Source organism: Mustela erminea, chromosome 6 (genome assembly GCF_009829155.1).
Source record: "Mustela erminea isolate mMusErm1 chromosome 6, mMusErm1.Pri, whole genome shotgun sequence".
Classification (NCBI taxonomy): domain Eukaryota; kingdom Metazoa; phylum Chordata; class Mammalia; order Carnivora; family Mustelidae; genus Mustela; species Mustela erminea.
Genome location: NC_045619.1, coordinates 65,702,449 through 66,279,164, shown reverse-complemented (window position 1 = coordinate 66,279,164; position 576,716 = coordinate 65,702,449). Strand labels below are relative to the sequence as shown.

Below are 576,716 nucleotides of genomic sequence, written 5' to 3'. Positions count from 1 at the left end.
TACAGTTCTGATTTTCCAAAGTCTGGAGTAAGGCCATAAATTCTGCATTTCTAGTAAGTTCTCACATGATGCAGATGCTGCTGGTTGATGGACCACAATTTGAGTAACAAAAGCTTAGAAACATACCACTGCCAAATTGCTCCATTCTTCACCGGCACAATCGTCTATATGGCTTCTATGTGATTGGACCGAATTCCTTGTCAACTCATTTATGACATAGCAAGAACTGTTCAAAAGGATCCTTTTGCTAGCTTCCCATAAAAATTGTATTTTTCTCAAACCTCTTACACTGGCCCAACAACCTTATGTCTCTACTCTGACCTCCTCTCTTACTGCTCCCTCTAAACTGGCCTTCTTTCTGTTCCTCACGTATGCCAGCTAATTCTTGCTCCAGGCCTCTGCCTTACTGTTTCCTGGAAAGCTCTTCTCCCTGTAATTCACTGCAAGTTTGGCCCCTTCTGTCCTTTCAGACCTAAGGTTCAATGTTGTTTTTGTAGTGGGCCCTTCCCTGACACCTTCCTCCACGCCATTGCAAGCGTACATTGTCTGTTCCATCATCATGGTGGGTTGTTGTTTTTTTCTTTTTTTTAATAGAACTTACTATCTGAAATTCTGTTGATTTATTTCTTTACTTCTTAATTTGCCTATGTCCCTACTCCACCCACACCATCATGCAGGCCCTCCCAGGATACAGGCCTAGTTTATCTTGTTCACAGACACCCAGGGCCTGGAACAATGCCTGCTATATGGTGACCGATGAATAAATATTGCTGAAGGAGTGAGTGGTAGTCTGTAACCACCTAGAGGAGAGGAATCAGAAACTGTCTGGTGTTTGTTTAAAATGCCACTTTCTGGGTCCCAATCTCAGAATATTTCAGTGCTTTTGGGACGGGCTTCCAAGACTCTAGACTGAGAACCAAAGTGCTGAAGTGTGTGTGTTCCATTTTGAATGATTGAATTTTCTTGGATGATAGCTATGGATTAGCCTTAGCTATTAGAATTTCTTAGTTCTTTTAGAAAGGGACTACCTCACAAAAACTAGAGTTTTTTCACTTGGCTTATGAGCTAGAATGGATCTTGATGTGGTTCCTAAACCATGAACCCCATGTCAGAATGTATCTCTGATCTACTGAGGCAATATTTCTGGGTATCATTTCCACTGGTCTTTTTTTCTTAAAAGATATTCAGGTGATTCTGATGAGCATTCAATTTGTGCAGCTGCAGAGGGTGAGGAACTTGTTATAAGAACTGATGGGACATGAAGCATTGATGTTAATTCTCCACATGCATATACGTAAAGACTGAATAACACACTGTATCTGATAGAAATGCTTTCTGGGCAAGCAACAACAACAAAATCTGATTAATGGTAGATTAAACAATAGGTGCTTTTTCCCTCTCTCCTAACAAGAAATCTGAAGTTAGGTGTTTGCTGGCATTGGTTCAGTAGTTCTGCATGCCACCAAGCATTCAGAATGTTCCTACCTTTATCTTCCACCATCCTCATATGCTTGTTTTCTTCCTCGTATTTCTAACTTTGTTTGAATAAAGCCAACATGGCTTCAGGCTTCACATTCACGTTTAAGGCAAGATGAAGTATGAAGGGTTCTTTTTCATTTTTTTTTAATCTGGAAAGAAAAATCTCTCCCAGGAGCCCCCTCCAAAGATTTCTTGCTTTTCTTTGTCCCCAGCTGTAGGAAGTCTGGGAATGGGACCTCCCATAGTGGGAGGTGGCTAATGAGAAGGGGACCTTGAAGGGTCTTTAAATAGCCAAGAAATAGCATCTACTACACGACTGTCGAAGGAACACTGCCCAGTCCAAGATGAAGTCCAAGAGACCCTCTCTTGCTACATTTGATCAATGCCTTTCTAGGATTATTTTTCTCTTTACCTAGAGGATTTTACCCAAATGATGGATTCTTACTTCCAAACTTCTTAAAAATTGAGATATAATGATATTTTTAACATTATATTAGTTTCAGGTGTACAACATAATGATCTGATATTTGAATACATGGTGAAATGATCATCACAGTAAGTCCACTTAACATTCATCACCTCACATTACACATTTTTTTCTTGTGATGAGATTTTTAAGATCTACTCTTTCAAGAACTTTCAAGTATATAACATACTATTATTAACTATATTCCCCATGCTATACATAATATCTCCAGAAATTATTTGCTTTATAACTGGAAGTTTGTACCTTTTGAGCACTTTTACCCATTTTCTACAACCCCCAGCCTCACCTCTGACAACCACTAAGCTGTTCTTTCTAAGTTCTGGGTCATTTTGTTTGTTTGTTTGCTTGCTTTCTTTAAGATTCCACATTTAAGTATAATTATATTTGTCCTTCTCTATTTGACTTGTTTCACTTAGCCTAATGCCCTCAAGTTTCATTCATGTTCTTGCAAATGGCAAGATCTTCTTTTTTTATGGCTAAATAATATACATTGTGTGTGTGTGTATATATGAATATATATGTATATATATATATATATCACATTTTCATTATTTATTTATCCATCTTTACCCATGTATTTATTATTCATGGATACTTAGCTTACTTCCATGTCTTGGCTATTATAAATAATGCTGCAACGCATATGGGAGTACATGTCTTTTCAATATAGCATTTTCATCTCCTTTGGATACCCAGAAATGGAATTGCTGGATCATATAGTAGTAGTTCTTTTTAAAATTTTTTTTAGGAAACTCCATACTGTTTTCTATAATGGCTGCACCAGTTTACATTCCCACCAACAGTGCAGGGTTCCCTTTTCTCCACATCCTCACCAACACTTGTTATTTCTTACCTTTCTGGTAACAGCCATGCTAAAAGTTGTGAGGTGGTATCTCATTGTGGTTTTGATTTGCATTTCCCCAGTGATTACTAAACCCTTGATTTACCTCTGGTGGTAACAGCAACAACTTACTACATGCCAGGCATTATTTATAAGCACTTTATGTATATATTAACTCATTTAATCTTCACAACAAATTTCTATAGTAGGTCGAATTATTATCTCCAGTTAACAGATGAAGAGACTGAGGTTCAAAGAGGTAAGTTCCCTCAGCTAGTGAGTGGTAGGATGGGATTCAAACCCAGATAATTTGGTTCTAGAGTTCATGCCTTTAAGCATAATACTGTAGTGCACTCCCATCCTTGTGTACTTAGGAAAAAGTCCACAGACTTAAGAAGCATAACTTTGTTGAACAAAGTTAGGCTTCATTTGTTGCTGAAGGAAGGGAAATACCCATCAGGTGAACCGTGAGGCATCTCAAAAGGGTAAACTAAGGAAGCTATGACTGACACAAGTCAGTCATAGGAAGGCCTTAGCAGGGTTAGCTCAAGAATTTGTAAGCTAAGTGAGTTATTAGACTACTCCATGGCCTTACCTTTAGAACATGTGAATCTGTCTGGAATTACTATTAGAGCAATAAGGTCTGAATGAGATAGAGTTAAGAGAGTTTGAGCTTAGATATTTTGTCTTCATCATATTTTTCTGTTTTGTGAGTTGTGCAGTTTTGCAAGTTGTGATTTATGTCTCGATTCTTAGTACCTTCCTCACTAACTAACTGCCAGCAGAGCCAGTTTTCATCTGTCTCTCCTTCCGGTTATTCCTCCACCTAAGTGGAAGGATACACCATTCTCCTTCAGGAAAATGAGGAATCCAAATCTGTACTACTGTTCAGTTGGCTGTCCTCTTGTACTGAGTGTTGCTGTCTTAACTGACAGTCCTTCTGATTCTTCTTGTTGGGTAATTATTTATAGCATCTTCTAGATGGAAAGTGGCTCTAGAGTTATTCACGCTTAGTAACTGCAACACAGAAACACCAAGACAAAAAGTATGTAAGCAAACATGATCCATATGTTTCTTAAGCTACTTTAATCTTTTTTTCAATAGCCACGTGGCCTTTTCCTTTGCTTTGCTAGAGGTAGTTCAACTTTGTCCCTGTCTGGAGGTTGAAGCCTATTTCTACTAATTGTTGGGACTAAGGATATTGGGTGTACCATGGTGAAGAATAAGAGTGTCTACTAATTACTTAAATTCCTGAACCAGTACATAAGGCAGAAAATAACCAAAAGGATAAAGAACAAAAACTTGCAGAGAACTATGTGGCAATCCGTGCCGTTGGGCATCTGGGGTCTTGGACGTAAGCCATCTACTTCACATTGTCTCCGGCTTTGGGGCCAGAACAGCCTTGTGAATCTTGTCTTCACCATAGATAAATTCCCAAAGTGATGTGGCAATGGTATCTATGAGTTTATTCTCTCTAGTAGCAATGGTCCTTCTCAGAGATTCTTTAGATTCTTTCCCCCACCCTAGAAAACTAAATTTCTTCAATACTTTAGTCAGTACTCTTAAAGATACATGTTTTGCCCAAGAGAAAGGGGAACTCCATCACAAGTACCAAGAAAAGGCTCTGAGTTCATGTTTTGTGTACTTAAGGTCAGAACTACATCAGTGCAAACACATAACCGCCTATTTGAATATACAACATAAAAGGGCAATCCATCATTAATTTCCCTTAAAACACACTTGCACCTGCAGACTTCCTGGAGGTTTTTCTTCTTCTTTTTTTTTTCTTTAGGGGGAGTGTCTTGAAGTACAGGGACTCTCAAGCACCTGGAGGCCTATAACTGCAGATGTCTGCCTGAAGGCAGAGATTTGATCAGGTTGATGAAACCAGCATGGTATGTCCTAACAAAACAATGATCTACAGAGATTATAAAGCTTGAAGTGGTTTTAATTCTGAAGATATGCAAACCCTATGCTTGAAAAAGAGATGGGAGATTCCATAACAAAAGTATGAAATGATTTCCAAATGTGTACCATCAAGAACTAGGATTTGGTTGACATTAAGAATTTTGTTTTACACATATTTATTCTATGTTGCTTGAATATAATAAGAGAATCTGTGATGGTCTCAAATACGGCTTAAGTAGAGAAGAAAAGAAAGTTACTTACTGCTCTGCAGTTAGGATCTCTGCTATTGTTAATACTCCAGTCTAGGAATCTGAAATTTCCCCAGAATTTAAACCAAGTATTTCAGGGTTGTTGTTTTTTTTTTAATTTTTAAAAAGATTTTATTTATTTATTTGACAGAGAAAGATCACAAGTAGGCAGAGAGAGAGGGGGTTGCAGGCTCCCCACTGACCAGAGAGCCCGATGTGGGGCTCAATCCCAGGACCCTGGGATCATGACCTGAGCCAAAGGCAGAGGCTTTAACCCACTGAGTCACACAGGCACCCCCAAGTATTTCAGTTTTTAAAATTAAAAAAAAAATCAATATTTACTTTTTAAAAATTTCTGAAAACTTTTTGGCTACCTAAAATATATCAAAGAACAATATTTGAAATAAGTCAGCACAATGAAGTAAATTTCATTCGCTTAATAAATTATTTTCTGTTTAAAACAGAAGAGGACAGTTTAAAGTTAAATCAGCCAAGATGCTTATTTTATTTTTCTAGATTTATTTATTTATTTATTTATTTATTTATTTATTTATTTGAAAACAAGAGAGCACATGCAGGGGGAAGTGGTAGAGGGAGAGGAAGAAACAGACTCCCCGCTGAGCAGAGAGCCCAATGTGGCACTCCATCACAGGATGTCCCAGGACCCTGGGATCATGACCTGAGCCTAAGGCAGAGGCTTAACCCACTGAGCCACCCAGATGCCCCCAAGATGCTTATTTTAAAAGCTGTTCAGGGGCTCCTGGGTGGCTCAGTGGGTTAAGCCTCTGCCTTCCACTCAGGTCATGATCTTAGGTTTCTGGGATCGAGTCCCGCATTGGGCTCTCTGTTCGGCAGGGAGACTGCTTTCTCTCTTTCTCTCTCTGCTTGCCTCTCTGCCTACTTGTGATTTCCCTTTGTCAAATAAATAAAATCTTAAAAAAAAAATAAAATTAAAAAAAAAAAAAGCTGTTCAGTTTATCTATCCTTGATTGTCCTTTTCTGATTCCTTTGTAGCCCTCTCCTTTTGTTAACAAACCTGACCATTGTGCTAAATTACTATAGTTCAGGGCTCTTAAGTGAGATTCTTCATGGTACTACGTAAAAATTAAGCATTTAGCAGGCTTAGTCATACCATATAATTGCAAAAGTTTTTAAGTCTGGGTCAACTTGAGCAAGTTTATTCTTGATTTATGTGCTACCTCCCAAAATATGTCAAGGTATTATTTGCTTTCAGAATAGCTTACATGTCCCTTTGCAGAGTAGTGAGGCAAACATACTGATTGTGCACTCACCTGGGACCATAAGACCTGCATTTTGGATTTTGGTCACACCAATTTAAAGAATTTAACTCTTAGGGTCACATATTATTTACTGATACTGATTTACTTCTCAGATTTGTTCTGAATTATTTTCTTTCTTTTTTTGAGCCTAAGAACAGGAAGACCAAAACCTTTTATGCCTCTGACCAGCTAAATGCAGACAATTAGGTGAAAATGCCCCCTTTAAACACAGGTTTGAGCGTACCAGTTGTTATTCTCAGACTTACCTAGACCCAAGGGTTATCCTCAAGAATCTCCTGACTCATGCTATAAAATCTTCAGAAATATTTACTGGAAAAAATATTTAAATTCTGAGTCAGCTATCATATAATCTCTCTCATTATTTAAATTGTATACTTGGAGGCCATGATGCTCTTCATAGTAGTAAGGTGATACAATATAGGACTGATGTGTGATCACTTACGTTATTTTGCTGCAGGAGAACTAAGAGGCATCTCACATTGGAAGAGTCAAATGTTCTTTGGCTGATGTTTAAACATTCTTTCAGATGGACTTATTCTACTACTATCAATAATGCTTTCAGCTAACTCCACAGAGAATGGATAAATATCTACCCAGCCAACAAATCGGCATATTCAGAAAGGATCCTTTTATTAATTTATTTAAAGAACTCGATGTGTTTTCCTATATTCATCCCCCAACCAAGGAAGAGATGCAAATTGAGATTATTAAATAATGGTTCCAGGCTGTCTTTTCTTCTCTAGCTGAGTTGATCAGCTGTTGTTTCTCTATGGGGTGGAGTGGGGCTGATAATTGCCCCTTCGTTGTGCCTTGTGATTGAGAAAAAGCTAATTTTAGGAGGTGGGAGGATGAGCTGATTGGATCACTTTGAGACCAGTTGAGAACACACATTCTGCTCAATATGCAGACTTTTTCATACATGCCTCACATTTACTCATCGCTCTTTTGTATCAACACTGAAAATGGAACTAAGAAAATTTAAGAGTTAACTGCATATAACTAATTGAAGCCATTAGTGGATGGAGTGCTATCTAGGAAGAGACAAAGCTTTTTTCCTGAACGTTTGATTACTGAGCAACCAGAAATAGAATGTTCCCAAGCTAGCTTTGAATAGAAGACTAGAGAAGTTCTGTTTTAACTAGGATTTTGAAAAAAGTGGCATTTTTTTAAACCTTTGTTTTCAAGAATGAGCAATGATAAGACCAAATGGACCTGCTATGGAATCAGTCTATCCCAAAGTCACAGGAAAATGTAGTGATAAGAACCTAAACCATCCCCCTCACTAGCCTCTTGTCTCTCCCCATTTTTGTTTACACTCCACTTTTATGCCAAGTTATCTTTCCAAAATTCCAATCTAACCATGCTCTTTTTCTGCTTAAAAGTCTTTGATGGGTCCCCATTCCCTTAGAAGATGAGGTCCAATCTCCTCAGCTTGACATCTGAGATCTTTCATAATCTGATCCCAATCAGAGTTTCCAGATTCTTCCGTTCCGACCCAGATTGTCTGCAACCACATGAAGCTTTTCCTTATCTCCTGAACACACTGAGTCCTCTGTGCAGTTCTCTGTATTTGGAATGCCCTCTCCACACCAAGGTCTATGCATCCCAGATAGCAACTCCTCTGAGGAGTCTTTCTCTCAACTTACTTTTCCCCATTATGCTCAGAAAGAAGAAATAATACCCCCACTCTGAACTTGTCACATGGCATTTTTGGTTATTAGTTACATAGTCATGAGTCTGTCCTACAAAACTGAATTCCTTGATGGAAAGGATAATATAATATTCATCTTCATTACCCAGGTTATTGTGCAGATGTGGTACATAACACATACTCAATCACTGCTAAATTTCAAAGTGTTTTTTAAACAGCAGATTTGGGCAGGATATGCTGCAGATGTGTGATAGTAGTTTTTAAATATTGACTTATTTGTTTTTGGTTCCCATTACTTATTCTGTTAGAGCAGTGCTGTCCAGTATAAATATAATGTAAGCCACAGATGCAAGCCACATATATAATTTAAAATGTTCTAGTAGCCACATTAAAAAAAGTAAAAAGAAACAGGTAAAATTAATTTTAATAGTATTTTTATTTAACTAAATATATCCAAAATCATTTCAACATGGTATCAACATAAAAAGATTAACAAGATATTGTTTTTTTGTTTTTTGGGTTTTTTTGTTTTGTCTTTGAAATTCATTATGTACTTTTCACATCTCAGTTTGGGCTAGCCACATTCCAAGAACACAATAGGCCCATGTGGCCTATAGCTACCATACTGGACAGCACAGCTCTTGAGATTTCTACTTTCATTCAGGAAGTTGCTGGTACTCTGTAGTAACCACTTTAATGGTGGGATGACAAACCTGAAAGAGAAGAGCAAGAACTTTTTTCCCCTGACTTTTGAGTTTCAAAATTTAGGTCCTTGAGGGGAAAGAAAAGCTGCTTGCAGAGGAAATGAAATAGATTTGGGGAAAAGATCATGACGCATAAAGGAGGATTCCTGTGGCATTCTCCTACAAGTACACACATGAGCAAAGTGTCCCTATGGCTGTGGTGGGGTGGGGGGCGGGGAATTTAAGAGGAAGCAGAAAGTGAACTGACATTTTACTTCAAGGCATGAGTCCTTGAGAATGAAAGCCTCCTGCTTCACTCTCTCAGGTTCAAAGGAGGAGGCCAACTGAAATTCAATTTGGTTTTGGGGGTTTGAGAGTAGTGGAGGCCTGGCTTCTCTTTCCCTAGAAGACCTGAGGAAGGTGGCAAGGAGAAAGTCTGCTATGTATTGTGTCCAGGCTGATGGAACTAGGATGGCCTCACAGAATTTCCACATGTTATGGAGCTACCAGAGAGCAGTGCTGACATGGAGATGGCCTATTCACAGTTCCTTCAGGTTTTCTGTAGCCTTTTGTAAGAGAAACAGAAGGATCCCGTTCCCCAAAAAGGGAAAAGCATGGATATTAGCAGAGAGTGACTTAGACAGACAGGTATAAAGATATAGACAGACAGACAAGCAGATTAAACACCCAGACATGGAGGAGCCTTGTAAGTAGGAGGGGGGAACAACCAAACAGTGACTTGTATGAATGGAATCAAAGATCAGATAGAAACAGGACAACAGGACAAATGTTTTCGTGGATAGGTGATGACGCTTATAAAATGGTACTCCTCCCCACCCGGCTTTGGAACCACATAAAATTTTCTAGAAATTAGACACAACTCCAGAGGGAGAATGGCAGGCCTATATTGACTGGACTTAAGCTTCTCCTAACCAAAGCATGAGAGTTTATCATGAAAATTAGGTTCAGTTATAGAAAAATATAGGAAGCTACATCTCTTTTACAGCTGGGCTTCTGGACAAAGATTCATGATGACCATGGATATTCTGGACACCTGACAAGTTGGCTGTATTTTTTTTTAACATTATTTAGAATATAGTCTTATTCTTACTCTTAAATATTTTATTCAGGAAGGCCTTAAAGTCACAAGAAGAATCTGGAAATATTTTCAAGTATACATTATAATTAACCATAATTGAAAGTGTCCTTTGGGTTGAGAGCAACTAAAAATAGGAAGACAGGTAGAAAAAAGGAGAGAAATTAAAATATAGATGATGTTGAGTGTTGAGAAATACAGGTTCAATGAAATTAACATTTGTCTCCAGTGCTCTAGAGAAGTACTAATCAGAGACAGTTATCATCGTTCTACAAGGCTTCAGTGTACCCTATTGCTCTTGCTACCTTGCTTTAGGAGTTCTTAGAGAAAGAAGAGTAAAATCTAAATCTTACAAAAATGAGTTATCTGTTGTAGATTTCTCATGAAGAATGAACTAGAGATCATGGTCCTGAATTCAGAAGGAATAAGTGAATGCCCTTAGCCTATTAAAAACAAAAAACAAAAAACACTATGCTTTGTCTAACTCTCATGGGTTGTTGGAAGTTAGAAGACTGAGGAAGAATGCAGGTAAACTAAGTTTAGATTATGGATAGAACATATTTAAGAACCAAGATTTGATGAGGCATGATATAAACTCTAAAGTTGCATAAGTGTTAGCTCTCAAAGACTTATGTCATATATGTTTGAAATCCTCTGCTCTTCCCAATCCAAGATAGAGAAAGAATGAAATCTCACTAGTTTCTGAGTAAAGATCTTTAATCAACCAATTCTGGAGAAAAAAGTTGATTCTAATCATCCTGTAAGTTTGTCTGATCCAATTGGTCAAGAACAAATAGAGATGCAGAGCTACCCCAAAACTCGGAAAAGTACAAGGGAATTAATAGGGAAGTGACAAATTGAGAACATTGTAAGAAAACCTACTTCAGATGACATGACCCCTCTGAAAATTAAATATATTGAAAAATTTTTGAAAACTAGAAAAAGAGAAACTAACTTACCAAGAAAAGAATTGTCCCTAAGTTAACAGAGGTGCACACTGCCTCAAAGGACCTGCTTTCTTTCTTTTTTTAAAAAGATTTTATTTATTAATTTGACAGAGAGAGATCATAAGTAGGCAGAGAGAGAGAGGGGAAAGCAGACTCCCTGCCGAGCAGAGAACCCGATGTGGGACTCAATCCCAGGACCCTGAGATCATGACCTGAGCCGAAAGCAGAGGCTTAACCCACTGAGCCACCCAGGTACCCCAGGACCTGCTTTCTTATTTCTGTCATCCTCCCTAAGGAAGCTACATTCTCCCCCCTCCTCCCCACACCACCAGGGACTTGTTAAAGACTCTTTTTTTCTTTTCTTTTCTTTTCTTTTCTTTTCTTTCTTTCTTTTTGGGTGGGGTGACATGAAGGGGAAGAGACTGCAAATGTTCACTTGTGGGATGGGAGGGAGTAATGCTGAATAGCAGATGTCTGAAATCTTTCAAGAGATCTATTTTAATTATTGTTTGTGATGGGAATTTCAAATGTTCTTTGCTGTCTCTTGTTTCTTAAAAGATGAAATGGTAATTGCAGTTGTCTCAGAGATTTCTTAAAGTTTGTTTGTTTGTTTATGTAGTAATCTCCCTGCACAGTGTGTGGCTCAAACTCATGACCCTGAGATCAAGAGTCCCAGCCCTTCCAATTGAGCCGGCCAGGTACCCCTGAGTTCTCACAGAGGTTTCTTAACAGCTAGCAAAGTTAAGGAATTAGAACCTACACAATCACAGAACATTCATGAAGATGTTCATTCTGTGCCCATGTCAATATCGTCTCCTTTCGGATCCAATTCATTTTTATGTTAGTTGTAGCAGTACTGAATTAGTAGTGGTAGAAGTAGTAGGAAGTGGAGTATTGAATATTTATTGAGACTTTATTAAGTGTCAGACACTTGGAGCAAGTACCTAACTTGGAGCATATAATTTGATTTTCATTATAACTATTATTGTTATTCTTTTTTTTTAATTCTTTTTTTTTTAAGATTTTACTTATTTATTTGAGAGATAGAGAGCAGGAGCAGGGGGCAGTGGGGGAGGACAGCAGGAGAAGCAGACACCCAACTGAGCAGGGAGCCCAACAAGGGGCTTGATTCCAGGACTCCGGGATCATGACCTGAGCCGAAGGCAGAGGCTTAATCCACTGAGCCACCCAGAATCCCCTATTATTTCTATTCTTATTCCAATTTTAGAGATGAAGAGACTGAGACTTAGGGACATTAAATAACCTTGCCAAAGTCACACAGACCACAAGTGGCAGAGTCAGCAGTCTGTCCTTGAAACTGTTGTCTTTCATCTTAACATGCAATATTGGGTTCATACTACAACCAGGATTGGGCACGTAATTTACAGGGTCTGCTGCAAAATTAAAATGTGGGGCTCTTAGTTCAAAAATTATTTAAGAAGACCAGGGAAACAGATATATGCATGGGAAACTTCCTATTATTAAGGTGTCTTATTAAGATAAAGCCACTGAATTCAGACAGAACCATCACCCAGCTTGGGGCTTCCAGAATCACTAATTATTGTTTGTAGTGAATACAGTAATGAAAGGATCTCTCTTGATTGACCTTTTTTAGCTTCATTGGTTGAGAAATAGGACAAGGGAGTCTGACAGAAAGAGATAAAATGTGGCCTTACCACTGAGAAGCTGATTGGACAAGTGGCCGCAGATGTGTAGTTGAATGGGCTTGCTCTCATTTGGGTCCTGACAGAAGAATCCAGCTATCTGGTTCTGGAACTGGGGGAAAATGGGGAGCCCTGCAGGCAGCCCATGGAGGACGACCTGCCCCATTCAGCCCAATGCTCATGGAGAGAGGAACAGACCCAGTGGAAATGCTCAAGGTCTTCTCCGAAGGAGCAGAAAGGGCAGAAGAAATGGGAGTGAGCAGAGGGCTGTCCAAATTGTTGTCCAGTAAGCTCCCTCTAGACGGAATCACAAGGAAGGCAAAAGGACCATCCCTCCCAACAGGTCTCATAATTTTTGTGGTAGGGTAGATTAGCTAACATTTTGATCTGAGTACCAAACCTTTACTTTCTAGCATGGAAGTAGGTTTTGTTTGTTTGTTTGTTTGTTTCACTAATTCCCATGATTTTTATAATTCTGTAATTATTTTTGAGGAATGGAGTCTGTAATCAGAATATCATTCTCCCCAATTTTTCAGTCCTCAAGAGTAGGAAAAAGCCTTCTTGTTTATAGGCAATGAAAAGCCTCTGATTTAGCCTCCTAAAGGCAAAAGGTTTCATTTTAATGTTCTAGGTTAGACTATAGAATAACAACATTCAGTGAATGGAGATTGAGTGGGAAAAGTGGAAGAAGACACTAAAGCTCTCTTTGTTAGAGATGTTTATTATCCTAGTAATTAGAAAATTAACAAAGAAATACTTTAAAATACTGGACTCCATAGTGGACTTTTTTCTCCTTCTTGTAAGTGGATGTTATGAAAGTGTTTCATTTTTATTTGTTTACTAATAGTATGAGAAAATTCCAAGGGTGGTTTCCATTGTGTGTGTTTCTGTGTGTCTGTGTGTCTTTGTGTCTATGTGTGTGTCTAGGACAGTGTCTCTAAAAGTGTACTTTGATTATTGGACTACTGCACCAGAATCACCTGGGCAACTGATTAAAAAATGTACATTCCCAGATTCCATCATAGAAAATCTGCAGAAATTTGCATGCATACTATGCTTCTTAGGTAAATCTTTTGCAAACCAAAGCTTCAGAGACCCAGAAATCCATTTAAAATGATTCAGAAATCCATTTAAAATGTAAAATAGTCAGTAATTTGTGGTGGATGGGACATGGGTCTAGAGACGGTAATGGTATGAGAGTTTGAAAGAGAAGGCATTCACCCTAGGCCGGATGGTTGCTGAGGCTTTGAGCTCAGGGAGAACAGATTTGAGCAGAGGGAAGGAAGGGTATTTCACACCGGGAAAGAGCAAAAGCCCTAGGTAAAGTTACTAGAAATCGTCTTCAGGAAGCAGGAGATCTATATTTTGTTTGTGGTTGGATGGGAGGTAGAGGTAAGAGCATGAGATTCACTGATCTTTTCTGTAATTTTCTTGTTCCTAACTCAGAATGGAAAGCAGTCCCTCTCATGGGCCTCCATAATAGTCATCCTCTTGGTCCTACATAGATGGCATGTAAAGAAGGAAATGATGGAGGTAGATGTTATCTAGGAAGGGCAGTATTACAGTGGAGATGTTGACTGATTCCATGGGAGAAAGAGAGAGGCCAGGCTTAATCATATCCATGACATGCTGTCCAGAAAATCCCATGTGTTTGCAAGACCAAAGGCAATGAATGAACCCATTTATCAGACTTCTTTGAAGCCATAATTTGGGGCTTTCAATAGTTTCTAATTTGGGGATCTACTTTTACCATCAATCTGCACTTCATGTCAGCTCCCCTAATGAACCTTTACTCCCATCACCTCCACCCCCAACCTGTGAGCACCTGCAACGGAAGCCCCTTCCCTTAGGAAAGCAGAGGCAAATTTGAGGCCTGTTCTTGGGTTTGTTCAAAGCTGATCTGTAAATCAGCAAGACGAAGGTTGGTAAAATAAACCCATAAACCAGGAACCTGTTTTAGAAACACATTTTAAAACGTATTTACAGGATTCTCTGACTCCACCCATTTCATATTTTGCAGCTAGGGTAGAGCACTTTTTCTATTTAAGTTTATAGTATCATTAAAAAGAGAAGGGTGAACCCACAATGAGGACTGTGTTTTTATTTTAATATTATCTTTAAATAAAACACATTATTAAATTTCCACAGGCTGAGGTGTTGTTTTATTTATTTTCACACTACATTATGAGCCCAGGCCTGAGCTCTGGCCACAAAGACTTACGAGTTTTAGAGAGCTGCCTGGCCTGGCCCAGGCTCAGCACCACTGAGGTGGCCACAGACTTTAGAGCTGCGGTACAGAGCACCTGCGAAACTACGTGAGTCATCTTCCTTACTCCAGATTCCCACCTGCCCCAAGCCACTCCCTTTCTGTCTTTCCCCTACCCCCATTTTTTTTTTTTTTTTGCAATGTAATTCATTTTCTCTGTCTGCCAGGGATATAAGAAGAAAGTAGGTGAACAGCACCTGCTTTGATTCTGGGGTAACACAGGAAACCCTAAAATAAATATAATACTCAGATCCATACAAGACTATTCTACTAATTGGCTCTGTCCCAGGGCCCTTTGAGACCACCTACACATTCAGTTCTTTCTCTCAAGGCCGGCCTTCCCTGAATTCTGTTCCCCCTCTACTTTAAGAACTTGTACACTTGGGGGTGAGGCTAGAGGGTAGTAGAAGGTAGGAAAAAGATCAGAGGTCAGCACACCATGGACAGCACATCTTTCCATGAAAAGAAGCCTGAGATTTGACCCTCCCAGGTGAATCATTCTGACTGTGGACCTGCTGTGGTTAGTGGCAGCTCTGGGCCAAGGCAGAATGGTAGCACAGGAGACATTTATTTGAGTGTCTCCTGCACTGCTTCACACACTCCTGGCTCTCCAGAGTTCTCTGTATTCTATGGTGTCTTTTCTGTTCTGACAGACACACCAAAAGATCATGGAGACCAACACAAGGAAATTGCCATGGACTATGGTGTCTTCCTGGCTTCCCAGCTTGGATGTTTCTCCTTGAGGACAGCAAGCCTCTCTCATATTTTCCTGTAACTTGCATGGTATATGCCACACATCTAAGCATCTAACTTATTAAGTGCTCAGTAAATTTTTGTTCATTGAGAGCAAAGTTTTGTTTTGTTTTAGTTTTTTTTAACCGAAATCTCATGGTAAAATTTCAGTTACTGTGACATGAAGATGGAAGGTATTTGGGGAAAAGAGAACCTTTACACTTCCAGTCACATGTGTGGTGTTCTCATAGAGTATGGAGAGCTAGAAGCTTCTCAGAACTATAAGGATGTCTGTTGGGGCTGTGATGGCCCAAGTCTTCTTATGGCAATGTTAGTAGCAAAGATGAGGCCTAATGATTGGGTAGAAAATATTGGGAGATGGAGAGAACTTCAGGTCTTCTGAAAAATATCTGGATTTCTTCTTTAAAAAAATACTCTTCCCACCATCCAAAACTAACCAGCTTGCTTGGGATCAGAAGTGTTATAAATACTTGTGTTTTTATTCCTTTGGACCTTTGAAAAGGAGCAGATATTTGAAAACTGCTTAACAGTCTGCATCCATTATTTAATTACTTAAATTAATACTGCGTGGGAAAAATGTAACCTTCTGTAATAATTTTTATACCAGACTCTAAGATGTTTGTTGAAGTGCCATAGTTTCTTTTTTTTTTTCAAAGATTTTATTTATTTATTTGACAGAGAGAGAGGTCACAAATAGGCAGAGAGACAGACAGAGAGAGAGATGAGGAGAAGCAGGCTCCCTGCTGAGCAGAGAGCCCCATGCAGGACTCGATCCCAGGCCCCTGGGATCATGACCTGAGCCGAAGGTAGAGGCTTAACCCACTGAGCCACCCAGGCGCCCCAAAGTGCCATAGTTTCTTAATCCAAATTAGTGTAATTAATTATTAGCCAATTTTTCCATTGTTAAAGTATTATTTTCATTGCCAGCTAGAATTACTATTTTCATTTGCATCACAAAATTTGTAAGTGGTTTGAAAAAATATGAAAACATCACAAAACTTCCCTTGAGATTCACTGGATACATATTGGGATAGTTTTTATTCCTCTGTGTAAAAGATGGAGAATTTGGCTGTTCTATTAATTCTTACCTCAGCAGAATTTTTTTTTCAGACTGGAATTAATTTCTATGCTAGAAATTATTTTTCTCATTCTATAAGGGGCAGTTTCTAGTTCAGAGTTCATTCCAGTGTTATGTCTGTTTTGCAAAGTGTATAGGAAATAGAGCCAGAGGTCTTTGGAAATTCCACTATGGTCTAGTAGCTAAAGAAAATAGTGACAATTATTTTCCCAGTAATTTGTTCTGTCTTATTTGTTACTGTAAGAGGAAATGCTAATTAAAAAGCTAGAATGGTTGAATATATGGTTTCCTTGTAAGTGTGCAATATTAATTAAAAAATGAAAGAGAACTTTAGTTTTTAGTTATTTTTCATGGTTTCTAAGTTAAATTTCAAATTACAGGAAGTTCCTCATTTTATATTGTAGCTCTTCATGGAACAAAAACATATTTCAATTAGAAAGAAATAAAGTAGGTCAAGTTCCTTAAATAAGAATCAACAATGCCTAATTCAAAGCCCTGAGGCCAATTTATTTTACTGTGCCTCTCATCCCTGTCATCCTGAGCCAAGACCCAGTGGCAGAACTTTTGATTGTCTATCTCCTAAATGCATAGATTGATACTGCCCCGTGCTTGCTCCTCCTGATACATTTTCTTCCCACTATGCCTTCTGGAAACCCATTTCACTAGGTCCCAAGATGAATAAATCTTTTTTTTTTTTTCCTTAGCCATAACCCCATGAAGTGTTTTATGTGGTAAATGCCTTCATGAGCCCACTCATGAGGTGCCCTAAGAGAATAGGGTCAGAGCTAAACTGTTCTAGATAAGAAGGAAGAGAGGTAGATGTAAGCAATCACAATGAAAGGGCAGTGTCTAGGAAGAGAGAACGAGACTCAACAGCTAGTGACCTGCTGAGTGACTTGGAAAGACTTATCTAATGAGGATATTTACAAAGAAGTGTTATGTCCTGAGTGACTATCCATGGTCAATCTCAAATTCTTAAGAAAATTTTACATGTTTAATTGATGTTCTATTTAGTAGTTCTTCTTTGTGGGGAGATGGTGAAGAAGTATAGAATCTTACTTAAAGTCTGACGTTGAACAAAAAATAAAGTTGTCCTGGATTTACTGTGTCTCATAGGTCTTGCCTTTTGATCCCTGAAAATTTCTTGGAAGAATAGCACACTAATTGGTTCCACTTCCACCTCTAGTTTACCTGGTTCATTAACCCCTAGTCAACTTAACCCCTGTATAGCTAAACTACTATTAGTAGCTGTAGATGATTGACAAGGTTGTTCTCTTATCTAGTCTGCTCTCCAGAAATACAGGCTCACATATCTATTTCTACCTGGATGTTAAATAGGCCTGAACTTATCTTGAACCTTCTAGGTTCCTTATCAAAGCTAACATGTCAAATGCGAACTCTTATCTTCCTCCTCCTTTCCCTAAATCTACTCCTCCTCAGGCTTTCTGCAACCTAATGTCACCAGTATCAATGAGGTGTTTTAAGTTGGACATCATACTAGACTCTTCAATCACCTATTCAGTCATCAAACCTTACTGAATACTTTCAACACCTGGGTTTAGCTCTTTATAATTTCTCACTTAGAAAACATGCATGAAATGTATGACTCTATTTCTTAATGGATGGCTTTATGTTTATATTCATCATGAGTGGGGCGCCTGGGTGGCTCAGTGGGTTAAGCCGCTGCCTTCAGCTCAGGTCATGATTTCAGGGTCCTGGGATCGAGTCCCACATCGGGCTCTCTGCTCAGCAGGGAGCCTGCTTCCTCCTCTCTCTCTGCCTGCCTCTCTGCCTACTTGTGATCTCTCTCTGTCAAATAAATAAATAAAAAATCTTTATATTCATCATGAGTTCCTTGATGGCAAAAATTGTCTTACTTATCTCTTTGGTTATCTCTCTAGAGTCTAGCACTTAATCCATTATCTATTGCTACATCACAAACCATCCCAAAACTTGGAAGCTACAAACAGCACTTCCTTACTTGCTCATACTTCCGTCAACAACAGGTGCAGAGCTCATTTGTGATGTCTGGTCTCTGCACTACAGGGTATTGGCTGAACTTGTTCAAGCCTTTGCAGTCAATTGGCATATCAGCAGGGGACTGGATGGTTTTATTTGGCTTCATGTGTATGTCTGGAAGTCGACTGGGGCCGTTGGTTGAGGTGTATTTATTCTCTACTACATGGTTTCTCATCTTTGGGATGGCTCAGCCAGCTTCCTTGTGTAGCAGTCACAGAGCAGCAAGAGGATGAGAGAAGATGCAAGGCCTCTTGAGGTCTAGACTCAAAGTTGTACAATGTCCCTTCTATCACATTTTTTTTTTTTTTTAGTAAAACCAAAGCAAATGGCAAGGTCAGTCCAGATTCAGTAGGTGAGATCATAATCTGTACTTCCTGATGGTCAGGACAGCAAAGTCCCACTGCACAGGAACATGCACATAGGGAGGAATGATTCTGGGGACACAATGGCTTCTGGCACATAGTTATGCTTTACAAATGCCTGTAGAATACACTGAATGGATGGCTGGGTGGATGGACAGATGGAAGGATGGAGGAAGGACAGCATGGCATGGTAGCTAAAACACTGCATGAAGAATCCTAGTCCCAATTTGACCCGGGGCAAGCCACTTTGCCTCTCTTACCCATGTTTCTTCACCTGTAAAGAAAAGGTACAGGACTAGGTACAGGACTAGGTTTAGTCTATGGCCTTCACTGAGCTAACATTTATGACTCTATAGCTATTAATCCCATTATTATACCACAGGTAGTAATAATTGCTTGCTACTTGCTTTCTTGAAATGACTTGATTTCTCTATGTGTGCACATTGTTAAGGAAAAATCATGTTGGTACTCATTTCATGGGAACATCCCAAATGGTGTTTTCTATTGTTAGTCAGCCAGCTAGAAGCAAGAACATGCTCGTAATAGGTATTCTTTCAGCAACTTTTTTTTTTTTTTTTTTTTTAGTGGTTCCTTTGGAATGACTATCAAGACTTTCTGTTTAACACTATTAAAAATGTAATCCCTGTTCTGAAATACAATGTAGAATGTATGGGCTTCCTCTTTATTCAACCCCCTTAATGGAAGCGGTTGGGAAAATATTGTTGGATACTTAGGGAAGAGATTAGGTTTGCTTAGAATTGTACTTACTTTGCAAAATATATTCTTTTAACTCGGTTCAACTTTTACTCTGTTTGGTATAAATCAAATAAAACATGTCAACCTATGAGTTTGCAAAGGCTTAATTGCCAGGTATCAAGTAAGTTATTTCCTCTGCACACTGAAAATAATATTTAATCTTTCAAACCCTGAAAAGATCTTCAAATTACATAGTAGGACAGAATTGAATTATATAAATATTGTTTGGGTTTTAGTTTTCCAATTCCTTCTTTAATATGAAACAACATAACATACTACTGATTTTTTTTTTTTTAATTTTCTGTTTGACATCAGTTTATACTAATGGTGGTAGGATGAATGGGGAAGGTGGAAGGCAGGATTGGTAATTGTTCTAGAGGTTTAAGTTCACTGTATCTGCCTTCATCTATTTAGATAAGTGGTCTTGTGATAATCATACTCAAACTGGGCAAGCTGGTTTTATTTAGATGGCATTTCTTTTAAAGGGACCTACATGAAAAGAGGTGTTAATAAACCTTGAAAGAGAATCAGATGCCGTGAATTCACATCACTCATACTAGGTAAGTCTCAGAGCTGTATTAAAATTAACAACTTGGTTCTGTGAGTGGAATAACTCCTAAAATGAACAATAGTGTTATGTGAGTCTTGCTTTTAGTGAATGACAAAACAGCTAAAAATACAAAGCATTGAAGTGGAGCAAGGAGGATTAAAGTACAGGTCACATCCTGAGAGAAAAAAGTCTGTGGGGGAGGAAGGGGGTGGTTGCATGGAAGGGAATGGGGGGGGTAGCGTCCAGCTGGAAGCAACGATGCTGTGGAGTTCATCTAGCCATTAATACTTACAGTACATCCTGTGCTGAGGTAGTTGTTGCTGTGACAAGTTTAAAATAAAAAGACATCATGAGTAAGTAATGTAGTAGAGTTTATCTTAAGGGTGTTAGTTCTTTTTCGGGGAGGGAGGGGAAGGGAAGGTTGAAGGAGTAAAGGAGTCAGCTTTAATTAGCATCCAGATGGTTTTTCTAGACAGTTAATGGCATCTGCCTAACTCCTTGAATAACGTCCTAGTATTATGTATGGCTTACTTATTATATGGTAATCTTTATTGTTACTCATTTATAATCCTCCTACTTCCAAAAAGGATTGGAAGCAGTGTATAATGAAAGATACAGATACAATAAACCCCTCCAACCATTAACAGAACAATAAAAGGTAAGAACTGAGTATTAATAATAGCAGAAGTGGAGGAAATAATTATATTAGAAACAAATGGGGGAGGAGTTACCATAGCATGGAATTTCTTAATGGTCAAGACAGGAAGCTTTGGTAAGTTGAAAAAAAAATTCTTGTCCTCCAAATAACCTGAGCAATTTAGATCATTTTTTGAGAAAAGTTAAAGCAATTTAATAACCACATTGAAGAATGTTTGAGAAATGGTTAAAAACAATCTCATTCTTGCCTCTCTCACAGAACGACTTTTACTTTTTAAACCTAATAACTTCTAGCTTTTGCCCTTATGCAAACATATTTTAATATTAGGACAATCACACTGTATTTTGCTTTTTTTTTTTCCTTCTCATTGGCTAAATATTTTTCACGCTTTACCAATGACAGCATGTTATTGTTTTTAGCCTACAAAGTAGTTAATCGTGTTGTTATAATGACCTTTGCTTAACCATTTCAGTTTTGTTGACATTGTTCCTAATATTTTACTATTGTAAAGAATGCTTTCATGCATGTAACTTTTTTCCCTCCCAAAGGATTACTTCTTCATTTAGTCAATAAATACTGATAATTTTTTGTATATGCCAGTCATGAGCTATGCACTGGGGACACAGAGGTAAATATTTTCAAAGTCCAGAGGAGAAGTGAGAAATTTTCTTGGGCAAGGAGATTCCACAAAAGGCTTCACAGATGATATGATACTCAAATAGTCCCTAAGAATAATAGTAATGAAAAAAAGTGCTTGCCAAGTTTCTTTTCAGATAGGATTCATCAGATCACAATGTTGATACTATAAAACATTTCCTTCCTTTCCTACATTTTCAAAGCTATGTCAGCATTTGTGTTATTATTAAATTCAAAAAATTGAGAATGCTTAAAATGGACTTCAATTTGCTCTAGTTTACTTAGATTACATTTGAGGATAATATAGTATCTGCATAGATTCTGTTCGTGGTCTCCCTGCTTTCACCTCTATGGCAGGACAAGGCAGAAAGAAATAAGACTTGAGAGTCTCATTTATAAGGCAACTTTGCCATTTGTTGGTGATATAAATTAGGGTAAATCATTTAATCTTGCTAAACTTTAGTTTTCCCAACAGCAACATTAGAATAACAAATCGCTTGATTTTTGGAAAGATTAAATGAGAGAATGAATAAAACATCTGGAATATGACAGGTCTTTTAGGAGTAACTACTATAGCAGTGAAATACTGATATTTTCCTTGTAGGGTTAAGGAGTTCTTTATGTATGTTAACCCTATGTCCTGTTTGGTGGTAATAATTTCCCCAACATACTGTTCTTCTATTTTCAATTTACAGTAGAAGAATTTTATATTTTGAGAGATCTTTACTTTGGCTTTTATTTCCTCTATGTTTTAAAGTTGGGCAAGTTATTGTTCTGTTCAATATTAGAATTTCTGATAGCTTTTCTACTGTAAGATTACGTGCAATTCTCTAAACCATCTGGGATCTATTTATTCTGGCATACAGAAATGTAATGTTTGACATAGTGAATATCAGTTGAACTTTTATATACATTTTTCTGCAATCAAACCTACTGTCTCAAAACATGGGAGTTCAACACTGCTAGTATTTTCTTTTCAGTACCTGAAATCACAGATTTCCCACGTAGGTTACAATAAACCTGTTGAGATAGGTTTTTCGGTTGAAATTGCAGACTTGATGTGAGATCAATGAAATCATAAAGGCTGAGATAATATTTACAGAGTTATTCATGTCGACAAACATTTATTAGCTAAGGTTCACTGTATATTTACTTGTCATAAGCATTATAAAAAAAGGTAAACATTTCTTAGAACTGTATTATAGTCTGAGTCTAAAAACTTAGACAAAAATTCTGGGCAGTTGCAAGGTCTAAGTTCCCTAGTCTGGAAATTTAAATTCAATTTTTTGATATGACTTCAAAATGCAACTTATGTATATTTAAGAGATGAAAAATAAAGGAGGAGCCCAATCAAAAATTAGGGTTTTGTTTAATGGAAGAAAATTCCTTTGCAGGCCAGCTTTGACTTATCAATGCATCAATTTACCTAACCTCAATTCCCACAGCTTTGAAATTTAGACCAGAAGTTCTCAAATTTGAAGAGTTTTTCTTTCCTATATGCCTTTGTATGTTAGGCTTTCTACCTCTAATGGACTTTCAAGTTTCAGAGTTCTGATCAACCTCTGATGTTTGTAGACCCAACATAAATAAACAAACAAAAAAACTTCTCTAAAACCTTTAGATATCATTGCCAACTCTTTCCTTTAATAATTTCTGGAGTTTTTATATGTTTTCACTGTTGTATGAAACCCATTGCATAGGTCTGGGGAGGCGCGGTATTCACTGGCTTTGGAGCAAGGAGTTTCAAATCAGATGTGGGCTTAAGTTCTAGTTCTTCCATTTATTAACAGTATAGCCTATGCAAGTCAATGACCTCTCTATGTCTCAATTTTTTCATTTGTAAAATGGGATCAGTAGCAGTATCTTGTAGTGATATTTTGAGAAATCAATGAAATGAAGCATATTAACTATTTAATTTAGTTTCTGACATATAGATACAAGACATATGCTACTTTTTGTTTATATATAACTATTTCCTCCACCCCAGTTATCTATTGTTTCATAAAAATACGCCAAAACTCAGTGGCTTATGATAACAAACATCTATTATTTCAGTTTCTATGGATCAGGAATCTGAGTACAGCCAAGTTGGGTGCCTATGGCTCAGAGTTTCTCAAAAGACTTCAATGGAGATACTGGTTGGGGATACAGTCATGTTAAGGCTCAACTAGGGGAGGTTACACTTCCAAGCTCACTAGTGTGACTATCAGCAGGTGTTAGATCCTCACCCTTTTTGGCCTGAGGTATCTGTTCCTTGTGTCATGGGCCACTCCATAGGGCAGCTCACAATATGGCAGTTAGCCCCCTTAACAACCATCCAGTGAGATGGGATGTCCAAGGCAGGAGTTAACACTGTTGTTTTTTGTTTTGTAATCTAATCTTAGAAGTATCAGCCCATCATTTTTTCTGTATCTTGTATTTGTTAGACTACGAGGTCCAATACACTAGGTCCAGTCCACATTTAAGGGGAAGAAATGACACAGAGTATTGAATATCAGGAGGAGGAGACCATGAGTCCCATCTCAAATGCTGCCTAGCACAAGGAGGGGTGGAGCTTCCTAATTTCTGTGTTTTTATACTTTCAGTGCATGGAATGACATCTGGCTCAACAGATCCTTACCTTTATGGCTAAGAACTTTTTCTTGGTTCTGGAAAGTATAAGAGATTCTTAGTTATCAGCTACCTACACAGTGTTGTTTTTGTTCTTCTCCCATAGGGTAATAGCTATTACCAAAGTGTGACATCCACAAAAAGGGGAAGGCTATTGGCAGCAGCCTGCTCCACATCTTTGTAATGGGAGGGATGGACTGCCAGATAGCGTGCATGAAGAAGGATTTAAAAAATGAGGGGAAATTTACATACATCAGTTGTTTACCTGAAATGTTTTTTTTTTTCTCTGTCATGGACTTTAGATTGTGGAAAGAGAATGAGCTTTGTATTCCTTCTAAAAATTATTAGCTGTTGCTGCATTGAAGGGCAAGAGAATTCAAATGATATGTTACCAGTTAGGACAAATTTCTTTTACAATACAGCACCTGGTTGTATACATCTGATTGTAACCATGGTTCATGTTGACCAGCCTCCTACTAGCTGGCTAAATAAATTCCTAACATGTCAGGCTCCTGGGATGAACCTCCCTCAGAGAAGCCCTGGGTTTATGACTCCCAAGCAGAAATCTTGTTTCATCTGATGTCAGAGAGTGTGGAGGGATGCTGATGGAAAAATGATGCTTGGTAGCCAGCTACTTATTTTCTTTATTTTAGTTTTCCTGCAGGGTAACCACAAAGTCCCTGGGTAGACCACTTAGAAAATATCCCTATAGTCTCATGAATGTTCATTTTCCCTATTGTTCTTTTGAACATTTTCCATGTGGTGGCTAAAAGTTGTTAAAGCAGTGTCTGATAGCTATTTTTAAGGCTTTAACCAGTGGTAGGTAGAATTGAGGAATTGTTTTCTTTCATAGTCTGGGCATAGGAATGGTACACAATAGATCACCAATAAATGGAAGCTTCTGTAATATTATTATTACTATGCTTTCCTCCCAACAAGCCTCTCATGATTATTTCATGGCAACTAATGATCATGTTCTGTTGTTTATGCATTTATATACGGACAGAGAATCCCAGGGTAATAAGCAGTAGACATATGAAAGCCCCTCAGTCAGAGGGCCACCTTGTCTGGGGTGCAGACCTCTTTCTGTTGTCCATGATTGCTTTCTTCTCTTTCTATACGGAGTCTCTAGACTAGCCATTCTGCTAGACTAGCCAACTGACAGTTCACAGAGCTTCTTACCATCCACCTCACCCCACAATTCCAGAGTTTTCTTCTTTGTTTCTCCTACAGAGCAACTTTAGATGTGAGGCAGCTAAGACTCTTCCTTCCTCTTCAGAGTCATAGAGCATCTATTTCCATCCATCCACCCATCCATTCGTTTATTTGTACATTTGTTCATCACTATCCAGAAAAAAAAAATGATAGAGTTCTTGGGTTCAAAGAGTTAGCAGTCTAGTAGGTTTGATAAGAGGTGAGTATAAATAATGGTGACACAGAACAGTGTGGGAGAGGCAGTTCAAAGCAGGAGCCAGTGTCCCAAGGGATTGGAGAGGGAAGGTCACTGCTGCCTGAATAGATCAGAAAAAGCTTTGTCGAAAATGTGTGATGGGGGGGATTTTGTCAAGTTGAAATGGTGGGGAGGACCTATTGAAAGGTGAGGAGAACATGAAGAAGTGGGAATAAGCCATGAATGGAAGATGGAGAGAAGTCCAGTGTGTGTGTGAGCAGGGTGTGGTGGGAAGAGCAGGTCTGTGGCATGGAGACCGGTTTTGGGTCCCAGGCCTTCTGGATGAAGAACACAACAGTGCCGAACTGGGACAGAGATGCCCAATGTATTACTTAAGCTTTCTAAATCTGCTTCCTCACCTGGAAAGTGAGGTTGTTTACCTCAAAGAACTGTTAGGAGAATCAAATGAGACAGTGAGTGTATTGTGGCAAGATAATTTTTAAAATATTAGCTGAGGTTCTTCCCCCTACTGCCATCCATAAGTTCTCCTTCTCTGTGTTTATTCCTACCGCCTTCACCTTGCAGTAGCTAGGCCTATTTTTTGTCTCAGGGCAAGAATGTGGCAGAGCACAAAGAAGGGAAAAAAGAGAGTTTCTTCCTGTTTCCAAATCCCACAGCCTTAGGGGAACGGAACAGATTATGGAATTATCCAAATGTTTGAGAATCTGATAATGTTAGTACTCTCTAGATTATCTCCTGGATTGCCCCCAGGAAAGATGGGGTGGAGATAGTGAGGCACTGGTCCTAAACAGCAAGGTTTCACGTGGTCTCCTTGGTAGGTGAGCTCTAAAAGCCAGGAAGAGGACATGTGGATAGAGTCCCTGAAAACTACATAGCCTTAGAAGAGAACCGCTTTGCAGTGAGTATTGGCAAACAGGGCCACAGGCCCACAGAGAATCCCATACTCTCATTTAAAGGGGAGCCACAGAATGACTGAGCTGCTCCAAAGGGTGGAGCTCACCTAAAGTGGCCAGGAGACAGGGGCTCCCGCTGTCTCAGGGCTGAGCTGGAGATCAGTGCCGGAAGGCCCATAGATTGCTAAACAAGGACACAGCACTTGGAGGACCAGGTACTTCCTCAGATCCTATAGCAGCTTGATATTGGGTGAACCCTCAGATCTCCCCTATAAGCCTGAGAAAAGGGGATTTCAGCTGAACTGAATTTGAATAATCAAATTTCTATAGCCCCAAGCAATAGAACTCAAAGTAGGAGATAAAGTGTTATTAAAAATAAATAAATAAATAATAAAACATTTCCTTGCATATCAGTGTTGTGACCCGAGATAGACATCCATTATAGTAACTTTAAAAACCTGAAATTGACACACAACGTGAAGAACAAAAATGAAAACAAAGCTGGAAAGCGAGGGGGAAGAGTGGAGGGTTTGCTGCCCTGGAAAAGCATCTGAAATGGAGCCCTGGCTGCTAGGATTCTTGAATTCCCTATTCTCCATCTCAGAACAGTAAAAACTGTGGCACAGCTGTTCTGGTCGTAAAGGGCAGCTATGTAGGGCAGTATTCCCAGAAGCTTTCTGTGCTCCCAAATCAGCTCCATAAAAAAGTAAGTGTTCTGAATATCAGGCATGTCGATACTGACAACCACAGAAATTCAGCCCTGAACGTTTTTATCTTTGCGGCAGATGGTGGCCTGTTTGTGAAACAGCATTTCTCAGAGCAAGGATGCTTTTCGACACTTGAAATAGCTGAGACCACTTATAATCCGTAAAATTAGAGGAAGTGTCAGCTCTGAGAAAGCCTTCAGGGCAACTTAACTCTTAACACCAGATGCCCTGTGGAAAAGCACCTTTTTGTATCTGGAGCTTTCTTCCATTCCTTAAATGGGATTATGAATTGTGATTAATTCATATTTATTGACGACTCCCTCTGATTCAGACAGCATGAGAGGGGCTGGTCGTACGACAGTAAGAAGGCAGAGATTCTTTCCTCAAGGAACCTGAATAATTTTATTTTTTTTTAAGATTTTTAAAAAATTTATTATTTGTTTGACAGAGATCACAAGTAGGCAGAGAGGCAGTCAGAGAGAGAGGAAGGGAAGAAGGCTCACTGAGAGCAGAGAGCTTGATGCGGGGCTCGATCCCAGGACCCTGGGATCATGACCTGAGTGGAAGGCAGAGGCTTTACCCCACTGAGCCACCCAGGCGCCCCATGGAACCTAAATAATTTTAATAGGATATGTTAGTAACAATAAGCCTATAAAGTAAGTAGTCTTATTCCCTTCATTTTACAGATAAAGGATCTGAAATTTAGATAAATTAATGAAATAGCTAGTAAAGGGCAGATCAGAGACTGGATCATTTGAAATTGTGTTCTTAACCACAACACTGTAGTGTCCAGTGAGGGATGGAGATCAGCAGTTTTGGGATTACGAAACAGCATAATGGAAGCTCTGATTAGGAGCTGTTTAAGATCTTGAGAGGGACTTTGATCTGTCAGAGGAAGGCAGGTGCTCCCTAAGAACTGAGAGATTGCCTTACCAGTCTCAGAAGGACAGGGTGGGGTTCCTAGAGGAAGCTACATTTATCATAAGAATTGTCAAACTGAGCACCTGGATCAGAGGATTTACTATGGGTCCTGGGTCATGGCCATTAGGATTTATTCTTCAGTCTCCAGTCTATGAAAGTTATGTTCAAAGCATACACTTTCTCATATTTGTCCTCACTGGAGCAAGGATAGCTGCGTTTCACTGGGCCTGAATTCTTTAGTACCCCTCTTCTTACGCTGCAAATATGACCAGAGAGTATTCGTGTTTACTGGCTGTGGACACTACCTAGGGGGTAAGGCAGTGGGTAGGGCCAACACGGCCAGAGCCTGCTGCTCCTGCAGGCCAGCACTATGGCCCTGGTCCAACGCCCAGCCCATGCCGACAGCCTCTCTCCCCATCTGTGTCGGCCAGCCTCCAGAAGCACCATGAGATAGATGAGATGGGTCTGTCTGAGGCCACACTCACCCTGCCTAACCCTTGACCAGCAAGTGACCTCGCTGAGCGTTCAGACACAGCCAGGGAGGAAGCATGCTAGGAGAAAACAGTGTGAGGCAGTAAAGGACTGTCGTGAGTGATGTGACTTACAAAGGAAGGAAAAGGTAAGACTCTGTTTTGAGATAAAGTTTGACACAGAAAACCAATATTCTCACCTTCTAGTCTTAAACCCTTGAAAGGGCCTGGGAATTCCTGTTAGCATTACTGTTGCCACCCACCATTTGTCTTCTCTTATTAAATCCCCGTTTCCTCACACGTGAGAATCAAAGACAACTAAGTCCAGTTACTGAATTATGTTTTCAACAGTATTGACAACAGATGTCTCAACACATTCCAGAAATTACTATATATATTTATTTTTGATGCATATTTATGAGGTCTAGGTTCAAATACACGTCTACTGGGTGGAAGGCAAAAATTCTCTGGTGCATCATTTGCTCTTTTGATTGCAAATATGCAGTATTTCAGCTACATGTGGATCATATATGTTCAGGAAAGAAGATAGTCTGGGGCTCACACCACCATTGTTAATGTTTGTTTGGAAAATATTAGAAATTAACCACGTTAGAACCAAATTTTTGTAACACATTAACAAGGAAATAGCATACATATGTTAAGTAGTTGTGATTTTTCATTAAGTCTATGTTCTTGGGTGTATATGATGGGTCATCCGGCGATGGGCACCACATTGACAGTGTAGCTGTTGATGATGAGAGGAATAGGTCTAGCTCTCCAGAAGTTAATGCAGTTGTTTAATGCTCAGAGGGGAATGGGCTTTTGTGGCTTGCTTATGATGTTTTAAAGAGGCCTGCCAGGAACAAAACAGGCCCTATTTGTGTAATTGTAAGCAGATCTGTAGATCCTTTATAGCTGAGATAATCTATACAAGGGAAGGGGCTCTCTTTATTATTTAGAAGGGAACCAGGACCTTGTTTCCTTGCTCTGTAGCTGTCCATTGAGGCTGGGTACCAGGCAGCTGTGTTTCCTGCTAAGCAAATGGTCAGCATTCAATAATTCACTGATTAGTCAAGCCTTCCCAAATTAGTGGCATGAGATAGGTCAGTCAGCAGTCTGTTATTAGTGTCTGTACAATTTGGGCTAGGCAGAGTGCCCTGAGAGAGGCCGAGTGTGTCTGGGGGAACTTGGAAATGGGCATCAGGGAGGCAGATTCCAGACCTCTACTTTTTAGAAATGGCATGGCCTTTGCCTCCTATCTCACCTCTGCAGGAGCAAGATTCCTGTAAAACACATCACAATAGTGTTTTCAAATTGAGGTGACTGGTAGTATAAGTTTGGTAGAGAAGAACACAGATTCTGGAACTCTGAACTCAGGTCTGGCTGTCATTTGATAGTTTTGTAACCTTCAGCAAATCCCTAGTCCCAGAGCCTCTGTTTTGGTAAAACAAGGAAAGAGGCTATCTCACAGGGCTGTTACGAGGATTAGAGCCTGGGACTCTTTATAAAGAAATGTCCTCTATCATGGTTACTTTTGTGTTTTCTGGAACTCAGTTCTATAAATACATTAATTTTAATATCATGTTAAAGTGTATTTCTGATTACTGAAACAACCCATGAAAACAGAAATATGTTACATGTCAACGTGCAACACACCGACAATGATGACTTTTGAATCTGTGCTATTTAACTATTTTCTTTGTGGCATGGGGACAAAGTTTTTCCTGGCAGATCTTGTAACTGTATTTTTTTTTAAGATTTTATTTATTTATTTAGAGCATTTATTTATTTATTTAGAAAGCATGAGTGCATGAGTAGGGGGAGGAGTAGAGGGAAAGGGACAAGCACATTCCCAGTGGAGCAGGGAGCCCAACCTGGGGCTGGATCCCAGGGCTCTGGAGCTGAAGGCAGACTCTTAACGAACTGAGCCACTCAGGTGCCCTTTGTGACTACATTCATATTGATTAAGAATGTTAGTGTTTCTTAAGGTACAGGCCTACACATATACTTCTGGCACAGAATTGTACAGGATGCTGCATTACTATAGCACACATGCCAGAATCTCAATTAGAAGACAAAAAACCATGGGGTGCCTGGGTGGCTCAGTGGGTTAAGTGTCTGTCTTTGATTCAGGTCAGGATCTTGAGGTCCTGGGATCAAACCCTGCATCGGGCTCTCCACTCAGTGGGGATTCTGCTTCTCCTTCTTATTCTCCCTCTGTGATCTCTCGCTCTCTCTCAAATAAATAAATAAAGTAAAAAAAAAAAAAAAATTAAATGAGTGACAAGAAAGCCAGCCGGGTCCGGGCACTTCAGTGTCTGACGCTGGGGTGTCTGAGCTGTACACAGTGGACCTCTGACATGTCACATCACAATCCGTATGGTACAGTAGAGAGTTTTTATGCACTTCATATATTTTAGATGCTTCTAATCTGACTTTTGTGTTTATCATAAAAGACGTGTTAGATATCGTTAGTGATCTGACATTAAAAAAAAATTCTGCTTTTCTTCTTATAAACTTCCAGATAAGCCTAATGAGAAAGAGTCCTGAGCTTCTAGGAAGGACTATTATAAGAACAATAACAACAAACTATCACTCACAACTACTTACTCATGCAAACCAGGGTTTCCTCAACATTATGAAACCAACACAAATACAGAAATAAACCAGATCCTGAGTCTCATGTAAGACTACAACTATTACTCTCAATAGGATTTTTTTTCTTTTTTGTGTTCCTTAAAATGACCAATTTTCCCCCCTCGACTGGCTTAAAATAAATGAATATTATGAATTTGTACTTATAAAAATGCATTTACACTAGCAAAACAGACCTTTTGGTATTTTATGATGGAATGACCACTATCTTCATTGGCCTGGGAGAGTCCCAGTTTTAGCACTGAATGTTCTTCATCCTAAACCCATCAAATGTCCTGGTCAAATTGGATGGCTGGTTGCTCTGTTTATGTATCAGAGCTCTGCAGTATGATTTAGTTTCTGAAAAGGATCTTGCTACTGAAAGTTTTTTTTTTTTAAATTACTGATAGATGATTGACTTTAGTGAGCAAATAATTTATTATCCAAACCTGGACATCTTTGAGAGTGAAAGGAACATGAATGGAACAAAACACAAACCCTATCTTGACGGTTCCTTCCAATTCTAGAAGGCTAGTATCTCACACCATTTTATGCTTAGGGGTCATGGATCTGAGCATAAATTCACACTCTTTACTTGATCATAAATAGAAAAGGTAAACAAGACGAGCCAGTAAAGAATCTTGACTAATACCTGGTAACGCCTTGGAACTGGTTGGCTCAAAGATAAATCCCTCATGTCAAATTACTTTCTTGTGATTCACTTCATTTCTCATCGAAGCTAAATGAAAAGGAAAAATGTTAATTAAAGGTTGTAGTAAGTTAGGCTCCAGTTGACTAAGGCTTTATTTTGTCTAAACCAATCTCTAGGGTGAATAAGCTAACTATTCCATGAATGAACAAAATTCATGTGGTCTGTTACCTCTGCATAATCTGAAGGAAAAATAAATGTCCAGCTACTTGCAAACTTCCTGTCCCCAGAAGGACTGGTGGTTGGAGGAAACCATAAAGGGTACGACACCCCAGCTCCTCATACCCATGCCAGCTATTTATAAGGCAGCATGCAGGATCTAGTCCTTCAGCAAATGTGCTTTGTATGAATCCTGTCCACACATATGAGGCTCTTCACTGACCTTTCTTAAACGGCTTTATTTAAAAATGTGACCATTACTAACTTTCTTAGCTCTGAATCGGCAAACTCCCTCACTTCCCCTCTTTTTTTTTTTTTTTTTTTTAATTCCTGGAGGGGTCCTCAAAGATCATCTATCCCTCGTCTGCAAAGGTAGACATAATAGCATGAAGCAGCAGGTCCAATGCTGTCCCATCAAAGTACATGAGGTGCCCTTGGTAATTCTGCCACGATATGGTTTCTCCCACTTTCAGTTTTTCACCCTAAATATGATTGGGCTGCTTTTCAGGTCATATAGGAAAGCCTTACCCATTACTACTGAAGAATGTATACTCTTTTTCTTTTTTTTTCTTTTTCTTTTTGTATAGCTATATTTGTCTATTGTCTTTAAATATATTTGGGAACAAGGAGTCTTTTCTGGTGAATGACACATTCATGTGATCATTGTGGGATATACTCTACATTTTCAGTCTTTTTCTTTTTTCCGGGTTGAACATCATGAAGTTATTTAAATGATGACAGATGAGCATCACACTTCAGCCTTTTTCTTCGTGTTTCATTGCTGTCAGCATTGGCATGGAACTACCTCATCACTCTGATTCACCCGCTGAATAATCTGTTCCGTCTCCGGTCTGTTTCCCCAACTTTCTAACACCTTACTTGGACTGTTTTAGGTGATTCCAAGACCCATTGTATTTCTACAGAGAAAGCATCCAGCACAGTTGTGAAATTCCTGAAGAGTGTAATTCCCTGAGCTGTGGATTTGAACATTGTGTGTGGGATTTATATGTGGATTTAAATATATGGATTTAAATGATCACTCTGTAGATTAAAGTGGATATATAAATAGTTGATCAATTAGATTAATATAATCTATCAAATAGATTAATATAAAAATGGATGGATGGTCTGTGTGTGTGTGTGTGTGTGTGTGCGCGCGGGGCTAGTGATTCAGCGATTGGTAATACAGCGATCTAAACAAGGAGGGACTTGTTTTAAATAGTTGCAAGTTGGGGCACCTGGGTGGCTCAGTGGTTTGGGCTGCTGCCTTCGGCTCAGGTCATGATCTCAGGGTCCTGGGATCGAGCCCTGCATCGGGCTCTCTGCTCCGCAGGAAGCCTGCTTCCCTCTCTCTCTCTCTCTCTCTCTCTCTCTCTGCCTGCCTCTCTGCCTACTTGTGATCTCTGTCTGTCAAATAAATAAATAAAATCTTTAAAATAAATAAATAAATAAATAGTTGCAAGTTAGCACCCACATAGAACGGACACATCACATGGTCAAATCATTGGCGGAGCAGAGCTTGATCACCAATAATAAAAACACTCATGTTTATTGAATGTAAACATATCCACTCTGCCACACACTTTATATTTATGACTCACTTTATCCTCATGACACTGTTGAGGTAGGTGCTTTTATCGTCCCACAGAATTTAGGCATGTTTTCCAAGCTAGCCAGATGTAGAACCTCAGTGACCAAATGTCCTTGTTTGCCTGAGACTGAGGGGACTCTCAGGAAATGAGACTTGTGGTGTTAACATCAGAAACGTCTCATGCAAACCAGAACAAAGGGGTCTCCCTCTCAGCGTGGCCAGACACTGAAACAAGGAAGTTGGGTTTCCGAAGGTGCAGTGCTCACTATCACATAATTCTGCCTCTTGGATGAGTTCAGTAGTAAGTCACAGTCTCCAATTTGCATGCCTTGACTTACTCCCAAAGTGAATATTTGAGAACTTGAATAAGCCATTAATGTTAGGGTGGCCTTGGGAGCATCCTCGTTGACAAGGCTTTCCTGCTGTCTCTTCAGTTGCATAAACCTGAACATATCAAATGCTCTTATGTAAATCAGCTCTAAATTACTATTTTCCCTTTTCAGGATGTAATTTCTTGAATCCCTTCTCTTGTTTTTTCCTAACTTACAAACCCCAATTCCTGAAGTTTAGTGTTTCCAAGCACTACTTTATCCCCACATAAGGAGGGAGCTTTGCTGAAGTTGCTCTGTGCTGTGGAGCTCGCTGTATCAGGCAGAGTTTTCTGCCTATATGTGACTCTAATCTCCTGGTTTACATGATTAAGCATGCAGAAAAGTCAAGGGCTTCCTCTCTAATCCCTAAAAGAGGAAGACTTACGTGCTTGCTTTCTTCCAGAAGCATTGTTCCTCCTTGGATTCTGAGCTCTGGATTGGAGTTACTCTTTCATTTCCAAAGGAGAACTCCTTTGTGCAGAACTCCTTAAAGACCCAACTTTTGCCCAAATATCTCTCATGCCTGGGTCCCAGAGCTCCAGAGGCAGCGTTTTACTTTTCAAAAGAACGAATTGTGACCAAGTTCTTTCTTAGACTGTGCTGAGATTTGTCGTTTGCTATACCATCAAATCACTCTCCTGCCTTCTGAAGCCAAAATGCATAAACTGCTTCTCTTTCAGATACTATGAAGGCAGTGTGAATGTCTTCCTTTAACTTTTTCTTCTCCAGACTGAAGAGTCCAGTTCCTACACTTCTCTGTATCAGTGGTTTCCACACATCTTTTTTTCAAATGAAATCTAATATTGAAATAAGGGGTGGAATCAGTGTTTAATTAGTATATAGTTATTTTGTACATTTACATTTATATTATGTCCTTATTGTAAAGTCAGTTAAGGAGAGTAATGGGCCTACACATGAAAAACTTTTAAAAAAATTGAAATGAAGGCTTAGAGACTTGCTGCAAAGTTGCATCAGCATCCATCTATCTTCTATACCACGGAGATCCTGAGTTGCAAATAGTATTAGTGTTTTAAAGCAATTCTCATTGCAATCTGAGGATTCTCTTTAATTAAATAGGTGCACATGATTGAAAGAGAATTAATGGGGCATTTTTGTTTCCAAATTTCACTGCCAATAATATCAGTTGCTTACTTTTCTTGTAATGCCTAATAAGCCTATAATGCCTAATAAGCTTTCCATAGAAAGCTCACAGTATGTGCCAAAGCATATCTTGTCACCTTTCATATCTTATCACTATGACTCAACAGGTCATGGCTGTCTCTTCCTTTTGTACCATTCATTATTATATGTGTGCGTGTGTGTATGTATATACATATATGTATGTATATATACATGTATATATGTATTTTCTGTATATACATATATGTATGTATATATACATACACACACGTACACATATATACAAAGATATATGTGTGTGTGTATATATATATATATATATCATGACAAAGGCATGTTGGAGACTTACTTGACATGCATTTGAATGCGGCATACTTGTACTCAACTCTAGAGCAAAAACATACTCATAATTTTATTCAAGCAGTTATATGTAGAACTGGATTTTGTGGGTCAGTAGGGAGGTTCTGAGCGAGTTTTATCCTCTTTACTATTCTCTGCATTTTCAGGATATTTTACAGTAAGCATATCAACTTTTAGAAATTGTATTTTTCTGATTTTTAATTCTCATTATGCATATCTCCCTACTCTAATAATGTAAAAATAATTCCATAATAAATTACTGAGACATCACTAATATAAGTACAGAGTCAGAATCTGGGAATGTTTTTTCCTACTATGCTTTAGGTTTTCTTATAGTAATATGCAATATTTTTGATAGTTCTTTAATCTTTTTTTAATGTGGTAAAATTAAAGAATTACTACTGAACATAGACATTTTATTCAGGACTGCATTAAAAATCTGGTGCAAAGTTGCAGCATTTCTGGTAATATCTGCAGGTAATTAAAAGACATGACGTGATGTGAGGATAAGCTTCACTCCAAGTACACAGTGATCATGTAACCTGGCCATGCAATGTAATAGGATAAAGGTCTGCAGTGGGTCCAGTCTCAATACTTATTATGTTTGAATATTTTTATTTTAGTTTTAAAATACTTAAAATAAAACTTAAAGTAAAATTCAAATTAAGCATTTGCAAACCCAGATAGGTTACTCCATGTAACTTATTTTGAAAACCCATGATCTGTAGTTTACGTAGTTTAAGGTACCTATTCCACCAAGGAGGCTAAATTGTATTTTATACCTCTAGATAATTTTAGGTTATGGAGGATATTAGTTTGCTAGGTCTTCCATAACAAAGTACCACAGACTGGGTGGCTTTAACAACAGGAACTGATTTCCTTACAGTTCTGGAGGCTAGGAGAGTGAAGTGTCAGCAGGGCACGTTTCTCCTGAGGCCACTTTCCTTGGCTTGTAGATGGCCGTCCTCTCCTGGCATCTTCACAAGGTCTTCCCTCTGTCCATGTGTCTGTATCCAAATTTCCTCTTCTGATAAGGGCATCATCTTATTGAATTGGGAGCCTCCCCACACCATGATCCCACTTTAATTAATGACCTCTTTATCTCCAAATACAGTTAGAGTCTGAGGTACTGGGATTTAGGACCTCATCATATGAATTTTGTGGGGGACACGATTTGGCCCACATTGGGGAGCATTCCTGATATTCTATATACTTGGTAAAGAAATGTTTTCCCTTCACAGAAAGCCATACCCGACTTCTCAATTTTTATTTAGTTACATGTTTGTGTATAGACACATTTGTAGAAGTAAAAGGTACATGTGTTTACGCATCACTTACTCTGCACTCATACAAAATTTTTTAAAGTCTCTAAAGAATCATGTGACATTTTAAGGAAAAAAAAAAAAAAACCTGTTTTGGGGGTTCTGGAATGACTTCACCTTTGGCTATTTGCAATTATCACACGAACTTGTGTAAACCAACCAGTATCAAGTTAAAAGAAAATCAGATCAATGGTTAGAAAAATCAAAACAGATGCTCATTAGATTCGTCTAAGTCAGAATTAACTCCACCTTTCAAATTTTGTGGGAATTGTGTTTAACATCTGCAGAACAAAGCAAATACATTTAATTCGCCACAGCCTCGAGTTTATAGTTCAAATTTGGCTTCTCTGATCTGTTATATTTGTGCTAAAAAGCTGAGGAAGTAAGTTATAAAAGCAGAGAAACTAGAAATATTAATTTTTTTAGTCCAAGATAATCATCCTCCTTAGCTTTCACTTTGTATAACTCCGGGAAGTTTTCGGTATTAAAAAAGGAATACTATCCACTCTCAACTTACAAACCAGCTATGTTCCAAAAATTCATTTGTAAGTCAGTTATTAAGCACTCTCAAGACATTTTCCCATAGAAACAATGTTATTTATGATGATTACACTCCTAGGCCAACCCATAAAATCCGGTTTAATGCTCATCACCCGAAGTATGGTATTGATAGTAGAGTGCTCTGAGACCGGCTTACCAACTAAAATACTGCCTCAATGGAAAAAGAAATAGTGTCATGAGGATAATATATATTTTAAAATCTATCAGTGTGCTTTTCTTGTCTGCATTTCTCTCCGATTTGCCAGAGGCATCCGTTGATGTCAAGGGGGCTGGGGCTTGTTACCGCAGGAATGCGAAGACTCTGTGTTCAGCTTTTGACAACTGGAGTCAAAGTTTTGAGACTATAGGCTTGGAATCTAGAATTTATTGACAGAGAAAGGGTTTTTTAGTTTCTTAACCACTCATTACAGAGCCTGATATCTACAAGAGTTAGACCTTGAAGGCACTACAGCCAAGGCTGGGTAGAGTCCAGAGTGCCAAGGAGGAGGGCCTCCCATGGCAGGAAGGGTGGAGCAGCCCAGAGGAGGAGACACAGGCAGGACCAGGAGAGACAGAAGGCGCGGGGTAGCGAGTCATTAGATCTTGATGTTAAAAACTGAGGAGGAACTGAGATGGATTAAAGGAAAAGCCAGAAGAAGGGAGGCTGTTTCCTTCTAGGCGCCATTTTGAACTCTGGCAGGGAGACAACCGCCCAGGGTGGCCAGCAGCACTGTCCTTGGTCCAGTCCAACTAAGCGGAGAGTACAGATCTCGGGCTTACCCTCAGGCCCTCAGCGTACTCCCTGGAGTGTGTCACTGCCGGGACGTGCCCGGAAACCCTGCTGTGGAGAGCAGTGCAAACCAAAGGCTAGACACTGATCCAGGACCCCCGGAGGATGCCCCATGACTGCCAATTCACAAATGTGTGAGATTCATTTCTTGCTATGGGCCCCAACCCCCAGCAGAGTGGGGGAGGAGGGCTCATTGGGGGATTAGAGTAGGTATATGAAATAAAGGAGATTTATTTTCTTTCCATATCTTTGTATGTTTCATTTATCATTTTAAAAGCCCCACTGTGTGCTTTGCCTCACTTAATCTTTGAACGGTCCTATGATAATATATATTATGCCTTTCCAACTCAGGAAATTGCAGCAATTGTGCCCCAAATTTCACAACTTCAGAGGGAGAGCATGGGATTTGAATCAAGATGAGTGATGCTCTGAAATGTGTGCTTTTTCAAAGAATTCACTTTTATAGTTTGGAGTATCTGGATCACATATTCCCTTTACCTCCTTTTATTCTGGGTGAAGGAAAAGGGTAGCCTGATGGTGAAGGGATGAAATTTACTGAACCATGGAGTGAAGACTGAGGCCAACGCCTCAAGCTGATATAATTTCCCAGTGCTGATTCTCGGTTCTAGGATGTTTTCTAGATACTTTAATTGTTTGTTCAGGGATTCACATATCTACATTTTGTTTTCATTGCCACCACCTGACCAAGACCTCTCTCTTCTGTACATTCTTAAACTCATTTTCCTTAATGTACGTTTGCAGTGTGGCAGTATTCTGAAGGGTGTATAATGTTAGAGGACAATTTGATGTATCTTCCTGGAGATTCAATTTTACTCAATGATAATTGAGCCATTTTTTAAAAAAAAAAAGATTATTTTAGAAAAAGAGCGGGGAGGGGTAAAGGGAGCAAGAATCTTCAAGCAGACTCCCTACTGAGCACGGACCACCCTGAGATCATGACCTGAGCTGAAACCAAGTCGGCTGCTTAACCCATTGAGCCACTCAGGTGCCCACCATTTAAAAAAAATATTCCCGAAAGGGATCTATATAAGGGGTGGGTGAGTAAGGAAGTAAGCATGGTGTGAAATTTTAAGGTGCAGTACAAGATTGCTAGTGAAAGTTGCTTTGGGTACAATCCTAACCTTGGGGTATATGCTTAATTAACTCTGCTATTTAGGATAGTATATTTGGATGGAAAATTTATTGAATCAGAGTGCTAAAGGGAACATTTTTGAGGTTTCCTTAGAGGCTTTTCTGCTAAGAATAGTAGGCAAGTCAGGCTTTCCCCAGAAAAGTAACTAGGACAGGGATTTACCCCAGGAAACCAAAATATAGATGGAGAGTGACAGAAAGAAAAAAAAAATTAAACGATAATTTAAAAAACTTAGCACTTACTTAACCAAGAATAATTAGCTAAAATAGGAAGCTACCAGATGGCCCAGCTTTGTTATTAGAACCCACCTGTGAGCTACATTATAAATTGGGTTGCTTGTTTGAGGGAACTCTGTCTGTCCTCCTGTCAGCTGCCCTTCTCCAACTTTAGAACTGCCAGTGAGGATCCTGCTCCCCTGATCCCTCCAGTCTCAGCCCCCAATCTTTCTTCTCCTCCTCACCCACCCCAATCAGGTTTGCTTGAAAAGGTTTGTGCAGAGGCTACACATAGGACTTTATATGCACGAAAGAGTTAAGTCATTTAGCTGTCACATATATGGTGCTTTTCTTGGTTATTTCTGGATGGAAAGGGAAAATGGTCTGGGGAAGATGGAGGAGAGTGGTGTGTAAAATGCAGGTGTTGATAATACTTTAATAAGTGGGATGGCTGGAGGATGACAAGAATAAAGTGGCTTTGTGGGGATTTACCCCACCCCTGCCTCACTCTCTTCCCTTGTCTTGGCAGCCCTCCAGCCCCCATAGGATGGAAGCAGATGCCTACAGATGATCCCTGCCCTGGACAGCTATGATGGGACGATTATGTGAAGTGACATATGGTAGGATTGTTTGTAACAAGACACACCACTGGCTCTCCCTTCAACTCTTATAGGGCCTGGAACCCAGATTCTGAAGATTCAAATGACTACACAGTGGCAGATATTCTGATTTGCATAGAATGCTCATTGCTGATTAACATACAAAAGGAAAAACACCCCGAACCTGTTCCTGTGGCATTTTGTTTACCAACTCTCATGTATTTTTTTTTTAAAGGATTTTATTTATTTATTTGACAGACAGAGATCACATAGGCAGAGAGGCAGGCAGAGAGAGAGGAGGAAGCAGGCTCCCTGCTGAGCAGAGAGCCCGATGTGGGGCTCAATCCCAGGACCCTGGGATCACGACCTGAGCCAAAGGCAGAGGCTTAACCCACTGAGCCACCCAGGTGCCCCAACTCTTAAGTATTCTTAGAGCTAGATGACACAATGGTGTTTAATACCTGTTTGTCCTTATGTCTTTTTTCCCCCTTTGACACCCAAAATGCCAGGTTGTGAAACCCATTACCTCCTAGACTTTATGTTAATTAGGTTAGATAAGCATTTACAGTGTTTTGCAGAGTCCCTAACACACAGTTGAGTACCCAGTGAATTTAGTTTCTGTGCCTGTCTGTATTTTTACATTTTGTTTATTATGATATTTTGACATCTTAAAAATCCCTTTTGGCTGGGAAGAGATTACCTTCCCTGGGTTGACCAGTTCTTAGATTTAGCAAAGGGCCCAGCAGGGAGCATGTCTTTGGTATGCAGACTAACCAATCTAGAGCCACACTTCCTTTCTCTGGCCCAGGGACCCAGGAGGCAATATTCTTCTGTCTTACTCATCCCAGGGCCAGGTATCAGACCACTAGAGACCACCCTATTGCAACAGCTCCAAACCCAAGAAAATTAGCTGGAATAGCCAATCCTAACCTATCTTGCCATGCCTTTCCTTTCCAGCTGAAACTCAAAGGTGTGGTGTACACCCTGCCCATACTCTCTCCAGTCTTCTGCCTCCTGGTGTCTTTTCCACATGGTCCTGTGTGCCATGCTGTGCCTCCTGCCTCTAGGACCTGTGAGTACAATACATTTTGTTGTCCTGAGCCTCTCATCTGTCTCCTCTTGTGGCTGCACCTGACTGACCATCTCATAAATGAATGCAAAAACAGGTGGTATTTGAGTAAATGCTCAATTCATGGTAAGTACATGGTCATTAAAATCTCTCTATATTCATCAAATACCTGGAAGCCCTGGATATTGTAAGTGCTAGAATAATGACATGTATTTTATTCTAGTCCCGAGAAATCTCTATACATTTTTACGTGGCATTTTCTTCCAGATGGTTTGGCTACAAACAATTGTTATAATGAGATATAACTAGTTAACAAGCCCAACAATATGAAAGCTACAGTGGAAAGTCATATAATGTCCTTTAACTGATTGCCAAATTTTCAAATTTTGGTTAGTCAAAATTTTACAAGATTTGACCTCAATGGGTTGTGGATAGGAGAAAAATTCCAAAGAAGATAAAATTGGCTTCAACAAAAGTGTGTATTAACTTGTTATTGTCAGTGAATCAACTTGTCACTTATGACTGAGAAGTCAGGCAAAACCATGAAGGATACCAAGATTTCAGTTAGATACCATTTTAGCATCCATAAGACTTGTATAGACCTGGCAGGATGGAAGCGGAAAAAGAAGGAAGGATTGAGTGAGGTTCAAAGGGTTTTAGAGTTAAAGGGGTGCCCAGGCCAATCAAGGGGCCAGTTTGGGTAGTAGTTTCAGACTCCTTTGACATGAAGAGGAATGAGGACCACATCAAAGATGAGGCCAGGAGGGCCAGGAAACCAATACTTCTTTAAGTTATGTGGTCTTTGTTATAGGCTAGAAGTGGGCTTAGTGTGTTCCCCTAGAGCTGCCAACAAGAACCCAGGCAGCATCCTGGGCCAAGTCTCTGGTGGAGATGTGAACTCAGTTAGTCAAGGAGGTTTCCTAGTGGGTATATTTAGGATTAATTATAGATGATTAAGAAAATCAAGCACAGAGAATTAATACCTTTTTAAATAAATAATCTGGTATAAGTATTATTTAATTTTGGAAGATTTAAGAATATTTTGGTCTATTCAATAACAGGTTAGCCTTATAATTCTAATTTAAAATGTATACTTGTGTAATTGATTAGATTTGTTCTTTTAAGTTAAACCTTACTAAGTTTAGAGTATTGGAAGACCTGAGAAAACATAAAACCCATCATATCTGTAAATCTAATTTGTTAGAATGTTAAGATTCTAAAAGCACTCAGAAAATTATTGTCAACATAGCAGTACTTAAAAAAATGCATTAAATGCACTAATGCATTTAAAATTATTTGAAAGTGTTTAATTTAGCAAAGTTTGTAAATGAAATAAAGTCTATAAATATTTTTTTAAGAAATTGCTAAAAGTTTTTAGGCTAAAAAAATAAGATTTCCAAAGTAAATGTAAAAGCTTTAGGTTTCTAAGTTTGTAACTTCAGTAAATTGAAAATTTTTTAAAAAATTAAGTGAGCTTACAAATAATTTTTTCTGCCCAATAAAATACTTCAGAGCTCAAAAAGTCACATTCATGCAATTATGTACATTGAAAACAATGAAAAACCCAATAGCAAATTGGTTTTGCTGGAATGAAGAAGATAGGTGAATTTAAAGAATACAATAGGGGCACCTGGGTGGCTCAGTTGTTAAGTGTCATATACTCTTGATTTCAGTTCAAGTCTTGATCTCAGGGTTGTGAGTTCAAGCCCTGTGGTGGGCACCACACATGGCGCCTACTTAAAAGAACAAAACAAAATACAAGTAATACATCAGGAGAGGTAAGTGGTGGTTTCAGATCAAGCTGTCTCCTGTATTGGTATAAGAGAATATATTGTGAGAATTCCTCCATTTATTAGGCAAACTTCAACAACAAAGTACCACTTTAAATTTTAACGACTCAGAAAATGATGGTGATGCCAGGTAGTTGGGGGGACGAAGTATTGCTAGTGACAAATCTGAACTAGTATACCTTTTCTAAAATAATATGACAAAGCATTTCAGGAACCACAACGTGTTCATAGTTTGTATATCTGACCCAAATTGCACTTCTTGACATTTATCCTAAGGAAATACTAAGGAAAGGGAGATTTGTATACATGACGACATTAATTATAGAGTTATGTAGAGGATAAAAATTGAAAATATTCCAAACATTCATGAGAGTCTGTGAGCAAATTATGCTAAAAACATACAGAATACCATAAAATAATTAAAATGAAAATTATAAAGACTGTGAAAGAACTTGGGGAAATGTCTAGAATATAGGAAAAGGGGGAAATTCAGAAAACACAATTCTGTGCTAGGATTTTATATATATGATCAGGAGAATATGGAGAAATGGGTTAGTTTGCCTTTGAAAGTGTTTTGTATTGTTACAGTATATATGCAGTATATATACAGTATATATACAATAAAAAGTTCTCCAGGCCATACTTTATAATCCGTTTTTTGTTAGCCTCCTATTATAGACCTACGATATATCAATTCATTTACGTTTAATTCAGGATTTCAGGAATTTACAAGTAATTTTATCCTGAAAAATTTGATAACTCCTACAGTTATAATATTTACTGGAATAGGCATCTGTTGCTATTCTGCCTCATATCGTCTTTTTTCTCTGGTAACAGAATGCACACTGTGATTCAGAGAACAGCCCTACCTCCACTGGATTTAGTCTTCCTAGTCCTGCCAGCCAAAATGTTTGACCCTCCTTGGCTAGCCAGAAAACACTTTTAGTGTCTGCTTCTTATTGCCAAAGAGTTATGCTGGTTCCTTTTGATTCAGAAATCTGGTTTTTCAACTTCTACTTCATTTTCAGAGTTATTCTGTATCATTCCAAAAAATTTCTATCTTTGCTTATGTTAGATTTCCTCCATTGGTATATTTAGATGTTCCATTTTTTTTCAGAATCAGTTCTAATATCCTCCAGGCTATTCCTACAGAAGCTATCAATGTGAGTGTCCTAACAGAGTTGGGAAAATTAGCAACTATTCATTGCTCCAAGTCTTCCAAGCAGTGACTGCTATTCTAAATATCAGAAGTCTATTGCCTAGTATGAGGTGTGTTTCTTTGGCCAAAAAGACTATATGCATGGTCAGATGTATGGGCCGAATTCAGATCTTGTCCCTGCAACTTACTCTATGTATGAGCTTAGGAAAGTTACTTAATTTCTTTCTCCTCTGTCTTGCAAGCCTGTTGTTCCAAGTATAGGGCAAGATATGTAAAAAGCTGAGAACAGGATAAATAACCAATAATATATCAACTTTTGTTATTTAAATTAAAGTTGCTTTAGGGGTGCTTGGGTGGCTTGGTTGGTTAAGTGACTGACTCTTGATTTCAGTTCAGGTCATGATCTGGGGTGGTGGGATGAAGCCTGCACTAGGCTCTGTACTCAACAGCGGGTCTGCTTGAGATTCTCTCCCTCTCTCTTCGTCCCTCCCCCTGCTTTGCATACCCATGCTCTCTTTCTCTCTCAAGATAAATAAATCTTTTTTTTTAAGTTGCTTTAATTTGCAGTTTTAAAAAGACAAAGTAGTTTAGATACTCTTCTGATGACTCATCAGAAAAATAATGTGCAAGATAATAAAAGCCAATTTGACATATTAGTTATTATATTTATTTGTGATATCTTGTCTTTCCTGTTAGATTATATACTCTTTTAAAAGCAAGTTCTCAATGAGGTTGAAGACACATGGGCCTAACGTGTTTTTGCACATGTGTTAGTCATTCAGCAATATTTACTAAATGAATTAGTTCAAATGCATGCTTTAGTACTCATTATGGACTAAGCATTGTGCTAGGGACGGAGGACACAGAAGAGTAGAGCATGGTCCTTTTTGACAAGGAGCTTCAAGTCTGGTGAGGAAGATGCACACATATTCAGTAGTAATACAAGTTAACGCTCTGGTGAGTGCCAGCTAGGAGATTCGTTTACTCATTATTTCATCACAAGCAATCATTCAGCAAGTGATTGTTTACTGCTGACTTGGCACCCCGCAGGATGCTAGGAATGGAGATATATTACTGAACAAGAGGGATGTGGCCCTGGCCTTTACTTTCTAGAAGGTAAGTTCTATGGGAGTGCAGGTAAGAGAGTCCTCAATTCTGACTTTGATGTTGGAGAAGGGTTCTCAGGGGAGGGAGCACTGATAAGTAGGATTTCTGTCAGCAGCACTAAGTTGGAAAGTACACTTGAGGGAGGGAGAACAGTCCCACAGCGCTGTGAGAAACCATTAACAGCTGGGTGTTGCTAGGGCTCAGGATACATGCAAGGAGCTCCTATGAGGTTCTTAAAGTTCATAAGACTGTTTTTTCATCTTTGTGGTCTACAGTGCCCAACATATAAAGAGGCTCAATATATTTATTGAGTAAATGATTGAAATAGGGGAATGGAAGTAGAATTAGATTAAAAAAAAAAAAGTGAGATGCAGATGATAAAGTTCTGAGTGTGAGATGCTCAAGAACTTGGATATATTCTGAAGCCCTGGAGGGTTATCAGTGTTTGGAGTAGGGGAGTGAAACAGTCAGATGAATGAAAATATAGAGAAGCAGACAAATGTATGATATTAACATAAACCAAAACACTGGAGCTGTTGAAAAACAGAAGTGAGCCATTCTGCAAACACGTGGGTTGTATGTGTTGTACACTGACAATATTAAAGTGGAGACTAGCCATCTGTTGGGGACGTGGTATGGTAGATTCTCTCACTCCATTGAGTAAGAGTTTGGATCAGATGGCATTTCCACACTCCCACACTAAAGACTTCAGTTAGCTTCTGAAGAACTAATTTTTTTCTTAGACCAGCTGGAGACAATCTCATTGTTTTGTTATGGTATGCCCTTTCCTATTTTCAGATCTAATCAAAATGTAAAGAGTGGAGTCCTTTAAGAATGACATAACTAATGAATTCAGGGAAAGATTTGGATACTAGAACCTTCCCTTGTGCTGTTTTATGCAAATTAATAGAAATGTCTATGATAATTGGATGCTATTTTGGGGCAGTGGAATTGGCTAATTTTTCAAAGTACCAGGAAAGAGGATGATTTTGGCTCTATGGATGATCCTTTTGTTTTAGGAGCCTTGGGCAGGGGCTGGCCAGGTAGAAGGATTGAGTAATAAGCTGTACTGTGGCTTATTGTTAAGCCTTGTTGTGCCTCACCTTTGCAGGGCCAAATGTGCAATTTCTGAGGATAAGGTGTCCAGGTGAGAGCTGTTTCAAGTTTTCCTTCTTTCTCTCTCCAGTCCCAACCTCCTTTCTTTTAATTAACAGTGAAACATGGAGAGAAAATGCTGAAGAATCCCTCCTCTCGATATACCCTTTCTCTACCCTAGTAAGAATAGGGATTCTGGTTGGAAGTTGAAGTAGATATTTGCTTTCCCTCAAGACACACAATGCTGTAATCTCTCAAAAGAAGGAGAGATGACAGAAACCACACAGTCCATTCAGAACACAAGAGGAATGTAGGGTAGTACTCTTGCTAACAAAGAAAGGCATCTCATCTAATACTGATGGATTTGTTCACCTCCAGGTTATAAACATTGGCATCAATTCCCTGTTTCAACTTTTCTCTTTTTTTACACTGTTTCACATTTCTCTCATGTACAAAAAGAAACACATATATGAATGGTAGAAAAGGTAAATAACAATAAAAACAGATTAAATACAGATGGAAAAACAGTCCCCTCCAAAACAGTAAATATGAACCTTTTCCTAATTTAGTTTTATTCTACAGTGTTGAATGAGAGGTAGACAAATGTGAAACTAGAAACAAAATGTGCTACTTTTCAATTTAAAATAAAGAAAAAAATGCTCACTTTTCTTTTTCCAGGCTAATCTTCTTAATTTTGCTTGTATGTATAGTATATAGAAAATGTAGCTTTAGAAATTATTGGATCTAAGTAAATTCAAAGGAGCTTTACTATCAGTTATGAATATAGTTGATCCATATTTCCCTTCAGATCTTTCCCTTGATCTAAAATGATATATTGAGGAAAGGTTTAATCCATGCACTATTGTCTTTTTGGTTAGGACTGCTATATTTAAATGATCTGTTTGGGTCTGAGTTGGTGGTTGAGTTGATGGTACTACCAACCAAACTGATTAATGTCATGATGAAAGCCATGAAAGGTAGCAATTCAGAAAGAGAACAGGAGTTCTAGCCCAGAGAACACTGCAGCCTCTGTTGTATATTCTTGTCCTAGAGTAAAACAGGAGTCAGTACAGTTGACTTGTTGACTCCAAAGCCTTGAGTTTGCTTTGTCCCTTATGTGGTCTGCCTCTTACCCATTATGCTGCCCAAAGCCTCCCTGCTTCCCCTGAGTGGGAGAGGACTCCTCCTGGAGCACTTCCCACAGGAAGTCCTATCCCAGAGAGCACTACTTTCCAGCTCAGCAATGTTTTTGTTCCTGTGGAGTGTGTTGGATTTGCTCCTTTCAGGCTAAGAGCCTTGCTCCATCCCCAAGCAACCTGGTAAACTGATGTGATTAGGGATATTCATGTGTCATGTCATGTGTCATACTCCCAGGTAATCATACTGGCATTTTAACATGTCCCTTGTGGAAACTTGCTTTCACTCTGAGGAGTAACTAATGGAGGTAGTGGAAGGGTACTCAGTATCAGTCACGGCAGGAAGCTACTTGGATCAAAAGCCTCCAAAGAATTTGTTTCTACCTCTTTTCTCTAGTTTTATACCTATTTGCCCAAAACTGGACTGAAAATGACGCTCCTATAGTGGAAAGTTATTTTTTTCCCCATAGATCTTCCGTATATTGGTCTTTCCATAGACAAATTTTGGCCATCAACAATCTTGGCTCTTACGATGGTGGCTACACCTTTCCCTTCTGTCCACCACAAGAAGGATTTATCAACTACCTTATCAGATCAGACAAGTGTCAACATGTAACCACCTTGGTCATTGCTTTTCATTAATACCCGAGGATGGACTTATATTAGGCTCTTAATGAGGTTAAAAAACCCCAGCCTCTGACTACTTATCTCCTGGTTTAACTCTTCTACCGTAAATGGATTTCATTCTTCCTAGTGTTTTATTAAAATTGGTTAGCTTGTATGACAGCTAATAATTCTAGTTTGTGGGAAGGAATTAAGTGGCTTATGTTGTACTTTGGCAGGAGTACATTTAGAAATGAAAGCAGACTCAAAGCACTCTGATTAATCTAGGGAAACGAGCCTCCTTCCCCAGTGGGGTTGCTGTCTGCCTTGGCAGACTAATTCCTGATGCCAGAGCCTGATCTTAGGAATTTTTTTGTCTTTTTTCTCCCCATCTTCTTTTGTTGTTGTTTTCTTGGAAGAATGAACTAAGCACTACAGTCATGGCAATTTTCCTGTATTGAATTAGGGTTGTGCCTTCGTTCTTTCTGAACTTCCTTTGATCTGGATGTTTTGGCTGCCCTTGGGGCAAGGATTGAGCAGCTGCAGCACCCTGAGCAATGTTCTAAGGGATGCTACCTGTCCCTGTGCCACTTTGCTCACTCTTCCTGGGATACAAATGTACACCTAGCATGGGACCCAGTAAGTTGAGCTTGTTATAAGAAAAAATGACAGAGTCATCATAGAGCAGCACACTGTGAGTCTGTTCCGAGCAGCATGGTAATTTGGACTGCAGCTGCTCCAGTTATAGCTAAATCTTACCAGATGACATGAGAAAAACTGAATTAAAATAAATAGACTTGAGCCCACGGATCCTTGCTGAGAATAATGGATTACATAAGGGGCGCTATTTACAGACTCAAAATGCTAAAATTTCAGCTATGAACGTGGTACTTCCTTAGTTGATTTTTGTAGTGAATTCATACTCTGCAAATCCTCGTATGAATTATAATAAGTAGAAAGGCCAGTTCTTAAGAGAGCAGCATTGCATATAATATCAGCAGATGTAGGGATTAGCAACAGCTTCTGTTTGGGAAATGACTTGGTAGGTTGGACAGCAGACACCAAGGCTTTCATGAATAGGTCATCGGTGTAAATTCAGCACAGCCAGTGACGGAAAAATGTCACTATCCATATGGCTTGAGTCCTTTGGAAGTATGTCTCACTTCTGGCCTTATGAGGCAAGTACATATTGGCTCTGCTATGCTGTGGTACCAAGTTTGGGAGAAATAGAAATAGAAAGAGTACCTCCAGTCCTAGGAATCTATGATCTGATTTGAGAATCACATTAACATTATTAGATGTTATCATCACCACTTTACAAGTGAAGAAAATGCAACTCAAAGAGATTAAGCAACATGGCCAAGTTTACGTAGCCACATGGCACAGACACAGTCAAACCCAAGGTCCCCAGATGCCTATGCTGGCTCTGATCCAACTCAAGTTGAGCGCAATGTTGATTTCCCAAATCTGAACTTTTCAACTCTTGTAGGATCTGAATCTTTAAAAACCCTAATGCTATTATCAGGAGTCTGTGAATCCACTGGTGTACCAAATATGCCTGTGGCTTCAAAATATCTTCTACATAGATGCATTAATATTTTTCAAAGGTATATAAATGGCCTTTTGGTTAGTTAAAATAGAAACTCATTTAAATGTTTCTCAATACCTGGTAGTAGTATCTGATTCTGTATTTTCCTAAATAATATACACCAAAAACATAACTACAGTTTTGGGGGAGGATATGTGTTGATGACTGTTTTTTAAGATAAAAAAAAAATGGCCTTCATATCCAAAGATATTGACAGAATCAATGATCTAGTATTACAATGCTAGAATTTGAAATTATGTTATTTTATTGCACCTTATTCATTCTCTTTGTTGCCCAACTTAAAGGATTTTATACTGCAAGGAGGAGGTTGCATTTCTTTTATCTTCTTCCATTCAAATCTCCCTAACAATGATGAGTAAGTCATTCCACACATTTGAAAGGAACTGGGATAAAGACAGTAAAAGAGAAGTTTCTCCATGTCCTTCACTAGCAACTAGAAACATCTGCTGAAGAAAGTTGATGCTAGACAAAAGCTCACTGTGCCTTTTGACATTCTTTAATCATGAGGCATCTTCATACCTGGGCATCGAGGGCCACTTTCTAACCTCTGCTCAAAAACAGGAAACAGAGGGCGGCTCAAGAAAGATGCAGACAATCTCTGAAACAAACAAATAAATGGAAATTTAATTGGTAGGGAGATAAATAATTTGTGAACCTGCATTTGTGTGACTTGGTGAGGTTGGTTTTCCCAAATTAAAATTTTGTAACGTGTCCATGATGGGCCGTCATGGAAAAATAAAAATGACATTAAGAACTCCCTAATTTCCAAGTGTTAGAAGGCCAAAGAGACCTTTCTTCAAAAAGACATCCAACATTTTGAAGCCAGGATCTCTCTGTGGTAATCTGGGTGTGTTGTATTGGACAAGGAAGAAATGTGCTACACCCAAAAATCAGCTTAAAACATGCCTAAAAGTGCCCACACATATAAAAGGCATCAAGAAAGTCCCCATGGAAAAAGAGACCTTGCATCCAAGAGTGTTAGGGGAAATAGTCACCCTTTCTCATATTTCTCTTGAGTTGGATATGGCATCTTCTTGATCCAAGTCCATAAGTGTGTGAGAGGGGAAAAAACCCAACCAGTGGACCCATTACCTTCGCAATAGGGGCTTTAAACCACCTTCCAACCTCAAGGCTCTTTTTATCCAAATGTCACTCTAATTTGAACCTGCTTCCTTTTCTCAACACAGTCTTTGACCGGACACCAACTTTCAACAAAAGTTGGTGAAGGGGTTTGTCCCTCTACTCCTGGTGTAAATCTAGAAAGCACAAAAAGACTTGAAGTTCATCTGAAAATTTCAGATACAAGTGATGTGGTCCTTTGAAAACACTTCCCATCTCTTTTCCTTCAAGAGTAGAGTTTTGTCTGTCTTGCTCACTGCTAAATCCCTAGCACCTAGAAGACTTCCCAGGCCCTGGCAGATAGTAGGCATTCAATAAATATTTGTTGAGTGGATGAATGAATCCATCTCAGTCACGTATCTCTTCTTATGATTACGCGATGAAAAATGCAGGCCTGGCAACAATTGTTAGGCTAGGCTGACTTCCACTGGCAACCTCTTCAACTGAAGAAAGGATAACTAATTGCCACCACTGCTAGTTTTATGTCAGCCTTTCATCATGAAAACTGTTATTTTGCTTCGGTGGCCAGGGATCAAATTAGGTAAGATTAACTAATTGAATTATTGTTAAGTGAATATTATGTTTCTGATATTGGGCATTTATAGGCTCTTGCATTGTTTCTTGCCTTGATGGGCTCAAAGAGACAGCCTAGAGGAATTTGAGTGTGGTTCTATACTAAAAACTTTGCGTAGAACTACAGTCTTGTGATTTTTCTTATATTTAGATATATTAACCAAATCAAAATGATTCCATTAATTTTGGATAACTTGTTTTTTTTTATTTGTATTTTTATATTCTCTAAATTATATCATGGGTGTATTTTTCTAATCAGAAAAAAAGAAAGTGAAGACATTAACCACTCTACCTAGGACTTCAAATAGAAAGTGGCATTTAGAAGGCATACCCTAATTCTCTTCCTTTTAGGGCCTGAATAGCATATTCAGCTGCAGAGAAGAGAAGTAAAACAACACGCTTTGTGAAAGAATCCAAGAAACGTGATCACTTTAGTTGACTGGCCTGAATTGGCATTTGTAACAGTTGTTCTGGTTTCCAAACTTTGTGGAATCTGTGGCCATGCTGACCATTCTGGTAAAGGAAAAAGGGCTGCGTTTCATAGAAATTCCAGGTTATAGAGAAAACACCTGAGACCAGGTCAAGTACAATGCCTGACTATAGCAAGTGCATTTCTGAGGCATCATGGTATGAGTGAAAAGAGTAGGGGTTCTGGAGTACATGTACGAATCTTGACTTTCTTATTTATTGCTCTGTGACTTCAGTAACTTACTTATTTTAGCTTAAGTCGATGTGTCTGAAGAGAGAGAGCATACTATGATTTTCCTTCTATCATCATAAGGATTCAGTGGAATAATATACTGGAAACATCCTGCATAAAACTTGGGGCACTGTGGGCACTCAATTTGGTGAGTTCTCCTTGACCTCATAAACATGTTCTAGGTCCATAGGGGAGATATACTCTTCCTCTGATGCCTCCCTAAGGAGGGCAGGTAATTAGAAAATAGTTATCCTAACGTCTTTATCTTCATTTAGTAATTTGAAAACTAGCCTTGAAAGCTAAGGTATTTTGAGGCCTCATCTGTATACATGTGAAAGAGATATTCGGTAAAGGTGTAAACATTAGATTTTTATTTTTCTTCAAAACTGCTGTGAACTCAGCTTCAACCTCTACTAGACAGAGGAGGAGATGCATTAGAAAACCTATTAATCCTGAACCCTCTGCCAGGGAAATAGAAAGGAGGGAGTCAGTTTGTTTTGTTTCGATTAGACACATTTATTCCTGCTCTTTAGCCCATTGACATAATGACAAATGGACAAAAAAATTCAAATATTTTAGTAAGCTAAGACCAAAGTGTTGAAATAATCTTCTCCCTATTTTAGAGCAAACACAGAGAGAATAAAGGATTTAACAGAAATAGGGAAGGCGTTGAGTGACTAAATCTAGGGTGCCAAAAATACGGGTTCATGAAACAGTTCCATCAAGGGGGCAGGTATTTAAAAACAAAAATTTTCAATTTGCAAATGAATTAAAAATGGTGTTTCTCAATTTCAGTTCCCTTGAAGTTTTTAAGTGTATTGGCACTTGTTTTTGTTCCTCAGAACCTGAACTCTTTCTGGTGAGGGTATAGATGCCTACAGTTGCAGCACATGACCTAGAGTGAGGCTCTTGGATGGAGCTGAGGCCTTGGTGGGGATGCCAGTGGCAGTGTCGTACACCGATTATTCACGTGGAACCATCCATGGCTCTTCATCTTCCTTTGTTCTGGCCTTTTTTTCTCCCAACCTTTTGTTCTCAGCCTTCCTATTGATTATGTTGTGTAAAGAAATCTTAGTAATTTCCTTTTTTGCTTAAGGAAGTCAGATTGTATATCTATTGCTTGCAACCAAGACCTGAGTTAATAACATATTGAGTTTTGAAAAATCGCCTTTACATTAAACTTTTTGAGTATATCTTTTGTAAGGAAAGAAACACTTACGCTTAAGTATGAAAGGAATATAAAGGAGAGTAGTGGACAGGTTCAAGTGAAGTTCATCTGTAGAGATTTCCCAGAGGTATGTTTTAATAGGGGCTGGAAAGCACTGAAAGACATGGATAAGCCTGGAGAGGTTGGGAAGGTAGGGCAGGTGGTAGGCCTGTCAGTTATATCCAGCTTGGTTCTGGTTCATGAAGCCATGAACATTTTTTTTAAAGATTTTATTTATTTATTTCTCAGAGAGAAGAGAGAGGCAGGCAGAGAGAGAGGTAGGCTCCCCATTCAGCAAGGAGCTTGACGTGGGACTCGATCCCAGGACCCTGGGATCATGACCTGAGCCAAAGGCAGATGCTTAACTGACTGAGCCATCCAGGCATCTCAGGCATGAATCGTTTTTAAAAAAGAGCAAATCTTTTAAAAGAGAATGAGAGCTGCTGAGTGTCCTCAAAAAGAGGCCTCCAACCTGATTTGTTGGGTGCCATTTTCTATCCAACTCCCTGCAATCACTCACCAACTGCCACTTGATTTCAAACCTCTTATTTCTGTGAGACACTGCAGAGAAGGCGGAAGTTGGCCAATGCAAAGAAACACCTGGAGCCCAACGACATCTTTCTTCAATTATGTTTTTGACTTGGACAGGGAGTGGAAATTCCACTGAGGGCCCAGCAGGTGATCTCCTCTGGGCTATGGACAAAGGCCACATGCTCATGCTACTAGTTAAGCTACCTGTTTTTGTGTTCCAGCCAAACATAATATGCTACCTATCTGAATTGAAGACAGTGAGTCATGCAGCCTCAGAAACTCACTTTCGTGAGAGGATGTGTATCTGTGCCTGTGTGTGTAATCTGTTCATGGCCACAAAATAACATCACTGACTTTCTGGAAGGTAATTAGACACCATGTCCCTAAGGGCATGGGAGAATCCCTTAAAACTGCTGGAAATCATCTTGTATGAGGGTTTGCTGTGCCACCAAGGAGTGAGACTTCTATAGCCACTAAAGATTGGACTCTTCTAGCTCTTAAACAGTGGGGGTACAATAGAGCCCTCTGGAGAGCTCTAGGCTTACTTCCTCCTTGCATTTGTTTTCTGGTCCTCAGCAATTGTCAATACTTCGAATCAAGGTGGTTAGGACTGGGAACAAAGGATTTCTGTTTGAATCTTAAGATTTTTAAGATAAAGAAATGGCAACTTCAGGTGATGACAGGGCACACAATTGCTGTTGAAATTCAACAGGAAACGTTAAGAGCATACACTAGAGTCTTCGCTTTCCTGGTGCTCTCAGTGCATATTCTGTTAATGGGCGGGTGAAAACTTTGATGTCAGGATGTTCAGGAGTGTGTAGGCATACAGTCGGCTGTGCATTTAAGAAATTGGTTAGTTCCTTTACTCCGTGTTAACTTTTTGTGACTTTTTACTGTGTTATAATTTCAAAAATGTTGAAAAGTGACAAGAAATAGGACAAGGAATTCCTATTTGCCCTTTATCCAAATTCACTGATTATTTATAGTTTAACCTATTTAGTTTATCATTCTCTGTGTCTGTGTCCATGCATACATACTCATACATACAAATAATTATATATATATGTATATATGTAATGTTTTATATATATATACACACACACATATAGTACAGTTATCAGTTTCAGGAAAATTTACTTAATACTAAACCTTAACTACTATCTATATTCCAAGATTTTTATTATCCCAATATTATCCTTTATAAGATTTTTTTCTATACTGTACAGAATCCAGTCTAGGATTATGTACAGCGTCTAGTGGTTTTGTCTCTGTAGTCTCCTTTAATCTGTAATAGTTCTTCCGCCTTTCTTTGTCTTTCTTGACCTTGATATATTTGAAGAATATCTATATTACTCTTTAAAGTATGGTGCCCCTACTTTTGTCCTCTTAACTACTCTAACTGTTCTCATTGCTAAGTTCCTGCTACATATTTCAACCACTGACCCTTTGGCTCCCTTACCTCTATTAATCTTTGTGATTTCCTATTTCTTCCTTCTCTGTATCCTGTAGTGAGATTTTCTGTACTCTTTATAGCAAGAGAGGAAAGTGTTCCTGGTCAGCACTTTGAAGTACAATAGCAGACAGTAAAGACCATCCATGTGCTTACTTGGACTTGATTGTATTGTTCTCTTCCTTTAATTGATCAAATGATTTAATAAGGTACATCTTTCTTTAAAGTACAGAAGTATATCTATCAAGAAAACCTAACACAGTGTGTATAGCACCCCCCCCCACTTTCTCTTTAAAAATCAGGCCCATTTGTAAAGATTTCAGCAATTAGACACATTAGAGATGCATATCCCCAAAATTATTTAGGATCTGGATTCATTTGGGATAAACTCCTAAATATCAGGTAAATGCAACCACCCAGATGTTCTCATCTTCTTACTTCTTTATGCTAAATCAATTAGGCAAGGCTCTCAGTTTTGTTCCTATAAGTTTTCTCCTTAAGCAATTTCTCTTTTTGGAAACACTTGAAAGAAGAGGCAACTCTATCCCAATGGGGTCCAAATGATCAGTGCTTGGCATTCCTTAACCTCACTCTGTAATCTTTTCTGAGCACAGTGGTAAGTCTGGCAATTGGTTCTTGGCAATATGCAAGATCAGCTTATTACACCAATGTCAGAAAACAGGAGAATCATATATAGAAATAAACTCTTAATAATTACTCCTGTTTTTATGAAATCTGAGTGAAGTCACGATGGTCAGAGTCAAATGAAAAACTCTTTAGCTTTCACTGTGATCTCTGTGAGAATGAGACTCAGAGTTTCAGTGAGGAGTCCTAATTCATACCTCAGACCCAAGTTTCCTGAACAGTCTGGGCAAGTTATTTTTTCTGCTTAATTTCTTCCTTTGCAGAATGGAAATAATTATATCACTGAGATAGAATTATGATATATCTGTGAAACTGCTAGAAAAATGGTAGCAAAGACCCAAGCACAGCGTTATAAATATTCCTTCGGGGTCATGATCATTTATGAGGTGCATTGTGAGCAGCTGACACTGATTCACACAAAAGGAAGCTTACTGACAAAGCCACATTCACCTCCATTTATTTAAAGACACTTCTGAAAGAGATAATGATGGACGATGCCTCTAGGTCTGTGCTGTCAAACAACCTGGATTAAGCATTGTGATGAAGCTGGCATTTGTGGTGGCTTAGAAAAAGATGAGAGTCACCTGTGAGAACTCTTAAACCATAGTGGAGACTTTTCTGGGCTTGGTATGTGTTGCCTCCTTTCCACATCCCACAAATGCACAGAGTCTTGGTTGCAGTGCTTATGGTGGGAGACACACACAGCTATGCATGTCACACACATACACCCCCTCATATGCCATGTACCAATCACTGCCTTTCATTCAGTCCCTCATTGCCTCTCCTTCCACTGTCCCACCCCCACCTGCACAAGTCAGCCCTCTTTAGTAGCAAGCCTGTGTGGACCTTCCCACCATCCCCCCTCTCTCACTCTTTCTCTCAGTTTCTCTCTCTCTCTCTCTCTCTCTCACACACACACACACACACACACACACAAACATATCCAGCTCTGCTCTTATCCCCCCAGAGTCGACTTCTAGGTGACAGCCATCTATACTGCTGAACTAATATATCTGATGAGATCATAAACGATAATAGCTGTATGTGTTCCCCCTTCTGCCTTATTTCAACAAAAACTTTTTTTTTTTTAATTTATTTGTTTGACAGACAGAGATCACAAGTAGGTGGAAAGGCAGCCTGAGAGAGAGGAGGAAGCAGGCTCCCTGCTGAGCAGAGAGCCCGATGTGGGGCTTGATCCCAGGACCCTGGGATCATGACCCGAGCCGAAGGCAGAGGCTTTAACCCACTGAGTCACCCAGGGGCTCCTCAACAAAAACTTCTTGCTGTGAATGCCTTATAGCACCCTGGCAGAACCAGTAAAGAATACTTGTCAGCTGGAACGTTTTTGGCCTTTAAATCACACCGATTAGGTTGGTAGTCCTTAGGGGGCTAGTTCTGGGTCACTGCACTTGTTCGCTAATAAAGGAAACATTTTGACTAAATGCAGTTCCTGGAATAGAGCATCAGGTGCCACCATTCTTGGTGAAGAAGTTGAAATTCAAGGCTAAAACAATGGAGAGTTACAATGACTCACTTTGTTCTTGAGCTCCCAAGTCTGGAAGATTCTAGATGATGCTCCGTTGCTCATCTAAGATAATATTCATGTCTTACAAAAGTAGAAGTCCCTACTAAGCCAGACAACAGAGTCAGTAAGAGTCTCTGTTAGGTCAGAATGAATTGCTGTTTTGATACTGTTAAAAAAAAATGATGAAGGAAAATAGCCAATTTGAACATTAAGGGGTTTTGTTTGTTTGTTTTTTGTTTTAGAATTGCTATATACTGTGACCAGCAGTAGTGTTTGATTTTTAGGCTTAGAAAGTATGGGTTTCTTCGTTCATTAATCTTTCCTTGTTACCATCCTCTTTCCTTAGTAATTCAGATTTCCATTCTCTTTTTTGCTCACATGTATTTTCCTTGTATTCTGGTTCCCCTCTTTAAAGCTTCCTGAATTCCTTTCTTTCCTTTTTCACATTCATCCTTTGCCCTTTTAAAGAATGTTTGCCCACCTTTATACCTGATTTCAACTTTTTTTTTAAATCTTGCAGTCCATCTTATCTTCTTCTCATCTAACTTAAATGCATCTTCCAAACATAAAAAGAGTGAGTCATACTCTTCTCGGCCTCATTATAACAAGTTGTCACTGAGTCAGGAAGTGGAACAATCGGCTGTATGTTGGCATGAGCTTTACCTTCCAGCCACTTTGGGCTCATCACTGAACACATGCTTCTAAAATAAAGTTGACCTGATCAGCACACTGGCTATGAAGGATATTTCTAATTCACACCACAGTTACCTCCCTGCTTTTGTGCAACCATGTACAGACTCTTTATCCACACACAAGTATTTATTCTTACAAATGGGATTTGATATAGCCTTTAATTTGCAGTTTGCCTTCAAGGAATTTAGTTGCAGTACTTTTAGATATGCTCCCTCAACTGAATCAGTTTTAATAAAACATAAATTAGTGGATGGGGGCTTAAATTTGCCAATCCAGATAAAGTGTACAGGATCATTGTAATGTGAGCTTTCTAAATAAGAATTTGCTGGAATAAATATGATGCCTTGGGGAAAAGTTGGCAATATCATCAACTAATTAAGGAGAAAGAAACAGTGACACCACCTTTGGAAGGAATCTAAGATGCCATATAATTCCACTTTATTCTTGGGAAGCCTTGATGACTATGACATAGGTGATCCAGATAAAACATTAATTTCAAGACCTTGAGGGAGGGAGAAATTGATTTGTTTCCAGTTCCAGAGCATATCGGTGGAGGCATCAAGACTTGATCTCAGTTCTTGGCAATTTATACTACAGAAGTTTGATTCTCCCTGTCTCCCCGTACCCCCCGCCCCGAGAATGATACCTTAAAGTTACTATGAAATTCTTTATTCTTTTTTTTGAAGATTTTATTTATTTATTTGACAGATAGAGATCACAAGAGAGAGAGAGAGGAGGAAGCAGGCTCCCCGCCGAGCAGAGAGCCTGATGCGGAGCTCAATCCCAAGACCCTGGGATCATGACCTGAGCCGAAGGCAGAGGCTTTAACCCACTGAGCCACCCAGGTGCCCTGAAATTCTTTATTCTTAAAAAAAGAATCTTTATGCAGTCTCAGAGTAGAAGCATCTTTATGTTAGCTCTCTGGCCACCCAATCCTAAGTATTCACTGAGATGAACTCATATGAAGACATAGGGTAGAAAATAAAACACTTGGAACTCTTTGATCTGACATTGTTATGTTAGCATATTGATGACGTAGGCCCTTTTTTTTTCTTTCTGGCAACTCCTTTTTTAGTAACCTTGATCTATCCTAAACATTTGTTGAAAGGAGAAAAACAACTTTATTTTGAATGGACAAAATTTCGCTAGCCTGGAAGTTATTAAGTGGTTTGTATCCTGCTTATACCGTGAGCAACCATTTATATAAAGGTAATGATAATAGGAAGTTTCCTAAACAATTAGAGTATACTATAATTTAGGTTCATTGGTTCATATTTGTGTGCTTTTAAAGGTTTGGGGCAAATTCAGGCAGATTAAAGAAGCCTTATGCTGACTCATGAGGCCATCCTCACAGTTCACGAGCATGGACAATCACAAACACAAGAGTAAAAAGCAGAATTTGGAGTGAGAAGGGACTCCCTTGTTCTTGTGCTCAAACCCCTCATCAGGATGCTGAGGCCCAGACAGCTCACATGAGGTCTTCTGACTCTGAAACTTGTACTCTTCTCTCTGTTGCCTGGTAAGATGTTACCAAATAAATCAGATTTCCCTAAAATTAGGAGGATATTGGTAATTGCTTTTTCAGAGCTGAGCGGTTTTTTCCTCCAGTCTTTCTTAGGAAGAGGACTAACATTGGCTGGCAAATTGGCCAAGACAAGATACACAGGATATGGCTGTAGAACAAGGCATATTTCCTGTGCAGAGTTTACTGGCTTAACCAGAAATTGCATCCTTCATTTCCAACTAAGTTGAGAGTTAAATCTTTCCACAATTTGGCACGTGGGACCAGATATCTGTGTAACACTTGATATCTGTGAAAATGGACAAGAGGTAGAGATACTCCAGGAAAAGGAGAAATACAAATAACGTAGTGGTTGGCTTTTAAATGTACTGAATCTGAAAAATCCACAGGATTAGGCTGATTTTTCAAGTCCAAAGAAAATCTTCACACCATTCCATTTATAAACCTAGATGGAATCATATGAAATGGCCTATTTTATAGGTTTAAAAATGGTCAAACATCAGTAATATCTTATAGTTCTACCCAATACTAAGTCAGAGTTCTGTAGGTAACTGGAATGTACCCATACATTTCAAATGACCATGGGTTTTGCATTCCGATTAGTCTCCTTCAGAGTTAGTTGGCTATAGTAAATTAATAATTGATCCTGAAAAAAAGGAGTGTGTAAGCCCTAATCCTGGTCTGTCCCTTACTTGTGTCTAGACCTGACCTCCCATACCTGCATGTTTTTACCCCCACCACTGCTTTCATTTCTCCAGGATAATCTTATGATGTTGCCAGGAAGCCAGCTGCCTACCTCCAAAGCCGTCTCACTCTGCTTGTACGCGACCTGTCTTCCCCCATGCCTTGTCTGTCAGTTTCCCTCTTTCATTGCTTTCCCACTGATGTGCTCCTAGAAGTGCTCCGCCGTCTCTTTGTTCGACATGCTCCGACACTTCTGCTTAGCTAAATGATGGCTAATAGCAGTGGGATAGGCTGCCAGCTATTATGAGTACTTTGTGGGGAGTCTATCTGACCTTTTTATTATACAGAAGCCTTAAGCCAGTTATTAAGGGAAGAGAAACTGAAAAGGAAACCATATGAAGAAAAAAGTGGCAAAGCAAACCTACTTCTAAATCTGCCGACCTTTAATTATCTCGGAAGCAAGAACTTCCTCATTATGAATGAGGGAAGAAAATAAAGTTGAAGGCTTATCACCTAATGATAACCCTGTGCTGGCATCAATTACAGGTTATCTGTATGATTGTACCGGGATGTCGATTTCAGGAGCTCAGACCAGACTTTAGTGGTCAAGAAAGTTACTCACAGAGTGATACAGAAAGGCCGATTCAAACGCAGACTTTGCTAAAAAGGGCAATAGTGCTTTGTAATTCAGGTTTGGGTCTTAAATAGGTGCTGTTACCTCAGAGGGTGCAAGGGTTGATGTGTATTTGAAATGTCTAGATTCTGCTTCTTGAGTGCTTTAAAACCCTACCCCCCCCCAACCAAAAGTTAAATTCTAAACTGTGCTCACCTTTATCTCCTTTCTTTCAGTATAGAGGAGAAATTTTGTTCGGAAAATACCAATGTTGCTTTGGTAAATGATAAGAAGAACTTATTTGGACTTTTCGAAATATATCTTGCCCCCACCCTTTGAGGCTTCACCCAAATCACTCACTAAGCCGAAACTTTTTTGAGGTTGAAAGTGTCTGATTCACTTAATTATTAATTATTATTATTATTCCTTTGGGCACACCTCTGCATTTCAAGATGTATTATTATAAACGTAATCATTTCCAGGCCAAACACAGACAAAAAGTCTTGGAAGAACACAATTTTTGCAGACTAAAGATTTTCAGAAAAAAATTGGATAAGCCATGCACGAGCATTTAAATTTCGGGGTGCTTAAAATAGAAAGTATAAAAATGTCTCATTAGCCCAAATCCTCATCTGACCCAGATCTTTTCATGGTTATAGACCTTGAAGTTTGCCCTCCATTAGTCTGTCAAAGACCCCCATGTTCTATTCAGGATTGATTTCTTGGTTTTTATAAAATACAAGGGTCAGTTTCTCTAAGGAAGTTGCTGTTTATTTGGTAAGCCTTACTAATCCTTTTCCATTATAACAAAAAGACAATACGGCTTATCAAAGAAGTAAAAACAGACTGTTGCTGGATATTTTCACATTCTAACTGGCACTCGGGTCTTGTATGTTTTGTTTTCATGAGATATCTAGGTTTACATGAATAATACACTGGGAGGTTTGGTTGATTTCTCAAACATTATTTTTGGTAGTTACAGAAACCAAACCCAAGAGGAATGTATATGTTTGTGACAATTTAATTACATTTCTATGGGCATAGGAGAGGAAACATCATTAAATCAGTACTTTAACACACCTCGTTAGGGTGAAGCTAAGCCATAGTCTGTATGTTTTGAATCAGGTTCTTGTTAAGCTTTTTAACATTTTTGATACTGTCATTCAAAAATATTTTGTATTCTTTTCTTTTGCTATTTATCTGATTTGACTCCAATCCATTTTGTGGTGTTGGCTGGCTTTTTGGTTTGAGTCAAATTTTCCATACAACCCAAAACTTCTTTGCTCTCACTCTGAGAATGTTCCTGAAGTCAAGAATAGAGAGCTGAGGAAGAGCTTGTATTAACCTGTCTGGGAAGCATGTTTGTGACTTTTTTTTTTTTTTTTTTTTTGGTCTTCTTTTTTTCCTCCCCTTCTTTTAATAAAACTAATACCTGAGGTCTTAGCTGAAATAATGGCGATAATAAAAGTGGATCTGAAAATGCATGTAGTGGGGCACCTGGATGGCTCAGCCAGTTGAACCTCCAACTCTTAGTTTTAGTTCAGTTCATGATCTTAGGGTCCTGGGGTTGAGCTCCACTTCTGGCTCTAAGCAGAATGGGGAATCTCCTTGGGATTCTCTCCCTTTCCCTCTGCCCCTCCTCATGGTATGCACGTGCTCTCTCTCTTAAAATAAATATATCTTAAAAAAGAAAAGAAAAAGGAAAAAGAAAAGAAAATGCATGATAGCTACTAATCACGCTGAACTTTCTAGTTGCTCACTTGTCTCGGGCTTTTTAATTGAAAGAGCAGGCATGTTTGGAGGTGAACTGATCCATGCCTGGATTTATGTGGCCCAGAAGCCAAGTGTACTTTTTGGCAAGTGGGAGAGTAGAGGGGTCTGCTCTCTTCTGCTGTGATTGGGAATGATATGCTGCTGTGAAGTTCATTCTGGGAGAAAAGTCCATTTCCAAAGGGCAGTTTACTCTGCAGCAGAATCACAAGTGCCTGTCCTCTGGTACCTCAAACACAGAACTCAACCAGTTATCTGGACAAATCAAACCACAGTGTTTCATACTTTGAGGTCATCTTGAAATGTCATGGATAGTGAACCCATGCATTTCTCTCTCTTGCCATACGCTTTGTGTTCCCCTAAACCTCATTTTGCCAGTTTACCCCTTTTTCCTAAAAAATGTGTAGTCTTCTTGTGGTTGCTTTCTTGGAGCCTCTTGAGGGTGTGTGAATTTGGTAGACTTACTGCTTCTCCTTTTTTTTTTTTTTTTTTCAAATGACATGTAGTTCTCCTTGAAACAGCATTAAATTAAGTGATCCCTATATTTTAATTTATTAATGTAGGAGAGGAGTGTGGGAGAGGAGTGGAAGGGAGTAAAGAAGAGGAAGTGGAACTGACATTTCCTGACTGATTGCAATGGGCCAGGCATCCTGCTTGGTGTTTTGTGAACATCATCTCATAAATAATATAATTAAGATGATTTTAAATCATGAGGATAATTACCCCCATCCTCTATCTTAGTTTAATTAGTAGATACAACTCCATGCTTTTGATCTACCTTTGGATGGCATTCTATGGATCAGACTTCTTCTCACGCCAAAAGAATATGAAATTGTAGCTATCATAAATAAAACCAGTCTTTAAATTGCTTTGTATACACAAACTGAGCAAACTTTATTGTTTATAGAAGCAGTATATCATGGTGTATAGCTAGGAGCAAGGCTTGAATTCAGATTAGAACTTTAATGCTGACTAGATTATGTGAGTTGATCATCTTTTCTGTTTCTTATCAGTACAATGAAGATAAAAATAGTATCTACTAATGTCTAAGTGGAAGGCATTTTATTATTATTAAGAATATTATTATTTATTATTATTAATTATTATCATCATCACTATTATTAAATGTCCAACTCAATGGCATAAGCAGATACTGGTTCTTAGAATGTAAAACTAAAAATGAATGTAAACAAGATTATAAAATCAAGGATAAGGTGGGTTAGGAAAGACTATATGGAAAAGGGACAATAATCTCACAAATTTTTAACAGTCTTTCATATTCCTCCTTTCTTTTCTATTCCCACTGTTAGCTGAAGGCCCACCACCTCATACCTGAATCAGATGGTATCTAGCTCTATTAGTGATTTCTGAATTTTATTTACCTGCCTTATCATTCTAAAATATAGCTTTCACTGCATCAGTCTCTCTACTAAAAATCCATGTGCCATTTCCCTTCTGCCTAACTGTTGAAGCCCTCATTCCCCAATGGAGTGGTAAAAGCTCTTAGGATCTGACTCCAGACTCTGGTTACTCTGCTTATTAGGGTCTCTAGCATGAATATCCTATTTCATTTGACCTGTAGCTTTCATATGCCGATTTCTTCCTTCTGTCAGTCTACAACACACATCCCTATGTTCCCTTGCTTGAAATTCTTTCCCCTTTTCTCTTCATCTATACAAATTCTATCCATCTTCCAAGGCCCATATCCTTTGTGTTATTCCATGTTAGACCAAACGCTGAGTCTAAATAGAGTGAGTATGGGCGGACCTGTAAATATAATGGGATAACCCTATCCTTGATTAGGCCATTAAAGTAATGGGATGTCATTCCTGTATTAGTGTGACAATACTTAAGCCTCTGTAGTAAATTGGCTTACAGAGATTTGAAGGAAGAGTGCTTTCCTGCTGGCCTCGGAGAAGCAAATTGCTGTGTTGTAGAGAGAGCCATGGGACAGGAAACCCAGGATAGCCTATGGGGTCTGAGAGCAATCCCCTACTGACAGCCAGTCAGAAAGAAGGCACCTCAGTCCCATAACTATGCAAGGCATTAGAATTGGCAAACAACCAGTGAGTTCAAAAGAGGACCTGAGCCTCAAATAAGATCACAGTCCCAGCTGATAACCTTGATTTCAGCCTTATGGGACTCTGAGCAGAGGGCCCAGCTAAAATGTGCCAGACTCCTGCCCCACAGAAGCTTTTTGTAAAATAACAATCTGTATTAGTGGCAATTTGCTACAAGCCATAGACAATGACTACAGTGGGTAATTTGAAGTCTCCTTAGACCATGTTTGTGAGTTCTGAGGTTTAGTTCCTGGTAGCACAGATGACTATCTCATTGATTCATTTGTGTATTTTCCCATGAGTGGCACAGGTATTATTTCTGTCTCTGAAAACATTGAGAGAAGTAGAGTAACTATAAGTGTTATGAAATAAAGGATTTATGGTAGGAATCAGATTTTACACAATTGTCAGATGAGCTGGGAAATTAAAGTTCAGAAGGGAGAGTTGGAGAATTAGAGAATAATGAGACTCACCAGCTCAGCAGCAGGGGCAGGGATGGACCTCTTTCTTAGTGACAAGAAGGGATAAGAAAAACAACTTATTCCTTACCTTGAACCTCTAAAAACCTCAGAGATGGTGGGCTGACATTTGTTTGAAAGCAACTTTATTGAAGTACAATTAAATACAACATTTTAGCGTTTGGTTGGATGCATTTTAGCAAATATATACACTTGGGTAACCACCACCACAACCAAGATCTAGAACATTCCATCACCCTAGATAGTTCCCTTGTATCCCTTTGTAGGTGATAATTCTCCTTCCTTGGGCCCAGGTAACTATAACCGTCTTTCAGTCACTCTAAATTAGTTTTCCCTGTTTCAGTATCTCCTATGTATAGAAGCACCCTATGCCCCTTTGGTAATCAGTTTCTTTCACTATCATAAGGTTTCTGGATTCTTCCATATTGTTGTTTGTGTCAGTATTTTGTTTCTTTTTGTGGCTGAATAGCATTTCATCATATGGATGTACCACAGTTTGTTTATTCTTTCAGCATTTGATGATTTAGGATTCAAGTTTTTGGATATTATGAATAAAGTTTCTGTGCACATTCATACACAGTAAATACTTAGGTGCAATGGGCTGGGTACTATGAAAAGTATATGTTTGACTTTATAAGAGACTGCCAAATATCTTTGAAGTGATTGTACAGTTTTATACTTCCATCAGCAAAATTTGAGAGTTTATTTGCCTCATTTCCTAGCCCAGATTTTGTATTCTCTCTCTTTAATTATATCATTACAAAATATAAGATACTATCTGGTGACTATCATTTTTATATCATTGCTAACTAATAATATTGAGTATATTTTTATGTACTTACTGACCATTTATGTGATTTCTGATGCATTTTCCCACCAAACACTTTCATACTTAAAAAATTAGATTGTTTGTCTTATTTTGAGCTCTAAGAATATTTTAGATTTAAATCTTTTGCACTGCAAGTATTTTCCCCTGATATGTGACCTCACTTTTTAATTTTTTAAAAGATTTTATTGATTTGAGAGAGTGTGAAAAAGCGTGAGCAGGGGGGCAGAGAAAGAGGGACAAGCAGACTCCCTGCTGAGCAGGGAGCCTGACATGTGACTGGTTCCCAGGAACCTGAGATTATGACCTGAACCAAAGGCAGATGCTTAACTGACGGAGCCACCTTGACTTTGCAATTTTTTAATAGTGTCTTTCCAAGACAAATTTTTAAATTTGATGAAGTACAATTTTTCTATGATTAGTGACCTTTCTGAGAAATCTTGGCCTACTCTAAGGTTGCAAAGACTTTGATGGTTCTTTCAGAACTTTTGTAGTTTTAGTCTTTATATTTTGGTCTATGATTTATTTTGCATTGATTTTATATGGTAAAAGCAAGAAGTAAAGAAAATATCCTTTTCTGTTGAATTTCTTTGGTAACTTTTTTAAAAAAAATTTGCCATAGAATTTGAATTCATCTCTGGACTTTTTATTCAGTCTCATTGGCCTGTTTATATATCTAAACATATGACAATACCACACTTCCCTGATTACTTAAGCTTTATAATAAATCTTGAAATCAGGGTGAGTCCTCCAACTTTATTCTCCTTTTACAAAATTGCTTTGGCTAATACAGGTTCTTCTGAATTTTCTCGAAATTTTAGAACTAGCTTTTTAATATCTACAAAAAAAGGGAAAGCCTTCTATCTAGGGTTTTGATTGGGATTACATTACGTCTGAAAAATTCATTTGGAGAGAATAATATTTTAGCAATACTGTCTTCCAATTTGTGAACTTGATATATCTCCCCATTTACTTAGGTCTCCTTCAGTTCCTCTTGAATTTTTTTTTACAGTTTTCAGTGTGCAATAAATCTATTTATAGATTTCATTAAAATATGAAATATATTTTAAGTATTTAACATTTTGGATGCTATCATAAGTAATATTGTTGTTTTATTTTATTTATTTTAAACAATTTATTTATTTATATGAGAGAGAGAGAGAAAGAGTGTGTGTGGGGCGAGGGGCAAAAGGAGAGGGAGAAAGAAACTTTAGTAGACTCCTCACTGAGCTCAGAGCCCATGTAGAATTCAATCTCAAGGCTCTGAGCTCATGACTGGGGCCAAAACCAACAGTTGGATGCTTAACTTCACCACTCAGGGGTCCCAATAATATTGTTTTTTTAATTCTATATTTAATTAATTTCTTTACTATTAGTATAGAGGAATATGGTTAGTTTTTGTAATTTGTAGCCTTTGTGTACTGAAATCTTGAGAAAATAATTTGTAACTTTTTAAATATTCCTTATGATTTCTACACACACAATCATTCAAATGAAGACTTTTTTTACTCCCCTTCCAATATTTTTGACTTTTAATTCACTTTTCTTGCCTTATTGCATGGCTAGGACCTCTAAGACAGTGCTGAACAGAAATGGTGAGAATGTGCATTCTTGTCTTATTCCCAAAGGGGGAAGCATCTATTCTTTTACTGTTGTTATAATCTTAGCAGTAGGTTTTTTGTAGATTATGTTTATCAGATGGAAGAAGTTGACTTCTACTCCTAACTTCCTGAGAATTATTATCATGAATGTATATTGCATTTCTTTTCAAATAATCCTCTATGTGTTTCATTCTGTTAATATGATAAATTATATGATTGAAAGTTAAATCCATCTTGTATTGTTGAGATATATCCCCAATTGGTCATGATGTATTATACTTTTTAAATATTATTAGACTAATTTATTAATAATTGGTTAAGAAACTTTTTGTTTATGTTCATGGGGAATATCAGACTTTAATTTCTTTTCTTATAATGACTTTGGTTTTGATATCAGAGAATTTTGGCCTCATAGAATAGGCAGGGATATGTTCCCTCTACTACTATTTTCTAAAAGAGTTTGTGTAAGATTGTTGTTATTTTGTCTTTAGACATTTGATTAAAATTAGTACTAGAAAAAAATTGGCTGGGAATTTTCTTTGTTGAAAGGTTATTAATTTCAAATTCAATTTCTCTAACATCTATGGGACTATTCTTCCTGTTACTGATTTCTAATTTATTTCATTGTGGTCAAAGAACACATAATTTCAATAATTTCTATTATATTGAAACTTCATTAATGACCCAGAATATACTATATTTTAGCAATCATCCCATGTTACTTGCTGAGTATGCTTTCTGGTAGTTTGAGTATAGTATTACATAAGTATTAAGTCAAATTGGTTGGTAATGTTGTTTTATATATATATATATATAATATATATATATATATAATGTCTATATTTCTCTCTCTATATATATACCTGATTTTTTTTTAATCTTTCTATTCTATCAGTTGCTGAGAGAGAAGTGTTGCAGTCCCCAGTTATAATTATTGATTGGTCTATTTCAGTTGTCAGTTTTTGCTTTACATATATTAAAGTTTTGAAATCAGTTACACTCATGTTTAAATTATTGAATTTTATTTATGAGTTGACTCATCAATTATGAAATGTCCTTCTTTATTTCTGGTAATGTATCTTGTCTAATTTAACTGATATAAGCACTAGAGCTTTCTTATGATTAGTGTTTTCATGACATATCATTTAATATCTTTTCACTTTAAATCTGTGTTTTTATATTTTATGTGAGTTTCTAATAGACAGAATATCATTGGGCCTTATTTTTTAGTTCAGAAAACATTGCCTTTCCTCCCAGCAAGCAGAAGTCCAAAACTAGGTAGCATCACAGGAGAATTCTACCAAACATTTAAAGGAAACTTAATATCTATTCTTCTCAAATTGTTCCAAAATAGAAGAGGAAGGGAAACTTCCAAATTCATTTTGATACCAAATGATACCAAAACCAGATAAAGACACCACACACACACACACACACACACACACACACACACACACAAGAACATAAATGAAATAATCCTCACAAACTGAATCCAGCCACACATTAAAAAAAATCATTCCCCACAATCAAGTGGGATTTATTCCTGGGCTGTCAGGGTGGTTCAGTATTCATAAGTCAATCAATGTGGTACATCACATTAATAAGATAAAGTATAAAAACCATATGATCATTTCAATAGATGTAGAAAAGGCATTTAACATGATAAAAACTCTCAAGAAAGTAGGTTTAGACGGAATATACCTCACCATAATAAAGGCCATATTTTATATATATGTGTGTATATATATACACACACATATATATAAAACCCACAGCTAACATCATCCTTAATGGTGAAAAACAGAGCTTTCCCCCTAAGGACAGAATAAGACAAGTATCTCCACACTCAGAACTTCTCTAATTCAACATTATACTGATACTGGTACCGTAGCCACAGCAATCAGACAACAAAAAGAAATAAAAGCATACAGATCAAGTAAAGAAGAAGTAAAACTTTCAGTATTTGCAGAGGACATGATACTATACATAGAAAACCCAAAAGACTCCACCAAAAAACTGCTAGAACTGATAAATGAATTCAGTAAAGTCACAGGGTACAAAATCAGTGTACGGGAATCTGCATTTCTATACACCAATAGTGAAAAAGCAGAAAAAGAAATGAAGGAAACATTCCTATTTATAATTATACCAAAATAAAATATCTAGGAATAAAACTAACTGAAGAGGTGAAAGACATACTCTCTGAAAATTTAAGCACTGATACAAGAAATTGAAGACATGGAAAGACATTCTATACTCATGGATTGAAAGAACAAATATTGTTAAAATGTCTATGCTACTCAGAGCAATCTCACACTTAATGTAATCCATATCAAAATACCACAGCATTTTTCACAGAACTACAACCATCAAAAATTTGTATGGGACCACAGAAGATCCCAAATGGTCAAAGAAATCATGAAAAAGAGAAATGTCAAAATTCTAGACTTCAAGTTATATTAGAAAGATACAGTGATTAAAACAGTATGGTACTGGCACAAAAATATTCTATTTCTCAGAATAGAAAACCCAGAAATGAACCCACAACTGTATAGTCAATTAATCCTAACAAAGCAGGAAAAAATATCCAGTGGGAAAAGGACAATCTCTTCAATAAATGGTGTGGTAAAACTGGACAGCCACATGCAATTTCAGGTCTAATAAACTGGACCACTTTCTTATACCACACACAAAAATAAATTCAAAATGTAAAATGGATTAAAGACCTAAATGTGAGACCTGAAATCACAAAAATCCTTGAAGAGAAAGATAAAAACCTCTTTGACATTGGCTATAGCAACTTTTTCCTAGATAGCTCTCATGAGGCAAGGGAAAAAAAAGCAAAGATAAACTATTGGGACTACATCAAAATAAAAAGCTTCTGCACAGTGAAGGGAACAAGCAACCAAACTAAAAGGGAACCTATGGAATGGGAGAAAATATTTGCCAATGACATAACAGATAAAGGGTTATTATCCAAAATATGTAAAGAACTTATACAACTCAACACTGCAAAAACAAATAGTCCAATTTAAAAATGGGCAGAAAACATGAGTAGACATTTCTCCAAAGAAGACATCCAAATGGCCAACAGACACATGAAAAGATGTTTATCATCACGTACTGTCAGAGAAATTCAAATTAAAACTATAATGAACCTGTCAGAATGGCCAAAATCATGTGGAGAAAAAGGAACACTCTTGCACCATGGATAGGAATGCAAACTGGTGCAGCCATTGTGGAAAACAGTTTGGAGGTTTCTCACAAAGTTAAAAATAGATCTGTCGTATGATCCTGCAATCACACTACTGGGTATTTACCTAAAGAATTAAAAAATCACTAATTTAAAGGGATTCATGCACCCCTATGTTTATAGCAACATTAGTTAAACAATATCCAAGATATGAAAGCAGCCCAAGTGTTGTTAATTTTTTTTAAAAAAGATTTTCTTGATTTATTTGACGGAGATCACAAGTAGGCATAGAGGTAGGCAGAAAGAGGTGGGGGAAGCAGGCTCCCTGCTGTGCAGAGAGCCTGATGTGGTACTCAATCCCAGGACCCTGGGATCATGACCTGAGCTGAAGGAAAAGGCTTAACCCACTGAGCCACCCAGGCACCCCGTGTTGTTAATTTTTAAGTCTTCTTTGACTGATATGGATAAAGATACAATACACACAGACACGAATATTATTCAGCTATAAAAAAGAATGAGATCTTTCCATTTGCAAATACATGGGTGGAGCTAGAGAGTTTAATGCTAAGCAAAATGTCAGTCAGAGAAAGACAAATACCATATGATTTAAGAAACAAAATGAGCAAATGGGGAAAGAGAGAGAGAGAGAGAGACAAACCAAGAAACAGACTCTTAACTACAGAGAACAAGCTGATGGTTACAGGCAGCGTGGGGGATGGTGGTGGCAGGACGGATAAGATAAATAGGTGTTAGGAATTAAGGTATGCACTTATTGTAATGAGAATGAGGTAATGTATGGACTTTTTGAGTCACTATATTGTACACCGGAAATTAATATAACACTGTCTGTTAACTAACTGGAATTAAAATAAGAACTTAAAAAAAAAAAAACACAAAAAACACTGCCTTTCAATTGATAATTTTAGTACATTTACATTTAACATAGTTAACAGTATGATTTTGTGACTGTGCAAAATATTAATCTCTAACTTATCACAATCTGCCTTGAAAGAGTATTATACCTCTTCATGTGTAATTTAGGAACCTTAAAAGAGTATATAGTTCCATTTCCCCATTTTTTGGTTATTGCTATCATATCTTTTACTTCTATGTTTATTATAATTCCCCAGTACTTTGCTACTATTTTTACTTCAACTTTTCAATTAATTTCTAAGAAATGAAAAATGAGAAAATATCTTCTATATTAACTCATAGATTTATAATTTTGCTTCTTTTTCTCCTATATGGAAATCTAATTTTTCATATAATTTTATTTTCTGTTAGCCTAAAGAATCACTTTTAATATTTCTTATGATGTAGGTCTACTGGTGACAAATTCTCTCCAGCTTTTGGAAAAACTTTATTTTTGCATTTCTTAATGTGAGAAGTCAGCACACATTATCTCTGCTCCTCTATGTGTACTATATCTTTCCCCCCATGTGGCTGCTTTTAAAATTTCCCTCTTTATCTCTACTTTTCACCAATTTGATTATGGTATGTTTTGGTATGATTTTCTTTGTGCTTATCTTGTTTGGGCTTGTTCAGCTTCTTGGATATAAGGTTTTATAGTTCAGAGTATATTTGGAAAATGTCTATTATTTCTTCAAATTTTTTTTCTGCCCCATTCTCTCTTGTCTTCCTGAGGCTTAAATATATGTTCGATCTCTGATACTGTCTCACTTAAAAGGTTTTATTAATTTTTAAGCCTTTTCTCTCCACTATGCTTTGGTTTGATAGTTTCTATTCTCCAGTTGATAATCTGATACAATTATAATTATCATTATACAGTTAAATTCTAATAATCTAGCTGTATTAGTTTCCTATAACTGCCATAACAAATAACCACAAAATGGGTGATTAAAAACAATAGAAATCTATTGTTTTCATATTTCTGGAGAAATCTGAAGTCAAGTTGTCAATGAAACATATTAGGAAGAAACTTTTGTCATCTTTTCTGGCTCCTGGTGTTTGCTGACAATTCTTGACATTACTTTTCTCATAGAAGCATTGCTCCAATCTCTCTCTCTCTCTCTTTTTAAGATTTTATTTATTTATTAGAGAGAGGGAGAGAGAGAGACAGAGAGCAATAGCAGAGGGAGAGGGAGGAGCAAACTCCCTGCTGAGCAGAAAGCCCAATGTGGGACTTGATCTCAGGGTCCTGGGATCATGACATGAGCTGAAGGCAGATGCTTAACTGACTGAGCCACCCAGGCATTCCAACATTGCTCCGATTTCTGCCTCTACTGGCACATGGCCATCTTCCTATGTGTTTCTTGTCTCTTCTTGTAAGAATACCAGTCATATTGGATTAAACATCATTTTATTCCAGTCTGATCTCATCTTAACTAATTACATGTGCAATGACCCCATTTCCAAATAAAATTGCATTATGAGGTATTCAGGTTAGGACTTCAGCATATCTTTTTGGAGGGCACAGTTGAAGCAGTGAAATTTTCATTTAGATATTACTTTTTTTTTTTTTACCCTTTTAAAAGTTCTCTTTGAGATATATTTTCCATTTTTTCCTTCATATTATAATAGATGTTTTCAAACAATTGTTTGCTAACTCTATCAACTCTAACATTTCTGACTCTGTTTCTGCTGACTGGCTTTCTTCCTGGAGTTAAGTCTTGTTTTCCTGTTTCTTGATTCAATGTCACACATTGTAAATGTTCTTGTTTTTGAGTGCTGGGTTCTGATTGTCTTCCTTGAAACATTATTGAGCTTTGTTCTGGTAAGCAGATAGTTAGTTGTGGAATAGTTTAATCCTTTTTTAGGTTGTTGTTTTGTTTTGTTGGTTTTTTTTTTCAGCCTTTTTTAAGATGGGCCTAGAATAGCCTTTACTCAAGAGCTAGTTTAATCCTACTATTAACACATGACTCTTTTGGAATCTCTATTGATTTCCCCCAGTGTTCAGGGAGGTCTCTCTTTTCTGGTTGATCAGAACCTGAATAGCTCCCTACCCTGTGTGAGCACTGGGAATTGTTCATCCTGTCACTCTCTACTAGTTTATCTTTCCCTGGCATCATGAAGATTCTCTCTGTACGTATACAGCCTATTATTAATCAACAAAAGACTCAAGGGGACCTGTAGTCAGGTTTCTAGAGTTCTCTCTCTCTGCATATTTTCCTTCCTTCTGGTATACAGTCCCACAAATTTCTACTTCCTTATCCTCCTCAAATTCAGATTTCTGCCTTTAGTGCTATAGGCTGGTAAGTGCTTCCAGGCAGAAATCTAGGGTGATCCTAGACCTTATCTTGTTGTTCCCCTCTCTTAGAGATCACAGTCTTTGTTGCCTTTTGTCTTAATGTTTGATCAGTGTTATTTCATGTGTTGTATCCAGTTTTATGATTATTTATGGAGGCAGAAGGGTAAGTCTTATACCAGTGACTTTTAGATGAGCTCCTGAGTATTTGTGGAATTGATTGCTCATCTTCAAGCACTTATGTGTCTTCTTAGGCTTTTTACTCACCAAATTCAATCAGCATATCTTTAATATATTGGGAAAGTGTTCTGTAGAATGAAGAAGATGACCAAAGTCCTGTGGACTAAGTTATAATTGAGAGTAGAGAATTAATACAGCCCTGAGCAGTTGTAGAATATTGAATGTATATTGATGATTCTTTAAGCTGAACCTTCAAGTTAAAAACAAGAAGCTTCTGGTGGTCTTTACGAACAAGCTCAAGAAAAGTAGTACAGAAACCAACCAAACAAATAAATGTTCACCAGCTTAATAATTGTGTACCGGAGAATGTGTTATATTGTTCCAGTAAGGAGATTACATCTGTAACAGCAAGTGCAGTTTGAGTCATCACTTGATTAAGTTTATGATCATGTACTGTCATTTTTCAGAATCCATCTGTCTTATATACAGGCTTAAGAGGTTATTATTTTTTTAAAGATTTTATTTATTTTACAGAAAGAGAGACACAGCGAGAGAGGGAACATAGGCAGGGGGAGTGGGAAAAGAAGAAGCAGACTTCCCGCTGAGCAGGGAGACCCATGCGGGGCTTAATCCCAGGACCCCGGGATCATGACCTGAGCTGAAGGCAGCTACTTAACAACCGAGCCACCCACATGCCCCTTAAGAAGTTATTTGAGGGATATCTGGGTGGCTTAGTCAGTTAAGCCGCTGCCTTGGCTCAGGTCACGATCCCAAGGTCCTGGGATCAAGTCCCTCATCGGGCTCCTTGCTCAGTGGGGAGCCTCTTTCTCTCTCTGCCTCTGCCTGCCACTTTGCCTGCTTGTGCTCTCTCTGACAAATAAATAAATAAATAAATAAGTTATTTGAATAGCAATGTGTTAGGAATCACCACTTACATATCATTCAAGTCCTTGATGATGGCACAAATCTCTACAGTCCTTCTAGGCACATGGTGTTGCTATCAGTTAATATTTTGGTGGGCATGGGAAAACTTCTAGGGGTTTCCACCTGGCTTTTCTTACATTAATAACCTTCACTCCATAGGTCAGAGAACAAGTATGTGGGCTTCTACCAGTTGCTGAGGTTATATATTTCAACTATGCCTTCTGAAATCTTGAAGAAAACTGTGAAGTAGTTTTGGAGACCCACTGGCCCATCATGAGACAAACCTGGGCTAAAGTTACATGGATTACCTGATCTCTATTAACCCCTACTTTAACTGGTGAACCAGTGTCTTTGGCTCTAAAGAGTTAAGGTCAGTTTAGAGTCAATGTCAAGTAATTTCTTTAAAAAGTGAGTATTTTCCCTTCTTCAGTCTACAGTCACCAGGATAAGTGGCTGTGTTTCCTTTGGGGAAGGTCAGGAAGAAAAATTACAGTAGTAAGTCAATGGCAGTATTCCATAGTTCTTCTTTAGGCTGAATGCTGGCTTCTTCTAGAAGTGTACAATATTCCCAGGCTACCTTTATCCCTAATATTCTTATACCTATATTCATATTTCAATATATTCCACCCAAACCAAGCTCTTTTTTCAAAGTGGGAGATAGGGATGAAATGCAATTATGTGAGTCTGAACTCTTACCTTACTCATTACTTCTCACAATCCTTCAAGCTGGATAGATTTCTGCTTTATTTTCCTCCATTATAAAGGGCCTTTTCCTACAGCATATCCGTCTCTAGATGGCATCTCATCTTTCTCCTCTCCCTAATCTGTAAAGGCTGATAGGAAACAATGTAGATGGGCTTACATGTGAGGAAAGAGGAAGTAATATTTTCCCCATTACAACTTTATTAAACACTTACTCAAGTTTTTTTCTCTTCCATACAACACTTGGTGCCCATCACAGCGAGTGTTCTAAAGTTTATTTTGATGTAAGCTAAACTATGTACTTCCTAAGAACATGGAGTTGTTATTTCATTCTCAATCCTTATGCCTATTATACTTTTGGCACACGATAGGCACAAATTAAATTTTGTTGAATGCAGAGCTTGAATGCTTGAGTGCAAATGTAAACTAGTGTTATTATCAGCAAAAAGCCCAAGTTCTAATTGCAAAATGAAGATGATTATCCTAGGTTTGTAATGACTGTGGGCCACTATATTGAAAATGTTTTTCTTACTAGCCAAATCAGGAATCCTTCATGCAGCCTCAGGAAAAAAAGTCTTGATAAACTGAAACCCATTATGTGAAGAAAGAGTTATCCAAGCTATTAAAACAACGATGGCCTGCCTTCCCATCTTTTGTAGGACAGAACTCAGAGAAACACTAATAGTTTTAATGATTCCATGTTTGAAGTCTGAAGTTCTGTGAATGAGTCACCTTTAGCATATTTAAGTTTATTAACTCTTTTGCTTCTGGCAATTTATTTTTGGAAGCATCTTCCTTATGATCCAGTTGGGGAGTCTGGTAAGCAAGTACTAGAGCCGTGTCAGAGTTCTAGAATCAAAGGGAAATGTAAGAAAGAACCGACTTCCGTGGGTGGTTAACTTCCTACTGAGGAAAGGAACTCTGAAGTTTTTTGGAGACAAGAGAAAGAGTATGGGAGGAATGTGTAGGGAATATGGTAGAGCCAGAGCTTGCCTTCTATAGCTAAATGTCCACCAGTTGGGAACACACTATGTCCTTCCTTCATTATACTTTAATCCAAGGCAGAGGATGCAGTGGGTGCAAGTGAGGCACTAGCAGAAAAAAGATCTAAGTTTCCCTCCAAAAGGGAAAATAAAATTCTACTTCAGTTTTTCCTTTATTGTGCCTCAGATTTCTTACTCTTTCTCTGCTTTGGGGTGTTCAATCAAAAGTTTCCATAACAGGAGGGAATATGTATATTTTATTCATCATTTATCCCCACATGTTTGTTCATATAAATACAATTTAATATAGTTATTCAATTTTAAAATTTGTTTTATTTTTTATAAACATATATTTTTATCCCCAGGGGTACAGGTCTGTGAATCACCAGGTTTACACACTTCACAGCACTCACCCAAGTAAAATTTTTTTTTTTTTTAAGATTTATTTATTTGAGAGAGAAGAGTGAGAGAGTGGGTGCAAGGGCAAAGGAGGGGAGAGAGAGAATCTCCAGCAGACTCCATGCTGAGGGTGGAGCCCCATGCAGGGCTCAATCTCATAACCCTGAGATTATGACTCGAGCCAAAATCAAGTGTTGGACGCTTAACCCAATTGAAAAGTTTAAATGAAATATATATCCATGTATTTTTTTTTTTAAAGGCAAGCAGTAAAGAAGAGTATGAAATACAAGGTGTTTGTCCCCACTTCCTTAGCGCCTTTCTCATTCCCTGCCCCAGACCACCAAACAATTCCTGGTTGTATTTCTTCAGGTGATTGTCTTCATATTGATATATCAGTTTTATATAGCTTTGACTCTGCATTATAAAAGATGAAGACTCTATTTACCTTATACCATCTCAGTTTTTATAGTTACATTACTTGCTTTGGACAAGTTTTGGTTGAATGGGTGAGTGCGCAACCCAGTTTCCTTCTTCATTTCTTTACCCAAATGATGATATCTTCCTTTCTAAACCACTGGATGCCAGCCGTCCAGCAAACAGTGAAAGAGCTTCCCGTGCTGTGCCATTGGGTTTTTGTGTTGATAAAAACCCTCTAAAATGCTCAGTGATCTCCTGGTTAATTGTAAACCAGTACTCTTCTAAGAAACATCTGCGTTTTATCAGGTCCCAAGCCATTAATTGAAAGGAGGAAGTCCTAACACTAGACCTTTAAAACATTTAGTCTTGCTCTTTAAATTCTCCAGGATGTCTTGTAGATTCCTAGTGAGCTGCAGATTTGGGCTGAGCAAGACAAAGACTGGAACTTAGGCTTAGTGACTCTGGTTCATCAACTGTTTTTATTATGTCTGTATTCTGAGGCTTTCTCTTTGGCTGTTGTTGGATGTATCAAAACAAAACATCTCCAGGAAAAAATATCAAAGGACCTAAAATTAATGTGTTATTTCAGATTTCTTCTACGCCAGCAAAAGAACGTCCCTCTCTGACTAATGTCTGATAATACAAGCCTCACAGGCCAGCCCCTTTAACGTGCTGATTTAGGGCTCATGCCCGTTTTCCTCTCTCCTCTTTTCATCTTTGTCTCTCTGATGCAATCAGCATGCTGGCCTTAGGCTCACCTCAGTTTTGTTTTATTTTTTAAGGAAAAAAACTTTTGGTTTTTCAAGTGAATTTAAGATTAAACTTTTCTCCTCTTTTACAACAGATTCTCTAAATCTTAGAGTTGGAAAGTTTTTATTGAACTTTTTGCCTTAAAGTCACAGAGAAGTAGATTCTCATCAGTGATCTACTTTGGTAGCCCTCTTTGACTCTGAGCCACGGTGTCTTAAGAAAAGTATATAACTCAGAATTGAAAAACCAGGTTTGGCCTCTTCACCTGCTGTGTGACTAGGGGTAGGTCACCTCAAGTCTCTGAGCCAAAGCTGTCCCAGCTGAAAAACAAAGTTAATAACACAGTACTTAACTCACAGAGCTCTTGTGCTGGTACACGGGGGGTGCTCAATAAACTTAACTCATTTCAAATTTTCTCTGTCTGCAATCAAGTTGTTGATCTTTTTCCCAATCCTGCCCTACCTCCAGTTCTTCTTATCCCAGTCAACAGCAACCCAGATCTGTTCATTTCTTTGTCATGCTTGACACTTTCTTTCTCACCTCAGAGCTAATATACCAGCAAGTCCTCTTGGCTCTGCCTTAAAGATATATTCCCAGTTTGATACCTTAGACCACTTCCTCTACTGCCACCATTGTCCAAGACGCCATCCTCTCTCACCTAATTTCAATGACCAAATAACTGGTCTCCCTATTCTACCCTTGCCTCTCTAGCATCTATTTGAAAGAGAGATAATCCTTAAAAAAATGCGTCTGATGATGTCATTCCTCCACTCAGACACAGCCATGATTTCTTGTTAAGGCTGATCTCCACCTGACTCATACTGGAACTAGGGGTCAGTTGTTAAAATACTGAAATCCTTCCATCTCTATTGATAGATAGTCTTTACCCAAAGTCCCCTTTCCCTGATGCTCCCCTTCAGTTCATGATCTCCCCACAGCACACCGGCTCAAGGGATAAAGCTTGGCAGTTGAGGGGGCCCTCCATGCTGCTTCCATGCTCTGACTGGACATCCATGCTGATGGGTTGCTGTCTATGTTGTATCTGCTGTTAAGCATTTTGAATAACACCTGGGTTTGTCCTCTCATTCAAAATAAAAGCTAAGTCTCCACATTGATGGGATTCTTTGTTACATTTTTTAACTTCATGTTCCACTATTCCCAAGCTTGTTCATTCCACATAAGCCATGAATATCTTTTGGCATTTCTTCTCTCAAGCTAAGTATCCTTCCTTAGGGCCTTTGCCCTTGCTCTTTCCTCTGCCAGTGGTGCCCCTGCACCACATACCCATCTGACTAGCTCTTGTCCTTCTTGCAGCTATCTGCTCAAATATCACCTTCTCAACAAGGTATTTTTAGACTGCCCTGACCGTAAAATAGAAACCCTGCCCTCTTGCCTATTGGTACACTCTATTGTTCTCCATCATAATTTTTTCTCCACAGCATTTATCTCCACCTGACATGCTTTATATTTCACCTGGGTATTCATTTATTGTCTGTCTCTTTTCTGCCCACCAGCTAGAATGCATATTCCCTCAGAGCAGGAATTTTGTCTGTTCTGCTTACTATTTTATCTCCAGTGCCTAGAGTATCATCTGACAGTAAGTTCTCAATACATTTTTGTTGACTGAATGAACTATTCAGAGCCTAGTTTTCTTATTTAAATGATACAGAATGTTATACATCCCAGATAAACTGTGAAGATTAAATAAATAATGAGTGAGTACTGTGTAAGGTATTAGGCCCTGAGTAAAAGTGAGCAGTCATCAGTCTCCCCTTGTTGATAAATATCTGTGGACCATAAGTACCAATGCTAATAGTACTGCCAACAATAGTCTCCAGGTTTGAATTATCTCTAAGTATTCGACTCTCATGTTCTGTGTGGCCCAGCCCTGAATGGCATGTTGTACTGCATGTTCCCTAAATCCTGAGTGGACCAGAGAGCCTTCCCAAGGCGTCAAGACAAGTCGTGTGGGTCAGTGGTCATGGCAAACACATGGCGCATTTTTACTGGCTCTTTAATGCTTCTCCTGTGGGCCTGGGCAGGAGCGGGGACAGTGTCAGCAGACATTTGTGCTCTGGTACTCGCATCAGTAAGCCCTATAAAGGGAAGATGAAGCAGAAGAGGAAAGAGGAGACACCTGTTTTATTCTCCATGTCTGGGAAGAGAAGTCCAACAGTAATAATAGGTTGAGCATCTGGCAATGTCTATATAACTTCACAGGAATGTTTTTAAAATTTAAAGATTTGCTTCAGGAGACATTTTGGAGACATGATTAAGAATCATGGGGAAAGTATGCAGGGAGCTTTGGATTGAAAAACATCTAATCCTACTGAATCCCCATATCACCGGTTCCACTGAACTCTATTATCCATTCTCGTGTCTTTAAAAACAAATAAGCAAACACAGCACACACACAGAGGGAGGTGTACTGTGTGTTTGGAGTCTAGAAGGTAGGGCTTGTTCTAAGGGTAAATCGAAGTAACCCTCCTTAAGACCTCGGAAGACATATGGGCCACTGAAAGCCACTGAAAGTTCTAGGTTCCCTAGAACCTCACACCCTTTTAAATTCAGAAAAGAGATTTGGCGTTTTTATTATCCTCTTAAGAGTAAACAAAGGAAAAGATAAAACACTCTTACTAAAGTTATTGAGAGTAGCCTGCCTTGTTACAGATTCCTTTCTCCCTCTGTACCTGAGGAAATAAGGGATTTTGGCATCCCTCCTGAATCAGTCATAAGTTTGTGGCAAAACAGCATGATCCTGGAGATTAAAAGGTGAGTCTTGCTTCCCAGACCATTATCACAGGGTCTAGAGCCCACCACTACCATGCATACATGCATAGTTGACATGGGTATCCTTTCACCAGTTTTAAGATAAATATTTAATTATGTAAGGGTCAGAGTCTTTAGGTTTGCACAATGATACATAGCTTTAAGTTAGTGGAAAATAATTTTGGGAAAGTAGATCTTGGTTTCCATGTCATAAAATATTTCTCTCTAGTATTTTGTCCTGACAGCTCAAACAAATATAATATGAGAATACTACCTGTGGCTTATTTTTTTTTTTCTTTTGGTTTCTAATGCTGAATTTATAATCTTCTCTAACTTTGGGTGACCACACATATTTAAAATTCTTCTATCAATTTGATTCACTGCCACATTTCCTTCTGTGTGGAAAAGGAAGTTACAGACCTCAAATAGCTTTTACATTGTCTGTGTGATAAGTACACTATACATATGGGATATCAGATGCCTCATTTCAAGGCTGCTTTTGACATTGCTGCTGTTAATGATTCTTCCATTTGGGAATATTTCCATTCCATACCAAAAATCTATTGAAGGGGTGAAGGAAAGTGGTGAAAATGGGCACTTCACAAATGCCAGCAAGTTTCCCAGTTGGCTAGGATCACTACATCATTCCAAAAGGGATGACGGGGTGGGAAGGTTGGGGGGGGTGGTAGGATTTGGGGGTGAGGGTAGAAATAAAAACAAATTTTGGCAGACCCAAGTTTAGAAGAAAAACAATACTTTCACCGAATTTAGCCTCTGCTCTCTGTCATAGAAAATTATAATAAGTACAGGAGAATTGCATTCAATTTTGGTCAAGTATTATTCTTGGAATATGCATTAGTCAGAATTGGCCTCATTAGGAGGGCACTTTTTGAACAGCTATGTAGTGGTTCACAAAGCATGCAGACTCCTGAGAGGGTGTGATTCAAAGTTTAACAAGCTTATTTCACGTTCGAGAACATTTACATTTCAAACCAGGACTCAGACCTGGGCTGATCCTGGACCCTTACATGACCAGAAGAGCAAATAACATCGACATATAAACATGCAGTGACATTATCAGAACTGCCACGCCCCATTAATTACAAACCAATCTATTGACACCACAACTAGGCTTCTTTTTTCCCTTCCTTATAAGTCAACAAATGAACCTACAAATGCACTGAATTCACATACCAGTCTACACTGAAGCACATGTTTTTATTTTGTTTCCCTATTTATAATCTTTATTTTGAAAACAACAATTGTGGTTTGGATTTACTGGGAGGTTGAATGTTACACATGTAAGGGCTCATAACATTTTTTTTCTGGAGGCTCTTAAATCATTTTTGGCTATATTATCTGTTTTGTCATCATCACATCAGTGTAAAGTAGGTACAGCATGCATTTCTAGACACACTTAATGGATGGAGAAAATGAAAGGTAGAAGATTAAGCAGTTTGCCCAAGCAAACAGTCAAGTTTAGAGGTATTTGGGTGACTTAAAACTGGGCTGCATAGTAGATCCAGAGAGGCTTAGATGAAACCCTTGCCTACTTTTTACCCAGAGCAGAAAGACTCAGCCAATTCAACATTTATCATATCCTGTATCTTGATACTAAGGCAAATTCAGAAATGTGGAACCCAGAGTAGAGAAGGCCAAAGCTCCAAAAATACCAAATTCGTTTACCTGGAGGAGGTGCTTTGGGGAGAATATGGGAGCCCTCATCCAAGAGCAAAGATATTTCCAGCCGGTTTGGGCTTCTTCCTAAAAGCATTGCTGTTGCCCTTTACTTCTACAAAGCGAACAAAGTGAGGTTCACACAGGTCCTGCCAAACTCTTATGTCTTCAGGACTGGTGCTGATTTCAACCCTAGCAGGAGGAGCTTTCCTCGGTGACCACCTATAGAAAAAGTTTGACGTCCTTGAGACCACTTGAACTTCTGTCCAGATTTAAGGAGTGTACATAAGTTACTTAAAGCTTTTTGGCTCCCTCTGAGGTGGCAGAAAGAATATCAGTAAAGCTGGGTTCCTTCACTGGTGCTGATACACACAGCCTTTCTCACAGGATTCTAGCATTCTTGCCTTTGGCCCAAGCCACGACGTGCCCAGGTGTGTGTAACTCAGCACTAAAATTAATATCTATGAACCTTTTCAGTCCTAACATATTTGAGTTCAAGTTTATTTCGGTAATTAGGTTTCAGGCAGGTTTTTATTTCTTTTGAACCAAGTCATCTAGTTTTCATCAAAGAATCTTGGGTAACTTTGATTTTTAATTCTCAGACACTCAACTCGTTGAACCACCTATCCCGACTCAATACCCTGCTATTTTATTCCATATAAGGCCTTGAAATGTACTCACCTTACTCAGTGAAAATCCCTCTGGGATGGGGAGCTGCCAGCACGTTAGAAATGTGATCTAAAGTCACTCTGCCCGAGGTTGGTCATATCCAGGTTAGAAGATATCAGGTATAAAATGAGAAAAAAAAATATTATCTCCCAGCACTTATCAGACCATCTTCTTATAAGACTTTTTCTTGTTTAGTTTTTTAGTTCATTTCTTGGTTTTTCTGGAAAAAATGCTGCAGTTATGTTGCTCACGCAGCCAAAAATCTGCACTTAATTGGGCACATAAAAAAATAGCAGACAGGAAGTCTATTTCCTCACAGAGAGATATTGTGGTTTATGGAATCTGCTTTCGTACTGCAAAGCCAGCGCCATTCTTTTATTTTTTAATACACTCCTGGTAAGATGTCTCCGACAACCCAAAAGCCATTTAGGTGCCCACCAGAATCGGTATCATCCCAGGTAGAGCTACTTGATTCTCAAATATTAGTTTAATCTGGTTTGATTTTGAATCCTTCTTCAGCTCTTGCATTTTTCTGGATGCTGGAGAAATTGAGAATGTCATATTTGTGTATGCACTAAGAAAGTTATACATATTTGTGAGAGAGACCGCAGCATCCCCCAAGCAGGGCTGCATGGACGTTCCATGAGTTCTGGGAAAACATTTAAGTTGCCTGTGTAACTTCCCCTGCACACACCCTCAGTCCACTCCCCGTGGGAGCCAGGAAGCTCCCTGCAGTGTATCAAGTTACAAAGGGGAAGGAAGCCTTTATCAAAAGTTAAAGATGCTTACTTTTCCAGTTGTCTTTCCATCTCCTTAGCCTTACCCTTTACATTGTTCCTTTGTCATATATCCCAACTGTATTGAAGTCATAATAATCACATTTCTAAGAAGACTGAGGAACTCCGCATTTTAGAGCCCAGGGTCCCATGGACAGATGAGGAAAGGGAGACAAAAAGGAGTTCGTGATCCTCCTTTTTTCTGAAGACGTGGGGCTCCAGTAGCAGAGACAGGACTACAACCTGATGTTTCCCCTGACACCACGCTGCCTTTGTGTGAGTGGAAAAATAAAAACGAATCTACTGTTGCCCTGTCTCTCAGTTTGAGCCATAAGACAGGGTACATTTGGTTCCAGGCACTTTCTATCTGCTAGTCTTGGGCACAATGCCTCATAAACTGGAAAAATTATATAAGCCCCAGTCCTTCTGAAGGCATGTGAGAAACTGCCATTTGTTTTTAGCAACCTAGACTCATAAGGTTAGTGTAGGCCTAATCCCACTTAAAAGTTAAATGAGAGCTTTTGTGTAATTGCCTTGCCTTTTAATTCAGACTAAGCCATAGGTAATCAGGTCTCTCCCTAATACCCTGGCTTTATAGAAACCCCAATCCATTGCTTTGTGCAGGTATCACTGGCCTCAAACTGCAATTTTCTAATGCTCATGGTCAACTCAGTCCCTGAAGGGGATTTACGTCATGCTGTATTTCCACGTAGTGCTTTGTCTGGGACTAATTTTGACACTTTGCCTGCCAGGGAAGATAAAACTTGGGGTCTTTTCTCCAGTTGCTGCTCCATCCAGATTCGACCGGGCCCCTCATCAAGAGGATCAGAGAGCTCAGACACAGTCTCAGTTTCTCAAACTTGTCTCTGATTCTTTGGCTCCATCTTCAAAGGAATAAACCAAACAGGAAAGAAACTATTGCATATGGTCATGGCTGGATGCATTTTAATTTTGTACTTTTTCTCCCTTTGGTGGTTATATAGAAGGGAATCATATGTGGGGCTCAGTATCTCTGCCAGCTGATTTGGGGATTTGGGGGTGGGAAGTAGAGCTCCCCTACTTACACAGGAATGATGGTTCTGGATTTTCTTGGATTGTTCTGTCCTGACTTGGTACTAACTACCTCATATAGAAAGGGAAAACTAATGATACTTATTATCATTTATCATCAAGTTCCTACTTCTCCTCAGGGCTGGTTCCAGAATCTTCATCTATATTATCTTCCAAATTACTGTAGAGGGTATGTTTCCTTACCTTTATTGTATAGGTGAAGGGGGAAAAATCTAGTTCTTTCCCATCACCCTTAGGATAAAGTCCAAATCTCTTAACAGGAAGGATCAGGACCGTGCCACGGTGAAGGTACAAATTGTACAGTTAGGCCGCTTGCCTTTGAATCCCAGATCTGCCACTTACTAGTGGTGCAAGCTTAGGCATGTTCTTCAAGTTTTCTGTGCTTCAGTTTCTGGATCTGTAAATGGAGACAGAACCTTATGTGGTTGTTAGAGAGTTAAATATTTAGCAAACTTAAAGTGCTCCGAATAATACCTGGTACATAGTTCTAAATGTTTGCTAACATCATCATCATCATCATCATCATTCCTTTTGGTAACAGGAATGTCGAATGAGACTTTATTATCTCAGGTTTCAGCTAAAGTTGGGAACACTAGCTGAAAAGCACCCCGATATTTTAAAGAGAAGCTCCTAGATACATTTTGATAGGACTTATGGACATATAGCTGAGTGGTCCTGATTCTCTCACCTCTATCACCACTTATGCAGAGAAGACTAAAAACTCAAGAATACTTTGAAGTGGAAAATTCACAGGATTAGTATGTTTTCTTTTTTCTTTTCTAGTCTTTCTCCTAATAATTCTTCTCCTCCTCCCTTCTTCTTCTCCTCCTCCCCCTCCTCATCCTCCCCCTCCCCCTTTTCTTCTTCTCCTTCTTTTTTATGGATTAGTATGTTTTCAGTCTAGTGGGTAGAGCCATGATATTTCCCTAAAACAAGCAGTAGGCTTTAAACATTGTGAGCTCCCGGAAAGGAGACTAGGACGTTTATCTCACCTAGAGGCTTGCTATGCTGGAACGTCTGTAGGTCGCTCTGGCATTGCCCGTGGATCAGACCATGAAGAGAAGATTCCGGGAAGTCTGACAACCTGGTGAACAGAGAATTTCATGCTTACTTCTTCCCCAGTGGATTCTTTTTTTCTCTTAATTCCAGTATAGTTAACATACAGTGTTAATGTTAGTTTTAGGTGGACAATATAGAGATTCCACAATTCCATACGTCACCCAGTGCTCGCTCCTTAATTGCCTTCACCTATTTCACCCATCCCCAGTACCCCCTCCTCTGGTAATATTGGTGGTTCTCTATAGTTAAGTTATGTTTCTCTTGGTTTGTCTTTCTTGCTCTCTTTTTTCCCTTTGCTCATTTGTTTTGTTTCTTAAATTCCACATATGAGTGAAATCATATATTATTTGACTTTGACTGACTTATTTCACTTAGCATAATACTCTCTAACTTCGTCTGTCACTGCAAGTGGCAAGATTTCATTCATTCTTATGGCTGAATAATATTCTGTGTGTGGGGTGTGTGTGTGTGTGTGTGTGTGTGTGTGTGTGTGTGTATGTATGTATATACATATCACCTCTTCTTTATCCATTCATCTATTGATAGACGCTTTGGTTGCTTCCATAGTTTGGCTACTGTAAATAACACTATTATAAACATAGAGGTGCATGTGTCCCCTTGAATTAGTGTTTTTGTATTTGGGGGGTAAATATCAGTAGTGCAATTACTGTATCGTTTCCCTGGTGGATTCTTAAGGAGGAGCCTGCTTCGGAAGCATGAGGAAAGACAGTTTCATGTGGTGAGGACCCGTGAGGTTCCTCTGTGTCAGGTGGATGCCTGGAAAGCTGGGTGGGCTTGGATCATCTTAAGATACTCAGCCCTGGGGGAAGACTGTCAACATTGGGAGACTGGAGGTATATGGCCAAGGTCAAAGAGAAGGTGACAGGAGTGGTCTGGAAAGTTCACTAACCATGCGACCTGTGGCTGTGGAGTCCCATGAAGAACGTACAGCTCTGTCCCATGAAAGAGCCAGCATCTGAATGCCCATGATAGCCAGCCAGTCAGCACTAGAATTCACTCTGGAGGAACTACAACATTAGGACCAGTTAGGTTAATGTATGTACTTTTATTTGTATTTCTCTATGCTCCTCTTCCTCTTCCCTAATCCTAGAAAGACAACAGATGAAGAGGGAAAGAAAAAACCATGATACCTTACCTAGTGCAGATCACCAAATCACATCTCAGGTCATTTGAAAATTGAAATTTTAATTTAGATCTAGCAAGGCTTTTCCCAATCTAAAAGTGAGTCCTAATAAATGAAATTAAGTTGTTCTTTAATAAAAAGTAATCTAAAAGTTATGAACTCTGCTTGAAAGGTCATCAAGGAGCAGGGAAGAAGTATGTATCAGAATGTATTTGAATTCTTAATGTGAGCAACTATATATTCTCAATAACTTGCTCAAGACTACACAGCTTAAATGGCAGCATTTGAAAATGAACCCATGTCTGATTACCAATGCCATGGCATTTTTACTCCATGGAATTTCCCCTGAAATTTAATGGTAAAATTAACCAGAAGAATTCTGTTAAAATGTACTGCAACTCATAAAAGGCTGGCTAAATTTGCATAACCTATTCAAAATGCCTTATAGAAATAAGCAGGGATGATTAAAGTATTTTGGCAGCCCCTTAACATATAAGCCATGGTACCTTAGGGAAGAATATCTAATCATAGAAGAAGGACTTTGGAATGACATCACAGCTAATAAATCTCTCTCTCACACATACACACACACACACACACACAATACATATGTGTGTGTATATATGTATATGTATATACTCACATTTATAAAAACTATAGAATAGAAGAATTGTAGGAACATGGAGGCACTAGTCAAACTCGCTATTTTAAAGATGACACTATTTCTAAAGAGGTGAAGCTGTTTCCTTAAAGTCTCAAGAGATTAAGTAGCAAAGTCTTTATTCCAGGTCAGTTATTTCCCCATTTCATGCAGCTTAGGTACTGAGCAGAGGCAGAGGAGATGTGTTTTGGGCAAGGTGTCATGAAGAACTCCTTTCTAAAGTTCTAGGTGTGACCTCTCACCCTCGGGTGGCTACATGAAATCTTAGTGAAAAGAAGCAGACTTAGCTGTAAAGTTGAGTTGAAAGAGTGATCATTCTTGGCCCACTCAGGCTAAGTCAACATATTCTTGTGGACCTAAGGACAACTTGGAATGCTGTGGCCCTACAACCAGGAGCTGAGCCTGTGACTAGGATTAAGTGGATCACCCTCTTTTGACAGATGAGTGGGCTACAATTTAACACCCTTGTCAATATGGGGCAGGAAAGTGGCAGAGAGGCTCCACTACAAAGGAGTGTTTCCTTGGGGAATCTATGCGGCACTGAGGTCCTTGTAAAGACCAGAACACTTAGTCTTAAAATCTATATCAAGACCAGAACCTTCACTGTGATTACTCACACATGGAGCTGAACAGAAACAAATGGTCTGGAAGGCATTCTTATAATTATAAAGGAATTGTATTGCCAGAGAAGCCAGAAAACCGGCCTGCCAAAACCTGTGACAAATCAACCCAACTTCTAGATCTATAAATCCACATCAAGAAGAAGCAGAGTGTGGAAGTTGTGGTGACCCTAAGGAAGTAAACTCTCCAGTGTCTGCTTCAGAGGCAGCCATGGGAGACAATGGACAAAAGAAACCCTCCCAGAGAGCTAAAGCCATAGCTGCCAGATGGGTTGACTGAAGGACTCACATCACCAGCAGGACAGGAGTTTTCACAGTTCCTTTCCAACATGACGTGATCATTCTCATGGATTGATGACAGCTGTGTGCTTCTCATTTTCCCTTTTCCAGTGGGAATTTTATTTCTGTTATCCCGTCCCTACTCCTTCATTTTTATATTGGGTATTCAGGGTCAGATGATTTGTCTATTAATTATAGACCACCATTTTATAAAGAACCATGTTAGGATCCTTGATGTAGAGGGCAAATCTCATCCAGAGAATACTCAACCTTGGCCTAGACGCAGGAAGTGGATGAGGTTTTGGGATTGTATTCCTTGGGAAGGCATGAGGATATTCTCTGTGGAGAATGAATAATACAAACATGTTCAAAGGGATGGAATGTGGCCAAGATTACCAGCTGTCCCTCAAGACCCGTCCTTTGCCCCCTTGTAGATGGGGCAGCTATGTGAAGTTCCACCTAATGGGTTGCACGGAAGCAAAGAACAAAATTTCATACCCATGTCTCCCTTAATGGAAGGGATAAGTTCTTCCTTCCTCCCACCCATTGCTTGGAATGCAGATGTCATGGGGAGCTACCCGGGACCTTGCAGAGAACACACTGGCAATAGTAGATCTGTAAGGCAGAGAAGCCAAGTCCTTGGACAATCTTGTAGAGATTTGGACTACCTGTCTTTCGACAGTTACATGAGAAAAAATTTTCTATTTTCTTTATGCAACAGCTATATTGGGGCCTCTGTTACATAGAGTCAAATTTTTATCCTTTCATTTATGCTTATATTATACAACCTTTAATACATGCTACCAAGGAGTTTACATTTCAGACCTTTCTTTGAATCCTTGAACACTAAGACCAATTCCCCATACCTTCTGGACTAAATAATGTAACTAAAATGTAAACCTTATGAGGTCAAAGATCTTGTCTGCCTTGTTCATCACCACTATATTCTTGGTACATGGTAGGTACTCAGTCTTTGTTCCTTTGCTCCATGCTCATAAATTATCATTTAATTAACCAGCTCAGACATGTTTATTAAGTACCCAGTAGTGTGAGATTCTGTGTTTGGAGATTGGAAGAAGAAGGAGGAGGAGGAGGTAGTGGAGAAGAAGGGGGATTTATCACTTACTGAGTACTGAGCATCACTCCAAGTGTTTTACACACACAGTATTTATATATTTAATCCAAATCATAAATCAACAAAGCAGGCTCTATTAGCATCCCCATTTACATATGAAGAAATCAAGGCACTGAGAAGGTAAGTGACTTCCCTAAGGTCCCTAAAGGGAGTATCTGGGGCTAGAATCCTGGCAGTTTGCCCTGGAGCTTCCCTTCCTAAGCATAGCGCTCTACTGCCTTTCCAAAGAGGAGGAGGCATCATTCTTCCCATTAAACAGTTGATCCAACCTCCAAAGACCATAATCTCTCTAATGCAAGTTCTGGAAAATGAAAGTTCATATTTGAAAATCACAAAGCCCATTTTAGACAAAAAGTATTATGCATTTGGTTTAAATAGCAATTATTTTGTCAGATAGTAATAGAGCTTCCCAAACGGGTAATTTTAATGCAATGGAATTAAGTTTCTAGCTCATAAACCTATTTTCTAATTTTACAAACCAACAATTTGATTTCCTGATCATTAAAAAAAGGAAATTTTAGAGTCTTTACTAATCGTTTAATAATACTTTTGGCAAAATTATAATACTATTTTTTCTTTTGATAACTACTCTTTATATAAACCAAGTAAAGGAAATAATTCTCTTCCAAAAATGTCCAATATAATATAAAAAGGCATGTAAAAAATAATTACTTTAAGAAATTAAAAAGGATTTTTAAGAAAGATAAATATAGTTACTCAACGTACAATTCTCACATGAAAGACTAGCTGCTAAATATAAAACCGCTTATAAATTAGATGCAATAAAAAGGAGGTAGAAGACAAAGTGCTTATATTCAGAATGCTTAAAATCAACTGGACAGTTTCTATCATGTAAATGCTCTCACCATGGCCTCTCTCAGGCTACCAAGGCAAGGTCACTGGACACAGAGTTGGGAAGAAAGGTGTGCAATCTGGGCCCATTGCTCCAAGGACCCATTGCTCCTATGAGTAGGCTCCAAGGCACCACTGGCTCATTAGTCAACCACCACATTTCAGATACAAACACAAGTGCCGACTCTGTGTCTGGTATTGTGCTACACATTTGAACAGGACCTACAAATAGAACATAGCCAGGACTGTAAGAGTAAGAATGTTTGGTGTAAGTTCAGAGATGCATCTCTTGAGCAGAGGGATTTGGAAGAAAGGTAAAGGAGGCTTTGTCCTCCAGAAGTTTAGGAAAACAAGACAAGCATACACAAAACATTGCTTGCGCCACGTGCAGACAGCATTAGTGAGCAGGGCCCACTGCACATTTCAGGTGCCCAAATACATCGTAGTCCCAAATGAATATGAAATGCAAGCCACAGTCCTTCCTGTATAGAAATGTCAACCGTCATTGGCATTTAAAATAAAAAGCATAGTTTTTTTTTAGATTCTGTTAAGTACCCATTTTAATTAGTTTAGCCCATCTGCCCTTGCATTGTCAGAACTTGTGTTACTGTTTCTTTCATCAGCCTTCTCCCACACCAGAGGTGGCAAAACTGATGCAGAAACTTCTTGATCTCGTTTAGAGAGACAAAATCCAGATCCCTCTGGATTGATTTAGAGAGTTACCATCTGAGTTAATCTGGGCCCATTATATTACACAGTCCACCTTCAGTGTGAGAGTGGAAGTGGAGAGTACTGAAAGACACAGAAGGATAACAATTGTGATTTGCAAACTGTCTTCAGAGATCACTTAAACGTACAGCAATACCTCAGAGATATTGCAGATTTGGTTTCAGACTATTGCAATAAAATTGATATTACAATAAAACCAGTCAAATTAATGTTTTAATTTCTCAGGGCATGTAAAATCCTTGTTCACACTCCACTGTAGTCTACTAAGCATGCAATAACACTGTGTCTGAGGAAACAAGGTAAATACCGTAATTCAAATGCTTTATTCCTGAAAAAATGCTAACCATCAACTAAGCATTCAGAGAGTTGTATTGTTTTGCTGGTGGAAGGTCTTGCCTTGATGTTCATAGCTGCTGACTAATCGGGATGGTGATTGTTGAAGTCTGGGGTGTCTGTGGCAATTTCTTAAAATAAGACAATGAAGTTTGCTCATTGATTGACTTTTCATTTCATAAATGTCTGTAGCACGTGATAGCATGTGATAGCATTTTCCCCACAGCAGAGCTTCTTTCAGAATTGGAGTCAAACTTCTCAAACCCTGCAGCTTCTTTACCAATTAAGTTGATTAATATTCTAAATTCTTCTTTTCGTTTCTACAGTCTTCATGGCATATTCGCCAGGGGTAGATTCCACCTCAGGAAACCCCTTTCTCTGCTCATGCATAAGAAGCAACTCCTCATCCGTTAAAGTTTTATCATGAGATAGCAGCGATTCAGTCCCAGCTTCAATCTTCACTTCTAGTTCTCTTGCTATTCCCACCACACCTGCAGTTACTTTCTCCACTGAAGTCTTGAGCTCCTCAAAGTCATCTATGAGGGTTGGAATCAACTTCTCCCAAACTCCTGTTCATGTTGGTATTTTGACCTCTTCCCATGAATTAGGAATGTTCTTAATGGCACTTAATGGTAGAGTGGTGAATCCTTTCCAGAAGCCTTGCAGTTGACTTTGCCCAAATCCATCAGAAGAATCACTACTTGTAGCAGCTATAGCTTTATAAAATGTACTTCTTAAATAATAAGAGTTGAAAGTCAAAATAACTTCTTGACCCATGGCTGCAGAATGGATACTGTATTAGTGGGCACACTGTACATTGCACATTTGTACATTGGACATGTGCATCTCCATCAGACTTCTTTGGTGACCAGGTGCATTGTCAATGAGCAGTAATAATTTTGAAAGATGTCTTTTTTTCTTCCTGAGCACTATGTCTTAACAGTGGGCTTAAAATATTCAGTAAACTATGTTGTAAGCAGATATGCTGTCATCTGGGTTTTGTTGTTTCATTGATAGAGCACAGGCAAAGTAGACTGAGCATAATTCTTAAGGGCCCTAAGATTTTCAGAATGGTAAATGAACGTTGTCTTCAACTTCCAGTCACCAACTGCATTAACCACTTATAAAAGAGTCAATTTATCTTTTGAAGCTTTGAAGCCAGGCTTGGACTTCTCTAGCTCTGAGAGTCTTAAAGGCATTTTCTTCCAATAAAAGGCATTTTGTCTACATTGAAAATCAGTTGTTTAGTGTAGTCACCTTCATTAATCTTACTAGATCTTCTCACTTCAGCTTCTGTGTCAGCACCTGCTGATTCGCCTTGCACTTTTATGTTATAGAGATGGCTCCCTTCTTCGAGCCTCATGAACCAGCCTCTGCTAACTTCACACTTTTCTTCTGCGGCTTCCTCACCTCTCTCAGCCTTCATAGAATTGAAGAGAGTTAGGACCTTGCTTTGAATTCGGCTCTGGTTTAAGGGAAAGTTGTGGCTGGTTTGATCTTCTATCCAGACCACTGAAACTTTCTCTATCTCAGCAATAAGGCTGTTATGCTTTATCATTCATGTGCTCACTGGAGTAAGACTTTTAATTTCCTTCAACAACTTTTCCTGTGCATTCACAACTTGGCTAACTATTTGGCACAAGAGGCTTAGTTTTTGGCTTATCTCCGTTTTCAACACTCCTTCCTGACTAAGCTTAATCATTTCTAGCTTTTGATTTAAAGTGTGAGATGTGCAATTCTTCTTTTCACTTGAATACTTACAGGTCACTGTAGGGTTGTTAAGTGGCTAATTTCAATATTGTGTCTCAGGAATAGGGATGCCCGAGGAGAGGGAAAGAGATGGAAAAAGAGCTAGTCAGTGGAACAGTCAGAACACACACACCATTTATCAATTAAGTTTGCTGTCTTATGTGGGCACAGTTTGTGATGCTCCAGAACAATTATGACAGTAACATCAAGGATCACTCATCACAGATCACCATAAGAAATACAGTAATGAAAAAAATTGAAATATTGCAAGAATTACCAAAATGTGACACAGGGACATGAAGTGAGCAAATGCTGTTGGAAAAAACAGACGTGCTTGATACAGGGTTGCCACAACCTTCAATTCATAAAAAACATAGTATCTATGACATGCAATAGAGTAAGTGCCTATATTGGGATTTATGTATAGTGGTAAAGACTCCACTTAGTTTAGCAATGCAATTTTTTGTGTGTGGCAAACAGTCAAGGAGTAATATGTCATAGCTTTCTTCATCTATAAGGAATCTGACGTTTTGCCAAATCTCTTTTTGCTGCAATTCTAGTATTTCCTTTTGGCTCTATAGAAAAGGATGATGAAAAGACAAAAGGAACAGCAATTTATTAAAACAAAACTCGGAACCTCCGCCCTCAACTTTTCAGTTAGGCTTGTGTCATAGCAGCTCCTGGACTCAATGACCACACCCTTTGACATGCTGTCCATGCTTTAATGGAAGAGAGTGTTCAGCTTTCCTGGCCACTGTTGACCCTGACAAGAGTCCATCTGGTATTTTGAAAATGCAATAGTGCTATAAGTGAAAGAGTGAAAACCAGGGAGCAAAACTAGAAGCTGCTTGATCAGCTTGATTTTTACCCTTGATTTTCACCCTTGATTTTCCTTCCAAAATCAACCTTGGAGATTCCTAAACAGTGTCATTTAAAGACAGCTATCACCACCATCCCATTTCCAACTGGTGGGGCCCTCACCTCTTTTCCACTATCCAAGTAGAGACGTGAACACATTCCTTTTCTTCTTAGTTAATTAGAGACAACATTGAATTGCTCTCAAAAAACCTTTTGCCTTCCCCATCTAAATAGTAGCTGCTGTATTAAAAGATAACTAATGATTTGAAAAAATCATTGGCAAACTTAAAATTCATCAAAATGTGAGTTTTCCAGTACAGATTTCTTATCAAAACCTACTTAATGTTTGTTCCACTTTAATTTGGCTGGAACATTTAATGGGGTTCTTGGGTTTTAGCCTCTTTTCTCAACTTGAATTTACTAGCCGTTTGGACATTAGACAACCTTACACAAACCCATGTGGTGAGCGTGTTTCCAATGATCCCTCTACAAATAGATTTGGTGAGCTCCCTATCCTGCCAATAGCACCCTGTAGTCTTCCTCTGGCCTGTTTTTGAACTCCAAGCTGGTTGCCTCTATGCCTAGGATTCCCCATACTTCTGCATTCTGTAACCTCCGAGCTCTGTGAGAACTTCTGGCTTACTGGATGCAGAAGGAATTTCTGGATCATACCCTAAAGGCTTCTCTCCTGGGCTTTCATCCATTATTACCCCATATTGGGGATTTTTACTTTCCTATTCCCTGCCAACCCCTTTCACCTCCCTATCTCCTGCAAAGGATGGCTCATTCTTCTTTTTCTTGTCCTTTTTCTTCTTTTTTTTCCTTCTCCCTCTTTTTTCCTTTTTTTTCCTCCTCCCTCTTTTCCTTCTGCTCTTTCTCCTTCTCCTTCTTTTCTTTCTCCTCCTCCTGCTACACCTCCTTCCTTTGCTTTAGAAACATTTGTAATTCCCTTGTAGAAATAAGACATTTGATACAAAAATTTTAGTAAGTATTTGTGAAAGACTCCAAAAGCAGGTACAGTGATTTGCGTATTAAACTAAAGAACAATCCTATTTAGTGCCCTTATCTGTAGGCAGAGATCTATAGGAATACATTCTGGAACCACAGTAGCAGTGTGGAAAAAGTTCTTATTCTTTTTAGTGTGCCTTCACAATCATTGTCCTACGCCAGCCACTCAGTGATCCGATGAAGAAAGACAGGTACTCTACAGCTTTATAGATGAGAAAACTGAGGCACAAAGAGACCGAGTCACTTGTTCAAGGTGTGCTCTTAGTTCAGGAGCATGTTATTGCATTTAAAGGATTCTTTAAATATGTCTACCTCCCTGTACTATTCAGGTTTTCAGAGGCCTATTCACAAACTCTGTATCCAGGCTGGTTCTATTCTTGAGTCAAGCCAATCTAGCCTTGCAGACGGTCTCTCTACCATCCAAGTAATCTTAAAGGCTGACACCATTTTGGGAGGTCCTGTTATTTCACATCACTGCCCTTTTACCCTCAATTCACCAAAGACTATCAACTCTACATAGCTTAAAGCTCTGTACCCTAGTGAATTTTCCATGTAATTATCTTTTTATTTTCTGTTTCCAGTTTGTTTTTTGATCTTCATAGCTCAGGTTATCTGCTTCATTGAATACCCCAGTACTATAATCATTGCATTATTTGCCTTTTTGGTTCTTCCTTTCTCACAGCAGGGAGAAAATTAAAAATAGAGAAGAAAATAATCTTTCATATACAGTAAAGACAATATATGAATAGCAGTAGGGGTCACTTGCACAATGAGTAAAATGATTTAAATTTTCAACATGTTGTATTTTGAAATTTTGGCAGTCTTGCAAGCAACTGAAAATCTAATCTGATAGCAGAGTAAATGGCTATCTCTGGAAGCACTGATGTATAGGAGGCAAACAAAACTGCATGTATGGTGAGTTCATTGGTGTAAATGAACACAAAGTCAGCTGGTCAGTGTTGATTTATGTAACAATTTGTGGCTTAGACAACTTCCATTTTTAGTTTACACCATCTTAATATTTGCCACTATAGTGGTTATAAGATGATAACCACAGTGAGTAGGCTTTCAAGTCAAAGAGATCTAATTTTTAGATATTGAAGTACAATTGATATATGATAGTCTATTAATTTTAGGTGTACATTATAGTTATTCAGTATTTTTATATGTTATGAAATGATCCCTATGAGAAGTCTAGTTACCATCTGTCTCCATACTAAATTATGGTATTATTGACTGTATTCACTGTGCTGTAAATTACACCTCTATGATTCATCGTATAATGAAAGTTTGCATGTCTTAATCTTCTTCACCTATTTCACCTGCTCCCAACTCCCCCTTCCCCCACAACTCTGGTAACCAGCAGTTTATCTATGAGTCCATTTCTGTTTAAACAGACCTAGATTTAAAAATCAGTTCTACCTTCTGCCAGAGTTAGGAACACAGACAAGTTAGCTTCATTCTTCCCAGCCTGTTTTCCCATCTCTATGTAGGGATAAATTAGTATCTATTTTGAAGTGGCTTGTGTAACATTTGGAGGAAAGCAAATTAAATGATACAATGCATGTACAATGCCTAGGAGAGTGTCTAACACTTGGTAGCATTTAATAAATAGTAGATGTTCAATTAAAGATAACTAATGATTTAAAATTTTATAGTCCAGGGTGCCTGGGTGACTCAGTGGGTTAAAGCCTCTGCCTTCAGCCCAGGTCATGATCTTGGGGTCCTGGGATGGGGCCCTGTGTTGGGCTCTCTGCTTGGCGGGGAACCTGCTTCCTCCCTCTCTCTCTGCCTGCTTCTCTGCCTACTTGTGATCTCTGTCTGTCAAATAAACAAATAAAATTTTAAAAAAAATTAAATTTTATAGTCCAGATCTATATGTTTTTTCCCAAGATATTTGGTTTCTCACTTCATCATTTACTAAAGTCATATTCCTACTCAAATACATGGTTGAGGGAAGAGAAGGAAGTCAAACATATTATTAATTAGATGAACATGCTGAACTGTTCAAGTGATTTTCATCCTACTGAATATTAAGAATTATACTAATTGATATTTCTCTAATACATTAACTATGGCATACTTTCCCATATTGTAGAGTAATTTATTCCTCTCAAAATATATGTATTAAGTTAGAGTTTAAATACAAATTTTCATTAATATCCATAAATTACTAATAATTTGTACTTTAATGTTCATTATGGATAATAATTGACCTAACCATTTAAGAATTAATAATATTAAGGAACATCTTTTTTTCTTCCTGAAAAATGGAGAACTAACAATATTTAGAGGCATATATTCTTGTAGTTGGAAACCAAGTCTATCCTCTGTAAGGTGAATCAATAATTATTTAGTATGTATGGTAAATATAGATAAATAATAAGTAACTCAACTTCCAAGTTGGGTGGCAGGATGGCAGAATAAAAGAAAACAGTTATAACCAGAATTTTTTAAGTAAGCATTAATCAATATTTCCTTACTTAATATAACTCAAAATGGAAATATTCACTTACAAATGTTTGTGTAGTTATAAACTCAGTAATTGACAAATCCCCAAAACCCAAATCATCATTACAAGTAGGTAGTCTCCCATTAGCTATGAACAGTGACAATTTATGCTGGGTAAGGAAAATGCTGATTTGATTTGTTCCTAATGCTCATGTGTCTCCTAGGAGGGGAAAAGACTGGTAAAAATTTTGGTGGAATGATAAACGTTCTAAACTTCTTTTTAATGGGACTTATTGCCAGCTTCTTATGGCCTAGATTCCTCAGTTACCATATCTGAGAGTGATGGGGTTTTGCGGTATCACTCTTTTCAGGCCTGATGCCACAGAAAGTATTATAGGTGGAACCATGTGAGAGCAATTTCCTTTTGCACTTACAGTAACTGAATCTCCCTGGATGGGAGCCAAGAATAAAACCTTGCTATACCAAACTTCACACCATCATGGGTTGTGTTATATATAATGAGACTCTGATGTGCATGTAATGTTTCTCTTTGTTGATGGTTTATGAGAGGATCTTGATTCCCGGTGAGTAAATTTGTTGTCAAATCACTCACCCTTTGAAAATTCAGAATTTATTTCTTGCCTCAGAGGATAATTTCTAACCCAGAAGGTAAGCTTTTACATGACTATTTGAAAGTTGTAATAATCTTTTTCCTCCCTGCCCCACCCCATGCTCAGAGGAGAAACTGATACTGAGAGAATTTTCAGGTCTTGGGATTACTAGTTCACTATACCTCCCGGGACATATAGTGGTGTTAGTACTATCATTTCCATTTTGAAGGAAGGAGGGGGAAGGGAGCTCAGAAAAATAAACAGGTAGGCAAAGCATCACCTCTGCAAGTTGTATTTTGTGTTGGTTGCCACAGTAGCTTTTCTCAGACAAGCTATTGTTCAGTGTTTTTTGCTAGGTTACTTCATTTAAATCCCTCTTATACCTAAAATAAGCCATGGGGTTATTGTTTGTATTTTGAATTTTTTTTTTCTTAAACCAAATTATCCATTAATCTCAAGTGGCTTCTTGGTCTATTGTCCTCCTTCAAAATTGTCCATATGGATCACAATTCTAGTCATTTTTTTTTCTTTCCCTACAACAGTGATGTGAACATGTCAAATGACTTAGTGGTTCATCTGGCAGAAGGGACTGAAAATTTGAATGCTTATCTGAACTTTATCTGAACTATCCTGAGTTTTCGTGGGTCTGTAAAATTGGAACTGAAATCTCATGGAAACTGGCTTTCTCAAGAAATTTTTGGTGAGCCAGAAATACTGTGAGAGCAGCCTTTCCCGTGGTGTTTTGGCAATTTTTACTTTGGCCGGGACAAAACCAGGAAGTTCAGAGGTGAATGAGAATGAAAAATAACGAAATGGTAACTGATCTTTTTTTTTTTTTTTTTTGGTACTTTAGAAAGATTCAGTTCAAAATCTTTAAAGAACATATCAAGTCAGTCTTAGTAAATATAGGCCTCATGATAAGCATTAAGAGAGATTTGGGATGCTATTAACAATTCAGCCCTTCTGTGATAAAGGAGGAAATTAAAAACTACCATTTCTTCTTGTTCTTCACACTGTTTGACTAACACATCATTTTTAGAATTGTAGATTCTATGAAATTATGGGTCAGTTTCATTAGCATATTTCTCCTGACATTAGCAATGACATGGCAGATGGTTTAATGAATTAATATCAATTTTCCTTACTGTATTTTAATTCAAATTCTTACCACCAGGTAGCTTGCATTTCCATGGATTTTCATATTTAGAGATTGAGAACCTATTGTTATAGATTATCCAAGATTTCGGTACATGGCTTACCACAGATTTTCAAGAAAATCAAGTTTCTATTTGTAAGCCAAATACATCTAGGAGATGCCTGAATTATATTCATAGAAGCATTCTGAAGGAGAGGGAAGAGATTCTTGTAGAGTAAGCAATAGTTCTCAAACCTTGGTCTACTTGTGGTACTTTTAAATAGAGATGCCCTGTCCCAAACCCCATCGACTACATCCAAATCACTGATTGTGGAACCCATGCTACTTTATTTTTATCTTGCTCCATTGGTTCTCATCATGTCCTGCAGACAAGCGTTCACTTAAGTGTCATGATTGTAAAAAGCAGTTCTGCATGAAAAATTGCATTGATATAAGTCTTGAAGGGGCTGTTTCTATCATTCTTGCTTTACGGTTGAAAGACTGAGGCTCTGGGAGTTTCAGTAATTTTCCCAGGTGTTAAGTGATCGAGTTGAAACTCAAATCCTGCTCTTGTGCCTCGAAGCTCCAGACTTTTTCCACTATAACACCAATGTCCTGCAAGCAGAGGAAGGAGGAACATCTGTTCCTATTTAAAAAAAATCAAAAAGGGATGTTTTGTCTGAGAAAGATCTACCATTCTAAACATCAATAACACCAAGGATATGACAGACATTTATTTGTAAATTACTTATCTAAGGAGACGGACAGGTAACTGAGACCATTCACAGATAACTTTGCTCAGATACCTACTCCTATTGGTGAGTGCTCAGTAAGTCCTTTGTGATAGACTATGACTTCAAGTTTTTGTTCTCTCTGCAAGCCTTTGCAAATCTTGGCTATGGAAGTGCTAATTGCAGATTCTAAATTGCTGATTCTGAAGGCTGTACCTTCAGCCCCTGGGAAGTGTCCACCTTTCTTCTTAGCCCTTCCGTTAATTGTGGGTTCATTTGTATGTAGAGGTTTGGACAACAAGGGGATCAGAAGCCATGCTGAGTTATGCCATTTTAATGTAAAAACATATAATTCCTGTAGCGTTCTAAAAAGCCAGAGTTTACTAATGCCTGAAAATTCTCAAAAATTGTTATGAAATTAATGCCCCCCAAAGATTCTTACTTCATTGTTTTTGCTGGCTCTATTTTAAAAGCCGTGTACCTTCAGTGACCTAAGGGACTGGGCTTGGAATAAATGATGCCCTTTGGATCAGTTGTGTCTCCATAATTTGTACAGCATTGGCAACTCAGCCTGGCCTTTATCCCGGGCATTCATTAGAAATGTAGTCACATAAGATAGGGTAGGAACAGGAGGACGTGAGGGCAGAAGGATGATTGCCAAGCCCAAGGATAGTCAGGGGGAGAAGTCTATCCCTAGAGGAGAAAAGTAAGTGGAGTTTGTGTGTAACTAAAATAAAAAAGTATGGAAGGTTTCTGAAAAACACTGAAATGTATACAAGTTAAAACAGACCGCCCTTAGGGCAGTTTCAGCGAGTGCAACTGGCACTCTTACAAAAGATAACCTAACCTGACACTAACCCTGCCAGTAGTTCAGGGATAATATTTTCACTAGGATGAACTGCTCTTGAACTGTTTCTGTAATTTATTTGGTGCAAACAGGCTTTCCTTCAACATCAGACATGCATGTCTTATGGCCACCCATTTGTTTATTGTAAAAACATATTTGTTATAGCCAATGCAAGCAAAACCCTCCTTTCCACTGCTGTTTGAATTCCCCCTGAAGCCTTCTCATACTGTGTACCACAGCCCTGATGATGAAGTATACGTGAGCTTGTTCCAAACCATGTCCCCTGTTTTCTTTGGACTTATCTTCAAAATCTATGGCTAAAGAGCAACTCCTAGTGTTTTATGACCTTTTTGCATGATGGTGCTTATCCTTTGGAATTGAAATGATTTCCTTCTCTTGATGAAAATGTCAAGTGTGCCTGAGGATCCAGGCAGACACTGGACATTGGGCTAACTCCAAAGAAAGGAGAAGAGCTGACTAGATATAACAGAACAGACATGTTTTAGGAGACCATGGGAGTGTAGTAAAGATCACTCAGTGGAATCTAAGTAAAGCACTATAATGTATTATTAGTTTCATCATCATTATAGTCATGAATATGATAGTATATCCTATATGAGTTGCCAATGCTTGGCTTCTAGACTGATCATGCAAATAGAGGAGACCTTGAATGATTCTAGAGTTAATGGCTTCTACACACACTAATTGATTCCAGAAATATTTCCTTGAGTGGCTACTATGTGCCAGTAAACAACCCAGAAAAAAAAATCATTTCCTTTGCCAAATCCAATTATTCTTTTTGTATTTGGAATGACTCAGTCCCCATCTTGTATTAGTAAAGCAGATTGTTTTGGGTTTATTCCCAAACTTGTGGATGCCATCTTTTAGACTGTTGAAAGAGTCCAAAGACCTAATGAGCATTTTAGACTTCATTTATGAGTCTGATAGGAAAAGGAAATGAGGAGTGATTGATGCATCTGTTCTTGTGGCCCAGGAACTGCTTGGGTAGAGTTGAAGTGATTCTACAGAAGAATTAACACTTTTTAAATAATGCATATTAGGACTGTTGCTAGCACATATGATACCTTTGAGCAAATTAGGGAGAAAGTGCCTCTTCTTTGTAACACTTTACTGCAGTTTGGAATATTGTTATAATAAGTAAGCAAATCCATGACATCCATGCTTAGATGTGCTTCCCTGTGCAATGCACAGCTTGCCCAGCTACCTGCAGTGGCTCTCTACAGTGGCTATCTCACACAGTTTGGAGGGACTGCAAACAAATTGGAACAACTCATCAATATTAATGTCTATCCTCCCAAAAAGGGACATGTGCTATAATATTATGTCACCAAATTACTGTAACTTCCTCCTTCTTTATAGTTGTCTCCCAAACACACATATTACTGGGAACCTGAGTTTATCTCCCACATTTAAACAAAAGCTGTTTTAACTACCCTTCCTCTTTAATTTCCATAGATTTTTTTTTTAATCAGTTGAAAGCTCTGCATTTCTGATTAACCTAATTTCACTTTGTTCATGCATTACAACCTGTCCATATTTTTGGCTAACTTCTTTTCAGGATATCTTCCTCAAAATCAAATGGATGATGAAGTCCATGCGTTTTCTGACCATGCAGGACAAAAATGATATGTAGATATCAGACATCTGTATGACCCCTATATATCTGAATATGGTGTTATGGAAATTCTAGAACCCCATAATTCTAAATTAAACTGAAAAATGCATAATTCTAAACCAAGCTTAAAAATTTAACTTCCTGCTTATCCTAAGTGTGGGTTCCATCATTTTTGTTCTGTACTTACATGGCAGAAAGAACAAAGTGAATACAAAATAAATTAGTGAGGGTCTCATTTTCTTTCGTAGCTTCAACATCTAGTTCCTGGAAAACCCCAATATCTAAACCTTTAGGTTGCTTTTAAACTCAGGCACTAACCTCACAGATTTTGGTAAGATGAAACTGAATTGGGGCACCTGGGTGGCTTAGTGGGTGCCTTAGTGGGTTCACGTCAGCCTTCAGCTCAGGTCATGATCTCAGGGTCCTGGGATTGAGGCCTGAGTCAGGCTCCCTGTTCAACAGGAAGCCTGCTTCTCCCTCTCCCTCTGCCTCCTGCTCCCGTTGCCTGTGCTCTCCTACTCTCTCGCTGTCAGACAAATAATAAAATCTTAAAAAAAAAAAAAGAAAGAAAAAGACAAAACTGTACTGGTCTCTTAGAATTTGGTTCATTTCAAAGGCCTAGCTTCTAAAAATGTGAGCCTATCCTGTATTTACCACAATCTAAGACCTATATACACGGAATGCCCTCATGTATATGATGCCTCCTACTAAATACACCCATCGTTCAAATGTTTGCAGACATTTACATAGTATCCATCACACCCTCAATTCAATAGTCATTTGGGAAGAACTGAGGGACAAAACTGGCAGTAATTATCATAAAATGTCATCCACAGAAGTTTGGGTTTGGAAGGTCTGGTTTGTTGATCAGCCATCAATTGGTTAATGAGGTAATAAAATGAGAAAGAAACTTTACAAACTGTCATTCCTCACTCCTTTTTTATCTACCACTTCTCTTACCCCCATTCATTTCTACTTTAAAACTTAAGTCTGTAGCATGGCTGTTCCAACACATATAGCAGGAAATTGCTACCTACTGAAGGCTAGTATACATTAAATAGATCTGTTCTCAACTATTTAGACAAAATAAACGTATGTATATAGGGAGTAGGGATTAGAAACGCCTCCCTCCTCCCCAAGCTATGCTCAAAAAACCCCAGGAGCTTCCAAAGAGGAAACATAAAGGTTACTTGGAGGTAAGATAAGGGACCTTGCAGGAGACAGTCATGGTGTCCCATTTTTATTTCAGTCAGAGTTCTGCTTTCATGTGTCTAATAACTCTGACATACATACAAGATTTCATCTGAAGAAAGATCCAACAAATGCAATAAATTTAAAACCTATCTACTTTGGAAATGCTTTGGCAAACAATCCTTAAGTAACTGCTGTGTCTATTCTCCATTCTAACCTTTGCCTCCGCCTGTGTCCTTATCTTCTCAAGGGCAGGTGCTGGGTCATAATCAACTCTTTGGCTGGCAGACTGCTTCTTAAAGAAACAGGTCTACAATAAAAATGTTGGAATAATTTTATTGATATACAATGAAAGTAATATCACTATCATATTTTTTATATAATTTCTAGGGTTATTGGTTGAATTTAGACTGATGAAGATTGGTCAGAGTATGGCAATCATAAAGTGAATAATTTCCAAAAAAGAAAATGGTTTTTAAAAGCTTTGAGGGATGACTGGTATGCTTCCATGGCATTTTATGTTCTGAAACACTGGCTGTCTCTAAAAACAGCAATATTTCAAAGGACAGTCTTTCTTATTTAGTTAATTACTACTTCTATTTCCTTCTACTCTGGCCCAGGTGTACTTATTTATTTGTCATCTGAGAGAAGAAGGAAATAGCTTTGCTTTTCATGTTTTGTAGAACACTGTCTGAAAAAAATGTTCTTATATCTCAAGTGCCCAGCCTGTTATAAAAAGAGAAAGTGGTAAATTGTACTACTCATTTCCAATATCCATCCCCTTGAACTCAGAGCCATGTGACTTGCTTTTACTGATGAATTGTGATCAGGAGTCTCATGTGTCCCTTCCCGTGTCAAAGCTTTAAGGGACAATATGTGCTTCCCCCTCCCATTTTCCTTCTGGTAAAGTCAGTCAGCAGTGCTGCATGTCCCTGCTGGAGGCAGGGAATAATGAGGAACAGAGACCCTGCTGACCATCATAGGCATTGTAGTGTGAGCAGGAAACACAAACAACAGCAACAACATAAAATAACTTTGGTGTTTTAAGCATAGGAGTGAGGGTGCAAAAGTGGTTTGGGATGTATGTTTTTATTTTTGTGTGTTGAGTCTGAGTCAAAACGTGTTATCAGACTATTCTGTGGTCTTCTTGTGATCCAGGCCAAGTCACTATGTACAAAAACAAACCGCACTGTTTCTAGTCCCCCCCAAAAATCAGAGAAGAGGGAGAGAGAACTGGTGCAGCTGTGGCAACAACCTTATTGTTAGAGAACGAGAGTATCTGATTTATAAGTGCCTAGGAAGTTTGGGTATGAAAAAAAAAAGAAGCTATGCCTATCAGGGTAGGGAGTTTTTCATTTTGTGAGAAACCATTCTTGTGTGCATTTGTTGATTAGTTATTTTTGTCTTCAAAAATTGAGATGTAAATTTAAATCTCTTATTTTTACTAATTTAACCAGAATTATTGAGTTCTAGAATCTGGATTTAATGCTAGCTTGGGCCAACTTGCTTTAATTTCTGGGGACCTAGCATTCAACCTTTTCCAGCCCACAGATTACATGTGGGCCTGTGTTGGAGAATATCTGAGTTTTCTTCCTGGTAAGCATTAATTGCATTCCCATTGCCTCTCATGGAAAACATGCCAGGGGCCCAAGCCAATATTTAGACTATTGACATTAATTCTGTCCCTCTCCCTTTCTAAGGTGGTATACAGTAACTTCTAAGATCAAATTGTTAGACAAGCATTTTCAGATTTCCGATAATTTTATCTTTCATTTTATGCCAAAGATATAAATTTACATCCAGCATTTGCTATAATCACATGGCCCTCCACAGTTACCCAAGCAAGCAGCCAGCAGAAACAGGAAGTTTAATAAAACCCTATACTTCCATAAAATGGAGCCTGAAATGTGTCATGGACCTGGACCTCCCCCTTCCAAAGTGATAAACTAACATTTTATTTTCTAAAGTTGCCTATTAAAATCTAAATATATTTGACTCTTTAAATGACAAAAGGGAAAGACTCTTCCAATGGTTATAGACTTTGATATGAAAATGTATGTGGACATATGTTTTCATCATTAATTACCATGGTATTTCAAAATAATATATGTTTATATTAGCTTCCCAATATCACACAAGCGTAACTTTATACAATGATCTTTATGGTAACATTTATATTTTGGAATGATCTGTGACATTCCAGTCATGTTTGCTACTTATCATAAAGTTTTATACATCATCATGTTTGCTGCTTATCACAGAGATAAGTTTTTTCACAATTTCACTGTGATCTTTCTATTGAACATATAATTATAAAATTTTCTTAACTGCAATTCTATACTAAGAAGTGATAATTTAGAGAACAAATAGGAACCTGAAATATATGCCAGAGGTTGAGGGCAAGACTCTAAAATAAACTTCTGTTTATGCTTTGTAGGGACATGCCCTTATTTCTAATATTCATTGTACAGGATTGAAAATAAGTTGTAAGTAGTCAAAAAGAAAGAAATGAATGTGACTAAAGAGTTAGAAATGAAAGCAGTGAGGAATTCAAAGGAAGTATTTAAAAGTTATCTGCTGTAGATACTCTAAAATTTAAATACAGAATGTGCAGTTTTAATTTATTTTATTTATTCATTTATTTATTTATTTAAGATTTTAGTCCATGCATTTGACATACAGAGATCGCAAGTAGACAGAGAGAGAGGAGGAAGCAGGCTCCCTGCTGAGCAGAGAGCCCAATGCAGGGCTGGATCCCAGGATCCTGGGATCATGATCCGAGCTGAAGGTGGAGGCTTTAACCCACTGAGCCACTCAGGCACCCCGAATGTGCAGTTTTTAAATAGATAAAATGGAGGCACCTGGCTGGCTCAGTTGGTAGAGCATGTGACTCTCAATCTCAGCATCATGAGTTCATGCCCCAGATGGAGCATGGAGCCTACTTAAAATATAAATAAAATAAAGTATTTAAATGGATGAAATTAAAAAGTTATCCTCATTCTCTCTTCTTAGAAATTACACAAATGAACAAGAAAAGGAAATAAAGACCTAAACCTCAGTTCCCTGACACTGAGAGATACTTTTAACTTTGAACCCTGATAGGAAGAGGCTACCAAATCTTTTGAGACAGGGATGCAAGAAGATGCTGAGGGAGGGTCCAGAGACCATGGATCTAACTGAAGGTGGGCAAAGTCCAACTCTTCATTGGGACAAAATAGATGAACTGTCTGATAGCAAAAGCCTCCCTAGACAAGGTTTGGTAAAAAGAAGGGAAGGTAGGGCTGGCCGAGGAAATAGAAACCCAACAAGAAGCCATATTGTCAAAAGTTTTTTGGTGAGGCATGCATTGTGAGAAGCCCTGAAATATCAATCTCTATCAGCTGGAGAGAGTAGCTAGCTCATTAATACTCACAGACTAGTATCATCAGAGTGCTTTGTGGTTAAGAATATAGCCCTAGTCCCCCTCAAACATATCACCCTACAGAGAGCTAGTTCTGTAAGAAATAACTTCATTTAAATAGGAATTTTAAAAACCTGTCATAGAACCATTCAAATATATTCTATATAATCATATGAAAACTGAACAGTGTTTGCCATGAATTTTAAAATGTTAAGAAGTTATTGCATCCATTAAATAGAAATTCTAGGAATAGACATGAGAGTGTAGGAAAAATAAGGTGAGGCAACAGAATGTAATGTAATTTGGATTGGCAACTCAAAAGAAGTAGAAGAGAAAACAAAACCATCACAGAAATAAAGACCATTCTGGATGCAGCACGAAAGAGAATAGACTATACTGAAAACACAGGAAGGGAGCTCAGGTCATCGTCTCAGGATTGTGAAATGGAGCCCCTCATCAGACTCCACACTCAGTGTGGAATCTGCTTGAGATTCTCCTTACCCCTTTTCCCTTCCCCCATGAATACTCTCTCTCTCTCTCTCTCTCAAATAAATGAGTAAATAAATAAATAAAATCTTAAAAAATAAATATTGTAAAGGTAACAAAACAGAATAGAAAGTTAAAAAGAGATTAGGAGAATCAGAAAATGTGAGACCTGGAAACAAATATGAAAGCTCTAATAGAAGAATATAAACGCTAGAAATAATGCTGTCCCCAAGAATGAAATATAAATTATGAAAGAATAAAAATATTTAAAGGTATAATTAAAGAGAAGTTTATAGCAACAGAAGTAGCCTTAGATATTTAGATTAAAGTGTCTTGAATAGCATGAGCTAGAAAAAAAATTGCCTTAGAAAACAGAAACACACCCTGGTAAATTTTCTGGATACTAAAAATAAAGAAAAAAAATTATTTGAGTCTCTTGTCAAAAAGATAATAATTAAGGTGAGCTACAAAAAAGTTTATAGAAAGAATAAATGCTAGAACACAGACAAGAAGTAAAAGTGTAACCTAAGAATTTTATATCTGTCCAAATTTCTTCAAGAACGGGTGAAGATGATCTAGAGGAAAACTTAATAGTGAATCAAGAACTGAATGGAAAAAAAAAGTAGTGGAATGGTGCATCGAATCTATGTAACTGTTAAACCCAGACTTAAAAGAAACAAAAGAGAGTTTCTATTTTGGAGAATATAAATATTTTAAAAACTGACAATGTCGCAAACAAACAGTTAACAGATAACAAAAGACAAATATGCTTAAACACCATAAAATATGCTCAGTCTCAAAAGAAAAGAAATAGAAAATTTGTAATGAACAACAAAGGACTCCAAACAGCCAAGCAATCTTTTTTTTTTCAGCCAAAACAATTTTGAGAAAAAAGAACAAAGCTAAAGGCATCACACTTCTTCGCTTCCAACTATATCGTGAAACTACAGTAATGAAGACAGTGAGGTACTGGCAGAAAAACAGACTCATAAGTCAATGAAACAGAATCAAGAACCCAGAAATATATCCATGTATGTCTGATCAACTAACATTTGACAAGGGAGCCAAGAACTCTCAATGGAGAAACAACAAACTGTGTTTTAAAAAACTGAATATTCAAATGCAAAAGAGTAAAACTCACAAAAGAGTAAAACTCACAAAAATTAACTCAAAGAAAAAAAAATTAACTCAAAGAGTATTAAAGACTTGCATGTAAGACCCGAAAACATAAAGCTCCTCAAGGAAAAAAGGGGAAGGTCTTCTTGACATTGGTTGTGGTGATGATTTTTTGGATAGGACACCAAAAGCACAAGCAACAAAGCAAGAATAAATAACAGAACGTTATCAAATTTAAAAAACTTTAAAAAAAACTTCAGGGGGGGTGGTGGTGGGCAGGACACCTGGCTGGCTATCAGTTGAGTGTGTGGCTCTTAGTCTCAGGGTTTTGGGTTCCAGCCCCATGTTGGGTGTAGAGATGACTTAAAAATAAGATCTTAAGAAAAAACAAAAAAACCACTGAAAAACTTCTGTATAGCAAAAGAAACAGCAAAATGATAGAGAACTTATGCAACAGGAGAAAATATTTGTAGATCATATATCTAAGAAGAAGTAAATATCCAAAATATGTAAGGAACTCCTGTAACTCAATAGTCAAAAAACAAATCAATTTAAAAATGGGCAAAGAACATCAGACATTTTTCCAAAGGAGGCACATACATAGCCAACAGGTGCATAAAAATGTTCCCAACATCACTGATAAGCAGGGAAATGCATATCAAAACCACAATGAGATATCACCTCACACCTATTAGAATGGCTAGTATCAAAAAAACAAAAAGTAACAAGTATCATTGAGGATGTGGAGTAAAGGGAACCCTGTGCACCGTTGGTGGGAATATAAATATACAACTACTATGGAAAAGAGTATGGAACTTCCTTAAATTTTTTAAATAGAAATACCATATGATCCAGAAATTTCACTCCAAGGTATATATCCAAAGAAAATGAAATCACTGTTTTGAGGAGATAGCTACATCCCTATGTTCATTGCAGCATTATTCACTATTGGCAAGACATAGCAACAACCTAAGTGTCAGTTGACCGATGAATGGATAAAGTAAATGTGATACACACACACACACACACGCACGCACACACAGAGAAAGGAGTATTATTCAGTTATGAAAAAGAAGAAAATCCTACCATTTGCAACAATGTAGGATGAACTTGTGGACATTGGTAAGGACAAAATATTGGTAAGCAAGGTATAAAACAGGTCTAAAGGTACATGTCAATGATGCAAAAATGCAAAAAATGTGGGGGCAGAAAAAAGACCTAGAGCATATTAAACACAAGATAAACATCTATGTGGAAAAGAAATTCAATAGAATGAGAGGATCTGAAGATCTGGTCAGCTGGGTTCCAACATAGGAGGCACATGCCAGGAGTTGTCATAGTTCAGCATTTGAGAATGTGGGCTTTGGTATAGAATTGCCTGTGTCAAATTTTTGTATTTTGCGTGTTAGCCACATGACCTGGAACAAGTGTTGGGAATTGAAGATATGGTAAAAGATATACCATACAAATATTAAGCAAAGCTGCTATATGAATATTAATATTTATATTAGTCAAGTTAGAACTGAAAGCAAAAAGCATGAATAGAAATGAAGATATACATGACATAACAAAAGTAATGATCCATGAAGAACATATATCATGAGCTTCACATTATATTTAATAGATAAAAAACAGAAGAGATATAGAAGCTTTAAAATTTATATGGATGTATACCCCCAATAAAAATATATATTTCTTTCAAATACATATGAAATATATATATATGCATATATGTATTTTAAGTACTTTATTTATTGATCTGACAGGCAGAGATCACAAGTAAACAGAGAGGCAGGCACGCAGAGAGAGGGGGAAGCAGGCTCCCTGCCAAGCAGAGAGCCCAGTGTGGGACTTGATCCTAGGACCCTGAGATCATGACCTGAGCTAAAGGCAGAGGCTTAACACATTGAGCCACCCAGGAGCCCCCGAAATATATAAATTTTTAAGTTGACTATATGTTAGGACACCAAGGACATCTCAATAAACTATAAGAAATTAATATATATAGATCACATTCTGTGACCACTATGCAATTAAATAAGAAATCAACATTAAAAAGCAGTTTTAAAGAACCCATATATGTTTGGATTTTTAAATATTTCATGTGTTAGGCAAATACTTAAATATAAATAACTATAAAAGTAATACTGTATAGCATCAGGGTACATGGTGGTTAGAGTAAAGCCTTTAACATATCTGAAATAAAAGATTTAAACAAATCAGTTAAGCATTCAATTCAGGAATGTAGGAAAAAAGGAAAACAATAAAAACAGCATACATGATAAGGAAATGATAAAGATAAGAGCACAAATTAATATGTAAGAGTAAAGAAATAATATAGAGAATCAATAGGCCTAAAAATTAGAGCTTTGATAAAATATTTTAAAGAGTATGTATAATTAATAATAGAAAGGAGACAAATATAGACATAATACAGATATAAAAACAATAGGAACATACTAAATCAACTGAAAATTTAGATGAAACGTAACTTCCTAGAAAAATTAAAATTACCAAAATTCACTGGAGCAAAAATAGAAAACATGAATAAACCAGTAACTATTAAAGAAATTAATAGCAAGAAATTTCTTGCTCCAAAGACACCAAGCCAAGACATCTTTATAGATGTGTTTTTTGTTTTTTAAATATTTTATTTACCTATCTGACAGAGAGAGAGACAGTGAGAAAGGGAACACAAGCAAGGGGAGTGGGAGAGGGAGAAGCTAGCTCCCCACCAAGCAGGGAGGCCAATGTGGGGCTTGATCCCAGCACTCTGGGATCAGGATCTGGGCCAAAGGCAGACGCTTAACGACTGAGCCACCCAGGCACCCCCTATAGATATGTTTTAATAAACTTTCTAAAAACAGATATCTGCTACTTTATATAAACTACTTATGATAAAAGTAAAAGAAGAAAAGCTTGCTGGCTCAATCTAAGAGGTTAATTTGCTGTTGATACCTAAACTAGTCAAAGACTTTATTAAAAAAGAAAAACTACTGGGCGCCTGGGTGGCTCAGTGTTTAAGCATCTACCTTTGGCTTAGGTCAGGATCAATCCCTGCTCAGCGGGAGGCCTGCTTCTTCCTCTCCCACTCCCCCTGCTGTTTTCCCTCTCTGGCTGTCTGTGTCAAAAAGAGAGAGAGGAAAAGAAGGAAGGAAGGAAGGGAGGGAGGCAGGAAGGGAAAGAAGAAAAAAAGGAGGAAAGAAAGAAAGAAAGAGGGAGGGAGGGAGTAAAGGAGGAAGGAAGGAAGAGGGAAAGAGAGAGAGAAAGGAAGAAAGAAGAGAGAGAGAAAGAAAGAAAACTACAGAATAATTCTTAAATGGACATAAAAATCCTGAATAAAATGTTACAAATTGAATTTAACTGTTTATTAAAACTGCACATTCATTATGTTCAAGTAGTATTTATTCCAGGGGCACAAAGCTGTTTCAGTATCCGAAGATCTATCAGCTCATACTAGCACATAATCAAATGCAGAAAAAGGTAAAAATATTGACACATTTACTTATTTGTTCAACAGATACTGATTTGATACCTACTTTGTGTTAAGCATTGCCCCAGATCATGGGGAATATCACATAAACAAAAAATTCTCTGCCTCAGGAATTTTACATCAAAGTGGATGAATGGAAAGATAATCAAATAACAGCTGAATTATATAATATCATGACATAATAATTGCTACAAAGAAAGCTGAAGCAGGATAATGAGATAGAATGTGATGATGAGTGCTATTTTGAGCAGATACTTGGATAAAGTGAGAAAGTGAGGCAAAGTTTTTAGTGAAAGAACACATCAAGCAGAGGGAACTATGAGTGTGAAGGCTCCAAGGTAGGGGTCTGCTTGGACAGGGATTAAGGAGGAACATTTAGGATCATGCCTGGTAGTATAAGAAGAAATAACTTGGATGGAGCAACTGAGCAAAAGATAGAAAATGAGATTGAAGAAATTGCAAGAACCCTGATCAAGTATGGTTTTGTGTGCCAAAATAAAGACTTTGGATTTTTTCTGGATGTAATGGAAAAACTTTGGAGGGTATTCAGAAGATGAGTGACAAGATCTGATTTGTGTTCTAAATAACCTCTCTGGCTACTGTGTAGAGGATAATCTATACTAGTGCAAGCATAATTTATGGGAAAGTCAGTGGAAGGGGATAAACTAGTTCCAAGAAAATGGCTGTACCCCAGATGAAATGCACTGGTGGCTTCTACTAGGGTAGTTGCAGCAGTGAGTGTGATTAAATGGATTCATATATGAAATCTGGTAGCAAATGGATTCATATATGAAATCTGGTAGCAAATGTATTGGTCAGGTTCTCGGAAGAAACAGAACCAATGGGAAGTATCTGTGTTTTATTATAAGGAATTGGCTTGTGAAATTATGGTGACTAACAAATTCCAAGATCTGCAGTTGGCAAGCTGGAGACCCAGAACCGCTAATGCTGTAGTTCTAGTCCAAGTCCAAAGGCCCAAGAACCAGGAGAGCCTGTGATATAGTTGTAGCCTGAAGGCTTGTAGGGTCTCAAGTAAATATTCCAGTTTGAGCCTGAAGGCAGGAAAAAAACTGATGTCCCATCTTGAAGGCAGTCAAGCAGGAGGAGTTCTTTTTTACTCAATGGAGCATTGGCCCTTTTTTCTATTCAGGGTGTCACCTGGTTAGATCAGACCATCCACATTAGGGAGAATAATCTGTTTTACTCACTGTTATGATTTAAATGTTAGTCTTGTCCAGAAGCAGTATTGCAGACATACCCAGAATAAATGCTTCACTGAAAAGTGTAGGCACCCCATAACCCAGTCAATTTGACACAAAATTAACCATCATGGCAAATTAGGAATAGTCTCAAGTAGAGTATAGAAAAACCTACAGATACCACTATTCAAAAATGAAACTTTAGAAGTGTTTCCAGCAGCAAGACAAGGATATCACTATAACCTTGTGTAGTCAATAGTGGGTTGAAGATCTCATCCAATGCAATACAAGAAGAAAAAGATTAAGTGGTACAACATTGGAAACGGAGAGAAAAAACTGTCTTTATTTGTAAACTATGTGATTTTAAACAAAGAAAATCCAGGAGCTCTTCAAGCAACTAGAATTAATAAGAAAGTACCATAAGTTTACTGGACTGAAATCAGCATGCTAAAATCATTATCATTTCAACAAACCAGCTAGAAAATTAAATAAAGAGAAAAACATAACATTTGTAGTATACTAGTACATGATAGTTAAGAACTCTAAGAAAATTAAATCTATCTGAAGAACAACAAAGCAAGATTTTTTTAAAAAAAATATTTATTTATTTGACAGAGAGAGACACAGTGAGAGAGGAAACACAAGCAGGGAAGTGGGAGAAGGAGAAGCAGGCTCTCTACTGAGCAGGGAGCCTGATGTGGGGCTCAATCTCAGGACCTCGGGATCATGACCTGAGCCAAAGGCAGGTGCTTAACGACTGAGCCACCCAGGTGCCCTACAAACAAGATTTGAATACAGTTATTTGAATACAATAGTTATGCACTACTACATTCAAGAATTATAAAGATGTAGATTTCCCTTCAAAATACTCCATAAAGTTAATAAAATTCTAAGCAAAATATGGGACTTTATGGAACTTGACAAGCTAGTCTTAAAATTAATATGGAAGCACAAAGAATCAAGAATAGCCAAGATAAATTTGAAGAAGAATAAGTTGGGGGGAGGGGGAAATTTGTCAGAGCAAATAAATCAAGAATTTATAGAGCTATAGAAAATGAGACAGTGTGGTATTGGCATAGGAAGAATCAAATAAACCAAAGGAACATAATGGAGAGCCCAGAAACAGATACTTGCATATGTGGAAACTTGAAATATAACCAAGGTGGCACTACAAATCAATGAGAAAAGGCAGGACCGTTCAATAAATGGTACTGGGACAACTGGTTAACCATATGGAAAAAATAAAGTAAAACTGGATCCCATTCTCACACCATATACAAAAATAAAGTCCAGATGGATTAAAGATCTAAATGTTAAAAGCAGTTTTGGGTAGAAAATGTGAAATATCTTCATAACATTTAGATGTGGAAAAATTTCTTAGACAAGACACAGAAAATAGAGCCAAAGATTGGTAAATTTGATGACACCAAGATAAATTAAAAAAAAAAAAACCCTCTTATGTTTAAAAAAGACAAAAAAACAAAGTGAAAAAAGAAACCACAGAATGTGAAAAGTTATTTATAACTCATATAAATGACAAAGGAATTTATTTTTCTAAGTAACTGAACAGAAGAATGAACAAATTCCATTATCATGCAAATCAAAGAAAACATAACCTAACACTAAACATATGAAAAGACACTCAACTTACCAATAATTGGGGGGGGGCGGCGGTTAACAGTTAGATGTTATGTCAGATCAGCAAAATTTAAATAATGACTGTACCAAGAGTAACAGTAATCCTCATAGACTGCTAGTAAGCCTGTGAATCGGTTCCACTACTTTCAAGAGCAATTGTGAAATATCTCATAAAGTTGACATCATAATCTCTAACTTAGCAGTTCTATTGGTAGGTATATAACTTAGAGAAAATTTCACATGTGTAGAAGGAGATGGGTGTAAAGTTATTGCAGATTTCTAATGAAAACAATTTAAAAGCAGAAATGTCATTCAATAGAAGAGCAGATTAATAAATTGTAATATAGTCATATAGTGGAATACTATATAGCATTTGAAAAGAACATGCCTGGGTGGCACAATGGGTTAAGCATTAGACTCTTGGTTTTGGCTCCAGGGCTCCAGTTGTGATCCCAGGGTCATGAGATCAAGCGCCACATCATTCTGTGCTGAACACAGAGTCTGCCTGAGATTTTCTGTCCCTCTCTCTCTGCCCCTCCCATTCCTGCCGTCTCTCTCTTTCTCTTTCAAGTAAATAAATAAATAAATATTTAAAAATAAAGAGAATGCACTGGAGATATGTGTGTTAAGCTAAAGTATCAAAAGTATAGATTGAAATACAAAAAGCAAGTTGCAGAATGATATGTACAATAGCATACCATTAGAGTAAACTTCAAAAACCAGTCAACATTGCCACATTATGCAGTATTATTTATATTGGTGAATACATGAATACTGAGTGAAGATATAAATTATACTTGGGATTTATAAAACATTAAATCTGTGATTATGGTAGGAAGTCATAAATTATACATATTTATGTATAGTTATATTTATTATTTATATATTGATTATATATCACATTTATTATACATACATATATCAAACACACACACACACACACACACACACATACACTATACTCCCCTGGGATGGTTTCAATAAATTAAGAACTGATTGGAGGTGGTTTTTAAAGCACACAAGACAAAAATAAAGAGAGTCCCCTTCTGAGAAGAGTCCCCCTTCTCAGTACAAATACGACACACAATCCCTATCTTCAAGCCCCTCACTTGGGAGTGTAAAAGGCCAGGACCATTTTACATTTGTCTTTTTATCCTCAACATCTGATTAAATGAATAAAGGAAATCTTCTCAAAGCATTCTCTACATTTGAATGTAACTGTCCATGTGGCATCAACTTGAGGAGCTAGACTGAAAACGGTCATGTCAGAGGCCTTGATGAGTTAATGCCCCAGTGGGTTTCAAAGTCTTAATTCTTCATTCAACTAGTAATTAAAATCCAAAGCTTAACTCAGCTAAGACTTTTTCTTCCATTGAACAGGTAGGGTGCTTATCACAGCAGGGGGGTTCTAAACTCTTTAAGCCCTGATTAAAATATTTTTACAAACATAATACATAATCACCTACTAATATGTAGTTGATACTATGTAGTTGTTTTATTTTTTTTTTTAATCTTGTGGTAAAAATGTAAGCTGACAACAGCAAATTTTTCTTTCTTTTCTACTAATTTAACTCTACCAATTAATTTTACTGAAGATTTATTTCACTGAAAAAGCGACTCATACTATAGAAAATTTGGAAACTCCAGAAAAATAGAAAGTGGAAAATAGATAAAAATGCCATAGTCCACTCACTTAACAATAACTCCTATTTTAAAGTTGATGCATTTCCTTTATTTTTCAATTAATTGCTTCTGAATGCACAGCATTTTGGTTTGGTTTTACATCATTGTAACACACGACAGCATCATTTTAGAGTTTTGTTTTGTTTTTAAGGAAGTGATACAAGCCTAAGACTTTCAGGCCAATAGGACTTACCTTATTTTTTTTTTCCTTGAAACAGGATAAATAAGTCAAACTTCAGTTGTATTTGCTTTGGCATGATTCTTAATTAGTTTCTTTGGTTCATTCTTCAGTTCATATAGGACTTAAAAGCTGTATGTTGTAGCAGAAAGAACAGGGATATTGGAATCTTACCAACCGGAGTTTGAATTCCAGTTTCACTTCCTGGCAATTGTATGCCTTAGGTGTGTTCTCTGTACATGGGCCTTTTTTTTTTCTCTTTGTATGATAGACACTATTATTCAGTCTTAAAGCAATGTACTTAAGCTCTGGGCACCCCATTCTTTATTCTGTAAATTGAGAGTCATGTACCCTCCCTTGCGGGGCTAATGAAGGTACTAAAGAAAATGTAGAGGTATGCATCACCAAGTACAAATTTCACTGAATAATGCCAATTTTAGTCACTTAGAAAAATCTTCATCGATTTTAAACACACTAGCTTCAAATTACATGGGATCTATTAATGACAGACATAAAAATAGTGAACTCCAAAAGAGCTAATTCACCTTGAAGAACGTATTTTAAGTAAATAAAAGGGTTTCTGAAAGATTTCACACTAGCTGCTCTTTGCTCAGAAGATCTGGAGACCAGAGAGCTGAGACAAAGAGGAGGAGGAGGAAAAGGAAGAAGGAAGGACAGGAGGGAGGGAGGAAAGAAAGAAGAACGGATTTGACTTTAATAGGGAGACTAAAGAAGTAGATGCAGTATGACTTGACTAGAAGAAATGCGAGTATCTATAAATAGCAAAAAGATATAAATCCTAAGAGGAGATGAACATCAAATGAGAAGGCAATACTAAAGAACAGTTACATTGGCCAGCAGCAATAAAAGATGAATCCGGGAGGAGGAGTCAAAATGACAGAGAAGTAGCAAGTCTGAGACTACTTCAAGTAGCAGAAGATCAGCTAGATAGCTTATCTAAAGATTGCAAATACCCACAATTCCAACGGGAGATTGAAGAGAAAAAGAACAGCAATTCTAGAAACAGAAAATCAACCACTTTCTGAAAGGTAGGACCGGCGGAGAAGTGAATCCAAAGCGACGGGAAGATAGACCCCGGAGGGAGGGGCCGGCTCCCGGCAAGCCATGGAGCCACGGAGCACAAAATCAGGACTTTTAAAAGTCTGTTCCGCTGAGGGACATCGCTCCAAAGGCTAAACCGGGGTGAAGCCCACGTGCGGTCAGCGTGGCCTCAGGTCCCGCAGGATCACAGAAGGATTAGGGGTGTCTGAGTGTCACAGAGCTTGTGGGTATTGGAACGGGGAAACTGGCTACAGAGACAGAGCCGAGGAGTGAGCTCGCAGCTCGGGGTTACCTTGAACGGGTCGCAGGCTCGGAGAGCTCGGAGAACAGCCAGAAGCCAGGGAGACAGGAATAATTGGGTGCTATTCTCTGAGGGCGGACTGAGGAGTGGGGCCCAGAGCTCTTGGCTCCTCCAGGCAGGAGACTGGGAGGCCGCCATTTGTATTCCCGTCCTCCGGAACTCTACGGAAAGCGCTCAGGGAACAAAAGCTCCTGAAAACAAACCTGAGCGGATTACTCAGCCCGGCCTCTGGTAAGGGCAGTACAATTCTGCCTGGAGCAAAGACACTTGAGAGTCACTACAACAGGCCCCTCCCCCAGAAGATCAACAAGAAATCCAGCCTAGACCAAGTTCACCTACCAAGGAGTGCGGGTTCAATACCAAGGAGAGCAGCAGAATTCCAGAGGAGGAGAAAGCAAAGCACGGAACTCATGGCTTTCTCCCCATGATTCTTTAGTCTTGCAGTTAATTTAATTTTTTCTTCTTTTTAAATTTTTTTTCTTCTTCTGCTAAAATTTTTTTTACCTTTTTTAACGTTTTTTAACTAGTTTATCTAATATATATATTTTTTTCTTTTTAATATTTTTTCTTTATTCATTTTCTTTTTTTAATTGTTTGTTTTTTTTTCTCTGAACCTCTTTTTATCCCCTTTCCCCCCCCCCATCCCCGATTTAGGATCTCTTCTGATTTGGTTAAAGCATATTTTCTTGGGGTCTTTGCCACCCTTTTAGTATTTTATTTGCTCCTTCATATACTTTTATCTGGACAAAATGACAAGGCAGAAAAATTCACCACAAAAAAAAGAACAAGAGCCAGTACCGAAGGCTAGGGACGTAATCAATACAGACATTGGTAATATGTCAGATCTAGAGTTCAGAATGATGATTCTCAAGGTTCTAGCCGGGCTCAAAAAAGGCATGGGAGATATTAGAGAAACCCTCTCGGGAGATATAAAAGCCCTTTCTGGAGAAATAAAAGAACTAAAATCTAACCACATTGAAATCAAAAAAGCTATTAATGAGGTGCAATAAAAAATGGAGGCTCTCACTGCTAGGATAAATGAAGCAGAAGAAAGAATTAGCAATATAGAAGACCAAATGACAGAGAATAAAGAAGCTGAGCAAAAAAGGGACAAACAGCTACTGGACCACGAAGGGAGAATTCGAGAGATAAGTGACACCATAAGACGAAACAACATTAGAATAATTGGGATTCCAGAAGAAGAAGAAAGAGAGAGGGGAGCAGAAGGTATATTGGAGAGAATTATTGGAAAGAATTTCCCTACTGTGGTAAAGGGAACAAGCATCAAAATCCAGGAGCTACAGAGAACACCCCTCAAAATCAATAAGAATAGGTCCACACTCCATCACCTAATAGTAAAATTTACAAGTCTTAGTGACAAAGAGAAAATCCTGAAAGCAGCCCGGTAAAAGACGTCTGTAACATACAATGGTAAAAATATTAGATTGGCAGCAGACTTATCCAGAGAGACCTGGCAGACCAGAAAGAGCTGGCATGATATATTCAGAGAACTAAATGAGAAAAACATGCAGCCAAGAATACTATATCCAGGGTCACCTGGGTGGCTCAGTGGGTTAAAGCCTCTGCCTTTAGCTCAGGTCATAATCCCAGGGTCCTGGGATCGAGCCCCACGTCTGGCTCTCTGCTCAGCAGGGAGCCTGCTTCCTCCTCTCTCTCTGCCTTCCTCTCTGCCTACTTGTTATTTCTATCTGTCAAAACAAATAAAATCTTTAAAAAGAATAAGAAAAAAAATGCTATATCCAGCTAGGCTATCATTGAAAATAGAAGGAGAGATAAAAAGCATTCAGGACAAACAAAAACTGAAAGAATTTGCAAACACCAAACCAGCTTTACAGGGAATATTGAAAGGGGTCCTCTAAGCAAAGAGAGAGCCTAAAAGTAGTAGATCAGAAAGAAACAGAGACAATATACAGTAATAGTCACCTTATAGGCAATACAATGGCACTAAATTCATATCTCTCAATAGTTACCCTGAATGTTAATGAGCTAAATGCCCCAGACAAAAGACACAGGGTATCAGAATGGATAAAAAAACAAAACCCATCTATATGTTGCCTACAAGAGACTCACTTTAGACCCAAAGACATCTCCAGATTTAAAGTGAGGGGGTGGAAAACAATTTACCATGCTAATGGACATCAGAAGAGGGCAGGGGTGGCAATCCTTATATCAGATCAATTAGATTTTAAGCCAAAGACTATAATAAGAGATGAGGAAGGACACTATATCATACTCAAAGGATCTGTCCAAAAATAAGATCTAACAATTTTAAATATCTATGCTCCTAACGTGGGAGCAGCCAACTATATAAACCAATTAATAACAAAATCAAAGAAATACATCAACAATAATACAATAATAGTAGGGGACTTTAAACTCCCCTCACTGAAATGGACAGATCATCCAAGTGAAAGATCAACAAGGAAATAAAAGCCTTAAATGACACACTGGACCAGATGGACATCACAGATATATTCAGAACATTTCATCCCAAAGCAACAGAATACACATTTTTCTCTAGTGCACATGGAACATTCTCCAGAATAGATCACATCCTCGGTCCTAAATCAGGTCTCAACCAGTATCAAAAGATTGGGATCATTCCCTGCATATTTTCAGACCACAATGCTCTGAAGCTAGAACTCAATCACAAGAGGAAATTTGAAAAGAACCCAAATACATGAAGACTAAACAGCGTCCTTCTAAAAAATGAATAGGTCAGCCAGGAAATTAAAGAAGAATTGAAAAAATTCATGGAAACAAATGATAATGAAAACACAATGGTTCAAAATACGTGGGACACAACAAAGGCAGTCCTGAGAGGAAAATATATAGTGGTACAAGCCTTTCTCACAAAACAAGAAAGGTCTCAAGTACACAACCTAACCCTACACCTAAAGGAGCTGGAGAAAGAACAAGAAAGAAACCCTAAACCCAGCAGAAGAAGAGAAATCATAAAGATCAGAGCAGAAATCAATGAAAGAGAAACCAAAAAAACAATAGAACAAATCAATGAAACTAGGAGCTGGTTCTTTGAAAGAATTAATAAGATTGATAGACCCCTGGCCAGATTTATCAAAAAGAAGAGAAAGGACCCAAATAAATAAAATTATGAGTGAAAGAGGAGAGATCACAACTAACAGCAAGGAAGTACAGACAATTATAAGAACATATTATGAGCAACTCTACGCCAACAAATTTGACAATCTGGAAGAAATGGATGCATTCCTGAAGACATATAAACTACCACTATCGAACCAGGAAGAAATAGAAAACCTGAACAGACGCATAATCAGTAAGGATATTGAAACAATCATCAAAAATCTCCAAACAAACAAAAGCCCAGGGCCAGATGGCTTCCCGGGGGAATTCTACCAAACATTTAAAGAAGAACTAATTCCTATTCTCCTGAAACTGTTCCAAAAAATAGAAATGGAAGGAGAACCTCCAAACTCATTTTGTGAGGCCAGCATCACCTTGATCCTAAACAAGACAAGGATCCCATCAAAAAAGAGAACTACAGACCAATATCCTTGATGAACACAGATGCAAAAATTCTCACCAAAATACTAGCCAATAAGATTCAACAGTACAGTAAAAGGATTATTCATCACGACCAAGTGGGATTTTTTCCAGGATTGCAAGGTTGGTTCAACATCCACAAATCAATCAATGTGATACAACACATTAATAAAAGAAAGAAAAATAACTATATGATACTCTCAATAGATGCTGAAAAAACATTTGACAAAGTACAGCATCCCTTCCTGATCAAAACTCTTCATAGTGTAGGAATAAAGGGCACATACCTCAATATCATCAAAGCCATCTATGAAAAACCCACCACAAATATCATTCTCAATGGAGAAAAACTGAAAGCTTTTCCGCTAAGGTCAGGAACACGGAGGGATGTCCATTATCACCACTGCTACTCAATATAGTACTAGAAGTCCTAGCCTCAGCAATCAGACAAAAAAAGGAAATTAAAGGCATCCAAATGGGCAAAGAAGAAGTCAAACTATCACTCTTCGCAGATGATATGATACTATATGTGGAAAACCCAAAAGACTCCACTCCAAAACTGCTAGAACTTGTACAGGAATTCAGTAAAGTGTCACGATATAAAATCAATGCACAGAAATCAGTTGCATTTCTCTACACCAACAACAAGACAGAAGAAAGAGAAATTAAGGAGTCAATCCCATTTACAGTTGCACCCAAAACTATAAGGTACCTAGGAATAAACCTAGCCAAAGAGGCTAAGAATCTATGCTCAGAAAACTATAAAGTACTCATGAAAGAAATTGAGGAAGACACAAAAAAATGGAAAAATGTTCCATGCTCCTGGATTGAAAGAATAAATATTATGAAAATGTCTATGCTACCTAAAGCAATCTACACATTTAATGCAATTCCTATCAAAATACCATCCATTTTTTTCAAAGAAATGGAACAAATAATCCTAAAATTTATATGGAACCAGAAAAGACCTCGAATATCCAAAGGAATATTGAAAAAGAAAGCCAAAGTTGGTGGCATTACAATTCCGGACTTCAAGTTCTATTACAAAGCTGTCATCATCAAGACAGCGTGGTACTGTCACAAAAACAGACACATAGATCAATGGAACAGAATAGAGAGCCCAGAAATAGACCCTCAACTCTATGGTCAACTAATCTTTGACAAAGCAGGAAAGAATGTCCAATGGAAAAAAGACAGCCTCTTCAATAAATGGTATTGGGAAAATTGGATGGCCACATGCAGAAAAATGAAATTGGACCATTTCCTTATACCACACACGAAAATAGACTCAAAATGGATGAAGGACCTCAAAGTGAGAAAGGAATCCATCAAAATCTTTGAGGAGAATACAATCTCTTCAACCTTAGGTGCAGCAACATCTTCCTAGGAACATCGCCAAAGGCAAGGGAAGCAAGGGCAAAAATGAACTGTTGAGATTTCATCAAGATCAAAAGCTTTTGCACAGCAAAGGAAACAGTTAACAAAACCAAAAGACAACTGACAGAATGGGAGAAGATATTTGCAAACGACATATCAGATAAAGGGCTAGTGTCCAAAATCTATAAAGAACTTAGCAAACTCAACACCCAAGAACAGATAATCCAATCAAGAAATGGGCAGAAGACATGAACAGACACTTCTGCAAAGAAGACATCCAGATGGCCAACAGACACATGAAAAAGTGCTCCATATCACTCAGCATCAGAGAAATACAAATCAAAACCACAATGAGATATCACCTCATGCCAGTCAGAATGGCTAAAATCAATAAGTCAGGAAATGACAGATGCTGGAGGGGATGTGGAGAAAGGGGAATTCTCCTTCACTGTTGATGGGAATGCAAGCTGGTGCAACCACTCTGGAAAACAGCATGGAGGTTCCTCAAAATGTTGAAAATAGAGCTACCCTATGACCCAGCAATTGCACTATTGGGTATTTACCCTAAAGATACAAACATAGTGATCCAAAGGGGCACGTGCACCCAAATGTTTATAGCAGCAATGTCTGCAATAGCCAAACTATGGAAAGAACCTAGATGTCCATCCACAGATGACTGGATAAGAAGATGTTGTATATATACACATCTATATATATACTATGCAGCCATCAAAAGAAATGAAATCTTACCATTTGTGACGACATGGATGGAACTAGAGGGTATCAATGCTCAGCGAAATAAGTCAATCAGAGAAAGACAACTATCATATGATCTTCGTGATATGAGGAAGTGGAGATGCAACATGGGGGGTTAGGGGGGTAGGAGAAGAATAAATGAAACAAGATGGGATTGGGAGGGACACAAACCATAAGTGACTCGTAATCTCACAAAACAAACTGAGGGTTGCTGGGGGGAGGGTGGTTGGGAGAAGGGGGGTGGGGTTATGGACACTGGGGAGGGTATGTGCTAAGGTAAGTGCTGTGAAGTGTGTAAACCTGGCGATTCACAGACCTGTACCCCTGGGGATAAAAATACATTATATGTTTATAAAAATTTTAAAAAATTATTTTAAAAAATTAACAAGCTAGGGGGGCGCCTGGGTGGCTCAGTGGGTTAAAACCTCTGCCTTCTGCTCAGGTCGTGATCCCAGGATCCTGGGATCAGAGCCCTGCATGGGGCTCTCTGCTCAGCAGGGAGCCTACTTCCTCCTCTCTCTCTCTCTGCTTGCTTCTCTGCCTACTTGTGATCTCCGTCTGTCAAATAAATAAATAAAATCTTTCAAAAAAATTAAAAAATAAAAAGGATGAATCGGTTCTACAGCTGGGTGGGGTGGTCATTGTGATTGTATTCCAATATACAAACATTTTAGGAATAAAAGCAAAACACCAATCACCCTCTCCCGGCATAGAAATCTGGGAAATTTTTTGTTACCTCAAGACCATTGGGTTAAATGCCTTCTGGGAGTCTTCTAACCCTAGTGACAGCCTATCCTTCTAAAAAGTCCTAACATCAGCCAGACCATCACACCCCACTCCCCTCCTCCATCCTATTGTTTTCCCCAGAACAACACCTCTGACCGGAAAAGGAGCTTAGAGTAGGTGAAGAAGGGAAGCAGGGGTCTGCCTTCCTCCCCCTGAAGTAACCACTGATAATAGTGAAATAAATCTCACCATTAGATCTGTCTTTCTGATCTTTTCAATAAATGGAAAAGTAACACACATTTTTTATAACAAAATATATTCGTTCATCCATACTCAGTGGCATTAACTTGGAGTTTTATTTTCTTTGCTGTTTCTATAAAAAAAAAAGTATATAAAATGGAAGGGTTAAAAGGCACACAGTTTGAAATGCTAATGAGGAGGTGAAGCTACGGGTTTGCAGAGATAGGATCACGTGGACCAAAGACAAGACAACCAGGACTCAGCGGCTCCTCCGCAGGTCCCTCCTCGCACAGGCAATGCCGCTTCTACTGGAAAGAAGTGGAAGGTTTTCAGGATAACTACTGAACCGTGTGCGGGGTTCTCCTTGCCTAATTCTCTGGTTTTACAAGTTTCAGTTTTACCCTTTAAGAGGATTGCCAACGCTTGATGGCACATTTGAATATCTATTTTCCTTCCCCTTCTTTTGCCTTTCTCAAGTATGTTTGACGTGGTTCTAGGTAAAGAATGGGCCTAAATCATGACTTTTTCTATCCCTTAGCAGTTATTTTCACCGATTGTAAATCCAGGGTATTTTTTTCTTTTTTCTTTTTCCGAAATGTGAAAAGTTTTATCTTTTACTTAGAGGACTTCAATCTCAGGCTCCCATATATTGTAAATTATTTCCTTTTATGAAATTTGGAAAATAGCCTAAAAGAAGACATTGAAAATAAAAAATTTAAATATACAAAATCTTTAAGTATCATTAAAATAAGACTACATTAGTAAGAAACAGAAAAACAGGGGAAAAAAAAAGAAACAGAAACAGAAAACAATTTGAAACAGAAAAGCATTTTCTACATGAAGCCAAACAATTGTTTTAATATTTAAATGCAAAAAGGTTCAAATAGGAATGTAAATAAAAAAATGAAAAAAAAAAGAATGAAATACATTTAGGGAATGATAACTCTTAAAAGAAATATATACAAAAAAGAGGCAGATATAACAGTAGTTTTCGGATGTCCTATTTCTGTTTTCTTTAAAAATGAGGTTTTAATTATCAAAGGAATGTTTAAAATGAATTACTGATACATATATTACTTTAAACAATCTATTATGAATACCATGTATCAATCATTCCATACCTTTGAAGTCTATACTTTGACATCCTTGAAGCGGTGAAGAAAAATCAAATTCAAGCCCGAGGGTACAAACAGGAACAGGGAAAGGTCAGGTTGAATTTTTTTCCATGTTAATGATGGTGAGAGTGGGTTTACTTCTTTATTGAACAAAGTGGACCTTTGTTTTGATACAGTTTTTCTCCTTTAGAGAGTTGGATGAAAACAGCCAATTTAACAGCAGACGAGAGAATTTCTTGCTGTAAGGAACAAATGTAATGCTTAATCAAATTAAGAAGTGCCACAGAAATCCACACAGTTGGATAGAATGCCAACTGGCTTGGGCACAAAGCTCCCAGCTTTGTTGAAAACAGTGAGATGCAGTGAAAATATGACATTTGTTTAAATATCTTCTTCTCCCTATTTTATTGTATTGCAGACATTTTGCTTATGGGTTTTCTTGCCATGCTCTCCCCAATTTACTAATAGCATACAAATAATACAGTTCTAAATTCTTTGGCCTGTTACAACTGGCATAACTTGTTTATTCTTCTTCCAAGAAATATTTTATGTCTAACCTTTCTTCATATTCTGATGCATACTGATAACAAAAGGATCTCCGGTACTTTTTGTTTCAGATTAGAAAAGAAAAAAAAAAAAAGATATCACACACATCATGTACAGTCCAAAATAAACAGAACTGAAAGACTTTCAAGCATCTGGTTTGCTCTAGCTTTTAGAGTACTGGGACTTTAAAAGAGATTCTTTTTTTAAAATCGCTTTAGTAACGGAGAAATTAAAGGAAAAAAGATATCTATCGTGAGAAAAAACAATTTTTTGAACATTTCCTTTTTTTAGTCACTTATGTTCAGTAATTTATTTCTCCATTTTTATTTAAAAACTTGTGAAGAGAGTGGTCTTATTTCAGGGGCGCCTGGACGGCTCAGTCAGTTAAATGTCCCGACACTTAGTTTTGGCTCAGGTTGTGCTCTTAGGTTTGGGAGATTGGGACCCCCTGTTGGGCTCCACGCTGGGCATTGGAGTCTGCTTGAGATTCAAGATTCTCTCTCTCCTAGTCCTTACCTGCTTTTTTCTCTCTCTCTCTCTCTCTAAAAAATTTTAAAAAAAGGTTCTTACATTGCAAAAATGTTTTTCCCTGATTAATTAAAATAGTCCTCTAGATTAGAAACTGATGATGATAGAGTTTATTGATTTAACACTATTTTAGCTTTCAGTTGAAAAGTAATGTATCGGGCACCTGGGTGGCTCAGTGGGTTAAGCCTCTGCCTTTGGCTCAGGTCACTATCTCAACGTCCTGGGATTGAATCCCACATCGGGCTCTCTGGTCAGCAGGAAGCCTGCTTCCCTCTCTCTGCCTGCCTCTCTCCCTACTTGCAATCTCTCTCCCTCTCTCTATCAAATAAATAAGTAAAATATTTAAAAAAAAGAAAAGTAATATATCATTATTCTTAACTATTTTGTGACATAGAAGTAGCACAGGCATTTTTTTTCCATTACTGTCCTCTCCACCACACCCCAATTTCCAAATTATGTTACTGTGTTCATTATAAAGCACTTGGTTTTTTTCCATTCATGTAAGGAAAAAATTGCAACATCAAATTCCAAGATTTATAGATTTGTCACTTTTAGCAGAAATAATTTTGAAACTAAAAATGAAATAATCCAGATCTCATTGCATAAATAAGATATACAATATTGTGTATCAAGAGGTCCCTCAGTTGTTTTATTTCACTTTTTGAAAGTAATTACTAAGTAACATCGGACTTTCCAGTAATTGTGGGTTCTTCAGATTTTAGTTGCTGATTATACTGTTTTTTAAGGGTTTGGGTAGCTATAATATTGTGATAGGCATTCAATTAAGAAAGAAGAAACCAAAAAGTTTTTTATCCTCTAAGCATCTTATAGTTGAACTGCTATCACTAATCACAAAACAAGTCAGTACTGAATTTTAATACTATAATAAATGTGCTCTTTGATTATAATTTTTATTATGATATGTAGAACAGTTTTATCTTACTAAACAAACCTTTGCTGAGTTTCAGGGGGAATTTATGTTTCTGTTCGCTATAATACTCAGATGCAGGCAGGTACATAGTAGGTGTTTAATGAAGAACTGTTCTTTGGAAGAATGTAAAGCCAGTATCATTTCACATAACATGATCACATGTGAACTTTCCTGTTCACTTCCCAGAAGAAAGATTTTTTTGAATAACTCTGGTCTCCTCCTGGCTTTATTTCAACTGTAAACACTTCCTTTGGCAGCCTTCAGTGTAGACTTTTCTGCAACTTTTTTTGCTGATTAATTCACTTCACATTTAATATTCCCTTTATTCATGCCACCAGGCATTCACTCATTCCCTATTCCCCTGAAGAAATCACTCAGCAGGTAAGGATGATTGTCTGTTGGATTTATACCCAAGATTCCAAAACTGGTATCTTTTACTTTCCTCCGCTTCACTAACTCTGGAAGAAATTAAAACAAGTATACTCCAAATGTAATAAAGGCAAAAATTACATATTTGTACCTCCTTCCTCTTAATATCTGATTTTTTCCAGAATGAGTAAGTGGTTTCCAGGGTAAAAAAGCGCCAAATGCCTTGTACCACCACATCTTTTTTTTTTTTTCCTTTTTACATACACTTTTTCATTAAAAAATGCTGTATAATTCTAAACTCTAAAGTACCCACACATCTAGAATTGAAATTCTAGAGTTATGGTAGAGAATCCCTGCATACCCCACCAGCTTCATGGTGCAGTACTGATGCCATGCCTATGAGAAATAAGCAATGATTGAGGCCAGTGGTGGGAACAGCAAAAACCCATTCCTGCATGACCTTGAGAAGACTGATAGGTGCTGATCCAGTAAGAACCAACACAAAGGAAAAAGCCATTCAGATGTTCTCGAGTTCACCCCCACCCCTCCCCACTCCCTGACTCACTGCTATCGTGGGTATGTCTAGCTATTTTGGGCATCATGCCATTCAAATGGAACTGCTAACCGAGGGATTTGCTGATCACCTACCTCACAGAAGTCCTGTGAGCTCAGCTATTGAGCTATTGTGAGGTGATCTAGAAACAGATGGTGCTATGTAAGCATTAAGGGAACTGACTCAGTGAGGAGAGGGAGCACACTGCCCTTTAAATCTGAGGCATTGTTTTCTTTTTTCAGTCTTTTGTAGTCATTTCCGGATCAGAGGCTGCTCCTGGAAGGTCACTAAGGGGAACTGAATTTAAAGACCATAAAGCCATGGAGCATATTGCTTTCTTAAATGGGGGGAAATTAAGCTTTTTTTTTTTTTTTTAATTTAAATTTGAGAGAGAGAGTACATGTGAGAGTGGGGGAAGGGGCAGAGGGAGAGCATTCCAAGCATACTCCCCTCTTAGCTCAGCTCAGAGCCTGAGCTGGGCTCCCTGAGATCGTGACTTGAGCTGAAGCAAAGAGTTGGAGGCTCAACAGACTGAGCCACCCAGGTGCCCCAGGTTTTGGTTTTTGTTTTTTAATTAATAGAATTTTTTTTTCATAGCATTTTTAAGTTTGCAGAAAAATTGATCAGAAAGAACAAGGAGTTCCTACACACACAGAGCACAGAGTTTCCCTAATTACTTACATCTTGTATTAGTGTGGTATGTTTGTTATATTTGATCAACTGATACTAATACATCATTTTTGACCAAAGTCTACAGTTTATATTAGGGTTCATTCCTTGTGATGTACATGCTGAGTTTGAAAATCAATTTTTTGAGGGCTAAAATGGGGGAGAGGAATGCAGTTGAAATCACACAAATAACACGTGAGGAAACAATAACAAAAGAGACCGTGGTTGGTTTTTAGAATAGAGAATGCTTTACGTCATTCATTTATGCTGCAGTGGAATATGCTAGAGAAGAGGGGGAGAGGCTAGAATGAGAATGCATGTCATCCTAGTGAGCATGATACAACAAAATATTGATAGAAATTTATAATGAAAGAATATTCTTCTGGGGAGGGTGGAGTCCCACAAAATTTATTACTAGCAAAGGAGTTAGAAGTCCTTAAAACTCTCCCTGCAAGGGGTCAATAAAAACCAAAAATCAGACTTAGGGTGAGCATTGGAAGGATACCAGGGTCACAAAGACTTTTTAAGCAAAGAATATAGTAGGGTAATTTTGAGAGTAATTCATGTCTATCAAAAATAAGAGCTTGAAAGTGTTTGAATTGTGACTCTGTGAAGCCAAAAGAAATCGTTGAAAAAAAGAAGTATTCAACCAGAATGCTGACTTCCTTATTTGGTTATCATTTTTCTCGTACAGAACCAGCCTTAATCTGTCCAGGGCAAACACTTCACCTATTTCCCTCTGTGAAGTTTCAGCTTACGACTTATTATAACTATCAATGAAATAGAAAGCATTGTGAATGAAAAAGTGTTTTTGTGAGAGTTCTCATTCCTTAAGTTCATATAAGGAGCTTACTTGCTAGTAAATAAAAAACAATCCTGAAGGCTGTAATAATGAGATCACATGAGAAAGAACAAAACAGACAGAATGCCCCACTCTGTGGGATCCTAAGCAGTCATCACCTGTAAACAGCACTATTATCTTATGTATCAACAAAGAAAAGAATGCTTGCCCAATTATAATTTCAATAAGAATCTTAATTTGAAATGTGTAAATATAAAAAAAATGCCTTAGAGTTGATGAAATACAGTTTATGGAGTAATCTGGAAGAGAAATAACTCGATTCTTTTAGACTCTGTTTAGAAACAAATTAGATTGTGGGTAACCTATTTAAGGGACCTTTAGTTTTGCACTTAACCCTCCACTAGAGAGTTTTCTCTTTTATTTTTTGCCATCTTATTTTGTTCTATTTAATATCAGTTATTTGCCAAAAATAGCATCAATTTGCTCAATTTTAATGTTCTAATTTTGAGATACTCTTCTCAGAAAAATTGTAGTTTGAATCAGTATGAGTTTCACTTAATTTTCAAGTGACTTGAACTCATTAAGTTTTGCTTTTCTGATCTGTAAGAAAGAGTATCATTAAATAATGTTTATTTTAAAAGGTTTTTATGAGGGACAGAAGAGCTCAGTGACTGGCATCTCATAAACAATAATAAAATACCAGCTATTGCAATTATTATTTGGCATATAAGAACCTTTTTGTCTACCATTTTCTAGCCGTATTAACTTGAACAAGTTGATTATTCTCTGTGATTCACTTTCTTCATCATAAATGAAAATAATGACACTGGTCTTTCAGGTTTGTTTGTTTGTTTGTTTGTTTAAAGATTTATTTATTTATTTATTTGTCAGAGAAACCGCGAGCGAGAGCGAGCACAGGCAGACAGAGAGGCAGGCAGAGTCAGAGGGAGAAGCAGGCTCCCTGCGGAGCAAGGAGCCCGATGTGGGACTCGATCCCAGGACGCTGGGATCATGACCTGAGCCGAAGGCAGCTGCTTAACCAACTGAGCCACCCAGGCGTCCCAGGTCTCTCAGGTTTTTATAAGGGTTCAATGAAGTAACTAAAGCACAACATATCACCTTCTCTATATGACACCAGCCATATTCTGCTGTTTAACTCAAAATGGGATACTAGTACATGACATCTATTGAGCACTTATGTGTTCAAACACTCTATGGTCGTTGATTCACTTATTCCTCACGGTAATCTTGGGAGGTGGCTACAGTTATTATCCCCATTTTGCAGGCACAGAAACTGAGGAAGAGAGTAGTTAAGTAACGTTCACACAGCTTTGGCAATGCTGCACATGGAGTCCAAGCAGCATGGCCCTAGGACATTTATGCTGTTCAAGCTGCTTCTTCACTGGCTTTGACATTACCATTGGGAATAACACAAAGGAGACTTACAGGATGAACAAGGCCTTCTGCTAAGCTAAAACTCTGGGGAAATAACAATAAGCCAAGCTCTGAGTGGCCACCACAGATATGCTTTTCAGTGGAAGGCAAAGGCTCAACATAGGACACCCTGTTAAAGAGGAGGATTGCTCACAGCTCCAGCATTTGGCACGCAGCTCAAGTTGAGTCACTGAGAACTCTGCATAGCCACATAAGCTGGGGAATAACACGGAAGGTATTTAACAATCTGTATGAACACGTAAACCCAGTGTAATAATAAGCAATCCGTCCCTAAAGTTAACAAAAAAGAGAAATAGTTCTAGGCAAATCTGGACATTTATGAAGAAGACAGCCATGTTTCAAGATGAAAGGAATGTAATACTTGTACTTGGAAATATTTAATAGACAAGTCAAATAAAGTTCAAGGGAAAGCAAGTAAATCTGCTAAAGTGGTATAGGGAGATGGAAGGATTTAACAACCCGGGGCTCTGACAATGACAAGAGAGCTGCTAAGAATGGCAGTAGTAAAAAAAAAAAAAAAAAAAAAAAAAGGATGGCAGTAGTATGCGAACTGGAAAATCATGTTAGCTTATGAACTCGGACCTCCCATTGTGCTTGTAAGTTATAGTGCAGAGTTTTCAGCTTCCCTGTTTCTTTGTTTCCTGTGTATTTATGTGGGTTCCTAAGCAAGACTGTAAACTCTGGTGAGTGCTGTGGTGCCATATATCTAACTTCAGGATCCAAAAAGAGTTATCTAAGACCCGGCCTGCCTCCTCAGCCAAATGCCCACAGACACACCACTTCCTCTCTGGCACAGTTTCCTCCCAGAGAAGTGAAGATAAGAATATCTACTTAAAATAAGAATGTGTGGAAGAACTGTATAAAACATATACTCTGTCACAAGTATGAGGTATTCAGAAGCAGGGAATCCAGCAACAATGACAGGAGATTAGAAGAAGAAAAACACTTAAGGTCTGAAGACCAAAGCCCACGACTCTGTCACTTGACAAGTCCATGACTTTGGCGCAGAATAATCCAATGATGCCACTTCACCTCTCTCCAGTTTTTTCTTCATCTGCAGACTGAGTTCAGGGTACTTAACTACTTCCAGTGGACGTCAGCACGACATACGCCAACCCTACACAGTAGGTACGGTGTTCTAGCCAAGAGAACTGTGAGATAGTGTTTTGTTTTGTTTTGTTTTTCTGTCATCGTTGTAATAATTCTTATAAAATCTTTAAAAGTTCTGGACGTGAAACAAAAACTCAGTCCTTCCTGGTTGACGAATGTAAGTGCATCATTATCTTAGCGGAGGAGACCCATATGTCAGCTAGAGAGAGGATCTCTTAACTACCCAAAAAGTGCATGTGGTAAAATGCCTTCATGGGCTGGTTGGTCCAGATGATCTCTCAATGTCCCTTGTACTCATTTGGTTCTGGGAAATCAAGTAGAGACTGAACAAAGAACGTAACAGCAGAAATGAAATTACTGCTTTTCTGTAGACAGTGCTATTTGTCTGAGAATTGTAAAATGTAGCTGGGAAGGAGGAAATAACAGGTCTGTGATTCATAACACTAAATGCTAAGAAAAGGTGGGTTTTCTTTGTGGCTACAAAACAAACAAAAAAGTATATAAACCCAGTGTTTAAATGTTAATTTGCTACAGCACATCATATGTTTATAGCAAGAATTTGATAAAAGCATCAGATTGAAAAGAAATTAAAAAAACAACAGATCCTTTCCCATTGCTCCATGCCTATAAAGAAGACACCCAGCCGTCTCCAGCAAGGCATATTTACATTTCTGCAGGGAATACCCTGACCATTTTTGCTGTAGTGATCATGAAACAATGCTTCCAGGATGGGTAATATGAAATACTTCAAAACAAAACAAAACAAAAAACCTTGTGGTTTCTGAGATAAAGAAAAGGATACCCTCTCTTGCATTTCTTGTACTTGCTACTATGTGCTTGGTTTATCTATTAGCCAGTGTGTCCTGGGTGCTTTGTAAATGGCCTTCAGACTTGCTCAGCTATCCACATTGTAAAGCATAAGATTGAAAATACAAAATGCTTAGTTTGATACCTTAGATGTTACAGATTTTAGGGGAAATTTGGCAAACAGTTAAATTACAAGATATTGATTATTCATCTGAAGTAATATCCAGACACATCCAGGCATGTTTCTCCCCCCAACATTTCTTTCTCCAAACACACTTTTATTCACTTCGAATTTACCTTATATTGCAGCATAAATCAGAGAGGAAAAAAGAGCTCACAAAATTCCATAGCATTCCATTTTACAAACTGTAATAACTAGGCTGTTCTGTAAAATGTCTGGTCAGGGAAAAGACTGAAAGTACTGACTAAAAATGAGGTCTGAGTTTCTTCTGAGAAGTAGAATTCCTTGGGCTCTTCCAAATCCTAGATGACATAGATAATGGAAAATTAATTTTAATGCTAATGATATGCTTAAATTGGCAAAGATCAGTAGTTATTATGGCCTGGTTTTTGTTCATGTCTTAATTTTGCTGTTCTAAAAGTTTGAGCAGGTTTTAAAGTACTTCATACAGCACTCCCCCGACTCCAGTGTTTACCTTCCTCCAAAAATCCATCTTTCATGATTTCACTTTCCTTCCACATACAGAAGTTAAGTAAGAGGGCTTTGGAGCAAGACTATAACTGAACTCAAACCCCAAGGTTTTTGCTAAGCTATGTGACTGGGAGCGAGCTATTTGACCCCTCTGAGGAATGGGATAATATCTTGCAAGAGGGTCATTTTATGAGTGAATGAGGAGGAAATGAGACATCATATATAAGATGCTCTAAACAGTGTCCGGATTAATTTAGGGTTTCTAATAGATGTTTGTTATTATTACTCCATCTCATAAATGAAAGTATGTGAATATTTAAACTTTTTTTTAGCATATGTTAAAAGTACTTTTGAGTTTTCTCACTTTTGGATTATAATATTATAATAAAAGATGGCCTATTACAACTATGTGAAACTGATGAACTCCACCCAGAGGAAATAGATCATATATGCAAACTAGAAAATTTTTAATGAAACACAAATCTGAACAACCTTAGTAAACTCTTAGGTTATTTGATTCAGGACTCTTTCGTAAGTCTATAAAGCATGCCTTAGAAACTGTTATAGGTACCTGAGTTTGAAGTTGATTTGGGCAGTGGTGGTGGGGAGGACACTTTTGAGTAAAACAGAATTTTAGAATTGAAAAAGGGCAATGTGCAAGTGTAACATGGTCTCTGGACTTGACACTGCCTGGGAGAGAACCCTGACTTATAAGCTTGGAGACCTTGAACAAGTTACTCAACCCCTTTGTCACTTAGTTGTCTCATCTGCAAAATGAAGATATTATTAGTATCAATCTCATGGTGCTACTATAAAGATTAAATGAGCTAACATATTTGAGAATGGATTAGTGCCTGACATTTCCACTGAGTTCCCACTAAATGTTTGCTATTATTGTTATTTATTATTATTACAGTGTTACAAATAGGGCTCTCTCTCAAGGTCGAGAGAGGAAGTGAATTTCCCAAGGTCATATTTTAGTTCGTGGTGAGGGGTAATGCTCAGTATTTCGGACTTTCTGTCTGTTGCTCTTTTCCCTCTAATACAATTTACTTTTCGTCTTGGCCTTGCCTCTAGATAAGCTTCAGTTCTCCCGCCCTTGTCACCTATGGCTTAGCCCATGCGGATCTGGTAATTGATCTTTACTGCTGGTGATGTCCAAAGATTGACTTTGGACAGTGAAAAGGCCACGTTCTATACTGGAGAGAGCTTGAAATTTCTGCTCAGTTCCCATCCATGGCCTTTTCCTTACTTAATTATGAAATATGAAGACAAACAAAAACAAAAAGCAAAACTTCAGCTAAGCAAGAGATGAATATACTTAGACTTCTCTCCAAACCTGCTAAACATGGACACACTAGAAAAGCATTTGGGGTGTGGAGGAGTTGGGGGAGGGGCCTGTTTGCAGTTTCCCCTGAGAAAACTTCCCTGTAGGAAATGAGCTGCAAAGAGAAAGGGAGGCAAGGCATATGTTAAACCTCATTTTCTGTTTATCTCTTTGCACACCCTCTTCACCACCCACTGTAGCACCTACCTGTTTAATCTCCTGTGTCACAATTCCAGGTGCACTCATCAGCATGCAAAAAAACAGGAAGGTGGATACATTTGCATATGAAGATGGATAAATCAAATCTGAAAATGGATAATAATATGAGCAAGTCGTCAGTGTATGCTTGTAAACAACTTTTCAGTTAGGCCTTGAGAACAACGACTATGATAGTCTTTCAAAAAATCAGTGTGGCTTTCTTTTTTTGAAGTAAGTCTTTTGGTTTTGTTTTGAACAAATTTCCTGAATTTATTTTGAATGTTAGAAATTGGGGTCTGCTAATAGGATCATCCTTGATCTTGGATGTTTGTGCTAAGATTTCTATAGTACAACTTCTCCAACTTTTTCACCAAAATAGACCTAACCACAGCCAAGAGTGAATACCAACAGTTAGGAGCAAAACCTGAAAAGCCCAGACGGCAGCGGAATTTTTTTTTTCAGATTTCCCATATGTGTAACATAGAAGTTAGGAATATAGATTCTTGAAACCAAATGGTCTGATCTTCAATCCTTGTGACACCACTTATTAGCTTGGTGACTTTGAACAAGCAGCCTATGCTTCCTTTGCCTCAATTACTTTATCTGTTAAATGGGGGTAATATTTTTAAAAGATTTTATTTATTTGAGAGAAAGAGAGAGTGAGCATAAGTGGGTTGAGGGGCAAGGAAGGAGCAGTCTCTCTGCTGAGCAGGGAGACAATGCGGGGCTCTGTCCTGGGACTCCAGGGTCATGACCTGAGCCAAAGGCAGACACTTAACGGACTGAGCCACCCAGACACACCACATGGGGGTATTAATAGTACCCTTTCCATGGGTCTGTTATGAGGATGGAATGAGTTTATTAGTAAAGTACTCACAGGAAGCCTAGCATAAGTTGAGCACTCAGGAAATGTTAGCTCTGACTATTTTGAAGATAATCACTTGCATTGTATGCTATGATATACTCTGGTTTGCTTAAAATAAAAATAATGGATTCCTCCCCTCAAAAATTGTCAAGTAATTTATCCATGTATTCAAGAAGACTATATTGAGGGCATATGAAGGACTGATGCAATGCTAGGCATTGTGAGAGAGACAAAACATAAGTAAAACACACAGTTGGCTCCCAGCAAACATAAGGTTTTCTAGAGAAAATGCATGAAGTAGAGGAAGGTCCAATAACAGAAATAAATATTTATCAAAAAATATGTATCGGGGCACCTGGGTGGTTCAGTGGATTAAAGCCTCTGCCTTTGGCTCAGGTCATGATCTCAGGGTCCTGGGATCAAGCCCTGCACTGGGTTCTTTGCTCAACGGGGAGCCTGCTTCCCCCTCTCTCTCAGACTGCCTCTCTGCCTACTTGCGATCTTTGTCTGTCAAATAAATAAATAAAATCTTTAGGAAAAAAAATATGTATTGACCAACTACCACATACCAAATTTTATGTGAAGTAGGTATAGACTAAAACAGTCCTGCCAGGTAGATATTATTTTCACCATTTTACAACTGTGGAAACAGGAGCCAAGAGAAATCAGGTAACATGCCCATGTCACGTGATTTGCAGGTACTGTTGCAGGTAATTTGCAGTCACATAATTTGCACAAAGATTTGAAATCATATTTTTCTGATCTCACAGCCTGTGTCTTTTCTGCTCCACTCCTGTAATTTCAATTTGTTAAATTTGTGGTCTTGGCTTGGAAGTTGGAAACCCCAGATAACGACTGGTAACGAAGGAGGGGCAGAAATGGGAATGTTGTGTAGGGATGTTTAGAAAATGAGAGGAAAAAAAGATCTCAAGAGAAAATCCAAATCCTTGGCTCCATATTGGAGAGCCTAAGCCTGGGCAAGGACAAAGGAGAGAGGTGGATGTGGTGGCAGCTGACGGGTGGTGTCTGCTAGGGACACTGGGCAGACAAGCGGTACTGATCACCTGGACTCAATAGGGGAGGGTCTTGTCCAATCAGCAGCCTTCTGTGGGCGCAAGTGTTGGGGGTGGCAGCGTGGTATCTGCAAGTTCCAGCGGGGGGTAAACAGTGAGCCAGAAAAGCAATTAAAGCAGAAACAGATGAGGATAATTAGAAGGGACAGCTCCAAAGGGTAGAAGGAGGCAGTGAAACTATAACAGAGGATTGAGCTATTTCTGTCCGTCCCTTGATGTCTGGAAAAATGGTCTTTTTGGTCCAGACAATGGTACTACGCCCTAAATAACACCACAGCTGTTCTCAGTACTGTCCCCCTCGTTTGGATTCAGTGGCATCTTCTGGATTCTGTTCCTGAACTGCCCTGAACAGAACAATGGTCTTTTAGACATCTCCATGTGGATGTTCCATAGATTCTTAACTCTACTGCCTCAAAATTCAACTTCTCACCTCTTCACACAAAGCCTTCCCCTTTCTTGGTATTCACCATTTTAATTTAATGGCACCCAAATCCATTGGCTCTCTAACACTGGAGCTAGGTCTTTGTTTCAGTAATAAAATGCTTCTCTCGAGCTTTCGGTTTCTGTTTGTGTGTTCCCCCTCTCTTCTCTATCCAAGGTCAGATGAATCTATTCTCTGAAGATATGTCACTGACATTATGGGGCTGGGTAAGGAGCTGTTGGCCCATAGAGTCCCCAGGAAAGTGCTGCTGGCATGTTATGCCAAAGCCAGGAATTTGCCAGGTTTTTTTTCCCCCCATAACTTTATAACAATCTAGGAGAAATGCTGGAGAAGTGTCTTTTGGGAGAGAAAAGAGGATCAGAAAAATTGGTGACATCCAAAAGCTTCTAAAAAAGAGAAATGCAAAGGCATGAAGAAAAAGAAACCTTTCCCTCTTTGTGATTCTGTGTAGAGAACTTGGTCATAAGGAAATGGGCTTAGAAGCTTCTCAACACTGGCTACAAAAAGGTGAAGGCTGAAAATGCAAATTGGCCAGTCTTTTCTTCTTTCATTCTGCTGTCCCCCCTGCTCCTTTAACCTCTTAGATGTGTATCTTCATTACGCATGACAGAGAGGTCATAATTGCATAATTTGGCTTTTCACTAAAGCCCTTATAAATTGAACTTTTATTGATGTAGCCCCAAAGTCTTGGGGCAATATTTATATTATGAAAGCACTGACATCATTTCATATAATTTAGTGTTCTTGGCATACTCAAGAGCCAAGAACAAAACCTATGATGCCACAGGTCAGGCCAGAGGTCTGTTGGCAGGGCTCTATGTGGGAAATCTTTGTGCATCCGATCAGATGTAGATTGAAGGTGCTACAAATTTCTAAATTGCATTTGCCCCAAGTTTACTGGTGGTTTTAAAGGTTAAATCATACAAGTCAGAGTGAAACACCCACCTCCATAATAAAAGTCGATATATGAGCTGCTCTTTTGAAATACATTGCTCTAGTAATATATATATTTTTTTAATTTGCCGTGCTATCCTGGGTAAATTATGTAAGCGACTCCAAGCTCTGGTGTCCTCACCTGCACAGCAGGGGCAATAGCTTTGCCTCATTCGCTCACCATTTTGAGGATTATACTAATTAATTCCAGCACATGGTGTATGCTCAAATCGTGTTAGTTGGGCAATAACAATAGTAATTCTACCAGTGGACTTCTAATTTTGAGACAAAGGAATGAAGGCCTGGGAAACTTAACTACTTCTGCTGTTAGAGGAAGGGGTAGAGAAAGAATATCTGCAAATTCATAGAAGATACTTGGGTTTCGCCTTGTCTTTCTTAGCTAACCCTTCTATTTCTTTTTTTAAATTAATTTAAAAATTTTTTTTATAAACATATAATGTATTTTTATCCCCAGGGGTACAGGTCTGTGAATCACCAGGTCTACACATCTTTCTATTTCTTTTAAATCAAAGTACTATAGGCACATAATCTGAAAAGTCAAGTAGGACTTCCAGAATGATGGTGGAAACAGTAGCTACCTGCACTATCTCCTTTCCACTCAAATCCCTGCTCTGAGGTAATCCTTGAACTGTTTATTCCTGGCATTATTAAATAACATGCTGGTGGTGCTATTTTTCTCTCTTTCCTTATATTTCAGTATTAGGTTGTGTCCACTGGCTTCTAAGTATAGGAGATAAGATAGCTGCTTTTTAAAAATTTTACACGTGCGCACGCGCACACACACACACACACACACTCGCACTTCTCCTTATCTGCTAGGAGACTTACATTTAGCATCTCTATTTTTCTGTTTTGGTCTCCATTGAGCCATATGATGTGCCGTGATTACATTTGCCTTATTAAACATTTTAGTTGCCACACAGATAACATATACCATGTTTTGGGCTTGTTTTTTCAGCTTCTCTGTTCTCTAGGTACCTATTATTACTGTACTCGAATACTCGGCCTTGTTTATCTATAAGAGTGATGTAAATATAATCTCAAACTTATCGGGTAATTTATCAATTCCTTTCTTTTGCTTTGGGTTACATCCCTTTCACTCTCTGCTTCTTTGCTCCAATCTAAATGGGTTGCCCGTTGGGAGTACTACCGAGCTGCTCTTGGAATTCCCCTCGCCATTATCCTTATCCTGGAATTTCTCCCTTCCCTTGTTGTGGATGTGGATCCCACATCTTCCTTGTTTTTTATTTAGTTCCCTGTTTCAGTGGCAGGCATATATATATATATATATATATATATATATATATATATATTCCAGTAGCTATCCAACAAAGATGCAAGCAAGGTTTACTGTTTGAGCCCTTACAAGGCAGAAGCTGTTGGTTGCTACCAACTTCTCCTCTCTCAGAATGATGGAGTATTTAGCTGAACCCGTGACTAGCTGCCCAGAATGAAGATTACATTTTCCAGCCTCTTGAGCAGTTCTGTGGGAATACTGTGACTAAATCCTAGAGAATAAACTAGGAACAAAAGCATGGGGACCTTCCATGAGAGAGCTGGAGTGCCCCCTTATTCATACCGAGAAAGTGGGTACCACCCTGAACCATGGGGTTCTAGGGATGATGGGGCAAGAAGTTGTAAGGAGTCTGGGTCCCAGAGGGCATCATGGAATAAGGCTTTCATTCATAACCCTGTGCTTTTATATAAGAGAGAAGTAACTTCTGTCCTCAGGAAGAAACTGATCCTACGATTATAGCTTTCATGTGAGAATTCTTTATCTTTACATTGGACTGAAAATTTAGTTGAGTTTAGAATTCTAGGTTGGAACATTGTCCCTCAGCATTTTGAAGTTTTTTTCTAGCTGCCTTCTAGCTTCTAGTATTGTTCTTGAGAAATCTGTTGCTATTTTGATTCTTAATACTTTCAATACAAGCTTCTTATTTTTAATCTCTCTCTCTGGAAGCTTTTATACTCATTCTGATATTTCATGATGGCCTGTTTTGATATGGGTCATTTTTCATTTGCTGTGAAGGGAATTTGAGGGACCTCTTCAAAACAGAAATTCATGTATCTCTGTATTAGGAAACTTTCTTCTCCCTTCTGTATTATTTCTGGAAGTCCTGTTACCTGGGTATTGCACTGTTTGGATTGATCTTCTAAATTTCTTCTATGCTTTTCATATTTCCCATCCCTTTATCTTTAATAAATCTATATTCTTACACACAACCCTTCTATTGAATTTTTATTTCTTCAGTCATTTTTCACTCATAACACACTCTTTGTTCTCTAAATATACCTTTTTCAAATAGTGACCTATTTTTTTAAGGATACTGATCATTTTTTTTTCATATCTTTTCTCTTTCCTGAATTATCTATTCCCTCTGAATGTCTTTTTATCTTTGCTTTGGTCTCTGTCTGTCATGCTGGAGCTTTCTTTAAATATATTTGGCCATATGTTCATATTTAAGAATGATCTACCAAAAAGCAGACTCTGAAATCTGTGTGTGTATAGGGTGGGGGAACAGGAGTTTCTTACAACGCACAATGTAGGTTTTTGCTTACATCTCCTATTTTAAATATGATGCCTCATCCCTGACCACCTGGCCTCCTCTCAACCTGAGTCCCTGTTCAATTTCTCCAAAGACTAAACTTGTTTTTCTCCAATCTTGAAAAAAACTAATCATATGTTCAAATGAAGTTGGAGGGGGAAGTAGAGATCTAATTTCTCTTATTCTAGGAATGTCAACTGATCCACTGCCTTTTTTTCAAATCTACCATCACCCCCTTCTCCTGTGGTATCTGGTGCCTCCAACTTTGGAGACTTTTCAAGGCCATGCACTAGGTTTCTTCCACTTTCTCTTCTCTATTTAGTCACTTACCTCTCATAGACTGTTTTCTATTTTTGAAAAAAAAATTACATATTGGCAGTCTGTGAGCCACTGATGGACAATTAATGGACATCATCTTGCCTCTGCCCTCTCACAACTTATGTTTTAGGTGAGGAGACAGATAATAAAGACATAAAATGTCTAATGACACTAAATGCTATGGAGAGAAATAAACTAGGGTGAGAGAGAGAGAGAGTGATGGGCGTGTTATTTTTATACGGAATGTGCAGGGATCCTTCCCATGAGGTACATTGGAAGAGAAACCTGAAGAAAGTTATGGAAGGAGATATGCGGATTATTTAGGGGAAGTGGACTCCACGCCCAGAGACATTCAAATGTAAAGCTTCTGAAGTAGGAGCCCTGTGTCAGCTTGTGTAAGGAACAGCAAGGAGGTCAGTGTTGTTGGCAGAAGAGGAGATGTCGGAGACTAGTGGTAGTGAGTGTTTGTGTGGGGTCTTGTAGCCATGGCCAGAACGGTAGACTTTAAGTCTGATTGGAAGCTATTGATGAGTTTTGAATGGGAAGTCAATGATTAAGCTTGCACTTTATATGCAATGTTGTCTCCTCTCCTGTCTCTTGGTCCGTGTGAACTTTTTATTCTTTGTGATTTTCATGAGGTTTGGTTATGGTATGTAAGAATTCAATTCAAGTATTTTAAGAATCTTTTTTTTTTTTTTAAGATTTTATTTATTTATTTGAGAGCGCACTTGGGATGGTACAGAGGGAGGGAATCTCAAGCAGACTCCTTGCTGAGCACGAAGCCAGACTTGGGCTTGATCTCATGACCCTGAGATCATGAGCTGAACAGAAATTAAGAGTCAGTGCTTACCCAACTGAGCCACTCAGGGGCCCCTTAGAACAGGGAGTTATGTTAAAAGTGGAATGATCTGCCTTGAAAGTCATAAAAGCGTAGATGATCACAGCCACAGCACAGATGATCTAAACCAAATGGATTTTGCTTTCTGTGAGTCCCTGTGGATCATCACAGTGAAAATGAGCTAATGAGACAAAGTACATTCTTGGACTATCTCACAGTCCAGTGGTTCTCACCAGGGGTTGGACCTACTCTCACGGGGGCATTTGGAAATGTACTCACTCATCCCAAAGGAGGCATTGGAAAAGTGTGAAGACTCTATAGTTTTCTTGTTGAATGAAATTTCTCTTTCCTGCTGCCATGGTTGTGCCACAAAGAATTACACTGCTCTTAATTCTGATAGCATGCCTACTGAGAAACAGCTTTCATCCTTCCCCCAAGAAAGAATCCAAGAATCCCAAACTCCTGTATCATTTGAGGATGTGAGTGAGTCTGGGGTCCCTGAATCTGGCTCTAAACGTGTGGTTCCCTAGGTGTATTGATTTACACATGGAGGTATACTGGATCTCGTTAACACTGGAATTCAAGCCATCACTTTCCCTAAACCAGACTGTGTCAACTTCTTCAGGAAACACAAGTGGGTTTTGCATTCACCACAGTTGTAGTCACATAGTTTCTGAATAAATACTTGTGGATAAACCTGAACTCTGATGCTAATTTTATCACTGAAGCAATATACCTTAAAGTTACCAAATCAGACTTTTATTTTTTTAAAGATTTTATTTATTTATCTGTCAGAGATAGAGAGCAAGCTTGCACAAGTAGGGAGAGCAGCAGGCAGAGAAACAGGCTCCCCACTGAGCAAGGAGTCTGATGCAAGACTCGATCCCAGGACCCTGGGATCATGACCAGAGCCGAAGGTAGACGCTCAACAGACTGAGCCACGTAGGAAATGCCCAAATCAGACTTCTGTAAATTAGTGATTTTTTTCTTTCTTTCTTTCTTTTTTTTTTAAAGATTTCATTTATTCATTTGACAGATAGATCACAAGTAGGCAGAGAGGCAGGTAAAGCGAGAGGAAGGAAAGCAGGCTCCCTACTGAGCAGAAAGCCTGATGCAGGACTCCATCCTAAGACCCTGGGATCATGACCTGAGCTGAAGGCAGAGGCTTTAACCCACTGAGACACCCAGGCAACCCTGTAAATTAGTGTTTCTAATGAAAATCAGCACAACTCATATGACTCTAGCTCCCATGTAGTAATGCAACCTCCTTTCTGCCACCAAACTCTGTGAGGCATAATTGCCATATGACTACAAAGCACCATGAGAATGTGAAATATTATGAAGAAATAGGTGGGATAGGTCTTTATTACATAATGCAGTTCTTCGAATCATGGCTTGGCTGCAATGTGGAAGGCCTTGGAGGCAAGCCCCAGAGTGCAGGACTGTGTCATCAACACACATCAACTCTAAATAATGAAAACTCACTGCTTATAATCATAGATACAGCTGAGCCCACAGGAAATACCTAACCTGTAATCAATCTCCTCCTCGCTGTGGTCTGGCAGGACAGGTGATACCTGTCTTCATGAATTTTTGTGTGGGGACTTCATTTTTATTTCAGCATCAACATCACAAACCTTTATTGGCCAGTTGGAAACATGCTGATGGTCTATCGTGCTTTTATTTGTTTTTATAACAGCAATAGACCATCCATGGCCGTGGTGATTTGTTTATATGACAGCATTTTTCATGTGAAAGGTTATTTTCTTTTTAAGTACTTTCACAATCTTCCACTTGTCTGTCTTCCAGTGGTCTTGGGAAGGGGTTAGTAAAAAGGGACTCGATTTTATGAGAAATGGGGATTGGAAAGGCCAGGGTGTTCAGTAACTGGCTCACCAATATCCCGAGTAAGTGGGTAAGTAAATGGTTAACAACCTCATGGTGAACATCACAGTGAAAACATCACATTCTTTGTGAGATTACGGTGCCATTTCTTTGCTAGAATATAAACATTCGGTTTGGTTTGTCAGTCTAGCCATTCCAAAAATCCTTATCAAGGGCTTGCAACATGCCAGTGTGTCAGGCGCTATGGCAAACCAGGATGTGGTTTATGCTACATTTTAAATCACTTTTGAAATAACTAGACAATCCCTACAGTCACTTAAAGTATCTAAAAGCAGAATAAACTAATACCGCCATATTTTAGAAAAGCTACAGATTGTGTGAATAATTAATAGAACTCACAATTGATAACAGAAAGAAGAGGAAGTGTTAAAGAAATGAGATAAAACATAATTTTTAATAGCATTAAGCGCATAAGAATAGTAAATGCAAAATGGCTCATTTCAGTATGAATATAATGCCCGTTTGGACTCTGTTGAATATGAGAAATTAAGGTAAAAATATTGCAAACTAATGGTTATTTTAAAAAGAAGCAAGAATACCTAGATACATTTCAGATGAATTAAAGATTAAAGTTCCTATCAGAAATTATATTAATAGAGGTAAATTGCTTTATTATTTTGAGTCAGGGATGCCAACAATCATAAAGGAAAAAATAATAAGGTAAGTAGATAATCATTATAAATTTCTATAATCAAAAGAACACCAACACGGACTAATGGCAGATTGCTCGTAAGTTTCATGTTGGCCTAATATATGGCAGTCATTAATATACCTAAGATATGAGAAACACTAACAGAGTAATAAAAAGATGTATACTCCAATAGAAAGGTAAGCAAAGACCCTAAACAGGCAATTCACCAAATGAGAACTATATATAACCAGTAAATGGATGATTAGGTATTTTCCCTCATTAGTAACCAAAGAAATGAAAACCTAAATGTTATTTTTCACATATTAGATTTGCAAAGTTGAAAGGAATTGAAAATATCCGGTGTTGAGGAAATTGTGAGAAAGTGGACATGCTTGTCATTGGAAACAAATCAGTACAGTCTTTTTTTTCAGACATCAATCTGACAATAGATTCCAAATATTTTTAGGTACATTCCCTATGCCTATTCCTTATTAGGAATTCTAAAGACAAGTGCATTAAGAGATAGATACATTAATATTCAAAGCAGCAATATTAACAATGTTTTAAAAAGAGAGAAAAGTCAAGGTGTGCCTGGGTGGCTCAGCTGGTTAAGTGTCACTCTTGATTTCAGCTTAAGTCAAGGTCTCCAGGTCATGATCTGGAGTACATGATCTGGAGCACAGAAAAATGTTTACAACATTAAGGAGAAAAAAGAAGATTATGAAATAACATCATAGCAGGGATTCTCCAATGGAGAGGTGGAAAAGGTAGGAGAAATGACTAATCATTGATTCCTTTCTGTCTTGCCTCAAAAATTTGATTTGCCTTTGTAGGAGTCATGTTTGAGTAAGGGAACCATGTTCCCTTCAAGAAAGATTCCCACATGGCTCTGAGTCAACAGCCCCATCCCCTCTTTCCAACATGGACTCTTCACAGGTTGTCTTCACAGGAGTCTCTTCAAGACTCTTCAACCTTCATAGGTTGAAAATCATGGCTGTATTTTTTTTTTTTTTAGGAAAATAATATATATGAATACAAGCACAGAAAAAATATTCAGGGGAATGTTGACTACAATTATCTTTGCAAGGAAGATATTAAGGTGATTTTTTACAAAATATTTTTTGAATTTTGTATTTGTTGGATTTTTAATAAAAAAATATGATTTTCATTTTAAAAAATGAAGCAAACAAGAAACTTGAAGTCCTTGAAAACTACTGCTGGAGAAATCAGGTGACAGCAGCCCAATATGCAACCACAATCAAAACAAGCTAAAAAAAAGTTCCTAACAATGGATATCCTTTGTACTAAACCATAATTACATGTTTTAACCCAAGAAGCTAGATAAAGTCAAGTGTATGGCATAAATGATCTAAAGGAGCAGAAAAAGTTTAAGAATCTTTTGGACAATGATGGTTGAATGTTAAAAAATATATGTTTCTAAAATCATGAATCTTATTAAAAGCATATAATCATCCTATTAAAAAGGGGAATGTCCCATAAAATTTGTTAGAGAGGAATTTAGAAGAAAAACCTCTATTTTATAGGAAGGACAGAAAACTTGGAATTCATTACTTCCAGAAGAGAATGGAGACTACATACAGAAACTGATTGAAGACAGAATTATTGCATGATAAAATGAATATTAATTAAAAAATAATGAAGAATTTGAGCATATGACTCTACCTTAGTTTGAAATTAGGAGATTCAACCAACAATTCTCCATGAAATATCTCTTACTACTCTTGCCAGACACAGAGACCTGAATTAGATGAATCTGGGTCTGACCAAAGGCTTTTTTTTTTTTCATTAAAATTCCAAATTAATGGAATATAAATTAATGATAGCTTACCATTTATTGTTTGTACTTTAAATTGGTAATTTAATGATACAAGTGAAAATATTAATGGGAGGGGCGCCTGGGTGGCTCAGTGGGTTAAGCCTCTGCTTTCGGCTCAGGTCATGATCTCAGGGTCCTGGGATCGAGCCCCACATCGGGCTCTCTGCACAGCAGGGGGCCTGCCTCCCTATCTCTCTCTCTCTGCCTGCCTCTCTTCCTACTTGTGATCTTTCTGTCAAATAAATAAATAAAATCTTAAACAAAATATTAATGGGATAGTTTTTTTTATTGCTGTGCTAGGAAGATTAAAAAATAGTGCAAAGGCAATGCTAGTCTATTTTTTCTTTTCTATGCATTTGGTGTTTAAGTTTGACTTGCTGTTAGTAGGATTCAACTGTGCTTGGGCCTGGTTGTTTCTGGTTTCTGGAATTGGCAAGGTCGCTCCAAAATAAAAGAACAAGTCACCCCAAGTAGAGAGAGAAAAATTATTAAGGAAGCTTTGAGCACCTATTACAGATAAAGGGGAAAGATAGGATTAAACGTGGGGTGTGGCAAGGGAGGATAAGGGAACAGTATAAAAAGTGTTCGGAGAGGGAAAGTTTTGGCCAGGCCTACGGCTCATGGAGGGTCCTTTATTTCTGTTTCCTATTCGGAGAATTGTTCTTCCAGCTTGTCACTGTTTTTTTCAACCTGACATCACCTATCATCAGAAGGAAATTTCTTAATTTAAGTGGAAATGTCTTCTGCAACCTGATTCTAATCTTCCCTTTTGACTAGTCTTCTTCTCCCCATCCACATCCAAGAATTAGTAGAAATCTTCTTCCTGAAAAGCTATATCCGTCATTTCAATTATCCAGGTATCAGGCCATATAAATTTCTAATTCTTTGCTCCAATAGTTCCCAGAATTATGACAAGTCAGTCTTTTGTCAGCATGCTTCTTTCCTTGTTCCCTTTTCACATGAACATACAAATGCCTTTTCCATTTAAAAGCTCACCCGTTCTCAGCTCTGTTCCCCCACCATCCCCACCCCTGTTGAAGTCATAGGTTTCTGAATATGACCCGGTAGTCTAGACACACTGTTGATGTGTTTATTGTCACGTACAGGATCTTATAAAATCAGAGACGTGCGTGTAGATGCAGGCCTGCTGGAGGATTTTGCAAGGGAGACGGTGACGCACGCGTCCGTGTTTTGTTCACTGGGCAGAATTGACCCCACAGGCTGGGAGATTGCTTACTATTTTCCAAATATTTCTAGGGGAAGAATTAACAATGAGAAAGCCAGGCCTAATTGCTCTCATTTCATCAGTTAGTAACAGTAAGGCAACATTCCTTTTAGTTCATATACTTGTCTTAAGAAACCATTTCTTTTGTTATAAAGGAGCCTGGTTTACTTTATTATGCAGTTCTCTGCTTCTCTGAAACTCAGCTTTTAAAAGATTTAAGACAACTGCCTGTCATATGACATACAGTCCAAATGGCACAGGAAAGGGATATCAACCACTGTCTATCAGCTGTTCTCTCTCTAGTATTGTATTTATTTGTCATTCATTCAATCAATATGCATTGGGCATGTATTACACACCAGGCGTAGTTTAAAACACCGAAAGACACATATTTCTCAGGGACCTCAAGGATTAATGCAGCTCCCCTCATGTTATAACCTATGACACCATGAGAAAAATGCGAATGGAGATGTGTTTCTCTGCTTATGGATGAGGAAGATCATAGGAAGATGCCCATAAGTGTACAGAAGGGTGATATTTATGGAATTTTTAAATACTGGACAGAAATTTGCCAGGTGCATGAGAGGGGAAGAGAATTCCAAGCAAATGCATCAACGTGTCCAAGAACTTGGGAGATGTGAAGTAGACATGGTTGGGTAACAGCAAAGAGGCAGTTAGAGTTGAACCATCGTGAATTAGGGGCAAGTGGGCAGATATGGTTTACAGAGGTGAGAGCAATCAGATTGTCAAGGGCCTTTTATGTTCACCAAAGAATGGAGCAGATATATATATTTTTTACAGGGGGTAAAGTCAGTGAAAGCTGTTAAGCAGAGAAATGTTGTGTAAATTTTGTGCTTCAGATGCTAGAGGCAACTGTCTAAAATACAGATTCAGGACAAACAGAAGGTGAGGAAGCCTGCAGGCAGGGAGGTCTGCTTGGAGGCTCCTACAACAGAACAGGTGAGAAATGATGGGAGTCTGAAGTCAGACAGAAACTGTGGTCATGGAGTGGATTTCAGAGATATGCATAGACTCAGCCAGACATAATGACTGACTTGGGTAAGTGAGTAACAAAGAGGAAGTGATCCTCAAGCTTCTGGCTTGGACACCAAAACCAAATGAAGTGGAGCAGAATTAGAAAGAGGATAAAGGGTATTTAATATTGGATATGTTCAGTATAAGCTTTTGGGGATATATGTAGGTAGAGATGTCTGTTAGGACTGTTAGGAGCTTAGAAATGCAAATCTGAAGTTCAAGGGAATGGTCTGTGCTAAAGACAAAAAGTCAAGAGTCATTAATCCATGGTCCCTGGTGTTACAGGAGTGGATGCCACTGCCGTGGGTGTGTGTGTGTGAAGAATAGGCAAGGGCAAGGAGACAATCCTGGAGGAAAACCAGAGTATGAAAGGACCTAATGTGGAGAAAAAAAGCCAAAGATGGGGTAGGAGAGAGAATGAATAGAGACAGAAGGTGATGAAGTGATCGCCACATAAAGAAAGGCAAGTGTTTCAAATGGAGTTTGATAAATATTTTGAATTCTGTGAAGAATCTGTTGCAGTAGTAATTGATAAGCATCCATTACATTTTGCAACTACAGGGCCTCAGAGACCAACACAAGAACAATTTTCTGAATGAAGGATGGAGAAGCCAGATTGCAATGGATTCACCAGAGGGAAAGGCAGTGGTAACATCAGGGTGGGTGACAATCAAGAAGTTGGGATTGTGAACAGAGATAGATGAGGGCAAGCTTTCTTTCCCTCTTCCTCTTTTCCTCTTCTTTTCTCTTCTTTTTCTTTTCTCTCTTTCCTCCTCCTACTTGTTCTCTCTTTTCCTGAGAAATGTCTTTTAGGATAAAATAAAGGAAGAGGTGTTATTCCAAAGAGATGCTGTGTTTGGGGGTTGCTACTACAAACATCTGCTTTTGGGGACAATTCCTTCATAGTCATTTTTCTCATCTATATTATGTTTCCAGGAGCACTGAGCTGTAGAAAACCAGCCTCTATGTTAATAGCCCTTTGTCCTAGAGCAAGATTGTGCTGTATTTACAGAGAAGACTATGTGGAGTGAAGCCAGCCGCTCGAAATTCAAAGAATACTGAAATTGACAATCACTCAGTAAAATTAATTTCTTTCAGTTCAGTGTGTAAAAGTGTAGTACCTATCACAGTATTTTGAATTATTGTCTTTATTTAGTCCACTTGATAGATCAAACAGTACTTTTTTTTTTTTAAGATTTTATTTATCTATTTGACAGAGAGAGATCACAAGTAGGCAGAGAGGCAGGCAGAGAGACAGAGGAGGAAGCAGTCTCCCTGCTGAGCAGAGAGCCTGATGCGGGACTCGATCCCAGGACCCTGAGATCATGACCTGAGCTGAAGGCAGCGGCTTAACCCACTGAGCCACCCAGGCGGCCCTCAAACAGTACTTTTAAAGGTACTCAGTAAGGATTTATTTTGTACAAAGTTGAAAGTGTCCTGGGTAATTTTATGACAATTATGTAACACACTTGAATCTCTCCTCAGGTTTCTTACCTATGTAAAAAGAAATGAAATGCATAAAGGGCTTTGAATCCATATGGTTCTTATATTTGGGAAACTTAAAACTTCTTTCAGGTATTACCTTAGTAATCCTCACAGATTTTTAGGTTATATTTTTTTTCTGAATTCCCTATCATCACTTCAGGTGGAAAGTAAGATATGTGTCATTATGACAAATTTTGCCTCTATCCCAGGAAACCTAGCTTTTACATACAGTTTTGGCAGACCACATGGTTTTCTAAGTCCACTAAAATCAACCACTCTGTAACTGCTTTTTTCCTCACAGCCTCTATTTTTTTCACAGGTGAGAAAATGTCTATGTACAGCTTTGTGGAATTTTAGGGCAGAGAGCAGTCTTCAAGATTAGGACTGTTTGTTGCTGGTAACCAAACAGGAGAGTCATTTCTGATAACAGAAGGGGTGTCTTTGAATCCAGGAAGTTCCTGTCACTTATCTCTCGTCTCTGCTTTGTTCTTCTTTGTCCAGTTCCGCTTCCTCTGGATCCTGGTCAGTAACGTAGAAGACATGCCACGACATGAACCCTGCTCAACAACTTGAAATACTGACTCCCTCTCTCTCTACCACAGTTACAAAGCCTGGGGAAGAGACACAGACTGATGCTCACTCACGGTCCAACCAACTGTGGGCCAGAAATAATCACACTGTCTAAGATGGCTTTCAGGAGTATGCCCCTGTCGTGTGGGGTGGGGTGGGAGTTAGTTAGGGGGATGGTTATAGGCTCAGTAGGTATTCCAAAATGTGCCCATCAGAAAAGCTATTCCCACTATGCCCACACCCCCTGCCACAAACACACCATTTTATAGGCAAGGAAACAAGGCTAGGTTACAAAGTGAGAATTCCCAACCCAGTGTTATTTTGGTATGTGACTTAACCTTCTTGACAGTAGAAGTATTGGGACTAGATGCAAACACCAGCTTGCTTCTGTCTGTATCATTCTGAAATCCCCCTGTCCCCTTGCCCTTATTTTCCCATTAATTTCTCTCAAATAAATTGGAGAAAATGCTACATGTAAGTTAGAGAGATGATTTCTCAAAAGATCTAACCCTAGTAATATATTGATTTATCCATTCATTTTTATGCTCAACAAGCACGTTTTCCATACAAGAGGGAGGAGTTATCTCTAGATCATGAGGACAAAAGAACAAAACACATGACCTCTGCTTTCCTGAAATAAATTTTCTAAATAATTGAGAAAATAGATCTGCATATGAACAAAATAGAGAACACATGCAAATAGATAATCATGTAAGCCAAACTGCTTACAAATCACTGAAGAAACAGAAAATAAGGACAAAGGACAGAAATCTTCAGTTCAGGCCAATTTTAAACAGATCTTGAAGAAGATAGCAATCATACCTCAGAGGTGGCCACATTTATGTCCCACAAGTTAAATCAGGTTTATTTCCGTTATGTTGGGCCAGTGTAGTACTTAAAAAAACAAACCAAACCAAACCAAAACAAAAAACAAAACTCTTAAACTGTAATACCTTTTCATGGGACCAGCTCTTTTCAGGTTAGCTGCACTCTGTACTCCTGCTTATATTTTATTCCATCCATTGAGGGAAAAAATGGGCAAATCCTTTATGCTTGGGAGACTAGTATATACAAAGGCAAAGAGAGGTGATCCATGGATATGTGCCCATAAAATGTAATGTTAATAGAACCTGGCCCACATGAAGCTAAGAGACTACGGGACTATCAGCGGAATTCTATGGATGAAAATGCATAGTTTCGGAAGGACCTGGTGACAGAGGCCCTTAAGGACTAGGGTTAAAGAATTTAGATTTTTTTTCTTCCCATTCTCGGGTCTGTCATTCTAAGTTCTTGAGTTATCCGAGTGATTTGAGAAAAGGTACTTGACTATTGTCTAATGGTTAAACTGGAAGACAAAGGTATGAGCTCAAAACCTTTTCCGTCATCTAGGTAGGAAATAACAGTTTGGGCCAAAGTGGTCGTTCTGACAATAGAAAGCCGGAAAGGAGAAGTAGCAGGTAAGAGAAAATGCAATTAGACAAGAACAACACAGGAAAAAGAAGTTAAGAGGCTGCAGTTTCCGCGGAGGGGAAGAAAATTGGAGAGCAATGGCAGTGTGTAACATTCTGTAACAAAGGTGATGAAATAAATAAAAGCTGGTTTTCATATTAGCACACAGCAGCTCTCCGTGCTGCTCATGGGTCCCTTTCCTGCCAGCACAGTCACTCATGGCTCCAGCTACTTGACTCTGCTGCTTGTCAAGAAAAGAACAGGCAGCTGCATGGGGTCTTCTGTATTTTATTCATTACAGCTCCTTTTATTTGTTGTTTTAATGTATTTAATTTGCTAAATGATTACAGATGTTTTATATTACAATGCTAATAAGAAAACTATGAAAAGATGCCCAGCTTCTTTTAAGTCTGGTAGAAGTGGAAACATTTTTCCTTTTGCCTGTTCAAGTTTCAGTTGATCCTTTTTGAAAATGCTGACTGAAAATGGAGGGTCCCTACTGATTTTAAGTAGCGGGAAAGAGGAACAAATTTCAAGTGACCTTTTGAAGAAATCTTTACAGATTCTGCTTTGGGAAAGTTCGAGACGTTGAGAATTCGAAGGCCCCATTAAGACGATCACAAAATGCATTACTACTCTTTTCTGGGATCTTCATTACTATTTGAGAATGTTAAATGTACGAGAAATGCTTATAACACGCCAGCATCACTTGGTGTTAGTAGTTGTTGGTGTGTGTGAACATCTGAGACCCAGCTTTTGTGGGTGGCTTTTGTGGGCAGTACACTTCACGTTGAACAAAGGGAAACAGTCTCCCCAAGAACTGTATTTATGTGTGATTCATATACGTGGATTAGAACACTTAGGGAAAAACTTAACAAAGAAAAGCAACTTTCCCTGCGGGCTTCATGATTTACACAAATTAAATTTGTCACTGTTAAGACAGATAGGGCAGGCTCACTTAACGATCGTGCACCCCCAACCCTGGGCTGCATTGAAGCTTATGAGATAGCCACAGGTAACTACGGTAGATTTTCTTTGAACTCGTCCTCTAATTGGAGCCCTGTCACAGCAGAAAGCAGCTGAAATTTAATTAAGGGACAGGAAACTCCCAAGTCTAATTTTGTCCTGGAGCTGCTCTGTGGGTTGTCTCTAAGGCCTTCAACAGCTGTTGAGTGAAGGTTTTGGCGCAGATGCTGATGGCTGCCTGGTGAGGCGACTCCCAGTCACGATATGGCCGGGGGTGGCTCATTTCAAGGTCAGCTAAGTCCATCTCCATGGACCCTGTGATACACTGGTAGACTCCTGCTTGCTTTGATGCAGGTTTTGAGGGCACCTTCAAATAGGGGCCCAATTTAGTTATGATAGAAGTCAAGTACTTTAACAAAGAACTCAATTTTTCTTTCTGCTCTTCCAGTTGAAAATTCTCTAGTTGTTTTTGGTACTAAATACCCCCAAATTATCAGGTCATCTGAACCCAATGGGGAAAACTGAAATGCAATTAAGTGAGAAAATACATGTAGAAGATATCTTTGCAAAGAGTGAGGAAAATTTAAGATGTTATCAAAATACTCTTAACAAAAACAAACTTCTCAAGACACATTTAAAATTTCTGTAAGATTCATGCCAAGAGGATAGCAGAACTCCACTTCTTCTAATGGCTCCTTGGAGCAGGCCCAATGTGTTGTCTTAGATGGGGGCACGTCTTCCCGCTGTAGTGGGTTTCTTCCAACCACTCTCCCATGCCTGAGGAAGATCTTTTATCACCTGATTGGCTTAGATAATTATATATATATTTATATATATATATATATTTATATATCATAAATATATATATTATTTATTTATATATAAATTATATATAATTATATATATATACACACTATATATAGAATGCACCTGATTTTTAGCAATCCAGTATACTAATCTTCAGAGCAGTGTACTGTGTAAATATCATACCTACTGGGCAATGGCTCCAGGTCATAATAAAAACATTGTGTTAATCTTTTCATAACATGAAAAGCTTAATTTGCCATGAATAATGTCTACTTTGTCATATGATCTAGTATATTTATAACTGCTTGCAAGTTGAACTGGACTAAATTTTTGGAGTGGCTAAATTCCCAAAGGTTTAGTTCCAAATGAGAGAGTCATGTGGTGATCCAAGGCTGGGTCTTAGACTGAATGATGTCAGGACTACCCTTCAGGTATAAAGCAAAGATCTCCAGAGCTGCTCTTATTGGCTTGCCTTCATGAGTATATGTGCTGATGGACATCAAACAGAGCCACGGAGAAATTTGAGGTATCACCTCTAACATATAATAAGCCGCCAGACAACTGAAAGCCATATTTGGTGCCAGCACTGAACTCCTTCAACTGTGCCATTCATTGCAAAGTATAGGGGGGTAGGTGTTGAAATGGGAATAATTTTGACCAGATTGTGGGCAGAGGCTGAGCTTCATGCTGTATTGACATGGGTGACTTGCATTGCCCATGGATGTTCAACTTTTTTTTTTTGATGGAAAATATATTTGCATATGGAGTAGATATGATAGTCAATATCCCCAAATCACTTCTGACTTTCTCAACATGACTGACGTTTCTAAAAAACTGGACACTTGACTTCAAATAAAGAAACAGTGGGATAATTCACTCTTCTTCCAAATATGTTGTTTTGAGTAAATGCAGCTTAAGAATCTCTCTGACATATTGTTACCATGTTACTGTGTGCTGTAAATGCAACAGACTGGTTTAAGACCACGGCCTAACCGCAACCATGTATTTCCTTTGTTTTATATATTTAGGTCAGACGCTAAACATAGCTTTAACATATTTTCTTTGTGGTTTAATTTCCTTTGTGATTATTTCTTTTATTTAATGGGAGTGTAAAAATGTCCCAAGGAGTAGAAACAAATTGCAGCTCGTTTTTAACATAGGCATCGAGGGGTACTCTGTTAGTTTGCCTTTGGGTCAAACTTTCAGGATCATTTCGGGTTAAAAATGCAACAGTGAGACATTTACATTTTCTTAACAAAACATAGGGGCCTATATTCATGTGGCATTCTTTCTTACCCCCTTGGGCCTAAGTCTTATAACAAACAAGGAAGGAGAAAGTGTGGGCTCCACAGTGACTCTCAGTGTATCTCTGGTCTGCGCCTCCCCAGAGACGCCCGGGAGGCGCCTGCTCGTGGCACCACCCCGCCGCTCATAATGACTCCCCGGAGATGTGCAGGGATTCCTGGCCATGTAAGAAGGCAAGGCAGACTAAGTCATCAGGGCAGCACCCCAGGACCACCGTGAACTTCACAGCAGTGCAAAGGGGTGTGTGTCCATCTCCTAAGTGTTAAAGCTGCAAAGAGGTTTTTCATTACTGTCCAGCTTCTTAATGTGTTTGCTTCCGGAAGGTCATTCAGTTTATACCCTGATAGTGAACAGGTCTGTTTTAATGGTATTTGTAATTCTCCTTTCTCAGTAAAGGTGTTGAAATATTTGCTTCTTAAACAAGACAGAAGCTTTCTTTTTCTTTTCTTTCTTCCTTTCTTTTCTTTCTTTCTTTCTTTCTTTCTTTCTTTTTTTTAACACCTGTTTGTTTAGTGAGTAGCAGAAATATATGTTTTTTTATACTTTGGTCTTTATGAACATAATGTATTCATCAAATCCTAAAAGGCATCCTTAATAGAATATCCTTTGATTCTACCCAGGACTTAATATATTTAACACCTGGATAAATTTAGAGTTCTTTTGAACTAAATGAAATCACTGAGAATCTAACAGTTACCAGACAGCTGTTAATAGTTTTAACAACTACTTGCAGTTGCCCAGGGGGAAGAAAATGTGGTCCATTTCAGGTCCTTAAATAAAATACAGTGAAATACAATGGGCACAATAGTTTAACATTAATGAAGGGAGACCTGTTTATTTTAATAGGACTACAATTTCAATTGTTAAAAATTTTTTTCTTATATTTTTTAGTTCCTTGAAATAAAAAATATAAGAATCCTAGAAGAAATAGATCCATGGTAAAAAAATGAGTAATGGTTTTCTTCCTCTTCATATTCTCATTGTGGTTGAAGAATATATTTTGAAATGACACAGACACATGTACTTCTAAAAATATTTTTTATTTGAATCACAAAGTGCAATTTTCTTAAATTGTACTGAGAGTCAATATTATGTTAAATTAATAGCAAAAATAAATAGGCAGATAATTTTATTAACAGTCTCTGTCTTTTTCTAGGAAGATATATGATATTTGAGAAAAGGAAGACATAATTATTAAATGAATATTAGTCTAAAATATACAAAATTATTAAATAAAATCAGACTCTTTAAAATAGCTGATTTTTCATTTTAATATTAATAAAACTTTCCCAAATTCTTGTTTCTTTATCCAAGAAAGGTATAATTCACTGTACCACTTACCTAATTTGTGAAGATATATTTTATTATATGAACAAATAATTGCATATAAACATGATGACACAGATTTAATTCACAATGTTTAAGACTAACCATGCTGATTTTAATAAAAATATTTCCCTAATAAAATCTTACTACTAACCTTTTTTCATGAAACATGTGTTTCCACCACTTCCAAAGACCTGGTAATCGTTCATGCAAATGAAAAAAAAAGTGTATGTTTTCCATACATGCATAAGTTGTTCCACAAACATCTGGTAACGAAACTTTGAAAGCTGCTAGGTTCTGAGCCAGCCCAGGTGTTCACTACAACATCTCTAGAACTCGGCAATTGCCTGCAGTAATTTGTTGTAACTCGTATTGGCATTTTTACGGTTATGATGAGGCAAAGGGTGATGACATCATGTTCTAATGTTACGAAGGTGCTGTGAATTCGGTGTGAAAATTCCATCAATGAGTGATTGTTACTGAAATTGACTACATTGGTGGCCATCGCATTTTGCCAACTGAAACATCTGGGCACAAGTTAGTAGTGGCGCACCTTGTAAATAACTTAATTGAAATTAATTGCTAGAAGTTTGCAGCACCCTAGGTAGTTTGTAGTACCAGTTCTTACTCTACTGCAATGTTTTGCACTTGAGAATCTTGTATTCTCAGATTCTGTTTTAGCAGCTTGGGATGAAAGTGAAAAGTTTAGAAAATACACGATGAAACAGCAGAACCGCAAGGAAATTAACATTATACGTAGAGGAGAAAACATTGCTATCTGTATACCTACTTTCACCGATAAAGTATTTGTCTCACAGAAATAAGTTTCAAATTAATGTATAAAGCAGCTTTTAAAATTAGGGCAGTTGAGTGATTAGATATAGGTCTCTATTTCTCCAGAAAGAAACATCTAATATTTTGCCCATGTTGTAAATATTAAATGCTTATTGTGTTGCTACAAATGTGTAGGATCATTATATACTATAAAACCATATATTTGAAGAGACAGGCTGTTCTGTGGAAAAACTAGGAGACTGAATAGGAAATTTGGATCCTGTTGTTGCTATACATATTGTGAAGCATTTAGAGTAATTTTCTAAGTTATTCACAGCTTTATGCATCATAAATCCAAGGAAAGGTAACAGAACAATTACAAGGATATTGTAGTCAACAAAAATGAATTATTCCATAAAAACTGATGTCAATTTCTTGCTTTTTCCCTTAACTCCTCTTACCTTTGAATTTTTGCTTTCTAAAAAATGTTCTGCAAATATAAAGCTGTTTAAAGATCTTAAATGTTGACAATTTAAAATTCACATGAAAACCCAATTAGTAAACTGAAGTATACATTTGCCTTAAAAGTACCACAACTTATATATTACAATATAAACTTCCATAATGCCCTCAATATTGCAAAAACTTTTATAAAACCTTGGTTTAAAAAAATATCTATTGTTTTATTCTGGATGTCCAATATGAAGTTCTAATTAAATTTCTCTAGAGTTTAATGGGGGAAGTTTTTCTAACTAGTGTGATACTTATTATTTAAACAAAAAAGCATGTAACTTAAATTTTCTCTATCTGCCACCTGGGCTGCCTAGAAAGTTAAAGCGCTCTCTCTCTCTCTCTCTCTCTCTCTCTTTTTTTAATGAATCAGTCATTATCCTGAACCCAAACTTTCTGGTTCAACCAAATTGCTTTTTCTGCCCTTTTCCTTTTATATTTCTTGGCATTTGTGCTCTTATATTTGCTTTGATAATCAGTTTTATCTGTATTTTCTATGTAGATGAAAGTACATAGGTTTTAGAAAATAAATACTCTAGAACAGGACTATCAGTTGATACTCTTTCATATAAAATATTTACAATTCAAAAAAATCTATTCTTCTAAGAGCTGACGGTTATTTCAAATTTGAATTTTTTTCTTATAGCTCACTATAACAAAAGTTATATTTTATATAAGTGTTTTGCTTTTTGATACCAGAGACCCTTATGTTCACAAATGAGCTTTTGATATGACAATACAACCTAGCTATTCCCAAAAATCTTTGAATTCTTTTTTTGAACAGATAGAAAAAAAATTATCTCTATACTTGTTCATAAAAATAATCTTGGTGCTTTGTCATAATGGGCATATTGTTCAGGCAAAGTGAGTTCAGTGCACTATCCAAATGCAAGAAAGAATTCCATTTAATCTTTGCTTTTGTTAGGAACAAGCGTGGAGAGTATGGGCAAAGAAGCAGCTTTAACTTATGGTTTTAATCGTAAACATTTGAATCCCTGTAAGTTTCCCTGAGGTTAATATTTTAATGGTATCAGATCAAATTAAATAGAGAATATGTGGAAGGAATGGCAGGCAATTAACAGAGCCATACAAAATCAATGACAGTTGTTTTTTAATCAGATTTCCACTCAGCTGCTTTTCACTACAAATGAATGTATTTTACAAGAAAAATGTATAAATCTTTGGAATGATAGAGCTATATGATCTTGGGATTTATCTTTATGATTTAAGGAATAAAATAAGTCCCTGTCCTTAAGGATTTTGCTGTTAATAAAAACAGTTACATTTATTAAAGCTATAAAAGAGCCTGAAGTAGAAAAATGAGTCAGGGATTTTGCTAACGAGTTGCAGAAGGGACAAACTATTCGTGAAAGTTGTTAGGAGGCAGTCCCGAGCAGTGCTAGAAATAATGAACAGAATGTGATGGAAATACTGAAGGAGAAGGCGAGCTAAAAAGAGATCTTTCAACTGGAAATAAGTGAAGAATTTTAATTCTTGGATAAAAGTATTTTTATTGCCATATTCCACCATTGGTTTTTTTTAATACATTGTAGTAAGAGAATGATTTCAGTGCAAAGCAGATGCAGTGGCCCTGAGAAGGCCATAGAACATTGGGGGAGTAGGAAGATTAGGACGATGGTAACTGATTATTAAGATCTGTTCTTTCATTCAATTAGTTTAGAAGCACCTATAATCCTTCAGGTCCTCCACCTGGCTCTATGGCTGTGGAGGGCGGTGAGGCTCCGGCCTTAACCTGTACTTTGTGATCATTGTAACTATCCTAAGTTAGTGAAGTATGGTAGATTAGTTACATTTTATTTTAGAAGACAGGTAAGTACAGAGACAATAAAGCTGATTTAGTTTTAGATGTCAAGATAACAGTTATGCTCAGCAAAGAGGGGAGATGGGTAGAGAAAGGATACACGGAAGAGGCCTTTGAGATTCTGGTAGTTTGCTTCTTGATTTGTAGGTTGGTTCAATGAGTGGTTCCATATTCACTTTGTGAATATTCATTGAATACATGCTTAGGATTTTTGCACTTTCCTTAAGTATATATTAGTAAAAATTTACATGGAATTAAGGAGAAAAAAGAGAACTGTTTAATGCCTTCCTTTTCTTTTTTTAACCAAGCTTTCTTATCTCTTTACTGTTCAGCTTTCTTATCTGTTACTGCTCATTCCTCTCTAACATTCTAGGACACTTCCTATGATTGAGCTCTCTGTAAGATTGCTAATGACAGAATCACCATCTCTGAAGGCCACTCTTCAATCTTTACCTCCTGTGCTGGCTCTGGTCCTTTTGACTTTCTATTTTTTCTCTAAATTAGAATAGTTCAAAAAAAATTTTGGGGGGGCACCTGGGTGGCTCAGTGGGTTGGGGCCTCTGCCTTGGGCTCAGGTCATGATCTCAGGGTCCTGGGATGGAGCCCCACATCGGGCTCTCTGCTCAGTGGGGAGCCTGCTTCCTCCTCTCTCTCTCTGCCTGCCTCTCTGCCTACTTGTGATCTCTGTCAAATAAATAAATAAAATCTTAAAAAAAAAAATTTTTTTTTCCTGATTTGGCTTCCCTGTTTCTTTTTCTAATCATTAAATTGTTACCTCTTAGCCCCCTTCACTAGATTTTCTTCTAGTCATTCCTTAAATATTAATGTTCTTCTGTTTTCTCAACATTTTCTCCGTGCTCTACCTTCTTCCAGGGGAATTTGATTCAGAGATTTTGTGCTTTTTTGGTTGTTGTTCTGTTCTGTTTGTCTTTGTTTTAACTACAGTTTATTGATAATGCTCAAATCCTTATTTCCACCTCCAAAACTTGTTATCTAGTTCCATATTTTAGATTGTCTACTTAGCATTTCCACCTGGTTTTAAGTAGCCCAAACTAAGTAAGTTTCAAAGTGAAATTATTGTCTATAAACTCCAGAAGTCTGCTTTTCCTCCTTTATTTCCTGTCTCAATTAGCAGTTCATCTTTAATCCAGTCATCCAAGGTTGTATTTCTGAATAATTCTTTATTTCGTCCCTTCTCTCCTTCAACTCTCACATGAATAAACCACCATGTTTGTTATTAGTACCAATTAAATATTTCTCAAATTGAACCTCTCTTCTCAATTCCATTGAAATAGGTATAGTCTAGACCCTCATTATCTTTTCTGCCCCCAGAATATTTTTATATCCACATAAGTAGGTTCCCCGCCTAAGGTGTGAATATCCTTCTTACCTGTATTTCACATTGCTGCTGGAGTCATCATACCAGTATACAGCACCATTCAAAGGGCACTTCCTGCTGGCATGGTACAGGGCACAGCTGGCTAACTCCTCTTTTAACATGTTTCTTTTGAGATGCAAAAGACAGTTAATCTCAGCAACAGCACAGGAACCTATGGAAGAGTACCATTCACCTGACATAACATTCAAGAGATTTCCTCGGTTATAGTGGAAGTGGTGCCGTATTTTAAAAAAGAACATCTCCTATGTATTTTAAATAAGAACATCTCCTGTGTATTTTAAATAAAATTCAGGAGAACCTGATTTCTATAAACTAACAGAAGAAAGATCAGAGGGCAAATCTGTAAATTGAGACAAAGAGAGGTAATTTAAAAAAAAAAAAAAAAGGACAAAATTTCCAAGTAGTTGAATTAGAAAAAGGGGATTCAATTAATTAAAAATGCAATGGGATTTTACAAGATCTTAATAAGAAATGAAGCAACATTACAGGAAATAAAATTAGTATTTAGAAAACAAATATAGAGGGGCACGTGGGTGGCTCAGTCAGTTAAGCATCTATCTTTGGCTCAGGTCATGATCCCAGGGTCCTGGGATTGAGTACCACCCCCCATGCCTGCTCAGTAGGGAGCCGGCTTTTCTCTTTCCTCCCTACTCACGCTCTCTCTAGTTATCTCTCTCTCTCTCTCATAAATAAATAAGATATTTAAAAAACAAAACAAACAAATATAGAGACCAAGGCATAGGAGAGAAGATGATAGGTCTATATATTTTCTATTATAAACGAGAGTTTAAAGACAAATCTTGCATATAAATCTTTGCATGTTATTTCCTTATTCCTTAGAACAAATTTCTAATTGTAGAAATACTCGGTTATAAGGTACGAATTTTAAAAAAGTTCTAAATTATCTTTTTTAAAAAGATTTAATTTATTTATTTTAGTCAGAGAGAGAGCACAAGTGGAAGGGGCAGAGGGAGAGAGAATCAAGCAGACTCCTTGCTGATTGTAGTGCCAATGTGGGGCCTGATCCCACACCACTAAATTCAGGAACTGAACTGAAACCAAGAGTCAGACACTGAACTGACTGCGCCACCCAGGGGTCCCCCAAATTATTTTTTGAAATGATTAGATTATTTTATCAACAGTGACTGCAAAACAAACTGCCTCATGCCCAAGCTCATACAACTATTATAGGTCTTTGCCATGCTGTTTTAAATCCCATTAATGATTGTCTTTAATCTTAGAAAATATTTTGTATTAGACATTTCTTAATGTTTTGATGTTTGCATTACTTTTGCATCAGTGATTCCAACAAACATTTAAATTTAATGCAATGTTGAACTGCCATTGATGCTCATTTCAATTCTTTTTTATTATAATTTCTTCTCTCTTTTATCATTTATTTTGATGCATTTCCCATTGGACAGAAGCATCTCTTTCAAAATGTTTTCGTTCAGAAAATTCAAACAGTAAAATTTCTGAGCCCCTGCATATGTGAGTATGCCTTTCTGTTGACTGGTATGTAAAGAACAATTTAGCTGAGTTTAGAATTTGGGGTAATGAAATGTTGTCTCAAAAGGAGGATACATTGTTTTCTCCCTTTCAGTGTTATGGTCAAACCCAAGGCCAATCTGATTTTATTCCTTTTTAGGCAACCTTTGTTAATTGGCTGCTTTGTCATAGAATATTTTCTTTTATCTTTGAAATTTAACATTTTTATCCTAATTTGTCCATTTTTTAATTAATTTAGCCTGGTCCAGTTATTGAACTATTTCCATTACAAATGTACATATTTCTTCAGCTTTGGAAAGTTTATCCATTTATATTACAGTATCAGTTAAATTGAGAAGAGCACAGATCAATATTTACTCATAAAATGGATTGGGGGGGTGTGATGGGTAAAAAAATGTATTGGGCCCAGAAGTTTTTTGTGTTATTTCCAATTAATAAGCAATAGGTAATTTCCATGTGATAAATTTAAATTTTCAGAAGACAAGAAAAGATAGAAATGTTCTCAGTTTATTTTATAATGCAAATATAATCTTAGTAGTAGAACCAAAGATACCATAATATGATATTGCAGAAAATTTTTATAAAAATAATACCAAAAAATTCAAGTAAATTAAATAATTTTAAAGTTGACAGTATGTCACAAAATACACCAAAATGAGTTAGGCATTTTTTCCCCCCAAATAAAGCTTAATGTTACAAAACCCATTCATATAAATTATCACATTAAAAGAAATTAGATGTTCATTGCAACAATGTTGATCTTCTTAAATTGGACTGGATAGTAGTTCACTTAGCATTACTTCTTTACCCTTTTATAGCAGAGGAGAAGCCACAGACTACCAATAAGAAGCACTGACATGAGGTTTATAGGGCACAAGAGAAGGAAAGGTCATTACTCTCTGGAGGCAGTTGCAAAAAACATGAGATCTATACTGGCTTTTTCAAGAATTCTTGAAAACCACCTGCTGTGGTGTTATAGGCTGAAATCTTTACTTTTGAACTACCTGATCCTGTGTCTCCTGTTCTTCTAAGAGTTGCATAAGCCCACAATTCCTATATTAAACTCTGTAGGTGGATTACACAGAGTGCCTTCAGTGTTCCGGGTTGACCCCTGATTGATATAATAGATAAAATTCAAAATCCAATGCTTAATCAAACTTATATAATGTGTATTATATAATATGTCAAACTTAACAATATGTAGGAAGTATATAAAGAAATTAATAGAACTTTTTGTAGAGAGATAAATTTTGAATAAATGGAAAGTCATACCTAATTCTTGGATGTTGAAGATTCAATATTATGAAGATATCAAGTGCCTTCAAGTGAACTCATATATCTAATATGATTTAAGTGAAAATTCTCATCAGAATGTTTTTTAAACTTGATAAAAATTTCATAAAGCTTTCTTCAAAAAATCATGAACAAGATTAAATTATTTTTATTTATTTATTTATTTTAAAGATTTTATTTATTTATTTGACAGAGAGAAAGAGCACAAGCAGGCAGAGTGACAGGCAGAGGGAGAGGGAGAAGCAGGCTGCTCACTGAGCAGGGAGCAGGACTTGGGGTTTGATCCCAGGACTCTGGGATCATGACTTGAGCTGAAGGCAGACATTTCAATGACTAAGCCACCCCGGTGCCCCAAGATTAAATTATTTATGAGAAAAGAACAATGCATAGATAATTGGCCTAGTGGCTATTAAAACAAATGATAAAATTACAATAATTAAAAATGCAATACGGTGCCACCATGTCACGATAGACATAATCAATAGAAACAGAATAAAAAACACATAAGTAAAACCTTGTATACATAGGAATTTAATAATAACAAAACTGTATCTAACTGTATTGTTGTCTCTTCCACCAGATTAGTGAATTCTACTGCTCATGTTTCAATTTTTTGACCAACAAACCACTCCAATCTTTACTCCCTCATCAGTTTCTTGGAGCTTGATGTTTTGGTTGCCTAGAATAAATTGTTTACAATTCCTTTCATCCAAATAAATGGCTTTTTAAAAATGGTCCTTGTTCCCAGGCTTAAGATATATTTGAAACTGAAAACTTAATATTAAGATACCCATACCACCTAGGGTGACTTACTGACCCAACACAATCAAAATCCTATCAAAATCCCAACAGTTTTTTTTAAGAATTAGAAAAAAAAAATCTTAAAATTCATATGAAATTTCAAGGGACCCTGAATAACCAAAACAAAAGGAAGAACAAATTTGGTTGTTTCATACTTCCTGATTCAAAACTTACTACAAAGCCATGGTAGTAAAAACAGCGTAGGGGCACTTGGGTGGCTCAGGTATTAAGTGTCTGCCTTTGGCTCCAGTCATGATTCCAGGGTCCTGAGATTGAGCCTCAGGTCCGGCTCTCTGCTCAGCGGGGAGCCTGCTTCTCCCTCTCCTCCTGCTGTATCCCCTGCTTGTGTTCTCTCTGTCAAATAAATAAATAAAATCTTAAAAAAAAAAGTGTAGTATTGGCATAAAAACAGATATATAGACACATGGAATAGAATAAAAATTTCAGAATTAAACCTTCACTTATATTGCCAAATGATTTTTCACAAGGGTGACATGACCATTTAATGGGGGAAATGACAGTCTTTTCCACAAATGGTGTTGGGAAAACTGGCACGACACATACAGAAACAATGGAGTTGGACTTTTATCTTACATCATATACAAAAATGAACTCAGAATGGATCAAAAACCTACATGTGAAGAATTAAATAGGATAAAGCCCTTAGAAGAAAACATAGGAGAAAGTCTTCATGACACTGGATGTGTCAATGATTTCTTGACTATGACAGTAAAAGCACAGGCAACAAAAGAAAAAAAAAATAGATGAACTGGACTACATAAAACAGTGTGTACACTACATAATACTCCTGTGCATCAAAAGACATGATCCATAGAGTGAAAAGGTAACTTACAGAATGGGAGATAGTATTTGCAAATCATATATGTCACAAGGGGTTAATATTTAGGATGTATAAAGAACAACAGCTCAACAACAAAAAGCTCCAAAGAACCCGGTATATCAATGGGCAAGAGTCAAGTTATTTTTCCAAGGAAGGGATACACATGACCAATAAACACACAAGGAGATGCTCAAAATAACTAATCAGTAGTAAAATGCAAATTAAATCCTCATGAGCTACTACCTCACACCCATTAAGGTGGCTACTATCAAACAAAAAAACAAACAGAAAATAAGTGTTTGCAAAAATGTGTAGAAATTCTAACACTTTTGCTCTCTGAGAATGTAAAGTGGTACAGTTACTATGAAAAACAGTATGGAGGGACACCTGCGTGGCTCAGTTGGTTAGGCGGCTGCCTTCGGCTCAGGGCGTGAGCCCAGAGTCCTGGGACCGAGTACCACCATCAGGCTCCCTGCTCAGCGAGGAGCCTGCTTCTCCATCTGCCTGCTCTGCCTGCTGCTTCCTATGCTTGTCCTCTCTCTCTCTCTCTGACAAAAAGAAAATAAAATCTTAAAAAGAAAAGAAAAGAAAAACAGTATGGAGTGTCCTCAAAAAATTAAAAATAGAAGTATCATATCATCCAGCAATTCCACTTCTGGGTCTATATCCAAAAGAATGGAAAGCACTTCTTTTTTTTTTTTTTTTTAAAGATTTTATTTATTTATTTGACAGAGAGAGATCACAAGCAGGCAGAGAGGCAGGCAGAGAGAAAGGAGGAAGCAGGCTCCCCGCTGAGCAGAGAGCACGACGCGGGGCTCGATCCCAGGACCCTGGGATCATGACCTGAGCCGAAGGCAGCGGCTTAACCCACTGAGCCACCCAGGCGCCCCTGGAAAGCACTTCTTGATGAGGTATTTCTATATCCATGTTCACAACACTATTAATCACAATAGCCAGAAGGTAGAAACAACCCAAGTGTCCACTGACAGATGAACTGATAAAATGTGGAATATACATTCAATAGACTATTATTCAGCCTTAAAAAAGAAAGGAGGTTTTGAAACATATGAAAACATGGGTAAACCTTTATTTAGAACATGTTATGTGAAATAAGCCAGTTACAAAGAAACAAATACTTGATTCCACTTCTATGAGTTAGTTACCTAGAGTGGCCAGATTTGGCCAGATGGGGAATGGTAATTTCTAGGTTTTGTGCAGAGGAGGTAATGGAAGTTTCTTGTTTAATTAGTACAAAGTTTCAGTATTCTAAGATGAAAACAGATCTAGAGATAAATTATGGTGATGGTTGCACAACAATGTGAATGTATGTAATGCTACTGAATGGTACACTCAAAAATGGTTACGTTAATAAATTTTATGTGTACTTCATCACAATTAATTATATGCATATACAAATATATATTGGAGAGCTATCTATAAAAAGGGAGACCAGAGATGTTTAATTCTCTTATGCTTTCTGATCTTTAGATAATAATTATAATCTCATTTCCTGGTACCTCCCTTTTTTCCCCCTTTAGCAGAATGCCAGCCAATATTATGACCTTTCCCACTGCCAGAAGTCTTGGAACTAGCTGAGTTTTCCATTCCATGCTTGTTTTCTAACAAGCCTGGGTGCTCAGTGTGCTTCTTAAACTAGATACCATCCTTCCCCTCATATGGCTTACATTCTAGTTGGGGTTATTTAAGCAGCAAAAGGGGCAAGCATAACAAAATGTTGTGTGATGGTGTCAATTTCTAAAAAGTTCACCTGAAACTGTGGTGGTTCCTACAGTAACTTAGTACATGGAGGTGACAAAGTAAAATGATGTTAAGAATAGCATAAAGACACTGGGTGGCTTAGTTGGTTAAGTGCTTGCCTCCAGCTCAGGTCACGATCCCAGGGTCCTGCGATCAAGTCCTGTATCAGGCTCCCTCAGTGGGAAGCCTGCTTCTCCCTCTGCCTGCAGCTCCCCCTGGCTCTGTGTGTGTGTGTGTGTGTGTGTGTGTGTAATAAAATCTTTAAAAAAAAAAATAGCTTAGTGCCTTGCAGCTCTAATTTGACCATACATACACTAAGAAATACCAGGTACAACATTCCATCAAGATAAAAGGCTCATTTTTGTCTTAAATTATATAGGCATGAGAGCAGGGTGGAGAGGATATGATTAACATGTGAAACACTCCTTTGTGGTTGGCATGCAAAAAAAAATTTAAGCTGTAGGGTCCCAAGTATGGACAAGAGCTATTTGATTAGCAAGTGTTTCAAGGGATCAAGAGTGAAAGATAGGAATATAAAACTCAAGTGTGGGAAATTTACTACTAGGATTTTTTTAGTGGCTAAGAAACAAGCCCATGCCACTTATGATGTCATTTATTTGATTTGAGTAGAAAAACTAACAGATGAAATCAAAGCAACTACAAAACTTCCTGTACCATTGATTGAAAAATTTGTAACAGAAGCAGATGCTTCAACTGGAAAAGTTTCTTTCACAGCTTCATCTCTGGATTTTGTAACTGTTAGCCAAGGTGGGCAAAATTATTACAATGTATTTGGACAAATGAGACTCCACCATAGGCTTTTCCAGTTAATACATTAAAAAATTAAAAATATTAAAGGAAGTCATATTTAGTTCTCTTTGTATCTTCATCAAGATTATTATTACTTTATAGAACTTTAAATGTTCTATCATATTTTTTATTAGAAAGAAAAAAATGCCCAGAACATGACTGCATCAGTGAAAGGTTGCAATTCTTTCCTTTTTATTAAGCACAACCACCATTTGGTAAAATTAGGGTATTCTTAAATTTTTAGCAACAATAAAGTTTAACAAACCTTATTTTCGTTGGTGGTGGGAGAACACCTTGAAGTTCCTCCCGTGTAACGCAATGATATAATGTAAGTCTGTTATGTTCATCTTGAGTGCTCAATAAACTCCTCTTAAAATTTCACATTCAAAAAATTCAGAACCGTTTAAAGATTTTATTTATTCATTTATTTATTTGACAGAGAGAGAGAGAGAGAGTGCAAGGAGGGGCAACATCCGAGGGAGAGGGAGAAGCAGGCTCCTCTCTGAACAGGGAGTGCCATGCAGGGCTTGATGCCCGGACCCTGGGATCATGACCTGAGCTGAAGGCAGAGGCTTAATTGACTGAGCCACCATGCACTCCTAGCTTTATAAAGATTTTAACTAGGACAGTCTATTTAATATTTTTGGTTACTATCAATTTATTTCTCAAACCTGCTTTTCCTGGGTCCTGTATTTCACTGAATAAAGTTGTCATCCTCCCACTTTAGCTCAAAAACTCAAACTTTTGTTTTGACTTCTTTTTCTTTTTACCCCACGCACATTTACTTAGTTTTTACTCATACCAATTTTACATTTACAGACCCCTTTTTTTCCCAAGATTTTATTTATTTATTTTGACAGACAGAGATCACAAGTAGGCAGAGGGGCAGGCAGAGAGAGAGAGAGAGGAGGAAGCAGGCTCCCCGCTGAGCAGAGAGCCCAACGTGACCTTTGTCATGACCTGAGCCGAAGGCAGAGTCTTAACCCACTGAGCCACCCAGGTGCCCCATATTTACAGACCCTCTTGCTTGCCTCATTTTCAATCTCAAATTATGCAGGAGTATTGAAATCGCCTTCTAACTCGACTCCCTACCTTTGGATTCTTACTTATCTCATCTATCCTACACAATACTGTCAGATCAATTTTCTTAGTACACAGAGCAAATGTTGATTTTCTGGTCCCACAATTTTCCATTATCAGCTTAGTTTTTGAAGCATCCCATCCTGATATTTAATACTCTGAAGGACCTATTCACAAAATAGTTCTCTAGCATTATTTCTACTACTACCTTTTGCATTCTCTGACTTCCTAGGTCCTTTAACCCACCCTATCCATAATGTTTCCTTTATCTAGGATGTGCTTTTATCACTTTCAATATGTCTAAGAATTTTGCCTCAGTTGCAAGATTCAGCTCAGATTCTGAACCTTCCCAAAAGCTTTCAGATCTCCATCTTCTCAATTTTCATAACACTTTGTATGTATCTTCTACTTTGTATAAGTTTGATCATGTTTTTAATTTTTCATTTACACTTTCATCCCTTGATAGAGTTCAAGCTCCTTTTGAGCAGGCTTTATAGGTGCTTTACTTTGTTATATCCCACACTCCAATTGTTCAGTAAGTGCTCACTGAATTATTTAATTAATTGAAAACCCTTGAGATTTCACATGTGAGATGTGTGAAGGAAGGAAGTTTATTCACCTTTGAATAACATTATGCATTTGTAAGTCTAAAGAGGAGAATTGAGTTTAGTAATTCCGAAACTATTGTTGTAAATTTGAAACACAGAGTTTACGAGAAACTTATTAAAAGTAATTACCTTATATCTCATGTGGTGATTGATTAATTTCTCAATGTTAAGAATTCCTTGTAGGGGGGAGAGATACAACAAATCTAACAAAACAACTTCCATAATTTATTCTCTTGCCTGTGTTCTGTTTCTGATGATTTGACATTGGCTGTTCCAAAGGAAACATCCAACATAGGAGGTAGTAGAGCCGATTACTGCACACTGCCCTCTGGTGAGCCACAAGGGTAATCTTGAGGGGAAAATTGAGGGTTGAGAGTATAACTCACTCTCCATGTCCAGGATGCCAGCTGGTGCCAAAGAATGATGTCATATTTTGTGATGTGATCACTTCTCTCAATTGTGCTCTCCTGAGTCTACCAATTCTTTCCATGTAGGTCATCAAACGGCCATCAGCTGGTAAAACTTTCCTCCTCACTTAGCCAAAAATGGATTCAGAATAGTTGTAATGAGTTTTACTAAAACAAGAATTAAAAAAAAAAATTACTATTACTTCCACCACGACATTTCCCTGCATCTTCAAATATCGCCAAAGCATTGAATGAAAATAATGATTAAAAATATTCTCCTTAGTTTGTGAGGAAAATGGATTCTTGGTAATTGCTATGCTAACTTATTCTACATTCTCATTAACAAGTCCTATTTTATAGAGAAAAATATAGAGCTTTCTCATTGTTAAAGAGAAGGCCAAAAACCAAATAACCAACATAACAGCATTAGAAGTACTGCTTGACTTCGAAGGACCACAAGCATATCTGGCTTTTGACCATATTAAAACTTCCATGTTGCTGGGTGATACTCATTTATTCATCACCCCCTGACCAAATACCATTCATGACAAAAGGGGTAATTTAAAGTTTCAGAACAGACATAGAAATGCTCAAAAATCATATTCTAGGAAGGATACAAGTAACCCAGTGGCCAATGAGGTGTTTCATTGGCTTCTGCAAGCAGCTGTATTTACTGTTTGTATGCCATGATGTTTGTTATTTTCTTATCCTATTCATGACTTTGGGAAACTACATTTTGTATGAGTGATACCAGTAATGGGTAATCTTCAAATAAGTGGAAATTTCCTTTCTGAAGAAGATAGGAAGACTTGCAGAAACATAGAACAAGTGCCATCTTGTTTTATGGCATGTGAATGTTGTTTAAAAAAGAAAATTCCCTTTAATAAAAATTTTGACTCTTCAAACTCCAAGAAACTGACTTTGTTTTAGAAGCCTGTTCTACCCTTCTAAAATAAAAGTGCCATTTTTCCTTATGTTCTTTATTATGTAGTTTAAATTTAAATTATACTTGAACTAAAATTCTTTTTTGACTCTCAGTCTTTTAATTTCCTGAGGCTGTTTACCCATGCAAAGTCAGTAAACTAGTTTTTACTTATTGTTAACTTATTTTCTTTCAAGTAAAAAAAAAATTCTGTGGGAGGTTTTACACCGGTTTCTGTTGAGTTGTTGCCTAAATGTGGGTAAAGGGATTCCTGAATTCAAAGAGAAGTTTAAATACAATAGCATGAAAGCTCCTTTAACCTCCAAAATTTTATGTTTCCAATGATATCATACACTGGTGAACAATTGTTTTAAGACTTTAAATATTAATTATCTATATATTATATGTATTTAAAACCAATCTTTGTGCCATTGTATATTATGTAACTGAAAATTACCATGAGGAGAAACAATAAAAATATAATTTGTTTTTCAGCACAGAAATGTTACTTAGTCTTACCAGTAATAATTACCAACTCGATCTGTAGTAATCATTTAATCAAATAGGATATATCCTGTATTTTGCATTGCAGTAAATCTACTTTCTTTAAAATAAATATTTGTAAATCAAGTAGGGAAAGTGATAACATTACATATAAATCAATACAATCTTAGAAACTTCCTTTTTCTTATATCTATGTTTTTTTCACAGATACCAACCAAAAAGTGAAAGACAACCACCATGGACATAGAATTTAAAAGACTTATTTAAAAAGACTTTGATTATTTGTGTATTTATGATGTTGATACCTTTTCTTCATGTAGGATTTTCTGATTTAATTAATTAATTAGTTAATTAATTTTTGAGAAAGAGTGTGTGTGTGCATGGCGGGGAGAGGCAGATAGAGAATCTCCCCTCATGGGGCTGGTGGGGATTCATCTCATGACACTGAGATCACAATGCAAGCCAAAGTCAAAAGTCAGATGCTTGGGCGCCTGGGTGGCTCAGTGGTTTAAGCCTATGCCTTCTACTCAGGTCATGATCTCAGGGTCCTGGGATCGAGCCCCACATTGGGCTCTCTGCTCAGCGGGGAGCCTGGCTTCCCCTTCCTCTGTGCCTGCCTCTCTGCCTACTTGTGGTCTTTCTCTCTCTCTGTCCAATAAATAAATAAAATCTTAAAAAAACAAAAAAAAAAGAAAAGAAAAAAAAAAGAGTCAGACGTTTCACTCACTGAGCCACTCAAGCACCCCAGGACTTTTCAGTTTTAAAAAAGATTAATCAACTTGATTTTTTAGAGCAGTTTTAGGATCATAGCAAAGTTGAGAGGAATATATGGAGTTCCCATATCTCCTTGTCTCCACACATGCCCAACCTCTCTCCTATCAGTATCTCATACCAGAGTGGTATATTTGTTCTAAACAGTAAACCTACATTGACACATCATTATACTCAAAGCCCATAGTTTACATTAGTCACTCTTGGTGTTATAAATTTTATGTGTTTTGACAAATATATAATGACACGTATCCACCATTATAGTAACATACAGAGTATACTTATTTATCTACTCACCTTCTAAAAAACATCATGGTTAGGGCACCTGGGTAGCTCAGTTGGTTAAGCGACTGCCTTCAGCTCAGGTCATGATCCTGGAGTCCTGGGATCAAGTCCCACATCAGGTTCCCAGCTCCATGGGGAGTCTCCTTCTCCCTCTGACCTCTCCTTTCATGGTCTCTCTCTCTCTCTCTCTCAAATAAATAAATAAAATCTTTTAAAAAAAAGATTTAAAAAATCATGGTTAATTCCAAGTTTTAGCAATTATCAATAAAGTTGCTATAAACATCTGTATACAAGTTTTCTTGTGTGGACATAAGTTTTCACTTCACAACCAAGGAGTGTAGTTACTAGAATGTATGGTAAGAGTATGTTTAGTATTGTAAGAAACTTCCAAACTGTCTTCCAAAGTGGCTGTATTATTTTGCATTCCCACAGGCAATGAATGAGAGTTCCTCTTGCTCTACATCCTCACCAGCATTTGGTGTTGTCAGTGTTTTGGATTTTGGCTATTGTAATAGGCATGCAGTGATATCTTATTGTTTTGATTTGCAATACTCTAATGACATATGATGTTGAATATCCTTTCATTTCTTACTTGCCATTTGTACATCTTCTTTGGTGAGGTGTCATTAAACTTTTTAAATTGAGTTGCTCTTTTTCTTATTGTTGGGTTTTAATAGTTCTTTATATGTTTTGGATAGCGGTTCTTTATTAGATGTGTCCTCTGCAAATATTTTCTCAGATTGTGGCTTGTCATCTCATTCTCTTGACATTGTCTTTTGCAGAGTAGGAGTTTTTAATTTTCATGAATTCCAGCTTTACAATATTTATTTCATAGATCATGCCTTTTGCGTTGTATTTAAAAGTTATCCCCATACCCAAGATAACCTATGTCATCTTCCAGGGGGTTATATTTTTTCATTTCACACTTAGGTCTATGGTCCATTTTGAGTTAATTTTGTGTGTGTGCAGGGTGTAAGGTCTGTGTTTCAGTCACTTTTTGCTGGATGTCCAGTTGTTCCAGTATTATTTGTTGAACAGTTATCTTGCTCCATTGTATTGCCTTTGCTCCTGTCAAAGATCAGTTGATTAGGATTTTGTGGTCTGTCTCCAGGCTCCATTCTGTTCCATTGATTTCTTTTTCTCATCTTTCACCAATAGTATGCTGTCTTAATTACTGTAGCTTTATACTAGGTCTTGAAACTGGATACTGTTAGTTTTCCAACTTTGTTAACTGTCAATATTAAGTTGGCTATTCTGGATCTTCTGGCTTTCCATATAGACTTTAGATTCCATTTGTCAATATCCACAAAATAACTTGCTGGGATTTTTTACTGGAATTGCATTGAGTCTATAGATTAAGTTGGGAAGAACTGACATCTTGACAATATTGAGTCTTTCCCTCCATGAACATGGAATATATCTCCATTTATTTAGTTTACTGATATCTTTCATAAGAGTTTTGTAGTTTTCTTAATATAGATCTTGTACATATTTTGCTAGATTTATATTTAAGTATTTGATTTGAAGTGGTGATAATATAAATGATAAATGTATTTTTAATGTCAAATTCTACTTGTTTATTGCTGATATATTAGAATGCGATTGGCTTGGGGCACCTGGGTGGCTCAGTGGGTTAAATCCTCTATCTTTGGCCTAGGTCATGGTTTCAGGGTCCTGGGATCAAGCCCCACATTGGGCTATATGCTCAGCAAGGAGCCTGCTTCCCCTCCTCTCTCTCTGCCTGCCTCTCTGCCTACTTGTGATCTCTGTCAAATAAATTAAAAAAAAAAATCTAAAAAAAAATGCGATTGACTTTTGTATATTAACCTTGTATCTTGCAACTTGGGTATATTCACTTACTAGTTCAGGTGTCTGTTGATTCATTCAGATTTCCTATGTAGACAATCATGTTATCTGAAAAGACAGACAGCTTTATTTCTTACTTTCCAATCTGTATCCTTTTCTTATCTTATTGCATTAACTAGGATTTTCAGTGTATGTGAAAAGCAGTAGTTGGAGAGGACATCCTTGCCTTGTTTCTCATCTAAGTGGGAAAGTTTTGAGTCACTCACCATTTAGTATGAAGTTATTTGGAGAAATGTGATTGAGTATGGATTTTAAAGTAATAAGACAGAAGACAGAGAGATCACCTAAGAATTTGCGCAGAAAATTGGAGGAATACCTGAATTGCCATAAATATTAGAATGGAGAAGACAGAAAGAAGATAGAGTTGAAATTATTTAAAAAGTTGAGTGATCAGAATTTGGTGACCATTAACAATGAAGGCAAAAGGAGTTTAGGGAAGCTCTCAGCTTTCTAGTTGGGATGACTATGTAGCACAATCAAAGAAGATAGAAAGTCTCGAAGAAAAAGCAGGTTTGGGGATAAAAAAATCATGGGTGCCCTTTGGAATATATTGGTACATTGAATCTGAAATGTCTTGAGGCGGTCAGAAAAAATGTCCATCAGTCAGTAAAATATATGAATGCAAGACTTGGTGAAGTAGTCTGAACTGAGTATATAGATTCCAATGTTACTACCGAGTCTGTCATTAATTTAAAATTGTGTAAAAATGGGATGCCTGGGTGGCTCAGACAGTTAAACACTGGACTCTTTATTTCAGCTCAGGTCCTGATCTCAGGCTTCTGAGATTGAGTGCCACATCAGGCTCTATGCTGAGTGTAGGGCCTGCCTAAGATTATCTCTCTCCCTCTCCCTCTGACCTCCTTCACAACCCTGATTCCCTGATTTGAGCTCTTTCTCTATCTAAAAAAATAAAATAAAAATAAAAATAAAATTGTGTAAAAATGCAATAAAAAATAAAGGAGTTAAGAAATATTTGGGGGTCTAATTTTTACATAGAAGATAGGAAAAGGGATAGGGTAAAAAACAGGTTCTTGTTTATTTAGGAAATGTTTATTTAATTATTTCTTCTGTGAAAGACATTGTTTTGGATGTTAAGGATACAAAAATGAAAAATATAATCCCTATTTTCAAAAAGTTCACAGTATATTGGGCAAAGGCATAAGTAAATTATTGAGATATAAATATATAAAATATATATGAACATAAAAATGATATATAAAAATATAGCTTGAGAATGGCTATAATAATGGCATAAATAATATGTGGTCAGCCATGAGCAACTAATATAGCCTGAAAATTTCAGATTTCTGAGGAAGAGTACGCCTGGAAGATGAAACAGCATGTTCAAAGGCACAAGGATGAGAATGTTTCAGCCACTGGAGAAAACTGCAAGTAGCTGAATGTGCTAGATACAAAGATGCACTACCAGGTGTTCTTTCAAGGAGGACTTTCCAACTGTAGGAAGTACACCTAGAAATCTACAGCTGTCAGCTCTTTTAGAATATGCTCAAGTGCAGAGAGCTGTCTTTCCAAAGGCTGTACCCTTCCCGGGGCAACCTGCATCTGTGACTGAGAGAAGGTATGAACAGACCCGATGGAGGACTCTGAAAGGCATATTTGTTCCAGAGCTTTCTGCTGGGTTGGCTGAAGCTCTGTTATGTCTGCATCACAGTTAAACTTCTCCCTCTGCCCAGGCCTGCTTCCTTTTCTCTTCTTATTAAGGTATGGCCTCTAATAATTCTACAGTAATAAATTCTATCTCAGCTCGTGCTTACTGAGGATGCAATCTGATACATTAAGTACCAAAAGTTGTCCAAGAGAGATACGATAAAATCTGGGCCTGAGCCATTCCTTGCCTTCTGGCAATAAAAACCTTATCAGTGGTGGTACATGAAACACAGACAGCCCCTGGCATGAGGTCGAGTTAAAATTTTCACCATTGGTGAATTGTGCAAGTGAACCAGATATTTGAGATGTATGGAGAATATAGTAGCTTATAAAGATAATAAGATTGGATGGCTATTGTTAAACAGCTCTATAGGAGGATAATGATAAAAAACTGGGTGGAAAGCTAAGGGGGCCTCTTTAATTGCATACAAAGAAACTCTCATTTCCTGCAAGGAAAGGCTAGAGAAAGCTCAGGACCAAGACCAAGACTTTATAGTCAGAGTGGCTGAATTTCCAAGATGGTCCAAATGCCAACCAAGACAGATGGTACATATTAAGCAAAATTGAAATGTTAGGATTGCCATGATGGAAGAGTGGCAAAGGGGGTAAAGGCTCAGGAAAACAGGCAGGCTGGAATAGATACACAAATATGGCTGGAAGACTGTATGATGAATTTGTTCTATGGGAAGACCCAGTGGACATGCAATTTACCAAGGCCATAAAGAATATGCTGGTGAGAAAAGCACCAGCATCTCTAAACAGTAGATTGGTGATGCCACAGTTGATAGTAGGAGGGGTCATTATAGAATTGGATTCATTGATGGCAAAGGAGACGATTGGACTCTGAAACAAAGAGGCCAGGAAGTAGCACTTAATTGCCAAAAGTCAGAGGTTTTCAATTATTTCAATGACCAACACGATCAGAATGGCAGCCAGGACCCACAGGGTTATGGAAAATATTAATAGAATGTGACAATCCTAGGGGCAAATAGATGGGCACTAACAAAGGAATCACTCAGCATGTACTGGTGGAAGAAATCAAGGATGGATATCTGGGAGGCTGAGTGGCCACCAGAAATGTAAGTGTCATAATCCCTAGCCCAGTTAATAGATCTGAGTCAGTTTTCAGACCCAGAATCCATTAATCAAAATGGCCAGGTTCCCCTGGAGATGAACTGTGTTATACCATGACAAATATACCTGGTTATGATTCCCATAGCTTTTCCCAAAAGAGATCAAAGTCTTTTTACTCAGGAAAATATGTACCCAAACATTTCAAAAATAATTGGACACTGAGTCTTAGTTGACTTCCTGACACAACATCAGGGCCCCCCAGTTATAGTGGAAACATACGAGAGGCAGTTAAAAAAATGGAGTTCTGTCCAAGGTTTAAGCTTACAGTGGGTTCACGGCTGCAACAGAGACTGCATGGTCTGCAAAGCCTAACTACTAAATATCTGGTTCTTTTCAGAACCCGACCCTGGATCTAAAGGCTGTATGAGTGGTGGTCCCCACAGGATGGGTCTGGAAGATGATCATAGCTGCTGATAATGCCAGATGTGTTATCTTTGTTAGAGTTAATCCACTTTGTTAGATTAACACAGCCTTAGGTACACAATATGTAGCCAATGGTTTGGTGAATGCATGTTTTCCTAACTCATTCAGATTACGGGATCAGAAACCATCCAGTGTACACTCACATGGAAAGAATCAATACCTATTAAGAGGCTGTAGCAGTAATTTAAGTAGAGGAGAAAAGGTTAAAGGGTTTCTTCCCACACTTGATGTGAGAGGGCTTGATGGTTGTTTTCCAGTCTAGATGATCCTCCTCCTCTTTTGTAATAGAATCCCTGAGCTTTTGCAGGCCACAAAAGCTGAAGAGGGCATATCCCAAGATTCCTTGTAGCTAAGCATGGCTGTGTGGTATGGCAAAGTGCTAGTCAATGGGATGTGAACGAAGTGAATGTATGCCTCTGTGCCTCCACTTAAAAAGAAGAGGTATTACCTTCCCTTCCTCCTTTCCTTTTTTCTTCCAGTTAGAATGTAGATGTGACGGCAGAATCTGGAGCATGTTAATTGGACCACACCAAGAAAGCCATGTGTTAAAAATGGGAGAGTAACAAGATGTAAGAAGGGTGGGTTGGATCTCTGTGGAGCCACCATACAAGCCCTGGGTTACTATGCTTATGTTTGCATGTGAAATAGAAATCAAGACCTCTCCTATTTAAGCCATTACTATTTTCCAGGCTTTATTAAAATGGCTGAAACTAGTGTCCTAACTAACGCAGATTGTACAAAAGCAATTAAGCAAGGTTGAATACAAAGGTTTTGTGGAGATTGGATAATGAACATGTTCTGGAACATGTAATTTGCCTGTGGGACATCTATGTGCATATCTCGTAGGCAGCTGTAAAGTGAATTCTGAGCTCAAGAGATAATTCTGGGCTGGAGAGTTACAAAAACTTCCATGGGATCAAAGGTGGATAATATGAATGAATTTTGTAGACATGTAGGATGTATTAATGTAGAGTAAGCAAGAAGACCTTATACAGAAGACACCAGTGTATTCGAGAATCATTTGCATTAAGGAGATAAAGTCTGTGGAGAGTAGAGACAATTACCCACAGAGATTGGCTAAATCTGAGAGAGAAGAGAACAGAGGATGGAAACTCAGAGGCAGCCAGCTGAAGCAAAAGGTAAAGGAAAAAGACTGAATTGGAATGAAGACCACAGAATGGTCTGAAGAGTCAGACAATCAGCAGAGAATACTTTTGTTGAAGTTGATGGGAGAGTGAATTTCTATAAAAAGACAGTGATTGGTAGTCTCACATGCATGTATATTTCCATCAATACATATAATTGGGAACTATCTTATACTTACATGTAGTGATTGTAAAGCATATTTCTGTCACTACAGATTGTTAACAGTAAGTCTTTATGTTACTATAAACTTAGGGAACATGTTGCCTCTGCAATAGACAATCATATAGACATAAAAAATTCATAACATTTGGGGCGCCTGGGTGGCTCAGTGGGTTAAGCCGCTGCCTTCGGCTCAGGTCATGATCTCAGGGTCCTGGGATCGAGTCCCACATCGGGCTCTCTGCTCAGCAGGGAGCCTGCTTCCTCCTCTCTCTCTCTGCCTGCCTCTCTTCCTACCTGTGATCTCTCTCTGTCAAATAAATAAATAAAATCTTTAAAAAAAAATTCATAACATTTTACTGGAAAACAAAGAGCATGCCATTGTTCATACTTGTAACAGGAGTCATATAATCCATATTTTACTCAGGAGCCTGAGTATCAAGTATTTTCATTAGAAGCTAGATTCGGGGGGATCTCATAAACCTAATTTTGCAAAAAAAAAAAAAAAAACTTTGTTAAGGTAAAAGCTAATTTAATTGTTGCTTAATCTTTAGGTATTATTATTATCATCTAAAGGCATTATTAACATTTATTATGTTGTAATCTTTGGTAGATAAATTAGACAAACTATTATAATTATATTGGGGTTTAAGATACACATCTTAATGGGCCACTGGGTGGCTCAGTCAGTTAAGCGTCTGCCTTTGGCTCAGGTCATGATCCTAAGGTCTTGGGATTGAGCCCAACATCTGGCTCCCTGCTCAGCGGGGAGCCTGCTTCTCCTTCACCCTTTGCTTTCCCCCACCCACTGGCCTGTGCATACATGCTCTCGCTCTCTCTCTCAAAAACAAACAAACAAAACAAACAAAACAAAACAAAACAAAACAAAAATGCATCTTAAGCAAACATTCTGATAAAGGTATTACAATCTTAAAATCATACAAAATCCTATAATGTAAATAACAGGCAAAACCATGCCTTAGCTTTTAGTAAATTCACTTTTTCCCCTCAAAAGCAATGGGTTTGTGACTTACTGCCAGAAGCAGATTTTAGACACTGCAGGTTTGATACACCCTGTGCCTTAATATCCTTATAAATATACCTTTGAACTTAGAAAACTATTATCAAAGCAAAAATTGACTAGTCTATTTATTTATTTATAATTTACATTGCTGCCAAGTACTCCTGAATTGACAGTATAAGAAATGCATAGACAGAGTCAGACTCTTAATAGAGATAACTTTCTTTCAGTTGTTGGGATGATTTTTTCCTCCTGTGCTAGGTTAAAGTTTGGTATAAGGACACAACATTTTCTTTATTAGAATTATTTGATATCCAAGACTTAAAGGAAGAGAAATAAATGGAAGTGTCTTCCACTGTTCATATGTAATACTTGGCTTTTCCTGGTCAACTTGAGTGATCAGACTCTCAGGAGAATGTTGAGAGGGGTTCCATCATGTTCTTTTAAACTCCATTTTTCAAATTTCAGAGTTTTCTCATGATATGTTAATTTTGTGGTGCACCAAAATTTTTGAAAAAGTTTAATTTAAACTCAATTTATCTTTGTTGCAGCAGCCTTGCATGGCTTTCTGCCCAGAGTATTGCTTGCTCCATCTGCAAAAGTGTTAGAGCAACTTCTAAGGAAGCAATATAATGGTTTAATATAGATGCAAAACCTACCTCACTTTTTAATTTTTCAATATCATCATAAAAAGTAGTGTTTAACAGCCAGAGATGTGATATATAAGCACTAGGAATTATGTGAATAATCTAGGTGTTAGAATTAATCCAAAATATAAAAAATATTCCAGCATTGATTTTTAATGTTTTTAGAAAATTTAATTTCCCTGGCTTTTTAATTTTTTTTTAAAGATATAATGAAGAGTAAAGGAAGTCGAGTGGACACATGTGCTTTCCATCTACAGTCATGCCATCTCTGAGTTATTATTTTGAGATCACAGGTAAAGGCAACTGATATGTAAATTAGTTTTTATCAACTTACTGTAATGATTACACGGATGAAATGATGGCTTCTCTTGTGTCTCTTTCTGGCTTGGGATTTCTTTTGTGTATTAAGCACTGAGATAATAATAGAAGCAGTTCATATTTTTTAATGACATACAATATAGTTGACATATAATATTATATTAGTTTCAGGTGTACAACATAGTGATTCAATATTTAAGCACATTCAGAATAATCAGAACAAGTCTAGTTACCATCTGTCACCATACAAAGTTATAATATTATTGGCTATATTCCCTATACTGTACTTTACATCCTCATGACTTATGTATTTTATAACTAGAAGTTTGTATCTCTTTATTGCCTTCAATTATTTAGTCTATGTCCCCACCCCCAACTCTTTGGCAACCACCAGTTTGTTCTCTATATTTATGAGAGTGTTCCTGTTTTGTTTTGTTTTTTAGATTCCATATATAAATGAAATCATACGATAATTGTTTCTCTGTCTTATTTCATTTAGCATAATGCCTTCTAAGTCTATCCATGTGGTGCAGATGGCAAGACCTCATTCTTTTTCATGGCTGAATAATATTCCATCATATATGTATATCACATCTTCTTTATCCACTCATCTACTTATGGACAGTTAGGTTGTTTCCATACTTGGCTGTTGTAGATAATGCTGCAACAAAATGGGGCTGCATATATCTTTTCAAATTAGTATTTCCATTTTCTTTTTTTGATACCCAGAAGTGGAATTGCTGGATTATACTGTACTTCTATTTTTAACTTTTTGAGGAACTGCCATACTATTTTTCACACTGGCTGTACCAATTTACTTTCCCATCAAGAGTACATGAAGGTTTCTTTTCTCCATATCCTCACCAACACTTGTTATTTCTTATCTTTTTGATACTAGCCATTCTGATATGTGTGAAGTGATATTTCATTGTAGTTTTGATTTGCAAATTTCCCTGATGATTGGTGATGTTAAACACTTCTTCATATGTTTGTTGGAAATCTCTATGTCTTTGAAAAAATGTATCATGTATCTCCCATATAATGGAGATTTCATAAAAGGGTTAGATGCTGCACAGAATTCAAAGGAGACCTGATTAAAGGAGGGGCCAGTAAGGGCTTATTAAAGACTTTCACAGTTTACTCTTTCCATCTTTTATATATAATGTTATAAATACATGTTTGAAATAGTTTCCATTGGTTTAACATGAAAGCTGAGTATCATATGAATCTTAAAGAACTGCTCTCAGGGACAGTATATCATTTTCAATCTCACTCTGGCATGAACATTGACAAAAGGAAAGGGAAGAAGGTGGAAAAGTTATTATCCATTTTAGGAAAATGACAACTCATTTTCTGACACTTAATATGAAGCTAGGATACAAAAATCCTCCTATGAGTTAAAACACTTGAGACTGAACATAACAAAAAACCTAATTTAAATTGGATTAAATAATAAATGAAAATTGTTTAGATAAATGAAAAATCCCATGGAGGTGAGAGAAGCTTTAAAACTAATTTAATCAAAGCTTCAGATCCATTTCTCTGAATTATATCAGCTTTGTTTTACAATCTGTGTCTGCTTTTATCCTCAGACTGGTGTCCTTCATGGTCACAAGATGACTGTTAAAAGCAGGAGGAATTGGGGCACCTGGGTGGCTCAGTGGATTGAGCTTCTGCCTTCTGCTCGGGTCATGATCTCGGGGTCCTGGGATCGAGCCCTGCATCGGGCTCTCTGCTCGGTGGGGAGCCTGCTTCCCACCCCCTGACTGCCTCTGCCTATTTGTGATCTCTCTCTGTCAAATAAATAAATAAAATCTTTAAAAAAAACAGTGGGAGAAATTACATACTTCTTCACTATATCCTCAGGAAGATAGAGAGTTCCTTCTAACAACCACTAAACAATGGTCTTGGGTTTGGTGCTTTTTGGATAATCTCGGATTCTTCTGCTTAGGTTAATGCTATGATTGACATAGGACTGAGTCTGCCTGCCCCCAGTAACTGTGGCATGTTTGGGAATAACTTCTAGCTTAAACTGATCAGGACTAACACTGGAAAAGTTTAAGGCTAATCACACCCAATATACCTGAATGGTACACCATGGGGAAGAGCAAAATTCATTTCTGGGTAACAACTACCCATCTGCTGTAGGGAGCCCTTACCTGACCAACCACTGTAATTAGTAACTGTAATTATTGAACATCATCTTTCTGTTTCTCCAAAGTGTTTTAGCTTCATCTGGAGTTCCTTATGTTCGAGCAACCAGTGACAAGTTACCTACTCCCAATAAATGCAAAATGCAATGGAAGAGAAAGGACAAAGTAATTGCAATGAAAACTTCCAAATAAAAAGAGTATATCTGGAAAAAATACAGAGTAGTCACTGATCCCTGTCATACTCTGCAGACAGGAATAGTGAGGCCTCACTATGGCAAGGGTATAGGTTCTTTGGGCAGGTACTGTTTTGCTTTCAGTGTCTTTTATGGTCCCATCTGAGCAGGTCATTGGGGAAGAAGCACTTTTTGAGAGTTTACCCTATTTTGGCAGCTTATTTCCTATTAGGTTGAATGTAGAAGTCTGAGGATTGTCTTAAGATTAAATAGTCAATCTATTATCAGTTAGGCTTGAGGTTTATATAACAATGTATTTTCCCATTAATATTAGGTTTTTGAACTATTTCCTTCTTGTTACTTCTATAGGCAATTGTCCGTGCATAGTCCAACTTTTGTATCCTGGAAATTCTCTTTCCTAGTAGCCCTTCATACTCTTGTCAGTCTGAATTTAGTTTAATGGCCCATCCTGAGATCTCAGTTTAATGGTGTCTCTACTGGGAATATTCTAATTATGAACTTGCAGTGGTGGATGGGGGAAGGCACTAATAATTTATTCCTTGCCTCCATAATTAACATGATGTCTCCAGTCACCTCCATAATGAACATGATTCTCCCTTCAGTTAAGGAGAAATTAAACTGTTCCATCTTTGGCACACTGAAGAGTATTAGGATTTTAGACATTTTTGTTTGAGGTCAGAATGGTGCTGTTTCTAAAAGTGTAGACTACAGAGTTTACTAACGTTTTGAAACCTTGGTCATGCAAGGTAGGGAGATTTCTGAAATATTTATTGAATCTATATATCATGAATACCACTTGTTCATCAGTGAGAGTCAATTTATAACATCCATCATGCTAGCAGAAAACCCACTTATGAAACCCATCACTTATGGGTTTCACTTATGAAAACCCAGCTATAACATCCATTGATTAGCAAAGCTTCAGGTGTTAACGGAAGATTATGATACCAGAAGCATTTATCATTGCTGTTTAGAATGCAGGCTTTCTGATTAAACACAGGCTGAATACATCTAAAGTGGGAATTCTAGATGATGGCATCTGACAATCATTAGAGGATAAAGTAAGGTAAGTAACACATATGTGCACATTTACATCACATGATGTACACTAACGTATTTCGAGGTAAACTTTAATAGTTATAAATTCAAACCAATTTAACCAATACTTAATATACTATTCAGTATTCAATACTGAGAATCAGTAGCAAAAAAAAAAAAAAATCAAACTCTATGTTGATGTGATTTGAAGGCTCACATAATAGAACAATCTAGTACAGGAGGAGAAAGGGGCCAGAAGAATGCTTATTTAAAAATTTCACAGTTTGTACTTTACATCCTTTTGCTTATATACAATGTTACAGATCTTTGTTTATTTGATAGGGTTTCAGCTCCATTTCTCTTTCATTTTCTTGGTCACAAGATGACTGCCTTCAGCAACAAGGATCATATGCTTTCTCATTCACATCAAGAGGGAGAAAGGGAGCCAAATCAGACAATTTTGGGGCAAAATTTCTATGATTAGTGCTCACTCCCAAACCTTTGTGGCTAAGGGAACATCACGGGTCAGGATTAACCTGATTGGATTAACTTTGGGATAAGGGTGAGATTAATTCCACCCAATTTCTGAGGTGTGTGCTGCACAATGTGGGAAGAGTGGAACAAATTCTGAGAAGGCAAGTGTCCACTACAGTCATTTCCAAAGCACATAAAGACATAAAAATTGTATTATTTTCTTGTTGGAGTAAACAAAACAAAATGAAACCTAACCCTAAACATACGTAATAAAGACTTTGATCCCACAGTTGACTAATGGTTGACAACTTTCAAGCCCTCATCTGTTCCCTTTTGCTCCACATCTGGGCAGGCTGTTAAGAAAGCCTGGGTGCTCCCTTCTTTGCTGCCAGTGGGTAATTCAAGCCACAGAAGCCCTGCCTCCTGTGTAGGAATTTTCTCCTTAGTATCATGCCCTAGCCACCATAAAAACCCCAAGAGCCAGTCTTTTTCCCAAGCTCCCTGCATCCACTCCAAGCCATTTTGGACTTATTTGGGAAGCCTGCCTAGCTCTTCCTAGAAAGTCTCATCATGTGACTAATAAACCTCCTTACACCTTTTTGGTGCATGTGTGGTAGCAAAAATCTTGAAAAATGAACCAAATTTTAGATGGGCATCCATTTCATTTCTGTGGGTGACTGCAACAGCATATCAACTTCAACAGTAGTAAGTTGTAGTGTTTCACTATTCTTCTCAGCAAGTGTACCACCTTCCTCCTGAATCCCCTACCTCTTTGAAAAATGGAAACCTGGACTACAACTTCAATTGTTTCCTGTAATTTTGCGTTCGAATCCTTTTTGCCAATTTCATGGCTACCACCTCAACTAGGGCTTCCACAATTCTTCATTCTAGTTATTTTATCAGTCTTTTAACTGGCTTCTCTGTTTTTCCAGAGAAAAACCTGTTCCTTATCTAATAATCCATACGGTGTACTGCTACTGAAGTAATTCCCCCCAGCCTTGCTTAACCAATCCATTAGTTTTCCATTAATCAGAATAGATTTCAAACTCCTTAGCAGTTTATAAAAGTCTCCATCCATCTTGACCCGTCTATAGTTCCCACTTCCCCTGCCACTTTCCCATACCTCACTGCCTTTGTATCTACCTACACACTATACTTACCTTCACAGCTCATAGGCAAGGAGATACATATCAAGGTACATGTGCCTTTGTCTAGAACACACTTTGCTTCTTAGCTTGGCCAATTCCTCCTCATTCTTCCAGACTCATCTTGAGCCTACATTTTATGAGAAGTACTTCCTGTTTAATGCCAGTTGAATAAGGTTGCTCCTCCTCCACATTTTAACAATAAACTTGATTTCAGTGCTTGTTATTACTCTATTTGATTATTTATACCTTTCTCCAAACTTGATCCTCTTGAGGGCAAGGAACCATGTTTCTCAGCTCAGAAGGTCACAGTCTATTAAGGTAATGGGCCTGCAGCCTGCAGATACACACAACAAAGATAAATAATAATACAATATGGCTTATGAAAAATACCCTGACAAGTAATAGAGCTACCAGTGCCTTCTCAAAAGGTTAAACACAGAAATAGCTTATGATACAACAATTCCACTCCTAGGTACCCATGAAAATGTTATCTTGACACAATGAATGCTCTCATGAATGTTCATAGAAGCGTTATTCCTAATAGCTAAAAAGTAGAAACAACCCAAATGTCCGCCAACTGATGTATGGATAAATAAACTTTGAAAACATGATGCAAAGTGAAGGAAGCCAGAAAAGACTACATATTGCATGATCGCATTCATATGAAATATCCAGAATAGGCAACTCTAAAGACATAAAGTGGATTAATGCTTGTCTAGGCCAAAGGGGCAGGAAATAGGAGGAATGGGGAATGACTGACAAAGGGTATGAGATATCTTTCTGAGGTGAGAAAAATGTTCTGAATTTGATTGTGGTGATGGCTGCACTATTTATTGAACACCTTCTAATCACTAAACAGTGTGATACTGCTGCATATACAAAGACAAATGAGAAGTAGATTGAGAGATATTCAAATGAAAAGTCATCTTAGTGGTGTAGTAGATAAGTGAATAAATTTGAGTAAGGAAGCATCATATTTGCTATAATAGAAACCTGTTCATTGTGTACATGACAATGGTGGACAGAGAAAGTGGTTGTAGAAGAGTGACATGTATGTTCGATATTGGAGCTACTCACTAACCATGTAAGCTTGCACTAACTGGAGAATTGTGAGGATTACTTGCTGATATTTTCCACCTTGAGTACACAGCACAGATTATTAAAGGCTTGAACCAATTTTGTTCAGTGGAAAGATGAGAAAAATAACATCCAAAATGTTAAAGAATGCCTATTATATGATGACTGAATATTCCAGAGATCTATGCTCAAAGTTCCCAGAATTTCTCACTCTCAATGGACTGCAAACCCCTTGAAGACAAACATCTTGAATGTATCTGGTCCATTCTCTCATTGCCAGCAGGCCAAGTACACATTTCATAAAAAGCTGTTAAATGAATGCTCCCCCAATCCTTTCCCTGTCAAAGATGGAAGAATCTTTAACAAGTGACCAGTTAGTTAACTGTTTCTCTTTAACAGTTACACTTTGAAATGGACACACACACACACACACACACACACACAACTCTATATAATAATGCCTTCTTTCAGATAAAACTCTGACAGTTATATCATTCTCTCTTCTTTTTCTTCAGGAGACATTATTTGACTGAAGGCTTGGAAAAAAGTGGATGGCTTGGCAGATGAAAATGAACAGTCTCTGAAACAGGGATGGCATGTATAAATTGCTGTGATCTAGAGTTGGGGCCAAGTACAAGAATAATTCTTGAGCAGTCTTCGACTGGTACCCTAGGGTCTGGAGAGGCTTTGGGCTTACGTGCTCTCCGGTGTTTCAGAGCTCCTATACACAAAGATGAAATGGAAGAGTTGTCCAGTCAACTGTATCTTGAGCACTTACTACCTTCAGGCTATTTGGCTAAATTCATTTTTACTGAACTCAGCCTGGAAGTGGTGCAAATATCAGGCCTGTCTCTTCTCAGGAACAATCCTACAGAATCCCAGATGGGAGTATCATTTGGGGACGGTTTTATTTGCATGCATTAGGCACAGACACTGGGCCTGTCACTCACGAGGAAACAACCTATAACTAACAGAAGGTAGCTCCTGTGCATCATCCCTTTTCAGAAGGCAACCCCCCCCCCCCCCAACCGTGGACTAGCCAATCCACTGAAGGCGTGTCTCTGAAGATGGGGGACCTCAGCTCGGGCCACGTGACCCGCGTGTTGGCGTTGAGTGACAGCCGCAGCTTTGGGCGGGCCTTGGAGGAAATCAACTTCCGGGGGCAGAGGTGTTCGAAGCCGGGTGGTGCGTGGGCTACCCTAACTTGTGTGGCTGGGGTCGCGGTTCCCCCCTCACGGGTTTGGGGTCGTGCCCCGGGTGTGCGCGTGCGGGGCCGTGTGCTGGGTGGCTCACCTGGCAGCGTGGGTGAGCGGCGCGTTGGCGGCGGCGGCAGCCAGAGCGGGCAGCAGGTAAATGGACGCTCGCCTTCCGGGCCTGGGTCTGGGGGCCGGGACCGCGCGAGGCCGGCGGCGCGCCGAGGCGGCCTGGGCGCGGGCGGGGAGCGCGGCCAGGCGTCCGCCTCGCGCCGGCTCCGGCCTCGCCCCCGGAGGTCGCCGGGACTCGAAGTCGGAGGCGTGACCCGCCCGGGGCTGGAACGGAACCGCGCCAACCCGGCCGCGGGTGCCGACCGGTACTGGCTCTGCCGGCTGGTTTCTGCCCCTGCACGTTCCAGAATCGCGTCTTTCCGAACGTCTACGGACAAGTTCACGTGATTATTGTGTCACCGAACCTCCCACCGAACGGAGACTTAGATCCTTGCGGAGTTTTCACCGATGGCGCCTGAGTTGTGTCCCCCACCCCCACCCCCTTGGCTGTGCACACCGGCGTAAAGGCTCTGCGACGTCCGTCAGCCACATGTCCTTGTAGTTACTCCGGGCCACATGTTGCGGTGCAAGTGGCATTTGGGGATTAAGGCCGGAGCTAGTAACTTTCCAAGTGGTGAGGCATCCTTCATCCCTCTAAGTGCGCCCCCTTTCCCCACAATAAAGATGTTTCTTCCATCTCCCATGGTGTGTACTGTGGAAAGCTTTGGACATGAAACCTATTTCTGGCTTCACTTTAAGGAGGGGTAACACTATTAAAAGCAGTGCTGGATGTTTTTTTGGTAGGAGGATGTTGCTGCTGCTACTCTCACTTGCTTCCATGATGGGAGTTGGGGCAGAGCCTGATTTCCTGGAGGGTGAAGTCCTGGCCACAGCTGTAGGTGACTCAGCAGTCCCTTAAGAATTCCGACTCCTTTCCTCCCCTTCCTTTCCGAACTGTGCAGACACTGATGCCACCTTCCTCTCCCAAGTATTTAGCCGGGCGGTAGTTGGGTGATGGCTTTTGGGAGTGGTGTTTGCATATTTCTGGGGGAAGTGATTGGGGTGGGCTAACATTTCGCCCTACAGTTTAAGGCAAAATACCCAGATTATTTAGTTGGGTGGGAGAACAGGGAGTGACAGTGGATTCACTTTGTTCTCTGACATCAGAGAGCTCTACATTTCTAATTATCCTGTTTGCCCTGTGCTACAATTTCTGTTGCAATGAAGGAATTGGCAATACGTACTGTGCTTGTTAGGTAGATGGAGCAGGGGAGATGCCAAGGAGAGTGCACCTGCGTGGTGCAGGCTAGCCAGAAAATTGTGTGGTCCACAATCGTCCTGGTTACAAAGTTGGCTGGCTAGGAAAGCTGTTCTGTGGGCTTGGAAATCTTACTATGAATTGGTATCCTAGCAACAGGATAAGCCAAATGGAATAAACATAAAGAAAACAGTGATGGAAGTTACAATTTACCTCTATAATACATGGAAAAATGTATCTTCTTAGTGGAGTAATAAGCTCAAAACTTCTTAGAGCCTTTTATAACCATCTTAATACCAGTCAAAAAGAAACTGCAGAGTCATCAGAGAGCGACAGCACTTATTTATTTATTTATTTTTTGGTGACAGTAAAAACAAAAAGGAATTAGTTGATCTGAAGGTTAAGTGGATAAATAGGAGTTTGCCTCATAAGAAGCATTTTATCTTGTTCCCCTAGCTGTAGATGTATGATTTATGAAGTATATGGGATTGTTTAGTTATTGGAAGGTTTATTATATTTCTCTTAATAGTATTTGTGGAGGCAGTGCGTTGGACTGGATGAGACTATTTCCATTACTAAACTGGAAGGGAGTGTTAGGTGACTTGTCCCCAGATTCTTGCTCATAATCACAGTGCTCCTTTATCAATCTGTTCCTTAGAACTTTTGGTCCTGTAAGTTCATCAAGTTTTATTTTTTGCCGTCCAAAAATGGGACCTTAATGAAAAAGACAACCTCTGTAGATTAATTCTTCATGTCAATGTCTGTTTCTTCTTACTTATAAGTCTTGATGATTAGTTAGTTTTTTTGATTTGCAGTATTTCTAAGGATTTTTTTTTGTTTGTTTCCTCAGTCTCCCCTACCTGCAAAACCAGTGAGATGGGTTAAGCTCATTTAATTTGATGCATATTTTTCAAAAGGGCATGTCCTATGTCCTTTAAAATTTAGGTTTATTGAACTATATAATTTGTAATTTAAAATTATCGTTCAATCAGAAGTTATATACAGATTTTTGACTGTTAGGGTGTTGGTACCCCTAACCTGAACTTGAGTTGTTTAAGGGTCTGCTGTAGTTCATTTTCTTGTTTAATTGTACTGCCTAGGACCTCCACTATGATGTTGAATAGGACAGGTAAGAGTAGGCATCCTTGCCTTGGTTTTCATCTTAGTGGGTAAGGCATGCAATCTTTTACCATTAAATAATTAGCTGTAGGTTTTTTGTAAACAGTTTTCATCAGTTTGGGGGAGTTTTCTTAGCTTCTAGTTTGCTGTGAAAATTTTTTTTTTTTTTTTTTTTTAAATCATGAATGAATATTGTACTTCTTTTTTTTCATTATGGAGATCATAGTTGTATAGAAGAAAATTGGGAAATAATCCAATGGAAAAAAGCTAACCCATTTCTGTTAATATGAAATAACCTCTGTTAATATTTTGCTGGCTTTTCTTTCAGTCTTTTAATTTTACAAACATTTTATACATTTTTTTTTTTTTTTTTTTTAGATTTTATTTATTTATTTGACAGAGAGAGATCACGAGTAGGCAGAGAGGCAGGCAGAGAGAGAGAGAGGAGGAAGCAGGCTCCTGCTGAGCAGAGAGCCCGATGCGGGACTCGATCCCAGGACCCCGAGATCATGACCCGAGCCGAAGGCAGCGGCTTAACCCACTGAGCCACCCAGGCGCCCTACAAACATTTTAAAAACAACTATAAATGTTGTTTTATATTTTTCCCTTGTCACTTAGCATTACATTGTAAGTGCTTACTATGTCATGAATTTTTTGAGAACTTGATTTGTAAGTTCTTGATTTATAGTTAGTTAAGTTTTTCCAGTTAGAATTAACATTAAACATCTTTGTACATAACTCTGGTAAGATTCTTTTAATCTATTTTTTTAAATGTGGTTGTTACTCAAAGTGCATGAAATTTTTTTCAGATTCTTAATATACACTGCCTGTTTGTTTCATTTGATGTTCTTAGATTTTTTTCCTCTGGGTTTTTTATTGTAATAAATTTGGGAGCAAAATTTCTGGGCATCACTTTAAGGTAGAATCCTAGAATTTCAGAAACCATCTAGTTCAAACTATTCCTTTTATAGGTGTAGAGTCTAACATAGTTAAATGATTTTTCTGCCAACATTGTTACTTTGCTGCGAGTGATCTAAACAGAATTCCTGATGCATTTTGTGTCATGTGAAATACAATTCATGTTCTATTTTTGATAAGAATTATAGTAGTCTTTGAGTCTATCGTCATGCAGATACTCTATATGTTGTTTTATTGAAATCCAATCAGTACCTTTTGAGGTAGGTAGTATTTTTCTCAATTCATAGCCAGAGAAATTAAGTCTCAGACAAGTGAGCACTTATCCAAGGTTGCATAATAGTAAGTGGTAGAATTAGGGTTTGATCACAGGTCTTCCTGAATCTTGTTTTACTCATAGACTACACTGCTGAGTTCTTGTAAGCATTTTGTATATATTGTGTTTATTCTGAATCTGTCTTAATTTTGATGCTTGAAATAAACTTACTAAATTAATAACTCAACGTGAGATAGTATTAGTCAATTCTAAAATGTGTACCCCAATTTATGTCTTTTTATATTTTTAAATTTTAAATTTAGACATTTCTTTACCTGTACCCTCTTTCCTTTTCTGTCAGATCTTCAAAAAGATATTTGTTAGCTATATGCCATAGAATCCTATTAAAGAATTAGGGGTAAGTTTAGGGCACCTGGGTGGCCCAGTCAGTTAAGCATCTGCCTTCAGCTAAGGTCATGATCCCAGAGTCCTGAGATGGAGCCCCACAGCAAGCTACCTGCTCAGTGGGGAGTTGTCTTCTCCCTCTTCTTCTGCCCCTCCTCTTCTCCCAGGCTCTCTCTCTTTCTCTCAAATAAACAAATAAATAAATCTTTAAAAAAAAAAAGAATTAGGGATACATTTAATGTTACTAGTGAGGGATACAACAATTTTTAAAATTTTGAAATGGGAAGCATCTTTTTTTAGTTACAGATTTAATAAATGAAGAATAGAGATGATGTTACTCACTTTAAAATGCAACATATAATAATTATTTTAAAGCTGTTTTCCTTAGAAGGATATGTACATTTTGGCATGTATATAACGCAGTCCAAACAGAGAGTCTTGTAGGCGAAGTATGTAAATGAAGTAACCACAATTTTGTGAAGTGCGAAAACACTTTTTCCTGGTATTCAGGGACGACTGACTTTCTTTTCCTTTTGTCAGCCTTGTTATCATTGACCATGTGTATCTTCTACCAAAAGTAGGCCTAGATAATGGAGAGACCAGCCAAATCACCTTTTATGTTGTGTCCAACCTTGTGGTAAGAGACGATCTGCATGATCATTTCAAGATGCTTGACTTCTGTGTTATGAGAATTCAGAACTTCTGCAGTTGTGGTAGACAGTGTTGCAGTATTATGTGAGATCCATTGATCTGTGCGTGTGCTTCACTGATAGGGGCTGCATGAATATTACTAAAAAACTAAATCAATCCAAGATAGTTAATAAAAGTGAGAGTATGATTATTTTATTTTATTTTTTAAAGATAATTGAGTTTTTATTTTTTTTAAATTTTATTTATTTATTTGATAGAGAGAGATCACAAGTAGGCAGAGGCAGGCAGAGAGAGGAAGGGAAGCAGGCTCCCTGCTGAGCAGAGAGCCCAATGCAGGGCTCGATCCCAGGACCCTGGGATCATGACCTGAGCTAAAGGCGGAGGCTTTAAGCCACTGAGCCACCCAGGCGCCCCTAGTATGATTATTTTAATTATGAATTTGATAAAGACAACTTAAAATGAGGTTATACCTTTTATTTATAGTTTGCCCAAATTGAGTATGAAAAATTGAAAATAAGTTAATGATACCCAAGTGGCATTAAATGGGCCACCTGCCCTGAATCACAAGACAAATTGAGATGAATATTTTCTTTTCTGCAGAATGGGAAAAACATTTTTTATTTATTGCTGATGGTTTTTATGAAGTATTTAGATATTTTAGGTTTCTTTTGTCTGTTATGCAGGAGAGGTACATTTTATTGATTTCTTTTTAGAACTAGCTTCTGATTAAAGTGACTGGTGTTGTAAAATATCTCTTGCTTATTTAGTATATGTGATTCCCCCCCAAGTCATATTATTTAAGAATACTTGTATACTACATTTTGTTGTAAGAGTCATTTGAAGGAGACTTTATTTTCATTGATGCATTGAGTTTATTTTCTTTAGTTCCAAAGTTAGGTGTTACTGATCTTGCTTTTCTTGTTATCAGCAGAAAAAAGGAGTGCCACAAAGGTTATTCTCATTGTCACAGTCATGAACATAAAAATGATTTCCATATGATTGATGAGAAGTTCTGTGACCACTTAGAATCTTATCAGATTGCAAAACATTTTATTGTGTGAGTCTTACAAAATACTTAGGAATAGAAAATCTTACGAACAAGTGAGACAACATATACATGAAATTTTTGGAGATTTTTTTTTTCTCCCACAAAGAAGGGCCATGGATATTATTATCATAGTTACTTTCATCCGATCAAAATAATTCATCAGGTTGTTCAGGTGGTGAATTGGGAATCATAAGGCTGGAACTAATTCTTTAATCAGCATAGACTTTTTTCCCACTCTATAAAATGTTTCGGAATCCATCTTTTGCTGATGTGTGTGTGTGTGTCTGTTTTATGTTTGTATTTTGGGAAGTACACTTTGGAAAGTTTTTGGCCATTATTTCTTCAAATATTTTTTCTGCCCCTTTCTCTCTTTCTTCTTCTGGGATTGCCATAGTGCGTTTGTTGGCATGCTTGATGGTTTCCCATCCCATGGTTTCCCAAGACCATCAGGTCTCAGAGGATCTGTTTGGTTCCCTTCTTTCTCTTTCTGTTCCTCAGATTGATTAGTCTCAGTTGAGGAAGTACAAAAATTGGCCCGTGGATTGGTCTATCACCTACTGAGTGTATTGAGTGAATTTATTGGTGTTTAACACTCCATGTTAGACATATGGAAAAGAAACAGGCATTTATAAGGACAAAGAGCAATCAAGGAAGAAATAAATAAAGCTTTACTAGTAGTAACTAAGTTGGGAGTTACAGAGGAGGAGTTATTGGTAGGCTGAGAAAGAGGGGTTTGGATACTAGAAGTTTCAATAGTTGTTAATGGCAAGTTCTGTGGGAATAATAGCCTGCTGTAAATACAAGGATACAAAGTTTTCATAAGAAAGTGAGTTTTAGAGGTTAAGATCCTGGATTGAGGCAGTTATTCAATATCACAAATATAGTGACTGCTACCTGTGTTTATGGAACAGATACTGCAGTGATACATTGTGATTCTATAGAGCAATATATAGTAGAGGCAATAATAGTAGTCTCTGTTTTTAAGTATCTGTAATATAGCAGGTACTGCAGTGGACGCTTCAAACTTTTTTTGAACACTTCTTTTTGATTTTTTTTTACTGAGGTGAAACATAATATAGAATTAATCATTTTAAAGTGTATAACTAATATATAATCATTTAAAATGTGTAATATTTTAAAGTGTATAACTTGTGAATAGTGCTACTGTAGCATTTGTGTGTCAGTATTTGTTTGTGTACTTGCATTCAGTTTTCTTGGGCATATATGTAGGTATGTAGGAGTAGAATTGCTGGTTAATGTGATAATTCTGTATTTACCATGTTGAAAAATTGCTAAGCTATTTTCTTAAGGGGCTGTATATATTATTTCCTACCAGCAATGTATGAGGATTCCAGTTTTTCCACATCTTCAACACTTTTTTTTTCTTCTTTTTTTGTTTATAGCCATTCTAGTGGATGTGAACTGCTACCTCGTTGTGGTTTTGATTTGTATTTCCCTAATGATGATATTAAACAATGCTTTCTAAGTGTTTTTGGTTATTTTTATCTTTCTTGAAGTGTTTATTCAGTTCTTTTGCTGATTTTGAAATTGGGTTGCTTATCTTTTTGTTGTTGAGTTTTAAGAGTTCTTCTGGATACTAGACCATTATTAGATAAATGATATGCTAATGTTTTCCCAATTCTGTAGATAGTGTTTTCTCTCTTGTATTTTTTTTTTTTTTTTTAAGATTTTATTTATTTATATGAGAGAGAGAGAGAGAAAACAGGTGGGAGAAGGGACAGAGGGAAAGAGAGAGGGAGAGGGAGCAGCAGACACCCTGCTAAGCAGGGAGCCCGATGCGGGGCTCAGTCCCAGGACCCCAAGATCATGACCTGAGCTGGAGGCGGATGCATAACTAACTGCGCCACTCCAGAGTCCCTGTTTCCTTTTCTGGTTAATGCCCTTTGATACACAAAGCTTTTAAATTTTGATTAAATTTAGTGAGTTTTTCTATTGTTGCCTGTGCTTTTGGTGTCGTATCAAAGAATCCATTGCCAAATGAAGGTAATGATTTCCCCTTTGTTTTCTTCTGTAGTTTTAGTTGTATTTAGCTCATTGATCCATTTTGAGTTAACTTTGGTTTATTGTGTGAGATAGGGGGTCTATGGAATTTTTTAATTAAATATTTTTGTTAAGTATTTTATGTATTTTGCTGCTACCTCCTTTGTTTACTCAATAATATGTTTATGAAATTTATCCATGTTGATACATATAGCACTAGTTTTTTCATTTATACTACTTTATCATGTTTAATGGCTTTTGCTAATTATTAATTTCATCTATCTAAATGGACTTTTAGATTATTTCTTTTTTTGGTATTTTAAACAACATGGCAATGAATTTTCTTCATTTTTTCTGATGCACGTGAAGGAATTTTTCTAGGGTCTGCCATAGAATTTGCTGGTTCTTATGGTAAGAACATCTTCAAGTTAGGTATTATTAAATTATTCTGCAAAGCCTTTCTTCCCACTTTGCTCTCATTATTAATATCTGAGAATGTTTCTTCATCCTTGCCAATATTTGGTATAATTACTTTTGTATTTTTTTTGCTAATCTGATGGATATAAGTTTCATTGTCACTAACATCTCTGCCCCTGATTACTAATGAGAATGGCCATTTTTCCACGTAATTATTGTCCACATGGGTAATTCTGTGAATTATCTGTTCATATATCTGTCATTTTAGTGGTGTTTTAGAAGGGAATGGTAGTAAACGTGCATGTTCAATACTCCATATTTAACTGGAAGTGCCTCCTGCTCATTCTGGCTTTGGAGGCAAGTATTCAAGGCTTCTGCTGATGAGGAAATCTTACCTGACCTTCCGGAGACGTTCAGATTCCTTTTTGCCCTCAGTCTTTGCATACTTGTGTGGTTGCATATGTTTTTACAGCTTATTTCTTCCTCTTTGCCAGACTAAGTACCATGAGGCAAGGGCCAATTTTACTACCGTTATATCCTTAGTGCCTAACAGGGGTCTTGAACATCAGAGGTGCTAGTTAATACCTGTTGAGTTAACGAACAGAAGAGGAATGATGAGTAAGGGGAGCTGATACATAAGACATTCTGAAGAAGGATCCAAGGCGTCTGAGGAGGTAAAAGCATGGGCATGGGCATGGGACCTCAACATTTTTAAACTTTTATTGTAGTTTACATTATGTATGGATACTTTCTTCTCTAATCTAAGACAGTGGCTTTATTGATCATTATATTCTTCAGTAGCATGTAGTTGGTTTTCATTAAATAATTACTGGGTGAATAAAAATCAGATCTTTGACTGACTTACAGATTAAAAAAAAAATTATTTATTTATTTGAGAGAGCATGGAGGGGAGGGGCAGAGGAAGAGGGAGAGAGGGTCTTTAAGCAGACTCTGCACTGTGTCCAGAGCCCAGCGTGGCGCTCAGTTTCACGATCCTGAGATCATGACCAGAGCCAAAACCAAGAGTCAAACGCTTAACCAACCAGGTTCCCCTGGGTATGCATGTATGTATTTTTCATTTTTTTCACAAGGGACTGTAAGGTTAGGTATTTCCAAGATGCATCTCTTTATTTTCTTTTATTCCTCTTATTATGTTTGAACCTGGCTTTGGGCCAGGTATTTATTTACTTGTCACCAGACAGATGTGCCATGATTGGGTGGTGTATATTGCTGCCAAAGTCTCACCATAAAGTTGTTGAAGGTGATAAGTGGGTTTCTAGAAGTATAGCTGATTCCATGGTGTCTACTTAATAAAAACATGAACTGAAAACATCTATATAGAATTAAAGAAATACTTATATGGAATTAAATGAACCTACTAAATAAAACTCACTAATGTCAGTGTCGTCACCCAGTAGCTAGCATTTTTTGGACTTGATTATACATTTACTCATGAAGGAATAGCATCAGTTGACATCTCTGTAGGATTCTGACAATATGGGATATAAAAAATGTCGGTAGTGTTTAGATTGCCCTATGGGAAAGCCTTGGATTTTTAGCTAAAATTGTGGCTAGAGAAAGTCCTTCAAATATTACTCATAAAGGATCAGGTTTGTCAGGGATATACTCAATTTAAGTGTGGTTCACAACATGAGGGTTATTTTTTTCGTTAGCACACATGCTGTGTTTCTCTGGAAGAAATAGAGTAGGTGTTATAGGTCTTTCATAGATAGTTTTTTTTCTCAATTAGTAAGGTTTGGAAGGGAAAAAACTACAGGTGTTTGATACTAAAGTTACGATCAGATAAAAAAATGAGCTTGGTGATGATAGTGGTACTTTCAGTTCAAGAAGAAATAAAAATTAGTGATTAGAACAAGTTTTGTATCATGTTGGAAAAAAACGAGCAAAAAAGCCCTTACTGTGTTTTCCTTGGTAACCAAGTCTATTTCTCTTAAAGGGCACAATTAGCAGATTAAGACCTTTGATAAATGTATAAACATGGATTTAATAATTGTCAAAACTGAATTTATAAAAGTTAAAATAAAGGACAACTGAGATATGTTGGGGAGCAACAGTGAGGTCAGTAGAAATCTTTATTGAGCCCTGACTTTGTTTTATTTAGGTACGTACCTGTACTAGCTGCTAGAGGATACAGAAATAAATGTTACTTGGTCTCCAAGAATGTAACAGTCAAGTAGGTGAGAGTAGTATAAACTAATACATTGTAGCGAGGACATAAATTGGTAAGGAATGGGTTTCTGACATTTGATATAGAGGCATTTGGGAAGATCCTGATGAAGCGGGAGGTATTGAACCCCTAAGTGCTTTCCTCATTTGGTTGTGTTACTCTGGCCCTTTTACTGATTGACTCAGAAAACGAGTATTCAGTGGCACCCAGAACAAGAGAATGCTCTGCAGTAGGTTCAGGTCTCTGTGCAAGCTGCTCTGTTGCTGGGGTCATATGATACAGCAGATTCAGTGGTGTTTGGGTATCAGTGGCAGTGTCAGTGGGGTGTTTAGAACCTTTATCAGGCTGTGATAGGTAAATCATAGTACAGATCCTTAGGATTTAGACCAAAGCCTGCCCTTCTCTACCGATAACTATGCCTTTCTGAGAAATAGCTGTTGATTTGTTAATGGGTCGTAGATTCTGCTTAACTGTGGGCCACCAAGTTACTGTGGGACCTGACTGCTCGGTACTAAGTGGGTGGTTATCTGACCCACCAAACCATAAAGTTGGGCATGGGCAGCAGCGGTCTATCGTCAAATGGAAACAGTATGTATCTAATCAGGCCTGAGAATCGCTTCTCAGCCTTTTGGCTAAGATCAAGTGTAATCAGGCCTGAGTAGGCCTGGAAGACACAATACTTCACAAGAAGAAAGGGCTCAAGTGCCTGTAGTCCCTGCTCTGCTAGCATCTTCTTCTTCTTCTTCCTTTTTTTTTTTTTTTTTAAGATTTTATTTATTTATTTTTCAGAGAGAGAGAGAGCACAAGGACACAAAGTGGCAGGCAGAGGCAGAGAGAGAAGCAGACTCCCTGCTGAGCAAGGAACCTCATGTGGGACTTGATCCCAGGATCCTGGGATCATGACCCAAGCCGAAGGCAGCTGCTTAACCGACTGAGCCACCTAGGCATCCCTCTGCTAGCATCTTCTTTTTTCTGAGACTGCACTGAAGGCTTCATGGAAGTTCCCTAAGGTTAATTGACTGTAAGACAAGACTCAGATGTGATTTACAGATGGTTCTTCATGATATGCAGGTACCACCTGAAAATGGGCAGCTGCAGCCCTGTGGCCCCACTCTGGAGTATCCCTGAAAGACAGTGGTGAAGGCCAATCCTTCCAGTGGGGAGGACTTTGGGCAGTGCACCTGGTTGCTCACTTTGTTTGGAAGGAGAAGTGGGCAGATGGATGATTGTATTGTTTCATGGGTTATGACCAGTGGTTTGGCTGGATGGTCAGGGACTGGGAGGAATATGGTTGAAAAACTGGTGACAAGAAAATTTGGAGAAGAGGTGAGGTATGTAGATAGACGTCTCTGGACAAAAGAATGTGAAGATGTTTGTGTTCCATGTAAATGCTTAACCAAAGAGTGACCTCAGCTGAAGAGAATTTTAATAATCAAGTGAATAAGATGACCCATTTTGTGGTCAGCCTCTTTCCATCCATCCCTGTTATTGTCCAGTGAGCTCATGAATTAACGTGGCTGTAGTAGCAGGGTTGGAGGTTATACATGGACTTAGCAACATAGACTTTTCACTCATTTAGACCTGTCTGGTTACAGCCAATGCTAAGGTGCCCAGTCTGTCATCAGCAGAGAGTAACACTGAATTCCTTATATGACACCATACCCTGTGGTGATTAGCTCGCTAACTGGAGGCAGGTTGATTACATGGGTGTGCTAGCATCATGAAGGGGCATTGATTTGTTGTTACTGGAATAGACACTTAATCTAGATATGGATTTGCCTTTCCTACATGCAGCGCTTCTGCCAAACCAATCTGTGGGCTTACAGAATGCCCTTATCCACCATTTTGATATTCCTTACAGCATGCTTCTGATCAAGGAACTTATTTCAGAGCAAAAGAATTACATTTTGTGGAATTCATTGGTCTTATGTTTCTTACTATCCCGAAGCAACTGACTTGATAGAATGGTTAGAATAGACTTTTGAAGACTTAAGTTACAGTGTCAGCTAGATGTGTCAGTTTTTTGCAGCACTGGGACGGGGTTCTTAAGAAGGTTGTATATGGTCAGAATTAGCATCCATTATATGATGGTGTTTCTCCCATAGCCAGGATTCATAATAGGTTCAGGAATCAAGGGGTACGTAGAATGGAAGTGGCTCCATTCATTATGACCCCTACTGACCATGAGCAAAAAAAATTTTTTTTTAAAGATTTTATTTATTTATTCAACACAGAGAGAGAGAGATCACAAGTAGGCAGAAAGGCCTGCAGAGAGGAGGAAGCAGGCTCCCCGCTGTGCAGAGAGCCCGATGTGGGGCTCGATCCCAGAACCCTGAGATCATGACCTGAGCCGAAGGCAGAGGCTTAACCCACTGAGCCACCCAGGTACCTCCCTCCCCTGCCCATGAACAAAAATTTTTAGTGCCTGTTTCCATGACCTTATGTGCTGCTGGCCTAGACATTTTAGTTCCAAAGGGAGGAATGCTCTTACCGGGAAGCACAATGATTCCATTGAATTGGAAGTTAAGATAGCTGCACAGCCGGTTTGGACTCTTCACCACTGTGTCAACAGGCAGAGCCACTACTGGCCAGGGTGACTGATCCTGACTACCAAGGGAGATATTGGACTGCTGCTTCACAATGGAGGTAAGGAATAGTATGTCTGAAATATAGCCTTAGGGTGTCTTAGTATTACTGGGCTCTGTGATAAAGGTCAATGGAAAACTAAAATAACCCAGTTCCGGGAGGACTACTGATGTCCTAGACCCTCCGGAATGAAGGTTTGAGTCAGCCCATCAGAGTGTCATGACTGGCTGAATTGTTTGCTGAAGACAAAAGAAATACAGAATGGGTAGTGGAAGAAGGTAGTTCTAAGTACCAGCTGCAACCATATGACCAGTTACAGAAATGAAATTTCTAAGTCATGAGTATTTCTGTTCAGTTGTTATGGATATGTTTGTGTGTGTGTATGCACACATATGTATGGCTACATATGTAAAATAACTTTTTTTTCCCCCTCATTTCATTATCATGTAGCATAAGATGCACTGAGTGTATACATAGTATTTTAGGTAGTGTTACTTTTCTATCATATTATATAAAATTTGAGATATCAGGAAGAGTAAACCTAAATCAAGGACTTTTACTTCTCTTCTGTGGAAGAGGTTAGTATGTTTCCAGGTGTGCACAGCATAGTTGTATCATCTTAGGTATAATTAAGACCTTGTTATTGTCTTTATTTAGAGATTAAGTGTGGTTTAAGGAGATATGTACAGGTGCTAAGTTGACTAGGGATGGACTTGTGATGGTTAATTTTACGTTGCAAATTGGGCTAAGGGTTTTTATTATTTCCTATCTTACATTTGGGTCTTTAATCCATTTTGAATTTATTTATGTGTACGGTATAACAAAGTGGTCTAGTTTCATTCTTTTGCATGTGGCTGTGTAGTTTTCCAACACCGGTTGTTGAAGAGGCTGTCCTTTTCCCAGTGGTTATTCTTTGCTACTTTGTCGAAGATAAGTTGATCTTATAGCTGGGCATCCGTTTCTGGGTTTTCTGTTCTGTTCCATTGATCTATGTTTCTATTTTTGTGCCATTACCATACTATCTTGATCACTACAACTTTGTAAGATAACTTGAAGTCTGGAATTGTGGTGTCTCTAGCTTTGCTTTTCTTTTTCAAGATCACTTTGTCTGTTTGGGGTTTTGAGATTCTATACAAATTTTAGGATTGTTTGTTGTAGTTCTTTGAGAAATACTGTTTGGTATTTTGATAGGGACTGGATTAAATGTGTAGATAGCTTTAGGTAGTATATGATATAGAGAACAAAGGTAAAAAAAGAAATGCAGATAAAATTAAATTTGCTTATGACCTGCATCCTATTGACAAACACTTGAGGCAGGCAGAGTATAACTTTCCTCCAGGAGCTCCCAATCTTAATGTCAGTGTTTTGCTAGAAAAACTACCTTAGCTTGACAATAGGTAGCTCTCCAGGATCCTATGAGTCTTTAGCATATGAAAGTCTATTTCGAAACTTCCCTTTATCTTTACTTCCCCCAACTCCCAAGTATAATCAGTTGCTTCTCACAATCCAGGGACAGCGGTTTCTACCCTTGGGTCCTGCCCTTTGGCTTTAATAAAACCATCTTTTTGCATCAAAGAAGTTTGAAAAATTTTTTCTTGGCCATCAGATCTGAACTCCAACATTTCCGCATCAGGATGGACATTTTAACAATATTTGTTCTTCCAATCCATGAGCATGGAATGTCTTTCCATTATTTAGTGTCATCTTCATTTCTTTTCATCAGTGTTTTATAGTTTTTAGGGTACATATCATTAACCTCTTTGGTTAGGTTTGTTCCTAGGTATCTTATTATTTTTGGTGCAGTTGTAAATGGGATTGTTCTCTTCATTTCTCCTCTTTTTGCTTCATTTTTGGTGTATAAATATGCGACAAACTTCTGGGGATTGCTTTTGTATCCTGAGTCTTTATTGCGTTCATTTATCAGTTCTAGCAGTTTTTTGGTGAAGTCTTTCAGGTTTTCTCTAGTATCATGTCACCTGCAGATACCGGAAGTTTAACTTCTTCTTTAATGATTTTGATGGATTTCATTTCTTTTTGTTGTCTAATTGCTGTGGCCAGGACCTCCAGTGAACAGAATGAATAGAAGTGGTGAGAGTAAACCTTGTCTTGTTCCTGACCTTTGGGGAAAAACTCTCAGTTTTTCCCTATTAAGTATGATGTTAGCTGTGGGTTTTTCATATACGGCCTTTTTTATGTTGAGGTATATTTCCTCTAAACCTACTTTGTTGAGTGTTTGTGTCATGAATGGATGTTGTACTATGTCGAATGCTTTTTCTGCATCTTTTGGAAGGATCATGTGGTTCTCATTCTTTCTCTTAATGATGTGATGTATTATGTTGATTGATTTGCAAATATTGAACCACCTTGCAGTCCAGGAATAAATCCCACTTAATTATGGGGATTGATTTTTTTTTTTTAATGTATTGTTAGATTTGTTTTGCTAGTATTTTTTTGAGGATTTTTACATCAGCGTTCTTCAGGAATATTGGCCCATAGCTCTTTTTATGTGTTGTCTTTATCTGGTTTTGGTATCAAGATAAAGCTGGCCTCATAGAATGAATTTGGTAGTTCTCCTTCCTCTTGCATTTTATTTTTCCAAGATTTTATTTATTTATTTGACAGAGAGATCACAAGTAGGCAAAGATGCAGGCAGAGGCAAGCAGAGGGAGAGGAGGAAGCAGGCTCCGTGCTGAGCAGAGAGCCTGATGTGGGGCTCCATCCCAGAACTCTGGGATCATGACCTGAGATGAAGGCATAGGCTTTAATCCACTGAGCTACCCAGGCACCCCTCCTCTTGCATTTTTTGAAACAGATTGAAAAGAATAGGTATTAAGTCTTCTTTAAATGTTTGGTCGAATTCATCCATGAAGCCATCTGATTTTTGATTTTTATTTGTTGTGAGTTTTTTGATTACTGATTCAATTTCTTTGCTGATAATCAGTCTGTTCAGATTTTCTTTTTCTTCATGTTTTAGTTTTTGTTTTCTTTGAATTTGTTTGTTTTCTTCAAATTTATCATTTCTCCAAGGTTGTCCAGTTTGTTGGCATGTAGTTTTTCATGCTATTTTCTTAAAATTTTTTTTTTTTTAATTTCTGTGGGGTTGCTTGTTATTTCTTCTCTCTCATTTGTGATTTATTTATTTATTTATTTTTTTGGTCCCTTCTCTTTTTTTCTTGATAAGTCTAGATGGAAGTTTGTCAATTCTTCTGATGTTTAAGAAAAAAAAAAGCAGCTCCTGGTTCCATTGATCTGTTCTGTTTATTTTTTAGTTTTTATATTACTTATTTCTACTCTAGACTTTCTTATTTCCTTTGTTCTGCTGGCTTAAGGCTTTATTGTTGTTCTTTTTCTAGTTCCTTAGGTGAAAGATTAGGTTGTTTATTTGAGATTTTTCTTTCATCTGAGGTAGGCCTGTATTGCTATAAACTTCCCTCTTAGAACTGCTTTTGCTGCATCCCAAACATTTTGGACTGTTGTGTTTTCACTTTCATTTGTTTCCATGTACTTTTAAAGTTTCTTCTTTTATTTCCTGGTTGTCCCATTCATTATGTAGTAGTATGTTCTCTATAACCTCCATGTATTTGTGGTCTTTCCAGATTTTTTCTTGCGGTCTTTCCAGATATTTTCTTGTGGTTGACTTCTAGTTTCATAATGTTGTGGTCAGAAAAGATGCATGGTATGACCTCGATCTCTTTGAAATTGTTGAGGCTTGTTTTATGGCCCAATATGTGATCTATTCTGGAAAATGTTCCATGTGTACTTGGAAAGAATGTGTGTTCTGCTGTTTTTGGATGGAATGTTCTGAATATATCTGTTAAATCCTTCTGGTCCAGTGTGTTCTTCAAAGCCATTTTTTCTTTGTTGATTTTCTATTTAGATGTTCTGTACATTAATGTAAGTGGGGTGTTAAGGTCCCCTACTATTGTATTATTATCAATTACTTCCTTTATGTTTGTTATTAACTGTTTTATATATTTAGGTGCTCCCATATTTGGTACATAAATATTTAAAATTGTTAGAGCTTCTTGTTGGGTTGTCCCTTTTATTATTGTATGATGTCCTTCTTTGTCTCTTGTTATAATTGTTGTTTTATGTCTATTTTATCTGAAGAAATTATTGCTACTCTGGCTTTTTTTGATATGCATTTGCATGATACTTATTTCTCCATCCTCTCACTTTCAATTTGCAGGTGTCTTTAGATCTAAAAAGTCTCTTGTAGGCAGCATCTAGAAGAATATTTAATTATTTTCTTTCTTTCTTTCTTTCTTTCTTTCTTTCTTTCTTTCTTTCTTTCTTTCTTTTTCTTCTTCTTTTAATCCACTCTGTCACCCTGTATCTTCTAGTTGGAGTATGTACTCACTCCGTTTACATTCAAACTAATTATTAACATATATGTATTAATAGTCATTTTACTTGTTTTTTGTTTGTTTCTGAAGATGTTCTCTGATCCTTTCTTGTCTTTTTCTATTTCTTAGTTTGCTGGCTTTCTGTAGTGATATATTTGGATTTCTTTCTATTTATTCTTTGCATACTTATCAACGGTTTTTGATTTGTGGTTACCATTAGGTTTGTGTATAATATCTTCAACATACAGCAGTCTATTTTAAGTTGGTGCTTAAGTTTGGACCCATTCTTTACTTTTCTCCTCCACACATTTTAGGTACTATGTTTTTGTATTTTATATCCTTTAATTTTATGAGTTCCTTGACTGATTTTTTACAGAAATATTCCTTTTTATTGATTTTATGTTTTCTGACTTCATACTGTCATTTTTGAGCTTTCCTTTCCACTCAAAGAGCGCCCTTTAATATTTCTTGCAGAGCTGGTTTAGTGGTCAGCTCTTTATTTTCATTTATGTTTGTCTGGGAAACTCTTTCTCTCTCTTCCTATTCTGAATGATAGCCTTGCTGGATAGAGTTTTCTTGGCTGCAGGTTTTCCTCTTTGAGTACTTTGAATATAGCACGCCACTCATTTCTGGCTTGGAAAATTTCTGCTGAAAAATCTGCTGATAACATTATGGGATTTCCCTTGGAGGTAACTGTTTTCTTTTGCCTTACTATTTTTAGTAAAAATTTTCTCCTTATTACTGTGTTTAGGCATTTTAATTACAATATGTATTGTTGTGGATTTGCCTTTTTGGTTTTGTTGGGGGTTTTCTATGCCTTCTGGATCTGGATGTCTGTTTCCTACCCCAGATTGGGGAAGTTTTTAGCTATTATTTTTTCAAATAAATTTTCTTCCCCCTTTTCTCTCTTCTGGGACTCTTACAATATGAATGCTATTACTTTTGATCGAGTCACTGAGTTCCCTAAATTTATTCTCATTTTGCATAATTCTTATTTCTATTTTGTTCAGCATGATTACTTTCCTTTACTCTGTCTTCTAAGTCATTAATTTGTTCCTCCCTTTATCTCTGCTTTGTTAATCCTTATCTCTGTGTTCATGGTCTCACTGATGTTCTCTAGTCTTCTCTCAAGTCTAGTTAATATCTTTATGATCATTGCTTTAAATTCTCCATCAGGAATGTTACTTACATTTTTGTCACTTAGATTTCTGGTGGTGGCCTTGTCCTATCCTTTCATAGACATAAATTCCTTTGTCTTCTCATTTTGTCTAGGTCTCTGTACCTGTTTCTGTGTGTTAGGAATGTTAGCCATGTCTTTTGTTTTTAAGTGTAATGGCTTTATGAAGAAGAGGTCCTATAGTGCCCTGCAGTATAGTTTCCCCTGTTCCCCATGGCCTGGTGCTTCTGGGAGTGCCTCCAACATGTGCTGCATGCACTCATCTATTGTGTCCTGACTACTTTATCCTTCAAGCCAGTTGTCTGTAGGGGCTCTCTTTGCCTCTTGTGGGCTGTGTTTTGTCCCTGGGCTGAATATGGCATGTTTTAACTAGGTGTGCTCTGGACTGCTTGTGAAATGAGACCTGTTACCACCTCTGGTATGAGTAGAGGTTTGGGCCAGCTGTCTGAGGGAGGGTTCCTGCTGCACTGGGAGTGAGGCAAGGGTTGACTGGTAGCAGTGGTTCCATTCTGGAGCAAGGGGGCTGGGGGAGTTTGGTGTAAGCATGAGTATGGGCCCTGAGCTGATTCTTGCAGGTGTCTGGTGTCTGTGAGTTTATATTGATCGATGGGGGAAGGAAAGGTGCCTGCCAGATCCTTTGTTTCCTAGGGGTCTCTCTGAGGGTTTCCTCTTTGGGACATGCTCAGGAGGGGCAGCTAACCTCCCAACTGTGTGCTCTTGATGCTCTTTAGATCGCTATATCCACATTGTGTATTGGTGGGCCCTTTTCTCTAAGAGCAGTCCCAATGTCCTCTGTCCTGATCCAAGCACACTGACCTTTAAAATTCCAGGCTGTAAGCTCCACTGGTTGCAAGAACAAAAGAAATTTATCTGCTCTCACTTTCTAAGCTGATAGGTGTGGTGATTTTTTCCCCTGTGCCCTCCCTTGTATGTTAGTCTGTCTCTTGCCCTTCCCTGCAACTGTAGCTCCCGCCCCACTGCAGCAGCCAGGGTCTGTTTCTCTCCCAACCTGCTTCTCTGTGCTTCCAACTTTCTTCAATGTGGTCTCTTCTCTGCTTTTATTTGTGGAGTTTGTTCTGCCAGTCTTCAGGTTGATTTCTGGGATATTTAGGGTGATTTGATAATTACCTAGTTGTGTTTGTTGAATGAGTTGAGCCTAGGTTTCTCCTACTCCACCACCATCTTGCTCTCTTCTCTTTGAGCTTTTGTTTTACCACAACCTCATTTTAGATTATTGAAAATAGTCATTATGCCTCTGTCCTCCTTGTTGAAAGCTAGGCATTAATTAAATATTCTTGGTGATAAATTTAGTGAATAAAGTAAAATGGAATCCTATGCCAAGTAAGATACTCATTAAATTAAAAGGAGAGGAGAAATCCTTGAGCAGTGGTACTCAGTACTATTTGTTTTCATTTTTTTTAGAAGTAAAGTAAGTTGAAGTAGTAATTAAGAAGACTATAGGATTTCCCCTTTCATAAAACATTAGGGAAAAAGAATGATTGTTTGGATACTTTCAGCATTTAAAGCTGGTTAATTACCACACATTCTTTCCATTGTGATTGTGTAGCAATGCTGAGGTCTGGAATCATGCAAATAATTTCAGAAGGCTCTTTTCTCTCTCTCTCTCTCTCTCTCTCTCTGTTTTTTAAATCAGCTCTCAGTAGAGTTCTTTCTCTGTTGGTTCTTAGACTTAGAAGACATATAGTGATTTTCTAAGCAGAGAAAATCTTGGTTCTTCTTGCAATTCAAACTAAAACCCTATTAAAGGGTTACTAAAACCTGTTAAAGGTTCCTTAAAACCTGTTACCAGAATAGTTTCTTAAAAACTGTTATCAGAATAACAGTTCTGTGGTATTTTTTTGAAGCACAGTCTATATTTTCTTTTAATTACTAAAACCCTGTTAAAGGTTCCTTAAAACTGTGCTTGACTTAAAACTGTGCTTAGACTGTGCTTCAAAAAAATACCACAGAACTGTTATTCTGATCCAGAAAGGTGTGCCATCTTTTTAGGAGAGTATGTGTAATGAAGTGCCAAGTTTGTCAAGGCAGCCATAATAATTGAATAAAACACCATTAATTTGTTATATATGTATCGAGAACCTGAGGCAGGGATTTCTGTGTGTAGGAACTGTAGCATTCTTTTAAGTAGCTTTCTGTTCTTAACATAATTGAAGATTGGTCAGAGCAATGCTGTTCTAATTGTTCTTCATCTGTAAAACCCAGACCAAAAGTTATTGATGACTTCAAGTATATGTGTGTATGTTGAGTGAGAAAGTCATTTTGAGGGATGTAATTAGAATGTTACTTTCATTTTAAGGGATTCTTTGTTTTAGCTGTTCAGAGTATCATGAAACTGCTATTGTAACCGGGATACAGGGGTGCAAAGAGCACCTGGCTCTGGGAATTCCAAACAGAACAGGTTCAGCCACTCACCACTGACAAAATCCAAGGACAGAGAGATGAATGATGGTGAAACAAGAAAGGTATTTATTTTACTGAGGCTAACACTGGAAAGATAGCAGATTGGTGTCTCAAAGATTGTCTCCAAAATGCTGAAAATACTTAAAGGTTTGTATAAGGAAAATGTAGGACAAAAGTTGGTAGGTACAATCTATTTTATGTTTTTTTGAGGAACCTCTACTGTTTTCCATAGTGGTTACACCAGTTTACACTCCCAGCAACACTGCATGAGTGTTCCACTTTGTCCACATCCTGTGAACATTAATTTCTTGTCTTTTTGATACTAGTCATTCTGGGAGGTGTGATGTGATATTTCATTGTGATTTTGATTTTGCATTTCTCTGATGATTAATAATGTTGGGCATCTTTTCATGTGTCTCTTGGCCATCTGTCTGGGAAAATGGTCAGGTCCTCTGCCCATTTTTAAATTACATTGTTTGGCTTTTTTGGTTTTGAGTCACAAGGGTTCCTTATGTATTTTGGATGTTAACTCCTTATTGGATATATGATTTCAAGATATTTTCTCCCATTCTGTGGGTTGTCTTTCATTTTGTTGATGTTGTCCTTTACTGTACAAGTTTTTTAGTTTGGTGAAGTCCCAATTGTTTATTTTTGCTTTTGTTACCCTTGCTGGGGAGACAGATCCTGAAAAATATTGCTAAGGCTGATGTCCAAAAACTTACATTGTATTTTTTTTAAAGGATTTTTATGTTTTCAGGTCTTCCATTTAGGTCTTTAATCTATTTTGAGTTTACTTTTGATTATGGTGTAAGAAAGTGGTATAGTTTTGTTCTTTTGCAGGTAGCTGTTCTGTTTTCCCAGTACTGTTTACTGAAGAGACCATCTTTTCCTCATTGTGTATTTTTGCCTCCTTTGTCATAGATTGACTGACCATATTAATATGGATTTATTTCTATCCTAACATGGGCTCTCTATCCTGTTCCATTGATCTATGGGTCTGTTTTTATGCCAGTACCATGCTGTTTTGATTACTATAGCTTTGTAGTATAGTTTTGAATTCTGGGATTGTAATACTTCCAAGTTTGTTTTTTCTCAAGATTACTTGGCTGTTCAGGGCTTTTTGTGTTTCCATACAAATTTTAGAATTCTTTTGTTCTTGTTTTGTAAAAAATACTATTAGTATTTTGATAGAGATTGCATTGGTAATATGGACATTTTAACAATGTTAATTCTTTGAATCCATGAGCATAGTGTCTCTTTCCATTTATTTGTATTGTCTTCAATTTCCTTCATGCAGTTGTAGTAAGATTGTTCTCTTAATTTGTCTTTCTGCTGGTTTGTTATTAGTGTACAGAAACATAACAGATCTCTATATATTGGTTTGACTACATTGTAGTCCTGGACTACCAATATTATATTGGGTAGAAGTAGGGAGAATGGACATCCTTGTCTTTTTCCTGGTCTTAGAGGAAAAGCCTTCAGCTTTTCACCACTAAGTATCATGTTAGGTGTGGTTTTGTTATATATAACCTTTATTATGTTGAGGTATATTCTCTGAGAGTTTTTCTCATGAACAGATGTTGAATTTTGTTATATGCTTTTTCAGCATCAACTGAGATGATGATATGATTTTTTTCTCCTTCATTTTGTTGATGTGGTGTATCATGTTGATTGATTTGCTGATACCAAATCATCCTTGCATCATTGACATAAATCCTGCTTGATCATGGTGAATGATCTTTTTAATATATTTTGAATTTGATTTGTAAATACTTTATTGAGGATGTTTGCATATATGTTAATCAGCATTACTTGTCCATAATTTTATTTATTAATTTTTTTTCTGTAGTGTCCTCATCTGGGCTTGGTATCAGGCTAATGCTAGCCTCATAAAATGAATTTGGAAGCATTTCTTCCTCTTCTGTTTTTGGACTAGCTTAAGAAGAATAGGTATTAATTCTTTAAATGTTTGGTGGGATTCACCTGTGAAGCTATCTGAGCCTAAGCTTTTGTTTTTAGATGATTTTTGATACTGATTCAGTTTCATTATTTGTAATCAATTGGTCTTTTCATATATTCTCTTTCCTATTGATTCAGTCCTGGAAGATTGTGTATGGTTTTAGAGATTTATCCATTTCTTCTAGGATGTCCAGTTTATTGGCAAATAATTTTTGTTAATAGTCTTTTGTAATTCTTTGCTTTTATGTGGTTTCAGTTTTAACTTCTTTTCTTTCATGTTTGATTTTATTTATTTGAGTCCCTCTCTCTTCACCTCCCCCTTTTTTTAATGCTTGATCAGTCTGATGAAAGGTGTAATAGCAGTTTTTTTCTTTTCACAGAATGGGCTCCTAGTTTCATTGATCTTTTCTATTTTGGGGGGGAGGGTCTCTCATTTATTTCCACTCTGATCTTTATTTTTTCTGTCCTATTATGGACTTCACTTGTTTTCCTTGTTTTTATAGATGTAAGGTTAGATACTTACTTGGATCTTGTTTTTTCTTGAGGTATACCTTTATGACTATAAATTTCCCTCTTAGAACTCCTTTTGCTGTGTCCCAAAGATTTTGGACCATTGTGTTTCCTTTTCATTTGTCTCTAGGTATTTTTTGATTTCTGTTTTCATGTCTTCATTGACACTTCAATTGTTTAATATTACGTTTTTTAGCCTCCATGTATTGGTGTTTTTTCTTGTAATTCTTGTAATTTCCTGTAATTGATTTCTAGTTTCATACTCTTGTAGTCTGAAAAGATGCTTGATAAGATTTTAGTTTTCTTGTACTTACTGAGACTTGTTTTGTGCTCTAACATGTGACCTGTCCTGGAGAATGTTCCATGTGTACTTGAAAAGAATGTATTGTCTTTGGTTAGAATGTTCTGCATATATGGGTTAAATCCATCTGGTCTAATGTGTCTTTCAAAACCACTTTTTCCTTTTTAATTTTCTTTGTGGATATTCTATTCATTGATGTAAGTGTATTGTTGAAGATTTGTGCTTTAACTGTATTAAGGTCATTTTCCCCTTTATGTCTGTTAATAATTTGCTTTTTATATTTTGGTGCTCCTGTGTTGGGATATTTACAGTGGTTTTATCTTGTTAGATTGATCACTTTATTATTATGTAACCCCTGTCTTTGTTTCTTGTTACAGTTTTTGTTTTAAAGTCTATTTTTTTTGATGCAACTGTTCCTTCCCCAGCTTTTTCTTTTGTTTGTTTGTTTTGTTACATTTGCATGCAATGTATTTTTCATCCATTCATTAGTTTGTGTCTTCAGGTCTGAAGTGAGTCTTTTGTAGGCAGCATAGATGGGTCTTGCTTTTTTATCCATTAGGTCACCTTATGTCTCTGGCTCAAATGCATTTACATATAAAGTAATTATTGATAGGTATGTACATATTGCCATTTTATTAATTGTTTTCTCATTGTTTTATAGTTTTTCTGTTCCTTTTTTCTTTTTCTTTTTTTTTTCTTTTTTTTAAAGATTTTATTTATTTATTTGACAGAGAGAGAGATCACAAGTCGGCGGAGAGTCAGGCAGAGAGAGAGAGAGAAGCAGGCTCCCGCTGAGCAAAGAGCCCGATGCGAGGCTCGATCCCAGACACTGAGATCATGACCTGAGCCGAAGGCAGCGGCTTAATCCACTCAGCCACCCAGGCGCCCCTGTTCCTTTTTTCTTCGCTTGCTTTTTTACTTTATGATTTGCTAACATTTTTAGTATTATGCCTAGAACCATTTCTCTTTATTGTTTAGTGTATCTGCTATAGGGGTTTGGTTTGTAATATCTTGTGTATATAGCAGTCTATATTTAGTTGATGGTTGCTTAAATTCCATCACATTCTAAAAGCACTTCAGTTTTATTCCTTCCATCTACATTTTAGGTATAGGATTTTTTCGCCCCCACATCATCTTATTTTATGTGTCCCTTAACTAACTTTTTTATAGATCTAATTGATTTTGCTACTGTGTCTTTTAACCTTCATAATGGCTTTGTAAGTGATTGATCTACTACCTTTACAATATGTTTGCTTTTATTAGTGATATTTTTTCTCTTCATGGTTCTCTTTATTCTACTTACGATTTTTTTTCCCACTTAAAGAAGTTTCTCTAACATTTCTTGTGAGACCAGTTTAGTGGTGATGGACTACTTTAAATTTTGTTTGTCTGAGGGAACTATTTCTCATGATCATGAAATGGTAAGGTTAAAATGATAACTTTGTGAGGTTGAGTGTTAGTTGTAGGGTTTTTTTTTCCTGTTCAGCACTTAGACTATATTATGCCACTCTTTTCTGGCCTGCAGAGTTTGTGCTGAAAAATAAGTGGATAGCCTTGTCTGGTTTCCCTTGTACTGAAGTTTGCTTTTCTCTTGCTGCTTTTAAGAGTCCCTTTTTGTTTAATTTTTGATGTTATTATGGTGTGTCTTGTTGTAGACCTCTTTGAGGTTCATCTTGTCTAGGGTTCTCTGTAGTTCCTGGACTTTAGAATGTTTATTTCCTTTTGCACATTAGGGAAGTTTTCAATTATTTCTTGAAGTAAGTTTCCTGCACCTTTCTCTTTTCTTCTCACTCATCTCCTATGATGTAGATGTTAGTACATTTGATGTTCCAGAGGTCCCTTAACCTACAATAATTTTTTAAAATTCCTTTTTTTTTTCTTTTTATTGTTCATTTGGTTGGTTTCCACTACTCCATCTTCCAGATAAATGATCCATTCAGTATCCCCTGTCTGCCGTTGACTCCCTCCAGTGTATTTTTCATTTCTTGTTCTTGTATTCTGATCAGTTCCTTTTTATGTTTTCGTTCTTTTTGTTGAAGGTCTCACTGATTCATACACTCTTCTCTCTACCCCAGTTAGTATCTTTATGACCATTACTTTGAACTCCTTACCAGATAGATTTCTTTTGTCCATTTTGTTTTGTTGTGTTTATGAGGCGTTGTTTTCTTTTGTTTGGAATGTATCCCTTTGGTCCTCATTTTGTCTGACTCTTTGTTTGTGTGTATATAGGTCAGTTATGTTTCCTGCTCTGAGAAACAGTGACCTTATATAGAAAATGCCCTTGGGTCCCAGTAGTGCAATCCCCTATGGTCACCAGAGCAGGCACTCCAGGGATGTCTCCTCTTTGGGCTCTGTGTGCCTTCTTGTTTTGACTGGGCCCTGATTGCTGTAGTTGTGCTGGTAGATGGGGCTGGCCTTCCCCCGCTTATCACCCTCCCCTGTGCTACTTCCCCCTGGGGTTTTCTACCAGAATATTATTTGGTATTTGGTAGATGCCCATCCCAGCTGAGTCTGCCTGCCTGTGGGGAGAGGCAAATCAGGGTTCACTATGGGGGGGGTGCCTGGTGGGATGGGCAGGTTGGTGGGGTCTTCAGGAGCACAGTTGAATGAGGTGAGCTGTGCTAACAAGGAAGATGGAGTGTTAGAACTGGCTCTTGCCTGTGTCAGGCCACCTAGCCTGAAGGAAGGCTAAAAAAATGGCTCCCGCCAGCACTTATCTTCTGGGGGAAAGCTCCCATTGACCCCCTTCCTTCTGGAACATGCCTAAAAGTTAGTAAATCTCCTTCCCCTACAACCCAGGTGCTCTTTAAACTTCTGCCTTTTTGCTTGGTTTTAGAGTAATAATATAGGCCCTTCAAGAGTGAAGTCTTGATTTCTTATAGCCCTTTTGTTCTGAGTTATACCTGCTGGCTTTCAAAGCTGGATGTTATGGGGTCTTTTCTTTCCAGTGCAGATTCCTGGGGCTGGGGTTGCTCAAGTGGGGCCTGATCTTCTTGTTCCTCAGGAAGGACTTCCACTCCTGTAATAGCTTTCCCATTTGTGGGTTACCATACAGGGGGTTTTTGTTTCTGACCACTTCTCAGTCCCTCTTGCCTTTTTTGATTTGACTTTTTTTTTTTTTTAATATCCCTAGCTGTGGAAGAGCTGTCCTGCTAGTCTCCAGGTCATTTTCAGAATGAGTTGTGTTATATGTATTTGGAGTGTCAGTGTGTCTCTGGGTGGAGGTCAGCTTGGGATCCTCTTAACTTCGCCATCTTCCCTGCAGTCTCTTTCTGATTTTTTTGAAATGGCTGTTAATTTTGTTTGGATTTAGCTATTTTGAGTTTTATCGTATTGATTGTTGAATTTTGTTGTATTATTTCAAGTAGTATATATTGTTCCAACTCTCATTTGTGCTATTTAAAATCACTTGGATTATTTTGAGGCATATTTTTAAGATTTGTTAGTGTGAGTCCCGAACAGACTTTACTGTAGGTTTCATTTAACCCCACAACTAAGGAGATGTGCTCCCGAGGATTCAGCTGAATTCTCTATGTATTACAGGGTTTATCCAGTCTGACTAGTAGGAATATAAATCATTGCCCACTCTGTGGGCTCCAGATGTTGTACTCATTTTTGTTTATCTTTTCCTTGTCTTCTGTAATTTTCTGTCATTGTGTATGGGTTTTAGTCATCTCAAGACTTGGGCAGACTTTTCTATCTGTCTCTGGGATTTTTGGTATAGTTTTCTTAAGTTCTTGGCCCTGGAAGTTGTAGTTGCCTTACAAACCTTTAACAGTCTCCTCAACTCAGTTTTGCTTGGGTTCCCCCACTATGTCTTGTAGCCTGTAAGCTGACTCCAGGTTGTAAGCTGGGCAACTACAGTGCTTTCTTTGCTTATTTCCTTTCCTTCAAGTGTTACAGTCCTGTGCTACCTGTGGTCTAATATCTGAAAACCACTGTTTCATATATCTTGTTCAGTTTTCTAGTTGTGTTAGTTGGAAAAGTAAATCGGACGCCTGTTTCTCCATTTTTTGAAAGTAGAATGTTATCTTTATAGTCTAATTTAAACTTTCCTTCGTCCTTTGTCATATTTTTCCTTTGAAGTAACCACAGTACAGAAGATAATGGATATTTTAGGGGTGGATGGTTGTGAATGTTTGCAAGTAAACTGCTGGTGATAGTTAGGAAATGTGTGTTTTATTTTTTTCTGTTCACTCTTTTTATCTTTTATTATAGTTTATATTATATAAAGTATTTTATAAAAAGTAAAGTCTCTCCTTGTCATTATATCTTTGTATAAAATTTACACGCTAGGAATATGCACCGTATTTTTTGGAAATTTCCTGTATTTTAGACACATACTTCCTACTCTTAGTAAACCTTGAGAAACCAGACATTTCTCAGTTCTGTATCCATAATAGATCATTGTACTTAGCAACTGTTTAGAAAACACACTCATTTTGACATAATGTGAAAAATTTTAGTGTACAAATTTTATGCTATTTGGTTAATTAGAGATCCTTAATATAGTTCAAGGCTTTTCCTGTTCATTTTCTGAAATGGGTCTAATCTGATCTTTCTCCAGATCTGTATTCTTTCTGACTAGGTGACAGTTCCAGAGCTTTCCATCCTTGGCACTATTATCCTTTTCGTTGTGTTGAAACAGTAGTTTATATGATAGCTGCAGCTGCATTTGGATAGCTCTGCTGCTTTGGTCTTTTCAGGATTCATGCATGTGTAACAAATACCAGCAGTAACACCATCTCTAAAGGACGAGCACTATAGATACGTACAATTTAAAATTATTTCTTTTGGAAACTCCTCTATTTTTCCATTCTTTCTTTATTTCTACTGGAAATTATATGTGTTCTTCAAGGTTATGCAAGCTTTGACAAGCTGAGCTTTGCTAGCCTATCCAAGGGAAAAGTCAGCACCCTACATAGAGCCAAAATGGAGGGGGAAAAATCCCCAATTTTAATGGCACCGTGTCAGGAAATGGAAAGCCTGGTGGGGCATGTGTGCAGATAGATGTAAACTTATAGCTCTGCATGCTCTTAGGTTTCCATTGTGTTCCTTTAATGTCTTATAGAGACAATATAATACAGGTGTTGGTGAAAATTTTTTTCCTTGACTTTTTAAAGGAATAGGTGGGTGTTTTTGTGATGCTGTCAAGATAAAATTTCTTTTTTTTTGAAATATTTACTATCTGCTATTTCTGTAAATAAATGAGTCTTTATGTAGCCTTTGCATTTTAGACACATTACTTCTGTTGTGTGCTCACTTATGTTTGGCTCTGCTTTCAATTGGTTTCTTTTTTCTTAGACTTGACCTATTTGATGTACATACCCAACCTTCTAGTGTTCCAGTGCAACTATATGCTCCTTATCTCCTTTCTTCTTTTGCTTGTCTCTTGAGCAAGATTTCTCCCTTTATGTTTATTCTTTCCTCTTTTGAAACTTCCTTCTTTGGTATAGCATTTCACTAGGGTATTATTATATAATTTGATAAGTTAAGTAATCCTCATTTATTAATGATACTGGTGTAGGAAAAGACATTAGGTTTTGAGTTCGATTGCTAAGAAAGAATTCTTGAGGTGTTTTTGGTGCAAAAAAGTGGTTTTATTAAAGCATGGGGACATGCTTTAATGCATGCTTTTGTGGGCAGAAAGAGCTGCACTGGGGTCATGAGGAGAGGCCCCTTACATACTTTCAAGTTGGGAAGAAGTTAGAATAGCTTAGGTCTCTAAGGAATTTTGGAATAAGGTTTCCAGGACCTTGAGGGGGCTAGCTATTATTGGGAAAAGTTATTTGTTACTGTCTAATAAAAAGTGAGTCATGAGACCCTTCAGATGTATATCGTGGGTCAAATGCTTGGGAGGTGATTGCCAACATGTATCTTGGAGGGTAGGGATAAAGGAAGTTTCCAAAGAAGTTTTTAATGTTAAAGTAGACTTAGAGGATCTTGGAGGTTGAGCTAAGATTACTTGTTGTCCTTAGCAAATAGTAACATCGATGCAGCTGAATCCTTAGAGGAATGTCACTCTCTGTTTCAAGGACTTGTCAGTGGGCTGTAGGTAGTAAGGAAATTTAATAATTTTTCTTCTGCCTGTGTTTCCCACATCAGTACTGCTAGTAATAGTAAGGAGTTTTGGTATTGAAATTGACAATCAGAGGAGGTGTTAACTTATGTCATTAATTTTACAATGTTAAGCACTTTGAGTGAGATTTTCTTTTCTTTTTTTTTTTTAATTTTGAGGGTTTTTAGTTTTTATCTAGATTCTTACTATGAGGGAAAGAAATGTCTTAAAACAAGTAAGTAGTCTCCTAAAACCATAGGTTCTTGGAGGAAATTATGTCAGTTGAAACTTAGGCCAGTAGAGGTATGTCTGTACTGTTTCCTTGGTAGCTTCAAGTCAGGTATTTTCATGGATGCTCTGCTTGTCCCAGAAAGAGAGCCTAAAGCTGAGTTTTTCACTTGGGGAGTGCTTAAATGCTCCACGAATCACTGACCAGATTTGTTTCATTTTGTGCCCATGTGGTTTCTGTGGGTAGTTTGTTGTTTTAAAAACTTTGAAAGAAGAGCATTATTTTTTTTTCCTGGCAATCATGCGTATCCTGTGCAAGTATTTTTCATTATTAATAATCTTGAGAAGAACCAACTCCAGGTCATAATGCAGTTGGCTAAAATCACAAGGTTTTATCCAGTCATCCCATATGATTTGCGTCTGGTTTGCCAAAATACATTAATTTGAGGTTCCCAAAGGGCAGAGTAATGGTTTTCTCTCCTGTTTTTGTCACCCACCTGTTTTTGGATATTATTTCTATCAATTTTGTGTAAATTAACAGTCTTTCAGAGGCATTCATGAGATATTTAGATTTAATTTTTTCTAGGCCTATATACTGTTTTTACTTTGGGTTGAGTATTTCCCTCCTTTCTTACTCTATATAGCAATTTCCCTTTGTTTTTGTCTTCAATTCGATCTTTCTCATTGTGTTTTGTTTTTCATCTTCTTTCTCATTTAGGCCTAGTGGTTAGAAATGTTGTCTTTAGTTGAATTTTAAAGTGGTTAAGTTTTTGTCCTTTTGCGTTCTCCTGTCCAGTAGTGAGGGTTTGCTTCTGAAGGGACACTGCAAACTTTTTAGTAATGAATTTGGGTTTAAAGAGAAATTGAATGAAATTCTTGAGTTATTTCAGAAGTTGTAACCTCATGTTATTTACATTTCTGGCCACACTGAAGGTTTTCATGAAAGTGAAGTAGTGTCATCAAGATTTTGAAAGTGAAGCTTTTGTGTCATCAGCCTGTTGGCATGAAATGTGTTTTTAGGATTTTGCTAGGCCAGAATTACTATATTAAATAGTCCACATAAATGTAGGTAATAAGTGAATTAACCAGTAACCTCCTAAGTCCAGTGGTTTCTGTTCATTTCTTATCTCCTTTGGCTTCTATTATAGCTATTTCCATCCATATACACTTTTCCTGTATGATTTCTAGGGCATCATTCTTTCTTTGTATATTTATGATCATTTCTTTTAATTTTCTTCTACTGACTTACTTTCTTCGACTCATCCCTTGAGCAGTAATGGTTTTCTATGTTTTTTATATTCTTGGCGTAATGAAAAAAAGCTTATTGTTTAAAATAATTTTAGATTTATGGAAAAAATTGTGAGTCTGTACAGAGAGTTCTTATATATCCCACTTGTAGTTTTCCCCATTATTGATATATTAGTATGGTGCAGTTGTTAAAATTAATGAACCACAGTTTATACATAATTATTGACTTAAGTACATACTTTTTTTTCAGATTTCCATAGTTTTTATGTATTATCCTTTTTCTTTTCCAGGTTCCCATATAGGCAGGATGTCATATTACGTTTAGTTATTATATGTACTTAAGTTCTTCTTGGCTGTGATGGGTTTTTAAACTTTACTTGCTTTTGAGGACTTTGACAAATTTGAGTAGGAGTTTTATAGATTGTCTTTCAAGCAGTTGGGGTTGGTCTGATATTTTTCTTACGTTTAGAGTGAAGTTAGGGGTTTTAGAGAAGAGACCACAGATATAAAATGTCATATTTATCATGTCCTATCAAGGGTACATACTATCAACATAACTTAATCATTGTCTATATTGACCTCAGTCATTTGGCTGAGGTAGTTTTTGTCAGGCATCTCTGTTTTACAGTTCTTCTTCTTTCTTCCCCTTTCCATTTGTGGTGTTCAGAACAAAATCAGTGTGTGCAGGCCACACTTCAGGAGTGGGGAGTTCTCTGAGGGTAGAGTATCTGTGTAAATTAATTGGAATTTTTCTGCATGGTTTCTCTCTAGCCTGTTTGCTCATAGAAAGTGGAGGTAATGATAGGGATCTTCTGAGGATTAAAAGTGATAATGTATCTAAAGAGTTTAGGTATGTGTCTGGTACAAATTAGTACATTGTAAAAGAAAGTTATTTTTATTATTCTGTGACCTCTTTTTAGTCTCTGTGGAATGGCCTTTCACAATTTGGCTCCTGGCCACTTAACCAGCAGCTTCATTTGTGCTTATTCTCCTGCCATATTTACTGCATCATCCAACAATTTCACACTATTTGTTATACTTTCTGGGTTGCCGTACTACATTTTTTGTTTTCTTTTGTTTTTTGTTTTCTTTTGTTTTTTGTTTTCTTTTGTTTTTTGTTTTTTTATACCTGTCCCTTCTCACATGTTCTTTTGTCAGGAATGTTTTTTATCTTTCTTGACTAACAGGAAAACTGGCTTCTATATATTCCTCAGTATTCAACTTAAATATTCCCACCATGAGAGCTAATCATCACCATTTTCTGTTCTTTTTAAGAAATCATGTTATTATATTATTTAATTTATAGTATTTGAGCTAATTTAGGTTCTATTCCTAACCTAGAAAGAACTTTTACATTAGATTTCCAAGGTTAGCTTAATATGTTTGAGTACTTAATTTAGATATTGAAATGCTATATATTATGGATATTATAAGCCTCAAAAAATACCCCCCAAATAGTGACCATATGGTGACTAACTGGCTCTACTACTATTACAGAATTTTAACAATACTTTTTTTTAACGTTGTAATTTTGGATTTTGAACATGTGGGTTGTGAAAAATAAACTGGAAATCTTGTCTCTTGGGTTGGAATCTGGTGTGGCTTCAAATGACAAACAAAATATTTTAGTATGTACATGCCAGGTAAAATTTCGAATGGATTTTCCATAGGGTACAAACTTTTGAAGCCAAATAATGTAAAGTGATTTTATACTTGCAGACAGATTCCTGTTGAGTTACATTGGTTTTTATTAACTTGTGGGAAAATCAGTAGGCGATTAAGCAAACAACTAAGGAAATATCTTTGTACGTCCTTTGTACAGTTTGTTCCTGTTTACTTGTCACAGGTTTTTCAGGGAAGAGTTCTGAGATGATGTGCCGAGAGTTGGTATCCTGAGTCCAGTGGGTTTTTCTTTTTGTTTTTAAAATGACAGGTGTATTTCAAGATCTAGAATATCTTGCTTTGTTCCAAGGAATTATCCTAGAAGAATTGAAATTAGTAATTTTAGATTTTTAATTGTACTTAAACGAAGATATGTATATTTTCTTCCTTCTAATTTACTTGAGAATTTTAGGAGAAGTACATTGTGTAACATTAGGGGGGCCAGTTTAGAAAGGTCTAGGTAAATTTATTGTCTTTCAACTTGCATTATTCTTATTTATATGAGTGGCTGGAGATGTCACATGTAATTTGAGGTCTGTATCTGGTTTTATGTTGAGTGAATCTGATCTAGGCTCGGCTATCTTCAATGGTGATTTTCCCAGCTGTAAATTAAGAGCTTGGCATTGAAAATCATGTGGTTTTGTGTAAGTAGAATTCAGATTGTGATGTTTTCTCTCACTTCATAATTCTAATTTTAGAGTTTTAGTTTTTATAGTAGAATAATTCACTCTAGAAAAGTCTAAAATCTGATTGTCTATATATTGCCAGGAACATTGATGGTCAATGGTTTGTCAAAGTGGATATCCTTAGTAGAAATATGGTGAAGCATTTACTCATCTACTCATAGAATTGTAACCATGAATTTTCTATCTTTTACTTGTAGAGTCTACAGGAACTGTGTTTGTATTCTCAAATTTCTTGGAAGCACAGAGCTATCTATGAAATTTTCTCTTCATTGGTAAAAAGGGAAGAATGGGGGATAAGTCTACTTGAGCCACTTACTGCTCTTTTGACTTTCTTTAAAAAAAACAAAACTCACCTTTCAAAATAGTGGTTTGAATTCAATAGGGTTACAATCGGAATACTGCAGGTACTATGAAGTCTTTTCTTGTAGCTGTCACCTACTTGTGCAGTGCCATCTACTTGATTATAAATGCCTTGAGGATTGAAGTTACTTTATAATCATCTTTGTGTTGTTACTCTTAGCTTCTCACATAATTTATACAGAGTAAGTGGGTTTGTTGAATTAAATTGAATTGACTTGAATTGGAGGGGCTGGGGGATTAGTCAGATGGAAAAACAGGGCTAATCTGAGGGAAGCTAAATCTTATAGTCCTTTTAGATACCTTGTTTTAGTTTAAGTAATCAAGAATGGTGATGTTTTATTTACCTTTAAAACCCTTATGATTGACTAGTCAGAAATTGTAGCATGGCCTGTTACCAGCTAGGAATTTACCTTTCAATAAGCTGCTCTGTGTGATGGTTAAAAAATGCCATTACATATGTTGTTTTCAGGGGATAGTTCTCATCAATTAATTTCTAGACTAAATTCTTCAGTTTTCATTTGTTGCTCTCCTGTTTAAAAAACTAACGTGTAATTTACATATATTGTGAAATGTACCCATAGGAGGCATATAATTTGTTGTGTTCTCTTTTTACTATATACTCTAATTAAGATCTAAAACATTTCCATTTCCCCAGAAAGTTCTTCAGGTCCCCTTGTACTCTCTTTCTCTACACCATTTACCTCATCCCCTGATTCACTCTTCTGATTTCTTTTACATAGATTAGTTTTACCTGTTCTTGATCTTCCTACAAATGGAATTACACATTATGCACTCTTTGTCAGTGGCTTAGGCTGCCCAGCATAATGTTTTTGATTTTTTTTTATTATTACTAAGTCAGTTCATTTCAATATGATACATGCAATTTACCGTCTTCACCATTTTAAAGTGTACAAGTCAGTGGTTTTTTAAAATTATTTATTTTATATATATATATATATTTTAATTTTTGAAAAAATTAAAAAAAAATTTTTCAGTGTTCCAAGATTCATTGTTTATACACTACAATGTAGTGGTATTAAGTGTAACCACATTGTGTTAACCATCACCACCATCCATCCACAGATCTCTTCATCTTGCAAAACTGAGACTTCATCCTTATTTCTTAATTTAAAAGACATTTTCTGAAAAGAGGTTATAGCACAAACTCCTTAATCAACTCAATTGGATATTGTTTATAAGAATATTTTTTGGGGTGGCTCAGTAGGTTAAGCATCTGCCTGCAGCTCAGGTCATGATCCTGGAGTCTCTTGATCGAGCTCCATGTCGGCCTCCCTGCTCAGCAGGGAGCCTGCTTCTCCCTCTGCTCCTCCCCATTCTCTTGCTCTTTTTCTCTCTCTCACAGTCTCTCTCTCTCAAATAAATAAAATCTTTAAAAAAATTCTTTTTTTTTTTGGGTGAGAATGGTTAGTCATAAAAATGGTATGTACATACCTTAAAACATAGTTTATATTTATAGTCCAGCCTTCTGATATTAAGTCCATATCTTTCCTGTGAGCATACGTCTGCTGAGTGGATTTCATCATGGCCTTTTTAAAATCACACCTTTAACTATTGTCTTCAATATCTAGTTTGATTTTCCTTTAGTATAGTGAGACAGTTGAAAATAGTCCCAGTGGTTACTGTACCAAATTTTTATAGTCTTGCTTCTTGAAAATGTGTTTTTAAAAACAACTAGAATTTATCGGATTGTTATGAAATATTCAACTTACTCATGGAAACAGTGACTTCAATTCTTAAAGATTTTTAAAATATTTAATCAAGTTATATAATAATATTAACAAATAAACTGGGATAAATATGTTAAGAACAAAACAACTGATTCTCAGTAGTGTATGGTCAACCTGTGGTAGCATAGTTGCAGGGTATGTCTTACTTAGTAGCCTTAAAACTTTCTTTAACACAGTAAAAATCAAAAGTAATGGGGAGTACAGGTTTATTTAATGATTAACTTATGGGTTATTTAATGGAAGACAAGAGAAACTTGTACTATAGATACTAAATTATAATTTAAAAGTTTTTAAAACTTTCATTATCGTACAAGCAGTCTGCTGTCTTCCCTATTGTCATGGTGAGTTTATTTGTTCATAAAATGAAATCATAGGTTTTGTTTGAGTTATCTGTTGTTGTGCAGCAAACAACCCCAAATCTTAAAGGATTAAACAACCATTTTATTTCATTCACAATTTTGTGGGTCGGGAATTTGGGAAGGATTTTGCTGGTTATATACTGTTGTGGTCATCTAGCACTGAGGCTACAATTACTGGAAGAGTGGGAGATTCATTAAGTATTTTCTCTTCATGTGGTTGCTCCACATGGCTATTTTGAGTTCCCTTGCAACATAGGAGTCTCAGGATAGTCAAATTTCTTCTGTGGAGAGTGGCATCATCCAGAGCAAGTTTTCCAAAGGACGGTAAGTTGAAGCCATCAGGTCTGAGCCTGGAAAATGGTACAGTGTTGTTTCTGCCACATAGTACTGGTCAAAGCCATCATGGAGGCATAGACTCCACTTCTCTGTAGGATGCATGCCAAAGATTTTGTGGCCATTTTTAATCTGACACAGGTTTAAATGGTCTATACAATTGATGACATTTTTATTTTTAAAAGCCCGAGAATATTTCTGGTGGATGTCAACATTGCAGTCTCTGGAAGAACACATGGGTCTGTATTTAACTGATTCAAATTGTAAATGAATATGAAACATCTGGAGAGTTAAACTGGTGAAGGATAGAATGCTGGCAGCAACATCATTATAGTAATGGCTGCTGGACAGTTCTAATTTATCAGTTCAGCTCCTGTTTTACCAGTAGGTTTGAGTTTCAGTCTCTCAGAGCATTTTAAAAAAAAAGAGAGAAGAACAAAATTCAGTAACATATAGATGAAATTGAATTTTAATCTTTGGCAGGCTGCAAATTCCGTTTGGTAGCTTGGTAACAGACATTTTAGACAACAGTGTGATTTGGTTTTAAGTGGAGTAGGTCATTTTCAAATGAATTAAATAATTTGCAAGTAACTTTTTTCTTCTTTGTTACTTATACTCGAAGTAGTGTCATTTATGTATATAGTATATAGATCGGTAAAAATTTTTTTTTTAAAATATTTTATTTATTTATTTGTCAGAGAGAGAGAGAGAAAGAGAGCATGCCAGCACAGGCAGACAGAGTGGTAGGCAAAGGCAGAGGGAGAAGCAGGCTCCCCACCAAGCAAGGAGCCCGATGTGGGACTCAATCCCAGGACGCTAGGTTCATGACCCGAGCCGAAGGCAGCCGCTTAACCAACTGAGCCATCCAGGCGTCCCAAGATCGGTAAAATTTACCACTGATTTTAAATACAGTGTCCTGGGATGCCTGGGTGGCTCAGTGGGTTAAGCCTCTGCCTTTGGCTCAGGTCATGATCCCAGGGTCCTGGGATTAAACCCCGCATTGGGCTCTTTGCTTGGCGGGGAGTCTGCTTCCTCCCTTCTCTCTGCCTGCCTTTCTGCCGGCTTATGATTTCTCTCTCTGTCAAATAACTAAATCTTTATAAATAAATAAATAAATAAATAAATACAGTATCCTTTATTATTACTAATGATAAAGGAAAATCAGATCTTCCAGGTCATTTCTTTCAATAACACACTGTGATCTTTTTTGATGTCCTGTGAAGACGCAGGGAAGAATATCTAAAATGATCATTAGAAATACCTTCTTTCACTAGGTTTTGCCATGCTTTGCTCTTGGAAGTAATACCACTTTTATTAAGATCAGCCAACATTAGAGTGTTGTTTTGTTAGATCTGAGACTGACTATATCAAAGAAATTCTATTTAATCTGCATGAAATGAATGTAACTAATGTGTTGAATTATTTTTTGAATAAAGCAGAAATGGAAATACTCTTCCTTTCCTTGTGATGTTTGATGCTGGTACCTGCTTTTCTGATGGTGCCCAAAGGAATTACTTTCACATGTTAAATCCACTATAATTTTAAGTGATTCCTCTCTTTAGTTAAAGGCTGGTTATTCCTAGTGACTTGTATAGCATTGTTATTAGTAATTACTCATTAAATTTCTTATGTACTTTTGTTTTATTACATAATGCATAGAAATAAATAATTTTTGGTAGTCATTAAATTAGTTCCCTTATTTTATATGAATATGTATTAGGTAGAGGTAATTTTCTGTGGAAGAGTATTACTATTCAGCTTTGTTCTTTTATATATAATATAGATATTCTTAATAGCAGGATAAAATTATATTTATGAGCTTAATGTCACTGTTGTATTATAATTTGCCTTTTCTCTCTTCCATTTAATCTTTCTTGGCTTGAATTATTTTATTTTATAAATTATTTTAATATCTACTATTTTTATCTTGAAGTATGATTTTTTCATATGAAGTAGAAAAACCAAAAAACTGAGACTGCTGTACTCAAAACAGTTCACATGAAAGTTTATATACTATATTAAAACATGGCTCAGATTATGTAAAATGATGTGTAGTCCCTGTTACCTTAAAATTGGCCATGTGGTGAAATATGAAAACCTTTCTTAGTAACTAGAGTATCTTTAAAACCTATAAAATACAGGTGAGCCCCAATTTAGGACCACATAAAATGTGAAAATCTGATTTATGGAAATGGTTAGGACTTACTTGCATTATAGAATGATTTTTCCCCAGTTTGTTGAAAAATACTCTTTCATGTATAATGTAGGTATATAATATGAATAATGTTTTTGCAGTCAAGTAGTTTTCAATACTTAATACTTTTTACTTTTGTGTAAGTATAATAATGATGATACATTTTATTTTTTTAAGATTTTATTTATTTATTTGAGAAAGAAAGAGAGAGAGAGCACAAGTAACCAGAGCGGCAGGCAGAGGGAGAGAGAGAGCGCAGACTCTGCCAAGCAGGGAGTCCGATGCGGGGCTTGATCCCAGGACCCGGAATCGTGACCCGAGCTGAAGGCATCCACTTAACCAACTGAGCCACCCAGGTGTCCCGATACATTTAATTTTTTAAAAATATTTCATTTATTTATTTGTCAGAGAGAGAGAGGGACCACAAGCAGGGGGACCAGCAGACTCCCCGCTGAGCAGGGAGCCCCATATGCGACTCCATCCCAGGACCGTGGGATCATGACCTGAGCCAAAGGCAGATGCTTAACTGACTGAGCCACTCAGGCGTCCCTGATGATACATTTTACTAGAAAATTGTTCACAGCTGCACTTCTTTTACAAAAGTGAACATTTATCTCCCTTTAGTCACTTTCATTTGAATATAGTAGGTATGGTTTCTGATGACCCTAATAGAAAAACAGTAGGTAAAAGTATATACAACTGTGGAATTTTATAATGAATTGAAAATTAGTAGTTCTTTTTGTGTATTTATTTGTAGTTTTATTTGTGTATTTATTTGTGTATTACTGTGTTATTAGTGATTGACTTATTTTCTTTGATTTTTCATGTAACTCTGAGTATATATGTAATAGTTATGCTAGTCTCTTCCAGTTTGTTTATATATATATAAAATACATGTATATATATGCATTATATATACGTATATTACATGTATATATATATGTATTTTTTTTTACATTGTGGTAGGCAGAAAAATGTCCTCCAAAGGTAACAGTTCCTAATCCCTGGAATCTGTAAATGTTACCTTATTTGGAAAAAGGTTTTTGCAGATATGATTTAGTTAAGGGTTTTATAATGTGATTACTCTATCCTAGGTTTATTCACTCATATAGGAAATAATTATTGAGCATTTACAGTATGTCAGCCATTGGACTTGCTGCTGGGGATATGATAATGGCCAAGAGAAGGATATTTAATGAATAATAACAAAAATCTTTGAAATTAATTAAGTAGGGGAAACAAAGTAGAGGATCTGGAAATAGATCACCATACATACAAGAAGGTTATGTATGAAAATTCAGTTCAGGTTAATGTGTATGTATTATTTAACAAATAGTTCTGGCATATTTGGCTATCCATTTGGGATAAATAAAGTTGGGTCTTTATCTTACATGATATACAAAAATAAATTCCACATGGAAGGACTTAGTAAAAATTCTTTAAATGTAGGAGAGGACATGTGCATTCTTGTGGTGAAGGAGACCTTTACCACCACTGTAAACCTACAAAAAGATATATTTGTATGAAACCTAACTTCTGAATGAAAAAATACACTATATAAACAGTGGGTTTGGTGAAGACATTTGCAATTCAGAGGACGGCCGAAGTTGATCTGTTATTTGAAATAACAACTTAGATATTGACAAAAAGGGAGCATATAGCAAGCAATTTAAGAACCGTAAGCAAAAGGTATGAGGAAGCAAATTCAAGTGGGCAAAAACATGTAAAAAGATGTTGAAACTCATGAATAGAAGAAGGCAAATTAAAGTACTGATATAATATTACTGTGTCTATCAAATTGCCTCTTTCAGATCCTGCCGTTTATTTCCAGGGGGTAGCGGGGGTGGGGGAAGAAAGAAAAAGGAAAGGACCAACAGTAATTTTTTGCTGACAAAGACCTAAAGGAAAAGTTATTTTTGTACTTTGCTGGTAGAAATGTGGATTAATGGAGCCTTTTTGGAAGAATATCTGACACTTGTTAAAATTAAAAACAAAAACAAAGACACACCTATATACTGATTGATGTAGCAATCGCATTTAAAAAAAAATCTGGCCCATAGAAACATACTTATATACCTATAGGTTTCTGTACAAGCATTTGTATTGTCAAAAATTTGGAAACTAAGTATATGCCTGTCAGTGGAGGAATGGTTGAATAAATATGTATCTATTATGCATCTACAGGAGGAAAGCTTAGTAACAATAAGAGGGAAACAGATACACGAGGGATTTCCATTTGGATATTATTTGTGGGGAATTTGGATATTATTAAGTGAGAAAAATAAGATTGAAAAAGTGCATGATATTTTATATTAAAAAATGTAGTGACAGTACCATTATATATGTAGATGTGAAAATGAGAGTACATATCTGTGTATGTTATATGAGAATAGAGATATGATTAGGTACATAGTAGGTTGTTAACTTGGACCATTTGGGTGGGTGATGGGTGGAGCTAACATGGGGGGTAGGAGGAAGGGAGAGGTATGTGAGGTTGGGAATCATGTCTGCAAAGTAAGAAGAAAGGTGAATTAAAAACAAGTTTCATGGTAGTATGATCATATCTATGCATTAAAGTTAAAATCATGGATTTATGTATTTATATATATGAAAAAATTTTAAAAATTGCATGTAGTGGTATTAATTATTATATTCTTTTGGAAAGGAGAATGGTTAAATTGTTATGTTGATGGAATATTATGCAGATATTAATAATACAGTTATGAAGAGTGTAATTATTAAGCCATTAATGACTGTGAACTGTATTTATGATGTAATATATGAAAAAATAATTTATAGTCTCATGTATAATTTAAATAATGTATGTATTTAAGTACTGGGATGGAATAGGATAAAATGAAAATACTATAGGGGAGAGTATAATGAATTGTTTTTATATTGTTCTGACAAATTCTGGAGAAAAATATGGCTTAAATGCTATAAATCCAATTTAAATACTCATATTAAAAATTAATGTATATAGATTTTGTTTGTGATTAAACATTTAAAAATTATGTCTTTAGGCATTTGCAGGCTGTTTAAATTTGGAACCGACTGGGCATTTTTTAAATCAATATCTTACTCCAAAAGTTCAAGTTTTTCTTGATTTATTAATGAGAAATCTTTGGTTTCATGTACCATTATTTCTTACTAGGAGAAAAACTTTGGGTCTTTGGAAGTAATTAGGATAGTTTCATCCTTTCTTTAAGTCACAGTATTGTTATAGATTCAGACAGCCAATTCTATTAATAGCTTAGGCATTGTACATTATTATGTGATGATTGAAATCTTTACAAACTCTTTGAATCTGAATGAAGGTATGAGGAATAAAGAGCAGAAAAAGAAATAGAATTTGCTCTTCCTCCTTCATCTTATTTTGAGAGATCTTTCCAAATCTCTCATATACTTTATTGTTTTTAGGTGTTTGTGGTGTATCTTACCTCACCTTAGGTTTTATGAGAGTTTGTGCCCTTTGTATTTATCTGACATTGGTGGTCTGAATTTTCTTGATTTGTGTTTGTTGTCTTTAACTGATTTTGAAAATTTTTCAGCCATCATCTTTTCAGATATTTTTTTGTCTCATTCTCTTTGGCTTCTCTTTCTAAGATTTTAATTACAAATATTATAGACCCTCTGATACTGTTTTGCAGCTCATGACCAGCCATAGTTTTTTTTCTTTTCCTCAGGGTCTGTTTGTATGTATTTAAATTTAGGTAGTCTTTTGATTTATTTTTAAGTTTACTGATTTTTTTCTTCTACTCTGTGCAGTTTGATAAGTCAAAAGGAAGTTTCTTCTCTGGTACTGTGGTTTTCATTATCAGCATTTCCATTTTACTTTTATTTTTGATGGTTTCCATATATCTGTTGATATCTACTTATGAATGTTCTATCTTTCCATTATACTCTTACATTAAGCACAGTTACTTTTTCTTTCTTTCTTTCTTTTTTTTTTTTTTAAAGATTTTATTTATTTATTTGACAGAGAGAAATCACAAGTAGGCAGAGAGGCAGGCAGAGAGAGAGAGAGAGGAGGAAGCAGGCTCCCTGCTGAGCAGAGAGCCCGATGCGGGACTCGATCCCAGGACCCTGAGATCATGACCTGAGCCGAAGGCAACGGCTTAACCACTGAGCCACCCAGGCGCCCTCTTTTTTTTTTTTTTTAAATGTTCCTATCATTTGGATCATCTCTTGGCCTAGTTTTGTTGATTTCTCTCTTGACTTCTTGACTTCTTTGTTTTTTTTTTTTCTTTTTCTTTTTTTGCTTGCTTGTCTAATAATTTGTGGCACCGTTTGTAAAAAGGACTGAGATAAGTTGTATTGATGCTACAAAATGGACATACCTCTTTTTCTTCAGGTCATTGATGTTAATGTTTTTAAAACATTCAGAATTAATACAGAATTAATACAGTATGAAAGTAAGGAAGATACATGATAAAATTGGCAAACCAATTCAAAGGTAAAATGCAGTGTAAGTCAAAACATTTTAAAAAGGACACATTTAAGTTTTATTTTAACAAAGTTCATACTTTAACTTTTTGAATATATGTAGAATTAAAAGAAAAACTTTATTTTGAAATAATTGTAGATTTATTAACAGAGAAGTTCTGCTTACTTTTCCTCCAGTTCCCAAATGGTTATATTTTATGCAAGTACAGGGTAATATAAACAGGAAAACTGAGAGTCACAGAATGTGTGTCTATAATTCTGTGTCATTTTATCCCATCTGTAGATTCGTATCACCATTCCCTCATCAAAATAGAGAACTGTTCCATCATCAGTAGGATCTCCCTTGTGCTACCCTTTTATAGTCAGTCCTACTCCCTCCCCTCCACCCCCTAACCTCTAGACACCATTCATTTCTTCTCCATATTTATAATTTTGTTATTCTGACAATGTTATATAAATGGAATCATACCACATGTGACCTTTTTAGATTAGCTTTTTAATTTTTTTTTTTTTTTACTCATGTCAAGGATGCCCTTGACATCCATTCAACTAGTTGTTTCAGTAGTGCTCTTTTTTTCTCCTTTTAATGCTAATGCTTCAGTGGTGTGGATGTGGCATAGTTTGTTTAATATCTACTTATTTTAGGGCATTTTTATTGTTTCCAGTTTTTGGATATTAAAAATAAAGCCGTGTCCAGTCATGTACAGATTTTTGTGTGGATATATAAGTTTTCCTTTCTTTGGGAAAAATGCCCAGAAGATCTTATTCCTAGATCTTGTGGTAAGTATATGTTTAGTTTTTAAAGTAACTAACAAATATTTTTTCCAGAGTTATCTGTACCATTGTACATTTGTGCCATCATTGTTTGAAAGATCCAGTTTCTCTGTATTCTTGCCAACATTTGGTGTTGTCACTGCTTTTTTTTTTTTTTCTTTTTTGTGGGTTGGGGAGCTCCCAGTGTGGAGCCCAACACAGAGCTTGATCTCAAGACACTGAGATCAAGACCTAAACTGAGATCAAGAGTCAGATACTTAACCAACTGACTCATGTAGGTGCCTCTGACTCCTTTTTTTTTTTCCCCTCTCACTGCTTTTTATATTAGCTGTTGTAATAGTTGTATAGCAATATCTCATGGTTTTCTTAATTTGCATTATGCTAATACCTAGTGAAATGTTGAATGTTTTTTAATTTGCTTAGTTGTCATTTCTCTTTGTATATCCTCTTTGGTGGAATGTTTATCTATATTATCCATTTTCTAATTAGGTTGTTTGGATTTTTTTTTTTTTAAAGATTTTATTTATTTATTTGACAGACAGAGATCACAAGGAGGCAGAGAGAGAGGAGGAAGCAGGCTCCCTGCTGAGCAGAGAGCCCGATGCGGGGCTCGATCCCAGGACCCTGGGATCATGACCTGAGCCGAAGGCGGAGGCTTTAACCCACTGAGCCACCCAGGCGCCCCTAGATTTTTTTTTAACAATTGAGTTTTGAGAGTTCATTATATGGACCTGAGTCCTTTGTCAGCAGATATGTGGTTTGTAGATATTTTCTCCCAGTCTGTACCTTTTCATATGGCATTGTATTTCTTTTTTGTTTGTTTGTTTTTTGAAATACTTGAAGATGTATGGAAGAGTTATATGCAGTCCAAATGATTCCTGTATATTCTTCATCCAGATTTCCCTAATGTTAACATTTTACCACATTTAAAAAAAATTATTCTTTGTCTCTCTTTGTATGCATATATATCTGTGTGTGTGTGTGTGTGTGTGTATACATACATAGGCCAAATACATATTGTTATAATTTAACTTAATAGGAAAATAGACTAAAAAATAGGAAAATGGACTGAACAATAGAAATAAAAAAGTAAACCAAGAACCTTCTAGATTTGGCTATGATGGAATAAATAATACAGTTTAGATTACCATCTTGTTATAAATGACTATGATACTGGACAAGATATATGAAACAACTATTTTCAAGCATTCAATAAGAGACAGCACAGGACTGTGATCCTTGAGAAATAGAAAACAAAACAGCAAGTTAACTTCATATTCTCCCTAGCTTTTTACCTGAGTACACTTTCCCTGACCTAAGGAATTGTAAACTAGCTAGGGATTGTGATTTTGATGGGTAGTGGAAACAGAGATTGGAGTTTAGGGAATCATGAGGCATTTGAAATTTGCAGACGGGATATTGTAGAGGGAGTTGCAGGGAACTAACTTCAGGAATCTGCATAGAGTTTCCTTTAAACCTTATATCTTAAATATATATGCACCTAATAACAGAGCTTCAAAATATATGAAGGAAAAAGTGACTGTGAGGACAAAAAGGCATATTCACAATGGTGAACAGTACTCTTTTTGGTGGGAGGGGCAGAAGGGGAGGGAGAGAATCTTAATCAGGCTCCATGCTCAGTGTGGAGCCCTATGCAGGGCTTGATCTCACAACTCTGAGATCATGACCTGAGCTGAACCAAGAGTCAGATGCTTAGCTGAGTGAGTCCCCCAGGTGCCCTGAACAGCACTTCAATCAGCGTGACCTAGTGACATTTGTAGACTGCTATACCTAGTAGTTTCAGAATATACATTTTTTTCATATGCACATGGAGCTTTTACCATGTCTTTCTTTTGGGTACCTAGTGGAGGTCTTCATGATAAACATTTGGATTGTTATTAACTACTTTTAATTTTTTGTGTGTGTTCAGTGGGTATAAAGTGGTAGTAGAATTTCATTGTTTTAAAATTTGTATTTCCCTGATAATCTTTGAGGTTGAGAGTCTTATTCATTAAAAAAAAAAAAATAGAGTTTTACTCATTTAACAAGAATAGAGTACAACCTCTATGCCAGTCACTCCTAGGTGTTGGAGATACATTAATGACCAAAACTGGCAACTGCTTGTTCTTGTGAGGTTATATTTTGTGTGTGTCAGGGAGAAAAACAATAATCATAAAATCAAGAAATAGATAAATAAAGTATGTTAAATGATAAGTGCTGTGTAGGGAAGGAAGAATTAGGAATACTGAGCGGAAGGTTTTATTTATAATTGGGTAGTTACAATGGAAATGATATTTGAGCAAAGACTTGGTGGAAGTAAGAAACTCAAGCAGCTATCTGAGGAAAGAGTATTCTAGGTAGAAAGGATAGTTAATGCAAAGTCTTAAAGCTTAAAAAAAAAAAAAACTGGCTACCTGTATTAATATTAGCCAAAGTCAACTTAAAAAGTCATTTTAGGACTTGATCATTTTATAAGGATAAAAAGTTAAATTCATAAAGAATGTTAAGCATCAAATATAAAGCAAAAAATAGATGGAAATGTAAGGAGAAAGTGGTTCCTCTACTATAATAGTTAGAAATTTTAACTCACTTGTGATTATTAATAGTTGAAGCAAAAACAAAACAAAAACCCAGAAGAATATGGATCTAAATAGTACATTCTGGGGACATATATAGAACCTAGTATATATAGAATAAAAAAGACACATAACTACAGTTAAATCAGAGATTTAAAAGATATTGAGAAATAAAAGCTATCTAAATCAGAAATGAAGAGGTAAAATTGTCTTGTTCACTGATGATAATGATACTTAGGAAATCCTGAAATTACACACAAAAAACTGTTGGAATTAATAAATGAATTCAGCTAAGTAGCTGGATACAGAGTCAACACACAAAACCAGTTGCCTTTCTATATAGTAACAATGAACAATCTGAAAAGGAAATTAAGAAAACAATTCCATTTATAGTAGCATAAAAAAGAATAAAATACTCAGGGGTTAACTAAGGAGGTGAAAGACTTGTACGATGAAAACTATAAAACATTCCTGAAAGAAAGATGACATAAATAAATGGAAAGGAATCCCGTGTCCATGGATTGTAAGACTTAAGATTGTTAAGATTTCAATACTAACCTAAGTGATCTGCAGATTTAATGCAATCCCCATCAAAATCACAATGATTTTTTTTTTCAGAATATAAAAACCCATCCTAAAATTTATATGGAATCTTGAGGGACCTTGAAAGGCCAAAATGGACCTGAAAAAAGAACAAAGCTGGATGACGAACACTTTCTAATTTTAAAACTTACTACAAACTAAGCAATCAAAACAGTGTGGTATTGGCAGAAAGACAGATGTATCGATTCATGAACTAGAAGGGAGAACCCAGAAATAAACCCTCTCATATTTGGTGAAGTGATTTTTTGGTAGGGGTGCCAAGGCCACTGGATGAGCAAAAGATAGTATTTTCAACAAATAGTGCTGGAAAAAGTTGATATCCACATGCAGCAGAATGAAGTTGGACTCTTTACTAATACTGTATACAAAAAATAATTCGTAATGATCCAAATGAGATCTAAAACTATAAAACTTTTAAAAGAAAACATTGAGCAAAACGTTGACATTGGATTTAACTATGGTATCTTGGATGTAACTCTAAAAGCACAGGCAACGAAAGAAAAAAAAAATAGACAAATTAGTCTTGATGGAAAAAGTTCGTGCATGAAGGATATAAACTATCAACAGTGTAAAAGATAACCCACAAAATGGGAGGAACTATTTGCAAATAAAGGATTAAAATCCAGAATATATACAGAGCTCCTAAAATGTAACAACTGAAAACAAACCAGCAGATTAAAAAATTGGTAAAGGACTTGAATAGAAATTTTTTCAAAGAAATTTTTTCAAAAAGTGTTTTCAAATTTTCAAAGAAATTTTTTCAAAGAATTTCAAAGAAATTCAAAGAATTTCAAATAGAAATTTTTCAAAAATTTTTTTCAAAGAAGATACACAAATGAGCATATGAAAAGAAGCTCAACATCATTAACTATTAATGAAAATCAAAACAACGAGGTACTACCTCATATTCAATAAGATAGCTATTATTGAAAAAAAAATACCAAGTGTTGATGAGGATGTATAGAAATTGGAACCCTTGTGTGCTGTTACTGGGAATGCAAAATGGCACAGCTATTGTGTAAAACAGTATAGTAGTTCCTCAATAGTAAAACTAGAATTGCCAGATGACCCAGCAATTCCTCTTCAGGGGATATACCCAAAAGAATGAAAACAGGTTCTTGAAGAGATATTTGTACACTAATACTAATAGCAATATTTTTCATGATAAGTAAAACCTGGAAGCAATCCAAATACCTATAGAAAGATGAATGGATAAGCAAATTGTGGTATTCAATAGACTATTCAGCCTTAAAAATAAAGTAGTAACAGAGTGTCTGGTTGGTTAAATGTCTGAGTTTTGATTTCAGCTCAGGTCATGATCCCAGGTTTGTGAGATCGAGTTTTGTATTGTGCTCTGGGGTGGTTGTGTAGCGTGCTTAAGATTCTTTCTCTCCTTCTCCCTCTACCCCCCTCACCTCCCCCACATGCGCTCTCAAGCGCTCTCTCTCTCTCTCTCTTCCTCTCAAGAAAAAAAAAAGGAATTTCTGACACGTGCAACGAAACAGAAGAACTTTGAGGTCGTGATGCTATGTGAAATAAGCAGTCAAAAAAAGGCAAATACTGTATTATTCCACTTATGTGATACACTTAGAGGAGTCAAAACTATAGAGGCAAAGTAGAGGAATGGCTGTCAGGGACCGGAGGAGAGGGGAATGGGGATTTGTTTAATGGTTTAGAGTTTCAGTTTTGTGAGATGAAAAGAGTTCTGAAGATGGATAGTGATGATTGCACAGCAGTATGAATGTACACTTAATGGTTAAGATAATAAATGTTATGTTTACCACAATAAAAAAGATAATGACAATACTGTTAGCAACTCTGTGCCAACTATTTTTTAAAACAGAATAGTCACATTTCTAGAAAAATATTACTTACAAAAATTGAGGGAGAAATTAAAAGTCTGAATCATCCTATAATTATAAGAAATTGAATCGTCCCACAAAGAAAGCAACAGCCCAGATGTTTGCTAAGCAAATTTCTACCAAAATTTTAAGGAATAGATTATTCCAGTCTATTGCAATGTCTTTTAATTAATAGAAAAGGAGGGATGTTGTACCAACTAGTTCTGAAAGCCCCACATAACCATGATACACCTAAAACAGATGAAGACATTACGAGAAATGAAAATTACAGATATATGTCCCTCAAGAATGTAGATGTAGAAATCTCAAGTAAGGTAATAACACATTGAAACCAACTTTATGAAAGAAGGCATACACTTTTACCACATTTGGTTTATTTCAGGTGTACAAGAATGTTTTACTAGTATATGATCCATGAATGTAAATGATGACATTAATAGATTAAAAGAAAAATCATGTTAATTTCAATAAATACAAAAAAGCATTTAATAATCACTGTAAATTCATGGTAAGAATGCTTAATAATTAGGAAAAGAGGAAAATTCTTTAATCTGTTGGGACAATTAAGAAAAACAGTCATTAGCAGATATCTTTTAAAGTGGGGAAATATTAAAAACATTTCCTTTAAAAACAGGAATGATGTAGGCATGGCTGTTATAACCCCCATTGTAGTTATCACTGTTACATAAGAAATCATCTCAAACTTAAGGACAAAACAACTAATAGATTCTGAAAGAAACTTGTACAGTGCAGAATAAGAAGGTTTGTTACTAGTCCACCCTTTATAATATATCAGTAGTATGACTTGAACACTAGACTTGATGGCTAGGGGCTGGAATCATCTGGAAGTATGTTCATCTATCTGGTTATTTGATTTTAGTTGGTAGTCTGGGAACTAAATTAGGCAATAATTTGGAAAATTTACATGTGATTTCTCCAAATGGTGTGTTTGGCCTTTTTCACATCATGGAAACTGGGTTTAAGAGCAAGGAGTACTAGAGCACAAGGCAGAAATGCAGTGCAGTTTTATGACCTATATGGGGAAGTTATACAGTGTTAGTTCTGGTGTGGTGTATTGGTTGTGGAAGTTATATAATGATCTACAGAGATTCAAGGGAAGAGGACAGAGACTCTACAAATCATTGGGAGAAGTATCAGTGATACAGTCTTAGAAGAATATGTGAGTTGGGAGATATTTTTGTTACCATCTTTGGAAAATATAATCACTGTATTGCTTCCTGTACTTAGCATTGTATTGGAGGACATTATCAATGCTTTAAGGAAAAAAAAAAGGAATTAGAGGTATTAGAATTGGAAAGGAAGAAATAAAAGTATTATCTGCAGGCAATATGATCATTTACATATAAAATCAAAAGAATATAGGTAAATTATTAGATAGAAGAGTTTGGCAAAGATGAATAGCCATATATAGATAGACTAATATACGGAAGTTAATTGTGTTGTTATAAAATAGTGACAAACAGCTAGTAAACATACTTTAAAAGAAGACATTAAATGGTATTGTAGGATATCATTAGCAATAATATAGCAGGAGAGATGTAAGACTTCTTTAGGGAAAATTTTAACACTCTATTAACAGGCATTAAAAAAAGACTCATTCTAATTTGAGTCATAAGATAGACCATGTTTATGGGCAAATGGCTCAATATCATAAAGACTTTATGTCTACTGAAATAATCCTACAGCCAGAAACCAGTCCACACATTTGAGGAGCTTTGGTATATGGTAAAGATGGCATATCAGATTAATGAGGAAAGAAGTTACTATTTAATAAATGAAATTTTCAAAAGAAAAATAGAATCTCTGCACCTGCTGTATACAAAAGTTAAATTGCAGATTGGTTAAGTACTTAAATGTCAAAAATAAAATATTAACTTTTTGGAGAATGCAGGTATATATCTTTTAGACCTAGGGATAGGAAAGTATTTAAGAAATAAGACTAAACTTGGCTAAATTATAATGGAATAGATTAATACAGTTAACATACTAAAATATTTTGTTCATTAGAAGTTACCTTAAAGGATATGAAAAAATAAGTTCTAAAATAGAGGATATTTGCAATATGCAAAGCTGACAATGATTAATATGAAGAATATTTTTTAAATTGCATAAATCAAAAGGCACAGGCAAAAATTAAAAAACTATAAATCGGTATTTCACAAATTATATATGGTTAATAAGCATTTGAAGAGATTTCAGCTTCATTAATAATTGGGGAGATCAAATTAGATACACAGTGGGATACCATTTAAAACCAAGTGTTGGAAAGGATGCAGATTCACAGTATTCTTATATACTGCTTCAACAAATACAATTTCTGCAACCATTTGGAAAATAGTTTTTCATTATCCCGCAAAGCTAAATATAGACAAACTTTATAACCCAGGGATTTTACTTGTAGGCATATACCCAAGAGAAATACTGTATATATACAAAAGTAAATGTGTTGGAAAATGTTCATAGCAGCTCTGCTCTCAGTAACAAAATAGACACTCAAATATCTACTGACAGGAAAGTGACTGAATAAACTGTGGTATATTATATAGTAAAAAAAGGAATGATAGCTGAAATAATATTAATGACATAATATGCAAAAAACTTAGGTCTCCCTAATTTATATGTCATGGGACACCCTTTAAAAATAGCCAGATTAGAAGTAGTGTGCTTTTCATTAGTAGATAAAGATAAAATGAAACTATTTTTGAAAGCAAGGGAATGATGAAAAATGAATGGAGGATTGTGCCCTAGGGAGGGTTTGCATGTAATTTATGGTTAAGATCTTTAGTTTTATGCTTGGTGGTGGGTTTCCATAAGCTGATTTTATTAGAAACAAAATAATAATAATAATAACAGCCAGATTTCTTGAAACAGGGATATGACAGGGAGGCCATGTAGCTAGAACAGAGTAAGTCAGGGGGAGTTATAGATATGGTCAGGGAGGCACTGGGGACCTCTAATTAGGTCTAATACAAAAGTGAGCAAAGCTATTTGTGAATAACGTATTTGAGCACTGAGACACTAAGTTTACAATTTCACTCTTGTCTACCCAAAATAGTTTTGTGGTTATTGTATCAGAATAACATATTCTAGGTAGATGTGATTATTAGATATATTTATCCAGATAAATGAGATTTCACTGTAAACAGAAGAAACATAAATGAGAACATATAAAACCATGAAAGAAATAAAACACTGTCTTTATTGGGGAGAATATTAAATTTGTGATCTTCTGCACCTGATAATGGCAACACTGTTTTTACTATGTTGTTGTATAACTTTTTTTCCTGTATTTTTGTTGTATAGTATGCCCTTTTCTGCCTAAATATTTTGATGTAATTGTAGGTGTTTTATAGGACTTATTTTTGCTTTTAATGATCAATGCAAGTGCAGTTCACAACTTTGTCTTTATGCTTTCTTTGCTTACATATGAGGCTCCAAAGTTCATGTCTCATTGACCATGGATTTTTCATTCTCAGTTTGAAAGCTTTGAAGTTGAGACTTTCATGATGATAGTCTTAGAGCTTAAAATGCACTTGTTTTAGAAAAAGTTGTCCAGTATGATAAATGGATTGGGGAGAAGGATGACAAGTAAGTTCTGGTAATTTTTAAGAAATAGCAATAAATACCTGAATCAGAAAGATGATCACCAGAAGAGAAAGGAAATAAAGAGTGGGGAAAATAAAATAGGATTTACTTGGCCATGGTGGAAAGCAAAGAATATAAGGTGACATCTAATTTCTGCATTTTAGAGGAATTAAAACATGATAATAATTATTGAAAAATGGCAGACTCAGAATAGAAAGTAGAAGAAAAAAGGAATTTGGTTTTAGTCATAGAATAGTATTTTTAGAGGCTTTTACAATGCAGTATCTTAGAAGTTATCTAATCATTGTGTTCATTTTACATATGAGGACACTGAAGTTGAGAGAGAAGTGGTGATTTGACCCAAGTCCCATGGTTAAAATACACACTCTTACATGATTGCAGGATATGGATGTGTTAGAGTTGAGGATGGTACCAGAAATCAGGTTATAGAAGTTCATTAATTCATTCTAAGAATTTTGACTTCATCTCTAAAGTGATGAGGAGTCACTGAAAGATTTTAACTAGGTGAGTATTTAAAAGGACCATTTGGGTAGCAGACTGGAGAATGGAGTAGAAAAGGAGCAAACTGGAAACAACTGTTTTGTAGGTGATGGTATAAACCAGATGAAACACTATGGTGGCTTTATCTAGAGTGAAGATACTGGGAATGGATGAATTCTAGAGGTACTTAGGACTTAGGATTTGGTGATTGGTTGTATGAAGTGAGAGCAAAGGAGCCAAAGATGACTCCAGGATTTTGTCTTGGGCAGCTGTTTTGTAGATGGTAGTAGCAGTCACTGAGTGAAGGTATTCTTGGTGGGGGCGGGGGGAGATCTTGAGGTCAGTTTTGCTTGTATTGAATTTGAGGTGCTTTATAGACTGGAAAAAAGACTAATCAATTGTCTGTTGTTTATGTGGGTCTGGAGTTCAGGAGGTGGATCTTAACTAGAGATTTCTTAGCTTGTATTTGTGGTTGAGTCCAACAGAGTGAATGAGGTAGTCCAGGGAGTGGGTTTGAATTGAGATAACAAGAAGGGGTAGGTTGGAGTGTTTAATTAGGAGCACCATCATTTAAAGGGTAGGTAGAAAGGCCTGCAAGGGAGATTGAGAAGAAGTAGCCAGAGAAATTGGAAGAAAGAGGGAAAAGAAGTATGGTTGTCTTGTAATGGGGGTAGGGTGTTTTGAGAGGGAAAGACTGGTCAAATGCTGTTAGTGTTCAAATAAGACAAGGAATTGAAAATGTCTTTTTGCATTTAGTGAAAAGGAGATAATTGGTTGCAGGCATGGGCTGTAAGAAAGAGCATTTATGAAGTTGAGCTGTGAAAAGGAGGGGGCTGTGGTTGGAGAAGAATTTGTAGTTGAGAGGGGTGTTGCTTTTGTTTTTGTTTTGTTTCATTTCCAAAGATGTAGGACCTGGAGCATGTTTCAGTGTTTTGGGAGGAGTCAAATAAGAGGAGGAAGTTAAATATTTAAGAGAAAACACAATTGAGAGAACCAAGTCTCAGAACACAGATGAAGAAATTAGCTTTAAGAATGTAGAGGGATTCCTCTTTCTGTGTGAGCAGAATAAGCTGGAATAGTTTGGTACAGATGCGGGTAACTACAGTTTTGGTAGAAAGACATTAAGGGACTTTCTTAAAATGCCTTCTGTTTTAGCAGGAGGCTTGGTTATATGCTTTGGTTACAGGAAGGAATGGGAAGGTTGGTTGTTTGAGGAGCATTGAGAATCTTTGAAATAGTTGCTAGAGAATTAGAGAAAGTGGCTTAATGAGAGAAAAAATAGGCGTGATAGGCAGCACTGTGAATCCTATTGAAGATGGGAAACATGAATTTTATAGCGAATTCTCTTAAATTCTTGGCAGAAGACAGGTAATTGGATATTGTTGATTGTTTCTGGGAGACATTGTCATTTGCCTTGTACCACTCCAGATCTGAATCGATTGAGAAATGGAACCAAGTAATAGGAATCAGAAAAGTGCTTTTATTGTTAAAAGTTTAGTGTAAATGTGGTTTGGATTGAGGTGGCAATGAGGTCTTCTACAAGTTCTCTTCTGAATTAAGTTTATTCATCCAGTTGCAGGCTAAAAACATGTCTTCATGCTAAGAAAATGAAGTTTTTCTCTGATGAGCTTCTCTCATGGGAGTTGCACTAGAGGGATAATATGTTTATGCACACAGTTCCCAGTGAGGAACTCAATGAGCTGATATTGTGTATGCATGTTGACTTTCATACATTAATCTCACCCAGTAGAGAACCTATGGATGTCCTGCTCTCACTACCATTTTTCTCTTGGAGGAAAGTAAAGAAGAAAGAGAAAGAGACTGTAGTATTTCTTTCTTTTTTTCTTTTTTTTTAAAGATTTTTTTTAATTTACTTGACGGAGATCACAATTAGCAGAGAGGCAGGCAGAGAGAGATGGGGAAGCAGGCTCCCCGCTGAGCGGAGAGTTTGATGCAGGGCTCCATCTCAGGACCCTGAGATCATTACCTGAGCCAAAGGCAGAGACTTAACCCACTGAGCCACCCAGCTACCCTGAGACTGTAGTATTTCTTAAATCTTGTCTCTATCCAGAGGTGGCCTTGTCCTCTTTTAAAATGTGAGATGAGGTGATATACCTAACCCCTAACATTGAGGGTCAAGATTTTGTTGGGTAGGAAGAGTATAATTGATATACTGAAAATTTTGGGTTGACAGTAGGTTGGCCATATAACAGTATTTATTATTTGCTTATAAATATATAACTGAATATAGTGAGGTGGTTAATTTTGCAAAGTTTGGGCAGAGCATCAAGATGATGACTAAATGCAGTCTTTGAAGGACAGGATAATGAGACAGGATCAGACATCCATCCATCAGTTGGAGGAAGGATTGCTATGAGGAGTTGGAGGAGGTAGAAGTAACCAAAGAGGCTGGGAAACAGGTAAGGGTTTGGAGAATGTAATGTAAAAGTGCTGTGCAATTTTGTTTCTTGTTATCAGCTGGGATGTATAAATTTTCTGAATGATGGCTGGCAAAAACAAAAACTTAATTGATAGTACAGATGAAAATTATATAAAAGACAATATTTAGTTACTAGAATTACTAGTGGTTGGGATGTCTTCCCATCTGATCATTTATGAATAGAATATTTTTCAGGAAGTGAATATATACCTCAGTTATTTTTTTAACTTGTGACATTTTGCTGTTGGCACTAGTATTGATAGTGTAGCAATAATTTTGTGATTCAGCTTCATAGGGGACGTTTCAAAATTATTGTTAGCGCTAATAATAGTTGGATACTTAAGACAGAGGAGTGTAGCAATATAAGATTTTTTAAGATGTAGGCCTTAATATGGGAAGCTCTGTTTTAGTGCTAGCAACTCGATCCTCTACTACTCAAGTTCCAGCATGTTTTTCTTAGAGAAATAAAAGGGAAGGGAAGTCATGTGGGAGCTATTAGCAACTCCTTTGCTTTCATTTAGTGATTTATTCCAAAGGCACTGATTCAAAAGTATTCTTTGAGACCTACTATGTGCTCCTCTGGTGAAGGTGCCAGAGAGTTAAAAGTAGGTAAAAGAAATGGTCCCTGCACTATCTTGGAAGAGCTTATGTGAAATTAGGTAAAAGAAATAATAGATAAGCCAGAACTTCTGATCTTATATGATTAGACTCTTCAAATTAGTTGAGTCTTGGTGACTCTTCATTTTTAACTTTGACTAAGGGGTGTTGTCTCTCTCTCTCTCTCTGTGTGTGTGTGTGTGTACTTCCTTTGTTCTGGTTCTTTTTACCAATTTATGTTTTCCCAGGACAGTCAGAAAAAAAAAAAAAATCACTTGTCTTTTGCTTCTAGGAAACATGGCATGAAACAGGATCAAATGGAAAAATATTGGGATTATGAGGATGCTGGTTTGCCAGTAGTTTTTCACATGGAATAGAGATTGAATTAAGTGCTAAGTGGACAATGTTAAGACACTTTGGGCCGATAGAATAATCTGGATGATCTCTGGAAATTGTACTTTTTGAAGTCAGTTACCTAAATTTCTTTTTTCTTAGAATTTTTTTCATTTAGTTCCATTTTTAGGAACTTCAGGTGTTTGAGACACACTTTTACATTTTGTATAAACTTGTAATAAATGTTAATAAATGTCATAAAGAAGACTAACATGAAAAAATTTAATTTTTTCACTGGCTAAATATTAATTTAAAATATTTAAGCTTCTGTTTATAGTTAGTTTTGTTTAAAAAAAAAAAACTTTCTTTCCTTGAGGGTTTTTTTTCCCCCCAAGTATTTTGATAGAAAGAATAGATGGTTGGTTCATTGTGCCATGATTTTTTTAATACTGTCTTTAAAGAATTAATTATATATGCTCAGAATTTAAAGTTGTAAATTACCTGTTATGAAACACAGCCATCTCATATCCTTGCCCTTCTTTTCTAGCCCTCTGTGTCTTGTTTTTTAGATGCAGGATGTTTAGCACATATAGTTGATTCTTTTAGTGTTTACCAGTGCATCCCTAACATGTGTGTTATTGCTGCTGCTTGATTTTTCGGTTTCATACCCATCAACTTTCCAATATGGAAGATGAAGCTTTAGCTCTCTTTTACCACCCCTTCAACCACCCATACCACATATTTCATCTTATTTCTTTTAACTTCCCAATATGGTTTTATGATAATTTTGGTGCCAGTATTTGTTCATTATTACTGTTATGTAAATTGTACTCACAGATAAGAAATACAGTACTGTAAAAATGTCTACTTTTCCTGTCTCACATACCATTTTCTCTCTGTTTTCATTTAGTTGATGTTTTAATCACTAATTCAACTCTGAATTTCCACCCAGTTGTTTAACATTACTCTCCTGTATGGTAAAACACATGAGACAGTCTATTAATTTGATTTGCTCGAATACTTTTCCAGGAACTTTCTGATCTGTGCAAATTTAGGTGGGTTGCTCCTTATCCTTGCTATATAAATAGCTTGGGAACTCACTTTACCATTATTCTGGGAGAATTCCCTTTGCTTTTCACTTGAGTTAGGGTACCTATTTTCTAATCCCATTTCTTCCTTGTGTCTTGTCTTATTCCCTTGGTTCACTGCATAGCTTTTTGTTTTGTTTTGTTTTTGTTTGTTTGTTTTAAAGATTTACTTATTTGAGAGAAAGAGATTGTGTGCATGCATGTTGGGGGAGGAGTTGAGGGACAGGGAGAGAGAAACATAAGCAGACTCTGTGCTGAGTGGAGAGCCCCACAGGGGACTTGATCTCATGATCCTGAGATCATAACCTGAGCTGAACCAAGAGTTGTATGCTTAATTGACTGTGCTACCCAGGTACCCCTCCATAGCTTTTTAAGAAAGAACGGCAAATAATTTTTTTGAGGCTTTGCAGTATGAATATGACTTTAGTCTTCCCACAAATTAGTTATTTGTTGGTTTGGTTCATTTTAGAATTCTTTGTGTTAATCATTTTCCTCAAAATTTTACAAACATTTTTCCTTTTTTTTTTGCCTTCCAGTAATGCTGCTGTGAAGTCGAATGTCATTATGTCCTTTGTCCTTTGTATGAAAACGATTTTATCTCTTCGAGGGCTTGTGGGATCTTCTTTTTGTCTCTCCTGTGCTTCAGTGTGGGTTTATTCTTCTGTTTTCCTGGATTAAATTTGAAAATTATACTTTTAGGTTTAGAAAATTTTCTTGAATTATTTTGTTGATGATTTCTTCCCTTTTGTTTTCTGTTTTGTTTTTCTAGAATTCCTAATATTAGATATTGCATATTCTGTACAGGATCTTTTAATTTTCTTAGGTATTTACTCTGATGTTCGTTTTCTTTATACTCCTCAGCTTTATTATCTACCTGCAATTTTTTCACTTCTGAAATCATTTTTAGTTTTAATCCCTTAATCTTGGTACACACCCCTCTCTCATTCCCCACCCACCCTCAAATTAGAGTTTCCTGTTCTTATTTCATGGATGTACTATCTTCTATTGTTAACTCTCTAGAAGTACTAGTTATAGTTTTTAATTTTTTTGAAAATTTTCTTGTGTAGTTTCTATTTCTTCTACCTCTTTCTCCCTTCCTTCCACCTCTTCCTTCCTTCCTTCCTTCCTTCCTTCCTTCCTTCCTTCCAGCTTGGTTTCTTGTTTTTTATATTAAATACATTCTTCATATCTTCTGTTGGACTTGGCCTTGGCCTTGGCCATGTGGTCATATGTAAGAGTGGAGTACTACTAATGAAGTATGAACATTTATATAATACTTAGAATGTACCAGACACTGTTTTAAGTGCTTCATCTATTTTAACTTGTTTAATCTTCATAAAGACTTTAGGAGCTAGTTACCATTATTATTATTAGTAGTAGTATTAGTACCACGGTGTGACAGATGAGGTAACTGAGGTACACAGTGTTGAAGTAATCTGCCCAGTGTAACACAGTTAAGTGACAGAACTAGAATTTGAATCAAGGCAACCTGACCTGATAGTCTTTTCTTTTAGCCTTTATCCTAGTCATCCTCTTATTGAAACCAGGAACAAATTGAAAATTCTCTGTATGTAGGTAGGATTTGTCAAAGTAATATTATCTGAGTGAACTGTATTTTTGTTTGTTTGTTTTGGTTTGGTTTTTTTGAGGAGTCTCTCATGAGGTTCTTTTTCATGGGTTGATTAGATTCACCAGAGAAGAATCTTATTCTTATTTTTAAAAAAATATTTATTTATTTTAGAGACAAAGAGAGAGCAAGTGTGGGGAGGGGCAGAAGAAGAGAGAGAATCTGGAAGCAGACTCCCTACTGAGTGTGGAGCCTGACACAGGGCTCCATCCCATGACCCTGAGATCATGAACTCAAGAGCAGGTTGCTTAACTGACTGAGCCACCCAACTGCCCCAGAGAAGAATCTTCTAAGATCACAACCAAAAACTTACACATAGCTGCTGGCATTTCTGTTGACAAGTGATCAAAGAGGATTGGGAGAATGGGTCTCAATATTTAAGAGAACTTTTAGTTCAGCAGTCTCAGTGTCTTCTAACCTGGACCCTTGGCTTTATCCTGTCTAGGGAATAAACCTTCAGTCTTCTTCTATGATAAAGAACTATAAGTTGTTCTGTTGTGTAGATTCTGGAAGAGGATTTTGGGATACATCTGCCACTCTTATTTTGATTCTCACCTTTACCCACTTTTCATTGTCATGCATTCCTAAGCCTTTTGTAGATGCTTTGATGTAAATGTGATTGATTCTTATTTTCCTCATTGACAGTTTTCGATCCATCTTCCTTATATTTGCTTTTAAACTTTTCTTCAGTTTTCTTATTTCACATTCTCTCTGACCCTGTGTTTATGCAGAAGCAAACAATCAAAACAAATCTTTGCTATCTTTTAGGAAAAGACTTTAATAAATTCATGTTTTTAATGTGCAATTTAAAATTCTCTGTTAGGTCTGTTATAATAGAGCTCAGATATCTCCCACCTGAAGCGCTTCATGATGTGCCCACTAGATATATCACCATCTAAAAATCTTTCCTCCCACCTGGACATTTTTTTTTCTTTCTTAAGGCTACTTTATAGCTCATATTCTTAACATTTGCATGATTTTCTTATACTCTTCCACCTCTGCCTCCCCAGACCATAACTCTTTGAGGATCTTGAGTGTTCTCTTCTATAGAATTGCCTAATAAAAATTTGTTACAATAAGTGTTGTGTATATGTTTTTCTTATAAAATATCAGCAATGTATTAAATACTGGGAATAATAAAAGAGAGAATTAATACAGTGGTGCAACAGAAGAGATCAAATTCACATATAAAGAAGTCTGAGAATTGTTAAACTAGATATTGTGATATCTTTCAGTGTAGATAACCTAATCCTCCCCCCCTCCCCCCCCCCCCCCCCCCCCCCCCCCCCCCCCCGCCATGGCACAAAGAATGAACTACATGATCTTCCAATTTTTTAGCCAGGCTCGTGACTCTATAAGTTACATGACAGATATATTTGGTGTTTCTGTATTATATTTGTAGTTTAATGGTGTATATGTTAAGTACTACAAATATTCTAAAAAATTATAAATGCATTTTAGAGAAAATAATGTTTTAAATGTGCTGGAGTTAGCTAACTCTATAAAGGAGTCCCCACTTGAAATCCCCACTTGTAGTATTTACTTTTAGAAACTAATTTTTAATTTTTGTATTTAGTGAAGTTGATTTGTACAAATCAATGCTGCTAATTTTACTTTCTTATGTTCATAAGAAACCAGAAACTTGCAGGATTTGAAACTAAAATATTTGGAAAATGTTAATGTGTTAAAATAATAAATATTTCTTTAAATATTATATTTTAAGAAGTTCAAGACACATCTATCTTTTAAAATCTGTTAGTATTTCTTTGAAAATAAAGTAGAGGAAAACTGTCATCATCATTTTAATATGTAAAGGTTGCTGGGATATGGAAAACATCAGTGACCATTGATGTATGCTTTTGTAGAGTTAAATCAGTACTTAGGAAAGTGATGGTATTTGGTTCCTTACCATAGGCAAACAAGCTGAGGTGATTGTTAAACATGGCTGTTTATTTTTGTTTTCAAGATTTCTGGCACCTTACAAATAATTTATTGGAATGTGATTTACAGAAACACCTAGAAGCATTACTCTAGAAATTCTCTTGAAGCTGTATTCTTTGGATACAGTGTTGTAGATGCTAAAAATATTTTTTAATTGTCTCCTGAGATTCATGGAATCCATGTGGAAAACACAAACTTAGTGTTTATAGTTTGAGTTGGTTCGTTCTCAGCATCCATATCACTCTTACTTTATAATTTCTTCATGAAAAATATAATCACATACAGATTTCTATTTGCTTGCAACAGAATTAATGTGAATTCCATTTCAAACTAACCACCATCAAAAGTTTCTGAGAGTCTGGTTTATATATTTTAAGTGTTGTATGTGGATGACTTGCTTAGCTTTGATTCTTTTGAGAAATACATCTTTTAAAATTTTTTCTCCAAACTATTAAATCGTAGGTAATGGTGACAATAGTGGTGTCTCATTTGGGTTAATTTAATGTCCTTCCTTTTTATAATGTTCTTCTGCCTCCATATATTCCTTTTAGTGTCATTACTGACTTGAGTTTCTGTGAAAATAAATTTTGTCTATTGAAACAAAACAATCCTTGAGATTGTGTTTCACTGTTTATTTTTCTTTGACTATTTTTGAGTTTTATTTTTCAAGGCATTAATATTAATTTCATTGACAAGGTAAAACCTCACTATAGATGACTACTGCTTCATCACTCAAGGCAAAGTGCCTTAGAAAATGCTTTTAGAATTATTGCTTAACATGGTTTAATTTGTTTAGCTGTTTTTTTCTTAGAATTTGGAGAAGGTTGTTTTTCTGTAACCAAGTCCATCTTGTGTTAGTGAGTCAAAGAAACTATAATTAATAATTTGGATACATTCACTTTTGAAAGATAAAAATGGAACCCAGTTATTATTGACCAGAGTATTTACTTGTGGCTACTGATTCACAATTTATTGTGAATTTATTTTTCATTTATTGTATACCATCTATTACTTGTTTTGCTTTTCCAGGTTTCTTTCTTTGTTCTTCTTCTTCTTCTTCTTCTTCTTTTTTTTTTTAATCATTTGTTAGATAAAAGCTTTTTCTTTTTCTTCTTTTTAAAGTCCTGGTATTCATGGTTTTCTCCTTCCATTTTAATGATACACATTAAGTACAAAGTAAAGCATGTATTATCTTACTGCTTGTCTCTCTCTTACTAGTTTATCTTAAAAAGAGGAATTCAGGATATTCACTTGTGTTTTTCTCTTCCCTGTTCTCCCATGAATACATGACTTGATTTATCTTGATCAGCCTAGTAACTTGCTCCACATTTTTCCAAAAGTGCAAAGCAGTTTCAGCTAAAAATACACATATCAAAATGCTCCAGAAGTTGTGGCCAGAGCTCAAAAATGCTGATCAATTTTGAAAATCTAAATCAACCTCGGCCATGAAACCGAGGGAAGAACCTTTGTGGTAGGGGACAGATTTCCAAAAATTCACCACAGTCCTGTTCTTAGCTGGAGTTTGTGCTGATGTTGCCAGACAACTGAGGAATAGATGCAAAAAGCAGGAAGCATTATTGAATTGAGCCCTAGCGCCAATTTGGGAAAAGCAAATTAAAATGTAAAAGAATATTTTTCCACTCCTGGCGTCTCAACACAAAATGGCAAAATACATGGTTGCTGAAAAAGTTACAGAAATTGCTAATTTTGCCTGAATGGCTAATTTTGCCAAAAAACCTCCAGTCTTTTTGCATTAAAAAATGCATACCCATATAGTTACAAAAAGTAGATTTTTAAAAAATCTCAAATGAAATAGTTTTAATTTACAAGTCAAAATATATATACATTTAAGTCAGAAAAATGTTTTGACATAAATGACTCTGTGTGTGGGCTTGTTTCAATGTCTTCTGATATTTTTCAGGTGCACTTGAAGAATGGATGATGATGATTTTGGTGGTTTTGAGGTATGTGCAATTACCTTATTTTGCTTATGTAATTGCTTTAACTTTTGGGGGTTATAATGCTGTATATTAGTTTGAAAATATACTACTTATCATTGGCACTCATGATCATTTCTTGATCATTTTTAATGTAACACTGGAATAAAAAATGAAATCAAGGAAAATGAAGATATATCCCTTTTGAGAGATAAAGCTAATTATTATTGAATGTATGGTCATGCCCATGGAATGGCTTAAGTTGAGTTAATTAAGTGCTGCTAGTAGAAGCATTAAAGAAGTTTTAAAAATTGTCAGCTGATGATTTTGCTGAGATACATGTCTGTTAGGAAATACTTGTGAGATGAAGGATGAGTATTGCAGATCTGTCACATGTTTTCATGTTTACACCTGTAATGAGTTGATTTAGTGTATTAACTACATAGCATTTTGGTGGCTTAGAGGGCTAATTAGTAGTTTGTGGTGTGAGATTATTCTCTCACGTTTAAGTTGGATGCTTTGTAAGTGGAAATTGTTAGCTGAAGAAGCACTGTCTTTTCCTTAATCCTTTTCAGTGTGTGTTCATTTTATTGAAATATTTTGTAACCCAGTTATTTTTATGGAGCCAGTATAGTCTTGCAGGAAAATCTCTGGATTAGGAGTCAGGATGCCTGAGCTCAAGTCCTGGAACTACCAAGTGAGCTCTGTGACTTTTTTTTTTCCTTTTTAGTAAGAGTTTCACCTAATTTGGCATTTGGTAAAAATAAATAAATAAATAAATAAAAAGAGATTGTTTATTAAAAACCAGGACTTTAATTAATGACATTAATAGGAGAAACAAGGTATTAAGTATATACTCAGTATTCTGATTATTATGAAAAAATGGTGTGAGTTTTTAAACAACAGTATCATTTCTTGTCGGTTCTTATTGTCTGTCAATATGGACATACCTGTTTTGTGCATTTTTTCTGACACTGGTTTATGTTTGGCAGATTTGTATGGTTTTTTTTGCATTTTTTAAAATGTTTCAGGTTTTGTTGGGTGATTAAATCTTCTGTTGCTGAAATTAACACTTAAAATTTTGTTAAAATTTTTTAAATTTTGAGGATAATAGATGTTTTAGATATCATCTTAGTTCCTTGTTTACAAGTTGTCAGTTATTTGAAGGTTTAAACTTAGTACAGTTTTCTTTACTTAAACCATGCTTGATTTATTATATCAGAAAAAAATAGAGTAGGTAGTTTTCCTCAGAGTAAAATTATACTTCAATGTTACAGTCAATGGACCTGTTCCTTTCAGTATTACCTTACAATGTTAACCAAATATTCCGATTTAATTAGTTATTAGGGTTCTTTCTTTTTCTATCTGGCTGTAGAAATACAGAAGATTTCCATCCTTGGTTATGTAAACCATGTTCATTTTTTGTAGTTTATAGATAATAGTTACTATATTCTATGTCACTTAGCTTCTGTGACAGATTGCCTCAGTTGACTTCTGCTTGGCTGACAACTCAATGCTGAACCAAATTGAAATTCTGGTTCTTTTTCTCAATAATAACTTTGCTGTGATCTGAACAATTAAGAGAGAAAACTTACCCAGAAACTCAACATGCAGTAATTGACTGTCCCTTACTTTTAAAAACTGTTTAATAGGAAGGCTTGTTAATTTAAAACATCAGTTTTAGGAATTTTCTAAATGTTGAATGCTAGGAAGTCCGAGTGGTAGATTATTGAAGAATATAGATGAACCCTATTTCTTTAGATTGATTTCCATTAGGTCTTATGCTAATTAATGAAAAAGATGTACTTAGAGTACTTACATGTAAACTTCTCAACTGAAAATGTGATCGAGGATATATAAAAGAAGATTTTCATTGGCAGGAGATATATTTTAGTAAGGAAGGGAGATTTTTACTTAAAAATAACAGCATGCCTACTGGGGGTGGGGAGTAGTGGTTAGGGTGGTAACTATGAAGACTGAGAAACAATTAAGTATTTGGAGGGGATTTGAAAATGTGTGGTATATAGCAGAGAATAAGCCTGTGGTACTGGAAGGCTTGGTTGCTTAAATAGCATTTCTATTTTTTAGATCTTTGAAAATAAATTTGCCTTTCTTTTTCCCCCTAGGCTGCAGAGATTTTTGATGGTGGAAATGGTGAAACGCAAACTACGTCTCCTGCCATTCCTTGGGCTGCCTTTCCTACAGGTACTACTCTGCAGTAACTAGAATTTTTTTTTTTCTTATTGAACACTTTGCCTTTTCTTTGAAAGCCTCTTTTTTACTTTTGCTCTTGGCCTTCTTTGATCTGAAAATGGAATGACCCAGATTTAATTTAGGGCTTTTTTAATAACAGATGATAAATTACGTAACGAATTCTGCAGCGTGGCTTGAGGCATGATTCCAAAAATGATATCATGAACATTAAATGAAATTAAAATATAATTTACATTTCCTAATCCGTCTTAGTTTCAGGAAAGTGAGGTACCAAATAATATTTTTAGGCTGTCCAGTTTGTTAATTAAAAAGACTTCTTATTCTTATAGTATAAAAATATCCTAAAGTAATATAACATCTTTACCAGTATTTGAATTTAGAAGTTTTTTTTTTCCCCCAGAAGGTCAGTCTAAAGTATTAAACATTAAAATTTAACCATCCAAGAAATCAAATGCAAAAATAAATTCCATTATGGGAGATATTTTATGGAAGACCGAATGTTCAATATTAATATAATTCATGTATAAATAATATATTGAATTTCCTAGGCTTTTTGTTCTGCCAAATCATTGTAAAGTCAGAAGTAGAAGATGAAAGTATCCTTAGCAGCTCTGTCTTGTCTTAGATTATTAGAGTTATTCATCCTCCAAATATTTTTCCAGTGCTTATTGTGCATTAGGTGCTATGGGAATGTGTCCTTTACTTCAAGGGGAGATAGGACAGGCACATACATACTTGTAATATGAAGCAGATTTGTGATTTGGGAAGAATGAAGATTTCATCATCCATTTGTTTAGAAAATGTTTATTTCATGCCTGGTATGAGTCCAGTACTATTCTTGAAGCTGGGCATATATTATTGATCCGGGCTTTGAAGGATGTTCATGATTTGAATAGGCACAGATGGGAGAATGGGGAAAGATTTTGAAGTGAGAAAAAGCAATGAAACAAATGTGTAAATGTGGGAAAGAGAATGACATAGTTAGGATGCTCATTCTTGTTTGAGGGATTTATGTATGTGGTTTCCTTTCCCTGGAATTTCTCACCTTGTTTCCCACCAGCACTCTCTCCCGCTCCCTTATTATACTAACTCCTATTTGTTTTATGTGTTGTTTTATGCTTTAATATGCCTTTTCTGGGAAGCCTTCCCAGAGAACCCTCCCACATCTCTGTGCACCTATTTTCTGACTTGCAGTTTAGGCTGTAAATTTTGTGGGGATAGGCACTGTGTCTGTCCTTTTGTTATGTCTCAAATGCTGAGTTTAGTGCCTGGCTTATAGTTGGTCCTCAGTAAGTATTTATAAAAAGAGTAATTAAAGGGAAAAAAAAAATGAAGGAAGCCTGGGTGGCTCAGTTGGTTAAGTGTCCAGCTCTTGTTTTTGGCTCAGGTCATGATTAGGTTGTGAGATCAGCCCCACCTCTGGCTCTGTGCTCAGCAGGGAATCTGCTTGAGATTCTCTTCCTCTGCCCCTTCTCCTACTCATGAGCATGTGTGCATATACTGTCTCTCTTTCAAATAAATAAATAAATCTTTAAAGAAATGAATAACTGAATGAATGACAACTAGAGTGGCAATGGAAATTGATAGAAAAATTGGAATACTGATATTTATGTAATGGTTTAGGATTTTCAGTGTGTTATGTATTTGATTATGGTAAAATAGGTAGAGCAGCTACAATATTATCTATTGTACAGATAACAAAATGATGGGTTATAAAAGTTTTGGAGTTTGATACAGGTAAATATGTTTAGGAATGAAATCTAGTCTATCAGATTATATTTCAGTTCTTTTTAAGTTAACTGGTGGTTTTTGTTTGTTTGTTTGTTTTGATTAGGGGAAAGTCTCAGCAGGGCCATCTGGCTGATGGGATGTGAGGGTGAGGGAGGAGTCAGCATTCATTTTTGAGGTTTCAAGCCTTGATTCTAAAGGAATAGTATTGCTTTGAACAGAAATAGAGAATTTTAAAAAAGTTGGTTTGGGACAACATGAGCCTAATGAATTTGTCTTAGACTTGTGTATTTAAGCTGCCTTCATTTCAGGAGAAAGGTTAAGGCTGGTGTTCTTCATTTGGGAGTTTTCTCGTAGATATGACAGTTGAAGTTGTAGAAGATGACTGTGGAATCAGTATGTAAAGAGATTAGGGTTAAGTAGAGAAATTTGTATGTCCATAATTAAGGAACAAGAGGAAAAGAAAGACACAGAAGATTGAGAGATAAGGAGAGTATGGGCTAGGCATCAGGAGTAAAACATTTCAAAGAAGTTATGGTCCTGGTGGCTAAAGGCTGTATGTGAGAGAGGTTAGTGTGATTAGAGACTGAGAAAATAAGCATAGTCAGAAATGGCTTTTAAGGAAGTGATTTCAGTAGATTGGAAGTTGAAACCAAATTGTACTTCTTTACAAAAGCAAGAACAGAATCTGTTTTCCTATAATTGTGGCAGTATATTAAAGAATTGTATATTATGGCCAGATTATCTACTTCCTGTTCTCCAAGAATGAATATTATATGTCACATGTATGCATATGTCCATATTTGTAGGTCAAGTTCTCAAAGCCTAATTAGAATTAAAAAACAGTTCCTCTAGTGTGTGCGTATGTACACACAGACAGCACTCCCAGTTTCTCCCTCAGCCCAGTAAGAAATCAGACCTGTGGAAAGTACTTCTTCTGAATTTCCTCAGTGACTTGCAGAAGTGGAGATAAACTAACCTGGCCAACAGCTGAAGTGAAGGCATGGTAGATGCTGGCTCAGCCAAGTAATCTTTCTCTTTTGTTGAAGATCGTTTCTCTTTCTCTGCCGTAGGAGCCTCTGATTCAGGTATCTGGAAGTTGAGACCAGAGTGATCTGAACAACCTAATTAGTATAACAATTTAATCATTTCTACACTAAAGTCCAGAGAAGATAGGAAGCTTTAAGAGATCCAATGTAGATTCTTTTCAGTTCAAAAAAGGACTTAATATTCTCCTTCTGTCTGATTCTCCACCTACACCCTAACAGTTTGTAATCTATATGAAAAATATTTCTAAAAGAGATGATTATTAACCAAGTTTTACCACAGCTTAAAATCCAAGAAGATTACTCAGAAACATTTGGTTTAAGTTTTTAAAGTATTTGGGGGAGAACAGACATTTTCATTCTTGGGGTTAGGATAAAAGATTTTAAGTAAAGAATATAGTCATAGGCTTCACATGTCGAATGATTATCTTGGTGCAGAGCTGGCAGTTAGTTGCAGGATGATTTTGTAATAGCAACTGGGATAACTAATTTATCTTAAAAACAGTGTCTGCTTATGGCCTACAATACTGTTAATGAATCAGGGTGCCTCAGGATACACATCTTACTGTAATATTCGTGTTATTTGCATAGAGGGACCTTTTATTTTATTTTTATTATTTATTAATATTTTATTTATTTGACAGAGAGAAATCACAACTAGGCAGAGAGGCAAGAGGAAGCAGGCTCCCCACGGAGCAGAGAGCCCAATGCGGGGCTCGACCCCAGGACCCCGAGATCATGACCTGAGCCAAAGGCAGAGGCTTTAACCCACTGAGCCACGCAGGCGCCCCTAGAGGGACCTTTTAAAATGCTAGTTTCTGTGTGATGATGATGTTAAAAAATTGCCAGTTAGAATAAAGGAAATGCACATGTTGGTTCTGTATTCACATTGTTACCTCTAAGCCCATATCTCATCAATGTATGGCATCTAACCTTTTGAATGTATCTCTGTACTTCCGTCATCATGGAAGTTGGAGTATGTAAGCAAGAGACAAGCAAATATGAAGTTATCAATTTCCTTTTCCTCCTGCCTTTACTCTCACTAAAAGTAAATTACTAAAAGTAATTATTACTTTGTCTTAGTGAAAGATACTCAATGAAAAGAACTGCCTTTATTGGGCATTTTCTTCTCTATTTCGTAGTCTTTCCTTTTAGCTCACCTTCCATGGTTATTCGTTTTGAAGCCTGTGGCTAGTCAAACTGACCTACATTTTGTGTCTGGCTGGTGTCTGTTCTGTCACTTTGCTATTGCTCTGATTGTAGTACATTCCCTCATCTCCTATCTGCTTGAGACTCATTTTTCTTTCAGACCAAGGTATATAGAACTTTAACTGACTCCATATCTTATAATTGCTCTTACTTCTGAACTACTGCATCATTTTTTTTCTGCATCATTTGCTTGGCACTTTGGCCAATTTTTTTTTTTTTTAACTGTGGTTAAGTAACATACACAATTTATCATATTAACCATTTTTAAGTGTATAGTTCAGTATTGTTAAGCATATTGACATTGGTGTGCAACATTTTCATCTTGTGAAACTGAAACTCTGTAGCCATTTAACTACCCATTTGCCCCTACCCCCAGCCCCTGGCAGCTACAATTCTACTTTCTCTCTCTTCTAGACAACTCATATAAATAGAATCATACGGTGTTTGTCTTTTTGTGACTGGCTTATTTCTCTTAGCATAATATCCACAGGGTTCATCCATGTTGTAGCATGTGTCAGAATGTCCTTCCTTTTTAAGCCTAAATAATAGTCCACTGTATGTACAGACCACATTTTTTTTTTTAAGATTTTATTTATTTATTTGAGAGAGAGACAGTAAGAGAGAGCATGAGCGAAGAGAAGGTCAGAGAGAGAAGCAGACTTCCCATGGAGCTGGGAGCCAGATGCGGGACTCGATCCTGGAACTCCGGGATCATGACCTGAGCTGAAGGCAGTCGTCCAACCAACTGAGCCACCCAGGCATCCCACAGACCACATTTTTATCCATTAATCCGTTGATGGACTCCGGTTGCTTCCTTTGACTGTTGTAACTAACGCTGCCAAAAACATGGAGTAACTAATATATATTTTTAAAAAATATTTTGTCAATATGACTGCTGTCTATATGTGTCTTCTTTAGTCTAAACCTTGGTGGGTAGAGACTGTTTTTAAACCTTTGTGAATCCTAAGCACTCAGTATAGCATGTGCCTTGTTAATAAGCAGTGCTCAGTAATTATTTCTTGATGATTAGTAGAACAGATTTGCTTTTAAAAGTAACTCTTTTAAAAAATTCTTTATTTTAATTTGTCAATATTATTAGTTTCAGGTGTACAATATAGTGATTCAATAACAGGAACTCTTTTTAATTAGTTTTAGTTCTTAGGCAGTAAATAAATAGTCTTACAATCATAAGGTAGAGGAAGGCAAACCTAAACTTGCCTTAAAAAATATAGTAATCTTGGGAATCTTAGATAATTACTGAAAGACGACAAAGAAGCTATACTCTGAGGTTCACTTAAGTTTTCTGGTCATTCCCAAGACAGACAAATGACCTGGGAATAATGATTAACAAGAGTAATCAGAGGGGCGCCTGGGTGGCTCAGTGGGTTAAATAAAGCCTCTGCCTTCCGCTCAGGTCATGATCTCAGGGTTTTGGGATCGAGCCCTGCATCGGGCTCTCTGCTCAGCGGGGAGCCTGCTTCCTCCAGTCTTTCTCTCTGCCTGCTTCTTTGCCTACTTGTGATCTTTAAAAAAATTATAAAAAAAATTATAAAAAAATTATAAAAAATATTATAAAAAAATTTTTAAAAAAATTATAAAGAAAAAACAAGAGTAATCATGGATTCACAGAAAGAGAGAACAGCTCTTTTGCTGTTTTTTTGTTTTTGTTTTTTCCTAATTGTTTGTCTGGTCCTACTGTATGGCAGCAGGTAACAGTAGAGGAGAGTAGAGGTTAGACTAAATTTTAGCTCAAAAATACTAGGGTCTAGAAGCAATAATAGTAGTATCGAGTTATTTTACTGACTTTTTTTCGTATTTATTTTTCTAAATATTTTTCTGAAGGAAAATCATTTTCCTTTATATGCTATTTTGCATAGCATATAATATCTGAAAGTTTTTGAGTTAACTACACATAGAGCTGTATTTTTTAGAAAAAGGTTTTTTTCCCCCTAAAGCTAAGAGATCTTTTTTTGAAATCATTATCAACTATCTTATAAATTTTTATAAGAGTGGTAATGTTCTACACTTTTAGGAAACTACTTTTCAAAATGAATGTTTATCTTCTGATACACACATGCACCTATAAAAGCAAAAATATATATGTACACACACACACACAGTTATCCATGCATAGGTGGATATTCTGATTTCTCCTCTTTTCCTCATTTTTACCCTATAAAGCAATTTGTCCTCCCTATTGTACCCTTCTGAAGTAAGGGCTTTCTCTTTTCTTGATTGTACAAGTTCTAAGAACATTAGACTATTAGTCTTAGTTTGGGTTCAGTATGTTTTTTGATTGTTTTCTGATTGTAGCAGACCCAAGGTTTCAGAATATATGGGATTTATTTAAATGAATTCTTTAGTTTTTTTTTGTTGTTATTCATTCATTCACTTAATTTACTCCTTTATCAAATATTTGAAGGTATACTGTGTATCAGACACTAAGTGCCATGTGCTATGGACCTTATTCCATTTTCAGTGATACCATATGAGAATTGTCATCTCAAATGACTGAATGTTTCATGGAATGCATTGTTAATAGTGTTAGATGCTTTTATCAATAACTTCAGCTTCAAATATTTGATAGAGATTTCATGAAAAAAAATATTATGTCAGAAAGTGTTGTCACGTTGCCATTGTGTACAATGTGTGTGGTGCTGTTGTAGAGGCAAATGACTGTTCGCTTTTTACTTTTTAACTGTATAAATTTAAATTGTCTAGAAGGCGAGGTGGGAGGCGAAACCTTGAATACTGTCCTTTCCAATATGTTTCTAAGTTACTTGTAGCACTACACAGAACCACATTAGAATGCATTGACCATCAAAGGGAAAAACAAGTGGTCTAGATAGATACTTTAATCCAAATTAGCTCCTTCAAAACAGCTTATATAGAGGGCAAACTAAACTGTCACAAGCCGACCCTTTAGAAGGAATAATGGGAATTGGACCAGCAGATGTTGAACCAAATAACTTAGATGTGGTTCACTTTGCATCTGGAGCTATTTGCATACAAAGCCAACAGGAAAGTTCAAACATTTTTCTCAAGACATTGGCAGAGAGAAACCTGGAAGACAGATGCCTTTTTGATTTCATGGTTCAGTTTTTCCATTCTCCATTCTCCTGGCCAGGAAAACCTAGGACAACAAATCGGTCATTTTATTAATATCCCATTACTCTTCTTGCTTTTCCAGTAGAATCTGTGTTACACATCTACAAGAGCTCAGAACCTGAGTCCACACATTTTTGTTTGAGAAAATATTGTTGTGATATTTTTCTTGAAATTCATCTGTGGTTTGTGCATAGTCATAGTAAACATTAACTGAATTCATTGGTCTGAGCTATATTTTGGGTAAAATTTGAAGGTGACTTATATTCACAGACTCATATTATAATAGACAGTTGGATAATGTTTAAAAACTTCCCATCTCTTCAACTTTTTATCCACATTAGACATTTTGTTAGGATATAAATTGGATTTCCGTTGTAGTATAATAATTTCATAGTATTTTTAAACAGATCGTTTGAATGGATGATTGCCAGATAGCTTCCTTTTCCTACTTTCTGTATTTTTTTCTTAACTCCCAGGTTATCAACTCACTTTCTTTTATTCTGGAACCACTTTTTATAAATGATAGCTAAGGTGATCGCTTCTATGAAGCTATGAGTTATTACTGTATATGTAATATTAGTTTTCAGTAATTTATGGTAGTTCCCATTTTCATTAATTGCATATAATAGGGAATATATCAGTGATATTTGTTATGACTTTGAAGATTGGGTTTATAGTGTGGTGTAGAGGCAAATAACTGACTGTGGAAGGAGGAGTACCAGCTGTGTAACTTCTCTGAAACGCAATTATTTAATCTATAGATTGAAGAACTAGATGATATTTAAGTGTTCTTAGATTCCAAATTTTGAATTCCAAGTTTATTTATTTATTTATTTATTTTGTAATATGAGTAGCTTCTACTAGGTGAATCATGGTGCCTGGTTTTGACTTCATAGTCCAAGTGATACGGGACTAATCTAATAAATCACATGTGCTCTATAAATAGCGATAAACATGGAACAAAACTATTAATATGAAGTACTATAATACTTAAGATAAACTTTTTTTCTATATATTTTAATTATCAGTTACTATTTAAACTGATTCTTGTAATATTTTATGGTTCAGTCTTTATGCATTCTAATTCTGATCTTGCTTTTTAAAAAGATTGCTTTAATTTTTAGGATGTTATAGAATACTCTAAAATTTTTTTAAAATAGAGCTTTGTAAGGATTTTCTCATATTACTGAAAAATGAAATTTGGCAGTGTATCATTTTTCTGTAAGATGAAGATAGTACTCTCTTTATCATCATAATCCCAAATTAGCCCCCCAAAAAGAATTTTTAATCTCTGTTTGGCTCAGTAACTGTAGGTATCATTGCTTAGTGCTCTCTTACCAACTCATAAATTTCTATTAATCTACCCTTATGAATTATATTTCTTTGGTCTCAGAAAATACACTCTCTATTGTTTTTGACAGCTGGGCACACACACATATGTAGTATAAAGGTATGAAAGAAATGGGAAATGATATTAAAATTATACAGTGAAAATTTCTTTTCTATCTTGGTCCTGTAGTCCCACTCCCCTGATATAACTTGTTTTACATTTTGTTTTGTAGCCCTCCAGATATTGTACAGGTGAACGAAAATGTGAATGTGCCCTCTTCTTTTTACACAGGTGACCGTGTCCTTTGTATGTATATGTGTATGTCCTGTGTATGCTTTTTTTCCCCCACAGTAACTTGGAGATCTTCCTAACTCATTCTAGTGGTTGCACAGTGCTCTTTTGCATGGATGTACCAGTATTCATGTAACCAGTTATTTTCCTCCCAGTTTCTGGCTACTGTACACAGTCCTGCAGTGAACTTTTTTTTTTCCTCTTGGACTTTCCCATTAATTTACTTTTGATGTTCTCATTTAATATTTAGTGAGACTTGTAGAAGTATCCATTTATTGAGGCATTTGGAAGCTTGAAAGATTCACATGCTATACTGTGTTTGCATATTTAGGGCTGTTTCTGGAGAGAGATCTTGACATAAATTCAGAAAAAGGGATGCAGTGAATATTCTTGTATGTATTTTCAGGAAAGCTATTTTAATGTAAGTCATTATTTATATTATTTCTGTGACTTTATGGGAAGCTTATTTAAAATTAATAGTTTACTACTAATATAATCATAGATCATGCTTGTTCTCTAACTCTAAATAATGTCAAATTTTATATTTATATTTATATTTAGTATATATTTTAAATATATATTTTATATTTACAAGTAAATATTGGCCATATTGAAGGTGATGGTAATTTTATGAGTACACTGCAAATGAAATCTTTAGCTGGCTATGGACAAATCAGTGGTAGCATGGTAGGTTGAAATGCTCTTTAGTTGTCACATTTTATTTTTTATGGGTAAAATGATGTTTATTGGAATAGCTCTAAATTAGAAAGAGCCCAAATGTCAGTTGAAAGCAGAAGGCTTAATATTTTGGGCATATATTTATATAATAGAACACTTAAACACCTGGAGAGTTAACTTCAGCTACATAGGGCAGCATTGATGAATCTCTTGAACATATATACTACTCGTATAGTGTCTTTAAGGGATCAGTAAGAGGTCTCAGTTGACAAAGTTTTCTGTAATTTCTGACCCTAGTTCCAGAATCTCTGAAGTCTAGAGCATCATCCTCCTTTTGGAATCTGAATTCTTATTCTTCATGAGAATGGGGGCTCTGTGTTTTGGCTAGAAAGCCAGGACTAGGTCTGATTCAGAGTGACTCCTGTGTATGAGTGTTCTAAAGGGCAGCAGTCATCATTCTGTTCAGTCAGATGGGATGGTATGGGGTAGAGAGCGGGGAGTAGACCTTAGGTATAGGGGCTGTGAATGAGTAGTGATATGATAGAACAGGGTAAATTTCAATTTGACCTAAAGTCTCTGCTACAGAGATGGGAGGCCACGGCCAGACCTGAAAGCTGATTAACTTTCAGCTGCTTGTGTCACTCCTCTTTCCCTTTACTCCTAAGATTCTTGCTTTGGACTCCTAGGCCTAGCCGTAGCTGGGAACAGTAAGTTCTTCTACTTTGGGAATTCTCAAGTAGCCAGACAGATAGGGCTTGCAGGAATATGAGACTGACAGGACAGTAGAACCAGCATGGCCAAAGTTTCTGACTGATCCGCACTGTGCACACACACTTGGTTTGATGTCTCTGGACTGGTATCTCTAATGAACACTGTTGACACAAATGAGGATCTTAAATCAGCTCACACCTTGTTCTCAGTCAGGTTGAATTTTCCGGCCCTTCCTTCTTTGTTCTGAAGGTTGGGTATTTGATTTCCTCAAATGGTGTCTTTAACTCTTGGTGCTGTTCTTTTCTGCAGACACTGCTTCTCTGGTGTTTCCTCTTTAGGGAGTGCCATCATTTCATGAGATTTTTGAGTCTTCTAATCCTTTTCTGCTCCTGTTTCCTCTTTGTGGTTCTCTATTCCATGACCCTCCATCAGTTAATTCTTTAGGTTCCAGGTTTTGTCAAATATGGGGATCTTTTTACTTCTATCTACATCCCTTGTTACTACCCCAGTCAGAGCTGTCATTACGTCTTTTTTAGATGACTTCAGCAGCTTTTCCACCTGCAACCATTCTTACTCCCTTTCCCCATTTCTTTATCTCATCAGAGGGTGAGGAAATAGTGAATATTCAGTAAGTGTTTGTTATTGTGGAATATCATTTTAAAGTTTAGAAGTGTTTCATGTTTTTTTCATTTTTGTGGATTCCGAAATATCGAAGTATAGGACATTTGACTAAAATTTTGGAAGTTATATTGATTACTGTGATATTCCTCTGAATATTTTGTTGTAATCTTTACATTGAGTATTAAAGGTTGTACTTTTGATTAGGATATTATCTTGAATAAATCATGTAAACTAATTGCAGTTATAAAATCCTTGCTGTTGGGGCGCCTGGGTGGCTCAGTGGGTTAAGCCTCTGCCTTTGGCTCAGGTCATGTTCTCAGGGTCCTGGGATCGAGCCCCACATCGGGCTCTCTGCTCAGCGGTGAGCCTGCTTTCTCCTCTCTCTTTGCCTGCCTCTCTGCCTACTTGTGCTCTCTGTCTGTCAAATAAATAAATAAAATCTTAAAAAATAAAATAAAATCCTTGCTCTTGTGCCTGATCAAAGTATTAATCCAACCTTGAGTTCTTGTAGTTAATTTATATTATTCTCTTGGCTTTGTAGCCTTGTGTATTAAAAGTTTTCTTTGCTATGAAAGCATTGCTTAGGTGAAGACAAAATCATTTTTAATGATTTCATTGTCAAAATTTTCTTCATTTAAATTAAAATTGAAAATCTTTTGAGGTTTGCTTTTTTGAATTGAATGTGATAAAGGCTGGTTTTATTGTGGACCTCCTTAGATGGGTGGTTGTGGATAATGGGCCTTTAATAATGGCATCCAGCCCCATCTTGGGCTCCTTCCTGAGTGTGGAGTCACTCAAAAAGGAGCCCAAGATGGGGCTGGATCTCCCAACCCTAAAATCACGACCTGAGCTGAAATCGAGAGTTGGTTGCTTAACCAGGCCCCCCAGGCACCCCATCTTGCTGTTGTGTTAACTTGTGGCAGGGTCAACAGTCTTAATTTTACATTTATTTTATATTTTTTTCTGGTGTATTAATTTTTTATGATCATTTTCTTTGCTCTATTCTGTTGGATTTCTTCTTTTTTTCCTAATTTCTAAATATTTGATGCTTATTTCATAAATTTTAACTTCTTTTCAGATATTAACATTCAAGGCTGTAGTTCCCCTTCCATTTATTACTTTAGCTACATCTTGCCAATTCTGATATTTAAAAAATCCTTCAATTATCAATGTTTTCTAATATTCAGAATGAACTGATCCTTCAGTTACTTTAAAAATATTTATTAATGTCTTAGCATGGGGTTTTTCTAGTTTTTTTTTATTGTTATTGTTTCTTAACTTGATTGCTTTATGGCTAGAGAAAGTAGTATAATATAAAATATTTGTAATTTAATGGGTCTTTCTCTGGGGCAGAGTGCTATCTGAAGGTGAACAGCATTGACATACCCTGGACCTTGTTAAAACTGTGAAATCAGGCTCAGCTCCTCACCTGCCATTCCGGAATCTGCATTTTAACAAGATCCCCAGGTGATGGTTATACACATCAGGATTTAGGGAATTTGCTGCACTGAGCCTGTAGAGAGAGGAGTTTGACAATTGCAGAATGCACATGTTTTATATAAACTTAAATTGTACAAATGTTATAATCTCTTATGATGGTGGAATTATAAACTTTTTGAGGTTGTGTAATTTTTTGCTTTGTCTATGTTGAGATTATGTTACTAGGTGCATTCATATATCCCGTATCTTTTTGGTGTATTGAACTTTCTATCAGTATGCAATGATCTTTTTATATCTCTAGAATTGTTTTGTCCCCCAAGCCCATTTTGTCCTATATAAATATAGAAACTTTATTTGATTAGAATTCAACTGATGTTACTTTTTCTATTCTTATGTTTTTCAGCCTTTTTGTATCTTTATGTTTTTTAGATATATCATTCATAAAGAGCTTAAATCTCAATTTTGTTTGTTTGTTTGTTATCTGACAGTCCTTGTTTTTGAATTGGATTATTTAGTCCCTTTATGTTTTAGTGTAATTACTGATGTCTGTATGTGGTTCTTTTTCCTACCATTGTAGTTTTGGCTTTTTTTTTTTGTAGTGCCATTTTGTTTCTTCTTTTTTCTTTTTTACCTTTTTGAATTGATTTTATTTCCTTTTCCCCCTGCTCGTTCAGTTTGGAAATTATGAGCCCTGTTTTGCTTCTTTTGGTGGTTTCCCTAGAAATTTTAATGAGCATTCTTAACTTAGTAAAGCCTGAAGCAAATTAGTATCTTTATCTTCCTTTTGAAAAACATAAGCACAGTGGAACATCTGAACTTCAGGAATTTCCTCTCTGGTCATTATGCTAATGTTGCCAAGTATTTTTCATATAGCTATTCCCCAGATTCTACGTGTATATTTATGTATTTAATATATATACTTAACTCTACAAGGCATTATTACTTTCAGTAATGTTTTATATAGACAAAATATTTTGGATTAATCTGCATATTTACCATTTTTTTCTTTATTTCTTTTTGCAACTTAAACTCTGCATCACAAATCATTTCCTTCTGCTTGAAGTTAATCTTTGGGAGTTTTCCATAGAGGGGGACCTTGGTGTCAAACCCTCAGTAGATACTTGTTTGGAAATGCTTGTCCTTGTTCTGATTAGTGAAGCTTTCTACAGTCGACAGATTGTGTTACAGTCTGAGCAGTTACAGGTACATCTTTCATGCACCCATTCTGTGTTCATCATTGTCTAAGCTGGTGTAAAGCTTACCCATGACTTTATTATTTCTTTTTTCTTTCTCTTTCTCTCTCCCATCCTCCTCTTCCTCTTTCCCTCTCTTCCTGCCCTCCTGCCCCTTTTCCTTTTCCGTTCTTTCCCCTTTTCTTTCTCTTCTCTTTTGATCTTTCTTCCCTTCCCTTCCTCTTCCTTTTCCATTCCATTCCTCTCCTTTTCTTCTGCTTCTTCCCCTTGTCTTCTGTTTTCTCTTTTCCCTGATCCATTACATTGTTAGACTCAGGCTATTTTCTTTTTTGTGTTCTAGGATGGGTATATTATTTTGAGTTCCCTCTTAGCAGGAGAATATAGTTCTTTGAGGTCCCAGATTTTGTTGGGGAGGGCCCTTTGGTGGGCCCTGAACTTTACTTTTTCCCCATGTCTTTGAGATCTTGGAAAACAAAGCTGAGGTTTACAAGGTTGGCAGATGTCTCCAAGGCAAAAACTTGCTTATTTCTTTTTGTTACATAGTTTACTTATTTTTTGCCTAAGTATTTCTGTTTTGCAAGATCATCAGTTGATTTTCTTAGTGGATTTTTAAAAACATTTCTCTATATTTTTAATTGCTTTCTGTGGATTGGTTAGCCAGGTACCTAATCTCATACTTTAGGAAACAGAAGTTTTAGGATTTTTGTTTTTAATAAAAAAAATCTTTACCTATATATTCTACTTCCTGATGGCTGGTTTTCATTAATTTAATTTAAAGTAAAAAAAAAATACTGAAATAAAAAATTAAACTTTCAGGCTCTTATTTTCTGGATTCTGATAATTACTGTGTGTCTACTACAAATACATTGTCTATTTTAATGTACTTAAATCTTGTACTCTCACTAATATATTTGCTATAGTTTAATTAGATATGATGATGTCAAATGGGCTTATGTTAAAAACATTTTTTTACATCCATAAAATATGTAAATCATACATTTATATTCTTCACTGTCATTGAGAACATTTGAATACTATTCGTATATAATTCTTATAATTTTTGAATTACATTTCTTCATAAAGAAAAGGCATTGTTGTTGGTCATGGTAGTATTGTTTAGAGTTTAAACCTGATGTCATTTTGGATTCATTGGGTGTAAATCAAAAAAGTATATTTATTTCTTGGATTCTTTTATGGTTAGAGTGAACTAAATAGACAATTATACTCGCAGTGTGTAACAAAAATAATTAGTTGTCTTTTTTCTCTTGATGGGAAAGATCTAAATTAGAAGAATTGTTTACTTCTGAAAAGTAGTTCAGACTTTTATGTTTCTGCCCATGAAGTGGTAAACAGCTGGGCTTGATGGATAGGCTGTAATTTTTGCCTTATTCAGACTGCTTAGTCAGTCGTTAGGTTTTTGAGTCTGAATTAGTCTCTCAGTTTCCTGGGACAACTGAATTTTAAAGTTTTCATTGAAGCACAGTGTTTTTCTAAGTCTAGCAGTATGTGTAACTGGTTAAATTTAGTTTGGAAAAGCTCTTAATTGTTTTGCTTATTGCAAATATTAATTAAGACTTCTTTATAGATTAGAAAAAAGGAAAAAAATCTGATGTAATAAGATCCATACCATAAGCTTTTCTTCATGTAATTTATATATATTTTATACGTTAATATATTGCTTATTATGTAAGCTATATATTAACATATACATATACATAAGCAATATAAATGTATAAAGTATAAATTTATTTATATATAAATTGGTAGTAATTAATTCTCTACTAGTAGTAGTTTAGAGAAATTTTACCTTTTTGATTTTAGAGTTTTAATTTTATAATTGTGTTTTACTTACCTGCTAAGATTTATGGGAAATTATTTTCAGAGATGTGCTATTAGTTTTCCTAAAGGCTACTTGAAGCCATATTTCATTAGCTCATAGCTTACAGTGATCTATTTACAGGTTTGGTAAAAAATATAAACATTTTTACATAAAACTATGTAAGGTAGACATTAAAATTAATGAATGTTTTAGAACTGAAACAACCTTATGTTCAAATATACTTCTATAAGAAAAAGCTACAAACTCATCTTTTTAAAAATAATTCAACATTTAAGAGATTTATAAATGACTTACTGTGATAAAGGGAATTTCTCATATTCATCATGAATGCTATAGACGCTATGCCAATTAAGTTACAGATTTTCTTTTCAGTGGGGTTAATTATTTTTGGTATCTCAAACGCTTTGTCTTAAAAGAGCTTTGGTTTGGTTAGTACAGTTGTTTAGCTTTAGTAGAAGCTAAATAAATTGCATTGGTTAGTACTGTTGGTCACATTCTTCTGTTGAGTGCATCAGCTCCCCCCTCCTTCTTGTTTTCACTTCTGTATCAAACTAGTTCAGATTTATGTCACATCTCATGTCAGTTATTACAAATACTATCTTACCTGGCATCATTTCTCTCATCCTGTGCATGGTTTCTAGAATAGTCTTTATACAGTAGAGTTCAAAACCCCTATGGTCTTTTGTCTAACTTTCAAAATACACTCTTGTCTGGTGATGGCCAATGTTGACTTTCCACTCGCTGTTACCCTTGAAATACCAGTGGTCCAGTAAAACTGAAATTACTTGCTCTTCCCAGCAGATTTTTCCCAGTGGGTTCCTACCTCTCTGCTTCTTAGTTTTTCCTTTTGTTCTCCAGCTGGGATGGCCTCCATTGCTGCATGTTCAAGTCACATGCTTCTTTCAAGGCTTGGTTTAAATGTCTGTTTCTCCACTGAGCTTTCCTCAGTCACTTTTTCAACCCCCTCAGTTCCTGCCAAATATGGAAATGACCTTTCCTTTCTATCAATTGCTGTTGTGTTGCACCTGTGTCGTTTTATACTGTCAGCTCTTCTCTTTTAGGTTGATGATTATGGCAGTGGATACCTGGGTTTTTTCCCACTTCTTAAATCCTTTTGCATTCTTCACTTCATTATTATCTTTTTTCTCCCTGTCTCTTAAAAATTGTTTTTTTCTAGTGTTCTGTCCTTGACTTTTTTATTTTTTCACTGGTGAAATCTTTTATTTGAGTATATTTTGGTTTGTGCTTTTACTTTGTCCCTTCTTTAGAGCTTCAGACTTAAATTTTCAACTGGTCTCTTTCTCTCTCTTTCTATCTGGCTGGTCCCTTAGGTCACTTAAAGTCAACATGACTAAAACTTACCTCCTTTTCTACTGCTTTAAACCTGCACACTTCTAATATTTCTGTTCTCACTTAATAAAACCACCATTCAATGAGGTGTACCAGCCAGATAACTGTTATTCTTAAGTTTCTCTCCTTTTCTAAATTTGTTACAACTAGTTGACCTAGACCTCTGTAATCACCATATTTCTTTTGAGCCTTTTACTTTTCAGTTATGCTGTAGAACTTGCTGTCCCCTAAACTGCAGTATATGTCTCCGTAGCTTTTTTTTTTTTTTTAAATGTAGTTGACATACAGTGTTCATACACTCTTCCCTTTGCCTAGAAAGTACTAGTAAGAAGCTCTGTGACCTGGCCAAGTTAAATTAGCCTTTTCGTTACCTGTTTCCTTATCTGCAAATACTTGCTCAGAAGTATTCTGAAGATTAAGTGTGAATACACACACACAGACACACACACACACACACGTGTACGTATATTATATAACCTATACTGTATAGCTATCCATTCATATATATGAAAGCTATTTAATTATGGGTACATACATATGATTCAAGATTATAATAAATACTATTAACGATTAAATGAGTATATATGCCTGAGATGGTGCTATTTTTTTTAGAAGATTTTATTTATTTATTTGACAGAGAAAGATCACAAGTACGGAGAGGGGCAGAGAGAGGCGGAAGCAGGCTCCCTGCCGATTAGAGAGCCCGATGTGGGGCTCGATCCCAGGACCCTGAGACCATGACCTGAGCTGAAGGCAGAGGCTTTAACCCACTGAACCACCCAGGCACCCGAGATGATGCTATTTAATATTAACTTTCCCCCTTCTCTTGCTTTTCTTTTATCGGACAAGCTGTATGTCATATTTTATGTCTACCTAGGGATCACATCCTTTGTGAATCTTTTCATATAAAGATAGAATAATCCTTTTCTTCTTATACTTAATCTTCTACATCTTCTATTACGTGTTATACTAATTTGTTTATATGTATCTTCACTACAATGTGATCTTTAGGATGGAAAACTGTCTTATTTTTTTATCCTCTTTTTATAAAGCCTCTAAATATGCCATGTATGAAATCCATCAAGTTATATGCTAAATTCTGTGCTCCTATGAGTGTATGGACCTTCCTGGAAAGAAAGTTCATAGCTTCTTTTAGACTCTCAGAGTTACCTGTTACTTAAAGAAGGCAAATATTCATAGCCACATGATATGCATGCTTATACTCTGGAGTGATTTTCTCTTTGTCTAAATATATGTATATATAGTATTGAACCATTCGTGTTAGTCTAAAAACTTAGGCATGTTAGTCTAAAAAATTAGGCTTAGCCTAAAATATGGTACATCATCTCTCTCCTTATAGAGCTTATTTTCTCCACTTCTATGTTTGGGTTTTATTGGGAATATAAACAGAATGCAAGTAAATGCTTTGAAGACGGTAAATCTCCAAACATACTTAATTTAAAAAAAAATTTTTTTTTGTCTCTGAAAGCATTATGATATGAGCAGGTTGTAGTGTAGGGATGCCTAGGTGGCTCAGTCAGTTAAGCATCTGCCTTCGGCTCAGGTCATGATCCCAGCATCCTGGGATTGAGTCCTGCATCTGGCTCCCTGGTCAGCAGGGAGCCTGCTTCTCTCTCTCCCTGCCGCTCTCCCTGCTTGTGCTCTCTCTCTCTGACAAATAAGTAAAATCTTAAAAACAAAAAACAAAAAACAAAAACCCCAGAACTTAAAAAAATAGTAAAAAATCAATGTACACAACAAGAACAGAAGATACGTAACTCCTTTTTTTTCTAGGATTTGACCTGTTCGAGCTTAAGAGTCATGCTCTTAGCATGTCGATAATACTAGAAGATCTTAGTAGGACAGTTTGATAATCTTATAAAATTGAATGTAATGTATGGGACAATATTTTAGAGAGGTTCAGAAAGTATTCTTTTTCTTACATCTTATGTGTGAAGACAAAACATTTTAAATAATTTTTCTCTATTATTTACCCTTTTTTCCTCCCTCAGTTATTTCAGTTAGGTCCTTAACTTTGTCCTTATATACATCTCTCATTTGAAATTACCATCTGGCTTTGTGTTTTATGGTTTACTTCACACTGAAACACTGCTTTCACAACCCAAAACTGGCTATAAAAAACATTCTGCCTATAAAGTAATTATATTCTGTTTTATTCTAGTTGTTATTTATGGTGGATGGGTAATAGATAATATAGAATTCTTTTTATAATCTAGATGTCTATGATTATGATGGTTGGGATATTGGATTAGAGGAACATATAAATCGGTTAATGACTTATACCTCTTTATGATCATCTTCTTTTTTACATTTATTTATTTACTTATTCATTTATTTATTTATTTTTGAATAAGCATTATCACTTTCACTTTTTAAATTCTAGTACTGTTAATATACAGTGTTATATTGCTTTCAGGTATACAATACTATGATTCAACAATTCTATACATTACTCAGTGCTAATCATGATAAATGTACTCTTTTATTAATATTCTTTTTTAACTTTTTAAAAATTTAATTTAATTTAATTTTTTTGTGTTCCAAAATTCATTGTTTATGCACCAGACCCAGTGCCCTATGCAATACATGCCCTCCTTAATACCCACCACCAGTATGAGCATCTTTCTGTTAAAAACAGTTGCCAATTAATGATTAAAGAGTCACACAAACTTTAAGATATTCTATGCAATATGGCTTTCTATTTAAGTTGGAAGATTTGTACAGTCCAATTTTCCATCTGTGTTTGTCTTTTCATTTATTCTTTACTTTGTTCAAGAAAGGGTTTAAAGCATTGGGGTATATGTTGACAATAGTCTCTTTGGTCCAATTAAACTGAAAGGTTTTTACCCATTAAGGACTTTTGGGAAGTATTTGAGTATTATGTATTATGTGGACATGGTATTTGTGACACGCATGGTTCAACCAGAGAAGCAGAATCAGTAGTTGATATATAAAGAGATATTGCAAGTAATTGGTTTATATGATTTGGGGGGCTGGCTAGGCAAGTCTGAAATCCATAGGGTAGGCATCAGGAAGGCCAGATTCAAACTGGCAGGCACAGTTTGAAGCTGTAGCTCAGGGCAGAACTTCTTCAAGTAAAAACCTCAGCTCTGCTTTTAAAGACTTTCAACAATTATAAATAAATAAATAAATTTATTTATTTTAGAGAGAGAGGAGGGGGCAGGGGCAAAAAGAGAGGGGGAGGGGAAGCCTACTCCAGGTTGAGCACAGAGCCTGAGGTGGGGCTCGATCTTACAGCCCTGAGATCATGAACTGGGCCAAAACCAAGAGTCTGATGTTTAACCAGCTGAGCCCCCTACGTGTTCCAAGACATTTTAGAGGCACATTTTGATGACTTCTCCATTTTAGAAGTAATCAAGCTGCATGTTACTGTTTCAATTGTTTGTTTTTTTTCAAATTTACTATTGTTAATACATTTAAGTCTCTAACCTCTTTAGATTCATATAATCTACAGGTTGCCTACTGTTTTCACTTGGATGTCTCTTAGATATTCTAAATGTCCTTCTCAAAAGATACATTACACTTTCTGGCTTTCTTCCCCTGGAAACATGATGAAGTGGAATGTCTTCCTTGTTACCAGGCAATAGTGCTTGGATTGAAAAATGATCCTGATAATAAATTATGTCTTCTCTAGGAGCTCTCTGAATGAGCTACATATACTTGGTTGGAAGGCAGAGTTTTAGACTTTCCTGGTATGTTAAATTTTGTAATGAAACATGTCTGTTTTGAGGCCCTAGTAGCAACATCCATAAGATTGTTTTAAGAGATACCGATTCTTAGGGAGATTGTAGCTAGCTTCCAAGCCAAGATGGGCCTCACTCTTCCCTGTGAGGATCCTGTGTACTTGCCCATGAGGTGGGAATTGGGTTCTAACACTCCTTGCTTTTTACTCTCTGTGATTATGCCCTTTTGTACTTAATGTCTAGCTATAGAAATAGTGATCATCAGTTGGTTTTTCTTTATCCCTGCAAACAATGGGTAGCCTTAGTTTTTGTGACTTGTGTGTGCTGCGATGAAAGTAGCACAGTGTTATGCATGGTCAACAATGAGGATTAAATCAAAGTAGGTTATTTACTCTGAAATAATGTTTTTGTTTGTTTGTTTGGTTTTGGGTTTTTTTTCCCTTAATTTACCTGAGTTTTGGACCCAACTTCCATAGACTGGGGAGCCAAAAACTTCCTTAGCATATCAGTTTAGTATATTGCTTTAACTTAAATTGTGATTTTTTTTTTTCCTTCCTCTTTAGAAGTTGTTTAGAATTTGCCTATGTTTGGTCACCTTGTGTGAGCACTAGTCGAAAGAAAAAAATATCTCAGATAGTAACTTGGCTTAAAGGTATATTTATGGTTCTGAGATATTTCTTCCATATTTTTCAAAGTTATTAGAGTCATTAGATAATTCTATCTGCATTTTGTTATCATGTTTCTCTTGTTCTTTTTAGTATTTCTTGGATGATGTGGGATTTTTTTCCTGCAGTGATAATGAAGAAGTAGTGGAGATTTAAGTAGATTATTTTTTAATGTCCCTGTCCAAAAAATTTTATTTATATGGTATGAATTTGTGTTGACCATTCTAGTGATAGATTATGATGATTCTCTGAATATAAAGATTCTATCTCTGTCTCTTTTATAAATTAAAACATAGTTTTTTTATTCATCTGCATAATTCCAAAAATTGTTTATTACAATTTGTGGTGTATGGTGTTGCCAAAATAGCTCTTAGGAACACACTATTATTCCTCAAAGAGGCAAGGAAAGGTGGAGTCTGTATCTCTGAGATATTCTGGAGACTAATTAAAAGTAAATTGGTAGAAATGTATCAATTTTGTAATCCTTCTTTTGCTAAGAAAATGGTCATTCCTATTCCTTGTGTTCCTGTAGCTTAGCCTTTTTTTTTTTTTTAATACTTTATTTATTTGACAGAGACAGATCACAAGTAGCAGAGAGGCAGAGAGAGGGAGGGGGAAGCAGGCTCCCTGCTGAGCAGAGAGCCCGATGTGGGGCTCGATCCCAGGACCCTGGGATCATGACGGGAGCCGAAGGCAGACGCTTAACTGACTGAGCCACACAGGTGCCCCAAGCTTAGCCTTTTTTAAGCTATTATATTTCTTTCTCCTAGATAGCCTTGGTAATATCTTGAAATCCATTAAATAATAAATCAAGGGTCATTTCTTGGAGAGAACCTTCTTGGATAGAGGTAATACTTTTCTTTTTTTTTTTTTTTTTTTTTTTTTTTTTTTAAAGATTTTATTTATTTATTTGACAGACAGAAATCACAAGTAGTCGGAGAGGCAGGCAGAGAGAGAGGGAAGCAGGCTCCCTGCTGAGCAGAGAGCCCGATGCGGGACTCGATCCCAGGACCCCGAGATCATGACCCGAGCCGAAGGCAGTGGCTTAACCCACTGAGCCACCCAGGCGTCCCAGAGGTAAAACTTTTCTAAACACTGATTTTAATCCTGGTTTCTGCCATTTAAAGAAACCCAACCTATCCATTTGTTTTACATTTGCTAACAAACCTTCATATTTATTTATTTATTTATTTATTTTTTTTAAAGATTTTTTTTTATTTATTTGACAGGCAGAGATCACAAGTAGGCAGAGAGGCAGGCAGAGAGAGAGAGAGGGAAGCAGGCTCCCTGCTGAGCAGAGAGCCCGATGTGGGACTCGATCCCAGGACTCTGAGATCATGACCTGAGCCGAAGGCAGCGGCTTAACCCACTGAGCCACCCAGGCGCCCACAAACCTTCATATTTAGATATACTATTTAGATTTTCCTTAATTTTTGCATAATTTTCCATAACTGAATGATTCATTTACATGAGTGGAGTGCACAGTCTCAGCAATGAGCCCTGAACCAGAAGTAGTGGGTTCATATATAGACCTGAAAATAAATTAGGATATCAGAGGATTTCAGTGAAATGACATTTTGTAAAAGGTAATCGTCAGCCTCTGTGAGATGAAGAGATGGTGAAAAGGAAGGGCCTGGGTTGGATAAAAGAATGTCTGAATGAACATTAACGTCCAAAAATATTTTTTAAGTTAAAAGTTGTAAAAACATTTATCATTTTATTAGTGTTCTCCTTGTGAATTGTTAAGCATCAGTGGAGATTAACAGATTTCTTTGGGTATAGTTAAAAGTGCATGAGTATTTACACCTGTTTCTTGTTTAGACTTTACAAGAGTCATTATGCTTATGTAAACAAAACAGAGTTGACCACAGGCAAAATTACTGGAAAAAAGTTGCATACTGTTTGGAAACTTGGTCCTTTTTTGGTTATGCAGTATTCTGACGTAGTAGACTTTTTTGTGTTTTAGAAGAGGTCTGTCAATGAAAAATGATATGTCCGGTGACTTTGCTGATTACTGTTTCAAAGTGAAAGATGCAGAACTGCCATTCATTACGTTTTTGATTAGCTTTATAGCTACAAAAGAATGTATGCTGACCTTGTATTCTGTTTTAGAAAACCAAGGATTTCACATTTGAAATGAAGCAAATTGTGTCTGTACTCTTGCTTATGATTTAGAAGCAAGCAAACAAAATACTCAAAGAAACAAAATTATGTAGATTTCTGCTTTTAAAAAATTAGTTTTTTATGTGGAAAATGGTGCTGTTGGGTACACTTGATCTTATAAAGATTTTTGACATGAAGCCTGGTACCAGTCAACTTTTTTTTTTTTTTTTTTTTAAAGATTTTATTTTTTCATTTGAGAGAGAGAGGCAGAGAGAGCACACAAGCACTGGGGAGAGGCAGAGGGAGAAGCAGTCTCCAGGAGCCCAATGTGGGGCTAGATCCCAGAACCTGAAGATCATGACCTGAGCTGAAGGCAGACACCCAACCACCTGAGCCACCCAGAGGCCCCCAATCAGCTTTTAATAGACCAAAGAATATTGTAGCAGTTTGAAACTTGGGAGTTGTATTTTATTGTCTAGGTGAGAAGATAATTATATTTTACATATTGGAATTTGTAATTTTCTGTTAAACTTAAAAATTCCCGTTTGTTAAGCAGGCATATATAAAATGTGTACCATCATTATTGGGGAATAATGATTTTGGTCTATATATGTTGACAGTATTTACCAATATGTGGCTTTTTTTAGGGTAAATTACTATTGAATAGTCACCTAAAATGTAGGGAAGATGTGTGAATTTCTAGCACAGTGGAAAACTTAGAGGCTTAACTGAAAATATCTAGTTTCTACTTAGAGAGTAATACAGTTATATGTTCTCTCTTTTTTTTTCACAGCACAACTCATTTATTTTCCCATTTTATTTTTAAAATAGGATGTGGATTATGATATATTCAGTAAACATCTATATTATTTAGTTAAATTCTTGAAAATCCCACTAATACCTCGTAAGCTGAAAGCACATGTAAATTCTAGTCATTTTAGGTTCGACGTTCCTAGTTTCTGGAATATATATTGACATTAGCAGGATGCCAGAGAAGCTCATGCCTTCAAATATTGTGTTTATTGGTGGTTGCTGGTTCTTGACGTCTTTTCATAAAAGCATAGCTTATTTTAGTAAACTACTTGGTCCCTTTTTGTCTTTAGTTGAGTTAGAGTTTTTCCCATCTTACTTAGGTAGAGCAAATTTTGATTAGCAGGTTAATGTAGCTCAGGAGGGTTGAGAAATAAAACCAGTAAGGGCACTGAAACAAGACATCTAGAGAATTAAATTTTTAGGCATATGTAATTATTTTTTTCTTTGTTATATTTGAAAATTACACTCATGAACCTGCCATTTAAAACCTAGAACATTACCAATTCTAGTACTCTTGTTCTGTCCTATTCCTATATTGTCTTCTAAAAAGAACCACTGTCTTAAATTTTGACTTATGTTTTCCTCACTTTTGTAGAATACAGTTTTATTGTATATATGTATATGTCTCTATAAAGAGTTTTATGTGCCTTATAAAAATAGGTTAATACATGTGAACTCCCTACGATTTACTTTTTCTCTCCCAAATTTACCTTTCTACGAGTCCTCCCTTTTATTGCAGTTGTAGTTTCTTTATGTTCACTGATGTAAAATATTCAATACATGATTATGCCACAGCTCATTTAGCTCTTCAACTGTCAGTCGGTATTTAGGCTGTTGTTACTTATTTGCCATCATGAACAGTATCGTTAAGAGTATTCCCTTACATACTGATTCAGCCACTTTGCAAAGAGAAGACTTTTGTTTAAACCAAGTATTTTTTTCCTTTAAGAGCAGTACTTTGGATCTCTTGTTTATTTTCTGTTATATAATTTCCCTCCCCCCTTTTGCTCTTTCTTCCTTTTATTTTGACTTCAGAAAAGCTGTAAGAAATGGACAACTGATTCCCATATGTCCTTCATCGGTTTTCTTCAGATGTTACATGTTACCATATTTGCTTTATATTTATCCTTTTCTTCCTTCCTCCTCATTCTCTTATTTTTTTCTTCCTCTTCTTCTTCTCACTATTTGTTTAGCATTCATTTTGTTCTTCACACTGAGGACATATAGTCAAAATACTATGTCCCAAACAAAGTTGGATTAGTTTTTTCCCCCCACCCCAACCCCTCTCACACTTTATAGTGTGATAAGAGTATTCATTTGAAATACGGTTTAGTTCATTTATTACTCTTTGTATATTATTTTAGGATTCAATCCCCTTATTCCCTTGCTTGTTGATTTTATTGAGTATGTGAAACATTAACATGGTACCAAAAATCAGAACCATATTAAAAAACTATACTCATAGGGGCACCTGGGTAGTTCGGTGGGTTAAAGCCTCTACCTTCAGCTCAGGTCATGATCCCAGGGTCCTGGGATCGAGCCCCACATTGGGCTCTCTGCTCAGCAGGAGGCCTGCTTGCCTCTCTCTCTCTACCTGCCTCTCTGCCTGCTTGTGATCTCTGTCTGTCAAATAAATAAATAAAATCTTAAAAAAAAAAACTATACTCATAGAAAAAGTATTTCCACCATTCCTTTCTTCTTTCTACTACATGCCACCTGTCTTTCACCTATTAGTCTCAATAGTTTTGGTTTTCTTCTCCCTGTGTTTATGACAAATGAGCAGGTGCCTATGTCTGTGTCTCTTCATATATTTAAGGGTTGTTTGTATATTTTATTTTTTGGTGAATTGTCTGTTCACATTTTTGCCCATTATTCTATAGGCTATTTTTTTTTCCTTCTAATTTTTTCCTTTTAAGTTTTAAGCACTTTTTACATATTAGAAATACTAACTCTTACCTGTGATACATATTCTACATATTTTTTAGTTTATCAGCTTTTTAAAATTTTATTGAGGATACTTTTGGTACCCCAAAATTTGTATATATGCTATAGTCAAATTTGTCCTTTTTTTTTTTTTTTTTTTACTGTATCTAGAATTGAGTTATGGTTAAAAAGCCCTTTCTTATACCCAAGGTAAAAAGGAACTCACTCATAGTTTAAGAGAAACTACACACACACACACACACACACACACACACACACACATACACACACACATATCCTTATATGGTCTAAATTTTTAAATATTTGGATCTCTGATCAATTTAGAGTTTATTTTTTGTCTTGTAGCGTGAAGTATGAGTCTAATTTCATTTTTTCCCAAATGGCTATCCCTTGTCCTTGCACTGTTTATTAATAAGCCCATCTTTGCCTTAGTGATTTGAAATGCCACTTTTATCATATATCTAAGTTTCATACTATCCTGGACTTTCTGGTATATATTTTTCTGGTCTGTTTCCTGCTGCACCAAATGAATACACTGTTTTATTTTTAAAGAGTTTAGCATATGTGCTAATATAATTTAAAATACAGTATGTCTTAATAAGGTCTGTAGTATGTTTTACTATAGTTTACTTTATTATAATGAGGGGGTAGTATCCTTCTTATACTTTTTCATTTTTAGTATTTGCCTACCCATATTTGCATTTTTGCTTTTCTGTGTGACATTTAATGTCCATTTGTCTAGTTCACTTATAAAAAAGCTTATTGCTACTTTTATTGGAATTATATTAGGACTATAAATTAACTAAGGGAGGATTGACATCTTTATGATGGTTAGTTTCCCTATCCAATTTCAAGAGATCTTTTCCTTTGTTCAGGTCTATCCTTGAGTCTTTCAGAAGTGTTATAAAGTTTTTGCCATATTTGCACTTAAATTTGTAACTATTTTTTCTTCTTTCTATGGAAAATAGTATTCTTCTGTACCATTATATACTCTAAGTGGTTAATTGTTTTTACTGGTAACTGCTATTTTCTATATGCTGTGTGTAAGTTTATATCCTGCTACTTTACTGAATGTATGTGTTGTTTTAGTTAGTAGGAACATGAAATAGTTTTCCTCCTTTCCTATTTTTATGCTTGTATTTAATTTCTCTTGTCTAACCTCATTGCCTTATACCTTTAGTGGAATGTTCACTGGCATGGAGGTAGTAGTGATCCTTGTTTTGCTCCTGTTCATATAGGAGACAACTTTTTTCCCTAGTAGTTAATTAACCTGCTGACTTTAGGACTAAGACCTATATCATGTTAAGAAAGTGTCTATCAATTCCTGTTTTCTTGAGTGTTTTTAACAGATATGGGTATTCAGTTTTATCAGAAGCATTTTTAAAGTCTTGAAAGTAATCATATAATTTTTCTCGAAATATATTAATATGGAGTATTTTGTTAATGAATTCCTTAATAGCGAACCATCCTTGCATTACTGGAACAAGTCTGAGTTGTTCATTGCATGTCATTCTCTTAATATGGTATTGGATTCTTTTACTAATGTTTTATTTACAACTTTGTCATTATTTATAAGTGATACTCTAAAAATCTCTAATGGTTCTTTTTGTACTATCTTTATCAAGTTTAGCTATCAGTGTTTTGTTAATGTTACATAATGCTAATGAAATTTTGACATTTTCCTTTACTTTCAATGTCCAGCAACAATTTTAGAGCATTGGAATTATCCATTCTTCAAATTTTTGGTAGAAATTTTCTTGAGTGCTTTATCCGTGGGTTAGGTACCTAACTTTTTTCCCAAGGGCAGTTCTATTTTTTGAGTGGGGTTTTTTTTTTTTTTTTAAAGCTCTAATCAGAACAACTTATATAAGCTGTATTTCTGTGGAAATTGCTTATTTTATCTAGATTTTCAAATTTACTTAGAAGTCTACAGAGGAGTTTTATTACTGAAAAATTGTTCTGTTTTAATTATTTTCTCCTTGTCATTTGTGCATTTTTGCTTCCTCTTATTTTTAATTAATTAACTAGTTTTTTAAGAGAAATTCAGGATTTTTTTCTTTTAGAAATTCAGGATTTTGATTTTTTGGATTTATTTTTCTTCTTAATCTACTTCTATATCTGCATTATCTTTGTTTTCTTTATTGTGCTTTTAAAGTTTTCTTTATTGTTTCTTTATAGTTTATGATCTGGGAATTTAATTGATTTTTTTTGAAAATTGATTGAAGTGTTCAAGACTATAGATTTTTTCCTAATCATTGCTTTATTTGTATCCCATTATTATATATAATGTTTTAATTATAGTTATTTCTTAGAAATTCTGTCGTATGTTGATAGTGGAACATTTAAATTATATTATGGTTGGGTGGTAATGGAGCAGGTGAAGAGATTCCTGGATAGGCTTGCTTTGACAGTTGACAAATGATAATTTCAGTGGCAGCTTCCATTTACTGAATATTTACCATGTATCTGGTACAATGAAGTGATTATATACATCATCTGAGTTAGCTTGTATAATGTTTGTTTTGAGCTACACATTATTTCCCCATTTTCAGAAGAAGAAACAGTGGCTTAGAGGGGTTTATGTAATTTGCTCAAGGCTGCATAAACAAGTAAGTTGTTATTGTTTAAATTTGAATCCATTATTGACTCCACACCTATGCCTTTTACTTAGGCGGCGTATTGTGAGGTCACAGAGGTATTAAACAGTATGGCATAATTAGAACTGTTAGTAGCACAGTGTGTCTGGAGTCAGGTTGGCACTTAATGGTATCATTTCTGGCTTCTGCAAATAGTTCTTCGAGGTACTGTTAACTAACATGGAAAACATGAAGCAAAGCAGCTTTATATAAGATAATGGGTAAGTTTGAGATACCTGCGGGACAGCTAAATGGAACTGTCTTGTAGTTAAGTATATGGATCTGGAGATCTGCATGTGGTTTGTGCTTACAGATGTGAATTTAGGTGTCATTAGCTTACAGGTCATAATCTGAATAATGGATTTTCAAAGTGGTAATGTGGACATTGGGAAGGTCAGACGGTGTAGGGAACAATGAAACTTAAGATTGAGTGGAGAAAGAATCTGAAAAGAAAACAAGGACAAAATAGTCAAACTATAAGGAGGAAGTCTAGGAGATAATGGTATTATTGCAAGCACCAAAGGAGGAGGTTCAGGAGCAGGGAGGGTTGCTAGTAGCAAGTGCTCCTGAGAACTAAATAATGATCCAAGTAAGAAGTGTTCATTTGATTAATAGTAACTGAAAGAAAAATTAATGTCTTAAATGATGGGTCCAGTGGAGTGATAAAGGGTGGGAGAGGAAGAAAAAAGATGGAAACAAATCATTTGTTTTGGTTATAAAGGGAAAGTGTGATAGGGTGGCAGTAGCTGGTGGAAATATGAGGTTGCAGTCACAAATGTGAGGTTCCCCTCTTCCTGTTTTCCTCCCTCAACATCTCCCTTCCTCTTTCCCTTATGTATCTCTTTCCTCTTACAGTCCCTCCTTCCTCCCGATATTCTACCTACTTTTCCTTCTTTTTCTGAAATGATGTACTTGACCATTTAATGTTATAGGATGAGAATTTAACTTGGGACAATATGATGTCTTAGAATATGGCTACAAATATGAGTGACATATAAAGAGATGTTAAAATGTTCAGGTATTAGATCAGACTGATATTTTTAAAAAAGATTTTTATTTATTTATTTGAGAAAGAGAGAGTGAGAGAGAGAGAGAGAGCATACAAGCAAGGAGAGGGGAAGAGGGAAAGGGAGAAGCAGACTCCCTGCTGAGCAGGGAGCCTGATGTGGGGCTTAATCCCAGGACCCCGAGATCACGACCCGAGCTGAAGTCAGATGCTCAACTGACTGAGCCACCCAGGCACCCCAGATCAGAATGATATTTTTAAGAGTTTCTTGAACCCAGGATCATAGTCACACATACCCTTCTGCCCAGAAATAAACATAATTGTCCAAAAAATTTTAATGATCTTTGAAGTAATAATGAAAATGATATCAGCACAGTGCTAAATGTTTTACATATTTTAGTCAAGTTAAGTCTCCTTAGCAACACTATGGCAATTTTACAGGCAAGAAAACTAAGGGAAGTGTAACTTGCCAGTTGTCTTATACCTGGTATGACAATATGGTTCTGGAGTCTATGCTGTTAATTACAAGTTTGTATTCCCTTTACTGTACTATAGTACTTATTTTCATGCCTTTAAAAGTTCATTAGGAATATTTTTTATTATAAATTATAATTCAGAATTAGAATTAGACTATTCTGACATTTTAGAAAAATATGTTAGCATACAGACTAGTGAAGATTAGAAAAAATAATTTCTCGAAAAGATACATCGAGTACAAGCATGAATTGAAATTCCTGCTTTCTGTATTTTAGTTAAAATAGTGAAATGTCTGTGGGACAAGGTTAGAATACCTTATCCAGTATGGCACACAGTGTCTTAAAAACTTGTTATTATGACATAGTAATAATATATATAAGAAAATTAAATGATCCCATAGGGTGGCCAATCAGAAATTGATATATTTCTTAGTTTTAAAATATCTAATGACCTCATACATATCTTTCTTTAGGGAAAAATGCAATTTCCATTGTGAACTGCTTTCCAGAATTTATGGTAGAACTTCGCTGACATTTCTACTGATGCCAATGTGGAATAAAGGTCTATATAATTTAGAAAGTCAAAATGTATAAGTGGATTATTGTTAAAAGTGATTTACTCCTCTTAAACTTTAAAACACATAATACAAATATATTTGAAATTTTAGAAAGAAATTTGAAAATATAGTAATAATACATATGACCTTTTAATTTTGCCCTTATTGGTGTCTTGTCTTATTTCATCTTGGCAGTCAGCTTTCTTTTCATGACCTTTGTATTTAAGCCAAATCATAATCTAATAATATTTTGTCATCAAGCTAATTATAGGATTCTGTTTCAACATTACTTTTTTATAGAAACAAGTCAGTAAACTAAAATTGATTTTAACAAAGTCTTTTGTCTGTTACAAAGAAGAAGTTAACACAGAGGAAGTTGGATTAGCTACTTTTTAATTTAATTAAAATTTTTTTTTTTGAAGATTTTGTTTATTTATTTGAGAGAGAGCAGGTGCTGTGGAGGTGGGTAGGGGCAGAGGTGGAGGGAGAGAGAGAATCTGAAGCAGACTTTCTGTTTGTTGAACTGGATGTGGTGCTTGATCTCATGACCCTGAGATCATGATCTTAGCTGAAATCAAGAGTCAGATGCTTAACCAACTGAGCCACCCAGGCGCCCTGGATTACCTATTTTAAAGTAATTATTCTTCCTTTTAGCTCAGTTTATTGTAATACATATTTAATTGATTTTATTTGCCTACTGGGTCATAAGGTCATTGAGTACATGAACTCATCTGTCTTGTTCACTGTATCTTCTCCATGCTTCGTGCTTGTGCTGGGCATTAGTAGGTATGCTAGTGCCTTTTCTTGACTGAATAAATGGATGATATATTTGAATACTTTCTCTCAGTTGGAAATGCACTACTTATGGTAATGTGTTTTTATGTAAACACTAAGACATTAGTAAACTGTTTTGTTGCCTGGATCTCATGTGGAAATGTTATGATAAATTTAGAGATACTAGTTTTAGATTTTAGATAGTGGTCCCTGAGGAATAGGCATAGGATCTTTGTTTCATTGCCTTTACTTCCCTTACCCTTTTCCCTTCCCTCTACTCTCTTTCTTCCTTTCAACTCATTCTTGACTTTCTCTTGGATAATCCTGTATTTGTTTTTTCTCTAGTATCTGGAGTCCATCTTTCTCCAGCTTCTCCTGAGATTATACTGGACCATGACCATGCTACTTCAGTTGGCTGCCTCTCTTCCGAGCCCATCATTTCATCACCAGAGAACGCACACACAGACAACAGCATTGTCAGTCAAACCGTTCCTAAAGCACAGGTAAAGACAAGTGTAAATTTACATACTAAAAAAATTATAGCCTGGTTTAAATGAAGCTTTTCTGATTTTTTTAACTTATTTTTCTGAAAAATATTTATGTAGATATTTTAACTTTGAGGCTAATAGCTAGAATTCAAAAAACTGAATAATATGTTTGTTTTGTGGCATAATTGCAAAGTATTTAAGTAGCCATAGTTACCAAAGTATAGTTTAAGTGTATCATTTATTAAAATTGACTTAGTTTTGCATTTCAAATCTTCAAAACTTCAAAAGAAAAAATAATTACAAAAAAATAATTATTTCTCTTTTCAGGGACGCTTACCCTGCCTTTTTTAGGTATTAGAGTGTTCATTTCAATTTTAGAGTAAAAACCAGAAAGATAGCAGTCATAGGTTTTATTCATTCAAATATTTATTGATCCAGACATTGGACTAAATGCTGCAATTAGTCCAGATTTCCAAAGTACAGCACATAATCTTGAGTCACCTGTCACCTGCCTGTACTAGAGAGTGATTGATGATCCATTAGTGGTTATTAAGAAATTTCAAATTCTGATTTACAATTTAAAAAATATACAAATTATGGATGTTTGTATATATTTAAGATTGGTGAGTATCAGATATGTCCATACTTAATTATATGCTCTCAAGCATAAGAAAATGTTTCAAGTTTTTTAGTGCTTTGCTTGCAAAATGATAAATGCTTTAGTCTCTAAAGTTTAGAAGAAATTTAGTTTCTTAGCTGCGAAGATCAGGTTGTTGTAACAGTTTGAGGTCTTCTGTTGATTTACTTAAAGGGTGAAATAATTTCAGAACCCTTGCTACAACTTAATTTCCAAATGTGGTTTCTGGTGCCCTTTGGATGTTTTCATTATTGGTACAGTGTAAACTTTCCCCTTTTGTGTATTTTTTTTTTTAATGTGGTTTAGATTCAGCAATCAACACACACTCATCTGGATATCTCACTTTTTCCATTGGGTTTAAATGATGAGAAAAGTAATGGAACAATTGCTCTTGTGGATGATTCTGAGGATCCTGGAGCCAATGTATCAAACATACAGCTTCAGCAAAAAATTTCAAGTCTGGAGATTAAACTCAAAGTTTCTGAAGAAGAAAAACAGAGAATCAAAAAGGTATATTTACATTTGCCTAAAAAAATAAATGTTTGAATTGCATGAACTCGAAATCTGATACAATCCCAATCTCTGATTAAAAACTCATTAGTGGAAGAAGATGCTTTCTTCCCTTGGCTATAGATTTCAATGAGTTTTATGAGTTTATCACTTAGAAAAGTCTTTGATAAACAATGGTTAGTCTTAGATACATACTTTTAAAGGTGAACATATTATTAGTGAACATTTACTAGTGTGAATCATTTTAGTGTTATATCGGTGTTAATATAGGTCCGGAAATGAAAGTGGGGCATATAATCTGTAATAGTGTTGACCTTCAAACCATATTTCCTGTTAGTTCTTTCCTTAGCAAATATTTTCTGGTGTGTTCATTGAAAAAACTGAATATATTTTATGCCATTAAATATTACATAATTTATGCTTGATTTTTCTTTTAGGATGTGGAATCATTGATGGAAAAGCATAGTGTCTTAGAAAAAGATTTTCTTAAAGAAAAAGAGCAAGAGGCCATTTCGTTTCAAGATAGATACAAAGAACTTCAGGTAAACCTTGTGAATTTAAAATTTAATATGCAGGCCTTTTGCAGAAACATGTAAAATAATTTCAAAAAGTGTTTAATAAATACTTAATGAAGGATCAGATGCTTGCTTCAATTTGTAAAATATTGACCAGCAATGGATGAAATTAATGATAAATGCCATTTTGAAAAATATGTATTTGGGAGAAGCAATGAGGGTTAGTTGAGACTCTGGTGAAAGATATTGTTCTGATGGATAAAACTTAGAAATTGATATTCTGATTTTTCTTACTGTGATTACATTTGAAGAGTTTGAAATCCTGTAACTTCCAAAGTAAGATATTTAACCTTTTTCATAAGTCATAATCAATGTTTCCTCTTCTTCTCCCCAAATTTCCTTAATAAACTTCTGCAGTCTTTCCTATCCCAATAAATGGCAGCTCTGTATTTCCAGTTGCTAAGGATGATACCCACATTTACCCCATGTCTGTTCCTTTATCACAACTTGTCGGCTCTACCTTCAAAATGCCCAGGTTTTGATTGTTTGTCCTTAAGTCACTGCTCCTCCCCTATTCTAACCCATCCTTATTTCTCCCTTGGAATACTAAAGGATCTTCTAACTAATCTTTTTGCCTCTGTCATTGCCCACTTACAGACCATTCTCCACATTGCAGCCACTGTGATTGGTCTAACACTTAAAGCTGATCATGTCCTTTCTCTGCTCTGAAACCTTCATGGCTTCTCATCTCACCCAAATTAAAAGCCAAGTAAGTCCTTAGTATGGTTTGCAAGGCACTGCATTCTCTTTTATTCCCTCTCCCCACCTTTCCCCCGCTGCTTTCTCCTCAGTCATTTTGCCTTATCCCTGTATCTGGAACACTCTTCCCTCAGTTCTCTCCATGGTTTTCTTTTTTATATCATTCAGATGCCTGTGCAAATATCATTTTATCAGAGAAGATCCCTGTCAACCTTCCCATATTCTGTTCTGCTTTTCTCCATAGCACTTTTTACATCTGACAGACTACATATTTACTTGTTTATTTGCCTAGATCATTTTAATGGTCTCCTAAGTAGTCTTCTAGCCTCTATCCTTGCTCTTCTTTCTAATGAGTTTTTATTTCAGCAGGTAATGTTTTTAAAAATGTAAATCAAATCATTTCCCAACCTCGATTCTCAGTCTCCTTCCAACGTAAATCTTCTGGCTTCTCCAGTTTTTCCAGTGACTTACTTACACTGAACTTCTTACTTATTAAGGTCCAGGTGCATGTGTGAGTCTGTGTTGGAGAAGGTATTCGTTGCCTGTTGAAGTGGCAAGTGGAGGGAAATGGTTTTTGATTTATTCACAGTCTCTGACTGGATGGCTCTGCTATCTGCAAAACTCTTGCAAAAAAAAAAAAAAAAGAAAGAAAAGAAAAGAAAAGAAAACTTGAAAATAAGGGAAAGGGAGAGTTGTGTTCTTTCAGTGTCTTATGGGGATTTTGTTTAATAGACTTTGGATTATTTAGGAGAATGTACTTTATTTGACTCACTGTTTACTGTTGATTGTCTCAGATGTATTTTTCTTTTTTTAAAGATTTTATTTATTTATTTGACAGAGCAAGATACAGTGAGAGCAGGAACACAAGCAGGGGCAGTGGGAGAGAGAGAAGCAGGCTTCCCACCAAGCAGGGAGCCCGATGTGGGGCTCGATCCCAGGACTCTGGGACTATGACCTGAGCCAAAGGCAAACACTTATCAACTGAACCACACAGGCACCCCAAGTCTCAACTATACTGACATTACATGTTAGTTAATTTTTTCCCCAGAAGAACATTAAGTCATTTCTGTTAGAAAAGATAACTTCAAAAATATTCTTATTGCCATGGTAGGACATTGGCAATAAGACATACATATATATATGGTAGGACATATATATACATGTAGGTATGATATATACATATTTTCAAATGCTCTTTGAACCAGTCTTAACATCCAATTCCTTTAGTCTTAAGCATAAGTTAATCCATTTATTAATAAGTGAGTAGAATAAATCTTTGGTCTATGTTCAGTTTATATTTACGTGAGTCACATTTTAATGTTTTGAATATTACACTTTTAACAATGTACTGAACTCTAGCTTCCTTCAAATACCTGCTCAAGTGCTACCTTCTTGTGGTTGCTTTCCTTGACTATGCAATAGAAAATAAGACACTGTAAATGCCCAGCATTTCCTAGCGACCTTTCCTTGCTTTTTTCCTCCTCATTTATTCACCTGTAATTTGGTTTTAATTTGGTGATTTTGTATTTTCTCCCACCGTTTTTTATGAAATTAGGAACTTTCTTTCCCAGTGCCTAGAGCCATATCTGGCATATAGTATGGGCTCACGTAATATTCTTGAATGAATGAATGAATGATTTTACTAATATAATGCAGCCTGTTCCCCAAAGGCTAATTGTGTTGTGTAGAGCCACACTTACCAGCCCCATATTGGAATTATCATGTTTATTGGAAGATGCGATACTGAATACTGAGAGAACTTTATGTATTATTTTCTGCGAATAATGAGTGACTTATTCTGGGCCCTGTAGTGAGACATGTATCTTTGCAAATTCCGTTTCAGTTTCTCAGTCTACTAATGAAAACAGTAAAGTAATATACTTGAGATACCATCTAAGACCTCACAGACACTTTGAGCTTTTCACAGTAAAGACCGATATAAATCCCAAGTGGCCTTATCATGGCGGTTAAACTGCTTTTACTATTAACAGGGATAATAGAAAAGTAACAAGTTGAGTCCTCAAAACTCACATTCAATTTAAAAAGATTTTTTATAGGAAGCAGTACTTCCAAAGAAAACTTTTTTCAGATGGGTTTACTTCTATGCCAGGAAGGGTCTCTCTCCTTTTTATACCATGTGAATAAAAGGGTAACTGACTTGTGGAGTATCTTACCATCTTGGGCACATAAGTGATAGAAAAATGTACTAGGAGGTCTCATAGCCCAACTGAACCAAAAGGCAAACACGCTGTTTAGCAAAGCTTTTTGTTGTTGTTGTTAGAGCTCTCTCTATATGTCTTTGTTGTTCTGTACATGGTTTCTTCAGTCTGTTTTCTTCCTGCTGTTCCGTTTGAATAATTTTTATTGTATCTTGTAGTTTACCAAATCTGCTTTTGAGTCAGTTCTTTGCTATTTATTAATTTTGTTATTTTTCAGTTTTAAAATTTCTGTTTGGTTCTTCTTTTTTTTAAAGTTTTTATTTATTTTTGTGAGAGAGAGAGGGAGAGAGAGAATGGGAAGAAGAGAGTAGGAGCAGTGGGGAGGGGCAGAGGGAGAAGCAAGCTCCCTGTGAGCAGGATGCTGAGTGTGGGACTCAATCTCAGGACCCTGAGATCATGACCTGAACTGAAGGCAGACGCTTAACCAACTGAACCACCCCAGGCATCCATTGTTTGTTTTTTTATATCTTCTTTTTGCTGAAGCTTTCTTCTTTTCCTCATGTTTTAACCATGTTCATAATTACTTATTTAAGCAACTTTATGAGGGTTGTCAATCATCTTAACATTGGTGTGAGCTTATTGCTCTCTGTTCATGGTCTTTTCTTATTCACTTTGAGGTTTTCCTGATTCTTGGTATGATGAGTGGTTTTAATTATATCCTATGCATTTTGGGTCTTTCATATGACTCCTTGGGTCTTGGTTAAATCTGTTTTTTTTTTTTTTTTCTTTTAAGATTTTATTTATTTATTGGACAGAGAGAGAGATCACAAGTAGGCAGAGAGGCAGGCCGAGAGAGAGGAGGAAGCAGGCGGCTCCCCGCTGAGCAGAGAGCCCGATGCGGGGCCGGATCCCAGCACCCTGGGATCATGACCTGAGCCGAAGGCAGAGGCCCAACCCACTGAGCCACGCAGGCACCCCAAATCTGGTATTTTAACAGGTCTCCTGATACTGCACAGTTGGGGGAAGGTAGACGCCACTTTGTTATTTTCAGGTTCACATTTCCTACTTAGCTGCCATTGACCTTCTGGGTCAGAAAGGTGCCTCTTAATCCTGGGAAAAAGTGGAATTTCAAGCCCCCCATCAGCCTTGGCTGATACTGCCCTGGTTAGCAGGAGGAACATGGGGTGGGGAAGCCTCTGGATGGCTGAGTTCTGAGTCCTCACTCAGGTTTTTCTGACACAGGAAAGGAGGGAGAAAGAGCCTCCTTATGTCTGGGTGGGGATTCAAGTCCAAAAAATGCCTCCCAACTTGGTTTTTTCTGCTGTTAGCTAGAGGGCATTGAGGGTGGGAAGGGAAACTTCCTTACAGCTGGTCAAGGTGGAAGTCTAGGCTTAGTGTTTTGACTTGGCTCACAGAGATTGATGTAGGGTCATATTTTTTTTTCCATGGGTTTGGCTGTCATCAGGCCATATCTACAAGTTTTTTGTTTTGCTGAATTGGCCCTTCTGTGGGCCTTTGGCTAGAGAGGAAGGGCTTTTTTTGGGGTTTTTGTTTGTGCCCACCAGTATTTCCTGGTTGCTGCCCATTCCAGTATCCAGTTTGGGATGTATGAGGCTAAAGAAAACTCAATAGTACTGAATTTGTCATTCCCTTTTTTCCCAGGTCCCTAGACTTCTCTTCTTGCCACCTTCTAGAATCATCATGTATTTGTTTTAAATGTAATATCCAGGTGTTTTAGCTGTATTTATTGAAAAAATAGGGAGAAAAGAATCGACTTCATCTTAGTCTATAAGTATACTAGAAAAGAACATTTTAAATTTTAAATATTCTTTGTTGTAGCTACAGCAGGAAACTAACTTCAATCTTAAAATATATTAACTTAAGGCAGATATTTTGAGTAGTTTTTTGGAGGAAATAGTTACATAGTTAGTTTTTGGAGTCCTTGTACATAGAGGAAGGGCAAATAAAGATACAGATAACTCAAACTGGGAAAAACTCATAGGTTTCTATTTTTGCTTTATACTTACCAAGTTTGAACCTGTACTTTCTGGAAATGTATTTTCAGTAAAAATATTTAAATTAAAAAATATTTAAATTATGTTGTACAGACCAGCTTCATTAAGAATTTAGAAAATCTTGGGCTTCACTATTTGACCTCCTTTTTTGTAATCCACTTCTTTCTGGGGTTATAGCCCCCTTTTCCAAACTGATACAAAGCTAGTTCAGTGTGATAACTTTTTAGGAATAAGAGATGTTATTTATTTAGTAAATAAAAATATTTATTATTTATTTATTGTTATTTATTTAGTAAATAACATCTCTTATTCCTAAAAAGTTATCAGACTGAACTAGCTTTGTATCAGTTTGGAAAAGGGGCTATTCTGGGGTTATAGCCCCCTTTTCCAAACTGATACAAAGCTAGTTCAGTCTGATAACTTTTTAGGTTTTTATTCATCAGGGAGAGAGTGAGTGAGCACAAGCAGGGGGAGCTGTAGGCAGAGGGAAAAGCAGTCTTCCTGCTGAGCAAGGAGCCTGATGCAGGAGTCTATCCCAAGGTCCTGGGATCATGACCTGAGCTGATGGCAGATGCTTTGATACCTCACATAATTATTTGCCAAGCATTTGGCATAAATTATTTAACTTAACTGACTGAGCTACCCAGGAGTTCCAAGAATAAGAGATGTTATTAAATTTGTGTCAAAAGAGGCCACTGTATGCCAAATATTTATATAGGGTGAAATATTAGCAAAAGTGAGTTTTTAAAGAGTGGATATTTATTAAATTTCTTCCTTGAATTTATGGCTTGTCAGTCATTCTTCAGATATCTGAAAATCAATATATTTCTCTGAAGAATATGGCAATCCATATATTTTTCTTTATTAAGACATATAACCTACAGATCTTTTAAATATTTGTGGAGCTTAATGAAATACAAAATGTTTTCTGTTATTTATGAAGACAGAGATAATATATTTGGTGCCTATCTCTCTGCTGTATCTTAAGTACAATGAAACATTCAGGAATACAAAGAGAGAGTACTGATGAGACTAGATTAAATTAGCTGAGAAGCCTTTCTCTTAAAAAAATGTTAGTATGCTTATGTGTTTATAAGAATAGTATGTTTATTGTGGAAAATATGGAAAATTCAGAGAAATAAAAATAAAACAAAATTCATACATTTTCATCACCATAAACAATTCAGGTATTTTCATGGGATCTCAAAGTGGAGCGTTTTAATTTTTCACTTTTGCAAATAAATCTACCTCTACTTAGATCATCGTTGGGTGTGCCTTTGTTAAGGTTTTAGTCTAACCAGAGAAAGAATAATTAATAAACGTAGTGTTTGTAAAACCTTAAATAAACTTTTTTTAAAAAGACAACAGTAACTATTGCAGAGAACTCTTAACAGTGTTGTTTTATGCGATATGGTCTGATTACCAGGATAGGTGGGGGGTGTGAATGTGCCTGCAACAGAAGGAAATAAGGAACACTGTGAACTCGGCCGTACAATGGGGGTGTGCACTACCTCTCCTTTCCTGTTCTGTCCAGGGTGTGTAGCCCAAGCAGAGGAAGAGAAATGAGTCATGCCGCATTTGTCAGAGGTAGCTATTTGAAGGACTTCTCATGAATCTTGAAGGGAGAACTCATTTTAGTACAACTTAGATTCCAGTTTCTTTTGTCTCCTTTTTCTGACTTCCATAGCAAATTGGTCTGCCTGTGTGACGAGCACTGAAGAAACTTGGCAGCTTATCAGGTTGCACCTGATAATAAAAATGCTACCACGTTAAAAAAAATTGAATTAGCAGATGCAGCTGGTTATAAAATTATCATCTCTGAGAGTTGTCAGAATCGGCAGCTATGGCTAACTTTCGGAGTTTTCTGTATAAACTTTTTTAAAGACTGGGCCTGTTCTTCCAAATGCCATTTCTTATTGAAATGCCTCCTGGTTATAGTATGTTGACTATTCTGTTTGAGAATTAAAACTAAACAAAACAAAAACAATTATGTGAAAATACAGCGTTTCACTTAATAGTGTTTAAATTGACCTCATAAATGGATTTATACTGCTTCATTCTGTTGCTGATTTCACAGGTTATATTAATTAAATAAGAATAAATGTCATTCTTTTTTTCTTTTTAAAGAATTTATTTATTCAGAGAAAGAGGATGTGAGCAGGGGGAAGAGAGGTAGCTTCAGAGGGAGAGAGAGAATCTCAGGCAGACTCTGTGCTGAGTGTGGAGCCCTACCTGGGACTCAGTCTCACAACCTCAAGATCATGACCTGAGCTGAAAATGATAGTCAGATGCTCAACCGACTGAGCCACCCAGGTGCCCCAAATAGATATTATTCTTAATGTTTTTGTGTACTTTTCAAAGTGAATGCTAGTCAGGTGTTGGACACTTGGGCCCTTAGCCAGAGGCTGCTGTGATTGTTCGGCTTTATGGCACTTGGCTGAGGGTAGATTTGAGCAGTGGCTTGACACCTCTGAGCATTTAGCTTGATGACCCAGTATGTGAGGAATTAACCAGTTCTGTAGCGGTAACCCGAAATGTAGTTGCAGTCCCGCCAAGAGGAAGGGGATGCTAAAGGAAAGACAGATTAAGCATATCTTGAAGACACCCTGCTCACTCACCTATCCTTAAGAATGATTAACAGCATTATGAAGAAGAGGAAAAAAATGAAAGGAAAATAAAAATTCTATGTTTTGTTTGGTCTCCTATGCCTTTCATTTAACACTGTGTATTTTAGATTGGGAGAGATACCAGGAAATGAATAAATTTCAGTTTTTAGGAAACCTACCCTCTTTACAAGCCCCATAAAGGGAGAGTCATTATGACAGATGCATCTAAGAATTTTCTCTCTTATTCCAAAATAAATTAAATTGTCAAATCCAGTGTAAATTTGGAAGACCTTTTTGTTGAACTGTATTAGAACAATAAGCATTGAAGCAAAAGGTTTATATGTTTTTAAAAAAGTTTATTCAAGACATGCTGGAAGAATTATATATAAAAATAAGCAACATTTCAAGGGTGTTTTACTTAATATGTCAGTTATTTATTTTTTAAATATAAGATTTTTAGGTCAAAGTAATACATTTGAAATATTGCTTTATGTAGTAGTTTTCACTAATTTCTTTGTTTTATCTCTTTTACTTCACTGATTTGACTGCCTTTAGATTTTAAAGCAGTAGTCCTCAATCATGGTTGCCATTAGCATCTCTAGGAAAGGCTTTAAAAAATGCTCAAGTCCTATCCCACACCAGTTAAATGTGTTCAGGTGGTTCAGACATCAAAAGGATGTCTAGTTAAAAAGGTATAAAAGCAGTGAAAAGCCTACTCATCATCCTGTGCACAGTCCGCCTAGTTCCTGGTCCTCTCAACAGGTAACCAGTGTTGGTTTATTTTTATCCTTCCAGACTCTTCTAGGGTGAATACAAAACCCAACTCTAAAGGGATGGACGGATGGATGGTTGAATAAATCCTCCATCCCCTTTTTATACAGATAGTAGTATACTAAATACATTTTAATTATATATTTTTACAAATTTTCCCCTTCCCCTCCTTACTTAAGAGTGTTTCTTAGAGGCCCTTCAATAGTGGCTCATTAAGAGATTCTTACTCAGTTTTCTTTTTATGGGTATCCGAATATATTATTCCATTTTTTCTGTTACGAAGTACTGCTGGCTAAAGACTTAATTTCAAACTAATCTTTTAATTATTAATTTTCTTCCTCGACAAATTTCTAATTTGTTGTTCTTTAAAACCAAATAATTTTATTGGAATATGCCCTAGTATTGGTCAATCTGGGTTGATTTCTCTAGATTCGTAGTGTGCCCCTTTAATATATATGGATTCAAGTACTTTTTTAGAATTTCAAGGAGTTTATATTAAATTATGCATTTAATTTTTGTTTTATTTCCTATTTTTCCCCTTCTGGTGGCTCATGTGTGTTGGATAGTGTTTGTCTTCTATGTTAGCCTTTAGTGTTGAATCCTTTTCATTGCTTTCTTCATTTCTTTCTGATCTAAAACATGTTTCCCCTTTTATTTTATTTCTCTTAAGGTATTTTCAATTTAGCTTATTTGATCTTATGTTCTTTTTAGTTCAGTCGTCATTTCCAAAATGATTCATTCTCTCATAATTCTTTTCTGAAAATTTTCCTATCATTTGAGTCTTTCTGTAGTATGATTTATGTTGCTCCTTAGTTTATCACTTTCATAATATCTTTTAGTTCACTTTGAAATATAAGTGTAGAGTTTTAAATTTCTTTTTTAATATGTATCTTTGCTGTGCTTTTATTTTCTGTAGGGCTCTGATTCTGTTCCTTCTTTTACATATATAATAGTCTATGGGATTTGACTTTAGTACTTTTCTGTTGTTTGTTTTTATATGGCATTAATTTCCTTGGCTTTTTTTTTTTTTTTAAAGATTTTATTTATTTATTTGACAGAGACAGATCACAATTAGGCAGAGAGGCAGGCAGAGAGAGAGAGGAGGAAGCAGGCTCCCTGCTGAGCAGAGAGCCCGATGTGGGACTCGATCCCAGGACCCTGAGATCATGACCTGAGCCGAAGGCAGCGGCTTAACCCACTGAGCCACCCAGGCGCCCAATTTCCTTGGCCTTTTAAAAGAGAGGAGTGATTGAAGATAGTTTTATTCCCTCATGATTCTATAGTACTCTCATGTTTTTGTCAGATTAAAAAATTGTTGCCACATTTATAGATTTTTCTGACTCGGTTCCATCTTCCACTTCTATCTCAAAACCCCCTTTTTCTTCTGTCTGTGGTCTCTGGCTTGGTCGGTTTGGATTCTCTTCTCAGCTAATTCTCCTCAGTCTGGAGCTTTCTCCTCAAAGTATGTAGAGTTTATCAGACCCGGTGTATCCTGGGCTATTGACACCTTACTGAGGACCACTTGTACAACATCCCTATTAGAATGTATAGGCCCTTCAGTTTCAGCTGCTGGCCTCATGTTGGCCTACTGACCTCTGGTTAGAATCTGTTAGCTGTTGTGGAGTTCCCATGTCTGCATGATACCCTGTTGCTTTCATCTTTCTTCTTGGACAGAATCTGTTGCCATGCATATCTTAGGACGATTCACAGTTTGTCTTTACTTGCTCCCATTTGGGCATTCATAGAAACACTGTGACACCTACTTTTTTTTTTAAAGATTTATTTATTTATTCATTTGACACAGAGAGAGAGATCACAAGTAGGTAGAGAGACAGGCAAAGAGAGACAGAGAAGCAGGTTCCCCGCTAAGCAGAGAGCCCGATGTAGGGCTCGATCCCAGGACCCAAGCCGAAGGCAGATGCTTAACCAACCGAGCCACCCAGGCGCCCCAATTGTGACACCTATTTTCGTGATAGCTATTGACTATGAATTTTTTGGTTCAGTTTTCTTTAGGTGCTCTGGGTTTTTGTGAGGGGACTTTTGAGAGTTCTGAAAACTCTACCACCACTACTACCATATACCTGCTACCCACTCACTATTAATTATTATTAAAGGGAATTATCTGTGATAGTTAGGGTTACATGTATGCTTTTCCTAAGGATACTATGTCATATGGAATTAGGAGTAGTTTGCAGTCGTGCTTAATAAAATTTGAGGGAAAAGACCATATTTTGGTTTTGTATACTACTGTTTGGTACTTGTAGATGCCTGTGAGAATTGTTGAAATTAAGAAGACAATGTCTAGAAAATTAAAAAAAAAAACTGCTCGGGAAAACTACTACTTTTATTGTTTTTGATTTCAATTTTATAGAAAGTCAGTTTTACGGAAATACAATTGTACTGACATACAATTTTATGGAAATTGTATCACATTTTCCCAAGAGTCACTTTCTCATGCTTTATTCCATTTTTTAAGTGTCAATGAATAACTTTAGAAAAAAGTAATTTGAGGAAGAGGGTATTTGCAAGCGTATCTATGGAGCTACTACTACTCACTTGATTCATTGCTTTCCAAGATGTAACTTGTTTTTGTACCTTTTTACCTGTATCTGTAGATATAGACCACAACATCATGATCGATATTCCTAATAAGGATTTTTAGTCATTACCTCCCACCTCCCTAAAATATTAATTATCTTGAGAATAAACTTAGCTTTATACTATTTTTCTTCATTCACAATCTCTGTTCTCTACTTTAGCAGTTAGCAATCCTTCCCTAACTTAGGTGGTTAGCAACTTTTTTTTTTTGAATGAAGATTATTTTTAAAAAAATTAAAATTACATTTTTTTCAAAATTAAAAAAAGCTTAAGCTCTTGTTTATTAAAAACTTTCAGCTTATTGAATACAGTTTAAATAATGAAAAAATTAGGGACATTTTAAAAAGCTCCCCCTCAATTTTATCATCAAAATAGGCAGTTTGAAAAAGAAATAAATACAATTTCTTTAGTACTTTTATAATTAATGGGAAAAGTGTATACGTTAAAAATTGGATTATTTGTTACTAAATAACCATGTAATAAGAAAATTGAGCTTTTAGTCTTAAAAAATGCTAAGGTTGGGGACAATTTTGAAAGATAGTATAGGTATAAGTTTTTGAAATTTAATGCTTGTTCGTATTTTGAAGGCATTATGTAATTTTTCTCATTCCTGTTCTAATAATTCAGAAAATCAAATGTTCTTTTTATCTGTCAAAACTAAATTGAATAATTTAAAAGTCATTAGAAGAATACCATCTTCTGTTCTACAGGCTGATTGACCATTGTGAGAATGATTTTCCTCCCTCTTATAATGATAGAAATTTAAAGTGTTTGCAGTACCTCTTCAAATATGTAGTTAGTTTAAAAACACACCATCAATTTAATAATAGACTTTGAGGGGACAGAGAAGATAACATTAAATGTGTATTTCAAGACAGCCTAATTTTGGGGATCTTAAAGTATAACGAAGTAGACATTGTAGACTTGATTTGGTATGTAAATGGGCTTTTGTGTTCCAAATACTTTTCATATTTAGAATTTGTAGGTAGTTTAGTTAAAAATATAAAATGTTTAAAAAGTAGTAAAACATATAAACTGTTTCAGTTAGTTTAAACTAAACTTCAGTGATTTTGTAACTAGGGAAGTGAAGGGTTTTCTCCTATTATTAAATTTAAAAATAATTCCTCAATTTAAATGCATAAGCCTCATTAAAGAGATTTCCTACTGAAAAAAAAATTAATACCGAAAAATGGATTGAGAGTCCATCTGAAATTCAGGTACCTAAATTCTCAGTATGATTTTCCATAGCATCTCTTCAGCAAGCATTCTGTATATTTAGTTGGTCTTAACATTTTTAATTGTGAGTGATTCAAGGCGGGATGCTAATTTCCTAGGTATAATTTCTTTAAAAGTTAAATAGTGCATGTCTTCTTGAGGTCTGTGCTGATGCAAGTGATATATGAATACATTTCAGAAATGCTAGAGAGTTGTCATTGTGATATTTATTCTGTGACATTGAATTTGGTCTTTAATTTACTTCATATGCTATTAGGATGTTTGTAAGCACGTTTATCACTTCTGGGATGTGTTTTATCTTCTTTACTAAATTGTAAATCAATCATCCAAAGAATATTCTTGGATTGCAGACAGTTTTTTTTATACCCACTAATGTTTTTGAGAAGAGCTTAGTGGTAGATTGTGTGTGTGTGTGTGTGTGTGTGTGTGTGTGTGTGCATAATGGTATTGCCAAAAAAATAGGAAAACATGGACTTATAATGTGGCTAATCCTCATTCTCATCTAGTGGTGAGGCAAACCTGTTATTTGTGAATACTCTAGTTTACAATCTCAAGGGATGTATTTACTGTATTTCCGTACTTATCTGAGGTCAAACTCTGACCTCAACCATTCTAGAACAAAGCCACAGACCTCAGCAATAAATGAAAAGACTGGTTTGAAGCAAATTTATCTGAAATCCCGTGTATTTTGTTTGATAGGTAAGTCATGGAGCCTTTGTCTCTCAACCAGACAGTTGAATATAAAGTAAAGAAGTAAAGGCTACTGTACTTAATAGTAGCCAGAAGTGAATGTTGAAGGAGAAGCTTAAAGATCTGAGAAATTTTTGGATAGGCTTAGGTGGCCCCCAGGTCTGTGTTTTCTGTTATTTGTTTAATGGATTTTCAGTTTAGGACTTTTCTCAGGCAGGAACATTAAACGAGGAGAGAGGTGACTTAAGGAATATTTGCTATGTATTAATAAATAAGAGTTCTTTGACAAGCTCTACTGTCCCTTCCTATTTACTTGCTGAGTGCTTTTATGTATTCTATCTGAGGGAAGAAAGATATTGTGATTTTGAAGGGAATAGGCAAGGAATTTATGATTTCAGACTTCTTCACAATACAGAGTAGTGGCCTAAATCTAAAACTGGAAAGATGATTATATAGAATAAATGCTCTTTGGGCCTTTTGAGATTGGTTTAGGTTGTTCATTGCTACTTCATCTTCATGCTTTGGCTCTCACGTGAAAGGCTACTCTCCGAGACAGCTTTTTTCTGACTTCTCTGGCTGACATAGTTCTTCCTTTCCCTCTTCTCCCTTCTGGTTTACTTTCCTCAGAGGAGTTAGCAGAATATTGTTTATGTGTTTATTGTTCGAATTGTATTGTTTTCTCTCATAATGTAAGTTCTTGGAGGGAGACATTTTCTCATATTCAGTCCTTACATTATCAGCTCGTAGAATAGTGCCTGACACACAAAAATATGTTGGTTGGTTGATGAGTTGACTGAAACGTGGGGCTTGTGGGTGCTATGGATTCAGTCTCTCGCCTCTGGTGTTCCACCCCTGCACACCCAAATTCACATGTTGAAGCTCTCACCCCTAATGTGATGGTATTTATAGATGGGGCCTTTGGGAGGTAATTAGGTTGCAATGAGTTCATGAGGGTGAGGCCCTCATGAGGGGATTGGTGTTCTCATAAGAAGAGACACCAGAGAGCTCGGTCACTCTTCTCCCTGCCCTGTGAGGACACAGCTAGAAGACAGACTTCTCTGTAAACCAGAAAGAGAGCTCTCACCGAAAACTGACCTTACTGGCACCGATTTTGGATTTCTAGCCTCCAGAACTGTGAGAAAGTACATTTCTGTTGTTTAAGACAGCAGTCTGTTACTTCGCAATGGGAGCCTGAGCAGACTAAGACATAGAATATAGGTGTTTTATATTTAAAGCTATAATGTATTATTTCATCATCCATTTAATACTTACTGTTGTGATCCATCTCTATGCTAAAATTTATTTGAATTCAGTTTTAAGAAGATAAAAGTAAAGTATGTTTTAGTTTATACTATAAAGCTTCTAAAGGAATTTATGGCTTTTGAAGGAGATTTTTGTGATAAAAGTATTAGGAGCAATATATATTTTCTTTCCAGCTAATACCTGTATTATCCCTGTATCCTATTAAATAACATCTCATAAGAAACCATTAAACTTGGTTTCAGCTGTGGATACAGAGTAGAGAACATTTTAATAATGAAAAGTAGAGGTAAATATGCTACTTACTCCATCTGCTTCTAAAATTACAGACTAGCTGCCAGGGAGTTCCACAAGTTAGAGCAGTGTCTGAAGTCACAGAGCAGCTTGAAACCTGCTGAATCTGAAAAAGGCAGCCTTCATGGCAAACACTAACCTGCTCTTTACTGCACAGGAATTTATGGATGTGGCAACAGCTCCAATCCTACTTCTACTTTAAGAATTTACCAAGGACCTCACACATTTAAAAAATCTTTGACCCCTCATTTGCTTTCAGTTTCATTAGACTTTTTCCCTCTACCATTTCAAAGTTGTTCCCCCACTTGCTTTTGGAAGTCTCTTTCATTTTGTTATAGTTTCTTTTCCCATGTAATATGCTTCCTAGGCAGTTGCTTTTCTTTCTATCTTTTTTTTTTCCAGTATGTATGTATTTTGTATGCATGTAAATATATGAGTTCTGCTTTCCTTATTATTTCATCTGTTTATACATTTTCTTTTGCTCTTTTTCTTAAAGTGCATAATTTTTCTAACAACATAGTCTAGTAAAAAATTCAAATATTTTAGAAATATAACCTAGTGAAAGTTACCTATAATTTCACACCTTACAGATAACAACTTTAAGACTATCCATTTGTTTTCTAGGATATTTTATAAATTTACACCTTCACCAAGAAGTAAATGAGAGTGCCTATTTTACCACATCCTTGCCTATGCTAGGTTTTATCAATATTTTTAATACTTGTCAATTAGAGAAGTAAAATATATCTCTTTCTCTTTTAATTTTTATTAGTATATGTGATTTTTTTTTCCATATGGCTATTTATCATTTTCACTTCATTCCTGAGTTTCCCCTATCTTTCTTCTGTCCATCAAAGAAAAAGTTCTATTTATCTTATTCTTAATGATTTATAGAACCTTTATGTGTGAGGGTTATTTACGCAGATGTTTTTCTGATACATTTATTTTTCATTTTGATGGTATCTTCTACTACAGCAAATTTAAAAAGTAGCTGCTTATTATGTATGAATTTTGGGTTAGAAAATATTCAGCCTTGTTTTCTTTCAGTCCTTGTCATTTAATTTTACATTTTACTTTTGATCCATCTCGACTTTCTATTGATAAGATGAGGTAGGGTCCAATTATGACTTTCCCCTAATGCCCAGCTTGTTGCCCTGACAGTATTTTTCAAATAAACCTTCTCTCCCTTCCTTATTTTGGAATGCATCTTTGCCATACAGTTAATTTCCATATATACTTAGATATATTCTAGACTTCATTTTCATTTCTGTTGATACGTGTCTGTTCCCATAGTAGTACTATCTGCCTTGCTGTGATTACTGTTGTTTTGTTGAACACTTAGATTTGCTAAGGCTGTACTTACTTTTCTTGGCTAATCTTGTATATTAATCTCCCAGTTAAACTTTAAATCATGAAACAAATTGCATTTAAAAAGAAAACCCTGTTGGGATTTTTGATGGAAATTTTGTTAAATTCTTCTATGCATTTATATACAGACATCTTCCTCTTATTTAGTCTTTCTACTTAATAGGTATGTTTTCTCATTTATTCCAGACTCCTCAAATATCCCTCAACTGAGTTTTATAGTTTTCTTCTTATAGCTCATGGACATTTACTGTTAACTCATTCCTAAAAAATACAAGAGTTTTTGTTTGTTTCATATATAGTAATATACTCCTTATCTAGAATCAGATTTTCCGTAATCTTACCCTGTCTTTCAGTCTGGAGGGTAATGCTCTTGAGCACCGAAAGTAGCTATCAATTTTGTGCCTAAATTCAGTGCAACAAACTAGAATACATATATTTCCTCAGAAACTATGTTTCACAGTGAAGATAGAAACATACAATTTCATGTCAGATTGTAAGCAGTTACCATATAATCTGATGAGGTGTAGATTGGAGATACTGTAGGAGGTATGGAAGATCACGAATGAGGAAGAATCATCAGAACTTAGTTTCGGAAGATAAGCAGGTCTTTGTCACATAGTCAAGTAGGACAGGGAGATCGTGCAGAGGAAGCAACATTTGTGAAATACTGCGGTTATAAAATGGTATGAGCTGTTTGAAAAATTACTAGACCTAGAGTTTCAGTAGAGGGTTTTTGGTTTGGTATGTCAGCATAGGCTATGAGAGGGATGTGTTTTTGTAGCTGATTCTGAAAAGGTTGTTGGAAGCTGTCAAAAAGTTTTTAGTAGTAACTCTGAGTGTACTTGCATTTTGGAAAGACAGTTCTTGCAGTTGGTTAAGTATGAATTTGAGAGAGATGAGATGGAGTTAGGTAGACTTCTTTGGAGCCTGATGGTGTAATCCAAGAGAAATATGATGGAGATCTTAAGTGGAGAAATGCGAATAAAGATGGGGAAGACAGATTTTGAAGGATATTAAGGCAGTAAAATTTACAGAATTTAACTGTTGGGAGTCAGGAAGAGGATGGAGTCTAGGATGGCTTGGTTTCAAGTTTGCAGAATGCTTGAGGCTTTAAATCATAACCTTTCCCTGTGAAACTTTTTAATGTGTCCTTCATAAATATTTTGTTTACTGTACAATAAATTAATAACAGTGATGTGATATGAAATTGGTAGGGTAAGGGTCTGTCAGAGGTGGACACAATCTCTACTTGCACTTAATCATTAAATCCTTATTTCTCTTCCTCAATCTCTCTCAAAGTTTTAGTACTTTTTCCCTCATCAGTGCCATTACTCTAGCCCAGGGAGCAACCGTCTTTCACTCGGATTATTACATGCAGTTTTGCTTTGTTCCAATTCAATCCATGCCGACCCAGAATCATTCTTCAGTTGTGATCATTTCAGACTCTGTCTTAAAATCCTTCTGTCACTTTCTATTTTCCTTGGGATTACTGCCAGCCTTTCAAAACATCTTGCAAAGTCTCATTTTCCTTGCTTGTAAAATAGGAGTGATAATAATACTTCCTCTTTGGACTATTTGAGGATTAAACGAATTGATGACCTGAAGTGTTTAAGAACAGTGCTGCCACACACCGCTGTATAAATGTTTATTCGTGTTTTGTTGTTGTTCGTGTTATTTTTATTACTTGTTTAGTATTTTAAGTTGACATCTAGACTATAAGAAGCATGAGGTTTAGGATGATATCTGTCTTCCTTTGGCATTAAGTTCTGTGTTTAGTGTAGAATATAATAATATCAAGTGCCTAATGTAGTCATTTTACGTACAAATAGTGAACATCATTTGGAAGCATGATAAAGCAGAGAGTTGTACTATTGTTATAATGTAATAGGAGAACAAATGTCCAACTATCCTGCATTGCTAAGAAAAGCACCATTGCATTTAGTCGCTTCTCTTATAAGATAGCAGCTCTGAAACTCATTTTATTGTTTGAAAAAAGATATTAGATAAATGGAGAGTAAAATAAAGAAAAATAATCGGTTATGTACAAATGGAAAAGGAAAACAATGGCAACTTGGGTTATAAACCAAAATTAATAGGTACCTTAACATGTGATTTTCTTATGTAAGAAAGAGTTGATCTACTGTGGGGTTTGGATGTACTTTCTCTCCTGAAATGGTTGATAAGTAAAGTTTGTTCATGTGTTTATCCATCCACGAAATATTTATTGGGTGTATTCTATGAGCCAGGCATGGTTTTGAATGCTTGGGAACTATTAATGGGAAAATAACAACAGTAGCGAATCACTGCTCATGGAGCTTAGATTTTACTGTATTAGAGAGAGTTTTTAATAAACATAAAAATAAGTTAATTAATGACATAGAAAGTGAGTAAATGATAAAAAAAAAAAGAGTAGGATAAAAGAGGGGTTGGGATGGGGAGAGATAGATCACAATTTTAAATACAGTGATGAAGGTTTCATTTAAGAGGTGACTTTTGAGCCGAAATTTGAAGATGGAGACAGGGAGAAGACTGTAGGTCTAGAGATGAGTCAGAGAAAATGCTCTACAGTGGGAACTTAAAAGCAGACCAGTGTGGCTGGAACAGAATGATTGAGGGGGAAATGGAGGAGGAAATGGTCCCCTAAGAAATAGAGGTCAGGTATGGGATGGAAAGAGCTTAATGCCTTTGACATTTATTTAGGGAAAACTACTTTTATGAAAATATTTTTAATTTTACATTAGAAATTCTATACATAAAAAATCCTGTTTAAAGATGCCACAGGAGGAAGTATTGTAAGAAATAACAGACTCTATATTCTGCAAGACAGGGTATCTATGGTCATTTTATAGTATGTATACTCTTTGCAAATGAAATCTGGTTAGCAGTAGTAACATTCTTTATTTCTCTATGGGGGATGCAGACATGGCTCTATTTTTTGTTTCAGCTTCTTTTGTCTAAAAATTTCTGTGGCAGTCATATTTTTCCTGCCAGTGGATCTCTCTTTTTCTTTTTTTCTGTGCTATTCGAAACATGGTGATTACATTCTGCTTAGAAGTAAAACACAAGTCCATCTATTCCTGTGCAATTGTGAGATATGACTGTGACTCAAAGTAGGATTAGTTTTGTTTTTTTTTTAAAGATTTTATTTATTTGACAGACAGAGATCACAGGTAGGCAGAGAGTCAGGCAGAGAGAGAGGGGAAAGCAGGCTCTCTGCTGAGCAGAGAGCCTGATGCTGGCTCCATCCCAGGACCCTGGGGTCATGACCTGAGCCACCCAGGTGCTCAAAGTAGGATTAGTTTTTAAGCAAGATTAAACTTGATGGGCCATTTGGGATATTTCTTCTATACTTCATCTTTTGTAGACTTTCAACAGATTTAGTGTTTTAATGATTTTTGAAGCCATTTTTTAAAAACAATTTTAAATCTCCATTCTCTTTATAGAAAATTTTACAGCTAGTTTTTTTGTTTTGTTTTGTTTTGTTTTGCTTTTAAGAAATGAGAGCTGATCAGTGAAACATATAACATATGACATATATGTCATATAACATATAACAGTGAAAATATAACATTTTATTATATGTAGAATTCAGAGAATGCCCTTGTATCATGTATCCTTAGTGATATAGAGGCATGCTCCTAATTAGAACACTGTAATTTTCCTTTTAAATTTGTATGTTTTTCAAAGCCATTGCAGACTTAATTGATGTTTGAATTGCTGTTATTAACCTTTCAAAGAATAGAGGAAAAATGAGTCTTATAGATGTTCCCATCTGCCTTACATCGTATCTAGAGAAAGATCGTTGGACTACGTTTCAACTCAGCTTTCCATTTCTGCTATTTGTAGTTCTGGTGTTAGGTTTCCTGCAAGCAAAACTGTAGTTTTTACATTTCCTTGTTTCCACAAAATTTTTGAGTATTTTGTTTAAATTTTAAACATTAAAGAGAAAAGTATAAATTAAAAATAATAAGGGCTAGGGAATATGCAGATAAAACGGAATGTTAAGGCCAAGAGAAAACTCAGGACATGCATACTTGCTTCTAAACATTTATTAAGATTTGGCTGCAAGTTTTATTGTCTAATTACTTTTACTAAACAGAAAGAACGATATAATTTCTAAAGAAAAGCTTCCTATTTCCTTAGTAGAAGGTGTGTACGAGTTGAATAGAATTTTCAGAAATAAGGCCTTAGAATTTGGATGAAGAGCTCGTGCTTCAGGCAATATGTTATAGTGAGTAAAAGGTATAATAGGAGGCTGAAACTTTTTTCTCTACCCATATTGATGTTCTGGTGTTCATTTATGGAGAGACATTACATCTTCACATGCTAATGATGAAAAAAAATGTATTTTTATTGTATTTTTGCAGGTATTAGATATGAAGTAAACAGATGTCATTTTTTAAAATTAGCCTTCTTTTATACGTGAGGTAGTGGGATTCCACTTGTTGAGTTCCATAAGGAAATATATTCTTAATTTTCCTTTTTAAAAGACCACCCAGCTCTAAGATAATTTTATTGAAATTAGATGCTTAAAAGAAATTTACCCTCAGTTGATGGCTTGAAGGTAGAAAACGATAAGCTTCAGACATTGGAAAAGAAATGAGAAATGTTTGTGTTGGGGAAAAAAATAAAAACTAGTCCATTCACTTTCCATTAACCTCATAAAATTGGTCTTTTTCGAAAATAGACATGCATTTTTTTATACCTGGACTCTAAATATGATATTGAATGGAAAATAAAGAAGTCTTCCTGAAATAATACTGAAGAAAGCAAATTAAAATGTGAATCAGTTCCCTGTTATGTAAATAGTGATTCAGTTCAATGTTGGACTTCAAGGGCCAATAATTTTTATGAAAGTATTTCTAAAGCAAGGTGTTTGGATTGGATTTTAAAGTCTCTGTCCTTTGGTTGACTTTCTTTCATTTTATTCATTTGGGAGTACTTGTTTATAGTGTTGTGGCGTTTGTTTCGTTCCCACTAAATTCTTTCTTTTGCATCACCGGCAGAAATGTGGACACACAAGATCTAAAACTGAAGTTATAGTCCATAAGCTAAACTGTTTTTCCATATGGTATCAATCCTGTTGCATATATCTACATGTGTTATGTTTTATTTTCTATCATTGAGTCTGCATAGACTGGGCACTTTTTAATTGTACAGGAGTCGCCTCAGTAATTGTCGACCAAATGACAAGAGTTTATAGAGAGAGTATAAATTATCTGACATTATTAAGAACATTTTGCCTGTCACTGAGATAGCTGCTAAAACAATTTAATCGTGTGCCTTGGTGGGAACACTGCTAGGTGTTATAGCAGCTGGACTGGTGAATAAGACAGCTGAGGTTATTGCTCCTTGGAGCTCATAACAATCTAACGGGTTATCGGTGTTCAGTTACTACCATTTGTACTTCAAAGTTTTGCCCTTTTTAAAAAACAACAACAACAACTTAGTCATGGGAGAAAGTCTTGACAGGAGAATATTAGTCATCAGTAGTGAAGATCATAAAATTGATTTTAGCCTATCCCTTTTGATTTTTTTTTTTTATTTCGGCAAAAAAAGTTTATGTTCCCAGATTAGATTTTATTTTTGTGTTTTTGGTTTAGTATCCAAGTCAAGACATCTGTGATCTGGTGGTTTTTAAATTTATTAAAAAGATCAGAAAATATTCCGAGGCAAGAAAAGTCATTTGTAGATTTCTTCTATTTATTTCACCTTGGCCATATAAAAACTGATGAACTGCAGGCTACATACTACTGTCTAACCCCAAAGGCATGTTTAAATACTATCTTAACTCCATGCTTGCGGTTTCCGAGTTGTCAGTAATCTCCAGGATGAATGCTGGGGGCCAGTTATTTGCAGCCAACATAGTATCCTCCTGACAGAGGTTCATGTGAGGAAAAAAAGTCAGGCTGGGCTAAAATTACAGGACAAAAGAGAAGGGAAAGTATTGTATTCTATGAAAATGGTGATGGTGTTGTAGTTTTTGCCATAATCCCTTTTGGAAAATCATTTTTAAAACACTGTGGAAATGCCACAGATCTTGAAATATAATTTTTCCCCTTGTTTTGAAGTCTAGGACATAATGGGAGTGATAGTTATAAAAAATTAGTCTATTTTTGGAAGGATTACTTTGTGTGCCACAGTTCTTCATCCTGAGCTGGGAGGCAGTTCACTGTTTTGTGCAATTATGCTTGCCCTGATACACTTTATTTAGTAAGCTATATACGAGAGGTAAAAATAGAACGAAATGTTCATTCTATTAAATATAGCATTTGTGGAAGCAAAGATTAGAAGTATTAATGTTTGTTTAGTATAAAATAGACCAATCCAGTTTGATGCCCATTTACCTCTGACTTTTCTAGGCTGTAGCTCCTCAGAGTGAACTGAGAAGAGGTAGAGGAATGAGCACTTTGCTGTGCTGTGAGGCATGCCTGTTCTTCCTCGGCTGGTGGCGGCCCCCACTAATTTCTTGGTTCCCACGCAGATCATGCATGGATTTCCTTGCGCAGTGCTGAGATTTACCCCAGGCCACAAAGATTGCCGAGACTACTGGCGCTCTCAGTAGTCTAGGGTGCCTAGACTACCAATCTAGATGGTCTGATTGCTCACTTAGTTTAGTAGCTGCTTAAGCATGTTGAGAGAATCAGGAGGTTCTCCAAAGACTGCATGAGAGGTTGACTCCATTTTCTTTTCCCAAAACCATATACAACAGCCGTCTTCAGTCTTGTTGACACGAGCTCTCTTTTAGAAGGTCTCATGCCTTCAGAAGCCTCCACATCAAAGATGGGCACCAGTTGTTTACTTCATATGTGCTCACAGACTCTAGAGGAGCCTGGAGATTCATGTTAGGGTCTCCCAACAGCTCCCTCACTGTGCTTGGCTTTGTGCCAATGGCGGGATGAATGTGTGTCTGCATATTTTACAACTTGGCAAGGATGGGGAAAGACCAAGGTGCCAGTCCCCCTTTCTTCAGATAGTGCTCCTGGGGAGTGATTCTTTTGTAGGCCGCTCTTTCTCCCAACTTGAATTCAGACACTAGTAAATACACACACTTCTAGGAGAAGGGAAGGAGAAGCTTTTCTCCAGCGAGAGTGTCCTTTCCATAAGAGGAAAGACTCTTATCCTTTCCTTACATAGACTGGTGGTGGTGGTAGTGGCATAGGTATATGAAGTTGGTAAGGGCTAATTGTGCCAATGTTTGGTAAACTCTGGGAGTGAGAGGACACAGTGTATGATGTTTTGAGACTTAATTTACATTTTGAGTTAACAGAAAAAGTCTTTATCAACGTCATTTTACAGATTTTGCTCTTTTTTATTCTTTGTATATATGTATGTGATGGAGGGAGGGATGTTTGGCATCCTTGCCATGCTTTTTGTTTTTGTTTTTTGTTTTGTAATGCTCGTGCCTGAGTAGCTTTGTCCAGATTTTTTTTTAAAAGATTTATTTATTTATTTATTTGAGAGCGATCACAAGCATGGGGGGAGGTGCAGAGGGAGAAGCAGGCTCCCTGCTGAGTGGGGAGCCAGACACAGGGGTAGAGGGGAAGCCAGACGTGGGGCTCAGTCCCAGGACCCTGAGAATCATGACCTGAGCCGAAGGTAGACGCTTAACCAACTGAGCCACCCAGGCACTCATTTGTATAGAAGTTTTATTAGCTGTGATTTAAATATTTGTGGATAACACATTTTCTCACTTTATGAGATCAGCTTCCATTCCTCCGTGAGGTACAGTTTGAGGTCTCACGTTTCTGTCACGGGATTCCAAGAGTGTTCAGTTGAGGCAGTATTTAGATTTATTAGAAGTTGGATTCTGAATTCTTCACAGATTTTGTTGAATATTTTCTGTCAGGGTCGGTGTACCTGTTTTTTTTTTTTTTTTTCCCGCTGGATTTACTACCTTTGAGCTTCAGATCGTTTCCTCACTATAGTGGGTAGTTTTGAAGACACTATTTTTATTTACTCATCTAGCAGCCATGTACTCTCTATTCAGAAGAAAAAGGAATAGTGACTGCTAGGGAAAAAAAAAAAAAGGAACAGTGACTGCTGGAAAAGGCTTTCTGAGACGTTGGAAAGCTAGAGGCTCAGAATCCAGCTCTAACTCCATTTCCTCTCTCCATGCCCCACCCCTTTTGTGGCCTAGATGATGCTGAGTTTGGCTTAGGAATTAGGAGACTCCAGTGCTTATAAACATTCTCTTAGATGGGAGCTCATGGATTATTAATGTAAATTCTTCCAGAATGGTTGATAAAAGCCCTAAAAAGAGAGAATTTTTAGTCACATGTTTTCTCAGATCTGGCAGGACACTATGTACCTTAGTATGGAACCAAAGACTAAGGGAAACAGTATGATTTAACTGTCCCTCCTGTAAGTGGCCACTTTACTTTAAATAAGTTATCTTTTCTTGGGTTATTGGATTAGGAAATTAAAGGTGGTTCTGGCCCATCCATAGTCTACCCGAGACATTGCATATAGTACTTCAGTTTGTTTCTCTTGAGAATATTAGTGAGAATTCTCAGAAATTGACTAGTGGGACTTAGGGTGAGTAGGGATGGGAGCAGGGCCATGATGCGCTTTTCCTGTGGGCCTCCGGAATTTCCGTTCTGCTAATTTTCTGCACTAAATTACACTATTTGAGGGGCGCCTGGGTGGCTCAGTGGGTTAAAGCCTCTGCCTTCGGCTCAGGTCATGATTCGGCTCAGGGTTCTGGGATCGAGCCCCACATCGGGCTCTCTGCTCAGCAGGGAGCCTGCTTCCCCCTCTCTCTCTGCCTGCCTCTCTGCCTGCTTGTGATTTCTGTCAAATAAATAAATAAAATCTTTTAAAAAAATTACACTATTTGAAAATAAATCTCATTAGATATCAAGAGAGGAAGGCAATATGCCATAATTTATTCTGCCAGCTTAACTTGTTACTTAATTTTATTTGTATGTGTATCCATTTGGTATGGCTAAATAACAAGTCACCTCAAAACTCAGTAGATTCAGATGGTAAACATTTATTATCCTTCATGCATTTATGGATCAGCTGGTTCTGCTGATGTAGGCCAGCTTCAGCTGCTTTCAGCAGGCTCGCTCATGTATTTGCAGTCCAGTGATGAGCACTGTAGTCTCATTTATGTGTGTGTTGGTTGGCTGGCTATCGGCTAGGATGACAGGTGAATAGGACACATGTCTCTCATTATCTAGTAGGCTACTTCAGATGTGTTCTTGTAGTGGCTGGGAAGGGTTCCAAGAACACCACGAGGGCAAGCTCCAAAGAGCAAGCACTTTGGGGACTTCTGCTTGCATCATATTTGCTAACAACTTATTGACCCGCATGGATCTGATGACCATGTCCAGAGCCAGCATGGAAAGGCACCAGCAAAAGAGCATGGGTCCTGGCAGATATAAATAAGTGAGGCTCTCACTGCAAAAGCACATAATTTAAAGATTTTATATTGTCAGACTTGTTTTCCTTTTTGTTTTTATTTTTTTCTTTAATATTTGAAAGGGACCATCCTTTGATGGTCCATCCATCCGTCAAAGGATGGTCCCTTTTAAGCAGAGTTTTTTCAGTTCTGGAAAGTTCCCAAATTTCATCATATTTTCTTTTTCTCCCTCCTGTAATTCTCATTCTAATATGCAGTTGATTCCCATTGATCATGTAAGTTATGTTCCGTAAAATCACTGCAAACACTGCATCACCTAATACTGAAAAAAATTGCTTTTAGAAATTACAGGGTTAGGTTTAAGGTTTGTGAGGGCTTCTGGTCACAACAGTTTTAGCGACTATCAGTATATAACCTTGTCTTATGTGTATTTCTTTTTAAATAATCTTATTTTAATATATGTTGGTAATTTGCCAGCATTGACCTCACTACCAACAACACTGTAACTCATGCTTGAATAAAACTCAGCTGACCTGAGTATTTCCTCTGTAGGTCACATCACAGCTTTCCTGCCCTTAGCCCTCATCACACTTTAGCACTCTGTGTGGGGACCATCTTAAACAGTGAAATCAATAGCAAGCACGAATGCAAAACACATGACAGTGAATAGACTACAAAAAAGCCATCAGTAGAATGAGAGCTGAAACAAGAAAGTAGAGAGCATCATCTTGTTTGACCTTACCTGGGATGTATCTGGTGGGCACCTCAGACTTATCATTCTGTGTGTTCCACAAGTGATCACTATAAAGTGCCTAGAGTATTGATTTTGGGGTTACAAATACATTTTGGTTGGCGAATTCATGTATATGACATCTGTGAATATTGCAGTCAGCTCTGTTTGGGAACAAGCGGCTCTATCAATGTCTCATTTGCTTTTTACTTTTTAACTCTTAGTATTTCTGAGACAAATTTCCAGGGAATCTTGTATTTTACTGCTTGCATTTTAGAATCTATTCTTCACTGCCTTGGTTGCAGCTTTAAATTTAGGAATCATTGGGATCATTTTTATATTGCTTTTTCTTACCTCAGAATATATAGACTTTATACCTATCTTGTCTAGTTTCACTTGTTTATTTGCCTTTTTAAATTTTATTGCAAATGTGACTTATGAATTTTCCAAAATCTTTTCCTGTTTTTTGTTTGTTTGTTTGTTTGTTTTTTGTTTGTTTGGTTGGTTTTTTTTCTGTAGAAGACCTTTTGTATAATTACTTAGTTATTACTATTTAAAAAATATACATGGTGATTTATATTGGTTTGTTTCTTTACTTACTTTTAAGATGGACTTCTGTGTTTGTCCTTTATTTAGAGTTGAAATGACTTCTGTCAGAATTTTTGTGTGTGTGTCTTTTAGTCAGTCCTATGGTCTTATATTGGGGAAAAGTGTTTCCTAGTTTTATTTTGTCAGAATTCTAACAGCCTAAGGAATGTAAGGTGTTGAAGGTAGTAGGGAAGTTTTCTTCTGTATCAGATAGTCACTTTTCCATATCCAATGTGGGAGTCAGTTTGTTGGTATTATTTCTGTTGTTCTTTTCCTAGATCGATTACCTCAAACAATTTAAAAGAATGGTTTTCCAAGAGAAAAACAAATTTTATTTAAAGCACTTTTCTTTTTAAAGCACCTAATATGAGCTCTTTTTTTTTTTTTTGGTATTACTAACAAATAATTCCTTTTTCACTAAAGAGATCAATTGACTTAAAATCTATTTTTATTTTTTCCTTGTTTCTGCATATACTGTTCTCCTACCCTTGCCCTTTCAGATCTGCTAAAGGCTTAGAAATCAGATAACTAGCCTTAGTAGAAAGCTTGTAGAAGGGGAGGTGGTTTCTGGATTTGACTTTGCCGACATTTTCCTTTATGTAAAGCAGATTAATTCTGGAGCATAAATTTTTGTCACCTGTATTTGCTTCTTAGTATGCATTTATTCTATTTTATTTTTTCACTTAACAAACTGTTTTCTGGTTTGTGTAATAAGGTAAGGAAATTAGTGGAGTACATCATATGTAGTTAGCTTATAGGAAATTTAACTCTATGTACTGGCAGAAGAAAAAAAAATGGGCCCTAAAGCAAGCAAGGACATGGTTATAACAACCCCCCTCTCTACATAGACAAACATAATTAACATAAGCCTTGGAAATGTGAAATAGCTGTGCTGTGCCCTTGATCAGGCAATTCTACGTGTTTCTCTTATGCTGTTAGTATTTTACTGTAGTGTGTGATTGTAACGTTTAAAAATTTTCTGTCATACAACATGACCCCTTAATGCAAATCATTTAGCCTATCCGATGATTAGCCAGAGATAGAGTGATAGATAGGTATGGAAGTTAGCTATATTGGGAAAAGAGAAAAGATGAAGTATGTTGGGTGTCTGTGTGTCCCTTTCCAGGGAATTGTGAGGAATAACTTTCAGTGTATGACTTTCTCCATATGTTCCGACTATAACCCAGTTTCCATAAAGGGGCCTCTTCACTATTTGATTGTCTGCCATATACCAAGTACTACCCTAACCACTCGACATTCTTTCTTTCACCGAATTTCTACCATAAGGTAGTGTGATTGGCATTGATTGTCACATTTGACACTTAAAAAAGGTGATAGAGGTAGTAAATTGCTTGTCCTAGGTTGCACAGTTAGTAAATTATATTTCCCAGATTTAAAATTGGGTTGACCTTACCGTATGTGCTCTTTTTACTACCTTGGGATTGAAGGCAAAATTTTACTGTTAGAGGAGATAGCAAATATTGGTTACTGTTTTATTCAGGGTTGAATTTTTTAAGTATTTTATTCTTTAACCATTTTGAATTAGAGCTCTAACATGTGGCAAACGTCTCCCACCCCCCTTTTCTTCTTTTTGTTTTTGTTGTTAGAGATTATTAAATATGTTACTGTTTGTTTGGTGGAGTGACAGCTTTTTGTGTGCAATTCTTACATGTAAACAGTGTTGCTTTCGTGGTCTATAGAGGACTCTTTGTGTCTATAAGAAAATCAAGAGAAAAAAAACACTTTTTTTTTCATCTCATACATAGCAAGAGATTTTCCATAAATTTTAACTTTTTCAGAAATGATTATTGGTTTATTTTCAGAGAGTAGTGTTTGAGCTACCATTAAGCAGGAGATTAAAAAAACAAAAAGCAGCTCCTCTTGCTTTTTTCTTACCCCAAACCCATTCCCAAAGAAACACATTTTATCTAATTTCTTAGTAATAAATGGGAAAAAATAAACAGGCAACTCCCAGTCACTAGGGCACTAATTTAAAAGAACGGGATACTCCCAGAGTGGAATTGGTTGGAATATTTTATTCTCGTCTAGCCTGGTTAGCTGTGAGCAGAAAATAATTAGTAATTGGTGGCAGGGCAGGAAGAGAATCTGATTCATAGATACACTAATCAGAATAATAATTATTGGAAAATTGGGACATATCCATATTCTACTGCTAAATGTGATTTTTGAAAAAGTTCCTTAAGTTCTGTTAGAACAAACAAGATTTATACTGTATGTTATTACACATATTGGACATTTTAGCAGTGGTTACAGTGTGATTTTTGTAGTTGTGGTTATATTATCTCTGAAGGAAAACTTGTTAAGGGTTTAATAATTCAACTTCACAATTTTATTTTAGGCTAACATTTGGCAGGATTAGGCTTAGTCCATTGGTGACTAATTTATTTTCTAGAGCTTGAAGGGTTTTGTTCAAATTCTAATAAATTTTTATTTCTAGCATGCATAATATTTTTTATTCTTGGAAAATGAAGAAACATTTTGGGAATGATTGCAAACATAAATGTAGAGAGGAGAATAGGGATGTCTGTCATTCATTCACTTTTGCGGCCATAGATAAATTCATTGTCGAATCACCTTAAAGAAGAAAAAGAAGAAACTAGTTCTTGCCAGAATGCTCTATGGGATATTTTTATTTCTAAAGTAAAATGTGATAACTGTTTTAAATTTATATATTATATGGATCATTAAATGTAAATTCCCATTTTTTTTATAACTGAAGAAGGTATTTTCCATATTTACAATGTATTTATTATTTCTTCTGTAAAAAACCTTTTACTAGTGCTGTGTTTTATCTAGTTAATATGCAAAATACTTTTCCAGCATCATTGTTGGTTCAAGTTACTGAATGTTTATTAAAGCCTCAGTATCAAGTAGCTTTTCCATGCCAATTGTCCCTGATTTAAAATGGTCACTTTTACTATCATTCTTTCAATTTTTGGCATAATTTTGAAGAAATCCCTGTTCCTTGGAGGTAAGTGTCTTTCATGCCAAAAATTATAAAATTATCCATAATACTTCCACTAAATAACAATGCATTTGATGATTTTCTTTTTAATGAATATTTTAAATGTGGTCAAATTCATCCAATTTGTGTGCTGTTATTTATCCAACATAGCTTAAACATTTCCCATGTAGTTATGAATTCTTTACAGGTATAACTCCATAATATTCCATTATAGGAATGAGCCATAAGTTTTGAAAATTGTCTGGTATATTTAGATTATTATTTTTATTTTCATTCCTATTTTAAAATCATGCTATTCCAGAGTATCTTGATTTATGATTTTTAAAAAGATTTATTTATTTGTTTATTTAGAGAGCAAGTGGGGGAGGGACAGAGGAAGAAAGAGCAAGAATTCCTCCAGCAGACTCCCCACTGAGTGCAAAGCTCAACGCAGGGCTCCATCCTAGGACCTTGAGATCATGACCTGAGCCAAAATCAAGAGTTGACCACTTAATTGAGCCACCCAGGTGCCCTGATTTATGATTTTCTTTTTTGTGTGTGTTATTAGAAGAGGAGTTACTGGATTAGAGGATAAAATTATAAACATAGAGTTAAATTGGTCTCATGAAAGCTTGGGCCAAGTTAAATCATCAGTGTTTGGCTCATACTTCCCTTATTGGTCAACTTAAATTATATTTAAAAAGTTTTGTTATTTGAAGCTCAAAAATAGTATCACCTTTAAATTTCAGTTTTTAAAAATTATACATTGTGTGGGACTTAAAAATACTTTCATCTGGTACTTTTTTTGTTTGTTATTTACCTGTTGATTCCATATTTTGAATATTTTCCTTTTAGGACTGCAGTATTTCTTGCAGACTTCTATAGATAACTTTTTTATGTCATGAAAATTAACTATTTTTTTTATTCTGAACATTTTCCCTAGATTAATCACTAAATGAATGCTTAATAAGTAGTTCGTAAAAGCTCACAAGACATTGTTGGAGAGAAAGCTCTGAACCCAGGAAAGTCTTGAATATACAGAGGCTGCCTTTTAGAGGGGGTATAGACCTGGAAGAGATAGATAAATTTGTAGTTTGTCAGGCCATAATAGTTGCTATTGAAGAAAAATAACACAGAATAAAGGAGCTGAAAAATGATAGGTGTGATAAAGTAGTAATTGAAAGTCTCTCTCACCAGAGACTTTTTGGAAAGAAAGGTATAAGCTTTATGGATCTTGGATGTATGTGGGAGGTGGGGCAGGCAGAGGAAACCATGGAAAGAGGTAAGATTGTATTTCATGTGTTTTTAGAGCAAGGAGGTTGGATTTCTGGAAAGGATAATCATAGCAAATAAGATTAGAAAGACACCGCAGTGCCAGATTATATAAGGCCTTGCAGGCTAAGGTAAGACCTCTGGATTTTACTCTCATTTTCATGGGAAGCTGTTTTCGAACAAAACCGTGATTGGCTCTAATTAAAAAAAAAAAAAATCAAATCACTTTGGCTGCTATGGAGAAAAGATACAGTATAGGTGGAAGAAAACCAGTCGGAGGCTATCACCATATTCCAGGAAAAAGAAGATGGTGTGCACCAGGATAGTGGCGAGTGACTGGATTCTGGTATATTTCTAAGGTGGAGCTGATAGGGCTTTCTGACAGATGGATGTGAAGCATGAAGGAGATCCTTCAGGTCTTTGGTCTGAGAAGCTTTAACAATCCCCTCATACTGACATGGAAGATCTGAGGGAAGAAAATGTATGAGGAGGAGAGGGAATCAGTTCAGCTTGTGGAAGGCTAAATTTGAGATGACTTTTAGTCGTCCAGTTAGATATGTAGAATAGAGAATAGCACTGTCTGGAGTGAGAGTCTTGGAGCTGGAGCATTTAAACTTGCAACTAGATGAGATTACCTTCCGTGTCAGTGTCAGTCGAGAAGTTTGAATCCTAAGAGGCAGTATTCATCTAGACTTGAGCCAGGATGCTGAGGCTTGGATCTTATCTCAGCTACTTAATAGCTTTTAGCTATTTCATTTAGGGCATGTTCCTTACTCCTGATGACCTTCAATTTCCTCATCTGTTAAATTAGGATGAGCATAGTACTTCTGTATTGGGGTGATTGTGAGAATCATATCACTGTGTTGTGATATATATATATACTACTAAGAGCTGTGTTTGGCACATAGTAAACTCTGTATCAGTGGCTCTGAAACAGTGTGGTATTTAGGACGATTTACACCCAAAATAATTATTATGGATCCCAAACAGCTTTGTTCTGTCTATTGATAGTCACCATAGTATAATATAAAACAGAAATTTTAAAAATACTAATTTGAGAAACAGTAGTAAGCCTATTACATGTAAACCTATTACATTTATTACATATTACATAAAATAATATTTTAAATGAAAACATAACTATATTTTCTAAACTAAAAACATATAGTGAGAGGAGTAGCACTGTTGTATGTTTCTGCAAATCTTTCTACTCTGGTGTCATAAAGACCTCTTGATTCTCATATTTTCTGCTTTATTCAGTTTTTGGTGGTATCACAGGTTCCGCCATGTCTGGAAAAATCCATTGTATACTCATGAGAGAATGAGTAAAAAGGACAAATAACATCTTAGTATTTTTATGAAAATAGTTTGAGTTTATGAACTTTCTGAAATGGTTGTAGGAACACCAGTGAATTAGAATTCTGTGCTGTTGTAACAGCCCACATTCCTTGGCTCATGGCCCCCTTCCATCTTCAAAGCCAGAAATGGCTGCTTGTGGCTTTTTCCTATCGCATCACTCTGACACAGAATGTTCTGTTGCTCTTGTCCACATTCAAGACTCTTGTGATGATATTGGACTGGCCAGGATAATCTCCCTATTTAAAAGCCAGCTGATGGCAATGATAAATCCATTTGCTACCTCAATTCCCCTTTGCTGTGTAACCTGATATAGTCACAGGTTCCAGGAACTAGGAGGTATTTATCTTTGGGGGACCATTATTTGGCCTATTACACTCAAGATTCCTTTGAAAACTGCAGTTCTGGGTAGACATATCTTGGTGTTACTTCATCATCCTCATTATCATTACTTCTGGAATTTGAAGCACTTCAATATTTGGAGAGGATAAAGAGGAATTAGTAGAGAGAGACTTGGGATTAAGTGGCCAGTGGGGTAGAAGGAGAACTGAGAAGTTGGTTTTCCTGACCAAGAGAAGACAGTATTTCAAAAAGGAGAGAGTGGTCAAGTTTGTCAAATATTGTTGACAGGTTAGTTAAAATGAAGACTGAGAAATTACTATTGTATAGGTGTGTTAGGCAGAATAATGCCCCTCTCCACTCCCAGATGTCCATACCCTAAACCCCAGAATCTGTGAACATGTTACCTTGCATGGAAGATGGGATTTTACAGATGTGATAAAGGTTCTGGACTGTGAGGTGTAGAATTATCTTGTATTATCTTGGTGGGCTCAGTTTACTCACATAATCCTTAAAAGTTGAGAGCCTTTCCTGGCTGTGGGGTGTGTGTGTGTGTGTGTGTGTGTGTGTGTGTGTGTGTGCGCGCGCGCGCGCACGCGTGCGCATGTGTGTGAGAGAGACAGACAGAAAGAGTTATGCATGAGAAGAATTTGAGGCCTGTTGCCTGGTTCTGAGATGTAGGAACTGTGTGCAAGGAACTGAACTGGCAACAGCAGGGAAAAGGATCCAACCTAAAGCCTCTAGGAAGGCGCACAGTCCTGCTACTACCTTGATTTCAACCCTCTGAGACCAATGTTGACTTCTAATGCGCAGAACTGTAAGATAATAAATTGGTGTTGTCACAAGCCATTATGTTTGTAGTAATTTGTATGGCAGCAGTGGAAAATTAATGCAGTAGGTCATTTGTTACCTTGGTGAGCTGTTTTGGTATGGTGGCAAAGAAGACCTGTGGGAGTGGGTTTCAGAGAATGGGAGGAAGGCAAGTGGAGGCGCAATGAGTAGAGATATACTTCAGTGTATGTGGGGTAAGGGGATTTTTTTTTTAAATAAAAAGTATTATAGCTTCCTAAGAAAGAAGATATTGTAGCATGTTTTTATGATTATAGGGATTGATTGAGTTGAATGTGAAAATCGATGATCAAATAATGGTCCTTGAATAGATAAGGGAGTGTATAGGATTTAAATGAGTAAGAAGTGTTATCTTCAGGTGGAACTGTCATCTTCAGTTCTTTGTAACACAGGTATGTCTTGTTTTATTGCACTTTGCTTTTTGGCAAATCACGGATATTGCTTTTTTTTTTTTAAACGCATTGGAGGTTTTTGACAACCTGGTTTTGAGCAAGTTTGTTGATGTCACTTTCCAGTAGCATTTGCTCACCTCATGTCTCTGTGTTACATTTTGGTAGTTCTTACAATATTTCAAACTTTTTCATTATTATTATATTTGCTATGGCAATCCATGATCAGTGATCTTTGCTATTACTGTTGTAATTGTAATGAACTTCACCCATGTAAGTAGTGAACTAAATAAGTGTTTGTGCTCTGACTCTTCTTCCAACCACACAGCCAGTTCTCTCTCCCTCTGATCCAGGTCTCCCCATTTACTCCTGAGACACTATATTTAAATTAGGTTAATTAATAACTCTAGAGTGTCCCCCAGGTAAAAGGAAGAATTACATATCTCTCACTTTCAGTCAAAAGCTAGAAATGATTAAGCTTAGGAAGGCATGTTGAAAGCTGAGACAGACTGAAAGGCTAGGCCTCTTACACCAAACAGTTAGTCAAATTGTGAATGCAAAGAGAAAGTTCTTGAAGGAAGTTAGAAGTGCTACTGCAGTAAAGACATACATGATATGAAAAGTAAAACAGCCTTATTGCTAATATGGAGAAAGTTTTAGTGGTATGGATAGATGATCAAATCAGCTCTGACCTTCCCTTAAACGGAAGTCTAATCCAGAGCAAGGCCCCAACTTCCTTTAATTCCGTGAAGGCTGGGAAAGGAGAGGAAGCTACTGAAGAAAAGTCAGAAGCCAGCAGAGCTTAGTTTACATGGTTTCAGAAGGAAACCATCTGTGTAACCTCAAAATGCCAGGTGGAACAGTAAGAGCTGGTGTAGATGATGCAGCAGGTTATACAGAAGGTCTTACTAAGGTTCTTAATGACACTGAACAGCAGATTGTCCCTGTGGGTGAAACAGCCTTCTGTTGGAAAAGGATGCAGCCTTAACCCTAATGCTCCCTTTCATAGCTAAAAAGAACTCAGTGCTGTCTACCGATCTTCAAAAGACAGGTTGACTCTCCTATTAGGAGCTAATGCAACTGATGACTTGCAGTTGAAGCCAATACCCATTTACCATTCCAAAAATCCTAAGGCCTTTAAGAATTATGCTAGGGGCACCTGGGTGGCTCAGTGGGTTAAGCCTCTGCCTAAGGCTCAGGTCATGATCTCAGGGTCCTGGGATCAAGCCCCACATCGGGCTCTCTGCTCAGCAGGGAGCCTGCTTCCCCTTCTCTCTCTCTGCCTGCCTCTGCCTACTTGTGATCTCTGTCTGTCAAATAAATAAAATTAAAATTAAATTAAAATTTTAAAATTTAAAAATAAAATTTAAAATTTAAAAAAAATTATGCTAAATCTACTCTCCCTGTATTCTGTTTTATCAGTGGAACAACAAAGCCTGGAAGACAGCAAGTCAGTTTATAACATGGTTTACTAAATATTTAGAGCCCACTTTTTTTTCCTGCTTAGAAAAAAAGATTCCTTTGAAATATGGCTGCTCATTGACAATGGACCTTGTCAGCCAAGAGCTTCAACAGACTTGTACAATGAGATTCGTGTTGTATTCCTGCCCTGCCAACAACATCCATGCTGCAGCCCATGGATCAAGGAGTAATTCTGACTTTCCAGTCTTATTATTTAAGAAATGCATTGCATAAGGCTATAGGTGCCCTCTGTAGTGATTCCTGTGATGGATCTGAGTGATCTAATTGAAAACCTTCTGGAAAGCATTCACCATTCTAGATGCCATTAAAAACATCTGTGATTCATGGGAAGAGGTCAAAATAGTAACATGAACAGTATGGACAGAATTGATTCTGATCCTCACAGATAACTTTGAGGAGCTCAAAATTTCAGTGGAAGAAGTCACTGTGGGTCTAGTAGAAACAGCAAGAGAAGTAGAATTAGCAGTGGAATCTGATGTTGTGACCAAATTGCTCCCATCTCCTGATAAAGCTTGAATGGCTCAGGCGTTGCTTCTCTTACTGATGAGCAGAGAAATTTTTTTTTTTTTTTTTTAAAGATGGAATCTACTCTTGGTGAAATGCTGTGAAGAGCTTTGAAATGATAAGAAAGGACTATCATATCAGTGTTAGCTGATAAAGCAGTGGCAGAGTTTGAGAGGATTGCTTCTGACTCTGAAAAGTTCTATGGGCAAAGAGCTATCAAAGAGCATCACAAGTTACACAGAAAGCTACTTGTGAAAGGAAGACTTCGTGTGGCAGACTTCACTGCTCTCTTATTTTGAGGAATTGCTACAGATATCCCAGCCTTCAACAACCATTCCCTACCTCCCACCAGTCAAAAGCCGTGAACATCAAGGCAGGACCCTCCAGCAGCAAAAAGATTTGGACTGGCTAAAAATCTCAGATAGTAGATATTTTTAATAGTAAAATATTTTTTAATTAAGGTATATGTACATTTTTTTAGACAATGCTACTGCATACTTAGTAGACTACGGTAAAGTGAAAACACAGTTTATATGCACTAGAAACCAAAAAGTTCATTTGACTTACTTTATTGTGATATTCCCTTTGTAGTGGTGGTCTGAAATTAAACCAGCAATATCTTTGAGGTATGCTGATGTTAATTTCCTCCCATATTTTCAAAGGAAAAAAGGTATTGTGCCTTCTTTCACTTAGGAACATAATTTAGATTATTTCATATCAGCATAGTAAGAGTTTTTTAATAATCTATTGAATAGATGTACTATCATTTATGTAACAAGTTCCCATCATAAACATTTAAGTGGTTTCAGACCTTTTATTTCAGTCCCCTTGTACGTGTACCTTTGTGCATTTAGACCTTGTTACTGAAGATGGAAAGTCTAGGGTTTATGGTTATTTATTCATTTACCTTCCACAGCTGTTGCAGAGTATGAGATCTAACATAGGTAATGCTTCCATCCTAAAAAGTCCTATTAAAATTATAAATCTAGTTTAAACAGTCCTGTAATTCTAAACATCTTATGATGAAAACAACATTTATAGGTTGCTTTCCTTGCACCTGCCACTTTTCTGCAACCCCCCCTACCAACAGCAACCACTTCAATGTGTTGATTAGTATTTATGCCCATATTTCTAAATAACACTCTTGAAACATTGCTACTTCTTGGTTTTTTAAATGTTGTAAATTCTGTGGCCAATATATACTTAGATTCTCTTCATTCTTTCAATATAGTTATATCATAAATTTGGTTATATCAGTATTCAGTGTTTACAGTATAATGTTTATGTAAATGTCCATTGATACTTAAATCACATAACTGATTGTCCCTTCTTTTTATTTATTTTAATTTTTTATAGACTTTATTTTTTTTAAATATTTAAAAAAAATTTTTAAATTTTTAAAGATTTTATTTATTTATTTGACAGAAGGAGAGAGATCACAAGTAGGCAGAGCAGCAGGCAGAGAGAGAGGGGGAAGCAGGCTCCCTGTGGAGCAGAGAGCCCAATGCAGGGCTTGATCCCAGGACCCTGAGATCATGACCCGAGCCGAAGGCAGAGGCTTAACCCACTGAGCCACCCAGGCGCCCTGGTTGTCCCTTCTTGATCAACTTTTTGTTTATCTTTAAGTAAATACTGTTTTTTTGTGTATTCTTACTCATTATAAGTATTTTCATGTAATTGTTCTATTAATTTTTATTGTGAACCCATATATGTTTGATCTCAAGTAATTGAATTCCCGGTCCTTAATTGAGAATTCCGTCTTTTGCAGGTGTTTTATGCTAGCTTCTCTTGAACTGTCTTGGCACTATACTGGCACACTTTCAGGGTCTCTATTTCTACTAATTGCCTAATAACTAGTTATTTTTATTTGGTGCTATCCCAGGACTTACCATTCGGATTGAAAATCCTATATAACGACCTTTGTCTTTGAGACAAGTTTGACTTTTAGGAATGCTTCCCATTGGGACACCTGGGTGACTCAGTAGGTTGAGCATTTGCCTTCAGCTCAGGTCATGATCCCACCGTTCTGGGATCAAGTCCCACATTGGGCTCTTTGCTCAGGGGGGAGGCTGCTGTTCCCCCTGCTGTGCTTTCTCTCTCCCTGAGAGATAAATAAAATCTTTAAAAGAAAAAAAAGAATGCTTCTCGTATAAAAATTGTGTTTTTTTTTTTTTTTTAAGTTTTTCCCTTTGGAAATTTCCTTACTTTCTTCAAACCAATATTGTAAATATTAAGCTGTGTGGGTGATCTAGTTGTGGTTTTGTTGTTTTTTTCTTTTGATTTTTTTCTAGTTGTGTTTTTCCTGGAGGTATGCACTAGTGCTAGAGATAAAGTTCCTAGCCCACATTTGTCCATTGTGGAAGAACTCTAGCCATACCTTGGTTTATAATGTTGAGATCTGGGGAATTCCTTTCCTTGTTTTACTTTTGATAACTTCTCTGTTATTTGGGTAACAGTATCTATGATCTCTTCTCTGTAATACCTATTATTTGGGTCCTGGATCTACTGGATTGTCTTATTGTATTTCCCTCCCTTTATTTTTCTCCTCTTTATTTCCCAAGTCTTCTGCTGATGTTTTTATACATGTTGTATAAATTCTCATACATGTTGTATGAATTCCCAAAGTTCTTTTGTTTGTTCCTTGAGTCTTCTTATTTTTTTAATAGCATTTGGTACTTATTTTATAGATGCTAGATCTTATTTGAGGATGTCAATGTTACTATTTTTTTACTCTTTTTTTTTTTTTAAAGATTTTATTTATTTATTTTACAGACAGAGATCACAAGTAGGCAGAGAAACAGGCAGAGAGGAGGAAGCAGGCTCCCTGCTGAGCAGAGAGCCTGATGCGGGGCTCCATCCCAGGACCCTGGGATCATGACCTGAGCCGAACGCAGAGGCTTTAACCCACTGAGCCACCCAGGCGCCCTATTTTTTTACTCTTATATAACGTTTCTTCCAAGATTTTTTTTTTCTTTTCTGTTGCTGTGTTCTGGTCTTTTTAAAGAGTCTTTCATTAAATGACTGATCCATAGCTATCTCAAGAGTGGGGTCAAAAGGTTGGCTGGAAGTTCTGTGCTGGTGAATGGGCTTGTAGAGAAGGCTTCACTAGGGTTTTCTGACAAGGCTGTTGACTATCACCACTTTTTCATTGTCAGTATTTTTAAGCAGGGCTGGCTTCAGGAGCATGCAACTTGTGCATTTGCACAGGGCCCATTTGATTTCAGGGAGTATGCCTATTGCCATCTTGAAATTCTTAATTTTTTTTTTTAAGATTTTATTTATTTATTTGACAGAGAGAGCTCACAAGTAGACAGAGAGGGAGGCAGAGAGAAAGGGGGAAAAGCAGGCTCCCCACTGAGCAGAGAGCCTGATGTGGGGCTCGATCCCAGGACCTTGGGATCATGACCTGAGCTGAAGGCAGAGGCTTAACCCACTGAGCCACCCAGGCGCCCCTTGAAGTTCTTAATTTTTGAACAAGTGTTCTAAATTTATATTTCATGCTGGGGTCCATAAATTATATAGTTGATCCTATCTTTTCTTATAGATTTTATTACAGTTTGTATAGAAGACCCATTTAGTCTCCTACCCTGTGAGGATAATCCAATGACATAGGGGAAGATTTGGGAGCTTCATACTTAATATGTGAACTTTCACTAATTCTCTTTTTCGTGGTGGTTTTACCCTCATGTGTTCCTGGTGTTCCTGGTTTAGATACCTTCTGTATTGCCCTCTCCAGAGAATTGCCCTTTATTCTTCTACTGTAATTGTGTAGGGGTGATCTCAGTCCAGGCTTGCTGTTATTCTGCTGGTAAAACATTCTTAAAAACCTCATGGATCTTCTGTGTAAGGTGAGGGGATTTATGCCATTAGACAAGTGGGTTTCCACAGATCTTTCTGCACAATCCTATTTCTTTTTCTGTCTTCTGTGCAGGTGTTTGATTGGGTTCATGACTCACATATGTTATCTCTTGAGCAAACATTGTCCAGTCACACCATTTTGGCCTTCATTTAGAGCAGTTTCATATGTGTGGATTTTCTAATTCTAGCATCATTTGTAGTTTGGGTAGACTGAGAACCTCCCAAATTATCAAGTGTTTTTGCTTAACATATCCTTTCTCAATTAATCTCTTTCCTCTTGCATTTCACCATGTGCAGCAAGCAGAAACCAGGCAACACCTTCAACACTTTGCGTAGAAATCTCCTCAGTTAAATATGGAAGTTTTACTTTCCACCCAATAATAGAACACCATGCAGTCAAGTTTTCTATCACTTTATAACAAAGATCACCTATCTTTGACAGGTATTTTTTCTGGTACCACATATCTCATTTTCTTCTGAGACATCACTGGAAGCATCTTTAGCATTCATATTTCTACCAAGATGCTGTTTATGATGATCTGTGTTTTCTAAACTGGTAACTTTTTCTACACTTCCTCCTGAGCCCTTACCACTATCACTGTTCATATCCATATTTCTACCAGCCACCTCCTCAAAACAAGTTAGGTGGTTCTTACGTTGCACTGTAAAATTCTTCCTGCCTCTATCCACTATCCAATTCCTAAGCTACTTCCACATTTTTAGTATTTGCTTGAGTAGATCCCTATCCTTGGCACCAAAAATTAGTTTCCTAAAGCAGCTGTAACACAGTTCCACAAACTTAGTGACCTAGAACAGCAGAGATTTATTCTCTCAGGGCTGTGCTTCCTCCAGAGGTGCTGGGGGAGAATCTTCCTCTGTCTCTTCTTGCTTCTGCCGGCACTGCTGACCTTTGGCTTGTTTTCTGCCACCTCCTCCCATAGCCTTCTCTGCTGTATCCCTGTGTCTCAAACTCGCTCTCCTTTCTCTTACAAGGAAACTAATCTTACTACTTAGGGCTCACTCTAAAATCGGAGATGATCTGATCTTGTGATGCCTAATAAATCTTTGTGAAGATGCTATTTCCAAAAAATATTACATTCTCAGATATCAGGGATTAGGAATTGAACATAATCTTCAACCGACCATAAGCACCAAAGATGAATTTCAGGATATTCAAAAATGTGATGGCAGATTTTAATACTTTGGACAATAAACATATAAAGACAGAATATAAAGACAAATGACCAAAACATATAAAATGATGTTTCTCGTTAAGCTGTTTTTCTTTTCTTTCTTTTTTTTTTGTTTTGAAGATTTTATTTATTTATTTGACAGAGATCACAAGTAGACAGAGAGGCAGGCAGAGAGAGAGGGGGAAGCAGGCTCCCCGCTGAGCAGAGAGCCCGATGTGGGACTTGATCCCAGGACCCTGAGACCATGACCCAAGCCAAACACAGAAGAAGCTTAACCCACTGAGCCACCCAGGTGCCCCTATTTTTCTTTTCTTGATGAAACTATTAAATATTTGAGAAGCTATGTTACTAGAAGGGCCCTTTCTTTTACCAGAATTTAAATACAGTCAGACTTTGGAAAGTAGGCTTAAAATGGAAAAAGTCATAAGGAAATTAAAGGGATTTTAGAGAGGTTCACATTCTTATCGATGAATGTGATGTTTATAAATTTATCGTATATATAAGACACAAGTCTTTTTAACTCAGCTGGCTAAAAATTTTTCTTTAGTACTTTCAAAGTAAGGAACCTTAAAGTACCTGTGTGGTACCTGGTACAAGTAGGTGCAGCCCATTTTATGACAGCAAACTATGTGTTTGTCTACCTGCCCCCTTCTCCATCCATTCTTCCTTCCTCTTTTCCTTTATCTTTCTTCCCCCTCCATTCTATGTCCCATCTTTTTCTCCCTGCTTGGCTTGAGTTCGTTTTGGTCATCTGCTTCTCAAAGCTCTTTGCCTTTGAAGACTTTAACAAAGTTGATGAGAAATAGTAATTTCTTTTAAATCTGGTGCAGGGTGGAGTTTATGCCTTTCCTACTGAAGCAAATAATAAGGTGACAATTGAAGTAGCAGTTGGAACAGGGCCAGTCCAATCAACAAATTAGCCAGGAATTTAGCCAGACTTATTCAGGAGGCCGTATTCTCAGGCTGCGCAGAATTTGGCCCTTATTCTTTAACAGATTATAGTTGGTAGAGGAGAAGTTGTGCTAATGGGGAAATGATAATGATAATAATAATGGCACTGCTGTAAACATATCATCCCCTTTATAAATTTATGAATTTCACTTGAGTCATTGTTTTCACTTTAGTGTGATGAATTATGTGTCACCTGCTTGTTTATTCCTCATTTGTTTACTACTAAGTCCTTTCCTTGAAGTTTTTGTTTAGACATGCATGTAACATTATTAACTATGGTTTCCTAAGTTAGCATATAGAGAAGTTAATTACATCTGTGCTAGTAAGAATAAAGTGTGGGACTCTTTGCATACCTTCATCACTGTTGTTAGGAAACTTCCAGAATGAGTTTTTGTTATCTCATTTTTGACTGAGAGGATTCAGCAGAGCTGATGAAATCCATGCAGTGTGTTAAGGTAGCCATTAATGGGTAAGGCCAGAGATGAAAATTAATCCTTTGAAAAATTTTGGATCTCTTTAGCCAAGGTCTGTTTTAGTACTGGGTACTGTTTGCTCTGGCAAAAGTGCTCTATTTCCATATGTAATATTACTTTATACCTGTAGATTGAGTCTTACAAGATTGTTTTTTTTTTTCTCCTATTTTATATTTGGTTACATATTTGAATTAGTCTGTGACACTGACTTGGTATGATTTTGAAGGATTGTGTCATGTTTTATTTGTTACTTATTGTATAGAGGGGCTAAGAAATGAGATGGAATGTGGAGATAAGAGATTAAACATTTATTCAATGGGAAAGACTTATTGTCACACAATGCTACGTCATGCCGGAGAAACCAATTTTCTTTTAGAAACCAGCTAAGCTTGTTGCATCTGACAGATGTGGGATTAGTGAGATATGGAGAGGTGGTGTTTTGTTATTTTTGTTCTGTTTTGACAAGGTCGATGCTTATAGAATAATCTGTTCTTATTTGTGCTTCTCTGACATTTACAGTTAGGCCACTTTAGTGTGTTGGGAGTCTACAGATTTTGGTGTATTGGTAGTGGGGGGTGGGTGATACCATTTTCAGTCAAAACCCTTTCAGTGCATTGGTTGGTTGTTATCCCGTTATCTTTATTTTGATTTCTTGCTCTGTAAATTTCCTTTTGGAATATCTGGAAGTGTTTATGGCTGCCTTATCCAATATAGTTGATTAGTTGTTGTGAAAGGGATGTAATCTTGTGGCTTCAGAGGAAGTGGTGAAACCTATATTGGAAACCTTTCTCAATCAGACATGTTCAGTCTAATTATAGACTTCTTTTGGCCAAAGAATTTAGAAGGTGAGAAGCAACTGCTTTCTAATAGGTGGAATATAGTGGTTAATTGATCTTTGAAGTTCATTCCCTCCCTTTCCCTCCCTCCCTCCCTTCCTTCCACTCTCTTCTTCTCTTGTACTTCATTCCAGGTACATCAGTCAAATACTGGCTTTGAACCATCAACCTGGCACAGGATCCTGTTACTATGCATGGATTGATTTGCTAGTTGTGATTAATATGGGTTGTACTTGGTTTATTAATGGCCAACAATAATATGATGCGAATTGAGAAATGTTTATCAGTTTGTGTCATAAGCTTAGTCTTTTTTTTTTTTTTAAAGATTTTATTTATTTATTTGACAGACAGAGATCACAAGTAGGCAGAGGCAGGCAGAGGGAGAGGAGGAAGCAGGCTCCCTGCTGAGCAGAGAGCCCGATGTGGGGCTCGCTCCCAGGACCCTGAGATCATGACCTGAGCCGAAGGCAGAGGCTTTAACCCACTGAGCCACCCAGGCGCCCCATAAGCTTATTCTTTAAAAAATTGTATAAATCTTGATTCAGATATCTGCACTGAGTTTTATTATCAATATACCAATGATGATTACTTTTAAAAATTGCTAATTTCCCTTTTTGTGAGCTACTTCTATTTGTTGAGCTGATTCTATTGTGTGGTTCCTATTTACAATACGTATGTATTCAACAAATAATTTTTCAATACTAGTCATGTCCAGGCATGTTAAGGGTATTAGACCCATGAGGATTTAATAATTTTGTCAAGGAGTTAGTACTGGAATGATTATGGGCAGTGGACAGTTGTTGGAATGGACTTCTGATAACCTTCGAAAACCATCTGACTTTACATCTCTTTTGTCAGACCAAAATTTCTGGTTGGCAGTAATAAATTGGTGAATGACTATGTCAGGTTTTACTAAGAGTGACCAGTTAGTGTCTTACTTTCATCAGAAGGCATAACTTAAGACATATGAGTCTATGCATTGTTGAGTTTTGTATAGAAAACAAATCTGTTGATGAAGAGTTGGGAATATACTCAAGTGAGTTCAGTCTTTGATGGGATATTTTTCTGTAAACATTGGGCTGGCTGTCAGCAGATCTGATTCAGGCTTCACCCCACCCTTACTGAACTCAGTGACCTTGACCACACTTCCTGACCTCTCTATACCTCAGTTTCCTCATTTATAAAATGAATACAATGGAATGGTTTACCTTTCAAGTCCCTTCTTGTTTAATGAAAAAGTCTGTAATTTTATTTAAGGTGAAGGTATTTTCCTGAATCTTCCCTTTCTAATGATGGTTTTGGGTTTGACATTTTGAAAGAAAGTTATCACTGTGGTCAAATTTGGTTTTGACTTTTTTGAAGATAGGTTGTAAATTTCTGGCTCTGTATTCTTTTTTTTTTTTTTTTAAAGATTTTATTTATTTATTTGATAGATAGAGATCACAAGTAGGCTGAGAGGCAGGCAGTGAGAGAGAGAAGGAAGCAGGCTCCCTGCTGAGCAGAGAGCCCGATGTGGGGCTTGATCCCAGGACCTTGGGATCATGACCGGAGCCGAAGGCAGAGGCTTTAACCCACTGAGCCACCCCGGTGCCCCTGGCTCTGTATTCTTGAAATAAAAATTTCAGGCCATGTAGGACTGTCTGGTTATTCTTGTGTTTTCTTTTGATAACTGGACAGCCTTGTGTGTTAAGTGTGGTTGTATGATTATGGTCAGTAGCCCTGAAGTAAGCAAAGAGAGGTTGGTTGATCTAGTTTCAGCCTACCATATCACAGAATAGCATGAAGAAAATTGGAAGGGTATTTTTTTAGAAAATGATTAAACCCAACTCCTTCATTCAATAGATTAAAAAAATGTCCAAAAATATTTGCTAATTTATAAGCTGAGCTTGTATCAGAAAATAACATTGATTATAATCTCATTCATTCACTCAGTAGATATGTATGTCAACCTAATAATAACCTCCTTTTTGAAGACCAGGTTTTAAATACTTTTTTAATGTACTTATTATGATGTTAAATAACTCTGTCTTTGATGAGGAATGAAATACCTTTTTCACTTTCCAATTATATTTGGCCTTCAAATCCTGTCCACTTTCTCTCTTCTTTATTTAGTCCTTATTTTTCGAGCTGACATTATATATGAGGTAACATTTGAGATACGTGTATTCAATGGAAGTAAAATTTCTCCTTCCCAAGTTGAACTTTATATGGATCCTTTCAGTTATCCATATAAAAACCTTAATAGGTAGCTAGTTATATAAATCTGGGGATCAGCCATGGCAAGATAAGAGATATAAATTAAGGCGTTGTACATAGATAATATTTAAGGTAATAGGGTTAATTAGAGAGAGGTTGAAGAAGTAAAAGAGATCTGATTCCCAGGAAACTTCCACATCCCAAAGTTGGGTCAGTGAGAAGGAGCCAACAGAAAAGACTGAGAAGGAACAGATAGGAAGAGAACCATGTAAACAAAATATTCCAAGAAGGAAAGGGTGGATTTGGCATGATGATGGCGGAAGCAGAAGCTGCAGAGTTTTGGGATCTTCTCAGATTTTCTTACAAAATTAGACTAAGATAGTTAAAAGAAAAGAAGTCATAAACACTATATTCAATAACAAAAAAGTAGATGACAGTTATTTAAATGAACTCTAGAGCACAAGCCGATGGAGCAGAACTATTGACAACAATGAGATATATGTGTCTATCACATCTGGCTGGAGTAATGGCAGGGGACATAGGGGACTTCAGGTGGTCCTGAGCACTTAGTGATCCAGACTTAGATTGCTGCCAACAATTGTTAGAACAATTGCCAACAGAGAGAGGACTTGGAAGACCTATCAGAGTCCAGCAGCTGAAACTGGCAGAATGCTCTGAGCCCCCATTTCTCTTAGAAATAAATACCTGGTGAAAGTACCCTTCTTAAAGTACAGAGACGCGTGATAGGGAAATCGTAAGGAGCAGCACAACGCATTGAAGGAAGAAGAATGTACTGGTAGAGAAGGGGCTCAGAGAAAGCTGGTTCCTGAAAGTAGCTTGGAACATGGGTAGGAGAAGAGGATTGTGGTGGAACCGTGTACAAAGATAGAAGCATTTGAAGACTAGCATAAATCAGAAATAAAATGGTTCAAAATGAGAAAAGATCACAGTTAAACAAGAAGAGGGGGGCTGACAGACACAAAAAAGAATTAGAAGTAAAATAAAAGAAAAAAACTCTTCAAATGAGGGTTAAGCTCAAAAGAAGAGCAGACAGAACATAGTGCTGTAGAGAATGAAAAATAAAGGATGGCAAAATGAAAAATGAAAAACATCAAATACATGAAGAAAGGATTTGAGAGAAAGGAATAATTATAGGAAATAAGCAAAACTGACCCAGTGTATGTCTAAATAGAATTCTTGACAATACTATAGAGCTGAAACATCTATATGAAAAAACAAAATTCATCAAACTTTCAGAAAATAGAAGAAGGGTAGGATCTTATTTAAGTATATATGTATACCTGGGAAAACAGACCCCAAACAGTCCATTAGGGATATATTCTAGTGGCTTCAAAGAAAGTAACCTTCAAAACATTGCAGAACTCTGTAAATATAATCACTTTGCTTGTTAGTTTGCCCAGGAGAGTCTATATTTATGCCTATTTCCCTATTGTGATTATAAGTGGTAACCCCATTCACTCTCAAAAGTGACCCAATTTCAGAAATAAATTATAGGCAACCAAGATACAAGGCAAAGAAGATTAGATCCACATCAGACTTTTAGAAAACACACTTTATGCCAAAGAATAACGTAACACAATTAAGATGCTCAAGGAAAAGATGTGAATTCAGGATTTATATACTACTATTTTCAATTTCAAAGATTTTGTTTATTTGTCAGAGAGGGAGTGCGATCGGGCACACACAAGCAGGGGGAGTGGCAGGAAGAGGGAGAAGCAGGCTCCCATCTGAGCAAGGAGCCTAATGTGGGACTCCATCCCAGGACCCTGGGATCATGACCTGAGACTAAGGCACACCCTTAACTGACTGAGCTGCCCAGGTGTTTCTGACTTTCAATTTTAAAGATTTATTTATTTATTTATTTGACAGAGAGAGAAATCACAAGTAGGCGGAGAGTCAGGCAGAGAGAGAGAGAGAGAGAAGCAGGCTCCCGCTGAGCAAAGAGCCCGATGCGGGGCTCGATCCCAGGACACTGAGATCATGACCTGAGCCGAAGGCAGAGGCTTAATCCACTGAGCCACCCAGGCGCCCCTCTGACTTTCAATTTTAAAAGCTGCACATAGTTCTCTGCATTCAAAAACTTAGAGAATGTGATTCTCATGGTTCTTTTATGAGGACTCTTCCAGACACTTCAATGAATTCTAAGTGAAAAAATAATAAACCAGGATTCTCTGATAGAAAAGAAACCAAATTAGAAATGAATTCAAAATGAAAGAAGAAATAAAACACTCTTCAGCTTAGGGGCGCCTGGGTGGTTCAGTGGGTTAAAGCCTCTGCCTTCGGCTCAGGTCATGATCTCAGGGTCCTGGGATCGAGCCCTGCATTGGGCTCTCTGCTCAGCGGGGAGCCTGTTTTCCTCCTCTCTCTCTCTGCCTGCCTCTCTGCCTACTTGTGATCTATCTCTCTGTCAAATAAATAAACAGAATCTTAAAAAAAAAAAAAACCCACCCTTCAGCTTAGAAATTAAAATGACATAAACATACTATTTTTTTCTTGCAGTTTTTTTTTTTTGTATTGAGATAAAATTCACATAGCATAAAATTCACCATTGAAACCATTTTAAAGTATGTAATCTAGTGGTTTTTAGTATATTCACAATATTGGTGAAGAGTCACTAATACCTATCCAATGCCAGGCATTTTTTTCTCACCTCAAGAAGAAACCCCATATGCATTAAGCAGTTACTCATCATCTCCCTCTCCTCCAGCATCTGGCAACTGCTAATCTACTTACTGTCTCTGCATTTGCCTGTTTTAGACATTTCATATAAAATGGAATCATGCAATATATAGCCTTTTGTGTTTGGATATTTCCATACAGCATAATGTTTTCAAGTTTTAGCCATGTTTGTCGTAAGTGTCAGTACTTCATTCCTTTTGTGGATGACTAATATTCCATTGTATGGATAATGCTGTAGTTTATCCAGCTCATTACATGATGTTTGCATTGTTTCTTCTTTTTGGTTATTATTAATTATGCTGATAGTGAACATTTGTGTACAGGTTTTCATGTGAATGTACATTTTATCTATGCCCTTGGGTATATAGATAGGAGTGCAATTTCTGGGACATTTGGTAACTCTTTATTTAAAATTTTTTTGAGGAACTGCCATATTGTTTTGCAAAATGGATGCACCATTTTACATCCCTACCAGCCATATGTGTTGGTTTCAATTTCTTCACCTCCTTACTAACACTTAATTTTCTTCGCTATTATAGTTATCCTAGTGAATGTGAGTAATTTCAACTTGAATCTCCATAATAGCTAATGATGTTGGGCATCTGTGTCTTTGGAGAAATATTTAAGTTCATTGCCCATCTTAAAATTTGACTTATCTTTTTGTTGCTGAGTTATGAGACTTACTTATTACATATAATCTGGATACTAGACCTTTATCAGATATTTGCAAATATTGAGTGTGTTGCCATTTTACCTTCTTATTCATGTCCTTTGATTCACAGAAGTTTTAAGTTTTGGTGAAATCTAATTCACTTTTTTTTTCTTGCTTACTTGTGCTTCTGCCATATATCATATTTTCAGAAACTGTTGCCTAATCCAAGATTACAAAGATATGCATCTATTTTTCCTTTAAGAGCTTGATAATTTTAGCATTTATATTTAGGTATTCCATTTTTAGTTAATTTTTATATATCATGCAAGGTGGGGTTTCCAGATTTATTCTTTTGTATGTGTATTCAGTTGCCCCACCATCATTTGTTGATAAGATTATTTCTTTGCTATTGAATTGTCTTGTCACTTTGTAAAAAAATCAATTGATTATGGACATAAAGGACATAAATTTTGCAACTCTCATTTCTATTTTCCACTGAAATCAGTCTCTGTCTTTATGCCAGTACCACAATGTTTGGTCATTGTAGCTTTGTGCTAAATTTTGTAATTAGAAAATATCAATCCTGCAAATTTCATCATCTTTTTCAAAATTGTTTTAGCTATTCATAATCCCTTGCAATTCTTGTGCCTTTTATTTTTTTCCCATAAAATATGGGCTAGGCATGGAGCCCAATGTGGGACTTGAACTTGAACTCAGGACCCTGCAATCAAGACCTGGGCTGAGATCAAGAGTTGGATGCTTAACCAACTGAGCTACCCAGGTGCCCCATCCCTTGCAATCTATGTGAATTTTGGGATCAGCTTGTTTCTTTCTGCAAAATAAAGCTACTAAAATCTCGATAGAGATTATACTGAATCTATAGATGAATTTGGGGATTAGTCACACTTAACACATTAAATCTTCCATTCTAGTAACAGAGGATATCTTTCCATTTATTAAGATTCTATAATTTTTATACAGTTTTTAGTGTAAAAGCTTTATATTTCTTTGGTAAAATTTATTCCTAAGTATTTTTTTTTTCATTCTATTGCAAGTGGAATTTTTTTCCCGATTTTGTGTTTGGATTGTTCACTACAAGTGTCTAAAAATAAATATGATTTTTGTGTGTTGACCTTGTATCTTATAACTTTGCTGAACTTGTTTATTAGATCTAATAGTGTATTTCTTATTGAATCTAATAATTATTTCCAGTATATATAAAATCACATCTGCAAATAGGGATAGTTTCACTTCCTCATTTGTAATCTAGTAATTTCTTAAGATGCCTTTTTTTAATTTTTCTTGCCTAATGCCTTTGCTAGACCTTCAGTACAATGTTAAGTAGAAGTGTCCGGAGGGTATACATTCTTGTCCTGTTTCTGATGTTAAAGTTTTAGTCTCTTGCCAATAATTTGATGTTAGCACAGATGCCCCTTTTCAGGTTGAAGTTGTTGCTTTCTATTTTTAGTTTATTGAGTATTTTTTTTTAAGATTTTTATTTATTTGATGGAGAGAGATATAGCGAGAGAGGGGAGACAAGCAGTAGGAGTGAGAGAGGGAGAAGTAGTCTTCCCACTGAGTAAGGAGCCCGAGGTGGGGCTTGATCTCAGGGCCTTGGGATCATGATCTGAGCCAAAGGCTTAACTGACTGAGCCACCCAGGTGCCTCTATTGAGTATTTTTTTTTATCAAGAATATGTTTGATCTTGTCATTGTTTTTCTCCATACTGAGATGGTCATGTGGGTTTATTATTTTTCTTTTTTTGTTTTAAAATGGTGTATTAAATGGATTGATGTATGTGTTTTGAACCACCTTGGCATTCCTGAGATAAATTCCACTTTGTCCTTAGTGCATAATCCTTTTAAAATGCTATTGGATTCTGTTTGTTGCTATTTTATTAAAGAGTATTACATCTATATTTATAGGGCTCATTGCTTTATACTTTTCTTATATTTTCTTTATCTGGCTTTGGATTAATGTATCACTGGTTACTAAATCTTATATGTTACCAGACTGAAGATAACTATTATATTTTAATATAAGATAAATATTACGTAATTAAAATATAAATATTATATTTTTATATAAATATATTATATAACAATATATAAATAGAATATTTATATATTTTATAATATATTATATAAAATATAAATATTATATTTTAATATAAGGTAAATATTATATTTTAATTATCACTTTATCCCCAGAGCCTAGCAGTCTGGCACATAGTAACAGTGTAAATTAAATATAATGTTTACTGAGAACATTTGATATTAAGTAATAGCATCAGGGAGAATTTTAGGTGATTGGCGACTATAAATTTCATAGTACTTGGAGAGTCTTTTCTACCTTGAATTATGATGAATATTACTGACTATATCATTTTTAAAAATTTATGAAGTACATATTAAATATAACAGTCAAAATTTATCTTTGAATTTATCTAGATATCTAGATATCTAGATAACAGATATCTAGAATGATTATAGAAATCCATTATGTCAGTACTGAGAATTTCAGCATAATCCAGCATATTTGCTAATAGCTGATATGTTTTCAGATACTATGCAAAGCACTGAATTAATATTCCTTCTCTCTGGAAGATATAGCCATTTATAAAATGTTCATTGTCAGTTAAAATGTGTCATAGAGCATTTCGATTACTTATGAAATGTCTCTAAAAAAATGCCTTTTATGTTCATTGCTTAGTACATTGTACTCTGTGCTTTTTTAATAGCACACCAATACTTTTTTGACTTATGTCCTTGTTCAGGACTATAGTTACTGAATTATCAAACTTGATCATTGCAATGATTCATATTCATCTCTAATTTGTAATTAATTAGATGAAAGTAGAATACATTCTGAGTTTTACTTAATGGATCTAGGTTAATTTTTTTCTCAAACTAATTAATTCTAAATAGCTTTTCAACCTTTTTGGTTCCCAGTTTTTCTCAATTCTAAACTGAAGAGATTAGTTAATAATAGGTATTGTTAAGAGAGAAAAAAAGTAAATTAGTATTTGATTAGTTAAGTTTGGAAAATGCTGGTTTTAGTTAAGTTCAAGGTATTTCCTTCTGGGTTTGTCTGAGGTTTAATATGTTAAAGTATGTTGTTAATGTCCACAGTTTGACCATATTTGCCTATTTTATGTGAGCTGCTTCTATATCACTGGCCTGAAAGTGAAACAAACATATGCATTCCAAGAACTGTGTGAGATGATCCACTATGATGTGGAAAGGAGATGTCAGAATATCTATTTCTATTTACATGTTTTTTAATCTTGAAAAGTAAGAGAAAAACTATGTTAGTACTTTTAGCACATGGATTGATGCTTTTTGCTCTCCATAGGTTCTTTTATGAAAGTCTCAATTTTTTGGTGATGAAACCTGACATGAATGGGAGATCCCAAATGATGAGTTGTTAGTGATGCCCTTCTTTGTTCCCTTGTTTTTAGTGTAATAGAGTACATAACTTGAATAACTAGGTAATTGGACTGTTATGTTATTTAGTTTTTACGGAAACATTTCTCAAAGAAATGGAAAAGTGACTCCAGAAGGATTGCTGCCATGAGCCATAGATTGATAATTACACCAACAAAAATCCATATTTATAACAAGTGCCCTCGGTGATTTTTTTTTAATATTGTGGCAATTTTGGGAAATAGTGATTTAGCCACATTAAGGTATATAAAGGGATATCCCAGGAAGGGAAATTAGATATTAATAATGAAATAGAACCTGTCAAATCAGTAAGGTACTATAACTAAGGACAGATGATAAATGAGCAAGTGGAATCAGTAAATGGACAAAAATTATTGATATTATCTTTTATCCTAAATATAGTTGAGACTTAATTTTCTCCCCAAGTCCATTGAGGTGATGATGCAGTTATTCCTTGCAATCATGCAGGATTTTAAGCTGGCAGAGGCTGTGCCCTCTGCAGAACCCGGCTTTTGTTGTCATCTTGGGCATTGGCTTCCAGCAAGCAAGTAGGGGTAGAAAAGGAGTTCATGGAAGATTGTATGGAAGATTTTTTTGTGATTCAATCCTGAAACAGTGTTTAGCACTTCTCCCAAGCTGATATTCCTAAAGTAAATCCTTGATTGAGAGGTTATTCTATCTATATATTGTTAGACTCAATTAGCTCATACTTTGTTTAGAATTTGTTTCTATACTTATAAAAGAGTGGTTCATAATTTTTTATTCTTTTAAATATCTCTACAGAGTTAAGTATAAGGGATATGCTGTCCTAATAAAATAATGTGGGGAAATATCCCCTCATTTCCTATTCTCTGGAAGAGTTTGTGTAAGATTTCTCTTATTTCTTTCTTAAATTTATTACAATCACCTGTTAAGTCATCTAGGCTTAGAAATTCCTTGGTCAGAGGTTTTCTTGTGGTTTTATTTGTTGTTTGTTTTTTAATTAGTAAATTCAATTTTTCTTACACAAAGACTATTAAGATTTTTTAATTTCATCTTTTAAACATTTTGGTAAGTTGTGCTTTTTCTTAGGAGTTTTTTTATTTTATCTAAAATTTAGTTTTTGGATATATTTATATCTTAATGTTTTGTTTTGTTTTGTTTTTTAGAAATAGCTGTAGGTTCATGTAATGTCCTAATTCATGTATGATATAAATTTTCATTTTTCTCCATTATTTTATTTATCATCTTGCTACATTTCATTTTTTGTCTTATTTTGGATTATTTTTTAAACGATTCTTTTGTTGCATGTCTATTTAATCTTTTTACTCTGTCCCATTTGTCATTTTAGATTTGTTTTTTATATTTCCCATAGTTTTATTCCTCTTCTCACTCTAATCTCTTTTACCCCCCACTTACTTTTAGTTCTCTAATCCTGCTTCCTGCTGTGTTCATCTACTGTTTACATCATCTGTTGAGTTATTAATACTGCATATTTCTTAGCTGTAAAATTTCTATCTCATGAATTCCAGTTCTCAGATGAAAATCTGTATCCTACCATTTTCTTCATTTCTTCTATACTTTCTTTAACATATGAATCATGCCTATTTTTTAAAAGATTTATTTACTTATTTTAGAAAGAGAGGGGACATGAGCAGGAGGGGCAGAGGGAGAGGGAAATGGGAGAGAGAATCCCAAGCTGACTCAGCACTGAGTGTGGAGCCTGACCTGGGGCTGGATCTCATGACACTGAGATCATGACCTGAGTTGAAACCAAAAGTCAGATGCTTAACCAACTGTGCCCCTGAATCGTAACATATTTTAAACTTTTTGATAATTAATATCTAAATCATTCATGGGCCTATTCCTTTTGTCTTTTCTGTTTTCCGTGTTTTTGATCTCATCTGTTGTCAGCTTTGGTACTTTTGTATTGAAAACTGTACAGAGTGTTTGAAAAATTTGAACGGCTCTGTAGAATGTTAACATTCTCTAAGAGTTCATCTATTCCTTTGCTAAGAAGATAGAATGGGGGATTGGTCACCTTAATCCAGCAGTTCTCCAACTTGGTATGTGTCAGGTATTAAACTATTGGTATGTGTATATTACTGGAGAACTAATAAAAAGTATGTGGAGGGCTGAGCTTATTGAAGTAAAATAGTCCCTCCTGGCTCTTGATCCAGGTGCAGAATTTCCATATGCCCCAAGAGATAACACCATTGTTCTGTGTTATCTCACCTCTCAGTATGATTTTCCTCTCGCAGTTATTGTTTTCCTGTTGTTTTTCATTGCTTCAGTCCTCCCTAATGGTTTTAAAGAGAACTTTATTTTTTCTCATTGTTTTTAGCAGCATCAGTATGCCACAAACCACTCAATCATTCACGGATGCAAGAGTCAATGGTTTTATTTTGTAAACAAAAGAAGAAACCATGATTTCATTTTTTTGTTTTTGTTTTTCAGGAAAAACACAAACAAGAATTGGAAGACATGAGGAAAGCTGGTCATGAAGCTCTCAGCATTATTGTGGATGAATATAAGGTAGAGGTTTGGGAGTCTGCTTTCTCTGTCTTTTAAACTGCGGCATACTTTAGGAAAAAAGCTTAGACACATTGGCACATGCGAACATATGCAATTATAGAATGACTGTAGTCTTATTTTAGTATAGAATTCTTTTCAATTGACCATTAAGTGTTTGTTGAAAGCTTACTTAGTAGATTACTAGGTAATGCTGGATGCTGTTCTGCACTGGAGAACAGCATCCAGCATATAGAATCTACAGCTAAAGAAGTTCAAGAACAAAATTCTATAGAATTAATTACTAGATTAGCTTGCATCTATACTGTGTTTCTACCTCTTTTAGATGAAAAAAGGCATGATACATGCATCTGAAAAATATTGTGGGTAAAGGGGATTAGGAGAAAAAATTTGTATGAATATTGTTATGTAAATCAGGATAAATGTCAATATCAGAGATACACAGAACATTATTCTTTGATTCTATGCATAAGCTTAATCATTTAAAGCAAACTGAGGACTGCCATGTTGCAAGCTTTCAAGATAGTCTGAACTTCAAAAAGTTGGTCCATTAGTTGTATCTGATGGATGTAATTTTGCTTTTTAGTTCACATTGTGTCAAGAGCCAATATTGTGAACCTAACTTTTTCTTATTGGTGGGTAATAACTGAAAATAAAGATTTTATTTTCATGCTAAAAAAATGTCCTTTTCCCCCTAAATTTCATGGTAGGTCATTTTTTTTTTCCCCACAAAAAATTGAGGAATACATTCTTGCTGAAGTTAAATTCAAACAATTCTCCCCAGAGGTAACCACTATTAGTGGTTTGATGTGAGCCTTCTAGAGGATTTTCTCCATTTTTGGATATGGACATATGCTAATACTGTATTATATAATTTTTTGATTTGTTTTTACAGGGTAATTCTACTCAATCCATTCTTTTATTTCTTTCTGTATTTATTCAATATGATTTGTATTTTAGTATCAGTACATATGAACTTATTTTTTGTTCTATAGTATTCCACAGGATGTATATGTATGTGTGTGTGTGTGTGTATACACACATACCATAATTGGTTTAACTGTACCAGTATAAGTAAGCATTTAGTTTGTTTTTGGTTACTCATTACTACAGTAAACGTTTTTTTAAAAAATCTTCTACCACATGTAGAATACAGAAATTTTTTTTTTAAGATTTTATTTATTTATTTGAAAGAGAGAGAACACAAGCAGAGGAGCAGAAAAGAGAGAAGCAGGCTCCCTGCTGAGCAGGGTCCCCGAATCAGGGCTTGATCCCAGGACCCTGGGATCATGACCTGAGTCGAACATAGCCGCTTAACCTACCATGAGCCACCCAGGCATCCCAAAATACAGAAATTTTCTGTTGATTAAACTTCATCCTTGGACTTGGTGGAAATTAATGTCATTTTAGTTAGCTAGTAATATAGTGTCAAAAAGCTTCTTATGACAAGTCATTTGGATAAAAGTAGAAAAAGAAGTGTATCCAGAATTAATTTAACTAAAAGTACTTCTTTTTTTAAAACCCAAGGTAAATAGTGTAGTAGATATGTGTTGGGACATAAAAGGTCATTTTTATGACCACACCCAATATAGAAACCAGTGCCATTGTCAAGATGGTCATTAAAAAATGTCAGCTTTTTGCAGCTGTGATTATTGGCTCTTTTTATAATATTATGAATTTCTAGCTCTACTAATGTAGATCAGCTTAACAGTTATTAAATTGGCTAAAAGTATAGGATCTATTTTGAACTATCATCTTTCCCCCTCCTTAAGCTAAGGGTGGGAAGAATTAGAAAACTGGAATTTATATAATTCTCCTGGTGAATTAAATGATATATTCTTGGGTAAATTTGTATTTTACTTACTTTTTTTAATGAATTCTCAAATGTTTTAAAAGCATTTACATTGTGTTTGAACTTGTGTTTTTCTGGACAGCTCCATGTTTGACATTTTAAATTCTTTTTTGATTCTACCTCCATGTATTTAATTTGCTGAAAACATGTTTATTGTGTATTCCTTTTGATACTGACAACTAATGAGGTTAAAAGCACAAGTGAGAATTTTGCCAATACATTTTACAAATTGTAATTTGGAGAAACTTGGTTGAGAGCTACTCATTTCACCTCTTTTTTGTCTGGTATCATTATTTGATGTCCATTTGAAGAGGATTAAAGTTTTAAGCATTAGGTATCATGATTTGTTTAACAGGATTAGGAATCAAGTCAAGTAGGCTACAAAATTGTATTTAATTTGTCATATACTTATTGTCAGTTAATATAAACTAGATAAAGTTTTGTAGCAGGGAACTTTGTATAAATACATTTCATATAGCATTCCATATTGATTTATTGATGATCTTCATGTTTTTGTATAATGATGTTATATTACTGTGAGAAGGAATAAGATCTGATACATTAATTATATAACATTTTCATTTGGTGTGTTCTGAAAACATATGGAAAATCCACTTCAAAGTAAGATAGGAAAAAATAAAGTAATTCAGGTAGGAAGAAGAGGTGTTGTTTTCCTTGTAGGTTAGATGTCTTTATGATTTAAGTGTTGATTTGTGACCCACTATGGAACAGAAAAAGAAACAATGTATTTTTTTTCCATTTGAAATTCAAACTTGAGATGGTCTTGTGATAATTACTATATTACGTGTCTCTTTTTTAGACAGTAACTTACTTTTTGTTGATATCTTTTAAAGCTTCCTTTTGCTAAAGTATATAAATATTTGATGGATGATTTATGAATCATTGGATAACTCAAAAACAAATGAAAATACAACTTCTAATTACTATTGCTAACAGAAGTTGTATGAACATTCTCTTTGATTTACTCTTTCCTTAATTCAAGAAACATTGACTTCCTTTATTATGCCCAAGACTCTTGTGGATATAGCACTGAAGAAGATAGATCTTTGGTCCAATGGAATATATATTACACATCCACCCATGCACATGCACAGATCGTATGTAGGTAGTAAGTCACCGAAAACCATAGCTTCCCGTGGAGGCATTTGCTCAAATATGCAACTGGACTAGAGAAATCTGTACCTTTTTACTACCATTCCTGGCTTTTAAGGATCTTATATTCATGTGGTTGGTTATCTTGGACTAGATGTTCTAAGTTATTTTGCCCCCTCCAACCTGAGTTGAGGAATATGGGAAAAAAAAATTCATTAGAAAAGATAGTGAAAAATACAAATGAAGTAAGGTAAGAATGAAAAAGCCTAAAAATTAATAGGCAGGAAGATGCATTATTTTTATGTTAATCTTTCCTTCCAGAAAGGTGAAGTAGATCCCGCTCACCTTTCTAGATCCCTCTATTTTTCCTGCTATTTTTCCTGCTATACAGCTAAAAAAAAAATCCTTGGACATTATGTATAGAACAGACTTAAAATCCTGAAAGACAGAAGGCAGACTGCCTAGGGACTCTGGGATCCAGGTAACTACATGACACTGGGATCCCTAGATTTTCTTCCTTAATTTGGCTGATTAGGTTCTGGAGAAGTGAACGACCCAGAAGTACCAAATAGGCACTGATAACAAATACTAAAAAAAGGCTGCTATCTCCATCCAAAAGACCAGGAAAGCCTCCAGGCAAGACTCCTAGATAATAACCATTCTACTCCCACCAAACACCTAGAACAAAATGTGGCACTACCCTCCAGGCCAGCCAACAAAAGCTGGTTAAGGTTGTAGACTTTCACCTTCCCTAGGCTATGGTGAGATAGCTTTCCTCTTCTCCATTGGGAGGCTTCAGAGAAGGCTGACTTTCAGTCCCACTGGACAATAAATCCTCTCCTCCCAAGTGTCAGGGTAGGCCGTGTAGGAAGCCTAGACTTCCACCCTACCCTGATGGTAGTGAGCCACTTTCTGTACTATCAAGGTATCAACAGATGTTTAAGGAAAGTCAAGGCTTTCATTATTGCTCAGTGGTAATAAGGTCAGCCCTCTAAAGTTTCAATGAAGGTTATTTGGGGAAAAATAAGGTGGCAACCCTGCTGCTGTCAGCCAGAGTGAAGTCATTGAAGGGTTTGTGTGCTGAACTCCCAACCATGTCCAGCAATAATGTGATTCTTGTTTCCCCTGCCTTGAGTATCGGTGGAGAATAAGTCAGGAATCTGGATTTAGTGCCTGGCTGTTTCCCTCTTGCCCTGTTGGAGTAAGTCTTATCAGAGGAAGTCTGCCTAAAGCAAGATTTAAAATACCCAGATTTCAACTGAAAATCAGTAGCCATACAAAGAAACAAGAATATCTCATCTTGAGTGAAAACAAGATAATGAACAGAAGCTAACACTGAGTTGACACCAATGTTAAAATTATCTAACAAGGATTTTAAGTGTCCATCATAAAAAAGTTTTAGCAAGCAATTATGTATATGCTTGAGACAAATGAAAAAAATAGGAAGTCTCAGCAAAAGAATAGAAAGTCTTCAGCAAAGAAATAGATTATATATAGAAAGAACCAAATGAAAATTTTAGAACTTAAAAATACAATACAAAAAAATTTCAGTATATGGGCTCAATGTCATACTGGAAAAATGGGAAATAACCAATGAACTTGAAAATAGCAAATATAAGTCACTCAGTTTGAACAATAGAGAGAAAATAGACTCAAAAAAAAATGAGCAAGGATTTAGGGATACCTGTGTGATTATAACAAAAAATCTAAAATTCATGTCATCAGAATCTTGGAAAAAGAGGAGAAAGAGGATAGAGCTGAAAATATATTCAAAGAAATACTAGCTGAAAATTTCCCAAATTTGGCTAAAGAAATAAAACTACATATTCAAGAAGCTGAGTGAACTCAAACAGGATTAACCAAAATAATAATATCAAAATCAAAACAAATAAAAACCACTAAGACCCATTGTGATTCTTAATTTTATGTGTTAAGTTGATGCCCCGATATTGGTCAAACATTATTCTGGATATTTTTGTTAGGATTGGTTCCACATAAGATGAACTGACATTTGTATTTGTGGACCTTGAGTAAAGCAGATTGTCCTCCATGATGTGGGTGATTCTCACCCAACTGTTAGAAGGTTTTAATAGAACAAAGGACCTTTTCCCTCATCAATAAGGTATTTTGCTAGCAGACAGCCTTTTAGACTTGAACTGCAGCATTGGCTCTTCTCTGGATCTCCATTCTGCCATTCTACCCTGCAGACAATTAAATTTGCCAGTGTTCACTTTTCTGGGAGCCAGTTTCTTAAAGTCAGTCTTTCTCTATATATACACATCCTTTGGTTCTATTTCTCTAGGGACCTTGACTGCTACACACATTATAGTCAAACGTCTGAAAACTAAAGACAAAGAAAAAAAAATCTTGAAAGCAGTGGAGAAAGATGGCATTTAACCTATAGGAAATCAATTAGATTTACATTGGATTTTTTCATCAGAAACCAGGGAGGCCAGAAGGAAATGGAACAACTCTGAATGAAAATAAGTGTCTACTCAGATTTTTATGTCCAATGAAAATATGTTTCTGCAATGAAGGGAAGAAATCAAGATGTTCTCAGATAAAGGAAAAGTAAGAGGATTTGTCATAGCAAACCTACTCTAAGAGAATGGCTAAGGAAGTTATCCAAACCAAAGGAAATTAATAAAGGAAGGAATTTTGGAACATTAGGAAAGAACAAAGGAAAGGACACGATTGTGGATAAATGCAGTAGACTTTCTTTTTTTAAATTTTCTAAATTATATCTGTTAAATTAAAAAATATGTAACATTGTTCAATGTGGTTCTTAATGTATATAAAGGAAAATTGAAGAAAATTATTGTAGGTCTGCCTGGGTGGCTCAATGGGTTAAGTGTCTGCCTTCAGCTCAGGTCATGACTTCAGGGTCCTGGGATCAAGCCCCAAGTCATGCTCCCTGCTTAGCAGGGAGTCTGCTGCTCCCTCTCCCTCTGCTGCTTCCCTGCTTGTGCTCTCTCTCTCAAATAAATAAATAAAATCTTAAAAAAAAAGAAAAAGTAAAACAAGAAAATTATATTGTAAACAAGGTAGAGGGACAGACATAAACTTAACTTGAACTGGTAAAAGGCTAACACCAGCAATGGTGTGATTTTTTTTTTTTTTTAAATTTGGTAGTATCGCAGATTTATTTACTTCTACAATCTATTCCATGGTAAAACTTGAGATTTCTTTATTTAGAGTTTGGTTGCAAAATTATAAACTATCAGAATCATTTGGAGCTACTTTATATTTGTATTTCAAAAACCGTAATAAGTTTAAAATGTAATAGAAAAAGCTTTTTCTCCATTTGTTGCTGCGATTTCTAAGAGCCTGAAATAATCAGTAATTATCACCACAGAGAAAAGTTTAGTAATGATGTATTTTGATTTTGAGTAAGCTAGCGATATTTTAATATTTTATAATTTTTGTTTTGAACATCTTTATTGAGATATAATTCACATATTACAGAATTTACCAATTTAAAGTTTATGATTCTCTAGTTTTTAATATATTCACAGAATTATACAGTCATCACCACAATGTAATTTCAGAGCATTTTCAACACCCTGCATGAAACCTTATATCCTTTAAGAGTCATTCTTCACTCCTTGCCCAACCACCTGTTTTCTAGCCCTTGGTAAGCGTTAATCTACATTACGTCACTGTAGATTTGCATCTTCTGGACATTTTGTATAAATAGAATCCTCAGTTTGTGATCTTTTTGATTGACTTTCACTTAGCATAGTATTTTCGATGTTCATGCACGTTGTTGCATGTGTTAGTATTTCATTCCTTTTTTATTGTCCAGTAATATTCCATCGTATGGGTATACCACATTTTATTTATCCTTTCATCATTAATGGTCATTTGGATTGTGTTCATTTTTCGACTATTGGAAATAACACTATGTGGTGTATATTTTCAATTCTCCTTGGTATATACCTAGGGTTGGAATTACTGGGTTGTATAGCTATCTGTGTTTAACATTTTGAGGAACTACCAGAATGTTTCTGGCTGCACTATTTTATATTCCAACCAGCAGTGACCAAGGGTTCTAGTTTCTCTCCATCCATACCAACACTTGTTATTTTCCATTAAAAAAAAAAAAATTAGCCATGCTAGTGTGTTTAATTGGCATTTAAGTCCTTGATCCATTTTGAGTTATTGTATGTGATATGAAGAAGGGATGGAACTCTTCGTTCTTTCTTTTTTTTTTTTTTTTCATGTGCATATCCAGCACATTGTTGATGATATCCAACATCATTTGTTGAAAAGATTGTCCTTTCCTCATTGAATTGTGTTGGGACCTTTGTCAAAAATTAACCGTCTCTGTGGGGATTTATCTGTAGACTCTTAATTCCTTTTCAATGAACTATATGTCTGTCTTAATGCTATTACCACACTTTTTATTACTGTAGCTTTATAGTAAGTTTTTGGTTTTGGGAAATGTATATTGTCCAACTTTGTTGTTGTTCCAATTTTTTTGGCTTTTCTAAGTCACTTACATTTTCATATGAGTTTTAGTATCAGTGCATGAGTTTTAAAAAACATCCTAGTGGGATTTGATTTGTATTTGCATTGAATATGTAGACCAGTTTGGGAAGTATTGCCATTTTAATAGTATTAAGTTTTCTGATACATAATTATGAAACATCTTGCCATTTATTTTATCATCTATTCTAGTTTTCACTGTATTCTTTTTAATGATATTATAAAAGAATTGTTCCTATTAATTTCATGTTCAGGTTTTTCAGTGCTAGCATATAATAATATGATTAGTAATAATAGGATTGATTTTGTTTATTTGTTCTGATATATATGTTCATTAGTTCTAATAGTTTTTTAATATATTTATTAGGATTTTCTATATATAAGATCATGCCACTTGCCCCCTGCACCTCTTTCCAGTCTGGGTGCCTTTCATTTTTTTTCCTTGCCTGATTGTCCTGGAAAGACCTCCAGTACAATTTGAATAAGAGCTGCAAGAGCATACATGATACTAGGGAGACAACATTCAGTTATTAACCATTTAAGTATCTTGTTACAAGTGGGTTGTAAATAGATGATCTTCATTAGGTTGAAGAAATTACTTTCTATTTCCAGTTTGTTGAAAAACATTTTTTAATCATGAAAGGTTGCAGAATTTTGCCTAGTGCTATTTGTGTCTTTGTGAAATGATAATTTTTTCCTTATAATTCGACTTGATTTTTGGATGTTAAATCTGTTTTGCATTCCTGAGATAATCTCACTTGGTCATGGTGTATAATTTTTTATGTGTTGCATCAATCAGTTTGTTAATATTTTATTTAGTATTTTGTATCTTTATTCATAAGATACTGGTTTATCATTTTCTTTGGTGTCTTGCACCCAATATCAGTATAATAGTATCAGTATAGTATTTGCTATCAGTATAATACTTTACTCAAAATGAGTTAGGATATGTTCTCCTTTCTTTAATTTTTTAGAAGAGTTTGTAAAGGATCATTATTAATTATTAAGAATTGTATAATTCACCAATATAACCATGTGATACTGGATTTTTCTGTGTGAGAGGTTTTTGTTTTGTGTTTTTTAAATAAATTCAATTGCCTGTTAGTGGTCTCTCTTCCTGAGTTTGTTTGGTAATTTTTTTTTTCTAGGAATTTAGTTCTTATATCTAAGTGATCTAATTTTTAGCATTAGTTGTTTATAGTATGCTCTTACAGTGCTTTTATTTTTATAAGGTAAATAGCGCTATCTCTTCTTTCATTTCTCATTTTGTAGTTTGAGTCTTCCCTCTTCTCCATTTGGTCAATTTATCTAAAGTTTTCTTCATTTTGTTTGTGTCTTCAAATAATTAAGTTTTGGTTTTGTTCATTTTCTGCCATTTTCTATTCTCTTGTTTACTAATTTCCACTCTAACCTTTATTTTGCACAGCCTTCTGCTTACTTTGGCCTTAACTTTGTTGTTTTTCTAGTTTGTTAAAATGGATAAGTAGGTGAAATATGTAATATCTTTTTTCTGATTAATATCTTTTTCTTTTTAATATAAACATTTATGTTTTCCCCTTGATTCTTATTAATTTCATCCCATAAGTTTTGTATGTTGTATTTTCATTTTTGTTCATGTAAAAGAATTTATAATCCTCATTGTGATTTCTTCCTTAATACATTGTTTCTTTAGAAAAGTGTTGTGTAAGTTATATATATGAATTCCCCAAATTTCTGGCTGTTACTAATTTCTAATTTAATTTCCTTTGGTTGGAAAACTCGCTTTGATGATTTTGACTGCGGGGGGTGGGGGATATTCTGTAGATGTCTCCAGGTACATTCAGTTGGTTCATAGTGTTAAGTCTTCCATCTGCCGTTGGTAATATGCTTAGTTTTTCTGCTGTTTATTGATTGTATGGATATCAAAATATCCATTATTGTTGAACTCTTTGTTATTCTGTCATGTTTTGTTTCATATATTTTGGGGGTATTTTCTTCACTGCATATGTTTTTAAGTATTGTATCTTCCTAATTATTGACCCTTTTTATTCTTGTAAGATGCTCTGGTATGATTTTTTTTCCTTTTAAAGTCTGGTTTGTTTGTTTGTTTTTTCTGACATTAATATAGCCACTCCGGCTCTGCTGTAGTTTTTTATTTGCATGGTGTATCTTTTCCCATCATTCTCCCATTTTCCCATTATATTTAATTTTTTTAAAATTTAATTTTTTCAGTGTTCCAGGATTCGTTGTTTATGTACCACACCCAGTGCTCCATGCAGTACGTGCCCTCCACAATACCCACCATCCCGCTCACCCAATCCCTCACCCTCTTCCCCTCCAAAACCCTTTGTTTCTCAGAGTCCACAGTCTCTTATAATTTGTGTCCCCCTCTGAGTTCCTCCAACTCACTTCTCCTCTCCTTCTCCTAATGTCCTCCATGTTATTCCTTATGCACCACAAGTAAGTGAAACCATATGATAGTTGACTCTCTATTTTACTTATTTCACTCAGCATAATCTCTTCCAGTCCCATCCATCATCATTAGCCATCAGGGAGATTCAAATCAAAACCACATTGAGATACCACCTTACACCAGTTAGAATGGCCAGAATTAACAAGACAAGAAACAACAAGTGTTGGAGAGGATGTGGAGAAAGGGAAACCCTCTTACACTGTTGGTGGGAATGCAAGCTGATGCAGCCACTTTGGAAAACAATGTGGAGGTTCCTTAAAAAATTAAAAATAAACCTTATCCCATCCTTTTATTTTGAACTGGTTTGTATCTTTGAATCTAAACTGTCTCTTGTACAAAGACGGTTATACACCTTTGTAAAATGTAATTGCTTTTTAAATCAATTAAGAGAAGAACGGAGCAGAAATAACCAATTATATTGTCTTTTAAAACTACCTACATGATTAACTTTACTGGCATGCTTTATTCATGTGAATTGAGTTATTGTCTGATTTTACTTATTTTAGCTTTAAGAACTTCCTTTAGTATTTACTGTAAGTTATGTCTGCTAACAATGAATTATCTTGAAGTACCTTTTGTTCATTTTCATTCTTTAAAGATAGTTTTCTACTTTTAAAAGCTATTTTGTTTCCTTTCGTTGGATGTAAGATTCTTGTGAGACAGGTTTTTGTTTAGTTTTAGCACTTTGAAAATGTTATCCCATTACCTTCTCTCTTTCATTATTTCTAATGAGAAGTAAGCTCTTAATTTTTTTTGTGGTTATCTTGTATGTGATGAATCATTTTTCTACTGTTTTCAGATTGTTTCTGTTTTTGTCTTTTGGCATTTTGAGTCTAATATATCTGGGTGTGTATCTCTTAGTTTTTCCTACATGGAAGTCATTGAGCTTCTTATATGTATAGATTCTATTTTGTCACTGTGGGAAGTTTTCAGCCATTATTTCTTTAAATATTTTTATTCTCTTCTTCCTTTGTGTTGCTTTCACTGCATACATGTTGGTCTGCTTAATACTGTCTCACACTTTTCTGAGGCTCTATTCATTTTTCCTCATTATTTAAACTCTGTAGTTCAGGTTTCACAGTCTTTATTGATATTTCTTTAGATTTACTGATTATTTTTCTCTCAGTTCAAACCTAATATTTGGAAGCTACAAAAAAATAATTTATTGCTAAAAACATGCTTAACCATCATCTGAGATTTCAGCTAGCCATAATATCTTTTTTGCCAGTGGAGGGTTTTGCCTCGATGATGATGGCTGCTGACTGATTAGGCTGGTGGCTGCTGAAGGTTGGGGTGGCTGTGGCAGTTTCTTAAAATAAAACAACAGTGAAGTTTGCCACATTAATTGACTGTTTCTTTTATGAATGATTTCTCTGTAACATGCAGTGCTGTTTGATAGCATTTTACCTACAAAATTTTTCATTTTTTTGTTCTACGTTTCCACTCCAGAATTTCCTGTTGTTTCTTTTGTATAAATCCCTCTTTATTGATAGTGTGTATTTTATGAGATGTTATTTAATTATTTAAGCATAGTTTTCATTAGTTCAAACATTTTTTCAATAGGTGCTTTGAAGTCTTTTTCTGCTAAGTCACGTCTAGACCACATCAAAGGCAGTTTCCATTGACTCCTGTTTTCCCTGTGTATGTGACATAGTTTAATAGTTCTTTTCATGTCTAGTAATTTTTTATTGAAAACTAGACATTTTAGATAAACTATTATAGTAGCAACTTTCTGTGTTCAGTCCTCCGGAGACTTTGTGCTTTTGTTTGTTGATTATTTAGTGAAGTTCTTCTTTTTTTTTTGAATTGTGAAGCTTTTGTAGAGTAAAATGGATATTTACATACTATATACTATTTCTGACTACAAGAAATGACTATTTTAGAACCATGCTTTCTTTAACTACCTCTTTCCTGGACTCTATTTTGTGATTCTGACTTGTCTATGTTTTATCATAAGTAGCTGTTAGTTTCTGCTAATTTCTAGTTTATTGCTTTAATGTTTGTGTTTCTAGCTTATTGCTCTAATGTTTGATCCCCAGCCTGATTCACTTATACATCAGTTTTAGATCATTCCCTTTGATATGGGTGCTTTGTGTGCTAGAGTCTTGCTATAGCCCTTCCCTTTCGTGGAACCTATGGACTGTGCACAGACCCTGGAAGAATAGGATGCTTAGTTTGCTCTTCATTGGCTTCCTTACCCAGATCCTCCTTTTACAGTTATAGCTATGCATGAGGGAGAGAGGGTAGGTACTCTTCTGCTGCATGGTTGCCACCATTGCTCGGTATAGATCTTCTGTAATACAGAGTTCATGAGGAAGGGATTGTCAAGTTTATAGCTGTTAAATATCTCTGGAATAATTCTTTTACCTCAGGAATGTGCTAGAGATGGGAACTGGCATTTGTCTTCTGAGCCCAGCTGAGCAGCTGTCCTGCAATACAGAGCTGTGCAGAAAAGAACTGTATTTTTTTTACCAGCTGCCCTGTTTATGTGATGTAAGCCTTCTGCAGCATAGAACTGTGGAACATAGGATCTATTAATGTTCACCAGCTGCCAAGACCACCAGGAATGATTTTTACACTAATAGGTTGGGCAAGATGGGAGCTGTCACTCAGCTGCTGAGCCTGTTGAAATGGTTCATCTGCAAGGCTCAGCTGTGGGTGAGAGGGTGAAGTTCTAGGTTGAGTATCATAATTTCCTTCTGTTCTTACAAGGTTTCTATAAACTTTGTTTAATAAATGCTGCTCAATTTATTGTAAGCCCTTTGATAAATGTCCAGAGACTTTGAATGATTGTTTTTGCTTAAAAGATACATGAGGTTAGAGGATTCTCTGAGCTCTTAACGTTACCATTCCAGAAATCCCAGACCACCCCCCTTATTTATTTTAATACATATTAAAATAGTGATTATTTATTACATATGTTCTTCACTTAACAAGTTATCCTGGGATCAGGGAATATCTAGGAGCCATGACATTCTTTGTATCTCGCTCCGTATTGACAAGAGTTGAGGATTTGTGTACACCATCCTGTCATATATGAGTACATCAACCTTTGGATCATTGCTGATTTCTTTTTCTAGTGCTTTTCTAAAATGTGACTTTTTTTTTACATGAGTAAATTCTGGTATTATACCACTTACAAATTTTAGAATATGCTTTGGGTTTTGTTTCAGCAAATTACCATGGATTCAAATACTAATTTAAAGCTTAATGATTTAAATGCCAATCTTTCTTTTTTTTACATTGGTAATCAAATGAAAGGCAAAAAAACCCCTTAAGTTCTAATTCATTTTCTTAGCACATTTGTGCACCTAATACACTCAAATGAAATAGCACTTATTAAAACTCCCAAATGATGTGATCAATTAAAAAATAGAAATAATTAAAATTTATTTTTAATTAAAATAGAAATAAGCCGTGTTATGATTTCAGCTTTTCACAAAGAATTAAAAATTCTGATTCACCTTTAATTAGCCCCGTGTAGACATAAATTGAAGATATTGTGGGTTTGGTTCCAGACCACCACAGTAAAGTGAATGTAGCAGTAAAGTGATTCAAATCAATTTTTTGGTTTCCCAGTGCATATAAAAGTCATGTTTACACCATACTGTAGTCTGTTAAGTGTGTAGTAGCATTATGTCCAGAAAAGTATGCACCTTAACTAAAAATACTTTATTGCTAAAATGCTTAACCATCATCTGAGATTTCAGCTTATAACTTCTTTTTGCTGGTGGAGGGTCTCGCCTCGATGTTGATGGCTGCTGACTCATCAGGGTGGTGGCTGCTGAAGGTTGGAGCATCTGTGGCCATTTCTTAAAATCAGACAACTGTGAAGTTTGCTGCATTGATTGACTCTTCCTCCGTGAATGATTTCTCTGTAACATGCAATGCTGTTTGATACCATAGTAGAACTTCCTTTGAAATTGGAGGTAGTCCTCTCAAAGTCTCTATTGCTTTATCAGCTGAGTTGATGTAATATCCTTTCTTGCCATTTCAACTTTCTCAACAGCATTTTACCAAGAGTAGATTCCACTTCAAGAAACCACTTTCTTTGCTCATCCACAGGAAGGAACTCCTCATCTGCTAAAGTTTTTTTTAGGAAATCATTGCAATTTAGGTATAATAATAATGAAAAAGTTTAAAATAATGAGAATTACCAAAATGTGACACAAAGACATGAAGTGAAGAAATGTTGTTGAGAAAATGACATTGATACACTTGCTTCACGTGGGTTGCCACAAGCCTTCAATGTATAAAAAGCGGAATATCTGTGAAGCAAAATGAGATGAAGAAAAATAAAACAAGGTATCCGTGTGTTTAGTGGGTTAGCTGACCTCATCAAATTGGAATTCAGTTATTTTTGTAACTTCTCATTTTTACAACTTCAAACCATCCACTGCAGGAACTTGGTAAATACCCATATTTAAACAACTTGGAGATCCAAAGTTATTTTGTATTCTTAATATGTTTTATGTACTCATATTCTTATCTTTTTCTACCTTTAATAATGATATATAATAATTTATATTTTTTTAATCTATGAATTCCCAAAAGAGTGTTGCATTTCTGCAAAACTTTCTACTTTGGGACTGCCAAGTACTTCTGTTAGTAGAGCTAATTGATTATTTTGAAGTCAGTTAGGCCTTGATCAAAGCCCCATTTCTGATACTTAGGAACAGGATGACCTTGGGCAGTTTCTTACATATGAATTTTAATTTCCTCTTGAGTAAAAGGGGAATAAACCATAGAACCTATTCATAGGAGCATTGTGAGGATCCAGTGAGATAACGTATATTACTTGGCTAATAATAATGCCGTTAATAGTAGTTATAGTTATCATTGGTATACCAATTTTCTAGCATAGCAATTTTGACGCATTGCCATTATTTTACAGCTGATTAGTAATGAGTTTACTTTTCAAAATGATACATTGTGAATTCTTATTTCAGTTTTCTTTTTAGAACTATCCACTTAAGGGAAAGAGATTGTGGACCAGCCCTACATATTCCTGGGCTCCTGTTAAAAAGCCAGCATTCTTCTGATCATTTAGAAAATAAATAGCTTGCTCCAGATTGATGAAAGGACATGTGAAATTCTGCTAAAGTACAGAAGAAAACAAAACTCAAAATAAGCTAATGTGCTATATATGCCAACTTTTCCCATAATATTTACTTAATTTTGTTTACTTTTTCTTCCATGTCATGATTTTAAAAATCTTTTATACTGATAATTAACAACAGTAAAGTAAATGTAGATCTTGGAAGGCTTTCCATAGGAGCATGCCACATCTAAGATTGTTTACATAAGAATTTTCCTTCACTTGTTTCATTGGGCTTTTGTCTTTAAATTGTCATTCTTCGTTATGTGCACTGGCTCAGACTTAGCAGTTCTTTTATGTCTATAGTCTTCTCTGTCAAGGATTATTATCCATGATGTAGACTATCTTAATTTTTTTAAGTTAATGAGTAGTTGCTTTACTGTAATGCTTTTTTGTTTAAGATGACTTTAACAGTTTTCACTGACCAGGATTTCTTAATCCTTTGGTTCCCATCATTTGCAGTATGTAATAAATTACTCAGGATGCTTTTTTTTTTTTTTTAAGATTTATTTATTTATTTGAGAGAGAGAGCACACAAGGAGGGGGAGAGGCAGAGGGAGAGGGGGAAGTAGGCTCCCCACAGAGCAGAGAGCCCAACTTAGGGCTTGATCCCAGGACCCTGAGATCATGACCTGAGCTGAAGGCAAACACTTAACCAACTGAGCCACCCAGGTGCCTTGTGATGATTTTTTAAAAATGCATATGCCAAGGCAGATTTTCTCTCCAAAAATTCTAAATCATTTGTTAATTGGTGGTATATAAGTAACTGTATTTTCTTTAAAGTTCTAAAAGTCATTCTGCTGCCCCTGTGGTAGGTGTGAGTTAATCATTGTCTTGTTCCTTTATATTTATTTGCCTGTCAGAATATTCTGTTTCAGCCTGTTGCCATTATTTTCCCACTTTTGTCATCTAATATTGAACCTGTCCAGGTTGTGTATATGTGTGTGTTTCCCGTTGAAATCACTGGGAAATTCTTCTGTAGAAGAAAGATGAGAGATACTCTAACAGAATTTCAGTGACTGTAGGATGGACTTCTCTTTGTTTTTGAAAGTTAAAAAAGAAACAAAAGTTTTAGCTGTGACCAAAAAACTAGAAATTATTCAGCATTTTTTTTCCTTTTTTTGAACTTGTGTCCTGTTTTTCCCAATGTGGGATTAGTGATCACAGTAAGAAAAATCTTCTTTATAGTGGAGGATTGGTATAATAGCAAAGAGGGACTATCAGAGAAAGTCATACATGGAGAAAATACAGGTGTATTTGCTAAAACAGATATAATTCTGTAACTTAAGGAATAAGGTGTCTTATTTTTTAAAGAGAAAGTATCTTGCTCTCCACCTCTTACACGGATGTGTTTGTTGCTTGTTTCTCTTTTCAGAAGTATCTCATTATACAGGGATTCAATTAATGCGTGTGTATAAGTCCTTGATCTAAAGCTGTTTTTCAGATGCTGACACATTCTTAAAATGAATTTTCTTTTTATTCTAAGTAACTTTGGGAGAGAATTTTCCAAAGAAAGCTGTAGTTGACTCAGTGTGCTGAAGTTCAAAGCTGGGACTATTGCTAACATGCTGTTACAGTCAGTTGAAAGTACTCAAGAAATCAAGTTCAGCATGTTTTTATTTTATCTTACTTTGAGCCTAGTTCATTAAAAATCCCAGTTTGACACAAATAAGATAGGAACATATTTCTTGGTTAAAATTTTTGTTTTGCTACTGTATACAGACAGTGACGACAGACTTCCCCACCCTTCCTTGTGTGTGTGTGTGTGTGTGTGTGTGTGTGTGGTTTTTGCTTTAAGGTAGAGAAGTTAGAAAAAGAGTTTTCCCTTTTGAAAATCTTCTATACCAAGTTTTTAATTAAAAACGTTACATTTACAGGTTATTTTCTTGGTTCTGTCACAATGTATTTATTTTTAAGATTAAATTATTTTCTATTTTTGTTGTTTAAATGTAAGGAATTTAGATATCTTCCAAATCATAGCAAGCATTAGAAGTATTGAAATTTATTAAATTTTGATGTAGTTGACAGATTAGCAAAAATGGTGATCAGAATAGCCTGAAAAAGGCAAAAAAGAAAAATGCAAACACCAATTAATTTATAACTGTACTGACTTAACATGTATTATATGTCTAGACCCTCTTGTGGGTTCCTCATCTAAACATTTTTTTGTGTCAGTTTTTTGGTGATAGGAAAATTAGTCCCTGGTCATCACATTCATCTTAAACCTAGAAAAGTTTTGTATTCAGACTTCTCAAAATTTAGAGCTTTCTTTCTCCCCCTAATGTTTCGTGTACACCCATTTGGCCAGGCAAAGTGTATTTACAAAACTATATCTGCACATCGCAAGGTGTCTCCACTAAAATAGACATTTAGACACACACACCCATTCCTCTTTTACTTTGTTTCTGAATCTTGACTGCTGTGATGATCTTTAATTCTGTATATTATAAACCAGATGCTAAAACCCAAAGAGTGCTTGACACATGAGTAGTGCTTAAAGTACTATCTTGACTATTTTAATGAGAAAATAAGAATAGTGGGTAGATTCTTCTCTAGTCTAAGAACATCTCACAAAGAGAATCTTCTGATATATTTGTTTTCTCTTCTTATTGTTTAAGTATGAGAGTATTGGCTAAGATACACCAGAGTTTTAATGTATTGGGCACATGAGGTGTCTGCTACTCATGGTAGAAAATGATATAAAATTGTTACATAAACTGAAGTTTTTCTGAAGTTATCTTGATTAAAATTCTTGATATATTCATTTCCCATGTTAATGAACCTCAGCTTTATTGAGAGTGTCCGTCTTTTGCATTTTATGTAAAGTTTAATTATGTCTGAACTACCTTTTGTTAAGGATTGCTTTGAATTTTAGCAATGTACCATATGTTAAATGCTGGGCTAGAGTATCACATGCCTGCTCTATTCCATTTTTCAAAGGCATCTACTTGCTAGTATTTTATTTGAACTCTTGAGTTGTTTGTACTGTTTTGTAAGGGAGAGCATTTTACATCTAGGAGACCAGTTTTTCCCAGGGTGTAGAATTACTTGTATTGTATAAAGTTCTGCTCCAAGGAGGGGGGAACAACTTTGTTTTCTCTTCTTTTGATATTTTTCCTTGATTAAAGATTGCTGACTTTTAATGTAGAGAGGGGAGATCTAAGTATTAAGATGTGTGAGACCTGTCATATATTTTTTTTTGAGTTCCATTGTTTTGTTAACCCAAAGGTATGAAATAAATTTATAGTTTCAGTTATTTGATTGAACAAGGATTCTCATAAATTCCAGCTTTTATCGTGTGATCAGATTTTTCCTGGACAAATACAGATGTTTGCTGTTGCCAATAGACTTTGGCCTAACAGCATGCTAGATACTAGTGATTGGTTTGGAACTAACGACTTGGCTTGTCCCTTCTTATCCCTCCCACCAAACTTAACCTCAGTAGAGGACTGAGAAAGTTTGGTAGTTGAGAATAGTTCTTGTGTGCCTTCTGAGTTTCTTGGGCTAAGCCAGAATTTTGCATGCAAGGCTATTCTTGTGGTTTTTCCAGCCAGGCCAAAACCAAAAGGCATTGGAAATCTTGCAGGAGAACTTGTTCTAATATATATTTAAAGCTTGCTTTTTTGTACTGTGACTGGTACATCAGCCTGACAGTCAAAGGGAGGAAGGGAGGAATACTTCATACTGTATTGAGGATATTTATTTTAAGTTTTTGCTGCAGAGCAGATCTTGAAAAATACCTCCAAAGATTAAAAAAATATTAATGAGTAGGATTTATGTAGTTAGCTGTTTCTTAAGACACATAGGACCTGCCTTTTCCCGATTGGTTATTTTTGGCTTACCTTCTAAAATGTACTTTGAATGGCACAGGTTCATTTTCTATATCTCATCAGGTTACTATTTATAACTACTATTGATGCGATTTGAAAATTTTATCAATATCAGCCCTACCCACCTGGGTTTGTTGACTAATTATAGATTTTTGTTTATTATAAAAATCCAGGCTACTCTGTCGTAAGTATCTTTTATCTGGTAAAATATTATCTTTCCACATTGACCAGATGAAGCTTGACCTGTTCTCAATTCTTCCTTTTATCCAAGCTTATTCAACAGGTTTCATTAGCTAGTAATGATGCTGGAAGAGTGATTATATAGTAGTATCTATAGAAGGTATCATTTCTGTAACTATTCCAGTCAATGTAGCATATCAGTTATGTGGTTCTTAATCTCTTCTTATTCCAATGAACTGAATTGTCATCAAGGTCTATCTGGATTCAGGCATTTTCAGTCTTAGTGCCTGAAAAGTGTTAGGTAATTAGACTTCAGGGGAAAAAATTGATGTATATGTGTTATAGATTTGTTGTTATTCATTTTTTTATTGGCCACCAATATTCCAGTTAGTGAAAGACTGCATACCATAGCTCCTAGAGGCAGAAAAGATAAACTGGTGAAAGTTATTAATATACTCATTTAATTTTCCAAGTCCACATGAGGGTATGTACCCAAAAAGCTGCTTTAATTTTTTAAATCTTTGCCTGTTTGAAAGGATGTAAGAAAGGAATTGTTAGCTGTATTCTTTCCTCTGAACTATAAAACACAGACTCTGAGGAAGGAAAGCAGAGATAAAATGTCCAGTGCAATGTTGAGATGTCTGTGACATTTATAATTAGTGTGCAACCCAGTATCAGAATAGAAGGCTGGATTTGATTTTATCTTTAAGTTCTTGTTAATCAGCTTTGGGGATACTTGATAGATAAGAATATATATTTTTATACCAAGGATTAATTTTTAGGCCACAGGAGGATTTTCTCTATTATTTTCAAAGTATTTTTTGACAAGGTAACATATATAGGCAATATAAAGTTCAAAAGATATGGAAGCACCAAGTTCAAGGGTTATTCTGTTTTTTTGTTTAGCAGGAAATTCTTGTAACCAAATGTTTTTAGTAATTAATCCACTGTAACAACCTAATGCAGGCTAATGTTCAGCCAGCAAGCACCACTTTGTGCCATTTTCTAATAGTGAAGTACCTCTATAGCAGTTCGTATATTAATAGTTCTTGTGAACCACTTTAATCCATTTTGGGGGTTTCTCTCTCATCCCATACAATCAAGCCGGAGCTTGGCATTGGAGGAGGCCCTTGACACATGCTCTCTGTTCTGGGGATGGGACTTCTGACTGTTGGGTGCCCAGTCCAGTAGATTTGAATTATTTTATATATCACCTTAAATATTATCACTTTTGTAATATATGGCTTACTTTTAACTGGAAAAGAACCCAGTTCGAGGATCTTACCTTATCATCAATGTTATTCTTTTTATGATCAAAAGAAAACAAAAAGGAAAATTTAATCTTTGTCAATATGTCCTCTAATAAAATTTGTTTTCATGAAACCTCTCATCTTTCTCCATGTGGATAGCTTTAACAGTGGGAAAACGCGTTCTTTTCTAATCTTTGAAATCTATATTGGGTGAATGATGAATCTTGATTAGTTTGGAGGAAAATTCTTTACTTTAATGATCTTAAATCTGGTAATAAAAAAATAATGTTGATCCTAACTTGAATCCACATAGCGTCAGTTTTATTTGTCATGAGAAAGTGAGGAATTTAGTTCTCAGATACCAGCGAATGGTTAGAACAATCTGATTTTGAAGTATCAATATAAAGAATTAGATTAACAGTCATAATTTCATAGAACTCCTTTATCATTGGCAGAGATGAAACTCTGGTATTCTCCCCATTTATGAGATAAGGAATCTGAGAAATAGAGAAGCACAGTGCTTTATCAAACACATATAGGCTGAGGAGAAGTTTTATATAAAAGCCAAGCATCTCAAACCTTGATGCAGGATTCTACTCAACAAATTACCCTGCCTCCTTGGAATATTAATGCATGTGCTTTAAGCCAAATATTTCCAACATTCAGATGGTCTCTGATATATCAGGAAATCAGATGCCTAGTTCTTCAGTGTAACTAGGTGCTTTGTTTAGTCATAATTCTTTTTTCCTTTTCTTTCTTTCTTTCTTTTTCTTTCTTTCTTCCTTTCTTCCCTTTCTTTCCTTTCTTTCCTTTCTTTCTTTCATCACTGAAACTGTAGCTCTTACTGAAGTCACAAGGAACAATACTGTGGCATCTGAGGGTGAGGCATATCCATGTGGCCGCTTTTCAGAAGTTTAAAGTATCTGGAGGCAGACATGCAGAGCCTCTGTGCTGTGCTTAATTTTAGAAACTTCTTAATTTTAATGTGTTGTCCATGGCACAAAAGAAATTTTCACTGGGAGACTTTTGTGGTGTTTGAGGTAACAACTCTTATGTTATTAGAATCCCTTAACAACAAGGCCAATAGGAATGATTCCCTCTGTCCTGAAGATTTTCTTTGGCTTTCACAGCTTCCAAAGTACTTTATAACATGGCTAGACTATATTGAATTTCCATGTTTAGATCTACACCCATAATTTAACATTTTTCTTTTTGAATTGTATAGTACCACAGCACTGTAATTCAAATACATAGAAAAACCTGAGGATCATTGCAATTCCAAATACTTGAGAACTGTAAAAGTATAAATTTTCAACAGACTCAACATGACCTTCGTAATTTTCTTTTTTTTAAATGAAGGAAAAGGAAGAAAGAGATCTTTTGTTTTTTAATCCATTTTTCCCATGATTTTAGGTAGTTGTTTCTGTCCCATTTTCTGAAAAAAAAGTATGACGAAGTCCATCACTGTCACTCCTCAGACATACTTTGGAGAAACATGTATCTTCATTCTCCTCAAGGGTTGAGTTTCCAGGGCCTAATTTCTGCCAGCCTAGGTAGTAGGAGACCATGGACCTACACTTGAATTTGGAGCCAATTTTGAGTAAATGAAAGCCTTAAGTTCAGATCAAAGTCTTTATTCTAAAGAGTTATTACTCCCTATTCCATTTTACAATGCACTTTTAAATCACCTGTCAATGATAGGATTTAATCACATTATTTTTTTTTGTAGCCCCCCCAAATTTTCTAAAATGTCTAAATGTTGTTTTCAGGGGTAGTCTAATGTTCTCTTCTAAGACATCCATATAATATACCTCAATTGGATTACTAGGTCACTGATCAGAAGCCTTTAAATACATACATACAGGGGCACCAGGGTGGGTCAGTGGGTTAAGCCTCTGCCTTGGGCTCAGGTCATGATCTCAGGGTCCTAGGATCAAGCCCCTCATCGGGCTCTCTGCTCAGCGGGGAGCCTGCTTCCCCCACCCTCTCTCTCTTCTGCCTCCGTGTCTGCTTGTGATCTATGTCTGTCAAGTGAATAAATAAAAACCTTAAAAATAAACACATACATACAGATGTGTGTATTATCTGTTTGTATGACATACACTATTTTTCCTCCACACTACAAGCCATCAGAGCTATAGATTGATGTCTTAGACCCCAAAACTGGCAAGAGCTAGTTTTTGGTTAGTCAAGAGTTGTTGAACATTAAGACAAGTTAGAAACCAAACTCAACATTTGGAGCCAAATCTAGTCAGTTGCCCTCGTTTGGACACTATGTCTTCATTTTTACAGTCTTTGTTCCCAGTTAATTTATAAAATGGTTAAACTTGGGGTGCCTGGGTGGCTCAGTGGGTTAAGCCTCTGCTTTCAGCTCAGGTCATGATCTCGGGGTCCTGGGATCGAGTCCCTCATCGGACTCTCTGCTCAGCAGGGAGCCTGCTTCCCCCCCCTCTCTTCTTTCTCTACCTGCCTCTCTGCCTACTTGTGATCTCTCTCTGTCAAATAAATCTTCAAAAAAAATAACTGGATCAACTTAAGTATTATAGAAGAACTGCATGCTAATAGAGTATCCAGATGAAGTTCAAGTATGTATTACTTGCCAGGTATACTTATATCTGTGGCAATTTTTGTGAGAATATGAAAAACTCAGTTTGTTCTTGTTAGGATTAACCCTTCATTACCAGAGAGGAAAATTGCATAACTCTTACTTCTACTGGATAGAAAAAATTTTATGCATGATATGTTAATTATAAGTTCCCAATTTACTTATATATGAGTAGCCCACAAAGATCAATGCTACATATTTTTATTCTTTCACAAATTGTCCATTGATGGAGAACTTTGATAGTATTTGAGTGCTTTTGGTACTTTGCAGTGCTGTTCAAAAATATTTAAAAAAAAAAACAGATTATAGATGCTTCCTTGTTTAAATCTTTTAGGGGTTTTTCACTGTAGTTAGAATAGAATGAAAATGCCTTTTCATGGTTCTCCATGATTCTGGTCCTCTACCCACTTTTCTGATCTCTGATTCACTTTTCAAGTCTAGGGGTCAATAAGAACACAGGCCCTGTGGCGAGAAATTTGACCTGGTTACAGATAAAAAGAAGTGGACAATAGCTGTAGCATCTAATGGAATTCTCTAGTTCATATGATCCACACTGGCCTTTTTGCTAGTTCTTGAGCTCATCAGCCTTAGTCCCGCCTTGAACTTTGCACTCTTTTCTTTATGGAAATGTTCTTCCCTCAGATATTCTATATGACTGAATTTTTGTTTGCTGGTGGCAACTCTTATTTCTGCCTCTCCATAGAGCTCTTTCTTGACTAGCCTTTCTAAAAATTTTCTTTTCCATTTTTTTTGTCCTTTTTATCATGTTTCTTTTACTTCCTTTTTTTTCCCCCCCCTTTTATAGCCAGTAACCCCATCAGGAGTGGTTTGCTGTCTACATTTCAAACCTCCTTGTCCTCCCCACTCTCTGTATCCCCTAGGCAGTAATGTAGTTCAGGAGAGTCAGGCTCCTGTCTGTTTTGTTCACTCTGTATCCCCCGCTCCTAGAGCAGTGTCTGGAGTGAAATGTGCATTCAGTAAATATTAGTTGAATAAATGACGAATGAGGGGCGCCTGGGTGGCTCAGTGGGTTAAGCCGCTGCCTTCGGCTCAGGTCATGATCTCAGGGTGCTGGGATCGAGTCCCGCATCGGGCTCTCTGCTCAGCGGGGAGCCTGCTTCCCTCTGTCTCTCTCTGCCTGCCTCTCTGCCTACTTGTGATTTCTCTCTGTCAAATAAATAAATAAATAAATAAATAAAATCTTTAAAAAAAAAAATGACGAATGAACAAATAAGTGACTTTACAAATAGAATATGTGCTTAACTCATGAAGAGAAATCTGCTTTATTGGGTTGAAACAGATAAGACAAACCAGGAGCAAAGTGGGTGGATCTGAATTCAGTTCTTTGTTCCACTGAGTCTTTTCATGTGTGTTGGGGCCGGTTTCTTAACCCCAGTGTCTGTTTCTTTATCTGTAAAACAGAGATGTAGAGTTCATGGGGAAAAAAATGGATGAATTAGTTGGTGAAATGATTAAGATTCATCATTTTTCCATGTGTATCTCAGTCAGGGGGCTCTCCTTTTGAATAACAGACTCACTTCCAATATGTTAGAAAAGTTGAGGTTATATTATAAGATGTGCTAATAGTTTAATAGCCTTGCAAAATTTAAAGTAATATTTTACTTAAAGAGAGTACGTCACTAGAAAAAAAAAACATGAAATCATCCCCTCAGAGTTTTAACTTACTCCTTTTCCAGATACATTTTATTTTGCTTATTTTATTTTTGGTTGAAAATTGGAAAAGATCTGAAAGAAATTTTTGAAAAGCAAACTGTGATATTTTTTCAAGAAAGGTGAAATTGTGCTTGATTTCAAATGATGCTTTACAATAATTAATCTATACTACTGTAGTCAAAAAGCTAACCTAAATATAATTACAGACATCATTGACATCAAAGTTTTAATAGTTTCTCTATGAAGAGGCAAATAATCAGGATTGGACATGCCAAAATCGTGACATTTCTGCAGTTCATTCAACACATATTTGTTTAATGTCTTCAGTGTGTTAGGTACTATTGTAGATGTACTGAGTAGGCACATGAGTGAATTAAACAAAGACTGGCTTAAATTTCAGAGGGCTGTTTATTCTGTTTTGCTTCCAGCTTGCTCCATAGCTTTATACCTCTCTCCATTTGTTAAGTTACGACTCAGATGATTGATATAGAAAATTTGGGGGTGACTTTTAAAAGTCTTCTAATTGCTGTTGACTGAAATTAGCTACAACATGTTTTGAGGTTATATACTAAATACCAACATGACATTAATGTTTTGGACACCATCTGGTTCTTTAGACACATCTGCTTTGCAAACCTGGACAAGCTATTTAATTTGATGAAGAATTGGGCTGTTTCAAGGGCGAAGAAAAACTGTGGATATGCTGAGACAATGGACTGTAGTTTAGATTGTAGTGGTCTACTTTGGCTATAGTTTTTAAAATTCCAGCATATATTTAATTCTATTAAAAATATGTATCTACAGCTTACGGGTAATGTTTGGGTGGGGTGGTTTTGACTTAAGTTTGTTTGTTTTATATGGGTCTAATAGTTGTAGAATTTGTAGTATACTTTTCTTCCAAGGATTTTGCAGCCTTCACACACCTTGTTTTATTTATTCAAAATTTCTTCTATGAGGTAGAAAGGATGGACATTTCTAGTCTAAAATGATAATTAAAAAAACTAAAACCCCTGGTATGATTAAATATACTTAGCAACAAATTTGGTAGATGAACTTGGTAGTTATAATTTGAAGCTTAGTGCACTTTCCAGTGAATACTGTTACCATTCACACTATGATATTTTTTCTTTCAAGATTTTATTTAAATTCTAGTTAGTTACAATATGGTGTAGTATTAGATTCAGAGGTAGAATTTAGTGATTTTTAAAAATATTAATCTTAGTACAAGAATCATCATTCATCAGATACCTCTTGCATGTGTCTACTATGTATAAGGAACTCTGTACAAAACTGTGATGTCTAAAGATGAGTAAGTTAAGTACTTACATACTTAAGTAAAGATGAGTAAGTTCCTTATTAAAGGAACCTGCAGTCTTATTTGCATATTTCAAATTCTTCTTAAGTATGGTTATTGGTTTTCCTTAAGCTCAGTGAGTTAAATCCCCTGGGATGACACCGTCCATCTCTGATAGAACTGAGGCTAAAACATAAATCTGTTGAAAATTAATAATACTTTTCCTACCTTTAGTAGCATTTTATCATTATAGGATGTTTGTGTATATCTTTGTTTTTCTGCCTCTGCATACAATGAGGGTCTTAATGCTTTTTATATTTGTTGAGAATAGTTTAAAATAGTTTATAAAGGAAATACTTTCAGATTTTTCTTTATAGCATTGTTCCTTTTATCTTTGATGTTTATAGACACAATTACAGATGAAAATATAAATTGCAGGGAAATTTTAAGATTAATGCTCATTTCTATACTTAAGATACACAAGAAATGTAAAAGCAGTTATCATGGTATATTATATTGGAAAATAAGTATCCAGTTATATAATGATAGATCATGCTGTAAAAGCAGATGGCTAGTATGAATTTGTGCTTATAGTGTGTCCATAATGATTAATATTATAGTTGTAAGAAAAATGTTTGGAAATTACCTCTTTTATTTGGACTGTTGACACTAATAATACAGTGTTCAGTAGGATTAGCCCAATTTTTAAACAGTCTTGTTATGCATCTAAAATTTTAAAAATATTTGATACCTGCTTATTTTGCTACCTTCTTGCCTCCACTCTTAACTGCAATTATTCTTATCTATTTAATAGTCTTTACATAGAACAGTGAGACTTATAGGGAGGCTCCAGGCATCTTTTCTTTGATATGTACCTCACATATAGCTATGGTATGTGGTTACCTAGAGAATGTTTCTCTTCTACAGCAGACTGAACTCAGTGAGGATAGACTTTTTTTTTTTTTTTTTTTTTTTTAATCTTTGTATTCCTGGTACCTACCTTCATGTGTCTTTTGTAGATGGGTGGATTTAAGTAACTGAATGGTGTTAAGATGAGAGGTTTAAACTATATAAAAGGCTGGTCACTTCTGCATAGCTTTTTACCACACTCCATAACCATAGCTTTGACTCTTTTTTTTTTTTTTTTAAACTCTTACATTGTCCTATCATGCTTGCCTCCTTCATTGGGAGAGAGTGAGTATGTGGTGTACAAATCAATCACTAGAAAAAAATACTGTTCCATTGTGCTTCCTTTTTTTTTTTGTATTTTATTTATTTTAGAGAGCACGTGCACGTGTGCAAGTGGGGAGAGGGACAGAGGAATAGAGGGGGAGTGAGAGGCAAAGGGAGAGAATCTCAGGCAGTCTCAGGGCTGAGCACAGGGCTCAATGCAGGGGCTTAATCTCACCACTCTCAGATCATGACCTGAGCAGAAACCAGAGCTGCAGGCTTAACAGCTGAGCATCCAGGCGCCCCTCCATTGTGTTCCTTAATTATGGTGGGAAAAGGTTTTAGTTCATTAACTTAACCTGTTTCTCCAAAGGGTATAATCTACTAAAAATCTATATAATTCCACTAAAATTGGGTACTTAAACTGTGGGATTATTTGAAATCATGGCAAATAGCAAAGTGAAAACAGTTCTTCCCATTAAGCAAAACAATTCTGTCATATCCAAGACCCAAAAAGAGAATGGCATTTTTCTATCTACAGGAGATGTCATGAATAGACCCAAGAGAATTATCATAACTGTAATGTTCTTTAAATTTTCTGAAGTCCAACAAATAGAATATTATATTTTGCCAACGGTAAATAATAATTTTACATTATCTAGTCACAATTTAAGAGGTTAAATTTGGGGGCCTTACATAAATTTATGATCATGGAATCTTTAAGAGGATATCTAATGTATATATTGAAGGGCTGAAGCACCTCTCTTAAGCGCTTCTCTAAATATTAATTAAACCTCAGTCAGAGCTTTATTTTCCCTTACTAATTTGCTAGTAACTATGTGACTTTAGAGTGACAACTATTGAATTATAGGAGTGGTAGAATCATCAGACAGTTTAACATTTGCAGAAGAAGGTTAATTATCTGAAAATTTGAGACTTATCTGGAGCTTTAAAAAAATATTTTTGTCTCAGTTTTTTAAAATGTTTGCATACTTATTTAGCTCCTTAATGCATGTTGTTTCCAACCAAGTAAATCTATTTTCAAACAGAGATTATTTAAGAGATTTGGCTTATTTTTCTTTTCTTGGTGAATGTGCCAAAGGTCTGTTTTCTATAAGACGTGTGTCTGTTTCAACTTACTATTTTGATTATGAGTAGTTTATTATCCAGATAGACCTTCAAAAATAGAATATTTGCTAAAGAATTCTTATGTATATGGTTGAGTACATATTTTAGAATGATTTAGGATTTATAAATAGCATGTAATGTAATATTGGGAACACGTTAAGTATAACATATAATGCTTTAATAAAAAGGAAAGAAAAAAAGATAATGTTCTAAGCATTTCCAATAAGGAAGTGAGTGGGTGGAACGTCTTCAAATGCTGATCTGGCTTCCCTTAGAACAGTGTTAACGTCTTCATATTTTACCGACTCAGGTTCCAGCATTTACATTACCCACTTAAGTTTGTCCCGTCTCCCAAGTTTTATTACTTTTTATGAATACTGCCTTGAGATTCTGACTTCCATAACTTTGACTTCTACCTTTTTATATTAGGAGTGTGAACTTCCTGGGGGGCAGTTCTTTTATGTATGAAATTGCTCAGAGTTTCCATCTGCTTTTACTTGCCTTGTGGTCTTGAAGATCATGCTTGGCCCATGGGATATTACAGTTTGCCGAGAGGATGTGGAGTTTTGTCAGCCAGTGAAATATGTCTGTTTTTTTTTTTTTTTCCTTTCTTTCTTCTTCTTCTTCTTCTTCTTCTTCTTCTTCTTTTTTTTTCTTCAGTGGCTTTCATATACTCCTCATCCTGTGTGGTCTTCAATAAACTGAATTTATATTTAACAGAACTACTCACCCTCTTTATCATCTTCTATGACTTGGCCTTTTCTAAGGAGGTGTGTGGAAGTAACATCTGAGCCAAAAAACTAGAGTGTTGGCAATAGGAAAACCTAAAACCAAAAGCTTGAAGTATGTTATATATGAATGTGTTCAATATTCACAAATGTGTAGTTTGTAATGCAGAAGAGTATCATATTTCAGATACGTACAACTGTCAAAAAAAATGTTCATGCCAACAGTAGACTCCAAGTGTTGTCTGTGATCCAAATGACTTTTTTGCTTGTTTTTAGGCACTGCTGCAGTCTTCAGTTAAGCAACAAGTAGAAGCTATTGAAAAACAGTACATTTCTGCAATTGAGAAACAAGCACACAAGTGTGAAGAGTTGTTGAATACTCAGGTAATAAAATTGCACATCCATTATATATTTATACTTTGTTTTTTGACTCTCCTCCCCTGAGAGCTATATAACTGTTTATTCAGTTTCATGCCATTTACTTTCCTTGGTGTATTTTGGAGAAAAAAAATATGGTTATGTAAACTTAATGTTAAAGTTTGGGAATTTCATGAAAGACTAAAAATAGAGCTAAAACCCTAAAATATGTGACTCTCCCATAAATTAATGATAATTTTTATGTTAATTTCTGAGTTATGGTATTATTCAACAAATAACAAGGACAAAGAGATGACTGAATGTATTATGGCATGTGAAATGGTTTTTAGAATTATAAGATTTATAATTAATACTTGAACTTTTAAAGGCACTTATTCATGTTTGAGTACCTTTTGCTGCATGTAGGGGTTGGTCTCTATTTAAATTTTTTCATGGAATTTTTTCTTTCTTTTCTTGATTTAATGTCTTAGAAGACATTAAAGACATGATTAGCCTATTTACACTGAACAATCAGATGAAGATCATTTATGGAGGTGTCATAGTATGAGTAATATATTCAAGAAATTCACAGCAACACTTTTAAATAACATAAAATATGGTAGGTGAGAATAAAACCAGCTTTATTTACTAGAACTTTTTTATATCATGGGAGGAAAATATACTAAGAATTTGGAAAACAAAATTAGGGGTAAATTTAAATAGAGACTTAACAAATATGCCACCGCATCACTGAGACTGGGGTCGATTCTATTAAATTTTTTCAGTATCATTTTAATAAACGGCTTGAAAGGAAATACACAGAATTTTATAAATTTAATATAACAATTATATTCTTGTGGGTGGCGAAATGCCAGGTTGTCAGAAGTATGAAGTATATGACTTTGTAAATGGACAGAAAAATCACGGAGATAAATTAAGGTCACAGAACTGTGAAACAGCAGAAAACATGTATTAGCCGAGGCAGGCCAGGTTAAACCCTAAATGCTCTGACTTCACACAGCAAAGACTTATATCTTACCCATGTGACATATATACCGAGGATTATCTTGGGGCTTGGTCGCATGTCGTCCTCCCCATAGGAATAGGCCTGGTAGTGTAGGTCCTGTGTGGTTCATTACCTGTTATCATTGCAGAGTGAAAAGGAGCCCAGTCAAATTTCCTACTAATAATTCAATATTCTGGACTGGAAATGATACTTCCACTCTCAATTTATATCCATAGTGCTCCACCTCATCATATGAGGCCAAGTAGTGAGATTCTACTACGAATCTGAAAGGAAGAGAGCAGGAAATACTTGGTAAGCAGCATTAGTTATACCACAGTTGGCTCTTATGGTTGCCAGATATTCTCAGTCTCCATCTTACAGGCAGATTTACTCAACCTGTCTCTTTGGGAGAAAATCTGAAAGTTCTGAACAGCTATGGCCTCAATCTCAAAAGTCCAGGATCTTTAGATGGTAGGTAGGGAATGATGTACCCGAGTCTCTGTATTATCAGGTCTAGATAGACAGTCCCCTTTGACTTAAAGAACTAGAAACTAAAATATACCTTGTTTACCTTCAACATATTTGGTATACAGTGGCAAGATAAAGGTGTTTACTATAGTCTCTCTCAAGAAGGATAAAGAATCAGAAATGCACAGCTATTATTAGTATATAGCAATTCTGAAATCTCAGTGGTCAGATTAAATAAGATCTCTGTTATGGGAATAAGATTGATCTTTGAATGACCATGATTCTCTGTTTAGGGTTTAGGCACAGGTTTTCTTCTAGTCCATTGTTCTTTATGATCTTATAGATTTTAAGTTTTCAATATCTTTGTTGGCTATGCCTGAGTATTGGTGATTATACCATTTCTCAGCCTGCTTCTTGCTATAGAAAATTGGGAGGCATGGGTCATTTTAGATAGCAAATAGTGAGAGTTCAGGGTTATGGTTCTTTTGGCTCCTTATCTGTTTGATTACAATCGGCTCCATTCATCAGAGGCAAACCCACAGTTATTTTAGAGACCTACTGCCTACATTTAATATGCTTATATGCGTTTTGTGTCTTCCCTGTTTGTCTTTCTCTTTTTTTCTGATTAAAAATAACTTCATTTAGCAAACCTGGGTTGAAGAAATTTCAGTGATCTCTCTTCTCCAAACCATTTGTTCCAAATGAAAATATATATAGGACAGTCACAGCTTTGTTGGGTCTGTGCTTGGAGACACTAATGGATTAAATCTTCAACAGTGGATGTGACGAACACATACTTGGTTTAATACTTGCTGTAAGGTTGAATTTAGTTGGTCTTTGTTGCTCAAAGACCTTCTCAGCTATTTCTTTTAGAAGTTGAGGTTGGGAAGGTGGTTATTCTTGCAGGTCCTCAAATTTCTGAACTTTTTCTGTTAACTGTAATTCAGTTCTTGTAAATTGTCTTTTCTTGTGAATTCATTGCTGAATTTGTCTCTTTCTACTATTACCTTGTCAAAAATAGCCAATAGCAGAGCTAATAAATAAATTCAGCGCAGTGGCAGGTTAAAAGATTAACACGCAAAATCAGTCATGTTTCTCTACACTCTCAATGAATATCCAAAAAAGAAATTAAGAAAGCAGTTAAGTTTACAATACGATCTTAAAGAATAATATTCTTAGTGGTAAATTTAACCAAGGAGGTGAGAGACTTGTCCATTGAAAACTACGAAACTGGGCTGAAAGAAATTTAAAATAACCTAAGTAAGTAGAAGGATATCCTGTGTTCATCAGTTGGAAACACTGGGTGGAGAGCAGTCCAGCACTACCTCAGGACACATCGAGGAGCGGAAGCAGTTCCGTATGGTGAAATGCTATTTAAAAACCAGGCACTAAAAGGGGATATGATTATAGGTAAAATCATGTAAAGTGTAAAATTGGTGATCCCACACTTGTATTCTCTAATCATATTGGAAATTTGAAGTTAGTAAATTTAATTTAACAAAAATAATAGCTGGGTGGTTTCTTAGAAATAATTTAGTTTAGCATTCATGTGTATGTGTGTGCAGGCACATGCATTCATACCTTTCTCTCTGTCTGTCTGTCTCTCTTTTTCAAATTAAAAATTTAAGGGAAAATCAAGTAAACATTAGAGTTATTGCAATTAGGTGTTCTGAAATCTGACTCCCTACCTTTGTCCCTTAATGGTTTATATGTAATGTCCTTAGCCTCTCTGTGCCTCATTTTTCTTATCTTTAGAGTGTATACACAAGTAATTCTCACCTCACAGGATTGTCAGGAGTATTGTATGACATCAGATTTACATAGTGCTTAGAATAGCACCTGGCACATTCTAGGTGTTCAGCTAATACTGACTGAATTATTATCATATTTGTTATTATTGATCACAAGATTTCTTGGTCAAGGTACTCCCAAAACCAGGGTTAGGATTCATGTTTCCTGATTTCCAGGCTATAGAAGAAAGGTTACTTACTTGTAGTTCATATATTATCTGTCTTTGATTTTGAAAAGTCAACTTTAAATTTTTACACATTTACTTTGGGGCCTTGTTTAGCATTTGAATGCTAGACCAAGCCTTTGTCCTTCCCTCTCTTCCTTATTTAATGTGGGCCTTTTACATGACTGATATTCTGCTGGATTATATGGCTATAACATGAGCAGGGCACAGTCCTTCTATTAATATTAAGCAGGTAAAAATCAATGAGATGATTGTTAAAACTGTGGTAAGTTATGATGAAACAAGTGTTATATTAAAAGGGGTATATAATTCTTTCATTTTGTGTGAGGGACCACTTTATTGGACCAGTGATGAGATCGTTCAGGGTTCATGGGGTCTAAGTGATATCAGAACTGAGAATTCCACATGAGAGCGGTAGATGGAATAGCATATTCACAGTCTGTTAAATGAGAGAGTATAACGTAAATGTTTGGCAAGGGGGGGCTGAGGCTGTTTGAGACTATGAAATGAAAGATTATTTTATTCCACAGAAATAATAATAAAGGACCTTGTCTGCTATGTAGTCTGACAGGAAATTGGGAGATGTTAAAAGATACTAATTCGAGAAGTGACATTTCTTCAGATCTGCATTTTAGAAGTATTACTCTGGTAAAGTTTAAAAAACACTTGATGGGAGACAATTAGAAGCACATAAATCAGTTAAACAGCAATTACAATTATCCTAGTGAGAATGGTGGTGGCTCAAAATAAGGTAGGTGTATGGGAAAGAGAGGTTTTAATGGTTTTGAGTCATATTAAGGGAACAGAAACCAGAGAATTTGTGGGAATAAAAGAGGGGAAGTCAATGTTGAATGATAAAGGATATAATTACACATACACAAGCACACACATTTTATATACATAAATATGCGTTTATATACATGAATATGTTTTTGTGGTTGTTGACCAGATCTTTGGTTTTGGCAATTCACTGAAATAGGAAACTTAAGACCTGCGGCATGGTTAGGGTTGAAAATTTCATGTTTTAGATATGTTGAGCTTATAGTGCCTGTGGAATATTCAAGATCAGAGTTCATAAGAGAGTTGAATATAGAGTTTGGAACTATGAGAACTCTTTTAGTGGATGAATTTGGAAGTCGTAAGTATGTAGAAGGTCAGAGAAAGTATGTCTGTGGATGATACCAGAGACTATATAGAATGAGAAAATAATTCCACCTAGGGTCCTGAGGGACCTCAATATAGAATGGATAGGCTAAGAGAGCTTGTGAAGGAAACTGTAAACTGGCAAGAAGAAAAGGAGGAAACCAAGTGCCGAGTATACCTAGATCCTGAGAAGAGAGCATTTTATAAAAAAGTTGAGTGGGTAACATTTTTAAATAATGCAAAACAAGTAAGGTATGGATTTACAGATGATTGCTCGATGGGACAACAAGAAAGCCAGTAAAAAATAGTTTTGGTGGAATGGTGGCCAAACAAAAGTGGATAATCAGATGAGGAAAAAAAAAAAAAAGGAGATGAAACAATAGAAACAGAAGACAAGTCTTTGGGAAGCTTAGATGATGAACATAAGAGAGCACTGTAGGTGGAGGGAGCTATGAAGGGGAAATTTTTCCCTCAGATATTTTAGCCTGGAAGTTGAGCTCATTTTAACACTTATGGGTGAGAGCCAATCTTAGAAAGCCTAAAGATGTAAGAAAGAAAAAAACTGATAGACCAGAGTCCTCAGGAAAGAGGAAGTAATAAACAAAGTTAATCTTTATTAGATGAGAAAGCATTTGCATGCATGCAAGTGGGAGTTTGTACTTGTGGGTGGAGGGTTGTATATGTGCATAGATACAGATATAATTTTAAATATTATTCATACTTTTGAATTATAACATTCATGAATTTTATTTCTGAGTTCCTCTCTACCAGCACTTGCAAAATCCAAATTTCTGTGAAGAATATGTACGACATACTATTTATAATCTTTTAGTGCTATTAACAGGTATAATGTGGAAAGTTACCCAAGCATACCAAATAAACTATCTGTATTATTACTTTGTCCTTAAGCTTTTTTTACAAAAAGAAAACTAAGTTTGTCTTTTTCCTGCAGTGCCTTGTCAAAAATGTCTACAAATGATCAACACATGTTTTTAACATATTATCTTCTAGTGTCTTCCCTTAGAACTGTAAGTACTCATTTCGTTTGAGTACAGAATGTAAATTCTATGAGAGCTAGGTAATGTGCTTATTCTGAATTTTACTATATCCCCAAAGCCTGTCAGTTTTTTGGTATTTGCTCTAAGTATAGTAAAATAGGCTTGTTATTGAGAAATATATACATCCATGTATCTACTGTCACAATCAAGATATAGAACATTTCTATCAACCCAAGAAATGCTCTCTTGTCCTTTTACAGTCATCCCTTCCATTATAGCTCTAGACCTAGGCAACCAGAGATCCACATTTTCTCACTATTGATGAGCTAGCTTTTATAATTTCATAAAGATGAAGTAAACGTGTATTTTCTTTTTATATCTATCTGCTTTGGTTCAGCATGTTTTTTGAGATCATGAGGTTACCTGTATTAGTAATCTATGCATTTTGATTGCTGACTGGTATTCTGTTACATGGATATACAACATTTTGTTTATCCATTCACTTATTCCTGGACATTTAGATTGATTAACATTTGGGGTTGCTGTGAATATTTACATGAAGATCTGTGTGGGAACATATTTTTTTTTTATTATTTAAAAATATTTAGGTATGGAATTGCAGGATCATATGGTAAGTGTTTAACTTTATAAACAACTTCCAAACTGTTTTCCAGAGTTTCTTGGCATTTTATATTTTCATTGTAATGTATGAGAGTTCTCTTTGATCTGAAGCCTATCAGCACTTGGTATTGTCAGTGTTTTTCATTTTAGCCTTTGGTTTTCTTTTGAATGGGAAATGGCATCTCATCTCACTGCATTTTTTTGAATAACAGTTGATAAGTAAGCACATGAAAAGATGCTTATTACTATTTGTGTTTTCTTTTGTGAAGTATATATATGTTTTAATCTTTCATTTTATTTTATTGTCTATCTTCATAATTTTAGTTGGTTTTTATAAATTCTAGATATAAGTCCTTTGCCATAATATGCATTATGAATATTTTCTCATTTTCTGGTTTATTTTTCACTTTTTTTTTTTTAAGATTTTATTTATTTGACAGAGAGAGAGAAATCACAAGTAGGCAGAGAGGCAGGCAGAGAGAGAGGAGGAAGCAGGCTCCCCGTGGAGCAGAGAGCCCAACTCGTGGCTTGATTTCAGGACCCTGGGATCATGACCTGAGCCGAAGGCAGAGGCTTTAACCCACTGAGCCAGGCTCAGGAGCCAGGCTCCTTTTCACTTTCTTGATGGTATCCTTAGATGAATAAAACTTTAATTTTGATGAATTCAAACATCATTTTTTCTTATGGATCATACTTTTGATGTTATATCAAATCTTTACCTAACTATAAGTCACCATGATTTTCTCCTATATTTTCAGTAAGAAGTTTTATGTATTTTCTTAGGTTATGTATGTGACTCATTTTTTAATTTGCTTGGGGATGTAATGAGATAGTTGAAGTTTCCCCCCTTTTCAACGAGCTCCAGTATGAATATCCATAATGATTTCAGCACCATTTTTTTAAAAAACAAAAGTATCTTCTCCTTCAAAAATTGCTAGAACCCGTATAGGAATTCAGGAGAGTGGCAAGATATAAAATCAATGCGCAGAAATCAGTTGCATTTCTATGCACTACCAATGAGACAGAAGAAAGAGAAATTGAGTTGATCATATTTACAGTTGCACCCAGAACCATAGATACCTAGGAATAAACCTAACCAAAGAGGCAAAAGATCTGTACTCAGAAAACTAAGGAACACTCATGAAAGAAACTGAGAAAGACACAAAGAAATGGAAAAACATTTCATGCTCATGGATTGGAAGAACAAATATTGTGAAAATGTCTGTGCTACCTAGAGCAATCTACACTTTAAATGCAGTCCTTATCAAAATACCTCAGTTTTTATCACAGAGCTGGAACAAATAGTCCTAAAATTTGTATAGGACAAGTAAAGACCCCAAGTAGCCAAAGGAATGTTAGAAAAGAAAACCAAAGTTGGGAGCATCCCAGTGCCTGACTTCAAGCTCTATTTCAAAGCTGTAATCATCAAGAGAGTATGGTACTGGCACAAAAATGTACACCTAGATCAATTGGACAGAATAGAGAACCCAGAAATGGACCCACAACTCTGTAGCCAACTAATCTTCAACAGAGCAAGTAAGAATATCCAATGGAAAAAAGACAGTCTCTTCAACAAATAGTGTTAAGACAGTTGGACAGCCACATAGAAAAGAATGAAACTGGACCATTTTCGTACACCACACACAAAAATAGACTCAAAATGGATGAAAGACCCAAATGTGAGACAGGAATCCATCAAAATCCTTGAGGAGAATACAGGCAGCAACATCTTTGACCTTGGCTGCAGCAACTTCTTGCTAGACATGTCTCCAAAGGCAGGGGAAACGAAAGGCAAAAATGAACTATTGGGACTTCATCAAGATGAAAAGCTTTTGCACAGCAAAGGAAACAACTGACAAAACCAAAAGGCAACTGACAGAATGGGAGAAGATATTTGCAAATGACATTACAGATAAAGGGCTAGTATCCAAAATATACAAAGAACTTATCAAACTTAACACCCAAAGAACAAATAATCCAATCAAGAAATGAGCAGAAGACATGGACAAACATTTCTGCAAAGAAGACATCCTGATGGCCAACAGACACATGAAAAAAATGCTGAATGTCACTCAGCATCAGGGAAATAAGAATCAAAACCAAAATGCGATGCACCTCACACCAGGTAGAATGGCTAAAATTAACAAGTCAGGAAATAACAGATGTTGGTGAGAATATGGAGAAAGGGGAACTGTCTTACACTGTTGGTTGGAATGCAGACTGATGTAGCCACTGTGGAAAACAGTTTGGAGGTTCCTCAAAAAGTTGCAAATAGGGCTACCCTATGACTCAGCAATTGCACTACAAAGTTACAAATGCAGTGATTCAAAGGGGTACCTGCACTCCAGTGTTCATAATAGCAACGTCTACAATAGCCAAACAATGGGAAGAGCCAAAAGTCCATTGACAGATGAATGGATAAAGAGATGTGGCGTGGTGTGTTTGTGTGTGTGTGTGTGTGTGTGTGTGTGTGTAAAAACATATATATACACACACATATATAAATGGAATAGTACAATATTACGCAGCCATCAAAAAATGAAATCTTGCCATTTACAATGACGTGGATGTAACTAGACAGTATTATGCTGAGTGAAATAAGTTAATCGGAGAAAGACAATTATCATATGACCTCACTTGTGGAATTAAGAAATGAAAGAGAGGATCTTAGGGTAAAAGAAAAAATAAAATGAAACCAGAGAGGGATACAAACCATAAGAGACTCTTCCAATTTTAGTATATGTGCTGCCGAAGCGAGCACAAACCATAAGAGACTCTTAACTATAGGAAACTATAGAGGGTTGTTGGAGGAAAGGCAGGTGGGGGAATGGGGTAACTGGGTGATAAGACAGTAAGAGGGACATGTGATGTAATGAGCCCTGGGTTTTATATAAGACTGGTGAAAAAAAAAGTATCTTTTTCTTCACTGTATTACCCTACCATCTCGGGAGAAAAATCATTTGACCACGTGAGTACAGATTTCTGGACTCCTAATTTTGTTCTATTGACCTGGTATTTTTCAACCTTGGCAATATTGACAGTTGGAGTTGCATAATTCTCTATTATGGAGGGCTATCTTGTGTGCTACAGGATCTTTAGCAGCCTCCTTCATTCCCACCCCATGAGTGCCTGTAGCATGTGCTTCAGTGTGATAACCAGAAATGTCTCCAGATACTGCTAGATGTCCCCTGGGAGAATGGGGGTAGTAAACCACCGTTGGATGAGAACCACTACTATGCTCTAGTTTTCTATCTGTACACCAATACCATACTCTCTTGTTTAGTGTAGCTTTATAATAAGTCTTAAAATCATGAACTTAAAAACAACAATTTTATTCTTGAAAATTGTTCGGCTAGTCTAGAGAATGTGCGTTTTCTTATACATTTTATACTCAGCTTGTCAGTTTCCATTAAAAAAAAAAAAGCCCAGTTACTATTTATTGGGATTGCATAGTCTGTAGGTAAATTTAGAAAAAATTATCATCTTATACTCTTACCTTGATTATTTTATTTCTTTAGTTTAATTGGCTTTCTATTCTCTCTTATTCCAGTATCTTAAAACCAGAAGTTTAGGCCACTGATTGAAACTTTTATTTTTAAACCTAGGCATTCGGTGGTATATTTCTTCATGCACTCTAGGTGCATGTCTCACTTATCTTTTTAAGAGAGAGAAAATGGGGGGGGGGCAGGGGCAGAGGGAGAGAGAGAAGAGAGAGAATCTTAAGCAGGATCCACGCCCAGCACGGACCCCAACATGTGCTCAATCTCACAACCCTGAGATATGACCTGAGCTGAAATCAGGAGTGAGATACTTAGTCTACTGAGGCACCCAGGCATCCCTTCTCACATTTTCAAATGTCCTGTTTTCAATTTCAGTGAGTTAAAAGTACTTTTAATTTTTTTTTTTTGATTGCTTCTTTTTTCCCTGGGTCATTTAGAAATCTCTTATTTAGTGTCAAAATATTTGTGGTTTTCTACATGTATTTCTTTTATTCATTTCTAATCTTGTTCTAATATGGACAGAGAATATATTTCATGTAATTTAAACACTTTTTTGAGATTTGTTTTATGGCCCAGGATATGCTGTCTTGGTAGATGTTCTTTATCTACTTGAAAATAATGTGCATTCTTCTGTTGGTGGAGTTTTGTTTTTGTTTTTGTTTTTTTAATAAATGTCATTTAGATCAAGTGTTTTGATTGTGTCTTTCAAGTCTTCTGTATTGTTATGGGTTTTCTTTCTACCTGTCTGCCAGTTAATGAGAGGCAAGTGTTGAAATAGCTGACTGTGTTTATGGATTTGACTAGTTTCCCTCGCAGTTCTATTTTTTCCTAGGAATTTTGACATGCTAAACATTTTGCATTGAGTCCTCATCACTTAATTTTCCCTTTAACACTATAAAAATGTCTTTTTTTCTGATAAAGTCATTATGAAATCTACCTTGTATGATATTAATATAGTTTTTCTACCTTTCTTTTTTTATTATTGCCAGAATAATATAATTTCCCCTATCCTTTAACCTTTTTTCCCTATTTACTTTTTTCCTTCATATTTTTTCCCCTTTACTTTTTTTTTTTTAATATTTTATTTATTCACTTGACAGACAGATCACAAGTAGGCAGAGAAACAGGCAGAGAGAGGAGGAAGTAGACTCCTCACTGAGCAGAGAGCCCTATGCGGGGCTCGATCCCAGGACCCTGGGATCATGACCTGAGCGGAAGGCAGAGGCTTTAATCCACTGAGCCACCCAGGTGCCTCTCCCCTTTACTTTTAATCTATTTCTGTCTTTATGTTTTAAATGGGTTTCTTGTAGAAAACATGTAGTTGGATCTTACTTTTATCTAATCTAATAACCAGTGCCTTCGTTTTGTGTTTTTGTAACTCTTTATGTTTAGTTTGATTTTTGAGATTTTTGTATTACAGTGTATCATCTTGCTATTTGTTTCCTGTCTGTTCCATGTTTTCATTTTTTTTTCTTTTAATGCCTACTTTTGGATTATTTTAATGACTTCATTTTATGTCGTTTGTTGGCTTATTGTAACTCTTTGTTATTTTGTGATTAAGGAAAGTTGGTGGACATTATTTGAAAATGGATAGATAGCAAATATTTTAGGATCTCTGCTGAAACTATTTAACTCTGCCAGTACAATGAGAAAGCAGCCACAAATGATGTGCAATTGAATGGCCATTGCTATGTTTCAGTAAAAGTTTATTTACAAAATCAGGCTACTAATTTGATTTGAACTGGAGACCATAGTTTGCCAAACCTCTCTGCTGTAGCAGGACAGGAACTGTCGTAACTTGGAGAATTTAAGGATCTTGAGTTCTTCATTTCCTCTTTATGGTATATTTTTTCCTCAGATTTGCTTTATCGTGAAAATCCCTTAGATTCCATGTTAATAATGTTCCTTTCCTGCAGAATCTGATACAGTAGTTCTACTGGGTCAAAGGAATATGTGAACTTTATGAAATTGGCAATATTTAGCTATCTTTAGCCTACAAACCCAGCATTTTATGTGCTTCAACCTATTGTATTTTTAACAAGAATCCAGGTGAGTATTTTGTTTCCACAATATTAGAAAACATCATTTTGGACAATGTTTTCTAAATTTCTTTATAATGAGAATACTGGGGATATTTGTTTATTATTCAGATTAACAGGATTCTGCTCTATTAATTTTTATTCTTAATGATTTAGTTGGAGCCCACCTATACATATCTTTAACAGGCAAATCAGGGAATACCTTTGAGAGAACTTAGAGAGACACTGTTTTATTATTGCCTTTATAGTGCTGATCTTCAGCACCCCTTACTCTTAATTTCTCATCCTTCAGGTTTCTGAAATGCAGAGGAAATATAGTAGGAAATTACTCCACTGTTTTAGGTGTCTTTAACCTCAAATCACTTAAACAGATAGGTTGGAAGAAAGGACATGTGATTTTTGATATCTTTGTGGACTAAGAAGGCACGTCAAATGATGTCTTTTATTCTTTATTAGTAGTTTGGATTAGGGCAACTGTAATTTCTTTGTACTTATTTCTAAAAATCTCTAAATTAGAGTTAATTATAGTATTAAACAGCTGCTATGTAAGGATTAAGTGAAGCAAAGTGCCAGTATATAGTAATTACTCAATAACCAGTAGCTAAAGTTGTGTGGAAAAATCTTTTTTTTTTTTTTAAAGATTTTATTTATTTTATTTGACAGACAGAGATTACAAGTATGCAGAGAGGCAGGCAGAGAGAGAGAGGAGGAAGCAGGCTTCCTGCTGAGCAGAGAACCTGATGTGGGGCTTGATCCCAGCACCCTGGGATCATGACCTGAGCCGAAGGCAGAGGCTTTAACCCATTGAGCCACCCAGGCGCCCTGGAAAAATCTTTTGATTTGATTTTGTTTTTTGTGATTACAGTTATGCAAAGGATATCCAATATCCTATAATACCAGAAATAGTTCACTCACCTGTTGTTATTCTTTAAGGTTTTCTATTTGAAAGAATGTTTAGTTTTTAACCTAGTTACAATTTCTGTTAGAATTTGGTAATTGATTTTTTTGAAAACATAATTTCCATATAAATTTTGGAAATTTTCTTCTCCACCAATTTTGAGACTCTTTATCACAATTTACTGCAATTTTTAGTAATTAAATAGAATAAACAAAAAATTAATATAACAGACAAACATTAAGATTTAATATCTGGTTTCATAGCAGAGGAAAACTTGTTTTTTTCTAATATTCTCCTAGGTACTTTGGCTGGGGCTTTGTAAATTGAAGTGCCAAAGACAAATTAACAGGAGATAACCATACAAAATTATTTAATATAATCTTACATGACATGGGAACCTCCATAAAGAAGAAAAAAACCCTAAGAAAGTTAAACCTGAGCATTTTTATTTTTTAATTTTTTAAAAAGATTTTTTTTATTTGTCAGAGAGAGTACAGGGAGGGGGAATGGAAGGCAGAGGGAGAAGCAGGCTCCCCGCTAGCAAGGAGCCCGATGTAGGACTTGATCCCGGAACCCTGAGATCATGACCTGAGGTGAAGGTGGACACTTAACTGGCTTCCCAAACCTGAGCATTTTAATACTAGTTTTGATGAAGAGTAACAAGTCATAGAAAAATATGATAGGACAAAAGGGTGGGAACTAAACGTAGTAAACTGGGTGCATTTTAGCAAGACCTAGTCATTTTGATTCTTTTTGTCATTCGTCTTTGGAAATAAGGAAGCTCCCTTTTTTCAGGGTATAAGGTAGTATTTCTCACAAGAAGGTCTTATCACTTGCTTCAGTGGAAAAGAGGAGGTCAGAGAATTCTTTCCGCACCTGCCATTTTTCAAATTCCTTTAGCTTAAAATACATAGTATGTCAAGGTGCCAGAATTTGGGAGATAGTGTTCTGAACCCCATCAGTTTCATTATGACGTATTTGCTTCAGATCTTTTTAATTTGGAGGAGAAAGTAACAAATAAAGCTAAGCCTCAGTTTCTCTGTCATACTTCCCTTCTAAAGGACATACATTTTATGACTTTACCATGTTTTTACTCTTGGCTTCATGTGCCTATACTATTCAGTATTTAGTTTTAGTTCTTAAATTCTCCAAAATGTTGTTTTTAGTTATATTTTTAGTGATGTACTCACATACTTACACATTTTTTTACCTTTTACTGCTTTCTTTCTCTCCATGTGTTCAATTTACTTCTTATGCTATAGTCTTTATTAATTGTAAAGTACAAACTTTAGTAATATTTGTTTTTCTGAAAATTTTTGTTACACCATAATTTCTGAATAATATTTTATTTCAACACTGTGAAATTCTGTAGCAGTTGTTTTTCATGAAGAAATTATTCCACTGTCTTTAATATGTAGTGTTTCTTATGAGATGTGTAATGTCAGTTCAGTTATTGATATTATGTAGATCATCTTTTTCTTTGGTTTTTGTTTTGTTGTTGTTTTTACCAAAACTTGTTGCTCTTATTGAGCATGTGGTTGTCACTGGGCAGCTCCTTCTCCCTGCTGGGGTCTTTTCCTTTGCCTTTGTGGGGTCAGTATAGTTCATAAAAGCCTCTTTTTGTCTATATCCTTCCATGAAATATCTGTCAGGTAAAACCATTAATTGGAGATAATCCCTTTCAGAGTCAGTAGTTTAATTTGTGTTGTTATTTTTCTGGACAGCAAACAAAGTTCAAGTAGCTTAGTTTTCTGCCAGTGATTTGGGAGTGCAAGTAAAATGTGTCACTTCCTGGCCAAGATGGTTAAGAAGAAGATGGGCTTTGCCATCTCTTTTCTCTTTTGCTCGTAAGAGAAAATATTAAGATTTTTTTTCAGTGGCAGTACCACAGGTATGAGGAGGTTGGGTTTGTGAATTATCACTTGGAGGGAATCTGTCATTTGAGACAGTTCCATGATTACAAAAGAAAACTTACGTTGTCTTAAGTCAGTGAAAATTTTGAAATTATTTGTTGATAGCAGCTAGCATTACCATAATACATCAGGACCCATTTGGCATCATTATCTTTGAAAAACTTTTACACTGCTACTCAAATATTTTTCTAGAACCCAGACTTATCAAAGAAGTATATATATCTAGAAACCTGTTGCAAAGTTTAAAAATACTATCATAATAAATAGTGGCAAGAAGTCAGACTGTTTGAATTCTAGGTAAAACAGTCCTTTGTGTTTAGGACAAGGTAGAAGAGTTCATTTTAGTTAAAAGTGGGTAAGATTAAAATATGAAAGTATGAAAATCCCCCAAAATACAATATTTAAAAAGTACCCAACATTTAAAGAATTGGTTTAAATTTTTAAGATTAACTTTGAACTGGAATACATTTAAAATGCAAGAAATTTATATCTGGGTTTAATTAAGATTAAGAAATTGAAGATTTATGCTTGGTCTCCTGCATTTCACATGATTCTTTTTTGTAGGGCACCAGCAGTTGATCACACTAGGCTTTTTATTTGAGTGTTAGTATATTACATCTCCAGATCACAGGAATGTTTTAAAATCTTCCCTGCATTCATTTAGAGGAAAATTGATAATGATAGATTGTTATAAGACACCCACTCTCATTCTGCTTGGGCAGAGCAGGAAAATACTGTGGTCTTGGCACCTGTAGAGGAGGAAAGATTTTTATTCTACCCTTCAAGGTTCTTTTGGCTGGTCTATTAATGAAATTGGCATAAAACAGATTACAGGAGGAAAAACAAATTTAATTATATGTATATGGGAACCCCATAAGAATATGAGACCCACAGGCAGGCAGGCTTATATGCCATCCTGAGCTAAGGAGAAGAGGGATAGGACTATGAGATTTCAAAGGGCAGGAACATAATTCACAGCAAGATGAACAAGGAAAACATGTTTGTTGTACTTTACAGATACAGAGGGACGCAGAGAGAAATTTGCTTTCCAGTCCCTGCCAAGCTCCCCACCCCATCGGTTTATTACCACCTAGCCCATAGTTTTTATAGTTATCTCTGTTAGTTTTCTTCCTGGAATAGGACCTCTCTCTAAATTCTTTTAGGAGGTTAAGGGGGAGGTAAAAGCTCTTCCTGAATCTTTTCAGCCTTGAATGACTTCAGCTAAAAGTGATCCATATGCTGAAGTAGCACATTTTGGCAGGAGAGACTTGTTCTGAACCCCCTTACACCGTAAAAATAGAAAAAAAGAAACTTAAAAGTGCAAGTGGAAAAGAGCCAAGGGCAAGAAAGTAGAAATAAAGCCAAGAGCATATTGTTTAATCACATACCAGTGAGATTTTGCATGTGTGAATCCTATAGAAACAATGAGGAGACTATTTTCCCTTGTTTAAGACATTAATGCTTTAGAACTGAAAACAAATCTTCATGGTGAGGTTGAGGTGGGGAGGTAATTATCTTACTGGCCAGAGAATTTGGAAAACAATTAAATGGAGAGAAACCAAAGGTTTCAGGTATAATTAGCTAGCTTTTTGGTAATATTATAAACTAGGATCATCAAATTATTTTTTATAGTCTACTTCAGATTTTATCTACTTTAATATTTTTTTCTTCCCCATTAAGTCTCATCTCTTGACATCCAATTTAAGAGTCAGTTTATGATGTTAATTATTTGTTTATAAAGCTCACTTTAAAATGTGTATTTTAGAGCAAATCTTACTGTTAATAAGGATATATTTATGAAATCATAATATACAATATGTGAAAGGTGATTTTATATATAATATGATTTTAAATAACCTTTTAAAAATGAAAATATTACATTAAGAAAGCTGTATTTTTAAAACATTTATTTATTTATTTGGGGGAGAGAGAGAGCAGGAGCAGGAGGGGTAGAGGGGGAGAGAGAGAGAGAAAGAGAATCCCAAGCAGACTCCATGCTGAGTGGGGAACCTGACTTGGGGCTTGATCTTACAACCTTGAAATCATGACCTGAGCAAAACCAAGATTGGATGCTTAACTACTTGCCCCACCCAGATGCCCCACTATATGTATTTTTAAGTTTTTATTTTTATTATAAAAATTTTTGTTTTGAATTGAAATTTGTCTCTCTACCTGAGAAATTCTTGCTGAGGTCTATGTTAATATATAATGGTTGATGATTAATATGGAAGATATGACTCAAAAAACCCAGAATAGAGTAGAAAAAAACAGTGTTGACATTAGTTTCTGAAGAGTTTCATCATATTTTACAAAACAAGCCTATTTTTCTTCTTGATATTTTTCACTACAAGAGCTGAATATAATTATCAGGATACTTTTTGAAAATTCAGTGGTCAGTGTTTTTTTTGTTTTGTTTTAAACTTGTTTGTGAGACAGTTTGTCATAAATCAGGATGGCCCTTAGAACTTTATGTATTTGGTTGCAGAGTTAGCACCTAAACAGCATTCCTCATCCAGTTCATGCTGGAACCTTCCAAAAATACCGAAAGGATATTGGTCTTTATATCCAATAAACTTCTGATTAGCTTTTTGACATATAAGGATTATGCCCCATGACTGTTAATATTATTGCTGCTCTAGTTTGGTGTGTATAGGCAGGAGCTATCTGGGGAACTTTTTCTTTTACTAGTTTCCTACACAGAAGTGTCTTTCGTATGAGAGGGTATATATTCAAGAGGATGATCATAGAGCAAATGTCAGTGAATATGGAAAGGGGTAGTGAGACTCAGTAGATAACAGACGCAAGCATAGAACAAGGTGAGACAAAGGCCACCAAAATAACATGACTAAATAAAGATTGAAACCAACAGGAGGCTTTTCATGCCGATAGCACTCTTGCAAACAAGGTGAACGTGTCCGAAAACCCTCTGGATTTTCTGCAAGAACTGTGGCGAGCACCAACCCCACAAAGTGACGCAGTCCAAGAAAGGCAAAGATTCTCTTTATGCCCAGGGCGAGTGGTGTTATGACAAGAAGCAGAATGGCTGTGGTGGGCAGACTAAGCCAATTTTTTGGAAAAAGTTTAAAACTACAAAGATGGTGCTGAGGCTTAAATGTGCTGAGCCCAACTGCAGATCTAAGAGAATGCTGGCAGTTAAGAGAGGTAAATATTTTGAACTGGAAGGAGATAAGAAGAAAAAGGGCCAAGTGATCTAGTTCTAAGCTTTATATTTTGTTATATTATGTGAAGATAATAAAATCTGGAGACTGTGTTCACTTCCTTTGGTTGCATTTGGTTTTATAAGAGGGAAATAAACTAGTGTCATGAACAAAAATTCCCTTTGTGGGGCAATTTATGCTTGGGGAAAAAAAAGGTCAACAGGATGAAGAGGATATTTTATATGTCTATAATCACTTGTATACCTAATATCACATGTGTAATAAATATATATATATATAATCGTTGATATAGTTTGTTGTGTCTGGGTACTGATGAGTATGAGTACGACGTCTCTCAGCCAATCTGTAGTCAGGCTCCTCTGAACTCCTTCTCTCCTAGGTCTCAATGTTGGGCTCATCCTTGATATGCTTGCTTATCTAGTATTCTTAAGAATCCTGCTGTCAGACAGAATCCCCCCAAAGCTTGATATCTGATCAAGTTCCTTAACCCCCATCCTTGATATCTAAACACCTTGGCTAGCCCTTAGCAAGAATTCTGTTCTATCAGTTTAGCAAGAATCTCTCCCTACCCTTGATATCTCATACTAATTTTCAGCTCAACCAATCTCCTCAACCTGCATCCCTGGCTGTAAAGCCCTGGTTGTTCTTGTATTGAAATTGAGCTGGTCTCTTGACTCTATTGCAACAATTTTGGCATCTGTCACAATGGTCTTGAACAAAGTCTTTCTTACTATTTTAATGAGTGTTAGAATAATTTTTACCTTAACGGTATACATACACCCACTTAAACCCACATAATGTCAGTGGGCTTATCCAATCAACTGAAGGCCGTAAGAGTTAATACTACAGTTTCCCCAAAAAGAAAAATTCTTTTTTAATAATGTAACACAGAATCCTGCCTGAGTTTCCAACCTGATTGGTTACTGCCCTAAGGATTTCCTACTTGATAGCTCCTACCGAGTAAACCAATTCCTTAAAATCAATCAGCATCCAACCCTCCACTCCCCCACTCTTCCTCCTCCACTCTCCTCCTACTTTCTCTTTTGCTTTCTCTTTCTTCTTACTCTCTCCGTGTAGCCTACTGGTTCTGTTTCTGTAGAGAAAGCTGTTTGTGAATTTGTATTTACTTATCTTTGAGATTGCCATAACTTTTAAGGATGCTTAAGTGCTTTGTTGTGTTTTTCTTTTTTTTTTTTTTTAAAGATTTTATTTATTTATTTGACAGACAGAAATCACAAGTAGGCAGAGCAGCAGGCAGAGAGAGAGGAGGAAGCAGGCTCCCCGCCGAGTAGAGAGCCTGATGCGGGGCTCGATCCCAGGACCCTGAGATCAGGGTCCAAGCTGAAAGCAGAGGCTTTAACCCACTGAGCCACCCAGGCGCCCCCTGTTGTGCTTTTCTATACCTGTTCTGTGTTACTTGTCTGTTGGAGTTTGTCTAGCTATATAGTTCTTGAAAGCACTAGAAATCTGCATTTGCATCTATCACTCTTATTAAGCTTTATCATTTTAGAAAAGTGTTGTTTAGGTATTTCAAATGCTTTCTGTAAATCATATGATTGATTGTGATTGAGTGATTGATTGACTTAGGTAGATATTGAGGAATTCTTGTCATCTTTACTGCATAGTTCCAAAAAATACTGTAATTATATCAAAGTAGTTAAAGTATAGTTTTCTCATAAATTCAAAAGTTCATCCAGTTATAATTCATCATTTTCTTGGTAATTACTTTTTATACTATAATTTATATGGGTATTATATAAAAAGTAGCTATCAAAATATAAATTTTAAAAGAATTAATAACAGATATTACCAGCTCTTTTTGCTTTTTATTTAATTTTATACACAATTGTTATGAAACAATAACAATACTAATTTTATTACTTTTTAAGGAGCTAGGGTATTTGAATCCATTCTTAGTACACCATCAGGATCACTTGAGTCTTATTCTCATAATATGTGCAGAAAAAAAGTATGCCTTGAGGCCATTTATCTGCCAGGAAAAACACATTTTTATTACCTGCTAATTATTGTCCCAAATATATATAGTGATATGTTAGCATAGTGTGGCTGGACATAAAATTGTTTTTCTCTTACCATATACATTATTTTTCTTTATTCTCCACATATAGGAAATTTAAGAAAATGAAGAAATTTTAAATTGAAATTACTATACAGAAAATAAGAAGCTTTTACCTTATATTTCTCTTAAAAGCATTCTTTGAGAGAAAAAAAAATATCATCATGCTCATTTAAAATAATGCACATAATGTTCACATTAAGAAAGCCAGGGAAAGGGGCGCCTGGGTGGCTCAGTGGGTTAAGCCTCTGCCTTCGGCTCAGGTCATGATCCCAGGGTCCTGGGATTGAGCCCCGTATTGGGCTCTCTGCTCAGCAGGGAGCCTGCTTCCTCCTCTTTCTCTGCCTGCCTCTCTGCCTACTTGTGATCTTTCTCTGTCAAAAAAAAAGCCAGGGAAAGAATAGTCCTACTCATTGCTTGGGGAAAGTATTTGTAATGATGATAAGGAGAAATCAGAACTTATTAACTTCTGAATTTTTTTTCTCTAATTCCTGCGTTGTTTTTTGCTGTTGCTTGTTTTTGTTTTACTTTTTACCCTCACTAAGATCTCTCAGTACAAAGTTGATTCTTTTTGACAAAGGATACAGTTAAAGAAGAACAAAAGCCTTAGAGTAGTGAAAAGGTGCAGTTGTGCACCAGCCTCTTGATAGCATGTACAGAATTGCTTGTTTAGGTGAATTGTGATCAAGAAATTTCCAAATGGAAACAATGAAACATTTTCTCTTGTCTTCTGAGGCATTTTAAAAGAATAACCTGAATACTGTAGACTACAAATGGGTAAATACCCTTAAATTTGAACGAGAACATTTCACAAACCGGTAATTATAATGATGGTTCTTTTAATGAGTTATGATTTCAGAATGGATTGTTAAAGAAAGAATGGTAACTTCCACAAATGGGATTGACTTGCTAAGAAAATACTACCAGGCTAAACTTGTCCTTTTAGGGGACAGATTTACTAAGCTCATAAGGAAAATGGAGCAGGAAAGTTATCTAAACTTTAATAAACGAAGTCACTCGCAAGATTAATTTATAAACAAAAGCTTGAAATATATGAGGGGTAAAGACATTAGATAAATTGATTAAATGAGCATACCAAGTATGTAAATATATGGATTGATATCCACTTAAAGGAGAGATCTATAGTAGAATGTCACAGGGTTCCATCTTCATCTTTATTCTGTTCAGTATTGTCAGTGATTTGGATAAAAATATTGAAAACATTTTCACATTTTATATGACATGAAGCTGTATTTAAAATATCTTAAAAGACTAAAGTTGTATATTCTATCTAAAGCGAAATTCAAAAGTAATAAATATTAGTGGCTTAAACTTAAATTTTTAACTTCAGCATTTGTACAGGGTTAGTAACCAAACTTAGCTATACCATATGTATTTAACATTTTTAGGAGTGTTATTTAACAGTAAGTTTTAAGAATAATGTAATTTTAGTCTGGTGTAATTGAAGCTAGTTTTCTAAAAATCGGGAAGAAGAGAGTCCCAGTCTAATTTGAATTCATATCACATTAACTCCTTTTAATATGCTGTCATACTTATAATCTTTTATTGGAATGTTAGAACATATTTAAAGAATAATGGATAAAGAATTGAAGGGACATGAAGATGTATAATATGAACTACAGTTGAAAGTATTTGAAATAAGTTGCCTATTTGGAAAATTGTTATATGGATAAAAGATTTATTTTGGATCATTATAGAGCTAGGGTCAATGTGTTAAAACTAGGGGGAAACATTTTAACCCAACATGAAAATACAAAGTTATATTAGAGTCACCTAATGGAGTGACACTGATATGAAATTAGATGAATTTGACCATTTCTACCTATAAAAATGGGTATTTCATATGATTTATCTTAATAAAAGGGATAACAGATGAGCAGTGTTCCTTGAGGTAGCAAATTTCTCTTCTGTAGAGTAACCTAGTCATAGCATGGACAGTAATTTAATGGATAGTATATCTTATTGTTTGTCTGTCTATCTACATACATACATAGAGTGTGGAGGGGTTTAAGTATTGGATGAATAGTCATATTAAGTGTCTTTTAAATTTATTTCTGATCCCAAGATTTTGTGATTCTAGAAATTGAATTTTGCATTTACTATGTGTTTGCTAAATAGAGATCCAGATAGACATGGACATGACTGTAGATGACACTGTGATGACCTAGAATGTCTTCATTTGTCTAGGTACATAAGCATCTTTTATAAATTTAAGGACATATTAAGAATATTTTATGTAGTAGTGGACTTATTTACTCCAGTGCTTAATGGGAAATTTTTAAAAAACTATTTCTGTCTTTACATTGATAGCCTTTTCTTCTTAAACAAGATTTTATGTCTGTAACCAAAATCTTGATATTTTTCCTCAGACAGATTGTTTTCTTTTAAATATCTACTCTGGATAAAATTAGTGCTTTGGGTAGAATTAATTTCTTATGAAATACTTTTGATTAATATCCCGATAAAGTATTGAAATGATAATAAAATATTATATTATAGAAAAGTTATCTTGAATAAGGATTTCTACCCACTAAATTTCCTTTCTTTGCTCAGAGATGTTTATATATTGTCTTAAATGACATTTTAATGAAAAAAAGGAAGCATGGGGAAGATCTTTAAGAAACAGTCTTTATACTCTACCAGTTTTCTCTCAAATAAGGTGTTTAATAATTCAGGTTGGAAAACTATTCATTATTTTTGGTACCTTGAGATTAAAGCTCATGAATCACAAGTTTGAAGTTAGATGAAGTATAGTTTTATTATCTGGACTCTTAAAGCATTGTTTCAATGGCCAAAAGGTTATCTGAATCAAACTCTGAAATCATATTCTGCATTTAAATTCTCACCTTTTGAGGTACTTTCAAGGTTTGTTTCAAGAAATAGTGATTCATTAAGTATCTTGAAAGTGTTTTCATAGATGCTTATGAGTTCTCCATCTACACTTATTGTGTCTTAGCTGTTGTAAAGCCTGTAACACTTTAATAGTATCATGGCAATGACAGAGGAAGTAAAGTAAATAAGTGAAGTGAGGATTAAAGTCCAGATTATAAATTATCAGATTTACCACAAGTAGCTGTCATGTACAATGTAATGACATGTACAATTACATTATAGAATATGTACGTGCTCTAAACATTTTACCATATTAAATCATTTAATACTTAATATTTTACTTTAGATATGTAGTTATGCCCAGAATAGTAATCCTGTTAGTTCTCTTCAGAGTGGAAGGAGGAACTGGAGTATAGAAGTCTCTGGAGTGTCAGCAGCCTCAAGCTATTCCAGCTTCTTCTTTGTACACTACTATGCTCTACTACCCATTTTCATTTTTCTCCCTAAAATGAGCCCCTTTTCCTAGTAGCACATACTTGAGGAGTTTGACTTCTGGTAAAAACATGTGATTTCTCAGGCCTGACCATAGCAATTATAAAGGCTTTACCTGTCAGGTCTCACAGGAAAAAAAATCTGCACTCTCCACATTAGAATTGGTACACAGCCGGTGCATGGTAGTCTTTGGAAGCAGTTGCCTTCAAGTATTCAGGTCCCCCTGGCGAGCAGTGGACTTCATTTTGCATTTCTAGCCCAGGCACCTTCTTTCCTATGTTTACTTCTCTAAGGTTCTTGAGCACCTGTTTTCTTCTGGTGCTTCTGCCTAAGCCTCCTTCTTAGGAGGAGAAAACTTAAAGATAGTTTCCCTACTCTGACTCAGTTATTCAGTACTTTTCCATTCCTCACCAGAGACTGTTTAGGATTCCCAAAGCAGGGAGATTACTCTTACCTCTGCTCTGATTCATGTGGCATTTACCTTGTGTGCAGTTTCTTAAGGAAGGGGGGTAGTGGGCAGGGGAAGGAGGAAAGAGAGGAATCAGCATAGTCTCTGATTTTAGCCACTTGCTTATATTATCACAGTAAGTGATTAAAACCTTCTCTGTTATTTTCGTTTTGGCTGTTGCTGCTTAATCAGCATCTCCTATTTGAGACGCACCCTCTATAGATCAGCTTAGTTCCTGACAACACTGTGGTCATAATTTTCAAAATAGAGTCCCTGGGTTAGCAGTTCAATATCTGCATTAGTTGGGAGTTTGTTAGAAATGCAAGTTCTGTAGCACTACCTCAAACTACTGAATCAGAAATTCTGTTCTTAGGCCCATAATTCTCTAATAAATTGTCCAGATGATTCTGATATATGCAAAAGTTTGAGAACCATTAATAGTTTTCCTATTACACATTGTTTTGTGGACTTCTTTACCGTAGATTAAGTTCCCATATACGTGGGTCTGTCTCTGAGCTTTCTTTCTATTCTCATGGATTAAACTGTTCTTTTATTCTTACATAAATATAATAGTATTTTTATACTATGTTTTATTATAATGTGATGCATTTTAATATGTGGTATGGCAAATCTCTGGTTCTTCTTGATTTTTTTCTCTTCCTTTCAATACTTTAAATATTTCCCTCCACTCTTTTCTTTTCTTTTTTTTTTTTTGTTAGTTTGCATGGTTTCAAAAGAAAAGTCTACTGTAATTCTTATCTTTTTCCTTTTATAAATAAAGTGTTGTTTTTTTTCCTTCTGGCTTTTTTTTTGAGATTACCTATTTTCTTTGAGTTTTTTGTCATTGGAATATGATACACGTAGGATGGAGTTTTCTTTTTCCCTTTTTTTTCCTAAATATTTGTAATCCTCAGTGTTCTCTCTGGTTTTGTGTTTGTCATTAATTTTAGAAAATTGGTTATTATTACTTCAAATACATTCAGATACTTCATTCTGTCTTCTCCTTTTGGTATTTCAGTTACACATACATTATGCCTTTTAAAACCATTTCATAGTTCTTGGCTCTTCTAGTTTTTGTTTTACTTTACTTTTTTTTTTTCTCTTTACACTTCAGTCTGGAAAGTTTGTATTGGCCTGTCTTCATGGTGATGATTCTTTCCTTGGTTAGGTTGAGTCTGCTGATTAACTCACCAAAGGCATTCTTCTTGTCTGTCTTTCCATTTCTGACATTTCCTTTTGTTTCTTTCTTAGAGTTCCCATCTGCCCATTGTCCGCCCATTGTCCACCTATCTTTGCATGTTACCTACTTTTTAAATTAGATTCCTCAACATATTAGTAATTAATTAATTAATTACTTTTATTGTAAATTTCCAGCCTCTTAGTTCCAAAGTCTCTGTCATATCTGAAACTGATTCCAATGCTGTTTTTGTTCCTTTAGACTTTTTAGCCTTTTAGCATGCCTTATAATTTTTTGTTAAAGGATTAACATGTTGTATCATGTAATAGGAATTGAGGTAAATAGACTTTTAGTGGGAGGTTTTGTTAATTTGGCTGGGAGTGGATAGGTGCGTTTAATGTTCTCTGTTTCTGTATATAGCCAGATGGTTCATATTCCTTAGAAGTCCTTGTTTTTCTCTCCCCTGTTGTCTTTGACTTCCATAAGGACTTCTTCTTAGGTAGAGTCTGCATCTTAATAGCTCTTTCAGCTGTCATCCCCTGTCAATAAACTATAGCCCTGTTGGTTTGCTGATGAGCTGTTGGGGAGAGAAAGCATTCTATAATCTTATGATTAAATCTCAGTCTTTTAGAGCATCTGTGACCTTCCTAAGTGTTTGTTGGGTTTTCTCCCTTCCTTTATGTAAGACAAGAAGACTAGAGGGGGCTGGAATCTTGGTAATGTCTTTCCTCAGTTGGAACATTTTATAAGACTTTGATAAAGTCTTTTCACCTAAAGGAAGGCTTTTGTTATGGAGAATGCTAAGGGCGTATTTCACAATGGCTACTTTTTCTCTTCCCTTGCCAGAGCCATGAGGGAAGATTTCTTGGCTCTTCACACTGAAATTCTGAAGGGTTTCTTGGGAAAAACCCCCACAAAAGTGTGGGAAACCCCCCTAAGATATCAGCTCCTAAGTGTTCTCAGTCCCATACTCATTTTCATCAGCTTCCAGCAGTTTTGCAAGTTTAGCATTTAAGTGTTCCTACCAGTATATGTCTCCAGCAGTTTCTGCTGTCAGGATTTGCCCATCATTGTAGATTTTGGGGTGGCAGTTTGCCTTGTCACCATCCTCTGATGAAACTAAGGCATTGATCTTTAGTTTGTTTAGCATTTTTCTTGTTTTAAAAACTACAATGATGATTTCCAAGCTCTTTACATGTCATGCTGAAACCAAGAGTGTGAATATATGTTTTCATTATTGACTTTAGCAAATTTTAGTGATCAAACCTTTTCTTAGATTAAAAACTTTTTTGGGGGGGTGCCTGTGTGGCTCAGTGGGTTACGCCTCTGCCTTTGGCTCAGGTCATGATCTCAGGGTCCTGGGATCGAACCCCTCATCGGGCTCTCTGCTTAGTGGGGAGCCTGCTTCCCCCCTATCTCTGCTTGCCTCTCTGCCTACTTGTGATTTCTCTCTGTGAAATAAATAAATAAAATCTTTAAAAAAAAAAAAAAAGCTTCTTTTGAAGACTTTGCTAATAAATAAAGACCAATAAAGATAGGATGCCGAGTACTCTATTGGACAGAATTTGAAAACTATTTGTTCCAGCTAGTAAACTAAACAGAACCAGGGCAGTACCCTTTGGAACACTGTTGTCAAGCATTCTTTTACTGCTGTTACTACTCAATATTGTATTTTTGTTATATGATGTGCTCATTTATGTTCATTCACAGTACTTACTGTAGGCCCTCATGTACTTCATAGAAATATAGTTTATTTCATTTTATTTTAAGATTTTATTTCAGGAGAGAGAGGAGGTAGAGAACATAAACATGAGCAGGGGGAGGGCCAGAGGGAGAAGCAGATTCCCTGCTGAGCAGCCAGCCTGATGCAGGGCTCAATCCCAGGACCCTGGGATTATGACCTGAGCCAAACAAAGGCAGATGCTTAACCCATGGAGCATCCAGGTGCCCCAATATAGTTTATTTTAGAGGGAAAAAATAGAGTACGTTGTATTTTAAAATATGTGCTTTATGTAACTCTGGAATATAAAATATTTTGAAGAAATTCCCCTTCTTATCTAGGGAATATGTTTATCTTGCACAAAGAAGAGAAAGAGGCATTGTCTTTTTATTTTCTACATTGTTTGCCTACATGGATGTGTAATCTTTTAAGAAAATATTTCACAGGTGTTTGATGTGATCACTTCATTTACTATCTAAATATAGTAATGATATGATAATCTTTCCTAAGATGTTATTCACCAATTTTTATTTCATGATAATTGTAAGATTTGTGTGAGAAAATTGTCAGGCCTTTCTTAAGTCTTCTTACAACTTCAGAGTCTTAAAGCTCTCAGCTAAATCTTGAGGAAGGGGGCTGGTGTCTGATATATAATTCTTTTTATTGACTTTCCAATTTCTGTCATATATATGCTTCTGACCTGTGTTTCAACTGAACCAGTAATTTAGTCCATTACTGGTCTGTGTAAATCTTACCCACAGCTATTTCCCAAGGTGGTTTTGGGTCTAAAGAGTGGTTGGTGTTGATGTCCAGCAGGAAATCTTGCAAACCAGATGATTGGTGTGGTTCAAACTGTAACCTTGTTAAAGCATTGGTCAGGTTGCACTTAGGGGAGTTATTTAATTAGTTTCCCAATAATATTTGTGTACAATTTTTAGGTGACCACTACTTCTTTTTCTTTCATCATGGTTCAGAAAAAGACAGTTGCCTGTTGTTATCAGAGTCAAATACTAATCCAGTACTCTTATTTCTTTAAGTTACCTTTGGACAGTCATTTTAATACTGCTAGAATTTCTCTTGAACACTAGTATCTATAATGATACCATAAACTTAAATTAAGAACTTTCAGTGTACAAGTACTGTACTAGAAAGTTTTTTTTTTTTTAAATATAAGAACATTCTCGGACTTCAATAAACAAAGTCTTATTATTTGAGACATAAAAAGTGAATTATAATGCAGTATAATAAATAATACACTAGCAGTAGAAACAAAATACCCTGTGGTTACAGATAAGAGAGTAAGCAGTTCTTCCTGAGATTTCAGGGAATAGTTAAGAAGGTGTAACATTGTAATGGCATTTGAAAGGGTGGCCTTTTACTGGAGGAGAAAGTGAGGGTATTGAAAGTAGACAGAAATAGTATGAGTTCAAAATTAGTACTAAGTGTGTGTGTATTTTTTCTTCAAGTTTACTGAAGTATAATTCACATACAGTAGAATCCATCTATTTTAATGAACCATTCTTTGAATTTTGACAGACTTAAAAATTTTGCAACCATAAATTAAGATTAAAAAATGTTCTCATGAGCTCCCCAAAATTCTCTCATGCCCCCTTTATAGTCTATCTGTATATGTATTTTTATGTTTATCGAGTAGAATTTTTGAGGGAAAAAATTATTTGGCCTTACTTCGCTGATACTGAATAATTTGATCCTGTGTGGTATAATTTACCAAGAATTTTTTTTTCCTAGCCTTCCACATTTGGGTTATTTGGATGGTCAAGTTAATTTAGGAAACACTATTATGAAAGTTCATCACTTAAAAATTTATAGGCATGTATTATTTTTAATTACATTACAATATCTGTTACCATTAGTAGGAGAAATGAAGAAATTTAAAACTGTAATGTTGAATACACTGCCTTTTTTTGTGGTTTTATAAAGGCCAAGTTATGACAATAGAACAAACTGATGATTTTAGAAGGAGATGATGGAAATAGAACAATGGGACAAAATAGCTAAAATGAGTGTTATGATATACACACAACACACTTAATGAAAATAGTATCTAAATACGTAGGATTTATTCTGTCAGTTATTCTTAGCACATCCATGTGTAATTTGCAAAAAGCAATATATTCAGTACCCTAAAGAAGTCCACAGTCTGGAATGAGACTCTGATTTCCAGTATTATATTTACATAAAACATTATTAGCAAAAACATACATTCCATTGAATTTGCTATAAAGAACTGGAGGAGATTATGCTGAGTGAAATAAGTCAAGCAGAGAGAGTCAATTATCATATGGTTTCACTTATTTGTGGAGCATAACAAATAGCATGGAGGACTAGGGGAGATGGAGAGGAGAAGGGAGTTGAGGGAAATTGGAGGGGGAGGTGAACCATGAGAGACTATGGACTCTGAAAAACAATCTGAGGGTTTTGAAGGGGCGGGGGGTGGGTGGTTGGGGGAACCAGGTGGTGGGTATTAGAGAGGACACAGATTGCATGGAGCACTGTGTGCGATGCAAAAACAATGAATACTGTTACGCTGAAAAGAAATAAAAAATTAAAAAAAAAAAGAAACTGTGTATATATTTAGAAAGAAACCTAAGATGATGTATATAGATTCCGTTAAATTTCTCTATATGAAAATATTACAAGAATTCACTACTTAGGGGCACCTGGGTGGCTCAGTCAGTTAAGCGCCTGCCTTCGGCTCAGGTCATGATCCCAGAGTTCTGGGATCCAGCCCCTCATCGGGCTCCTTGCTCAATGGGGAGCCCGCTTCTCCCTCCCCCTCTGCCTGCCTGCCTACCTGCCTGCCACTCCCCCCGTTTGTGCTCTGTCTCTCACTAACTCTCTCTGAGTGTCAAATAAATAAATAAAATCTTAAAAAAAAATTCACTACTTAAAGGATAATGAATTTCATTACAGGATAGATAGATACTCCACTAGTGATTTCTACTGTAATGAAGTACATATTTAAGTGTTGCGGTAAAAATGATTTTATACCCCTCTCTTTTTCTGTGAAAGAGAAATGTTCTGCCCATGCCAGGGGTGTCCTGTAGTTTCTGAGCCCTATAGTGGACTGTGACAGATGTATGTGTCTAATTAGCATAAAATTGTATTTAAAATTACAAAAACAAATTCCAATTATGACATGTTAAAATTTCTCTTAATTTTTGGTTCCTAATTATTACATTGTGGCCAGAGGGTGATGTTTGTATGACAGAGTATTTGAAATGTAATAATTATCCACTATTTGGCAAATTTTCATAAATGTTTTATGTATGCTTGAAAAATTGTGTATTTTCCACTATTGGTTTAGTGTTACATATATACCCATTAAGCAAGCATGTTATGTTCAATTTTTTTTTAACATAACCATGTTCATAAATCACCATGCTGGTTTTTAATTGCTTGACCTGCTGATTATTGAAAGAAATGCATTAAAATCTCATACTATAATAATAGGACCACCAGTTTTTCTTTGGAGTACTGTTGGTTCTTGCTTTATATATTATTAGGCTATGTTATTATGTGCATATAAATTTAAATTTGTTCTTTATTCCTGGTATCATTTCGTAGTGATGTCTTCATTCTAGGAATCCCTTTTGCCTAAAGTCTGTTGTCGATATTAGTATGGCTAAGTTTTGTCTTGGTTAGAATTTGTCTAAAGCTCTTTACAATTCATTAGTTAACAGTCTTTTGGGGTTTCAGTATATCTCTTATAAGGTGGATGTAGCTGGATTTTTACTGTTAATATGACATGAAAATCTTTTTCTCTTAATTAGACTTTATTGTTTTAGAGATATTTAATATTCACAGCAAAACTGAACAGAAAGTATGGAGAATTCCCACATACCTCCTGTACATGCACAATCTTTCCTACCGTCAACATCCCACAACACAGTTGTACATTTGCTACCATCAGTATTCTGTTCCCATGGTATCTATATTGATACATTTTTGCCATCAGAAGTCTGCAGTTTACATTAGGATTCATTTTTGGTGTTCTTTAGGTTTAAACAAATATATAATGACATGTATCTGCCACTGTAGTATCATTCAGAATGGTTTCACTGCCCTAAAATTCCTCTGGTTTCACCTTTTCATCCTCCCTTCCACTCTAGCCCTACTAACCACTAACATTTTTACTGCCTCCATAGTTTTGCATTTTCCAGAATGTCATGTAGTTGGAATACTGCAGTGTGTAGGTTTTTCAAATTGACTTTTTTCACTTGGTTGTATGCCTTTAAATGTCTTCTAAATGTCTTTAAATGTCTTCTCTTGGCTTGATAATACATCTCCTTTTGCACTGAATAATACTTTAGTGTCTGAATGAAGCACAGTTACACATTCAGCTACTGAAGGATATCTTGTTTTTCTCCAAGTTTTGGTAATTATGAATAAAGCTGCTATAAATACTTTGTGCAGGTTTTTATGTGGGCATACATTTTCAGCTCATTTGGGTAAATAGCAAAGGATGAGATTGCTGGATTGAATGGTAAGAGTATTTTTAGTTTTATAAAAAACTGCCCAACTGTCTTCCTGTACCATTTTGCATTCTGACCAGCAATGAATGAGAATTCCTGCTGCTCTGCAGCCTCACCAATATTTCATGTTCAGTGTTTGGGATTTTGACCATTCTAATAAGTGTATAGTGATATCTTTTTAAATTTGTAATCTTCAAATAACATGATGTTGACCACTTTTTCATATGCTTATATACCATCTGTGTCTTTGTTCAGGTGTCTCTTTTGGTGTTTTACCTATTTTTCAATCACCTTCTTTATATTCTCATTTTTGAGATTTAAGTGTTCTTTATATATTTTGCTTAACAGTCGTATCAGATGTGTCTTTTGCAAATATTTTCTTTTAATATATAGCTTGTTTTATCATTTTCTAGATAATTCTTAGAGTAGACATTTTCAGTTTTAATGAAGTCCAGCTTAATGTTCTTTCATGGATTTAAATCACTGTCATACTCAAGGTTTTACAGGTTTTCTTTTATGTCAACTTCTAGGATGTTCATAAATTTCATATCTTACATTTGGGTCTGTGATCCAATTTGAGTTAATGTATGTGAAGCGGGTAAGGTCGAAGTTTAGATTTATATTTTTACACATGAATGTTCAGTTGTGCTAGCACCATTTGTTGAAAAGACTTTGTTCCATTGTACTATTGCCTTTGCTTCTTTATCAAAGATCAGTTGACTTCAGTTACAAAGGTTTATTTCTGACTCCCTGTTCTGTTCTATTCTTTAAAATATTTATTTTTTTTGTTAGATGGGGGGAGAGGCAGAGGGTGTGAGAGAGAGGAATCCCAAGCAGACTCCTTGCTGATCGTGGAGCCCAGTGTAGTGCTCAATTTTGACCTGAGCCGAAATCACGAGTCAGACACTAAACTAACTAAGCCACCCAGGCCTTCTGTTCTTTTCTGTTGTTCTATTTGTCTGTTATTTTTTTGCCAACAGCCACACTCTCATGATTACTGTAGTTTTATATCAAGTCTGGAAGTCAGATAATGTCAGTCCTCCAACTTTGCTTTTCTCCTTCAAAATTGAGTTGGCGATTTTGAGTTTTTTATTAGAAAAACATTTCTTTCAAGTCAGGCCTAGTGGCAACAAATTACCTCAATTTTTGTTCGTTTGAGAAAGCCTCTATTTCTCCCTTGCTTTGGCATGATAATCTCAAAATGTAATTTTAGGTTTGTGTTTTTTTTTCTCGTTACTTCAAATATTTCACTTCATTTTCTTATTTACATTGGTTTCTGAGGATTACTTGGATGCAATTCTTATCTTTGCTCCTCTTTTAGTTAGATGTTCCACCAGCCCATCCCTGACTTCTTTCAGAGTTTTTCTTTACTTTGTTTTACATCAGTTAGAATATAATATGTTTCATTTTCATATAATAGGTTTCATTTTGGGAGGAATTCATTCTTTGGGGGAATATTCCTGGATTTGTTGTTTAGTGTCTGACATTAATTTGAAGAAATTCTTAGTCATTATTGCTTGAAATATTTCTTCCGTTTCTTTCACATTTTATTCTCCTTCTAGTATTTTAATTAAATGTGCGGTACATTTTTGTAGTAATCCTACAATTCTTGGATAATTCTCTTGGGGTTTTCTCTTTTAGTCTCTCTCTCTGTCTCTCTCCATTTGCCTGTTTGCTCTCCAAGTTTGAAAGTTTCTATTGACATATTATTGGTACTGAGTTGTATGAGTCCCTTATATATTTTGGATATTAACCCCTTATCAGATGTATGCTTTACAAATATTTTCTCCCATTCTGTAGGTTTCCTTTTTATTGTTCTCATTTGCTTCTTTTGTTGTACCCAACTTTTGGTCTTATGTAGTTTCACTTGTTTTGGTTTGTGCTGTTGCTGCCATTTAAAAAAAAAAAAAAAAAAGTAATTTCTAAGACTAATCATGTTAAGGAGATTTTTCCCTGTATTTTCTTCTAGGATTTTTAAGGCATCAGGTATTGCATTTTAGTTTTTAATCCATTTTTAGTTAATTTTTTGTGTATGGTATGTGCTAAGGGTCCAGTTTTATTCTTGTGCATGTGAATATACAGTTTTCCCAGTACCATTTATTGAAGAGACTATCCTTTCTCCACTGATTGTTCTTAGCTTTTTTGTCAAATATAAATGATTTTATATAAATAGATTTATTTTTGGGATCTTGACTATATTCCCTTGGTCTGTGTGCCTATTTTATGCCATTAGCATATGGTTTTGATTACTGTTGCTTTGTAATATAGTTTAAAAACAAAGTATGATGTGCCACTTTTGCTTTTTTTTTTTTTTTGTATTGTTTTGACTATTCAGGGTCTTTTGTGGTTCCATAAAATTTTAGAATTGTGTTTTTCTGAAAAATGCCATGGAATTTTGATAGGAATTGCTTTGAATCTGTTGACAGCTTTGGATAGCATGGACATTTTAACAATATTAACTCTTCCAATTCATGAACATGGGATATTTTCTTGTGTCTTCTTCAAGTTCTTTCATCAATGTCTTACAATTTTTTGTGTTCATATATTTCATGTTGTTTAAATTTGTTTCTAAGTATTTAATTGTTCTTGAAGCTATAGTAATCGGGATTGTTTTATTTCTTTTTTAGATAGTTCCTTGTTAGTGTACAGCAGCAGAACTTAGTTTTGTATATTTGTTTTATATCTTGCAACTTTACTGATTCTATTTTTTTTTTTAAGATTTTATTTATTTGAGAGAGAGAGAGAGAGGATGGGATAATGAGAGACAGAAGCAGAATCCCTCAGCAGGGAGCCTGATCTGGGGCTGGATCCCAGGACCCTGAGATCATGACGTGAGCTGAAGGCAGACACTTAACCAACTGAGCCACCAGGCCCCTCTTTACTAATTTCATTTATTATAACACTTTTTGGTGCCAATTTAGGATTTTCTAGATGTAAGTTTATGTCATCTGCAAACAGTGATAATTTCTCTTCTTCCTTTCTAGTTTAAATGCCTTTTATTAATTTTTCTTAACTAATTGTTCTGACTAGAACATCCAGTATTATGTTGAATAGAAGGGCTGAAAGCTTTGTCTTATTTCTGATACTTGTCTTATTTCTGAAAGCTTTCAACCTTTCACCATTGGATATGATGTATGCTGTTAGCCATGAACTTGTTATATATGGTCTTTATTATGTTGAGTTATGTTTCTTCTATATTCAAATTGTCATGTGTTTATCATGTTTATCATGATAGTTTTTAATCCTGTGTTTATATGAGAACATTTATTGTGTTTTATCATGATAGGTGTTTATCATGTTTATCACAATAAGTGTTTATCATGAAAAGATGTTGTATTTTATTAAATGACTTTCTACATCCGTTGAGATGAAATTAAAAGTGGGTAGCACTGGAAAGTCCTTCTGTGTAGGTGTGTTCTTGGTAAACTTTTTAAAAAAATCACAATAAAGTTATTTTTTTCTCGTTCTGCTAGAGTAGTTTTGCTACACATGTAATTCTGAGTTAATACTAATTACCATTTTTATAGGTGATTAATTATTTCTTTATGGCTGCTGATACAGAATCTCTTTTTGCTTTGAGTTCTGCTTTTTCACCTAATACTGCTTGGTGTGAAATTTAAAAAAAAATTATTATGTTTTGTATTGGGTTTTAATATGGAAAATTGCTTCTATCTCATTCGCTGTGTTATTTCCCTCCAGAACTCTAATATAATATGTTAAACTTTCTTGATCTTTCATCAGTGTCTCTCATACTTCTCTAGCATATTTTTAAATATTTTTATCTGTGTTCTTTCCTGTGCAGTCTTTTCACATCTGTCTTATTGTCCGTCCTTTTCTGCATAAAATGAAACTTAAGCCAAACATTGAGCTTTAACTTTCACTTAATGTATATTTCATTTTCATATTCCTTATGATTTTTTCCAATCATATATATGTTCATTTTATGTCTTATCTCTTACTCATACTTTTGACACTTTAAAAAAATAGGTTAAATGAGGGGGAGGAGTCAAGGTGGCAGAGGAGTAGCAGGTTGAGATGACATCAGGTAGCAGAAGATCAGCTAGATAGTTTATCCAACCATTCCAAACACCTACAAATCCAACAGGAAATCGAAGAGAATAAGTGCAGCAATTCTAGAAACAGAAAATTGACCACTTTCTGAAAGGTAGGACCTGCGGAGAAGTGAATCCAAAGCGACAGGAAGATAGACTGCAGGAGGAGGGGCCAGCTCCCATCAAGCAGCGGAGCAATGGAGCACAAAATCAGAACCTTTAAAAGTCTGCTCTACTGAGGAACATTGCTCCAGAGGCTAGGCGGGAATGGAGCTCTCACAGGAACAGTGTGGTGTCAGGTCCCACAGGGTCACAGAAGGATCGGGGGGTGTCTGAGTGTCGCAGAGCTTGCAGGTATTAGAGCAGGAAAGCCAGCTACAGAGACAGCTGAGGAGTGAACTCTCAACTCGGGGCTACCTTAAACTGTGATCTGTGGCACAGTCAGGCCACTGCTCTTTGAGCAGGGACCCCACAAGTGGCAGATCTGGGGAGACACCCCTGGAAGAGTGCCAGGGATCTGCTGGGTTTGGAGACTCCAGGTGGGGCTGTGTGCCAGAGACAGAAACACTTGGTCACACGCTGGGTGAGCTTGGAGCTCATCGGAGGCTAGGGAGATGGGAGTGATTGAGCACTTTTCTCTGAGGGTCACTGAGGAGTGGGGCTCCGAGCTCTTGGCTCCTCGGGCCGAAGTTTGGGAGGCCACCATTTTCATTCCTGTCCTCCAGAACTCTATGGGAGGCATTCAGGGAACAAAAGCTCCCCGAGCGAACCCGGGGCAGATTACTTTCTCTGGCCCCTAGAAGGGCTGTGCAGTTCCACCTCGGGCAAAGACACTTGAGAATCACTACAGCAGGCCCCTCCCCTGGAAGATCAGCAAGAAATCCAGCAAGACCAAGTTCACTTACCAAGGAGAATGGCAGAATTCCAGAGGAGGGGAAAGCAAAGAATGGAATTCATGGCTTTCTCCCCATGATTCTTTAGTTTTGAGAAGTTAGTTGTTTTAAATTTTATTTTTCTAATTGTTTTAACGTTTACTCTTTCCTCTTTTAACGTTTTTTTAATAGTTAATCTTAACAATACCTTTCATTAAAAAAAATCTTTTTGAACCTTCATTATTATAGCTATATTTTATCCTTCATTGAATCTAACATAAGTTTTCTATACACATAGGGTTTTTTCTTCTAAAAAATTTTGGGATGCAACTTCTTCTAATAGATCAAAATATACCCTAAATCTAGCACAGGCCTTTGTTCTAGTCTCCAGGCTGAGCAAATTCTCTCCACTTTCTTTTTCTTTCTTTTCCCAACCAACTTATATTATCAACTCCTTTTTTAGAATTTTTTAAATATTTTCATCTTTACAGTCATATTCCATCCCTTCATTATGTTTACCCTTCTTTGTGTGTGTGTGTGTGTGTATGTGTGTGTGTGTGTGTGTGTATATATATATATATATATAGTTTTTCTTTCTTTAAATTTTGGGGAGGTAGTTTCTTTTAAGAGAGAAAAATACTCCTCAAATTTAGTGGGTGGCTCTGTTCTATTCACCAGTTTAATATATATTTTTTCTTTCTTTTTTTTTTAATTATTTTTAACTTTTTACCCCCTTTCTTCCCCCCACGATTTGGGGTCTCTTCTGATTTGGTTAATGCACACTTTTCTGGGGTCATTGCCACCCTTTTAGTATTTTATTCTCTCCTTCATATATTTTTATCTGAATAAAATGACAAGGTGGAAAAACTCACCACCAAAAAAGGAACAAGAGGCAGTACTGAAAGCTAGGGACCTAATAATTACAGACATTGGGAATATGTCAGATCTAGAGTATAGAATGATGATTCTCAAGGTGCTAGCTGGGCTTGAAAAAGGCATGGAAGATATTAGAGAAACCCTGTCTGGATAAATAAAAGAACTAAAATCTAACCAAGCTGAAATCAAAAAAGCTATTGAGGCGCTATAAAAAATGGACGCTCTTACTGTGAGGGTAAATGAGACAGAAGAGAGAATAAGTGATATAGAAGACCAAATGACAGAGAATAAAGAAGCTGAGCAAAAGAGGTACAAACAGCTACTGGACCACAAGGGGAGAACTCGAGAGATAAGTGATACCATAAGATGAAACAACATTAGAATAATTGGGATTCCAGAAGAAGAAGAAAGAGAGAGGGGAGCAGAAGGTATATTGGAGAGAATTATTGGAGAGAATTTCCCTAATATGACAAAAGGAACAAGCATCAAAATCCACGAGGTACAGAAACCCCCCCTCAAAATCGTAAGAATACGTCCATACCCGGTCATCTAATAGTAAAACTTTACAAGTCTTAGTGACAAAGAGAAAATCCTGAAAGCAGCCCAGGACAAGAAGTCTGTAACATACAATGATAAAAATATTATATTGGCAGCAGACTTATCCACAGAGACCCGGCAGGCCAGAAAAAACTGGCATGATATATTCAGAGCACTAAATGAGAAAAACATGCAGCCAAGAATACTATATCCAGCTAGGCTATCATTGAAAATAGGAGGAGAGATAAAAAGCTTCCAGGACAAACAAAAATTCAAAGAATTTGTAAACACCAAACCAGCTCTACAGGAAATATTGAAAGGGGTCCTCTAAGCAAAGAGAGAGCCTACAAGTAGTAGATCAGAAAGGAACAGAGACTAGTTTATATAGTAATAGTCACCTTACAGGCAATACAACTGCACTAAATTCATGTCTCTCAATAGTTACCCTGAATGTAAATGGGCTAAATGCCCCAATCAAAAGACACAGGGTATCAGAAGGGATTAAAAAAAAAAAAAAAAACCATCAATATGCTGTCTACAAAAAACTCATATTAGACCCAAAGACACCTCCAGATTTAAAGTGAGGGGGTGGAAAACAATTTACCATGCTAATGGACATCAAAAGAAAGCTGGGGTGGCAATCCTTATATCAGATCAATTAGATTTTAAGCCAAAGACTATAATAAGAGATGAGGAAGGACACTATATCATAATCAAAGGGTCTGTCAAATAAGAAGAGCTAACAATTTTAAATATCTATGCCCCTAACGTGGGAGCAGCCAACTATATAAACCAATTAATAACAAAATCAAAGTAACACATCAACAATAATACAGTAATAATACAGTAATAGAGGACTTTAACACCACTTTCATTGAAATGGATAGATCATCCAAGTGAAAGATCAACAAGGAAAGGCCTTAAATGACACTCTGGACCAAATAGACATCACAGATATATTTAGAACATTCCATCCCAAAACAACAGAATACACATTCTTCTCTAGTGCACATGGAACATTCTCCAGAATAGATCACATCCTGGGTCACAAATCAGTTTTCAACTGGTAACAAAAGATTGGAACCATTCCCTGCATATTTTCAGACCACAGTGCTCTGAAGCTGGAACTCAATGACAAGAGGAAATTTGGAAAGAATCCAAATACATGGAGGCTAAAGAGTCTCCTTCTAAAGAATGAATGGGTCAAGCAGGAAATTAAAGAAGAATTGAAAAAATTCATTGAAACAAATGATAATGACAACACAACAGTTCAAAATCTGTGGGACACAGCAAAGGCAGTCCTGAGAGGAAAATATATAGTGATACAAGCCTTTCTCAAGAAACAAAGGTCTCAAATACACAACCTAACCCTACACCTAAAGGAGCTGTAAATGGAACAACAAAGAAAGCCTAAACCCAGCAGAAGGGAAATAATAAAATTCAAAGCAGAAATCAATGACATAGAAACCAAAAAAACCCGGTAGAACAAATCAATGAAACAAGGAGCTGGTTCTTTGAAAGAATTAGTAAACTTGATAAACCCCTGGCCAGACTTATCAAAACGAAAAAAGAAAGGACCCAAGTAAATAAAATCATGAATGAAAGAGGAAACATCACAACCAACTTCAAAGAAATACAAACAATTATAAGAATATATTATGAGCAACTATGCGCCAGCAAATTTGACAATCTGGATGAAATGGATGCATTCCTAGAGTCATATAAACTACCACAACTGGACCAGGAAGAAATAGAAAACTTGAACAGACCCATTACCAGTCAGGAGATTGAAGCAGTCATGAAAAATCTCCCAAAAAATAAGAGCCCAGGGCCAGATTGCTTCCCAGGGGATTTCTACGAAACATTTGAAGAAGAATTAATACCTATTCTCCTGAAACTGTTCCAAAAAATAGAAATAGAAGAAAAACTTCCAAACTAATTTTATGAGGCCAGCATTTCCTTCTTCCTAAAACCAGACAAAGATCTCATCAAAAAAGAGAATTACAGACTAATATCCTTGACGAACACAGATGCAAAAATTCTCACCAAAATACTAGCCAATAGGATCCAACAGTACATTAAAAGGATAATTCACCACGACTAAGTGGGATTTATTCCAGGGCTGCAAGTTTGGTTCAACATCCGCAAATCAATCAATGCGATACAATATATTAATAAAAGAAAGAACAAGAACCATATGATACTCTCAATATATGCTGAAAAAGCATTTGACAAAGTACAGCATCCTTTCTTGATCAATAGAGGGTACATACCTCAATATCATCAAAACCATCTATGAAAAACCCACTGCAAGTATCATTCTCATTGGAGAAAAACTGAGGGCTTTTCCACTAAGGACAGGAACATGGCAGGGGTGTCCATTATCACCACTGTGATTCAACATAGTACTAGAAGTTCTAGCCTCAGCAACCAGACAAAAAAAGAAATTAAAGGCATCCAAATCGGCAAAGAAGTCGTCAATCTATCACTCTTTGCAAATGATATGATACTTTATGTGGAAAACCCAAAAGACTCCACTCCCAATCTGCTAGAACTTGTACAGGAATTCAGTAAAGTGTCAGGATATAAAATCAATGCACAGAAATCAGTTGCATTTCTATACACCAACAACAAGATAGAAGAAACTGAAATTAAGGACTCAATCCCATTTACAATTGCACCTAAAACCACAGATACCTAGGAATAAACCTAACCAAAGAGGCAAAGAATCTGTATGCAGAAAACTATAAAGTACTCATGAAAGAAATTGAGGAAGACACAAAGAAATGGAAAAATGTTCCATGCTTATGGATTGGAATAACAAATATTGTGAAAATGTCTATGCTGTCTAAAGCAATCTACATGTTTAATGCAATCCTTATCAAAATCCCATCCTTTTTTTTTTTCAAAGAAATGGAACCAATAATCCTAAAATTTATATGGAACCAGAAAAGACCCCAAATAGCCAGAGGAATGTTGAAAAGAAAGCCAAAATTGGTGGCATCACAATTCCAGACTTCAAGCACTGTTACAAAGCTGTTGTCATCAACACAGTATGTTACTGGCACAAAAGCAGACACATCCATCAATGGAACCGAATAGAAAGCCCAGAAATAGACCCTCAACTCTATGGTCAAGTAATCTTTGACAAAGAAGGAAAGAATGTCGAATGGAAAAAAGACAGTCTCTTCAACAAATGGTGTTGGGAAAATTGGACAACCACATGCAGAAAAATGAAATTGGACCATTTCCTTACACCACACACGAAAATAGACTCAAAATGGATGAAGGACCTCAATGTGAGAAAGGAATCCATCAAAATCCTTGAGGAGAACACAGAAAGCAACCTCTTTTACCTCAGCCACAGCAACTTCTTCCCAGAAACATCGCCAAAGGCAAGGGAAGCAAGGGCAAAAATGAACTATTGGGACTCCATCAAGATCAAAAGCTTTTGCACAGCAAAGGAAACAGTTAACAAAACCAAAAGACAACTGACTGAATGGGAGAAGATATTTGCAAATGACAAATCAGATAAAGGGTTAGTATCCAAAATGTATAAAAAACTTATCAAACTCAACACCCAAAGAACAAATAACCCAATCAAGAAATGGGCACAGGACATGAACAGACATTTCTGCAAAGAAGACATCCAGATGGCCAACAGATACATGAAAAAGTTCTCCACATCACTCAACATCAGGGAAGTACAAATCAAAACTACAATGATATACCACCTCATTCCAGTCAGAATGGCTAAAATTAACAAGTCAGGAAATGACAGGTGCTGGTGAGGATGTGGAGAAATGGGAATCCGCCTACACTGTTGGTGGGAATGCAAGCTGGTGCAACCACTCTGGAGGACAGCATGGAGGTTCCTGAAAAATGTGAAAATAGAGCTACCCTAGACCCAGCAATCACACTACTGGATATTTACCCTAACGTTGTGATCTGAAGGGGCATATGCACCCAACTGTTTATAGCAGCAATGTCCACTATAGCCAAACTATGGAAAGAACCTAGATTTCTGTCAACAGATAAATGGATAAAGAAGATGTGTTACATATATACAATGGAGTACTATGCAGCCATCAAAAGAAATGAAATCTTGCCATTTGCGAGCAGCAATGTCCACTATAGCCAAACTATGGAAAGAACCTAGATTTCCATCAACAGATGAATGGATAAAGAAGACGTGTTATATATATATATATACGATGGAGTACTATGCAGCCATCTAAAGAAATGAAATCTTTCCATTTGCGACGACATGGATGGAACTAGAGGGTATTATGTGTAGCGCAATAAGTCAATCAGAGAAAGACAATTATCATATGATCTCCCTGATACAAGGAAGTTGAGAGGCAACATGGGGGTGTTGGGGGATAGAAAAGGAATAAATGAAACAAGATGGGATCGGGAGGGAGACAAACCATAAGAGTCTTAATCTCACAAAACAAACTGACGTTTGCCTGGGGGAGGGTGATAGGGAGAGGGTGGTTGGGTTATGGACGTTGGGTATGTGCTATGGTGAGTGCTGTGAAGTGTGTAAACCAGGCAATTCACAGACCTGTACCCCTAGGGCTAATAGTACATTATATGTCAATAAAAAAATTAAAAAAAATTAAAAATATGTTAAATGTACTTTTTTGCAAATAATTTGTATTGAGTCCTTCTGGTGTCTGCCGCTTTTTTAGGTCTGATTCTGCACAGCTTTCTTCTCACATTTATGCTACCTTGTTTCCTTGGATATTTTGTATTTTATGTTTGTGAGATCATCCTCATTGGAATTTTAATTGTGATAATTCTTTGATGCTTAGGTTTAAGGTCAGTTCTTCCATGGAGTAATTGTTCTCCTTCTAACAGTCCTTCAGGGGCAAAGTTTTAATTGTGAATTTTTGAAATACATTGTGTGTGGGAATTTTTGCCCCAAATTTGCAAAAATGTAGCATGTGATTATGAATTAGCAGGGAACATCCGTCCTCACTCTCTCCGCACTCCAACTCAAAAAAAAAACCCTTTCCGATTCTCTTTGTTTTGTGGGTTCTTTCTAGTTTACCAACTTAGAGTGTTATGTTTCAGGCCTTATAGCTTTATGTGAGTGTCCTAACTTTCCCCTTTTCAACCCTCAGGTTTTGTTTCTGTTTGTAAGCATAGCCTATTAAAAACAAAACTCTTAATTTTAGCATTCCTCAGGTCTCCAAAGAAAAGTTAAATGTATTCAAACCTTGTTTATCTCCATGAATTTGTGCTTTTTTTTTATCAGTTTTGCCTACTTACATAACTGTCTTATCAGCTCAGTAATATTTAAAAGGATTGTTTTGTATTTGTCCAACAATTTTTTACTGAGATTTTCATGGTATATTTGGATCATGTAACTAGAAAAGTATAAAATTCACTTTTTATTTATTCCTTTGTTTCATGTAAATTGTAAAAATTTTGTTTTATTAATGAGCTTTAAAATGGTATTCATTTTTCCTCTAAAATTGTTAGAATCAGCAAAGAGCCTGGCAAGACAATAATGGTTTAAACTACCCCTTTCCAAACCATACCTCTCAGAGTAAAAATCCAAGATGTTCTATAGAAAAACATGTTAATGAAACACTTTTAGGAGGTCATGTGTACTTTATTCCTATCTAGTGGTTTATATTTATTTATTTGTTTGTTTGTTTTCCATTTATCTACTGTTTTAAAATACTCATCATGTTAATTAAATATTCTACCCAAATACACAGCTTTTAATTAATCTTCTTTTATCCATAAAACATTTTTGAGAGTATCTATTAAATGTGTTGAGAAATATGGAAATGGTGGTATAACGAATAAATGTAGAAGAAATGACTTTGGAGATATATTACTTTGGGGAAAAAATTTACCAGGACTAGATTATGGAAGGTCTTAATTCCAAATGGCTGATAATATACCATAGACCAATAGGGTCAGATTTGAGCACTAGGATCAAATATTTACCCATCAAAATATACCTAATCCAGATTTTCCCCTATGTCTGTGTTTTTCTATGCCTTGTAAAATTTAACAACAACAAAAAAAGAGTAAATTACTTGTGAAAGATCTGCATTTTCACAGCTTTTCAATTTTTTTTCTAAAATATAGTTGATATGTATGTTAGATTATTTATTTTTAAGTATTTTCAGTACATTTTAGTCCTGTCTACCATTTTTCCCTTATAGATCCCTTATGATATTCCTACTGCCATTTCAGGACATTCTGTTTTTTGTCTTTTGAATTTTATTAGAATGGTAGTAATTTAAAAAGAATAGTATTCTATTCCACCAGTCTCCCAATAAAATAGTGTTCTTTTTCTTATGATCCTTTTTAATATTTTTTCAAGTACTTACAATACTACAGTTATAATAATGATGGCTTTAGGTAATCTTGTGGTTTTTCTTCAATTGTATTTTATAAATATACATTTATTTATATAATTATCTAAATATAAATATATTTACAAATATAATTCCGTATATTTTTTTAAAGATTTAATTTATTTATTTGACAGACGGAGATCACAAGTAGGCAGAGAGGCAGGCAGATAGAGAGGGGGAAGCAGGCTCCCTGCTAAGCAGAGAGACTGATGCACAGCTCGATCCCAGGACCCTGAGATCATGACCTGAGCCAAAGGCAGAGGCTTTAACCCCCTGAGCCACTAGACTCCCCCAAACATAACTCTATATTGATGTGTAGTTTTATGCTTAATAATCATATGATACTCCTTTTAGTTGACGTACTATCGTTTCTTATACTGAACCCATTTGTTGGACATTTTAAATGTTTTGGCTTTTATACTTTTATAACAAATTTCGCTGTATCTTCTTATGTATTGTTTTTATTCTTTTGCATTATAAATAGTCTCCTACTATTGTACAAAATGTGTTTTTGAAAATACACTAATAATGATTAATGAGTTTACCTAATATAAGAGTTTTCATTTCCCTGACATCTAAAAATTATGAGATCAATAATTATACCTTGTTTTTTTAATTCATTTTTATATACCTCATCTTTATAGACAGATTACTCAGTTGTAGTATTTCAGTATTAGAAACTTTGTGTAGACTGTCCTTACTTCAGGGAATATCCAATTAAGGGTAACAATTCATTCATTTCAACAAGTTTAATGATTCCATTTTATCATAATTGCATTTGTTTGATGAAACATATATTCCTAATACTTACGTCAACACTTATTTTTCCAAAATTTTATATGTTTAATATTATGTGTGTATTATATGTGTATATATATGTGCACCCATACATATGCATAACCAAAATAAGGATAAAACTGAATTTTTTACATAAGAAACACAATGCTAACTGTAAGAGCTGTGCTCCTGATACTGATTTTTGTGTAGCAGATACTCATTCTGCAATAAATCAGAATATTCTTTTGTTAGCTTATTTCTCATAAATGTCTGATTCTAACTAGTTTAGGGATATTACTGTACAGAGTATAAAAGTGGAGGTTATAAAATGGACAAACATGAGAAATTGGGAGCTAACCATTGGTATTTTCTGATGATAAATTTTAGGAGTAGGAAGCACAGACCAGACTTGGGGACAGTTACTATGGTATCACATTGGTTCCTGAAAAGTACTACACCTGTTGTATTATGTTTCTTAGGAGGTGCAGATAAATCTGTTTCCTTTTTTTTTTTCCTTTTTTGCTAAGGGGAGTATCTTATATACATGTGTTATTTCATATGTCCATTTGAAAGGCACTATTTGTTGAAGCAAGCTTATTGTATTGTACTTAGGCAAGTGGATGAAATAATAAGATTCAGATGGATTTTCAAAAGCTATTTCATTCGAAAATGGTGAAGCAGAAATATTCTACTTAAACTTAGAATTGGGACATATCTTTGGCATTTAATAATATGGACACTTTCCAAATATAGAAACCTCATTATGGAAGTATAAACCAGTCTTACCTTTTTTTATGCTGATGTATCACCCAATTTTTGTCTCATTCCTTTGTATTTCTCCCTTAAATCAAAGGCAAATAACTTCTTTGCTTACATTGTTTCATGCCTATTAGAAATATGTCTGTTTAGGTGAAAGAAGTGTAGTGTAGCTTGTATTATAGTTTTATTTTATTCACTTTAAGACGTTTGTTGATATTATTGGACTTGTAACTGCTATGAGTAGATTTAATCTTATAGTTCATCTTTTTTAGGTTTTCTTTCTAAACAATATTTAATGTGTTGGTCCATGAATGGGTGAAATGTCTCTGACTCACTTTACATTAAGATATTTATTAAGTTTATTCAGTGTCTGTAAAGTCAGGTTAAATGGAGGAATATATGAGCTTGTGCTTTAAGACTTTCCTACCAGACCACTTGATCTTGTTCAGTGTTTGTGCTTTACAGAAAGTGAAATATGGTGCTTCTTGAGTTTGCATTATAGAATATATACTTAACACACCCACGCACATACCCCATGTATAAAATAAGGTGAAGTTTGTGGACCTGTCATAAATAGATAACTGTATACCTGAACAAGAGCTTCTGTAACTGCTTAGTCTAACATTTAATATACAAAACACTGTCCATGTGTGATTGTGATTAAATCTCTTTACAATATCTCTTGTGACTCACATTCCAAGAAAGAAGAGATTTTTAAATATTTTTTATAGGAATCAAGTAAAAACCATATAACTTCCATATTTATATTTGAGTCTGCATGAAACATTTTTCACTTGGAAGAACTTCTTCCAAAAGGAAGAAATAGCATAATCTCTTTCTGAATGCCTTTTGTTTTAGGCTAATTTCAAAGGACTGTCCTTGAGACCTTTGCATTAAGCATCTACTCTGTAAGATTAATAGACCTGTTTAGTTTGCATTTATTTAATATTATAAAAACTCTAAAATTTCAATTTTTATGAATCTGTCAACAGTATATTTTAGATAAGCAAAATGTAGTAAACTCTTCACTGTTCTTAGATGAGATTTCCTGGTATAGATTTCAATTAATTTTCATAGTGTTTTTTAAAATGCATAAAGGTATGTCTTGAAATTTTCACGGAAGTTCCTCTGTGGTTATAAATATTTGGACAAGAATCTTATGATTGCATGTTGCCAGTTGGTTCAGCTTTGTCTCTGGACACAACAAATATGTCCAGAACATCCCCACCTTGGTATTGGTCAGCTAGTAAGGTGCAGAAGAAAGTATTTACCATTCCTCATACCATCAAAAACCATGTGAGCCATTTCTAGGGTGTTGATACTTTTGGATAAGTAAGGAATTCTGTATTAAGGCAGAAGGCAGGTGTAATACAGACAATCTCCAGATATGCTTTATACTTTATTTTAGATAGACTAAAGGAAGGATGAAATCTTTTTGGCCAAGCTGTTTCTTAACATTATAATTTCTTGTTTATAGTGATTAAAGTCATCCAGAGAAGAAAGGCATTTGGCCCAGAGAGGAAAGTCATCCCTGCTTTTGCAGAGTCTCAGACAAGAAACAAACCTCAAGTCCAGTACACTTTCTACTACAGTCCTATAAAGACTGCAAAAAGAGCTCTAGTCATTTTCCTATTTGTGCTAATAATACTATTAATAGTTAAAAAGTTGTAGTAGGGTATTAGAAGTAGAAGTAGCACTTGTAAAGATATTCAACATATTTAGAGAAATTTAAAAAAAATCACAATGAGATACCATTTCCAATTACTAAGATGACTATAGTAATAATAAGAAAAAAGGAAATAATAAATATAGAGAATGTGGAAAGATTAGACTCCTTGTGCATTGCTGTGGGAATAAAAAATGGAGTAATCAGAGAAAGCAGTTTGGTGGTTCCTCAAAAAATTAAACAAAATTATTATGTGACCAAATACTTCTACTAATAGATATATACTCAAAAGAATTGAAAACAGAGACTCAAAATACAGTTTTATATGTGAATATACATAGCAGCAAATTCTAATAGTCAAAAGGTGGAAACACCCCAAGTGTCCATCAACAAATGAATAGATAAAACAAAAGTGGTATATGTACACAGTGGATTATCATTCAGCCATAAACAGGAATGATACTCATATACATACTACAACATGGATGAGGCTTGAAAACATTTTGCCAAGTGAAATTAGCCAAACAAAAATGTGAATATTATTTGATTCCACTTATATGAAATGTCTAAATGGGCAAATTCTTAGAGACAGAAAGTAGGTTGGAGGTTACCAGGAGCTGGGATGAGGAGCAATAAGTCATTGCTTAATGGGCGCACAGTTTCTGTTGGGGATTATGAAAATTTTAAGAAACAATGGGGATGGCTCCAAAGCATTGTGAATATAATTAATGCCACTTGTCTACTTTAAAAAAGTTAAAATAGAAAATTTTTGTTGTGGGGCACCTGGGTGGCTCAGTTGGGTAAGCATCTGGCTCTTGATTTTGGCTCAGGTTATGATCTCAGAGTTGTGGGGTGGAGCCTGCATCAGGATCTGGGCTGAGCTTAGTCCGCTTCAGATTCTTTCTCCCTCTCCCTTCCCCTCAGCTCCACCCTACTTGCATTCTCTCTCTCAAATAAATAAAGTCTTTAAAAAAGAAGACAAGACATTTTTTTTTTTGTTGCACTTATATTTTACCACAAAAGAAAAATGGAAGTAGAAGTAGCAGTTGTAGTAGTATAATAGTACCTTATACATTGCTCAGTGTTCATCATGAGACGTGTACTCTATAGATATATTTTTTTCTGTTCTGACTTGTCATTTAAAATTTGTGTGTTGTATTTTTTTTCGGGGGAAGAGGGGTTCATTTTTATCTATATCTATCTATCTATCTATCTATCTATCTATCTATTTATTTCCAAAGCCTAAAAGTTATTTTGCACTGAGAGGAAAAATTCATTGTTAATGTATTCCTTGAAGTTTTTTTTTTTCTTACAAAATATTTCTATAATTGAAATATAAGGAATTGATTCATGGGTTGTCTTTTAGATATTAATATTTGTGAGGGCACCATCCCCAGAAACTAGTATAGTATCCTGTGTTGGTAGGCACCAAGCAAATATTTCTTGTATGCATGGTTGAAAAAAAGCATGAATTTATACATTTACGTATAGATGTAGAAATTATGTATAATTTATAAGTTGATACATAAAGATAAACTTTAATGTAGGATAATTTAATATAAAAATAAGATATTAAAGTATGTCGTTGAATTTCTACCTTAAAGATTGATCATCTAAACAATTTTTAAAAAGGAATAATAGAGGGGCGCCTGGGTGGCTCAGCAGGTTAAGCCTCTGCCTTCAGCTCAGGTCATGATCTCAGGGTCCTGGGATCGAGCCCCATACCGGGCTCTCTGCTCAGCAGGGAAGAGAGCCCGCTTCCCCCACTCTGTGCTTTCTGCTCTGCCTACTTGTGATCTTTCTCTCTCTCTCTCTCTCTCTGTGAAATAAATAAATAAAATCTTTAAAAAAAAAAACGAATTTAACAAAAACGGAATAATAGAAAATGAACATCCACAGGATACTGCTCACATTTTCTACTGAAGTTCATAACTCTAACAACTAAAGATTATGAACACTTAAAGTAGGTATGATGCTTTATGAAAAACATTTCATTTATATGATCAGTTAATCATCAGAAAACCCCTATAAACTGGATTTTAATCCTCACTTTCAGGAGATCATACTGCATTTCAGATTTAAAATGTCAAATACCACGTAACTAATGTAGAGCTAACAAGAAGAGCAAGAGTTTGAATCCATGTTTTGTGTCCTTAGATCCAGAGTTGCTGCTGCTACCCATTGTGCTTAAAGTATAGCAGAGTGGTCATGGTCGGATTTTACAGAAAGGGCTTGGTCTCACTGAAGTCTGGAAATAGGAAAGATAGCAGTCATGTTGAGAACAAATATACATTGCAATCTTGATTTATATTGAAATAAGAAAACAATTTGAGAAGCTTCAAAATGGAATGTCTAGAGTAACTACTTTTAGTCTTGGATCATTTTTCCCTAGATTCAGGTACTCTGACAGGAGTAAAGCCCTGTATAAGGTCTACCAGTTAGCAATATCCACGGAAATGAAATTGGTATGGATTATAAAAGTTAACACTCTATTTTACTGAAAGATATTTTTGAAATTATTATTGAAAAAGGGGATGGATGTTCCTTCTGAGGCCTTTATGTTTGAGCAGCATCTAATTCTTTATATGAAAAAAAATTCCTCTTCATAAGTGAACTTTATTATCATACTTTTATCAGCTATTTGACAGGAAGTCTAGTTAACATTTTTGAGTATCAGATACATTACCTGCATTACATCATTTAATTTTCAAAACTGTGAGGTTGGCATAATTAGCTTTATATAATAAAAGAAAAAAAGAGGCTTAGAAAAATTTAAGTTGTACCTTTCATAAGGGAAGAACTAGTGATTGACTCCAGGTCTGTCTGATTCTACTGCCTGTGTTTCAGTCAAACATGATAACCACTACTACACTATGGGAATAAGATTCTAATGCCTGTATTAATTATAATGAGATATTTTCCCTTCCAAGGAGATGCCCCCAAAATATAAATGGAACAGAAGAATGTCTTTTTTTGACCTTACAGAAGTACCATAATATAGTTTTTGTAATTGTGGCTTATATGTTTATCTATTCTTTCAGAAAAGTCTCTTCCCTGAGAGTATGTATGTCTTTGAGAAAAAGAAAATGTGTTGGCTGATACAGGCATTGATTACTGAGTCACGTTTTTGGCTGTGTGTATTTCTTGGGATTCCAATGGGAGAGATTCAGCTACTTAAATAACCTACAGTCTTGTCCCCCCACCCCAAAAGTTAATTTGTCAGGAATGAGTCCCCTTTCCTTCTAGTTTTTGTGATCTTGCCATCTCCGTTACATTCCGTTAAGGGGCCAGATAAAAGAATTGGGGGAGAATAGACATATCATGACCAGCACATAACTATATATCATGACCAGCACATAACTATAAGACTAGGTGAACAGTCCCAGTATATGACTGAAACTCAAAAAGTCAAAGAAACAGTCCTTCGAGATGTAACAGAGCCCTTAGTTGTATGTTGATTCTAGATAATCTAGTGCAAAGTCCATGGATTTTCTATTCAACTCCTACTGGGTCCCAGTTTTAGTTTAACTATTAATTAGTCCTGTGAATGTAGGCAATTTATATAACCTGTCTGAAACGCAGTTTGAAAATCTGTCAAATGTAAGTAATAAGACATTTCTGGGTTGTTGTAAGGGTTCCCAGTAAGACTTGTAAAGTTCCTAACACAGTGCTTGGCACGTAAGGTTGAGTCAGAAACTCAGATGTAATTCAGTGTTTTTAAAAAGTGATTCTAGGGGGCACCTGGGTGGCTAAGTGGGTTAAGCCTCTGCCTTCAGCTCAGGTCACTATCTTGGGCTCTCTGCTTGGTGGGGAGCCGGCTTCCCTCCCCCCCACTCTCTTTGCCTGCCTCTCTGCCTACTTGTGATCTCAATGTCTGTCAGATAAATAAATAAAATCTTTTTTTTAAAAAAAAGTGATTCTAAATCTAGATAAATACGGTGAACTAAATATGCTCATCTCTTCTACCTTCTGTACCTCTTCTCTCTCAAAAATCACTAAAATGACACCAAAAGAAACCAAAACAAATAAATAAAAACAATAAACTAACGGGGATAAGGTATAGGCAAATCTCACTGACTCAGCAGAGGATAACATATTGTAATCTTAGACCGTTGAGGTGAAACCCTTATGAAACAAGCTGCTCTGTCCTACAAAACCCTAGAATGCCTCAGGAATAAGGGACACTGGGTGCTGTGGAGCTTGAAAAGCAGGAGGAATGGTTGAAACTTTCCATGCACATCGTTCTTAATTCAGATACTTACTGTATACCGTAGCAGGACAAAGGAGTAGTTAGACCTACTAATTTGACCTCATAAGGCAGGAACTAAAAACTGGGAGATTATCCCAAAATCCACCTTATAGTTACCTTTTTACCCATACCCTCTTCGCCCATATCCTACCAGTGAGAAGATTGGGGAATTTTTTTTCTAGGCAAAAAGAGCAGTTTAAGAGAAAATGGTGCTACATAGACCTGACATTTGGAAATTGCCACCACAACCATGAAAAAGCCAGCTATTTGCAGTTCCTGTAAAGCTTCCCCACATACACAGTATTTCCTACCAGCGTTTTTGTGTCTGAGATTTTCGTACGCATGAATTGAAAAAGATGACCAAACATTGGAGAAACATCTTAAATGAGAAAATTACTGACTCAAGCCACCCCCCACAAAAAAAGGAGCTTTGAAAAAAACAAAAACAAAAACAGATAATGTGGAAATAGAAGGGCCCTTGCCTCCACCACCCATAACTATAATCAGTGCATTCAGAAAGAAGAAGAAGAACAGAAAAGATGCAACAAAAATTCCCATTTTCAAACAGGGAGAATGATGAAATAAACAGCCATGCTTGGCTTATAGCAGATACCAAATATTGTTGGTATCCCTGTGCCAACAGTGGAACAGTTTCCTTGGTTAGTTGCTCATCCAGTCCATGATTCTGTTCTGTGGAAGAATCTACCTTGTCTTTTTTCCTACTATTGATCGTCAGTAGTCAACTAAGGTATAATTTTGTATTTTCTTTCTGGAATACAGTTTGAGGGCATGCATAAAATATAAACTGTGCTCAGTCATCAACCTGCCAATACCAACCCTAGGAATATTTCATGAGGCCATAATTATATAAGTTCCCAAGGTACATGCACAAAAATAAAGATTTTTTTAAAAAGGAAAATTTTGTAAACATAAATGTGTAAGTGGGACATGATAAAATATATAATTAGGGTAATAAAAATAATAGCATAATTATGTTTCTGTAGAAATAATACTGTTGAGTTGAAAAGGCTGTGGTAGTTATGAACGTAATACATAAAATGTATACATATAGCTGTATATTTACATACACAGAGAGCCCTCCAGAAGGATGTTTGCCTAAATGGTTGTCATTTAGGTGATAGAACTCTGGGTGACTTTTTTTTTTACCACCTGACACTTTTATAAGAATAATGTATTTTCCGTTTCTGTTGTCCTTGATTAGCTACTTGTAAATTATTCATTTTATAAATTAACTTTAATTTTAAGAGTTAACATCTCTCATGCCATTCAGCGTCTTTCTGAATCCTCTCTCCTTCTATTACTTTTTTTCAGAAAATCATCTTATTTTAATGTTACTCTGAAAAAAAATCAGAAGTATAGGTTAGTCAAATTATTTTAAAGATTTTATTTATTTATTTGGCAGAAAGAGAGGGCGTGAGCGAGAACAAGCAGGAGGAGCAGCAGAGAGCCCTGCTTAGCAGGGAGCCCAATGCCTGGCTCAGTCCCAGGAGCCTGAGATCATGACCTGAGCCCAAAGGCAGACGTTGAACCAACCTGACCACCCAGGTGGCCCTAGTCAAATGCTTTTAAAACCAAATGCAAGTGAGGTTTTACCTGACATAAAACTTGTAATAAGGAGCTTTTAGATATTGGGTAACATCAGGGCAATGCTGAGGCCACATTTAGCTAGTAGGTAATTATTACTGTTGATAATGAGTATACTGATAAGATCACTGCTGAAGTGATTCATTAGAGACCTGGCAGTTTCATAACTTCTCTAAGTCTCAGGCCACTCATCTGAAATGAGGAAGAATATTGCCTGATTTAGCAGTTTGTTGTGGATTTAATGTGGTACCACTACATGTAAAGCCCTTTTAACAATCTCCGAAACCTAAAAAATGCCCCCAAAGCATCAGCTATCATGACCTGTATGTATAAGAAATTCAGTAACCTAATTGTGTTTTCTCAAGCAGATGGATGATTTTACTTAAAGTATCTTTTATGTAAGATACTTCTTTCCAATGGTAATTTTGAGTTTATTCTTAAAGAAGAAAGCTCAAGAGTAGTCTTCTATTATAGTGTATTGTCAGAATGAAGAAATAATGATCAGGAATGAATTTTCTGAACACTACATTGTCATTTCAGCTAACATACCCTCTTTAACTAGTTCTTGGACCACTGGAAAAACTTGGCCTACTTACAATTAATTACTTAATGATTTCCATTAACCTGACTTATTAATGTAACAGTTCTTTTTAAGAAGAAATGATTTTCAAAGCTATTAATGACTCTGAAAAATTCGTTGTTTAGTTTAATTCTTATAGCTTTTATTGGTTTTCTATTTCGTTATGTTTATCCCTACCACAAAGCCTAAACTGAGTATTTTTGGTTTCATATGGGAATTGTATTTATCATTTCTAAATCTAATTATTTGCCTGGTATAACATTTTTAAACTTTTTTCTCGTGTGTGTATTTGAAGTAGGATTATGTATTTTTTTTTCTGATTCAATGACATTTATGTGTATCTAGACTTAAAAGAATATGAAATTAAAGTCTCAGAACTTAGCATACGATAAGTCTACTGATTTGTCAGCTGCTTTTCCCATATTGATACGGTACAAATAATTTCTCATAATCAAGTTGTAATTTGTATCACAGTTTGGATTTTTTTTTTTTAATGAAAAAACATCATGTGATTTTTCTTATTTTCTTGAAAAATAAGGTAAAAAATAAATTTATATTTAAAAATAGGAATAATAGGGGCGCCTGGGTGGCTCAGTGGGTGAAAGCCTCTGCCTTCCGCTCAGGTCATGATCCCAGGGTCTTGGGATCGAGCCCTGCATTGGGCTCTCTGCTCAGCAGGGGCCTGCTTCCTCCTCTCTCTCTGCCTGCCTCTCCGCCCACTTATAATCTCTGTCTGTCAAATAAATAAATAAAATCTTTAAGAAAAATAGGAATAATAGATTCTCTTAACTAGACGTGGCTGTTTGGTCACTTACTCTTCATGTGGACTGTTCCCTAAAAAATACTTAACTCAGAACAACATTGAAAGACATAGATCCATTTTAAAATACTGGATATTCAAATAAGTTCATATTTAAAGAAGCTTCAAAATTAGAGGAATTGGAGAAAATGTTCTTCTTTGCCCTTTAGTAACTGAATGTGAAATCTTTGTAAGTAGAAATATATATATTCTTTTTGGTTTTGTTCCTCATAAAAGCACTGTTCCAGAACAAGTATCTGGCTTCTCTCTGTTGAAGATCTTGATGATACAAAAGTTGAATTTTCTTGGAAAACTCTCAATTCCAAGTGCCCAACCCATGAAAACTGGCTAATGGTTGTGTGTGCTTTTTTGCTAGCACACTGGAGTAAAAGTAAATACATGAATTCTGTATATTGTAACATTAGCTATCACATAAATAAATTCCTGTCACTGTTTTATTTTCTGAATCTTAGAGTGAGAACAGTAAATAACCTCTCCATTTCTTTAACAATGCTTTACTAGAATCACAAATAATATGTTATGATCATTCATCAAACATCAGTTATTATTTATTTGCTTCTTTTGCTGTAGACTAATAACTTTAGTGAGTAGTTTTTCTAAATTTAATTTTGATTAAAGACATTTTATCATTTTCTGATTTATTTTCCAATTTGGACTAGTGTGCCTAAGTTAGATCTCATGTCATGTACGTTGCTGAGTTTGGGGCCACAAAAAGTTCTTTTGCACTGATTGGGAAAAGGTGAATGGGGTTTTTTTTGGTAAGTCTTCGTTTCAGCAATCTACCCATTGTTTCCTCTAGTGACTATTTAGGTGCAGCCAGGCCAGTGAATTCCACGAGCTATACTCCTTGTTGATAGATTATTGGTCTCAGAGCCATAATCATAGTCTGTTTATCTTTCCTTGTAGCATCAGAGGCTCCTTGAAATGCTAGATACAGAGAAGGAACTGCTGAAAGAAAAAATAAAGGAAGCTTTGATTCAGCAGTCTCAAGAACAGAAGGTAATACTTGAAGTTTGCTCGGAGTGTAGAAAGAATGTGTTGTTCCCTCAAATAATTATCTCAAATAATACATTTACTGTCTACCCAACTGTCTTATCATTTACAGGAAATACTGGAAAAATGTTTGGAGGAAGAAAGGCAAAGAAATAAAGAGGCATTAGTATCTGCTGCAAAGGTATTTCTGTCTGTAATATTGTGTTTCTTTGTAAGTAAGTGGAATTTAAACACTGACTTCATTAGTGGTGTCAATCTACTTTTTTGGTATAAGTCAATCTACTTTTTTTGGTATAAAACCTCATACAGAAAAATCAGAGTTTTTTTCTTTCTTGTTTTTCCTGTTAAATTTAGAATTCTACTATATGTATTATGGTTAAATTTACATTATACAGGACTGGAATGACATCGAAATACTGCAGATTTAGATAATTATTGTTAAAAGAGAATATATGTTGTGACACTCATAAGTACTTGGTATGTACAGTTATCATCACAAATAATGTATGTGTAGGTAAGTATATATTTGTAAAAAGATATGTGACTTTTAAAGCCAATTTTGAAATACTTCTAAGTAGTGTATCTGTAGATATTAAATATACATATGCCAACAAAACATAGCACTAACTTTTGAGATTTAGATTTAAATTTAGTAAGCAAATATTTTGAAAATTTCATATTTGCACATCACCATGCAATGTGATGACTGTGATTTTGTCTTAAAGAATTTACAGTCATGTAAGTTATTACTTATTAGCAGTAAGGTGTGGCAGAATGTATTAAGTTATTATGAGCATATAGACAGTACTTCTGTGCCAGGAGTTTTTAACAATAAATTACTTTGAAATTAGCTTGAAGGGTGGCTAGTATTCTGAATTGTGAGTCTGAATTTTATTCCATAGATAAGGGCAGACACATTGAAATTTTTGAGTGTAGGTATGACATAATGATAATTTACATTAATTTGGGGGAAATTAGAAGCAAGGAAAAAAGTTAATAGAATGTGTCCAAAGTCTGTGTAAAAGAGAGTGAGTGGCAGAAGTAAAGTAGTAGTAATAAAGGAAAGAAATAGACAAATTCTAGAAATAGGAGATGGAATTATCATATATTTTGGGGGTGGATAATATAGAAGGTTCCCAAGTTGGGAACCGCCAGTGTATTGCCTCAGAAACAACATGGAGGTGGTACTGTTTCTTTGGTATAGAGTTTGAGGTGCCCATGATATATTCAGATGGCAAGGCAAGTAGGCAACTAAATCTACCTGGCAGCTCAGAGGAGAAAGGAATGACTTGAAGATGCTAATAAGGTTTGTTTCTTTTTTCAGCAGACAGATGGTAATGGTAACCATGGAAATTATTGTTATGTATAATCACCTCACTGGAGAGAATAGAGTAACAAGTGGTACTAGGCTTGAACCCTGAAAGAACTCCAAAATTTAAAATTGAGAGGAGAAAGTTCCAAAGAACTGAACAGAGTCAGCCATATAAGTAGAGTAAGCAGCATGCTGTTATGCAAGCCAAGAAAAGGAAAACAGAAATAGTCAACGATGTAGGAGGTCACTTTGATGTCAAGAAAAGTAGGGATTGAAACAAACAAACAAACAAAAAAAACATGTTATTTAGATTTAACAAAATGGAGAGCTTTGGTAAGCACATTAAGAGAGTAGTTTCAGGGAAGAATTATAGAGTAAAACAGGAGTTCAGAAAATGGTAACTCACTTTGATAACTTGTCTCAAATTTGGCCAACTGGAAGAAAGAGAAAAGGGTGGGCATCAAAAATGGGAGGACCATAGACATTACTACATCCCAAAGTATGATGGTTGTCTTGAGAGAAATTCTCCTGTTTGAGTTGCAACTAAAGTCAACAGTTTTCATGGAAAACCATTTTACTGGATAACAGGGGTTATGCAGACTTTAGTATTTGGCAAACATTTTCTCCAAAGTAAACAGAGTGAGCCCAGCATCTCCAGAAAACTGTTTTTGTTGCCCATGATAAAAGTTGAGCTTTAAAGCAAAATTAGAATTCTGGAAAATTTGTATCTACTTTCAGATCTTAAAGGCTTTTCTGATGAGATTGATGGTTATATTAACAAATGTGACCTTTGTTTTTGTTATGATGTAATGAAATATGTCAAATTCTAGAGGAGATGCATAGTATACTGAATCAATATTTTCCAAATAAAAATGCTTAAGAAATTCATGCATAAAGGACTCATTTAAAGTGCAAGAAAAGAAAATGTGGCAGAATACAAAAATTTCATTGCAACTATATGATTTTCCTTACTGCAGCTACCCTTTAAGAACTATCCTATGTTGGGCACCTGGGTGGCTCAGTCATTAAACATCTGCCTTCAGCTCAAGTCATGATTCAGGGTTCTGAGATTCAGCCCTGCATTGGGCTCCCTGCTTGGTGGGAAGTCAGCTTCTCCCTCTCCCACTCTCCCTGCTTGTGTTCCCTCTCTTGCTGTCTCTCTCCCTATTAAATAATAAATTTTTAAAAATCTTAAAAAAAAAAAGAACTATCCTGTGTTAAAATTTTGATATGGAACCATCAATATCTACAAAGATCCAAACTGGCTTCTAAGTACTCCTCCCTTTTCTACTGCATATCAGTGTGAGACTGAGTTTTCTTTATGTCCTTAAACCAAAAGCCATACTACAGATTTAATACAGAAGGCAGATACGAGAACCTAGTTGTTTTCTATTAAGTCAAATATTAAGGAGGTCTACAGATTTTCTTCTCACTTCTTCACTTTGGAAAATATAGTTATTTTTTTCATAAAAGATATTCATTAATATACAGTGCATTTAATGTTAATATAAAATTAGTTAATAAATATTTTTATTTTGTCTTGGTTTCAGTTTCTAATACGGTGATCATAATATGTACAGCCAGCATAAGCAAAAGCTCTTTGAAGTACTCCATAATTTTTAAGAATGTAAAGAGATTCTAAGACCAAATAGTTTGAAACTGCTACTTTAAGTTAAGGCTTAGTTTCTGTGATATTAAATGTGCCTTGGAAATAATGTATGGATATTTGTACAAAAACAAGTAATTGATTTGATTTTTACACCAGTTATTAAGTATGGATAAAAACAACAGCGTCAGAACTAAACCCTATAGAATTCAAGTTTTGTACCTTATAGGTTAACCCAAATCTTTCTTATTCAAGGATTTATGCAGTCACTCATTCAAATATTTTCATTTAAGTCATTATTTGTTTTGAAGCTTGAGAAAGAAGCAGTGAAGGATGCAGTTTTAAAAGCCATAGAAGAAGAAAGAAAAAATTTGGAAAAAGCTCATGCTGAAGAAAGGGAGTTATGGAAGACTGAGCATGCAAAAGATCAAGAAAAAGTATCTCAGGCAATTCAAAAAGCTATACAAGAACAAAGAAAAATAAGTCAGGTTAGTAAAATTCACTCTTTATAAATACTTCCTTTTTCCTTATTTTTCTCAAAATGAAATTTCCTTATTATTATTTTATCTTAAAATCACCATAGTGGACATATCAGTATTAATTATTTTGCCTTTGATAGTAATATTTTAAACTAATAATTTTTAATGTATCAGTGTATTTCTCCTTTCTGATATTGCAAATCCTATAATTTTATCTTTTTACCATTTTTTTAAAAAGTCAGAATCCAAACTTATGTTTAGTTATTGCAACTACACAAAACTCCGGTTTAATTTTTTTTTATTTTTTCACAAATACATACATATACACACACAATCAATGCAAAATAATATATATAGGTAGAAAACAGTTTGATTCTCTTAATTATGTCTTATTTATGTATCTGTATGATCCGTAGCTGGTACTGATAATTAGTAGTACTTCACAGATGATCCCTGTGGTTTCATAAACGGTATTATGTATCAACAAGTATGGCCTACATACAAAATAACTTTTGTCTACTTAAGTGAACAGTTAAAAACTACAGTACTTTCATTTTCCATAATTGAATTTGCATGGCTCTATTTTCCATATTTCTAGTCTTTTCGTAACAGAGGCACTGAAATACCTGAATAAATTCCCCCTTAAAGAAGTGTAAAGAGCAAAAAATAACATTTGTAGAAGTCTTTGTTTTCCATGATAAAAGTGTTACATACCCTACCATTGTTTATTCAGTCATGCATTATCAATGTAGCTAAAGCACCTAACATTTACCAAACAACCCAGAAGACTTTCTTACAATTCGTTAGCTAATCTTCATGAAGCCTTAAAAATGTCAATGCTTTTAATATCCAGGATAAATGTTACACACTTTTTAAAAAAAATGTCACTTAAATTTATTGTCAAGCACATAGTCACCCATTTGCTATAAAAACTAAACAGATCTTTTTGTAGTATTTGTCATAAGAAAACAGTAGTGTAGTGACAGATCTTATTTTATTATTTATTTGCTTTTTTCTGTTAGAGTAATGATTACTTTGTAATTCTTTTGTTGTTAGTATCATTGAATACATATTGAGCACATATTGTTTATAAGATGTTTAATTGTCATTTGGTTGGAATTTGATGCTGGTAAGGTCACGATCTTTGGTTAAATTCTGACTTGGGAGCATTTACTTAAAACTTTTTGTAGCCACAGACCACTCCTCTAACCTCACATAGATGTGGACTCTTAGTCACCATGAACTTGGGCAAGAGGGCATGAATAAATCTGCACATGTTCATCACTCCAACAGAAAAGTATATATCATAAAGGGCATAATTCTCTGCTGGTTTGTCAGGAGCATTCTTGCCTACAGAAAACACTATAATATATGATATACTTTAACATCTGTTTGCCACAGTTTCAGAGCTGTGAAGATAATCCAAGCCTGTCATGAATAAATGCATTGTATTTATTTTCTTCCAAATGTTTCCATATTTTAGGTGCATGTGAGAAAGTGAGTATGTGTGTGTGGTATGTGTGTCTGTGTGTGCTTAACTGCTTTGTGGCTAAGGGAATTGAACAGAGAACATATATAACAGAAAAACAATGTTTCCGGTTAACTCTGGGGCTTTCAAATGTGAGGTCGTAAATGTCAAGTGTATTCTGTCTTCTTAAATAGCTGCTTTCATTTTCATGTAGTTGCAGTTAAGAAACTACAACCAAACAATTGTCACTCCATTAGCCCCTTAGAGATTCATAGTTCTAGTTTAGAAAATTGACAAATTACTTCTCTTGGGAGCCATACGAAGTTCCTATCTTTGGTTTATTTAGGCCAGTAGGGTAAGCAAACAAATTGACATGGTCAGACTTACTTTTTTCAGTGTTTCACATTAATAATTGGAGTGACTGCCTGCCATCTCCCAGGGACTGTACTTATTTCTGGTGATGGAATAGTAAGAAAAGAACCAACAACTTGCCTGACTTCTTGTGGAGAAGACTGATAGGAAAGTATTCAAGCCTAACAGAGTGTGAAATAGTATTCAGTGTCATGAATTAAAATGAAGCTGGGCACCATCAAGAGAGTCAGGGAACCTCAACGGGGGAGTCAGGGAAGGGCTCTAAGGAGTCAGCATTTGAGCTGAGGCCTGCATGGAAGTCAGGAGTTTACTTTGTGACTCGTTGGGGAGAGAATGTTTCAGGCAGGGGCATAGCAAGTACTAAGGCTCTGCGGCAGAAAGATCATTGGTGTAATTAAAACTGTATGGTACTGTTATGGATACAGAACAGGTAGACCATTGGATAAGTTTGGAATACAGAAGGATGTAAAATTTTCTGCAATTCATAGATCTATAAAGATGATAGTACAAATTAAGTAGGATAAGTTACTGTAGCAAATAGCAAATCATGGGCTTTAATCTGAGTTGCATGGAAAGGGGCCCATACAAGTCTGTGAAATTCTGCAAAACTATGGATATGTATAGACTTTTCTGCAGAAATGGTCCATAGTTTTTAATTAGATTCTCAAAAGTATCTTAACTAATTAACCCAGAAAAGATTGAAGATAATTGTAACTGGCCACCCATTTCTTTCTGGGCTTTGTACAGGTAGATTAAATGTTCAAACTTGCAAACTTAATGTATTAAAAAGCAATTGAACAAATACTGATATTCTTAGAAATGGAGAGTCTAAGCACTTCAGGAATGATAGACTAAAGATCTCTGCAAATTACCTTCTCTGTAGAGGGAATGATAATACTAGCAAAATTGTCAAAATCAACTTTTTCAGAACTCTGAATATTAACCAAAGGTTTCAGTAACCCAAGGAGTATTTTATTCAGCAAAAATAGATAAAGCTCGGGACGCCTGGGTGGCTCAGTTGGTTAAGCAGCTGCCTTCGGCTCAGGTCATGATCCCAGCGTCCTGGGATCGAGTCCCACATTGGGCTCCTTGCTCAGCAGGGAGCCTGCTTCTCCCTCTGCCTCTGCCTGCCATTCTGTCTGCCTGTGCTCGCTTTCTCCCCCTCTCTCTCTCTGATAAATAAATAAAATCTTTAAAAAAAAATAGTTAAAGCTCACTAAGAACATCAAGATTTGTAGATTTTAGCTTGCTTTACTACCACCCTCTTTTCTCTAGTTGCATAGTAGATTTAAAAAGTAATAGCTTCACAACAATGATAGCTATGAAAAACAGCAGTGTAGAAGCCACTGGAATGGGCAGACTAAATTTGGAGCTCCACACACACAAAAAAACCTTTCTCCAGGGAATTGGTTTGACCTATCTGATAGCTTCCCAGAAAGTCCCCATTTGCTTAGAGCTTGCGTATTGGGAGAGCCCTAATCTTCATATTGTTTGTGAAAAACAGTAAGTGGCAATTGTTTAACCTGTGCCTGAGACAGAAATACCACTTGGTCAAACAAGCCCAGCCAAAAAACTTAAAAGGGACATTTGGGAAATGTGATTATTATAGGTGGCTTTGAAAAGCTCCAACTTTTAAAAATAATCCTGGATTTCTTGAGGGCCATGCACATGCACTAGGTTGTGCACCTGCCCAGGAAAGACCTGAGAATACCTTAATCTCTCACCACTGACTGATTTTGATTCTGTTCAAGCAAAAAGTGAAGGCTGAGACAGAATTGTAAACTGTCAGTGTTAAAGGTGTTACCCAGCACCCACACTCCCCGGTAAAATGATGGATCGCTTATCTAATTCAAGGTATTTAAGGAATTCACTATCTAATTATTTGCTGACCACCTGGCTAACCCAGCAGAGACCTCAATGGCTATACATGACAAAAAATACAGACTTTGCAGAATTAGGTTAGGAAAGTTACTAGACAAATAACAACAAGAACAAGGACTCCTGGGAGCTGAAAGAGATCTGATTTCTAGAATTGCTATATTATATTATTTTACTGTCCATTTTTATCAACAGTAGGCGATATGCAAAGAAACAAGAAGGTATGGCTCATGTACAGCAAAACCAAAGCAGTCAATGGAAGATACGTTGATATTGGACTTAACAAGGACAAATCTGCTAGTATAAATATGTTAAAAGAATTAAAGGAGATCATTTCTCCAGATTTATAAGCCTCCTCATCTTATACATTATGTGTATGTATGCTCTTCATAAAGTAGCACTAGAAATTGTTGAAGGACTGCTCTGTTTTTAAAAGTGCCCTTCTTTGTTGTAAAAACAAGATTGCAGATACATGGGTGTACGCTTATTTTCTTCCTACTATTACCTGCAACTCAGAGAATACTTGTCATTTGTTGGAGGGGAAAAGACCCTAACCTCCTATCTTGCAGTTTATAATTCTCTTACACCATATATCAAATTCAAATACCTACTTATCTGACTGACCTTCCCACTGAACTGAGAACTTCCTAAGTGTCTCAATCGTATTTATGCTGTGGAGGCCCTAGCCTAATATGTAGCTTATAGAATGTGTTCCAGAAAACTAATCATGGTCCTTAAATATCAGGATCCAAAATATCATACAATTAACTTGGGAAGATGACTTATAAGACTTAATTGTATTCACCCAAAATTCTCAAGTAAATACATAGACATCATTTCATTAATTAATCAACATTAATTCCATAGAAAGGCAGATTGGAAAAAGCAATAAAGTACTACAGTTTGGTTTGTAAAAAACTCCTTAATTAATTATTCTAAGTTACCTAAGTTACAGGACCAGAAATATAGTTTATAAATAGACTTTACCCCTAGGCTTCTAGAGATAGGAATGTGAAATTCTGCCTCTTGAGCTTGTCCATACCCTTATAATCATGGGATTTTAACTGTGAGTTTCAGATTTGTATTTAATGTCCTTGTTACTACTTAAGGAAAATACCTGGAATGTTAGATATTGCAGAAGTTGACAGAGTGTCATTGTTTCTTTTAACTTTAACAGAAAACAATAATAGTTCTCTATGTTTACATTTCACTTAACTGGCTTTATTCTCTACAAGTATTTTAGGCTGCTAACTAAGAACCTATTTTTATGGAAGTCTATACAATAGGAGTGGTAGTGGTGGTGGGACGGCAACAACTTTTAACAGTAGCAAGGTCACTAATTCACTTCTAAGTACCAGATCGTTCTCTCCTGGTTTTTTTCATGTGTGATTTCATATAATACTCAAAAGAGGCAGAAATGATATCTCCACTTTTACAAATGCAGAAATTAAATCTTAGATAGATTGTGTAACTCCTTAGAAGAGACAACAGGCTGTATTCAGATTAGAGGGCGTTACTGCGAAGGCAGTAATCTACGCTGTTCCGCCTCCCACTGTTCTATCCTATGATAAAGCACACATTGCTCTCAATGCTTATTTCATCTATAGGTAATTTCAGTCACAAAAACTCAAAGGGGCTATTTACTATTTCTTTATTTATTCAGTAATATTTATGGAGTATCTACCATGCATCAGCTCTGTTGGAGGTTCTGGGCATACAGCATCAAAGAAGATAGACAAGGTCCGTAGGCACTCATGGAACTTACACCCAAATTGAAAAAGACTTACAGTGAATAGGGCAATTCCGTATAGTGATATGAACTGTGGAAAGGGTTATGTGTTTCACTGAGAATGGGTGGTAGAGGTTTTATTTAGATAAGGAAATTAGGGAAGAAGCCAGACTCAAAAAATTTACATGTTACAATTCTACTTGTATGAAGCTTTGAAGAAGGCAAAATGATTTAAGAGGAAAGAAATCAGGCGTTGTGGGGGGGGAGTACTTTTTGAAAGTGATAGAAATATTTTAATCATAATTGTGATGATTACATTTGATGTTTTACCAAATTACATATTTTATAGTGATGCATCTTCTTAATGTATATAAATACTACTTTAATAAAACTTTTTTTTAAACAAATAACCACCAAAATAAATTCTTGGCTATATGGCAATTTGAGATGGTGAGGAGGTTTGAGTTTCATGGGGATAAATAATGTAATTTGTGCATATTAAATTTGAGGTGCCTATTCATAAGCCTAGAGGAAATGGTGAGTAGGCAGTTAGAAGTGTGTGTCTGGACAGGTGTGTTGTTAGGGCTGGAGAGCAAAACTTGGGATTAATAACGACAGAGATGGTGTCAAAGCCAAATACATAAAAAACAAAACTTTTCTGGATGGGCGGAACTTTACATGACATTCTCTCACTGAATGTAGCCATCTTCTACCTAGGAAAAATATGGCCACATCAGATTAACTGTGTAATAGTGGAAATAGTCTCATACTTAGGAGGGTTGTATTTCAAGGAATATTGTGAAGGTGTTGAAGTTACTGGTGCTTTCTGTATCACACTGCTACCCAGATTAAGTGGCCAGAGCTTCATTCCAGTTTCTAGGAAGCTCAGGGTTATGAGTCTAAACAGCAGCTCCTTCCACCCTCTGCCCACCACCTGTCTGGTTTCCGAGGCCAGCACGCATTCCTTCCCTTCGTTCTTCCCGAGTCTGTTGTACCCATACAGCCTGAAGAATACTGTCTGGGGAACTACAGACTGTTTGAATACTGACTAAGGGGACTGACATTATCAAAGCTAGGAAGCTATCTTTTTAATTCTAAGATTCAGGTCATTTCATAGCACTCAAAGTTAATTAAAAGAATTAAAATAAAATTTATTTTATCCAAAAATATAACAGAATTAATAGCAATTAGCAATTTTGACCACTAAGTCACACTAGAAATAAGGAAAAAGATGGAGTTCTGCAAAGGGAAAAACAGTGTAAACTTAAGTAACTAAAATTACTCTGACAAAAGTAAGGAAGACAAAGAGCTTTTTGGCTTTATAATTTACCTATAGATTTTCTCTGTGTTAATACTGGCACTAACTGAAGAGATAATGTTAAACTATGACAGAAAATGCAATTCCTAAGGATTGGGGCACATATTTCTCTGAATTGATTTGATAGATAATTTTGTTTGGCCTTCATCATAAATTAAGACTAAGTCAGTGTGTGGATTGAATGAAGAAAGTTAATGACTCTGAATTTTTTGGTTTTCATAGTAAATGAATTCTGTGTCCCTTGAAAATTGTTAACAAAAGGAAAGTACATTTGTTACTGACACCAAAAAGGGCAAAAAGAGGAGTCATTAATTTTGCTGTTCTAGCAAAGTCCTGTAAAAGGACTCCAGGGCATACAGACACTTAAACGATGTCTGACGTTGGAAGCTCTTCATAATAGTTTATAACCACAGCCACTGTAATTTGGGGTTATGTTTCCCCCAAAGCCACAGACATTACAATCAGTGGTTAAATTTTCTTTAAGAAATTCAGCATTGCCACCTGACCCTTCTTTTAAAAAAGGAAATAGCATTTCTATTTTAGCTTAGGCCAGATAATTTCACAACACTGAAATAATTTTTCTGTATTGACTTACTTAGCTTTGATTCAGTAGTTTGTTTGAAAGGTTTTTTCGTAAAACTTTGATAGCCACCTAGTTAATTAAAGGTAAAATCTTAATCACATTTTTTTCAAAATTATTGTACTTAGGGACAAGTAACAAATAGTGCATCAATTATCTTCTCATCTCTGAAGACCTTTCCCTCCTGCTATATTTCCTATTTTCATTCAGTGAGATAACTATCTACCAAGTTTCCCAGTCCAGACAACTGGAGATTTTCCTAAACTCTCCCTCTCTCAACCCCATTTTGATACATTAAAACCTTTCCATTTTACCTGATGGAATCCTTAAGTGTACAAACCTCTGGCCTGCCATCACTGACTTCATCGTGGTTCTGATTGTTTACCTTGACCACCTACATCAATTTCTTGGCTTCCAGTTTTGTCCCCTTTCAATTTGGAATAAGAAAATGAATGAACTTTAAATTCTTTAGTATCTCCCCATAGCCTACAGGATCACATTCAAGCTACTTAGCATGAACTATAAATCTTTCAGCACGTGAAACAGAAACTTTCAGTGACCTGGTCCCTACCTATTCAGTTCATCTGCTGCCATTCTCCTTCACATCTCGTGCTTTTAGTACCAAACTGCTGGTACTCATATCATGCTGTTTGATGGCATTGGGCCTTAGTCACACTGTACCTTCAGCCTAGAATACCATCACTTTCCTAACTTGCAAAACCTACTCATATCTAATAACTTAGCTTTTTTTTTTTTTTACTCCACAAAACTTTTTACATTTCTTAGATTAAATCAAGTGTTCTTTCCTCTTCTTTGACATTCAGTATATAACTATACCACTAGGCATATTATTTTTAAAGATTATGTTTCTCCGTTTTCTCCCCTAGATTTAAGCACCCCAGAAGTAGGAGTTGAGTCTGAAAACTGCAATAGGTTATAAGATGGTATAGAACCAACATTGTTTTAAGGAGACCTATTAATCTTTTAAAAATGTACTTGATCTCCATCAGTAAGTACAATTTAGCTCTGTTAGAGTTTTGGCTGCCTTTAAGTGATACATTTTACCAAAAGTGGGATCACCAAAAACAGTGCTTTGGTTGTTGTCATCCTTTAAAAACATATTAATCAGATAGTCTGTGGGGTGCCAAACTGACATGATTCTTATTGTTATTCAAGGAAATAGTAATCGGAGGAAAAAAAAAAAGAGTGATTACATTTAGCTTCAGCAAAGGATTACTTTGAACAGCTTGTGTAGATTTGCAGTAAAGTGATGAGTGGATGCATGATTCCAAATAGAATTTTTAGGTAAAGTCGTATACTTTCTTTCACTGGTCTGATGGAAGCATTGCATTCATTTCCATATCCATGTTTTAAGAGAGATATTGCCAAATCAGAATGAGATCATCTTAGACGTTTATTGGTGTTCCCTTAGCAATTGTTCCTCCATTCCCAAAGTGATTCTTTCTATCTCTTAGCCATGTGGTTTAGGTGAGATTTAACCTACTTTCTAATTTTATGCATAAGCCCTTATTTACGTAGGCTAATAATGATTATGTCCTACCCCTATGTTAGCAGGTTCTAAGAATTCACACATTTTCTGAGTCAAGGCTGTAAGGCTCCATTTTGGAACTTGCTTCCTCAGCTATATAAACACTGTGGGAAAAATCCTTGGAACTGTTAATAACCCCTTTGGGACCATATGTGTAGAACTATTATGAGAATGGATCCTACCCGAAAGGCAGAGCTAAGAATTGGAAATGGAGAAATTTGCATCCTTGATCATATCACTTGAACACTAATGGAAGCTTACCCTTAGTTCTTTCATGTGAGGTTGCAAATTCTTTTTAAAGTCAGTTCGTGAATTTTCTGTTACCCTGTGATCAAAAGAATAACTGATTACCAAAGTAAATATGCCAAGAAGTAGGTGGGATTGGGTGTGAGTCCTAGCCTGTGCTGAAGGAACCTTAACCACTTTTTAAAAATGTATGAGACTCCATTTTCAGATCTGTAAAGTGGGATTAATAATACCTGCTTTACAGAGTTGCTATGAGGCCCTTGGAAACGTTTTAAAATGAAAACTGAGATTTATGCAACAGCTTTAGTCACTATAAATGTCATGTAAAAAAGTATTGTGGGCAGATCAGTAACAGAGAAGGAAACCTTGTCACAACTATAGAAGGTATTGGAATATTTAGTTGAGAGAAGAGAAAAATAAAGGTATGGTAACATTCTTCACCTGTTTGAAGGACTATCATAAAATGAGTTTTTTTCTATTTAGTGGCGGGGGGGGTATATGTTAGAAGAAGTAGGTAAAATAAAAATTTAACTGTACAGTATAAAGCTACCAAATCACAATTTATCTACCAAAAAATTTTATCCAGGATTTTGACGAATGGATTGGGTGGAAGATTGAAGAATGTATATATTGAAAATATAATTTCCACTGTCATTTTTTTGGTTTAGGGGATCTGTTTGACTTTCATGTCATTATAGTTACATGGTAATTTCCAGGTCCACAGATTTATAACTAATTACTAACATTCCGGAAATCGGCCATTCTTATAGTCATTGAAAATGCGCTCTTAGAAATAATTACTGTAAAACCCCTTTTAAAATATTTATATTGCCATTTTTAAAACACATGATTTAAGGAGATAGTTTGCTTAACTTTGCTGTGTCTTTTACACAGATCTCTGTTAGGTCCCAGAAACTTTAATTATAAGTATCATTGATGAGTCATCAATAAAGGCCCAGCTGAAGTTCATTCACTTACTTCATGTAGTGTCTAGAACATAGTCTGAGTTGTTGCCCAGATGGCTGCCGGTGTTGATATGTCACTAATACTATTATTATTATTATTATTATTATTATTATTATTATTAAAACCATCTTAACCACCTTTGTCATTTTAATACCTAGCTGAGTGCTAAGAATAACAGTGAGTGAAGGTTTATTGTGATTAGGGAAGGCAATAGTTTCCCAGCTGCATCAAGGTGCCCTGGGTGCTGCAGGATGTTTTCAGTATTAGAGGGCAGCACACAGATACTTGGGATCTTTTGGAAACCAGGTTAAACTACTAGATTGGCAGTACTGATTTGTCTTACATTCCTTTCTAGTACATCATGTCGTAGTGATGTTAGGTTTGGGGGTTGCTGTGATAAAAAGCAAGTATCGTGCAAATATCCCTGTGGAACAGGAAGTGAGAGTGTCATTGTCTGATCTTATGCCAGGAAGCTATGAAATTCCTGCTATGTACAGAACTCTTATGAATAAGGAATTTGGGTTAATGATGAAATTAAAGTATTTGTGTTTCGGTTTTTGTATATCAACTTTTCAAATGGCTCCTGTGTTATGACATAACCAGTTAGTAAATGAAACAATTAGGTATTTCTTTTGGCCTGGAGGGCACGGTAGAAAAAATTATTGAGGCAACAAGGGAGCTGTGAACTGAGAAAGTTTGGAAAGATTTACTCTAGGATGCTCCCACCACACAGTTGCTCTTGGGAACACATATATAAGTTACAATCCCTACCCTTAAATAGATTTTCTTTGCATTGGAGAAACAAATTGACTTATTTATTGAAGATGAATTTGAATTGTGCATCTGTACTCTGTACCAGATACTATATTAGGTTCTAGTCATAAAGAATATGAACTGTAATAAATATAATCCCTGATTTCAAAGAGATCTCAAGTTGGTAATAGATAGGTAAAGCAGCTATTACAGTGGTGAGTCGTGGAGTGCTTTGAGATATAAAATATAGGTTGTTGCTCTTTGAACACCTACAAGGGGTGCTAAACCCACCACCCTGTGAAAAGACGTGGAAGGTCTAAAGCATTTCAGGGAACATTACAGTTGATGCTGCTCAGACTGATTTGTGCAGAAGGAGTACATTTGATCATCACAGGAGAAGGCTAAGGGGAACTGACTTCCACCAGAGAGAGCATGGCATGTCCAGGGAACTGCATATCAGATACTTGCTATAAGCATGACAAATGATAGTTTTTGCAGAGATTACAAATGTGAATGAAACTGCCACTGTGTTCAGTGACCTTACAGTGAACTAGGGAATGTGTCAAGTGCATAAATTGCTCCAGTGTGAGGAAGGATGAGATGCATGATAAAGCACAAATGGCTGAGGCATTTGAATAGAAATTATAATAGTGGTTATCTCTGGTGGGCAAAAGCATGAGAGAACTTTCTGCAATATCTAATTGCTCTTTATCTTGATCTGGGTGGTAGGCGAATGGGTGTATGTGTATATGAAAATCCACTGAGCTGTACATACACTTAAGGTTCGTGCATTTCAGTATGTGCAAATTTTTTTTAAAGCTATGCACAAAGGAAAAATAATGTAGTCATTATTAAAATAGTTATTTACTTAAAATTGTGAGAAACATGTAAGTGATGCTTCAAAGGAAAATCATAGTCTTAAATCATGTATTAGAAAATAGAAAAGACTGGAAAAGAATGGGCTAACACCCAACTTACTAATACAGTTCGAAAAGAAAGAATAGGATAATCCAAAGAAAATAGGAAGGAAATAAAGTTTATGACAGAAATTTACAACGTAAATTGTAAAGTTTCAAAATATTATCATTTCTTAAAAAAGACATAAAATTCACAAATCTTTGACAAGATTGATGAAGATGTTATTAGTGAACATTGTCAGAATGAATCAAGTGACCTAAAATAGATGAAATGCAGATTTTAAACGTGATATAAGCAATATAAATCAGTTAGTACCAATCAGCTGTAAAGCTTAGACAAGATGAAAACTTGTCAAGAAAAATATAAATTGCAGAACTGAAGCAAGAAGAATTAGAAATGCGGAACAGTTCTATAGCTATAGAAGAAACTATAGTCTAAAAATAATCATGTATCTTTAGAAATAAATGTAGATATACACTTGTTTCCAGTAGATAAAACTCAATTCACCTCTGCTTGATTATTGGCTGGGCTTAGTTTTTCATGTCTAATTGAATAAATTATAAAAGGGAAAAAATGTTTTCACTTTATAGCCATAAAACCTGGCTATAAAAAACCATGTTAACCAAATGATCAAGGTTAACACAGCTAGTGATAAATTATGTTTAAGGCCACACTCCCCTCATACGATATAATGAGAAGCATGCTTCAGCTCTGTGGTATTCTTCCCCCAAATCAGAACCCTAGTCTAATTATGAGAAAAAAAGAGAGAAATCCAGATTTCTTCAAAATACCTGAAAAGTGTTAAGGAAAGACTGAGAAACTGTCAGAAGTTAGAAGAGACTAATGAGATATGATGTCTGAATGCAACATTTTACCCTGAATTAATCCCAGAACAGAAAAAAGACATTAGTGGAAAACCTGGTGAAATACAAATAAAATCTATAATCTATTTATTATTATCGTGTGATGTTAATTTCTTTTTAAAAAATTAATTATTTTTATTAACAAATAATTTTTATTTGTCCCAGGGATACAAGTCTGTAAATCATCATCAGGCTTACACATTTCACAGCATTCACCATAGTGTGATGTTAATTTCTTATCTTGATAAATGTTGTAAGATAATTATGTAAGATGGAAAAATGGCTAAGGTTCTCCATAAGTAGTATGAAACCTTTCACCTTACATAATTATATAAGATGTTACTATTAGGGGAAATTGGGTAAAATGTGTATGAGAACTCTTGTACTACCTTTGCAAGTTTCTGTAAATCTAAAATTATTTCCAAGTAAAAAGTTTAATACATTTTTCCTAACACATATCTTGTTAAAAAGAACAGACAGTGTATGCGTTTTTGTCCACCCCCTTCTAAAACTCCACTGAAATAAAAAGTAGTGAAATGAAACCCTAAATTAGAAACTGAGAAGACCAGTATATATTGTAGAAACTCCTGAAGGCTTGTTTGTGGCACCAGAAACTTCTGGATGTGGGAATGAAGGGGAGAACTCAACTAGAAGGAAAGACTGAAAGTCTATTTAATAAGCAGTTAGGCCCCCACACATTTTTTCCACAACTGACAGAAACCTTAGGTTAATTCTCTGGAAAAAAATAAAATGTAGGGTCTCTGGACCAGGGATAACCAAGGCAAAGTGGACATGGGGTTGGGGGGAGAGCAAGGTGAAAAGTTTCATACTACTTATGGAGAACCTTAGCCATTTTTCCAACCCAGCTCTCAGAATGTCTACAACCAGACAGGAAATTGGAAGATTCTTTTCTGAGGAATTTAGACAGCCCAAGATAAAAGACCTAAATGTATTGGTATCAGAAATTGCCCCAAGGAAACAACCGAGCCAGATTACTCTGCTATTAAGATCACAGTCCATAAACCACAACTGCAAGCACAGAGATGTTACTCAGCATTTTAGTGCTCTCCTCTTTAAACACGAGCAAATAGTCAAGTATGAACAGATAACTTCCCTGAAAAACAGGAAATAAAACACTCTGTAAAGTGTGGAAAGTTAAAAAGAAACTTGTTAAGGTTTTTAAAGGTAAGAGAAGATTTTACATCTATGAAACAGGAAGGGGATGCTATTTTTAAGCCAAATAAAAGATTAGAAATCTAAAATGTACTAGAAAGTTTAAAAAAAAAGATGAAGTTGTAAAGTCTTCCAGAGACAAGGATATTAAAAAGAAAAAAAAAAAAAAACCCTCAAAAAACAAAAACAAAATAGGAGTGGAAAGAGGAGAAAATTAGCCAGCTTAGGAGTTTCATTAGCTGAATCAAACGATTCTTGAAAAACAGAAAACAGAATGCAAGAAATAATGTATTTTTAGTATTATTATTATTAAAGTAAATCTCCCAAATTGAAGGACATGAGTTTTTCATGAAGAGCATGAGATTGTAAGACCTAAGTTTCTAAATAGACCTATAACTAGGTTTGTCATGAAATTTTTGAGAAATGGGAATAAAGAACATGTGTAAGACTTTTTAGAGAAGAAAAAAAACTTACACAATTGAAGAGGTATCAGAATCAAACTTCTCAAAAACCTTTAAAACTGAAAAAATTTCCAAGCTAGAAATCCACACTTAGCCAAACTATAAATTAAGTGTAAGGGTAGAACAAAGTCATTTTTCAGACAAAGGAAATATCAAAACTTTTATTTCCCATGTGCCTTTTCTCAAGAATCTCCTACAGGACGTACTCTGTCAAAACAAAGGAGTAAACCAAGAAAGAAGAATTCAATGGTATCCAGAAAGCTGGAGTTGTAGTTCAAGAGCCATGTAGTGAATTTCCAGAAATACACCTGAGAGAGATCCAAATTAGACAGTTATGTAACAGACCTAGAGAACAACCAATCCAGTATGGAAATATGTCCACGAGATATGTCTCCAATGCAATAAACATAATAGAAGGCCTGATATCTTTGAATATACTGAGATGATGATGTTTGGACAATTAGACAAGAATTTGGGAATCCATTCATAATGTTTTTTCACTCAGGCCAGTATAATGTGGCTGAAGTAACATAGGATCATCAGAAGACATTCTTCGGCAACTCTGTCCAGATGCTAGGTAACAATGCCTGAGCTAGTCTGCTAGAGCTTGGGAGAGCACAAGAAGGAGAAACAAGCCTTCCTACCTGAGGCTACTCAGTAGTGGCAGCCACATCAGCCCCAACAGTTGACTTCATGTGCATGGAAGACCCCAGCCAAGACTAACAGTACTGTACAGTTGAGTCCAGCCCAGGTGGCCGACTTGGAGAATCATGACCTTAATCAGGGATTGACAGTCTTTCTCTGTAGAGGATCATATAGTAATAGTTACAGGGTTTATGGCCTATCAAGGCTTAATCAAGAATATTATGTAGGTGCTTACATAACAAGAGGGTAAAAACTTTATAAATTTTATTGATTAAATTCAAAATCTAATGATTATTTATTTTAGAGAGAGCGCTTGAGCAGGGGGAGATGCAGAGGCAGAGAATCTCAAGCAGACTTCCCACTGAGCATGGAGCCTGACACAGGACTCGATCTCAGGATCCTGAGATCATGACCTGAGCCAAAAACTGAGAGTCAGACACTTAACCAACTGAGCCATCCACATGCGCCAATAATATTTGTTAATAACATAAATCCAGTGACTATAGGATTTTCCTTGGTGAAGATAACATTTTGCTTAATTGTGGTTCAGAGTGAGATACACCTATCATGAAAAATGGCTAAAAACTCATTAATGCTGATATGTTATGAGATTCTACATATATCATCTTTAAAAATGCCTAATGCAGGTAGGTACTATCAAATATTGATATCGTCAATGAGCATATGATTTTAATTGAGCATATTCATTACATTATAGAATTAGGTTATTCTATTATTATTTTACATTGAGCATATCACTACAGTGTAGGTTAATTACTTTCAGTTGAAAGTTGGGTGAAAGTTTCTTAACTGCACAGTAATTGGATTTTGAAATATAGACATTTTTGTTTGCATCAATGTCTAAGAAGCACTGATGGAACTGTAGTTTGAACTCATAAATTTGTATAGGAGTGGAAGTCTCAATTTTACTAACAGTAAGGCAGCTTGACTTGACTCATGATTCAAACACTCATTTTCTAAGGTACATTTTCACAACCATGTGCAACATTTTAAGTAATCTATAATTATGAAATATGCATACATTGTGTATTAAAAAAAAAAAAGAAACACACAGTTGCCCCAGAGAATTTCTGATAACTATGGTTTATAGCCCACAAACCAGGATTGAGTTGATCGCTGAAATTTGTTCCATAAATAATTTAACTGTGTTTATAATCCTTAACTAAAGTACCCTGAAAAAGAACAAATACCACAGATCATTTATTAGTTCATGATCCTACGATTACTGAAATGTATGGTAGGTTAATGGAAACTAAAGCATAGCTATACTTTTGAGCAATAAGGAGAAATTAAAAGTCTTAAATAAAATGTCACATAAACCTTTAGCCCTAAATGATATTCATCATGATGTATTTAATTGTTATAGCATAGAAACTGATTCCTAATCATTCAGTTTTTAAAGAAATTAGTATATAGAACTCTTTTTTCCACATTTAAAAACTAGCTGTGTAATCATTTGGATATGATTTCTTGCAGAGATCCTATTTTTTATTGCATATATTTTAGATAAAAATATTTAAGATAGGATGAGAAACATAACATATATTTTGACAGATCGCAACATATATGCAAATGGATGTCCCTCCAAACTATTGGCCTTACAGTGGTGGTTCTCAGCTGGTGGCAATCTAGTGAGTAGAGGTCAGAGATGCTGCTCACCCCAGGACATCCCCCCACACCTCCCAGCAAAGAATTATCAATCGTGCTGAGGCTGAGAAACCTGTCTTAGAGAATATACCGTGTTTCAGTGGCATAACCATTCCTAAAATATTCTGGAAAATACTCATTATAATCGCCTATTTGAATATATTCACTGGTGGCAAATCTTCATTCCCTGTGAGGTATATTCTATCTTAGACCAATCCGCATGTCTCATAGGGAAACAAAACATCTAGGCAGACATTCACAGACACTTTGTATACTTGCACATAAAATTCACTAATTCCCAACTAATTCAGAATTTGGTCTGGTTAGAAAATGGATGGCTTAACCTTTACATTTTATATATAGTCAGAGGAATGTATTTATTGGCAAGTATTTTTTAAGGATGGATTTCACAAGCTTGACTGTCACCGAATTTTCAACTGGAGAGGAGAGTTGAATTAAGGAACTTTTTTTGAAAATGGTTCTTTATCAGCTCAGAAAGCAAAGAGGATCCTCAAAAATGTGGATTGAGCGGATAATAAACTCTACACCCCCCCAAAAGCCAATGAAAGAATGGGTTAGCTAATTCTTCATGTTTTTTCTGGATATATCCCTTTTGTTTAAATTGAGGTTTTTGCTTTCAAACAAGTCTGGTCACATTTACTGGTATGACCCTTGCTACATAGAAATTCTGGTTGATATTTAGTGTGACATGGATTTGTCTTTTACATTCAAATAATCCAGGTCTACAGTTCTTATCTACAGTTCTAAAATTCCAGAAGCTCTGAAAGCTAAGGATTTTATAACTCAACTATTGGCAAAACCTGACCTGAACTGATGTGAATATCTTTATACTTTTAATTTACCCACTCTCTACTCCAGTACTATTTTTTTTTTAAAGATTTTATTTATTTATTTTGACAGAGAGAAATCACAAGTAGATGGAGAGGCAGGAGAGAGAGAGAGAGAGGGAAGCAGGCTCCCTGCCGAGCAGAGAGCCCGATGCGGAACTCGATCCCAGGACCCTGAGATCATGACCTGAGCCGAAGGCAGCGGCTTAACCCACTGAGCCACCCGGGCGCCCCATACTCTAGTACTATTAATGTGTTATATTTCAGGGGCTTAGTAATATATTTTGCCTTTCCAAAATACGAAAATTTCAAAGTTCAAATTAATGTGAAACCAGTAAGAATTCTAACAGTAGGTGATTTTAGTTTAAATAATTTTATTGGTTCTCATTTTTGTCTTCATAGGTTTTCAGCTTTAATCTTTACAAATAATTAAGGAAACAACAGCGCTCTATTATTTTATCAATGGAACTAAAGCTTAATATATTCAGTGGTTGAAGATAAAATGGTAACCATTTTTCGAAGTTACTGCCATTATAGGAATTAGCAGATTTGTGACTTCGTTATCTGTTTTAATAAATGAACCCCAAAAAACTTACGAGCATACCAGTATTGAAGTGGAATGAGGAGATATGATCAGGCAGATGATAAAACATGATATGTATGTTCCTAATATTTCTATGAGACATGCTGAATACCAGATAATAATATTTTTAAAATATAGAATATATTTTAAAATGTATATTTTAAAAATATAATATATTATATATTATATAATTATATATATTGTATATTATATATTAAATATATCTATATATTATATATATTTAATATATATAATATATAAATATATTATATATATTTATAAATATATATAAAAATATATATATTTTAAAATATAGAATAGATGTCATTCTCCCTCAAATAAGTGAAGGTTTAAAGAACTAATGGTACTCTGGGGCGCCTGGGTGGCTGAGTCATTAAGTGTCTGCCTTTGGCTCAGGTCATGATCCCAGGATCCTGGGATCGAGACCTGCATCGGGCTCCTCGCTAGGCAGGAAACCTGCTTCTCCCTCTCCCACTCCCCCTGCTTGTGTTCCCTTCCTTGCTATGTCTCTCTCTCTCTCAAAATAAATAAATAAAATCTTTTAAAAAAACAACAACAACACTAATGGGACTAAATGTAATCTAGGATGTAAGAAAACAGCCACTTCCATGGACTGCTTATTGAACAAAAATGTGTACACAAGGTCAGAAGCTACAAGAGAACTAAAAAATTACATACTTTGGCCAAAATGATTCTACTTCTTGAAATCATCTACAGAAATATCTAACATGCACCACAAAAATACATATATGGATGCTTAGCACTGCTTTATTTTATTAAAAACAACCATAACACACATGAATAAGTACTGATAAAATAAATTCTTGCATATCCATGCAATGGAATGTAAATCATATTATGAAGGAATGTATCATGGGTTAAAGTATTCAAAATATATTTTAAGTGTAAAATACCAGTTAGAAAATAGTATGTACAGTTTGAGCCCTACCTTCTTTATACCCAAGTGTGATGATGTGTGTATATTGTTTTGTGTTCATAATTTTCTGCATTTTCAAATTTTCTGCAGTAAATGTATCCACAACAGGAAATTCTTTATATTATTTCATATTTCCTGGGTTATATGCACATATCTAAAATAATTGGGAAAAAAAACAAACAAAAGTAAGCATTCGCTACAAAGTAAAGAGTCCTCAAGACTAACAGAATGAAGCAAATACTCCCACAAAATTTCAAGGCATTTTCTAACTGGTCACCTGAAAAAAAGGATGCTGCCTATATAGATAAGTGCAAGTTAAAGAAGTTTATTTCGTGGCATTCATCCAATCCATGATATGCTATGTTAGCAGAAAGTATACTTTCTGAAAAGCGTTGTACTTGTTTTTCAGAATTTTAACCTTTTTTCTCCTTATCTGAAATTCCGAAATCTCCGAGGTACTTGATTACAATTTCAGTAAAATAGGAAGTACCACTTTTTTCCCCAGATTCCTCATGTCAAATATTAGCACACAGGGTGGAATTTTTACCTCTTATGCATGGTGTCCAGCTCTCAACATCTTAACCTGGCAGAAGGACCAAACTAGCTGTAAATCTTCACCCAGACCACACTTGATTACTGTATGATGGGAAAATTAAACGTGAATAAAACAGCTAGAGCATTAGGGTGTTCTTGGAAGAATAAACACAAGTTGGAAGTCTTATGTGGATAGTGCAAAGTACAGGAAGGCAATCAATCATGTAAACATCAAATGAAAGGTTGGTAAGGAAGCCATTGGAGTCTGTCAGGCGCTCCCTGCAATAAATGGCTTATTCCATTCCTTTTCCCTTTCACTCAGTTTAGAAAAATGAATTCTGTGGAATCTCTAACATCCTAAAAGATTTTGCAAATTCTTATTCCAGTTTAAAGATACACTTTGGAATGAACTGAACCCATGGCAGAGGAGTTTGAAGTTTATATGAAATGGACACAAACATGTCCTAATGCATACCTCCCTGACTTTTTTTCCTTCCTCCCACAAACAGGAAACTGTTAGGGCAGCAATAATAGAAGAGCAAAAGCGAAGTGAAAAGGCTGTGGAAGAGGCAGTGAAGAGAACAAGAGACGAATTGATAGAGTATGTGAAAGAACAGAAAAGAGTAAGTATTCCCCCTGAAGGATTTTACTTTGTGCTTCCATAAACTGAAACTTTGACTTTCATGCAGAAACATGACATTTTAAAATAGTTAAAATGTCCTTTGTCATCTAATTTAAGAATCTCCAAGATTCTTTTTCTGATATAATTATATATTCTGATATCTTTGAACATAAATTCCATCTGTCAACAAAAAGCAACACTGAATAACTTCTTGCTAGACTCCTAGAAATGACCTATAGCATTTCCAGCGTAATTATCTCATGAAGAAAATAGGCAGTTTTAGATTTTTAGGTTTTTTTTATTTTTTTTTGCCATAAGTTTGTTAATTTCTTACACTAGTTGTTGAAATTTACATACTCCCTTTAGGCCTTCTATATTAACACTACTGTGGTTCTAGTAGTTTCCAGCACAGTTAGCAAATTAAGCTTCTTCTGTCATAGTTCCATTTCAGTAACATAATTCAGAATATATTTCAAAGAATTCAGAATACATATTAAAGCTTTACAAAATAAATGTCACTTCACTGCAGTGTGGTCTTATTAAGGTATAAGTTTGAGCAGTGGCTGAAAATAGTAGGTGAAACTTGATTTGTAGTCTTTTCAACAAATCTTTTCATCTTAAGTAATACCCAAGATAAGAAACACGTAAGATGTTATCTCTGTAATAAGCATATTCTCATATGGAACATGATAAGTTATAGGATAAATTTTCTTAAAATATTTTATCTTTTATCTATGTTTGGTATAACATTAAATATATTACAGAAGTAATATATAAGATGTATATAAGATGATATAAGATATAATATTAGGTATAAATATGTAATATAAACATTAGCATTTTCCATGCGTGTTATGTAATATGTAATAAAAATATAAAGCATAAAACAGTGTGTGTATGAGGAAATCTGATACATGATATCTAAACTCAATTGGTGGTCAAATGGCAAACTAAATAGAAAATGTAAGATTGCCCTTCAGTAAGCAGTTAAGTATAAGGCTAGGAGTACAGTAAAAGCACGTGACACCAACTTAATTCTACACCGTTAATTTGAAGTCAAATTTGATATGATAAAAAGAACATTCTTCCCCCTCAATAGCTACCATTAGTTTCAACAAAGGAGAATTTGTCAGCTGAGTAAAAATTGCTAATTAAGCTTTCCAGGTGAATTATCCACTCATAGGCGCATTTTGTATGGGATTAAATTTTTGTGCATGTTTTGCAGGTGTTTTTAAAAGCAGTTTCACCTAAATAAATTCCCGATAGGTTCCTCACCTTCTGAAGAGAAAACTATGGGCCAAAAATTGTTCACTTTTTAGGAAGTAATATATTCCCAGAAAATTGCTATTTCCATATGCCTCCCCAAAATGCTTATTTTCAATAGTCTGGTTTAAAACTAGTCATTCAGCAAAGGAATTATAGATGCTTTCCACATATCTGCAGCAATTGTAGTAGTGAAAGAACACAGACTTCGATGTCTTGTGGGTGTATCCTTTTCTATCAGGTTTTCTTAATAATATATGACCAATCTTTACTTGCGCTCTAAATGGGAACAAGAGATTATAGAACCAAGCAAACCCATTCATAACATTATTTTAGAGTAGTATTTTTTATCAAAATGGAAGATTTTTCTTAAAAAAATTGAAAATTCTGTTACTTTCCCATCAAAAAGGGTCACGTGGCTGCCATAAGAAATGTTTAAGATGAGAGAGCAAGAAATGCCTTTCTAGGAGTTATCTGGTCCCTATGTGAGCAGATTAACTCTTGAAGAGGATTGACAATGAACTCTGCCGATTTAATCTGTGTGTTCTTACAAACCCTATTAAAGAATTAGTATTCATTTGTATTAGATAAACCAGTTCTCACATGTAGAAACATTCATTAAATAACAACAAAATGAGAACATTTGATTCTATTTGTACCAAAGTTCAACTTCCTTATGCTTGTTCCTGTATGTGGTAAGGGGAATAAATGCAATACCTCCTTACAGAATTGTCCCTAATAATAAACATATAATAAAATAGAACAGCTTACATAAGGACTCAGTAATATGTGCTATGATTTTTATCATTTTCACTGCATTATGAAGGAAAAAAAAAAACCCAGAGACTCCTTTGCTAATGAGAAATGTGCTTTTCAGATTAATATTTGGCATTCTCTTTCTTCTGAAGTTTACAGTGTGATTCTAAAAGTTTATTCCATTCTTATTACTAGAGTCACAGAAGATTAGAACTGATTTAATCAGTATGGTAGTAGGAAGTTTATTACTTCCACTTAGGGATTTGGGAGTTGTTTTTATAACACATTGTGGAATACTTTTAATATTTGAATGTTTCCATCTCTTCAAACAGAAAAGCTATAAAAAAGGAAAATGGGTAAAATATCTGAAATGGAGCACCAACTAATGACTAGACCTCTTTTTTATATAACTTTTTAAAAATTCAGATTCTCTATACTCTTCTTTCCAAAACTGGATTTCAGTATTTCAAGTTAATTTGTATGAATATCTTTGGGCTTGGAAATTTTTCACAAAAAATAAGATATCTCATAGCTTATAAAGTCATAGAAGAAACAAACGTTTTTTAGCAAATTCATAATCTTCTTGTCTCTTTCCAAAAGACTAAATTAGGGCAACTCATCTCTACTTCTTCCTTTGTAAGATGGATTTCTATTTGCATCAGAGAAGAACACTTTTCCAGAACAAAAATTTTCCTTTCTCCTCTCCAGCTTTTTTTAACTAGAGAGTCAACTTGAGATTTTTAGCATTAGACACCTCAAAAGCCCTATAGACCTTAGTTCCAACTGGGCTTACATTCCAGTCTGTGAAGTAATCTTCCCCTTTTGAAGTATTCAGAAATCTTTGAAGGAAGAAATCTAATGTTGTGTTAGTTCCTGTCTTTATATGTCTTTTGTCCTAAACAATTTTTCCTTTGACATCATCTTACCCTTACCAAATTCTCTCAAAGGTTGAAATGAAGACTCTTTTCCCTACATCTTTCCCTTTAGTCTTTACTTTTAAAAGATAGTGAAATACAGAATGAAAAATCAATTCAAATAACTTTTTGATATAACTTAACTTATATCAAATAACTTGTCCTACAGTATAAGATGTAGGAGAATCATATATAACCATAGTGGATATGGTTGCTTTTTCTGTGTATCTGAAGTCAGTAAGTTTTTAATCAGTTAGCCAGTCCTTTTAGGTATTACAATTATACCAAGAATTAGAACTAAAATTACACAAGAATTAGAATTATAACGAGAAAATGTTTTACTTTTAAATGCCATTTACCAGTTTTCCTTAAATCAATAGAGATTTCATCAAATTTTATAAATACTATTCATCTGGTCTGAACATCTTTGGTAGGACAAAGGGGCTACCTATACATGCACTAATTAAGTGAATTATAATTTACGCTGAAATTGCATACTAAATTATTTATTAAGTTGGATACATAGTACTTATATTTTTAGTCCAATTCATAATAATAACCAAAAATTAGTATGGAATCAAAATATGCAAACAAGGAAGCTTTTTAGATGATCAACCAGGAAAATAATTCAGATTAATAATGGATCTGTCCAGTGATAAAAATGACTTTCCTTTAAGTATTCTAAGTAGTAGGGATTTTTTTTAATCCTGTAAAATCTATCTTGTTAAGTCCAGAAAAAATAATTATTATATTGCATTCATAGTTACCATAGAATTGAAAAGCTGCTGTTTTGTAGCCTCAAACTCTTATAAGTGTTTCCTTAGTTGATAAAAGTTGTCTGTTTTATTCAAAGATTTACTTATTTATTTGAAAGAGTGAGCACACACGTGTGCACGTGCCCAGGGAAGGGCAGAAGGAGTGAGAGGATCTCAAGCATGCTCCCTGCTGAGCGTGGAGCCCCATCTGAGTCTCCATCTCACCACCCTGAGATCATGACCTGAGCTGAAATCAAGAGTCAGATGCTTAACCAACTGAGCCACCAAGGTGCCCCCAAAATTGTCTAATTTTTTTTAATAAATCTAGAAATCTTCATTATAATTTGTACAATCCAAAGAAGAGGTAAATAGGAAAAGCTGAAAAGATTTTAAAATATATTTAATTTGTCTGAGGCAAAAGGCAGGTCAACTGGGTATCTTCAAGTGTAGTGATTTTCACTGGGAAGGCCATAACTGTTATTTTATTAAAATTTAAATTTTTGTCCAAACTCTCTTGAATCATTATCAATTCTGCGTAAGAGGTTGCAAACTGTAACCTGTGGTTCAAACTGGTTGCTACTTGTTTTTGTAAATAAAGTTTTATTGAAACATGCAGCCATACCCATTCACTTATGTATAATTTTTTAGCTGGTTTCGTTATGCAGCAGCAGGCCAGTTTGGTATTCTATAAGGACCATATAATGCAAAATATTTATTATCTGACCCTTTTAGGGAAAAGCTTATCAACTCCTGTTCTAGACCATCAAAATCATCTCGTGGGGAAAATTTCTTCCTATCAGACCTTTGAAATATGTATTCTTTCATTATGCCTCATTGTAACTAGACAGTTGAAATTCCATAGGTGCCAATCTGGGAAAGATTTTTCTGTCAGTATTAATTACCAGGTAAGGTATTATTATAATATATTAAATCTGGTGCTCACTGGCATAACCTGTATTTTATTTTATTTTTTTAAAGATTTTATTTATTTATTTGGCAGACAGAGATCACAAGTAGGCAGAGAGGTAGGCAGAGAGAGAGGAGGAAGCAGGCTCCCTGCTGAGCAGAGAGCCTGATGTGGGGCTCGATCCCAGAACCCTGGGATCATGACCTGAGCTGAAGGCAGAGGCTTTAACCGACTGAGCCACCCAGGCGTTCCTGGCATAAACTGTATTTTAGACTAGAGGAGATTATAGAAAAATGATATAGGAAAGACCACATCCCTTGACACTCCCTAGGGAGGAGGAATTTGTGGTTTCTAATGACCTATGGACCTTGGGCTAGAATGGAGTGTTCCAACCCATCCCACAAGTTAAGACTGTTACACATGAGCTTGCTATGAGGGAGGAAGTGTGAATAATATTCAGCAAGCAACAACTACTCACAGCCAAGCAGTGATTCCTAAAAAATAAAATCTTGTCCAAATGTAATAAAAGATTATTATTTTTTCCTCTTAAGAACCAGAATTATGGCCTGTGTTTTCTAAATCACCTCCAGGAAAATAATCTTCACTTTAGAGGATCCTTTTAATTTAGATCTTTAGAGAAAACTAAGGAACAGTTATCTTCACTTTAAAGTTTTTGTGGTCAAGGCATTGTCAGAATTTCTTAATTTTAAAAGGACTCTTTGAATCCAGTTTTGCTACATATTCTTGAGTATTTGCATCTCAAACTAATTATTAAAAGGTAGTATTTGGCCAAAATGAACTTTGTGATTTGAATTAATTTATTTGAATTAATTTGTTATTTGAATTAAACATGATCTCAAGACAGTTATTTAATATGTTATGGTGCCTTACTTTTCTCCTCTTAATAATATGGAAGTTGCACCGTCTGATCTCTGATGTCTCTATAGTTCTAAAATCTTTCAGCACTATTTTTAACATTTTCCCTGACAACTGATAAATCTTTCGAGGAGTTTTGAATTCTTGGCATAAATAAGTTGCATCATACTAATTCTTTTATATGTTATTTGTGCATTAGTATGGAAAATGACACTTTCTGGCATTCCCCAGCCTTCTGCCTCATTTTCATTCTAACTAATTGCCTAATTAACTCACTCATACTCATTCTGGGGCAGGCTGTATATTGCCTCGGCAAGAAGTATCTGCCCTTAAAACTTTTGGTTTAGGTCTCATAAAAGAAAATGCTTTTATCTGACCAAGGCATATTAAAATCAATAACCCCTCACAGGTACTTGTTGTCCTTCCATTCATACTTCATTTTTTGATGCCAAAGGGAATTAAACCTACTCCATACTACCTGTATTTCAGGTTAACCCACAAAAAAAATTTACCTATCAAATTTTTAAAATTTCATCCATTTCAATTTCATCCATTTCAAATGGTACGATAACAAATACATAGACATTTAGATTTGGAAATAGCCAGTGCAAATCATTTTGCCAATTGATATTTCACTGGGTAATTAATTTGTCCTCTCTAAATTTAAAGAATAAAAAACTTAATTCAGAAGGGATTAGTGAAACCAATGAGGTGAATAGGTTTTAAAAGGTGTTTTAGCTTATATAGATGTACTCTTAAAAAATTATTTCCTTTTTTTACATCTTAAAATCTTGGAAAACTTATTTCATACAGTGTACCTTAAAATAAAATTTATTGTCATTCTCCACTTTATATTTTAACAGTCTTCTTGATCCTCTTCCTTATTTTGCCATAGTCAATTGCATAAGCATAACCTTGAAAAAATTTGTTGACACGTGAACAACCGTGGTTTCTGGTGAAGCAGATCACTAGTGATCATTTCCATTCAGCAGCGGGGTAATTGAAAAGATATTATAGATACAGCTTAATGCTTACATCAAAGCCCATTGTATCTCTGTCAGGAAATAACATACGTTCCAACTTAGAATTAAAATGACAATTTATGTATGTACACATAAGAACTAATTAGGTACAGTAATTAATGTGACCTTCAGCTGTTTGGGGGATAGCATTCTGTTTAAAGAAAAACAAAATTTCTAAATCAAAATACAGTAAGTGTAAATACTTGTGTTGGGGTCATTTAGTGTCTAAAAATGTTTATCTGTGTAGTAATTTAAAGTATTCATTTAAATAATTCAGTCACTTCTTAAATGATCACAATGACAATTTGCTTTATTCTTTACTGAAAGGTTTTAACTTTTTCTTAAATATTCAGATGACTTTTCTCCATTTAGATGGTGGTAAGAATTGATTCAAATCAAGGACAGATCAACAAAATCAAAGTGTCCGTTTTGAGTCATAGATTATGGCAGTTCAGAATTGACACACTTGATGGCTATACTATCACTGCAGGTCTGTAAGTTAGGTATCATTTTTGAGATGGGTCATACCAACTGAAGCTTTTACTCAGAATGTAAAAGCTTTTACTCATAATATAAATGATGAGCAACTGGCCCAGAAGGAAAACCAGAGGTCAGACCTAGAGGAAGCACTAATTTCAAAGACCTCGAAATTGAAATGATGATTCCAGGCACTAGTCTAAGGATAGTTAGTGTGTGTGTGTGTGTGTGTGTGGGTGGGTGAGAGAGAGAGAAAGAGAGAGAGAGAGTGTATGCGTGCACATTACTCTCAAGAGTATTTCATGATCACAAGTCATAAAACTAGAAAGTGGTAGTCTGGCTCTGAGCTGTTAACCAGCAGTCTAGCTCTGTGGGCAAGATGCAACAATAAAGAATAGGGACAAGAATTTGTGAATAGGTCAGAAATGAAAATTTCAAGTTAAAAAGCTAAGAACAAGAGGGTAACGGGGACCCATGTTTCTGTTTTGTTAGCAGTATGGCACTGTGTGGTATCTATCATATCAGATAGCAGTGGAGGACCAGAAAGAACAAGTTCTTTAAAAAGCTAAAAGTCTTGTTTTGGAAGGAAAGTATAAAGACATATTAAGTAACTATGTAAAGACAAAATAATAGCTTAAAGCAATAGTAAACACCATAATATATGGAGTGCTTGGATAAAGGTCAAAAGCATTATGCTGACATAATTGCAATAGAAATCCAGAAGATCGTTTAAGACTAGGATGATCAAGGATGGGATTTTCTTTATTTTGGTTGGATGGAAACTAAAATATGGACTAGGCTATATGGTTAAAAAAAAAAAAAAAAAAAGGTGGTTAATAGTATGTGAGAAACCAAAGGATTTAAACCCTTATAGAAATAAGCTAATTTTATAAAGATTTTTATTAAAAAGTCCATTTCTAAATTCTTGGTATACTTTTTGGTTGCAATTCTAGAATGTCTTGTTTCATTACGTTCAGATTGTTGGGGGCAGTGGGGATGGAAATTTTATGTTGATTTACCCTTCAGCCAATCTTAGAACTTAAAAAGCATTTAGTCATTCCTGTGCTATTTATGAAGGGTCTCCAGTTGCCCTCGCTGTGCTGCTCCAGCCACAACTGTTAACTATTTAGAAAGAAATGAGGGGCAAAGGGGTGTTCCCAATGGCCAACATCTTGGATCGATCCAGTTATCTACACAGCACGCTTCTTAGTGTGCCCTGGCTATTCCGCCCTAGGTTGTGTACTGTGAAGTTTGTCTAAGTGTTTTTCCCATTCTCTAAAGAAATGTTGAACATCTTTAATAGTTTGAGGACTGTGCTCAGATAAATGAGATAATGAGGGCTTACACCCTTGTATCAATAATAATAATAACAATAATAGAATATTTATTTAGCAACTAAATTTTATAAAGGTTTTTACATATACTCTTTGATTCATATAATCAATTGCATCATTCTTATGCTGCTTTTACAAACCAGAAAATTAAAAAAGAGTTGGTAGAGATGTTGACTCTTCCAAGGTTTCTTCTAGTAAATAGTATCGTCAAGACTTGAATTTTCCTGTCCTTCATCCTGTACTCTTTCCTATGCATCACACCAACTAGCCTTGTCAACTTCTTTAAACTGGCAGTTTCATTGTGCTGCCGGGGGGAAAGCTAGTATCCAAAGAGGATTATCAAAGCCCATAGTAGTTAGGACCAGTGAAGAGGTACAGCCCCAGCACAGCTAAGAGAACTGGAAGGGCATGAGATACCCAATAATAAAGAAAAGATCCTGAAAACAGGAGCCCACATTCTCCTACTATCTTCTTCTCTTATGGTGTTTTCACTGTAGAACTATGCCCAGTTTGAGTTCCATATTTAGGAAAAAATATTGGTATTTTCATGGAAATCAGGGTTCTTAGAGTGAGCTATTGAGGATATAACCTAGGAGAAGGAGTTTGAAAGATCTGAGGTTGTTCAGCTGAAGAAAAAGTTACTGTGGGAATTCAATAATGTAGAAACACAGAAAAGGCGATCTTAATATGATCTTAATATTAAAAGAATATGTAAAAATGTTCAACTTGGATGGAATCTAGGTTGTTGACATGAAATGTTCTATATCAGAAAACAATACGAAACAACAACCATTAATGAGTGCCAAGTTTGTCCAAAATACCACAGTAGCTGCTTTATTTACACTATTTCACATTATCGTCAAAACAACCCTAAATAATATCTGCACTTTATGGACAAGGAGAATTGAGAGTGATATTTGATAACTGCCCAAGATCAGTAGAAAAAAGAATTAAGCTTTTTAGCTTGGTTCTGTCTGACTGCAAATCATGTAGGGAGATTCCCCAGTAACAGTACTGAAGTCTGGTTAGATAATTTGCTTTACATATTATTTTTCAGACACTGTTCTAGGATTGTCAGTTTCTCCATTGGCAGGCTTTTAATACATCTTTCTACTTGTACAGGCTTCATCTAGATGAATTAGAGGAATCAGCTCCATCCAGACAAATTAGGAAGAAAGGCAGAAAAACCTGGAGAGTGTGCAGGCACACACACCTCACTTAGGAAATTGCAATTATGTATTGCATACAATTTGTAACTTACTCTTAAGTAGTTTTTTTTTAAATTTTAAGTAGATTTTTTACCTGTCATGAATGTTTTTTTAAAAAAATATTTTATTTATTTATTTGACAGAGATCACAAGTAGACAGAGAGGCAGGCAGAGAGGGGGAAGCAGGCTCCCCGCTGATTAGAGAGCCCAATGTGGGGCTCGATCCCAGAACCCTGGGACCCTGACCCAACCCTAAGACAGAGGCTTAACCAACTGAGCCACCCAGCACCTCATGCCGTGAACTTTTGAGTACCCTAGCAAGGACTCCTGGCTTAGATTATTTTAAATATTATTTCATTCCCACAGGGTTTTAAAGTTTAGATTTACATAAAAAACAGGACTTGTATTTTCCTGATTTTATTAGGAAATATTAGGTGGTGATAAAAGATTGACAAAGTCTTAAAATGAGGTTTTAAGCATGCATTAATTGGGCTATGAAGTTAAAACCACCACCAGCTTATATAATAGCAGTGATAAGGTAACAATAAGTTTGTCTTGCCTTTTTGAAAACCACTCTAACTTTACTATTCTAGGTAGTATTATCTCTTTTATCTTTTTGGTTTTAAACATAGTGTTAACTGTATTTAAAGTTTATGTTAACACTGTTTAAAACTAAAACCCTTAGCCTATTCTTTTTAGTTCTCATTAAAGTCCTTATGGGCATATTCTTGGAATTAGTACACATTTCTACTCACATACAGTCTAATGCCAAACTCCCTTAAAATTATACTTCCTCTAGGAATGAAAAAATAAAACAAAAGTAACATGTCAGAGTTATTTCAGTCCTTTAAAAATGAAACAAAAGTAACATGTCAGAGTTATTTCAGTCCTTTAAAATAGATCCAAATATACAAGTCATTATTGCAAACAAATTTTTGATTTAGCAAATTAAGAAAACGGAGTCATGATCCCAACATAAGCTTTTTGAAAACCGGTTTTGTTAAATTTTGAAGTTATGTTGGCACGGATAATATTTTCTTTAAATTTCATTTGATTCTATTTCAGTATGGAGCTAAGCTGTATAATCCTTGTAGAGTTACTTCTCTGATACTTCTTAGTGGCTCTCAGTTCTTAATTCTATCTTGCTAGGTAGAGAGAAGAAAATACTGTCATTTACAAGAAAGATACAAGGATTGAACAATGACCATCTGGGTCTTGCACTAATATTACTACAAGAGCATCTTATGAAACATTTACAAATATAATGACTTTCTCTGTATACTTTAAACAGTTGGATCATAGAAATTATAGGGTTGTGTAGGTTTACTCCATAATAGGTTAATGTTCTTTATATTATCCTGCATATTTATGAACATCTGTTGCTTCCCATTCTTTGACTTATTTTTTCAGATGTATAAATTGTTAAAAGATGAGTTATTTTTCATGTGCTGTTTTTTAACTGAAACTTCTAAAATGACTGTTTTCTTCCTTTCTTTATCAAAATCTCTTTCAGTACAAAGGAGATTGTATTATTACTAAAAGACACTTGGTAGTTGTTACATTTAAAGTACTTGATTTGTTATATAGTTTTCCATCATATGTATCTCCTCTGCCATCAGTTCTTTCCTTGGAAAAAATAGCAAAAATAACAATTTGGTTTGTAACTAATAGTGCCTTGGAAACAGCATGAAAAAATCATTTTCTAAGAGATGCGGTATTTTTCTTCTCATATGAAAACAGAGAAAACCTCCTTGACATTCTGTTCATTGCTGATTCATATGCACTGACATGACCTCTCTGTGCTCCTGTCTTGCTTTGGAAGCTTTGTGCTCACTCTTTAAAGGAAGTCCAATTATTTAATACATGTGAACTCGAGTCTGTAACAGAGAGGAAACAGATACATCATTTATTATCATCATCACATTATTTTTGAATGAAATCCATTCGATTATGGGTGAATCACATGTCTGACTTAGTCTTAGAGTAAATTGTCAGACAATTTTTCTTATTTTTTAAATTAAGAATATTAAATGGATAGACAAGACATAATTTTACTTTTCTTTCTGTGGGATTGATGTACCATTGTATATCTCTTCATCTTATTTCTCTTTTTAAAGATATTTATTATCCTATATTCTTTTCCTAGAAGTTTTTCATTCATTCTCCTCATTATTGATTGGTTCAGCTGAGTTTCCATGCATGACATTCCATAATTCTTAGTTTTATACATAAAGCTTCAACATTCACATGAATTTACCCTCATAAGAACTAATTTTTATCATTGCATCCCTTTAGCAGAGAGTTTAAGATTAACCTAATTAAGATCATATAAATATGTGACAGGTTGTTGGTCTGTTTGAAAAGTGTATACTTTTTAACTTCAGATTGAATTCCTAATTTTGTACAATAGAGTTTGACTCTAACCGATTAGGCATAAAAGGAGTTTATTTATTAAGAGGTTATTGGGATGGGAGAAGTAGGCTTGTAAGCTCAGCTTTCAAAAGGAAAGCCCAAAAGCATGACATAGAACTGACCTAATGAGGAGATCCCATTGATGCTGCTGACCCACCATATGCCCCCTCCCAACTCATTGCTTTTCCTCCCCCACCTAACACCGCTGCATCTCACAGCCTCTAGCTTTTGGCCCCTAAAACGAAAGTCTCTCCCTCCAACCCTCACCAGTTAAGAGGGTCCCTTACAGAGTTTCATTCATCAGGTTGTTTATTTTTCTTGAAGCATGGGGGTAACCCTGATTGGTAGGCCTTTGGTCACATTGCCTGTATGCTGGGTACAAAAAAGAAGCTAAGAAATACTCTTTAGGCATTCTACCTCGCAGTGACCAAACTTGTAAGGATAGAATATCGCCTGATATGTTAAGGGCTTTCACAAAATGCCAAAATAAGAAAATATGGCAAATGTATACTATCATTTATTGCTTGGTTATTCAATATCAGCTTATACCCTTTGTCATTACTTAAGCCTAACCTTTAAAATATACCGTTCTTCCATACTTACCCATATTAACAGTAACATTAAGTAAAATAATAACAAAATACCTCAGCTGTCCCTTATAAAAATAAAATGTGTTCATAAAGGGAATGGCCTAGAGTCTCTTGTAGCAACCTACCACAAGGTGGGTGTAGCTGAGAATAAGTAATTCTGAGAGTAAGTGATTCTGAGTGTGGAACTTCTGCTTTTTCTTTCTCAAGTCTCTTCAAGTTCCCAAGTCTCATTCCATGTGTGTCACAGTCACTTCATATGGCCTACTCTTGAGATGCCTAATTGAACCGTTCAGTGAATCAGCTATACCAAGTTGACTTAGGCAGATCAGGTCACATTTATTGTTTGCAGTCTGATGCACAGACTCTAATAGCAAAGGGACACGTTTCCTGCCTGATGACTTTGCTCCAAAACCTTAGCGATCTCTGCTGGGATTCCTCCATCAGAATTTGCCCCAGGCTCCATCTAGTACTGTGATAAAATTATGACAGTTCTAAATCCATTGAATCTGTTGATCACAAAGGCCAGGTCGATGTTCTGTAGCTGGGATTAACTAGGAAGGCTCCTCTGTCCTTTTGTGCTCACTCAGCATATTTCAGGTTACTGCATGAGTAGATCACAAAGCAAAATTCCCAGTGGGATATAGATTATTTTCAAAAAAACCCACATACCACCATGCTTCTTTCTTAGTGGCAGAAGGTACAGTCAGTCATGTACCTTCGTAGAGGTTATCCCGACGTGCCCAAGATCACGGGGCCCTCAGAAACTTCACCACGGTGCAGCTCTGCTGTTTTCATAATGATGAAACTACCCCCCTCACTCCACGCATGTTGGACTTAGAGCTGTGTGTTACGTGTCTGCACAAAGGAGCTCAATACTTGTCACTTCCTGCTTTCCAGGTCCTGGAGATGTAATGTCAGCATTGTAGTCTTGTGTTTTGGTGAGACAGTACGGGTCTTTGTGAAATGTACTGTGGTTCAGAGCCAAGTAATTTGTATAACCCTAAGAGGAAATGATTTATTGCTCTATGAACACAGCTGTTGCAGGTGTTTTCTCTCTATTAGGGAAGAAGGAAATAGTCCAGGTGCAGATGAAATAGCCGTGTACCTGGCGCTGAGCGCTAGGGAAGAATGTGCGTCTGCGGGAGTGGCTGCATATGAGACGGCTCTCTGATGAAGCCTCTTGCCATCTCCTCTCCTTCCCCAGTGCCAGCTCCATACTCCATGTGTTTAAGGTTCCAGTGGGCTGGATGGGGGGCACCTTCAGGTTAAAATTCCTCCCACTGGTCGTTTGATTCCCACAATCACCCTTTCTAACCACTAGTCCATAGTGTGTTCTGGGTCCCCCGTCTTTTAGAGTTAGTTCAGAGCTGTTGTACAACAGTGCCCCCTAGACTTGGTCTTTCCCTTCTGCGGTGCAGTTACGTTGATGCAAAAGGCCAAGCTGAGAGTTTGCAGTTTACACCTGTCATGTCATTATGATTCATGTCTTCAGGAACTTGGAGCTCTGCATCTGCAAAGTGACTTAGGACTAGAAATTGGAATAGACATTAGAAATTTGTGTTGTGTGGCTCAAGTCAGGCCTCTGTGCATTAAACCCAGATATATTATAATTTTATTAAATTGGGATTTTTTTGGATGCCTATCTGGTATATGGATCATTTGATCCAGTAGCCAAAACCGATGGTCAGAGCAGGCCAGAGCATTCTGATTACAACTTAACTCTCCTAACAAGAACAGTAACCTTCTCCTCCTGCCTCTTGGATCTAAATTTATCTGCCTGAGGTCAGCCACCTGAGCATCCCACTGTCTACACTGAAAGCAGTGAGACCTAGGAACACTCCTGGTCTGTAAAAGGTAGACAGTATTGTTGGCTGATGCTGCCTTTCCCCTCCCCGGGAATATTAAGGAATAGCTCTTGGCTGTGATTTTTGCCTTGAACTGAGAATTTGGAATTGTGAACATTTTGTTATCTTTTTAAAAAGATGTGCTGTGGAATTAGAAGCAAGTCAAGAATCGTATCTTCTTCATGCTCTTTATATTGTTGTTCCATGTTAGTAGCCACTGGATCTTCTGAAGTCTTGCCTTCATTGGTCCCTTTATTTCAAGTGACTGTAGTTAAAACTTTGTTACTTTGCTACTGCAGGCTTCCAAACTTGATTTGACTTTTTTTTTTTCCTCTTTCAGAAACCGGCTGGAATATTAGAGCCCTTAGAGAGCCAGAACTAACCATAGATGTTTCTGATTTTTTCCTGAGGCTAAAGTGCCTTCAGCCACTCTTAGTAGCCATTTAGTATCAACCAGGGCTTTCCTCTTAAACAGTAGAAACTGTCTCTGGCTAGTTAAGCAGTAAAAAAAAGTTCATTAAAAGGAAATTGACTAGTTGACCAAAGTGTTGAGAGCTGGAGAACCAGGGGCAAGGTTAAGCTTCTAGAAACAATACCAAAACTATACCACAAAACTTGCTCAAAAACAAGTCCCCCTTTGCTGTGACATTCCCATCAAGCACTCTAAGAGCCTGTTGCTTAATGCAACCATTGCAGTAGCTAACAGCTGAATGTGTCTCATCCTTGTGAGCAAAATGGATGCTATACAGAGCTTCCTTCATCTCTTTCTGCTGAATCAAAGTCCATAACGGTTGACTCTGATTAGCAGAGCCCCGGGAATAGAGCAGGATAGGTAACTGTGTTGTCTGGGTTTTACCTAGGGGAGTCATACCTCATAAGGCTAGAAATTCACCAAACACAGGAAGGGTATCAACAATCAGGGAGCATTACAAATGGCCACTCCATATTTTGGGAATTTTTTCCAAGTTGCTATGGTTACTGTAGAAATATTTTTCCAGCTTTTTAGTCTCATGGCTAATTCTAAATCTGATCCTTTGAAGTCAAACTACATGGGTTTCATTCTTACTAAAACAGGACTTTAGCAGTCTCCAGGTTCATCAGACATGTTGTAGAAGGTTTGCCACTTGGCCACCACAATTTCATACTTTCTCAAATAATCTGAGGTTTCTACAGTTAGGCCCAGATGATGTGACACTGTGCCGAGGATATGCAGTATTTTGAATAGATAAGGTTTTTGTTCCGTGTACTTATGCTAAAAATAGATAGTTTTAGAAGGTATGTATAAGTAGATTTTTTTTTTTTTAAGTTTTAGTGATTAAGTGATTGTTCTTAAGCTAACCGACAATTTTACCTTTGGTAATTTAGGAACATCGTACATATATACATAAGTATAGTACTTGTTTTTGTAGAGTGATGGCCACAAAGATTCCTAAAGTAGAAAGAACTTGACTAACTTGTCTCTTTACTGAATTCACCTACATTAAATTTCAGTTGTCTGTTGTGTCTTCGGAAACATCTTTGCTCTCATGCTCTTATCAGTGGATCTGATGTGATCATTACCTTGTACCAGGAACATATTAACATATTCTTCTGCATCCTCTCTCATTTTCTCCTGTTATCTATGACCTCTGCTATTTTTTTCATCTCTAAGTGTAAAATTGAAGAAATAATAAGAAACTAGACAGCAAAGTACTTTTTTTTTTTATCAAATTAAGCCATGTATATTCTAAGTCTGAAAAAGGAGAGTCTTTAATCCTTAACTATGTAATAAGGATATAGGTTTTGTTGTGTCTATTTTCCCTGGTCCCTTTTACTTCTATCTTTCTCTGAGATTCTGGCCTGGAGAAAATTATGGCTGCTCAAAATCTGGCTGCCAGTCAGAACATTATTATGCTAGTAAGTTTCAAAGTTAGATTCCTCCAGTCCATTCGCGTCTTTTCCAGATAATGTTTTCCAATGTAGATAATTTTCTGAACATTTGAGTTGAAGTACAATATTTTCAGATAAATCCTATATCCAACATTCAGTGCACATTGGGATTAATTCATTAAATGATCCCATTGCTCTTGTCACCAAGATTTTTCATATTTTCATATTTTTTGCATGTATAATGTGATCATTACCTTGTACCAGGAACATATTAATCATAATTTCTTTGCCATTTTACAAGAATTTTAATGTCTGCTTTTTATTCATCTGTGGGGACATTTGGCATATAAAATAATTTTGTTGCTTAGTTTTTCCTTTATAGTTTAGAGTGCTTATTCACTTAAGATTTAGTGTGACTATAATATATTCAACACTTTGCTTTTGTCCTCAATATTTATTCCATTCCTGTGGTTCACATTTTCCTTTTCTTATGTATCATGTGTTGAAAATGAAAATCTCTTGTCTGGGGTGGAGCTTAGCCACTGGACTAAACAAACATGCTTTCCTTCTGCTCTTAGTTGATTTTAGTGGTTAAATTACTAAAAAATCCTGTTAATAAAAAAAAAAAGAAGTTTTATATCTACCTGTTTTTATTGTGTACTTTCATAGTTAGTAAAAATTCCTTCCTTTCAACTTTCCCACCAAAATGCAACTTGTTCACTCATATTTCTTTTATATTTAAGACCCTGACATTAGCAGTCAACAGATTAATGAAAATAGCAAAATAGCATAGACATTCAAGAATCAAAGTTTTTTAATTTAGTGAAAGAAACTAAAGCACTTGAACAGAGTTTCCAGAACTCAGAGGTTATCTAGATGGGCTATCCAGGTCATGTTCTTCTTATATCAGTGGCACAAGTGTAAGAGGAAAAACCCAAACACACAAACGTGGGAAGTTTCTGATTGTGTCACCTCTTGACATCTTGTGGACCAAAGCAAGTCACATGGCCAAGCCCAAGATCAAAAGGTAGAGAAGTACATTCTACCCACTGTGAGGCCAAGCATGTTGCGCAGTCAAATTCAACAACAATGGAGTAGGAAACTGATGCTCCCATGGAGGTGGGGGAAAAGAATGGGTTAATAGTTGCCAAATAGTAATTTAATCTGCTGCATACCAACCAATCTAGGCAAGCTACCCTCTCTCCTACTAATCTTACTTTACCATGTCATGGACCCTGTTTTATTTTCTTCTTAGTCCATATCATTATCTGAAACTATTTTAATAGTTACATTGCATTATTTCTTCATTAATTAAATATCATCAGGCACCTAATGTGTACAAGCCAGTGCTCTTAAGTACTAGCAACACATCAATAAAAAAACAAGACCAAAATCCATGTTGTTTGCCTCCCTCCCTAAAGTATAAGCTCCAAGAAAGAAAGGACCTCATTTATTTTGTTCACCACTATATTCTCAGTGTCTCAGAATAAACCTGACGGGGGCGCCTGGGTGGCTCAGTGGGTTAAAGCCTCTGCCTTTGGCTCACGTTATGATCCTGGGGTCCTGGGATTGAGTCCCACATTGGGCTCTCTGCTCAGCGGGGAGCCTGCTCCCTCCTCTCTCTGCCTGCCTCTCTGCCTGCCTGTGACCTCTGTCAAGTAAATAAATAAAATCTTTAAAAAAAAAAAAAAAAAAGAATAAACCTGACACATAACAGATGTTCAAAAAAATTTTGTTTCATGAATGAAGAAATGCCATTAAACATTTAAGTAATCTAACACCATTAGACCCTCTATTTATTAGGCAGCTTTCTGATTGTGATTTGTTTGCAATATAGGACATTTTTATAGACAGTCTTGTGAACTTGAGTTACTGTAAGTCTTCTTGTGAGAGAAAGATCTGTGCTTAGTGTTTTGGCCAATCTGGTGTCTGTACCTATACAGTTGAAAACCAGTCCTTTGATGCAGTAAACTCAGCATGGTAAAACCACCTTGAGAAGTTTAAGAGAAATGCCCCATTGGCTAAGTAATTACCAGGTTTTGACTCATGTGCTACTCTTTAATTTAGGCTTCTAAAGCTCTGCTTCAAGAAGTTTTCCCAGAATATGTATATATTGTACAAAACTGAGCAAAAACTTAATACCAGATTGTCAGTGGATCTGTTCCATAGAGATTTGAACTGCATTATCAACAGTCAGGACAGGACTGTTCCCCACTTCCATCCCTGAAGCTGTAGTTGTCTTATTTTTACACTCTATCAATTAGTATCTAATAGTAAATGGTCTGGCCAATCTCACATTTAAAATAAAATCAATCAGTGCTTGCTTCAGCAGCACAAATACTAAAATTGGAATGTACAGAGAAGATTAGCATGGCCTCTGCACAGGGATGACACATAAAATAAAATAAAATCAGTCATAGCAATTCTCATACATACTTTAAGTTCTTATGAATTTTTCATGCATTAGGCTGTGAAAAATACTAGATGTGCTTGATAAAGTCTTTTAAGAGCTATGGCCATTTGCTAAAGAAGATACTATTGTTTAACCACAATAGATCTTAATAAAATATAGGTGATGATGAACTATTTTTTAGAATTGGTGGGTGATGTACCACTGTTGAAAAAGAAGATTTTGTACAGTCTTAGGCCGAGGAAGAATTTCCCAATATCTTTATGGCCAACAGTGTTATTGAGTTCTTTTGTAATGATTTTACTTATTCAGTTCACTCATTAACAAAAGCTAATTCAACATTTACATGCTAAATATGTACTCTAAGTAAGATAGACATAATTCCTACACTGCCAAAGATTAGAGCCCAGAAGGAGATGGGAAAAGCCGGGACGTGCCACACATGTGAGAGTGCTGAGAGAAAAGTGGGACAGGGTGCTATAGAAGCACACGGAATGGGGCCTAAATGAAGTTCTCATGGATCAGAGTACCCTCCAGCAGAATAATATTGAAGCTAAAACGTTAACAGTTACTTCTGCCTCCCTCTATCCCTGTATGTATGGGGAATTATATCTTTAAAATATATCCAGATTCTAACCACCTCGATTGCTGTCACCAGTGGCTAAGCCACTATCAGCTTTTGCCTGGTTTTCTTCACAAGCCCCCTAACTAGGGCCTTTACCTCTGCTCTCACACTGCAAAGTCATTTTTCATACTTCAGTCAGATTTTATCGCTTCTCTGCATAAAACCTTGAAATTGTCTCATGTCACTCAGAGGAAATGGCAGTGGCCTCTGGGGTTCTCCGTGATCTGGCCTCTTGCTTCTTCTCGCTCTCCCCAAAACACCAAACCTAACTGTAAAAGACTGCAACTGTTTCAGAGTGTTAGTGTCACATAATAATTCGATGTTTTCAAAATTTCACTGAACTTACCCTGTGGGTGAAACTGAAAAACGAGCCTCATGGTTTAGTAAGTAGAGTTAACTATGCTGTGTTTCAGATGTCATCTACATATTATTTTGAGATATCTCTTACAGCCGTCAAAATCAAGTGTTAAAGTACATCTAGACCCAAATCAGTATATCACAAAGTACTAAACCAAGATTTTCAAACGTAGTGAAGCATTATTCAATTTATTAGCCTCACTCTTTAAATAGTACATATTTTATGGCATGTACAACATTTTAGTGAAAAAATGCATGTCCATAAATTAATAAATAACCATTTATTTGAGCTAGAGAGCTTCATTTTAGACCAGTAGTTTTCTCCACACTCATGTCTAAGAAAAGATAACTGTAAAGATGTTTTTAAAAGAGACAGTATAGTGAAGGGAGCCCTTATTTGTTGAGAAAGTTGCACTATTTCTTGAAGGCTCTGCATTTGGTCTGTTTCATTTCTCCTAACTGGAAAATATGTTTGAGAGGGAAAAGCAAGATAGAAAGAGATGCAAAATAGTTGTCATAATTGATTTGTACCTTGGTTATTTCGGTGCTAAATTTACAGTTAGTTTAAAATATACCTGACTCCTTAAGACCTTTGTTATACTGTGGGACAGTGTTTGTCTCATTTATTTTATTGTTGTAATGTTGTTAGGAAAGCTATAAGTTTAGGGAATATAGTAGGGAGCCGGTAAGACTTAAAGCAATTTAGAGAATGTCCAGATTGCATAGGGAATAGTCAAGAATGAAATCACTTTTAGAGCAACAATGATAAGCTATTATTTACTTCTTCTAGAGAATAGTATTGAGATAAGTTCATGAATAAATTCATCAATAAATCAAATATCATGTTTATATGATACAGAAGTATTATAAAATTTGACACTCAGTTTCAAGGACTTATGGGATGATGAGTCTAAATATATTTTTAAAAACTAGTACATTGTACAAGGTAGCATACAATTGTCATAATTCATGACGCAGCTTGTCATTGCTCTGGGCATTTAGAGCAGGGAACATGAAGAAACAGTGCAAACCCTGTAAAGACCATAATTCTCATCTAGCATTGCAGAATTGTGGCGAACAGTGCTAATTGTCTATATAATATTAAGTCTGTCCTTCTGACCCAGTAATAGAATCCCAGGGGTTTTAAGGGTAGCAGTATACACAGTTATAAACAGGAACTCCTCAAACTCTCATCAGCCTTCAGTGGCTGCGTAACCCAGTTCTAGCCACTGAGGTGTCAAAGAAAGTCTATTGAGTGAGGCTTTTAAGAAGCTTTTTTTTCTGGTAAAAGTAGACATATTCCTTTGGCAAGCATATTTTGCTTTTCCTTCCTCGTCTTTCCTGTCTAGAACATAAATTGATGCCTGAAGGCACAACAGCCATCTTATGACCAAAGGGAAGAAAATGTATATGCTAAAGATATGCAGGTAGGAAAACAGTCTGGTTCCTGGACTATTTACTCCCAGAGGCCATGGTGCCATGAATAATAATTTCTTCTTTAAGCCACTGTTTGTCAGATTTCTGTTACAGCTGAACACACTTCTGACTGATAAGAAAGGTTAGGGTTGCATAAGTAAATATGTGTAGGAAAAAACCAAGCATCAAGTCATAAGTGGCATCAATAATATGAGGACACAATTCAGAATCAGAAATGATTGTTACTTATCTATGTACAATGTAAAGAGTGAGGTTCCTGGAATGGTTTATATTGACGCAACTGCTTTTAAATATATGAATTGCCTTACCTATTTCGGGGGAATTTTTTTTTTTTTTTGACAGTCATCCTAGCCAAACTTTATTATGGGTAAGGTTTGTTGCCAGACATCATTAAACCCAAGTCAAGATAACACAAGCCAGAACATGTACAATAGAGGAGAATGGTGTTAGATATAAACCCAGCACCTGGAAACCTGGCCCATCCTGCATCCAGTGACTAGCCCATCTGAATTCCTAGAGCATAAAAGTGCAGAGTAAGTCCCAAATCTTTAACATGGGATCTTGTTGCATTTTTATATTGTGCTACAAATACCTATAATATACATACATCATCTGTTATGATGGTGTCATGTGGGCTTGTGAGTTAAATTTTATTACCTTCATTAAGCACTTTTATTTTACCGGTACCATTTATAATTAAATTGTTGGGGGGAATTATTTTTAATTATTTTCTTTGTCATCATCTATGAATTATCTGAAAGACATGACATTCTTTTGTCCATTTTTCGTAAATGAAGGCAGAATTCATAAGTCCATACTTTTAAGTAGTCAGTATTCCAGTAGCCAAATGTAGGCTCCTGCAAGCTTTGCCCATTATTTAAGGACCTTAAATTGTTATCCCAGATAAGCCATTGTAACAATTTTGCCTGTTTTCCAACTAGATTACACTGCAGAAATGATATATTTAGAAGACTTAGTTGCCTCAACTGGATGTAGTTTTCAACAGCATTTTGATAGAGAACCAGTCTCTATAAAGGATTGACACCCAGCATTATTTCAATGGAATCATATTTTTAGAAGTCAGATACCATCTTATAGTTTTCTTAGCTATAATACAGTAATCTCTGACTTGAACTAAGGAAAAAGAAAATAACTAATGGCCAAACATGTAAGGCAGTGAGTATGTTAGCTTAATTGTGTCTAAGTGGAAAAATGTCAGTTTTATACAAGGAGAAAAACTTCATTTGTCCATTTCCATATGTGGTGTACAGCCTCCTATCAGTTGTGCAAGCTTCTGATACCCTTTCAACAAAATCTCTCTTCCTAAAGTTAGCCTGATCCAGTTCTATTGCTTGTGATAAAAAACCTCTGCAGATACTGAGTAGCTAGCTATATCTTATATCTGCGTGAATCCTGTAATTTAGTAAAAGTGGTTAGCATTCATCTTGTTTCTGGTGAGAAAGAACTAATGAAGTTTTATGTAGGGAATGGTGGGAATCACGGAGGTACCTCACTGTTCTGCTCCCCATTTGAAGTGAATGCATGCACAGATAGAGTGTCACACGGAAGAACATTCCCTCTGATTTCTGGTTGAAATGAGCACATTCTAAATCTCATAGGATGTTTTGAACTAGGCTATAAATTGTAAAATTTGATTCTGGTTTAACAAGTTACCTACTATAGTCATTGATGGCCCTTCAGTGTTTATAAAGGATATTACCATTAAGACATGATGTTGAAACTGTTGCTTCAGGAATCTGTAATGGATGAATTCCGTGTGTGTTCAGCACAGCTTAATCCATGATACAGATAAATCCCTTGCAACCAGCATCCTTGGACTTCACACAATACAGAATTACTAACTAGTAGGTTCAGAAATGAGGGCATACAACTAACAAGAAAGAAGAGTCAAAGACCACCCTGAATCAGTTGCTTCTTTACTCCCAGGAGGTAAAGTGTTTTCTGGGAAAATGAATATATTATATTATCACTAAATATTTCCATGCCTTCTGTTAGTGCTTTTTTTTTTTTATAGAAAAGTTTCAAACTAGTTATTGAACCACGCATGAAAATGCTTATGTCACTTTAAAAGATTCTTAGGCATACATTTCTTTCAACATATGTAGATCAAGAAAAAATGCCTTGTCTGGCAGGTAATGGACTTAAATGAAGTTTAGCGGAGCAGCTTCTCTAGAGCTATAAATTGATCTGTCATTTTAGCTTTGGAAACTTGTTACAGAATGACAGGTTGCTAACGGTACTATAGGACAACCGACACTACACATTGTAATTGGTAAAAGCTGCTTCAGTAGTGCTGGAAGTCAGAACTGTTACCCATTTTAGCATCCACTCATGGACTTCTTTTCTCCTATTTTTTAACAAAAATCTGGAGTTTGGCTTAATTTTTCAAAAACCAGAGAGTCCCTGACTTTGTTAAATATGCGTTTAGTTTTCCCAAATTTTCCTGCTCAAAGAATTATTACTGTTTGCCTTGAGAATCATTTATACTGAAATGTGGGGAAACTAACAGAGCCCTGAATACTGTATACCAAGTGACGGGACAGAACATATTTTTGTGCCCTGCGCTGAAATGCCATCGTAATGGCTTGCTCTATTGCAACCCGGCTGAGGGACGCAGGCTACTCCATGGCTTTGAAAGCCATTCTGGGAAGTGAACGCTAAAGAAACTCAGAGATTGCCACTCTATCTTCCCACAGTGAAAAATGAAGTGGATCAAAGCCTCTGTAAAGCAAAAACCAAGTGTTTAAGAAACATGTCCTTTCACTCGGCTCCACTCCTCTCCCCTCACTGTGATGCCAGTAACTGCACATTCAGACTTACCACACGGAGCCTGACCCATAGCTATACCCAAAGAGCAACCACATCCAAGACACAGAAGGAAAGCCAAAAATAATGAAAGCCTCTGTATCTGAAAAGATTCTTATTTAAGATCTCAGGTAAGCCTATAGAATTGTGGACTCAGGCAATCAGACATCAACCAGACATTCAGTTTCTTTTCACTTGCCTTGTATTTCTTGAAGCCCTACCAAGAAGTGCTCCAACAGAGAGCAAACAGAGATGACTGCTTAAACAGCACCTTTGCTCCACAGAATTTTCTTTTGGGTAAACAGTCTTCAGTTCCTATGTAGACTTCACTGTGTGCGGGTATGTATTAGGGCGAAAACCAAAAGGCAAATTAATGATAAAACAGACTTCTGAAAGCAGAGACAAGTCACTAAATCTTATTTGTGCTTACTTTAATTAAATATTAATTAGATAATTTATGCCGATGTAAGCTATAGCTGCTTAATGTACATATAGAGTTTGGGTTACAAGCAGTAGAACTAGGTCAGGCTAATTTTAGGAAAAGGGATTTTGTTGAAAGGTCATCGGAGGCTTGCAGAATTGATGAGAAACGATATCCCAGACATGAACATGGGCAAGGTTAGTGAATCATCTTTGGAAATTCAGAGGCATCAATGTTAACAATGGTGTTATAATGAAAAAATAAACTAGTCAGTAGCATTACTAAGAATGGACAGAGCTAAACATTTTCTGGGTTATTTCTCCACTCTGTATATACGTTTCAGAGAGGGGACATCTGATTGGCTTAGTTTGGGTTACATGCCTGCCCTCTAGGAGGGCAAGACACCTAATTAGAGTCCACCATACTAAATCCATGCAGTAAGAATTAATTCCCCAACTGCAGTTCACGTTGCCATTAAAAAGGAGAAATAGGCGCTGGAAGCCAGAAAGGAATGGATATTCAATACAACTACAATTTATTCAGTGTGTGTGGTTTATCAGTCACTATGTTTCATATGCATTTTCTTATTAAATTCTTAAAGGAAACTTTGTAGTAAGTTACTATTTTACAGGTAAGAAATTTTAAGCTCTGAGGAAGCTTAGGTAACTTATCCAAGGTCACACCACTAGAAAAATGGCAAAATTGAGAACCCAGAGAACAATTAGACTCCGTGCTCCCTCTTGGCAGATCCGTGTATTATTACTGGTGACAGTATTTCCTGAGCCTATCTCTCAGAGATTTAAAAAAAAAAAGATTTTTTTAATACTATGTGTAAGTGTACTAAATCTACCAGTAGAACTGTACAGTGTACAGGTTCTTTATTTGAATAAAACTTTGGAAATAAATATTATGTAAATTCAGAATGTATGAATTTGAAAATGATTTTTCCCCCTGATATGAATTGTTTAGTTTCTTAATATAATAAAGAGTTTATTTTCTTAATATAACGAATTTATCAATGAATCACAAAAGTGAGCCAGCACATCAAACTTGCTATCTTTTGGTTTGTAGGGAAGAGATTAATAAAGGTAAAAAGTTCAGGTAGTGATTGCCATCTGGACCAGAAAAAGTTCCATGAAATGGAAATGAAATACTATACTCATTTTTACTGGTAGCATTCTTTTGGATCTTTGGCGTCAGTTTCCTTCACTGAGTTTAATTTCCCCATCTGTAATGAAGAGATGCTAATAACCCCCTTAATCCTAAGAATGTAATGAGATGATGACTATAACATAACCCAATGACCTCTAAACCAGGGTTTCTAAACATTGGCTCTGTTGACTCTTTGGGCCAGATAATTATTTATTTGGGGGGACCGTACAGTCATTGCTGGATGTTCAACATCATGCCTGGCCTCCCAATAGGTCCCAATAGGTCCCAGTAGTGCTCACCCCCTAACAGTGATAATCAAACAACTGACTCCAAATCACTACTCCAAAATCACTACCAGTTTTTTCAATGACGTAAGTATACTAGATTATAAAGATACTTTTTCAAGGGACTCAAAAACTATTTTAAATGTTTTTCATTTGGTTTTCCTCCCCACCCCCACTTTCCTGAATTCTTTTTTAGGGGAAAGAAAGTGCTTACCATTGAACAGAATGTTCTTCCTGGCATCTAAATGGGTCTAGGAGTTCATGTCTTTATACCATATCCAGATCTGATAATCAGCGGGTACTAGTACAGCCTTACCAGTTTGTCTTCAGTCAGATGCCCTCCAAAATAAACTTAGAGATTGAGATTTGTGTGCAGGAAATTTATCAGGGGATGCCCTTAGGAACAGTGAGTATGCAGGGAGAAGGAAATAGGATTGGGCACAGGAAGGAGTTGCAATACAGTTGCACAAGGGCTTTAGCTCATTCTGTAGAACTCTAGAGCTGTGATGGCCCTTCAGAGTTGGAACAACTTGAGGCAAGGGTTCTGGATCTTTATACTCTTACAGTGACTAGTCAGTGAACGTAGGAGTCTCTAAGGGGGAGGACATCACTTTGGCCACGGTCACAATTCCCTGAGAAGAACTCAGCTGAACCCCTCCAGTCACCAACGATCTCAGCAACTAGGGGAATTAGTACGTTAGTCCTAAAAGTAAGTTCTGGTTGGTGCACTAGAGTTCATCTTTTGCACCAATCGAATCTATTTCCATTGCTTAATAAGTTCTTTTAGCAGTTCCTTGAGAATTCTGTTTTGCCTTATGGTCTTCTTTCATGGGGAAACTTAGAAAAGGAAAGTTGGTGAGATAAGCTATAACCCCTGTTTTAGTCTGCCTTAAGGCCACATTAACTCTCATATCCCTCCTCTGTTCTTTGTTTTAGATTTTTCTTAACTCTTGATTGAACTCTGCTATTTTAGGGGCTTACTGAGGAAATAAACCAGACTCATCCATAAGACCATTTTGTTGCCATGTGTTTCTCAGACTATAGTTGTTGAACTTGTCTATTTACAATAAAAATTAGGCAGGTGTGTTCTAAGAGATGCCCTACTGGATCACCTGGATATCAAACATAGTTTTATTCTACCCCATGCCAAGGCTCTAAGGCAGAAAGTTACAGAAGTTCTATTTCTTGTGAATATAATATAGGCCCGTCTCCTGTTTTTTTGTCCTTTTGTTTTTGTTTCTCTGTCTCCTCCTTTTTTGATCAGGATCAATTACGTGTGCCTTTTTCCTTGCCTGCAGTTCTTGGCATGAGGAGCCCCAAGTATCAGGTAGCAAGAATAGCTTCAAGTTTAATGAGACAGACTCGTGTCCTTTGGTGGAATATCATCGCCCTCCTAGGAATCAGAACCTCTAAAGCCTAGAGTTTGCAGGAGTGGGAAACACAGATTCTCCACATCAGTTATTAAGAATGAGGATAGGGGCATCTGGGTGGCTCAGTTAAGTGTCTCTTTGTTTCCGCTTAGGTTGTGATCTCAGAGTCGTGAGATCGAGCCCTGCGTCAGGCTCCACACTCAGCATAGAGACTGCTTGAGACTCTCTTTTTCCTTCTCCCTCTTCTCCTCCCCTCACCTATGCTTGCCCTCTCTCTCTCAAATAAATATATCTTAAAAAAAAAAAAAAAGATGATAAATAGGGTGACTCTTACCTTAGTTCCTGGACCTATGAATTCTACTTCTTGGAAATACAGCTCTTTATAATGGTTGTGGACTTAGGGTGTATTCTGTGTCCTAGAGAATAAATTATAGGATAACATCACCAGGGTAGAGTCCTGGCTTTACCTTTCATAGACCATTCCATCATTCCTTAGGCCCACAGCTCTGGCTGGCGTAGTCTGTGATAGCACTTGGACTGTCTGTCATAGCACTGTGGTATTTATAACTCATGTTATGTGGAGCATTGCTTTCTGTATGCTTCCAAGAGCCATCATAGCACTGTCTTAGGATCATCTCACACAGTCTCGCTAGGATAGTAAATCCTGTGAGAGAATATTCCCATATCAATAATCTCCGTTATCCAAATGCATATTCTATCTCCTCTTGATCCAGCACACTCTCACCTGCTTCCTGCTAGTACATGTTAACTAGGTCCTATCTTCCTTGGAGGTATAGCCCTTTCTTCCTTTAGGAGGCAAAGCACTTCCCAGGCTGGGTTCTGACGTAACTTGATTCATGACATTGGTCTGGGGGCCAGGTCTTAAAGAGGTAGTGGTGGGTTGTGGGTGGGAGTGGTGGAGGTGTGTGTCTCATCCTGCAAGGAAGGTATAAAGCTATTTATTGTTTTCAAGCAGCAAGGGACTGCTATTCTCCCAATAGAAGTTTTAAATACATCACAGTATAATAGAGCTTAGTTTTGGTTGATAACATGAGTGACTTAAGGCTTTTTTTTTTTTAAATATAATTGTTTTATGAAGCTCTCTTTTAAAAATTAGTATATATAGATAATCATTATATAATTAAATATGCTTGATATTTAAAGAGCTATTTAAAGATGTATGTTATATAAAAAACATATGATAGCTCGTTAGATACTATCCAAATGAAAATATTTGGATTACTTTTTAAGGCTGATAATAATGGGAACAAGAAAGGAAGAAAAAAAGCTCTAAGGCAGAAAGTTATAGAAGTTCTATTTCTTATGAACATAATATTCTCATGTTTCAAGGCTACTTCTAACCCAAAATGTTTAGTGAAGGAGTATTATTTTCACTTAGATATATATTTATGTGTCTTGATCCAAGAACTGTTTTTGTATTTCTGGATTGCTAACAGTTTTGAAAGCTCTAGCAGTATATCAGGTCTTATTCTTGCTCTCTTCTGAGATTATGGTTGTACCAGCAGGGAAAAATACCAGGGTTGAAGGGAGAATAGCCACCAAGAATTGAACCTTGAAATTGAAAAGGGTGGAGAAGCTGGTTTTTTTTTTTTTTTTAAATTTATTTATTTATTTATTTATTTAAAGATTTTATTTATTTATTTGACAGACAGATCACAAGTAGGCAGAGAGGCAGGCAGAGAGAGAGGAGGAAGCAGGCTCCCTGCTGAGCAGAGAGCCCGATGCGGGGCTCGATCCCTGGACCCTGAGATCATGACCTGAGCCGAAGGCAGCGGCTTAACCCACTGAGCCACCCAGGCGCCCCGAGAAGCTGGTTTTTAAGTAAGAAATGGAAATGAGAAATAGGCTCCCTGAAAGCCTTTCATGTTTCCTATCCCACTTGCTAATTCTTTTCACGAATTAGACTTTCAAAACTAGTAGGATGATGACTTGTTTCATAAGTTATTTTATCATGCATTTATGGGGCCTCTGTTCTGTGCTTAATCCTTTGGAAAGAATTTTTCCCTAGAAGAGCAGAATATCTAGCCTTCTCTCCAGCCTACCTGAGGGCATGGGCTGGGGATAACGACTCAGTATGTCTCCAGTAAATTTTTGGTTTCCACCATTCTTGACATGTCTTTCTTATCTCAGCCAGTGGTTCCAGTCACTCAAACCAAAATCCTAGACGTCTTCCTCTTTCCACAACTTACATAGTCTTCCAACAAAACTGACAACTATACTCTAGAATAATACTGAACTCATCAGCTTATCACATCTTCCCACTGCACCCTCTCTAGACCAAGCCACCATCATCTTTCAGAGGATCAAATATGCCTCCAAAATATCTCCTGAGTATGACATTTTATCACCATCTCCACTGCTGTGTCATAAGACCAAGCCACCACCATCCTTACCAGTTCTACTTGTTTCCACTTCTATGCCCCGTAACCCTGCTGCAGCACAGCAGCCCATGATGTATCTTCTCGAAGCATAAATCTGGCCATCATGTTACCATACTTGAAATCTTCCAAAGGTTTACCTAATGTTACCCCTTCAAACAGTCCATCCCGGCCATCTAGGCTAACGTCCCTCCATGGTTTTCTCCCTCCACCGGCCGTGCTCTACTGCCAATGCCTTTTCTTGCCCTAGCACATCATCAGTTACTAAAATCATTTTATATACTGTTTTAGATGATTGTTTTCTATTTCTCTCAAAGAGGAATGGTATGCTTGAAAAGAAAAGGAAAAAAAAAAGTTCCGATGCAGACCCCAGTGGCTGATAGGTTATAGTCCTTCAGTAAATGTCTGCTGAAGAAATGAAAGTGGAGGTCATGGCGAGGGTCGAGCCTGGGGTGATTTGTCTTACTGAAATAGTTGTTCTGTTCAGTAGAGTCTGAGGAAAAGCTGTACTTGCTTTGTTTTTTTGTTTTATGAAGGATCCCCTGCACCATGTCTGCGTCTCATATATCAACTTCATGTTGGAAAAAAAAAAAAAAAAAGTGTTGGTGTAGTCCCTTGCTGTCATGCTGCTGTCAGGCTTCTGTCTTCACTGTAACCATGAATGTTACTTGTCACTGGCAGATGAACGTGATTTTCAGCCATGAGAAAATAATAAAAGGTTCTTAGTTCTAGGGTACTCTAGGATTTTTCATAATGTTTTCGGTGAAATAAATTAACTTCTGTTCTTTCATTTTATGGAGTGGCTCTGAATGTCATTAAAAGCACACATGTTTGTGACTAGATGGATTTCAGTACTTAACATCTTGTGTTAATCTTATTTTTTAAATCCCACTGCCAACCACTTCTGCCTGGTTGGACCACCCGTATCTGGGTTTCTGTGATGCATTCTTTTATGAATAGATTTCCTTTTTCCAGTGGATTTCCCTGCCTTATCTACAAATACCTGTTTTCTGCTTACAAGGGAAAAGATATCACACTGATTCCCATGTTTATGCATCCCAATCAGTTGGAATTTTTTGTCACATTGTTCTTTTCCTAATATGAGAAAACTTCTTATGTCAGTGGAAAAAATATTCTCTCTAGTTCTAGAATCTGATTTAACAGTGGAAAGAGGGGGCATTCCAGCTTAGAAGTACAGGGACAATGGAAATGTCCTCTTGGAGAACTCGGAATTAATGCCCCTTCTCTTCCCATTTCCCACATTTCCTTTCCCAATGTCATTGACTCTATCAAGTAAGAACTATTTACTGAGGCCAGCTTTCTGTCTAGCACTATAAAAGGTATTGTTGGGTAAAGCAGAAGTTGGCCAAACATGACTAATGGGCCTAATCCAGCTTGCTGCCTGTTTTTCTTTTAAAATAAAGTTTTATTGGAACACAGCTACATCCATTTATTTACATATTATCTATGGCTGCTTGTGTACTACAAGAGCAGAGTTGAGTGATTGTGACAGAAACCATATGGCCTGAAAAGCTTGGATTTTTTACTATCTGGCTCTCCAAAAAGTTTGCCAACCCACCAAGTTTATGAATTAATTGGGTTTATTGTGAAAACATGGAGTTAATTGGTAAATCAATAAATACCAATTGCACGTCACTGAAGAGAATAGATACCACAGATTAGTTTTATTGGTTGGGAAATAAATCTCATTTTCAAAGGAGCTGATGATTTTTAAATGTTGAAATGTGGAGAGATTCCTTGTACTGCCTTTCCTCAGTCATTCTGTGCTTTTCTTTGTCAAGTCCCAGATATGCTATGAAATTTAAAGAAATTTAAAACTTTATTAGCAAAGCTATATGTCCTCCATAATTCCCCCCAAATAGACGCGTTGAAGAAATCGCACAGGATTCTCAAGATAATGACATGGTGTATCATAGATCCTCATCTATGCTTAAATAAATGAAAGAGCATGCAAACTGTGAAGGAAGAGAAATTCTGTGCAAATGATGGTTAACACTGAGTATTCAAAATGTGCCACCTTCATGTGGTGTTTCTCAACAGGGAAGAGACTGGCTCTTTTAAGATTGGATGGTAGCCGGAATGTAAACTCCTTCGTTTAGTGTCTGACCCATGGCACATTGTAAGCGCTTAATAATGCGCTTAATAGGGCACCTGGGTGGCACAGTGGATTAAGGCCTCTGCCTTCGGCTCTCGTCATGATCTCGGGGTCCTGGGATTGAGCCTCGCATCAGGTTCTCCACTCAGCAGAGAGCCTTCTTCCTCCTCTCTCTCTCTGCCTGCCTCTCTGTCTGCCTCTCTGACTACTTGTGACCTCTCTCTCTCTCTGTCAAATAAATTTAAAAAAAAAAATCTTTAAAAAAAATTTTAAAAAATGTGCTTAATACTGTCACTGTTTAGAGGAAATTGTCGATTATCTTTCAGACATAGTACTAATTATACTGAGGTGCATGAAAATAAATAAAGCAAATAAATTAACCCTTGATTGTTTCACTCGCAAATATTAAGTAAAGATTTGTATTAAGGAAATACATAACAGAATGATTCACAAGAATATAAAACTAGCTCATTCATCAGTGTAGAAACATCCTTTTTTAAATTTTGTTGTGCTGATTATTAATAACTTATTAATATCTTTTAAACAGCAGGAGAAATTAGCTATGTGTATGTATCTACTCAGCTGCTTCCTTTTCTAAAAAATTTTTATTTAGTTTAACATAAACCCTTAGAACACCACTCAGTGGATTTCCACAAAGGAAGCACACCTGTGTAACCAGCACTGAGGACAAGCAGAATATTGCTGACGTCCCAGACCACCCCCCATGGCTCCTTTCCGTCACTGCTACTCTCTCAGAAGGAACTACTCTCCCGTCATAGGAACAAGCACTGTAAAGATGAATCGAGGTGATGCTAGCATGTTCTTTTAATAAGTCCACAGATTCTGTTGGGCCTTTGAGAACACTCTGTCATTTTAAATAGAGAATAGTCTCCTGACTCTGAAATAGTTTATGCTAAATATGTCAGAGTTCTTTTTACATCCTCAGTAATGTGCTTTGACATGTTTAATATGAAAGCCTTCAGGGGAAAGCAATTATTTTCCTCCTCTTAAACTAGAGAGTGAGGCAGGGTTTACTACATGAAAAAGTTCATGATTAACAACAACAGCAGCCACAGTCATGAGGTCTCGCTAGGATGCCCATTAGTCAATCATGCCCCCTTAGCTAGACCTGGAGAGGTAGAAAGTGGATTTAAAGGACTCTCTGTTCTGCCATCAGCCGGTGTGTTCAGGTAATTTTATTTTTTTGTAGTTTTCCCTGATGTCTGTGAAGGAATTCTTATCTCCCCTTCCTTCTGGGCTCCAAAGGCCATGCTCATTTTCCCTGACAATAACTTCTGCATTCCGAACACTGGATGAGTGAATATCCTAAGAAAATGTTGCGAGAGCTATTCAGTTTTCTATTTCGTAGTTATTTCCCCATCCCAATTTTTCTTTGTTTTACTTTATGTTGTGTGTTTTTAAATTACTTCAAACAAAAAAAACAAACAAACAAAAGGAGGTTATTGTAATTTTTGTTCCCAAATGTTTAGTTTGGCATCGGATGCAAGGCCTCAATTGCAGGTTTGAGCGCCAGAAGCTCAGGCTGAAGACAAGACAGTGGTGGGCAGGCTTGAGAGTTGAATTCAGGAGGAGTGTTTATATTTTCCCAAGGGCCTCATTAACAAGAACCCAAGCCCTGAATTTACTACCAACACATTTTAACGGACTAACTTCTCTGTTCTGTATGGTAGAGTGTCGTCTTAGAGATGTACGTCCTACTTTCTCTTCCCTGTCCACCGCCTTGTAAGCTCCAAAAGAAAATTTAACAGTAAATCCTCATCAAATTTGAAGCTGTGATTTTGTCATAGCTCATGGCACATAATCACACAATAGAGTTTAATTCGTGAATATTTTCAAAATTAGAAACAGCCGAAATGTCCATCAGTTGAGGACCTGTTAGATGGATTACGTTACAGTGGACTGCTGTACATCCATTAAATGAATATTTATTTACATTTATCAGGATGGCTGCAAAATGTCCTGAATAATATTATCTTGTATATCCAAGTGTATTTTGCTGTATATCTCTGTATACATGTTGTCCTAGAAAATATATTTATTTATTTATTTATTTATTTATTATTTTTATTTTTTTTTTAGTCATTTAAAACAAAAGAAGTTTATTATCTTACAGTCCTGATTGTCAGAAGCCCAAAATAGTCTCATCAACTACCAAGGTGTCACTAGGCCTGATTTTTATTTATTTATTTATTTATTTTTCCCATAGAAACTTCAGGAAAGAATATGTTTTAGAAAATATATTTAAATAGGTAAAAGGAAAAGGTGATTTAATGTCTTCTCCCAGAGGTAGAAGGGGAAAGATTTTGTTTCCTGATTTATACTCCGTTGTTTAAATATCTGATATATTGATTGTGTCATAGCTTTAAGAAGAGGAAACCGGTTGAAATAGACAGTTGTGTTGTTTTGTGTCCATTTTTTATATGTCCAGTATTTCAACCTTTTTTTTTTTTCTTTTTAAAGTATATTCAGAATCCTCTCCCCAGCTTTGGCTGCAGGGTCATACAGGTTTTTGACTTGGATGTTCTAGACAGCAATAGGGCTAACGTTTTCCTTTCTCATTTGAGCCATGCCATACTTAGAAGGAAATGCTGACCAATGAAGTCAATCCCAGGACTGACAGTGGTATCAAGGTAGCGAGAGTTCTTTAGCTCAGTTTCCTACTCATTCATCTGGGTCTGTTTTGTGGCTTGAATGGATTAGAGAAACATTTGCATTGAGGCTTTGGGAGAATTTTCACACTGCTCAACTCTCACAGAACAATATAAATGCACAGGATTACGGATGGGATTTATGTAGTCAGTAGGGTAAAATGAGTGCATGCACCTGGGTCTTTTCTGTTTTCTACTGGCTGAGGAAGACACCCTGAGACAGTGGGGACAAAAATGTATGTGTAGGCAAGGGCATGTTTTTCAGGGAGATATAATTTGATGTAATTTAAAGAAGTTCTGCCTTTTTAAAAGCAAGTCCAGTTGCAAGTTGTTTGTGGAAAACAAAACTGATGTGGAAAATAAATTGCCTCTCAAATATCTTATCTCTATTAGTATTTGCTTTATCTTCCAAATATTCTTCATTCTTCAACCTTGCTTTCTCCTGCCTTTTGAGTCCCATAATGACTGAAGTTATTCTTTCTGACTACAATTCAGAGACCAATATTGCCTCTTTTAATTTAGGTGAATATTGGCTTACTTCAACACTTAACCTGAACTGGAGATAAGATTAACACCCTCAGGAAATTGAGAATGCTAAAAAATAGTATCTAATTAGGACTTGTGACAGGTTGTATTTTTCAAAAATAATCATAGCAGTGCTCCCAGTCCAACATTCTCTTGCCATACCCCATCAATAAGCAGAGTCTCTTCCCCCCTCCCCTTGAACCTGGGGCTGAACTCTGTGCCTGTCTCAACAAATACAATCTGATGGCTGTGACCCCGAGTGATTCTGAGGCTAGCTCAAACAAGGCAATAAGGCTTCCACCTATCCATTTTTCTCTCTTCACATAATCACTTGTGAATCTAGCCATCATGCTGTGACAGAATCCCAACTAGCCTCTGAGGGGACCACATGAGAGGCCCACGTGCATAGGAGCCGGCCTCCAGCCAGCTTCAGCCACCAGATGTGAGCGAGCAAGCCCACAGCTGATTCTAGCTTCTGGCCTTCAGATCTTCCAGCTGAGATCCCAGATTTCATGGAGCAAAGACAGGCTTACAGTGACACCATATTGCAATCCCTAACCCACAGTTCATGAGCATAATAAATCATTGTCTTACACTGCTGAGTCGTAGGGTACTTTGTTTTGCCACCATAGTAACTGGTACAGAGCCACTTCTTCATTAGAGACAGATGAGGAAGTATCTGTAGACAAGGGCAAAATTCTTTTTCAGAGATAATTTTATATCTCCAGGGTGTGGCTTGGATTCAAAGGGTAATTTTTAAAAGGCAGATGGAGCTAATATTGAAACGTGTGGAGAAAAGAGTGACCAGAGGACAGGTTATTAAAAACCACCTGAGTGAAGAGAGCCTCTCCATTCAGAAACCACCAAAAGGAGTCTCCATTAGGCCCGATTAAGCACTCTTTGTGAATCAGGCTGTTTCAGGACTTGGAGTATTATCTAGACTGATGGAGCAGTCCTGAATATTGCATTTCAGAGAGATCTCAACATGTCATTAACAAATGACATGACAGAAGCGCAAAATGAGCAGTGCCAGAAAGCAACTAGGCCAGATTTCTCCCTGCATTATATCTGACAAAGTTTAGAAAATGAATGGTTCTCAATAATAACAATTTTCAGTGATAGAAATTAAGAAGCTGGACAGATTTTTTTCATGTTATTGTTATAAATTTCAAAATGTGTATAATTTTATTATACACTTATACCTATTATATCTATGTACCATAAAAATAAAGGCACTCTGCTCTTCATTATTTACTGATGCAAACATCTATTTCACACGATACTGTATTTTATTGATCGATGGTGTACACTTAAAGAATATCGTAACTAGTGTACTGAGTACTTTACAAAAAACTTGCAGTTTCTTTTACTCATTTTAAATTCCTTGCACATAGGACACCTGGGTGGCTTTGTCAGTGAAGCATCTGACTCTTGATTTCGGCCCAGGTCACAATCTCAGGGTCGTGAGATCAAGTCCTGCATCAGGCTCTGTACTAGGCAGGCAGTCTGCTTACGATTTTCTCTCTCCCTCTCCACCCCCCCACCCCGCCGTGCTTGTGTGTGCTCTCTCTCTCTCTCTAAAATAAATAAATGTCTTGTACATACCATTTTTGTGAAGACAAAAATACCATTTGTTGAAATTTTTGAAACTATAGTGTTTTTCCTAAAATATAATGGCTAAAATAATTTAGCCATAATTATCTCTTCTTGTTTTGTTCTTTATTCAGCAAACATTTAGTGAGTCCATATTATATGCCAGGTACTGCACTAGACCTTGGAGGGATAGAAGTATACACATCCTGTTTTCCTAGGGTTTTCTTAGGGAGCCTACCTGTAGTCAGGCATAAGGCTGACAGTAAACAAATGTGTGGTATTTGAGGGTGTTAAAATGCCTTGTGGTTCAGGGGGATGAGTTAGTGATGCAGGTGAAGAGCAGGTGTGCTGTCTTTTGGATAAAGTGCATGGAAGCAGGCCTCAGTGATGAACTGAGGTTGGCACTGGGGAAGGACTTGAATGTACAGAGTGGCGAAGTCACGCAGTTATCTAGAAGGATCTCCCAGATGGAGGAAGGAGCAAGTGCAAAGGGCTGATGTAGAAGGGAGCTAGGTTGTATTTAAAAACAGTCAAGGAAGACAGGGTGGCTGGAACCAAGTGGGCAAAGGAAAGCCTGCAGGGCTAGACAGCGTCAGAATGTGCCTAGAGGAAGGTGAAAAAATTAGACTGATTCAGTCTGAGTTGTGAATATCTTTATTAAATGCTGCTGATGTGTCCAGTAAAATGGGGACTTGAAATGAGCAGTCCTTAACTAATGTAATATCTCGTAAGTTCACATTGAAGGGACTTCAAAATTATAAGGTAATCTCTAGAAGGTGTCATATTTGTGATTATAGAATTTTTTAAATTATAAATACATATATTTCAGAGAAGTAAAAGAGTGATCAAGTTTTAAGCATAAGATATATTGCTAGGATAAAAATAAGGGAAGGAATAAAAAGAAATAGTGTAAAAAATCCAGATTGTAAAAGAATACATTTGTTTGTTTTAATAACTGATGTGGAGTATTACAGGATACATCTAAAATCATAAATAATTGTTTTGTTTATGATGTCAACAGTTACGACACACTGGGAATTCCATCCTTTATAACCATGTAGCTTACAGTAAGTTTAGTTAGCAACTTAAAAATGTGTAAGGGGGCGTACAATACCAAAATATTTAGAGACCACTGAATCATACCAATTTGAAAACCGTGTCATAGGTTTGTCAGGTACTGATGTGTGGTTAGCTTTCTCTATTCCACGTGACATGGTGTATGAATAACCTTTATCAGCCATTAAGAAAAATGGGTATTTGGGGCCATATGTGTGTCCAGGAAAGTAATACTGGGATGGGGCAGTTTAAGTTCTGTCCAAAGAACTCCTTGAAGCACTTGGGTCAGTAGCATTCATACTTTCACCAAACTATTAAATATTGACCAAGAAGAAGATACTATTACTAATTTGTCTTGCCGTGTATGATATTTCGACACTATTAATTAGTTTTGATGGCCCCAATACCATATTTGATTGGGAAATTATATCAGTGCATTTCTTTAATATCCATTATGCTTTCTTTATAAACAAAACACATGTCTACATGAAGCTTTAATCAAGTTACCTGCTTTTGATTATGGCATAATTCTACTTCAAAATATTTTCCTTGAGTCTCTTTTCCTTTTTTTTTTGAGATTTGTGGAATTGTAACTTTCTAGTCATACTTAAAATCAGGCATCTGTAATCTCTGTAATTAGGAGCAAGTTTCCAAAACAAATACTCTTTATTTTTACATTAAATTTTTTCACTTTACTTTCTGTTAATAGTTTGCTTGCCTGTGGGGTTATGTACTATCTTTGAATATTTTCTTCTAGACTAATTATTCTGGTTTTGTCCATTTGTCAAATAATTCATGATTAATTTTTCAGTAAGTTCTACTTAAAGTGTTATTGGTAACTATAGTTTTCATATTTTGATTATCTGATAAATATATTTCTCAGTTCTACTTTTCCCTTTTTTGCATTACCAAAGATTATTGAGATGTATGTAATTAAAAATTATGTGGTGCCCTTATAAGAACTTTAGAATACAGAAAATATAGCCACTAAAAGGATCCTTAATATTTATTTAGTGTGCTCCCTCTCCCACTTACCTGTTTTGGATAAAATAGCAGAGTAATGAGAACCAGATCTTATAATGTTGCTTTGTAGTGATTTCTTTTTCAAATTTTATTTGAAAGGTGTTTCCTTAGCCTTTCCAACAACTTCACTATTTGATTTGAACAACAGATGTACTTTGTGGTCTTTATCACACACATATTTTGTAACAGTTCCTTTATCAAATCTTTTCTTTCAGGTCCCTATATTTCTATATATTCTAGGACCTGAACAGTCTTTTACAGTATTATTCTTCCAACATAATTTGCTAAGGTTGATTTAAAAAGATAGCCTCCCCACAAATATTATTTTTATTAAATCTTCACCTTGTCTCATAAAATATTACACGTTAATTCAGTGTGACAGTATGAGTATATACTCTGGAGTCAGGAACTTACATGTTCTAAATATGGTTTTACTACTCATTGTCAGGTATAGAACTTTTTGATATTTTAATTTCCTCACCTGTAATATAGAAGTGAAGATCATAATTTAGTCAGTTCTTACTTTCCATTCTACTTCTGAGACTTCTCTGGAAATACTGTTGACCCTTCAGGAATGCAGAGGTTAGAGGTGCTGATATCCCACACTTGAAAATCTACGTATACAAATAAATACCTTTGGGCTCCCCCCAAATTTAACCACTGATAGCTTACTGTTGGCCTTATCAATAACATAAACAGTTGATTAGCACATATTTGTATGTTATGCTGCATACTGCATTCTTATAATAGAGTAAGCTAGAGAAAGTATAGTATTATTAAGAAAATTATAAGGGGGCACCTGGCTGGCTCAGTTGAAAGAGCATTCAACTCATGATCTTGGGGTCATGAGTTTGAGCCCCACATTGGGTGTAGAGATTACATAAGCACAGATAAATAAACTTTTTTAAAAAAAGAAAATCATAAGGAGGAGAAAACACATTTGCAATACTGTACTGTAAAAAATCCACATAAAAGTTGACCCACATCATCCAAGCCCATGTTGTTCAAGGATCAACTATATTAAATTAACCTGTTGAAATGAAGGAAGGAATGCTGAGTCCTAATATTAATACTCTGCACCACTTTTTGTGAAGAGTTTTATACCAGTGACTGTTGCATGTCATTAGCTTTTTTAATACAATGAAGCTTTGTAGAATGACCGTCAAATAGTGAGATAGGGTCCCCTAAGAGGAAGAAATGCCAGTTATCTTTCTTTGCTTTCTAGGACTTCATCCCACTTTTTTGATGATTGCTCCACATGCTTCATCAGTCAAATGGAGCTGTTGTAATTCTGTTTCCTATCTATAGAATACATGTAGAAACTGTCCGTGACACTCCCCAAAGGCCTCAGTCCTTCTCCTGATGCCCTTAATAAACAAGACTCAAACATGTCTCTTCTTTTTTTTTTTTTTACTAAGAATTTTTTTTTTTTACTTTTTAAAAAATTTATTATCAGCATAACAGTATTCATTATTTTTTCACCACACCCAGTGCTCCATGCAATCCATGCCCTCTATAATACCCACCACCTGGTACCCCAACCTCCCACCCCCCCCACCACTTCAAACCCCTCAAATTGTTTTTCAGAGTCCATAGTCTCATGGTTCACCTCCCCTTCCAATTTCCCCCAACTCCCTTCTCCTCTCTGAACTCCCCATTTGTTATGCTCCACAAATAAGTGAACCATATGATAATTGACTCTCTCTGCTTGACTTATTTCACTCAGCATAATCTCTTCCAGTCCCGTCCATGTTGCTACAAAAGTTGGGTATTCGTCCTTTCTGATGGAGGCATAATACTCCATAGTGTATATGGACCACATTTTCCTTATCCATTCGTCCTTTGAAGGGCATATTGGTTCTTTCCACAGTTTGGCAACCATGGCCATTGCTGCTATAAACATTGGGGTACGGATGGCCCTTCTTTTCACTACATCTGTATCTTGGGGGTAAATACCCAGGAGTGCAATTGCAGGGTTATAGGGAAGTTCTATTTTTAATTTCTTGAGGAATCTCCACACTGTTCTCCAAAGAGGCTGCACCAACTTGCTTTCCCACCAACAGTTTAAGAGGGTTCCCCTTTCTCCACATCCCCTCCAACACATGTTGTTTCCTGTCTTGTTAATTTTGGCCATTCTAACTGGTGTAAATACAGAAAGGGAAATTAGAGAATCGATTCCATTTACTGTAGCACCAAGAACCATAAGATACCTGGGAATAAACCTAACCAAAGAGGTAAAGGATCTGTACTCGAGGAACTACAGAACACTCATGAAGGAAAGACACAAAAAGATGGAAGACTGCTCCATGCTCTTGGATTGGAAGAATAAACATTGTTAAAATGTCTATACTGCCTAGAGCAATCTATACTTTTAATGCCATTCCAATCAAAATTCCACCAGTATTCTTCAAAGAGCTGGAGCAAATAATCCAAAAATTTGTATGGAATCAGAAGAGACCCCGAATCGCTAAGGAAATGTTGAAAAACAAAAATAAAACCTGGGGCATCACGTTACCTGATTTCAAGCTTTATTACAAAGCTGTGATCACCAAGACAGCATGGTACTGGCATAAAAACAGACACATAGACCAGTGGAACAGAGTAGAGAGCCCAGATATGGACCTCCAACTCTATGGGCAAATAATCTTTGACAAAGCAGGAAAAAATATACAGTGGAAAAAAGTCTCTTCAATAAATGGTGCTGGGAAAACTGGACAGCTATATGTAGAAGAATGAAACTCGACCATTCTCTTACACCGTACACAAAGATAAACTCAAAATGGATAAAAGACCTCAACGTGAGACAAGAATCCACCAGAATCCTAGAGGAGAACTTAGGCAGTAATCTCTTCGATATCAGCCACAGCAACTTCTTTCAAAATGTGTCTCCAAAGGCAAAGGAAACAAGAGCAAAAATAAACTTTTGGGACTTCATCAAAATCAAAAGCTTCTACATAGCAAAGGAAACAGTCAAAAAAACAAAGAGGCAACCCATGGAATGGGAGAAGATATTTGCAAATGACAGTACAGACAAAAGGTTGATATCCAGGATCTATAATGAACTCCTCAAACTCAACACACACAAAACAGACAATCATATCAAAAAATGGGCAGAAGATATGAACAGACACTTCTCCAATGAAGACATACAAACAGCTATCAGACACATGAAAAAATGTTCATCATCACTAGCCCTCAGGGAGATTCAAATTAAAACCACATTGAGATAATCTTACACCAGTTAAAATGGCCAAAATTAATAAACATGTCTCTTCTTAACTATGGTTCAAGACTCCCTTAAAAATGAATACTAGATTGAAAATTTTTACAGCAATCCATGAGCCATTGGATTTTTGGCAATCCCAGATTTAACACTACATCAGAAGAAGACTACTCCTGCAGAGGTATATCTAAGATCTGTGTTAGCATGGTGATCCTCCTCTCTAAATATCATTCTAGCTTTTCCAAGTTTCTCAGTCAACAATCCAGGAAATCCTAGAAACACTTAATTCATTTTTATGTAAAACTCTCTTATCATGTAGAAGACTAGGTTTTTAAGCAAAATATGTATTTCTGTATATACTCACCATAAATTTAAAAATATACTTAAGTGTTTTCTTCGAAGGAATGAAGAGCTATAAAATAAGACCACCATATAGCTAAAAATTTTTTAAAAACTTAATTTTTTAGGATATTTTTAGGTTTACAACAAAATTGAGAGAGAAATACAGAGGTTTCCCTGTATCAGGCACATGCATAATATCCCCCATAATAAACATTCCCCCACAATTGATAAAGCTATATTGACACATTATAATTGCCAAAATCCAAGTTTACACAAAAGTTCGCTCTTTGTGTTGTTATATTCTGTGGGTTTGGACAAATATATAATGACATGTATCTCTCATTATAATATACAGAATATTTCCACTATTCTGTAGTTTTGCATTGTACCTTTAGGTCTGTAATTAATTTTGAATTAATTTTTGTGAAGAGGTATATACAGTATGTCTGGATTCACTTTTTGGTTTGTGGATATCTAAGTGTTCCAGTATGTACCATTTGTTGAGAAGACCATCTTTTCTTAATTGTATTGTCTTTGCTTCTTTGTCAAAGATCAGTCCAACTATATTTATGGACTCTCTGTTTCTATTTCTGGACTCTCTGCTCTGTCCGGTTCATCTGTATTCATCTATACTTTCACCTGTAATACACTATCTTGATTACTGTCACTTTAGAATAAAGCTTGAAGTCTGGTAGCATCAGTCCTCCAACTCTGTTCTTCCCTTTCAATATTGAGTTGGCCATTCTGAGTTTTTTGTCTCTCCATATAAACTATAGAATCAGTTTATTGATGTCCATAAAATAACTTGCTGGAATTTTGATTGGGATTGCACTGAATCCATAGTTCAAATTGGGAAGAACTGACATCTTGACAATATTGAGTCTTCCAATCAATGGACTTGTTTCTATCCATTTATTTAGTTCTTTGACTTTATCACTTTTAGTTTTCCTTATATAGATCATATACATATACATATATTGTACATAGAGAGAGATCTTATATATAGGAAAGATATTAACTTTTGTATATTAACTTTGTATCTTACAACCTTATTAATTGCTTATTGGTTCCAGGAATTTTTTGTGTGTGAATTCTTTGAGATTTTCTAGAGTTGATTATGTCCCTTTATAATAAAACAGACAGTTTCAGGTCTTCCTTCCCAATCTATACCTTTTGTTTCCTTTTCTTGTCTTACTGCACTAGCAAGGACGTGAGTATGATGTTGAAAAGGAGTGGTTGAGAGGGGACATCCTTGCCTTCTACTTTATGTTAGTAGGAAGGCTTTGAATTTGACACCTGGAGTGTGATATTAGCTCTAGGCTGTTTATAAGATTGTCTTCGTTATGTTGAGAAAGTTTCTCTCTCTTCCTAGTTTGCTGAGAGTTTATCATGAGTGGGTATTGGATTTTTGTCAAGTAATTTTTCTCCGTCCACTGATAAGATTGTGTGATTTTTTTTTTTTAGCTTATTGATTACATTAATTGATATTTTGAAGGTTGAACCAGCCTTGCATAGCTGGGGTAAATCCCACTTTGTCATAGGCGTAATTCTTTTTATACTTTTTTAGATTTGATTTGCAAATATTTTGTTGAGGATTTTTGGGTCTATGTTCAAGAAAGAAAATGGTCTGTAGTTCTCTTTTCTTGTAATGTCTTTGCTTTTGGTATTAAGGTTATTCATTCCTTACTGAATGAGTTAGGAAGCATTTCTTCTACCTCTATGCTCTGAATTCATATAACTTTTGACTCTTAGGTTTTCATAGAAGAGTAGAATTCAGAGCCTCTATGCTCTGAATTCATATAACTTTTGACTCTTAGGTTTTCATAGAAGAGTAGTAGGTTTTCATATAACTTTTGACTCTTAGGTTTTCAAGTGATCAAAGACTGTGATTGGATTTTTAGTTTGGCATACTTATATTTAATAAATTTTTAATGTATATAGTTAAATTCAGTGCTACTATCTTGGTATTCCTGGAGACTTTCAACTCTTCACTGTCTTTAATTTAGAAAAATCTAGATATACGCCACAGAACTCGTAATTGCCACATTTTCTTCTGAACCTTTCTCACCTACAAATAGAGGTAAGAAATGGGAGCAAATACAAAAAAGAAAAAGCAAATACAATAGTGCTGCTAGGTTGACAAGAAAAGTAAATGGCTGAAATAGAAATGAATGTTAAATAGCTTTCATACAAACCTCACAAATGTCTCTGGGCTATGGATCATCAATTTATGTAATTTCTACCTAAGTTGCCACCAATTCTGCTTTGCAAATTTCCCACAGATTTTTAAAGAGAGAAAGATTGTTGGCCTTTTCTTATTTTCTTTTAATAGTACTAGATTGTCCCATTTTTTAGAAAAACCTTTAACATTGTAGCAGGGGATAGGTGTACTCTCTTCTTAGTAATAGAAATACAGTATATGATTGGGGGATGGGTTTTTGAATCAAGATTTCCCATTTATTAGATGTGTAAATTTAGGCAAGTACTTAAAACTGTGGGCCACATTTTGTTCATCTATAAAATGGAGATAAAAATAGTGCTTATTTCACATAAAATTGTTATGAGAATAAAATGATTTAGCACATGTAAAGTTCTTATAACATTAACTGGCATGTTAGTTATTAATACTATTTATTGTTGACGTAAGTTTTATATGGTTTAGATCAGACTCTCTTTGGTACCTATACATATATATGATTCTTGAAGTATTTTTTTAGTTTAAATACCATTTTGTTCCAGAAGTAATTCATGGAAAGTAAATAAATTAAATCATATATATAAATATATGAATACACACACATATAGATAAATATATTCTATTAAAAATCCTGTTTAATGGTAAATGAGCATCAAAAATGAGTGTGGGGGCACCTGGGTGGCAAAGTGGGTTAGAGCTTCTGCCCTCAGCTCCGGTCGTGATCCCAGGGGCTCTCTGCTCAGTGGGGAGCCTGCTTCCTCCTCTCTCTCTGCCTGCCTCTCTGCCTACTTGTGATCTCTGTCTGTCAAATAAGTAAATAAAATCTTTTTTAAAAAAATGAGTGTGGGGGCGCCTGGGTGGCTCAGTGGGTTAAGCCGCTGCCTTCGGCTCAGGTCATGATCTCAGGGTCCTGGGATCGAGTCCTGCTCAGCAGGGAGCCTGCTTCCTTCTCTCTCTCTCTGCCTGCCTCTCAGTGTACTTGTAATTTCTCTCTGTCAAATAAATAAATAAAATCTTTAAAAAAAAAAATGAGTGTGAAACTGATGGAGATATAAAGGAAAAGTTGCATTCACAAAACTAGAAGAGTAAAAAAATAAATAAATAAGACCTAAAAATGTTGTAAAGCATATACTGGGGATGGATTCTAAACTATAGTGATAAAATTTTACCTAATGAACAAGTTCACTTAGGATGTCTGGAGATATAAAATTCCTAATCAATTTAAAATTGTGTACATTATGTGTAAAATATGATAGTTTTGTCTCTGGACCTGATTCTGCAGATTAACTCTGATAAGCAGCTAGCACTCTGTGACATGTACATATTTATATTAAATCTCCATCAGAGGAAAAAAAGATACTTGCCAATGAAAGTTGAATACATATATGTTCAGGTGATCACCACAACCTGATCATTGTGGTTGTTTTATTTTTATTTTTTTACCATTCATATACTCTAGAAATAACAGCATCAGTAAGTCCAGAGGTAAACTGTTTAGAGCTAAGATGGAAGCTTAACAGTCATAAAATGATTCTGATCCTTCTGTCTTTGTACTTTTTCTATCTTTAGCACAGGCTTCATTTTCAAGGCTACAGAATAGTAGCTAGAGCTCCAGTAAATACATCTGTGATGGAGGAAAAAAGGAAAAGGGGGAAAAATTAAAGGAAAAAGAATTTGGGACAAGTGTGTGTCCCATTTTTAAGGAACTCTCCTAGAGATCCTACCCAGTAACTTACACTCCCATCTCTTGAGCTCCTCCTAACTAGGAGTCTTGCGAGTGACGGCTTGAGGATGTTGTGTCGTTCTAGAACTAAACTGGAATTTTATGGGTAAGAAAAATGGATATTGGAGTGAGAGCTCACAGCTTTCTGCTGTTTGGTCGGTGTTTAGTGTTAATTATTTTTCAGCATCTTCTATTTGAGCAGGTGCTATTGCCATTTTTAGGCACTAATATCCAAGTTTAGCTTTCCTAATTGAAAGCAAACTTCCTTTACTTGTTTACAAGAAGGAGGATGGTGAGGGTTTTCTTATGTTTCTTGATCCAGCTGGGAGGCAGCAAGGGGTTTTAGGAGGACTGACTTTATGTTTTCCCACTTGGTTTCCTCAGTAGGATAAATCTGTTTTAAAATGTGCCAGACAGATGGTATTTTTTCTGTAAGGCTTCAGTGATCAAGTACACACCATAAAATCCTGAATGAAAAGGAGGGGCAGTCCTATATATTCAAAATGAGAGAAAAAAGTCTATTCAAATTAACTTCCATTTGATTAAATGGCACTTTGTTCCATTGGTTTGATTTTGAATACTGAGGATTTCCTACTGGCAATCAGATATGCATCACAGCTCTGGAGTATTTCACACTTGGGTATTTGACTAGTTGTATGAGTAGTAATGGAAATGTAATGGTAAGCAAGTGAGGACTGTCTTAGTCTCCAAGGTGCTGCAAGGTGAGATCCATACCATACATTGATTGTCTTTATTAATTACATTTTCCTTTTCTTTTGTTATGGACCTAGCAGGAAGTAGTCTGTTGTTTTTATATGTGGCCTCTGAAGTTTGTAGATTAAGGCAATGGTTTCTTATATGATGCATTTATTGTGCTGGCTTTTCTTTAAACACTTCTGTTGCATTTTCAAGGAACTATTTGTATATTAATATAACAGGAACCTTCCTGAACCTACTGTTTAGGAAGAGAAGATAACTACATGTTTTAATGACTTTAGGGCTTTTGGCATCTTGACAGGTTTTTGCATGAGTATATGCAATGCAAGAAACTTACATATTTTATCGCACAGCAGATATTATGGCAAGGACCCGAGTCATAGCTGAAGTCCTTATCTGAGAAGGCAGTGTAGTATTGTGGTTCAGAGAATAGGTTTGTATCACACATACCTGGATTTGAATCCTGGCCCTGCTGCTGGGCCCAGCTATCTGTCTCTAAGCCTCACTGTCCTCATTCATAGAGTTCCAAGAGAATAAAAATGAGATAATACATACTTTATGTTTCCCAGTGCACTTACTATAATCTCCCCACCTTGAGTGTGGGCTGGACTGAGTGGAATTGAGTTATGAAAAGATTGTGGCTTCTGTCTTGGGTGCTCTCCCGCTCTCCTGATGTGCTTTTGATTCCTCTCATTCTCTGGTGGATTGCTTGCTTTGGGAAGTCAGCTGCCTTATCGTTAGGCAGCCTTGTGGAGGGACTCACAGGAGCTCTGTTACAAATGGAGATTCTGAGGCCTGTCAGCAGCCACTGAGAGAGGTCAGAAGCAGGATCTTGCCCAATTAAACTTTGACTTGACCACAGCCCACCTAAGAACTTGGTTGCAACCCCTACATAGGCAGGGGCCAGAGGCACTCAGTTAAGCAGCACCCAATTCCCTCACCCACAAACCATGAGTTGATAAATATTTGTCTTTTTGTTTTAAACTACCAGACTTGGGGTGATTGGTTACACATAATAGACAAATAATACAACACATAAAGAGGCTCACCTGTGCATGGCAGGTGAACAAGAATCTCAAAACAAGGGGCGCCTGGGTGGCTCAGTGGCTTAAAGCCTCTGCCTTTGGCTCGGGTCATGATCCCAGGGTCCTGGGAACACATCGGGCTCTCTGTTCAGCAGGAAGCCTGCTTCCTCCTCTCTCTCTCTGCCTCCCTCTCTGCCTACTTATTATCTCTGTCTGTCAAATAAATAAATCTTTAGGGAAAAAAAAGAATCTCAGAACAAGAAAAGTTGCATTCACAAAGTATGTGCATACTTAATTCAATGTTACAGGGTTATTGATCCTGCACTGTAAATCATCTTCAGTATTTGTGTGCACAGAGCTCCACAATAAGCCTTGAAGACAGCCACTTGCCTGCTTTTGTAGATTGACACATGTAAAGCAAATGTTATCAGTCATCTGAGATTTTAAGATAGGATGGGGAGACAGGACCCAAGAGGTCATGTAATTCCTTCTTCTGCTTCAAAGTAAAATGAAATTTATATTGCTGAAGGTCAAAACAAAAGAGGACATAGATAATAATTGGCAGATATTATTCCTTATATTGACACATAAGAATTGCTAAAATCTTTAAAAAGATGAACTGATAAAAAATACAAGAGTTTGTGTTTGTTACTTAAACATTTCATTACTTAACAGTATTTCTTTAGGATCTTTGTGTTTATTTACTTTATAGAATGTCATCCTGCAGACTGCAGTATTTGCAGTAACCCAGTTCTTGAAAAAATAATGTAGAAAAAAAGGTTGTTTCATTGTTTGGGAGCGTGTAACAAATTGGATGAAAAAATTTTATGTGGAATGTTATATTAAAATCAGTTAGTCTGCCTTGCCAGAATCAATCCATCTTATATTTGAGGTAAACACTTTCCTTGCCATTGAACTCTAGAAAGTAGGATATGGAACTTATTAATGGGTAAATATAACCGTATGGTTTAAAGGCCTAAGACAGAATTTCTGCACAACTACTATTAGTTTTATCTACCTTTACCTTCTTTTCTAAAATTTCCCTCAATCTGTGGCTTCCCTTTTTTTTTTTTTTACATTGTTTTGGAAATTTTCAGACTTAGGAGTAAAGCAGTTGTTACCAGAATTATTTTTTTCCCCCAAATTCATTGAACTTCACATATGGAAGGTCATATTATAAAGTCTAGTGCCTGCTACCAGATAAGTAAGAGTAAAATTTTACTTACTACCATAGGGCATCCTTTTCCAGCCAGCTGTTTGCTTTAAGATCAAATAAGGTTGTATTCTAAGGTGGTTTGCCTGCACATCGGAGTCTGGAATGCATATTGGTTTATTCTGTCCAGATGATTTAGCAAAAGCTAAAATGAATATTCCCATTTCCCAGTGGATTCTATGGCAGTTTGAGATAAAAAGGCAGAACTGCCCAAATATGTAGAACTTACTTTAGATGATTCAAAAACAGAGAATTTACTTACCCTAAGACATCTTAAAACAAAATAAAACAAAGCCAAAAAACAGTCCTTTAGTTGTGGCTGATAGGATTTAAGACTCTTAATACCCGTTTCTCATTTACTCTAAAAGAGCATCTGTAATTCATCTTGTGCATGGTAGAAAGTTACACAACTTCTTTATATGTTGACATTTTTTAACTATATAAATAGATAGATTTGAAGTACACTTTAAAGTTGAAAAGTGTTCTCAAAGAGAAAAGGAGATGTGAACTCTGGATTGAAAGTCTTCATGGGACATGAATGATGCTCTACGAAGGTTCTGCTAAAGAAGTGAGGCCTGCATTTTCCGAAGTTCAAGGTTGAGGCAACTGGCACTGCCTTAGTTAAAACCACTGCCCTGACTCTATTGACTCTTTTAGAGTCAGAGTTATTCTAAACATGTATTTTATGTAACATTATTATCCTGAAGTTGGTTCAAAGTCTCTTTCAATGTGATTTACAATAATGCCATAGTTGTATTCCCAGAGAGGAGATTTCATGTCTAAACTCAACCTTTATATACAATCTATCCCTCTTGCAATCAAATTTGCTTATCTGAAAATATAAAGAAAAGAGTATATTAAAAGAGAAACTGTTTACAGTTAGTGAACCAGTAATAAAACAGATACCATAGGACCTCCATTAATGCAACTAGTAATGTTACAGATAAGTAAATTTTCTTAGGCTAAAGTGATGAGAAGCAGAATTGGAGGATATAGGAAACAAGTAAAGATGATGGTGTTTAGAGCAAAAAATGTTTAAGTGTCACAGAATAAAAGTAATCACCACTAAGAATAACTTGGTCTTCTTCAAGTCTGTCAGGCCTTATTATGATGATTTCATAAAACATACCAGACGGTTACAGTAATGTTTGCATGTTAAGCTTTAAAATCAATCCATAAGGACGCCTAGGTGGCTCAGTTGGTTAAGCATTGGCCTTCAGCTCCGTTCATGATCCCAGGGTCCTGGGATCGAGTCCCACATGGGTTCCGTCCTCAGCGGGGAGCCTCCTTCTCCCTCTGCCTGCCATTCCCCCTGCTTGTATTCCCTGTCTTTCTCTCTCTCTGACAAATAAATAAAATCTTTAAAATCAATCAGTCAATCCATAATCCACTTCCTTCATGTGTCCATTAAGGCTAAGAGTGGTAATGTTATCTCACCCAGAATGGTTCTTAGCACCTTTTAGGGAGGAGTCCTAGGAGGCCCTAGAATATTCTTGATACATCAGAGGGTTTCTTAAGCAAAGATAAACTCAGGTTAATATATTTAAATATATTTTTTAGTTGTAGGAAGACATTTAAGTTTGTGAAATTGGTCTTTTAACCACTCAGAGGATCAATTTTCCACAACTATAAAATACAGATACTAGACTAAGAAGTCTCAAAATACCTTTCCACTAAAATTCCATGAATACTCATTAAGGGGAAACTCAATCAGTATAGTGTTCTTCCTATATTTGTAATTTTTTTTTTAAATTTTATTCATCTATTTGACAGAGATCACAAGTAGGCAGAGAGGCAGGCAGAGAGAGAGAAGGAAACAGGCTCCCTGCTGAGAAGAGAGCCCGATGTGGGGCTCGATCCCAGTACCCTGAGATCATGACCCAAGCCGAAAGCAGAGGCCCCAACCCACAGAGCCACCCAGGCGCCCCGTGTAATTTGTTTTGAGTCTACAGGAGTTCTCAAGAAATATTAATTTGTGGGGCATTTTCCAAAGTATGCTTTATGCACACACATGCACACACATAATAACAAAGTTTAAGAAAGTGGAGAAATGTTACTATGTACTATAGCCATTTGTGCTCGCTTCGGCAGCACATATACTATGTACTATAGCCATTTTAGTAGTTCACAATGCTTATGAGCATAAAAGCGCTGAGAAGTTATAAAGAAAAGAGACCTTTTTTAAGCCTGCATTTCTCAAACTTACTTGATTAAAAAGCCTTAAAAAAAAAAAAAACACAAACAGGGCGTGTGCTACATAGAAATAGTGCTTTATACATTGTGGGAAACACTACTCTGGTATGTAAGGACCTCAACGATTTGGAAAAATCACTGTTAGTAGTTTCCTAGGGCTGCTATAATAATACCACAAACTGGATGGCTTAAAACAACAGAAATTTATTTTCTCACAGTTCCAGAGGCCAGAAGTCCCCAAATCAAGGTGTTGGAGGGGCTGTGCTTCTCTGAAGGCTCCAGGGTGTGATCTGTTCTGTGCCCCTCTCCTAGCTTCCCGTGTCGCTGGCAATCCCGTGCATTCTTTCCTTTATAGCCACATCAGCCTCAGTCTGCCTCCAACTTCACATGGTGTTCTCCCCTGTGTCTATTTCCGTGTTTCTCTGTCTCTTCTTAGGACACTAAGGATTAGATTTGAAGGCCATCCTAATCTGGTATGACCTCATCTTACATCTTAATTATATCTGCAAAGATCCTTTTTCGAAAGGAGGTGAGATTCACAGGTGTGGGAGTTAGGAGTTAAATATATCTTCTGGGGGGACACAGTTCAACCCATTACGTTGATTACCCCCCAAACCTCATATCCCACTGCTCCTTGACCAGGCCATTTGTTAGTGTGCACCAGGTCTTAGTTCTCTGACCTTTTCTTTTATCTACATTCATTCCACAGATTAAGGCCTTTTGTGCTTTAAATGTCTTCTCCATACAGATAATTTCCAAATCCGCATCTCTCGCCCTGCCCTCCCTGCTGAACTGCAGTCTTCCATCCAGAATCTGCCATAACTGATAGGATTAGACAGACTAACCCTGTCCAAAACAAAATTCTCATTTTCCTAGGGCCACCTCACTCCAGCTGCAGTCCATCACCAGGAAATGGCAATATCCTTCTGAGAATCACCTTTGTTTCTCTATTCCTTTTACCCCCACTCCTAATCCCTCAGCAACCCAAGCTGATCCCGTCTCAGATACCTTCCGAGCTCACACTGCCGGCCGTCTGGCTGGTGGTCTGCCCTTCCCAAACCAGAAGTCTCCTCAGTGGGGTTTCCTCTTCTGCGCTCGCCCCACTACCGTCTGTTGCCCACAGTAACAAAGTCCGCTCTTTCTCTAACATCGAGTATGGTCACAGTCCTACTCCAAACTCTCCAGTGTCTTCCCACGACCCGTAACGTCCGCCACACTCTGAGCACCGTCTGCTTCTCGGATCCTCCCTCCTTCTCCCCCTGGCTCATTTTGCTCCATTTTATTACATGTGTTGCCAGGCTTCAGTCACACCAGATCTGAACCCACATTTCGGACTCTGCCTTTGCCATTTCATCTGCCGTGCAATGTTCTTTCCTGATGCTTTTTTTTTTTTTTTTGAAACAATTTTATTTGTCAGTGAGAGAGACAGCACAAGCAGTGGGAGCGGCAGGCAGAACAGAAAGAGGGAGATGCAGGCTCCCCGATGGGCAGGGAGCCAGAGGCAGGGCTGGATCCCAGAACCCTGGGATCATGACCTGAGCTGAAGGCAGACATTTAACCACTGAGCCACCCAGGTGCCCTTTCCTGATGCTTTTGTATGGTTCCATTCCTCCCTTATTCCTTTCAGCTCTCTTCATTACCACCCTGTCCATGTGCCTTCCCTCTTCATCCTACCTCAAAATCTCTCCCTCTCTCTGTCAGAGGCTACTTTGTTATTTTTAGAGGACTGATCTCTACCTGAAAAGTCATTATTTGTTTCCTCAAACTATAGTATAAATTGTATAAGAAAGAGACTTGTCTCATTCATCACTGTATTTCTAGTGCCTGAAATGATGTCTGGCACATAGTAGGTGCTGGAGAAATAGTGAATAAATGAGGGAATGAAAGAGTGTTTGAATACTTGTAAGCAGACTTTCTCCACTGCATTCAGGTTTCCTTCCTCAGAGTCTCTCAACAGTCTTTGTTCTTCTAATGTGCTTTCTTAAAATTTCTAATACATCTTCTCTTTGTCTAAGGAAACGCTCTTGATACTCTGAGCTCCTGTTCAAGCTGCGCCTCCTTGACGTTTGCACTGCTATCTTCCTGCCATGATCGCCCCCACCCCGTGTATGATCTTCCAGTAGATTCTCTCTTTACATAAGAGCACCTGCTTGTTCAATTATTGCATGTGTGTCTCTCCAAAAAGATTAAAAGCTTCTTAAGGAAAAGGACATTATAGTATACCTTTTTTGCTCAGGTCTCAGAGCCATAATGTACAGATAGGGGTCAATCTTGACTTTTTTATTGATCAGCTGATTGACTAATTGAATGCCTCAATCTCAAACTTGTAAATGAAACAGCAGCTTGAGGGTTTCTTGGAGAGAGGTGTATACAGTCAGAAAAAGAGAAGCATTCATATCCAAATACACCATTAAAAGGTCAGCACTATAATAAATAAGTAACTGAAGAACTATTCCGTTTCTTATTAGACAGTAAACAATCTTTCTTACCCAATATGTTGATATTAACTGGAAAATCTGTCTGAGTAATTACAGTTTCAGATCATCATACCTTTCCTCAGTGCTCAGGAAAGAGCTTGTTAGTGAATGTAAAAACCAAACCCATAAAGGTTACTACTACTAAACTGATAACATTTGTTTATGAAATCACTTTCCATCAGTGAATTTGATATCCATTCTAGCTTTTTTTTAAAAATAGATCACTTTTTAAGCATAGTTTAAAATATGGTGGAGGGCAGGCTGGAAAAGTAACATTGATAGAAGTCAACTTAATACTTTCACATCTCTTATGTGTCTTGTTGGTAGAAGCCCCAGAGATAGTGAAATCACAATTAGTACTAAGTGTATTATATGTATATATAATATACATAAAATACATATTATACACACACATACTATGTATCAGATTTTCTGGGTTGTAAACGGTGTTCTTAACAGTTCTTAAATAAGCCATTTTTGTTTGTTACTGATTTTGAATTGTGCTATAAGTTCACCATCCATCATATTTGTATTTTGAAATGAAAGCTAAGATCTAGAGATGTTTTTCTTCTTTTGCTGTGGCAGAAAATACTAACAGGTAAATCTAATGCAGGGAATTACTAGAAATTCATTTGTTCTTTTTTTTTTCCTCCTAACCTTATTAACTTTTAGCAAGTAATATGCTTTGCAATGGCTTTTAGTAGTATACAAACTGAAATGATGCAAAGAGGGAAGAAAGATTTATAAAGCCCAGGGGTCTGTTTCAGAGACCTCAGAATTTCCAGGGTGGGTGGGGTTTTGTTTTTTTTTTTCAGCTGAAGCAACAGAAAATGGAGGGGAAAACAAAGCAGTTAGAGCTACTTGGTTAGGAAGAGATTGTAAATCCCATACCCAGAAATGCTTGCCACCACTACTCTAGACATAATATTGTCAGCACAAAGTCATAGAATACAAATCTTTGACTCACTTTGAAATGAAAGCCACAAACACAGGACTAAGCTCCAGTCTTCAAGGGGCAAAGAAAGTTGAATACTTTGCCAAAATTCTTCTTGCCTCAATAAAGGATAGTAAGGTAATGCCTAATAAAACAGAAACTGTTGAAATTCAGGAATTTTCCAAGAACATCAGCTTGATGCACTCATTTCAGGGAGAGGAATCCGCCATCTTTCTAAGAGAAAGGTCTCAAGTGTTCCTCTTCACAGACAGGATTTTTGTATCATGTCCAGGAAGGACGCGCCAAATTGGAATTTCAGCTCTGTGATGGCCCAAATTATCTTCCTTCCCATAAAGGATCAGTGTCAACTTATTGCTCCTTAAAGTGTTGAGTGCCTGTTGATTTAGTGGATTGTTGACTTCAGACAGTTCTGGGGAGGCATGCTGAAAGATGTGAAGTGAAACTTGGAGCTGCCTAAACCCAAAACTAGTATGTCCATGATCATCTTCTTTTTTTTTTTTTTTTAAATATTTTATTTATTTAACAGAGAGAGGGACAGAGAGAGATCACAAGTAGGCAGAGAGGCAGGCTGAGAGAGAGGGGGAAGCAGGCTCCCCGCTGAGCAGAGAGCCTGATACGGGGCTCGATCCCAGGACCCTGAGATCATGACCTGAGCCGAAGGCAGAGGTTTTACCCACTGAGCCACCCAGGCACCCCGTCCATGTTCTTCTAATCCACTAGTTCCACAAGCAAAAAGAGAGAAGTGTTTGGTATACTTAAATAAATCTATTAAACCTTTTTGCATATTTTTGCATATATATTATATATATATAGGCAGGAATATATCCCTGCTTTTTAAAAAAATTACAGAATATTCATTCTGAGCACACAAACCCAGATGATTATTGTCACTTAGCGACAATCACAGGCAGCTTGTTAATTATGTGAGCTTGTGCAATAGGCCCTCAGGAGAAAAGTTTCTCTTCTGTGTAATATTTATAAATTCTAAGATACTCAGTCAACTTTTATTTTAATGCAACTCCTAATTATTCTAGGGAGCTTCTAGAAGTCTTTGAACTATTAAAGCTAACATTTATGATATATGCACATGAGTTATGAAACATATTTGTAAAACACCCATGAAGCCCCCTCAGAATGAATCCAGATGTCCATCTGCCTGACACCATACTCTATATACAACTCCAGATACAACTATCCTCATTTGTGATTGCATAATTTCCTTGCCTCAAAAACAAATATTCTGTTGCCTATTGATGTAACTCGAAATAATACATTTCTGAATTTTGCTTGGCTTTTGTGCTGTATGAAAAAGTGTATCAGACTATCTGTAGTCTCACCCACTTCCTTTTTAAATTCAGTTTTATTACAGATGGTCACTAATTTATATTCTTCTGAAATATTGGTGTTATGGTTGGTAATGTGTTTGTTAATATGTGATACATTAAGATTTATTGTTAAGTTGTAGTAATTAGGCCAGCATTATATTTGTGTGGTGATAGGTGAATTGTCTAGTGGAACAGAACAGGGAGCCCAGAGACAGATTCTTGCCTACATGGAAACCTGATTCATGACAGAAATAACATTGCAGGTGACACAGGCTTTGGCTTAAGCAGTCTCTGTAAGATCTAGCTTAGGTGTACAGAGGTCTGTGTTCAAGGATGTTCATTACAGCATTGGTTATAATAGCAAAAGATTAAGAGTGATCCAATAGATATTTATTTATTTATTTATAATATTTATATTATAATTTATTTATATAATATTTATTCTATCAAAAGAATAATTTCAAAATAAATAATAAAATATTTTATATATATGTATATATAATAATAAATGCACAGAGGAAAGGTATGCAACCCTTTGAAAGAAGAAAACGGGAAACTCATCCTCTCATATACTTGCACATGGGACTGATAGATTTGCATCCCCACTCTGGAAAACAATTTGGTATTATCTATCACAATTTAAAATATGCAGATCTTATGATGTAGAAATTTCACCTGTTGGAATCTGTCCAAGAGATACCCTTGAATATCTTTTGAAGGGAGTGCACTCAGGTTGTTAATTTCCGTGGTGCTTCAAAAACAAGACAAAACTGGAACAAATTTTCATGTCTATCAGTGGGGAGAACAGCTACATCAAATGATGGAATACAGTCAAGTAGTTTCTTAAAAATGAGATGGGGAAGTTCCAGTAATGGCAGTTGGAACAATGCGATTATGTGAACCCTCCCATAGTTAACAATTAAGATCAGGACCAAATATTTTTAAAAACCCATCTTTTAAATGCTTGAAACCCTCCAAAAGTACACAGAAACCACTGGGAATGGACTGCAACTGGTATTAGTACCTTCTTCTGTTTTATTGAAATTTGGACCAAGTGTAAAATTTTAAAACTACAAATATTCATACTTCAATTTTTTTTTTCCCTTTCCTACTTATCTTTTAGACTAGGTCAAACATGTTTTCACTTTTAGAATTAAACATGGATCTGTCATTTCCTGATAGATTGCCTTGCTCTGGTTGGTTGAAGACTTCTTGATTCATCAACCTCAGCAAAGATTTATTGAGTGTCTAACATGTGTCAGACCCTCTTCTAGATGTGGGGTTACAGTCATCAGCAGGACAGACCAGATCTCTGCTCATTTGGGGTTTATATTGTAATGAACTGTCTTGTTTAATAGACATGTGGAGGCAAAGGCATATATTCCCCTGAAGGTATCATCTGAAAGAAAAAGGGGAAAAAAGGGAGGAAAAACGATAAACAGAAATCCTATTTCTGTATGTATGTGTGTGTGCGTGTGTGTATGTGTGTGTGTGTGTATATATGTATCCCAAACTGTTAGAATTATATATATTTATAATATAATTATATATAAATTAAATATGATTATGTATATTCTATATATAAAATTATATATTATATATTCTTTCTATAAATCATAAAAATATATATTATTTCTACAAATCATTAAAATATATAAATATTATATTATATATAATTATATATTATTTATAATTATATAAATAGATATATTTCTATCATGTTTATATAAATGTATATTATGTAAATATATATATTTATATAGAGAGAATATATATATATATATATATATATATATATATATATCCCAAACTGTTAGAATTGAAAGGAGTCTTACTGGTGTTCAGTGTTTTACATGAAGATTTTGCTAAATGCATTTTTTACTAACTAATTTTTAGGATATTTCAACATTTTAACCTTCCAGTTTTTCAGTCATTTTGGATATCAGTGGTTTATAGAGGTGGAATTTAACAGAATTCTTGTTTGTATTGTTTTTTTATGTTGGGGAAAGCTTATGGGAAGATTATGTCAGCTTTTATATAAGTCTGACAAGTATATACTGTGAGAAGGAATTTTCTTGCCTTTTTTTTTTTGTTTTTTTTTTAGTTATTTCATTTTTCTGTAGCCTGTAGGCAATGTGTTGTCATTGGTTATTTTTACACCATGGGCAAGTTGATTTTTTATTGTTTTAAATAAAAATAAAATAAAAAATAAAAATAATAAAAATAAATTGTTTTTTATTTCAATTCCAGTATAGTTAATATACAGTGTTCTGTTAGTTTCAGGTGTACAATACAGTGATTCACCGATTCTGTACATTACTCAGTGCTCGTCACAGGAGGAGCACCCTTTAATCCCCATCACCTATTTCACCCATCCCCCAGTCTACCTCCCCTCTGGTAACCATCAGTTTGTTCCCTATGGTTAAGAGTCTGTTTCTTGGTTTGTCCCTCTCTCTCTCTCATTTTTTTCCCCTTTGCTCATTTGTTTTGTTTCTTAAATTCCATATATGTGTGAAATCACATGGTGTCTGTCTTTCTCTGACTTACTTCAGAGTAAGTCAGAGAAACATTATACTCCCTAGCTCCATGTGTGTCATTGCAAATGGCAAGATTTCAATCTTCTTTATGGCTGAATAATATTCCATTATTATATATATTATTCCATTATGTATATAAAATATACACACACCACATCTTTATCCATTCATCAATCAATGGACACTTGGGCTGCTCCTTTATTTGGCTATTATAAATAATGCTGCAATAAACATACAGGCACATGTATCCCTTTGAATTAGTGTTTTGTGTTCTTTAGGTACATATTCAGTAGTGTAGTTGCTGGATCATGCAGTAGTTCTATTTTTAACTTTTTGAAGAACCTCCATACTTTCTTCCATACATTTCCAAACGTCTCCTACCAATTGCATTCCTACCAATAGTGCATAAGGGTTCCCTTTTCTCCACATCCTCACCATCCCTTGTTCTTTTTTATGTTGTTGATTTTAGCCATTCTGACTGGTGTCAGGTGATATCTCCTTGTGGTTTTGATATGCATTTCCCTGAAAATGAGTGGTGTTGAGCATCTTTTCATGTGTCTGTTGGATCATGGGCAAATATTTTAGGGCAGAAGGGAAGTTAGAAACTTAACTTGATGTATTAAATAATCCTTACCATCCAGAAAGTTCTTTATTATATGACTTTATTATTAACCTTTTGTTCACTATATTTGTTATTGATACATTAAAATAGTCTCTTAACTCAGCAGGAAGACCAGGTCAAATAAGTTTCAACAGTATCAAGTATTTCTTTTTTTTTTTTTTTTTTTTTTTAAGTATCAAGTATTTCTTAAAATACACTTGTCCCAAGAACTTTCTCTAACTTCAACTTCAGGACATGGTCTCTTCACTTTTTCTTAATTCTGCTAAAGTTTCTGCATGATGTAATTATGCTGTATTTTTGTACTGTGTATTTCTTTTGTTTTTCACATCTATAATATTTATATGTTCTTTGTGGCTATTTAGTCTGTATATTCATTAAGAACTGACATCCTTATATCTTCGCTTTCTGAAATCACTGTGACTGAATTTAGGCTATTTTCCAATAACTGAATACCAATATCAATTTTTTAAAAATATTTTATTTATGGGGCGCCTGGGTGGCTCAGTGGGATAAAGCCTCTGCCTTCGGCTGAGGTCATGATCTCAGGGTCCTGGGATCGAGCCCCACATCAGGCTCTCTGCTCAGCGGGGAGCCTGCTTCCTCCCTCTCTCTCTCTGCCTGCCTTTCTGCCTACTTGTGATCTCTGTCTGTCAAATAAATAAATAAATTCTTTAAAAAATAAAATAAAATAAAAATAAAAATAAAAATATTTTATTTATTTGTTTGATAGTGAGAAAGAGAGAGAGAGAGCACACACACAAGTAGGGGGAGCAGCAGGCAGAGGGAGAAGCAGGCCTTCTGCTGAGCAGGGAGCCTGACGTGGGGCTTGATCCCAGGACCCTGGAATCATGACCCGAGCCGAAGGCAGACACCTAACGACTGAGCCACCCAGGCACTCCCCAATATCAGTTTTTAAAATTATAATGAGCATCATCTCACTTTAGCTGTTACAGGCCAGAATTAGTGACTCCATTGTCTCTGAATGTAAGGCACTATTTGATTTTCTACATCATTATCTCAAGTTTTCTCTAGTGGGCTTCGGTGGTATAATATTCTTTATCTGTCAACTAAGTGTATTTTTTTTTCTCTTTTTCTCTCTCTTTGAAAACAAACAAACAAAACAAAAAACAAAAAACCAACAGCTTGATCAAGTCATCCGCCAGAGAAGCCTGTCCAGTTTGGAACTGTTCCTCTCTTGTGCTCAGAAACAGTTAAGTGCATTAATAGCTACAGAACCAGTTGACATTGAATAAAGAGAACATGACAAGCTAACCCACACTGGCAGTGGATAAATCATTGGACCTCCAAAATACATGCTGTGAAGTATAAAGATGCTTTTGTTTTCCTTCCAAACCTTGGAGAATTGATTTCCACTTCAAGGGTAAACCAAACCAATATTTAGAAGAACTATCACGAGATCTAACTTATTTTCTTTTGTTTTCTCCTTTACATTTACTGTCATTTTCTTAGGAGTAGTAGTTGTCATAGTGCAGCAATGGAAAGTATGATGTGACCTAAAAGCCGTTGAAAATTGCCATGTTACCCAAAGCTAATTAAACTTAATAGCCTCCGGTGGCCTATTATATTGTATTTGGCAAAAAATGGTAACTATCTTTACTTAGTGCTTCACAGTGACCCTTGATAAGAGTCTAGAATGTAATCAGACATTTATTTGATTTTGAGGATAGAAACAGCATGGACTTCAGCATCATTTACTTATCTATGTAACTTCAATGTAAAACACTGATATGACAAAGAGTCATTCTGATATTACCAGATCCCTTTTCTGTAGTGGGATCTATGTGTTTTCACTGGTAGCAATTAAAAATACTGAACATTATTATATTAATTCAGCTTAGATCTGATGTACTGCCTAAAGGGGTATGTGTGTGATATATGCTTATTTTCTGTTTCTGTTCTTCAAAGCCACTATAAATCAGTAAAATCATTTTTCTTATTAATCATTATCATGAACTTAATCTCCAGAAATATAATAGAACTTAGCCATTTTTAGGAATTCAGGTTCAAATATAAAAGATATAAAATCCTTTCCCAGTACTTCAGAATGTACTTAAATCATGAGTAATGTACTTTAATGAGAAATCATGAGTTTTTTTAACATCAAAACTAAAATGCTGTCATTAAAATGTATGCAAATATTTTGTTTTGTTTTCTGAAATGCTTCTATTTCCATGGGCTTTGTACTTTTCTGAGATTTCTCAATGTAATAAAAAGAACTCCAAAAATGTATGTGGTTATTAGTTTTATTTTTTTAATCTTTTTTAAAAATCTTTTTTACTCAAACTTCTATATCCATGGATGATGATGTTTTTAAAATAGACCTTCTCGGATGTGAGGGCGATCTGGCTGCAACATCTATCACTCCATTGATCACCAGGGTTGATTCAGCTGATCTGGCTGGCTAGGCGGGTGTCCCCTTCCTCCCTCACCGCTCCATGTGTGTCCCTCTGGAAGCTGCACTCTCAGTCGAAGAGGACGACCTTCCCCAGTAGAGGAGAGGACCGAGAGGACCGTTCTTCGGTCAAGGGTATACGAGTAGCTGCGTTCCCCTGCTAGAACCTCCCTCCAAACAAGCTCTCAAGGTCCATTTGTAGGAGAATGTAGGGTAGTCAAGCTTCCAAGACTCCAGACACATCCAAATGAGGCAGTGCACGTGGCAGTCTGCCTTTCTTAAAAAATAAAAATAAAAATAAAATAGACCTCCTCCTAACCATTTAGAATAATGTTTACCAACAATCTTTAAATGTGGATAACTAATTAGTTTTCTCTTGTAAATTTAAAAAAGAAATTAAAGCAAGCGGGCCACTCACTTGAAATGCAGCCTAGTAAATAGAGGAAGGAGGGCTTTTAATTCAGGAATAAGCCAATAACACAGTGTTAGAGTCCTATTTAAAATCATTTGACTCTCTGTCGTCAAATTTAAAATGATAAGAAATTTTGCAAATCACTAAAACATGAATTAGATGAAAATGAAGCATCAAAGTTCACTGAAACTAAGATCCAGAGAGACTAAGATCCAGAGATAGTAGAAATGTCAAGAAAATGAAATAGTCTACACCGTTTTTTCAGCCCCTACCACCACAGATTGCCTTTTTTCTTCTAGAGTTCCAGCTTTGCTGTTAACTTAGACTAGTTGTTGTTTGAAGTAATTCGAAACAAATTGATACTGATCAGTCTAGGAGCATTTGCAGAACACCCAGCAAGCACAACTAGAAACTCTTGGACTGCTGTATGGTGCTTCTTTCCCGGAGAGCTGTCCTTAAAGGGAACTAAACAAGATCATCTGGGCAAAGAAATGATTATTTGAATACATTAATCCTTCCAGGCTTATTATCTATTCAGTGACGTTCAAGTTCTAGATCTCATTGAGAACTATTCTTTTTTTGCTCTGGTTATCAAAAGGACATAGGCCATCTCAGGTCATAGCCAGTGAGAAAATTAAATGCTTAAATATTGTGCCATGACTAAAGGGGAGAGTCTTCCTCTGAATGTGAGCCCAGAGTCTCAAAGAAAAGTAGTCATATGTTTTGTGTGTAAAACTTTCTTTGCCTATTGTATGACTTTCTTAACTCTTTTTATGTAGCATTTTCTACTTTTATATTTAGATGAGTAAGGCACCATCTGAAAGGCAGAGAGTAAGACAGCAGTTCGATTTTTGGAATGATAAAGCCATTTTCAAACTGTGACCCCATTTTTAATAGCATGCTTGAGGGTTCATTAATAGAAAAGTTCTCCCTCCCCCCAGATGAGTATGTTCTTTTTGTGCCAGGTATTTTCACATGTTTTCCCAGTGACCTATAAGGTTACAATATCTAGTGAAGGAGATGATATATCCACATTTATTAGTGGAAAGGTGTTTACTTGCCGAAAATGACCAGGTGGTGTTAGGATTCAACCCAGAGTTTATGACATGCTGTTTTAGTCTTTCTAGTCTACTAGAGATACCTAACACTGTCTCCATGAGAAGATATCTGGAACTCTCTAGTTCGTGTACTCTCCTCACTTTATTTTAATCTTAAGAAGAAGACTACCGCCTCTTACAAACCTAGTTGGAGCTCAGGGCCTGCCACATTCTAACTGGAACGTCGGACAAGTTGCCTAACCAATTTGAGTCTCAGTTTTCTCTTTGTGAGGTGGAAATAGTGGTTTTTGTAGGCTTTTAGTGAAAATCCAATTAAGCTTTTAAAATGCTCCATAGAGGGCACCTGGGTGGCTCAGTTGGAAGCAACAGCCTTCGGCTCAAGTCATGATCCCGGAGTCCCGGGATCAAGTCCCACATCAGGCTCCCAGCTCCTCAGGGAGTCTGCTTCTCCTTCTAATGTTCTCCCCTCTCATGCTCTGTCTCACTGTCTCTTTCTCAAATAAATAAATAAAATCTTTAAAAAATAAAAATTAAAAAATAAAATGCTCCATAGAGTAGACCTTGCTAGTATGGCCACCAGTTCACAATTATTCCCCTTTCTCTGGGAACCGCCCACAAAATACAGGTGTGGTTGCCCAAAAACAAGTGGTTAAAAACACTTATTATCCAGTCCCTTGGACCTTGACTGATCCACAAGTGAAGACCGGACCCCAATGGGCCTCCTGTGAAGAATCATCTAGTGAGACCCTTCAACTGCTTTAACCTAGGGAGACAGACCCACAAGAACTTCTGAGGTCAAAAGTCCCATGATCCCTGCTGTGCCTGAGTCCTGGATTCGATGAGATACCCAAATATTCTTCCAGTATGCCAACACCACTTACTTTTTTCCCCTAGTCGAGCCAGAGCCAGTTTCTATTCCGTGCAACCAAAAGAATAATTAATCAAGGCAATCCAACCCAGAGCCCAGTGCATAATCCCTGGACACTCGGCACTTGTAAATTCTTCATTTCCTCCACCATACTAATCCGCATCCAAAATGGGAACACTCTTTGATTTATTTTAAGGAATGTTAAAAATATAACTGAACCAAAGCCCCTATTGTCTAACAAAGCCAAGTAAATCACAGATACCTAAAACTATGAACAAACAGTACCCTATTTAGAAGTTCTCTGTCACTCAGAATCTGGAGTAGAGGTTTAAACTCAGCCCTGCTAAATGCTGATTCATGTTCCAATTCAGCGGAGCCTTGCTCAGTGATTGCTTTGAAATCAAAACCAGAACAATGTCCCTATGATTGGTGTTATTCTGCACTGAGTCAAGTATCTATAATTATAACTTTTTTTTTTAATCTGGCAGTTAAACTGAACAGAATCAGGAAATGATGTGTACACTTTAAAGAACAATAAAAGCAAAAGAATTCTCTAGTCACTAATTTAAAAATATAGCTTTTGCATATTAAATCCTAAACAAGAAAAAAAAAAAAAGCCATAGATAAAAACCTGGAGAACATTTCTAAAACTCCAAAGAGAAGAAGGAGAGTCAGATCAAAGCACTCAGCTCCTAGGCTTCTGTTTACATACCAGCAAACAGCTCTACTGTGGCTCGAGAGACTCTACTAACAAGAAGCAGAGAGCCAGCGTGTTCTTAGTCCATGGGCCACTTACTTGTAGCATCACCACTAGCACCCGATGAAGTGGGCAGAAACTGTACAAGACCTCCCAGCTGTGACTGCCAGAATTGTCTTAAGCCAGGCAAAACTGAAACTATTCCCTTTATTTAATTGAAAAATAAACACGCTTTCCTATACCTAATCTGCCGCAATGCAGGAGCTTTTTGGGCATCAATCATTGCTATATAAACAGAAGGAAAAGCCCTAGTAAGATGTTCTTTGCTGTCCTCCAGGTTTCTGTTTTCTTTTTCTCAGAAGCTTCCATTCTCCACATGTTGATTCCCTTTAAATTTTACCTCTCCCCACACTGCATGTTACCTACTGGGCTTTCCCTATGGAGTACTTAGAGAAGCAAATAATAGTTTTGTGTTAATTGTTTTTATTTCTTTTTTTAATTTTAAATTTTTTGTTTTTATTATTTTATTTTTTTAATTTTTGTAATTGTCATTTTTAATTAATAACGCATCTTATTTTTGTATACTACTGCTCCTCTTAAAGGGAGAACCCGCATCTGTTTTGTCTATTGTGTCTTGAGGGCATTCCATGGTGCCTAGCCTGTGGTGTGGACTTCCTATATAATTGTGAGTTCATAAATGATTAAATCAATCAAGCAATCGATCATTACACCTGTAATATAATAAATCTCAGTCAAGCACTCAATCACTGTACTTGTAAGTATAATAAGTTGACTAATTCCGAGCTGGTAAATTCTGACGACTGATTTAAAGGATTAGGCAAAATTTGCTGTATTTCTAAATGAGGGTTCTGTAGGAGAGTTAGCCTCTCATGAAACAGTAACCAGCCTTCTAGAACTCAACAAAACTACTCAGTACTCTCAATCACTGTACTTGTAAGTATAATAAGTTGACTAATTCCGAGCTGGTAAATTCTGATGACTGATTTAAAGGATTAGGCAAAATTTGCTGTATTTCTAAATGAGGGTTCTGTAGGAGAGTTAGCCTCTCATGAAACAGTAACCAGCCTTCTAGAACTCAACAAAACTTCTCAGTACTCTAAAATGAATTCTGTGCTTCCAAACACTACTGGAATGACTAAATCTCTATATCATAGCAACTCGAACAGCACTCAATCAGTAGAAATGTGCTACCCAAATTTAGAAGATCTTCTAAGAGTGTGAGTTGGGAAGCCCATCTGAAAAATGATGTGTGAAATAATTTCTTATGGTCGTAAGGGGTTCCTGGCCTTAACACTAAGAAAAAGCTTTCCATTGAGTGGGCTGTAGGGTAAGTATGAGACTCACTGGTCCCAGTTCGTGAAGTTTCAGTTACAAAAAGAAAGCAAGAAGAAAGTTGGGAGAAGGGATTGTCCACACAGGATTCTGTGATGGAGAGTAAAAGACTCCAAGGGCCCGGCTGGGGATGTGGTTGAGAGGAGAAGGGAGGAGTTTGGGAGCAGGTCAGGTTGGGAATGTCCAGAGCAATGTGGTATCAGAGTCCTTCTGATTACAGAAGCCAAGAAACATCTGATAGGCTTTTAAAATCTACCTCAGACTCCCAGTTGTGATACAAACTGGTCTTGTATTTTTGAGAAGTACAGAGAAATCAAGAAACAAACCCGTTCAAAAGGTAGGAAAACTTGACTCAGTCCTGGCAAACATTCAGTTCTCAGAAGTCTGGGAGCTGATTTAAAAAGAAAACTCTGAAGCCACAGAATGTACAAATCACCGACTTCAACACGGCTCAGATGCTGAGACAGATTATAGAAAATTCCTTGTGGCAAGATCTATAAGTAATGCATTTTGAGCGTTTGCTCCTGAGTGTCGGTACTGTTCCATAAAACGTTAGTAACTGCCGGACACTGTGGAAGGCATTACTTTCTTGGAAACATTTTTCCCTGTGTTCTGTTTTTATCTTTTTTTTTCGCCTGCTTTCCACAATGGCCCCAAGTGTAGATGTTTAATTTAAACTATAAACATGTTAGACAATGATTCAATTAGTAAAATTGTACTTATTGTCTCAGCTAGTCTTTAGCGATCATTCTGCGTTATAACTTTACAGGCAAACCAATAGTTTTTATGTTTGTGAGCTCTTAGATTGCTAAAGCTAAACAACACAGCTTTTATTTCCTCTTAACACGTTTCTCTTTTTGTCTCAGAAAGCAGGGAAAAAAGACCTTTTACACTTCGTTATCAAAAACTGTCATGTCTGCAGCTGTTCTCTAAAATGAAGTAAACTAGGTAGAAATACCATATCAGACTTTTTGGGAAACTCTGGTCTATTGTTTCTAAGCAATCCAGATAAATAACCAGCTGGCTGCAGTTGTCGAAGATGTCAAAGAGTAAGATTTGTTCCCTTTTATGTAAACGAAATTTTTCCAGATTGTCACAGTAATCTACCTAATATAACTCTTTCTTATGGTGGCAGTTCCTCACTTGAAGAAATCTCGTGTTCAGAGAAGGGTTTTCTCCCTATTATAATTTGTGATGCATACTCTCTGTTACACATATGAAGTAGTCTACCAGGCTGGCTGAAAAATTCGATATAATCCATAATGGAGTGTTCGATAGACCTCAACCTTAAATGTAAGAGGGCCGGTGCCCTCCTTGTTTTAGTCTCTCTTTGTGCATGATCTCATCTGATTCCATGGCTTTCTATACTGTCTGAATGCTAAAGACCACCGAATTTGTGCCTGCCGGCCAGTTCTCTAAAACTCAGAGCCCTGTTTTTAGCTCCCTACTTAATATTTCTACTTGGATGTGGTACTTCACTTAGTAAAACTAATGCTCTTCATCTCTAGCCATCCCCTGCCACCCAGAAAGTCTTTTCTCTGTCTTTGATAATATTTCCCAGTCAATGAATGTCCATTATCATCTCCTCCATTTCTCTTTTTTTTTTTTTTTCCTCACTCCTTACTTCAAAGTCAGTCCCGTCCGCTTTACCGGAAGGTTTCTCCTGAGTCTCATCTACTTTTTTCCATTCATTTCATGACTACCTCCCTGACCAAAGCCTTTATCATCTCTTGCCTAGACTTTTGAAATAGTCTCCCCAGTGAGCCCTTGCTTCTTCCCTTCTTGCTCCCGAATGATCACTTCTCCACAATACAGCTCATGATCTCCTGAGGTCTAAATTTATTGAACCAACTAATGTCTCTCTGGGAAAAGGCATTCATAGTTTCACTTTGGAGGCTAAGAACATAAACAATGTGTAGGAATAGAAACAAGTAACCAGTTGTGGTTTCTGTCATTGGGGCAGGGATCCTAACAGGATGAGGTACAGAGGATAAAAACAAGACTCGGTTGAAGACAAGGAGAAGGTTGGTAAATGAATGGCTATGGGTACGTCTGTAACCTGGGAGCCAGCTGGTTCCTTTTTCACCCTCTTTTTTATTGGGCTTCAACTTTGACCGGCCTGCCTCTCTTTACTCTTATTGCTTTGCCAAGCAGAGTGTCTCTTCTTGAAGGTTTACTGTGGAACAGAATTCAACATAGCCACAGTTTCTTATATAATCCTCTCCAGATTGGTTGGGAATTTTATTCATGATGGTGGGAAAAGTGGAAGTAGAAAAGGTACCCCTTTTCTCTAGCCCTTGAGGTAATCATACATCTTATCCTCAAGAATTGTGTATGCTAGAAAAGAACATGCAGCTTCAGGTGATTCTGTGCTTTTTCTTACTGAGTTAAGGTGTAAAGTAAATAGGATGTAGGTTCAGGGTGATGAAGAAATAGCTGTGGCTTGGGGCGCAAAGGACCGATATTTTCTCAGCCTTGATGAGTCTCCTAAGGAGGAGAGACGGGCTTCTCAGCCCTCATGAAAAGTGTATTTTCTCTTTTTTCTCTTTGCCTGTGGCCTCACCCTCCTGCCATTATGAGGCCTACTGACAAATAACAAGGAAGGAAGCATTAATAAGATGGGACTGGTATGGTCATGAGGGAAGGGAAAAGGCGAAATCCAAGGGATTCCAAACCAGAGCAGTAGAAAAGAGCCATCTCATTCATGGCCTTACTGCCTGGCTTGGGTGCCTGTTTCAGCCTGTCCTTTGCGGAATAGCTATTCTAACTAGCATAATTCAGTCGACTAATAGGAATACTTGAGAGATGGAATGTGTCGGTTAACCTGGCCAATCAGGTTGGCTTCAGCAAGCTGAGATCACTGTCAGGCGGCAGTGCTTCATTCCTTCATGAAACTGAGAACATGGGACCACACGTTTGGAGAGATTCCATTCCCATGAAGAAGTGAAAACAAAGATGGGAGTAAAGGCACAAGATGCTCCTACATTTTGTTCTCTAGGTATTTTTACAAACTTCTTAAAGAATAAGAGAAAATAAAGAGGAAGACTGTATCTTGGTATGCCCAATGAGAAAGAAAAATTATAATTGGATACCTTTACTGTCAATCATTTAGCAGTGCTTCCTGACAGAAGGTGTGGAGATGATGGAAACTGTGTATTACACGTGAATTGTGTAATATGGTAGCTACTAGCTGTTTGTGACTCTTGAGCTCTTGAAATGTGGCTAGAGTGCCTGAGAAAACTAAATTATTTTATTTTAATTAATTTTAATTTAAATGTGTATAGCCATCTGTGACTAGTATCTACCCTATGGGAGAGAGTGAATCTAGAAATTCCCTTGCCAGGGAAGAAGCAATGACCAGGTTATTTCCCCTGATCTTTAACATAGATTTGTTTCCCTCCACCTTTTTTTTTTTAATTTTTTTAAATTTATTTGAGAGAGAGAGAGAGAGAGAGAGATCACAGGTAGGCAGAGAGGCAGGCAGTGAGAGGGGGGGAAGCAGGCTCCTCGCTGAGCAGAGGGCCTGATGTGGGGCTTGATCCCAGGCCCCTGAGATCATGACCTGAGCTGAAGGCAGAGGCTAAACCCACTGAGCCACCCAGGCGCCCCTCCCTCCACCTTTTTTAAGATTGAGAGTCTGCATGTCACCAGTACAAGGGCACGTGAAACACTCTTAAGGAAAGGTATGTCACTAATGAAAGGCTAGGATTCCATGCTGTTGATAGGTTATTTAATTTTATCATGAGTAAAGGGTAAAAGGGACCTTATTGAGTAACCCTTCTGACCAATGTATGACTCTTGGAAAAGAAGGAACATTTCTAGTTTAATGCCTGCAAGTAGAAGGGAGTTTTCTGATCTTTGGCCCAAATTATCCTCAAAATCAGAAACTCATCTTCTGAATTTGAGGAACTACTATAGAATCAGTCTTGGTTTGCTTTGAGCATGATAAGGATCAAAATGAGTTTCATTTAAAAGCTAAATACTTCGAACAACCTCATTATTCACTTAATTTAGAACAATTCAAATTAGTCATTATTCAGAAATTGAATAATATGGATTCAGGCTTCCAAAATGGATTTTTGATTCATGAGAAAGAATGTCTCAGTTATGAGTTCTCAAAAATATTTTTTTCACACCCTTTTTCCAATCATAGAGTTTGTTGAGAGGTAGCTTTGCACTTAAAAATAATTTATTGAGCTCTATGATGTGCCACGCTTTGTGCTAGACATATTACAACCACTTAATGCTTTTAACAGTTCTTTGAAAGGAGAGGAAACCAAAGCTGACAGAGGTTCAGCAACTCACCAGTGATCACAGCTTGTAAACTGTGGAGCTGAGTTCCAGCTCAGGACCGCCTGATGCCAAAGCCATGCTTTTCAGAAGGGGAGCTATTTCCTTTTGCCAGCCACATTCGCCTCTTTTATTTAATCTAGCCACTCAATCTGTTTGGATTCACTTTTGTAATATATCTCCTTTGAAAGGATGCTGATGATCTTTCTCAGTACAAGCTCGAGGCCCAGCCTCTTGGCAACCGGACTGTGCTGAGTGGTACATCACCAAAGCCTGCAGTAAACGCTGTGGCTTCTTGCAGTGTTAGGGTTTATGCTGATGGGGCGAAGTGGTGGGAAGATCATTTCCCTTCTAAGCCAAATTCCATTTAATTGCTATTGTTTACCTGGTGGGGAAAAGATTTATGTTCCCCAGCGCAAGCACATCAATACTACCGAATACGGTGATGTAGCCTACAGTTTACGAAGGTTAACCCATATGAAAGCCTGTTTGGGATAGAAAGGACAGATGAGCTCAAGTACATGTAACAATACAGGTTCTTCCAAAAAACTCCTCTTCTCCCACGTTCTAATCAACTCTCAAGGGAAACCATCGGTCCAAATCAATAACTTAATACGTGATGAGCTTTATTACATTTGCAGCGTAGAAAAATAGAAATGGCTGTACAATGTAATTCAATTCTGTTCTAAATCTCAGACAAAGATCACAATGCAGAGCCAAGGATCACTAGCTGCTTTCCTCAGATTTTACCTATTAACTGTAACTGATATAGCCCACCAGTGATATTAACATCAGAAATTACATCACGTATTTAGTAATTTGGAAATACCCAATATTGTTCCCATTGCAAAACTTTACTGAGAGAAGATTTCGTCCCTTTCATGATTTATCACAGTTTATGCAGGACAGAGCCAGGCTGTCTGGGTACAAGTCTCACATTCATCATTTACCAGCTTAGTATTTAACATTGCCCTGCCTCAGTTTCCTCTGTTTTAGAAAATTCGATAAGGTTGTTGGAAGGTTAATACATGTAAAGCCATTAAAACAATGTCTGGCCCATAAAGGTTCATGTTCTATAGTCATAAAGGAAAAAAAAGGTGCTGTTTACATGATCTTTAAAATATCTCATTATCATTATCTTCTGTTCATATTTTTGGTAATATTTTTCATATTGATAGAATGTCATTTTTTAGCTTTTAAAAATACATGTGTTATGTTGCTTCATTTGTCCTGGATGCTAGTTTTTCTTTTCTGTGAAACCATGTCTTAATTTATTTGAAAAGTATTTATGATCTGTCATCTTTCAGCCAGATGTCCCATTAGCTTCTAAGAAGCTTAGAATTCTGCAAAACATCTTCAGAGAGCAAGCATAATAATGCTTTACTGAATGACTTTTTCTTCTGGTGGTAGCAAATATTTTGAGAATTCAAAAATGCTCCTTCCTTCAACTGTTCTCTAAAATTAAACTGAGCCTCTGACCACAATGCAGCCTCCATATTTCACTATTAGGACTATCTCAGGTATGTTTACCTTCAACAGAGTTGGTTCCTTTGTCTCCCCCCCCCTTTCCCCACTCCCTCCCTCCCCTTCTCTTCCCCCAGTCTGCTGCATGCCTGTCTACTCTGAAGAGTGGTGACAAATACTAATCTGAACTAGACCACAGTCATATGAAGTCAGATGGAGAACTTGGCCTTGTCTCAAACCTAAAGCAGAAGGGAAGGGTGGAAACTGCTGTCTTGTAAATAGCGAGCCACCCAGAGCGTGAGCCCTGAAAACATGTAAATAACACTACGTCCCATATGCTTTATTCCTCAATTTTGTCATGCTACCTTTGCCAGCTAGTTTGAGTATGATTTGCAATGTTATTTTGTTGAACATTTTTTTGACAATTTGAGTACAGTTTTGAATGTAATATTAAATCCTCTTCTGGCTTGGCAGATTGCAAAATTGCACGCTCTGTCTACACATCAAATCCTAGCTCTGGAGGGGAATTCAGACTTGACCTAGTCCAGCACATACAGAAAGTATTGCATTTGAGCTCTCCCATAGCAGACGATATTTCAAACAATCCTAAATGACAATCATGTAAGATTAATTATGATATTAAAGATGCTTTTACCAAAAAAATTACACTTAAGCTTGGCTTCCACTTATAAATTCATTCAATTTCTTCTTCTCATTGAAGGATCACTAGCCAACTCCAATGGCTGGACCAGTAAGTCTGATCACACCTCTGTGACTAAGGAGGAAACGATCATAAATTATGTTAGCAATTTAGTTCTGAATTCCTTGTGTCAGCTTTATGTATCAGACTTGGGACCAGTCACTTTTTAATCCATGAGGGATTCTAGAGAATTATCAGAGAATCAGCTCAATCCTAGCCACCATTTTATAGAAATTCTGGGATAACCAGAAAGGACACTGGTGCAATACTTCAAGCTTTGGCCTAGCATGACTTTAAATCATACTTACATTATGTTATTCCATTTTTCTAAGAATTCCTTAAGGAAAAAATGTATATGATCAAAGGAAGGGAAAATTGCTTTAATCAAAGTCCACAAGATTGTAGACCATATACTTGGTGACGGAATGAAGACTTACCTCAGAACACCATTTCATCAGCTTCCCTTTGGGCTTTCTATCATCCCAGGTTCTATTGTTATTTTGTTTTTTAAATTTAAATATAGATGGACAAACAAAAGATAGATTGCTTTAAAATATCAGCTACATGGCATTTTAAAGTTGTTTTAAAACAAACTCATCGATCTTAAAGTTAGCTTCAGTGAAATTAAAAAATACATTCAACCTGGAATTCTCCTTCACAATCAGCATCTAAGATCTGTTATTCTTTTATGATCAAGTAGTTTCTTCATCAATTTGTTTATATTTATGTTTCTTCCCTCTTAAAAGAAGCTTTTTGCTCTGTTATATATTTCCTTGGAAACCATTTAATCTGTAGGGTATAGACTTCTCTTCTGATTCTAGCCAGTTCTCCTCTGTTTCTGGGGCACTGGGTAGATTATATTTTCCTAAACCACAGCAGTGAGGTGGAGCAGCACCACGGTACTAACAGGCTTCATCATGGGTGATGTGTACTGTGTCCAGGCCAAAACATTTAACTGCTGCCGCCAGCCCCGATCTGCCTTCCCGTGCTGAGCAGCAGAGGCATCGACCTTGTGCTGACATTGGGGATCTACATCTTAGAGCTGCCCCTGAAGGACAGGTGGCTTGGAGGGTCTCCTACATCCACAAGTGATTTTAAAGGAAGGAGAACTAAACCTTTTGTTGTGTGAGTCACTGAGTTCTGGGAGTTTTCTATTATTGCCACATAGCCTGGTCTATCTTAATTAGACAAGATAAGACAAGCCTTAGGAGAAAGTCTGGCCTGTTTACATTATGACTTCCTTGAGTGTCTTATCAAGACCTAGCTGGGACACAAACACTATAAGTATACAACCTTTTGCACTCAAATTGCTATAGAACTACTTCCTGGGGTTATGTTTAACCATTCAAAGTTGGAAAATTGGACTAAAACCTATTTCTCTTGCCAAAAATATGTGTGAATCTAAAAATGTTGTGGGTGTGCATCCACATGCACACACATACACACTGGGTGTGTGTGTGTGTCCAGCATTGTCGTGCATTTAGTGTATATGAAAGTTTAAGGGCAGAGAGAGAAAGATACAAGTCACTACATTCTTCCGTGGATCTTTCACTAAGTTCCAAAATCCAGTGCAGTTGTGGTCTATCTGCCACTCTCTTGCACAGAATAAAAAATGGCTCCCAGATCATGGAAAAAATGGCATAATTCACTTCCAGCTAGTCTGTAACTAGTAATTTCCCTTTTCTTTCTTTTGAAGGATGGGTTGAAATTGTCTGAAACAAAGTAGTGCAAGAAGAAAGAAACTGTTGCCATCTAATTTTATGTATACATTGTATTCCATTGTATTGACAATTCTTTGTACTAAGCAAGTCAAGGGCAGGTTCTGTTAAGTTACTGTGACTGCCAGAAAACTGCCAAGCAATCAAGTAGATGTTTCTTGGTCGCACCTGAGCCTGTCTCTGGCCGAGGTTTACCCCTGGGTGCTGATAAACATACACTTTGCACTTTATGTGGGTGAAAACACTAATTAATGGAAAACCTGGGCTTAGCTTTTCTTTATTTAGCTGAATAATCTAGCTCTTGAAATTATCGATACTAAAGATTGAATTATTAGTGTTTCTATTGTACCTTTCATGACTAAGGTGTTTTTATTTTGCATGCATTTCATTCCTAGGATACCTGCTTGGAATAGCTAGTGGTGTAATGCTACATGCTAAGAATGTAAAATGCGTTCACTTCTCTAAGACACGCAGGAATCATGTAAACAAACTACCATCCAAACTCCTGTCTGTGCTCTGATGGCAGACGTCACTTTTTTAATACAAAAAATCCTTTTTGCAAATATTTTTCTTTATAAAATATTCTTTTTTAAAGCCACAAGGATTCAAAACTCCGGGTTACTCTTGGAATTGCCTACATGATCTTTGCAGCATTTCTGGAGTCGGTGGCTCACATGCATCCGAATCCCCGGGGATCCTTGTGAAAAATGCAAGTTCTTGGTTTTCTACCTAAATGTTCCAAATCAGAATCTTCTGAAGCGGGCTTCAGAAATTTTCATTTTTAACTAATTTTTCAGATGATTCTAATACACAATAGAATTTGAGAGCTCCTACTGAAACAGTAATGACCATTATTCCTGAGCACTGGGAGAACATCTTTAAACCATTACAGAGATTACTCTGGCTTTATCAAAGCAACACCTCAGTAAGCCCCTTTATGTTTGACCTCCTCACCTCTAACAAGCATCTGAACAGCAAATTAAGTTTAGCTACTGGTAGGAGCCAAGAAGTTGTAAATGGTCAATGAACAGCTGAAGGATAATTTTTTCTTAATTTGAAGTATAATTTGAAGAAACTGAACATCAGTATCCTAATGGGTTGTTTTTAAATGACACTGAATGCTGCCTTCAGGAAATATTTTAAAAATTGTGAATTTGGAGGCTGATGCTAAGAAAGAATTTGAAAGTACACAGGAAGAGGTAGCAGGTGGCTAGTGGGGAAGTGAGGCAGGAGACTGTCTATCACTGGATGGAAAGAAGAGAAAGAGGGGTGTGGAGAGCAGCATTTGAAAACAGAAAATAACCTTTGCACACATTCTTTAAACCCAAGGTTAAGTGGTAGTATCCTGTTTTGCAGTTACGAATTTGAGTCACAGAGAAGTTCCATGAGTTGCCAAAGGTCAGTCGGTTAGTCAATGGCAGAACCAACCATACTCCAATGACTCCAAACCCACGGCTTTTTCCACCTCATTATATTGCATTTTCTTTTGTTTTAAGCCTTCCAAATAGTTTTCAGCCCATCTGAGGGTATCCTATCTAAGTCAATTTGAATTAATGAGGCAGGACCTTGGGCAACCACATCAGTGTTTTTTGAGCCTTTCTTACTGATTTTTTCCCTTCACAATAATTACAAACTGCTGTGTTTTAATTACAGTGACTTTTAGGATGCTCCAGATTTCTTCCAAACAGTTGGTTTTTGTATTTTCTGCCTCTACCTTTTCATCACAGGAATCCTAAACTCTCCTGTACCCTAGTGGAATTTTCCCCTAAGAAGAAACTCTGACTGATATAGTCCATCTGAATGGCAAGATGGAGGAGCACAGAAATAGACTCTCCAAAATATAAGGTGTAAATGCTTTCAGGAAGCGCCCCTGGGTTGAAAGCAGTATAAAGCAATATTCTTTTCAAAGCCAGTCGGAAGGAGTTTACAAGCAAGAAACAATGTGGTCTACGTGAAAACAATAATTCTGATTCCCATGTATCATCTGTGTGTTGCACAACTCTGTAAATTATTCATAGAAACAGAATTTAGGAAAAGGAAGTAGCTCTACAATGTGCTGTGACTAGAGAATCACTGAGCATCCCTTACTCGGCTGATGGTTTGAATTGATGTTTGTTTATGAAGAAATATAGTGCAGCTGTAACAGGATGGCCCCTTCTAGAACACAAAAAGAAAATAGATAATTATGAAGGCAGCAGTGCCTTTTCCATAAGTGACTCAGGAAGCAGCTTTTTCTTCCTATTGAGAGTTACCTCCCAATGGTATATTTAGTAAATAGAAGAGTTTTTTTGAGTTTATATTTGTTTCCGAGCCATCCCTGATTGCTACTCCCCTGAGACAGAGGTCTCCTTCCTCCTCCTCACTGTGTCACTGTCAACTTTTCAGAGGATTCTGTAGAAGAAGAGATGGTCAAGAAGAGATAACAAGGCCTCACTTCTATTCATAGTTCTGTCATTTCTCTTTCTTCTTTCTTTCTCTTTTTCTTTTTTTCTTCCTTTCTTTGAGGTATAATTGACATGTAAAAGTCTATACGTGTTTAATGTTTACAGCTTGAAGAGTTTGGAGTAAGTATATACCCATGAAACCATCACCATCCTCTAGGCCATAGACATACCCATTATGGCGCAAGTTTTCCTCCCACCTACTTTGTAATAATAATAATGATATCTTTATTATAATCATCATCATCATCTACTACCATATAATAAATCTCTTGAACTTGTTTATTTATATAAATGAAACTTTGTGACCTTTAATTATCACTTCCTCATATCCCCTTAGCCCTAGCCCCTGACAACCACCAATATACCCATTGTTTCTCTGAGTTTGACTATTTTAGGTTTTACATGTAAGTGAGATCATACAGTATTTGTCTTCCTGTGTCTGACTGTCTGACTTATTTCACTTAGTCAGTGTCTCCCAGGTCTATCCATGTTGTTACAAATGGTAGGATTTTCTTCATTTTTTAAAGCAGAATCATATTCCATTGTATATACATACTATATTTTCTTTATCCATTCACCTATCATTGGATATTTAGGTAGTTTTCTGTATTTTGGCCATTGTGAGTAACACTGAAATGAACATGGGAGTGCAAAGTATCTCTTTGAAATCCTGATTCCAATTCCTTTGAATAAATACCAAGAAGCAAGATTGCTGGATTTTGATGGCAGTTCTATTTTTAATGGGTTTTTATTTGTTTGTTTGACCATCCACTTAATATTCTCATAGTCCAAAAAAATTCTGTCAAATTAAGTCTTTCCAGACAGGATACTATATCCACCTCAATTTCTAACCTTATTTCTTGTCCCAAGTTTTACTTTTCTATCCTAGATACAATGTCCTTCTTTCTTCCTTTACTCTTTGAAAGCAAAACCTACTTTTGGGAGACTTTACTCATCCACAAAGGTTATCACCCCAGGATTCATTCACCAAATTCATTAAATTTCTTAATGTCTAAGCTTATTCTTGGAACCACTAAGAATTAGAACATAAACACATCAAAATTTGTGAGCTGCAACTAAAGCGGTGCTTAGAATGAAATTTATTGCATTGAATGCATGTATTTAAAAAGGAAAGATATAAAATCAGTAGTCTAAGTTGCTATCATAGGAAACTAAAAATAGAAGACAAAGTTATGTCCAGAGTAAACAAAATGGAAAAAAAAAAGGATTAGAGGAGAAATCAATGAATTTGAAAACAGGAAATCAATAGAATAAAATAAATCGGCAAAATGAAACGCTAATTCTTTGAAAAGATCAATAATACAATAAGCTTCTATTCCGGCTAACTATGAAATAGGGAGGACACAAATTACTAACATCACAAATCGAAGGGGACATGACTACAGATCCTGTGGATATTGAAAGGATGCTAAAGAAAACTATCAATAACCCTGTGTTCACAAATATGATAGCATGGATGAAATGGACCAGTTCCCTGAAAGGCACAATTTGCCCAGATTGACAAAAGTAGGAATGGACAATCTGAACAAGCCAATATCTAGTTAAGAAATTCAACAAATAATTAATAACCTTCCAAAACAAAAAGTACCAGTTCCAGATGGACTCACAGTGAATTCTACCAAACATTAAAGAAAGAAATTATACAATTCTCTACAATCTCTTTCAGAGGATAGAAGCACAAGAAATACTTTCTAGTTCATTCCAAGAGGCCAACATTATCCTAATACCAAAACCAAACAAAGACATTACAAGAAAACTATAGACCAGTATCTCTCGTGAACATAAATGCAAAATTCCTCAACAAAATATTAGCAAATTGAACCCCAAAAAGTTTGGAAAGAAACACAATGACCAAGTGTGATTTATCCCAAGTATTCAAGGCTAATTCAACTTTTGAAAGTCAATTAATATAATCTTCACATTACACGCTATTGTTAATATCCCCATCTATCATATCAGTAGATGCAGCAACAGCAGTAGACAAAATCCAACACACATTCATCATAAAAACTCTCAGCAAACTAGGAATAGAGGGGAATTCCTTCAACTTGATAAATATTTACAGTAAACCTGGAGCTAACATCACACTTAATGGTGAGCAACTCAAATTCTTCTGACTAGGGTCAGGTACAAGGCCTAGATGTCCTCAAAGTCTCAACCACTCCTTTCAGCATTGTAGTGGAAGTCCTGGTTAATGCAACAAGGCAAGAAAGAGAAATAAAAGGCATACTGCTTGGGCAAGAAGACATAAATCTGTCTTTGTTCATAGATGACATGATCATCTATGTGGGAAATCTGAAAGAATCACCAAAACCTCCTGCAACTAATAAGCAATTCCAGCAAGGTCATAGTATGCAATTTCAATATACAAAAGTAAACAGGTGGAATTTGAAATTAAAAACACAATACCATTTATATCAGCACCCTCCCAAAGTGAAATCCTCGGGTTATAACTCTTAACAAGTAAGTAAAAATCCATATGATATGAAGGAAACCATAAAAATCTGATAAACTAAATAAAGAAAAACTAAATAAAAAGAGATACTTCATGTCATTGAAAAGAAGAGTCACATTGCCAAGATGTCTGTTCTTCCCATTTGATCTATAGATTCAATACAATCCCAGTCAAAATCTCGGTAAGTTTACTTTATAGATATGGATAAATTAATTCTAAAGTTTACATGGAGAAAGAAAACATCCTGGTTAGCCAACTCAGTATTGAAAGAGAAGAACAGGGGCACCTGGATGGCTCAGTGGGTTAAGCCTCTGCCTTCAGCTCCGGTCATGATCCCAGCGTCCTGGGATCGAGCCCTGCATCAGGCTCTCTGATCAGCAGGGAGCCTGCTTCCTCCTCTCTCTCTGCCTGCCTCTCTGCCTACTTGTGATTTCTCTGTCAAATAAATAAATAAAATCTTTTAAAAAAGAGAGAGAGAGAGTACACAAAGATGGAGGACTTACACTGGCGTCTTCAAGACTCACAATAAAGCTACAGTAACAAGACAGTGTGGGATTGGCAAAAGAATACACAAATTGGTCAATGGAACAGAAAAAAAAAACCCAGAAGTAGACCCTCAGAAATACAGTCGACTGATCTTTGGCAAAGGAGCAAAGGCAATAAAACAGGAAAAAAGATATTTTTTTCAATGAATTTTGCTGACACAACTGGATATCCACAGGCAAAAAAAAAAAAAAAAAAAAAAAGTGTCTAGATATAGGCCTTACTCTCTTTACAAAAATTAACTCAAAATGGATTACAGATTTCAATGTAAAAATAAAAAACGATTAAACTCCTAGGAAATAGCATAAAAGAAAACCTAGGCGAACTTGGAGTAGTGATGGCTTTTTAGATAAAACACCAAAGGCATGATCCATGAAGGAAATAGTTGATAAGCGGGAATTCATCAAAATTGAAAGCTTCTACTCTGTGAAAGACAACATTAAAAGAATGAGAAGATGAGCCACAAACCGGGAGAAAATAATTTGGAAAATAAATGGTCCTGGATAAAGGACCATTACCCAAAATATATAAAGACCACTTAGAACTCAACAACAAGAAAACAAACAATGCAATTAAAAAATGAGTTTAACAGAGACATCACCAAAGAAGATGCATAGACAGCAAAGAAGCATATGAGAAGACGCTCTACATTCTTTTCTTCAGAGGAATGCATACTAAAACAACGATGAGGTACCACTGCACACCCATGAAAATAGGTGGAGCATTGACAATGTCAAATGCCGACAAGGATGTGGAGAGCATTCATGGCTGGTGGGAATGCAAAACGATGCAGTCACTTTGGAAGGCAGCTTCGTGGGTTCTTACAAAGCTGAGCATACTCTTGCCAGAGAGTCCAGCGGCTGTGTTCCTTGGTATTTATCCGAAGGAGTTCAAAACTCACATCCACGTAACAATGTGCATGGGGATGTTTATAGCAATTCGACTCATAATTGTTAAAACTTGGAAGTAAACAAGATGTCTTTCAGTAGGTAAGTGGATAAATGGTAGTAGATCCAGACAATGGAATACTATTCACCACTAAGAAGAAATGAGCTGTCAAGCCATGAAAAGACACGAAGGAAATTCCAACACATATTATTAGGTGAAGGAGCCAATCTGAAAAGGCTACATACTTTGTGATTTCAACTATGTGACATTCTGGAAGAGGCAAAACTACGGAGACAGTGAAGAGATCAGTGGCTGTGGGGTGGTGAAGGGGAAGGTAATGTACAGCACAGAGGATTTTTAAGGCAGTGAAAATACTCGGTACAATATTCTAGTGATAGATCAGTATTATTATATATTTGTCTAACCCACAGAATGTACAACACAAAGAGTGAAACCTACTGTAAATTGTGGACCTCGGTGATTCTGTATCGACATAGGTTCATCAATTACAGCAAGTGTACCCTCCGGTGGGGGATGTTTGTAATCAGGGAGGCTGTGTGAGTGTTGCGGGGTGAGGGGGTCAGGGGGTCATGAGACATCTCTGTACCTTCCTCCCAATTTTGCTGTGTATGCTGAGTGAAATAAGTCAAGCAGCGAGATTCAATTACCATATGGCTTTACTTACTTATCGAGCATAAGGAATAGCATGGAGGACACTGGGAGATGGCAAGGAGAAGTGAGTTGGGGGAAATTGTAGGGGGAGATGAACCCCTACAAACTTTGTAGTTTGGACTCTGAGAAACAAACTGAGAGTTTTGTGGGGGAGGGGTGGGGGGGGTTGGGTGAGCCTGATGATGGGTATCATGGAGGGCACGAATTGCATGGAGCACTGGGGGTGGTGCATAAGCAATGGATCTTGGAACACTGAAAAAAATTAAATTTTAAAAAACTGCTTTAAAAAAATTAAGTCTTTTATATAGAGAAAAGAAAAAAATAAAAACCTAAACTACAAACTTTGTAATGCTGCTTCCGTAGCCTAACAGAGTCTGGTATAGCTTTTAATTTTTTACTTTTTAAAAAAAATTTATAATGACATTCAGTTAGCCACTGTATCGTACATAATTAGTTGGTGACAGCTTTGATTCTACCCCCTGAACCGGCCTAATTAAGCTCTCACACAGAGGTTGCCCCTCTGGCCAGTCTCTGTGGGGTAGCCAGGCTTCAGCTCAGAGCCATTCCTCCTTCAGGCCCTCCCCAATCTCTGCAAAGGTGGCCGAATGACAGTCTGTACCAACGCAACCACTGAAGAAATGCTTTAGTTCAGTTAATAAATTAAGAAATGTTAGTGTACCCTTAATAATATGATCATCTGACGATGTTATAAAATCACTCTTGCTTTCCCTGTGTTAGGAGGAGTCAGTAAGGCCAGAAGATTGTGTTGGGATGTGGATAAGGTTTGAAGGAGGTGTGCTGAAATTTGACAAAGATATTTGAAAAAGGAGCTCGGATGTTGTTATCATTTAAAATTGATTGTGAAGGGGGAACAGCCCTCCCCGACTCTCAGGCTGCCTTCCCTACGGAGGGAGGCTTCACCAGGGTAACCTCTGCGTCTCTCTGCCCTGTTGGTCACTGGGCCTCAAGGCAGCTACAAGGGTTCTCAGATGGGTAAACTGGAGGTAAATATAGTGGTGACGGAAAACTCTGTTCTTCTCCCTGTGGGAGATGAGCTTCCACCTGAGAACCTGCCTCCACGCTTCCTGGGAGGCAGTTTTCTCCCTGCAAGTGACAGGCCTGCCTCAGGCACCAGGACCCACTCAGTCAACACCATGACACTCAGCGGCCTCTCGTCCTGTTTGTCTTCCAACTTCATTAGTGACTGGCCTTTATATCTGCTATTCCCATGTCGGACTTTTCAAAGTTGTGTATCAGTCTCACGTGGCAGCAAGATGCTCTTTATGGGGTCCCTGACCCTGCATGTCTCCAATGTGCACTGAATACTTCTTGGGAATCTAGTAAATGCCACACATCAGCCTACACGATGGGAATAAAAAGGCTAGAAGAAGTCCGGATATTTCTCACGGTTAATACTTTGTATGGGGTAGAACGGAGAGTAGGTGGCTCTTCCTGCAATCACACATAAAGGGATGAGAGTAGAGGGTCTGTGGTTCCCCGGTCAGTGGTACAGATTTGGAAGAATGAAGGAAAATCAGAGGAGAGAGATCCGGGCTGGAGGGCCTCAGAGGGGCGGTCGGCGCACTTCCAAAGTGCAGTGTGCTATTCATGGGAAACTGAGCACATCAGGCTGGTTCTATTGCAAATGTGTATTTATAATTACATCCTGTAAGTAACCAAAAACTCTATCATTACCCTAAAAAATGTGGAACCTGCCGGGGCAGCCTCAGCATCAGCACGTTCCGTCTCACCCGCCAGGCGTCCTGCACAACCGGTGGCCAAGTTCACAATGGACGTGGGAGCCGTTTTTTCGCACTAAGTAAGAAGAAAAGAGCTCTGAATGCTGATGCCAAAAACTCGGGCCTCTCCGTCGCGCTGAGCAAAGATGGAAGGGCTCTGAGGCCTCAGCCCGGGAGCATGGGCTGCGCCGCCGTGGAGACAGCCCTGCTGTCCTGCTGTGAGCCCCTCACACCTGATAGGCCAGAACCCCGCAGGAGGCAGGAATGCATCTGAGGTGCTGAGAGGGAGTGTGGTGGGGTGAAGAGTTCTGAGGTCCCTAAACCCTCTTAAACCTTGCGGATTTCACTCCCGACACCACCAGCTCCAGGAATACAGAAAGAACACTGCACTTTCACTCCCGGTGGCCCTGGGACAACACTGCTCCTCTCAGGGGCCCACGAAGAGCCCTGACGGGCTTTTGCATTGGTTTTCTCAGAGTGGCCCAGTGCCGGGGCTGAGGGCTCAGCCCTCCCCAGGACCAGCACCAGGCGCCTGCGTTGCTGTTGGCCAGATTGCTGCCTGCGCTTGTCCATACATCGGAGGAAAACGAACGCTCATACCAGCCTTCTGTCTGGGAGACAGGACAGCCGCTTACAGGCTCCACGGTGCTTTCCTGTCCCTCTCATCTAATTCTGGGGTCACATCTGGTGCAGCTCAGGCACAGCTGGCAGAGCGAGTGCTGGCAGACCACCTCTGGAAGAGACACATCTGGCGCTCCCGCCCACACCACCTGCCTTCGCCTCACTCTCCCAGAACCCGGGGACAGGGAGCCAAGACACTGGCTTCTCAGGAGCCGGCCTGCTATTGACCGACTGGGTTCAAGGGCAAAATTGTGTCCCCTCTCTGGGTGTAACTGTGTCTTAAGTGATTTCTGAAGTTCTCTTCTAGCTCCAAGATACTATAACCCTGTGACAACCTGGAGAAGTAGACAGAAAGGGTATCGATACCCTCCTCAAAGATGGAGATCCTGTGTGTACGTTCAGAAAATGTAAGGATTCTGACCCCAGCCTTAGCCAGACGGTAGGGGGAATGTCTCTGGACACTCCATGTAGTGTTTTTTTCCACTCCATCACACACACGTTGTGTGAGCATACACGTGGATTAACCGTGACCTGTTTAGCTCTGGCTCAGATAATCAGACACAGATGAAAAGAATCCGCGCTTTCAGTTAAGCTACACTAATTACTTGGACAGTATGTGGCTAAATAAGATTTCAGAAACCGATAGCTTGCTGACAGCATTTGTCCTAAGGCCCCATTTTATATGGCTCCTAGAGCATTATATATATATATATATCTTTAATTGGGAATATTTTACATAAAAATCCAAATTTTCAAATTCTCTTCAAAAAGCAATCTGGCAACATGACAGTAATTGGTTGAAATAGGTTTGTCATTATATGGTCCTTTTGTTAGTGTTTTTCAATCTCAGCACTATGAAAATTTGGGGGTGTATGAGTCTTTGTTGTAGGCAGCTCCCCTTGTATTTTGGGATGTTTAGTAGCATCCCTGTCCTGTCCCACCACACGCCAACAGCAGTAGCACCTTCCCACTGTGTGACAACCAGCTGTGACATTGCCATTGTGCCCTGGTGGCAGGGGACAAGGTGCCTCAGGTTGGAGGTTTGGGAAGCTTTGCTATAGGCGTTTGAAGAGTGAACCCAGGAAAGCAGAATTTTAGAGCTGGCAAAGATGAAGCAAAATCTTCTTTTATGAGTAGGAACCTGAAGCCCATCCAAAGAGTTTAAGTAACCTGCCTGCGATGGCACAGCTTGGACAACTAGTAACAACTCTAGGACTGGGACCCAAGTCATCTGAATCCTTGTGCAGTGTGCTTTCCCCTCAGCTGTTTCCCATAGCCCACTGCCCGCCAGCTCCTCCTCACTCTCCTTACAGATGCGGTGGTCACCTGTCACTCTCCGCATGTGCACGCTCATCCCTGCCACGGCGTTGGGGTCAAATGGAGCAGCTCTTCACTTAACAGGACAATCTCCTGAGTCTAGGCAGTCCCCACTGTCTCACTGAGATAGGAAGGGGGATTTCCTAAACGTTACCTTATTTTCTCGATTCCCGTTACTTAACAGAGGGTTTTCCTCATTCCCAGCCTATTGAGATCACCAGTCTCTTCTGCATTCTTCTGCGTTCCACATTTCCTCTAAAGCCACTTACAAAATGTGCCGCCAGAACCAAATGTTTATTTGAAGTCGTTTGTCACTCCGAAAACTCCTCCGGAATGTGGTCGTTATACAACAGTTGGATGACATTGTTTATACCCTTAGAATTTGTTTCACCATCTCAGGTCTCATCCTTTTTTGATAAAATCAGCATAAGGACATATTAATGATTTCCCACAGGAGGTATTTTCTTTACAGAATAAGAGCTTCCTCTGATGTCAGAACGTTCCAGACAAGGCTCACTGGCGTAGGAGCCTCCAATGCTTAGGTTTTAGTTGTGGTTCTGCCACTGTTTGAGCGTATGGCAAAGCACATCTGAAGCTTTCTTAACTATAAAACACTGTGTTCCAAGGGTGTCTGGGTGGCTCAGTTGGTTGAGGTCGGACCTCGGTTTCAGCTCAGGTCAGGATCTCAGGGTCGTGAGGTTGAGCCCTCCCTGTCAGACTCCATGCTCAGTATGGGGTATCCTTGAAGCTTCTCTCTCCCTCTGGCCCTCCCCTCACTAGGATGTGTGCTTTCTCTCTCTCACACATAAATAAATAAATCTTTAGATCCCTTGAATCTTTAAATAAATAAATCTTAAAAAAAAAAAACAAACCCACTTAGATCCCTTGAATCTTTCACATTGAGTTATATTCTTATTTTATCATTAGTCACAGAGTCCATGTGAAATTTCTCCCCTTAGTGAGTCCTGCTCTAACTGGTCAGACTCCTTCATTTTTTGGCAGGGAAAGCCCCAAAGACACTTATTGTAAAATAGTATTCCTTATCGTAAAATAGTATCCCACAGGGTGACTGCTCCGCAGTTTAGTTTGAAATTTTTCTCATTGTCCATGAAACGCTATCTTTGAACTTAGTAGTTTGCCAAAATGTCAAGAAAGTTTTCACTCAGGGTATGTCCTTCTTGGGTGTCCTGCTGAATAAGAGTCATCCGAGCATGAAATGATGCGTGATTCACCCTCTTCCCCTACCACCTCTATCAAGTCTCCCTCCCAGTGCGGTAGGATGTGTCTTAGATCTTCTTAGATCTGGAGCGAGGGAGCACTGCCGTGTGACCACTCACTACTGCAGAATCCCATGGGCGTGTGTGCTTATTGGCTTGGTTTCTATTCCAGATGTATCTCTCTCTGGCATCGCTTCCTACTGGCTTCCTATTCTCCCCTACCCTTATCCTCCCCTGTCCCCTTGCCCCACCCCTCCCTTCCCTGCCCTTTCCTGTTCTTAGAACTTGAGGAAAAGAGAATCCTTGCATGAAAGATAATGAGAGCAGCATGGCAGTGTACACAAGAGATTTGGGTAACATTCCTTTGTGTGATGTTTTGGGAAGCCTTGTTCATGAGGTATGTTTGGACCAGTGGAGAAGGGGATGAAATTCCTCAGAAACCCAGATGCCTGAATTGAAGAAATGAGTTGGGCATTAAGGGGTAAATGCAATTTGGATTCCCCCAACACACACCACCAGCAATAACCTAATCAGGAGTGGCTGGGAGATGGGGCAAGGTTGAGGCCTCACTCAAGGGCCAAGCCTTCACTCCCTAAAACCCAGCAGGACCAGGAGGCCAGGGCAGTGACAGTCACTTTATCCCCAAACCTTAGCCATTCTTAATCAGACCCACCCTGGGAGTCTCTGTGTGAAAGTGTGAAGGCACACATACCTTTTTCTTTTGTCTCTATATCAAGACTGAAATCAAATCCACTGCTCGAAATTTTTGCCTATTATTAAAAAACAAAATAAAACACATTAACTACTACCAATGGAACCCTGACTTTCTGTCAAACATTCCACCTCTATCTTAGCAGAAGCTCACAGGAAACCGTAAGGATAGTTTCTAGCTCCCCTTGAGTATGTATTCTCTTTTTCTTTGTCAGCAAGACAAGCCCTGAATCTTAGCAGGGCACGTGGCATCCCGCTGAAGGCTCTGTCTTGCCGTTGGTGATACAGATTGATGGGACCACGTGCCTGCGTGATAGCCAATGGGATGGGAGCAGATAGATGTAAACAACTTGCAGTTCACACCCGAAAAAGGGAAAGATTGCTCCTTCCGCTTCCCCTTCTCCTTTTTCACTGGCAAGAGTTGAGAACAGTTTAGCCCTGAGGTGAAAGATAAGTGTTGAAGATGCCAAACAGCATCCGGGGAGCCTGGTCCCAAACTGGGGAGCTGCCTTCTCAGCTCTGGACAGGTTGAGTTGAGACCGTATCACGAGGGAGAAAAAAAAATCCGGCCTCTACTAAGTCACAATTATTCTGACTTTTGTTACAGTAGCCAGACCTGGTTTCCAGCTAATACTGGCATTCATTTTTATACTTTTTGTGCAAATGAGCATCTGGACCTGCAAAGAGAAAAATAACTCATCTGAAATTGCTTATAGGACAATCTTTTTAAGCTGCTCAACCAGGATGCTTTCTCTTAGAATGCCTCTCTGATGTGAAAACGCCAGTGGAAAATGCAGCTCTTCCCCCACACCCAAAGAATGGCCAGATCTGAAGGACATGGGCATCCTGGAGTGTCTGCCTGGCTGAGTCGGTGAGGGTCCATTCTCTGGTAACTCCCATCCTGGAGACTCCCACCTCATCAGAGGCTGAGTTAGTTTTGAGGTTCCGGTAACCTATATGGTAGGTCAATAAATCATAAAAATGATCATCTTGACTCAGTATCAATTTCCTTACCAGCGTTGTACACTTAAGGGTTTATATGTGGAGTTTTATGTATTTAAAAGCCGAGTCATTTAGCACTAGAGCAGAGATTATGTTGCAAGCTATTTTGTTTGTTTAAGATTTTTAAACCTTGTATGTTGGTGAGATTTGGGTTGTGAGAGCCATTATGGCATCTTTGACCTGTTTTCTTTTCAGGAGTACAGAGGTACTTACTTACGAGATGCCAAAAAAAGAGGTACGGAGGCCAGTGTTTCCTTCAGTCCTCTCTGACAAAAAGAGGGGTCATCTTCACAGTGATCTCAGCACTTCTGATGCCCTTTGGAAATTAGGAAACAGCTCAGTTATACCTCTGAGCCATAACTTGATCTCGGTCATCTCCGAAGCTATTTCCGGGTTAGTCAGAATCGTAACACAGAGGAAAAGGCAGGAGCAGATTTTCTTTCCCTTCTGCATAGGAGTGGGAGTGACTGAGTAATGAAAGCCAAAGCTGGGGATGAAAGCAGGGACCAGATGAAATGCCAAGAGAGCCAAGAGAGCAAAGAGATGGGGTCGGGTGTCTAAACAAACAAACCGGGCTGGAGAGGGTTCATCCACACCACTGCTGAAGGGTTTTGAGGCCAAGGAAAAGGAAAGCGTTAAAAGAAAATTTACAGAGCTTGACTTGATATGAATATTTGACTGAGTGAGAGATGGACTGGTCACAATCAGGGGCACTTCAAACCCAGGACGATAAAGCTCAAGGGCACGATGTTCTGGCACGGCTTAGAAAATGACAATGACAAAGTTACTTGACCTTCACAATGATTGGTTATTATAGTGGGGGTTTCCAGATGGCAGGGGATTGGTTAAAAGTGCTTATCTTATACCATTTTAGGAAAATGTTTTAAGATTCTTTGATGATTATCAGTGGCATTTATAAGAAATAACCTAAAGTAGGTTCCATGGATGCTCCTAAAAATAAGCCAGATTGAGTTTTGCTTACTTGGCTTAAACGGTTCTGTCTGCTTGGGAGATGTTTAAACCTGGTCTCCATTTCATTTTACTTTAATTAAACTAAATGAAAATTGCTGAGTGTCTACTATGTACCAGAAGATTGCATTTTCAAACAAATCCTGTGGATGGTATAATTATCACCACTTCATAGCTGGGAAAGATGGTCTGGAAAAGTTAGCCCAATGGATGTCACACCACTGCTGAATAGTAGATGTGGGATTCAGACTCTGGTCTCATTCCAAAGCCTGTGTTCTTCCCATCCATAGCAATGACTCGAGAGCAAGAAGCCTGCCAAGGGAGGGCAGGTTGTAATGAACTGGAGAGAATGGACAGGGAGTCAGACCCGGACTTTGTGTAACTGTGTAGGGACAGGGTAACATCTGGCACAAGACTTTTAGGGAGTGGGCTGTCTTTGGGAAAACACATTGGTTAACTGCCCTGGGTTTGGGCCATGAGGTCCCAAGGTCAAGGTCTGGAAGATAAAGGCAAAACCAAACTTCTCTACAGAGTGAGTTAACTAGAATTTGGGACAAGGAATTTGACAGAAGGAGAGAGGAGTTAGAAGAAAAGAGGGGCACAGCGTATGGTGGGATGTGAAAGCTATAGAGAAATGTGGCCAGGAAGTGGGGTCCTGGTGATGAGGTAGCTGAGAGGTTTTGAAGAATAGAAATGCATATTGTTTCATCCTCACCTGACTGGTCGCCACACTGTTAATCCCAGCCAGTGCCTTAATTATGTCACACACACTTGCAGGGCCTTGTGTTTGAGACAGGCTCACGTGGAATGTCCCAGCAGGAAAAGAAGAGAACCGCTCAGTGGAGGGGAGAAGGTGACAGCCGAAAGGAGGACGGTTGTAGAAAAGAGAGGGCTCCATACACGGAGTGATCCGGCCTCAGCGGGAGGTGGCCAGGACACTTAGGAACAGCCTCCTGCCCACACTTCGAAGATGGACAGGGAGTCTGAAAGGCTTGTGAATGGCTTCCTGCATAAGGCACGAGAATTCAAATTAATCTCATTTAAATCTGAAAGGCCAAGTGACATCTGGTTTTATGAAAAGAAGGTATTTCTGAAAGAGCTACTCAAGGACGAAGTGGGTGACCTTGGGCAGTAGTCCATTTCCGTCCTGGGTAGTGTTGAGGCAGAGGTAGTATGGGGCGGTAAAGCAGACTCAGCTGTCGGAAGGGACAGACTGCACAACCAATTGAACCCCCTGCCAACCCGGAGGGTCCCGATTCTATGCCTATGAAAGCAATTGCAACTGAGTCTCCAAACAAGCAAGAGTGGGATTTGGGAGTGCACACACCAAGCTTGGTATGAAGGAATGAAGAAGTCCACTCAGTATTAAAAGTAATACTGAACCCTTAACATCCAAAAAATGGGTAAAGTTGTCTTGTCCTTGAGCCTCACTTCTGGTTCCATGAAGACTTTCTCACGGGCTCCCTGCCACTCCATGACTCGCAGCGTGGTATAGACAACCTGGGATTTGCTCTCCGAGCAGGCTGCCAGACGTGCCCATCGGAATGGCGATTCAGGCCTCGATGTCTGCTGTAGAAGCATCTAATGCTGAGAAATTTTTTTGTCTTTTGAGATCGATGTCTGAACCTGACCACCGTTGGTCCCAGCTCGTTAGTGAGCTCCAAGGGTTGGAGGCACCCGGAGGGAGTGAAAGCCCACCTGCTTCAGGAGATACGGAAGGGAAAGAAGAAAGAAGCAGCAATCTACCGAGAAGTCAGGAACAATGGGCTCTCTTTTCTTCCCCCCACCACGCCCCCCAAAAAACAAGACCAGAGGCTGCTTCAATCCTCCAGTGCTTGCAAGGACAGAGTATATACCAATGGCTAAAAAACAACTAAAAAGATTATACTGGAAAAAAAAGCTTCCTGGATTTTCTCTCATAATGTGCCCAGAATAGTATATGCCCGCAAGTTGGAGCAAAATACCTAAGTAAATAGGATATCCTGCCAATGCTCAAATTTTGCCTCAACCAGGGATGAAGATAGCTTGGGTACACGGAATTCATAGATAAACCATAAACTTACAAAAAGCAGACTTTATCGGTTTGAATTTCAGCTTGTAAGGTATTTTGCCACCCACTCACGGGAGAACGTGGGTGCGGAGTCAGAAGTCCCAGGGGTTGCGGGTGGGGGGAGCAGCAAAAAACTGACATCAACCACAAACTAGATCAGCCCGGGAGAGCCAACTGCAGACCTCAGACAGCTCCTGATGTTTGAATTAACAATAGAAGTTCCCATATGAAGCCAGTCTAGGAAAGGCATCCTTGATGATTCAAACTCTCTCGTGTCCGATTCCTCCACTGAGCAGGACCGAACACGTCTCTGCGGGGCGGGGTGGGGGGTGAGGTGTCACACCCTCTTCGCTTAGGTTCCAGAGATGCAGGAGTTCAGTTCTTGCCTCCTCCCTTCGTGGTAGGAGAAGTAACGAGAAGTAAATTGACAACCTCCCCTTGTAAATCGGGAAGACTGAATCACATTTAAGCTACCTCTCAGCTTTAGAAATGATTTTCTCCCACAAAACTGGTTTTGAAATAGGGGAAAAGGTTAGGATACCTGACCTCCCTTCTTTCATTTAATGAACATTCTGAAGTCCTTCCTCCGATCCAGACATCATGCTGGATTCTACAGACACAAAGATGGAGATGCCTTGGCGTAGCTTGGAGCCTTAGTGAATAAGATGCTCATACAAAGGAGATTGAAGCCCGGGAAGGGAGTTTCTCCCAAGACGCGGTGAGTGGCATTTCTGGAGGAAGGAACAGTACCTTACAGAGGTACCAAAGAGGGAGAGATTATGACAAGTCAGTGCCAGGGTCAAAGTAGTACCTGGTACTCCCTGGCTACATCAGAGTTTTCCTGGAAAATGAGTAAAGGCATGATGAGGCTCATGTGCTTTCTTGCATTTGAAGTTCAACAAGTCCAGAGATACTGACTCAGAGCAAAAGGAAATAACACATCTTGACGGGTTTCTTTGTGATACCTCAAGACAAGTGCCGAGGCGATTTAGGGATTAATGTCCCTGGAATATTCAGGGCCCCTTTGCAGGTGTGTGGCTGGCGGTCACACAGGGCTCCGTGTTCGGAAGCCTCTGGTTCCGGATACATGCTCTGCAGTCGCTGTCTTGAACTTCTTTAATAATCATGGCCAAAGGGTCCGGCATTTTTCTATTTCACTGGATTCCCAAAATGATGGAGCTGATCCTGAGAAAAGAACATTTTCAGAGAAATTGTAGTGCAGTATTGTATCCAAAGTGGGAGGAGGAAGAGGTGGCTGCTGAGGTAGAGCTGGTAGGCAGGGGCATAGGTTGAAAAGCCAGGAAGTCTAGGTCCTGAGATCGCCCCGGCATTGGGCTTCCTGGTCAGCAGTGAGTCTTCCTCTCTCTCTCCCTTCCTCCCTCCCTCTCCCCATCACTTGTTCTCCTCTTTCCCTCAAATAAATCAATAAAATCTTTACTTTTTGTATTTTTAAAAAGATTTTATTCATTTATTTGAGAGGGAATGAGAGAGAGCATGAGAGGGAGAGAGTCAGAGGGAGAAGCAGACTCCCCGCTGAGCCCGGAGCCCCTTACAGGACTCGATCCTGCAACTCCGGGATCATGACCTGAGCCTAAGACAGTCACTTCACTGACTGAGCCACCCAGGTGCCCCTAAATAAAATCTTTAAAAAACAGAAAAGAAAAGAAAAGCCTGAAAGTCTTGCTAAGCACTTAAAATTTGCCTCTAAGAGCAGAATCATCATGGAGGACTTCAAACAGGATAGTAACACGGAGAGAGATTTGACTTTTAGACCACTGTGGCGTAATGCGGGTGATGGAGTGTGAATGTAACAGAGTGATGCCTTGCGTTGTTCAGATTTCATTTATTGGGTCTAAATTTTTGACCCCTGTTAAAATGCAAAGGTCCCCTGAAAGGAATAACTGCTATGTTCCATGTACATTGTAGGGTAAATGAAGCTAGTGGGCTCTGTGAGCACTTCCGAGAACTAAATATAGGAAAGAGCGAAGGGAAATCAGGAAGCAGAGGGCTCTGTTTGGAGGCAGCCGTCACAGAGAGGCCGATGAGCCTTTAGGGGGAAGCTTAGGCCTGTTTCATTTTTTGTTTTTCTTCATTTTACACAAGACCAGCCTGACCCACACGTAAGATTAATTTTTTTCCTACAATTGCTTTTAACAGTTCCCACCCAGAGTCCTTCAGTGCGGCAGTTCTCAGAGTGCGGTTCCCAGGAAAGCAGCGTCAACATGACCTGTTAGAAATGCCTTCTGTACCCAGCTTGTGGTATACAGAGGCAGCCGCGGTGGGGGCGGGACCCCGCATTCTGTGGCCCCCAACCCCCCGGGGGGGCCTCGTGCAGCTGAGAAGTGTTGCATTGTTACAAGCTACCTGTGTCCCTGAAACTCAGACCTTACAGGAAAAAAAAAAAAAAAAAAAGGTGGACATGCCTGTTTGGTATTAGAATGGATGATCAGGGCGCCTGGGTGGCTCAGTGGGTTAAGCCGCTGCCTTCGGCTCAGGTCATGATCTCAGGGTCCTCGGATGGAGCCCCACATCGGGCTCTCTGCTCAGCAGGGAGCCTGCTTCCTCCCCTCTCTCTCTCTGCCTGCTTCTCTCCCTACTTGTGATCTCTCTCTGTCAAATAAATAAATAAAAATCTTTAAAAAAAAAAAAAAAGAATGGATGATCAAAGGTGATTTTAATACCAAGAGGAAGTTTGGCTTCTTCGTCCTAAACGTGCTTTTAAGGGAAGTCTATTCAGCGAGTGATCTAAGTTATATATGACTGCAGTGTCTTCATAGGTGATAATTCCAGTGTTCCAGGATGACTTTAAAAGGTCTTATTTTATTAAACAGACTCTGAGTCATGCTGCTGGAGCTAATGGTGATATTTAGCAAAACAAGATAATTTTTTTTTTTCCTATGCAAGCATGGTTGCTATAGGGAAAGCATGTTTCACTTCTACCATCATCTTCCAAGGAATAATCTCTGCTGATAGTGCTGGAAAATTTCATTTCTTGGTGTCTTACATTGCACCGGTGGTATCACGGCTGCGTTAACGCACGTCCAAAAACTGCTTTCGTTGACATAGTCTATAATATTTCTGAAATGGAGTCTCAGTTGCTGTTAAAACCAGCATTTCTCAGATTCTTTCCGTTGTCTTCCATGAGTAATCCAATATACATGGAAGAATAAAAGAGTAAACACTTTTGTGATAATCCAAATTTTTCCGATGGAATTTTAAACAATCTGACAGTTCAGTCTTGTTAAAAATTGATATAAAATAAATGCTTCTTAGCAAACAATGGTCCAGTAAATATTATAATTCTGTCTCATATTCTCGCAGTGGATTGTTTTCTGAGTCTTTCAGTGGAATTCTTTCGAATTAGAACTCAATGATCTTCTTTATATTTCATCCAGGGTTTGAAATACATGAACCTGTCTCTACTTACTTGAACAATGGCCTCTATTATGGTGTCTTTTTCTTTAAATCCAAATATTATACTCAGCATTTTAGGAATTCCCTATTCCAAATACAGGCAATTAAATTGTCTATAAGTTATTCAGAGCCTTAGAAAATGAAATGAAATAGGAGTTTGTACTTTGAAATGAGTTCAAAAATGTGTACCATTTGTCAATGCTAGTCTCTGTCAAATAGTCCTCATTATCTTCTGGTTCTGCTGTTAACAGACGAAATAATCTGACACAGACTTCTCTAACAAAAATATTTCCTTCTAGGAGAAATCTGGCTTTTCTCAGCAACCAGGAATCAAATTCTTGACCTTGAAGATGGGAGAGAGAACACAATACTTCTTGGTGCCATATAAGCTGGATGAAATTTGAAAACACCCCCCAGGATACATGGGGGGACCTGCACGGAAATTTACATTGCTTTTCCCAATATCTAAGATGAAGGAGCTGATAGCCTGGTACTACAGAATAAGAGAAAACCAAGTTTGGAGCTTTGGAAGCCCTGGAGGTACTATTGCCTGAGGCCAGGGCTCAGATCCAGGGGTCACATCACTGGCCTGGCTTTCTTTGACTTCAGGACTCTGAGTTGCGACCAGAATGAAAGTGGTCAGCATCCTTTTCAAGGATCGTTTATCCTTTGCACTTGCCCTTTTTACTTGGGGTCTCCAAAGTATGGTTCTGTACTTACTCTCTCATGAACTTCAGTATAATCAGGAACTAAACAAGTGTTTGTTGAACCAAACGGTGGTCTCCTTAATCATTTCAGGATATGTGAATATTAACCTAAATGAATTTCTGATTGGTGGGCTTGCAGGCAGTGTGAAGACAGTATTTGGGAGCAAGAACCTCTTTCTAAAAGCAAAGAGGCTGGGGTCACAAACTCATCTCTTTTCTCCCCCACTGCCTCCTCCCCCTCCCTCCCCATATTATCCTTCTTGGTGGGAGGTGAATCGCATCCATCAGGGCTGCTGTTCTCCTTTTCCTTCAGGTTCTTGTCTGGTGCCTGAAACCCACACTGTTATCTCTTTATCCGTTGGTAAAAGGGTGGGAAGGGAGAATGGGGAAATTGCCTACTGAATAACCTAACAGTTCTATCTGCATATCCCAGAGGGGCTATAATTGCCATCTGAAAAAAAGCACTTCCGACTCCCAGACCTTATGCTGAAAGACCTCTGCTGCTATGGTCTCATCATCCAGTTGGCCAAGCAAAGAGTTTGGAGATACTTGGTTCCCTCGGTGGTGGGGAAGCTACCGTGAAGCAATGCATGAGTGTTTGTAAGCAGTGCAAAGCGTGGGAGGAGGAGGTGTTTTGGAAAACAGAGATTACATCTCAGTGACAGTGACAGTGTCTCCATGCTGCAACACCCTATTGAGTGTGAACGTTTCAGAGACAGAGGAAGGTTGTACGGACAGACATGAAGCTAGGAAGTGCCATGGCCCCATCTCGTATAGAACACAGCCCAACAAGCAAACCAAAAGTAATGGGAACCAGTTCATGTCTTTGCCCAGTTTCTCAGGAAACAGTCAAAGGTGGGGCTTGTGTAGATGAACTACCTTTCCAGGCCCAAGAGAAGTAGCAAAATGTCCAAATCCATTCTCCTCTTATTCATCACGTTTCATATTCATGACTCCCTAATACCTTCTGAAATTTCCCTACTTTCAACTTCCAACTTCAAGTCCATTCTCTTTCCAGTGTAAATCTTCCAGCTTCTCCAGATTACCCCCAGCTATTCACTTACACGACACTTCCTAATAAGGTTGAACGTATGAGTGTGCGTTGGTGGGGGGCTCCTCCTGGAGGGAGGGAGAGGGGCCAACTCACTCATGTTGTCTCTGCCTGCAATGCTCCTCCTCCAGCTATCTGCTTGACTTTGTAAAGAAAAAAAAAAACAAAAAAAAAAAACACCAAAAAACCAAACAAAAAACTAAAGAAGAAAAAGAAAGCAAAACTTGAAAATAAAAAGGTGAGCAGTGTGTCTTTTAAATGTGCTATGGGTACATTGTTTCATAGGTTCCCACGGGATGATTTAGGGGAATGGACTCTCTTTGACTCACTCTTGACTGTTGATTAAAAGTCTTGGATGGAGTGAAGTTTCTTGTTAGTTTGTAGATTTTTTTTTCCAGGAGAGACCAAATAATTTCTGTTAAAGGACTTCAGAGAGTAGAGTTGCTATAGAATCTAGTAGGACATGAACCAGCTTTGTCTGTAATCTAACGGTCTTTCTTCGTTGAGCACTCCGTTTTTAAACTTCCTGTAAATGCCACATTTTTTAATGCCACTTGAACGAGTCTTAACCTTTTATTATTCCTTTACTAGTTACTGAGCAGAATGAATCTTTGACATACGTTCGGTTTCTATTTATATGAGAGTTGCTTTTTGGTTTTTTGAAAATTCTACTTTAACCGCTTTCATGGAGCCCTAGCTTCCTTCAAAGTCCTGCTTAAATGCCTCCCGCCTGTCAAGGCCTTCCTGGACCATGCCGTAGGAAATAAGACCCTCGGCATTTCCTAGCTTTCTTCCTTTGCTTCCCCACAACATTTATGTCCACCTGATATTTTATTTTGATGTTCTTGTTTGTTTGTTTCTAGGCACCAGAATGGAAGCTCTGTGAATTTAGGGACGCTGCAGCCCACTCCCTGATCAACAGTTGACATGTAATGAATACTCAGTGAACATTGAATGAATGAATGAATGAATGAATACACTACTAGCAGGCAACCCTGCTCTTCAAAAGCTGATTTGATTGTATACAACCTACCCTCGGAATTTTGACGTGTAATAAAAGTACAGAAGTTGTTTCGTTTTGTTTTCCGGTTTCCCATGAGTCACTTCTTCTCGGCCTTTCAGTGAGACAGACACCTTTGCAAGTTCAGTTTCCTGTCTGTTAATGGGAACAGAAACACACCTGAGGATCATCTGCAACCTCGCGCGTGGCACTTGAACTTTTCCTAGTAAAGACTACTATAGAGGCCAGTGTAAGTGGCATTATCACTGTCGTCTCACTGCTGTTGCTGTTTGCAGCGATTGTCGGGGATGACCGCTTCTGGGCAGGAGGGAGTCTTCCAGAGTCTAAATCTCAACCCGAAAATATCTTCCTCTTACCTGGAAAGCACTTCCTAGGAAAACAGAGTTTTCAGGTAGTTTTGCTTCAGGACCAGTGGGCCTCGCTCCTTGTATAGTATTAAAAAAAAAAAAAAAAAGAAAAGAAAAGAAAAAAAGAAACTAACTCATGAAGTGTTTTACCAACTTGCCTAAAGAAGAGATGGGAATGCACGGGGAAGTCTCAGAGCCAAGCGGAGCTCAAATATAGGCATACATCTCAGCAACACCTCTGAGAAAAGCATCTCCTTTAAATACATGTTTGTACCACTTCAACATCAGAAAAAGTTTTTCCGAAACAGTTTTTTTTTTTTTCCACTGCCCAATAGCTAGAAATTTCTTAGGAATGAGTGTCTTCCCTAAAACAACAAACCGTCTTCTTTTAGCTCTGTGCCCTCAGAGAAAATAAGACAGCCTCAAAGATTTGAGTTTCCAAAGCCTCAGCACTTGCAGACAGTAAGCGGAATAGCAGGAGACTTCACCCACGGTCACAATCTGGTGGTGCTGTGGGAAATCTGTTTTTGGAAGCTAAAATCAATGGGAAATCCTTGAGCTGGGAGACTCTGAGGTTTAGCAGCTTAGATAGCAGAGCTGGTAATATGCTGACCAAGAGAGCTGAAGAAAGCCCTACGTCAGGGAGCGCTTCTACTGAGGCTACGTTAGGAACACTTTTACCGCTGGTTAGCTTAGAACTTCTCTGTCCAATTTCAACAGAAATTTCAAGAATCCTCAGATTCCTTCTCAGAGGTGCAGGGAGCATCTTCCATGCTAGAGTCAGAAAGTGAGGGGCGCCTGGGTGGCTCAGATGGTTAAGCACCTGCCTTTGGCTCAGGTCATGATCTCCAGGTCTTGGGATCAAGCCCTGTGTCAGGCTCCCAGCTGGGCAGGGAGTCTGCTTCTCCCTCTGCCTCTGCCTCTCCACTGCTTGGGTGTTCTCTCTCTCTACTGAATAAATAAAGTCTTAAAAAAAAAAAAAAGGAAAAAGAAAGTGGAGTGGCTTTGGAACCTCTTCTAGAGAAACATTAGAAGTTACCAGGGCTTTCGATTGGGTTCACCTCGACAGGGAGACCCTAAGGAAACACCTTAAGAAGGTGTTTTGGCTTCCCTCTGGATGCTCCCTTTTTAAATTCCTTATCAACTATGTCCACTTTCCCAGATGAAGTCAAGTATCTCAGCCAGCAGAAAATATCCTCTTGCTGCAAAAAAAAATAAATAAATAAAAATAAATAAAAAGTGGAGAACTTCTGCCCCACGCCACCAAAAGACTCTGAATGAATGGTTACATTTTTGGTGTCTTCATGGAAGTGGGCTCATGCTTCAGAATGTGCACTTCTTGGGCTGACGAACTGGAAACTTCTCTTCAGTCGGAGACAGCAGGCCTACTGAAAATTATTTCTCCTGTCAAAATACTACTGATGGTAACAGTTACTATGCATAGAGAGAGCATCGTGGTAAAAAGCCTGGGTTGTGGAGGCAGATGGATTCCTGACTCTGCTGTGGACTATGTCAGTTCCCTAAGCCCCTTCCTTAACTGATGTATGTTGCAGTGTGCTCAACTGTACAATGGAAATCTGCAACGGGAATTGATTTCAGTTGGTTAGGACAAGCTAAACTTTATTCTGGTGTTTTGCCTTCATTAAATCATTTAACCCTTTCAACAGCTCTGTGAGGTCAGTGCCTTTGTTAGGTAATTCCTGAGTCTCCTGCGCTCTCCTGTCGTGAGTGCCCCAGATTCTCTATACCTGTGAAGGACAATGATGTGCTTTGCAGGCATGATCTCTTTCAATCCTCAGAGCACCCTCATCAGGAAGGCACTCTTCTCTGACCCACTTTACACTTGAGAAAACTGAGGCACAGAGAAGCAAAGGAACTTACCAATGATGCCAAGAATGAAAGACTCTAAACACCCTGCTTTTCAATATGAGGCATCATGAGATTTGCTCCCCCGGAGCGCCCCCATTTGTTAAAGGGAATGAAACCAACTCAGATCTCATGTTTGTGAATGGGAAACATTTAAAAAGGAGGGCTGAAGAGCTGCCTTCAGTGCTTGCATCAAAATAAACAGAACTGATAGACACAATCAAAGTCTCTGGCTTTAATTTTGTTGTTGTTGGGTTTCTTCCCCCTTCGGTACAGGATTTTATGATGAAGTTTCCATGAGAAAAGGGATCCTGTGGTCATGTAAAATAATCAACAAAAAGAATGTAGGAAAGGGTACTGGTAAGCCATATGAGGAAATCACTAACAAGATGTTTGTCTCCATACTGACATGAAATTACCCAAAGATTTCACAATCTACAGGATGGCAATGAACTGCCCCTAGAGGGCGCCAAAGCGACCTCCTTTTTTTTTTTTTTTTTTTTTTTTTTTTAAATCTGTGTCTGTAGATCTGATCTGGACCTCCTGCATCTCTGAGGGTTGCTGGATGGTCCTCTAAAAGCCCCTCAGGGCCTTCCTCTGGTTTGGGGCGTGGGCCACGGTCACCCAGAATGCTAAATGCAGCCGCTGGGCGATAAAAGCCCGGCGGTAAAGTGACTTCCAGCTAACCACAGGGCAGCAGAGAGCGTCTAATGCAACCACAAAGTGGTTTGCTGGCACGGAACTTTCCCAACCTTTGGAACGAGATACCAGGGGATGTTGTTTAGTCTCCATCTTGGAAACCTTTCTCTTGGCGAGAGGAAAATTCTGATATCCATCAGTCTGAAATCAGTGGGGCACAGCCTTAGGTGGAGGCGGGTGGCAAGCAAGTTGTCTGTGGCATCTCACCACCTCAAAACCTATGGTCCTGAAGGAGCTACTTACAGTTATTGTGAGACAGGCGTGCATACAGATGCTGGCGGGGACTGACAAACTGCATGTAGACTCCCAGAGCGCTCTGCAAAACAGCATTTGTTTTCCTAAAAATGTTAAAAGACATTTCATTTAAATGCAGAAGCAGTAGTCCTCTGAGAACTTCTGGAGCCTTCAGGTATGCATGCAACACCGAACATGCTGCTGTCAGCCGGACATGGACTCCTTGTAACAGATGCCCTTTGTCAAGGTCACTGCGTTGCACTTGAAGAGAACCACTGGCCTCCGGCAATTGGGCTGTCGCCCTGGGAACCCTGTTCGGAAGGAATTGAGACTGACAGTATTAAGACCTTGAGTTTTTTTCTTTACAACATCTCCACTGCTTATTCTTCAGACCTGCCTTTGAGCTAGAAATTGATGTACTTGGCTGATGAGTCTAAATTACATGAAAGAATGGCTTTCATCATATTGCTCAATTTAGGGATTTCTTTCATTTCAAAGGCAAGGTTAATTACCTCTAGAAAATGTTAAGCAATTATCCGCTAATAATAGCAGGGAAGATGCTCCTGGAGCAGCCAACTCAAGGTGGAGAGGGGATTTTCGAGGAAGGCAGGAGACTTAGATTTGAATTAATGCTGAAAAATGAAAACTATGTTAAGCTTTTAAGGACTTTAATGGGGAGAGACAAGACTGACGCTTTAGCCCTTTGGCAGCCTTGGCCATCAGTTCCTTCCATTTTTTTTTCCCAGGACTTGGAAGATAGGCCTGTTTGAGGGACATTCCCTATGACTATTGCCTGTACCCACTTATAACCTAGAGAGGAGGTGGCTCAAGTCTCTGGCAATCAGTGGGATGTAACAAAGGCGTGAGTTCTGCATCGAAGCTAAAGAAGAATCTAGGCTGGGGCTTTTCAGTTACATCCAGGGATTTCCTATTTCTCTACATATTCAAGTACTTGGAGTCTTGCTGTTGGAGTTCAGGGATGAGTGATGTCTTCCAAAAGCCTGGGCCCTTTTACAGGCCCAAGACACACACTCACACTCACACACACACGCACACACACACACACAGGGAGTGCTATTGTATCTCTCCCTCTCAGGCTCAATTTCAAGTAACTGAAGAATGAGAAAGCTTCCAAATACGATTCTCTAAATTTTGCTCCACTTAGGATCCTGTGGCAGGTGGATATAGGAAACAGGACAATCCACACTCTGTTCTTTCTTTGATTCCTTTCATTCGAGAAGTAAGGCTGTTTTCTGTGCACAGGAGCTTGTTAACACATGCGAGACCTTGTTCCTGCTGTGGACACAGTTCTCATGCAGCCCAGGATGCCTCAGTACCTGGGAGGGAAACTGGTCAGTAGGTACTGGGAAAAGAGTGGACCCAACTTGGTGCTGAAGGGGTGCTGGGGAGACACTTCTCTGTCTCCACAGAGCCTCTTCAGTGCAGGCCATACCTCTTGGAAAAGCAAGGCTAGCAGGAGACCATGCACTGTTCAAATAAAATCCTGTCACCACATGAATGCATTTCAGTTCCTTTCTCTCCAGAAAAAGCAATTCCCTGATTTCATGGGCTAACCATAAGATGATCTTAGAACCCCCAAATTATAGCTCTTTAACATTTTGTATTAAACTCATATGTGCTTAGGCTTAAATACTATAGGGTTTACAGGAATTGATCTTGAAACTGAAGCTCAGAGTTTCAAGGATTCTGAAAGGGAGAAAATTAATAACTTGCTGGGGGGGGAATTATTTACTGGTAATTATGAGCACTGGGAAGTCTGGGGTCTCATTTCTGATAGGTAGCAGCCACCATTTAGGATTTACTCTTAAATCCTACCTTTGACACTGTAAGCAAAGAAAAACAAGAATACATCACACAACAAATCTGCCAGGTAATGCAAAAAGAAATAGAAAACTTCTCTAGACAGAGAGTGAAATTAGTTAAATTCAGTTTACAGAAACCACACAATCTAAACAGACTTGTTTTCTTCCTTTCCTTCTGTGAAGTTCCAAGGGTACTTTGTGAACTAGGCAAAACTCAGTTTCCGACCTTTGCTTTTTTTTTTTTTAAACCACATTCTAGCTTTTTCACAACTTTGAGTCTACCTGCCCCTGTTTGTTCCCAGGTATGAAATATCACTAGATGTTCAGTATTAGAGCTGGAAAGAACAGTCAGAAACTCTTAGTCCCATGCTTCTATTTTATAAACAAGAAGCAGAGACTTCGAGAAGCAGAGAAACTTTGGTAAGGTCCCACAGCTAGTTAATGACAAAACTGGGGGCAAATCCAGACTTCCTGACTCCCAGTCCAACAGAGTCAGGATCCAGATAGTCCACATGACACGAGATCCTGCCTGAGATGTGACAAGCCACTGCAAGGCTCCAGGGAGAATGGACCAAATGCAGCCACCGAGAAGAGGAATGAGGCAGGAAAGGAGAAAGATTTTTGATCTTTGAGGCTCTGCTTTTTTGTTTCCTCTACGTATTAGCTCTCTGGCACAAAGCCCCATTATCCTGACCCAAGAAATCACCCTGACGTTTCAGATATTGAGCTAGAAGTTTCTTGTGTCCACACGAGATGCCGTGAGAGTTATTACATTTATACCTAACATAAGTAGATACTAATCCTAATGTAAAATCTCTAAAGGCAAGTTGCTTTAAGCATTAAAATATATACCTGGCCTGTGCTTATAAACCAATGCAGGTTTGATGACTATCTAGTACTCATTCATTCATTCATTCATTTTCTCACTGATTCACTCAACAGACTCTTACTGAGTACCTCATCCATGCCAAGAGATGCAGTGGTGGTCAGGACAGGCAATGGCCCTGGCTCCCGTAGAACATATAATTTACTGGGTGCAACAGACATTGAACAAGAATTCAATGAATTATGGAGGGACACACCACAGAACTCCACCAGGAACCAAGGGACTAGTTTGACATTCCAACTCTGTGGCTTTTTGTGGAGGTGGTTTGGAAAGTGGTGGAGACATCTGGGACTATTATAATTCCAGAGGGAAGCTCCTAGCCTTTAGGTGTAGGGAGGCAAGGTTGCTGGGCGTCTGGTACTTTTCTGTCTAGCCCCACAATAGAGAGAATTTCCCTTCATCCTTCGTGATTTCTGAGTCTTTGCTGGACATTCAAAAAGGGGGAAAGCCTGCTTAATTACCCAAGCCTGGACCCCGGCTCCACTTCAGGTCTCCACGAAGTATCTCTTGCACATTTTGAACATATGAGGAATATTCAAGCAATGGATCAGTGTGGACGATGACCTTTTGTTCTGTTCAGAACTAAGAAGCATGTCAGCGATTTCATAAAAACATGTCGGTGGCAGCAATGCTGCCCATAAAACACACCTCAGTCAGGTGACAGTTAGCTATCTCTTCTCTCATGAAGATGGAGTATATAGCTGTACTGAAATTCATTTTAAAATACACATTACTTTCTATTTACTGCTAGTCCCTTAGGTTCAGAGAGTGTATTGATGATAGCTTATTTTCCTTATGAATTTCATTTCTGGTTGGTTTGTGAAGGAAAGTGAACACGATCTCAAGGACCCGGCAGAGAACTGTACTGTGCCTCCTCTCTTGCATCTAGGAATGCCTTTGGTGGTGTCCCTGCACTGGCCAGTGGTGTGGCTTTTGGTTACTTGTTTGGGGGAAAACACACACACACACATACACACACACACACACACACCCCTCTCTTTTCCCATTTCAGTGACTCTGGAGTGAGAGGACAACAGATGGAAGAGAAACCCACACACTGAAGGGGTGTAGGTGCGACTGCCTACCTCTATGTAATTTTCGGCTGCTCAATCCACAAAGCATCTATCCATCTAGATTTTGGTTTCCAGGAACACGGCACTCAGAGAGAATTTTTATAACTAGTGTATCTGCTGTGCGCCTAGAGCCACGAGAAAGAGTCCAGATGCCAGATGATGGCAGTGAACAGAGAGACCCAGGAGCCCACAAGCACAGGAACACCAGCCTTTTCTCCAGTTCTACATGCGACTCTGCTTTTCTGGCTGAGGGAGTGCAGGAGAGAGTCTGAACCAAGGGCAGGCAGAGAGGTTCTGGACTGTGGACGGAACAACAGTGTTTAGAAAGCTTTGGTGTCCCCGAGAATTTAGCATCTTCCTGCACTATGGTGCTCTCAGGCACTTTTCTGGTAATTTCTTATTTCCTGACATTCTGCAAAACAAGGATGTGGCAACGTGGGTTGTAGCTGGCAGACAAACAAGAACCTTCTTTACCGGTGGAGAGAGATAGCAAGACTGTGTTGACTTCCTTTTATTCCTGTTGCTGCACAAATTCAGCCACTTGATAGGCTGGACACGCAAGACAGAGCAGGATCCGGGAAGACAGGCATTCACAGGGACATGCAGCCCTCCAAGAAGGCTGCGCCGGAAGCTTCCACTCCACGTGAATGCGGGTGGACGTGCCCGGGGGGGGGGAAGAGCCTGAGTGGATCTCTACAGTAGCTTCTAATTATCAAGCCACCAGGCTGCTTTCTTAAAGAAGTCTGATTGAAGAACTAGAGTTGCCTTAGAAGAGGGGTTGTTGTTGTTTTGCATTGTTTTTAACCTTTGCAATCTTGACTCTCTAGAACTGAATGAGGGACACTTTGGTCACAGAGTTGGAGTTTGGGGCTTGAGCACTTTTAAAATAATGTTGGTGGGACTTCAATCTGTGGTCTAAAAGGAAACCTACAGCATGACAACAGTTGGGATTTTTCCTTGGGGAAGTAGCCCTGTATGTGAGGTCAGCTCCCCTGGTAGCCGGGATGAGGTGACCAGCTTATTTCGCCAAGGCCTCCAAAGTGTCTCAAATGGCAACTAATTTTAGTTGAAATGGACTTAATCCAAATTTGAACCAGGGACTGAGAAGAGCAAGGCTCCGTATCCCATTACCAGAGCTATCCAGATTCTCCATCATACTGTATATTAAATCCTTATAATAAGCTGCTTTGTGAGTCTTGGTGCTGGTTCAGGATTTTCATTGCAGTGATTACCCTATGGTCTGCTGGCCAGCTGAAGCTGGAGTCCTCTTTCCCTTGATACGTTTCCATAACATCTCTCATCGGCCCAGTGAAACTTGTTGTTAAGGGCAGAGCTAATCTATTGCAGCCTGCCCGGCAACATCATGCCAAGAAACTTGGTGTTTCTTTCAGCTCTTTCTGTGAGGACAGTTCACTTCTCTGGAAGAGTTTTAGCTCCATCGAGTCAGGGAACAATCCAGCTGCAAATAGCTCTTGAAAACAGCTTCCCCGGGGCATCCTAAAAGTGGGGGCCCCTCACCCAGACTGACACCAAATGAAGACGTTATTTCATATACTGGGTTTCAATACACGTATGCATACGAATATTTAAGTATCTGTGTGTTCCCAAAGGTGCTGGGGGGAACTTTTTAAAAAAGTATAGGGATTTTACATGTCCTTGAGTGACATGGTTTCCTAATTCCACTTCCTTATCCACTGCCCGCCCACCACTCGAGCTACTCATTTGGTAGCTTACAACCTTGCGGGGCGCTGGCCACAGAGAGAAGATTAAGGCAGTTTCAGCCCAGTAGGACGGAGCAACAAACAAATAAGCCAGACTTTTGTGTGATCTGTGAAGAGGAGCCAAAAAAAGTCCACAACACCAACCAGTGTGAAGACAGCCCAACAGAGTTTGCTTTGAATACTAGGGCTGGGGAAGTAAACCCATTTGTCCGCAGCTGGGCAGCCGGAGTATCCCAGACGAGGGATGTGTGGTGAAATCCTCTCACTCGGCAGGAGTGACTTGGGCCCTGGGAGGACACCTCTGACTCCACACGCCCCCGCCCCATGCGACTGCCCTCCATCTGGCTTGCCCCTCACCCTGTGTGGCAGCTCATTTATGAGACGTTCACCATGGAGATTTGTCCCCGCCTCTATCGTGATTCCCTGGCCCCGCTGCTTTTGGCCTCCTCTACGGTCTTGGCCCCTGTGTTGGGAACCCCACTCGCTCCTCTGGCTTAGCATTTTCCCCATCCCCATACTCTAGGCCTCCACCCCAGGCTGTCCTCCACCTGATCCCTTGTCTCGGGGCTCCAGGAGCCGCTGCCAACACAGTTCCAGCCACACCCTCTCTCGGTTCTCCACGGGGCCACCGGGTTTTGTTTTGTTTTGTTTCCTCCTTGGGTCCCACCCTTACCCTCTTCCTGCCATTTTGAAAGAAAATCCAATGCTTTGGGCCTCAATAAAACAAACAAACTGACAAATACACTAAAGAGCCAAGTCTGGGTCAAAAATCAAAGCAAAGCAAAACTCAACTCTGGAGAACATTTCTTCTGTTATAGGATTCGTGCCTTTTATTCTCAGCCCCCAAATGGTAAGAGAGTTTGGTGTCATAGACACAGGAGAAGCTTAACGCCAAAGAAAAGCTGCAGGGGCGGGGGGTGGGGTGGGAGGGGGTGGGCAGCCATAATCCTTATACCCTGAAGAGCCCTCCATTACCTGGAGAGCTTGTGGCTTATACTTTTAGGACATTTTATACCAGTGCTGTCAATAAACGTATACTGTTAGACACGTCTCATTTGATTTATTTATTTTTTAAAATATTTAATTAATTTATTTATTTGACAGACACAGCGAGAGCAGGAACACAAGCAGGGGGAGTGAGAGAAGGAGAAGCAGGGGTTCCCATGGAGCAGGGAACCCAAGGCAAGGCTTGATTCCAGGACCCTGGGATCACAACCCAAGCCGAATGCAGTTGCTTGATGACTGAGCCACCCAGACAGCCCTAGTTTTATGTTCTAATAGCTACGTTAAAAAAAATAAAGAAAAAAAATGAAATAACTTTAATAATAGATTTTGTTTAACCCAGTGCAGCTAAAATATGCTCCTTGCAAAATAGAACATAAGATTACAAGATGAATTAGTTCTAGGGGTCTGTTGTATGACATACGGAGTAGCAAATGATACTGCAGACTGCACTCAAAACTTTGTAAGAGGGTAGATCTTGTGTTAAGTGTTCTTACCACACACACAAAAGAGCAAGTACAAGGAAACTTCTGGAGGTGATGGATATGTCTATACCCTGATCGTGGTGATCCTGGTTTTATGTGTAAGTCCAGACTTATCCAATTGTAGACATTGAATATGCATGTTGTTTGGTTTATCCACTGTACCCCTACAATGCTTTTTACAAAGTATTAGTGAGACATTTTACATCCTTTTATTATCATACTAAGCCTTAGAAATAGCCATTCATGTGCCACATTTTCAACAAAGCCTAATAGAGTCCTACCGAAACAAACTTGTGTTTCATGGACAAATATTTTACATTGCTTAAGCTTCTTCATTTAAATTAATTACAATACAAGAAATAAAACATTTCTCATTTGCACTAGCCTTATTTCCCATCCTTCTGAGCCACATCTGATGCTAGCTAATGTATGGTACAGCACACATCCACGAACAAAGGTGCTTACTCATTCGCAGCACCTCACACCAGCTCAGCAAAATACAGAAACTAGTCTCCCCAGTGAGACAATGACAGTCATTGAACAGGGAGGAGGGAAGCCGGTCCCAACCTCCACTCCCCTGCTCTTTCAAAAGTCTTCACAAATGCCATCAATTTGCAAATTATTTCCTGTAATTTTTACTTTTCTTCTTAAGCTTAACTTTCTTCAAAGAAAAAAAAAAAAAGAGCAACTCAAATGCAACACAGATGACATTTACTAGTAAATTATATATATTTTTTAATCCATAAACTTGCCATCTTGGCAACCCAATAAATTTGCCAATTAGTGTATAAAAAGCAAACAGAGCACCAGGCTCCATAAACATCTCTTGAAGCATTAGTTCATGCCTTTGGTCTCTTTTCAGGATGAATTAGCCTTAAACATAAGATTTCCTCTCCTCTAAGACTTTAACTGTTGTCTGTTCCTCCCATTACAGGCATACCTTGGAGATCTTGTGGGTTTAGTTCCAGAACACCACAATAAAGCAATATCAAAAGAAAGCTGGTCAAATGAATTTTGTGGTTTCCCGGTGCTTATAAAAGATATCTGTATCCTATACTGTAGTAATAGCATCTTACCTAAAAATTGTATATACCTTAATTAAAAAGAGGAGAAGTGAGTTGGGGGAAATCAGAGGGAGAGATGAACCATGAGACACTGTGGACTCTGAGAAACAAACTGAGGATTTCAGAGGGGAGAAGTGGGGGTTTGGGTGAGCCTGGTGGTGGGTATTAAGGAGGGCATGTATCGCATGGAGCATTGGGAGTGATACCTAAACAATAAATTTTGGAACACTGAAAAAAAATAAAATTAAAAAAATACTTTATTGCCCAAATTTGCTAATCGTCCCCTGAGCTTCCGCAAGTCCTAATCTTTTTGCTGGTAGAGGGTCTTGTCTCCATGCTGATGGCTGCTGACTTATCAAGGTGGTGGTTGCTGGAGGGTGGGGTATCTGTGCCAATTTTGGAAAATAAGACAACTGCTTGGCTTGCCGCATTGATGGACTCTTCTTTTCGTCCATGGCTCCTCTGTGGCATGTGATGCTGTCTGATAACACTGCACCCACAGGAGAACATCTTTCAGTATTAGAGTCAACCCTCTCAAACCCTGATGCTGCTTTATTAGCTAAAATTATGTAATAATCTAAATCCTTTCTTGTCATTTCAGCATTCTTCATTGCATCTCCACCAGGAAGAGGTTCATCACAAGAAATCACTTTCTTGGGCATCTGGGTGGTTCAGTAGTTGAGCGTCTGCTTTCGGCTCAGGTCACGATCCCAGGGTCCTAGGATCGAGCCCCACATTGGGCTCCCTGATCAGTGGGAAGCCTGCTTCTTCCTCTCCCATTCCCGTGCTTTTTTCCCTCTCTTGCTATACCTCTCTCTGTCAAATAAATAAATAAAATCTTAAAAAGAAAAGAAAAGAAACCACTTTCTTTGCTCAACCACAAGAAGCTCATCTGTGAGAGACTTATCATGAGATGGTGACAGTTCAGCCCCATCTTCAGGTCTGCTTCTAATTCTAGTTCTCTGCTCTTCCCACAGTATCTGCAGTTCCTTCCTCCGCTGAAGTCTTGAACACCTCACAGTTATCTATTAGGATGGAAATCAACTTCTTCCAGACTCCTGTTAATGTTGATATTTTGACCTCTTGCCCTGAATCATGAACATTTTTAATGACATCTGGAATGGTGAATCCTTTCCAGAAGGTTTGCAATGGCTTTTGTCTAGTTCTATCAGAGGAATCACTACCTAGAGCAGTTAGAGCCATATGCAATGTAATTCTTAAATAGTATGACTTGAAAGATGAAATTGCTCCCCGACCCATAGGCTACAGAATGGATGTCATTGGCAGGCATAAAAAAAAAACACTAATCTCGTTGCACATCTCTATCAGAACTCCAGTAACTAGGTACATTGTCAATGAGCAGTAATATTTTGGAAGATACCCCCCGCCCTTTTTTTTTTTAGCAGTAGGTCTCAAAAGTGAGCTCAAAGGATTCAGTAAACCATATTGTAAACAGATGTGTTGCCATCCAGGCTTCAACTAATAGAATACAGAGTAGATTTAACATAATTCTTAAAGCCCTGTAATTTTCAGCATGGTAAATGGACATCGGCGTCAACTTTAAGTTACCAGCTACATTAAGCTGCTAACAAGAGAGTCAGCCTGTCCTTTGCAGGTTTGAAGTCAGGTGCGGACTTCTCCTCTCTAGCTATGAAAGTCCTAGATGGCGTCTTCTTCCAACAGAAGGCTGTTTTGTCTACATTGAAGATCTGTTTAGTGTAGTCACCTTCATGAATTATCGTCTGGATAACTGGCTTCAGCTTCTACATCAACACCTGCTACTTCACCTTGCACCTGTTAGGGAGATGGCTTCTTTCCTTAAATCCCATACACCAACCTCTCTTAGCTTCACTCTTTTCTTCTGCAGCCTCCCCACCTCTCTCAGCCTTCACAGAATTGAAGAGAGCAAGGGCCTTTCTTTCAATTAGGCTCTGGCTTAAGGGAATGTTGTGGCTGGTTTGGTCTTCTATCCAGACCTCTGAAACTTTCTCCATATCAGCAATAAGGCGGCTTTTCTTTCTTATCATTGATGTGTTCCCTGCAATAGCACTTTTGATTTTCTCCAAGAACTTTTCCTTTGCATTCACAGCTTGGCTAACTGTTTGCTGTAGGAGGCCTAGCTTTCAGCCTATCTCAGCTTTCAGTATGCCTTCCTCACTGAGCTAAATCACTTCTAGCTTTGGATTTAAAGGGACATAGGGGACATGTGGGTGGCACCATCGGTTATGTGTCCCCCTCTTGATTTTGGCTTGGTTCATGACCTCAGGGTGGTGAGACTGGGCTGCAAGTAGGGCTCTGTGCTCAGCAGGGAGTCTGCTAAGGATTCTCTCCCTCTGTCCCTCCCCTTCGCTAAAGTAAATCTTCAAAAATGAAATTGTGTCTCAGGGAACAGGGAGGCCTGAGGAGAAGGAGAGAGACAGGGGAACAGCAAGTTGGCGGAGCAGTCAAAACACACCCAACATACCCAGATGAAGTTTGCCATCTTGTATGAACACAGGTCACTGGGCTGCAAAACGATTACAAAGGCAACATCAACAGTCACTGACTACAGATCACCATAACAAAAATAATAATGATAAAAGGTCTGAGATACTGTGGGCATTACTAACATGTGACACGGAGACATGAAGCGAGCACATGCTAGTGGAAAAATGGTGCCGATAGACTTGTAGGGCGCAGGCGTGCTACCAATCTTCCATTTGCAAACGACACAATACCCGTGACGGGCGACAAAGCCAAGTACAACCAGACGTCCCTGTACTGAGAGTCTGCTACATGCCAATCCCTGTTCCTTCAGGTTTGGAACCATCCCAGGAACCTCACATCGAACATTTTCCGAATTAACTGCTTCATTTTCCCGTCCATGACCTCCACCCCAGCCTCCTGGTCAAGTCTCCATCCTGTCCAGATAAAGGCATTTTCATCCGTGTCTTTATGATGAAACAGCATGAAACAAGGACTGAAATTGCAGGTGACTTATTGGAGGAGTCATTCCACATGGAGTTGAGAAAAGCCAAGAAAGGAGCGGAGGCCAGTGAAGGACATTTGATTGCTCCAATGACTCCCACTGGCAGCTGAGCGGCTCAGTCCCACTGGGGCCTCGGAAACTGCATGGCCCATGTTTCGGGTTTGTCCCGCTGAAGGACAGAAGGCTGGGGCATTTGTCCACCAACTGGTATTCCTTCTTGGTTACTGTTACTCCCCACCCCAAAGTCATAAATTCTCCTACACTTCTGGGCTATTTCTGTGCTAGGAATTTCCAAAACCCTGAGGCAGGAAAGGAAAGGTATTTAGGAGATATTTGACAGGGCACTGGCAGCCCAAATCACAGGTGGTCTGGGACCATGTGAAACCAGGTACCACCCACCTGCCCGGCTGTCCAAGGCAGAAAGCCTGGAGCTGTCCTTGCATTTGCTCTTGGTTTCCAACCTTTTCTCTCCTCCTCTGAGTGCCAAATCGGAGTGAAGCCCATCTGCTAAATTTCCTTTCCAGTGTATTACTTCTACTTCGTATCAGTTATCATATTTGATTAAAAACCTTCTACAGCTCCGGCCTGCGACCACTTCCTGCTCCACCTGCTGTGTTCATCCCTGCCCCAAAGCCGTTTTTCTAAAATAAGAATGAATTATTTCAGAGGTTTCCTATGTTACTAGCAGAGGTGACAAACAGACATGCCAACTCTTTTTAACTGGAGACCATCCCGTGAGAATGTCACGCGGAAAAGACTTCTAAGGCCATGCCTTGTCTGAGTGGGAAAAGTAGAATGACTAATTCCGTGTTTTCAGGGATGAGGAAGGAGCAAGCCGTTGTACTGGGTAGTCACCAGCCATGGTCATTTGTAACATCCACACTTCTTATGTGACACACAAGGCTAGTCTGCACCTGACGTCAGCCCACTGTCCTTGCTTCTCCCATCTCTTTCCTGCCACTCCTCCCCCAATGTCCTTCTCTCCAGTCATGTAGAGCTTTGAGCCATTTTCAGAATCAGCCCTGCTCTTTCATATCTCCATGACCTTTACTCACCATTCCCTCCCCCTACAGTGCTTGACCGGGCTCATATTCCATCATCGCTCAAGGGCCAAATCAAAATATACCTCCCTGAGAAGATATCTGTGGACTCCCCAAGAAAATGAGATCCCTAGTACCCCCGTTCCTGTGATCATCCACTGCTTTCTGTCTAATTCAGGTATCATTCTTTGTGTAATTGTATTTTAATGGAATATCTGTCCCCCATTCATCCACAAACAATTAAACAAACAGACTAATACTAATTTTATTAATCCAGGTTAGTACTGCATAATCCCAATATGGAATTCTCTGGTGAAATAAAGTTTGTTGAATGAAGCTTAGGCATGAAGCCAGATATATCCTCCTATTCTAATCCTCCTATTCCCGAATGGAAATATCTGGCCCCACAGTACAGTTTTAGCCAGGAAACCTGGTCTCTGGCAGGGCCAGCAAGAAGGTAGTGGTGACTTCACCCTGCATAGACCTGCACAATGGGAAACCATGAACTGTGCCTTAGCTCAGGTCATAAAGCAGCAGGAGATAAACACTGATCATGAAAAATAATAAGACAGCAATAATCCCAGGATTTATGTTTTTAAAATTTTTTTTTTTTTTTTTTTTTTTTTTTAAGTAATCTCTATACCCAACACCGGGCTCCAACTGACAACACCGATATCAAGAGTCATATGTTCCACTGACTGAGCCAACCAGGTGCCCCTACTTTATGCTTTTGATAGAAATAAACAAACATCTCAAAAAAACAACAAAGCAGACGGAGAAAAGCAGTGTGGAGGAAACTAAAAACATACCTAAAAGTGGAGGAAGTTTGACGTAGTGATAAAGATGAGACTTGGCTAAGAAAATGGGAGCCACAATACACCAAAGTAATCGCTAAAAAATAGGAAATAGAATTATAAGTTCAAATCCAATAAATGGAAAAAGAGATTCAAGAAAGCACGATTATTCCATTGGAAGAGAGGAGGAAGAGAAGATTAAAAGCAGAAAAAAATCCCCCCAAAACAAAGAGAGACCATGGTCAATGAGAAACAAAGAAATCAGGTGGAAGAAATAGGTTAGAATTTATTATGGATAAATTATGAATAAGCGTAAATGGGGTAAGTTTGTCTAATTAAAGAGGGAAACTCTTACATTTAAAAAAAATCTAGCTCTGGGGCCCCTGGGCGGCTCAGTTGGTTAAATGTCTGTTTGCCTTTGGCTCAGGTCATGATCTCAGGGTCCTGGGCTTGAGCCCGGAGGCAGGCTCCCTGCTTGGCAGGGAGTCTACTTCTCCCTCTGTCTCTGCCCTTCCCCTTGCTCACACTCTCTTTCACTCTCTCTCTTTCAAATAAATACATTAGAAAATCTTTAAAAAACAATCTAGCTCTAAGCTATTGATGAGAGACCCAGTTAAGGTGAAATGACACTAAGAGGCAAATAAAGGATGGATAAGGATATAGCAGATGTACTCAACCCAGGGAAATCTGGTATCATCAATATCTATATCTATCCGAATAGAATTTAACGTTGGGCTGTAATTCAGCTATTTAAACAAATGAATTATAGCTGTGTGTAACAGTAAGAATAGATCTCAAAAACATATTTAGTGAATAAAACAAACTACATCACAAATAAACAACAGGATATGATTTATATGTAATTTTAAAATGTATATGGAGTGACACCATAGTTACTCTACATAAATATGTAAAAGAATTTTTCAAAAAGGTCTTCAGGGCTAGATAGCAATTTATAATACTGAGTGCCTCTTAGAAATGGAGAATATTGTGCAAAAGGGATACAGATTAGAGAATACTTTTTTTTTTGCTCTTTTTTAACTTTATTTTTTTCAGTGTTCCAAGATTCAATGCTTATGCACCACATCCAGTGCTCCATGCAATACGTGCCCTCCATGATACCCACCACCAGGCTCACCCAACCTCCCATCCCCCTTCCCCTCCAAAACCCTTAGTTTGTTTCTCAGGGTCCACAGTCTCTCATGGTTTGTCTCCCCCTTCAATTTCCCTCAACTCACGTCTCCTCTCCATCTCCCCATGTCTTCCGTGTTATTCCTTATGCTCCACAAGTAAGTAAAACCATATGATAATTGGAGACTATTTTTATTTTCATCTGTAAGTTTTTAATTTTTTTCTTTTAAGAAGACAGTGTAGTCATACAGTAGTATAATGTCTTTTAACATATAGTCATAGAAAAAAATTGAAAGCAAGTGAAACAAAATGTTTATTTTATTTTATTTTTTCAGTGTTCCAAGACTCATTGTTTTTGTACCACACCCAGTGCTCCATGCAATACGTGCCCTCCTTAGTACCCACCACCAGAAAAGCAAAATGTTAATAGTGTTTAATTGTCATTGGTGAGGATATAACGTCTGACATTCAATTCTTTGTACCTTTCTGTATTCTTCAAATTTCCAAGAAGAAAAGAAGAGGACAGGGCTGGAGTTAGATGATCTTCCCAGCTATTATCATTTATGATTACACAATGAACAAATGCACAGGAACTGAAATCCAGAATGTCAAGAAGACCTAGGAAGATTCACAATTGGTTACAGAAAATTTCCAAACTTATCTACCATGGCTTGTCGAAAGTAACAAATACTCACAGTACCTAATGAAATAATGCAGAGTTTTGATTGCTTAACATTTTTCTTAATGTTGTTCTCTATTCAAAGCCAAGTGCCTAATTTAAAGAATCTTCAATATTTTGAGTTGCCAATATGCTGTGAATTTCAGATTTCAAAGATCCAGGGGAATAATATTTCATAAACCTATAAAAAATGTTAAAAGTCCATTACCATTTAATTACATTACACAAAGTTATGGTTCCCCACTTAATGGCTGCTGTGTAAGAAAAAGAGGGTTTTGGGAAAGTCCAGAGTGACCTAGTAAAGCAAGGACTACTACATTTTATTGCTTCACGTAACTTCACTTACAAGATATATTTGCAATAAATCTTGCACAGGTTTTCATGACCATGTCTATAGGAAAAACTGAGAAAGTGGTTAGTAGCTGTTCCATTTTAAACATCAGGAGCGCATTGCTGTGTTCTAACTCATCATCTGGAATATTCTGCTGCCGTCGAAATCATTAACCAGCTCTAAAGCATTACTTTTCACTGTCACCAAATGCCTTAGATAATTAGTGTCTAGTACTGTCACAACTTTCCATATTGCTCTTTTCATATAATATTACAAAACGATTGTGTTCTAGTGAACAAGATTTTTAAATCCATCAAGTATTTACTGAACATTTATAGATTTTCCCCTTCCTCCTACCTCTAATAAAATTGGAATCATTTTATTCCAATCTTTTGCATGCATGTATGTGTGTGTGTATACATAGGTCTAAATCTTTTTAGAGGAAAGCTCTGTTTTTCCAAGTTAAAGCTTTAGTGGACAACTTTTGGAGGAAGATTTTACTTCATGTTTTCGCTACACATCATTGAAATGACACTTAAAAGTACAAAATAGTACAGAGTGACCCTACAGAAATACAAAATAAAGTAAATCCATTACAATTTGGGAGCAAATGGGTCAGGATCATCATCAGATAGGATGTGTTGATGGATTTCTGGAATACAGAAAGCAGGTGGGTTGTGTGGAAGCCTCAGTCACCATGAAGAGGAAGAAAGTGGTGATAGGGAAACCTAGTTTCCTAGCAGAAGCTCAAATAAGTTCCAAGCATGGGGTATTAGTAAAAAAGCAGGGGGTATAAAGTGGGGCATACATCTGGGTATTAAGAGCCGGTCTCCTGCAGAACACCCATCCACCTGCCCACTCATCCTCCATTCTCTTCCCCAAACTGTGCATCTACAGAGCAAAAGACAGCAGCCATTTTCCACAGGCTGAAACCAAAGACATGCTCTGAAGAAGTTAATTAAACAAGCTGACTGGAAATAAGCAAGCCTCGGGTGTGGCTGTACATGTTCCATAACGAATCTTTCCTCACTCTGGCTAGTAATGGCCACTCACCAGTTACCCCCCAGTGACAAGCGACTTGTTCTGACCTGTGTACACAGCTCAAGAACAACCCTCCACCTGGTAGGGAGTTTTGTAGAGAAAACAGATTTTTCCTCAGTGGAGAAAATCTACTCTCAATCAGTCTAATTCCTTTATTCTAAACATAAATGGCCAACCCAGACAGTTGAGGAAAGCCAACGGAACACAGACAGGAGCTAAGAAGAAACATACAACAATTAACCCTAAAGAAATAGAGGTAATTCAGAAAACTGAAGAGAAGTTTTTAATAATAAATTAGTTTTATATAAAAGTTAGTTTTGAGATATTTATTAAATCCAAGGACAAGGAAGATTTATTTGAGTTTAAAACTACAGGGTCCAAATTTTTGAATAGACCTCTAAAAGGAAACTCACGGATGTCATCCAGATTTCAGAGCAAAAAAGCTAGAGAAGAAAATGTAATATGAACATTCAGAGACATACAGGATTAATTCAGAAGCTGAACATCTAGGAGAAATTCCAGAATCAGAGAACAGAGAGAATGGAGGGGAGGAAATAATTTTTGTTTTAAATTTTGAAGGAAATTCTCCTAAACTGAAGAAAAGATATTAAATTTTTTTATTGGAAGATAGTGTAGAACACCAAACTGAAGTAAAGTAGAAAGATAATCCAACTCTGTACATAGACTGATGAAGTCTTTATATACTAATGATAAAAAGAAGTTATTAAAATGATGTATAGAATGGGGACAAAATGAAGCAGGTGATATGGAAAGGAATAAGAATCTGATTAGCATCCCAAATTTTTTTTTTTTTTTTCAGAAATGTTGGATTCTAAAACTGGTAACACAATGCCTTCACAGTTCTGACAGAAAATTCCATTAAACTGTGATTTCTATATGATTTAAATCAGCAATCAAATCTGAAGACAAAGTAATGACATTTTGAGACATGCAAGACCTAAGAAAAGATTCCTCCCTCCTTTCTATAAAAAGTTCCTTCAGGATGTTGCTACCACAAAACCAAAAAAGGATCCAAGGAAGAGAAAGATGTAAGTGTCAAGATCTAGTTGCTGTAGCAGAGAAATATCACGAAAAGAATTCTTGGGATGATTCTGTGTGGCAAGCTGGAAAAGCAATCATTCAATATTTTCGAACAGGAAGCCAGAATTCTCGGCAGAATGTCTTTGAGAAGAAAGGACATTTATTATAAAAGATAGCAACTTGAAAAAGCTGGGTGTGCTTTAGTGATCATTAGAAACACATTATTATCCTGAGAAGTGTAAAAAGGAAAAAAAGGAAAGAAAAAGAAAGATAATTAGAAATGCTAAGAAAAAAATCTGTACAGGAAAGTTAAAGCGTAAACATAAAGACAAAATTTTGAGCGAAAGTGCAAAAATTTTGAGCAATTAATGGGGCGCTGTAACAGACTTTATTTGAACTTGACATCTGAGATAAGTTCCTGTAACAGCCCAGATTTTGTGAATTACATTCCCACTTCCCACTTCCCATCATACTGAGTATTTCTGCACTCACCTAGATTTGCATGATTCATCAATGTTGTTTACAGGTTTTTAGTCTTTAAAATCATGTTATTGACAGCACAGAAGACCTCATCATAGATACTGAGCAAAAGATATATCTTGTCAAGTTTGTTATTTTTGGAGCACTGTTAGCATTGACAGACATTCAAATGTAGCAGATGTGGGACAGAGAGAAAAAGACAGAAAAGGAGGGAAATTCATTTTCTAATCTTACATCTAACTTCCCTGAAGAAATAGAGATAGAAGCTTTAGCATATCATCTACAGATGAAAAAAAAATCCCCAAAGAACTAAAAATATAACTGGCAAATATCAGTAGATGAGAAAGGGAGTTACAGGCTGTCTTGGGTGAGCTAAGTCTGCCCCTTTCAAAGTGTGTAGAGGCTATTTGGAGTTGCAGAGATTGCCAAGGGGACATTAAGCAGGAAACTAACGAAGCTTCAGGGCTCCTTACTCACCCAGGCTCCTTCTGGAGCCTGGAAATGTATACAAACTGTCAAATGCATAATTTTCCTTTGGAAGAGTTCACCGGGTGGATGCATTTCAGTCTCCACAAACCCAAACCCGGCCCCGGAAGTGACAAACTGAAGAACAACTCAACTCTGGGGAAAGTTTTGTGGAGATGGCCTTGTGAGAAACTCCATCCTTCAGGATGGTTCGGGAATACCGTCTACGCTCTTGAGTATGTGCAGACGTTACTCGTATCATTTATTTTGAAGCACTCACGAGAATGCTTTCTCCCTTTTTGTGCTCATCCTAGTTCTTCATTGTGCCTCAAGGTCCATCCCTTCTCCCAGTTCCCGTCTACCACCGCCTTCCCTGAAAGCCCGCGGGCCCCTCTCCTAAACAACTAGACTTAGTCACGCACTGGGGACACATAAACCAAAGGCTGCAGGTACGTGGATGCTAGTCTAAGTGTGAGACAATTAAGGTGATATTTGCAGGACAAGGTTTTTTGGTTTTTTTTTGTTTTGTTTTGTTTTTTAATCTCGAGAGGGTAGGTTGAACAAGTCCCCAGTCTTGATGAAGAGGTTGGGGGGCAGGGACCATGGCATGGGAGAATGAGACAAGACGTCAAAGCGCATGCTCTGTTGCCAGTGACCCCTGGAGGTGGAGTGGACACCTGTTAGTCCTTCTCCCTGCTCTTGTCTGATAGCCAAGGGCAGTCGAAGCCCCTGGAAGAGAGAGGATTGCTTGAACACTCAGTGAGATGGTGACAGCATAAAATGGGAGCCCTTAGCCCTGACCCAAGTAAGTGTAGACAGAGGCAGGAGTGTAGTGACACAAACAGAATCTATATGCTTACTACTGTGAGCCTCTGAAGGGGACGGAGCTGAACCTTAGCACCCATTCTTCCCACCTATCCAACAAACATATTACATATACACTATGTATCTCACACAAAGGCATATGTATATATATATATATATATATATATATATATTTATGTAAAGATGTGAGATTTTAGGTATTAAAGATATTAAATTAGGTATTATTTTAAATGAGATATTAAAGATGTTATATATCTTTAAATATATATATTTCTTTGTGCGAAAATATCTACCCATCTCTGGCATTTTCTTTCTTTCTTTCTTTCTTTTTTTTTTTTTTAAGATTTTGTTTATTTATTTGACAGACAGAGATCACAAGTAGACAGAGAGGCAGGCAGAGAGAGAGAGAGGAGGAAGCAGGCTCCCTGCCAAGCAGAGAGCCTAATGCCGGGCTCGATCCCAGGACCCTGGGACCATGACCTGAGCCAAAGGCAGAGACGCTTTAACCCACTGAGCCACCCAGGCGCCCCATCTCTGGCATTTTCAAAGGCTAGTTTGTTAAAAATGATATGATGGGGTCAAATGGCGTGAACATTTCAGAGTGCCTACTATATTGTGCCTACTTGCCTTCATTCATGCCTGCGCCCCAGTGTGTAAGCTTACTTCCTGCAGGCAATGCTGTTTCTATTGTTGGTTATTTTCAGAGGCTGCATAATGAGAAGGAAGGAATTTACATACTATTCTGCCTCTGTTTTGTAGTCATCAGTTTCTTTGGAAGAGCCTCTCCGGTTCCCCAGGCCTCAGTTTCCTCTCTTGAAAATTAGGCCCGGGTTGGTTTTGGTCCTGTGTGCTCCAAGTGTGGTTCCCAGAGCAGCAGCGGCATTTGAAAATTGATAGATGTGCAAATTTTAAGGCCCCACCTCGGAGCTACAGAATAGGAAACTTTGAAACCAGGGCCCATGGATCTTGTTCGAACAAGCCCTCAAGGTGGTCCAGATGCCGCTAAAATTTGAGAAGTTCTGGGTTGGATGATCTCTAAGCTCCATTCTGTTGCTAACAGATCTGATCCATCCATTCGAAGCTGATAAGAGAAATAGAAGAATTTTCAGTGTGGATTTGTTGGCACGACTTTCTGGCATTCAAGAGCATTGAACCGGACATAGATGTTTTTGCATCGAGCTCCTCAAAGATTTTCAACAGCTATACCTAAGATCTGTGTGATTTTACTGCAGAAAGATGAGATCATCAAACAGTACACATAAAAGACTGGAAACAATACAGGGTGGGAGGTAAGAGACTGGGTCTGGGTCACCGCTCTGATATTTACTAACTATGTGACCTTGGGGCTCAGTGTCCTTACCTGCAAAATGGAGATAGCATTGTCAAATTAATTAAACAAAGAGGTCAATTGAGGTGGGCCTAATGCCTTAGCAGCTGGCTCTATCTAACCGAAACCCAAATCTGTAATGCCTCAAGGCTAAGACATCAAAACCTAAGGACAATCTATCAAGAACAGGCAACTGGGCTTTCCAGAATGAGGCAACCACTTAAGATAGTCAGTCAGATAGCCTCCTTGCTTTGATGCCTGTGTCCCTATAAAAGTCTTGCCCTGTAGCTCTTGGTGGGTGGAGTACTTCTAACCATTCCTGGTTTGGTGCTGCCCCATTCTAGGTGTTATTTCCTCAAATAAACTCTGAAGATTTTTATTATGCCTCAGTTTATCTTCCAACAGTCTTCCCTCATAGAATTGTTGTAAACATTAAATAATGTACTACACATAAAGCACTAATCCCTGTGTCTGGGCTGTAGGATGGGTTCCATGAATGTCCTATTATCTACTCTTAATGTCCTATTATCTACTGTTAATAAGATACTAGAGCCCAGCAAAGTCTATCTACATAAAAGCAGTGGTTATTACAGTGCAAGTCCAAAGAGCAATAACACCAGGAGCTTGAAAAACCAGACTGGTGAATTAGTGTGATCACGAAGAGAGGGGCCAAAGAAACATAGGTGAGCTGTAGAGCGGTGGGGGAAACACAGCTGTAGGAAATGTGCCACACTGATCTGAAGCAGGTTCTTCACGAACGGTGTCTTAGAGCCGTTCATAACCTCTCTTTGCTAAAATTACGGTGGGATGGGAAAGGGTAAGTGTTTTCTCCGCCAATGCCTGATCCCTGAACTTTTCTCATTCTCTTTGGCAATTTTGTGTCCCATGACCAGTATTTTTCATCCTCGCACTCGAGGACAGGGCATATTCGTTATCAGTGGCCTCACTATTGGGGACTGGAGGGTGATTCTTAAAGGGCTAGAAGACAGCCTACCACCATGGCACTACACGAGGTGCTTCCAGCTGAAGCAACAGGACACTTTTAATTGCAAAAGAATTATTTTCAGGCCCAACCTAGCTTCCCTCCCTCTTAAAATATTCCTTTCCTGTTCCTAGAAATGCCAACCTTAATCTCCACGTGACAGCACTTTTCAGTCTTATTGACTTGACCTTAGTAGATTCCTTCAAATAAGTGACATTTCTGTGTTCCTTGAATTCTCACAATAGAAATAGTTTCTCGGTTTCTCTACTGATTTTGCTAAGAGTTGAGGTTTCAAAAAACATATAACTGGGCAGAGAAGAGCTGGGAAGGAATTTCCTCACGGAAACACTAATCCCTACAACCACAATCTCATATTACAGAGGGGTCACTTGTTTTAAACAACCAATGATATAAACTCACTTTATTTTGTGCAACAGTTTTATCATATGTTCATTTTTGTTGTCACACAAGCCTCTTGTGACTAAGCTCTTCACCCTCAAAGACCTAGTCTCTGACGTCCCAATGGCTCAGCATGGTACAAATCTCATCTACTTGCAAGGACTCATGATTGGTTTGGTGAAGTGGCCTTTTTAGCAGGAATTCTGAATACCATCCCAGCGGCCACGTGCCCTTCTTCCCACCACAATGTATTGATTCATTAACCTCCAAAGTCCAAGTGTCTGCTGATTTCAGAAAAAGGTGGTTGGGGTGAGAACCTTCATTTAAAATACTGGACCCACACACATTAATCCATTATATAAAAATGTGCTCATCACATAAGAAAAGGTACACATCATGCTAGTATTGGGATCATAAAAAAGAATAAGGCCCAGCATCTGCCTTTGGTGAATTATATAAACAAACGATAAAATATGAGTTTCGGTAGAGGTATGTATCTAAAGAAGTGGAGTGGGAGAGTTTCAGTAGAATTTCACAGAGTGTGGTCATAAATATGTGTAGGTGTTCATGTGGGTAGAAAAAGGAGAACATATTAGTTCATATTAGTTCAAGGACAAGCACATACAGAGGCATTTCTCTTGGAAAATGCTTATGGAAGTCAGTAGGATGGACGAAGTCCTGATGTGTTTGCCTAAATTAGCAAAAAGTCTAATATGGTCTGAGAAGAGTGTGCATGAAGCAGAGTTGCCGTTGTTGAGGTGAAGATGGAGAGAATTTTCCATCCAAAAAGGATGGTGATAGAGTCACATAGACCCCATATGTCATGCTGAGTTTAGACAATCTGTGCGTAGTGGAAAATAATTGAAGGTTGCTGAAATTATTAAATTAGCTATGCCTCATTACATTCCCTTATCCAGCAATTTAACAGAAGAGGCTTCTGAAACTGTCCTCTGTGATTCTTGGTTCTGTTAGTTAGAAAACTGTCAATTCAAAAAATTTATTTCGAATCCAATTCTCCTGAAGAAACCAACTTAACGACTCCGATTTCAGTTTTGCTCAACAGATATTTACTTAAGAGTGTCCGCGTGCCAAGTATTATACTGGGTGCTGTGGTTGCAAGATGGGGGACAGTCTCCATCCTGTGTCAGTTTAGAAACTAACAAAGCAACAGGCATCTAGGCAGAGCATCATCAGAAAGTGTGTACAAAACACTATGGGCTTATCCTGGTTGGGCTTCCATGGATGTCTTGAAAGATTTCTTAGATTCTGTCCTATTCAACTATTTACTGCAGGTCACTAATATATCAGAGTCAAAATTCCAAACAAAGGTTAATAAGGTTTGCTAAGAGTAGATGAGGACACAGATGCTGAAGTAATCTCTCTGTTTCTCATCCTGCTTCATGAAAACATATTAAAAATAAAAAACAGGTAATCCTCATTTGGAAACTCTGTAAAAGGGTGGGTAGTTTCAATTGCAAAAGTAAATTATGAATTTTCTGGGGTTGTTTTAGAAATATGATTTTTAGAGTAATTGAATTTTTAAAGTTGGAATTTATTTCAAAAATCAACTGGTTGAACTGCCTTATTTACCTTATGAGGGAGCTGTTCCCAACTCCTTTAAAATGTGTGTTTCGGGTTAGACATAGCACTTCTTTGTTCATATTTGAAGGATTCATTCTAGTCAGTAATTCATTGGTGAACATAATACCTCTTCTGTGCAGTCACTCAGTATAATTCCCATTTTTTTTTTAAAAAGAGGAAACACAGAGAGGGTAAGTAATTTACCCAAAGCCACACAGCCAGACAGTGTTTGAGAAAGAGCAGAATTTGAAGTTTCTGATTCCCAATCCAAAAAGCAGTTCATTAGGCCATGCAACTTCCTTTTGAAAAGTTATAAACACTGCAAGGCAGTTTTTTCTTGTTTTAACAAAACATGTAGTCACTGTTTTTTATACTAAGCCCTCGGAAACTCCGGGAATGAACTAGTTTCCTTGCAAATACTTTTTTTTTTTTTTTTTTAATCGACCCACGCTGGTTTATTATTGCAGGGCTGTTCATGAAAGCAAGGTTGCTGGCATTGTTTCTTTTTTTAAGGAAGCAGGGAGTCGTTTACTTTTTGAAATGTATATCTAGAATAAGATTGGTTTGCTCTTCTATTTTGCTCAAGAAACCTCGGGCTATATTGGTAAAGCACAGTACTACAAAATGTTCTACTGCTAGTCTTGCTGTGTATAATAAGTTATTTCTGAACTTGTTCGTAATATTCTGAGTCCAAGGTAGTCAAATCTTATAAGATAGCATCTTCTGACATTTTCTTTGAGTCTCTCCATTTATGTGTATTGGAAGAGGAAGAACAACAACAAGAACAACTAAAAAGACAATGAAAAAGGTATTTTGATACATCCACATGAAATGAAAGCATTCTCGGTCCTCGGTAAAACAGCACGCAATCCATCCATCCATCCATCCTTCCTTCCTTCTTATCTTCCTTCCTCCCTCGGTTCCCTCCCTCCCTTCCTTTTTTCTCCCTTCCCTTCCCCTTCCTTTCCTTCTTTCTTTCTTTCAAGAGAAAATAAGCTTGGGCGCCTGGGTGGCTCAGTGGGTTAAAGTCTCTGCCTTCAGCTCAGGTCATGATCCCGGGGTCCTGGGATCAAGTTCCGCATCCGGCTCTCTGCTCAGCAGGGAGCCTGCTTCCTCCTCTCTCTCTGCCTGCCTTTCTGCCTACTTGTGATTGCTATCTGTCAAATAAATAATAATAATAATAATAAAAGAAGAGAAAACAAGCTTGTGGGGAGGGAGGGATGCAGATGCAGAGGGGGAAGGGCAGAAGCAGAGGCCCAGGCAGAGGCAGAGAAAGAATCCCCAAGCCGCCTCCCTGCCCAGTGCCCAGGGGTAAGCTTGCTCTCGGGCTCTCTGTCATGACACTGAGATTAGACCTGAGCCACCAAAATCAAGAGTCTGACGCTTAACGGACCAAGCCACCCAGACACCCCCTTTCCTAAAGCAAAGGTTTCCTGCCGGGTCATTCTTTTACTGATACTGGATCAATCAACAAATACACATCTGCGAACAGGGTGATTATTGGGATGAATTTCCCTCCCTCTCCTGCTTTTGTCTTCTGTCTCCCATCTGGCCACCCTTTCCCTCCTCCTCCCCTTCACCCCTCTCCCACCCTTCTCATTCCCGATTTCCCTTTCATCTCTCTCTAGTTTCGATTACACCCCAGGAACCTTGCCAGGCACTGGGAGGTAGAGATTGGAGACGTACGCCATGTTTACAAACATCTCATCATTTAGTGTTGTGGTTTCAATAAGTTTTCCAACATGATTCACATGGAAAAGGCAACTTGGCTAACACCAATCTGATGATCTATGATCATTTTTCAGTTAAAAAAAAAAAAAGAAAGGAAGAAAGAAAGAAAAGAAAAGGAGAGATTGGTGATAACAAAAATTGAAAAGGAATAATGTCATGAACATTTTGCTCAATTTTGCTTACTGATTAGGATTGCAGACACTTAAGCCCTACTACCTGAGTTTGAATTCTGTCCCTTATGAGTAATTTGACCTTCCAGCACTTCAGTTTATTCATCTGTGAAATGTGAATGTTAATAATTCCTGTATTGTTTGGCTGCTGTGAGGATTAAAGCTGGGAGAAAAATGCCTGACACAAAGTAGGCATCTTATAAGTGTTAGCAATTATTGTAGTTACTATTATTAGTAGTAATAGTCTTAAGTCATTAGAAAAATAAGGTCTATGCACTTAAAAATAGAAGGAAGTTGTGACATTTCAACACATTGGGAGGACTGTCATGATTCTGAGGGATGAGGACCATATATGAGAATCATATGTTAATTTAAAAAAATCAGTGTTAGAGATGCCACACTGGAAGCATGTTCTGGACAAGTTTCAATGGGTGCACAATGAAAAGAAAGATGAAGATCTAGCCTTATTTTTATTAGTTATTCTAAGGAAGGACTGGAACTGCTCCAAGACAACATAGGACCTAGGAAAAGGGCACAAGAAAAGAGAAAACACGGAAGGCGTTCACCAGCAGAAAGCCAACAAGGGTTCCTTATCTCAGAGGACCCTTGAGTTCAGGGTACAGGCAGATACTGGAGACAGATCTTATGGCCTGCGTTCAGCATGTGTGTTCTCTCTTGTAACTCTCTTTCCTTGATTCTGAGTACCTGGAGTGATACCTCTCTGGGAGACATTATAGGAGACACCTCAGTGACTTGAAGCATAGTTGGATTGTTGCCATAATACATAAACAGTAGTTCTGATGCTTTTTGGTGGTAGATTTATTTTGTTTCCTTCCCCTTCTTTCCTACCTTTTTTCCCTCCTTCCTTCCTTCCTTCCTTCCTTCTTTCCTCTCTCTTCTTTCTTTTTTCTTTCTTTCTTTCTTTCTTTCTTTCTTTCACCTCTTCTTATAATATTGTTACAGGTGGAGAATTATAGACTGTCTCTTCACCCCCCCCCCCCACACACACACACATTCTCTTTCCAACTAGAAGTGTTGG

General features: G+C 36.8%; 1 protein-coding gene, 2 long non-coding RNA genes, 1 other non-coding gene and 1 pseudogene across 9 annotated transcripts; 2 read left to right on the top strand and 3 right to left on the bottom strand.

The window, feature by feature from the left end:
• Window positions 1-167,590: 167,590 nt before the first annotated feature.
• Window positions 167,591-174,344, bottom strand: LOC116593374. Its single transcript, XR_004286882.1, has 3 exons — window positions 174,235-174,344; window positions 171,463-171,908; window positions 167,591-167,623 (listed from the first exon to the last, which is right to left on the bottom strand). It is a non-coding gene; the product is annotated as an uncharacterized LOC116593374 (long non-coding RNA).
• A 15,580-nt stretch (window positions 174,345-189,924) lies between these two features.
• Window positions 189,925-548,667, top strand: CCDC91 (coiled-coil domain containing 91). Of its 6 annotated transcripts, none has more exons than XM_032347556.1 (13): window positions 189,925-190,037; window positions 252,682-252,724; window positions 254,824-254,902; window positions 286,501-286,658; window positions 287,587-287,790; window positions 288,228-288,332; window positions 342,644-342,721; window positions 371,857-371,964; window positions 427,023-427,115; window positions 427,222-427,290; window positions 430,339-430,515; window positions 450,526-450,639; window positions 547,335-548,667. In XM_032347556.1, the coding sequence occupies exons 2-13, from the start codon at window positions 252,695-252,697 to the stop codon at window positions 547,395-547,397; spliced, it is 1,278 nt and encodes a 425-aa protein (XP_032203447.1). In that variant the 5' UTR covers window positions 189,925-190,037; window positions 252,682-252,694; the 3' UTR covers window positions 547,398-548,667. The 6 variants fall into 6 exon arrangements, with proteins under 6 accessions (XP_032203447.1, XP_032203446.1, XP_032203444.1 ...); XM_032347555.1 differs by lacking the exon at window positions 547,335-548,667 and adding an exon at window positions 510,820-511,927; XM_032347553.1 differs by lacking the exon at window positions 547,335-548,667 and adding an exon at window positions 507,701-507,960.
• Window positions 469,182-469,292, top strand: LOC116594589. Its single transcript, XR_004287302.1, has one exon. It is a non-coding gene; the product is annotated as a U6 spliceosomal RNA (small nuclear RNA).
• LOC116593373 lies at window positions 492,916-510,913 on the bottom strand. Its single transcript, XR_004286881.1, has 3 exons — window positions 510,800-510,913; window positions 501,669-501,674; window positions 492,916-492,926 (listed from the first exon to the last, which is right to left on the bottom strand). It is a non-coding gene; the product is annotated as an uncharacterized LOC116593373 (long non-coding RNA).
• Window positions 548,668-558,949: 10,282 nt separating the features above from the next.
• Window positions 558,950-561,812, bottom strand: LOC116593511 (annotated as a pseudogene).
• Between the last annotated feature and the right edge of the window lie 14,904 nt (window positions 561,813-576,716).

Bases quoted from the DNA above. Each gene is read 5' to 3' on its own strand.
- CCDC91 (XM_032347554.1), top strand. From the start codon at position 252,695: ATGGATGATGATGATTTTGGTGGTTTTGAG. The intron at 427,291-430,338 runs GTATTTCTGTCT...TTTGTTTTGAAG, and splicing joins CATTAGTATCTGCTGCAAAG to CTTGAGAAAGAAGCAGTGAA. The intron at 430,516-450,525 runs GTTAGTAAAATT...TCCCACAAACAG, and splicing joins AACAAAGAAAAATAAGTCAG to GAAACTGTTAGGGCAGCAAT.